General features: G+C 38.5%; 6 protein-coding genes and 4 long non-coding RNA genes across 33 annotated transcripts; 2 read left to right on the top strand and 8 right to left on the bottom strand.

The window, feature by feature from the left end:
• Nucleotides 1-292: 292 nt before the first annotated feature.
• Nucleotides 293-18,562, bottom strand: LOC136007338 (uncharacterized). Its single transcript, XR_010609634.1, has 3 exons — nt 18,478-18,562; nt 11,748-11,804; nt 293-1,651 (listed from the first exon to the last, which is right to left on the bottom strand). It is a non-coding gene; the product is annotated as an uncharacterized LOC136007338 (long non-coding RNA).
• Nucleotides 18,563-85,813: 67,251 nt separating this feature from the next.
• On the bottom strand, nt 85,814-101,166 carry LOC136007337 (uncharacterized). The gene is made up of 3 exons (XR_010609633.1): nt 101,036-101,166; nt 87,411-87,470; nt 85,814-85,983 (listed from the first exon to the last, which is right to left on the bottom strand). It is a non-coding gene; the product is annotated as an uncharacterized LOC136007337 (long non-coding RNA).
• Nucleotides 101,167-165,394: 64,228 nt separating this feature from the next.
• Nucleotides 165,395-175,411, bottom strand: LOC136007336 (uncharacterized). Its single transcript, XR_010609632.1, has 4 exons — nt 175,300-175,411; nt 168,651-171,004; nt 167,524-167,565; nt 165,395-165,873 (listed from the first exon to the last, which is right to left on the bottom strand). It is a non-coding gene; the product is annotated as an uncharacterized LOC136007336 (long non-coding RNA).
• Nucleotides 175,412-188,513: 13,102 nt separating this feature from the next.
• RAPGEF2 (Rap guanine nucleotide exchange factor 2) lies at nt 188,514-381,596 on the bottom strand. Of its 13 annotated transcripts, none has more exons than XM_065693517.1 (29): nt 381,125-381,592; nt 321,076-321,146; nt 317,500-317,556; nt 301,747-301,830; nt 281,263-281,338; nt 278,467-278,634; nt 235,791-235,922; nt 227,339-227,516; nt 226,131-226,267; nt 225,451-225,609; nt 224,251-224,403; nt 223,729-223,893; nt 220,903-221,010; nt 220,601-220,804; nt 220,398-220,506; nt 218,032-218,278; nt 214,603-214,760; nt 209,878-210,118; nt 209,243-209,626; nt 207,429-207,640; nt 207,219-207,342; nt 206,571-206,594; nt 205,294-205,517; nt 204,296-204,481; nt 202,429-202,581; nt 196,815-197,040; nt 194,699-195,192; nt 191,854-192,159; nt 188,514-189,290 (listed from the first exon to the last, which is right to left on the bottom strand). In XM_065693517.1, exons 1-29 carry the CDS (start codon nt 381,191-381,193, stop codon nt 189,244-189,246), a joined length of 4,896 nt encoding a protein of 1,631 aa, XP_065549589.1. In that variant the 5' UTR covers nt 381,194-381,592; the 3' UTR covers nt 188,514-189,243. The 13 variants fall into 13 exon arrangements, with proteins under 13 accessions (XP_065549589.1, XP_065549573.1, XP_065549565.1 ...); XM_065693501.1 differs by having other exon boundaries at nt 188,514-190,625; nt 194,699-195,258; nt 381,125-381,591; XM_065693493.1 differs by having other exon boundaries at nt 194,699-195,258; nt 381,125-381,591.
• A 6,140-nt stretch (nt 381,597-387,736) lies between these two features.
• LOC136021476 (uncharacterized) lies at nt 387,737-426,126 on the bottom strand. Its single transcript, XR_010615786.1, has 8 exons — nt 426,056-426,126; nt 425,441-425,530; nt 420,379-420,458; nt 420,034-420,186; nt 414,156-414,324; nt 413,950-414,045; nt 413,139-413,215; nt 387,737-387,805 (listed from the first exon to the last, which is right to left on the bottom strand). It is a non-coding gene; the product is annotated as an uncharacterized LOC136021476 (long non-coding RNA).
• An 8,698-nt stretch (nt 426,127-434,824) lies between these two features.
• On the bottom strand, nt 434,825-485,970 carry FNIP2 (folliculin interacting protein 2). Of its 8 annotated transcripts, none has more exons than XM_065693619.1 (18): nt 485,712-485,970; nt 463,958-464,084; nt 460,352-460,486; nt 459,257-459,357; nt 459,103-459,174; nt 458,334-458,434; nt 458,093-458,182; nt 456,862-456,933; nt 456,133-456,262; nt 452,564-452,765; nt 451,896-451,984; nt 450,909-451,055; nt 450,611-450,780; nt 445,956-447,273; nt 445,074-445,230; nt 443,788-443,988; nt 440,045-440,160; nt 434,825-438,636 (listed from the first exon to the last, which is right to left on the bottom strand). In XM_065693619.1, the coding sequence occupies exons 1-18, from the start codon at nt 485,804-485,806 to the stop codon at nt 438,558-438,560; spliced, it is 3,402 nt and encodes a 1,133-aa protein (XP_065549691.1). In that variant the 5' UTR covers nt 485,807-485,970; the 3' UTR covers nt 434,825-438,557. The 8 variants fall into 8 exon arrangements, 7 of the variants coding, with proteins under 7 accessions (XP_065549691.1, XP_065549727.1, XP_065549672.1 ...); XM_065693655.1 differs by lacking the exon at nt 485,712-485,970 and adding an exon at nt 485,202-485,258; XM_065693600.1 differs by lacking the exon at nt 485,712-485,970 and adding an exon at nt 469,126-469,501.
• Nucleotides 485,971-493,053: 7,083 nt separating this feature from the next.
• PPID (peptidylprolyl isomerase D) lies at nt 493,054-507,401 on the top strand. 2 transcript variants are annotated; one of them, XM_065693724.1, is made up of 10 exons: nt 493,054-493,400; nt 495,122-495,262; nt 495,691-495,797; nt 498,539-498,727; nt 499,802-499,924; nt 501,524-501,630; nt 503,998-504,139; nt 506,419-506,505; nt 506,592-506,634; nt 507,167-507,401. In XM_065693724.1, the coding sequence occupies exons 1-10, from the start codon at nt 493,316-493,318 to the stop codon at nt 507,256-507,258; spliced, it is 1,116 nt and encodes a 371-aa protein (XP_065549796.1). In that variant the 5' UTR covers nt 493,054-493,315; the 3' UTR covers nt 507,259-507,401. The 2 variants fall into 2 exon arrangements, with proteins under 2 accessions (XP_065549796.1, XP_065549803.1); XM_065693731.1 differs by having other exon boundaries at nt 493,064-493,400; nt 507,170-507,401.
• ETFDH (electron transfer flavoprotein dehydrogenase) lies at nt 507,390-526,549 on the bottom strand. 3 transcript variants are annotated; one of them, XM_065693691.1, is made up of 13 exons: nt 526,457-526,549; nt 524,702-524,851; nt 523,659-523,888; nt 522,696-522,777; nt 522,315-522,433; nt 521,946-522,023; nt 519,151-519,297; nt 517,184-517,324; nt 515,129-515,272; nt 510,950-511,118; nt 509,253-509,435; nt 508,665-508,886; nt 507,390-508,351 (listed from the first exon to the last, which is right to left on the bottom strand). In XM_065693691.1, exons 1-13 carry the CDS (start codon nt 526,488-526,490, stop codon nt 508,188-508,190), a joined length of 1,863 nt encoding a protein of 620 aa, XP_065549763.1. In that variant the 5' UTR covers nt 526,491-526,549; the 3' UTR covers nt 507,390-508,187. The 3 variants fall into 3 exon arrangements, with proteins under 3 accessions (XP_065549763.1, XP_065549773.1, XP_065549783.1); XM_065693701.1 differs by having other exon boundaries at nt 524,702-524,848; XM_065693711.1 differs by lacking the exon at nt 526,457-526,549 and adding an exon at nt 525,443-526,429.
• A 189-nt stretch (nt 526,550-526,738) lies between these two features.
• Nucleotides 526,739-528,436, top strand: C1H4orf46 (chromosome 1 C4orf46 homolog). The gene is made up of 2 exons (XM_065693745.1): nt 526,739-527,001; nt 527,106-528,436. The coding sequence occupies exons 1-2, from the start codon at nt 526,885-526,887 to the stop codon at nt 527,259-527,261; spliced, it is 273 nt and encodes a 90-aa protein (XP_065549817.1). The 5' UTR covers nt 526,739-526,884; the 3' UTR covers nt 527,262-528,436.
• Nucleotides 528,437-528,607: 171 nt separating this feature from the next.
• On the bottom strand, nt 528,608-576,386 carry RXFP1 (relaxin family peptide receptor 1). 2 transcript variants are annotated; one of them, XM_065693669.1, is made up of 18 exons: nt 575,961-576,386; nt 560,077-560,232; nt 548,007-548,111; nt 547,067-547,172; nt 545,643-545,714; nt 543,984-544,055; nt 542,978-543,049; nt 542,131-542,202; nt 541,411-541,485; nt 541,070-541,141; nt 540,081-540,152; nt 539,271-539,342; nt 537,985-538,056; nt 535,384-535,455; nt 534,919-535,148; nt 533,192-533,602; nt 532,476-532,694; nt 528,608-530,329 (listed from the first exon to the last, which is right to left on the bottom strand). In XM_065693669.1, exons 1-18 carry the CDS (start codon nt 576,007-576,009, stop codon nt 530,037-530,039), a joined length of 2,292 nt encoding a protein of 763 aa, XP_065549741.1. In that variant the 5' UTR covers nt 576,010-576,386; the 3' UTR covers nt 528,608-530,036. The 2 variants fall into 2 exon arrangements, with proteins under 2 accessions (XP_065549741.1, XP_065549751.1); XM_065693679.1 differs by lacking the exon at nt 542,131-542,202.
• Between the last annotated feature and the right edge of the window lie 330 nt (nt 576,387-576,716).

Below are 576,716 nucleotides of genomic sequence, written 5' to 3'. Positions count from 1 at the left end.
GGACAAAAATATTATGGCTCTTAACTCTCCCTACGGCCTCAGTTGGACATCCATCATCATTTTTCTGTGACTCATTTTTTTTGCTTAATAATATTCAAACTCTAGTTACATCTCCTTTCCTATTCTCTACACCACCAGGTCTAATGATTTACACTCTAGATCCACAACAAAATTCTTTTTCATTGCTTAGTATTTTATTCTCTCTTACAAAATAGTAATCTGAAGTAACAAACTACGAAGAGTAGACTGCAATTCACAAAGTTAATGATGATCATTAATTTTGTTGCTCTGCAGTGATGGAAAAAAATAACATAAACATCTCCAAGACGCAAAATGACCAGCAAATAATTAGGTGAAAGTGTTAGACATATTAAAATCTAAAAAAAATTGTACTGGAAGAAAACTTCAGGAGGATAATCTCAGTGAAAAGAAACTTTTTCTCTTTTTTTTTTTTTAAATATTGTATAATCAAATCATAAAACCCGTATGACCATGGTTGCATGCTTTAGATTTTTGGGTTTGCTACCAATTAAACCTGGAAGATACAGTATAGGTAAATTATTTGAGCAGACCAGCCATAGTTGTTGCATAAATGGAAATTATTATTTCGTGCAGCTAAAAAATAATAATGGCTATCCTTACATGAACTAATAATTTTCATATGCACATTTCAGATGAAGGTCACCTTAGTGTTAAGCTCCATGATTTTATGCGCTGTAAAACACTATCTGTAGAATCATTTAATAAATCAGCTGGAATGCTACCTATAAATATGGCTGATAATTCTCAGAAGAGTAAATTAAAAATGTTCTGAAAATAGTGTGATTTATTTTTTCTATCTTCTGACTGAAATTATGGCCCACAAATCATCTGTTACAGAAATCTAAACGAAAGTGTATATTTCTAATAAACGGTCAATTAATGTTCAGCTAGTTAAATTTCATTTTTCAACAATAGATCTTAAAATCAGAATTACCTGACAAATTTGCAGTTTACTGTATTTCTATTTAACGTTTACCTGTTTAAAACTGCTTACTAGAAACAAATTTTGCACATACACATAGCTCTACCACCAAGCAAACCAGTGCAGGCAAGATAACCTTTTAATTCTGGCATTGAAATAGTATAACAGCAGTTGCAACAATTTTTTTTTTTTATTAAAATGGAATTTCAATTTGGTCTCTGAATATTATTCAAAATCTGCTGCAAGTCTTAAATACGATGACTTTTTAGAGGCATTAGAATAAATGACATTTCATAATGACTGATTAAATAATCAATTAAACAATACTTAGTATTATTGCACAGAAAGCTGATAGCTCTCAACATCATTACTATGAAAGGCTTTTGCAACTTCACATTATTTGAGATTGTGGCAGAATTAATGGTAGGTTCAGAGATTCTGTAAGAGGACTATTCTGACACCTTTGAGGTTTGCCCTACCTGACCTTCCAATATAGTTTATGGCTATACAGGATTTCTACTCAGTTTTGAAAGCAACATCTATGTTGTTATGTAAGTCAAGAAATTACATAAAGTTGTACATTAATGTGAGACAACACCCTTTATTGTCCTGTAGTGGCACGGTGCATACTGTTTAATCCCATCTCTCTGAGCAGTATTCCATGGCTTACTCTCATTCCTTTCCTGCCTGAAGAAAAAAAAAAGAAAAGATGATCCTAAATAGTCTCCTAAGAATTACGTCCTCTACACTCAGAAAACAGACTCAGTACTTTCTGCCTACAATAACAACTATAGCTGTCAACATTTTCTTTGATTTTATGGTCAAGATACAAAATAAGAGAATTTTAAGAACCGATCTGGCCTTGAACACCGCCAGGGATGGAGCACTCACAACCTCCCTGGGCAACCCATTCCAGCGCCTCACCACCCTAACAGGAAAGAATTTCCTCCTTATCTCCAATCCAAACTTCCCCTGTTTAAGTTTTAACCCATTACCCCTTGTCCTGTCACTACAATCCCTGACGAAGAGTCCATCCCCAGCATCTGTAGTGTGAGGTGTCCCTGCCCATGGCAGGGGGGTTGGAACTAGATGATCTTGAGGTCCTTTCCAACCCTAACTATTCTATGATTCTATGATCTTAGTTTCACTTCTGAAAATAGAAGTAGATATGAGTATTAAAAACACTGATGTCACTTCTATGATTTACATATATTTGGGTCTATAATCTAACCATAAGAGCAAACAAACATACATGAATGATGTGCTGTCACAATATTATGTGCAACAGCAACAAAAATTAACTTCTCTGAGTTCATTGCTATATAAAAAGATAGTGAACAGGAAAAATGCCATGTCAAGTTTGGAAAAAAGGATTCATCAATAATTTACCAGATACAACAATCTTCTTTTTTTCTGAACTATTAAACTTCTGGAATTCAACCCATACTTAGAAAATAAGCCACCATGCAGATACAATTGAGATGGGTTGTTTCCTTTGCATAAAATGTAGAGAGACTACTTCAAGGTTTGCTATTCTGAAGATATAGAAGAAACCCCACTGAAACAAGAGGCTTCCAAAGGTAACTAACAAATCTATTGTGTCAGAAGCAAAAAAACAAACTCTTGCTTTGTGAGCAAGGGTACAAGGAACTGAGACACCTCATATTTCCCATTATCCTGTTTTCACCCTGCAGAAACTTCTATTGTGTTAGGAGAGCCTGAGACAGCAAAGTAGAAAAATACAGGAAAGGGGCAAGGATAATTTCCCTTTCCTTTTATTTTCTTCCCCTGAAGGAAGCTGGTGGCACAAAGACTGTTCTCATCATCCATTGCAGAAAAATGTTTCAAGAAACATTTTAATGGTTTTGATTCCCTTCAGTTGGAATGTAGGATTAGATACAGCCATTGATCTGAGCAACAAAAGCACATTTTGGTCTCAAGGTAAACTCAATTTAGGTAGAATTTGGGCTCAGTAATTACTTAAGTTGAATCTGCAATGGAAATTCCATCACTGCCTTTCAGTATCTGAAAGAATATGAGTACCAACAGCACAATACAGCCCTCCATCCCAAACAGGTTGTGGCAGGCAGCAAGCATCTCTAACTTCATTTTATGTCATTTTAACAGCATGTTCCAACAAACACAACAAAAGACTATAGCAATTTGTTGTGTGTACAGCTGCAACATTCACCTAGACACCAAAATACCCAGAGATTAACAGGATAGTGAAAATGTGAGGGTTTTGTTGTTTGTTTTCTTTTTTTTCTTTTTAAGCTAAATTTTTAGTTTAGAAAAGAGAAAAATGCTTAAGAGAAAAAGAATAAGCCTAAAATAAGTGCGGGCTAATTTCATTGCTTACTCATCTTGTACACCTGAATGAAAGGAAACTAAATTGTAAATACTTACAAACTATATTATACTTATCAAATACTTATCACACTGTCTATTTAGAAGGGGGGTTTTAAAGGACACAGAGAATCAGTTGCCTTTTTTCTCTAAAGCCTGTTTTCTGTTTTAGGGTGGATTTGGGGGGGGGGGTGTTGTTGGTTTTTCTTTTTTTTTTTGAAGCTACAATTAATTATTATTGAATTGCCTAAGTTTTAGACAAAATCTTTAAAGAGCCATTAAAACTTAAGAATTTGATATAGGTTTTTTTATCATGTTCGTAATAAAATTAGCTTGGTCAAAAAATATTTAAACTGGTTAATGTGAAGATCTGAATCCTTTTTTTTTTTCTTAATGCATGGAAGCAGTTCCTCTAAAGACTATCTCCTAATAGTCTAATTTTATGTTCCCATTAAATTCTCATCTTTGATCCACCTCAAAACATAAGTGTACACCTTTGGACTGTAGAAATGCTGGGGGTTTATCTGATAGGGTTTTGAGTGTGCACAGATGGCTATTGTAGATTACTAAAATGGGACTGTGCAATAACAATGCCAGCTGTGTAACAACCAGTCTATCTCTAAAAGAGATTGCAAATTCAAAGAGGGAATCCTTTCAGAAAAGGGCTGAGAGCTGCTTCAAATGAACTGAGACTCTACATTAGGAACAAACAGAATTCTGGCTTTACACAAAGGACAGAATGTTTCTAGCATATTTGCCATTAAAATTGTGGTTTAGTGAGTTGTTTAGGTAAACAAAAGAGCTGAAACACTGTCTTTTACATTACAGCAATTATGTCATTAACCACTCATTTTTTATTTATTCTAATTTTTCTAATCTGACCATAAAAATATTAATTCCAGAGAGACTAGATCAGTGGAGAGAGTTACTCTTACTCCATAGTGAAACACTGTAGTACTATAACTATATTTACCATATTTATACTTAACGAAATATCTGAATGTAGTGGCTTGACCCTGGATGGATACCAGATGCCCACCAATGGAAATCATTTAATCAGAGTATGTCTCTTGAGACCCAGGCTTCTACAAACTCCTACAGAACATTTTGTCTAAACCATGTACTGCAAATTATCAGCCACAAAATTCAGCATTTTGTGTTTTCCCATAAATGCAAAGACCCTAGTCCAAGAACTATGAAACCTTTATCTATGTAAATCCACTGAGTTTGTACACAAATGCTTTTTTCTGCATAGATGCAGATATTCCTGTAAACATCAATTCAACAAGTGTTTGACAAAACAAAGATTCTTTCTTATTATACAGTAATAATGTACACTACTAGCAGTTAGATGGACCAATATACAAAATTGAACAGTTATGAGGAGTTTATTATATCCAACACCCTGAATAGTTTTCCGCCTAAATTTCTTCATCCGTTTTGCACTAACATGATTTTTTGACTATTTCACGCATAAGTTGATCATTTTAATGCAAGGTACAACTAGTCCAGCTGGTTTTGAATAAGAAAGTAAACTGAGTAGCACTTATTTTCTAAGATACACTTTTTAATAAGTGTTAAAGAACTTATATCTGCAAGGAAAAAATATAATAGATAGAACCATACAGCTACAAAAAATCAGCTTTATCAACAAAACTGGGTTAAGGCCAGTATGATTCTGCCCTTTCAGAATATAAAACTCATAAATATACATATAAAACTAAAGGTGGAAGACACAAACAAGTTAAAAACCTCTTCAACTGATCATACATAAAATATATGGCTCGAGGGTATAGGAAATATTCTTCTGGCTGGCTAAGCACGGGAATTGCTGCGACTACCATCATGTCCTTTTAGTAACAGAAACAGACTAAGATTGTAACCTTACAAAAGTTCCTCCAGCAATGTCTGCTGGACTTCAAGCAGTACCAGAGACTGCTGAAGTATCCTTTACAAGGTGAAGTTACTGTCCTATTAACAATATGTTGTGTTTACCTGATTTATGACCTGGTTTATGCCTGAAATACCACTATCAGGGCATAACAACATAGGCATTTGTAAAGATATAATATTTTAATACTAGTCTTTCCAAAAGCTTATGTACTATCTCAGTGAAGGAGATCATTATTTAGTGCTTCTATTGGGGTACGCCAAAGCTTCTGAGCTGAGCTTTTTTTTTTTTTTTGGTCAGAATTAATAGCTCTTTTATAGACAATTGTATCATAAATTGTTTTAACTATTCTGTCGGTCTTTTTCTTTGTTAAGAATTATTATTGTGCCTCTGCCTTAGGAGCTTTACTTGCTAATTCTCCAGTTTTCTTACATCAGTTTAAGGGCTCCACTTCCTGGAAGGCTCCTAAGATTTTATGTGGTAACATTTTTCATGCTCTAACCTTCATCTGTGAGGTGGCCTCTTAGTTTGAGTAGGACTGTTTAACTTGGGCATTAACATGACACACACTGAAGACCACTTAAAGAAAATCTAGTACACTGAGTAATTTCCTTCTAATCACACCACAGAGGGAGTTATCAGAGCTAAAATTATGAATAATTTTTTTGAAGTTACATTAGATTCATATCAGTAGAGGTTTTTTTCTTTTCATCCAGGTCCAAAACAGTGTTGGTCATTGAGGTCCCAATGACAGGTCCAAACACAGGGAGAAGCAAGGTGAGAGACAGCATTTCAGATGACACACAGAATTATGACTGAATTTTCCTAACAGCAAGAGTAGCCTCTGGCCACCTCTAAATTCATGACATCAGTGAAGGTTCTCAAAATCATAGCAAGATAAGATCAGACTCCTCATGTATTTGGGACTAATTACCATCATAGTATAAAAAGATATACTCTGTAGCAGATAGATCGAAAAGGTCAGGGCTAAACTATTGATTTTTTGGGCTGTCCATAGCTTTAGCTTTTTACTGTATTTTTTTTTTCTTTTCAACAGAAGTTCATTACAACTTTGCTTATCTGCTCTTAACATTCACAATGCTAACATTCTTGCTACAAGAAAAAAGAAACAATCTAGAAAATATGCACATCAGATATTGAGTTTTTACAGTTACAGGTGCAATGGAAATAATAAAATGGAATGTATTTATTAATAAGTTGGTTTGGGGAAGGAATTTGTCTATTTGATTGTTGAGCTTTTTTCCTCCCAGAACATGCATTTACTAGCCTGTTTATGTTTGGTTAGCCCACCTTGCAGAGCTGTTTTCTTGCATCTAGCATATGACATTTAATGGTTTGGCAGAGAATAATATTTTTAGTATATTTCGAACTGTGTAAATATCCACCACCTCTAACTAGGATTTCTGAGTGACATTGGCTATCTCCTGCAGTTTCATGTGTCTATATACGCACACATTTATATATACGTATTTTAAATATGGTATAAAATTCACTTATCTTTTATTCACTAAAGCCAATTAAAGGCTCTAAGGTTAGAACCAGACTCCTTCATTGTGCATAATAATTTAGAGGGAGATGCCTCTGACAGTTTTTAACCTTTTTTTAAATGCACATCTCAAATTCAGTGAGAAAAACAAAAACAAAACAAACCAACAACAAACAAGCCCAAAATAACAAAACCTTCTGGTTTGATATTTTCATTCTTATTATAAAGCATATGATGTAAAGAAGAATGTGTGGTCAGACACAGAGACTACTTGTAACAATCCAAGTAAAGAGGCATTTTTTTACAGCTTTCTCAACAATATTCTGCTACAAAGTAATAGGTACCATGTTCATTTATACATAGTCAAAAATATTGGTCTCATCTCCCTGTTGAATTCCTAATGACACTTTATTTTGTTGTGGTTACTTTAATTGTTTTGTACTGGTTTATATTCAGGCTTTTAAAAGATTATAAATGTGACCAATATTTTATGTATCAAGGTTTAGAATTCACCTTTAATACTCTCAGCCAAGCATAATGCAGATCCAAAACACCATCAGGAGGAAAAAAAAGAAATGGGTTCCAGGAAAAGAGCCAAAAACTATTTTTCTCACATATATGTTTTTCTTGGTCCTGTAAACATTTTCTGAGCTGGAAAAGACTGCAACATATTTTAATGAATTTAGGGCTCTGTCAACCCTCTCGAAGTGCTGTTATTCCCAGTTTTGCAAAATGACTGTAAAAGCTCTCAAAAATAGCACTAACAGCAGTGAAAAAAAAATCTTCCAATTGTTTTCTTATTCTGTTATCCAAGGTAACGAATTTGCAGAACAACATTAATTGGAAAGAAAGAATATATGCCATTGTCTGTGACAAGTTTGGCAATGTCTGGATTCAACTAGGCAATACTAAAAGCAGTGACCCTGCAATAAAGACCAGCTATCTTGCAATAAAGACCAGCTATGTTACTGTCTTTTGAACTAAAACTTGCTTCAGCTGAACCAATAGTTTTGTCATGACTTCCATTTCTAGCAATAACAAGCAAGGCTAAATCATAAATGGAATGCTTCAGTGATATTTTTGCATGTATCTCATTATCCACAGTGGGACTAAGTAGCATAATAGATTATTATTGCGCAAAGGAGTAAAACCAGAAATGTTCACCCTTACAGAGACATTTCTTTTTTCAACTGCCTTGGACAACAGGTAACTGACTACAAAGGCAAGTGGTGAAGCAAATTATCTTCTAGCTTTTACTGTATACATCTGTGCTAACACTTCTGCCAGTGCAGCATTAGTATTCATGGCCTGTCATCTGATCTTGTACTGGGTGGACCAGGAAGGGAGAAGGCATCTATTTGCAGCACAGCTGACAAGTGAGGCTGGGATGGATCCTGCAAGAATATTTTTCAAAATTATACCCTAAAGAGGCATATATACCTCTGTTTTTCCCCTTGCACCTTGGCTTTTCTCTACCCTTTCCTCCTTCGCAGTGTTTTAGTACAGAGTGATCTTGTACCCTCACGGTAATAATGCTATGTTTTCCCGAGGTCTAGCAGTTTGTGGAAAAGCAAGTCATTCAGCCCAGGAATAATGAAGGGAATGAGCAGGATTACAGCACTGCACGGTGTCCTACAGAGACTCCAGGGATGCCTTGTTTAGCAGCTTGCACCAGCAGCAGCACAGTATTAAGTTCAGATTAATCTGTCTTGCCTCTCAGCAAGAAAAATTAGCCAGGACAGAATATCATGCTGTCACAAATGCAATGCTTTAAGCTAAACTAGCAGCAGCACTGCTCAGGACATTGTACTCTGCCTATCTAGAAAGTACAAGCAATCTCCTTCATCAGTACTATCATCTGCAATTGTGCCACCTCCAGTACTAATGGCAGGGCATTGCATGTGAGAATCCATGCCCTTCTTTCTCTTCAGCCACGTCTCCCACCAACAGCACCTGTGCAGATTGTGATGGTCTGTTTGGCTTCTCAGAAAGCCCTTTTCTCATGCTACTTTAATTTGCTGCATCATAGAAACCGTGTCTACCTGACATAAGAAAAAGGGAAACCAGTATCCATGCAGTTCATATATTTAAGGACTTTTTATGTATGGCTAGCATGTTTTTAGAAATAGCTCATAAACATTCAGTAGATTTTCATTTTAACTAGTAGGTATTTCTTTTTACAAATCAATTACAAACTTTTGCCCACAGTTTGGGAAAGAATCACATAGTCTTTTCACAGTGTGATGCATATCCTCAGTTGGCACATCTTCTATAAATGTTGGCAAGGCAAAGCTAGAGCCATTGCTTTCATCTTACAATACCTGAATAAAAATTTACTTTCAAATACTACCTATACCTTTCTTGATACTTTTATTGTGAAAGACAGAATAGAATAATCAAGGACATTATTTCCTAGTAAACATTCCTTATGTGTCAGTCTCCTTCTCCCCCGAAGCTCTGACAGCTCACTAAAATGAACACTTTTGGTAGGTACAGTAGTAGACCAGGTAACAAAATTTTCAGTTTAATATACAGTTTTACGGTATATTAACAGTAAAAACTTTAGAAGAAGCTCCTAATTTTGCACCTTTGGTTTAATGGCAGATTGCTTTTTCCCATGAGATTCCTTAGCCTGTTAAGGAAGCAGAATTATATGTCCTACTCATTTTAGGGTTTGGCTTCTCTTAGGCAATGTGAGAAGGTGCAGATGGTTTATATTTTGGCCACCTTTTCTGTATGATAGCTGTTACTATAAATGATAATAGTCTCATACCGTTATCCTTACCACCACAGAGCTGTAAAAGTCAATTAGAAAGGTCTGGTTACATAAATTATGTTCTCAGTTTCCATCCCTACAGAACTCAACTGGTCAGAGAGGATGGCAGGCAGAATGAATCTTTTTTTCCTGGCAAACACAATGCCCCTACTAAATATACAGCCTGTGCTTACTAGATAGGAAATTTAGATGTCAGTAAGACCACACTGCGAACTGAAAGCCAGAAGAGAACAATCATTTGCCTGTTTGAATCACTCAGAATTCATGCTGGACAAGTGGAGTCAGACATTCAGCTTTTAAGACTTTCAGATTTACAAAATCATATTTTTCTGGTTTATGATGGCTATAAATGTAAATTATCACCTGTAGAGAGAATACAATCAGAAAACTGAAGAGATTTGCAAGAAGGAGTTCAAAGCAAAATTTCCTTTCCCACTCAGCACTCCACAACAAACAACACTCAGGTTGTAGCTGACATAGAAGCACAGAAGATTTTTTTAAGAAGGTTGTAATACTATTGATTTACTGTGTTTTAAAACTAACAGTCCCACGAGCATACAGATAGTCTTGAATATATTTTTAAAAGCAAAAATAATGAAACTGTAAAGGTACAAGTTTTATATTTAATAATAAATATTAGAAAAAATATAACTTTCAAATTGTAGTTAAATGAAATATTTATAGCTAGTAGACCCAGTAACAAAATTTTCAGTTTAATATACAGTTTTACTATAGCAAGTACACAAATCCATATAGCAATGAAACCTAAATCTATGCCCTTATAAGCATCTATATGACAAGAGTTCAGTAAGAGTCCAGGCACAGAAAAGTTGCAAATATTTTTTCTACCAGTAGTACTTTATTTTAGAATATCAGCTGCTAAACATTTATTTCAGAGTTGAGTCAAATCACATGAAAAACTTATGCTATACATCAAAGTTTCTGGCCAAGTTCTTAGGTTTTCCATTTTCTAAGGTTATAAATAACTGCAAATGTAATAACTTCTACCATCTTCCTTGATTTACTTCCTTTCTCCAGTAGGGACTGCCAGTTGTCGGACACTAGTTCTAGCCATTAGGTGACAAAAAAAAAAACATATGGTAGATTTATCTCTTCCATTCTTTCTCCCATATTATACTTTTTCCACAAAATGCAACTTTTAGCTAATGACATTTTCTTCATTGTAATGAAAGTGGCAGGTCTAGTTGTTACCTCTGGTGTCTGAGAGGTATCATATGGCCTTAAAGAGTTTGTGTGAAAATAGGACCTAGGTCAAAACATTGCTTGCAACTATATCACTGTAGTAGTCTCCCCAGATCTTCTGAGGTGAAATAAAGAAAAATCCTGGTCCCTGTTTTTGCACATCTTCTATGATACTGGCCTCAAATCAGTCACCTAAAATTTCTCATTTGTCTTAAGACAACTAATTTATGGTAAATTTACAACACACACCTCCAGAAAACAGCGACATCACAGATTTTACTCTATTTGATTCAGTGCAGCTCTGCAAGATAAACACTGTATCTCTTTTTTTTTTTTAGTTCAGGTCTACTTCCACTGCACATCATATTTGAGTCAACACTAGCCAAAGAAGAAATATGACGCATAACCAGTATAAAAGGAGAAAGATGCTCTTACTCGCCTTGCTACAGGAAAGATCTTGAATTAATATGCTAATGCTTTTTATTTCAGTAAAAGAACTTGAATTTAGACATAGTAATTTCTCCTGAATAAACTAGTAAAAAACTTACACCCAAAATGTTTCTCTGGCAAAACATGCTTTCAGGGATGTGATTCTGAGACAGTCTAAAAAGTCCTAGACTCTTCTAATCAATGTAACCAGCGGCAGAACTATATCCCTGTATATAACCTTGGAAGTGCACTTTTACGAAGTTGTGTCTTAGATGAGCAAAGATCTAGAACATAATTAATTGAGAGTTAATCTTAAAAAGTATCTGTATTCTTGTAGCACTTTAGGAAACACTTGTTAGGATTTAATCTTGCCTTTGCATCTCAAGTTTACTATATCTCAGAGTAAGCAAAGGCAGTATTATTTCCCAAAAGGAAAAAGATTCCTAAACTGCAAACAACCACAGGACTTCATTCTGTTTAATTCTATAAGCAGTCACTCAAGGTGAAATAAATTAAAAAAAAAATCCTCATGTTTCAACACCTCACAAAAGAACAAGGAATTATCTCAAAGATGATCAAAAGTATCCTAACAAGGACAAAAAATTCTTAATGCAATTCTGTAAGTCCTCACCTTCCATTCTTGAGTAACATATTGATTTTCCTTTCAATGCTTTCCATTTTCTAGGCACTGCAACAGAAAGTAAGAGAAATTTACACATTGGCAGGATGAATATTCATATATCTTAATTTCAGGAGTCTGTCTGAGGCTGGTTAACATATTAGTCTCCTTAGACCTAGATTGCAGTCACTGAAGGAAGGAAGGCTGTTGCTCTGTGCAATTCAAAGAAACAAAATTAATATACTATCCTGAATATCTGGAGCATTGATGAGCAAGTCTCAGTGGTGCAGCAGGTTTAGGGAAATCAGCCTAATTTAGACAACCACATTGATGATGCGAACATATTCCCATTATTTTCTCTTACTCACAGCATTTTGCATAAGCAAATGCTTTTGTCAACGTATCTGTGACCTCAAAGACCACTTTGAGAGACGCTGCTACTGGCCACCGTCATTCAAAAATGTGGCACAACAGTACTTATGAGTATGCGGAATTTTCTTGATTACAGTATCTTTTCCTATTGCAAAATTAAAAGGAAGCAATAGTAAAATGTTCTGTGGAAAATTCTCTGCTTAGACTAATCTCTCTAACTGCATCATTTCAAATCCAGGCAAGAACAGCCAGCAGCTCAGATTCAGGTATGTGCACTTAAGCAGTTGGCTGATTCTAGTATACTTCAGGTAAGAAGAGTTACTCTCTTCGGACCAATGGATAGCTAATTACTTATAGGAAAAACAAAAACAAAAATGAACAGACTGAAAGCAACCCATTGAAGTACAGTTAATTGCATGGTAGGAAGGATATTAATGTAAAATGTGGACTAATTATGCAAATCAAATCTTAACTCTGAGCATCCAGTTTTCTAGGTACACCTGAAGGTATAACTCATGCATATAGTAAATATGACAGATGGCCTACATTGCTCAAACATCTATGAAAGTATTATACAGGAAATGAGGCATCACCTGATAATGCCTTGTTAAAGGCAGAAAAGTATTCCAAAATATGGTAACTCTTAAGATTCCTTGCAATAGCCAAAAGAAAATCAGATTACTTGCTTTTAATACAATCTAGTTAACTTTCAAGAGCTGTGGCACAGAGAAAAATATTTCACCTCTTCCAACATTTCTGGCTGTCTGTACAAAAAAGCTATGAAACTCGTACAGATGGTATAGTTCCACCTCACACTTGAAGGGAGTACAAGATCAAGGGGAAAGATTTTATCTATAGAGATTTCTGTATGCTCTCACATGCTCGTGTTGTTTCTCACAAACAGATGATTGCATAATGATCAGTGATGACATTTTTTCTGTACTTTTCTATCAGTCACTTTAAATAGGAGAACCTGATGGGATCTTTTCCCTAATTGCAGCAACATTTGAGCCACCATTTCCTTACTGTATTTCACCTGCAATTATAAGTTACCCCTACCTTAATTTCCCCCATCATGTCAGGAGTTTGGACAACATTGTGACTTAGACTTGTTTACTGACCATATTCCAGCTCAGACTGCAAATCACCACTCAAAACGCAAAGTCCTTGTCTCCCCAGTGCATATACCAGAGCACAAATCACTTACAGATTCACCGTGCTGATACATAAAAAGTCTTCGATGTTTTTCAAAAAATCAATTACACGAGCACTGATTGTTCTTTGACCTGCAGAACTGTAAATTAAAAATAACTCAATTGTAGTCAACTATACTACACAGCTATAAAACTGGCCTAAGAAAACATACAGTTAAAAACACCACGTCCTCTCCCACATGTGTGTGCGTTTATGTATGTGTGTAATAAATAACCTGTAAATATCATGCTTTACATAGGTTTTAAGGTGAAAGACTTTCATAGTAAATGACACTAAAGTGTTATCAAGGTACTGCTGGCATGTTTAACCCAACAGAAAGAATTATCTGCTGTTTATGGCTTTACTATAACAAGGAAAACAGTTAAAATTATTACCTGTCTATACATTAGACTTCTCCAGGGTGCATTATTACTGGGGTAAAAACCATATATAAGCTTCTTGAGAAGTTCCTGATATTAAAAATCCTGCTTGAACAATCAGACAGGCAGAATGGGAGGCAATATGCTCTTCACAATGTTACACAACCAGCTTTTCTAGTTGTGTCCACACATTTTCAGATACAAATAAGTGTGAATCTAACTCCAGTCATTGGCATAAGTCAGTTCAGAAAGTATCTGGCGTTTATGCAGAGAGGGCTTTTTTATGCTGATTTCTTATTTACGTTTATAAAATGGTGCTATAGCAACTGAAGATGTGGTAACTTCCAAAGAAATGATGAAGCAGAATATTCACATTTAAAAAACATTAGCAAGCAAACAAAAGTCCTAATTAGACTAATTTCTAAGAACTGATTACATAATTATGCACCTTTTGTTCATCATATTAGCCACTGAAACTGGAGTTAAATCTATATGTCAGCTCATTTTCACCTGTATTTGCAGAGTAATTAGTGAATTGTGGTGATCTGACGGGGCTTGCTCAAAAACTGCACGTTATCATGCAGCTTCATTTGAAAAAATTTTATGATCTTCCAAGGCTGACAAGCAAAACTGAGGATCTCAGACTTGCGGCCATTTCTGAGGGAAGACTAAAGGAGCAAATTTGATTTTCTTTCAGAAAAAAAGAAAAAAAAAAACTTTGTTAGGGAGTAGATAGAATTATTTACCTTGTTAACTTTCTAGAAGACTACTAAGAAAAACAAGAAAAACATCTTTGTAAAACTTGCAAATATGAAAGGGAAATGTAAAGTGCTCCTACAGAGGAGCTGAACAGCCATGCAGAAGTAGTGTATTACTAATCTCTAGGAGGGCTTTGATATTGAAGCAGTCATCTCTTCAAACACAGCTATGACGGAGGGGAGAAAAATCTTAAATTTCTAAATGAGAAGTCATAGAATAAGCATAAAGAATCACAGCATGCTTACAATTTGCAACTCCAAATCTTTTCACACCTCCTAAAAGCAGAACACTGCAGCATCCAGACTGAAAGTGGAAGCAAAGCAAACATAAAATGCAAAGAGGTTGATAGGATAATTACTTCATTTGAACTGTTTGGTGAACAGATCAGCAAGTCAGTGAATCAATGACTTTTTTTTTTAATTATAAATTAAGTCAAAGCTGACTAACAAAATGAAAGTGATGTGAGACTGAAGAACTATGTCAGAGCTGACATTTTCAGGAAGGCAAAAAGAATGACCAAAACAGGCTGAACTTTAAAAAAAACAAAATATGACAAGTTGTATTTTATTAAGAGCATTAATGATCCATTTTTCATTCTATCACCAACTCAGCAGGGTCTGTGAATCTTTATTTGTCATACTGAAACAGTGACTACTAAAGACGTTCACAGCTTTTACTGTGTTTTTTTCTAGCATTGAATGTGAACAAGTATAAACTTTGCAAGTGAAAAGAAGGACAATAGATTAGGATATTTATTGAATTGACTTGGATTTTATGCAACTGGAGGCAAGGTCAGTGTTTCCTTTTGCCTGACTGTTAAAGAAACATATATACTGAATTACTGATACTGTACATGATGGTGTTTCTGCTAGAGTCATGTATCTAAAGTATGCAGAGGCTGTGAGTACTGAGCACCATAAAAACAGGTATCTGGTTCAACCTCTAGTTTAACATTTCTTAGTATCATTACTAAAAAAGATGCAAACTGAAGTCAAAGTTGTGTCAAATAAACATGAAGAAAATGGATATAAACTGTTGTTTTAAGACTATATAACTATTAGAATAACAACCAGTTTATTTTTAAGTAAAAAAAAAAAATGAAAGACCTAGTTTGACAGTTCACAATACTCTCTTATCCTAAAAGAAATAGATTAGTTTTCACTTTACTCTTAGAAGGCTTGCTATAATTATTCAGAGGCACTGAGTAATTATAGCTGGGGGGGTTGAGCTTATACATATGGAGAAATTAAAATTCCCATAAAATTGGGGGAAAAAATTGTAGCTGATGTTTCTGTAGTGTTAAATACCTCTGAAAGCACGACGAAGAAGAAGGGTTTTTTTGCCTGGTCAGCAGAATCACAAAAAATTGTTAACCCAACCAAATCAAACTCCAGTGCAATCATGAAAGTTTGCCTATGGAAAGATAACTTCTGGGGTTCAAGCCATGACATTTCTGTGTCTTTTTGAAAAAAAACCAAAAACCAACCTTTAAAGAAAATTAGTTTAAAGTTGAAGTCCTTCTCAAGAAAGGAATTTAGTGTACGCCTGACAAGTTGGACTGCTCTACTTATAATTCTGTTTTCATTCCTTATGTTTTCCAGCTGACTGCACAAAGATAAAAATTAGGATCAATAAAACCTACAATAAAGAGTTCAAAAAGAAGCACTCTGTTATCAAGAAGCATGAAGGACGAAGAAATGCATGACAACATTCCCCACCCTTGCTGGACAGGGAGACCACATCAGCCTATGTCAGCATGTAAAAGTAAAATCTGACCAATGACAAAGGATAGCAGTAAGGCCTGCTCACACAATACATGATATATGTGGAAACAATACTGGCCTGATGAAGTAGAAGAGAAAATTCTGCCAGCAGCCTCTACTTACAAGATAGCACAAGCAGTGTTAACAAACATTCTACCTGCAGCTCCAGAAGCTTTTCAGGTGACTGGGTGAAAATAGAAAGTCAAACAAGTGTTTAATTAAGGTGGCACATTTAAATTAATTAGTCTCGCTCCTCGGTATTTCTGAATTACAGTACAGTAAATTACATAATTACGTACATTTTACTCATTCAATAAATAGCAAGTCTCTACTTTGAAGAGAATGATCTTGATTTCATTTCCTTCAGGAGCTGGAAGGATTATGGAAAATCAAAAGAGATACTGCAGGGGAAGAAAAAATAATCATATGATTTAAGAAATTTTACTCCCCTACACTCTCCTGGAATATTAGATTTTTTTCCTGTCTCAGACAAAAAGTTCTTGAAGGAATCAGGACAAAATGCTTCAACTGAATCTTTTAGAAATCCTAACTAATCAGTCCCCATTATTTGGGTATAGAAATTGGAGACCTGAGGATATAAACAGCAAAACCACCAAGCACTCGATCGTGAAGACTTTGTCAGTAGGATCTGATTTTATAAAATTGAAAACCAGTGCTTTGATTTCAAACAATATTCTGTCCAAATATGTACCGGGCAAGATTCTGACCTTTTCTGAACTACAAATATCATGCCATTCACCCTGGGCTAGCAGGCAAAATAACTGATGCTTTGTGTGCTTTAAATACTGTTGAATCAATGAGAAATCCTATCTTCAGAGCAGAGTTTAAATATCATTCAGTACTTTAGACTGGGCTTGCATATTGAGAAAAAAAGACGAAATAAAATATTGAAGGTGGGTGTTTGCTGCTTATCCTTGAGGGGCAGAAAGCCAACATGTTATCATGCTCAGGCCTTCTGTTTCAACAGGTTTTGTAAGTAGAAAGTGGCTGATAGACTTAAAGTATTAATAGCAATTCCATTCGGTATATCTCCTGATACACTCAGGATGAGTTAGCAATCCCTTCTTAGCTTCAAGGATTCCAAATTGCTTTTTACCCACTCTACTATCTCTAATTTTGCTTCCAGCCAGTCTTACCATAATATAAATTTATTCTTGTGAACTCAAACCACATAGCCTAAGACATTTGCTGCCTCTTCAATTTTAATTTTTTTCATTTCTTCTTGATCTTTTTTCTTAATATAGTTCACAGTTATGCTTGGAGGTCAAGTATAAGGATCAATAAAACATGTAACAAAACAAGCCATAAAGCAGCAATCTGTTTATTTGACCAAGCTTACAGTAATTCAGAATATGTTAAAATTCAGAATGCTAAAAATGTTAAATTGTCTGTGACAGAACAATTCAAATACTGACAGTCTCATTTATCCCACATAAAAACCTGAAAACTATGTATATGTGTGTATGAATTCATATGTTTTCTACTTCAGAGGAAGTTTCCAGAGTTGTTTACCTCAGGCGTAAAATTGCCATTCCAGAATATTTTAAGTAATTGTGGGGAAGCTAATAGAGCCCAAGGTTTGTGAGCTTCACAACCATGCATAAACACACACAAATCAAATAGTGAAACATATATCAACTATAAGCTAAAATTGTTCTCATACTCCTGAAAAGTTTATGTAATGCATGATATCACCATCTTTACTATCTAAACAAAAATCTGGATTATTACAAATGGTTGAAATAAGATAGCATGGATCTGGCATATTTTTAATCAGAAATCTTAGTGAGTTTTGACAAGAATCTTGATACACATAATTTCATTTTAATCAAAATCTTTTACTGGCTAATACAGGAATTGTGGTTCAAATTTAAATGTCTTCAAAATAAGGCAGTTACTAGAAACTGCACAGAATATTAACATATTGCACATTGCTCCTGATATGACAAATTTGCTCATGTTTGCTACCAGCAGAGAATCTAACCAAAATATACTGACAAATTTACTGAATTCGCCCTGGAAGCCATCCACAGACACTCATGTCTTATGCTGTTGATACATATATGCTGTGTTTTTTACAGGAAAAATACAGAGAGAAAAAAAAAATCAAATACACGAAAATTTTTTCTTAAGGCTGCTTTTTTTTTTTTTTTAAACAACCACAAAAACCCCTACTGCATCTTAGGTTAGATTCTTCTCTCATTTCATTCTCTCCTTTTTTATTCAAGGTCAGGTGTCAAGGAATAAACATACCTGATTACATTCAAGTAGAACGTCAAAGCATAAAAAACCACCCATCATTCCTGAGCAGTAACACACAGGAAGCACTCCCTGAGCATTTCCATAAAGGTCCCTGTAGAGCAATCTGTACTCTGAATCTCCTATTAATCTACTTTGACCTGAGAGCTAACGCACTTGGCTCACCTGTGAGTTAACGCACTTGGCTCACCTGTGAGTTACCTCTTTTTCACTCACAAATGTCAGTGATGCCAATTTACTGGAGAATTAAGTCTCCACCTTGCCTGAAACAAATCTAAACCTAGCCTGGAAAAAGCATTACTGCCAAGGGAACCTGTACATGGGCAATAAAGGCATGGTTTACTGCAGTCTAGGATTCAAACACTTCGGTGTTGAACTCCTCTCCTTACCAGTAAACAAACCTGAAAGCAGGGATTCCTTGAATTAAATCAGGGAGAGTCTCTTACAGGAAATAACTAATTGCTACACCAGGGGTTTATTTTAGGCAATAGGTAATAGGCTACTCCAGGTCCAGATGGATGTGTTCAGGATAATGCCATCAAGGCAGTGTCCCTTAGGAGGTACTGATACCTCCTGGGGGAAAAGGAAGGAAATATTAAACTAGGAACTATGTAAAGCAAAGGGAAAAGGACAAATTCAATTAACCCCTGCCAGAGAAGGTGTCTTTTCCCTGTTGCTTCATTATCAGTTACACCATTTTCAATATATATTGGCAGGACTTCCTCATAGGAGATTTTGGAAAGCGGTGGCCAGCTCTCACATCTCATTACCTTCTCATCCACAAATCAGAAAACCAACAGAGGAGTTTATAAAGATGGGAAAATTAAAAGCAGGCAAGATGATGCAAAGTCATCTACTGTAATCCTGACTTGTAAAGCAGTTAAATGCTTTTCTTCACTTGATGTTTGTTGCGTGGCATACATTTCATATTGCAGCATAAAAGCATAAACAGATTTCACTGCATCCGGGGTATGGTCAAAAGAAAGCAAAATGAAAACTGTAGATGTGGAAATGAAAATCACCTGCTGAAATAAAGCAACAGACTATTACACAAAAATTATCAGTTGGAGGTATAGTGGTTGTTATGGGATAATCACAAAGTCTTACACAGCAACAGGCACCCTCACTCTCTGAGTCTGTGTCAATACAGTAAAATATAAATGTGCTCAGAAACATTTTCTAAGCAGATCAAATTCTTTAGTCAGTGTACCAACCTATGAGTCATGGCCCAAAGATTAAATTCTTCTTGCATTTGTTCAAGTTTTAGCATTGTGTTTCCTACAATGCAGTAACAGGAATAGTAGGAAATATTAAGGTCCAGAAAATATGCTTATTCAGAGAATCAACTGGCAGGCTTGGATGGTCTCTTATACAGTTCACTGTCATTTTGATTGTATGTAGTGTTACAGGATGTGGCTATAATATTTAAAGAAAAAAAAATAAAAACCACAATAAAATTCAGTTACCCATGTTGGCACTGACTGCACAAGTCAATCAGAAACAGTAATCTAATACAGTTGCAGAACTGTGACTGAGGGGGAATGCTCCTGCTCTGGAATTACAGCATTATTTCAGTGCATGACACTGGCAGCAGATCAGGCACCCCTCCACAGAGCGTTTTATTGGTTTAGCTGTCTTGAAGCAGAAATCCCAGCTAGCTTTGAGGATCTCTGTACTATGTTACTAGGATGCCCATGGTTTCCTTAGGATCTGCTGCTGTGCCTATACTTGTTGCTCTCATAGTTTCTCAAGAGCTTCAGGAAGGTTCGACATTTTCAAAGTTTCTTGGAGGCAGAGAATTTCTCCATGTATACTTAAACAGATATCTAAATGTAAGTCAATTTTCTCAAAATCAGGAAGTGGGATTATTAGGCACTACTCTATTTCAACTTCATCTAGCCTGGATGAAGACAACATTATCACACAGTGAACTGTAGGTCATGGCAGTAGGTTATATCACTTCTGTATATTCTATGCTAGTGATGTGAATACTATCAGAGAGCTACATACAGGTATGACCACATTTCAGGGAGAATATCAATAAATTTGAGAAAAAAAAAAAAAAACCCAACAAGAAACCCAGAAAAAGCCTCAAGAAGAACAATAAAATTCATAAACCCTGAGTTATAGAGAGCTAAGAAGTTCATTCAATTTAGTTCATTCAAGAGAAGCATACGACCCGGACATAAAAGACAAAGAAACCTCTTCTATTTCTCAAATTAAGATATAAGGGGATCTGTACAAGTTCTGGATTGAATTTTAATGTAAATTGTTTTGCTTATTTTTTTAAAAGACAGTGCAATTAACTATTGAGATAGATTACCAAGCATCGTTCATCAATGAAAATAAGAAACTCACGACTTGAGGATAGTTTTCTAGAAGAAGCAACTACTCACCACTGTTGATCTTCAGTCACAGAAGTTCTATAGCTTCTACTGCAACGGAACTCAGAGCAAGATGAACATAGTGATTCTAATATCTTACCTCAAAATTTATTAACCTAAATAGTAGTAAATAAATATTTGAAATTTTGCTAAGGCCCCGAGAATGATACATAAATATAACCAACAGTACAAAACAACCCCACAATTTTCTGTTACTTTTCCAAAATGTCAACTGTATGTACACAAGGTAGCAGAGGTTCACTATCAGAGTACTAGATTTTTGTGTAAAACAGAGATAATAAAGCTTTGAAGCAACTTAAAACATTTCACAATTTCCACCAGCATATTAGAAATTTCAGTAAAGAAAACCAAGCAAATATAGCAGCAACTTTGCATCCTCTTTTTCTAAAATAAACCAAACTAAGTCCAATTAATCTTTCTCATGAAGTAACCCGTAAATTTCTCTCTGTGAGAAATGGTCAAATGTGTTTACTTGTGGGGTCACTCTGGATTTGAGCACTTGTCTAATACGTTTTTTCATATGCGTAGAAGAAAACCTGTATAAAAGTGATTCCATTGTGGCTAGACAGATACATTTTTATTATCATTATTATTTTTTCAAGAGTTGACATCTCAAAAAAGCTCATTTTGGAGCCTTCTCAAAGTATTTCACAAGTAATGACATTTAAATGGCCTCTGACATTTTTGAAGATAGCTTTTTTTGTGAAAAGTGGCAAAACTCCTCCTTTTGGTATGCAGCTGCAATCAAGGATTTTTACTCACCATAAAATATGTCAAAATAATGGATGGCATTCCCAGTAAAGAAAATGAATTTAAACAAGTCAAGTAGAAACACATACCTTTCTGCAGAGAAAAGATTCGTTGTAGAGATTCAGCTTATTTATTGCCCTTGTGGAAAATAATTCTACACAATTTTTTGAGAATGGTTTATTTTTCCAGCATATGCTTTTGAAATAAAACAAAATTCCAATACTTCAACTGGTAACATTGCTTCTCTCAACCTGTGTGCAAAAAAAACCCAAATAAAGCACTTCATTTTGACTTCCAGCTGGCCTATTAGTTAGTTAATTAGTGAAGCTTATTACAAAATCAATAACAACATGCCATTGCTGTTACATTTCCCATTTACGAATGTGAATATACAGGCCTTCCAACTACTTCATTATTGAATTTATCTGTTGGAAAGATTCTTCAGTAAGTAATGCATTAGGTTGGCATGAAGTCTCTCAGTTCTGCATGCGCAGAACACAGATAAAAGAGGGAATGAGGAAAGACTGCTTACTACCTTTATAATTCTATAAAATCTGTTTATCAGACTACGGTATGAAACATCAGTAAAATGCGGTGTTAAAAACCCACACACGTTTCTATATTCTTTAATGCTTCTCCCTCTAACAACAGAAATAAAAGGAGCAACAAAATTCACTCACCCCAACTCAAGTAACCCCTGGCAGTATCAGTTTTGTGTGTTACTGAGCTCAATAACATCAGATACACAACTACCCCAGGTATTGTAAAACACAGAGAGGGACATCTTTGGCTAGATAAAGACGTTAACACTCAACAGCAACAGATGAATTCTAGCCAAACTGATGTTCCCCAAGCCATTGCAAAAACCTTTTTCAAAAAAATATCTAATGCCACTACATCAACAAAAGCAACTTTGACTCTTGGATTAGACGTGCTTTGAAAAGATAGTAAGGCAGGATTTTGCCTTTGTTTGTTTTAGGGTCTCACAAATAATTCAAGGTTCCAGACAGAACTGTGATGGTTACTCAAAATATTTTAAGCGTTATGCTATTAGGAAGCAGTTTGGAAGATCTTCAAATTGTTTAGGTTGGAATGAATGTCTGGAGGTCAAGCGGAAAGCAGCACCCAAAGCAGAACTGATAGGATGAGATTGCTTATGGCCATGTCCAGTCAAGTCTTGAATGACTCAAGGATGGAAGTCCCAGAACCTTCCTAGGCCCTTGTGCCCATGTTGACCATTCTTGTAATAAGAAAAGCTTTTCTCTAGATAACATTTCCAGCAGTTAATTTACATTGGCAGCAAGAAGCCACCAGAAGAGGTTCCTAGAAAATGCAGCTCCCAGGAGATGCTTCCTGAGGGAGGAACTTTCAAACTGTTTTGACAGCTGCTTCCTCTACGTTTGCTGACTCTGCTGTCATCCTATGTTTTATGAGAAAAAAAAGTAATTAGCAAGGGGCACAGTGAGGTTTTCAAATGCAGGATGCTATTGACTAAACTTTCCCCTAATGCAGTTGACTGAAGTTTTTTGTTATTATGCTTAACTGAAGAGCATATTGTCTCAAAAGCAGGTCTCTGGCCCTGTTATTGTTATAGCTACTTTTGTTTCTAGGCTCAACTTTTTCATTGTTTCTGATACATTTGTGACAATTCACTACTTCTTGCTGATTACATCTTCTGATTTTTAATGGCTTATATATCTTCAACAGTTAAGTTCATATATTGTGATTTATGACCAATACAGTTATCTACCAAGTGACTTATGGTTGCTTTCCTTGATAGCTTGAAGTCTGTGTGAGTGGTTATATGCTTGAATCTCTTCATAAGGGATTGTAGTGATAAAACAAGGGGTAACAGGTTCAAACTGAAACAGGGAAAGTTCAGGTTAGCCGTAAGGAAGAAGTTCTTTACTGTGAGGGTGGTGAAGCACTGGTGAATGCTCCATCTCTGACAGTGTTCAAGGCTGGGCTGGATGGAGTCTTGGGTGAAATGGTCTAGTGCGAGCCCATGGCAGAGGGGTTGGAACAAGATGATCTGAAGGTCCTTTCCAAACCTAACTATTCTATAATTCTATGATCTGTTCAGGTATTGTAGCTGAGTGGGCTACACACATTCATGCTGTACCTGATTCTTTCATACCCTGTTAACAGCTCACAGCTGACAGTTAAAATGTGGAAGCACAAATTTCTTCTTTCAGCATCAAGAAATATGCCTCTGGCATCTTTCTTTTGCATTTGTCAGTCACAAAGATGTACACCACACAGATTTTGAGAGCAGCAGAGCAGCAGTGATACCATAAGTTTTACAAAAATGCTGGTATTCAGGGATTTGAAGTAGAGGCTTGGTTTCACGGAAAATAACTGAGAAAATGCTTTGAAAATACTTCACTAGACCACTAGTACTTTGACTGTTACAGCCCAATATCTTACTTGGGTAGTCTGCTTGTTGCTTTTAGGGCAAAATCCAATTTGTTACAATTTGATTTACCCTCTCATCACAGAACTGACAATGCATATAGTATTTCTTTGATAAAACTCTCTAGACATTTTCATCATCTTACCACAATAATTTTAAAAGAATAGTCATAATAAACAAAATTTTTGAAGTAGTGGCTTCATTACCAGGTGGTCCATGGGAGCAGGCTGACATCTCACAAGCTGTTCCTCACGGATTTCAGTGCAACTCATACTCCTCAAAGCTTTGATACACAGAAGCTAAGTGGCTGAAGAGATAAGGCTGTTCCAAGATCACACTTTATGCTGTATTTTCTCTACTTTCCAACACATCTTTATCTGGAAACCAAACAATCCTATGGTCCCTAGAGGCAGTCTGTCTAAGGTTCCAGGGGGATCAATGGAGTAGGAATGACTTACTAGGTGCTGCTATAAACTTTTTCTTCTGAAACAAAGAAAGCTTCAGTTTAAAGCTGCTATCTGTACATGGGTCTTGGGAAGTAATCTGGTCTATAGAACTGATTTTGTCACTGTACTGCTTTACAAGAATTGAAGCTAAAAGGATCTGACCATCTTCAAGAAACTCATTTCTCCCTTGATACTGCACAATATTTCCCCAGTGTTTGCAGAATATACTGTGATGAGAAAATGTTATGCTAGACAGGAGACAGAATAAAGTTTTTGAGGAAGGAGATATATAGAGACAGCTATACATATAGATATAGTGTGTGTGTATATATATATATATATATATAAATAAAAATCAGAATACCTCAGAAGAAATTCCTGACTCATCCTCTGGGTACTCAAGGTACTTTATGCAAATAAACCACTCCAGTATCTGCTTGCTTCACATTCCTGGGAATGTGAACTATGTTTTAAAAAGCAGTTTTGTCTGAACCTTATGTGATATAAGGTGAAGTGTTTCCCTCAAATATACCATGGAGCTCTGCTCTCTGCACTCCGGAACAGGTCTGCTGTCTTCATGTATCACTGTGGATGCAGATACAAGTTAGCAGATGCGCAGAAAGGAGTGCTTCATCGAGAAACAGCATAAATTTTTAGTTCTTGTGAAAGCCAGGTTAGTAGAGACAAATGCAAGCAACAAAGCAAATAAAATTTAACTCTTTCAGGTAACAATACACAGGAGGAAACTATGGGCAAAAGTGTATCATCAAAATATGAAGCACAACTATTTAAGCAGAATACCAAAATGATTCTGAAAATCATTTAATTGTGCAGTACTACATGCAGTGTCACAATATGCTTTATTAATTTCTCCAGAAACATTCTTTTCTGTGACATATCACAGATCAAAGACTTGGATATTGTTCCCATTTAAAATGACAACTGTGATAATTATTTTTATTAATATTACAGTAAGCCAACTACATTATTTTTTGTTGGGACCAAACACATAATGTTATTGAACCTTCCTTGCATTTTCCTTGTTGCTAAAAGGTAAATGGGATTATAATTTTCTTTCTGTGACAGGATAGATGAATTTAATAATCTATTTATACTGTAACAGTACTGAAGCAGTAGTGCAATACTGTGCAGTCCATGAAACATCTGAAGAGTATTTTTCAGTCATTTCCATGAAATCAGTCCCTAAGGACCCGGGTTTTTTCATAAGTTTTGCAGTGTCACTGCTGCTCTACTGCATCATCTGCTCTTAGAAATGAATGAAGAAACAAAGTGAATTTTTGAGGCATCCAATAAAAGGTTCTCCATACCAAGAGCAGGCAAGGACAATCTTTAATTGTTTCTGTGTTTCTTTAGAATCTCCCTAATGCTTAGATAGTTCTACATGATGAGTCATGCTGGGATGTAGGTGATGTCTTTAACATGCAGCAAAACAATTTACACAGAGTAACTTGCTACTTATAAAAACAGTATACTGTCAGACGGATTCTAATTCTTAGGGGAGTAATGCACAGGGTAACCAGACATCCCCACATTGTTCATCCTTTGCAGATTTTTCTCCTTCTTGGATCTTGTTCCAGAGCTGCAAGATATTAAGGTAAGGGAACCTCTCTCTTCTAAGCAGCTTTCTCCACGTGCTCCTTTCCAAAGTGTGCTCCTTTTAGTTCCCCTATGCTCTGTATCAGTATACGGGACCACACAGCTTACAATTAACACCTGAGAATCCCTTACATAAATTTTTTCAAGTATACAACTAAAAATAAAAAGTTTAAACTAAGGTATGAGAAAACGGGTGCTCGGAAATCTTACCAGCTCTGAAGTCGGCCGACATCACCCTGCTGATTGACTGACCTTAGGCGGTCAAATGACAATGTCGCAATCAGGTGTGAAAATCTTTTTATATGGAGGAGGCACATTACAGTTCTGAAATACAGAGCAGCAAGCTATGAATTTCAAAGCGGTATCCTGACGACTTTCGCTCACAGGGGAATAAATGATCAAACATGTATCAATAGCTTTGATCTGTGTAGTACAGGTGAAATGACACATTTTAGCAGTATACTTTAAACAGGCATCTAAATGTAGATTTAATTAATTTAATTCTTCCTATTTTGTGTTTCCAGTTGGCACAAACTTGTGGACACAATGGTCTGTTACAAGTAATCACTGGCTCATCTAAATCAACATCTTTGAAAAACTCTTCTGCATATGCCTGATTTTGATTGCTCTTCCTATACATAAATGTCTATGCCTGCAGATTTTATATTTACAGATTGCATATGTGTTTCTCGTGTGGGCTCTTAAGGACAGGCAATCAGAAAGTGACAATGGTAGGATCTGAACACAGATCTTAATATCTTTTCAATATTCCTCAGGCTACCAGATTATACCAAATAGTATATAATGACTGCTGCTCAGTCTGTCTCTCAGTATTGACCAGAAAGACTTGATTACAACTGACTGAATATCAAGGACTTTCTTTTGCACTACATCATGGTTCCTTTCACTATGGTCTAACTTAAAAGAAATTCTTTAAGCAGAGGGAAAAAAAGAAAAAATCTGTAAAAGCTTACCAGAGATCATGCAGGCTGGAAGACTGCACCACAGTCTCAGAAGATCTCTATATAGAAAAAGAAAATTTCTTTTTAGTAAGTTCAATTTTTATGCAATATATCAAGTACTTACACCAGTCACTGTACAAAAAGCTCAGTAGGAACTTAAGAGCTGTAACAAAGAAAAACTCAGTCACTACAAAGAGTGTCTTATAGTTGAATGTTCATGCTTAAATTGTATGCACAAAGTATTTTGCTCTTAACTCGGACTTGCCACAGATTGTCATGGGAACTGAGGTCAGGAACTGGGAATGTTTTTAGTGACAGATCATAGATAAAACCAACTTTAAACTTGCATGACAAAGAGTTTCCTTCAGTTTGGTTACTGGCTCTATACTCTGTCTAGAAATCTGCAAAATTTCTCAGCACAGAAACTATTCTCTTTACAGCTGAAACCTTTAATGCTTTACACTCTACTTTTAATTTTATCATCTCTTTTGGAACATTGTTGAAAGTTGAAGTACAATTTAAGCAGAATATAATCTGGACCATAAAAACTTTCCAACAATTTTCTTCTTGTATAAATCAACATGTTTATGAAGACCTAATTTCATATCATAAAAGAATTTAGTCTCTGTGCTCAGTCACTCTTCAAAAACTGAAGTGAGAAATTTATGCAATTGAACTCAGGAAAAAAGAACAGCCCTAAGGAATGAATGTTTTTACCCAAAACAAGAAAGAGATCTACTTCTTAGGTCACTTTCTGTCGCTTTCTAAGGTAGAGACCAACTTCAGCTGTTGGCAATGCAATCACACACGTATGCGTAGGGTGAGTAGTTTCTCAAAATTAGCATGATTGGTCAAGAAACAGAAGGCATTATGAGCTTTAACCAAAGCTAGTGTTTCCCCAAAGACTTACTGAAATGGTGGGGAAGCAGATATTTTTTGCATTTTCTACTTCTTGTGCTGACCCTAATAGAACTAAATTCTTGGAAACTTCCTCTCCTTGGAGACATTACACTGTCCTTGGCTTTTATATTCAAAGATTAGGAATCCAAATACAGAATTATATTGTCAAATTCACTCTTTCTTCTCAAGAAATTCTCAACAACAGCTCATTTCAATGAAACATGCACCACAACAAACCTCTTTAAAATAAATATTATATTGGATTTTCCTTATCAATTGAGTTGATAAAACCCAAATTTCACTTCTTAAGATGTGCATATGGTTGCTAAAACTCAACATAAGAAAACAGCTCTTAATTCTGAACAATCTGTGAAACTGCAATTTTATCTTGTATAGAGAATAACTTTATTAAGCACTAGCTGCTGCTGGGGATATCTTCAATTGCAAGTTGAACGAATTCCTAGTAAAAATAATTTTATGTGAATATGCAGAAAAATGGGAATTATTAAGTGAAAAGTAATGATCACCTATCCACCAGAAGATGGATGATAAGCAACAGTAGTCAATACCCCATTAGCAAGTCCATTATAACCTTGGAATAGAAATACACTTTATTTTAGAAAGCTAAAACAATTGTAAGTGAATTTTAAAAGCTGAATAAATGTACATGCTAATCTATGGTACAAAAGTTAAAAAAATAGTCATGTCATGACTTCTATTGCAGAAAAAAAAGTTAGTAACTTATTATCAGACCCATTAGCAAACTCCTCATCCTAACTATGCTAACTTTTATGGTTAATGTTGTGTCAGCATTTCCATTACAAACACTTCGTTTCAGAAGCTTATGATTCAACCATTACTGAAATTTCGATCCTTCATTCTAAAAAAACATTTTTATAGATGTTTTACCACCATTCTAAAAAGCTTATAGAAGTGGAAAAATTAGTATTATTTCACATAACTACTTCAGGTTCAAAAATTTCTCTGCAGTTACGGACATTCAGGTCTCTAACCAGCTTAGATCAAAACTGACAAGAGCCCAGCCAAACATTTTTTAACACTGAAATATTGAAAACATGAGCTGTATGTGAACTCCCTCCTTTTTTCTCTAAATCAATTTCCTAGGAATATGTTCCTTTGTGCAATATTCTGGTACTTGTATAGCATTTAGATTTCAATGAATACAATAAGAAAACCAGATTTCATTTTTGCTGATCCAACAGACTTACATGATCTGACTCCCATTTCACATACGTTGTCTGCCAATGGAGGTACAACACTGAACTACCTACTGACATGATTTAAAATAGTTGAAGTCAGGAATGCCAGGTTCACAGATTCAGATGGGTTGTTGGTGCTTTTTTCCACACCAAAAATGCATCTTCAGTGCTCATGTGGGCCTTATGAGTTCAGGGGACTTCCACTGTTTGAGACAAAAGGATACAGGTAGATATCAGGAAAGCATATTGCATGTGTCCTTCAAGCAGTGTTTCCATTTAACTTCCTCTAGGGTGCTCAGTCATGGAAGTATGGTATTGTTCATTGATTAATGAGTCAGAGTTAAAATCAAATTCTGCACTTTTTTATATGTCTAGGAAATAAATGTTTTATGCAGGATGACTCCATTAAAAGAGTCTTTCTAAAACAAAGTAAACAATTCTTTTGATCTAGCTCAGTTGCCAAAAACGTAACACTACTGGACATGAATTTCAAAAAAATCAGAAAATCCAAATGCGCTACAGCTATTGTTAAACCAACTTTGATTTTGAGAAGGGGTAAATTTTCTAAACCCTTTACAAAAATTTACATACCTCTTCTTATCACATCAAAATTTTCCACATTGCAAGATGATGAATGATAGTAGCTTAATCCTGGTCTATTTGAAGGGGAAGCTTTCAGTTGAAGAGCACAACATGAAAGGCTCCTTCCCCACTAATCCATAATATCAGTTGTGTGACAGTTACATATTTTAGTACGTGAGTGCCTTCCCTTAAGCAGGAAATCTGAAAATATTTCAATGGAGGGGACAAGTTAACAGTGTAAGTTAAATAATTCCTTGATAGAAAGATTAGAACACATACGTAAAGACAACCTAGACAGATGAATTTCTAGCAGCTCACAGTCACATATCTTAAGGGGATATATTCTGATTACTACACCTTAGGTACATCTACTAAATCTAATTTTGAACTTCATTCTTGGCTGATAACCAGATACAGTATGCAGTATATGGCTCATATCCACTTACATTCAGATTTTGTGTTGGATATAGTCACAGATGCAGGTGTATCCTCCTGAGAAATGTTTTACCGAAAGCAATTCCAGTACTGAAAGATGGCCTACGAGATAGCTGGAGAGGGACTACTTACAAGGGCATGTAGAGATAGGACAAGTGGGGATGGCTTTAAGCTGAATGAGGGTAGATTTAGATTAGATGTAAGGAAGAAATTATTCACTCTGAGGGTGCTGAGACACTTGCACAGGTTGCCCAGAGAAGCTGCAGATGACCCATTCCTGGAAGTGTTCAAGACCGTGTTGGATGGGGCTTTGAGCAGCCTGGTCTAGTGGAAGCTGTGGAGTGTGTCTCTGTCCATGGCAGGAGCAAGCCATTCTATGGTTTTATGAATTGAAGTGTACGTGCTCTAAAAAGTTAAGTGATACTATCTGCTAGATATGTTGCTCCCCTTCTACCAATTAAAGGTTACATCACTGAAGATGAAAGGCATTCAAGAGATAATGCAGGGCGGGAGGAGGGGAGGAAGTTTTTGACAAATGGAACTTAGCATGTTTGAAAGATCAGGGGGTCCTAAAACAAAACCCTGGGAATGCAGACCTTGCCTTTGAGAGATACAAAAAATTCAAAGGCAAGCTACTGTGACACATATAAAAGGACTAGAAAGAAACAAAGCTACTTGGTGCTCAGTCCAAGACTCCTTACACAAATCTAAAGGTAAAATAAGTGGAGTACAAGCTTTTAACAACTTTTTGGTTCTTCTGAATTGAAAGTAAATGTAACATTTTTTTTTATTATTTTTTTTTTTCCCAGAAAGGATTCCAGGGAGGATATAGGAAAATACAATGCAGTAAATCTGACAGCCATGCTGGACAAATTGGTAGACTTCATTAAAACACAGAAAAATGGGAGATAAGGTACTTAAGTCAGCTTGCCTTATTTGTGTTCACCTCTGCATCTTCCCAAATCAAACTGAAAATCATTGCAAATTTCTTCCTCAGGCTTCCTCTCTAAGTCCAAAGCCTGTTGTGCTCTCTTTAATTCCTGGATACAGAGTGCAAACCTCTACAGACCCATATTTTCACAAGCATCCTGCATATCTTGAGCAACTGCTTCCGCACCTTACAAGACTCTGAATCCCACTGGCCATATCAGGAAGCTCCTCTGACAGCAATAACTGTACTTCACATCCCTGCAGCTCCACTCTCTCTGGTTTTGGGATCTCTTAAGCCAGAGTCCACTGCTTGGTCAAGACTGCCCACAGCTTCACCTAGTAGTCAAAACCTTGGAAGAGCTAAAAATGGGAGAGTGAGATAAATACATTTCTGTATGGTCCAGAATAACACTCTCCACAAAGGCTTTACCAAAAATATTATGATTTCAATCTTGCTGGCAAAAGTAGAACAGGCTTTGCAAGTGGAACCAAAAACTAAGTATTTGCTCAGTTAAAATTACAATTATCTAATCAAAGTACAACAGCTATTGCTAATTCAGCTCCAATAAGATCAATAGTCTATTAATAATAATTTTAAAAGTACATAAAACTGCCATGAAAGAAAACTGAATAATATTTATTCCTTTTTCTCTCATGTTATGATCACCTTTCCAATGTCCTCCTAAGTCAGAAGGTCAGTGACTCCTGCTCTTCCCCAGGTAGCAGTGTCCTGTGAGGTGTCACTGTGAGTTGCCAACATTCAGAATTATCCACCAGGAGCAGCACAATGCTGGTCATGGGGCTCTTTTCCTCCTCACTCTTGGATCCACTTCCATCTATTTTTAAATGTTTTCTCATCACAGTCTACTTTTTTCCACTGGTTTTCAGCTGTCTCAGCTGGCATAAAGGGCTGTTCTTTGCCTAGTTAGGTGGTATGTTAAACCTGATAATCTGCTCCCCAGCTATGTCAGACTTATATGATATATACAAAGCTTGAGTTAAAACAGATAAGCAAGAGTTAACTGCTGGAAAATTGTTAAAAGAAGCTGAAATTAGCACAGGCCCAAGTCCTGTCAGGTCAATACAAAGCCTGTCTACTTAAACCTGCCATGGCAAAATTTCTATTTATTGAGTTGTGAAAGATAATTGTTTGTTGCCTGAATTTCAGTTACCACCCTCCCTTCAGATGTTCCATTGGCCAGAAGACAAGAAAAGGTGGTTAGAGAGAGCAGTGGGCATCAACTCTTGCTTTGAAACACTTCCAATACAGAAGGTGTACATTACTATCATAATTCTTTTTACTAGAACTATGTAGTGATTTCTAAAAGAACAAATGAAGAATCTTTCAGAATTTGTTCTTACAATATTTCAGACAATCCTATTTATTTTGCCTTCTTTCCTCTTAGAATTTAATGATGAAAAGGCTCTAGGCCTAGTTTTAGTCTGGTGTTTCAATGTTATCTGCTGCTAAGAACTGTTTTTCTAATTGTGTCACTTGAATTATGTATAATCACAATGACTGTTTAGATATCCATTGTTGTAGAAGCTACAAAGTAAATGAAGTAGAAATCAGAAAATTAAGGAACAAGATAATTACTGTATTCCACAGACTCAAAACAAACTTCCATATTTGAATTTAGTTGTGTCTGAATAAAGCATTACACTGAATAATTGGATATCTCAAGGAACTTTGGGAAGAGTTCTGAGGCATTAAAGACTTCTGCTTGTTAGAAAATAATAATTCCAAAATATAGTGATGGATGAGTAGTTCTAAAGCTTATTATTTATTTCATGATTTGTAATATTTTTTTCCAGCTCACTAGCTAGAAAAACTCCCATGCAGAAGAGTAACTCATAACTGCAAGAATTGTTGTCATCCTTTAACTTACAGTCAGTGCGGCTCTAAAACTGTTTATGCCTTGGTTATACTAAAGCATTTAACAACACACAGATTAGCAAAGTGAAAGCACACTATAATACAGATTCATGATAGTAGCATATTACCATTTATGTTTTAAAACATTTTTTGTAGACTACAGGAAAAAGCTATTGAACACTGTCACTGAAAAGTTATTATTTTGCACACAACAAAACAAAACAATACAAATACTTTTTGAGTGTGTCGGGGGTGAGTTTTTGGAGAGAAGAATTTATTGCAAATCTTGCAACATATGCAAGGTCTTTTGAAAGTGATTGCAGAATAGTATTTCTAAGACATCTCAGAAAACTAACATGACGCAGGTCAGATAGTTTGTGTTTCTTTCTGTCTCTTAATATTCTTGCTTCTGTTACCAAGCAGAAACCAGAAATTGATTTCATCAACTCTGAGTCTGTAAAGGATGACCTCTAGACACTAGGTAATGATAGTAACATCAATACTCATTCTAGAAAAGCAAGTGCAATAATAGGAGTGGTACCAGGTCTCAAGGAAGGAAATAAAATGTCAACACTGAAATCCATTAGTAAACTAGAAAGTGCATTTAAAATACAAACTAATGTGCCCAACACCAATGAGAACATCTGATGAACTAATTTCATCTTGCAAGTCTGGGCAGGCTTCGTTACCTCTGAGGTCCAAGGCAGATCTTTTATTGTGGATTTTCCATTGCTCTACTTCATCTTGTTTCCCGTGGAAAGTGATTCAGCAACTTTCTCTGTACCATTTTCAGTGTTTGAATATGTCTTCAATCACTTCCATATGAACTGAATGATTTCAGAAGAATTTGACAGATGTGAAAGTCTTGAAAATAATTGCATTTAGACAATCTTCATGAAAATAAGCAGCCAGATAGAGAGAAAGATACTCTAAATAACGCTTCCTTAGGGGAAGGCTGCAGAATGACCTTAAATATTCCTAGACCCCAAAGTTAAACTGTCTTGAAACAAATCTATAAGAAAACAGGCTGCCTTGTTTTCTACAGTGTAGGGAAATATTATAGAAAGGAACCATAAAATAATTTTTAATTTCTGCCGTTATTCCCCTTCCCATGTTATTTCCAGAATAAAAAAAAAAAAAAATAAAATAACATATGAATATATATTCTACAACTTTTACTTTAAATCCCAGCACATAAGTCACAGAAAACATTCTTTGTACTAGGGAACTGGATTTAGAATAGGATGGAGGATCAAAAATTATCTAATCTCTTTCCCAGCATGAGTGAAACAACTTTTTTGGTTTCTTGTTCACCTCAATCAGCTTAAAAGAAAACAAAAGATACTACAGTGAACTAGGAAAAAATGTTACTACACATATTTCTGATTTCATAAGTTCTATTAGCATCCAATGTACAGATAAGCCTTACCCTGCTCAGCTAGTTTCATGAGACACTGCTTTACTGTTTTGCCTTTCACCCTGAAATATAACACATTTAGCAACAGTTGTTTAGCTGTACTTAATTAAAAGTGGCATGAATCAGAACTGCAGTTTGAAAGCAAAAAACATCAGTGTTGTAGAAGGTAAGGCCTGTGAGATATCCCTCTGAGTTTTCTCTTTGGGAAAAAATATATTTTGTCAACAGCTATGTCCAAGAGAAAATCACCATTTTTTGCACACACCTATTGCAGACCCAAGAAAATGAACAAGTCGATAAAAACTTGCACACAGCACAACTGTTTAGTACAACTTGGAAGTTACATCTTTCTGTATTATTTAGGTGCCTTCTGCATTCCACAGAGAAATCACATAAGTGACAGACAAAAGGAGGAGTTATGCAATAAGAACAAGCTGTAAATCAGAAGTGTCTTCCACAAAAGGCTAAAGATTTATGTGGGTTTGGGTTCAGATTCAGAGATTTTACTGGGAGAAAAGAAGGCAGATGTTTATGCACACGCACAGAGAAGTGATTTATGTTTGTCTTACCACAGCTTACTATATTAGAACTGCTTTTCTTTACAGGTACTGCTTCAAGTGTATCAGCTGAGGTGCATGTTCTATTGGAGAATAAAGCAGAGCGTATGCAGAGAACAGCAGCGTTGACGTTATATACAATTCTGTGCAGGGATATCTGCAAGAGAAGGGTAAGGATCAATTCCATTAAACAAAAGGTATCACTGAAATAGATTTTAACCCCTTGGATGTAATTACTCACCAAGATTGCCATTAGCACCACTCCATCCTTTTGATGCATTGAAAGCCATTAGCTACTTAAGTTTTACTAAGACTGTAAAGTTATCCAGAGCATCCAAGGGTAGGTATGTTGTGTTGGACTCAACTGAGACACCACATTCAGCTAAAACCAGTTTTAAATATTAAGAGAAGCAAGAGTCTGAGAACAGAAACAAAATGTAACCCAAAAGCAATCCTTACATTATCATTATGCTTCATTTTTATTTGCAGATACTGATATGAATTTACATTGGAGACCAAGAAATTTCACTTCTCCTTTTCACTCTTTTCCCAGGACATTCCTGGAGGAAGAAATTAAGAAAATCACTCCCATGTTACAGAGCCACATTATGCCTTTGTTTCCTTACATATGCACCACATACTTTGAAACTATAGGTTTCAGATTCGCTTACTAACAGCTAAACATGCTACTACCAATTCCTCTCCACAAACTGGCTTCTTGAATGGCCTCTGGAAGGCAATATCCTAGAAAATGAAGATATTTAGGAGCAGGACTATAAAAAGACAGGCATATATATCTAGCTCAATATACTGCTTAAGAAATGTACAACGAAAATCACGACCCTCTAATTCACCAATTTCTGCATGAATTGCCTTGTATTTCAGGTCTGTTATTTCCAGAGAAGTGTTTTGTACAGACCTATATTTGATGAAAATCTGACTAAATTTTCACTTAATTCTGCCAAGATCAAGAAATTATGAATTCTGGTGTATACGTTGTTTACAGGGCCTTTTAACCTCTCCTATAGAAGTCATACCATTTCACATGGAATACAAGGTCACTCCCCATATCCATGTATACCCCCTCTTGCATGTAGCATCTTTTTCTCCTTTAGCTGTTGAGCTTTGAGTTAAAAGTGGGATACCATACGTAGGAATCCTAACAATCTTTGCCTTACCTTAACAAACCATTTTTTCCACAGATAAAGAATAAGAAATAGATGGTAGATGCGGGAGTAATTTGTCTCAAGTATAAACAGGAGTCCTTTCATGCTCTATTGCACTGTCTCTCAAATTTTGTATGAGTGCATTAACCACTGAGCTGCTAGGGACAGAGCAGCATTTTTACAATATAATCAGAATTTTGTGCAATAGAAAAAAATCTAGGAATTGGTCTCCAGAAATAAAAAAAAAAATAAATAAATGGATTGTGTAACTAAGTGTGCAAGAGGAGATATTTATAAATCATATAAAAAAAAGAGGCTTTAAATATACATGCTTTATTCAGGCATATGTTAGGGATAGAATATGAACTCCTTACTTATATCCCTTCATTGAACAACTTTACACCAGTCTGAGAATGTAGAATCTATCACAAAGGCAAGACACTGAAAATTAAGTTCTTCAGAACTGACCATTGCTGCAGGCATAGCCCTCAATTCCTCACTTCTTCATGTAATGTGTGGAACACATACAACCTGTCACATTGCAGTACTTGAGAGCACCAATGATGTCAAAAGCTCCAAAACTGTTCAGCCAGGGCTGACACACACCAGCTTCAATAGGAGGTACATGTCAGGGGTATTGATCTAATTGAGCAGCCCAGCTATTGGTATGCAAATCTGCAAAGTTTCATCTTCAGCATTATAGGTTTGGCTCCTGGTAAACAGAGGGGAGGAAGCAGGTGTAACTCTATGCAGAAAAAACTGATTATGCATGTAAATTATGGAGGAGAATATTTGTCAAGCTTCTGGAAAAAGACATTTATTCTCTTTATAACTTTGAAAAAATCAAGAGTTAGGAATTGTGGGTTAAATGCTAGCTTCTATCCTGATGCAAATCCAGACTAGCTATTGTCTTCAACTGGATAACTTTATGTTACTGAGATAAGTATTTTCCTCTAACTTGTTTTTGTCTGTCATCCTTATCCAATCACAAAATCATTTTATAAGCAAGTAAATCAGTGTTTGATTACACAAGAAGTATCTACTAAATCTGTTATATTGTGGAAAATGTTATTGACCATCTGGTTTTAATCACTATAAAAATACCTAAACCAATTTTGGTGGCTCATTAGTAGTAGTTGCTTTGCACAGCTGTATAGAGGCTCCATTAAATATCATGTTCACTCTGTACTATTCTCCACAAAATTATTAAATATTAAGTAAATCTATGCCACTTTTTCCTAGTTTTCCGGATTTCCAACCTTGAAAATTTGAAGGAGCATTGCAATCACTGAAATTAACAGCATTATAGCTATTTCAGTAAGATTAAGCCCATAAAGAAAGACTAAGCCCATAAAGAAATCAACCAGATATTTGACTTTCTCAGTTTAAAGGATGTAAGGAAGCAAAATAAGTCAAATTTGCCACGTAATGTGAGACAATTACATATTTAGTCCTCATTAGCTTACTTTTTGAAGTATGCACATAATATTTCATATAGTGCTGTGAATAAGAGGAAAATTTTATAATGAGAATATTATCTATTTGAAGAAAGATTGTCTCCTTTGAACTGGACAATTGAGGATTCAGTTTGGCATTTCTGAGGAACATCACTAAAATTCCTTAGTGTAGCCTAAGCACTGGATATGTGCTAACCTAACTAGGAAAGAGCCATCTTTTGTTTGTTAGGATAATCTACAATAATTCAATACATTTGAAAACTAATTGAAATGTAGTTACTTTAATGACATAGTGGTGGGAGTAAGTTCTTAATAGGCCAAATTCAGTGTACTGCTCATAGCCCTCTATCTTTACTAAACTTACCAGCAGCAGAGAATAACTTGCATCAAGTTATCTTTTGTACTCTAATACAAGTTTTGCCCACTGTTTCACTGTCATTTGCAGCTTTCTTCCAGTGGTCATAGTTTCTATCCACTTTCATGCGACTGCTCTGAAAGACAGGAGAGTCTTAAGAATGTCAAAGAAATTTCACAGCTGAGTAAAGCTGCAAGGAAATTTATATCTCAACAAGAATAGCTTTGGCTTATATGGAAAAGTTAGCAATACAAAGTTGATGTCAGCCTTTAAAGAAAGGGTGAAATGCCAAATGTTTATAAATTTTTAGTCTCTATGGCAGTTACTGTATTAAGTAGATGAAATCTGAATCCATTCCAGAATTCATTTCTCAGATAGTAAATTAATGAAAATACAATATGTCATTTGGGAGCTTTTTTGTGTTTTGTGGGCTTTGTTGTTGTTGTTGTTGTTTTTTAATAATATTCACATTACAAGTAACAGAACTGTGGGCAGTGACAGTATCTTTTGTTATACCATTAATGACCAATACTTTTTATAAGTTTATAAAAATATGTATTTTTCTTTCCAATCTTAAACAAAGGTATCGACAAACATAATATTCATTCTCTAACACTAGGTGCATGAAGGACAGGAATCCTGGCCTTAATTCAGAATCTTAATTGTACGCATTTCTAAAAAGTTACTCTGGATTATATTCCTGTAAGAGATGAACCCTGCCTAGTGTTTTGTAGAAACACCTTTGATACTGCTTACGCTGTGACATCACAGCAACCGATCCTGATATCATGACCATGTGCTTATCAGGCACAACGCTTTTATAACATACCTTGTATTTGCTTCTCTTTTCCGCCATGGTTGAAAATTCATTCTTACTAACTTCTCCCCCCCTACCCCCATGAAAAAAGACCTTTAGCAAATCTGAAGGAAAACACAGTAAACAACAACAGTTTGAAAGACATCTCTAACAGTATTCAGGTATGGCACAAATATTCAGTAATTAGGATCATTAGTAACAAATGCTTTGTTAGCTGTGTTGACTTTAAAATAACATTGCAAGAAAAGTACTGATAAAAAATTAAAAGAACAGCCTATATATAATGTAAGACTTTTGAGTTCCTCAATTTTAAAGAGTGAATAATGCAGCAAGGTCAAAGATTTGTGTATACCAAAAATAGAATTATATTCTCTAGTAAATTCTTCTTTCTCATTTAATGACTACCAGAACAGTATCCATAGGTCCTCTTTGGTAATTTAAAACTAGGGTTTAGGACTTCACTCTCAGTGCTTTCATGTACTCTGAACTGTAAGTTATCTTATTTCTCCTTTATCATGTTGATCTCAAGCCAGAAGGCTTTTTCTCTGATTAGTAGCCAGTGTAATTTCATAGAATTCAAGTGCTTTTCCTGGAGGCACAAAGGCATAATGAACCACAACTTAGCCCTAGGAATTTTAAGATTAAAAAGTGTGAAGTTGTACCCAAGACAGAGTAGTAGAGTAGCATTTCAGATATTGCCTCTTAGTCTTACTTTTACCAATTTCAAATTATCAGACATCCCAAATTGAAAACTCTTGCACAACAAATGCCATATGACAATCTCCTCCTGACTTCCTAGAGGCTCCCTCTGCCCTTTTTGCACACAAGTCTCTTTGCTTGTTCATTTATTGACGCATGACCTCTTCTTCATGATCTCTTCAACCTTTTCTCACAGAATTCTCCTTCCTATATATTTAGGGGGGTTTGGAGGGGGGATTGAATTGTCAACTTTTAATGTTATATTACCCATATAATTTTATTTTCATTATGTCATCAGTATGACATAATGTAAAAAATTATGCCATGTCATATTCTGCAGTTTTCTTTTTTCTTGAATTTTCTCCTAGTCAGAAATAATTATTCAAACAGTTCTGCCTACCTATATGAGCTCTGTTAGCAAATGATTTATACTAATTAGCGTAGGGTACAAGGGTAAAGAGGAAGTCTTTATATCATGGTATCAACAAAATTAGGGCAGTGTCTTCTAGTCAGTAATTAACAGTGAATGAAGATTTGGACTGAGATGCAGCCAGGAAAGCAAGTGCTCTGCATCTTAACCTATCCTTGGACTGTGTAATCATAATATAAACTCAATTATAATTCTAATATAAACTTAAATATAAATAGCTCAGAAATTATACTTCTTGATCAAGCTTTATACTTCCTTTCCTAGGAACAGGCAAGTCTCTAAGCCATCAAGCTCTTCAGACTGGGCACCCTACGCAACATACCAGGAAAGGAACTGAAGCTGCAGATTGATTACACACTAGAACACGTATCTCAGGAGAGTAATGGGGATGTAGAGAAGCACTGTTTGAACTCGGCTGTTGTAAAAGTGTCTAAAACTGAGATCCATACAAGAAGGTCAAGTTGTCGAAAAGGCGGGTGGGGGGCTGGGGTGGGGTGGAAATCTGACAAAAAGACTGACTGCAACATGAACAATAATCAACCACGAAAAAGTGCAAGTCAAAAAGGTCATTGACCCAAAAGGGCAAAAGCATGTCAAAACAGAGAGGATGTATCAGAGTTCAGGTCTTTTCTAGCTTAAGCTATGAGAAGCTTTTCCTATTCATACTTCACAGAGGGTCCCTCCCTCATGCTCAGATCCCCCATTTTTCAGTATACCATTGCTTTTGTCTCATATATATATATACACACACACACAAAGAGATATCAGTCCTTAGTCCATAGATCAATCCCTATAAAGCTGCTGAATTCATCTTGTCCATGATATCGGGCTCCATCTCTTGTAACAGCCTTTCAGAGCAGGAGAGATGGTGTGCAGTGTTGGATTGTTGCCTGCCAATGACACCGTGGAATTCATCTGGTCACCGCTGAGCTTGTCTGGTTTCATCAAAGTTCATTCTTTCCTGGGAAGATAATCAGAGCGAAGTCAGAGCCAGTCACTGGTGACCTGAAGACATCTAGTCGGTGGGCTATGAAAGTGCTACGTAGCAGGCAATAGCATACAATTGAGTTCATTGGCTGTTTCCGCCTAAAATCAACCCCCCTAAATCACATAACAGTACACAGCACTAACTGCAATTACATGTTGTAAGCTTCTCCAAATATATAACAAGTAATGTGAATATAAAAAAAGGCAGCAGAGCAGAAGCTCTGTCTGGAGAATGGCCTATTGTGCATTGTTTACCTAGTTCTCTGGGTTGATCCTGAGATAGCTCCTTGCTCAATGATACAACACTTAAAGCTATGCTTCTTGCTATGATCACATCTTTCTCTTTCTTCCTCAAATGCTGTTTTATTTTGCAGTAAGAGACAGGGAGGAGGCAAGACTGCTAGTGGAAAAGCAGTATCACGGCAAGTAGACTACCTTCTCTTAAGCTACGTGATTAAAAATCTCCTTGGGAGACTTTTTCTTCTGTTTTTACTTACTTCAGAATCAGTCTCTATTAAATCAGATGATTTGCACAATGTCCCTGCTGAACAGTGCAGTCAGAACCATAAAAGAATCTCATCTTCCTTATTCCACTGTGTTTCCACAGCAATTATAAAAATCCAAAGCCTACTACTGTAGTAGTTAACATTCATACTTCAACATCGCTTAAGCAAAAATGATGAGGTTTGAATATATTAGGGAGAAACCTACTTATGTTAGAATTCTGTCCCAGGAGTCTTGGTAGGTTATAATCAAGCCATAAAAGGAAAACCCTTGAGAAATGAATTAATCTATACTGTACCTAAAAAAAAAAAAAAAAAAAACAACACCACAAAAAAACAACCTGTGAGAATTCAAAAAAGCAGTTTTTATGTGTCATTTTACCTCCATTATTGAGCATGGACTTTAGTATTAGTTTTCTCACCAGATTTAAGATCTGAACTTTGATTAAGAGCACATAAAGATACTGCAAAGAAATAAGATGGCATTTTTTCTCAGTGATAAACTGCTTATTTTAAAACAGTTATTGCAGTTTCACTATTGGATAGAAAATGCATAAGTTTCTGCAAAAAGGAGGAACTTTGTTGATGTAGAGAATTTGTGATTACATTTCTTAAACATCTTAGTCACTATTTTGCTATGTAAGACACTGCAAGAGCAAATATGTGAATGGCAAACCTAGAGAAGATTGCTCTTGAATATAAAAGATAAGCACAATTTTCACTCACTGAAAACCTGCTGGGAGTGGCATCTGTGCTACCACATGAATCCTGAGCTTGTGGTTGTCTTACGGTCTTTTCTCAGTGTTGATTAGCAAAGAAATTACTTTAAGTCAAAGCAGAATAAATATAACTTGTGTTTAGAAAGCAAGATGACCGAAGTATAACAAATAAATAATCGTTTTTCTTTCCATCATCGTTTCTCTTTTCATATATATTCTTGGCGTACATAGTCCATGATAAGAGATTGCCTAAGTCTCCTGTTAGCTCGTAACTGTGTAGGAGCGTTAACACAAAATTTTCACAGATGAGGCAAGTTATTAAACATTTCCAAAGTAAGTTATTAAACATTTCCAAAGTAAAAATATCCTAGTACAAGATTATGATGTGATGTGGCTGGTCATAAGCGGTGTTCCCCAGGGCTCAGTACTGGGGCCAGTTCTGTTTAATATTTTTACCAGTGATCAGGACAAGGGATCGAGTGCACCCCCAGTAAGTTTGCAGGTGACACCAAGCTGGGTATGAGTGTTGATCTGCTGGAGGGAAGGAAGGTTCTCAGAGGGATGTGGACAGGCTGGATTGATGGGCCAGGGCCAGCAATATGAGGTTCAACAAAGCAAAGTGCTGGGTCCTGAACTTGGGCCATAATAATTTGATTCAACACTGCAAGTTTGAGGAAGAGTGGCTGGAAATCTGCCTGGTGGAACAGGACCTGGGAGTGTTGTTCAACAGCAGCTGAACATAAGCTGGCTTGTGCCCAGGCAGCCAAGAAGGCCAATGGCATCCTGGCCTTTATCAGCAACAGTGTGGCCAGTAGGACCAGGGCAGTGATCATACCCCTGTACTCAGCACCAGTGAGGCTGCACTTCAAATACTGGCGTTCAGTTCTGGGCCTCTCACTAGAAGAGAGACATTGAGGTGCTGGAGCGGGTCCAGAAAGGGGTAGGACCAGCTGAAGGACCTGGAGCACAAGTCTGATGGGAAACAGCTGATGCAACTTTGATTGCTACAGCTGTACACACATGCCATCTCTCTCTGCAGCCTCGTGGTTGTTGTTATGTTCCTCATAGCCACATGTCCCTGTACCTGAGACATTATCCTGAAGAATTTGGCCTAGTTGTTCCCCCTGTGCACACTTCACATGCCTAATGCTTCCATAGGGCTGTGTGTATTCCTGGCTGTAAGCAGATGGAAAAACACACGGTAAGGTGATTTGGATTGTCCCAGGACAGTCCATCTGTGTCTTTGGGACGCATAAGGCTGAAGCCTGCAGTCTACACCCATTACATCACTACATATTTGCTATCATCCCCCACCTTCCAGCTTGACTATGCAGGTTGATCAGCCTATTTTTTTGGGAGGTTTGGGCATGCAGTGTAAAATTGTTTATCTGTGAGGGATGCCTTAGAGAGAGGTGTGTGAGCTGCAGGTGTTTTCTGCTCACTCTCCTGGGAAGGTCAGTCCAGCTATCCACTGTCACCAAGATGTGACAGTCATAGGCAGGCTTGCATTGCTTGACAGTACACCATTTTGCAAGGCTCCCTCAGGGACACTCCCCACAGCCTGGCAATACTAAAATAGAGTAACTATTGCCTGCCAGATGTTATCCAGCTCCTCTGCGGAGATATCTGCCAGAGCTCACCTCACAGTTTATCAGACTGAGCCTGACATTTCGGAAAGAGCAGGAAGAAATCCTGAAAATTAACACTGCCAGAGGTAAAAGCATGCAGAGGTTTAGGGGCTGTAATGAAACCACCTTTAGAGGAGGTTTGCTGAGGACGTGCTAGGCACCTTCCTGGTTCTCTGATGATTCACATTCTGGACTTTTTAGGATCCCAGGAGTTAAAATATGAATCTGAGGGAGTGAACAACAGAAAACAGGTCTCCATAAGGGACTCTTACATTTATAAGCGTATGGCTTACTCTGTCTATTTTTGCCCCAAGCATGATCAACTCTTCCCCTCCTTCCTACTCTTATAAAAGGATACCACACTATCATTCAGGATTAGCGATCATAAGGGCCATCCCAAAATTGGCTTCTGGAATACCCAAGACTCGCCATCATGCAGACCCCCATTATTTAAGAAAAAAAAAAAAAAGAAAGCCTGTCTGTACCTGGTTGGTTCGGTTCTTCCAAAGAAGTTCTGTAGGAAAGCAGAGCTCAGTAGTACCTGCATTTCTGGATTGATAAACTCCATAACAATGACAGATTGGTTCAACAGCATTTTCGTGACATGGTGGCACTTTCCATATTGGCATATACAGGCTATTAGAGGCAACAGATCATACAAAGTTATATCTGCTTTATCTGCACTTTCAGCTGCAGACCCCTATGTGTTCTGAGACCAGGGCAGTGTATCTGGGGCAGGTGTTCTACTTTGTAGTTTTAGATTGCTAAAATTGCCAGCAAGTAACAACACACACTCTCTGCTGTTTTAGTATTTGATGGTGCCAAGAAAAAGATCAAATGATGACTTGAACAGTTTTTTAATAGGCTAGATAGTGGTTCATCTCATATCTCCTAAATTGAACTCCATTGTGAACTATTATGTAATATAGTTAATGTCTGATGAAGATGCATTCAATGGACACAGCATAGATTTATCTATAAATACATATTTCCAACAATGAAGAGAGAACAGTTGCCCGGAATGAATGCAAGGTTGAGAGTGATGTGTTTTTCCTAAGTGAAAATACCTCTTAATAGTCTGTTTTACCACCTAGAAGATAGCATGGTGGCGGTATAAGGAATTACCCTTCAGTTTGCCTTTGCAGGGCAGGTCTGTTTGATTACTTTTTATCATCTGCCAGGTATATAACCTAGTTCTGGAGTCCTATTCAGTCACTTTTGTCTGAGAATCCATATCTCCAACCACATATATTTTTTTCCCTCAGATCCTCTCTTTCAGAAAGCATGCATTTGCAGCTGAAAATGATGATTTTACTCAGTACAGGCTGTTTGCCAGGCACCTTTTAGCAATAGCAGTAAGTGGCTTATACTCAGTTTCAGCTAACATTGACCTTCTGTAAATAATGAAATCAAACTATTTTTATTCTCAGAGACTAAGGCCAAAGACTTTTTTCTATTTAATTTTCCTTAGTGCCAGTGATGCACAAGCCACATATCTTGAGGGCTGCCTTTATGAAAACAGGGCCATGCCAATAAGGTCCTTACAGACATCTATAACTACAGAGCTGATGTTATCACTTTAGTATGACCTGCCTTCTCACTTTGCTATAAAAGATTTTCCAGGTATGTTATCTTCATTTCAACTTAGAATGCTTTAATAGGTCTACCTCTTCTGCAGCAGTTCAGAGTCTTTAGTCATGTTTTTTTCTACCATTCTTTCATCATATCCAGATATGCACAATTTAGCTCTTTCTTGGTAAGCTTTAGTATGACCAGTGGCTGCCTGGGGGAACAGCATCTCCTAAAACGCATGCTGAATGATTGCATTCATAGGAGTATTTATCTTCTGAGTTTTCTAAACAAATCTGCTGGAAACCTGAGGACATCTCAGGAATATAAAAAAAGAATTAATAAAGTGCCCAGTATCAGCTTTTTCCTCTTGTTGGTAATAAAGCGACCTCCCTTTATTATATATGTATCTAATCCTTAAGTATATATTAAAAAACGAAATGTTGCATTTTTTCTAGAGCCATAAAGAATGCATCCTACCTGACAGCTCTTCTGCACATTATTACCAGAGACATCCATGTTGGGAGAGGGATGGAAGATTGCTTGTTGGTTAGCTGAGGTTTTTTTGATCTCTGCATAAAGATGAAAAGAACTTTCTTAGGGGCACAAATCACGTCCCAACTTAACATTTTCATATTCTGTTTTATATGCAACTTAGAGCTTCTTTGTCCACTAGGAGATACTCTCAAATGATTCCTCAATTGTTTTGGCTTTCTTCTTCTCCAGTGAGACCACACATTGCTGCATTCTTAAGTGTTTTATATTTTTAGGCCTGATACTATTTTGAAATTAACATGTTATGAAATCTTTCAGGATCTGAGAATCCAAAAGGTGTTGCTGGCTGACACATGCAACCATATGTCTATTTTTTCTTTTACTACAAACTTCCAAACAGGCTCAGGCAGCTAATAGGAAGATGTACACTTTTACCCTTTTGAAGAAACGTGTTAGTGTTTTGGATCTCTGTGAGTAGTCTAATAACCAATGTATAATGATTACACACCCCAGGGAATGCGACACATTGATGCTTGCTTCACTCAGCCTGTAACTCAACCCAGATAAGTATTTCTCTACAAAATCCACACCATTAGATAGAGTTATAGGTTCTGACATGATAAAAATGAAGGAAAGCCACAGTTAATCCACTTACAATACAAGCAAATCTCAAAATACCTCCTTCCTGTCTCCAAGAACAACAACCACATCTCTGGACACTTATTTAACCCCTACAGTCAGGGCAGGTTTGAAAGCTTAAAACACCACCCAAGAGAGCCAACCTCATTAACCCAGTTAATGTCATCTCAACTACTAGTGTATGAAACACTTCTCATCAGCTTGTTCTGGCTAAGATAAAAAGAGCTAGAGACATTTCTTCCTCAAAGGAACTGTGTTACAGCTGTTGAGCCCTCAGACTTTAGTAATGGTATTTGGAGACAGCCCTCATTCACACCCCATGTTCCTGGTGGGCTAAGAAGTCCACTCAGCTCCCTCAGGGAAGTCTGGATGCCATCAGCATATTCATAGAATCATAGAATAGTTAGGGTTGGAAAGGACCTTAACATCATCTAGTTCCAACCCCCCTGCCATGGGCAGGGACATCTCACACTAAACCATACCACCCAGGGCTTTATCCAACCTGGCCTTGAACACTGCCAGGGATGGAGCATTCACAACCTCCCTGGGCAACCGATTCCAGTGCCTCACCACCCTAACAGGAAAGAATTTCCTCCTTATATCATGGAACTGTTGGAACAAGTCCAGAGGAGGGCCACGAGGATGATCAGGGGACTGGAGCACCTCCCGTATGAAGATAGGCTGAGAAAGTTGGGGCTGTTCAGCCTGGAGAAGACAAGGCTGTGTGGAGACCTCATAGCAGCCTTCCAGTATCTGAAGGGGCCTATAGGGATGCTGGAGAGGGACTTGTGACAGGACAAGGGGTAACGGGTTAAAACTTAAATAGGGGAAGTTTAGATTGGATATAAGGAGGAAATTCTTTCCTGTTAGGGTGGTGAGGCGCTGGAATTGGTTGCCCAGGGAAGTTGTGAGTGCTCCATCCCTGGCAGTGTTCAAGGCCAGGTTGGATAAAGCCCTGGGTGATATGGTTTAGTGTGAGGTGTCCCTGCCCATGGCAGGGTGGTTGGAACTAGATGATCTTGAGGTCCTTTCCAACCCTACTTATTCTATGATTCTGTATGTCCCTGGTAGACCTCTTGACACCGCATAAAGCTGTGAGTAGGAGTAACAGCTAACTTCATCATATAAAAGTAACTTCCACACTATCATTTGGGGGTTTTCCTCAAAATACAGCTTTTCTCTTCACATACATAAACTTAACAAGCTTTGCATAAAATCTTGTGTAACTTTAAGATTTTACACACAAATGCAGATAATATTTTAGCTTTACCTGTAAATATTTGTGATTTTTTAAGAAGTAACAATAATGTATTTTGTGAAAATCAGGAATTTTAATGCAAAAGCAGGTCTGCCTAAAGGCAGAATTTTCTCTCTAGCAGGCAGGCTGAATAAAATGTCCAGGCACTTGGGAACATGAAGGATAAGGAATTAAGTGTGTCTCTCTCAGTTTTATATCCTCAGCAGCAGCAGCACTTACACTCTTCTTTAGCTAAACAACAGGACCTGCAGTAATAATCTTTCTCTGCAGAGGAAAGTGTAAAAGCCTAAGCGATTGGAGGAAGAAAAGAACTGTAAAATTCTTGAAAAAAAATGGTATTTTTAGCAGGGAGAAAGCTCAATTATTTTTTTCTACATACGTGCTTTGCAAAGCTCAGGAAAAGAATGAAGAATATCTTCAAGATTGGTCTGGCTTCCTAGATCTTAGGGAATCAGCTCTGATCCAGCCACTGTTTAGACACGAAACAATCTTGACCTACAGTCTTCCCTTTGCAGACACACATATAACCTTCTTCCTCCCCCTGTTAGTGACAAGAAATTGAGAAATAGGTAAGCGCATATTGCAATGCCAAGCATCTCTGCTTGGAAAACTGCAGCTGTTGTATATTCTTTGTCCTTCACGGTGCATACCAATTTGTGGGGCATAGCTGGAAACCAAGCTCTTGAAGACAATTATGAAGCAGGATATGCAGAGTTGAATCAAATTTTCATTTTTAAAGCAAGTTGACAAATAAAGGGTGCTACTGCTGGAACAGTTCTGTCGGTTTTTCAAGGTACCTTTGACACACTGAGAACTTTTTAAATGCAACTGGGAAAGTGTCTGGAGAAGTAGCCTTCAATGTGCACTTATGAAAGCATACACACACACGCACATATATGTATTTGTACACATATGTATATCCATGCTCTCTTTCTATAATATACACAGAACAGCTCATCTTTTTCTTTGTACACAAAGACAATGAGTCTTATGCAATGCTGAGCTAGCTGTATCTGCAGAAGTGCCAAAGGACCCTGCCAGTCAGATTTCCTCACCCACAATGAAATGAGTATAAGCCAAGGTTATGACAGTTTCAAATATATATGAATATATTGTAACCACACTTCATTTGTCATTAAATAAACAGAACGCATATTTCTATCTATCTTGACACCTGTTGCATACAAGCACACGCACAGCAGTAAGAACTAGAAACCATATTGATTATGTTAGTTGAGAACCTTTTTCTGGCAATGGTGAAAGAAAATCTGATCATTCTGTTTCCGCTGTGTTAACTGTAAGGTATTTCTGAGATATCACTACACCCTAGAGGGAAAGGGCATTTGCTTGAACCTGGGAAATCATATCTTTATCTTGCTGAGTGTATCTGAGTAACGAACACTCATCTACCAATACGTCACTTTCATGAGGAGCCACTGTTCTTCAGTGCATGTGCATGTCAGCTGGATGAGCTATGGCACATCATCATGTTAATGGCATTGTCTCTATTCTGTGCTAAAATGAAATAATAGTATCTTGATGCCCTGGTTTGTTATTTTACAGTACAAATTCTCAGTGGGGTACAACAAACAAAAAATTGAAGGGCTTTCAGCGCCTGAGCTTAAGTGGTAAATGCCAGGTTAGATATGCATTGTAAACACATCAGTACATTAGACACTAGTTCCCGCAAAAGGACTGGGCAAAATCACTGTCTCATTAGAGCTGGTCCTAAAAATGTAAGTGTGCTCCAGATGCTCTTATGGAATATTCCATCCAAACAAAAAATCAAATTGTGCTTTGTTTCCTTTCTTTTAGTTTTTTAAAAGAAAGTCACAGAGCTTGAAATTCACGTTACCCCCAGGAAATAAAAATAAATTCAGAAACGACCCCTATCACATGGTCAAGACCTTTCCCACACATTCCAGATTAAAATAGCTTTGGGATTTAAATGTGCTATCCTATGCTGGTCAACATCTTTAGGCAGCAAATGAAAAGAACATAGTGCAATTACAGCTCTAAGATTGAGAACAAGTAAAATCAAAAAAGAAAAAAAAATAAAGGAAAAATGTGCATTAGAAGCAAAATGGCCAACCAAGATCCGTTTTCCAACTGCCAAAGACTGTTTCACAATGAAATAAAACCTGCTGAGCTCATCAAAGTGGTAAGTGCTTTACTGCAACAAACTCCAGATCACTGTGAGTCTAATCATAGGAAACCTAAAGAAGAATGTAATGAATTAGCTGGGAAAGGGATAGCTGGTTTTCATTTATTTTACTTCTTATAGCATCTTCATCTGAATAAAGTATCGCAGAACCTTGGCTGAGCCTAAGATTGGAAAGAAATGTGTATAATGCATAGTTTAGAATGTCAGACTCAGCTGAGTCTGACATCTTATCTGACAGCTAAGATAATTGCATACCAAGGAAAAAGATGATGAAGAAGAAATATGTAGTAGTAGTGCATAGTCAAGCAGCATGATTGCAGTGTTAGTCCCAACAGAGGATGTGCTGATTTATTACAACTTTAAAACTTGTTTATATGCATGCTGGATCTTCTATTAGGATAGAATGTAATGTTTGTTATTTTGTTGTTCTCACTAGCATTACAGAGATCCTTGTTTAGAAGAGGCCCTGTTTTCACCCTTTGCAAACAGTAGGGACAAGCTTTTGTTCAGTAAAGTGTCGAAAAGTATTAATTGCAAGTGAAAGAAATATCGCGGTTAATAGTATTGCACGAAGTTGTACAGTCCCATCTAGTGGTCAAAAATTACTTCAGCGCATTGAAGAATCAAATAAAGCACCTAAGCCAGAGTCCCACCAGATCTGTAAATGTTATTATCTGTTTAAGCATTGTACCAATATTCTCATGCTAGTACCAGTTTCAGGCCCACTATAACTAATTTTGTTATACAATAACCTAAGGGAGAGTCATATACAATGAATGCTCCCTGTCCACAACTAATTCCAGTGAAAAAAGCTACAATTGCATCTTAAAACTAGGCTCATCTAAAGAAAGCGAGCATCATTGATTTTATTCTGTAGCTGACTTTGCTTTCTCAGAATATTTTCTTATAGTAAATGTCACTCATGTTATTCTGCAAAGCAGCAGCTGACGGTAGCATCATAAACAGCACTTTACAGATACTGTAGATTATATTACTATCAACAGAGTCTTAAAACCAAGGAGAATTCCACTTTTTCCTGCAATTGCAGCACCTCTTTCACAGTCTAAAGAACATTATTTCAAAGGAGGCTGAGTCCTGTTGCTAGAAATATGTATGCTTTTATTGCCAGCATGAGCAGTATTAATGGCTATTTAAAAATCTCTGGCATTTGTTGAAAATTGTTTGGGAACTGTTTTAACACAGCTCAAAACCATCCTCCTTAATAAGCTAGGGAGAAAATTAATGCCTAAGAGCATTCACAGTTTACAATGTAACAGGTGCCATTTTGGAAACAAAATTGCTGGTGGTTGTGATACAGCTAGATCTCTGGTAATGGCCTAAATCAAGGGCTAATGCTTCGGGCGAACCACCTGGACAAGGAATGTGACCAGCAACAAAACTCTGAAACAAAACAGTTACTATTAAGCAGTAATTCTGAAACTGAATGTCTTTCCATTCTGTTCCGCTTGTATCTTTCCAATTTAGTGACCATTCAAGGGGACATGAGGTTTTACACCTTTCTTTTTTTAAAAAAAAAAAAAGGATTTCTTACTAGTGAAATAAAAAATGCCCAAAAAATTGCTCCTTTCTGATAGCTTTGAATCTGCAAATACAGTCTGCTCTACCTTTGCCACACTTCCTATAAACACTTCTTTTAAAAAATGGTGTTACTGAAGTAATCTATTAAAAAATATATAAATAAAAATGATGTAGCAGCTGAACTAACTTGTCCTCCTTAGCCAATATTATTGTATCGTTGACATTTGTATTTCCACAGATCCCAGATAAAACCAGTATTTCTACAAGCTTGCGATAGTAGTTTTGCCTACTGGAAATTCTAATCCTCCTCTGTACTAGCATGCAAATAGTTTTAGTAGCACTCCTCACCAACATACACTAATCCCATATGCCAGGACCACTAGCAAATAACATTCAGTAAAATCAGTTTTAAGTTCAGGACTGCACACTTCCTAAATGTAACTGCCTTTCAGACTGCTCCTTCCCCTCTCAACATTATCTGTTTCACCTTCATTTTAGGAGCCTATTATCCATACCACAGTTTACTATATTTTCTTATCTTGAAATAATAATTGTCCTTGAGACACTAAATCAAATTATTTTGCCAAACTCCAGACAGATTAACTCTATTGTATTTTACTTGTCTATAAAATCAATTGTGCTACCAAAGAAAGAGACCACATCATTGTGTGGATATTATAAATCCATATTGTTTTTTCCCATTTTCCATTTGACTCTGCATTTTTAGTTAATCCATCTTCGAAATATGTCTCAAAGTCTTCTCTAAGAGGTTGAATTGTTGTGGTCTATAGCTGTCCATGTCACTTTTCTCCTTCAACAACACCTCAACACCTTCATATCCCATATAACTCTCTCTTTTATTGCAATTCCCAGCTTGGTATTTAGATATCTGCTGGACTGTGTCCAACACCCATAAAACTATAAAACATACCAGGTTCTTTATCCATGGAAAGAGTGCAGAGATCTTAGGGAGAAATGGCTGGAATAAAAGAGGAAAGAACACCTTCTTTTACCACAATACCAACAATGTGCATGATGTTATACAAATTCCAGATGAAATTACCTCTTGAAATAGAAAAGGTTTTTTGAGCTTTTATGGAATTTAAAATAAATCATATTCTTAAAAAGTCATGGTAATTGCTCAATAGACCTGAACAGCTCCTTCCTGGCTGCTATGCTATCTGTGCAGAAAATCTGTCCTTGGTAGTTTTAACTATGGATTTTGGACCTAAGCAACAATGTGTAGATGTTAAGCAAAGTAAATCACACTACAAGAACATTGTTTTGGACAATGAACAATACTCCCTTCTGAAATAGTTGGAGTCTAGGATGCTTTAGCTCATTAGGTTTAAAATAAGCATTCAATACAAAACCAGTTGCTATGCATACCCTGTTTTCAGGAAAGTGCCTCTGCTCAAAAGCAGCACATAGGTTTAAGCAGGAGGATCTTAAAGGTATAATTAGATACAAGAGCCAAAGAGCTCTTCTGATTAGAAATAGACCTGCTTAAATGCATGTTGCAGCTAATAAGCAATAGCTCATCATTGTACACATATCAGACTTAGGATATCAGGATATAGTCTGTCTTGTTCAGTTTCTCTGTTTACATAGCTAAACCTTTTCTAACAACTCTGCCTCACTGAAATGGAGACTCAATGCTGCATAAAAATTTGAGAAAAAACAATAAATCTACTCTTTTGCAAGGCTTTGAAAATTTTATTTAACTCAATTATATAATTGAAACTGCTAACATAATTAGAGTAAAATGAATGCTATGATTAAATGAATAAACAAATACCTGCTTATTAAAGTTCTTTGAAATTTTATGCATACACACAAAATGGCAAGTTCCCCTAGCCTGACCATAAATTTGGCAGTCATGTAATGAGCAGAAAATGTCTGCACAAGTCATTAGAGAGAAAAAATAGTAAACAGAAAATAAAGGCACAGAAGAATCCGTATTATGTGCATTTCAGTACTAGTTGTTAGCAGGGTAAATAAAAATGGAATTTGATTCACTTTGCAAATAAAATAAGTCCTTCAGATTTCACAATAGCTTAAACTACAAGTTCTTACCAGCCAGAGCCTAGAGTCCTGATTTTAATATAGGCATAAGAAAAAAGATAGACTTGCAAATACCTCTGGCTCTAAAATATTGCATGAGGGAGGGAAGGTTGAAGAGTTACCTAATATTTTAACTCTTCATTAGCCCTTCTTCCTCTGAGCATCTTCTCTAATAGTTATTATATCTTGAATGGGAATAAGGAAGGACTTCCTCTTTGAGTGGCCATGGAACAGAGAGTGCTGCAGAAAGTGGGCAGAAGGCAAAATAGCAGGTTTTATTTCTTAGGTCACTAATTTGGAGGCCACAAAGGCCATTTGGAAGACTAACATAAGCAGCAGAGCTCTTTGGCATCAGGAACTCAAGAAGGCTATTTTTCTCTAATTGCTCCCTAAGTATCACCAGAGGCAAGATAGCTTTTCATTACCTCCACTGTAGCTCTGCAGAGAAATGCCACAGCTAAGACCTTTGTTTGTCACTGCATTCCCATTTCATCCTCTTTAACATCCCTCCCCTTCAGATCTGTTCTTTCTCTCACTTTGCTTTTTTATAGATGTGAAATATTTGGGCTGGGAGAAATTCCTATTACTGATCATATATTCACCATGTATTGGATGGGCATGCGTCACCACAGAATTACTAGGCCTTACGTTAATTTTTTTCTTCAGAACTCCTCTGAGATTTGATACTTACCTGAAAGTTCCTGTTTTTTTACACACATGCTCTCATCTGATAATCATATTTTTCATTTAAAAAGCAGAAAATATCTACATTTGCTCTCTACTACAAATATATATATATTTGTAGTAGATACTCAGTTGCTGTTTTCTTTGAGAACCAAGAATGTGAGAGGCTTTGTTTAATCTTTACTGCCTTGATAGCACTGCAGTGTCAGCTTTGAATTGTCCTCCATATAAGTTCCTAAAACAAGCAAACAAACAAAAAAGTAAAAATAAAATTCTCCTCATAGCTGCCTTTCTATTATGGTGTTTTCAATGTAGATCCCGCTGCAGTTTACATTTAAATTTAAGATTTGAATGTATGAATATGTGCATAGGAAGTCTTGCCACCCACATTTTCAAGATCAAGCTCTTTAACCTAAAACAACAGCTTGAGAAAACAGATTCCTAAAAACACGAATATATTTTCACTTCAGTTATTTACAATACATACATCGAGCAAGCTTCACAAGTGTATGAAATTTGTCTGTCCAAAGAGTTGCAAGCCTCCCCTCTTTTCTTGTAATTGCTGCAGCTACTTTAATAACTTAAGACTGTAGGGTTTGTGAGTTTTCTTTTCAGTAAATTCATCTTCAATGAACATTAGCAAGTTGGGGTTTATGCAAACTAAAAGAGTTATATTTCCCAGCTGGTTATAGTTAATGTTTGTCACATTCACTGTTTCTATATGGCAGTCAGAAGGACCAGATGAATTACAATTGCTTGGTAAAACAGTGCTGTTATTGTATCTATTCTCTCTTAATTCTACCTTCCTCCTCCCCTTAAATATGGTTTGCCTTTTTAATTATTTTTAACTTTGTGTTTGTTCAGTGATGACCTCAGTACATCTCTTGAAGCAGCCACATATTCCGGTTGCCTTTTAAAGTCATAAAGTCGATTTCTGTCACTTAAATAAATAACTATGTGGTGGAACTTCTTGCTGCAGACAACCTTGGCTTTCAGAGGGTCAGCAGGATTAAAAATAATAATAACAAAAAATGAACACTTTTATAAAAAAAAACTGTAAAGCTTTATAAAAGCATTTAGAGGGAATATTAATCCTCATACCTCAGGGCATAAACAAACCTCTAACTGATGAGTTGCAGGAAGAAACTTTTTCCTCAGGGCAGATTTTATAATTGCTTATCACATGTCTTCTTCCAGCTTTCTTTAAAACGTGTTATAGCATTGAGAGTCACTGCTAAAAACAGAATAGTAAAGTAGATGGAAGACAGGATTGGTTTTTCATGGCATTTCCTATATTTCTCCCACATTACTTCAATGCAGTTTTCACTTAGAGTTACTACGTTCCAGATTTTACTAAACAGATTCTAAGATGACCCTTTTCTCAACTTTTTTCCCAGTTTATGTTTTGCGGTATAGTTTATGTAGAGTAAGTTAACTTTAGCTGACTTATTTGCAGCACTTAGAGCCTCAGCTATGACTTTCCCCTTATAGCTGCATTCACACATTCTGTTTTCTAGCTACAGAGTTCTGCTTTGTTTTGTCTGACAGTTTTCTGTCCTTTCTAGTTTGATTTCTACGTTACTTGCGGCTTTTCAAGTCTTACTGCAAGCTTTCCTTCTCACAGAACAGGAACAGTTGGCATACTACCACTGCTTCATGTGAAAAAAAAAATAAAAAAAAAAAATCCAGCAATAAGAATCCAATGGAGCACTCTGGTTTTCTTTCTAGGAGCTATATTTGTATTAGACTGTTATTTTTACAGTAACAAACTGGTTTAATCCATATAAAACTGATAACAAATTAATTTTAGCTAATATAGATGAAGTCTATTAACTCTCCAATCCCCAGTTCAACATGTGAGCCAGTTCAACAAAAACCTCTAAGGAAACAACTCCTTAAGAGCTCTGTGCCAAGAGATGTGTGAGCTGAAGGCGAAAAAAATAGGACAGCATCGCCAAAAGGAATCATATGTCCTTACACACTGAATTAGACGGTATAGATCTGACAGCCAAAAAGCCTTTTATTCTTATGAATTTATATTGTGGTATACAAAATTGAATTAGTCTGTAGAAAATAAAGCAGTGATCAATGTAAATTAACCACCTAAAATAACTTTTTTTTTGTTTAGTGATATTAATTTTGCATGCATATTTTTCATCCAGCTGCGAATGAGCTATTTACTTTGTGTCATAAAGTATGCAGTTTAAATGAGTAGAAGGTATTTCAGAACATGTGCAGACATGTTTTCTTATTCATTATACAAAAAGGTAAATGACATCTAGATGAAGGGCATGATGCAGTAAGAGAAAACTGAGAGTCTAAACCTTATACAAATTCTACAAGTATGATGTACTTGTGATTTACAAAGTATGTACTTTTTAACCAGTTACAGCTTTTAGCTTTCATAAGTAACAATTTGTTCCAGCATTTTCTTTAAGGTACCATTTCAGGTAATAATTTTCTGTATTTGTGTGGTAAGTATAGCCCAGTCAGGAGATGGCAAAACATAAAGCGTTATGGTAAACATAGCTTTTCCTTTCCACTGCTGTTTAGTCTGACAGTGATTCCTGTATATCAGCCATATCTTTATTGGGCTTCTTAGTGTTTTGTATGATGTTCAAGTCTGGACACTGTTCTGCAGGTTTGTTTGCCTTGGTTATGAAGTTTCCTTTAAATATTATATATACAGAGTTTATTACAGAAGCGTCCTCCCATACTTTATCTTGTCTAGGATTTAATGCAACTAAATGTTCACAGAACTGAGCAAAAGTGATGACCTTGACTGCCATTCTGTGATTATATCCAGTTTGGTAGGTGCTGTGAATAGTAAACCCCCATAAGTAAAAGAACAGGAAATGTGAAAGAGCCGGCTGAGGATACGACTAATAAAGTAGTTTAAAGACAAATTGAGTGAGAATGTCAGATTTGCATTTTGAAAATGAATCCTCTATCTACCTCTAGCATTCACATTTCTGTTCCTTTTACTCGAAGTAATAGGTAATAATGATTAAAGTTTAAACCACTCAGATCAGAGATTGGGGAAGGATAAGTATTTCTCTAGCTCAGGCAGATATTTGCACTTAGCTAGAATATGGCTTTATTAAAATTTGCTTTTTTGGTGCAGTAGTTAAAAAAAAACTACTTCAGATCATATCAGGATTATTATTTTATCAATTTTTCCCTGAAGTTTTTCTTTAGTTTCTAACTCATTTGTAGGCAAAGCAAAAGAAGGCTTTTCTTGTTGTGCAAAGAAGGCTTTTTCTAATGTTGTTAAAGTAATTCATAACATTACTGGAAGGAGAACAGCTGTCGCAGGAGCTCAAGTGTTAGACCACTCATGCAGAGGGAAAGTATCTGAGCTCATGCTTCCTCACATACAGGGCACCCAGAAGATGATGCCCTCAGTCTCTTCTTTTGACATTATAAGAATAATTATAATGTCCCTAGAACACTCATGTCTTAATGAATATCCTGATCATGTAAGCAGACAGCCTCAGTCACACTTGTGTACTGTGAACAGCATAGGGCAGCCTCAGTGCATTGTATTCTTTCACCTTCACAAGCCCACTGAGTCCCAGACAGAAACTCTAATGAATATTGTTAGTGCAGAGCTGGGACCCACCTACCCAGCAGTGCTGAGCTTGTGCCACTCAGCAGCAATTACGCTGCAAGCTCAGCTCAGCACTGAGCTTGTTCATGGGCTTCTCAGCTCAGAGCAGAAATAGAGAGGAAGACTGTAGAAATAACCTATCTATCTCCCTCCTTTTCTCAATGCAAATCTTGACAGAAAATGGAACAGATTTTCTCTCAAAATCTGTTCAAAATCATTTTGTTTTTTCTCCACACAACCCCTCAGTGAGTTGAGATCTTCTTCAACACATGTGCAAATGGCAATTATATGAAACTTTTCTCCTGTGTGAATAATGGTGCTCGTCCCAGTCCTCTCGGATTCATTCCACTTACACTTTTCCAGCTGCTTACTTCCTGAGCATGCTTATCTTTGTGAGCTGTTCTGTCAAACTGTGATTCAGCTTAGTCTCACCCAGGTGAACCACACCGTGAAAGCTGAGGAGAAATTTCATGGGTTTAGAATTGAACCCCAAAAGGCAGAAGGAAATAAACCCTCCCTAGTATTTTTTTAATTAATTTAATTAAACTGTTATATATAATTCTATAATCAAAAATTAATTGTTCTTCAAGTTAAATGTAATTCTTCTAATAGCCCCTTTTACTGAATATATCAACATTTCTGCTGCAACTCTGCCTTTTGAGTCAACAGTCTGAATGCTTGAGCAATTTATTGTATGTTTCTTTCCTATAGTTCACAGCTAGGGAAATTAGTTTAATTTTGTCCAGACTCAAAGCAAATGTTTGACTAAATGCAATTAGTTTACTGATACATGAACAGACCTAGGACAGGATTTAATTACAGGATTTAATTCATCAAGTTGAATTTTTTCCCTAGTATTTAATGGACCTTGCCAGGTTCAGTATAAGTAAATCACCCAAAATACTAAAGCAAATTCTTCTGCACTCCTCTTCAAAGAAACAGCCTGTATAGCTTATTAATAGCTATATACTGTTTACACAATCATATGAAAGAAACCTTTCTGTTTTTTTCCTATTTTCTGGAATACCATCAAGACTGGCTGCTGTGTATCAACAGTAATGTGTTTGTGGAATGTGTCTAATGGGCATATTAAGGCAGGATTTGCCACACTGGCTTTCTAATTCAGAGTTCTGTCTCTAGTGTAGGAAAAGAAGACACAAGAATTATTATAGCAGATAAACGTGGTGACTCATCCAGAAAATATTTCTTTGAAAATATTTGACTTACTGTCTTGAATCACAAGAAATTATTTCCAGTCTATCTACAACTGTGCTTAACTTTACCACACAAACATATGTATTCAATCTCTTCTCCCAGATTAAGATTGCAGTTTTACTAATATCACATGGCAATGAATTAATAATTCTAAAATTTTATTGATAAAACACAACCGTTTCCAGAACTACATGTAAAGGGAGGGGTTTTTTTGTTCCTATGCTATTGACTAAATATGTTGCCAAATTTCTATTGTCTGGAGCATCCACCAGAAAAAAAACATGGCCATCCTATGCTCTTTTACTGGTCCCACATTGCTGCCTTTTTTTGAGCCCTTTTGATGTTTCTAGTAATTTTAATTCTGCTTTAGAGGAGTGCCTCTTTATATTAGTTTCTCAGGCTATAAAGTATATTGTTTTGGCTCAAGCCAATTTTGAACTCCACCATGAAGTAGTTTTTCAATATTAGAATTTCTTTTTATCTGTGTGCTCTGATTTCGTGACCTCATTTAAGTAGGAAAAGAGCCTCAGTCTTGCACTAATCCCTCATCAGATTTTTTTTAGGCTTAGAGACAACATTTTCATAATAATTTTTCATTATTATGATAAATTATGATAAATGAAATCTCAAGACTATGATCTTGAGTCTCAGATTTATTTTTACTCTCTATAATGGACTGCTCTAACAATAAGAAGCAGGAACTTTATATTTTGCAGATTTAGTAAAATATATATTTTTTTAATGCAAATGCAGTTTAAAGCTAATTTTAACAGACTTTCAGAAATTTATTATTTTTTAAATCAGCTTTTCAACTATTGCCTAGAAGGCCTTCTATTATTTCAATCAGGATACATCACAAATCTTTCATTTTCGTAATATTAATTGCAAAATCATACATCATAAAAGCAAATAACTGTAGTCTAGACTTGAATCTTATTTACGCAATGTTAATGGAAAAATTAGCAAGGCCATGTAACACTGTTAGCAACTCTTCACTTGCAGGAGAAAGTTGAATGTCAGGTTCCCAGTACTCAGCAATTTCAGAGACACACTGCCTATGTTGTCACATGAATCACTTAATCATAGAATCACAGAATCATAGAATCATTAGGGTTGGAAAGGAATTTTAAGATCATCTAGTTGCAACCCACCTGCTATGGGCAGGGATGCCTCACCCTAGACCATGTTGCCCAAGGCTCTGTCCAACCTGGCCTTGGACACTGCCAGGGATGGAGCATTTATCACTTCTTGGGGCAACCCATTCCAGTGCTTCACCACCCTCACAGTGAAGAACTTCTTACTTATATCCAACCTAAACTTCCCCTGTTTAAGTTTGAACCCGTTACCCCTTGTCCTATCACTACAGTCCCTGACGAAGAGTCCCTCCCCAGCATCCCTATAGGCCCCCTTCAGTGTTGGAAGGCTGCTATGAGGTCTCCACACAGCCTTCTCGTCTCCAGGCTAAACAGCCCCAACTTTCTCAGCCTGACTTCATAATCACTCAACTTACCAAACTTTTACTTGATCTTGCTAGCAGAGTGTTGTATTTTAGCAGCAAAATAAATTCAGATTCCATTTCTGTCTCTTAATATAGTTCAACTAGAAAAAAAAAAAAAACAAACAAAAATTAGATTACAAGAGAACTTATTCACAGTGTGGTGAATTACAGCAAATCATTTATGATCTAAGAACTGCTTAGAAGATATATTCATTTTGCAGTTTTTTTTCCCCCCCCTGGATTTTTGTCTGTATTAGGTGCCATTTGTTCTCTCTCACAGAATCACAGAATTCCAAGGGTTGGAAGGGACCTAAAAAGATCATCTAGTCCAACCCCCCTGCAAGAGCAGGGTAACCTACAGTACATCACACAGGAACTTGTCCAGGCGGGCCTTGAATATCTCCAGTGTAGGAGACTCCACAACCCCCCTGGGCAACCTGTTCCAGTGCTCTGTCACTCTTACAGTAAAGAAGTTCTTCCTGATGTTAACGTGGAACTTCCTATGTTCCAGTTTACACCCATTGCCCCTTGTCCTATCACTGGATATCACTGAAAAAAGCCTAGCTCCATCATCCTGACACCTACCCTTTACATATTTGTAAACATTGATGAGGTCACCCCTCAGTCTCCTCTTTTGCAAGCTAAAGAGACCCAGCTCCCTCAGCCTCTCTCTCAGGAAACTTAAACACAGCAAAAAAAACCCTTCTGAGTTCTGGCTAAATTGACCAATATGTGAATGTGGTTTTAGTTGGTGTAGATCAAATTTGTGTACATAGACCATCCAGAATTGTTAAGAGTAGCAGAACTATTGCTTACTTCAGAAACATAATAAAAATAAAAATTAATAATGAGGAGCTTGAGATCTAAGATATTTGATACACATGCACACACATACAAACAGACATACAATTATCTATGTATGCACCACCCATATACACATAAGAAACACAGGCACAAACATACGTAGACGTTGACAGAGATTAACAGAAAAAATTACACAGTCTGATGGGTTTTCCATCTTTGCCACTTTCAAATGTCTTTATCACTGCCTCAGTTGCAATGATACCATTATATTTTGGTTTATATGACATGCTTTTAACAGAATTCTCAAAGGTTTAGAAAAAGGGTTCATACACAGTTGCATTTTATTTACACAGGAAAAAAAATGGAGATGAGGTGTTACAGATCCTTTAACTTCAGTGCTATTTCCTGTGGAAAAAGAATCTCAGTTCAAAGCTGTGATCAGTTTCATTTATAGGAAAAATCACAGAGGTGCCACTATAATATCACACTCTTTACTGGTTGTTTTGGAGTACAAAGATCCAAGGAATGTTGGCACAACAGTAGCTAAAACTAACTGTGGAACTGAGAATCCTCAAAAGACTACAAGAAAAGAAAAATAAAAAGCTCTCTGTAATAAATGCCCTAAGATGTGATAACTGTAAATTATGCAAATTCTGATAGCTGTATGGATACAAGCTATCATGTAACACTGAGCCTACAGCAGCCATATACAATACACTGAGGGCACATGCTAATTGATTAAAAATATCCTTAATCTGAATTATTCATCAGTCATGGCTAACTTTGTACTTCTAGGCTAGCTACCACACTAGACAACTGAATTAATACCAATCCCAAAACTATAGGAAATTATTATTCATTAACTAGAATTAAATATGAAAAACAGTGCTGATGAAATGGGTGACATGAAAGTTTGCAGAGAGGTAAAGGTAGTTGCCAAGGAAGCCACACTGGAATACTGTGGAATAACATGGCATACTGCATTCAGTTTGGGTCCCTGCTATACATAAAAAAGACATGGACAGGCTGGAGAGGGTCTAGAGAGGAGGGCTACAAAGATGATCCAATCCTGCTGTATGAGGAAAGGCTGAGAACTGGAGTTGTTCAGCCTTGAGAAAAGAAGGCTCAAGGAAGACCTTATCACTATGTTCCAGTATTTAAAGAGCGGCTACAAAGAAGATGGAGACTCTCTTTTTACTGGGAGTCATATGGAAAAAAAGAGGGGTAATGGACACAAGTCACTCCTGGGGAGATTCCAACTGGACACAAGAGGAAAATTTTTCACAGTGAGAACAATCAGCCATTGGAATAGTCTCCCCAACAGTGGACACTTGAATTTATCTGGACAGGGTGCTGGGACATCCAATCTAGGTCATGCTTTCCCTAGAAAGGTTGGACCACATGACCACTTCCAACCTGGTATTCTATGGTTCTGCCAAACCATCATGATCCATCTTACTGACAAGTACATGTGGAAGAAGCAGAACACTCTTGAAAACATGAGAAAGTTATAGAAACTGATCTTATATGCGAGCACAAAGAATGACATATGGGTAATCACATTCTCTTACTTTGGAAACAGAGAGGAAAATGTAATTTTTAGTTGAAAAATGCAATTTTTCAATGGCAGACTACTTGTGTTCATAGGAAGCTCAATTAGAAGCTCCTACAATTAGCTTCAGTCTATACACTACACAGACAGAAATTCTTTAACATAATTTAATTTACAAGAACTAAAATCACGACTAGGACCTCCGCCCTTTCACCTGCTCAATGCAAGACATCATCCTGACTTCTCTTGCATCATAGTATTTGAAAAACTTGTACAGAAGAGTGATTAACTTTAGTGAAATTACTTTGCATTAACCCCTTTTGACATTAGAAAATAGAACACTTTAATGAATTAATACTGAAACTAAAGCTAATTGATACCTAGAAGACATTATAGCTCCTTGAAAAACATTTTATATTTTATTCCAACAGATACCTTTTATTCAGATCTTTCTTCAGAGTGCTTTTTCTCTGTGTGAATAAGAAAGCAGCTTTTAGAAGGAGTTGCTAAACAATTTCTTTGTGACCATAGCAACATCCCATGATAAAAGTACATTTCCCTGGAAAATAGACTTAAATTGATTCATGTTACTGATGCTAAATAGCTGTTGTTCAAATAAATAGTCTTATTCAAGTCAAAGAGATTACTTTTGTGAGAACCTAATTTTGGTAAATATATACTTTTATATTTTATATGCTTTATACCAGAAACATCATCTAAAATTCAGACCCTCTAAAAATGAAACAGGATTTTATGGTCAGGAAATAGAAAAAATAGCAACATGAAATGTAAAAAAAATACAAAGAACTAATGCAGTGAATCTTAGCCCTTTCATGCCAATTAGCCAAAATAATTTCAGAGGAAAACTCATTCTTCTGCTGGAATAGAACAAATTCATGAATGGACTTCTTAGTTTACAGGAAAAGCAATAAGATCGGTGTGATTGTATGTTATTTAATTGTGCCAATTAATAGGCAATATGATCAATGCACAGAAATAGAAGTGAAATACAGAACTAAGATTGGAAAGCCAGTTTTCAAAATCCCAAATTGCAATGCTTAATCATAAATCTATTTGCAGCTAAGGAGTGCAGACTTCAAACCAATATATCTAACTACCGATGTTTATTTATGTGCAACATCAATGTGATGATATTTATTTATGTGTGACATCAATGTGATTTAGACACTTAAATCCAACAACCACTCTGAACATATCAGCCTGAATTACAAGCTTTTGGAGCACGACAAACCCTGAAGTAATGTAATGCAGCTGCACTGACAACATCTAGAATTTCACTGTATATAAGGCATGCCATACATCTGAGCTGAAAGAGAATCAGAGCAGCCACCTGTAAATAATAGTATCCAGATGTGGAATAAGGTGCTTAAGACACTCTTTTAGGAATAAAACACTGAAAACAGCTTCCAATCTCATCATATTTAACTCCCTGTTACCTGAGACAATCTGTGTTATACAGCCTAGTCTTTTTCATAAGCGTTCTCTCATCAAATTGGTTAGATGGCATAGGCTTAGCAGACCTGAAGAAAGGCTACTTTGAACACTCATTCTTATGGCTTACCAGCTCCCAGCTAATCTAATGTTTGTTGTATACGTATTCATCATCTTGGATCCTTTGTCTTGCATGCAATTGCTCTTTGACCAGCCCAGTTTCTACATGGTATTTAACCAGCATTGTTTCGCCTTTTAATAAATTTCTGGCAAGTAACTATACAATCTAAGACCTAGATAAAGACAGACTCTTTCAGCACTCTGGTACAAAGAGCTCCTTACTTTTCTTCTTACTCCAGCAGCTATTCTCTAAGCTTCCCCTAGATGACTAGAATTGAACAAAGTATTCAGGTCAAGGGCAAAACAGCAACTTCTGGTTCTGTAATGGCTTCATTATTTCAGTAATTGTCTCTATTACCAGAAATTCTTAGAAGTTATCACATTAAAAAAAACAAAGCTAAGTTTCCATCACTCCATCATTTCCATCATTTCACCATTCCACCATTTCCATCATTTCCACTTCGCAAAATACCATCATTTATGGTAGAAACATGGCAGTAAGCAGAACAAAAAACACAAGATATGAGATTGGAAATACACCTTTGTCAATATGGTTTTCTCTACATTTCATTGAAGTTTCATAGAGGGAAGGAAAGAGTTAACATAACTCATACATCACTGTAGTACCACCAGTGTCCTGCAAGCCAGCCCCAAAGAGTACCCAGTTCCTCACCACCTTGTCTGTGAAGTTCTCCTGCTCATACAAGTTGTTTGATGTTAACAGCTCCAGAGCTGCTTTGGTTGCTCATGCTTCCATCAAAACAAACAAACAAGCATGAATCTCATCAGTGCTAAAGACTGCCATTCCAGAGTGGATCTATTTTATGTTCAGATACTGTAACACTTTCAAATTATGGAATACTGTCCAATTAAAAACAATTATGGTAAAATAGTCTCATTTAATACTTTAGGGAAATCTCAGAAAAGTTTGGTGTATAAAATATTAACAAATGCTTTATTTTTATTTCTACTGTTCACTTATTCATGACCTTTTTTTTAAATATGATCTTTCTTTCGTCAAACAGGATTCTCCATATATTCAGATATGTGAAAAGGAATTCACCTACTCTGAACAAAAAGTTTTCTCACATTCATCTGGCAGAAATACACATAACATTGTATCTGAGAAAAAGTACAAAGTATCATACAACAGTTACCACTGTTTAATGCTAAGAAAGAATAACATCTTCCATCCAGTTAGTGAGCCTATGTGAGAAAAAGATCTATGTTACATCATAATATGCTATCAGATAAGAAATTCCAATGCAAAATGCAATTTTAATTGTAACTATCAGCAGATGAAGCTACAGAAATAACACCAAATGACTATCATACTTCCTGGAGGCATTGAAAACAGCGATAATTTTATTGCAAGTCTTTTCCAAAGATGAGCTAATTCAGTCTGTAAGAAATATTGCTACCTTGCAGTATCTATAACATTCAATAAATATCTAGTACAATCGACTATCAGTTTCTTAAAATTAGTCTGTAACAACACTGTATCGCCTAGTAAAATTAACACATCTGATATGACCAGCAATATTACTACTTCCAAATTTACAACAGAGAATCCTGAGATAGCTAGTTGAACAATTTTATGCCTGTAGTGTTGGTAAATTAGCATAGAAATAGTACCAGTGTAATTAGTTTGTTTAAGGTCTTAAAAAAGTAATAGCTTTAACACTACCCTCTCCAGTGTTGCTACAGGAAGAGAGCATTTTGTTATTAATTACTCCTGTAAACAAATAAGGAAGAAATACACTCATACAGAAGATGTAGGTTTTTACAGTTTTTAATCACAGCAGATTTAACTAGTAGAATAAAAATCAACCAGATAAAAAATTATTTTTAGATCTCTTTATTTTAATTGAATACTTTCCTTCCAAAACATTCATTGGAGGAAAATCTCATGGTGAGTGAGGGGCAGAGAGATCCAAACCAAAACATACACAAACCAACACACAAGGGTGAAAGAGAGCTGTTCTAGTTAACTTTTTAACTATATATATATAGTATGTGTGTGGCTAAATAAGAACATCTGAAACTGATATTTATGCTGTTATTTGCACAATTCTGCATTCTAGCTTTACATTAACACATTCAAATATCTTTACATAAGGTATAGAACTTCAGAGGAAAATTCTACAGCAGCAAGGAAACACAGGTTAATAGAAAAGAATAAGTTGATTATAGGTTGCAGAAACATTCTGACTGCAAAATAGATATTAGCATTAAGAGTAATAGCCAATAGATCAGCTGTGTTTATTTCCAAAGTGTAATTTCTCTTGTTTTACCATTCTGCACAACAATCAACTATCTCTTTCATTACCATTACCAGCTGCGACTTTCCCTCCCCATTTGTTGGTTGTTTTTTTTTTTTTTTTTGTTGCAATTTTTCTGTAGTATGTAATTCTGACAGCATTTTTTGCAAAGACTTTAAGGGCATAATTTAAGCTTAAATTTAACTTAATTAACATTTAAACATTCACATTTAAACATTAAGTTAATTAACATTTAATGATCCTATAGAGCTGGTTTAATTCAACGTACAGGTATTGATATGATACTTTAAGTAACAAAAATGTTAACATTTGTAAACTTCTCAGAAGAAGCATAAGATAATAAGTGTAAAGACTGGGGAATTGTTCTCATCAAACACCATATTGAAAACTGCTGTTCACATATTCTGAGTAAAAGATTGAATTGCATGGAGGTGACTAACTTAGATTATACTAGTTCTTTTTTGTGTAAGCAAAAGCATTTCAGCTATTTAGTCAACAACTTGATGTGCAAGACTGCCACTACTCAGAAACGATGTCAGCAGCTGAGATTGTTAAAGTTGCCTTTTCCCAACGAGCTGGGATGCCAATGACAATCAGGGAACACAGGCCTTTCAGTGTCACAAATCCTGACTGGCATGTAAGAGGGCCACCTGTTTCTGCAGTCAGCTCACCACCATTTTCTGGGGACAATATTTACCTCTGCTGTAGGGATATTAAAGCTCAAGCAGAATTTCACCTGGGGAACACCAGGGCCCAAGCAGCAGACTGCAGATTCAATCGCTACAAAACACATACTTGGCAGCCACTGCTTTAACCAGAAGAATCAATTGGGTCCATTGAGATCATCAGGTCATATTCTAATGAAAAATTTTTGTTTGTCTAATAAAAGTACTGGAATGAGTACATGAAAAAATGAAATAAAGTTCCATCAATCCTCACATCAATCTGAATTTAAAGTCAGATCCTAGGTATGATGTTGGTGGTACAACTGTGCCAGACTCTCATTTGCCAAACCAGGAAAAAATGTGAATATGAATGGTTAAGCCAACATTGCACAGTCAGGGGACAAAAAGGTACAGAAATGGCGCCCCAGATATGATGAGAGATTGCAGACAGATTCCTTTTCCCAGCAGTCAGGCTCACCTATACATGTTACTATTTATTATCCCATACGGAAATGCTGAAGAGGAAATCACAGATTCATGAATAGTTAGGGTTGGAAAGGACCTTAAGATCACTGACTTCCAACCTCCCTGACATGGGCAGAGACACCTCACACTAGACCATGTCACCAAAGACTCTGTCCAACCTGGCCTTGAACACTATTTCTCAGAGAGAGATTAGTTTAAGAAAACCAGCTTTTTGCTGGTGTTCTGAACACTGAAATTCAGTCCATTCTTTCAATGGAGCACTTTTCTGAAGACCAATTCAAGAACTCTTCAGTACCTGACTTGCTGTTCTTGCTCACTGGATGTAACACTGCCGTATGCAGAGAGCTCGAAAACAGCAGCATCAACATGCACTCACATTAATGAGGTACAAGGACACTCCTGTTAGGGAAACAACTGGATTTTACAGCATTACCTACTTTATTCTTCAATGTTATTAAGGTGTGCTGTCACTTACAGATTTTGAAGTAAATAAGAACATTGCTTGAGTTTTGAAGGTACCAATCATGAAAAATAATTTTGATTAGGAAGTATTTTTTTTTCTTGAACTTTAATATGGAGAGTTTTAAAGCATCTAGCTAGAAAAACCTCCCAGTGAGCTAGGAAAAACATCTAGCCTTAGTGACAGTGCAAAAATATGGAGAGTGCTAGGTAAAACAAAAAACAAAACAAACAAACAAACAAAAAAAACTAACCAAACAAAAAAAAAAAAACCAAAAAAACAAAACCCTTTTGGTAATCTTTGTTCTCCTACTTTCCAGGAATTTGTATTAAAAAAAAAAAAAAAAAGAACCACCACCAAAAAAAACCACACACACAAAAAAGCAAATTCAGTGTGAGAACAAGTCATTAGTTTTTGCCCATCCTAGAACATGGGACTAATAGGAGAAGGAAAACACACATAGAGAAAAATAATCTGTGAAGTTCTGGACTTTAGAAAGAAGTTCTGCAACTTCCAAATAATTCAAGAGTTGCCCCAGGGAAGATGCAGCTAATGAAAAGGTGATTGTTTACTATAAAACCTGGAAGAAGACAGTAGCAAGCTCCCAGCCATCCACAGGCTGAACAGAAAGCTGACTGTGTACCAGTTATTGTTGTGAAATTAGCTCCCAAAACTAAAAAAAAAATAATAATATTGACTTTTAGCCAGAAAGAATTTGTTCCTCCAGTCTTTTATTTAAAACATTTCATTTATTTTCTTTTTACTTATTCTTTTCAGCCCTCAGGTTACAAACTGAAAGAACATAATTTGTATCCATCCCTCATCAGCTTTTACCAACAAATAGCATCATTTCAATTTCACTGGAACCTTTCCCACAAGCTTTCATGTACGCTTCATTGTCTTCTTCTGTCTGATCTAGTATCTCAGCAGAAGGCAGAGGTAAAAACCTTTGTGTCATCATTGAACCAAGAATGCTAAAGCCAATATGTCATCGCATAAATATTAGTGTAACAACAATAATACATATGATTTTTCAAAGGAATCTATGTGGCCATTTCCATCATCTCCTACTTTATTTAGGCAAACAAAAAACATGTTTGTCCTTTGAAGAGTATACACACATCTCTCTAATGGTTTTATTACATGCTCTTCATAAAGCTATATTTGAATTAACAGGTTTTTGGGTTTATATTGAAACCAATATTTATTAAAATATGTATTTATAAATATATCTATCAGATATACTTAGAAAAAAATTAGGAAATGTTCAGTATTACTTTCTGCTAGGATGCTCAATCAGAAGAGATCTTTACCAAAGAATCGAAATGCCAAATCTCACACAAGCAAGTGGTAGGAAAATACAGGTATTCCTATTTCAACTGACCTTTAGATCAATGAACTAATTCTTTTGCCCTAAGCATCTGTTGAACAGACACGGTCACAAAACACCACTGCTGACCTTCAGCCTTCAATTCTTATCACATACTATGCACTACAGTTCAGGTTACACTTAACATCTCTCGAGCCATTAAAAAACACCCCAATTTTGCCTACAGGAAGCTTACTGTAGTTCCTACTTTTTTTTCTCTTCAGTATTTAAAAAGCCAGATGGCAAGGCTAGCACTCACTTTCTCTGATGTACTTTTCTTGGATAAGAATAATTAGCAGTCTACCTGGTTTTTAATAGTAAATAATGAATTTATTCAGTGCTACACACAAACCAGACTGAGTTTTAGACAGAATCAACAATTCAAAACCTACTCACTTTTAAAACACTTGCAATTCCTCTCATCATCAATGAACTACAGATTGCCAATATGTCATTTCAAACGAAAGGCACCTTTGATGTTCCTGAAGAGTGTTGATGGAAGCTTTTTTTATTTTTTCTTCTTCTCTTCTGTTGTTCTTGCTCTCTTATCTTGCGGCTACTACTACATTAGAATCTGACTTCAAAGTTCATCCTGGTATTCATTAAGAATAAAGAGATAAATGCAATGGCAACCTCCAATACACTGACATGAGTAACACTGATGGGACTTTTGCCTAACAATGTAATCTCATCTCAACAAGTCACCAGACAGCTACATATAATAAGCTACATATAATAAAATAGTATGGTTTAGATCAGTTTTGCATCAAATTGCTTTACAAGCAAGGGCACAATTTCCTGAGGAGTCAGCTTTGAGCTCTGCTCACATAAGAACATCAAAACACAAATTATGAAATAAAGATGTAGACTCAAAGACTCATAAAGAAGACACAAAATTTTTCTGCTTTGTGGAGTGGGACTTCAAACAGATAAGATACAGGATTACTTATGACAAAATTGAAGTAGCTTGAACCTGAAGAGGGCAAGGGATGTTATGCCAGCCATGAGCTACATAAGCAGAGCAGTATTCTAAGTATTATTCAGGACAGTAATTAGGCTGAAAAACTGAATACCTTCCCTTTGTTGCATAGCTTTTATCCAGGGACATATGTTTTCCTTATCACTCAGCACTTTTGTGTCAAATCAACTTACCTGCTATATAAATTAATTGCTATGCCATTCTGGGGAATATTTGTCTGAATTAAGAAAACTTTTTAATTTATTGGATGTCTGAAAGCACAGATACACAAAGTGAAATAGATGTGCAACTGTGGAACAAAAGAAAATCATACATAAATTAAGTGTATAAATTTCTCATGCAACTGCCTGCACAATAGCCCTATATATCTCCCTAACATTACTCAAATAAAACAAGCCATATAAAGATAGATACCTAGGAAATTATTTTTCCTTGCTTTGCTCTAATTTCAACAAATTGCACAGCTGGCATGAAGAGAAATGAGAAAACAAAACAAAAGAAAAGAAAACTGTGAGGTTGTATACGCTGTGGTAAAATATGCAGGCTGGCTGACCAGTTATCCATTACCCTTTGTCTGGCAGAAGGACTCTGCAATCTACATTTCATACTAAGAAGAACAAGCAGGCATGCTTTGTGGTGGTGTTATGGCCCATGTGTGACAAGTTATTTTATATCTGTTAGTGTATGAGGGTGTGTTGTCACATATGAAATCAAAGTGCTTTGCTTAGAAAAGGCAATTTTAAGCTGTGACTGGGTACCAGCAACCTAAATGGGAACCTGCTAGGTTTCCACCTGAGCTGTTGTATCTGTTTGGAGCCCTGGGCATGCATCTTTGCATTACTGTGGCTCATTACAGATGCTTTTTTCTGGACATCTCTGGCTGCTGAAGGGCAAGGAGGTGGTTAACACGCAGACTGTGAGACCAAAATTTAATCACAGTAGTTCCTGTGGGCTCCAAGTTCAGTTATGTTAGATAAAGGCTGTAGGGAAATCACTGAAGAACTGGGCAACAATGACTAAGCTTGCCCTTTTATGCTTTGATTACTCCTTGATATCTGCTTGGAGCCCATAGGTGGATTTTTAGCAGACCTGTTTCTCCCTGTACTTTTGATTAAGGGAAGTACTCTGAACATTGTCCCTGGAATAGTTCACTGATAAGACTAATACAGGCATGGGACTTTTATGGTCTAGCCCACAGGAGTGTGAAAGCGTGGCTTCAATACAGGGAACACAATATCACATAGGGAGATATTTTTTCAGTCAGTGTGTGAAGGCTGTTACTTTCTTTCCCACTAAAGTTCACTTGAATTTAAAATAAGGCAATATGCAACAATTATTACAAATGCTCCCCAAACAGATGTTTAAGATAAGCAAGAAGTGGAGATGGGAGGAGTTCTCCCTCTTTCAGAGAAATACAAATAGAGCTAAACTGCAGAGCATCTAAGACTTCATTTGGTGTTCTTTTATTTTCTGGTTTTGGTTGGTTTGGTTTTGGTTTTAATGTGAAAAAGATCTCAGGAAATATGGCCCTGTGTGAACCTACAAGGTATACAAAGAATAGTACTAGGGAGTTTTGTAAGCATAGCTCATCCCACTGGTACCTTTTGCTCTAAACTCTGTGATGTAGTTTGCTCTGCATGTCTCACTTTCCAGCTCAGAGAGGCTGTAATAATTCTCTAATTATCTGAAAGGAAGATGAGAATTCTTGTAACTGTCCAGGCATACAATTTCATGCCCTAAAATGTCATTTATCAATTAAAAAGAAAATCAATAAATCTAGATTTAATTTTTAAGAAACTTAAGAATACATTTGTAACTGCTCATCTTCTATAATGTAATGTGAATATGGTTTTGTAAGCATTGCTATACATTAAAAAAAAGCTATAAAAATGTTTAGAAAAATCATTATTTGCTTTTCCTTTAGATACACATTAGAACCACAATCCCAGCTATTTGAGAATGGAAGCTTTAAAAGAGCCATTGTTGTATGCAAATCAGGGCAAATTATTTCCTGTTTGGCTTATATTTTTAATTATTATAAACAGTCTTAGTTACAACGCTTTGATTACTTCTAGAAATCTTACACAATCTCAATTTCCTATGTTATGAACCTTTATTTTTAGATGGAATTTTCCCTTTCATATGACCTATCTAGAAAAGTAAATGCTTCACTGGAGCATCCCTGTACTTTGCCATATGACAATGAAAGTGATTACTTTGGTCTTTCATCACTCTCTAAAAAAAAGGACAAAGATCAACGATTACAGTCAAATAAGCAGATTGATATCTTTTTAAGCAAGTCAACATAATTCTTAAGTTTATGTCATAACACCATGACAACATCTTCATAAATGCCTGCACAGAAAAATAATAATTTTTCACACAGCAGTATGCACTATAGGTTTAGTGTGTAATTTATAGGATTGAAAAATGCAACTAAGCTTCACAGACAAAACACATTTTAAAAGAAAATTACTTGGAAAAGCCCTCTAAACGTCATATACAAAAACAATCCAAGATAGAATTTAAGTGTTACTAGTGCCAAAATGTTAGCTTTGTGAAAATGGGTATACGCGCTAAAGTTGGCCACATCTATTTTACTTCCTTTTTTTTTTTTGGGGGGGGGGGGGGGGGTGGAAATACTTTTAACCTGCAGAGCCCTCATCTTCCTTTCTTCCTCATAGTCAAAAGAGAGAGCAGTCATGAGCTATTTAAAAGCCCAGTCAGACTCTGCCCCCTATAACTGGTGCAAAATAGAGAGTACCTTGACTGATTATCTTTCTTCAGTTGAAGTAGCCTTTGTTTTCAGATAGCCTCATGTTTCCAGAGGCCAATTTCCTCTGGAACATCAATTTCCTGTGAGCAGGAATGAAACATGTTGAAGGAAATAAGAGATGAAGCTTTTAGATTAAATCATCCACTACATACTGATGTCAAGTTTAAATCTTTATGTTCAGATATAATCATCTAGCCGCCTTTGTTGCACAGTTACCGTATGCAATGAACCTCGTCCCCCACCCTCACCTGCCAAAGAATTTTTAAGAAATTCTAAATGATTTGAGATTAGACCTGTTCAGGAAATTTTGAAAGCAAAGTGGCAACTCTTGAAAACAGAAACACTTCATAAGAAAAGATTACGAAATCTTGTGCCAGAGAAAATGATTCTTGACTCACAAATATTTTTGTCCAAACCAGGATGAGAAAGAGGAGCACAAACTCTAATGTAATGCACAGGTTACTTTCAGTTCATGAGACTAGAACTGTTGGTCCAAGTGAAAGACGACGCTACAGACTACTATGAAGCACACCTGGATCAATAGCTCCTGTAAAATGGTTTCATTTAGCATAGAAGAATGGCAGTTTAATTCAGCCAGGCAGGGAAATTACACTAGTTCTCTGCTTAATACATGCAGACTGTGAGAAATTGGGCTCCTCCGAGAACTTTTTCTACAGGATACATTAGAAAAAATTGACAAAATTACATAAACCTTCTTCTGATCAAGAGCAAACCACAGAAAATTAGCAACAGGTTCCCTCCCTGTTATTGGAGAGATCACTTTTAAACACACTGTGAACAGCTGGTCAGATTGCTTGGATTAAACAACCTAGTAATCCGGGCATATATATCACAGTATTTTAAAGAGTACTTAAAAATACAGTTAACATAAAATCTCCAACGTAAAACAGGCTGTAAAATGCTCACAACTAAAAAGAAAAAGGACATGCACAAAAATATAGTCTAGGAAAAGCATATCACAAAATTAAAATATGATGAAAATGAAAGTATGCTCATTTACATTATATATGGTTATATATATGTGAATTGATTAAAAAGTTTAAATATACTACAGAAAAGACTATGTTCTTTATTAAAAGTTTTTGAGATTTTTACTGAAATATTAAATATTTTCACAGTTCCAGATATGTAACATAAAAAAGGAGAAAGTGTCAGCAGAGAATTATGTGGCAATCGCAATAATGGAACTAATATTCAAAACAATTCAATGGGATCATTCCCATCTTCTCATGCTCTGTTTTCTTCAGCAACAGAAAAGTTCAGGATTTCTGTTTCTCTACTCATTTTGTATCGAACGTAATACAACTCACATGATTGTTTTCTAACTTTAGTAGATTATATTTCAGACAAGGCTTATGCTGCAGGTCAACAAGGAAAGTGAGCAACAGAAAGAAAAATGAAAAAAAAAAAAAAACCACTGACCTGCAAGGTACTGTCTAAATTAGTTATATAGTTGAAATTTACAGAGATAAACCTCACTGGAATGATAATCCTGAAGATGGATAGAAGAAAGATTTTAAGAGGCAAGGTTCAAACGTATAAGCTAAACTGAGAATCAGAAAGCTTTTACTGAAATCTATGGCTAGAAAACATTTTCTTATGTAACTGTGACACTTCATATAAAATCCACCAAATGGACATGAATTATTCTTATGCAGCATGTAAAGATTAGGAGCAACACTCAAGAGGTGCTACATTATTCAATGCCCCTAGAAAGACAAAAACTTTGCAGGACAATAAGAATATAAATGCAAAAGTATCCAAAGAGAGAGATGAAAGACTCAGATGACTAATCTGGATAACTTCCAAAAATGCCTTAGACAATAGTACCTACCACAAACATATAGATAAGCAGCTTCAGTTGTACTGATATGCAAAATGCTCTTGCATAGCTCAGCTATCAATACCAATGTGCTTTCTCCCAAGATGCCAGCTATGGCACTTGATTTCTGGAAGAGACAACTACTGTATTAATCCAGACCTGATTTTTTTTTTAATAAATGTGAATTGCACAACTCACGTGCCTGCCCAGAGCTCAGTGAAAGGCCCAAACACAACCCAGCAGAGGGAGCAGCTTGCAAAAATGGCCCTTCTCTTACACGTCATTCTTCTCTTATTGGGGGAGGGTGGAAGACAAAGTAATACATAAATAAAGCCCAAATCCTACCACTAATTAGCAGAAATATTAAACAAAAAATTGCTAGATGTGCGTTTCTAAATTCAATGAAGGCTGAGAAAAATCATTACTTCAAGAAGCAGACTTTAAGTACATTTATGCATGCACTGTTGCTTTTGGGAAAGGTCAATTAAATGTCAAAAGTGTAACTAAAAATGAGAAATTATTTAACATTCAGCAGATACAGTTTGCCTGTTGGTATACATTGCATCTAATTATGTACTTCACAATCATTTCAGAAAAGAAATTCATAAAACATTTACAAAATATGTTCAGCACATTAGCCACAACCTGATTTTAAAAAATACTTTCAGAAATACAATGAATTGGAAATTGACTCTACTTATTGGAAGTGTTTTGATTTAAAGGAATAAAGTGTCAGCAGACAAAATATCTGCAAAAACCTGGACTATACATTGTACCTTTCAGTCTATTACCTTGAATTAATAAAAGAGGCCACTACATATTTAAAAGATTTTTTCATCCTTGAGTAGCTATAGCTGCTATGAGAGGATTTTAAAACAGTCAACACATTGCCATGAAATCTGCTTTTTATAAAGAAAAAAGCGTATTTTCAAAATTGTAATGCAGCTTCTGGCAAGCTGGCAGTAAATGCCACAGAGGAAATCACAGACAACCGGATGTTTGCTGTGCAGCAGTCAATAGTACTGTCAGTATTCAAAAAATGTGTCTCCTGTGTTTTCTTACTTGGAAATATCCCACAGATCATAGACGAAAAAGATAATCTTACATTTTATAAATTGCTCTTTTCAAAGTTATACTGTTTACAAAGCCTGTTACTAAGGCCCAGGTTCTCATATACTTGTTCTCGCCAGATATCTTCTTTTTGGTCAGTCATGCAGCAAGGTGACATTAATACAAGAGAGAGGATATTGAAACCTTGCCACAAAGGAATTAAATCAGTGCAGCAGGAAGACAGCCCTCAAGACAGCTATCAGGAAGCCAACAAGAAAGTAGATATTTATCAGTCAGCAAGGTAAGTCACACCAGCATTCATTTTATTAATTTAATGTAGTATTCCTGGATTTTTCAGAAGATTGATGTTTCCTTTCTAGCCTTTGTGAAAAGAATTTGTTCATCTTTTTGATTTTTGTTCTGCAAGTAATCTAGCCTTACCCTAGAGAAAAATCTCTATAATTTTATAAAAATCTACAGGCAACAAAATGCCTTTAAGTTGTCAACAGGTGCACTTTTGTACCTCCAAATCAATGTCAGCGCCTGCAAAATAACTAAGAGTACAGTAGTCCCCTCACAGTCTCTGAATTCCCCAGGACTGTGACCAGCAACTGTGAGCTCATCTCACTATTGCAGAATGGTCACCCACAGGCCTCCTGGACTTACTGGAGCAATTCTTCCATACCTACACTCATGAGCATCAGTAGTGAAGTGAACCATTTTGTTAGCCTGCACACCAATTAGATCCATGTGCATAAATCATGCGTACATATTTGGTTGTACTGGGAGCCTGTAGCTTTGAGTTCCCAAAATATCACTGCCATTTTTATCTGTTACTGATCATAGTTGCAAAGGAAGCTTCTTAGGGTATAGTATCAGTGAAGCCTTTCATTTTTTTTTTTTGTTTGTTTGCATAAAGGACGGCTTGTTATGAAACTTCAGTCTGAATTTTAAAGGCTTAAACTTGAGAAATCATAAACATAATTCTTCTAGTAGAGCACAGCGGTGAATAGGTATGCACACAACTGGCTGATAATTTGCATACCAGCTAGTGAAATTGAGACTATATTGACTGCATTTTAATTGAGGCAAAATAGAAGGCCTTTGAAGAATGCAGAGTCTAGTATCTTTATATTGATGGATTTACTGGGACACCTAAACATAAGAGCAATTAACTGTTAAGCTAAACTTATTGAGTTTGAATCTATTTGGCAGGCAAAAAGTTCTGCATTCATTTAATAAAGCAGAAGTAAACTTCCCAGGTACCCAAGAGCTTCTCACACCATCGAGCAGACAAGAGGGACACAGAAGTCATCCACCACCTTTTTTTCCACCTGCACTTCTCAGTGACCACCTATGTTAGCTTGACAGCAACTTTGCCACATTCTGACCTTCAGCATGGTATCACATATACCAAAATCAGATTAACTGACTTTTGCCATAAAATAAAAACCCAGCTGAAGAATAAGCTAAGCAAGAGTCTCTGTAAAGACTTTCTATTCCTAAGCAACTTAGAAGTGACTCTTGGTCATTTTCCTTCATAGCATGACTCGGGTTCTACTCTGATCAGCAGTCATAGTATCTGACTATGGTCAGGGCTTAAAGCAACTTACTTCAGGTACTATGTGTAATGAAGATGGAATTTATAGATGGGGTATTTCATGTCAAAACATCATCAACAAGATACCATTGGCACAATTTGCAAGCTGCAAGTATGAATTGGCTTTGCCAAAGCCTTCAGATTTTTAGCCTTTTGAGTTGCACAGCATCAGTACAGTGTTACATGAAGCAGTCATATTCTGTTCTCCGAAGCACCACATACACAGGATTCTACGCACATCTGTTAGCTATACAGGCACAGAAGTTATTGTAACTTCAAAAGTCAATTAAAGCTTCTATAAAGCCTCTCAAACATTAAGCAAAGCTTTCAGACACACTGCAACATCAGGCTTCTCAGATATAAAGGCCAACTTTCTATATGTTCTATATTTTTGCATACAGTAAACAGAGTTTGAAACTCAGAAAACAAGTGTTTTCTTGTATCTCTCCTTACACAGCTGTAAGAGAAGATATAATTACTTGAATGCAAAGTGGACTTTTACCATGGAAATGTGAAAGGAGTAAAAGTGAGACAAAGACAACACATGACTGGGTGCCTTTGTGCAGAAAAAATCCCCCCAAAATGAATGAGGAAAACAGCTTTCAAAGGTGGGCACAAACTGAAAGCATTTGTCCAAATTTCTTGAAGAAAATGACCCGCTGCTGGAGTATTTTATCTGTATAAATAAGAAACTCTACATACCAAGATCATGGTATTATCAAAGTACATAATTAATATAACTTTAAGTGAGAAGAGATACTAACAAACAAAAAAATAAAGCAAAGCACTGAAGACTCTGCCATTTACACAATGTACAAAAACATTCATGTACTTCAAGAGAAAAATGTCTTTTCAAAAGTCTTTTCAAAAAATGAGTAGTGCCAGTTATTGCCTACTTCAGGTTTCATTATTTGTATTAATACTGATTATTCCTAAGGACAGTAAATCCCAAAATAAAAGTTATTTGTATGCCCCTAATCAAGACTTCTCAGTGCAAAAACAACATTTGATGACTCTTAGAAAGCAGAAAGTCTCAACAAACAGACAGCAATCAAGAATACTGATGAAGGGAGGAAACATTAGCAGAAATTGCACATCCCTCATCAAGGAGTTTCTTCAGAATTACTCAGCAGAAAAATAAATATAAAAAATCTCAGGTGTAAATAAAGCTCTACAGCTAGATAAAGAACACTCATTTGACAGTTCACTCACATCGGTGATTCCATGAAATTTACTGAGATATTGGTTCTTATTTTAGTGTGAGATATAATCTTAAAAAAAAACCTACCTGCAATAAAATGTACTTTTTAAGTGCACTCGATGTTGTACAGTTTTCCTCAGTATATCAACATACATCCATCGATTGGCAAGTGCACACTCTGGATCGTCAGTATGGCTTTTAACTTTCTTCTTACATAAACCCAACTTTTTATCTGTTTTGAAACATCTGCACCAAGTCCATGTTTTCCTTCTTCCTAAGGCAATCTCAAGATCCAGTGAGCCTGAGGTTCTTTCTGTTCCTTAGACTGATAAAACAGAGTTTCTACGCATGAATACAGAGCATTTTTTGCCTTTAAGAAATAAAATTCTATTTTTAAAGATGGAAACAGTCATAAGAAGACATACCTTATTAAGGAATTGCAATGAATTTCAGGTGCAGGCAATAGGTTTACTGCTTCATTTCTTCAGCTGTTGAGTCCAAATTGCTCTGTGCTAGAAACAGCTGGGAGCTGTTTCTTCTGAGCTCTGAAAATAGTGCAAGATTGCAACAATTATTGTTATATTAGTTTGGCATCTACAGTTAGTCCTCATGATCAGAGATAATCTTATCTAGTCACTAGTTGTGGAAAATATTATCTCAACTGAAAACACTATATGCAGAAGTTCACTTTTGCACGTTTTGGGTACACAATGCTCTTTAGCTAAGAAACTTCATAGTTAGGTGCCTATAGTGGCCAGATTATAATATTGTCCAACCACTTTGCAACAATATCACATGCTTAGCTAAAGAACAGGATGTAACACATGTTCAGATAGTGCATGACATGACAAATTTGTCTCTTGTATTTTCAAAATATTGATTTAAAAAAAAGAAAACTTACACCTTCATATATATATATTTAATTCATGAATACATAAATTTTTATATATTTTTTTTCAGTATGGCTTGGGCTTAAGCAGTTCATCATACTAAGCATTCACCTTCCCTTATTTCAGGCTCCCACCTACATTAGCAGTTACACTGGTTTATCTGTGTTCCTTGGCTGACTGGATATCATCATATTCGTAAGGAGGACAGCTTAAGGCAACATCTGGCTAGTGTGCCTATGTTATTTACAGACTTCTGTTAAAAATCTAAATTTCTCTAAGCAAGCCTAAGCTGACATGAAATTTTAGTTGTTTTCCAGCCAAAGAATTCAGAATAAGAATGTCCAATTTTTGTGAGTTTTTGTCATTTACTGCCATTATATCTATTTTCCTATTGTCACCATTCTCTGGTATTACCATTATTACCCCTTTTACACATTTGCCACTTTTTTGTATGTAGTACTCCAATATATCAATGCCACAGGCACTAGATAGTTAATATGCTGGAAATGCAAGAGATGATTACCAGCCATGTAAGCTCCTAAGCCATAGGAAAAAGAGTAAGCCATTTACAAGAGGCTAAGAGCTAGACAGAATATTATACTTCACAAATTAAGCAGACAATTTTTGTTCTAGTCTTGATTCTGTTACGTGAGCCTGGGCAATCACAGCTTCTATGTATACTGTTTTTTTTGTGGTGGTGTGCTTTCTCGCTGTAGAAAACAGACAGCAATTCTTAATGATTTGCTGGATAAGCAACAAAATTCACTCAAGATGCAACTGCAGTGCCAAGCAAGGAATTCATCTGAGGTGTTTACTGTGCTGATCTGTGTCTCCAAATGAACCACACATGTCCCCAGCCCCTAGTATCAACCATGGCGCAGGACAATTCTGTGCTATAATAATCAGTGATACAGCTACCTGCCAACACCATCAACTCCCAGGGGCATCAGAAATTTGAATTCCAGAACTGAATCCCATATTCATTAAACGAGACTCTGTTGTGGGTGATATTCTAGCCCCATGATATATTAAAGCAGCACAGACAATTTCAGGGTGGTAAGAGGGGAGGAAGGAAAAGCTGTTCTTTTTGCTACTGTTTGTTAGAATGTCTGCTATTTGCCTAACTTTTACTTCATTGTTTACATTTTACTATATTGTTTACAATTTTCAGTTGTTTATTAAATATATATATATAAATTTCAACCTGTGGATTGCTTAGAAATGGCTGACTGTAGCATTTTTGGTTTAAATAGGTTTTATTCTCATGAATATTCAATCATTTGGGATTTTTGCATCATGCTGTTTTCCTTCCCTGTCTGAGTGACATAGTCATTTGAAATGGTTCTGCTTTCTTTCACATCCAATACTATTTTACTCATAAAACTTGGATATGTGCCCAAAAATGCATTTTCTTTAATAAATGTTCCTGTGTAAATATGTGCATGTGTGTGTGGGGAAACTAATTAAAAATCCCATATGCAGTCAAGCCTGGATTGTATTGGGAAGGCAATGTAATTGCTCACTTGCTGCACACTGTGATCTAAAAATGGAAACTGCTATGCTACTCAGTTAATGGAACAGGTTACAGTACAATTCAAGACCTTCCTCTCTCATTTAGGAATGACTGTGGACTGACTTTGAGAAATGCATATATAGAAAGTGATTTACTTTCCATTCCTCACTACAAACATGCTTGGATCCCACTTAAATCTGCCAAAACTGGAGACAATCACAATTCAAAACACTGGGACATAGCTGGTTCATAGCCTATCATATTAATTCAAACCTCAGACTGTTTTTCCTGATGGGTCACTTTACATATATCTCTATGAAATTTTGCCTACCATTTCACTGTTACCTGGGTCTTGTAAAGTCCTTCTACAAGTCTACGCTGCCTGCCACTGCACCCCTCACTAGCTTGAATAACATGGTATCATCTGCACACTTTCTTGCTTTTTTTTTCCTCTAACCAAGACATTCTTCTATGTCTCATTCAGTCAGATACTAACCGATGCTACATTTCCTCTTGACCACTAATAACCTAAAAGCCCTTAGAGAAGGTTTGCCTTTGGAAACTTCAGTACATCGCTTTAGCAGACTTGATTCACCCCACTGATATGCTTGCTGCTGCTGCCTTGAAAAGACCCCAAGAAGCCTTACAAGGGCATGACCTATGCTAGCAAAGCTGTGCTGAACTCTGCCTACCCTGAGTCTATCAAAGTCTGTCCTTGCCCAGAGCTTCTGCTCATCTGGCCAGTACAGGAGTCAGAACGGCAGCTTGCACTTTGTGTGGACTAGCATCAATAAGTCACCTACTTCACATTTAATCTACCTTTGAACTTGCATTTGAATATTACCCAATCCTGATGATTATGTGGGGATTTCTTCCATCGAGTTGTACCACAGCTGCTTCTGCGGTCAGTGTGGTTTTGAACAGATCCTATGGTGAGCCCTCTCCTCCTCTGAGCCTTACAGGGTGTGAACCTCTTAATTTTATCCATTTGTGTTTACTGTGGAAGAAATTAACTTAGCTTATTTATTTTATTCCTGTTTATCCTATTTCATGGTTGTCAGGCACAACCATTTACAAAGTCCTTGCCAGAAGGCATAATGATAATGAATGTAAAGGTCTGTGATAAACCATTCAATCATCATCCTGACCAGTCCTATAGAATAAGAATTTCATTCTCTTTGTAGTTATTGACATTATCTCAGATAATCACCATAAAGGAGCATCCTTAAGCTATCTTTTTCTTTCTGCATACAGAAATATTTTCATACCGATGTCTAGTATTTTCTCCAGTCACAGGATGCTACAGTAGAATCAATAAAGAAGTAAAAAAACAATAAGGAAAGACATCATCACAGGTGAATACTTGCATGTACCAACTTTCAATAGAAGTCATCAGATTTGGCAAGAAGGACAAAGAAGAATATCGAAATGTGGTATATTCTACTAGGCTTTATTCAATAATATCACCTCTTGTTAATTTAGTATTTTCATTGAACTGGCCCAAAATGCTTTAGATATCACCTGCGCATTTACAAAAAGCTGACATGCACATCCTGGATCCCCACATTACAAATAAAGCTGTGACGCATACTCAGGTTGGAAATTTGTGACTGGCAGTTCATGCGTGCTTGGCACACACTAAAAGTGCTTCAAATATCTTATAAATGCAATTCATGCTTTGACAGTTAAGGACCTTTGTGCAATTTATTATTTTTTTTTAGTACTATGTGGAAAATGTTTATTACCTTATTTTCATAGAAAATAAATATTTTTAAGTATAAACATAAACACACTATAAAGAAACATCCATGGAATATAAAGTCTTGAGTGAGTCTTGACAACAATCCTCTGGTTTTGCTAGGTTTATTTTTTTCTACTATAAATGAGATCATATCTAATAGCATAATTGTATGTCACTAATATCCTAGCCACCTTGTTAAATAATAAAACAGCTTCAATAATATTTCTATAGGAACTAACACCAACTGCTGCTGACTTTTTGAGAGTTCATGTTTTCAAGATTTGATTTGGATTTGAGCTGAGCATTATTTTGAAATGGTTTATAGATTTTTAAGAATGCAATCTATTCACGCATTTTCATCCATCTTACAAGCTTTTAATAAGTACATAGCTTATTCACTGATTGTTGGACTTGTCTTTAGTGATTCCAGATGAAATAAGTACCCACTTTCATTAATTAGATTTAGATTTAATTAGAGTTTTCAAGGCAACCAATTGCTGTTCTGGATGTTACTTTGACCCAAAAGGGTACACTTATATACTCTGCGTTTTCTTGATATACTAATACACTTCAGTATTTCTTTTCTAACTTAGACTCTTAACCTATGTTTTATAATGATTTTATAATGATGATCTCAAAAAGATACTGACCTTTGACAACTTTATCAAGTATATAACTAAATTCTAAAGCAAAGACTAAATTCTAGAAAAAGAGTCATTTCAAAGCATGAAAAATCACTGATCAGTTCTGTAATTACCTTAAATAAATACATAAAGGTGAACTTGGTCTTGCCATTTCCTAACTGAGGGGAGCTCTCTGGAATGCAGAGGTGAGTTCCAGGAAAGGAAGAAGTTAAGCAATATTAAGTTGTGCTTAGTTAGCCTGACCTTTCTTAAAGTTAGTTGTACATTTGGACAGACTTTGGCAGTATAATTGCTCTTCTCTGTAGTCTATAAAATTTCCTGTATTCCTAAACGACTGAACAGCTTTGTCAAAACCTTCCATTTCCTTCAGTGAACACCCTAGTCTTGAAAACATTGCATTAAACTCTCCAATGAGATCTTACCCACCCAAATCCAGGTCACTTATGGTCTGTGGCAAGAAGCCATCCTGGCATAGATGGCCATATATAGGTATCTGATTCCTACCAACACAAACTAGCAGAAGCATTCCAATTGCTTTAACTACATTGCCAAAGTTTTGGCGCATTCAGGATTCACTGGTTTCAGCAGCAGTGCAACTCTCAGACAACTGAAACCATTAATGCAGAGTACCAAGTGAGGTTAAAAAAAATGTATATACCAATATTTTTAAATACTTTCTTTTGCATGCTTTAAAAATAAGTGAACCAGATATACTTTCCCCATGGATACAAAACATTTTCTTGTATAAAACAGTAAAGGCACCAGCTTCTTTCCATGTAACTGTTTCTAGAGAAATTCCAGGGATACATTTGAGGCATACTTGGAAATGCACTAGCTGTATGTTTGTGTAGTCACTCCCTAAAGAGTTCAATATTCTGTTGGATTTCGCATTCCACATAATAGCAACTGGCATGATGTCACCACTCCACTGGTTAAAACATTACCAAAATAAAGGGCTGTTCTTATTCATTGGCAAATGTGTCTTTTAATTATAATGCTTTTTATTTCCCAGTTTTGTATAGTATCTTGTGGGGTCTTGGTAACTATGGCAACTGTTCATTTTTGTTCAGAATAAATGTGTTGTAAATCCATGCTACTTGCTGGCATATAAATTAAGGCTGCTTGCTGGAACTAGTATGCCAGAGTTCAGTTTTCCCACTTTGTTTTAAATTGACAAGCTCACTGTTGATAGAGAAAGTGCCTGTCTCCACTGAGGAAAAAAAAACATCTGTCCAGAATAGGTAGAAAAGGTCATTCAGTTCAGTGCACAAAACACAGGTGCTGATGACTACCGACCGAGGATTGAGTCAGTCACACTGAGCAAAGAAAATATTGGAATTACCTTTTAAAAAGCAGTGGCATCCATACCAGCTAAAAGCAAAGAAGGAGGGAAAAAAAAAAAAAAAAAAAAAAAAAGAGAGGTGAAACTACAGATGAAATTTATCTGCATCCTAGAGAGATCTCTCCTAGGCAGAACACATTTCAGCAGCGCTGGTGTAGGCTGTGGTGTGCAGACTGACAGACACAAGATCCAGGAGCTCTTCACTGCTGACTTCCCTGCTGCCATTCTCCAGGCTAGTGTAACCTTGGTCCTTAGAAAACACCTAATTCCTTCTAAAATAAAGTCCCCAAACTTTTATTACTACATTTTCAGGACCACATAATTCAATGGATTAAAGCATCTCACTAACATATATTTCCCTTCCTAACTCACTCTCTTCTATTTCTCCTCTTTTGCTTTCTTAGAAAAGCAGGTGATTTTAATTCACGCCAGTTACTGCTAAAACATACAATTATACTCTGTCCGTATTGTGGCAGCTGCCTGCCGCAGTACAGGCAGAGTATAATTGTACTTGAAATTCCAAGTGTACTTGAAATTTCAAATAAACCTCCTGGTACTTGTGCCCTGTTCTCGTCTCTCAACAGTATAACACAGAATCATAGACTAATTCAGGTTGGAAGGGATTTCATATCCTCTAGTGGCAACCTGCCATTCAGAGTGCAGAGTCAAAATTGATTTCAGACCAGGTTGCTCAATCCAATTTCACAGAGTTCTTCCTGAGATGTCTGGGAATAGATGAAAGAAAAAACAGCTTACAACAAAAGTAATAATTTTATAATGTGATGAAGGGCATTACAAAGAAAGGTTAACATAATACACATATTTCTTTTTAATCCAAAGAGTAGTTTATCTTGAAATATTACCTCCAAAATTACCTTCAGAATTCCCTATCCAACCTCAGTACCAAGTTCCATGGCATTACTTCTGCAGTTAAAGTTCAGTGCATGTGTAAATTTTATGTGAATTGAAACCTGGAAGATTTATTCCCTTTGATCTTTGCAACCCATTATTACACCATTATCTTCCCAAGCATTAATTAATAATAAATGCTTCATTTACCAGGAAGCTAAGCTAAGCATATATTTTTATCCTCCCAGCTCTAGGATCCCAATTCTATTTAAAAAGCTTACCACTAGCACATCTTCATTTCCAGATGCTTAAGTCTTTTAACTACAGAATTGATGCAGCAGCATGTTTTAGTATTATTACTTTTCAGATTAAGCTAAAATAAGTATCTCTGGTTTCCTTGTCCTATCTATGATACTAATTTACATTAGCTCTTTATTTTGGAAAAAAAAAAAAAAAAAAAAGAAAAAAAAAAGAAGAAAACAAGCATTGATGTTTTAAGTAAATTATTTCAACACAGCAAGACAAAGAAGGAGATCTCACAAAAACTAGCAGCAGTTTCAACTCTGCTGTATTACCATGATGTTAAGTTGAGGCTGCAGAAGACTAAAATCTTTATTTTCTGCATTTTAGATTCTGGCATAACTGTTTAGGTGCACTTATAGGCCAATAAAAGATAAGTAACTTGAGTGAATTTTAGGAAGACCAATGATGAAACAAAGCCAGTTTCAACAGGTCTGCCAGTCTATGCATCATGATCTCAGGAAGAGTTCTCATTTGAACAGGTCTTCTTCAGAGATCACTGCTCCAGTGATTCTGCCTTAAATCTCACTAAGCTTAATGGAACTAATAGCAAATCAAAAGTAGCATCTCTTGCTCCAATTCACAGGAAAATGCCAAAGCAAGGAGCTAAAAACTATCCCCCACTTCCCTTCTGTGGGTTACTGCAACTGATAAAATGTAGTTTCTGATACAGGAATTCATCACAAGAGGAAAAGTAAAGGCAGGAGAGAAAGCCTAGAGAAATTCTGGAAAAGCACAGAGATCCTATGCACAGGAGGGATTCTTGCTTCCTGTTCCCTAAAGCTGAAATTCCTGATCTTGACACCACTCCCAAAAAAAAAAAAAAATGGTCTTACTACGGGAAAAGCTTCCCCATGCAGTCTGTGTGTGGACGTCTACAGATTTAACCTCAACTCATAACTGTTTCTGAAAAAGTGGCTAACCAGAGAACAGCCACAGCTGAAGACCGGGATTCCTCTATTTCTGTCTTTAGCAGCAGACTGAAAGGAGTGCTCCAACCTACCAGATTCCTCCATGGAGTAAAAGAAGCAGTGTTTCATATCAGAAGTATCAGCATCCCCTCCTGGAAATGACAAAAGTCATAGAATCATAAAATTTTATTTTTTTTTTACCACTAGAATTTATGCTGATGCATAATTTATACACAGTAAGCATATGGTTATTTTAGGTGTTTGTCTTAGAACTCTGAATACTTTTCCTACCACCTCAACATACCCAACAAGCTATCCTAAATCATAGTATCAGTTGTTTCCTTAGTCCAACAAAGTGAAGAAACAGGAGCCAAATGTGACAGAATTATCTGTACTATTAAGATACAGCAACATAGGCTTTCAGATCTGGAGAAGTATAATCTAGAAGAAGTCTTCTTTGTTGTAGTAGAGGAAAGCACGAGTCAAACCTCAGAAACAGTACAGAGAGACAAGATGAATAAGGAAAAGTCTGGTTAATAGTTGATGCCAGGAGTCACCCCTAGAAGACTGGATTAAAAAGGCTTTCAAAATCTTTCTAGAATTCAAAGCTGAAAACTACAAGCACATACTGAGTCAATTAGACACATCATTAACTTAGTTTTCTAATTTTATCCACTTAAGACACTGGATTTACATGCTTAACACATTTCCTTTTGACTCTCAATTTCTTCACTGAACATGACAGCAGGACAAGAAACAAACCAAGCATCCTCGGACCTTCAGTACTGCAATCTCAATTTACACTAAGATTCCTGTTAATGTAAGAAAAGATAAGATGAAATACAGCCTTCTTCACATTCTAACAGCTGCCAGTAGGGCTTAAAATTCAGGGAGGAGAGGAACTGAAGTTAAAACATGATTTAACCAGAAAAGAAAAGCCCAAACCACAAAATCTATTATTGACTCATGTCTCAGTAAAAATGCCCCAAAATCTTCTGCATCAATATGTGATTGGATCAGTCACTTTATTATTCTGAACACAGTAAGGATCTATAGGTCAGGAATAAGAATGTTTGTTTTATATTTTCTTGAGAGGTGAAACTTCTTAACTAAATCTTACACTTAATCATTTCCAAATCCCTGGCTATATCTGCTGATCCCTGTTTCGATTTAAAATAAAATTCATTTTCTGGTTTGCTGCATGACTTTTATTTCAGATTTGACTCAGAGATTTATGAACAGAATATAGCTTTTCTTGCTGAACACTTGAACAACCTTGGTCCCTGTGGTGATTTCCACATTGCTGCAAGTGGAAGAAACACTCACTACTGTAAAATGATATGACATCCTTACTTCAGAAGCCAAAACAAATTTTTGAAGGCTGAATTGCTCAGTTGCAGGAAGGATGGAAACCCAAGGGGATCGAGGCCTTGCAGCATTCTGAAAAGTCAATGCCAGTTTTCGACTCATTGCTTCATAATTGAGAAACAGAGAGAATCTGGGTACACAATGAATCGTGGTTGGTATGGAAATGGGGGAGTAGGGAGGTTATTGATTGAACTCAGTTTCCCCTGTAGCCACTAACACTGAAATTTGACTCAGAGTAAAATGATTTCTCCTGAAGATAACTGCTCCACACAGCTCTGCACAGTTTACCACAAAGGGCACTACTTAAAGCAAATGGACTAGCATTCCGAAGACAAGAGCTGAACACAGCACAGCACACCAGCATGACCTCTTGCAAGCATGGCATCTCTACTACCACACTTCCTGGGGTAATGCCTTAAGCAGTGCTGATACTTGCACACCCAAACTGTTTAGTAGCTCAATCTTCAATATCCTTCCCAGTGCAAGTTACAAATACAGCAGAGCCAACCTTTACTACATGCCCTAGTACCCAGGTACACACTGAGGGCTGAGGTACAAAATACTCTGGAGGAAAGGCAAAATTCAGAGTGTTCAAATTCAAAACTGCAGTGCTGAGAACCCCCTCTTTGGTTGCATGCTTAACCCTGGGGGTTTTGCTTAATGCTTAGAAACACTGTTTTTTACAGAGCCAAGCTCACAGTGACTGTGAGTTCCAATAGTGTCAGTTAAATGCAAAACCAGTGTACCCCACAGGCCTGTTTTCTTTAATGACCATAGCACGATTCCTATGAGAGCACACCAGAGCTCCATCCCTGCTAGCATACTTGAGTTTTCTTCCTGAGGAAAGCCTCCACAAAAAATTTATGTACTATATATAACTTGTATCTATTTAATACACATTGAAATAGAAGTTACTTAGGTGTTTGCAGTATCACCAATGCCCATGATTTTGAGGCCAAATCACTTTTTAAAATGGGATTTGGTGCCTGTATCATGAGAACAATGGGGTAACAGGTAGGTTTTTTGTTTGGTTTTGTGTTTTGATATTATTAAGTGCCTGAAATCGCAAAGGGACTCAAGGACTCAGTTCTCTTTAAAACAACACACTAGGAACTTATTCAAACATTCAGCTACTTCAGTGCTATTAGAAGTCTTAACCCTGTGCATTTGTAGTTTCAGCCTTGGACTCAATCATCTAGAAAAGTGACAGAACACAAAAATTAACTGAGAACTGAAAATTAGCCTATACAAATGCACTTGAGGAGGAATCAACAAATACAGAAGACAAATCCATGGGATTCAGATCTAAGTTCAGCTGGAAAACATTCTACTTTCAGAAAACCAACCAGCTCAAAAGAATAAAATCAATGTTCAAAGTGAAAAAACCCAAGCAGATGAAATTCATAATAAATGAGTAACCAAACTACACTTTCACAGATTAAGCATTTGAAGGCTATGTGTCTTGAAGATATACGTGCATTAGTTTTCAGATATTGTACTTTACGTGATAATAAAATGGGATGTTAATCACCAATTCACTGATGAATATAACATGCTCACATTTTAATGAGCCAGCTGAAAATTTTACCTCCTTTACAGTTCTGTTTTGCAAAGCACTTCCCTAGTAATTAATTTCAAGCAACTTACTTTATTCTACTAGTATCTTCCTGACTATCTAGCATTGCTCATATATTCAATTTCCAGAGCATTTCACTTCAAAATGAGATGAACAGAAGTGTGACTTGTAGACCTAGGAGCACTGAACCATTTGGCACTTCCTTCATCACAAAGAACTATCACTGTACTGGAGAACTCTCTTGTATTATTTCACCTGGTTCACAGTATAGTAAATTCTTTTATTTTTTTCCCAGAACAAAAGTAACAGAAATAACATAATAGAAAACATCATTTATTTGGTAGTTTACATCTTCAAATATTCTACAAGCATTTATCTCCACAAAATCCTTTACAGTTAGAAAGTACATACTTCCAGCACATGATTTAAAATTGAAGAAAATAGCTTTATCAATCTTAGATACATGTTTTTCCCCACAAATGTAAAGTATTTGCTCCACTTTGCATGTGAGGAAGGAACACTGTAGTAGCCTCTTTTTACTGCAAAGCACTGAGACATGAGGTCTGGAATTCAACACTTTTCAGATTAGGAATCAAGTCAGTCTGGGCTCCCTGATTAAAATGGAGACAAAATGACCAGACCAGAAGACAGTTCACATCTTCATTTAACTGAGTTGCATTCTGGAAGATTTATGACCCTCTGCTGATCTTAGCAGTAACTTAAGGTAATCAGGGTACTCAGGTTAAGAGTTTAAGATCATAGTGGATCAATCAAAGCCTTTGGTGGCATACCAGAACATGTTCGGCAGAAGAACCAGAAGATGGTTCAGCATCTTTCAAAACCTAGCATAGCCCACCCCACCTCCAAAGATGGATTTTACAAAAGCATCATGGAAAGTGGTCATTTATACCTCTTTTGAAAACCCCTCCCAGGACGGCTGAATTATTCACTAACATGCACAGAGCAAAAGACTGTTGCAGCCGCAATTGGACTGCTGCAGCCGCAATTGGACTGCTGAGCAGCCTTGGCCTCACAGCTTGCTTATCCCTCAGATACCAAGCAAATGTTAATTCAGGGCACTCAAATTTAAGGAATTCCTTTCACATATCACCCTACTTTGCAAAGCTTCTGACTTCTCTTCAGTATATTTTTGACCATGGAAATGTCAACAACAATAAATATTCAACCCATCCAGAAGAAATCACCATGTGATGATTATAGGTGCTCAGATGAAAATATCCTGTTTCTCTCACTTGCTATGACTGCCACCCATTCTAAATGTTTTAAGAAAGTTACAATAATGAACAGGGCCAATCCTGTACTGCATGCACAGTACAGAGAAAAGTAAAGAAAATCATAAGCGACAGACCAGCCAGAGAGGATCAGATACTGGATATAAATCTGAGATAATGTCACTTCCATCAGTGTCAAACATACACGTTTTAATTGACATCAAAATCTGGCTAGTGTCTCAACTTTCAGTAGATCTGATATTCTGTCTCCACTACATTCCCAGGCAATTTGAATGAACAGCTGCCTCAGGCAGGCATTCATCTCAATCTCACCATTTGTGAAAAGTCTTAACAAGCACAAGTATGTGTCACATGCAAGCCATATTAAGTCCTATTAAGCTAAAATTTAAAGGAAAGGAAAAACCATAAAATTATACCAGGAAAAACAAAAAGAGGAAAAGTGCTGTAGTAATGATAATAAGAAAATATACCAATCCCAAGACTTTTCATTGCTGTATGAACAAGCTCTCTCACTTGAAGGAGCTGATCAGGAGAGAAATGTAGGATAGCTGTAGTTATCCCAACCCTTAGTTTGCGGCCCCTAGCAACATATGGCTGAAGAAAACAGAACCAAAGATGAATTTTTAAAGATTACCACCCAAAGGCACCTCATAAAATACAAAGGAAGTGTAAACTCTATAGAAATTGTAGTTCTGCTCTGATGCTGTGGTTCCTGAGGTGGCCTCATTATTTTTCTCTTATTCAGTATAGAAACACTAAGCATCATTATCAAAAATATTTGCACCAAAGTTGTTTGGATTTTTTAAAAACTAAGAGGACCAGGGTCACACAAAATATTTCCCAAGGACAGGATAGAGATGTATAGTCCTTTTTACAGTCATACATTAAATGGCTTATGTTATATAAGGTTCAGCGTGTCTGTTAAGAAAAATATCTTGAGACACACAAAACCAAACCAGGATCCAAGATCCATATAGCATCTGCCCTTAGGAACTTTAATGTGGCAGTCAGATTGCAAGTAGTGTTCCCAGGTGCTATTTGCATGTCAGTGGTATTGCAGGTGCTACCACTATGATAATGCACAAGTTTGTCTGAAAGATTATGCACAGCTCATTCAATGACTCTTCCGCATATTATTAGATAACAGAGGTAAATTAACATAAATCTTAATAGATTTTGGATCCCAGTAGCATAAATACAAAACCCAGCACACTCAAACACTTCACCTGGGGACTGTCCCTTTTCTACAAGGTTTGTACTCTGCCTGGCACAAAGAGGACCCATGGTTCCCATGTGCTCTTGGATCACAAAACAACTCTTCAGTAAAAACAAGAGCCATTACAACACACCCCCACCACACCGAAAGCATGCATCTTGTTTAACAGAAGGATTTTGTGTTCTATGGAGCTTTGTTTCTGGCTCCACTGTAAAGGGCAAGATGAGCTTTGTGCTTAAAACAGCAATTCCAGATCTCTGCAATGCATCAAAGCATTCTTTTATATAGTTTTAAAGCATTTACACTGAGTATCTCTGAATATAAAATGGATATTCTCAGAACAATGTAACTGTTACTTAGAAATAAAATTAGTTTGGAAATAGTTCCTTTAAGACCTTAACAAATCTTCTACATAATTTGTATTTATCGTAAATGATCCAAATGCAAGGATTTCAGTTCTCCCTGGCATACATCAAAACCAGCTCCAGTGGAGTAGATTGGCATTTAAATAGGCAGGCTTCTGACAACCTAAGAAAAGAAAATTGGTTTTGAAATCACTGAGATATTTAACTCATATGATCACCTCAACAATCATAATGGTTACAAGCTACTTGTACTTTACTTTTCAGAGCACAAAAAGTAAACCTCAGCTAAAATTAGACAAAATGCAAGTTCTCAGAAGTCAGATTTTGGGCAGCTCTCCAGTAAAAATACACAGGTACAACTGTTATAACTGGAAAATACTGAATATTTGTTTCTAATACTAATTAATATGCTTTCAATACAAGACAATTTACTTCAAAGTTAAGATATTTTTAGATAAGAGTCACCAAAATAATTTTAAACACATTTTTAGTTCATTATGATTTTGTCCAAATGCTTTCTTTTCTTGCATCGGTCTTCAGGAATATTTACCAAAGATATTTTACTATCTCTATTTCCTGCTCCTCATTATCTTGGGGTAGGACAGTGTCCTGGGTTCAGCAGTAGCAGTCATTTTTCTCCTTCTCAGTAGCTAGTGCAGTGCTGTGTTTTCATTTTTTGGCCTGGGAAGAGAGCTGATAACGGCGATGTTTTTAGTTGCTGCTCAAATGTTCGGTCTGGCCAAGGACTTTCTGAGCCTCATGCTCTGCCAGGGAGGAGGGGAGGCTGGGAGGAAGCAGAGACAGGGCGCCTGACCCAAATTGACCAAAGAGGTATTCCATACCACAGCACGTCATGCCCAGGATGTAACGGGGAGTTACCAGGAAGGGCTGCAGGGTTGGATGAGGTATTGGTCGGTACTTGGCTGGGGGGAGTGGGGCGAGTTATCTGTTGGCTGGTGCTGAGGTGTTGGATTCTCTTCACTTGTTATTTCCTTTAGCATTATTATTATTGGTGGCAGCAGTAGTGATTTGTGTTATACCTTAGTTACTAAACTGTTCTTATCTCAACCCATGGGAGTTGCATTCTTTTCAATTCTCCTCTCCGTCCCTCCAGGAGCAGGGGGAGGGCAAGGGCAGGGGGGAGTGAGTGAATGAGGTTTGTGGTTGGGTTTAAACCACAACAGACAGCTACTGTCTTGTTTCTTCCCCCTGAGACTAACACAAAGTAACATCCATGATGAAAAAGGGCCAACACTTTGCAAGTTTCTTCTAAGGAGATAATTGTATTCCTCCTTCTGTCTACTGAGACCAAGGCTTTCAGTTTTGAAGAAAGACAGCAAAAGGAATTGACTATCATAAATATTTCTTTGCGTAAACGCTTCTTTTTATGAGATCTAGTCTCCAGAGATGGTAGGAAGCAAAGGGCAACCGAGAATGTGCAAGTGTGCTGGGAAATGTACAAGAAAGGTGCTGAAGCAAAGGAAACCCTTTATACATTCCCACATCCTCACCTTTCTCTGATGAGATAAAAAAAACACAGCTTAACTGCAGGGTTATTATGTTTGTTTTGTACAGCTCTTGAACTGCAGAAAACAGAGTAAATTTCAGCCAAAACTGTTCCACCTGCAGATTATTGGATATATCACGTTAGCATTTTCCTTATCTTGCATTGATTAGTCTAATATCTTACACTTAAAATCTAGTGAAAACAAGGTGACTCCCAACAGGAGAATTTTTTTTATATATTTTAATTGAACCTGCCTGTAAGAGGCCCACAGGAGAGACACCTCATTCACGAAGTACAGGACAAGAGATACAGCAGTTATAAAAGCCAAAAAAACAAAAAGATATATTCACTATAACCATGGAGAAGAGATTAGAACAGTCCCTATGGCCTCCTTCCCTACTTTCTTTCCACCAAAAGAACCCACCCCACTTTTATTTCTGCAACAATCTCTCACTACTTAGTGATTCAGAGTTAAAAAACACACAATTTCAATCAAGATACCTGTCTGAGATTTATGAGCGCTGGAACAGCAGAGTTTGCACACATTTCTGCATCTCTGAAGTACTGATTCTCATACTGATTAATCCATAAAGTCTGCATTAATCAACATTTCTCCAGCTGTACATTGGCACCAGCTAACACTGAAAAAGCCACACTAGAATTCAGGAAATCTCTAATAAGCAACAGTTCACGTGGAATTCACATGTGAGTTCTTTACCCCAGCCAGCCATCTGATTTCAAATTCTGTTTGCAGATATGTAAAGCAAATTCTGTATCATGAGTGCTGGGTAATTTCTTTTAATGAGAGTTAGAACAAAATCTCTAAAAGAGGAGGGAATATTTCCTTTTCAAACATTTTTGTTGCAGTCTGTTTCTAATTAGAATGCATGCTTTGCTATGAAATTCACTAAAATAATAAGTCATGATCAGAAATAACCATTAGTTTAGGGAGACTTATCAACTCTTCCTTAAATATTTAGTCTTCCCCTCTCTGCTCATTGTAGGAAGGACAGGGACACTGTTAGGAGTGAGCTTATCTATTACCATATCATAAAATATGAACATCTTGCACTGAACCAGCTACTGTTTGAATTTCCCCTAGTGACTCTCCCCCTTGTTAAGTCTAACTTCTGCTTCTGATCAGTGCTTTCACCTTGTGCTTCTGAGCAGTTGATCGTAACTACATCGAACAGCTGTATCACAGAGGTTACCTATTTAACTTACTATGCTCAAAACACACAATGCAAAGCACTGACCCCAGTTACAATCATGGACAGGATTCATGTTTAATGAATAGACAAACAAAACTATCTTACGGAAGTTTGGGAAGTTTTACAAATATGAAAAATAGGAAAATAAATGTTTTAGGCCAAGCAAAAATGCAAAATCAGAAAAAAAAAGAAAAAACAACCCCAAACCTAACCAAAACAAAACAAATCGGGTCAATAATGATTAGAAAGTTTCAAATAGGAAGAGTAGGGGGGGAAGTAGAATAAAATTTTCATAACATCCGAACTATCCACTCAGGATTTCAATAAGAACAAAGAGGTGTTCATCCTCCAGCTCTTTGTCTAGTGTGGTTGATACACTTGCCCATACATAGGCATCTAGTGCCCTTTCAATTGCTTTAGGGCTTTTAGCTTGGCCTTCATCTGGCATGACAAAAGAACATGGGTCTCCCTTTGGTCTTGTATCATATCTGCCAGTTCTGCCCAGATGTCTTGGACACCCTGAGGGCATGTCATATAACCCCAGACACTTACACATAGGCAATGAATTGCAGCCAGCATGTCAGATTTTGCTTGCTATGAGGCAGTCTATGTGCCAAGGTGTCCAAAATGAATGTAAATAATCTGCCTTTGGGAGCCAAGAAATGTGAGCTGCTCAAACAGTTAATTGTTCTCTCAGTGACTGGAATGAATGAAATATTCTTACTCCTCATGCTGAATTCTTAGCCTGAAAATCATAAAAACTATTACAAGTTGCCTTAGGCAAAACTCAGCATGTTTAAGTCTTCACTGGAGTTTTCGAATTCCCAAAATACAGCAATAAGATTCGAGTACTTTCTTGCTCAATTTAAATATAAAGATTTTTTCCTCAATCAGAATGTTTATTTTAACAAGTCTCGTGAGAAGCAGGTTCAGAAAACCAATATTGATCCATGCTACAGAAGTTTACAATGGTCATAAATTAACAGTTTTACTAGGAAAATAGAGTTGGATTTTAAAGCATAAGGGTGCTGAGGAGGTTGTTAAATGGAAATGATAAAACTTTAATATCTCACTGGTGGAAACACATAGCGCACTGTCAACTTACTAAAAAAATAAGTTGTCTCTCTCAGTTACTTAATATTTATAGTATGAAACCTTTTTTCCTAAAACTATTAAAAAAAAAAAAAAAAGAATAGAACAGTAACCCAGCCTCCTGCTGCATTTTTCTGTTGACATTAACCCAGGTATCTCAAAGATAGCAGAAGAAAATACATCACTTCGTTCTTCTGGACAATGATCCTCCTCAGCACAGATTCTGGGTTTCTCTTTAAGTCAATGACCTTTCCCATGGGCTTCAGCAAAATGGTCATTTACAAAGCAGGGAACTTGCCTGGTTATGAGTTACCTTGCTGTAGATTGGGAATAAGTTCACTTTTCCCTTTTGCAAAGTGTTTCAAAATCTATCAGTCATAAGATAAGGTTTTTGAAGAGTTTTCTCCTTTCAGGAATGTTGAAGGTGGTCAGCCCCAGCACAAACAGTGCACCAGGTTGAACACACTCAGCCTCACGCATCTCTCTTTAATTTCCGAATTTTTTCGTTAACAGAAAATTCCCAAGTAGCTGTCAGCAGACCATATATATTGTCTATACTGGGTACTTTAAAAAGACTAGCTTGATTTTGATCAACCTCTCATCTCTAGCTGAATATTGACTTTGTTCAGATTTTAAAAATAATGAGCACAGAAGAACACAGCCATCACTGAGGTACAGATTCTATTCATTTTATTTTCAGTATGCTTATTACTAATGAAGGATGCTGGAAGAGTCTCTAAAAGTGCAGAAATCTTACCCTGTTAAAAACTGTGCATTAGAAAAAGAAAACCATTTTAATTTTAGAGGTCAGTTTGACATACTGGATGAAGTTATAATGGCTCTACTATCTCAACTCTTTCCTCCTATGCATTTTGGCACAAGTAAATAAAAGACAAAATCAGTTACAAGAATTGAATAAAACTATGTACTTAGCAGGTGCATAATAAATTCTCAAATAAGAATAAAACTTTTTAAAAAGTTAGGGCCCCTGTGTTGCTGTAATTGCTACTTTTCCATATAGAAAATAAGAAAATTGGATGATGAAAATAATTGCATAAATTTTGTTCTTTAAAAGCAACACTAAAAAGCACACACTACTTGAGTCTTCCCTATGCTAACTGAAAATAATGGGTAGAAAAATCATATGTATTCTAATTAGAAAGTAACAACAGCTTCACACAAGATATTAGAAAGAAAAGTAGAAAGCCTATGAAAGCTTCTGAGGAGGCAGAAAAATACTGCATGATTAATAGTATCAAAAAATTCCAACTAACAAAACAAGTGACAGTTGTTCACTACTAAAGAGGTATTTAGGGTTAAATCACATGAAATAGAGAGAAGGCATTGCAAATGCAGAGCTAAACTTGACTGGCCATAGCTGTCAGTTACGAGACTGCAGAGAAATGTAGAATTGTCTGTCAGAGACTGCAGAGAATTGTTTATTTTGCTCAATAAACCATTTTATATGCATGGTATCACATACTACAGAGCATGCATTCATCAGCCAGAACACTCTTCGCTCTCACAAAGCAATTTAAGAGGATGCTGCCAACTTGAAATATTAAGAAACTGAAGTCCTGCCTCCACCCCTACCCCCACAATTAAAAAACCCAAACCACCACTTCGTTCTAGAATATACTTTTAGGTGTAACACTTGATTATGCAATTTTTTTTCTGACTTTGTAATCATATTTTCCAAGCAATTAAATTTTTTTCACTTTCCTGTTGCTGTGTAGAAAATCCACCCATTGAAAAACTGGCTGCAGTAGCAAAAGGCAAACTAGAAAGAATTAGCTTCTTTTATTTTATATGTGTTACTTGTAATAAAAAGCTTACTATCTGTAGAAAATACAGCTAAATATTTAGAAAGAAGTGTGGCTTTTTCCTATCTGCAACTGTTATTTAAACAACTTAGTCTGTAGGCTCAACTGGCAGACATATGCATGGGCTTGCCAAGCTCTAAAACACAGCAGTGTCAGTAATGCTATCAATTCAGGTGCCATTTCTTCTGCTAACAAAATTATTCTAAAAGCATACCTTTTTTTTTCTTTTTTTTTTTTTTTTTATAATAGGGCTTGCTAATCAAATTATGTTCACAACTTCAGAAATTCAAGCGCTGGCTGACAGAAATAGCTGCCTGGACATTTAGCCTGAGCGAAAGAGAAAACATATCAACTCCATGAAATGTAAACATCCTGTAGGAGCTAAAGGCAGATAAGCTCAGACATTCCAGGTAATTGCACTTGGTATGTAAGGGACTTTTAAAATTTACCAGCCAAATGTCCATGAGCAGGATCTATAGGATTTTACAAGTATTTCTTTCCTATCTATATTCCCTACAAGATCTGCTCTGCTAGAAAAGATGGAAAGAAGAATCTTGACGTACCATTTCCTCACCATACAACAAAGTATGTAATTATAAATAAAATTAAATGCACCAAGTACTTCACATGAAAATTAACAGAATTGAAAACATACATGCCTAGTTCAATGCACAGATACATCCATCTTTTGATTTCAGTTGGGCTCCTTTTAGTAATGGTTGGCAATAAAATTAAAACAATGTGCAGCATACCATGAAATCTCTATTTTTATTCCACTGGTCTAATAACAGCGATGGAATTGAAAAAAAAAAAAATCAAGGTTACAATGAAATAATTAATTCCTTTCAGTATATTAAAATATTCAGAGTTAGTTATTCTGAGATATTACAGTTGAAAACCATGTAAAAGACAATTATGGTTTTGTAAGAATTACTTTTTGGGTTGAGTTACGCTTTTAACAACCATTTTGTAACTTTCTTTCTTACTATTATTACTGTTTTATTGGCCATTTTTTGCTGCGGTCCACAAAATTCAGATCACCTCACAATCATATTTCACAGTCAGCTAATTTGGAATATCTCCTAAAAATTTCACAGATGTGAGCAGCACTCAGGAACAGACATTTTTATAGGTGTTCTCAAGCTTTTCACCAGCCAGCTATCAGGTCAGCCACTCCATCACCACCCACCCTTCAACTTTTCCTTTCTCAAAAGAGCCAGTGACATCTACGAAAGCGTGGCAGTTGTGAACTTGGACAACTTACCATTATAAACTTTTTCTTTTTTTGTCTATTCATGCCATCTACAGCTAGAAGTACTGTGCCGAGTCAGCAGGGCAGGGGAGAGGCTGCAGCCCCCAGCACTACTATCAGGACCCTGCTGTCTAACTGCCAAAACCAGGGACATGAACAATGCTGACTGCACACATGATGCTGACTCCTGCCCCTGGCTCCTCTCTTCCCTGTAGGACAACTCTCTCCTGTCGCTCCAAAGATTAAATCAGCTGCAGAAAATACCACCATGACGTACAAAGAACACAAACACTACAACTTTTGCTAATGGTTTTGACCACAAACCTAAGAGAGTGTATTCTGTAAATACAAAATGACCAGCATTTAGCTTTCACAACCTCAAAAGCAGCTATCCTGCACAAAGCCAAATCTCCTTGTCTTAATTTACTATTACATACAGCAGTTGGTATCACCATGTGATCTTCCCTAAAAACACAAATCAGATTGCTGAGATGTCAGAATATATATTTCAGAGACATCTTTAAGACACCTGAAAATTAAATTATTGATCTATTAATCTTAGTTTACAGTAATTTAATTTTTTCTTTGCTTAATACAGTAACTGTTGCCAGAACGTGTATTTGCTTAAGTCTAGCTAAGCGTTCATTCAAAAAGAAAACAAGTACCTTCAGTTCATGAGATAATGAGCAGTAATATAATACTTTTCTGTTTACCAGACTATTTTCCAAACTGTCTTCTGTACACTCACTATCACCATTCAATCAGAAAATCATAGTGTATCAGTCTCTCACATTTAATGGTTCAATGAGTTCTTCATGGTTTTATACATCATAGTTGTCTCAAAAATATCACCACACTGAAACGCTGAAGATGAAGGAATGAGAAAGATAATTAACATGTAAGAGACTTCTCTGGCTTCTACCAAGTAACTGCAACCACTAACGTCTTTGTGTATCTTAATAGGAATTAAAAAAATTAAACCTTTACTTGAACAGAGTACTTAATTCAGCTTCTGAATCTGGTAGTCAGGTTAATCATAGGTCCTGTGATTTACCTCGTGTGCCATCTGTTTTTTCTTTCACCCTGATTTTCTTCACTTAGTTTTCCCCACGCTCTTCAGAAACTTCCCAGATGTAGCCTTTCTCCACTTCCCAGTCCTCTGCCTCCAGGGGGACCAAAGATGTTCATCATTACAATCAATCTCATCTGCAACAAGCTGGGAGGGGTGAGAGGCAGGGGGGGAAAGATTACTCAAGAGAGATCTGTGCTGGATGTTACATGATTTCCTATCACCTGCTTTCTGATAAACTTCTTGTTTGCCAGTCCTTTGTCAGATATTCTGTATTTATAGTCACAAGTGACATCCATCCTAACTCATTTCTTGAGGCAAATTTAGAAGAAAACTCATTCCTGACATTTATTTATACATAATGCTAACATTTATGCCCTATCATTACTGTATTCTTTTTGGACTGCTTCCTATTAAATCAACATTACAAAACGCAGAGTTAGTTCTCTTAACCTAATTTACTTTATACGTTTTTCCTCTAAATTGAATATATGTGACTGCAGACAATTTTCAGAATGGAAGTAAGGATTATACAATATAATTCATACTGCAATAGCAAGTGCTAAAACCTGAAGATAAGCTATCCCTTCATCTTATGATTTGTGAAAACACTACATCATTTCAGACATATATTATGTCATCACCACAATGTTTCTTACATAGAGTCTGTGTTATCATCATTCTAACCAGGTCTAGCAAACAGAAAAATCTTTAGGTAATCTGATTTTATTCCCCAACACCAGAAATACATTAACAAAAACACCTGCCAGGCCAGGATGCTTTGGCATCATTCAAATAAAAAGTCCTAAAATTTCTCCTGAAATAACATATTACCTTTACATATTGAGGTAGAGAGAGAATTTAACTCATTCCCAGAACTTTTCTAAGCAGCAGTCACAGGCAGTCTTTTTATGTTCACAAACATCTTAGGATATTGTCCTACATAGCAATTTTTCCAGCACCAAAGCAATTTTAGGAAATCACCTGCTCTCTCCAGGCCCGAGTCATGCACCTGCCATTATACAGTAAGACAACTTAATGGTGTGGGTTGTTTGCTGTTTTTTTAAATCAGATTGCTCTGGAGTGTGACTCCACACAGAATCACAGCAGCACCATTAACAGACTCCAGAACTGAGGCAGGCAGGAAGGTATGTGAATGGGAACACCTTTTCCAGTGGAGAAGTCTGATTACGGGCTGCACCCTTGTCAGCAAGAAACAGTCCTGCAGGGATTTGTTGACTACAGCATACTAGGTGAGCATATAAATTTCTGGTGGTGTTTTCAGAAGAGGCTTTATGTATGGGAGTGGGGGTACAAAAAGCAGTGAAAGCTGGATATGCAACACTTTGAGCAGCTCTGGAAAACCCAGCACTAGTGAGAAATATCTGCCCTATGCTTATACAGGTAACTTGAGATTGCAGGCAGAGGGGAGACAGGAGGGGAACTGCGTGGTCATAAGACTGTCAGAGCTACTGAAGCAGCTGTTACCAATGAAAAGGAGAAGGAAAGGGGAAAGAGAGACTTTAACTCCTTCTCAGTAAGCTTTGGCAATTTCCCTGCAATATAGAAATGCCTAAACTAATTTTTAAATGATCAGTCTAGCTTGCCAGCACTATGCTTAGTAAGGGCTAATTTATTCTTCCTCTCAGACTCTATGACAGTAGACATACCTGAAAGGCATGAACACACACACAATTTTAAATATATTTCAATTAAATGTGAGATATGGCACAGCTTAAATAAAGCTTGACAAAATTATCAACAGCACCTACACATCCAGTTATCACAGATCAACTAGTAACAACAAAAAAATCACTGGCATAAACCATAGATTTTTTAATCTTAGTTTACAATGGATGGTTCCCAGAGCTTTCTCTGTGTTTTTTGCACGTCCACATCGTCAGCCAGATTCTTTGTAACTGTGGAAGGAAAGTACTGCTAATTAACCTGACTGGATCCAGACTTTTACCTAGTCTCTCATCCTGAATTTGGAATTGCAGTTTCAAGACTCAGAGCAGAATATAAATGTTGAAAGAGAATGTAAGGGTTGTATTTTCCTTTCCATAATAGTAACGTTTCTAGTAATTTATTCATTGGAGAATTTCCTTACAAATAACTGGCTGTAGCATAGCCAGATGTTCAGGGAAGTAAATAAGAAGTTAATGTGCACAGATACTTTTGAAGGAACACTACTGAGCAATTCAAATAGCAAAATCAGAACACAACATTCATAGAATCATAGAATCATAGAATAGTTAGGGTTGGAAGGGACCTCAGGATCATCTAGTTGCAACCACCCTGCCATGGGCAGGGACACCTCACACTAAACCATCCCACACAAGGCTTCGTCCAACCTGGCCTTGAACACTACCAGGGATGGAGCACTCACAGCCTCTCTGGGCAACCCATTCCAGTGCCTCACCACCCTAACAGGAAAGAATTTCCTCCTTATATCCAATCTAAACCTCCCCTGTTGAAGTTTTAACCCATTGCCCCTTGTCCTGTCACTACAGTCCCTGATGAAGAGTCCCTCCCCAGCATCCCCATAGGCCCCCTTCAGATACTGGAAGGCTGCTATGAGGTCTCCACGCAGCCTTCTCTTCTCAGGCCGAACAGCCCCAACTTCCTCAGCCTGTCTTCATACGGGAGGTGCTCCAGTCCCCTGATCATCCTCGTGGCCCTCCTCTGGACTTGTTCCAACAGTTCCACGTCCTTTTCATGTTGAGGACACCAGAACTGCACACAATACTCCAGGTGAGGTCTCACAAGAGCAGAGTAGAGGGGCAGGATCACCTCCTTTGACCTGCTGGCCACACTCCTGTTGATGAAGCCCAGGATACGGTTGGCTTTCTGGGCTGCAAGCACACACTGCCAGCTCATGTTCATTTTCTCATCGACCAGCACCCCCAAGTCCTTCTCTGCAGGGCCGCTCTGAATCTCTTCTTTGCCCAGTCTGTAGCTGTGCCTGGGATTGCTTCAACCCAGGTGTAGGACCGTGCACTTGTCATGGTTGAACTTCATAAGGTTGGCATCAGCCCACCTCACAAGCGAGTTGAGGTCCCTCTGGATGGCATCCCTTCCCTCCAGCTTATCAACCGAACCACACAGCTTGATGTCATCAGCAAACCTGCTGAGGGCGCACTCAATCCCACTGTCCATGTCAGCGACAAAGATGTTAAACAAGACCGGTCCCAACACCGATCCCTGAGGGACACCCCTCGTTACTGGTCTCCAGCTGGACATTGAGCCATTGACCACAACTCTTTCTGTGTGGCCATCCAGCCAGTTCTTTATCACTTATCTTATTCACTTGAGACAATCTTTGCAGAGGTGCTTCTTTGGTAGCTAACTATAGTAGAAAGATAGATATGATTTATGTGGTAAATCTGATCTCTTTCACAAATCCAGAAGGGATTCATTTGTATCTCTGCTGTAACCCAAAGTGTGATATAGACAGCAAGGCAACAACCAGATGAGAATCTGTTGGTTGTCTTGGTGTGCTGTAGTGACAGGCCACCCATAAACTCACATAACACGGACACAATACAGGTGAATGAACTTGGGGATGCTACCATTATTTGTTTATCACATATTATGAAATATCTTTTTTTCTCCTCATATCAAGGTTATGAAGTATAAAGTGAAGGATTGCATATAGAATTATGTAAGCAATGTATTCAGTATATACTAAAAGTAAAAAAAATATAAATACTTCTTACATCAGCACTGATTTTAGACATGTTAAAATCTTGAGGCCATACCTGAGATCTTGATTTAGATTAAAGAGGAGTCAAAATTTTACAACTTCATCTGATCTTGTAAAATCTGATTTACTTGGATTAATTTGGAGAATGAACATTCCTGCAAGGAAAGCTGAATGCAGGCTCTTTCTAGCTAGAAAGAAACTAAGAAATCGTTTTGTCTGGAAAAATACAAAGCTAATGCCACATTGCTCATCAGGAAAACCCAAAAAGATTTTCAATGTATCTAATTCAGAACTATTACCTTTATTTTATTAAAAAAAAAATACATTTGGCAGTCTAAGAAGTACCAAAGACAAGTAACACAAAGCAGCTGATTTTGCTCATGCACCTAGCCTATCACAGGAAGTAAGGAGCAACAAGAAATGAAGGAATGAAGGATCAGAACAAAGACTTCCAGTGGAACCCTTTGAATATTTCATCATTGAATGTTTATCAAGGCAAGAAACTACTGACCATAAGTCATCAGTTTTGCTGAATTCTCAGAGAAAAAAGAGGTAACTCTAGATTCAAGCATTAAGCACCCAGTTACTGACATTGAAGGAAATAACATCAAAATGCCGACTCAAGTTTAAGTAAATAATTCTAAGGCTAGTTTTAAGTAGACAATTGCAATTCATGTCAGTTTAAGTTTTGAAATATATTCCTTTCATTTATTAGGACAAAAATAAAGCCTTTCAGATATTGCAGTATGTTCTTGGGTCCATAATCCAAATAGAATTAATTCATATTTGAGGGCTGTTTTGGTTTTATTAATATTTCTTTTCCTTCTGTTCTCTTTGTCTGGTCAAAACTAACAAAAGAACTTTGAAATTTCAGAAATATTCAAATGTCATGAGAATTAACCCATATCCTTGAAGCAGTGTATTTTGAAGACAATACACGCAATTAAAAACTTCCTAACCAGCACTCCAATATCTTAATTTTTCACTATTGTCTACCTGCTGATGTGGATATAAGTGCATACAAGGGAAGATCAGCATAACTAAGCAGATCAGTACATACTTAAATTAAAGCAGCATTGACAAGCCTTTCATCAACTTTGGGTTGACAATCCCCATCAAGTAAAAAAGGGATTTTGTAGAGGGTTCTTATTTAAATCCTTCTCACAAGACTCAGCTTAAATGTACAGGGGACGTTTTTCTTCTTTTAAATCAGTTCACTTATCCTGAAAGGGGCATATAATAATTCAGTATCAATTGCTACAGAAAGTTTTACTATTTATTAAGTTAAGAGACAATGTTAAGAAGGTCAAAACACATGCATTATCAAATAGGTTGGGCATATAGCAGTCAGCTCTAAGTCACACTGAGAAAACACCCATGAGTGTGAGCTAATGAACAGGTTTAGATGTATTTCCGTAAGGAAACTTTGGCTTCACCCTGATACTGAGCTCCATGTAGGATGACTTGGAGGACTTCATCTCTCAGACGATCAGCTGACAGTGTGCACAGAGCTTCCCTGTGAGATTCACACAGCCACTGCCATACCCCACTGAAAATCTCCCATACAGCAAAACAGCATTATACTTCATGCTTCAAGACAGAAATGTAACCTATTCAGAATGGTGTCAAATGATCTAAAACTAACCAAAACAAGCAGGTTTTACAGAAATTTCCTGAAGAATCCAGGAATCTGATTACAGAATCATACCTATTTCAGTGTGATGTCCTTCATAGCAAAATGTGGAACATCTTTAAATCATAGTAGGTTTATAAGGGAACACAGTTTATGATATAAGCTTTTCTGAAACTACTGTCTTTGTACATGTATTAAAAGTGATGGTCTATCGTATCTGCATATTTTCTCATTCTTCTGCATAAGTATGTGAGATAAGGGTAGAGGAGACAGCTATCCTCATTTCTGTTGGTAATTTCAGAGGACTTAGTTTATAAATTTTACATTTAGGTAATGCCACATTTGGGATACATCTTTAGTAGTGATTGCTCAGTCTCAGGAAAATTCTAGCCAGAGACAACCTTATGAAATCAGAGCATGAATATGAAATTAGAGAATGTTCTAAAAATGGTAATTACCTTAAAGATGGATAAAATTCCTTTCAAAGTGAAGTTTCAATGCCACACTGGCTTCAATGAAAAAAAATATAATTTTGTGGATCATCTTTGGTAACAAAATTCTGTGCCAGCTCCTATTTTTTTCCATTACTATCAGGAGCAAGAATCATGGTCCATTAAAGGTAATAGCAACTATGTAATCATTTATTAAACCTGCCTCCAAAAACTGCTTCTTGCCCAAGACTGTCAGAATCTACCAACGCTCGTATTTGTGACGTACTGTGATAGTGCTGGGCTGAGAACAGAAGACAAAGACATATTATATAATATGCATTTATTCTCAGTATGTACTTTTAAATGTATAGCTGTATGATTTAACACTATGATAATCTCATTCCTATTAATGCAGCAATCCCAGTTGCAGTATCTCAATTTATGAGACTTACTCATTCACATCCATCAAGCTGCTAAGTCTGATCACCGCAGTGTTTTCTAAAAGAGATGTATTCAGAGTCATCTTAAATTTTAATGTCAAAATATATTGTATTGGAAATCTCTACCAAATATATCATCTGCTTCTCAGTCATTTTAAAATTGTTTACTCGTTTCACATTTTACTTGGTTTGGCATAATTCACAAAACATTTCTACCGACACATTCAATTCTCAGGCTATTGAGACCCACCGTGATTCTAACACTAGCCTTTTAATGATGACCTACTACCAGTATTTGTTAGTCTTGGGCATGCAGAACTAGAGTTAAGAAGTGATGCATATTTAAAATAAACAAAAAAATAAAACTCATTTGCATTATTATCCAGAATAGAAATGTGATGATATTTAGAAGTACAGAAGGATACATGCTTTGTTCATGATAAGAATATGTTTTAAAACATTTTTCTAGTGGGCATTGTGCAACCCATACAGCTCAAAATTGTGCTTCCTGCTCATAACCCACAGTATCAGAGCTGGTAATATATATTGCAATTGGTAAAGCATTTAAGGACATACTTCCCTTTGTGTATGCACAAAAAGCACCTTCCTAGATTGGAATTAAGTACGTTCATAAAAGTGAAAACATTCCCCAGATGAGATGTAAGAAAGTTAGTGACTAAGCTAAATGCAGTCAACACAAGCACATGCTAAAAGTAACGTATTTAAACACATTGTTAAATCAGAGCCTGAATTGCAATTGCAGAGCCAATTTCCATCTCTTCCACATTACAATTAATACTGTCAGCCAGCAAGGACTTACTAGAAGGCCTGTAATCTCTTTATTAGCAGCATTTAGCGTGGTCCATTGCTCATGCTCAAGTGATAGAAACTGTCATTGGGCTGAACAAAATATCACACACACCATCATTGCACTGAGCCCAAACAGCTGTATAAACACCTTGAAGGCAACTTGTGCTAGTGTGCAGCCATATCAGCATGCAAAAGATGCAGAAATATAGAGAACACACAGTTTGAAGCTGTTGGTTTCTGGGAAAAGGAAGATCTACTGTGGACCCACCAATGTTACTAGTTATCACAGTTCACACAAACATGCAGGGTGTTTAAATATACCAGTGTATGCTACACAGCCTTTTAGGTCTCTGTGTGTGTGTGCGTGTGTGTGTGTGTGTGTGTGCATGCACACAACAGTCACTGGGCACCAGGTGGACTGCCTGTGCATCCTCTGGTCACATGAGACCATGGACAACAGACATGCTGATTCACAGCACACGTCAAAGTACTACATTTGTCCATATTTCTAAGACAGCTCATTTGAAACCACTTATTATAATACGGCGTTTAGGATTTCAAGAGCTATCAAAAATTGTTTGAAAACTGAACAAAGCTCAGACTATGTAACTAAGGAAGCTTCCTCTTGCAGACACTGAAACAGCCAGTTCAGTGGATGCCAAGAAATAATGACTCACTGCCACCTAGAGGCAATTCAGATATTGCTGTTCTTGCGTAAAACCTTTCTTCCTTCACCTGCTTTAAATGCAGATATCCTGTATCAAGATTTTTGGAAAGTAGATTAATTCAAGTTTGTTAAGCAAACAACGAAATAAACCAAAACCTTATGGAAAATGGATTTGAGTTAATAGTCAGTTAAATATGCAGGTCCTTGTACTGCTGAGAACATCATAACTAAGGCCAAAGGCTGTAGCTTCCAGCAATACAGGGATCTTTTTCAAAGGCAACAAAAATCTAGGGCAAATATAAGTACATGTATTTTAGTACATAAGGGTAAACATTTGATAAAAAAGCATCAACAATAAAACAGCATCTGTGATGTACAGTTGAATAGTACAAAACTAGCGTAAACATAGCTGTCATCTTTGGTTTTAGTCATTAAAAAAGGTGGATTTGGCAGCCCTGGGGTAACAGTTGGACTTGATCTTAAAGGCCTTTTCCAACCTAGTTGATTCCATGATTCTATGTTTAATATTTATTGTTGTCATTACCATTCAGTCTTCATATATTTCTCATCTTTGCCTATGAAATTTTACACAGGCTGAGTTAAATTTGTTTTACATCAGTGTAAAATAATATCCATTGACAGTTTTATTTTATGATACAGATTCCCAAACTGCTTTGTGGCTGCAGTGCCTAATGTCCCTATGAGGTGATTCCATATGAGGAAACCCCATCTGTGAGTGAAGTTTATGCCATAATCAAGCCAAACTGAATACATAGAAGGGTTGAAGGGATGGCTGTAGGGATGACAGGTTTTGTGGCAGAAAGGACACATCTTTGGCCATGTGACAGGTTTTCAGTTCGGGGATAGTGTGGTAATCACGGAGAGGAAAGGTTTGGAAACCTGCTTTTAGACCAAAGGAAGGAAGAAAGGGAGTAGACTATGGTAGTCTCATACTCTTGGCCTAATAAAGATCTGCTAATTCTGTCAAAACCCCACAGCTCTTTTCTGACACTTATCGTGGTGCTTGAGAAAACAGTCAGAGCCTGGGATCTCCTGGGTTGGAGAGCTGGATCTTATCAAGCATATTTAATGACAGCCAAAAGTCAGGGAGGGAAAACTGAATTGCTTCAACAAGAAGGAATATCTGGATTGAAATCTTCCCTCAGTCCTCTACCATCTGTTGTAAGAAGTCCCTGTAATAAATGCTGTAGTCAACTATCTGAAAGTTGTACACATTTGGAAAGAACAATATTCAGTCTCTAGAGCACTTGGGGTTTAGCCCTTGAATTTTTTGGGCATAGCAAAAGAAATTATTTAGCAGTTTAGGGATAACAAAGCTTGCTAAGAGTTCTGACAGAAGAAGAGACCAGACTGAAGGAAGATCCTTCTGTCATGTATGCATCAGTTCCAATTTGTTCTGGTTCCTGTAACATTAAGCTCTTCACAGGTGGCACTGGAGGCATTAGGCCCATAGACTTCCCTGTCTTCATTTCTTTTTATAACTTTATTGGCATTAAAGTTTTGGCTGAAATTTTTCATGCTGGGTGTCAGCACAGACTGGTGGATTTGGGGAAGTTTTGGTTTTGATATTCAGCAATCTCATTTAGATGTAGCTAAACAAACAACTTTGTAATTGAGAGAGCCTGGGGGATGAGGAAGGAGGTCCACCTAAAAAAAGATTAGTTTGGCTGTAGCACTAATAAATTCAAGTGCTTCTTAAACTTAAAGGTGGGACTTCAACTGTGTTAGGAAGTCAACATTCAGAGATTTTTTGAGAAGTTTAGTAGTTCAATTCTCTAAAGAGTCTGTCTAGAACTAGAGTGATCCTCAAAGTTCCTACAAATCAAAAAGATAAAGGACTGCATTGATACACCATTCACGTTAGGCATGCTCTAATCAGTTTCTGGAGAATTTCCCCTAAAACTGTCACAGAGGTTACTCAGAGGATACTGGAAGCCAATCAAGAGCTTTAGGAAGGGCATTCTGAAATGTCTCAGCAACTCCATTCACACCCAACCTCATTTCCCTGATATAAAGTCCCAAATCAATCAACAAAGTTCTGTTCAACATTTTCATCCCACCCACAGGATGCTGGGAACAGGCAGGAATTTTACTTACAGCAGTTTTCAGAGACCAACTTCGTCTTTCCAGGACACAATCATCATAATGGGACAAGTACAAGAGAGCTCATTGCTGTTATTACACAGGAGCTGCATCCATTATGCATGTGACATTAAGCTCATTTATTAGTCACACAGTTTTTCCCTTTTTAGAGCCCATGAAAATGGAAAACATGGACATAACTCAGCTCAAACTCTGTCCTAGAGAAAAGAAGAAATAAAAAACAGACTGAAAAGGGAGGAAAAGAGCCTCTATGAGAAGGCGGCTTAGCGCAAGGCAGGAACGATGGCTGCAGCTGAACTGCAGCCACCTTATGACAGTACTCTTGAATACTATCCAACTTTAATGCTGGCTAGGAATACCTAATCTGCATGATACTCTGATAAGTATATATATGAAATCTGTGTTTTACACAGCATTAAAAATACCTGAGAAATAGTCATATTTCCACTGGGAACCCAAAATAATAAAGACACCTCACTGCTTTTAGGAGAGCTGTATTCACATTTACTTAGTGTGTTCAGGCAGGCTGCTGAGGACTTTTTTACATCTCTGGTTTCCTTACCAGATACTTCCAACTCGTATGTGCCTAAGCTACCAGCAAGACTGAGACCAAGGCTTTGCTCATCTCCTTACCCTTCCCAAAAGTGAACTGTGACTGCATTTACTACCTGTTTTTTCAGCTACTAAAAAAACTTGCCAGTTCCACTTTCTGTCTGCAAGAACAATTCAGCTGACCATAACTTTCTGGATGAGCACTTCAGAAAACAAAGGAGTGCTCTCTGGGATGTCTTAAAACATGAGACACACAAGACAGACCAGACAGCTACAAAGCAAAAAAAGCAGCAAGAAAGCCATAACATTCAAACACCAAACAGCTAGGAAAAAATCTGGATAAAGTACCAGCTGGAAAGATGCTCTAAACTGTGAAAAAGGAAATTGTTTTTCTCTGTTTGGTTCACACTGTGTTTGGAGAAACAGAGTTTCCTTTCTTTGAAATGATCAGGATAATGTGAAAGAAATATGATTCCATTATCAGTTTATTCCCCTCTTGGGAAGAATTCATAAGCCTCCCTAAAACTGACTGTTTGGATCAAAGTATTAGGTCATTATATTCTCTGACATACACAATATTGGTATCATGAAGAGGAATTCCTGTTGCAGATTATGTGTTTACAAGTGTATCTTAACACTAGGCATTATCAGCAACTTTTCCTCCTGGAGCTTACCTGCTACATCAAAGCTAACAGACATAGTTGCACACCACCATATTATACATTATTTTAAGGACTGAACTCAACTGAAGCTGCCTCAGCTGTAGCATCAAATACTTAGACAGTCACTGGAAAATTTATTCTAAATTCATTTCTCAAATTCTCTGAGTGGCACCCTGAGTTGGCAACAGTTCAGTGCCTCTACAGCTGAGGAGTGCAAACTAGCCAAAATCCTCTTTTAAAGTATTTATACTCACTCTCTGACTTTGGAGGAATGGAGCTGCTGCCAGCCATTAGATGTGTTTAGCTGCTCTTGGACTACAGGAAGTGCTTCAGGAGACTGTTTCTCACTCTTGAGTGTTAAAAAAACCTCAAAGAACTGGATGATACTAATATCTGGCTGCTCACTAGCTCCAGTTGGCACTGATCCCACTGCTTCCTCCCTCTGCACTACTCCAACTGCTATGCACTTATATCAGCATTGAACCAGCCCTGGCATTTGTTTGGCCTTCCATATAAGAGAATTTGAAGCATTTAGCAGAACACTAGCTAAAAAAAAAAAAAAAAAAAAAAAAAGGAGGGGCAAGAGGTGTTTTCTGCTGCCTTATGGAACCCAGTTGGCTCCCATAAGTCTCTGACAGGCACCAAGGCTGGCATGAGAGAAGGGCAGAACTGCAGAGCCAAGAATAAGTGAAAAGAAAAGAAGGTAGGAGCAAAGAAGTAGAATGGGAAATTATCTTTCAAATAAGAAAAAGGTTGAGCTTTGCTAGATCTAGACCCTAAATCTAAGGGCCCACATGACCCTTTTGCAACAAGTTTTTCCTAATTCAGCAGGAATGGCAGTTCCGTCCAGTTACCTCATCTTTGCATATCTGGCAACCAAATACAGCTACTTGGCATGAAAGTTTTTGCTCATATTTCTGGCATTCATTCCAAAAACATGCTGATATTTCACAGTAACACTTCCTGTGTGACTCAGTGCACTTCAGAGAAGCAGAAAGATTACATGAATTCAGTTTGTTATCAATATGGATCATGAAACCAGTTCGATTGCCACAGCTGCAGAAAAATCAGTCAGGCTAACCTATATGCCATGAAACTACAATGTCGAAGGAAAAATCTCCAATAAACTTCTATGGAAAAGAACAGTATTTAGTAATGATAGCTCTAAATGTTAATGAAATTATTTGTTCTCGAACACTATATGAATGTGTGAAAGCCAGCAATGACATTGAAATGCAACTGCTACTCATTGCAAGGTCTTTTTCATCATAGTCAATCAGTAATTTGCTATCAACCATTTCCCTAGTTATTTCAAGTCCAACATTATTTTCAAATTGATCCTCATACTGTTTATCTTATTCAAACAAATTGCCCTTAGATTCCTATGACATTCAGTGGTAATTTTGGACTACAAGTACGAGACACGAACCTTCAAGACTGATTTGCAAAGAGAAATGAAATGCTGGTGGTTGCTCAGGGAAACTACAACAGCAATATCTAGGTGGTAAAAACTGACATATAAAATATAACTAGCTATTAGACAGTAATGTCCTATCAAGATTAATGGTCATTTGTTTTTTTCTTCAGAGTATTTCTCCACAGCAAGGTACAGCTGTCAGAGCTTCAACAGATCTTGATGATTTTTTTTGGCAGAAGCATAACAACAATCTGTAGTTCACTGAATATTTTCCAAGCTTAGTTCCCAGTTACCGTAGAGGTAATAGACATTGTGGAGAAGCTCCAGCTGAACCACAAACCAAGCAGCTTTCAGCACTGCAAAAGTTATTTTGAGGCTGTCACACACTCCAGAAGGATCCAACAGTGAATCACAAAAATACTACTTCACAAAGGTTTCACAAATCTTTCTTTCGAGTTGGTCTGAAGCCTCCAAAATACCTAAGTGTTGCAGTATGGGCATAAATAACTTCAAAGCTATGTGTGTCTGATGTCTGCCATCATCTGCATCACACTAACTGTGGAGCACTATCATATGAAGCCAGAGAGTGGGGCTGTCTTGTAGCAGTCAAGAGCAGGAAAGCTTTGAATGTTCTTGCACTTTGCAAAGAGCTTACTGAATAATTCTCACAGAACAGTTTGTTCAGTGATACTGATACAAATGGGTGCTCAGGACAAACTGCCAGCAGGCTATCATTTTTTCTGAATTTAATACTCAGTTTGCTGTTCAACTGAAAGAGCCAAAATCCAACCTATGTTTAAGGACCCAATTGGTCAGCTATGTTGCAGGATCTTTGCATATTCTCTGGAATGGATGAGTTTACAAACATATCAAATGACTGTTGTGCAACTGAAAGTAAAATGCGGCTCTCTCCCACAGCACACGTAACCCTGGAGTTTGCATTCTATTCTGTTCAACTTGAACAATATTTTCAATATTGCACTTCTGAAAATTTCATCCAGGTATTCTAAATATTGTTTTGAAGTCAGATATTCACTTCAATTTTTAAAGAATGTTTGTAAAAATGATACTTTTTCCATATATTCACACTCCAATGTCTTCCTTGTGTAGACAACGTACACTTTTTACAGCTCTTACAAGAGATTTTATAAAAATGGTACAGTAACTTGCTAGTCAGGACGAATGGGAAATTTGTCTCTTGTTCATAAAAGCAGGATATGAGTTATATTTTTAAGCAGGTCTCAAATGTATCATTTGGCAGTTTATAAATTTTTGCACATAATTTTCGCTCCTGTAAATGAGGAATATTATTTTCAGTTTTACAAAAGACTACATGCAGATACCTCCTTCAAGCTTTAGCTAGAAAGAAGTCATAAAGCCAAATTATTAGCACTGTGCATTAGTATTTCTGCTGATCAGGCACCTATGACTACCATTCCAGTTTTACATTATAGCAAGATTAAAATCTGTAAGGAAAAAAAGATGGAATAACTCACTTGGGCTCATGGCCACTAATCTTTCATTTCTTGAGCAAATCTTTTGCAAAATACACTTAAGTATGGTTCCAGACAGAATAAGAACAAATATAGAAAGCTGGCATCAGTCAAGAAGATCTGAAACACCTGGATCTTACAATAGAAAACAAGCACTAGATCATAAGTATTTAATCTGTGGTTGTAAAACAGTAGTGTATTTAACATTAACTTTAAAATGAGTGAATTCAGTTGCTCAATAGGAGTATTTGTAAATACTGTCATAATAATATACTACAATGAACACTGACTTTTAAATATCTTCTATTTCCTGAGAATCCTATTGATTTTTTTATGTCTAAGGAACCTACTTGTAGATAGCATCAAACAGCAGATAGCTCTTTTCCACCCAGTTCCATCTATTGGTTTATTTAGGGGTGAAATTATATGTTTCTCCTTGGGGAGAACTGTAAGATGCCTTTGAAACACCATGAGAAATTCAGGTAACAACGTGCATTACAGAACGTAGGGTAGCAAATCATATGGAAAGAAAATATCCAGTGAAACAAGCAGTTCTCTCTACTCAGCTTTTTATACTTAGATGCTGGCAGTAATTGCTGACTAGAGTACTGAGAGTTACTGCAGCCTGATGCCTCAGCAGCAATATACTTCTGATAATCCTAACAAAGTACGACAGGTGAAATTTTCTCCCTTCTTGTAGGGAAAAATAAGTGATATTTATTCTAAATCAGCCTCTTCAATAACAGGACCTTAAAATGTCTTCTTTAATTAGATCTGGCTGCTTGAAGGATCGTTGCTTCATCTGGGTTTTGGGAGAGGGGGGGATTCTGCTAATTATTGTAATGTTCTAACATCATCCAGCTCTGCTATTGTTTCCCAAACTTTGAAAGCACCATCACAGAGAAAACTTTGATGCATTGCAGCCTTTTGCATTTTTGTTTAGTTTCTTCTCCTCAAAAAAGGACTTACTTACATTAATATCAGCAGCATTTAATGTCAGTTTACTAGTTATTGTTCAGGTAATAAAGCAACATACAAGTTCCAAAGGAAAGTTTAGTCGGAGGCAACTTTAGAAATGTACTGCCCAACTCAAAAATATTTACATCCAAATGTCTTTTATTTTAAATTTAATATTTTATCATTCTGAGGGAAAAAAATAACACAAAAAAAAAAAAAAGAAAAAACAAAAACACCCCACACTTAAGGTTTGATATCGCATTATTATGTTAGTTCCAACCTGTATTTTGGAGGATTGGACAAAATGCTGAAAGCTTACACCACCACCCCACACCCCCTACAAAAAAAAAAAAAAAAAAAAAAGAATTCTAATTTAAAAAACAACTGTCCATTCTCCACTGAAGTACTTTTTGAGTAAAACACATTCAACCAGTTCTAGCAAGCCAAATATCAAGCATAAAATGTAACTGGATATTGCAGGAATGGAAACAGGAAGAAAAATTATTTGAGATTTAAGTAAAAAAGCTAAATCTTTCAGTTATTCAAGTAGGACAGAAATAAGACTGGAGGCAACTGGGCAGCTCTGTATGTTACAGAAATGTATGACAATTAGTAGGCAGGCATGAAGCTGTCTAGAGAGAACACAGGTATTTAGGCCTATTGACACTAAGCCTGCCTTTCTTAATTACCTTCTACTCACTCTAAAAACACAGTAGATACTGGAATTCCCTGGGCCTATGGACCATAGGTTGAAAACTAATCCAGTACTGAAAAAATACTATCTCTGTAGGTTAGGAGCTGAAAAGCCCAAGAAGAGAACACTTTGAGTACTGTTTCAGAATCACTAAGCTTGGGATAGAGTATGAAATCTCTATAAGATTATGAGAAATAAAGAGTGGCGATTGAGTGAACATGGGAGAGTAATCTCCCAAACCCAGATACAATATAAATGCCATCACTAAGAGCTGAAGGCTTAGGTGGTCTTGAACTTGCTATAATACAGATTTCTTTAACAAATACACAGTGAGCCAATGAAAATTGATGCTGCTTTGGACACTGGTTTAGCAAGAAACAAGGTCTTACAGAACAGCTTTTCATAGAATAGAATCTTGGACTGATGATCCTAAACTGAATCAGTCTTTATCAAGTTGCAAGACAGACAACAGATCTGCCTACGACTAACGTTTGGGATTTTGGAAAGGAACTAAAGAAACCATACAGAGTGAATTCAGGAATGCAGGGCTTTTAAAACATAAAAAGTAAGAGATTACTTTAAATCAAAGTGCAGACAGTATTTAGAGTTCACATTGCAAACAAGAAAAAAAAAAAAAAGGCTAATAGAAAAAGCTTATAGGCTTCTTTCAGTGAATCAGCTGCTTTTGTATACATGCAAATCTACCGAGAACAAAGAGAGAGCACTGTTCCTCAGAAGTTAGAGGACTTAAAAAGAAGGAAAATGGCTGATATTTCTTGAGCTACATTTACCACTGAAACAATGAGCAAAAATTCTTTACAAACAATAAAAATAAAGCAGCATGAGGAAAAATAAGTTATAGTGCTGCAAATACAGAATTTATTATTTAATAGAGATTTGATTTAATAGAGATCAACATTAATCTAGTTCTAATCCACATATTAAATGCATATTTTGCCTTTATTTTCTATAAAGTTAACGATAAGGACATCAGTGTAGTAAGGAGTGAAAATGAAGGTAGAGCATCAGAAATTATGACCCCTGAGAGAGAAATAAATATTAATATACTTAATACTTCATAAAGCAAAAATAAGATAGGTTGCATAATCTCCATGCTGGAATACAGAAAGACGAAACTGTCAAGTGAAATTGCAAGTCCAGCTGCTAAGGTTTTTGGAGGCAGTATCTTATGACTGGAGAACAATAAATGCAGAAACTATATTCAAAAGAATGGGAAAAAAAATCAAATTCTGGAATCACTAGACTTATTAAACTGGCTTAATGGGAAGGAGGGGGGGGAAGACCTAGAATAGTGTTGGAAGGAAGAATTAAGGGCAGAGAGATAAATTGAAAGCAGTATAAAATTTTAATGTGGCTTTATCAGTGGTACATCATCTCAAACCAATCTAAATTTTTTTCTCAAATATCTGCTTTATTAGAAGAATAAGATGGAAGAATGTTATTTATCAGAGATTTAATTGCAGCATGCGATGCAATATGCCTGCAGAAAAGGTTTGCTAAAGGTAGAGAAGATAAGCGTTAATACGAGATTTCTAAAGCAGCTAAGGCTAGAAGGATCAACAACAGCTTATGCTGACTAGGTAGCCATGGAAAAAGGAGAGTTTAATGGTGTCTTATCAGACCTGTTTAATAAGTTATTTAAAGATCTTAAGGAAAAATACATATTAAATTAGCAGACAATATTGTGCAATATTGTCATTATTACAAAGATCAGCTCATCTTATGAAAGCATTAAATTACTATATTGATTTGACTGATAGAATGAGATACAATTTACTAGTAGACAGAGCAGAATCATACACCTGGGAACATCTGCTAAGAACTCCTGGCTCATTAATTACAGGTGATAATACAGGTTGAAAAGTGAATAAAAAAGTAGATATATTGGAAGATGAAGTCTACTGGAAGTAGTCTACTGGAAGATGATTACGAACAGCGATTGCTGAAACTATGAAAGGGTTAACGGATTCCCAAATGTATGAGGAAAGACATTTGTTGTGAAAGGAAATTAAGGCCCAATTAGGAATATTGTGTACAACTCTGATCAACAAGTTTTAGTGAATAGTAACTTTAATTGGAATAACTGCTAAGATGATTAGAATGATTAGAACTAGATGGAATGATATTATCAACAGAAAATCAAGTGGAAATAAATCAGCTATTAATACATCTTTACCACAAGTTTAGAAGAAGGCATCCAGCTAATGAAATCGGCAAGAAAAATCAATTACTTCAAGCTGAAGACTAGTAAGTTTATATACAAATATGTGAAATTAGGTAAAAGATTTTCTTATGATAAGGATTTTTATTCCTCTTACAAGCTTTCCTAGATGGCTAAATGTGTCTAGGAAGCTATATACACATGTGAGATTTATCCAAACCACGTATCCAAGAGGACTGATAATCTTCACTAAAGTCAGAAAGGAAATATTTCCTTATGGTGGGTCTGCAGCACTGAGGTTTTGGGTTGTTTTTTTCTCATTCACCATCACAGCATGCAGAATACACTAAACTCAGAAGTTTCATTTAACTAATATGTTAGTGCAGTAAATGGGACACTGGTGAGCATTTGAATTGTCTTTATGAGACATTACATTTGCGCCTTTGCCCTGATACTACAAACGTAACGTTATACTGCAATGGGAAACATTTCATTGCAAATAGTATACAACGTCCTGTTAAAAGGTATTTTCAAATCTCACTGAACTAGCTGTCTGCATGGTTGCATGCAACTGTTTAAGACTGAACTTTACACTAAATGTTGCCTTCCCATGTAATGGTAGAATGTGAGACAGACCAACATCCAAATCACCAACATCAGACAGATGCTCAAAAACAATTATCCAGAGCACATCTGATTTCAGATCTTGATATAAGCTGAAGCAATTCATATACACCTGTGTATGTATTCCACATCAAATTAACATAAAAAAAAGGGGGAAGTGGCAGTAGAATTGCATGGCTCTAAGACTAATTTTGCCCATAGCCTTCTGATGTTTCAAGAGTCTTCACTTGGCATGAAGTTCAACCATGACAAGTGCAAGGTCCTACACCTGGGTCAGAGCAATCCTAGGCACAGCTACAGATTGGGCAAAGAAGAGATTCAGAGCGGCCCTGCAGAGAAGGACTTGGGGGTGCTGGTCGATGAGAAAATGAACATGAGCCGGCAGTGTGCGCTCGCAGCCCAGAAAGCCAACCGTATCCTGGGCTGCATCAACAGGAGCATGACCAGCAGGTCGAAGGTGATCCTGCCCCTCTACTCTGCTCTTGTGAGACCTCTCCTGGAGTATTGTGTACAGTTCTGGTGTCCTCAACATGAAAAGGACATGGAACTGTTGGAACAAGTCCAGAGGAGGGCCACGAGGATGATCAGGGGACTGGAGCACCTCCCGTATGAAGATAGGCTGAGAAAGTTGGGGCTGTTCGGCCTGAGAAGAGAAGGCTGCGTGGAGACCTCATAGCAGCCTTCCAGTACCTGAAGGGGGCCTATAGGGATGCTGGGGAGGAACTCTTCATCAGGGATTGTAGTGACAGGACAACAGGTAACGGGTTAAAACTTAAACAGGGGAAGTTTAGATTGGGTATAAGGAGGAAATTCTTTCCTGTTAGGGTGGTGAGGCACTGGAATTGGTTGCCCAGGGAGTTTGTGAGTGCTCCATCCCTGGCGGTGTTCAAGGCCAGGTTGGACGAAGCCTTGGGTGGGATGGTTTAGTGTGAGGTGTCCCTGCCCATGGCGGGGGGGTTAGAACTAGATGATCTTGAGGTCCTTTCTAACCCTAACTATTCTACGATTCTATGATTCTTCCTTTTCTGAGGATACTCCTGCCAAAGCCTGCATCCTGCAGGCAGTGTGACTTTACCTTAGCTTCATGTTGCTCCAAATGCCATCTGGCCTCGTGACACCACCATCTTACTGGCTTAGTTTGATAACTTTTGCTTCTATTTCTGCATTTAGGCAAGCAAAAATGCAAACCTAACTAGAGAAGAATACACAGAAATGTTTGTGAAACCCAACAAAGATAATGTCCCAGTTGTTCACAACTTGAATTATATCAGTACTCACCAAATGTTGCTCTTCATGTAGCAGATGTAGTCATTCAAATAGTTCTGCTATTCCTCTCACATTAGAAATGCTTGTGAGTGTGACAGTACCCCTGATCCACAACATGGTTGTCAAATTGGTCTTAAGTCAAGGGCTCATGACAGAAGGGAACCTGTGCTCACCTTAACACTTTGAAATTCCTGCATACAGGAATTAGGAATTAGCCTAGACAACTTTGAAGTGACCATCTTTGAAAAATCTGCTTTCTGATTTTCCTTTTTCAAGTTCTAAGCACTGAACACCCTTATACTTTGCTGTTAGACTCGTCTTCAGAGTTGAGTGATTATTGAAATGTATTTGTTTATTATTATTCGTGTGAAAGCACCCTGAAACAAACAATTTGAGCATTTCAGCAAATTCGTAACTGTGGCAGTGTGATCCCTCCCTTCCCCCTACTTAAGCCATAAACACCAGTGGGGGTCGTGTGATGGCTGCATCCAGCTTACTCTGGACTTCAGAGGATGGATGACAAGATGGTAGCCAAGGGCTGTCTGGAAGCGTGACCCACATGTCTTGCTGGTATGCAAATATGACTTTATAAGCAGCAGACAGCTGATGGCCAGTTGAGCTCTCCTGCATGGCAGCTGGCAGCACACCATGATCCTCCCTTGAGCAGGTAACTCCTGCAGGTTGAGAGGTTCCTGGCCACAACAGATTCTTGGTAAGTGATTAATCACATGCTAAACTTTGAAATCTCATCTAAGAGACATAAAGGATTCATTGTGTACATATTGATTGTGCACCACTGACCAAAACTGGGACTAAGTCTGGATCCAGCTGTACCTAAACTTCCCTCTGAGGAGTTTAGAAAGGAAAGGCATCCTTCCTGAACCTCATGACTCAACGGGTGGGTCTCCCTGCAGTTTTGTCTGACCCTGTTCTCTATGCAATAAATAACCAAGCATACCTTGCCATCAAATGTTCAACCACGGTCACATTTACCATTGAACTTTGTTAACTTATTGGTTTAAATCAATAAAGTATATTGTCGCTTCTTTCTTACAAGTGAAGTGCATGACTCCCATCTGCAACAGTAACACATTATTTCTGAAAAGTTCTGTATGTCACCATCAGCTTCTCAGCTCCCTCTTCAGCACTATCAGTGTATGTCACATGTTAGACTACTCACACCATGAGATGATGATCTATGAAATATGACATTGATGTTACATAAACTTTTCCTTATTCTATACAAAGTTCATTGCCTGTTACCCACTACAATAAAAAATGAAGCAAAGTAAAAACAACACAAAGGATGGTGACAAAGTTATTAAAAGGATTTAAGAAATGTTTTCCATAGGTATCAAAACTAAAGTTCACTGTTCCTGTAACAGAACAAAAAATGTTCATTCTTGTAAACAAAACACGCAGCAGACTCGTTACATTTTTAGAAGATAATATTCTGGAGTTTCTCTAGCCTAAAAATTGGGGAAACTTGAACCTGTGTTACAGTCATCTAGGTGAACAGTGACAAACAAAAAGCTTCCTACAATGACTTCCTCTTTCCCTTACACCTTTAATTTAGTTATGGGAAGCAGCTCTGGAAATGTTCTTTATACTACAGTCTGTTTACACACTAGCTCAGTGTGCAGAGAAATCAAATAAAGGCCATCACGTCAAAAGTGATATTGCCCTCTTTAATGCAGATTTCATAATCAACATTCTTCATGCTCTCCTGCCATTTCGCAAACCTCTTTAACCCCTTTCCTGTTCAATTCGTCAGACCAACATTTGTGTATGTCCTCTATATCCTGCTTCCCAGATTATCAGTGTTGCCACACCGCACAGTGAAGCCAAGAGATATCAGCACAGGGCATGATCCATTTGGTAGTGTTACCTTCCTTCCCTGCAGAGTAAAGTGCAGAGTCCCACTGTGCTGCTACTGCCTCTGTGTGTAGGTAATGCCACAGTCCCTTTGTAATGACAAAGCTGGAGAGAAGCTGTGCCATTTTAGCCTTCAGACCAGAGGCTAGACTGCAGTGAATGTTCCCCCAGACCCAAAGCACTGCTTCTCAATAAAAAGGTGAGGTAATGTGCCTGTGAGGAAGTGCTGCTTCCCTCCCAGCCTCCTTCACATCCCATGCTTCACCACTTTTAGAACACCCTATTAAAGCAGAACTCCTTGCACAACACATCATTTTGTTTAATTTCAGCTTAGTCAAGAGTATTCCTTTAAACTCAATAAAATATATGTAACAACCCACTGGAAATTTCTTCAACACATCATTTGACCTCCAGACTTTTCTAAAGGCTCTGTCTGACACTTGTTCTTCTATCACTCTAGGAATACTTCTTCTTCCTTCTCCTATTTTACCACCCCTCTGGCTCACACAGACAACTGCAGTGAAAAAAAAATCAGTTCAAATATTTGAAGGACTAAACTGCCTTGTGCAGACTAGTGCTAAGATTCAAAGACTACATCTTCAAAAAAGCCCTTTTATTCTATTTTTCAAAATAAAGAACTGTTGTTACATCCATCAGTTACTGGCGTAACTGCATCTATGGCACATACTTAGAAGTATTCCATCATACTTTACTTACGTTTCTCTTCAAAAAAAGCAAAATAAGTCAGTTCATTCCACATAAAAGACAACAGTGACTGTTTTCAGGTGATCACCTATCATTTTGCTTTAACTCATTGGAGTCCTTTAACTTGACACTCTACATGGAGAAAATTTGAGGGCAGAAAGAATTCATGAGTGTCTTCCATTTCTGCCAGAAAAGTCTTCCTTCTTTTGCTTTCCATGGTCATTCTCCTAGCCACCGAGATAATAATTTAGACTTTCTGATGGAGTTCCAAATCATCAGAGAGGATGCTTTGCTACAAAGGACCACTAACATTATGTCTATGCATTTTCATAGTCTAAAATTGTTTCATTTTGTTATGTAGTTCCTGCATTGATGTAAATTTTATACACAGGTATGCAGGGTACAGTCCAATCTAAACTCAGAGGTTAAAGTCTAATATGCTGAAGAAAGTACATGTCAAAAGTTTTAAGCACTTCTGAACTGAATGTTGAATTGCTCATTTACTGAGTAAAGAGTTTCAACTAGTACTATCTACATTTGCCAGATGTTTAATTAAACATTATTGTGACTTTTGTCAGAATGCAGCTCAGTAGTCAATAATAATCACTACAAGAAAACAAGATAACTTGTGATGGGTGTAACAAAGAAACACAAAGCATTTTTTTTCTTAGAGGAACTGAATAGGTAATTCTTTTGTTGAAAGCGATGCATGCCTTCCTGCTTATGTCTGATTAAAAAACAGTCCAGATCTCCACCTACATGCTAGAGAACAGAGCCACGGAAGATGGCAAGTCACAAGACCTTTAGAATCTATCAGTTACAAATTCAAACTGTCTCCTTACAATAAAAAGACTTATTTCAGTAAAAGCCTAGCAAGCATGTTTATACTGTGTTGGATGCAATTTATTTAGCCCTGTTTCAAGTTAGATGAAAGAGAAAGGAACTTGGTAGATGTCAAGCCTTGCAGCAAAAAGAGCACAACTCAAAGTCCCCTCCATAAAGTAAGTAAAAAAATGTTAGTAATTCAGCAAGAAAAATCCTACAAATACCGAAGCTTTTTTAATTCATTCTTAAGAGTTGGTTACAAAAAAAAAAAAAAGGTCACTTTTAGCAGACGGTTTAATATGGTAAGGATTTAACACACCATTGAGAAAAGGAGCACACTTTTTTCAAAGACCTTTGAGAATATCATCAGTGATCTTAGTATTCCATACAAATCAATTCTGGATAAAAGAAAACAAAACATGACAAAATTGCCCTAACATTTTTCTGTGGAAAGCATGAAAATCCCTAAACAATTCCTTAGTGGGGGGATTTTTCTTTTACAGGTAAGAATGTGATACCTGGTGAGTAGGACATCTAAGTGCTAGAAATTACATAGCAATTTATTTGCTGAGAGATCATTATATTGGATGTTCTATAAATAAATCACAGTGAAGTGGGAAAAAACATCCTAGAGTACATGAACTTCCCTTACAGTAGACTCCTAAGTGTATTATCTAATACACTCTTACATATTATTCCAGCTCAGGTGTTATTTCCACCAACTACTCATTCTTGTCAAATAGATTCAGACATTTTTGAAGTGCAGCAGACCACTTTCTATTTTTGCTTCAGGGATCTTCTAGGCATCTGGTTTCTCCTAGATTTGCAAGCAACAAATATATTCATAAACTGCAGTATTGTTCTTCAATAATTAACCATAACAGCAGCTTTTCAACTATGCTAGAAAGCTGAAATACTGTATTGGGTAATCTCATCTTCAAAATCTCTCTGCCTTTCTTTCCCAGGTGCTCTTTGCAGACACTTAAATCTGTTCTTTTCTCTCTCTCCCTCCCTCAGCATCTCATCAAGGTCCCTGTTATTTTTCCACACCTCACACAGATCAGATCCCAGCTTTGTCCCTTTGGTTCCTCCAGCATGTTCACACTTTGTCTTGTAATAGTTTATATGATCTTGAAAGATTTCCAGTTGTAAGCATAAGCGGGAGTAGTAGAGCTCCTTTTAAAATTATGTGACAGTGAGTTACTTGTTAATCACATACCAGCCATGTGTCTTCCAAAGCTCTAGTCAGAAAGGGATGCATGAAAGGCCAGAATTTGATGGGGGGGTTTACTGACCTGATCAAACATTTAAGAAAATGGTGTACTCCTGAACTCAGGACATCAACTCAAGTCAACCATGTGCTTAAGTGTCATGGTTTAAACCAAGCCACATAGCTCGTCCACTCACTCCCCCCACCTTTTTCTCCCTCTTTCTTTCCTTCCCCTCCCCCACCCCCTGCTCCCAGAGCGATGGGGAGGAGAATCGAGAAAATGTAACTCCCACGGGCTGAGATAAGAACAGCCCAGGAACTAAGGTACAACACAAATCACTACTGCTACCACCAATTATAAGAGAAAATAACAAGGGAAGAGAATACAATACCACTGCCGAACGAGTTCGACACCCCCACCACCACCCCCACCCCCCCCCCCCCGAAGAGAGCCCATGTCCTTCCAGGTAACTCCCAGTTACTTCCCTGGCCATGACGTGCTGTGGTATGGAATACCTCTTTGGCTAGCTTGGGTCAGGTGTCCTGTCTCTGCTTCCCCCCAGTCTCCCCTCGTCCCTGGCAGAGCATGAGACTCACAAAGTCCTTGGCCAGAATAAAGATTACTTAGCAACAATTAAAAACAACCGGTGTTATCAGCTCTATTCCCAGGCTGGAAGTCAAAACACAGTGTTGCACCAGCTACGAAGAAGGAGAAAAAAATTACTGCTACTGCTGAACCCAGGACATTAAGGATTCTGATTTATCCAAGTTTCCAGTACTTCATTTGTAAGCTAAATTGCAGAGTGTACCTTTGCTTTGATGTCAGTTTACTAGCATTAGAAAAATCAGGTTGTAAATCTTGAAATGATTAAATGTCAGTGTAATGAACTTCATATACCGAAATGCAAAAATGCCAAGGAGTCTAAGTTTTAATAAGTGTTCCATAACAGGAGTGAAGAAGGCTGATGATAAAATTTATGCTGCGGCCAATTAATTAAAATATGTGATACTGATGTGAAAAAGAAAACTCTACCAGAACAGCCTGGGTAGGCAAACACTTCTGATTATACGATCCATACAAGTACAAAGCACAAGGAAACCAGGACTGATGTATTTCTTGTGGTAACAGGCACTTGAACCCTGTGGGCAGCTGAAAGGTCAAAGCATACAAAGTCTTTGCATGTGTCTTGCTCATGTATTTTCTCTACCTAAAGTACAAATTGTTTCATCTGGAACTTTGACTTGACCTACTGTTCCATAGGAATGAACAGTGATGTGCAGGTGCATATTGAATGCTTAGGAGAAATCATACAAATTTTTCTGCTGCTAGCTCACTCCTTTAGGAGGCAGGCTAACTGTCAGTGATTGGAAAAACATAAGTCACTAATGTGCCATTACACAAATATAGTTACTATCTCAGTAGTTTTGCTACTCCAGGTTTTATCAGAACTGACAGAAATCTCACAACAAAAGAACAAAAGTGTCTTAATAGAAGCTTTTTTTTTTTCTTTGCAGTTTCATTGTCCTTAATTCACTGACCCATTCATGCAGTCTGAGTAGTGTGGTCAATTTTATATACACAGGCATGCCATGATCAGAAAAATTACAGAATTTTTCTATTATCGTGTACTTTCTCAAAGATAAAAGTATATATATTTGTGTGTATGTATACATATGAGAATGTCACAGCTCATGCAAATTCAGGGATAAATTTTACCACTGATTTTCTCATTGTGAGATCTCCCCAACCACAAGGCCAATGTTCTTTCCATAGCAGTTTTATATCAATATAATTTACCTGAGTACATACTGCAGTTACTCCTCTTTACATTCTGATTAATAATGAAAGAATGAATCATCCTCTGCTCAGCCCAAATATGAATAAATCCAAACTAGAAAAAAAGCAGCACTTCAATAAATTAAAAAAAAATAAAATAACAATGGCCCATGACCACTTCACTGCTCAAATATAAGTGAAAATGTTCTAAAATTATTTGTATCTTTCTGTCCTATGCTTCTCTTTAGTCTCTGTTCTATTTCTTTTACAAAGTCACTAGAAGGGCAGGTCTTTACAAGGATTCTGCACCATTTTTACTGACAAAGATGCGGAGACAATATATTAGGATAGATGGAGTGGAATAAAAGTCCCAAGTTCTTAAGTGTTTATATTCTATGTGACTGATTCTGCTCAATATTTCATGAAAATGAAAAAGGGAATGACTAATAACGCTATCGAATGTTCACAGTGTATTAAGTATATACCTCAGTAACTGCTTCTTTAACTGTTCTGTTTCCGCCTCCTTTATTCAACTATGACTATGTGACGGTGCATATCTTCCACAAACTAGACTCAATGCAGGCAAAGGAGCAAGATACCAAACATGCAGAAATCTTAGAATGAAAACTCTCCACTCCTACTTATCTGCTTGTGTGCTCTAGAAATAGTTTCCCAACATTACAAGAATAATTGATGCTGTTATACTGCAAATTATTACTGATATTACTACCTTTTTTATCATTATAATTCTCTGTTAACCTCTACATATTTGCTATAGGGATTTTTTTATACATATATACATATATATACATATATATGGTTTGTTTTTTCAGAAAATCCATCCGGTAAATACCCTGTGACCTATTTGAGATTTCCAACTGTTCTAAGTCTTTTGCTGTAGTTACATGTGTCGCAATTCATTAGAACCATACCATTAGTTACAGCATTTAAGGTTAGAGAACATTTTTTCATTTTACAAGCCATATAACACTCAAACTAAGAATACCTAAAGTATGCCTGTCACACCCAAAATAAGCAAACTGAAATCAAAGTTCCTATCAGCTGCTTTATGGCTTTGGAATTTCTATATTTCACCTGTAAGTATAAAGCCATGAGCTACCTCATCTTTTAAAGATCTTATATTAAGAAAACACCTCAATAACTGAGACTGCAAACACCTTCCCTTATAATTCCTTCCCTATTTTTTAATCAAACCAAAAAAGGAGGCAGCAAAAGACCCACTACAATTTACTTGGTTGACATAATCTATGTTGAAAAACTAGGAAGCACAAGAGTAAAGAAACCCCAACAATCAAAGTGCATCTTTTTTACTTCAAAGATTTTTGTACTTGGGTCAAACAAGGTATCTTCCTCAGGCCTTCTGGAAAAGATTTTAAAAGAGAAAAATTATCCCTGAATTTCAGGTAGTGAGCTAAAATCACACAGTGTATGGGTACAATGATTAGTCTAAAAGTACACAGCAGGTTAGTGAAGTCACTTTGTTAAAGGGTAGGTATTTCAGACAACAGGTGTGTACAGAGTTACGTTTGCAGTTCCATCTTCATTTCAATTTCATTCCTTGCAATTTCATCTTCCTTCCTTTGCAGGCCCTCTTCCTTCACAGAATTAAGAACTAAGCAGCAAAACCATGGTAGTTACAGCTAATAATTTTTTAAAAATTTAATAAATACAGTCCACAACTGGTAATGAGTTGTTGAAGCAGAAAAATAGCGTTTCCCAGCTCTGCCTCCTTACTTTTTTGCTATGTGCTGTGTTAGAGGAGTCCTGAGTACAAAAGGTTGATAATTCTGTAGTCAGCAATGACTGAGGTGAGAAGCTAGACTGAAGAAGGGAAATTTATTTAGGCATTCTTTGTTAACTATCATAAAGTGTTAGTCTTGCTCCCTTTTTCATAGTCAGGCTGACATGTTTGCAAGAAAGAGGACAACTTTCATGCACACAGTAGTTAGACAAGGGATTATTAAGGATTTTTAATGTCTGAGTATCAATACTTTGCCATGTGGGAAACTGTAAAATGGCAGAGATCTGGTTCAGAAATGGACATTTTGCAAGGGTAAAGCCCTGCAGCAAGGAAATAAAATTCACAGGAAGAAACGACCTGATGTCACTGAGGAGCACATAGGGAACAAGTTTAAACAAGCTGACGATTTAACCACATTAATAAAAACTTGCTTTAATATTGTTGTGCCCTTGGCCTGGAGTATTAGCATGTTCAAACTACAGGCAGTCAGCATGACTCCAGGTTTGAGACATTAAATTTTTTAAATAAAATTTGGGTAAGAATGTAATCTGCTGTAGATACAATGTGTGATATGAATGCAATGCCAAAATTCGTCTTTCCAGCTTTGGCTTCTTAACATATCACCCTCCATTCAATTCCAAAGGAGCAGCGATAAGTCAGATGATCACTATTAACAAAGTAGCATGTTCTGTGTAGGTTTCTTGAATTAAAAGGGAAAAGAATGCTGCACCATCAATGTGCACTGGCACCCCTGCCTGCCTTCTGGCCCAAGTTATCAAGCATTTCTTCTCCTCCATTGTGCTTAGGAGAGTTGTTTTTTTCCCATATTATGGTGTCTGTCTTTGTTTTAAGTTCACTCACTACCTGTTTTACTATGTGCTGATCTCCCTCTTGCATACCAATGTTAAAATATATGTCCTGCAGCTGTAGTTTTTCTGCGTCTGCAATCAGATGATACTAACAGCACCCAGCATTTTGAACCTAATTTGTCCGTTACCATCACCACATCTAAGGCCACAGTCACAACCAAGTTACCAAAGATCTACTATTCTAAAAGTGTACACAAACTCAGCTAATTTCAGTTGAAAGAGGTACAAGAGTACTCATACTAACTGTTCAACCAGCAGCACAGTCTAATCTCTGACCAACAGGCACATTCAAAGTAATTCCTTCTCCTGCTGACGTGTTTACTCATTTGTCCCTGACCAGTCACATTGCAAAGTCAGTAATTCAGCACTTCTAGATCAGCCCTGAGAAAGAAATCCCGCTATTTAGCCTCCATTGCCATTCTGACCAGCTGCCAGCATTTTTTCATTTTTGTGAGGGTCTGTTTACAGAGAGGGAAGCTATAAATGCTCACAGAGAGGCAGAAACCAGCCTTCAGCTAGTTTTACAGAATACTGTATTCAGTGTCAGATCATCTGGAAAATGTTGAGCAACGTGTTTAAATGCTACCCAGACAGACTCAATTGTCTGCATACGGAAATAGAGGAGGGAGAAGAGCAGATGAACTAAGAGATGGATTTGAGATAGACACACATTAAACCTGTTCCTTGTGAGTCTGTCTATACTGAAAAAGCCACCTGGAATTTCAGCAGAAGAACAAAAGTAGGTCTTCTGTTTGCAGCTACTACATATCAGCAATGATTGGTTTCAGATTAAACCTCCAATAAAATCTCCAATTCCTAAAGGTGCCTTGAGATGCCAGTCAGTGTTTCAGCATTTCCTGTGCAGAAGGGGAGGAGGAGATGTGTCATAATTTTACCTCATGGCTGAGGTAAAGCTTTTCAACTGGCTGAGTTGGGACTGCACAAAGGACAGGACCATGCAGCAACCAAGCCCAGGGCAGCTCCCTTATGCAACTGTAATGATGTCAGTTGTTATGTGAAACCACAACCACAGACTGACACAATCGAGCCTCCTAGAAGCCTTGGCATAGGTTGAGACCAACTGTATGGATATCTGTGTTAAGAGTTGTGAAGTGATGTTTACTGCTGCCATGGATTCATGCAAATGAATATGGTGCTTCCATGTATAGTTGCCCTGATCAAAGAGTTTAAACATTCATATGCTGAGCTTAACTGTTAATCAGTCCTCCTTAGTTTTCATGAACCAAGCATTCCGTGCTGGTTCAGCAGGAGTCTCCAGTTCTCTGATCACTGGTTGCTCCATAAAAATTTTAATATACAAAATTTTGCACAAGATCCATTCAAAATCCTAAACACTGATAAAACTCCCTCTTCCTTACCCATCTAAGGCACTTAGAAGGTGTTATCACCAGTACAATTTCTGTGTAGCAGTTTCATGGGTAGCTCAGTGATATTTGTGTATTTGTTGAAATAGTTCTCCATCCTGCATGGTTCTTGCAGACTGTGTTCTTTAAGATGTTAACGTTAGCAAAAGACATTTTATGTCAAAGCCTCATTTCCCTCAGAACAAGTTATAGATTGTTAACTCCTCTAACTTGTTTTTCACTATACTGATGCTGAAAAGACCCTGTCAGATTATTTTTTTTATTTTTTATTGTTTTTTTGGGGGAGGGTAGGAATGTCTTTTATAAGTACAGTAAAATAATTTGCAGGGCTGAATCAGTGCCTAAACTAGATGCATTTTGCTATTTATACTTCAGTTCTCTTATGGGCTGTTTCAAAGAATGACTATTTATTTTAGTGTTGAGCTAAAGAGGAGACTAAGACAGTATGGTTTATACAGCATTTTTTTCAAAGCAAACTAGCATCACTATTTTCTTCTGGAATTGAAAAAATCAACATGCCATGCAGAACTCAGCTGGGTATCAGTTATTTCAATTCAGTTTCATTAAGCAAAAATTAAGTGTCAATTTATTCTCTGATTGAATTTCATATCCATCTTAAGGAAGCAAATGAACATGAATTAACATTTTTTATTTTTTAAAACACAGTCTGCTAGCTTACCTCTTTCTAACAGCACATTCACCCACATCAATAACAAACTCACTCACATGTTTAGAATGTTTTTTCTTTCATGCTTTTCCCAGAACATCTTTGTAGAAAACAAGCTATGTAAAATTCAGGCCCACAGATCATCCCAGAGGTCCATGGGACTTTTGCCATTAATACTTAATCTGATCCTTTAATTTAGTGCTTATGTGTAGCAAATATATAAAAGCTACAGCTAAGAACAACTCCAAGACATTGGTATTGTCTGAAAATTTAGGTTTCTTCATAGATTCCCGAATATAGCTCTTGGAGGACTAATTCTCTTGTTATCTTCTACTTCGGCTAACCTGAACACTAGAATCATTCTTACTCTAAAATTGCTTTTTAAGCCATTCCCTCTGCTTTCACCATCAGGCTGCAAATAAGCAGTGAGAAGTGAAAGGATCTGGCCTTTGCTTAGCTTTACTATTTCCATCACCCTGATGAACATACATGTATACAAACTTTCTCTGCCTTCTTGATAATTATATATGCAATGAGATACTATGTTTGAAAAGCTAATTTAGGATAACACTTGAATTTCCTTAGGTGTTAAGCTTGTTTATCCCATGAAAAAGAATGTAAAATTCTCAATTATTTCTACAACATTAAATGTGGCAATAACTTTTGCAAAATACTTGACAGAAACTTGCTGAACACCCAAATAAAAGCTTGCTAAAATGTTTTGACTACATAAAGCTCTGTCAGAGAGCCATAACACTGAGTGAGATGTAAAGGTACACCAAAAGGAACATTTATTTACTTGTATACCTCATAAATGTGTATTGGCTTGAAAATGCTCATTCAGGTTACACAGAAATGAAGCTTTATACTAGTCTTCCAATTTCTGGAATCAGATTTTACTTTTTTTTGCTCACACTGGAAAGATTCCAAAGTAAATATCCATTCTTTCTGCAATGCTTATTCGAAAAGTGATGACTGTTACTTTGCAAACTATCCCACTGGAACCCTGTAGGACATCTGGCATTCAGGTGACTCTGTATGGATACTCATTATTGCAATCTAAATTTAAAATCATCTGACATTACCACTTTGCTACAAATTTCCCACTTCAGCTGTATCATATAATTATAGAATAATTTAAGAACTTTGGAGGTCATATAATACAACCTACAAACACACACCATCAATGTAGGGCCAACTCCAAAGTCAAATTAGGTCACTCAGGATCCTGTCCAGGTGAATTCAGAATATCTCCAAGGGCAGAGATTCCACCACCTCTCAGGGCAACCTGCTTCATATATTTATTTCAGTCCTGATTCAACCACTTTCTCAGGAAAAATCTGACTTTCTGAAGAAAATATAAGCTTTACAAGTGTTCAACTTCATAAAAAGCTGGGTAGAGGGTGTTGCAAAAAGCAGTATTATGTATTATGAGATAGCTAACATATGCTTGAGAAGTCTTGTAATAAGCCCTTCTTATCTTAGTTTGAGTTTTTTTAATTACCTTTTAATTTTTTTTTTAGGTCGGACCCTACCTGTAATTCAACAGTAAAGAAAAAAAAACCTATATAAATAGTGTTGGTAAATATTGATAGCCCTAAAACAGAATACAGGGAAACTTCACTCATACACATAAATAGCTTGAATTAACCTTTTTAAAAGAGCTACTAAAAAGTAAATTGGAGCTTAGGATAAATGGAATTAAATGTACAAGGGATGAAGAAACATACACTTGGGGAAAAAGAAAATACAATATCCAATAATAAAAGGCATTTTGCTTGTGTCCCTTTAAACAAGTGCTGTGCCTTAGTTTTCTTGTGGTTGTCACTTCTCTCTATGCAAGAAATGCAAGCATAGTGAAATACTCTGTTACTTGGGTACGAAAAATGTTTCTCTTTAATACATCACAGAAAAAGCTACTGCGGGAGAACAAAAACTGTTTGAAAGAAGGAAGAAAAGATAGCAGTTTCCTTACACGCTTTTCATCTGCGAGTAGTGTTTTCAGTAAAGTCACTTTGGATTTAATTAAAGTTAATTTGGTTCTTTTTATCAGCCTGAGTGGAAGTGCTTAATAATGATGTTTTGATATACTGTACTATAGAAAAGGTGTTTTATCATTCCCAGAGAAACATGATAATGACCCAGGCTGTGGACATGAACATCTAATTCTGGCACTGTATGCATCTTGCAAGCTTGTTTGCAAGACACTGTAGGATCCCAAATGCTACATAAATAAGATTCTCCCTCCCAGCAACTTTTTCACCATAGAGGACAAGCATTACCATCCAGGTTAGAGCCTTTCGAAAACATGATTTAAGAAACACTATTTTACTGCTTTTAATAGCTAAGTGATGAAAAATGTCAATATGTATTTAGCGCACCTTTGGCTAAGGGCTTCATACAAGTTTCTCCTGACCCTGGGGTCTATCTACAATACATCTTTCTGCCCTCAACATAAGACAGTGTTCTTGTTGGTTACACCAAGTGTTGGATGAAGTATTAGAGCTCTATGTTCTAAAATAAATTTAATTAGGGACTCTGAGTTCTCTACTATTTCCATAACTGGGCTTGAAATACAAATTCAGAAGCACTTGTATCAGCATAAGAGAAAATGCAGCGTGAGAGCGGAATAACGGCAAGTGAGGTGCACATACTGTCTTTTCTGCCAGGCTACGCAATTCAGTTACATTTTAGGTGTATATAAACCTTTGATCAGAAGGCTCATCCCATCAAAGGACAAAGGGATTTCTCCTGGGAATCGCTATTTTCTAAACTACATAGGCACTACATAGTTCTGTTGCCAACCATGCTCAAACCGAGCATAGTTACATGTTACTAGAATCCTTCAGGCTACAATTCTTCCACAGTTTTGACATTTAGCTTGACAGAAACTTAAAAAGAAAATAATAATTATAAATTAATAAAAGCTAACTTGCAAGCCCCAGAAACATGAAACGTATTGACTTTTAAGACTATAGTTTCAGTTAGGCACAATATAATGGATCCATATGTGAAAATAAACAGAAGCTAAGTTAATAAATGACAAAGCTTGAAATTAAATGCTCTAGTTTAATTCCATAATTCAATAACCAACTCTTTCATTAGGAAAATGAAACTCTTGCATACAGAAAGGAAACAATCCACCTTCAATAGTAAAGACTTTTCTCGGCAACACAAGTTTGTGCTACAGCATATAACTACTATTAGATGAAATGGAAAAAGGAATAGAGAAATCTAGAAAGAGAATATAAGTGTAGTTTGAAAGACTGAAAATGAAATCTCTTTGTGCATTGGCCAGTGAAACTGCTCAATTTTTTATGGTTTTCACCAAATAACAAAGAAAACTAGAAAATAAACTTTTTTACTTTAATTTGGGGGGCAATTAAATAAGGGAAACATAACTTGTGTGACTGCAGGCTGCTCATTAACATCTGGCATGTGGAAGACAGCATATTTTAATATTTATATCAGATTACTTATAAGTTTAATTTTGGCTTTCAGTGTCACAGTGGGAAATGCAAGTCAATTAATGGAAGAAACACCTTCTGTATCCAGTCAGTTTCCATTTTTTAATATGCAAATAACAGCATTTTTTGGCTTTCATTGAGAAATAAAATTATTTAGCCATTAGAACCTAGACTATATTCCAAAACTTCTGATCAAAGATATACATAAATTCATATCCCATGCCCTCAAATGTCACTAATGGTAGAGGCTTTGAGTAAAAGTTCTTGTAGGTTTCACTGGAAGCCCCATCACTCAGTCTTTTACAGACCAGCCTGAACAAAGCTCCAGAGAGCACAACAAAAGAGGAAATGGAGTTCCATTCAAAAAGGAATAGACAAGATGATTAGCGAAAAATGAGAATCTCCTTCTGTCTGGTCCTGATCCAATAAAACAACTCAACCTGAACTTATCAAGACCTTTAAGTAGATGTCAGAATTAAATTATGTTCATCAGGTTCACATGAAAGGTATATAAGTACTGCAAATCAACATCACTATGCATAGGTTCCAAAGACTTTGTAGAACTGCGGTACGATTTTCCTCTGAAAATTACCCATATAAAATACAGGCTACTCTGAGAAACCTTGAATGTTGCAGGGTTTTTTATACCCCTAGGCAGATATTATATCATTTTAGATATTACTAGGTGAGTTTGGGATGGGTTGCATGGGGAAGCTGGGAGAAGGCAGATGAAAAAGAGTGACAGAATAATAAAAGTATTTTTAAACTTCAGTGAAAATAAAATTTACATTAAAGTTACAGCAATATTTTCTCCAGCTTATCTGGTTACCGGAGCCTTCTAATGATTTTGTACCAAACGAAAAGATCTTTGCAATCATTCAACCTAACACAGGAACGGAACTGTTAAAATCTTCTGAGAAATGTCTTAGTTCTCAGGGTAATTTTAAAGAGTTCACAAGTTACTGTGTACTTCATTCATTGTGACTCGGCAGAAATGAACATCGCCATTAGACCTGTTTCCTGAGTAGATGAATGCACAAATACTGCTGGTAGGATTACTTTATTCATATAAATTTAAAATCCATTTTCCTTTCATCATCATGCACATGACTGTGAAACTCACTTTTTGCAAACTGCCACACCAATGAAACTCAATCACATAAATGTACATGGAAAGTGAACAAAAAGGGAACATGCACAAAAAATATGTAATTAAAAAATATGAATGGTCATCCACCTCTGCAGCTTACCAAAAAAAAAAAAAAAAAGTGATCCATGTTCTCTCCAAAATTATCCCCTTGCAGGAAAAACTGAGAAATTTTCAGTGGACTATTTACTGTTCCTAAAAATGGTGCTGTATTATATATATTGTAAAATGTGTACATTAATGCAGCTTGTTTAAACCTCCATCAGGTTTAATACTCTCAAGACTACTCTTCTAATGAATACAGACACAGTTCACTTTTTCTTGCTTTGAGTTTTCATTGGTAGTTTATCTTCGTCAAGTACCTTTTAAACTTGCTATCACAACACTCCTCAAAAATCTGTAACATCCTTTAGCATGTCATTGAAATTGATTTCCACACATACCATATGTAGCCAGCAGTAAATCTTTGCATTTAAGGATTTTCTCAGGGAATCTGTATATTTGTCAACAAACACATTTAGGATCCAATTTTTTCATATCCAAGGCTATAAGAACCAGAGCACAGTATATGCAATTTTATACCTATTTTTTATACAGAAGCATGAAATGCAGATTTAAGGATGTAGGCAGACTGTTTCACTGTAGCTGTTCATGAATATAATGCACACACATCCAGAAATCAATATCAAAATTCTGTCTCCCTTGATGCTGATGGAAGAATTCATATCAACTCCCACAAGGCCTAGTCTACTGTTCAGTACTCATAGGTGAAAACCATGTTTCTCTTAATTCAAATTATGAAAACACCGAGAAGACACCTAATTCTAAAAGAACTTACTATTTTTGAGAAGCCCGTGCCTTCTTTCTGACTGCGAATTTGAAAAGCTCTCTTTTTATAGCCCTGTTAAAAGTCTCTGAAGACTAAGGGTATTTGCAGCTCAGCATTCTTTTCGCTCCCAGTAAATACCCATTTAGCTGCTCACCAATGCTCAGGAAAACTTGGAAAGATAGCTAACTTCTACAATGTCCCAAAGAACAAGTAGTTACTTGGACTGTCTTTTCTGAGTCCTAATGTTACATGCGTGTTATTCCACTGGTAGCAGAGTAACTAATGATCAATGCATACATAAACCACACTAGATTTGCACCAAATTCTTCCTGTAGAGATGTACTAGACTTCTTTGATCACCAAGTAAGCAGCCACACCCATACAACAAATTCTGATAACATTCACAGAAACATTTGAAGCCAGACTCAAATATGAGTTGTAGTTCTCACTTTTTGTTCATTCATTTCTATATGGCAATTAGTGACACTGAGCTTAAGCCACTAATTTCAGCTCTATATTACATCCTTTCTACATTTTGGGGACATTCAAGAGGTATAGATGTCTTTCTAATACCAAATAACATTGTCTTTGGGGCAATATATGTTTTCTTGTATTTGGTATATTAGTTCTTGTGTAGCCCCTTAGATGTAATACCTCTGGTTTTGTACTCTTTATAGTCCCAGACCTTACTCCAAAGCGACAGTCAACTGAAGTCAAGTTTAAATGGTAACATACCTCATTCACAAAGTTTTTTTAGTGGATGTTCCCTTTGTGTTACACTATTTCTTCAGTTCTTCAAATTCAATTTCTCTAGCTCTTCACTGGTGCTTGATCCACAGTACTCTTACACAGACAAGTATCTGCTTCTACTTCAGCAAATATTCCTGAAAGAGGGCAAACATTTGAAGAGCATTACTGAACAATCACCTAATCTAATTGCTTTACCAGACCTGTGGGCATCAATCTGACTCAATGCTATATAGGGTTGGGGAGGGTGGGGAGTGGTTTGGTTTGGTTTGATCTGGGGGGCTGGAAGGGCATTTTGTGGTTTTTTTGTTGTTGTTAAGAATGTGAAATTCATTCCAGCACAAATGCTGTACTACAAATATAAGCTAGATACAAGCTTGCGTCAGAGAGAGTTATGTCATTTCTCAGTATCATTTACACCTGCAAATAATGTCCTGGATTTTAAAAACATCCAGGTAAATTTTATGCCTCCCTTTATGTCTCTCTAATATTAGAGTTAACACCAAACCAAATGATGACATTATGTATATTCAGTCATGATTTTATGGGATGAGAAGTTGCTGCTTTGAAAAACATGAATGCAGAAAGAAAGAAAACAGAAAAGAAACATAAAGCTGAAATATGGGTAAAGAAAATAAAAGATAATGCAAACTATCTCAACAGTCTATTTTTCATTTTCATGTCACTGAATATGTCAATCAAATAACAACACTGTTCAGTTATCATGTAAAATTCACCTTCCTTACCTTCATAACCTCCATCTCCACACATCCCACTGGCATTAATGCAAAAACCAATGTCAAATCAAACTAAGCTCTTACTCTAATGGCTTACCAATCTTAAAAATATTAGTTGCTTTTTTCATAGATGAAGAGATTACTTTAGCTTCAGCTAATTTAGCTTTAGCTAAAGCACCATTCCACATAATTTGTCAATATATTTCCTCCTTTGCTGTCCTAGATCTCCTTCCTTCTTCACCACCAGCTTTCATCAAGAGGTCAGCCTCTTCCTCAACACCCCTTTGGAATTCTGCAGATTCTCTTCCCCTATGTTAGCAAATCCAACAGATTCCCAAAGCCCCAGGATCCTCTGTTCTTCTCTATTCTAGTACATATCCAGTCATTCTTTCTTTATTTTCTTAGTCCCCCCGTATCAAGAGCCTGCAACTTTTGCATAACATTTCTTCAAAAGGCAATGTTTTTCAGTATTGTTCATTATATTGAATCATTAAAAAAAAAAAAAACACTTTTTTAATCTTCATGCAGTTACTGTAAATATTCAGAAAATCCTCTTCTAGACATGCATCAGGAAAAGACACCACTACTCCATCTTACCTTCACCTCCATCTACTTCTGCTAAATAAATTTTCAAACACGCTTTGAAATATTTTCATTTTTCTTGCATCATTAAAAAGCAATTGCTCATATGATGACAGGCACAATTGCTTTAGTTTAGACAGGAATGAGCTTTTATCAGAATTCCAAATTTGTCTATTGGTTGGATGCATACAAGTCCAAATTTTATTCAGCTAGGCAGTATAGGACACTCATCTCGCAAATGTAAGAGCGATCTGTCTTTGAAATCTGCTCTTCTTGAACCTACAGTAGTAGCATTTCATGTCATTACAGCTAACAACTGGAACAGAGCCTTTTCTGCTATTTCCCTTGTGCATTTAATATTAGCATTAAGAAACTGCAAAGGAGACAGGTGCATTTGAGGTAAAGACAGTAGTCAAATTTTTTCTTTTTTCTTTTTTTTTTTTCTTTATTTTACCTCTGTAATATATTTTTACCAAGCAATCATAAAAGATGACTTAACCAGGAAAATAACGTAGGTGACAAAACTGATTTTCAGCATGTCCAAATTTAAGAAACTTCAAAGAGAAGATTAGAATTCACATACCTAAAATGATAGTGGCCATTTTCAAATGTTCAGTTCATTTCCCTGGGGGGTAAATGTCCGGTCCCATATGCACTCAGGAAAGCTTTCCAAGTTCTGAGAGGTCTGGCCTCATCCACTTCAGTGAAGATGTACTGTCCCAAAAGGACATAGAGAATTTAATTACATTTTCAAATTCAGAGCTCAATCTAGTTATGAAACAAATCAAAAGTTTGAGAGTCTTGAACTAAAAATTTTATTACTGATCTGTGTTTAGCTCCTGTTATGATTTTTCATCCTGTGAAGTTAACATTTATTAATAACCAAATAGCAAATGTTCATTTCAGCAGAACTTAGAATGTTTTAATGGTGAGCACATAAGATTTTCACTTCACAACTGCTTGGGGACTTTTTTTTATTTTGGTGAATAACTCTAAAATCTGATGCCTGAATTAAATACTCTGATGTTACCTCTGAACTCTAGTTTTTGCCATACAGACTACTGCAGGCTCCAGGGAAGTTTTATTTTCTTTGCTTGGGGTGGATTGTTTGCACTTTTTTCCTTTTGAACAGCAACTTATTCTTCTTAGATGTGACATGACCTGCAGAGGTCAACTGTTTTTTTCTTTTTCTCCGTTTTCCCCTTCTTCTTCAGACTATTCCCTATGGTCTAAACACTTTCCCTCCCAGCTATACTCTCTGTTATTGCTCTACTACTTCTGATAAATTGTAAACTGCAAGAATCAATGTATTTTTAACTCAGCCTTCCACTCTCTGGATCCCGCATATCTGGATAGATAAGAAACAAACAAAGTAAAAGCATGCTAAAGTGAAAAGCAAATTTAAAATGTTTTAAGACTGCTAACATAAATGTAATTTCAGTAAATATCAATACCATGCTCGACACAGTCAGTACAAACATGGCAGATTCACAGTGCTGCTTACTTCAGACACTGCTTGATACATCTCCTGAGAAGAGACACAAGTAAATTCAATTATTTTGAAGTATCGATTGACTTAGTTTGAAAATCATCACATGCAGCTACTAAGGATTTGATATTTACCTATATGAGACTTTAGGGTGAGTCTTTTATTGAGACTTCACGGAAATCAGTTCTCCACTAATTTAGCTATTTTGGAACAAACAAACAAAACAAAACAAAACAAAAACACAACACACACAAAAAAAACTGTATAAACACAGGATTATTTTAAGCTCCTTCATTCATAAGGTTAAAATAAATACAGACTAAAAGCTATTAGATCAATTTAGCAACGTATTTATTCATCATTCTTCTGTCAATATCAGTTGATCATTTAATCAGGTGGCATTTATTGCTGCATCCAATATTTTCATAAACTTATTTCACTTCCTGAATGAGCAGTTTCTGCTAGCAATAACAAAAAATTTATATAATTCAGAATACTGACGGCTGTTAACAAGTTTTGGTCGCAGTAAGGGGTTCTGGTCATATTCTGATGGGAATAGCAACTACTAAACAAACACATTTGATTTATGATTTTATTTAGACCTTGACAGTGGATGATTCACTTAGGAATATACCTATTGTTTTGTAAATCTGACTGAACACACTATATTTATCAGTAAAATTTTTGGTCAGAAAGCCAGTTAAATTATCTTATTTCCTTCACCTTTCATTCTGACTTTTGGGGGATCTTCACAAAAGACAGTTATTAGAGAGATATTCAGGAGGAGGTAAAAATCAGAGTACACAAATAAACCTGTGTAACATACTCCACAGGGTTACAGTCTAAGTATTTCCCTAGTGATCTGAATTTTTCAAGCACATTGTTTTGTATTTTAAACACATTCCCACTTCTCCAGTAAGTAATATTATCACTAGCAGCAAGGAAAGAACTGTGTTCCAACAAAGAAGAAATAGAAGACAGAGCATGCTCTGAGACATCCATTAATCACCCCAAGTTTTACTCTTTCTTACCACAAAATGTTACCACCTAACTAATGTGATGACTGAAACTGGTCATGAGAGTGAGAATGTACAATGAATATTAACACAGAATTTTTTAAGCAGAGTATGAAATAACAGCGATTGCGTTAGAACCAGATGGCCAAAGGATTTAGAGTATTTATTTTTTTCTTAGCTGTATGAATTGAATAACAAACACTTTTTTATTTTGTTCACCTTCAGAAGATTGCTGCATTCCAATTATTTATTAAAAGGGGGAGGAATGGGAGAAAAGAGCATTTTTTTCCACAACTCTGTATTATAATTTTCCACGTTTTTCTGAATAGCTGCCTCTTAATGAAAAAGGAAGAGCCCTTACTATGAAAAATGTCAATAATTCAGATTTCTCCAAATCTGTTTCTTTTTATTCCTTTAAAAGAATTACTGGCCAAATGCCCTCTAAATTTGCAACTGCCATTTTCAGTAATTAAGAAGTGCCTGCAGGCAATTAGATTTGAGGTATATGCCATCTCCACAACTGTTGAAGAGCACTTACTGAGACTCCAGCTACTAACTTCAGGACAAATAATGTCTTCAGTTCTTTTTGTCAATTAGTCCAGAACCTGCAGTTGTGTGAAATCCACAGAACACTCACTTCACTACTGGCCTTCACCTGCACGAAAGCAAAATCTTTTTCTAAAAATGGAGAATTCAGAGATTACTTATGAACTCCTATTGAATAGCTGAGGTGAGCAGCTCGAGAGAGGACGCCTTCAACACCGGAGCAAGGGGGAGATCAGCGTCCAGGAGCATCACTCAGAGCGGCCAGAGCCACCGAGGGAGCCTCAAGCCCTCGACAGGACCTGCCCAGGAGCCGGCAGCTCCGCGGACGAGCAGGGACTCGCAGGGGGCGGAGCCAGGAGCAGCGGCACCAGCCCTGAGGGGGTAAAAACCTGCCCCAGGGAGCGCGAGCGGCCAGGAGCGCGGCGAACAGGGTGTGTTGGGGCAGTTCGCGCGGGCAGGCGAGCGGGATGGTGAGCACCCGTCGTATGGGCAGGGCCCGCGCTGGGAGCTCTGCTCTGGGTGCCCCGGCGGTGGCAGCGCAGGCACCCGGACAGAGCCGAGGAGAGGGGAGGCTGCAGCGCAGAGCTCGGGGTGTAGAGGGTGCCTGCACTGGGCTTGTGAGGGAAAGGAGCACGATGGGCAGGGCTGCGCTCGGGGCTCCGTGGTGGAGGTCCTCCTGCAGCAGGGGCTGAGCTGCGGGACGCTGTCAATAGGCTGCAAGACGTCAGGGAAGCTGAGAGGAAGCAGGGCTGCTTGCTCCAGGCCCAAACTGTGCAGGGGCCCCAAGCGTCCCCTGTAGCTCATGGAGGAAAGAAAGAGACTGCTAGCCCAGGAAGCTGGGAAATAGTAACAAAACAAAAAATCCACATCAAAAAAAGGAGGAAAAGGGAAATGAAAGGGGCAAGGAGCTTCCTCCTAAATCTGATGTCCCCACCCAGAACCACTTTGCAGCTGTGCAGGGGCTAAGGAGAAAACACCCTAGCACCATGAACAAATGCACGGCTAAAGAAGATCTCTACTGGTGCTGCAAGGAAAAAGCGGTGGGTTGTAGTAGTAGAGGACTCCACTTTGAAAGGCACAGAGGCACCCATCTGTCGGCCTGACCCAGTCTCAAGGGAGGTGTCTTGCCTAGCAGAGGCTCAGATCAGGGATGTTGCAGAGAGGCTGCCTGCTCTACTAAGTCCCACTGACCATTACCCACTTCTAGTGATCCATGTAGGGGCTAGTGATATAGATAGCAGCAGCCCGGAGAACATAAAGAAGGACTACAGAGCCCTGGGAGAGGTGGTTAGGGGCTCTGGAGCTCAGATAGTCTTTTCGTCAATTCTCCAGGATACAGGGGAAGACCTTAAAAAAGCTAGGAGGATTGGCCAGGTTAATTAATGGTTAGAAGGGTGGTGTCATAGTTAGGGGTCTGGGTATCTAGAACATAGGAATCAATTTAGGAGGCCAAGTCTACTGGGGACTGGTGGAGCTGGTCTAAGGGGAAGAGAGGTTTTGGTAGGAGGCTTGCCAGACTTGTCAAAGATGCTTTAAACTAGATATGTTGGGGGAGGGGGGCATCATTCCATCCCAACACACCCAGTCAGTTGCCAGCACCTATAATAAATGCTCGGAGCAATGTAGAGATATTCCAGCCACTCCAGCCAATGAGCCGGCTTCATCTGGAGCTTGGCTCAGATGCTTCTATACAAACGCCCGTAGCATCGGGAGCAAACAAGAGGAATTAGAGATGTGTGCACATCTACGGGGGTATGATATAATAGGCATCACAGAAACATGGTGGGATGGCTCCTATGACTGGAGTGTTGGAATGGAAGGTTACAGGCTCTTTAGAAAAGACAGGCCCTGCAGGCAGGGAGGGGGAGTTCCTGTTTATGTTAGGGATAGGCTGGAGAATATGGAACTCTGTCTGGGGACAGGTGATCGGTTAACAGAATCTGTGGGTCAGGGTTAAAGGGAAAACAGCTGTGGGAGACATTACTGTGGGGATCTGTTACAGACAGCCTGATGAAGAGGAATCTGTGGATGAAGCACTCTATAGACAAATAGGTACAGCCTCAGGCTCACAGGCCCTTGTCCTCATGGGGGAATTCAACCACCCTGATATTACAAGGTGCTTGGTGACAGCCAGCATGGCTTCACTAAGGGGAAATCCTGCCTGACCAATTTGGTGGCCTTCTATGATGGGGCTACAGAACTGATGGACAAGGGGGGAGCAGTTGATGTCATTTACCTGGACTTGTGCAAAGCGTTCGACACTGTCCCACATGACATCCTTGTCTCTAAATTGGAGAGACATCAATTTGATAGGTGGACCACTCAGTGGATAAAGAACTCGCTGAATGGCCAGTCACAAAGAGTTGTAGTCAATGGCTCAATGTCCATCTGGAGACCAGTAACAAGTGGTGTCCCTCAGGGACTGGTGTTTGGACCAGTCTTGTTCAACATCTTTGTTTGGTGGTATAGGCAGTGGGATGAATGCGCCCTCAGTAAGTTTGCTGCTGACACCAAGCTGTGTGGTTCAGTTGATGTGCTGGAGGGAAGGAATGCCATCCAGAGGGACCTTGACTCACTTGTGAAGTAGGCTGATGCCAGCCTTAATGAAGTTTAACAATACTAAGTGCAAGGTCCTACACCTGGGTTGAAGCAATCCCAGGCACAGCTGCAGGCTGGGGAGAGAAGAGATTCAGAGCAGCCCTGCAGAGAAGGACTTGAGGATGCTGGTCAATGAGAAAATGAACATGAGCTGGCAGCGTGCACTCGCAGCCCAGAAAGCCAACTGTATCCTGGGCTACATCAAAAGAAGCGTGACCAGGAGGTCAAAGGAAGTGATCTTGTCCCTCTACTCTGCTCTCATGAGACCTCACTTGATGTATTGTGTACAGTTCTGGTGTCCTCAACATAAAAAGGACATGGAACTGTTGGAACCAGTCCAGAAGAGGGCCACAAAGATGATCAGGGGACTGGAGCACCTCCCATATGGCTGAGAGAATTGGGGCTGTTCAGCCTGGAGAAGAAAAGGCTGCGTGGAGACCTCATAGCAGCCTTCCAGAGAGGGACTCTTCATCAGGGACTGTAGTGACAGGACAAGGGGTAATGGGTTAAAACTTAAACGGGAAGTTTAGATTGGATATATGGAAGAAAATCTTTACTGTAAGGGTGGTGAGGCACTGGAATGGATTGCCCAGGGAAGCTGTGAATGCTCCATCCCTGGCAGTGTTCAAGGCCAGGCTGGAGAGAGCCTTGGGTGACATGGTTTAGTGTGCGATGTCCCTGCCCGTGGCATGGGGGTTAGAACTAGATGATCGTAAGGTCCTTTCCAACCCTAGCTATTCTATGATTCTATGATTCTAACTACAAATTACAGTATATAAAAATCCAGGAAATTCTTTTTTATAGGAATTAAATTTAAGTATTCTATATCTCAAAAATAATTTTAATTCAATACTTGTGCTGCAGCTGTTCTCAGAACACAGTCTAAGATAAGTAATATCAGAAATACAGCCAAAGCCTTGTTATACATAAATGGACAATAATATTATGATATTATCAGTTTCTCATATCTGTATTAACTGCCTACATACTTTCATAGTGGAAATTCTGGTTTATTACTTCTCATCTACTTCAATAATAAGCTTATTTAAATGCATATTTATCTCTCAAATAATTTTGCTGCAGTAGGCATCCACCCAGCTCAAAATATATACACACAAACCACCACAGCTTTTACGTAAATGTCTCCAATAACCATTGGAGGTGGGGAGGGAAAGATTTGGCTGAGTCCAAAGATCAGTTTTTATATTGCTATGTGTATTGCAATAACACCCTTTAAATGAGCCTAACGTAAGGCACAATATTGTTAAATAGAATAATTTAAAGTCTCTGAGAAAAAGGACATTAAAGTGCAACTGAAACAGCTTTTAAATATGTTTTGATTTTTTCTTAAATTTCTGACTACCAAGTAATATTAGACCTGTGATAGGCTTTTATAAAGAATTTTAAAAGCAAATTAACCTAAAAATCTAGCAAGAAGTAAACATTTCTGAACAACTAGATCACATTTCTTTAAGACTATAATCAAGCTCAGCTTTTTTCTGTATAATCAAGCTATTAGCGGGTGTTAGATGCCTCAGGGAACACTACCTGTTTCCTAGTTACTTCCTCCTTACCCTTACTATCTGTAGAGAAACATGTTTGCTTACAGAGTAACAGAATTTGTACCTAGGGCAACAGAATCTGTAGAGAAAATACTGACATCACCTTTGACTACAGAAAAAAAGGACAATCTGCAACTTTTAACATCACTTATGTTCGCAAACCCCAGGAAGGACATAAATTTGAAGACACATAGCAAAATATAATGGAATAATTCCTCAGTTCAGATTTGTGTTCATTTCATAAATACAGCCATAGTCAAAACCTTGATTGATTTTATTTTAATGCTAAGTTTAAATAGTTTAAATCAAAACTACCTCAAGCAGTTGAGTCAAATCATGGCTGCAGTGCAACAAGTTCAGGAAAGGTCCATGTAAATGTGACATTTCATATCTTTAAGTTCTCATTGCAGTGGTGACCATATCTGATTTGTTACAAAATTCTTATTGTTCTTCTCTCAGGCCCAGAGTAAAACACAAGTAAGCAAACTAACCTCCTTGATTGACTCAATTTTTTCAGCATGAAATACACAATATGAATGCCTACTTACTGAGGATGCATGCATGCTGGCATACATTCTCTTCTTCATCCACATGAACCACAGTGCACAGGAAACACCATTTCTTCAAATGACAGCTCTGCAAACATTTTCATTTCCTGTTTCTGCTGGCAATAAAACAGCTTTAAAAAGCCACTGTTAGGGATGGACCAAATGGCTGCATAGCACCATCTGCACACTACAAAAGATAAAAATGTACTGGTGAGTTTTCCCAAATGCCAAAAAGCATACTGTCAACAGCTTTGGATTCCTTTTCGGGTTTGCCCAGAGTACTTCTAATTCAGAAATTTAAGGCCAGATATTATTTGCTGTAACTATGTCCCCAGTCTAGCAATATAAAAATCCCATTAGTAGAATACAGAGCAATCTGAACAGGCAACTTTTCTATGCTGCAAGATTGCATAATTCTTGACCAAGTAGAAGAGGACATAAGGCAGCTGCCAGCCAAGCTAGGCCAATATCTCACAGTGCATCAACCTCTGCATAACTGCAGCTATCACAGGAATTAACCAGGTCAATCTCAATAGAAGGAACAGTTACTGTTTACCTTTCAGAACAGTTTACACATTACAATGTGCCGTATCCCTAACATTTCTCACGGAGCACAAAACTACCCACAAATGCGTAATAAGCTCTCTATTCCTCTAGTCCCTATACAAAAATCAAACAGACTTCAAATACAGCATATGACAATATTTTAGCCCACTTAAGAATTATGTAGAGAACTCCATGCAGTGTAATTCAAAACTACTACCACCAAGCCTCATCCCCAAAATTCCTTAGCTTGTAGAATATTCTATGATGCGTTGTTTGGCATACTGCACAGGAAGAAGCATATGCATGAAGGAAAAATGTAGTAGCATATTGTATCATCAAAAGCAGAGCATAATAAACTTTGTCAGCAGCACTCATAGATGATCTTAGCAGCTACACAGTTTTATGGCTCCATTTAGTTAAAATTATAACAGCTGAAGTTTTCTCAGTATTTGGAATCCACAAGAATCCATGTTATTTCTGCTATTTTCTTATTGTAAGTAGTTACAATAAGCAACAGTAGTAATACAACAACAACATGGGCTTTGACAAATCATCAGTTTTCCTAGACAAAAACTTACAAAGATACACAAAATGGCAAATTAGCAAAATTTGGATTAAAAGAATTGTACATGACACACTTGCTCAAACCCTTCAATGACGGCACCTGGTGACATGAATCTGATTTTGCTAAAACAAAAGTTCCACTCATAGATGAAGCCAGCATGTAGCCTTACGGGGGCCTTTATAGAGGAAGGCTTGGGACCAAGTCATCTGCCAGTATGACCACTCCGTGCTCAGTCTCCCCTCACCTATCCTTCATACTCTACCTACACCACCACATAACCTGTGTAACAGGCTGTTCAACCAGCAGCAGAACTGAAGATACCCAGTTCTGCATTGATCTCCATGTCTCCATGTGAGCCACCCTCTAACTGCTTCTCCACCACATCCCCTTCACTCCCTCAGGCTCCTGCCTCTCTCACAGGCACCGGGTGACAGGGCCAGCTTGGAGTGAGGCCTGCCCTGACTGCCCAGCACCACGCCAATTTGGATCTCCCTTTTCTATCCAGCCAACAATTTACACAAGCTTGTAGAGACATGTCTCAAACGTATGAAAGGTCTCTGTCAGTGACCCTCTGTCAATATGGCTGAAGCCAGGCAATGAGTTCAAAAACTGTTAGTGATAAACTCGACAGCTGCACAGCACAAGCCTCATTTCTTAAGAAAAAAGGCTGACACCTATGCATTCAGTTTTTCATCTGTGAAACTGTAGGGAACAATACAAAACTCTGAAGTGTAATACAACAAAGAAAACAGGACGAGTTGCAGAGGTTCCTGAATTTCTGAAGTTTAAGTAAAGCTAAGCATTGATCTTAAATTATCAGAAACACTGAATCTATATACAAGAAGTGCTGTGAAACTGGGCAAGATATGCTGTTTTAGCTCCACAAAACTAATAGAATTAAAGTGAAAAATGGAGCTTAATGTTAACTAGTGGAGTAGCAACAGTAACTCCATAATAAAATGAAAAGTACATAGAATGAAGGTATTACCTCCTGTGTAATTGTGTCTGCGCTGTATGATCATGGATCCTAACAAATGTGATTATCAGCCCCCTGAATGATAGGCATTTTGTCAATTCTGCACCAGTCCAGTAAGCACAAGTGCTAGGAACAGCAAAATTAGGAAAGTGCAATAAAGTGAAATGGACTTAACAGAATAAATGGTTACCAGAATTACTGAACCCATTATTCAACATACAAATTACTACCACAGAGTACTCTGCATTGCGTTATCTTTCTGTAGCTACAATTCTCTCTCCGTATTGAAAGATATTCTGAACTAGGGACATAATATCTGACTTCAGGTTAGAAATTCTTTCTCTAACCACTGTGACTTCCTGTAATTAAGACTGCAAAATGCAAATATTTATTGGACAAAACAAAATGTAATCTTTCTACCTTGAAATGAGTAGCATGATGTGCAAAATAGAAAACAAACAAACAAACCAGAAATTTGAATGCCCTCAGAATTATTAAGAAAGCTGAGTATTGTTACACTGGTTTAGTCAGGATGATAATTTCAGTAAGGATGCCTCTGCCAGTATTTCAGAATGGAAATGGGTCAGGCAGTAACAGCTCATTATTTAAGTCTCCCTTTTGTGTCTCTACACCAATGGTTTAGAGACTAAGAGCTTCATGAAGGCAGAAGATAATGTCCATATCACTGTGGTTTCAAACGTCAATTTTTTTTTCATTTTAACTCAAGGAAATAAACAAGGAAACATATTCGTCAGTATCACCATCAAAACTCAAGACTTCCAGAAGCAGCATTCTAGTCCAGGCCCACCATCTTCTCATCAGATGTCTCAATTTTAAATATATTTCAGATAAAGCTTTTGAGAATAACACAGCTTCCTTACTCTTGACACAATTATTGTTCAGAATTGTCACTAATAAATTCACAGAGAGGAACCATGTTAAGTTTGAAACAACCCCTCATTTGCAGGTCTGCATTAAGCTTTAAATTATTATTACAGCCCTGTGAAATCCCCTCTGTGCTAAAAAAAAAGAAGCAGTCCTGTAGTTAAACTCTTTTTCTTTTTTCAGGTGTTCCACCTGCAAGCATGATTTGTTTTATTTATAAGTCTCTGTATTCCCCACTGTTTAACAAGTACCCATACCTGAATAGCACTCTCACCTTCTTTATTCCTGCTGTGCAAACTAAGCAAAATACTGCTGATTATTTTATCTAAAGTATGACCTGGATTTGTTAACTCAGGTAGAACAAGAATCAGCTGATCCTAAGCCTATACTAAGATTTTTGTTTGTTTCTCCCCCCACCCCCCCACCCCCCCCCCCAAATAGAGAAACTAGTAGTGGGATCTGTGAGAAAAATGACCAAGAGCCAAGAAAGGTATTTGCTGCACTATATTAATGCTACTGTGACTAGGAATTTAAAACCCACTCTAACACCCAAAAGTCAGGAAATGTAAGGTCATGGTTCCTACAGGCATCATAACTCATGCTCTTGCACACATGCATTATTTTGTATTACACCCTGTTTAATTTATAGGAACCATGTGGATATGTTACAGTTGTTTCTTAAAATATTAATTTGAAATTCTTGACTAGAGAACAAGAGGTCATGCAAAAAAAAACATACATCAGTGGGTTACATGGCCACTTGAGTCTGTCTGGTCTCAAACAAACTAGTTATATATAAAACAAACAAACTAGTTTATATATAGTTATATATAAAACAAACAAACTAGTTATATATAAAACCTGGTGGTGTTTCTAGAGCTTGAGTATGCTATCAGACTTAAATAGCATAATGTTTAGCAAGGATCATCACTCCACACAGACAAAAAAATACCCCTGTGGTCTGAAGTACATAAGCTGGACAGGAGTTACTCAGGAATCAAGACAGGGAAAGACAAATTCTTAAACTTCTACATGAAACCTAAAGAATTGCACATCTCCACTGCAGGGAAAGGGAGTAGTGAAAAGCTATTCAACCTTCTTTGACACTAAGGACTGAAGAAGATACAGAAGGAAATAATCTGAAAAACTATAGCCATCATTACATTCATTCTTCCACATAGCTACAACTTGCCTCGAAAGAGAGCAACTTTCAAGCCTACTAAGCTTATGAAGTTTCATGACACTTCTTATGCAGAAAATGGTTTACTCAGTTTTACAATATTCAGTAAACGTTCACTTACTTGAAAATTAAAGGTGACTCTTCAGTAACCTCAGGATACATCTTAGACTTCTAGTCATGGACAAATAGCATCTAATAAAGTTAAGTTTCACCAATTTTTATTTTCTCCATCTTCATCTACTTGTTGGTTTACAGATGTCATTAACTTATGTTAACATCCTTCAAACACCATTGACTTGAGTAGTTTCTTTATAAATGTATTTGTTACCTCTCAAATGCCAGAACTTTCTATGCTTAAAAGTAATTCACATGAAATATAAATATTTACATGAATGTCTTATATTGGTTTTAACATGTTTTTTAAGCACATCTTGATATAACTAGAATAAGTAACTAGAGATAACACTAATCTCATGTTAAAGCACAAACAGTCACAAGCATTTAAAATTACTGTTGTCACACTATTCTCACAAAAAGAGGTATTGCAAATTACAGGACTTTTTCCTAGATGGAATACATTTCTGAAATTGTTCCTCTTAGCTCTGCTATCACTTCAAGGAATGTCTTAAGAGACAGGAGGCATTTTTTCCTATCAATTGTTCTGCAACAGCATTAAGAAATGCCCAATGTTTAAGCTGTGTGGCACAAACTGTCCATTTTACACAGCTTGGCAGGAGAGGACTTTTTAACATGAGAAGAGTGTCTTCAGACTTCAAGATACTGGCACAGTAATAAAAAAAATATTTCCTTCAAACAGCTCTCTCCTGCAGCAAGATAAGGTATCTTCAGAGTAGCCAGGACATACTATATTTGGCATTTTTAATTACTCTGACTCCAGCTGAAGGGGATCAGCTACTGAAGAACCTCTGATTTTCCTTTGGGATTTTCAGCAGTGGGTTTCTAGCCCTTCTTGTCAAAACACAAAGAGGACTGAGAACTCTCCTTTATGGGGCTTTGATCAAAGGATTTGTTCAAAATACCAGTAAGCTCCAAAAAGAGACAAGCCGGCATTCAAAACCAGGACAGAGAATCTGAAAAGCCTCTAACAGACTATACAGATGTCATCTGCTATCAGCAAGCAGCTTACTCTAGCTCGCCCCTGAGAAATAACTTTAGTACCAGAACAGCCTTCCTCTTCCAGATCACAAACAACCTCTAGAATCAAAAGCAGGTGTTTGTCCTCAGAGGTGCTCATTTGCAATGACTGGAATACTTTGAGCAACTTTGGCTTTAGCGCTGTGGTTTCTAGCTTCCATTACCAGACTGGTATATGAAGCACCTAGGCCCTGGGCTTTAATGACCTTCGGATGACTTGACCTACCCCCAAACTGTTGAATTTGCCCTGGCAGCAAAGAGTACTTTCCCCTGATAATCACAGGAGGAGAAGAGGAGTACTTCAGCCTAACTCATCTAAAATGTCTTTTTTTCCCTCTCCTTATTAATATAGGATGCACCATCAATAATATCCTGAGCAGCCTGGGGCAAAATTATGAGCTCTGGGAAAAAAGAAATGCAGGCAGAAAATGAAGCAGAGTGAGACAGTTTAAATAACTGTGGTGGATGACCTAGGAAGTCAAATATATGCACAACATGAGGAGTCTATATCCATAGTTTGCCATAAGAGGAAACAACCTGATTTTCTAGAGGTGGTGGGTGCCTGCAATTATTTAAACTTTGAGGAAACTGTACATTCAGCAACTCTGAGCACATCAGCACTGTTATCCATATGTTAGTAAAGAGAGTAATTTTTAGAGCCCAGGCTGGAAACCTTCAGTGAAGTATAACAGTGTAACAGAGAGGTCTCAGAAAAAGCAAGCAACAGAGCTGGAACACTTTTAATGGCGTTGGCATTCTATAAGCCTCCCTTTGAGCACTAGCTGTCATTTCTTCTTTTGCAATACCATAGGAGAACAATACAATTTAAACTGTAAGACAAATGAGAAACTCTAGGGTAATAGATGTCTTTTACAATTTATACCCATGCATGTAATGTAATCTAACTGGGTTTAAAAAAAAAAAAAAAAAAAAAAAAAAACACAAACAACCAAAACAAAACAAACAAAAAAAACAAAAAAAAAAAAAAAAACAAAAAAAAAAACCCCACAAAACAGTAAAATATATTTTCCAGGCTAAGAACTAGCAAATAAAGGGAGAGAAAAAAAAAGATAGCCACTGCTAAATACATTTCTATTCAATGTGGAAAACTCACACAGTAATATACTGGTTATAAAATGAGCAAAGAACACTAGGAATGATGCAAAAAAATGGTTTCCAAGCAAAACTAAAAGGAAAAAGGGGAAAGAGGGGGAGCACAGCGCTCCCTACCAAATCATTACTTTGAAAGATTCAACTCAAACCTTGAATGCACAAGAGCTAGCTTGAATTTACAAAAAAAAAAAAAAAAAAAAGGAAAAAAGGTTTTGATTACAGAGGGATAATGCTTTGAAAATTCAGAAAAAGTATAAAACTGGTAAAGTGGTAAAGAACTGTGCTGAAGATTTTCTAGTTTCATAGGAGACACTACACTTGGATCTATAACAACACAGAATGCAAGGAAAGATGATTCTTTTGATGTAAAGTGTGATGCAGGAGATGAGAACTGATTTTGCAAATCAGGCATCCATTTTCTGCCACTCCTTACCTTGAGCACAAGCCTTTAGCCAGTCATTCCCATTCACTTTTACGAGAGGAAATTTCACCTATCATTAGTCTCTCTCCATAAAGTTAGAATAATACTGGTTTGACTGGGCCAGTCACAGAGCAAAGTACCCCACCATTGTTAAAACGGGTGTGACATTCTTTTGGACCACATTTTCACTGAATCACAGATTTCCCTTTGCCTCCATTATTAAACCATGTGCTTAATAACTTACCCATTTCCATAGCCACCTTAGCAAAATAGGAGGGACCCTTATGAATGGTCTTCACACACTGTTTAAATTTTAAGTCAGTCATCTCAATTACCATTCTTTTGTCAGCCTTGTCTATGAACTTACATGAATTCTCCATTTCTCTGTCCTCATAATGGTGCATGCCCTGCATTACAGTACTGCAGCTCCCTTGAGAGCAAAGCCTCTAAGCTTTGCTACAATGCATTCAGCAACAAACCCAGCAGGATATTAATAGGCTGTCTTCATTAACCTTTGCTGATTGAACTGCGCTCTATATATGCACTCTGCACATTTGTGATGTCTCATAAAGATTCATAAGGGGGATTTTCATGGCAAAAGAGCCTATATACTAAAGTGCCCATCCACCAAAAACGAGAAGTGTTTGTGGATAACAGTAGGCTTTTTTACTTTTCCTTCATCAAAGCTGTGGCAGCACTTGGAAGGGCAAACAGAACACAAGAATGGATCAATAGAAGAAGTGCACAGATGATAATTAATGTAGGAAAATGGCTATTTAAGCACAGCAACAGAAGCTGCATTCGCTAGGAAACCAAAATAAAAGAAGACAGGTTCTGAGAGAAAGACCCATCAGATGTCATTGGTGCTAGCTGGTGAGGCACAGGAAGCAATGTGACATATGCCTTTTTGCCTTTTCCAAAACACTGCTGTCATCCTTCACAAAGCACCATGAAAACCAGTTAGAAAGTTGAGTTGTTGAACGTCTCCAGCAGAGTTAACTTTTGAGAGTAAATACCTTGCCTTTAAATTACCTGTGTAATTTAAACTCCATAACAGGTTTTTCAGCTTACTGCATTCATGAGGATTAAACAGCTGAAACTCGGAGTAATTTTTAAGCCATGCAGAAGGATGATAAGGGCAACTTATATATTATATATATAAAACCATTAAAATCTCCTGACTTTCTTAAGCAAATATCCTATACATGCTAATCTCTTTCTCAGTGTGATAATGAAAAGTCTGCAGGTTACAATGTAAATCAATCACTTGTATTTGATTGGTTTGATCCAAAGGAAAAAAAAAAAAAACCAACAAAAACAATACTTATGAAACTGACAGTTCAAAGGCATGAAAAACTAAGTAGAGAGTTCCAGCTGAATGAACATAAAGGCAAATTTAAGATAGCCATGTGAATAAAACCAAAGAAGATATTTTCAGAGCCACCAAAGATATGTTCTGTAGGTCTCACAGCATGACTTATTATTCTTGGGTCATATTAAAGAAAGGAGGACAACAGAACAAATCTTCATGTTGCTGCTTTATATTAGGCAATGGGTAGCTTTCTAGCTGCCATTTCGAGGAAATGCAATAGCTACTCTTAGCTGGAAGAAGCGCTGTTGCCTCAGACCATGAGGAAAATTAAACTATAATTCTTTGTCTTTCAGTTTAATAAAAACTCGCAGAAGCTGTATTGTAGAAGTAAGGAAGAAAAGGTGAAACCACATGAAGTCTGCAAAGTCTAGGAATGGAGACAGTATTCAAGCTTAAGTATTTCCTATTTATACTTTGTTGAAGCAAAGCAATTCAAAACATTAGCCATTCATGTCATGTTCCTGCAGTGACTGCCACACCTTGTGAAATTGTGACATATCTTCCTAAGTACTCTTCAAAGCAAGAGGAAAAGCTTCATAGCTCATCAATAAACATGAGAGTGGTCTTACAGAAATTTAGACATGACATGTTCAATTATTTCAGTGGAATCAAGCAAGTTTTCACATTACCCTTTAAGAACAAACTGAAATGAGAGAAAAACCTCTGTGAAGGGTCAAATGTTCTAAAAGCTTTGCTCTACACCATGGTATGGAATACAAAATGATTCAAAAAAGGTACAGTCTTTGGGTGGCTCCCTCTATAATTTTTCTACATTATGTAAATAGTAAAAATTATTTTCATTAAAACTGTACTGGTGAGGAAGAAGGACCATACTTTCCATTAATTACAGTTCTTCATAGGTGAAAGATTACAATCATTTGTAACCAGTCACCTGGAATGTTGTTTCTCTTTCTTTTCAAAACTCATACAGGAATATTTAAGATCTGAATTACCACTTGGATGATACTTTGTGCTTATTACTCCCTTCCCTCCTCCTCCCCCAAATGCTGTTAAAATTGATTCATTAATTTTTAATCTAAAAACAATTAATGTAAGATGTGAAAGGTTAGGTTTGAAATAAGGTGTGATACAAAGGGGATGGCAGGCACGCTGGCGAGCAGCAGATTGGCTCTGATCTTTTGAAAGCCAAGTGAGATGTTGTTGTTCTGCTATGGATGAAGGGGCTCATTATCCCTACGATAATTGCCCAGATGCCACACCAGTGAGGTCACTCGAAACATGGCTGTGGTTGCTGAACCAGTATTGGAGCTAATTAACAGCTAAGGCTGCAAGCAGCCATTTTATACAGACCTCTACATAGACGCATAGCTTTCCCATCCCATTAACTTTAACCATTTGTTCAACCTCTTTTTGCTGCTGAATAAAAACATCATCTCACTTGTCAGAAGAGCAAACACTTTGATGTGATTTTTATAGCATTAAAATTCATCCCTTCAATCATCCTACTCATATAATTAATCATTGTCATCCCAATATCGACTAAAGAATTGGCATCTTGTTTAATGCAGAAAGAGGCTGCATCAGAAATTAAGAGTAAACCTGAAGTTCTAAACAGAGCTAACTCATACTAATAGGAAGCATGACACAACATTTCAGCTTTCCATCATCACTTTACTTTTTTCTGTTCACTCTCATTCTGGATTACATTCCTTAGTAAGGTGAAAGCACAAATTGAGACCTTTTGCATTTGCTGCTCTCAAGGCCCGATCTATTTCTTAGCCATACCTGCCTTAGAGGGGTGGTTTAGTCAATAATACAGCAGTAAATTCCACACTCCTGAGCCTCTGCAGATTCCCTCTTGATTTTAATGGGTATTTCACCATGAGTGCACACAGCCATCCAAGTGGAGCTCACTGAAGCAACAGAGGATTTGCCATGACAGCAGTAGGTAGGGCAAACAGGTACGTTTTTAAATAGTCTTTTTCAGATGCTGCAATTTCTTCCAGCTTCTCTAACACGGTGTGTTAATATTGCCTTGAAAAGCAGCAACTGAAATTTGGTGATTCTGCATTTCTACAACAAAATTGAAAGGAGTCTCAAATGTTTGCACTTGTGAATTCCAGTGAAGTTTAGTATATCTTTATAGCCAAGAAATATTTAATGTAATTTAAAAAATCTGTCTTAATTGCAAAGAAAAAAAAAAAGTCAGTTTCCCTTTTCAAAGTTGGTTACATTTAATCAAAACAGTCAGAATAATTTTCTATGCCAAACTGAATCATTCTGGGGTTTGTGACTTTTTTCACCAAGGGGAAAAATATTTGTCTTTAAGCTGTTGTGAAACAGTACCTGCTCTACTCTTTTTTGGTCAAGTTAATCACTGAACTAAAAAAAATCAGCTGTCTCAATCCCAAGCTGCTAGCTTTATTCTCTGGATCATTTAACTATTACAAGGGCTGTTTCCCAAGACTTACATAGAAAGTGACAACATTCCTACACAAGAAACATGCAAAAGCCTGAATGATGTCCAGTGTTGAGAGTTCTGCTTTCACCAAACATCTAGCTGTGCTCTGCTTTACTCTCACCCACCACTTGGAACGTTTTGCCATCACCTACAGCATCTCAAACCCCTGCATGTTTTCAGAGGAGTGATGCTCCACACAAGCTCATGCAATACTTCTTTTCTCAGCCAACAATGTTAAATAAGGTCAGATTTTGTTGTGGAGACTTTTTTTCTGTTTGTTTCTGTTGTTTTCCTGTGGTTTTCCCCAGTACCTTCTTTCCAGAATTTTTGTCAGGTTTGATTATCAAAAATATTTATCACTGGGGCTAGAACTGCCTAGCTTTAAAATTTGGACATGTACTTAAATATGTACCCAATACAGACATGCACACACACATACACACACACACACATATTTGAGGGAGTGTCATTTTGGATGCTCTTCACAAAGATCTGCCAGGTTCTTCTGACTGTATGAAGATATCAACACTTTTCACTGCTTGGAAAAAAAGTCAAAGGCAGGCAGTATAAATGGTTAGTGATACCAAAGCAAAAATGAAAAGAAATTTGAGAATGAATCCCTGGAAACCTATAACAGCTGTCACAGAATGGCTGCAAATAGGTAAAAACCTACACTGGAAAGAAGATAGACTGAACATTTTTTTTTTCAGGGTGTGCAAGAAGACTCCGTACAATGTAAATTTTAAAATGCAAGATTCATTCAGACTCTGTTTTAGTCCCAGTCTTGAGATCCCTATCTCTCTAAAATTATTCTACATGCCTGAGCTTTAGTGGTTCTGGAGATAGTAACCTGGAATTGAGAAAAGACAGAAGAAGAAAGCAAACCCAAGGTCTGACACAGGAAACTCTATACTGACATTTAAGACTTCTGAAATTCTGTCTGATCAGAGCTTGCTGGTACAATTTATCAAATCACTTCTAGCATGAGCCTAATCTCTTCATGTACTGCTCCAGAACACACGATGTCTGATTCATAAGAGTCTTTTGAAAAGTCTGCTTTTAAAACAGTTATTTGAATTTTCCTATGGAAGGATTCAAAATGTTTTAATCACTGAAGAGGCCTTCTGAAGAGAAATCAAGGTTGGGTGTAAAGATATCAAGCTAAATTGAGCTAAATCAAACTCAGGTTTTGCATGTTTTCATGTGACATTATGCCACTATAAGCTAGTATTCTGTTACGGTATCACAACAGCAAAAAAATCAGAGCAACCTGATTACAAATTAGCAGGAACACAGGAACTGAAAAAGGCTTAAAAGCATGTATATATAATTAATGTATGTTGGAAACTAAAAAATGTTGGGCACCCTGAACTTGCTTGAAAATGGGACAAGACATTACATAGATGTTTCAGTCCAATAGACAAATAAAAGAACTTTCCGAGCAGGCAAGCATACCAATAGGAAGGAAAATGAGAGGTTTTCAGTTTTAATGTTAATGCATTTTTAGTAGCAGCTAGTTAAACCAGACTTGCAGAGCCACAAGATGGAACTAAAGATAAAAATTTTTGCAGGAAATCTGGAGAAATTAATTCTTTTAGCAATAACAAAAATGAAAGTCACTGTGCTTTGATGCTTGAAAACTAAACACTGGTATCCAACTTGATCAAGTATGTGCATAATTTGGTAGAACCACTGAAGAACAACTAAGACCTGGAACAAAAAAGCTATTTAAAGAAAGAAGACAGCAAAGCCCTGGAGGAACCAAGCAGGGGCTCAATATTCTCTGCTTCTAGTCACAGTTTTGCCTGCAGTGCAGATAGATACTTAAGTTCTCAACAAATTGCCTTTTAGCACGGTGATGACAAAGTCTGGTACATCTGCAGATGGTGAGATTGGCACTACCTGTGAAATAACCTACAGTAACTAGGTTTCATATACCAAGCCCATCAGTATAAGCATCTGAAAGTGAATGAGGCTATATAAACTAGAAAGACACCTTTCACCTTCTTTACACTACATTGAGATGCCTGTTTTGAAGACATTAAGTTGTCTTAGCATTAAGTGAATAAAGAGGTGTTCTGTTCCTTCCCAACAGTATGGATATTAATGTGGTATTTCTGTCCACCATGTCAATTACATTTATTCTCTGGTGGCAAAATTTGATCCAATATGTGGTAGCCCACCTGAAGTACCTTAATGATACCCCAAGGAAATACTGAACACAGTACTGAAATGCAGTTTTGTATGTCTGGGGTGTAAGAGTCTGTCCTGATGCAATGTTTGGATTACAGTTTTAGATTGGCATGGGTAAAGGTAGTACTACAGAGCAGGACATCTTTTGCACAAAAAGAGTACTTAGAATATGCAGGAAATTATAGTGACTTATAGACTGGAAACGAATTCTAAGGGACTATCAGTATAGCACAGCCATGGGACTGAAAGTCAGTTTATATTCCTGCTTGGCTAGTTTTGAAAGACTTGAACAACTGTATGTCTCTATTTATAGGTAAAACATTGTGCCGTTTGACATCGGTGCTTCATGGTAACACATAGAATTTAGAAATATGGATGTACATTACTGCATTCATTTTACCATTTTATTGTGTTCTTCTTTCAATATTGTTTCTGTTTAGTAGAGATACACAAAACCACAAGATTTTATGAAACTATTTTGAACTTAGTAGAACAGGCTGTTCGGCTGATAAAGAAAAGCACAGAGGAAAGGTAGCAGCTAAATAAGAAAAAAAAAAAAGTAAAAAATTTAAATTGAATTTCAATGACAGTGTAATAGTGAGTATAATAGTAAGCCATCCGAGCACTCTGGGTCCAAGTCCTAACGAAGTAATCGATGACTACCACAAGCTCTCACTAAATTGCAGAATGAGGTCATGTGGATGCTCTGATGGAAAGTGTGCATATCCGGAATATGACCTAGATCCTTTTTGTCATTTGGTTGTTTTGGGGGGTTTATTTTCTGGGCTGAGAATACCAAATATTCTCTCAGAAATTCACTGACCTTCTGTCTTCTCCAGTTCATGGAGCCAGCAACCATCTACCACCCTTCTCCCCCACCTCTGTCAAATCTGTTGTGACCAGGCTTTCCCACCCTGCTCACAGAGCCAGCAAGATCTGCTGAGTGCTTTACCTGACAGTTAGACTCAATTTACACTATTTATTCTTTTAAAATGTTTACTATCATCTTTGGCTTAAGACAGCAGTGTCTCTGAACATAACCTCGCAGCACTGCAGGGTTCTGAAATAGTACAGAGAAGCAATAAAACAGACTGAGCAATTTTCTAGGTTTCCTTTACACTGTTAATGTCGGGGAAGGACGAGGCATGCGGGGGAATCAGAAATTGCACCTCTGATTCAAAAGTCATTCCATGGCACCCTGAAACCACTGTGACTATCTGGCACCAGGATACCTGCTTCCCAGTCAGAAATTGATATATTTCCATCTTAACCTGTTTGGCAGATATGCGCACATGAATAGGGTAGAGGTACAGGAGCAATGGAAACACAGAGGAATGGGAAACAGCAAGACGTACTAAGGAAATCAAACATAATTCCATCCTGTGTGTAACTGGATCCCTATCACTTAAAAGAAAACAAACAAACAAACAAAACAAAACAAAATAAACCCCCCAAAAAAAAACAAAACAAAAACCAACCACATGTAAGCCAAAACCAAGCCCTCCCAATTTTCCTAAACAGAGAAAATATCAATGAGGTCATCTTTCCCAATATCAACAACACTGGAGTTTCTGAAAAGCAACCTGGCAAGTAATCCCTCCCTTCATCCTCACAGGGTATTATTCTTCCTTGAAACAGCAGAAGATAGCAGAGTGCACCTTTTTCAGGTTGGGAAACTTCATGGTCTTTACAAAACCCTTGCTTCTTTCATTTGTATGAAAAAATCATTGTGGTAATTGAAGCCAAACTGGTTTCTTTTACAATGGCTCAGGGAAGGGAAAAAGAACACAGCACCAATCACTGCATTATCATTGGTACAACTCCAGTCAAGTTCCCTTCACTGGTGTTTAGTTCTCCTACCACTCGTAACTTTCATTTATAATCTTTGAACCACACTGTGCAAATCCAGGCTCCATGTTTAGGTCACGAGTGGTAATGCAATCTGGTCAAAAGCTGGAGTCTCATGATGGTGTTGCCTGCCTCAGACTGCCCTCCTTTGCACTTCTATGAACTCTTTCCTCTTTCCCTCTTGCTCAGTTCAGAACAAAGCAGCTCACTGCCAATCTCACTAACCAGCAGAGCGGGAGGTTTTGGAAGGCTGTGCGTGGCACTGTGCAAACACTGACTGGTATATCCGCTGCCTGCCTGGAAAGAGAAAGAAAGCATTGCTGAAGGAAATTAACTCACAGTCTGCCCAGCTGCCTAAGTGCCTGCTGCCCAGGGTATGCTCCTCTGTATGAATCGTATTCTGTCCTTTCTTTTTTTCTACTAACACAGATTAAAATTCCTTTCCAACTCTTCTTCACCCTTCCTCCAAATCAAAGTCATCTCATAATAACCTCAGCAAATGATACCACCACAGTGCAGCTATTTTTTCTTCAGACAAAGCTATTTGCCCATTTCATTCCAAGTACTTTCACAGTAATGGAAACGCCATTCAGAGATGAATAACTTAATCCTTTCTCTTAACAGCCTTCCCTATCTCTTTCATTTGATTTGCTGTCTTTGCTGGCTCAGTATCTGTTTAACTGATAGTTCTTGGAGCAAAGACCTTATTTTCTAAAGTATCTCTACAGTGGTTAGGCAAACTTATGAGTACACTTTTATAACTCCTTTCATGTCAAGGTGAGTGCTGTGGACAAGATACTAATTTAAGTCATTACAGCTTGCCAACAAAGATCAGTTAATTTTGACTTTACAGGTAATTACCGCATTTTAATATATATAATGTAAAATATATAGAGAAATAAGTGGAATTAACAGCACAGGGCAACTAATGCTTTTCCTAAGCTCTATAGCAATGATTATAGAGAACAAGGATGAGATTAGTTTATTTGAAGAAAGACTGTCCAATTTCATTGTTTAAAATATAATCAGTATATTGCAAATTATTGTACAGCCTCATCTTAACCACATTAAGCTTTTGTAAAGAGACATTACTATGTTGACAGTTAGTTTCCCTGAAAGAGGACTGACTGGTGTGATCCATTTACCAGTTGCATGTGTGTCTGTCTTGTGCACACTGTAGAATTTAGAAATCCAAGGCAAGGAGAGATCAGCTTCACTTGGTATTAGACTTCTAATATAACAGTTAATGTAAGTAGTCACATAACAATCAACAGCTTGTTCCAGGAACTCCAAAGGGAACAGTTCATTTTGTCTTACCTTCCCATGCAAACAGAACAACAATTAACCACCAGCCTATATGTAATTTGGAATGTCAGAAATATACATATGTAATCTTGGAAACAACTTGCCAAACTTTAAAAGCTTCCTTATTGTCATTCTTTAGCTGAAGAAAGCATGATCCTTCTCTCATTTTTTCTGTCTTAAGGGTCCTTGCATTCTTTTTCACCTATTATTCTAATCCCTCCTCAACGTTACCAGATTTAGCAGTCATGAATACATTCTCACATCAACACTTTTTTTCTTTGCCTTTTTCCTCACTTCTTTTAAACATTTCTGTCATGTGTTGTTTTTTTTTTTATTATTACAGAGAAGCAGATTCCACTAACACATTTGTACAGCTATTACTGCCAGAGCACATTAAGTGCTCCAAAACCAGTCACATATAAGACTAATGCCAGACAATCTTATCTTTTTATTGGAGTATAATGCTTGCAGATATGACAGAAAACAAAACACTACTTAAACTCTGGCCTGATAATTTTCCAGAAAGCTTCAACTCTGAAAGGGGTTTTTCTTGCTCTCATTCTGCTTCTTAGACGATTTTCTTAGTTTGTTTTATCCCTTTACTGACTATGGGCCAATAACATTCAGCCAGAGACTGGCAGAGAGGGTCTATTTCATTCAGTGTCTGTGTTTTAACCTCTCAGCTTTTCACCACCAGGGCCTCTGCTTCAAAAGTCTATCCAGCTGGCTTATGGCAGGATGTCTATAGTACAGCTCTCAGTTGCCTCAACCTGATACACGAGCACCTGTCCCCAGCTATTGCAGGTCTTTATGTGCTGCTGTACCCAGTAGAAATACAGGATTAGCACTACTTCTAGTGACTTTTGGATCAGTTTAATCAGGCTAACCATCTGGGTCATTTCAGCTCTCTTTCCAAACCTGTAATAATTACCACTTTTGAATCAGTCATTGCCAGCCAGCTATACTAAACTAGAGTTCTATGACTGGCTCATAATTAATTCTCTTTAAAATAATTGTCATTTCTGAGTAAATAACAACCAGGATCAGATGGATGAAAATAATTTTCCCTTCCACCCCCAATTACCCGTGTAAAAAAATACTGGATGTATCCTTGGCACATCTTGCTCAGAACAAATAAAGCTGGAACACTTTATACCATCTATACCAAAGAGCATTTGTTTATACAGAGCAAAGCTTTCTGAACTGTCTTTCTCTTGAGATAAAGCTACTTGCAGCACATCAATTAGCACAGGGTAGTTTAATTTATGTTCAGCCAAGTTAACATACGGTCTTCTTACAAAAAGGAAGAGAGCCAGAAGAAAAGGCAGTCTCAAGGTGATGCAGTCTTGATCATGCAAAGGTTGCAGGCAGATATTGAGACATCTTCGGTTCACATCTTCCAGCATGTTCCTGTTTCAAAGGAGAAAGAAATAAACCAAGAATACTCATCAGTCTCTAAAGCAGCAGCTCATCCCTGACAACAGCCACTTTAAGTCACATAAACTTTTATATTGAAGTTTGGCAGCAAGCACTTTCCCATTAGCTCCTAACGACGCCAATGTGCAGCACCTCTCGCAGGGATTGCTGGGGCTGGGGTAGCAGGAGGGTGGCTCTGCAGCACCCTGGCTGCAGGGCCACCTGCTGCTGCCGGGCTCCCGACACCTGTATTATTCCCCTGGTGTTGAATTGACTTAGAGCAGGGATTTGGGTCCCCATTCTCCTCCCCAGATCAAACAATCGTATAATAAAAAAGCTTTTGATCAGTTAAAGAACTACATAGCTCTATGTGGTTTGATGCAGACCCTCCCCTATTCACCCCGTCACGGGGAAGCAGTTACCTCCTACACCTCGGGGGGCTGCCGGGCGGGAGCCGCTGGTGAGGCGCCAGCACAGGCTCCATCCCTGCAGCGCCTCTGCCCGCTTTTCCTGAAGACACACTGCCACCTAGTAGCGGCACAGCGTAATCTGCAGCACGACAGCAGAGCCTCCAAAAGGTATCTGGCGTTCTTTTAAACTCATCCAAACGCGAGCACCCTGCCCCTCAGGGGTCAGGCCCAGGGCGGGCAGAGAAGGGCGGAAGGCGAGGATGACATGGGGCTGGCGGCTGCCGGCTCCGCGCTTTTCGGTCCGAGCACTGCCTCTCACCCGCCGGCAAACCGGCCGGGGCGGAAGCGCCGCTGCCAGTCAGGAGGTCGGTACTAGCCCTGTTTCCCTTCGGCGTTCGCCCCGCACGGCGCGGCTGCCCGCTCATCTCTGCCAGTGAATCCGCCTCAGGATGCATGTTTCCCTGGGTGAATTTGTTCTTTCACCTCAGTGCCTGAGGCTGGCAGCCAGGGAAGGAAAATAATGGATGAAAAAAAAGAAAGGTGAACAATTTTAATTCTTTTTCCACAAGTATAAATGGTGGTGTCAGACTTTTTTCATCACAACCCAGTTAGCATGCCCCACTGTAACAGAAAATGTGTAGACGAGGCTCTTAGTGACAAGGTTTAGTAATGGTCTTGGCAGTCCTGGGGTAATGGTTGGACTTTATCTTAAAGGTCTTTTCCAACCTAACTGATTCTACTATTCTGTAATTTGGTGGCAAGTCCTCTCCTGGACAAATCACACTAATCCAAAATTCCTCTGATTCCTTTCTTGGTGTCCTTGTACAGCTCACAGTGTAACACCGTTTGCATCAATATGCTTTTCACCACCTCTCCTATACACCAGACAGCCACTTGCAGCGAGACAGTGTCCGGGATTCACATTGGAGCAACACCCTTCTGCAGCGAGGGAACGGGGTGTTTACATCCTGTCTGTTTGCAGTAGGTACAGCTGGGATGGTGCAAAGCCATAAACCTGTTGGGAAAGGGGAATGAAGGAAAAAGCAGGAGCTCAGCAGGTAGAGAGGAGACATGGTTTAAATGGTATGTCAAGATGAAATTATTATTGAACACCTTTAACCATTCTTTGTGGTCATCTTTGTGTATGAGCACACAGGCAAAAGAGACAGATTCACAAGCATATTTTTTTTAAATGTCTTTGAGGTATGATTAGGAATAGTGTATTCATGCAATTCCAAGGCAAAAAGTTTATGAACCTTTGCTATCCAAATTGCTCATCTCTATCTTAGAATCATAAAATCATAGAATAGTTAGGGTTGGAAAGGACCTTAAGATCATCTAGTTCCAACCCGCCTGCCATGGGCAGGGACACCTCACACTAAACCATCCCACCCAAGGCTTCACCCAACCTGGCCTTGAACACTGCCAGGGATGGAGCACTCACAACCTCCCTGGGCAACCAATTCCAGTGCCTCACCACCCTAACAGGAAAGAATTTCCTCCTTATATCCAATCTAAACTTCCCCTGTTTAAGTTTTAACCCGTTACCTGTTGTCCTGTCACTACAATCCCTGATGAAGAGTCCCTCCCCAGCATCCCTATAGGCCCCCTTCAGATACTGGAAGGCTGCTATGAGGTCTCCATGCAACCTTCTCTTCTCCAGGCTGAACAGCCCCAACTTTCTCAGCCTATCTTCATACAGGAGGTGCTCCAGTCCCCTGATCATCCTCATGGCCCTCCTCTGGACTTGTTCCAGCAGTTCCATGTCCTTTTTATGTTGAGGACACCAGAACTGTACACAATACTCCAGGTGAGGTCTCACGAGAGCAGAGTAGAGGGGCAGGATCACCTCCTTTGACCTGCTGGTCACGCTCCTTTTGATGCAGCCCCGGATACCTCACAAGCGAGTTGAGGTCCCTCTGGATGGCATCCCTTCCCTCCAGCGTATCAACCAAACCACACTGCTTGGTGTCATTGGCAAACTTGCTGAGGGCGCACTCAATCCCACTGTCCATGTCACTGACAAAGATATTAAACAAGACTGGTCCCAACACTGATCCCTGAGGGACACCACTCGTTACTGGTCTCCCGCCAGACATTGAGCCATTGATCACAACTCTTTGTGTGCGGCCATCCAGCCAGTTCTTTATCCACTGCGTGGTCCATCCATCAAATTGATGTCTCTCCAATTTAGAGACAAGGATGTCTTGTGGGACAGTGTCGAACGCTTTGCACAAGTCCAGCTACATGACATCAACTGCTCTACCCTTGTCCATCAGTTCTGTAGCCCCATCATAGAATCTTATATCCTGCAAGGGTTTTCCCCCACATTTTGCACTATTAGTTTTTAATAGGAAGTGGGGACGTCTGGGGAGATCAGTACCAAATTTACTATTGTCAAGGCAACTTGAGTATATAAGTTTATCCTGCTAAAAGTGCTATGAGTCTTTTGTACCAAAGAGTGATTTTCATAAGTAATAGTGCCCTGTCTCATTATAACAAAATTATTAGCTAACTGAAAAGGGCGTAATATGCTGCATCAACCGTATTTCCTCATGATGCATGCTGGAATTATTTGAAGGTTTTCAGTGGGAACACCATTGCAGTAATTTACCTCTACAGCACTTGAAAAGTAGCAAAGAATAAAGAAAAAACATGTAGTTACTTTAATCAATAGCATCCTCAGTCAGCAAGGCACCTACAGGTCCTAAAACAAAGAAATGAGAATGAATTCACCAGGAGGCTAACACATCTCGCAGCCATCTGCTGAGAATGAAGTGAACAAATTCTTCTTTGAACATGTGCAAACCTGAAGTCAAAAGCCCCTCTCACTGATTTAGTGTGCAGCACTGTACATTGACATTAGCTATTGCTTGCTCTATAAACTCCCTTGCAATAACATGTTTTTACAGAGGCCTTGCATAAGTGAACATTTTGATGAGTGATACAGTGGTGCTTACAGTGGTGCAATCCAAGATGGATTGCAAATATTTATTTCAGTGTCTCCCAAGAAATGCATTGGAAAAAGAACCTCTCTTCGGAATTGCATAGTGGCTTCATTGACCTTTCTCTAATACATTTCTAGAAAGTATGGCACTCAGCTAAAAATAAAATACCTTCAGATTACAGATTACAGCTGTGGTTTTTGTCCCAGAACTGTAGGTGCAGTGAAGTCATCTCTTCCAACTGATGAGAAGGTTATTTCATATCACACACCTATTGCAGGTAATACTTTGGGGTTATCTCCTTATGATGCTATTTCACATTTCAATACCACTTCAGAGTTCTTTAAATATACGGCCCAGAAAACCAGAGTAAAATATGTTAATAAGGTTGAGACAATTGCATGCCCATATGCAAATGAAAACACAAATGGATGGATATATGCAGCTATTCCAAAGATGGTGTTAGAAGAAAGATAACTGTGAGGCTAAACACATCTACAAATCTGAAAGGTAGCAGGGCTGATAAACAAACCTCACTGGTCCAAAACTACATCAACAGCTATAGCATTGCTTGAGGTTAAATTAATGCTTGCTGGATGTAACCATTCTGCAGCTCTTACACAGGACTTTTTTTAATTATCTGTGAGAGATGAGTGTGTTTTACATATCACCTTGAAACACAAACTTACAGAAGACTTGGCTGTCACAGCAAGGATGGCTTCCCCCATACCTTGGCTGCAGCACTTGCTGGTTCAGTAACTGAACCAGCTGTAATCTTTTTCTGTCAATACTGCCTAGACAAAGGTGATGCCCTTTCAGGCAAAATGCCGAAGTCTGATCCACTTACCTCACTCCCGTCTCAAGTTCAATAAGCATTGCCTGCTTCTCCAAAGTATGTAGCTATTTGGGATGCCAAAGTCATATGATTTTGAAGGTTATTTCTTGTGACAGCCCTGGCCTTTCTTCTCCAGCTGTAATACACAAGGCACATCTACACAATACAAAACTGCGAAGCGTGCATCTCTGAACCAGCCCCAGCTTCAGAAGCAATGCAGTAATGACCTCACAGCATGCTCCCAGACTAACTAGCTTTGTCATGATGGCTAAACAGTACAGAAACAGCCACCATAATGTGGGTACAGCACTTCCAGAAATCAGGCAGGCACCTTTGCATAGACAGGCAGACACCAGTTTACTCAGAAGCTAGTTTTAAGTCTTTCCAGATCCAGTCTGGCTGCAAAGAGGAGTCATGCAGAAAGGAGACATGCATCTGTCATAAATGCTTCTCAGGTAAATAGAAGACTCATAACTTCCTATTCTTACCTCTTTTTGGAAGGGTTAGTAAAAGCACTGAATATTTTTAATCTTGGTATGCAAACCTTAATAATTACAGGAGGTTATCTCTCTACAACCAACTTGGCAATTACACAGTTTTTTTACAGTGTGGATTCATTCACATTGTTATTTTCACAAAATAGGGAGAATTCCCTTCATGTTAAATCATAACAAGCTTTGTTAGGGAGTTTGGGGGATTTTTTCCTTATCTGGGTCTTCATATACCTGAAAATCCCAACAGATATCCTTCTAAGCAGCATCCAAATTATTAGCATGTAACAACTTATGCCTCATAAACATTACTTTTCAATTTAACAATGTTAAATGTGAATCAGAGTGATTTTCTTGTCTTTTCTAGCATTACCTGAATTATTGTGATACCAGTTCCCAGTACCCTGTTATACTGGAAATAATTTGCTCTAGCAACTTCATGACTAAACCTCTCTTCTTCCACCAATTTACTATATTCAGTCTCAGCAAACTCTCTCCTGTTGTTAGAGATCACTGCATCTGAAGAATAGGTAACATATGGCAAGGAAAAACACACCCAAACAATTACTAAGCATTATCACTTATTTAGTTGCAACATTCTCTGGTGAGTTTATCTCAAGGAAATAAACGCTATATAGAAATCATAGAAATCATTGAATAGTTTGGGGTGGAACAGCCTTTCAAAGGTCATTGAGTCCAAGTCCCCTGCAATGAGCAGGGACAAATCTTCAACTCTCAGGTTGCTCAGAAGCTCATCCAGGCTGGCCTTCACAGCAAGTATGTCACTTGTGGTCTTTTTCCCCTTCTCTGCAAAGGAAAAAAAAAAACATATATATATATGTATGTGTGTGTGTGTGTGTGTCTCTGTGTGTGTATCTGCCTACAGTATTGCTGGCAACATTTTTTCACTGTAGCACCAAACATGAGGTATATTTGATTTCATCCGTATTTTTGGCTTGTGTGAAAGTCTAAAGAATCTTTTCAACTCCATAATTAGCCTTAACCTGATATAATTCTGGCCTTTTGATAAAATTTTCCAATCCCCAAATAACCTTTCTATACCATTCACCATGCTGTCTTTGGCAGGGGGCAGGCAATCTGTACAGACACATGGCTGCCACCTGCTGAACATGCAAGGAGTGACACATCCAGCATTGTTCATAGTAAAAAACTAAGTTCTTTACTCATACTTTTAAATACTCACCTTAACTTATGTTTCCCTAATAATTTCATGTAGTTCCTCAGCTATCACCTTACCAATCACAGGACACCTTTTGTGTCAGAAGTTTTTGGGGTGGGGTTTGGTTTTTTTTTTGTCAGATAGATACCTAGCTTTGAAACTTGTTCCACTAGCCTTTTGTTAACTCCTTGCAACCACTTTTTTTTTTTTTTCTAAGGCTCATGTTCCCCTTACAAATCATGTCTGCAACTGGAAAAAATAATTTCTCTACCTTGGGGGAGGCAAAGGTCACTCACTCTTCAAAACATTTCTTATTTCTTTCTTTTTACATAACAAACAGGACTTTGGAGCCTTTGTAATTCACTGCTGCTAAATTCACTGCTGGTAAATTCACTGCTAAATTTGAGTGTTTGAGTTGGGAAAACTAAATGGCTTAAAGCCAGCTGTTGTTAAAATAAAGCTATCCAACAATCTTCTTATTTTGTAGCTGTAAGTACTTGCAACTCTTCCTCCTGTTGTCCCCCACCAGATTCTAGTGAATCTCAACACAGCAGACATTTTAGCTGTGCCATTTTCACATCCTTGGACTTTCCTTGTTCTCTTCATGTTCCAGTATCACTTAGTGCTCAGCCAGTGGAGATCAGCTTCTCTGGTGATATCAGAAAAACAATCTTTCCATGTAGGGGAGGGGGCTACTGGACATAATGAGAAAAAAAAAGTGTATGATTATATGAAAATATTAATTAGTAGGTATCTGAAATAATTAACTTGAAGGCAGCATTATCAGCACAGAAAGTAATTCATATTACCTAAAATTAGATCAGCTAAACTAAATGCTTATGTCTTTCTGTAGTCAGAAAATCTAAAAGAAAGAAAGTCCTTCCTTGTGCAATTCAGAGCATTTAAGTGTGACACACTATAAATCACCCACCAAGTTAGCCTTTTTCTGCACAATGAAGGCAGAGAGAACAGTGTTAATTTAACTGTCAGCAGCTGGTAGCAGTGAGACATCCTTTGCTTTCACTGCAAGGATACTGAAGAGGAGGTGGATTATGGAACTTTATGGTGGAACAGGATTCATAGATTAAAGATGCTTGAGGTGATACTACTGGTTGCTTAAAAAAATTGTTCGTGGATATGTCCGTTAAAGTATAGACCGCTTTACACCACCAGTGGCAATGTGCCATTATTGGCATGTATAGGGAACAGTCCCTACTACGACTGTATTTTCATATTATGCGAGAGAACCCAAATGCATTTGGCTGGTCTCTACTGATTTTGCAGGCATTGAAAGGTTGAGTATGACTCTAGGTGTATTCCAGGTATGTCCAGGGACCACAGAGTAGCAGCAGCATTTAGGTATACTGAATAACTGTTGACTTGTATAGCTACACACCAACAGATTACTGCTGCTCCCTGTCATCTCTGTAAGGTCCGAGAGACGGATTTCACAACAAATGCAGATATCTAATATTTTATCTCATCGTCTGTGTTACTGCAGAATTTGTCAGCAGCCACTGTTCTAAGCTTTTGTTCTTATTTTTCTAGACTTGCTGCATGTTGGTCCTTTATTTAGCTATCTGTGGAAATAAGTATTATACTCTATACTGAAACATTGCAGGAATCAGTACACAGAATGATAAAATCAAAGAAGTGTAACATCTCTCAGATACTCATTTTTAATATGATAACTAAACTTACAGTAAATGTATGCCTTCAGTCACAGCTACAATTTCCTATTATGCTATAATGACATTCTTGCTAGTAACACAGAAGATACTATTAATATATTGTAATTGTGTCACAGAATATCATTCATGCGCAAATCAGTTTGCTTGAATCCAGTAAAAAAGAAACAAAACAAACGCTAGGATTTGCTAATTGAACATTGAATGCATACATAAAACCTTTCCAAAAATAATTAAAAAAAATAATAATAATAAAAAAAAAAGTCTAACTTACTTGTAGAAACGGCAGGGACTACTGATTAACTACAGACAGTAGTTTATGTTACCATATACACTACTTTAAACACTTTCATTTGAGTGCTTTCATTTGAGATGAGGAGTCACTGCTGAATTCAAAGAGAGTGTTTGACAAGGATCCTGTTTGCCACTCACTGTACCTCCCCTGCCTTCCACTCCAACTTCAAGCTTCACACTAGTTACCTATACCGGTTTCAGGTGAGCTCACATTTTACCAAGCACTGCTGTAGTTGTCTATCGTCTTATGACAACACTTTGTGGAGTCACAGCCTACCAATGGCACATGACAGCATGTGGCAGCATGATGTTAGAGACTACCAGGAAGCACTGTAGGCAAATAGGATATATTTGTAATGAAAAATACTTGATCCTGAGGACCTGACATCCACATCATAGTTAGGGTTTGTCTGTTTATTCAAGTTGGACTAGCTTGTCTTCTTCCCTATTAACAAAGCACCCATCTGTGGCTGATGAGCATTAGGCAACTCTGGAGCATTTCTGCTAGTGTTTCACCCCAGAAGAATCCAGTTCACTAACTGATACTGCTCCGGGATGCAAACCAAAGAATAGTGGATGGGGACAGTTAGCAGGTGGACTTAAAAAGCACACCCTGATATGCACTAACACACTAACATCAGCTTGGCACTTGAGTGCTGAACTTCCTCTTACTCAGATGCATTTATTCTTCTGCCAACTAACTTTTGTTTAAGTCCAGAACTTAATATTAAATTCCCTTTCAGACAGGCATTGTCTTTTTATGCATATATTTTTATAACAATACAAGCTACAAAGAAGTCCTTTTTGAATTGGGTCTTTGGAATGCTGGCATGCGATAAATACTAGATAATACGCATTTCGCAGTTTCACTCTAGAGATCCTTTTTCAAAAGGGAAATCTAAGTTAAATCACTGCCAGTCGATGATTCATGACAGCATAAGGATACTTATGCCATTTTTCTGTGGGATGTTATGCTTGCATAACTCAGGAAAATGTATCTCTGTATTAATAGCCTGCATGCACAGTCAACTCAGTCTCTGTCTACAGAAACACTATTTCCCTGCAGTCAATCATTCTTTCCAATGCAGCACACCTGGGCTGTTCAGATCAGTTATTTAGCTCAGTTATCAAAGGTTTCTAGGTCACCTTGGACACATCATGCAGTAAAGCCCGTGGAAACAATGGAACTTGTAGCATTGTGATATCGTAGCAACAGAGCTCAGCCAGTGTAGTATTTGGTATATCGGTATTCTAAAATCAAAACTTGATTTAGAATATCAGAACAGACATAACAAAAAAATCAGTCAGGAAAGGTATCTTGGCTGGAAGGAATAATTTCAGAAAAGACCAGGAAAAGAAAGAAAGAGGTTAACGTCACAGAACAGCTGGTATTTGAGGCAGCTATTTTGGATGGAAAAATTTTTAGAACTCAGTCTAGTTGCCCCTACCTTGTGTCCAGAGATAGCCTACACATACTAATCGCAGTGCCAGACACCTGTCTTAGATCCATGCCATTTTGGAGGCCAGATAGAATATCCTATGGCACATCCAATAAATACTGATGCATGCACAACTGAACTGAGAACCTGCCTTGCGAACAGAGGTCCTGAACATAGGTTAGTTGTCTAAGCTTACATCCTAGTTCTAAGCTTACATAGTTCTCTAAAAGTTAGCTGTCTAGGCTTACATTATTGAAAACAGGGGTTTGAATCAACTGTCTGAATGAAGAGCAGACACAGGCAATTAATTAGGAATAGTGAATAACCTAATCTCCATGGTTAACTATTTGGAGTTTAGATATATCATTATTTGGAGTATAGATATATCATTAATATATCAATATTTAGATATTATCATTATTATTTAGATATATCATTATTATTATTATAGTAAAACTCAAATAATGCATTGACACCATCTCTGTGAGGAATGTGAGCCTGTGATCTTGTAATATTATTGCCCCATTAGATAATATAGAGCAAAAATATCCCAAAACTAGATGAGATTTATTTTAAACTCAGCTCAAAAAGAGCTAGAGGTGGTATACTAGGCACTCCACCGTATGCTCCATGTTAAGTGAAGGTAAAGTTTAGACTGCATAAGTAGTAATCTATAGAACAGCACACTCCTTGAATACGCATCCTTAAATTATATTTGGATTGCAGCTGTTTCTGCACCTAAATTTCTGTCAGCAGTTGATCTGCAGTTCCTGCAAGTTACCACTCTGGGGAGACTGTTAGCCACCAGCACGCTCACAATAAAGCGGCTGCTAACAGAGCAGCTGGAGAAGGAGAATTACTAAAGCCTTAGAGAAACTGAAACAAAAATAAACCAGCTTTCTCAATCATCATCACATTCCTGTAACATGTCATTATGCTTCAAATTCTGAAACCAAAAAGCTGCCCTCCTCCTCTTGGGATAGTCAAAACCAATAGAAAACAATGGGCCAGAACTGCTTCCAAATACAATTATCTTCAGACTTGAATTCTGGCTCTGTTTATACTACAAACATTACTAAGTTTCATATGCCAAGAAGAACTGTTAACACTATATTAGCTGGTCTTAAAAGTGAGTTTGTGTGTTGTGGTTCATTTGTGTTGCAGTAAAAAAATTCCCCATTCTGCCTGAAAGTATTTATGTTTATATAAAGATAACAAACCCAAGCATTTTAGGGCTGAATTACTTGCAACATTAGAGGAGACATGTTAGTTAAGCTCAGACTTGGAACTCTGTCGTGGTTCAAACCCAACCACAAACCTCGTTCACTCACTCCCCCCACTTCTTGCCCTCCCTCTGCTTCTGGAGGGACGGAGAGGAGAATCAAAAAGAATGCAACTCCCACGGGTTGAGATAAGAACAGTTTAGTAACTAAGGTATAACACAAATCACTGCTGCTACCACCAATAATAATAATGATAAAGGAAACAACAAGGGAAGAGAATACAACACCTCAGCACCAGGCAACAGGTAACTCTCCCCACTCCCCCCAGCCGAGCACCGACTGATACCTCGTCCAACCCTGCAGTCCTCAGCCCTTCCGGGGTAACTCCGTTACATCCTGGGCATGACGTGCTGTGGTATGGAATACCTCTTTGGTCAGTTTGCTTCCTCCCGGCCTCCCCTCCTCCCTGGCAGAGCATGAGGCTCAGAAAGTCGTTGGCCAGACCAAACATTCGAGCAGCAACTAAAAACATCCACGTTATCAGCCCTGTTCCCAGGCCAAAAGATCAAAACACAGCACTGTACTAGCTCCTAAGAAAGAGAAAAAAATAACTGCTACTGCTGAACCCAGAACAAACTCATACAGGCATTTGTACATACATACATGGGTACACACACAGATAGAAGAAAAAACATTGTAACTTCACCTTTTGAAAACTCAAAGACTCTACTGAAGGATAATAAATTTCAACAGTACACATATCCAGCTCAGAAGCATTAAATTCTTCATCCTTCCTAGTTCAGGCAACCACAATGTCAAGTGTTAGAAAAGTAGCCTATTCCTGCCATAGCACTTCTGTAAAATACTAAATCTAATTATCACCTACCTCACTCTAGCATAACTGCAACAGTCCTTCAGCTGAATCTCCTTACGTCCAGCAAAAGAAAACACAGATCCTTCACCTTGGACTTGGAGGCCTGGGCCTGGGAACAGGGCAGAAAACTGCAGAAGGTGGCAGGACCAGTGAAGTGCTGCACATTTCCATACATATGGAATCAGCCAACACCTTACAAAGGTAACAGAAGCTGGGATGATAAGGAATTACAGAATGAGTAAATGCTGCAGCTGCCAAAATGGGATCATTCTGTTCTGCACAGCTCCCCTTCCTTGGCCACATGTTGCTTTTTCTTCTTGTGTGTCACTACTCGCTCTGGGAAACTGATCCAACTACACTTTTTTCCCCTGAACTTGTTTCCAGCCATATCAGTTTCTGTATCTGGCATATCAAGCTCTGTGCGAACACAGAGTGGGAACAGCTTGGCAGAGGGGGCTGCCCATTTCAAAGGCAGCTGATGCTTGAATCGGCTTCAGTAACACTGTGAAGCTGCCCATTGGGGGTCGGAAGGGGAATGCAGACAGAAGGAAGCAGAGAAAGATAATTTTGCTAGTGAAAAAGAAACTCACATGTTTTCTATTTAAAATGTCTACAACTGTAGAAAGAGTGTACTGCTTTAAGCCCTATTTTGGATGTGTGAAACTTGTCATCTGAGAAGTCCTTTCTTAAAATAGACCAATTTCTCTTCAATTATTTAATACCCTCATATTTAAGGGTTGAAGATGTATTATTACACTATCCAAGATTAAGATGATGACTATAGGAAGGGTATTGTTTGAAGACAGAAGCTTTCTCAGGCTTGTGAATGAATCCACTAATACACGTTACTTTGAAACAACTACAGCCCTTTCTTTTAAACCTAGATGTGGCAGTTTCACAGCTGCACACATTCTCAGTTTCCATGTATACATCGCAAGCTGTGCACATGATGGGACGTACAATGTGTGCTGAAGACACTTGAAATTCGGCTGACGTTATTCCCCAAATCTATTCCTTGGATATATGCCCAAACAATTATCAGTTCACAATTCAAAGAAAATGCATGATAATAAAATTCCTGAATAAATGGTAGGAATACAGATGAGGAGAAAAACCCAGACTTAGAGAGAGAGCAAGAAAAACATCTCGTCTTCTCAGAACATTTTTTATGGATAGCTATCTCACTAAGATAACCTATATTTTTCTATTCTTAAAGTAGGTTATAGTCAACTGATACAAGTACATGAAGTTTCCTATTATACAATGAATCTGTTGAGATAATAAGTACCAGCTGGATTTATCCCCAACAGCAATAACATGTAGAGCATGATTATAATGTAACAGATTGTGAAACAGAAGAGATGATTTCACTTGTAATAAGGCCCTTATGTTAATACAGTGACAGAAGAGAGTTTTGCTTGTACACAATGCTCATAGCAAGGCCCTTATGTTAATAAATTATTTCAAAGGTAAATTCTCTGAAAATATTGCCTATGAACATTTTTAGGAGCTTGATTACCCAGGCAAATGTGAGTAATGTGGGCCCAATGATGAATGAAGCGGAGGACCTGGTGACACAGGACAGGCTGAGGTACCAAATGTCTTCTTCACCTCAGCATTTTCTCATAAGTCCATCCTCCAAGAACTATCAGGTCCAAGAAACCAAGAGGGGAAATCTGGAGTAAGGAAGATGTACCTTTAGTAGAAGAGAATCAGATCAGAGAATACTTAGGTCAACTACAACTTAAGTCCATGGGCCCTGACGGGATGCACCCACAAGTGCTGAGGGAGCAGGCACATGTCATCATGAGGCCACTATGGACAATCTCTGATTGATCATGGCAACTGGGAGAAATGCCGGAAGACTGAAGGAAAGCAAATACCCCTCCTGTCTTCAAGAAGGAGGACCCAGAGAACTGTAGGCCAGCCAGCCTTACCTCAGTCCCTGGGAAAGCAATAGAGCAGCTAATCCTGGAAAGTGAACAGGAGCACACCCTCAGAAAGTTTGCTCATGTCACAGAACTGTGCGGAGTGGGTGATACGTCAGTGGGTAATGCTGCCATTCAGAAGGACCTTGACAGGCTAGAGAAATGAGGTGACAGGAACCTCATCAAGTTCAGCAAAAGTGTGAAGTCCTGCACTTGGGCACGAACAACCACATGCACCAATACATGCTAAGGGCTATCCAGCTGGGAAGCAGCTTTGCAGAAAAGAGCCTGGAGGACACCAAGTAGTCCATGAGCAAGCAGTGTGTACTTGCAGCAGAAAAAGATAACAGATTCCTGGGATGCATTAAAAGTGTTGCCATTTTGCCTTCTGCTCAGCACTGGTGAGGCCACACGTGGAGCATTTTGTCCGGTTCTGGGCTTCCCAGCACAAGAGAGGCATGGACATACTGGAGAAAGTCCAGTGAAGGGTCACTAAGATGATTGAGGGAATGGAGCACCTTTCCAGTGAGGAAAGGATGAGAGAGCTTGGCTAGGTTTTCATGATTCTGTGATTCAACCTGGAGAAGAGAAGGCTCAGGGTGGATCTTTTTCATGTGTACATGCCTGGAGGGAGGGTTTAAAGATGAGAGAGCCAGGCTCTTTCCGGTGGTGCCCAGTCACAGGAGCAGAGGCAATGGGCACACGTAGAAACACAGGAGGCTAAATCTGAGCACAGAGAAATTCTTTTCTATTGTGAGCATGACTGAGCATTGGCAGAGGTTGCCCTCCTTGTAGGTATTCAAAAGCTGGCTGGACACAGCCCTGGGCAACTGGCTGTAGGTGGCCCCTCTTGAGCCGGCGGGAGGGTGGTGGGGGGGTAGCAGATGACCTCCAGAGGTCCCTTCCAACCTCAGCCATTCTGTGATTCGTGAAAACTTAGACAAGCTATGCCTTGAAAATGCTACATACTTTTAGCAGGCAAGAACATGCACACAGACATCATGCACAAGGAGCTGGCGAGCAGAGCTGCAGAAAGCCATTCCAAATGTCAAGCAGCTTAGAGGCAGATCTGTGTTCAGCAACGAGCATAAATGCAAACAGTTTAAATTATTTGTCAAGGAAAGTTTTTGTTTAAATCCCTGAGCTGAATTTATTTCATCTCTAAGCTTCCAAAAGCCATTCTGCTGAGCAGCATTTACACTTGATTTTGAGATCTTCAGAGCTATTTTAGTTTTTTGACAGATTTGAAATTGCTTGTTTAGCCATAGCTGTTGGTCCCTTCCAGACCAAAGCGGGTTTTGTCTTGCTATTGGCAATACTGAACAGGTCACTGTTCCTATGTGTCACCTATTACTGAAAAGTATTTGCAAAGCGAATTTTTATTTCTAAAGGCAATGTCCAAGTAGTCAAGTGGAACGCCAGCTTGGGAGCAAAACTAGTGGGAACACTGGCCTGTTTGCCAAATGTCTTCGTACCAGCTTTCAACCAAGATAGCCTGCTGACCACCAAGAAACTGCCAAGAATTCAGTGACACACTTGTTGCTGATAGATTGAGTTGAAAACAGTCACCTGCTGTCAGCTTGCATGATTTGTTTTCCTAAGCAAGGCTCACAGCATTTGGTGCGTGTTTTTTCCAAAAAGCTTCAGTACCCAGATTTTGCTTCCCAGTTCTGATACTATAATAAAGCAGCTTGAGACAGGCTTCTTAACAACATGTTTTGCAGAAGGCAGCTGCTCCCCCGAGCATTTAGTTAGTACTGAAGAAAATCCATACATTTTGATAATCCTAAGAATGTGTTTAAGACACTACAGTGCTCAATAACCAGAATTTTCTATGCTCCACTGTACTCACATACAGCTTCTGTCTCTTTGAAATGTGACAGCATCCCTCAAACATGTAATTAGTGTTCTTCTGAACTGTCCCGTATTTAGGTTGCCTTTTGATACTAGTGCAGTAACAGCGCTTGACATACTTCCCTGCCATGACCAAAAAAGGTCAAACTGCATATGGCTCGCAGTGGCACACTAATGAATCCATAATGGAAAGTCAATGTAACTGGTGTATGTTTAGAGAGACAAGTACTTTGTTCTAGAAAAAAGACCTCAATCCTAGAGATTACTTACAAGCTAGTGGCTATGTTTTCCTGTGATAGGAGTGCATTGTTGATGCAATAAGGTTTGGACACACAGACACATGTTCCTTTAAACCCTTATAAAGAGCAATTTCACTAACTCATCTCAGGTCATCGGCTCTATCTTCAGAGTAACAATCTCCAAATGTAAACAGGATACATTTGCTTCCAAAACCTGGGCTTGAAGGCAAACTACTCCAAATAGAATAATAAAGATGCTAACATTGGATTCATTATTTATAACAGCTTAAGTAGGAATACACAGTTTAGAGCATCGCATTCCCAACTCTTCCAATCTCCTTGGACATGCAAACCACTGCCAAGAACTCAGGGCTAGCTCATGGTCACCACTTTAAGGAAAAAACAACCCAACAGGAAGAAAGAAAAAAGATACCAAAAAATCCACTGCAATTCTAGCATCTCTGAGATTTACACTACAATAAATGGTACCTCTTTAACACACAAGTGCTCACCATGTGTGGATAACATGCCATTTTCAAAAATCCAGATGTATCCTAGCCTTTTTCCTACCTTAGGAGAAGATTCAATTTTCTTTAAGAAAATATTAATTTAAAATCGTAGGATTTTGCAGCAGCACCTTTAGGGAAAGAAAAAAAAATGAAAAAAAAAAAAAGCTAAGAAGTCGTCTCAGGATTCTTAGGCAGACGTATGAAACACTTGCAAAAGTAAAGAAACTAAAATAAAGCTTTTCAGTTATCCCCAGAAGTGCAGTACCGCACAGTCAGCACAGGAGGTCTCTAGCACACCCAGAAACTAATCTCTCATCCTTGCCTTGTACATCGTTCACTAAAAATAGCATTTCTCAGGTTAGCTTTGAAGTCTCGGACCTCTCCCCAGGACATCTAGTCCCACATAAGCAAGATGCCTCGACCTGCTGGCCACGCTTCTTTTGATGCGGTCCAGGATGTGGTTGGCCTTCTTGGCTGTGAGCACGCATTGCTAGTTCATGTCCAGCTTTTCATCCACCAGTACCCCCAAGGCTTTCTGTGCAGGGCAGCTCTCAATACTGTAATACCCTTGCCTTTATTGATACCAGGCATAGCCCCAACCCAGGTGTAGGACCTTGTACTGGGCCTCGTTGAACCTCTAGAGGTTCACATGGGCTCACTTCTCACCTCATGCAGGTCCTTCTGTATGGCACCCCTTCCCTCAGGCATGTCAGCCGCACTGTTCAGTTCTGTGTCTGCAAACTTACTGAGTGTGCACTCAATCCCAGTCTTGCTCATCAGGGGGGATACACTTTCTTTGACCTTCCTTTTCCAGCTGACATACCTAATAGAAGCCCTTGTTATTATTCTTTGCATCCTTTGCAAAGTTCAGCTCCATCCACACCTTTGCTTTTCAGACCCTATTCCTACCTCACTGGGCAGCTTCCCTGTAGTATTCCCAAGATACCCGTTCCTGCTTCCAATGTCCGTGTATCTCCTTCTTGCCCTTTAGTTGGACCAGCATGTCTCTACTCAGCCATGATGATGTCTTGCCTTCCTTTCTTGATTTTTTTACCTGTAGGGATTGAGAGCTCTTGTGCTCTGCAGAAAGCATCCTTACAGATCTGCCAGCTCTGTTCTGCTTCCTTGACCCTGAGGGCAATTTCCCAGGGTCCTATTGACTAATTTCTTGAACAGCTGGAAGTTTGCTTTCCTAAAATTCAGGGTCCTGACTTTACTCTTTGCCTAACCCATATTCCTCAGGACCACAAACTCCATCAGTGCATGATCACTGCAGACCAGGCAGCCTCCAATTTTGACATCCCCAGTTAGCTTATTTGCATTGGTGACCATCAGGTCCAATGTTTTGTCCCTTCCAGTAGGGCTGTCTATTGCCTGGCTTAAGAATTTATCCTTGGTGCACTCTACAAGACTCCTAGATAGCCTACGGCTTGCTATGGTACTTTTCCAGCAGATGTTAAGGTGTTGAAGTCTCCCCACAGAACAAAAACCTGTGAGCGTGATGCCAGGACTAAGGCAGCTTTGTCAATAGGCTCTCCTTGATCAAGCAGCCTTTAGTAGACACCAACCACAAGGTTCCCTTTTGTTGCCTAAGTCTCTACTTCTTATCCATAAACATTCAATCTACTCATGGCTGTTCTTCAGAGATGGTTCTTAACATTCTGTCTATTTCTTGCTGTAGAGGGCAGCCCCTCCACCTCTCCTTCCTCACCTGCCCCTTCTGAACAGCTTGCAGTCACTGATAGCCTCACTCCAGTCATGGAATTTGTCCTACCAAGTTTCAATAATGGCCCTTCTGAGCCTGGCAACAGCTCTGGTGTAGATTACAGAGGAGGCAACAAAAGTGTCAAACATACTGAGCTTGTCTTGAGTCTTGTTTGCCCTGCACTCTAGTCACCTGTAAACATGTCATACACATAGATGGATTATTACTTACTGCATTTTAGATGAAAGGGAGACCCAGAAAGAGCTCAAAGCAATGATTAGCAGGCAGAATTACTCTATCAAACTATACACATAAGTCAGCTTTATGGATGCAGGTAATTTGATTTTAAAGCACAATTTTTCACAACAGTTTTCTTCAGGTATTAATTCCCATGGCACATTTTGAAGCAGTATTTTTCTCACAGTATTTTTTTACACCCTGTTCTCTGAATTGTACTTTGTTCATTGCTTGGATTACTTTTATCACTGATTCATGACAAGAAATGAGATCTGTAAACTAAAGAGAACTAATCTTATCTGATGGATGTTTCTAATACTAATGGCCAGCGAAAGAACTGCTGCCTCCCCGTCTTGCAAACCTAAGTGCATTCAAGATTTTTTTGCATGCATTACCCATGCTCTGCATGCTTGTGGCTTGGCCAGAATGTGAGTGTACCTAGAAACATTCCTGAGAGAAGGTCAGATCAGTGTGATGTCCATTCTGTGGTCTGGACTAATTACCTTCCTTGTACACTTTTCTCTTTGGAATGAAACACGCTATTTTGCAATGAAAGGTGGAAGCCCTAAGGTCACTGTTGGTGACAGGTAAAGATTGAAGTAAGTATTACATTTGTTCGTATTCTCCAGACCATTATAACAATACCAGTCCTAGTCATTCCATCACTTTTTCTTCCTGGATGAAGAGGTCAATAAATTTAACTGAACTCTCATCTTTGAAGAGCACAGTTCATAGCAGCACAAATAAATGCTATGTCATCAACATACAGCATTCTTTAAGTACATCTTCTTAGCAGATTTATGAAAGGTATTGATTTGGTGCATCTGGCCAATTCCATGTTTCTAAAATCCCAGCACATTTCATTTATAAAATAATATTATAGGTGAAAGAAGGTGACCTTCACTGAACAAACAGTGGTTTTAAAACTATTTAAGTGTGCATGCATAATTTAAGAAATCTGCAGAGAAACGAGCTCTCTTTTTCTTTTTAACCTTGGCAATGCAGAGTAAGCTTTGACAAAGAAAAAAAAAAGTCATTAGGAAACAAGAGTTACCCACTGATATTATTTTATAAATGCATGCTGGCTTTCTCAAAGGGTCTCCAGTCTAAATTAAGCATCCAAATTTGATGTAGTAAGCAAAGGTAAAAGCAAAGAGGGACTGGAATCAAAGGCAGATTCTGCTGTTACAAAACAGTGAAAGCTCAAATGTGAAACAAATATTGCTATAGGCTAAATTTACACAGATTGCAAAATACACAGCTGAAGGGAGGAGGAAAGCAGTAAAATAATGTATAAACCATTAACCTACAAACCCCAAACTCCCAAACAGCAGCAACAGCAATTTATTTGACAATCGTAGGTGAATAATCAAAAGGACACCACTGATGGCTCAGCTGAGTCAGCTTTATGCCCTTGTCTCCACAAGGACACAAGGCAGGGAGGGATTCAACAAGGCTCTGAAAGTGGGCCAGCCCACAGGAGAGCCTTCAGCCCATCATGCCACAGGAGCTTGAACTGCCGCTCATTTGGATGAAAGGGGGACATGACTGCTTTCAGCAATTTGCATTCTTCCCCTTATATTTACATGTGCCTTTCATTTATGCACACTTTTAGAGCATCAGAAATCTGCAGAAGCTCATGCTTCAACCACAATGCTGTTTTGTAGTGGCCCATGCCAGCAGGAAACCTTCATAAATGCTTATAGGAACTGAAGGCAGGGCCTTCTCAGCTACAGAGTGCAGGTTGCTCTGGAGTGAACTAAACTGGGACTTTCTGCTGTGGAAAAAATATGTAGCAAATCATGTAGCCATTGGGATAGCTCGGTAGAACAAAATATGATACAGGTCTACACCTTAATAAAACAGTGTTAGAACTGAAGCACTGCAGTGCTTCAGTTCTGAAGATACTGCTTATATAGCTGCAATTTCAGGGAGCAGAAGGGGAGAATCAAGGGAAGATTAACTAATAGAAAAGAGTAATACTTCTGTTTATAGGGATCTTGTTAAAAACAGCATTATTGGTTTTCCACTGATTAGAAATAAGTATTTTTCTTCAGGGTTTGAAGTGTTGACAATGCAAACTACATACTAGATAGTTATGCACTTCTCCATTTGGCAAAGACTGGAAGTCAGGACTGAGCATGCCCTGGTAGCAGAAACAGCTGTAAATCTGCTACTCAGTTTCCAAACCACAAAAATGATTCATTTAGGAGCATCTTGTCAGGACACCCAGTATCATTAGACAGTAAGGAAGATTGTTTTAATAATCAGCAATTAAGACATTACAGTACAAGCTACTGTGACAAATCATAAGTTCTTCAGGCACCTGTGAATTGGTTGAAGAATTAAGAGTTCTGACAGTACAAGCTAGGATTTCTCAGGATACAGAAAAATCAACATTTTCATTCATAGCCATCTGTCTGCATGCTGAGATGCATCCTCAAGACAAAATGTCCTGCTTGTTGGCCAAAGACACTAACTTCTGCAAATGAAAGTCTGCCCAAGAAAAGCTTAAGTGTCAAGTGTGTCTTGTGCATATAGAATTAATGTGCTTCAAAACAAGAGAAAGAGACAGTGGTACTTAAACTAGCACCGGATGCAAAGAGGGACTTAATATCAGCCCATTAGCAGGCAGCAAATGCATTCAGCTGCAATGATTGCTTTAGCAATATGCAGAGGAAGAAAGTGAAATTTCAGCCAAAGCTATTAAAATTATGAGGCCACAATCATCAGGACAACACCACAACTAAGGACAAGTTTACAACTTAGGAAGGAAGAAAGGCTAACACTGCAGGTAGTATAAAACCACCTTATACTCCTGATTTCAGTTCAAGCATACAAATTTCAGAAACCACAATGACCCTGAATCTGAAACAAAAAATTCAGAGCAGTAGTTAGGCAAGAAAAAAAACCCCAACTTGTGTCATGCCAATTCCCATGAAAAGCATGGGAAAGATCAAACACAAAACTACACCAAAAAAAGAGTGCTTATGCTCACCACTCTGAAAAGCTACCTGCTTGAAGAACAAGTGCCAGAATGGAGATGTCCCAACCAACCAAATGTTGTAATACAGAAAGCAGACGTAGTTCAGTCCTGTACAGGTCATTAATGACATTATTTTGGAAAGAAACATGTTTTCATAGAGAATTGGTCAGATGTGATTAAAAGCAACAGAAATGTGGTTTTAAAAGGTCAGAAAAACTAGACCCTTTTAATTACACACCAGATGCCACTACCTTGTAAGACTGTTTGGATTTGAGAAGACATGCCAGAACCACCATCCGTGGCAAGTCCCTTGTTTCCTGTCGTCCCCCCCGCCAACTCCCTGTGCTGGTCTTAAGCCACACTGTGTCTAACAAAAGATTTCAGCAAATTAAAAAAGCATTCTGTATTCGTCGGATCACAACTATTGCAAGTACACCAAAGTAAGCGGTATGCTACAGATACACAGAGGGTACCACATAGAAACCTGAACAAGCCAGCTTTCAGTAAACAGTTGAGAAAAGGGGTATGTATATGCAGACAAAGAACTTAAGTCTGAATTTGCCCTGCCTGGGTACACTCCTTTTCAAGATTTTGAGCACTGAAGTGCTGCCTCCTTCCATTGTTTCTGAAGACTGCATACAAAACACACTTCGGGAGGAAGGAAATGGGTGGTACTGTGTTCTACAAAGGAGCAAAGAGAAGCTGTGTGAGAAACCAGCTAATATAAGCAACAGGAAGAGGTTAACAGGAAGGGAGAATTGTGCATCTAAAGAATAACAACCGAGGCATGAGAAGGAGGAAAAGCACATATGTGCTGGGAAACGAAGCAGCTAAGTACACCCTTTCTTAGTTAATAAAGCACTTAAAACATGAATTATTTCTTGAATCATGTTCAAGAGTAATAAATACATAAGCCTTATTAACGTGAACTTGCTATGAGTTTTTCACCAATGACTGACTTGCTAAATGAACTTCCCATGGACTGAGGCACAGAGCATGCAAAATTTCAGTTTTGTGATTTTGCCAAAATTATCATTTGAACATAAAAAATATTTCAAAATTCTTTAGAAAATTTTTATGTTCAGCCTTAATCACAGAGGAGCCTCCATCAGTTTTCAGGTCTGTGTTTTTAGGTTTAAACAGAGCTCAGGAATAATCCATCTGTAGCTACCTAACAAAGTTAAATGTTCTTCTTTAATATGGAAAATGTCATTAAATACAGAGACTAACAAAAATGGTCAGAGTATCCTGCCCAGAAGTTTTGAAAGAATAAGGATTGGCTATCGCAGATTGAATAATAAGATTTGGTGAACCTATCATGTGACGGGCTACAGCAAGTGACTGAAGAGTAACAAACATGAGAGAAGTGGGGTGAACAACCAACCTGCCAGCCTGACCTCATAAAACCTTGAGAACAAGTCTCAGAACAGAAAATTCTTTATAGATCCTGGACTAAACACACAAAGGAATAAAATGAAGGTAGAGATGGTATCAAGTAAAAGAAACTACATACCTGCATGGGAGGTGGGAAAAACCTGTGCTCAAACTGTGCTGTAAGAAGAGGAAGTAGCAGTTTGGAAAGGGACTGCTGCTGGAGTTCTTGATGATCAAATTGGGACTAAATTTACTAATTAATAATGATCATCAGAGCACACAGAATCTTGAAGCAAAAAGGCGGCTTTCAGGGTTTTTTGTTTTGTTTTGAAATAGCAACAAAGTCCCCCACTTTAGGTGCACCAAATATTTTAATCTTACATATACAGATGTAAAACACACATGCTTCTCCAGAAGACCACAGTTAAACCATTAAAGCAGTACCTTCGGTACCTCAGCTTTTCTTTTATGTTGACTCCAGTGTGTAATATACTTCATAAAGAAGCAGCTTTTGCCTCAACAAGTTTTATTCAAAAAATACTTCATAAAAGAGTACAGATAGTTGAATTATGTTTCTTCAGACAAAAAAAAGAAACTTCCTTAGATTTCAGTGTTCCATGGGATTTTGTCAAATGCAACACTAAATCCCAGCAACTGGTAGTTTACTTGTCTGCATCTTGCTGCAGACACACAGTAAGTACAAAATTCATATTACTTATGCTAGAACAACTATCAAATCTATTTCACAAGAAGACATACCTTAGCAAGGTCTTTATTTCAACTGAATCGGTTGCTGCGTGAAGTGTTCTTTACCTCCCAATCCGCAATGAGCTACGTGTATTGGATCACGAGTGTTGTAGATGTCTGTCCATAATGTGTTCAGAAGGGAGGCATGAACAGGAGGATAGGGAATTTAATACTGTATCAAGTATATTGAAAAAAATTTACAAATTTGCAAACAGTTCATATACCTCACAAGTTGCTAACAGGAATTACCTTTAGTATTACCAAAGGACAAATCTGCAGGTAAGACATGTAAAAATGTACTTTCATTCTACTAATGTCAGCCACTAGTAACAGTGGTACTCTAGCCTGTTGAAACATACTCAACAAGTACAACTACAGATTCACAGAAAGTAGCTCCACTCACATGCACACCATGAAAACCTGCATCTCCATAACTTACTTCCTTACCCTCCTAGAGATTCCAGTGACAGAGAATCTTGACAAGTCCTGTATTTTCAATGCTTTTTAACATTCTTCTGATTGTATTCAGTGTGGAATGTTTCCAGGGCTATGTTAGGAAGAATTAAATCTAGACAGAGCATTTTGTTGCTTCTCTTTGCAATGAACCAATTTTGGATTTGGAAACAACACCTGTCAAGCACTTTAAAGCTAAATGGGATACAGCTGATAATAGTTTTAGCAGTGACATTTTAACCCAGTCTTCTGCATTCTACTGAAAATAATGACTTTAACCCCTGGGAAAAAAAAGTCTACAGATTTGACATTGAATTATTGTCAGCTTTTATTACTAGGGATGGTATTGGGTGATCTTCATTGCTTGAAATACCTTCTTTGGTAAAAAAATCAAATGGATCGTTTCAAAAATGTTAAAACACGTATTCCTTACTTTCACACCATTCAGAACAAAATCACCACAATCATTCCTTTCATATTGTTTACATTCAATATATACCTAAGACCATAACTATAGTCCTCTCTTGGCACCTCAAATGTTCCTGCAGGGGACACATAACACGTCAGTCATTCTCATTCAGCAGTACACACACCAGACTTTCCAGGAGTTATCAGCAGCACAAGTATATATCAAGAAAAACTCCACACCAATGGTTTGCCCACATCACTTGGCAATTTCCCTTTAATATTAATACACAGAGAAGTAAAATTTTTTCATAAATTTGTTCAAGTATGTGGAACATGTAAAATGCATAAGAATCAATATGGACTTCATTAATGTTATATTTATTTATTTTCCAGCTTCATACAAACTGGATGTAGAAGCATAAACATAGTACATTTCTACCATTTTCAACAAAAATATAACCAATATGTACAATTATTGTATTAAAAATACAAAAGGGATACAGACTCCACCAATGTCTTTCTAAAAGACATACAGGTACAAGTAGTATCAAAAGTATGAGGAAATCACCAGTTAATTGTACATTCTGCACTTGACATCACAGAGCGAACTGAGATTAGCAGTCCTATGGTCTACAATTACTTAATGCTTATATAACATTTGTGCAACTTGTGATAGAGCTAGGATTTTGTATTTCTATATGCACATGAGGTCCATAGCCTTGAGAATAAAACTGGCAAATAATGCATATTACATGTAAAATTACAAATGCATAATTGACAATGGGATATATAAGCAAATATACAAAAGCTATGATTACAGGAGAGAGAATTAAATAAAGCACTGACATTTGTTTGATACAGTGAAAAAACACTGCAATTTGATCTTTAAAAGTTGAAGCTATTTACGTTTATCTACTGATCAATATGATCAGCTGAGTTCAATGGAAAAAAAAAAATATCCAAGACCAGCAGTTCCTCACATTTGAGTACTACTCGGATTGGCAGCCTTCACTTCTCCGGAGTCTGTGCAAAAACAACACAAAAATAGAGGGGAGGGTCATTTCAGTCATTATAGGGTTAATAGCAGCTGTGAGCAGGTGGTTGCTACACATTGGCCTTCTCTACACATGCAGTGTTCCATGAAGCCATTAACAGTTGTGACTATTTCTGCATTGCAAAGGCTGGCAAATCTAACCGTGTTAGTTTTCATTACTTAAAGGCTCGTTTATCCCCTAATGCCAAAGTCAATAGATGGAGGTTATTAGATCAGTGTCAACAGCTGACATGAGCTGTGACATCCCAACTTCCTTCACTGCAATGTTATCCAGTTAATTTTTCTTTCAATATTACTACTATATCGTAAAAATAAAAATAATATGTAACTTAAAGGTGGGGTTGCCATCTGTCTCATTAGAATGGGACACTTCCTTTTCTAGTCTGCCATCCTGTATTCCACAAGGCACAGGTATGAGACACACAGTGTCCTCTTTCCATCACCAGCCAGTTGCAAGAACCTGTTTCTACATTTAGACCTAGCTGAGGATGCCATTCCCGCTAGCATGTCCAAACTGCTGAAGATTCCAGGGTGGGGCACATTAAGAGTGAAGTGAGACGGTCAAGGAACGGCTGCATCCTATAACCTTTGCCTTCCCTTCTGCCCTGCTCAGCCATGTGACAGCAACATTTTTTCCAGGAGCTCAGGCTGGCAACCCTACTTACAGGTATGAAATAATACTGTAATCACTATGCAGATGCGGTAGCTGATCTCCAAAACGCAAACATACAAAACCGTAACAAAGGCATTGTAAACAAGCAAATAAGCACTGCTCCTTGAAGGATTTCAATGCATCTCTCTCTTTGTAGGTTAAAGGCCAATTGTAATTTGACAACTAGCTTATCTCATTATCCCAATGAGACTAAGTGCTAGGATTGTAATTAAAATCTAAATGGAAGATTTTAAAAAGAAACCCTTCCAGGCATTGGGAAGTGCAGCCAGAGTTAATCATCCTGATGTGATGATCTTGGAATTTGGAATGATACTGTGTGATGTGGCAGACAGCGACAGTGGTAGCTTGGAGATTGCTGCACTGTGCATTTCAAGCAACACAGTTTGAAAAGTGCCAGGGCGATTTCTTCACAGTATTTCACATGCAAGGGGAGAGGGGACAGAAGGGGGAGGGGCAGAGGAAGAAGCCCCATGCTGCTTTAAGGCAGGGAAGGAGGCAAATAGGTCCACCATCCTTTAACTATAGTTCCAAGGCTCCTATTCTAGGGACGTCTTCTTGTGCTCTCCTTTAAGGTGGCTCACTCTGGATCCAGAAAAGCCCAAGTCTTAGACAGCAGAAACTTGTTCATCTTCTGCAAACACAATAGGATAGGGGAAAATAAAATTTAGTTCATACAGAACAAGACTGCTACTGAATGAAAAAACCCTGTATGGTGCTCATGTTTCTTTCCATTTCATTGTATTAGGTATATAATTTAAACCAGTCTAAATATCTGTACATTTCAGGTCTCATGAGAAGTATTTCTTCATAATTTTGTTCTCAAAGGAAATAAGAGAATTGTTATAACTGAGCTAGGTGCAGCTCCCCAGCCTGAGGAACATAAGAGCTATGCCTGGATATCCAATAGCTTCATAAAGCCATCTTACATTTTTCCTGAATACATATCTGTGATTTCTTTAAATTAAGATTGCATCAAACCTGAGAACAGCTTTAGTCAGTACTTGTAGGAACAATTAAATGTCTCTGACATGGTAATTTTCAAAGTTTGTGGCAATTCGATTGGCACTTTTTCATCAGGTTCAACTGCAGAGTTCATCCTACATATAAAGCCTTACTAACTAAGCATTAGGGAGGGAAGGGGAATGTTAGCCTGTTTTTCATTAGCAAAACAAAGCATTAAAATGTGTAATTTGCGCACTGGCTGCCTAAATTTTGAGCACTTAGCCCTAAAGATGTATTCTACCTATGCTTGCACTCTGTAGAAAAACAGAAAGACTATGTCTGTATAGTCTTTCTATCATTATAGCTGAGCTAAAGCATAAAGAAGCAGACAAACTTGGGCAAGCGAGGTAGCAAAAGAGTAGTGGGCTCATTATATGAAGCAGTTGGTATAGAAGAGCCAGTGTCCACAGCATAAGAGTTTGAGATAGAATGTGGGTGATTATCCAAATAAGCCTGACCAGCAATGCTCTATGGGATGGGCAGATATTCTACAGACCAGGATAATTTTTGACCATTAAATGTATGGTTAGTGTCAAACACTAGGTATGCTGGAAGCTTGAAGGGCAGGCAGGCCTGTACCTGGTGAACATAGGCACTGCCAGAGAAGTTGCCTAAGCCAACAGCTTGGTTGACCAAAATTCAGGTGGACCTACATTCCAAATATGAAATTGTATTAAGAATTAACTGAATTCCTCCCCTTCCAATAAGTTAATAGTAAGTTTTGAAAGATGAAAGAGAGCCACATTATGGCAAGAATTTCAATGTCTGAACGCTTTTGTATAATTTGCTTTGTGTTTGTGAACGCATTGACTGATTTTGCATGCAGGTCACTCAAAATCTAACAAATAGAAATTTACCATCTTCCTCTGCGGAAAACCCTTGAGATGGATAGTGAGCAAGACGTGGATCTGACTCATTTGGTTTATGCCACTGAGGTTTGTTCACAGGCCTGCTAGTTGAATGGCCATGTGACTGCTGCTGCGGAGTTGATGTCCCATGAGTCTCACATGTCCGTGCCACCATTCTAGACCTCTGAAGTGCTATGTTGTAATCTGGAGGCTTTCTGGTTGGATGGGAACCACCTTCTGCGAACTCAGCAATAGGTATTCCAACATATCCAGGAGGAGTTGGAGGTGGTTCCCGATATCGACCCTCTTTTCGTGCTGCAGGAAAAACAACAGATTATTATGAGAGATAGTAAGAGGAAAACTGCTCAAAGGAAAACAAACAGTGAAAGTTAAATAAACATCAATGAACTCAACACCCCAGGAGGTGAAAATCTGAAGGACAAAAGTTAACTAAGACACAGTAGACAATAAGGTCGTGAAAAATAAACCATGCAAGAAAGTATCGAATAAACAACATAGACAGGATTTAGCTATTCTTCCAGTAGTGAAGCACTAGTCTAATAAAATTCACCAAATTACACAGGGAATTTGCTCAAACTTAGCAACTGAAGCTGTTCTATGAACCATACAGAGTAAAACATACAGTGATCTAAGCAATGTGCAAGACTCAGGAGTCCACGTAAGTGGCAAACATCAGGAATACTGACATGTCTCCAAATACATGACTATCTTAATCCTGAAGCTGGGCTTTGTACCTAACATCTCTTTGGTTTTAGCATCTTGCAGGGGGAGGGAAGGCACCTGGTAAATTATTTTTTTTTTACAAATCTCACTACTTAATGAGACAAAAGCTACAGTTCCAAAATATAAGGAAGTGCATACTTTCTGCATGCACTACTGCCTACTGCTCTTATGGTAGTATTATCTCCAAAATTAAAACTTTAAAGTATGCCTTTAAGAACAATGATTAAATACATAAGCGATGGAAAGATCACCACCTAGTCTGTGGATCTCATAGAAGCATAACTGTTTACCTGAACAAGGCTTAACTCTGGGCATACTTAGAAGTTCTACCTTGCAGAGAACTTCCAGGGAGGAAACAGTGATTAAGAAAGTTAAGCATCTGCAAGGACGAACAGCAAATAAGTGTGACTATTTTGGAGATATGTTTGGTTAAAGAAGTCAGCTGGGACTTTGATACTGAACACTTTGTGTGGGTCTGGCCCTTCAGTACATGACCACTTAATTCAAAGTGCAAAGGCAAACACAACATGAAAAAACACTGACATAGACAATTTACTCTCCACAGCTTGTCATACACTGTATATTCTTGCACAAGTGGTGATGACAACATCACCCTGCATTAGGCAGCGTGGAACTGACTGAAAGTACAAGCTTAAAATGGACCAGTGCTACTTGGATGCAAGTTTTAATAGACTAAAAATAAAGCCTTGGTATTGTAACAAAGCCAAGTAATTTCAAATCGAATATAAATATTTTTCCTGGACAACCTGTTTTAATGGAGCAAAGCAGCATGAAGACGTTTCTGAGAAATTGTATTCAAATATTTCTGAAATGTAACTGATGCAGAAGAAATTCTGTAGAAAAATGTTACTGAAATACTCAAGAGATAAATGTCTATTCAATGCAAAAGAACCATGTGAAAATGGTGGCTTATGTTGGACAGTGATGAGCAGTTATATTTGCAGGATAATTAATTAATAGAACTGAAATGCATGGAATGGGTGGCTTAAATTTTCAGATCTTCCATTCTTTCAAGTCTCTAAAAATGTGGCAAGCACTGCCTTGAGAGGCAAATTTGGAAGCATGCTTGTTCCACATTCTGGTGGGAACCAGGGGTATCAAAGAGTAAAATCAGTGAGTGGTGTGAATCTGAACCTAAAGTCTTGAACTGAACAGCTTCCTTCTCTTCACAGTTCAAGGATTCAGATCTGTACCCAAGCTCTGAGGCAATGGGCCTTTGCTAAGCCAATATACTGGGACAGAAAATGGAAAAGCAGTTTATCACAGTGGTCTCAGCATGACCTCAATCTGGCAGACTTTTTCAGGTGTGTCAGTGCAAAATGGATTTAAATAGTTCTTCATATTAACCTGAAGAAAGGCAAACTGAAGGGGAAGGAAAGGAAGGAAAGAGACCAGAACGTAGAGGGCTTGCAAGGCCTAAGGACTGGGATGCGCAGAAGGAACAGTATGAGACAAGTGTTAACCACTGCCAAAAACACCTTCATATATTAATTTATATATTATTTGATCTTTCTTTTGTTAAATGATTATAAATCATTCAACAGCTCTAACTTCTTAGGAACCTCTTCAGATTCAGCAGTCCAAAGAAACACTTCTGTTGGTATTTAAACACAAAGTGATCCCATTTTCAGAAGTAAGGATATTCACAATTACCAGGCAAGTCATACAGATATATAAAGTAAAACACTTCAAAAAAAAAAAAAAAAAAAAAAGGCCACATTTATTAAGGTTTCTAAATATGGAATGTGGAGCCTTACTGTGAAGAAAAATTCACATTTCAGAACAGGCATTTAAATACATCAGCCATCAGCCTCTCAATACACTGTCCAGCAGCTGAGCTAGTTTTCTGATGTATGGCAGGCTCTCTAGAAACACAAAGGTGCTGAGACTTAACAGTAAGTGATATTTTCCCTAGCAATAAATGCACACTTAGAGGGGAAAATCTGAGGGAGACTGAAAAATGTTCAGTTTTGCTTTGAAAATTAAATAAAATACATAAATCCAGACACAACAAATGCAGTTTTAGAACAATACGAAGAACCATAAGCAAATTAATTAAAATACTTCACGATAAATAAACTTAACTTACCAATAAGCCCCTTTGTACTACTTGATGATACTGCTATATGAGTGGGCATGGGAGCTGGCTTTGACTCCTCTGCTGGTACAGATGTTATGCTACTGGTTTCAGCTTCACTTGAAACATCCTTCCCACCCCTCCGCTTTATGGTACCTGTATCACCTTCCGAGTCCTCTCCCCAGTATCCTGTTGAGGATGCCCAGCTTGCTCTGGACTGTGCTTGATCAAGGCCCTCCCTGCCTTGGCTTTGCCTGCCATATTTTGTGGCGTGATCAGGGAACATCAGCTGGTCCATATGACTGCCCGAGGCCCACAGTCCTGCCCCATCGCCTGAACTATCGAAATGAGCATGTCCAAAAGGCAGAGTCTCCCAGCTTCTCTGGTGCTGTATTGTTTGTATGTTGTCATGAGAACCACTCGAACAAGAAGTCCAACTACCACGGCCACTGTCAGCTGCATCAAGTGAAGCTCTGTCCCCCTGATCCTGTGACAGCTCTTCTGTACTAGGAGAAGAAAGCACAGTTGCTCCAGCATACAGGCCTCTAGTCTCTGACAGTGGTGCATATGAGCTAGATGCACATTGACAAGGGGGAAAAATAATAAAAATAAATAAATCCAGCATTGGAATTGGAGATAATTTACAACACATGAAGAAATCAACAACCAAGAGAAAAGCAAACATACTCAGGGGAAAGTGAGGGTTGGACTAGATGACCTTTAAAAGGTCCCTTCAACCCAAACTGTTCTACGATTCTATGATTGAAGGTTATGGTGCAATTCATAGTATTATTTGCATTAATGACTAATTCCATTTTGAGAACAGAACACTTCCCTTTCAAGTTTGTCCTCAACAAAACAATTACTGGACAGATAACCTGACTTCAGTGGAGTAATTTCAAAAGGTAAAAACCCAACTTCGCAGCAGCCCTTTGACATATATAAAGGGGGACAGACTGATAGGTTCCTTCTGCTTTCCCAGCCATGCGAAGCAAAGGATCATAAGTTAAAGAGTTTTAGCAGGAGGCAGCTGATATTCAGGTTTAAGTTTCAGCTTTTCAGAATTTGTTTTGTGCTTAGGAAACTCTGAAAACCAACTTTTCAACAGTGCTTGCAAATGGAAACTTATTTTAACCTCATTTGGAAACCCATGCTACTTCATGGAGCAAGTATGTTCTCTATAGCCTTTCAGGAAGTAAAAAAGCCTGACACTATCACTTTACATAGTACTAGAGAAAACCAATAGTGTCACTTTTGTTCAACAGCTATCCAGGCTCCTGGGATTTGTCCTTCCAGGGCAGCTTGCTATGCAGACTGGAAGCCTGCTCTTCCACATATTTAAGACAGCCAATTAAAGAGTTTGCATAGCCTGGTATTCCCAAAACTGAACTATACCAGTCTTAGAACAGGTTTACCATGCGCAAGACCCCACAGGGTTAAAAACTCTGAAATCATTTAGAGGACTGAAGCATCCAAATAACAGGTCAGAAAAGTAAATGGAGACTAAATAGGATCCAGACCTCCAGTTATTTTCAGACCAAGGCTCACCACTAGAGCGATTCAGAGAACTCCTCACAGCACTAGCCTCCCCACCATTACATAAGCTAATTACCTAGAAAATTACCTAGAAATCCAGCAGCCTAATGTAAATTTTAGTTTCTGATTATTGTTGTCTAGAAGAGATATATGGGGTAAAACATTTTTGAGTTAGATAAATACATATTTTTGTATGAAATTAACTGCAAAATTACTAGCTTGATCACTGAATAACTGTATGAATAATTTCTCTAATTTTTCAGTTGATTCCCCATCTAGAAAAAAGGCTATGATACTAGTCTGCCATAAAGAGGATAATCTACAGCACTATTAAATACTCAGATGATAAGGTCTACTGAGATAAACTCTTACTTCTATAGACCTCATCACATACTCAACGGTGCAAAACCTTTTCTTGTCAGAAAAAGGAACATTATCACAAAACATGGCATTGAAATAATAATTTTTAAAAGCAGTGGAAAAAAAAATAGTATTTGAGAGAGATACAGGGAAAGGTACATGAAAAAATATAGACATACATGCCACATAAGTATGAAAGTATAAAGTAAGTAAGCACAAATAAAATTCCTACCCTAAGCTGTATTGATCTGGTTCAATCATGATTCTTCTATCAATCCTTCCCACACCAAGATTTGTCTCCACAATGCTGACAGAATGCCTCTGTCTCCTCTCATCATGCAGAGAGACTGGCATAGAGTCAAAAGAGGAATTGCTGACAATACTAGATCTGGAAGAAATTTCGCTGTGACCAGAATCTGAGAAGTTATCCACCGTGCTGCTAGGAGCCAAAGTATAGCCTGCAAAGGGAACGTCACGTTAGTCAGACTTTCCGAGAAGACTACTCAGTCCTTGCCAGGCAGCCGGCAATACTGCTATCATAGTAAATCAAAATTACATTTACGCAGAAGCAGAAGATATAGACAGATAGCAGAACTATGTAACACTATGTATTCTGTCTCTTATGAAGAGATTTAAGACTGTGGGAACAAGCACTACTTACTGAGAAACCAATGGCTCACCGTCCTCTTTCTCTGCCCTTCTCTCCCAAATAATTTTCAAATGCATCATTATACTGTATGCCCACATTATGAGATCTCACTTCTCAAATAACTGCCTGTATGTAAACATTGCCACCAAGACTGGAATGAAAGAGGTACCCTGGACAATATTACTGCTTGAAGTACTCCAAGGGACCTTCTTACACAGTTTTTCTGTTCTGCAAAGCTACACTTCAGAGATGAACAGCAGGTACAACATAAACCCCAGATGTCAGGGCTGATTGCTTATTATGTATCTTGGCTAAGATGGGCCAGATTTTCAAGCTTGCTTTGTGGTTCTTTGCTAACTAATTGCATTCCAAATAGCATATATTACCAGAATTATACTGTAATTTGGAGGTATCACTGACACTGCCAGACTGAGATAAAATCTGCAAACCATGTCAGAGACAAATTCAGCAAATTCAGCTTTAGTTTTAGCATTAAACAAAGTTGTGCTGAATGCTTTTGCCAGTTAAGTTAAAGATCATTAAACAATGTACTTCCAACAAGTAACTGCAGTTTTCATTTTCCGCTTTCAGTCTATAAGCATCAAGATGACTTCAACTGAGCCATCCCAATTCATTTGCTAAGAACATGGAATTAATACTGTCATTTTTGTCTGAAAGAACATATGATTAGCTTCACATCACCACCAAACCAAGCTTGTTGTTTGTTTTTTTTTTCCATAATCTTATTTGATTTGCTTATTGCAAAAAAGAACCCCTATTTTTCTCACTATGAGCCAAGTACAGATCCCAATTCCTTTTTCAAGGAATGCACAGGCATAACCATATTTATAGCGATTCACTATTTGTTCATGTAGTATTTGAGAGAAATCATGATGCCAGCTTACAAGGACTGAAGGTGGTAATCTATGTTTTCTCTACATAACATCCACCTCCATTTGATCTTACTAAAAATCACTTGAATAGAGATTTTGGATAGGTATTCATACTTTCTTGCAATATTCATCTCTCCTAATCCAATTGGACATTTTTCCCCCTCCTTTTCTTTCTATAAGCCCCACCTATCCCAGAGGCCATTGATGAATTGTTATTCTTGCTACTGTTCTCACTTCCAAGAAATGAGAGGAACAGGTTAGATCCATCAGTCTAGAGCCATAAGGCCTCAACTGATTGGAACTGCCATCTACCATCTTAAGAAAAGGGCTTAGCTATCCATTTGATATGAAAGTAGGAAAAGCAGTATATATGAGTTCCAAATCCTTATGATCCCTGTGCAGTTTAGGGACAGCTATTGCTACGCCAAAATATCCAACACACTCATCTCTAGCATTCTGAACTTCTCTTATGAGAACTCACCCTCCATATATGTCTTTTACCATAACATTATATCATGCAACTATTAAACTGAACTTTTAGTGTATTCTTAAAAGATAAGTATGTGCAATACAACTAGGTTATCATACTTTCAAGGGGACTTGTTTAAACTACAGGAAAATATCTCTGTTCTCTGTTTTGTGTATTCATAACCAGAACATGTACAATGAAAACACAGGCTTAAAAAACAACAAAAAAACCCCATTTTTAAGTCCTAAATTCAATTAAAAAAATTAACTGATGAAGTCACTAAAAAAAATTCCATCAAAAAAGCTCCAATGTGTAATAATGTTCCTCAAATACCCAAATTTAGACCATGGGACTCTATTTTAGAACACACAACTTGATCTGGGAGGCCACGTCTACTGGAGGCTGGTGGAGCTGGTCTAACAAAGGGGAAGGGCAGTTTTGGTAGGAGGCTTGCCAGACTGGTCAAGAAAGCTTTAAACTAGATGTGCTGGGGAGGCAGGCATCATTCCATCCCAACACACCCAGTCAGTTGCCAGCACCTATAATAAATGCTCGGAGCAATGTAGACGTATTCCAGCCGCTCCAGCCAATGAGCTGGCTTTATTTGGAGCTTGGCTCAGATGCCTCTATACAAACGCCCATAGCATGGGAAACAAACAAGAGGAATTAAGAGATGTGTGCACATCTACGGGGGTATGATATAATAGGCATCACAGAAACATGGTGGGATGGCTCCTATGACTGGAGTGTTGGAATGGAAGGTTACAGGCTCTTTAGAAAGGACAGGCCCGGCAGGCAGGGAGAGGGAGTTCCTGTTTATGTTAGGGATAGGCTGGAGAGTATGGAACTCTGTCTGGGGACAGGTGATCGGTTAACAGAATCTGTGGGTCAGGGTTAAAGGGAAAACAGCTGTGGGAGACATTACTGTGGAGATCTGTTACAGACCACCTAATCAAGGAGAACCTGTGGATGAAGCACTCTATAGACAGATAGGTACAGCCTCGGGCTTGCAGGCCCTTGTCCTCATGGGGACTTCAACCACCCTGATATCTGTTGGAGCAATGGTACAGCCCAGCACGAGCAATCCAGGAGGTTCCTCGATTGTGTGGAAGACAGCTTCCTTCTGCAAGTAATAGAGGAGCCGACAAGGAGAGGTGCCATGCTTGACCTTGTGCTCACCAACAGGGAAGGGCTTGTTGAGAATGTGGTACTCCAGGGCAGCCTTGGATGTAGTGATCACGAGATGGTCGAATTTGAGATCCCCAGGAGAATGAGAAGAGCGTGTAGCAAGCTCACTGCCCTGGACTTCAAAAGAGCAGACTTTGGCCTCTTCAAGAACCTGCTTAGTGAGGTTCCATGGGATATAGCTCTAGAGGGCAGGGGGGCCCAAGACTGTTGGTTGATATTCAAGGATCACCTGCTACAAGCTCAGGACTGCTGCATCCCAACTAGAAGGAAGTGCAGCAGGAGGGCCAGGAGACCTTCTTGGATGGATAAGGAGCTGCTGAGAAAAATTTGAGGGAAAAAAGAGGCTTATAAAAGCTGGAAGCAAGAAAAGGTGGCCCGGGAAGAATACAGGGATGTTGTCCGGGAAGCTAGGAAGCAGGTTAGGAAAGTTAAGGCCCAGTTAGAATTAAACTTGGCTACGGGTGTGAAAGGTAACAGGAAGGGATCCTATAGGTATATTGCAAATAAGACAGATTAGGGCAACGTGGGCCCCCTCTGGAAGCTATCAGGAGAACTGGCTACACAGGATTTGGAGAAGGCTGAAGTTCTGAATGACTTCTTTGCCTCAGTCTTCACTGGCAAATGCTCCGAACACACCACCCATGTCTTGGAAGGCAGACGCAGACTCTGTGAGAATAAAGACCTTAGGCCCACTGTAGGAGAGGATCTGGTTCAAGACCATCTTAAGAACCTGAACGTGCACAAGTCCATGGGACCTGATGGAATCCATCCGCGGGTCCTGAAGGAGCTGGCGAATGAAGTTCCTAAGCCACTGGCCATCATATTTGAAAAATCATGGCAGTCAGGTGAAGTTCCCAACGACTGGAAAAAGGGAAATATAACCCCCATTTTCAAGAAGGGGAAAATGGAAGACCCAGGGAATTACAGACCAATCAGTCTCACCTCTGTGCCTGGCAAAATCGTGGAGCAGATTTTCCTGGAAGGCATGCTAAGGCACATGAAAAACAACAAGGTGCTTGGTGACAGCCAGCATGGCTTCACTAAGAGGAAATCCTGCCTGACCAATTTGGTGGCCTTCTATGATGGGGCTATGGAACTCATGGACAAGGGTAAGGCAGTTGATGTCATCTACCTGGACTTGCGCAAAGCGTTTGACACTGTCCCACAAGACATCCTTGTCTCTAAATTGGAGAGACATCAATTTGATAGGTGGACCACTTGGTGGATAAAGAACTGTCTGGATGGCCACACACAAAGAGTTGTGGTCAACGGCTCAATGTCCAGCTGGAGACCAGTAACAAGTGGTGTGCCTCAGGGACTGGTGTTTGAACCGGTCTTGTTCAACATCTTTGTCGCTGACACGGACAGTGGGATTGAGTGTGCCCTCAGCAAGCTTGCTGATGACATCAAGCTGTGTGGTTCGGTTGATGCGCTGGAGGGAAGGGATGCCATCCAGAGGGACCTCAACTCGCTTGTAAGGTGGGCTTATGCTAACCTTATGAAGTTCAACCTTGCCAAGTGCAAGGTCCTACACCTGGGTCGGAGCAATCCCAGGCACAGCTACAGGTTGGGCAACGAAGAGATTCAGAGCGGCCCTGCGGAGAAGGACTTGGGGGTGCTGGTCAATGAGAAAATGAACATGAGCCAGCTTCAGTGTGCGCTTGTAGCCCAGAAAGCCAACCGTATCCTGGGCTGCATCAAAAGGAGCGTGACCAGCAGGTCGAAGGAGGTGATCCTGCCCCTCTACTCTGCTCTTGTGAGACCTCACCTGGAGTATTGTGTGCAGTTCTGGTGTCCTCAACATAAAAAGGACATGGAACTGCTGGAACAAGTCCAGAGGAGGGCCACGAGGATGATCAGGGGACTGGAGCACCTCCCGTATGAAGACAGGCTGAGCAAGTTGGGGCTGTTCAGCCTGGAGAAGAGAAGGCTGCGTGGAGACCTCATAGCAGCCTTCCAGTATCTGAAGTGGGCCTATAAGGATGCTGGGGAGGGACGCTTCATTAGGGACTGTAGTGATAGGACAGAGCCATGGGTGAGATGATTTAGTGTGAGGTGTCCCTGCCCATGGCAGGGGGGTTGGAACTAGATGATCTTAAGGTCCTTTCCAACCCTAACTATTCTATGATTCTAAATATCCAGTGTTTGAATAATGAGGCTGCTAGTACAATGTTGTGTATTAGTTATTTGAATCCTGAATATCTGAAACCTGCCTATCATATACAGGTCACATCCCATCGAGATGCATGACACAGCAAATAATTCCTCTAATAGGCTAGTACGTTGTACAAAGATTTTTCAGTCCCCCCATCCTTCCACTGGTAGGAAATACTGATCATGGTGATATTTTTGTCAGAAGCAGCTGCAGTGGGAGTGAACTTCTGCATCAAATCCTGTATCACATCAGGCTATCTTAAATGGCTTTTATTAACCAGAGGGCTTTCAGGTATCCCTGAAATCAGGTTTCCAGGTATCCTTTCACATATCCCACTCTGCACTAAACTTCCTGCACTGTAGCTGACCATATGTGACAAAACTAGGAGCTGCAGCAATAATTTATCCTGAGCGTCCAAATGCTTTCTCAGAAGTTTCCAAAGTCTATGAGTTTCAACAGGAAACAGAATGAGAAATATTGAATGTCTAATACCTTTCCTTGGAGAGCTCTGTGGTGAAGTGGGAGGTGAAGACAGCTGTGAAGATGCACTTGAGACTGTGTCTTCAGATTGTTTCTTGTGACGTTCCAAGCTTCCTTCTTCAGATAATGAAAGAATTTTCTTTAAAGCTTGTGGGGAGTTAATGCCTTTAAATAGAATTAATGTAGGTAGATATGAAGTCCAGTAGAAATACATCTGTTTCACAATGCATTTATACAGCACACAGGGAAAAAAAAACTATTTTTTTTTTCTGGATATTTGTGAGTTTCTGACACCAGATTAAATGAAGCAAGATGTTTAAGCCTATTCCTGGTTTAATATAGTAATCTACAGTGCTGCATATTAGTGCAGCTGGTCTTTCATTCTGGCCACTTGAAAGAAATACTTTGTCAGAGAAAACACAATGCAGATTTGGTGTTTCAGGATGCTGCCTATATAATTATACAAAACAAGGACATGCATAGTAATGGTTACTGAGAAACTTGAACTATATTATGCTGAATACAGACACACAAATCTCACTGTTTAGTGAAGGCTTATATAAGTAAGAATTGAAACTGTTCTCATTTCTTTTCTATTCAAAGTAGCCTACAAGGTCAAATAAAGATGGAAAGAAGATTAATAAGACCACGTTTACAAAACAAGGCCATCCTGCAGCTGCCCTTCTGCTTTTCATTTTTGAGAACTATCTCTGCACCAGCTTATTTTGGGAAACTATAGAGTAAAAACATCCTAAAGATGACGTATGATGTAGAGATCTAGGGCATCAAGAATTGTTTTTCCTCAGGCAACATTTATCCGTTTTTCTCTTTCCTTCCCCTCAAAAATTCACCCTGGGACAGTCTTTAGAGTGAAGATGGAGCTTTCCTGACAGTTTTTGCAGTAGAGGTTATTTTCAGGAATTCTACAGAATTTATCTTTGGTCTGCTGGATCAGAATCCTGTTAGCAATAATTTACAGCTGCTTCATCAACATAACCTAGCAGTTTTCCAAAACATTCCCACCATGAATAATAAGAAAGTCTATGGAGGTTCAAAGTCCTTTTAAGATTAAAGTTTAATGTTAAAATCAACAAGAGCTAGATGAATATTGAATTGTTTCTTACTAATTTTGCTGCTTCTAATGTTTCACTAGCAGCCTAAGCTGAGCACAAGTAAAACTAATAAAAAGGGAAATCAGAATTAAGCTTTTCTGAAATCACCACCATTCTGACATTACCTTGCCAATAGGAAGGGCCACTTATGCTACATACATTTATTAGGAATATTACCATACTGCAAGTGATATGTAAGAAGTTCTTTAATAATGCATGTATGTCATGTACACATGCCGGGACAGATTTGGAAATCAGATTAGAAAAAAATCCTATAGTCCAGTACCTATGATTGACATATAGGTAGCAATGACTGAATAAAACAATAAAAAAAAACCCACTAGAGAACAGAAGCCAAAGGGATAATTCTCAACGAGAATCTTCAGGCCGACCAGTTTCAGCAAGCCTGAATTTCACATTAAATGTTCAGGTTCTGAAAGAAACACCAAAACTTATGATGCACCTCACTAATCCCTTTGGAAAAGTTAAGAAAAATCCCAGGGTGGGCAGTCAGAAACATTCATTCTTTCCAGCTGCTAGTAATGGGTAAATACTTACACTGATTAAACTGACAGGGTGCTTTCCTCAATTTCTTTCTTTCCATTTTTAGAGAAAAGAATTAAGCATACACACTGCGTGAAGTGGCATAACCTGCTTATAAAACTACCAGAAATAAATGCCTGAATCTTATTTGATTCAAAAGGCCTCCCTGACATAAACAAACAAACTTCAGAGTATTAAACCGAATGCTTCATTGTTCCACTTACCGAATGGTGGGAGGTCTTTGACTGGCACTTTCTTGCGGGAAGGATAGAGAGATACAGCAGGGACCTGCAATGCTTGGTTTACTTTATGTTGCTGCTGTTGCTGCACTTTCTGCTGGATGCCTGCCCGGGGAGCCACTGGTGATGTTTCAGATTTTCCAGATCGCTTGTCTCCTGTATTCTTCGGCACTTGGCAAGAAATGGGAGAAAGCGCAGAATGAATAGCAGTTAAAATATTGTGGGAGTTTCAATCTGAGCAGTGTAAATCACTCAACTAATAATTAAAAGGTGCTTAAATTGTACAATTAATGCATTAGGACAGCTTTACAGAGAAAAGATGAAGAGTGAAAAGAGGGGGAGATTTAAATCCTTTTCCTCTTAATGTTCATATTTTAAATATGTACATTATCAAATGTATTTAACTCTCTTTCTCAGAATAAAACTCTCATAAATGACTATTGTTATAGTTAACAAAAGCATGACTGGAAGTTATACTGGGCTATCATAAGGACGACAATTACTATTTTTTGCTACCCTGAAGGAAGAGAAGGGCATAAGGTACAGCATTCCCTCAGTCAAAATGAAACCAATATCCAGTATAAGGTCCCTCTCTGCTGCAGCCAGGTGCAGCCCTTCAAGTGTTTCTGAAACACCTGGACATAAAGAAATCCCCTGTTGCCTCCCAAGGCCAAGATATCCTGGATGACCAACTCTATTCACACCAATAGCCTGGGTACATCAGGACTGTGTGGGTCCTCCATACCCTCTGTATGGAAAAATCTAAAGAACCCTTTTGCACTTCATCGTGACATCATCTGAAAGCCTTATCTCCTATATAAATGCTACACCTCTGTATTATTGATCTGCAAGATGATTTCCTTAAGATTCAGAGACGTTTAGTACTTCAAAATAGCCAGACACATCATTTCCCAGCTCATTGTCTAGTTACTGTTCCCAATTACTTCCTTAGAGAAGAATATGTAACAAATGACAATGCTCACATGTGTTGGTGGCTGGCTCACACTGCAGAGACAGCGTCTGGAGGCTCTCTTCATCCATTTCCAGATCCAAGTTCGAGAGATACTGCTTTACTTTCCGGGCCATCTGAGCATCCTCATACAGTTTTTTAGCATTAAGGAAGGAGCTGCGACGGACCCGCTTTTTATGTCCCCCTGTTTGTGCAACATCCAGCACAGCTGCATTCGTACTGCCCTGGCTGAGAGATCTGGAGTGAAGGGGTGCAGGAGGGAAGAGAAAAGAGGGGAAAAGTATGACTTAGTCCAACACAGTATCACTTAGTAAGCATGAAACGTGCAAAAGATTGCATGAATGTCAGTCTATGGTCAAAGCTTACATGCCTCATTCCAGTAAGTCAAACAGCTATAACAGACAGAAAGATGAGGGTCAGGAAATTGTTTTACTTGGTTACAGGCACTATTTTATTTACACAAATATTTTAACCTATTCTGCTCCAACTAGGCAATATCACTTCACACATCTAGAAAAGCATTCAAGCTAGCTCTCTCACGTAAGCCAACTACTAAGAAGATTGGAGCATTAGAAAAAGCTCATGCAGAGAGGCAATGCTGACAGAAGACTATAGCTGAGGTTTGAATTTCAATACATATACAGAAGGCATTTTGAAAACTCCCTAAATACTTTTAAAATCAGATCGTATACAAAATATGCAGCCCAGTTTTACAGAACAGAACAGAACTTCCTTGTGACTTGCTAGACTGAAGACAGCTTTTTGTTAAATAAAATGATCAGCTAGCTTATGAGGAAACAAATGTCATGCACACTTCAATGTATGTATGCCTATATGAAAGCTATGCATTGTTCCTGAATTGTTAAGAGTAAAAGTGATGGCTGAATTGTAACATGAAAATAAGTTAATTTAGCAGATACTGTAAGTTTTAACTTTTGTATTTGTGACAGTTGCTTATTGGGGTAAGAAAGTTTTAAAGCAATTTTCAGCTGTTGCAACCTTGCCATTTTACAATTTCTTTTTTTACCAAAAGTCACTTCCTTTGGGCATTTAAGCTGGATGTGTGGAAGGAGAGCACCCCGCTCCTACCTACAATCACTTATAATTTACAATGTTTGTTTTTAAACATCAAAAGCAAAAGCACTCCTGGATGAAAATGTATTGTCAGTAAAAAAAGGGTTAACAAAAGAAAAAAATATCAAAGCACCAGAAAATTAGGTAGCAAGTAGGAAACAATGCAAATGGTAAGGGAAGAATGAATGTCTGTGCACGTTGTCTCCAACCACTTACCCCAAACTCCTCCATTTCTTCTTCCTGCAAGTGAGAGCCAGGAAGAGTAAAGCATGGGTTTAAGAAGAGACAGAGAAAGATCACAAGCTCAGAAAGAAAAAGACCAGACCTCAGGACAAGCAGTTCTGGAAGCCCACAAACGTTAAAAAGAGCCTTGATTTGGCCATTCAGTCAGATATTACAAACTCTTCCAGCTCAAATTAAGAAAAAGAGTATGCAATAAGCTGGTCTAACATGAAGCCAAAGAGCATTCACTCCCACGTTTTCTAACACTGCTAGATGACACTGTTTCAGATACATCCCCACTTCTACTAAAGCCTTACGGGTGGCACACATCAATGTTAACATTTCAAACAGATTAGTATGTAGCATTCAAGACAGTATCTCCCCCTCCTTGCCATTAACAGAATCTCATTTTTATGAAGTAACTGGCAGCTAAGGAATAATATAAAACTTCTTAGCATACGTTGATAAACACAAAACGTAATTATTTCTCCAGTTTCAGAGCACCACATAATTTCAGTAAATTGTTTACAAGAAGCAAAACAACTCATACTGCTCCAGTACAACAAGGGACACTTCAAAAGCACCTCTTGTTGATACCTAGCCCTCTCTCAGTTGGGAAAAGCTCTAATGAATCCCGCTTACCTCGTTCTAAACATTAAAGCAGGATCCATGTTCACAGACGCCATACGACCGACATGGCGTATCTCCTTCGCAATCATTCTCAGCTTCTCAAAATTGACCAAGCCCTCCACTTTTGAATCATTTCCTACAATCAGCAATTAACAACATCAGTTATCAGGTTGTAAAGCTAGTTAGTCAGCTGGTAAAAGATGACATACTTTATGCATTTACCTTCATGAAGGAATGTAAGGTCTTTTTTGATAACGGGAAACAGGGGGATAATGGGGGGCTGTAGATTTTGGCTGTTAAGGACATTACGATATTTTGCCATATTCCTAGATGGATCAAACAAGTCCTGTAGATCTTGAAACAGTTTTTCATACTTGCTTGGAAGCTTTTCCCAAGTAGTTCGGAGCCTCGCAACTGGTGCCAAATTCAAGCCACTTGAAAAAAACAAACAATGCAAAAAAGTTCAACAATTGAAAGAAACAACAAGAAAAAATACATAGAAAATAACATGTTAAATTTTGTATGGGATAAATACCATATAGCCAGAATAGCATAGCACAGCAATGTCAGTAAAGGAACAGAAAGTGAAAACTTCCCTTTTGCCAGCATGCGTTATGGAACAGTGAAGATTATTTTTATAAAAGCTAGCAATACTGGAGATATCTGCATGGATGAGTATAGAGGGCATGTATTTACTCTTAGTACTTTGGAACAGTGTTTTAAATTGATAATGATATCATAATCTAGGAGCACCTCAGGATCACCACTTATTTCCAAATTACCAGACTGGAAGAAAAAATATCTTCCACCTACATGATATTTAGGTGGTGACAGCTCAGTGATCCACCTTCTTGCTTCAATAATCCACCTGACTTTGTTGTGTCTAGATCGAATTGTTATAACAGATTCTATATATTTGAGGTTATTTTGAAGCTGTAGCTGGTACAAATTTCCCCATCACCACCTTTCATGGCATTGCCTTCATTGCTATGCGTTTCTACCTATGGGAAAGTTTGGTTTTTAGAATCTTTCCCTTACATTTTCCTAGCAGGCAGGCTGCTTTTATTTATGAAATAACAGAGCTAAATCTTGAGATTTTCATGTCTCAGAGAGATTGACTTGTTATCAGCATAGTTCCTTGACTTTGGAACCTGCCACATTTGATTGAATGGGTCAAAATTAGAGGTCTTCAGAAAAAAAAAAAATCACATTCAATCTGCTGACTAAATTTGACACAGGCTTGTACCAGAGACAGTGATACAATTGTCATTTTAATGCAACTTACTCAAGCTTTTTCATAAGAGACAATATTTAGTGGTGTGTTTTGGGGTGATGTTTGGTTGGTTTTGGTTTGTTTTGTTTTGGGTTTTTTTGTTAGGTTCTTTCTGCTTAATTTAGAAGGCTCTTAAAGGAAATGCGAATGTTTTAAAAAATGTGCATAAACACACATTATCCTCCTTTTCGTTCCAAAACTAAGAAAAATTTTCTGCCTGAAATTGGCAGTGCTTTTTTTATTCTTATTAAAAGAGCTTTATTTACAGCTTATTATATGGCATCATAGTCTGCTACTATCAGAGTTCCATCCAAGAAACTATTGATACGAGGAAAACCAAAGCCAACATATCATGGCTCAATGAATTCAAGATATTGGGAACTATGCATAAAATGATGAGCACTCTTTAGGAAATTAACCCACTCATTTATGACAATGTTAGAATTTTTCTTCATATAACTGCTGTTTCTTTGGATCTTTATCTTTAAATAAGTGCAGTAGTTTCTCTAATTCCATGTTCACCAATGACTCTTGCTTCAACACCTTCAGTGATAAGTACATAATAGTAGCATTCCAAATAATATTTCAGCAAGCATTTTGATGTCATGTTCAGATTACTGGTAAATGCCATCTTTATTGGATTGCCAAGTGTTGATGTTAGCAGTATTAATTGGTTTACTCTGTTAAATGGACTTTTTGGTTTAGACTAACATAAGTAAGACTTTGCTTTTCACTCAGAAGTAAAGTTATTAAGGGGCAATACCTAATGATGGCAAACATTGAGTTGAAGTTCTTGCATTCTCTGCAGTGTAGTGCTATCTTAATGAAATGCTTTATGATCTTCATCCTTTTCAGCTGGTTAGTTTCTCTTAGAATCTCAGAAGCTACCCAGAATGTTTCTTGATTTATCACCTCTTCAAACTTTTTTAGATTAGTGCAACCTGTTTTTGATTTCAGTTTAAACAAGTCATCTATGTATTCTGTGGGTTCAATATTACGGAATAGCTCAAAGTTTCTCATGGACAGTTGGGTAGCCACTTCAACAGTACTGAGCTGTAGTAGGGAAATTTGACTTTCCCTTAGTAACTCTTGAGCATCTTCATCTGAACAAAGAGTTTCTGTTTCCATGTTGTTCTTCAGGTAATACCTGTAAAAACAAAAATTCAAAAAGATGCTAGATATGATATACTCAAACACTAGTGAAAGTCACAGTAATGATCAAGTCGGAATCATAGAATAAATGGAATTTCACCATGCCTAGATATTAATAAGAAGTTGCATAAAGAGCAATTTCTTTTAAAGTAACAGAATGTTAATAATTAAATAACACTTCTATTAACAAACTTTTAACTCAATAAACTGGCATCATCATCTTGAGCTCACAGTCTCTAGTCTCACCTGCCACTCAGTTGTATCCTGTCAGCAAGCTTGGATAACTGATCCGGAAGCCTCCTTTGCTTGATTACACCCTCAGGTGTGACAGAAACTTCGCATAGTGAATATGCATCAGGGGTTGCAGTGAGAGCAAATTCCCTGATAGCCTGGATGACCACTTCTTTTGCTGTTGTGTCTTTACTGATCATGATGTAGCGGCTTTGTTGATCTGCCTTGAAAACCCTCAGAACTTGATCTGGCAAGTCTGGAAAAAAATTACATTCAAGGTATGCAATTCAGTAAAGCACAAAGGAAAAAAAGGTTGTAAAACAAGAAGGAGCAACAGTATCAGTTACATTGAGTCTAGTTAAGTCTAATTACTAGTGCTATCAGTTTTTATCACAGTATCATTGTTTCACATTGTTTCAAATCTGTCCTTATAAAACACCTTTTTCGATTAATTGGGATTTTTTTAATTAAAGTCTAGTTCTTTTAACAAACAGGGAAAGAAATCAGGCTATTGATGGGGCAAAACAAAAATATGTTAATGTTTACAAAGTATGGCCAGAAAACCTTAAAAGTACTCTGATTTTCACACATATTGAGTCCTGGTAAATTCCATTTAAGTCTGAGGGAAATCAAGGACTCTACCCTATAGACTGACATGTAAGAACCTTAAGCAAATTAGGTGATAGGAGTGTCAATCTTCCTAAGGGTGTTCTTAAAGACAACAGACTAATTTGCCCAAATCTGATACTCAACCATTGTGGCACATACCTTAAAGGGAAGGCGTGCACATGTAAATAGCTAGAAAGGTGCATGTATAATGGCCAGCATGCATGTATACACAGATAAACTGCAACAGTATTACTGCATGCAAGTATTTAATCATCAAAAGAATTCTATCCTTGATACACCTTTATTATTATGATTTCAATGTAAATAACAAACTTAAAACTTGCTTTTTATTTCTCCAAGTGTCTGATGACAAGAAACTTTCAGTGAATACCTACAGGGCAGCTGCTTTTAGGAATCTGGGAAATTAACAGCCTAAGCTTTAAGGAAATACCAAATCCACATATATTTTGATATTTCCATTAGTGTATGGAAATCAAGACCCATTAACCAACTGAAGTTGATTGTTATAATTGTATTATTTAATGCGTAAATACAGCTAAAACTGTACAGATACTCATCACTGGATTTTTTACTATAAGGTATTTTTAACTGACAAATACTTTCAATTAATTCAATTTCTTCCCTCTGTTACAAATAACCTTTTCTAGTTTTGTGTGGCATGACATCTAGTCATTATTCTTTCTTTAATAAATATATTTTGAAAAAATATTTCCTTGTTTTAGATCATAAAGGTCATACAAACAAGAAAATAGAGAAGCAAGTCTTCTGAGTCTACAGCCAATGAATTATCATTATGAAAAAAACACTGAAAAGACAACTGCCAGATGAAAACATGCTCTCTGATACAACCACAGTCTTCTCTTACAAGACCTGACTGTGCATAACATGTATTCAAGTTACTACAGAAAATCTATTCAGAAACAGAAATCTTGTGACAAAAGAACAAAAAATAGCATCTTCCTACTGCTGTTGCATGTCTCCAAAATAATCATTTGGAAAGCATTAAAAAAGATCTCTAAGATAGGAATTGATTTACATGCCACAATCGCTGCTTAAGTTTAAATATATCAGTTTACACAGTTCACACAACTAAGCCTGTAACATTTAAGCTTACAGTAGTATTTTTGCAGCTTGAGAAGCACTAATACTAAAACACATTAGAATGACATTGATGATTACATCATCAGCTACAGATAAGAGGTATCAATACAGGCCAGTTTTTAGTCTTTTTGTAAGTTTTTGAGTCAAATGCACAAATAGCTTCTAACCAGCAAGCTAATTTTGCCTTTTATCACCAACTCTACATTGACAGATCTTCCTTCAGTAACTGGTTGAAGAGGGATACAAAGCAGCACCTGAAAATATTTCTACATTCTTTGACATCTTGAAGAAGGCAGAATCCAAAGACACAGCCTTTCAGAGATGTTAATAAAAACCACAGAAACCACTCTCCAGTGGTCTCTTATTGCCTCTTGCCATTACCAAAATGCACTCAAAGAAATGCTATGAAGGTTGGAAGCTACTGTAAACAATACCAAGGTGAGAACTTCCTTAACGCTCCCAAGAAACAAGCGCTTTGTATAAGGAGAAAATAACCTGCTCTGCTGGATCACTGAAGTCAGCATGAAGAAATGCAGAGAACAGCAAATAGAAAAGTATTATCTTTGCACTGTATTTTACCATCCAATTTCTCAGGCTGCATACCTATCAGAGCTGGTAGCAAAAGCATTACAGAGAACACAGAGAAGTCTGGTAGCAATTGAAATGATTATAGCTATAGCAATGGTAGCAAGAAATTCAGCACAATAATTCTAAAATAAAACAGCACTTTAGAATTGTAATCACCTCCCTTCACTGCTTTTCAAAGAAGGAAACTGGAGTGGCAGGCTGAATAATGCAATGCTGTATCAGAAGCATCTAGTCCCTCAGAAAGCTTGTGTGGGGAAAAAAACCTCAAAAAAGTAACAGTGACAGGCTGCTCATCATTACTCTATTATTTTGACTTCCAATCAAACAGCAAAGACAGCACAAGAGAAATCAAAGTGCTATTGACTTTTTGAGCATTTAAAAATAAACCTTAAAAAGTATATTTGAAAAAGTCTGAGCAAATCAGAAGAGAAACTAAAATGACTTTTTGCATATTTCAAGCTGTTTTTATTTTCTCCTCATAAAATATCCTTCCAAAACACCAAGTTGTATTTTCTGTCCTGAGGGATATTCCCCAAAGCCTCAAAGGACAGCTGTTATACCACTTCTCCCTTTCTTCTCCAGTGCATTCAATTTCTTACAAGCTGCCTCCATCTTTAATTTAGCCCAAAGTAATAAAAGAAATTAAAATTGAAGGCTTTAATTTTTTTCCATGTCGTAAAGTATACAAAGTTGAATATAGAATTCAACTCTTCTATCTACAATGCAACCATCCCTAAGGCGCATTAAGGTATATGTCTTTTATTTTAGTCCCCTTTCCCCTCCTTAAGGAAAAATTATACTTGTGAATTGCTTTAGAAATATTCAGTGTGTGGAAATTTGCCAGATTTTAAGCAAAATTAAAAAAAAAAAAAAAACACCAAACTTTTTTTTATAAATTATAAAGCTCAAATTACTTAATACGTTTCTATGAAGACAATGTGAAAGCAGCTATTAACACTGAAGCAACAGCATTACACCATCATTTACCTCCTTTCCTCAAAGCAAACAGCAGAACATCATTCATTTATTAAATTTATCCAAACTCCATCTGTGACTGAAGGACCTTCAGACCCGTAATGGCTTTCCTTCTCAATTAATGGAGTTTGTTCAAGCTGTGGGAGACAGTGATGCCCACAGCTCTGGAAATTAGCTGTAGTGTTGTACTCAGCATTAGGCGTACATTAATTACCTAGAACTGTCTGGTCTAGGTAAATGGCAAGCTGGAGAAAAGAATCTTCACTCATTAATAGCTAAAGTGACGATGATAAGTTAGACTTATTGATAAAGAATACGGATGCAAGGTTAGATAAAATAGAAAAAAAAAATAAAAATTTTTCCACTCTCTCAGGATCAATCTTAGGCAGTAGTACAAAAATCATACACAACCCTCTTGTAGTGTTCTCTAGCCCTAAAATACTGGAGGTGATACTCAGTGTCACAGTTTTGAGAATGATGATTGCACCAACTTGGCAAGTATGTAGGCTGATGTTTAAGCACTGTCACTTAAGGTAAGGTTTGAAATCCCTCAGGCTCAGGAGGGCACTAAATTTTCAGCTCTACTTTTGAGAAATACTTTAAAGATTAGACTAAAATAACCAAGTATCTGTACAGCTACCATCACCATATCCTCCTCCAGCAGCTACATTTTAACAGCAAAGATTTGGATACTTAAAGGTTTCTCACTAAGAGCCCTCCTGCAGTCAGATAAGAGCCCAAATCCTAACCCCACCAGGATCTCCAGCTAAATCCTTCTCACAAGATAAGGCTCTCAAGTTTCTTGAATTCTCCCCCCTTTTTCTCCATCACTCTCCCCCATGCTTTGTTCCTGTCTGCTAAATGTGTTCATTTTTAATCCATTTCTGAATGGGATTTTAAATTACTTTATATACAAGAAAAACAGCATAAAAATGTAGAGCAGGGTGACTAACAGGTAACTTTGAAACTCTGCCCCTTACAGATGTGGTACAAGATCATGTAAGTCTGTTCAGAAAAAGACTGAAATGCAGGTCCTATGTCCCAGTCCAGTGCCCTCTTGCTTTACTGTAAGCTAATGATCTACTGCGCTATTTGAAAATACTGCAGTCTTGCAAAGACTGATCTACCAGGGAAATTATAAAATACCAAGGAAAGTAAGTTTTATGGCCAAGAGTATTCAATCCAGAAGAGGCACTCTGTATACAACATACTTAAATGATAGACATCTAATATATTTGGGTAAAGTATATTGGAGCAAATGCAATAAACCCTAATACATTACTATCTATCTGGCTAATCGGGGGGGTACAGCATACAGTTAATACAAACTCACATGCATCTTCAGACTCTGGAAGTCCATAAAAAAAAAAAAAGACAAAAAAGACAAAAAACAACTAGATCAATGAAATTATAAGGTGAAGGGCAACAACAGAAACAGATCTTTACCTGGAGTAGTATTGAAGTCTAAGATGCGATGATGAGACTGCAGTAGATCAGGATTACTGGATGACAGGGTTCCACTGACAGGTAAAGCAGGAGGAATATGCTTTGTTTGCCTCAGTCCCACAATGCTGTCATCTTGAGACTGGCCAATTCCAATGTCACTGTGTCCAGAAAGAAATACAGTCAGGATTTACAGACATCCAGAACTTGGGCTATACTAGAGATGTAGGGACATCCATATCACTACATTTTCACACTTCCAATTATTAGTACAGTAATCACTATTTAGAAGTTAAAATTCTCCAGACAACAGTGCTTGCTGTCTCGCTTTGCCAGTAGCACCTGAATGTCCAAAGTGATGAGATCTGCCTGCTCACACTGCCAGAAGATCCTCATGTTCACCACTAAGCTCTGAGGAGGAGCTGCTAGGCTCATTATTTTTTGACAATTACAAAGCGTACACTCCAAGCCATGTGAGTGATAAACACTCAAGTCCACTGAAAAAAGGTTCTTGGATTCATTCTCAATCAGCAGTTAAGTTGAATCTGAATATCTGTATTTTTGTACTTTCACATAAAGCACAAAATACTGTGACAAGCAGTGATGATCAACTTGGCACACAGCACTTTTATTTTAAGCCACAAGCAAATAAGTCTTTACTACAACTATAAGCATTCCCAGGAACTGACATCTTTCAAGTAGGAACCACTCCACATGCGAAACAAAAACCCAAGTAAACAAAACCTCCCAAGGCCCCTGAACCTCAAAGTGCTTTCTGGTGGCTCTAAACAACTTCATTGCATATTTCATAAATGTGCCAACACCAGAATTTTCTCTAAATTGAAATTAAATTAAGACAATGTGACCTTCCCCCTTATATTAATAGTTTCATTTGCATTATGTATTCCTCTCACTGTTTGTCAATTTTATATGATCTTATCTCTGCCCTGTGCATCATTACCAAGGCAGCTTCAGTAAAGTGGATCAACTGACAAATGCTAGTTTAAAAAAAAAAAAAAAAACAATGTTTCTAAAGTTCTTCTTGATTCTAAGCATTCTTATACTAAATTGTAAAGTATTTACCTTACTTTACACTGTTTTAAAAACTTAGAATCTGAGCAAGTTCTAACTTATGCAAACAAGAAATGAACCCCAAAAATTTCAGACAAAAATAGCAACACTAGAAAACCTCAAGTCCCATAATGATCAACTGCCCCTGCTGTTAGGTAAAATATTTTATTATGCTGGTGACAGGAGATTGTGGTTTAAAAGGAAAGGCATTTCTATTCCTTCCTGCATGCATTTCCCATGCAGGGAGATAGCATTAACTAAGAACTATCCTGCAAAAGGACAGAAGAGACAACAGAGAGGCAGAGGTCACTGAATGCTTATTCCTTCAAAATGCAGTATACCGTGCATCCCACTGCAGTGCTGCAAATAGAGAGGAGAGAGGGGGGCTGCTTCTTTGTCTGGGTTGCAGCACTATAGACCAGGAACTCTGCTAGAGATGGAGGTGAGGGTTGTGTTTAATCCTTATTTGGAGCAACTGAGCCTATGGCCCACAAAACCACTCTGGATTAGAAGAGTAAAGAATGAAGAGAGCTCAAGTGGAGTCTGTAACCAGAAGAACACTTCAAGAGCTGCCTCATAGCTGGTGAAGAGATTTCCCAGTAGATGCAGAGTAAATGGTGCTCTTTGCTCAGGTCAGGAAGCTACTTGACATTATTTGACTAAAAAACAAGACTGAAGGAAGGCATTATGTCCTGCTCAAACTGATTCACCCGATACTGATTTAGTGTCTCACAAAAAGAGAAGCTCCATCTAAGAGTGACCTAATTCCAGTTTAAAGATTGGTCTTATCTGGATACATTCTGAAGGCACCGGAGACCCACAGTATTCACATTCAAGAAAAGGTTTCATGAGTCAGCTAGCTTATGAGATGAAGTCTTTAAATTCCTACTTTAATTGATGAGTAAATCAGAATTTTTATCCCTCTTGATTTTTGGTATTTAAATACACGTGAGAATAGGTGATACCCCTTAATATATGCAATACCATTAATTATTACGGAAAGGGAGATAGAATTTTCTACATAATAGGGAAAAAGATAGCATAAACACGACAGTCCACATACAGCTACACATCTCTATGCAGAAACCACAGACACAAACAACTGAATGTCAACAGGCTTTGCAGACAAATCACTATATGCAATGCATGAAGTAAAGCTAGCAAAAGGAGAAGAAAATAGGTCAAGTGTACTGTTTTTCTAAGCCTTACCCAAAGAGGTCCCTGCACAGAAAAAGTGCAAAAATGAAGGGAATCAAATAAAAAAAAAAAAAAAAAGAAAAAACCAACGAGAGAATTTTATGCCAAAGCTGTGCACAATGGTGAACAAAGCAAAAAAAATCACACCTAACAGTATGCATGGCTCATCAGAGGAACAAACATATAGGACCAGTGAAATAAAACATTCTAAAGACAAACAATACGAAGAGAAGATTTACATATTCTCCTCTACTGAAAGGTATCTCTTGTCAATTTAAGAAATACCCATTACTTGGATATAATAATTCATATTCAATTTAACCTTTTTATTACTAGTATTCTATTTATAATGTTTCAGAACAGTATTAATTTAGTTGAGAATACCTAACATTACCTAACATTAGTTAAGCAAACTCTTTTTTTAAAGTAATACCAGGAAAAAGTCCAAGATTCTCAGCACAAGTGTCTTTCAGTGAATTTACATAGAATAGATTTCTTCCTCAATGGGACATGAAAAAGAAAACATAGATTTACACATCAACTGCCCTCTACAATTAACTTTTCCGATCGATGCCATCTGCCTTGGCTAAGAATCAGATTCCCATAAAATCATAAAAAACTCTTTCTTCTATTATTTTCAACAATCCTTATCAGAATACAATTTCTAAAATGTGTTCATAGAATAAAAGATATCAGATACCATATTTAGCTTTCATTTAAAAAATACTCAAATCTATCAACGAATCCAAGTTGAACTTCAGTCTCCCTTATGGCAGTAACAAATTCTAACAAATCACTGGAATGTGGATCAATTGAAACAAGTTCTCCTATCAACCATTTGCAAGTAAACCTGCTTGCAGAGTTACTTTGAAATTAATAGCAAGGGATGCTTCCAGTCCCCTTAAAAGAAAATAGTAAATTACATTAAAAAGTATTTGTGTTATCACTTTATAAGAAGTAAAATATGTCCATCCTGATGTCAGGAGCTGCATTATCAGTTGTCTATGATCATTTAAATATTCAGACTAATATTTTCTAGTGTATTTTTTTAGGTGTAAGGAAGGTCTGCATTAATAAATTAAAAAGCATCATGACGAATTACAAGTATCGTGAAATTATTAAAATTTAGCACAAAGCACATTTAAGAGCAAACAGAAAACTCACTTATATGGTTTCTGAGGCAGAATACTGATTCGAGTCTTGTCAAGTATCTTCTTTAATTTATTTCTTCCTCCAACAGTGTTGGCTTTACTCTTCTTATTTACTTTTTCTAATCCTATGACCTGCTCCACATCAACAGCAAGGTCTGGGATGGAATAACGACTTGCTTTTTTAATATCACCAATTTTAGGCAAGTGGGGAGCTCCATTTCTTTTTTCCTCTGACAACCGTGTTAAGAGTTCTTTAAAAACTACACAATACAGAAAAAGAGCAGAAAGAAAAAGAACAAAAATGTAAAAGAAAGCTCTGCACAACAGTTCAATATTAAACATTACAAAAAAAAAAAAAATCAATCAGGATATTCTGTCAATTCAAGTATTAAATTCATTTAGATGCAAGACTTTAAAAAAAAATTAAATTTTTAAAAGGACATTCATTTTCTGTAGTATGAATCAGTATATCAATAAATCAGCCCAGCCCAGAATAGAAATACACTAGATGACCACATGGTTGCATGGATGGTGCCAACAGAAGGACTGACTTTTCAAGCTAAGGACATTGGTTTCTGCAGAATAGTAGCACATGTAAAAAGAGCACACTAGATCAAAATGAGATAGGAAATTATCTGTTTAAGGAGGCCTTAAACAACTAACTAGCAACAAAATAAGTTATTAAGGACCAAAAGAAAAAAAATCAGAAATCAGAGGGGAAACTGCAATAGTCATAAGGAAAATATAAGAAAGGATGAGACTACTGAGACACCCTGCACGTTTGACAGGGCTGTTGTGTCCGTTTGCTAGATATACAAAAAGCCCTCTCAGACTCCCCTCAGCTTCCTAGCAAAAAGGCATCTCTGAAGCAGAATACCTGAGGAATTTGTGAAGTATTTTTTCTACTGAAACTTTTAGCTTCAAAGAAGTGTTGATATATTTAAATAAATCACACAACACTCAGCTGGAGATCAAGTCTCCATATATAAATGGAAAAATCAACTGATGATTTGTAATAATAAATGAAAACTTATAATTAAACCCAAGGAACTGCAGAAGTGGGGAACAAGTGCAATCAGCTAAGGATGAGTATTATGGGCTAGGTTTTACTATGATGTGTTTATTAATTTTGTTCTTAATATTCACTTATCTCTAAAGGTTCACAATAAATAACCAAGAGAATTCAAAAGCTTCAAATATGACACACAAATAAAAGTGGAGAAGAGTAATCTGAGCCAATAACTACTGTCAAATAGGCTGGAGAGACAAATTAGACACAGATTCCTGTTAAAAGAAAATGAAACTCTCTATTTAGGATTAAGGAATACCTGAAACACTGACAGTTATCTGTTTTAAGATTCTACTGTATTGTGATTTCTGTATTTGCAGTAGAGCAACAAGGTTAAAAACTCAGAAAAAAACCAACTTCTGAAGAAATTGTCATTTATCTTAATATCTTAAATATACTAAAGCAACAAAAAGCAGGATAAGATTCAAAAATCTAGTGTTTGAAGGATGCTAACATAAGCACAGAGAAACAACATAGCTAAACAAGTGTATACGATATATTAAGATATGCCTTAATCATTACAGACAATTGAAATATTAGAATCTTTAATGCAAAGAAAAAAAAATCTCCAGGAAAAAGCTTTGACAAATGACTTTCAGAAATAGCCTAAGCATATTTAATCATCAGTTAGTGACGTGACATCCTGTGGTAATGTTCTGCCCTACTTACTTGCAATGAAGAACCTGATCCTGAAAAAGATATTTGGGGAACAAATCACTAAATTATATAAATAAACCCAAGTATTCTGTGGTAGAAAGCAAAGAAAATCCACAAACTATTACTTATTTATGATGATGAGATCCTGACCTCCTTAAGGGCTCCTTCATGACTGCTTTAGTACTTGTTAGAGGGAGAAGTGAAGCGAATAGAGTCAGAGGATAGCAAGATTGTTTTCATCTAGCTAACAAGAAAGTTTTTATTAATCTTGTGGCATAGACTGAAAACCTATGAGCAAATTCAGCAGACTGAGATCACTGATAAGCTGAAATTCCAAGAGGCTTCTTTCTTGGGAAAAGACTGTTCAATCTATAAGCATGTTTTATAAATTTGAGCTAAATGGTCACAGTAGTTCCTCTTAATCCAGAAACATGCACTTGTGAGAGTTAGGTCACTTCATTTCAGACCCTATTTCTAATTTTTTCTCTCTTCAATTATGAACTAAGGTATTTTAGGACCTGCGAGCTACTTTTTTTCTATTCTCCTCAGTACAAAAGTGTCTCAAATAAAACTATTTTAAACTATTAAAAATAATAATTTGATTCCATCTAAATTAGAACAGAAATTAGAATAAAAAGCTCACACAAACTTACCAAATAAATTGGTTTTCACAGTGATAGACAGATGAGTGTTATTTCTAAGGATTTCCATGGCTTTCGACAGCTGAATGTTTTCAAAGTTTTGACCATTCACTTCCAGTATCTAAAAATACAAAGAGGTAATGTTACTTTTATTTAATGAAGAGAAAGGGGGGGGGGGGGGGGGGGGAGGGAAGACATTTTAAAATAATACATACCTGGTCTCCACGTTTCAAGCCTGCTTCTGTAGCTTTGCTACCAAAATCTACGCTGTCAACAAAGATTCCAAATCCCTTTTCCGACCCTCCCAGCAAGATAAAAGGCAAAGGGGCTTCTCGAGATGGCTTTGTTAAGGTTATCAATCTTCTCTTAGCTTTAGCAGCACAAGCAATATTTAACAGCCTCAAATGTCCACCCATTTTCTACAAGAGAAAAGCAAATTGAGTTATATATAACAACGGCCTGTCTACTCCCTGCCATTCCACATTGTCAGAAAAAAAAAAAGAACACCCTCACTTACCTCCCTCTCCAAATTGTTCTCAAATTCTTCCAGAAATCGAGTCATAGCAGGATCTCCTTCAAAATCATTGAAGTGATTGTTCACCCACAACAGTACTACCCGTGTAACCTGGAAATTAATCAAGAATATAAATATTTTCTAGGAATAACCAGAACAGCACTAGTGCCAAGGTTTGGATTTCTTAATACTGCTCCTTAAAGTCCCTGTAAATTTCTATTGGAATCCTAAATACTTTTTACGTATACACACACCATCCTCCCGCCCCAACTTAACTTTACTAATACGCAATTGAGGACAGAATGAATTAAGTATTAAAGTTGCTTTCACTTTTATAAGCAACTGTATATTGTACTTCATAAAGAATACTGTGAGTTAGAAAATTAACACTAGCTGTATCAAATCCGATTACGGAACAGAACACACAGGTACAAGGCCACAAGTTTGATCAATTTCTGACTTATTACAACAATTTCCTGTTCATGTAAATTTCAAAATCTGCTTAATTCTTCAGGCACATGATCATAAAGCTTCTGATACTGCTTTATATTGGTTTCTGAATCTCACAAATCTTTAGATAAGCCACTGTTAACTTTATTAAGCAGTTACCTTTGTAAAAGAGCTATTATATGTTTAGAAACAGGAAAAAGAAGCTACTGTGGGAAGCAGAAAAGTAGTTTTAACAATGAATAAATGCAATTATTTTCCTTACAGTCAATCTTTCAGTTTACTACTCTTCCCTTCTCTCCACCTCTACTACCTCCCAAGCAACTATGATTACCAAGTTCAGAAGGATCTTAGCTGGTATTTTACAGTTCGTTAGGAAAACACCCTAAAAGAATACTATCAATTGAAGGTACAAAATGGGAGCTGTATTTTTAAAAACTACAAGCTTGCACCATTAAATTTTAGCTTCGTATGCGATTTGACCTGGAACATCAGCAGCACTTGTCCTGGCAAAATATGAATTTTTATATCTTGAATTAATACTGATCCACGCTATTTTTAAAATGAATCCAAAGCAGTTGTGCCACTCAAAGTTATCTCTAAAAATACAGCTGCATTTCTTCTGTTATGCTGGGAAAGCAAATTAGCAGGGGAAAACCTCTAAACATTTATAAAATGAGCTTAAGAACAAGATCTCATGCAAATTTTAACCAGCTAAAGCTAACCCCTGTCTGTTCTTTGCATCTGCACAAAATCTAAACCTCTGCAGCCTCTTATGCTAAAGGTCTGACACCAGGCATCCAAAACCAAACCCTGCCACCCTTATATACACCCACATATACCGTTTCCAAGTAGTTTGCCTTTTACTGCAGAAAAGCATGTGAATTCAGATGAAATACCAAATTTATTGGCCAAACTAATCAAGCACTCCGAGAGTTCAGATTTCTACCAGGAGGCAACTGCACAACACTACACACTGCAGTTGCCAGCCACAAGGGTGTAGGCTAAGTGTAGCGTTTCTGACATATTTGAGATTTTTCCACCTCTGAAACTGAAGATGAACTTCCTTCCTGTTAAACATCTGTAGCATTTTTCATTAATGCGGATGACCCTGGAAAATCCAGGCACTGACTGGTTAAATTTAGGCTCATTTCTAAAATTGGCTGGGAAGTTACAAGCTGTACTACATAATATACTTTTAATCACTACAGTGATAGCTTCAGTATCAATGCTGCTTTCAAAGTTGGAATTCACTAACAGACACACAAACGGCAATGCCCTGGAAAGGCTTGAATGGTGACTTACAGAGGAATGCTACTATGCCACAACCCAGAACAGCATTAGAAGAGGATTAAAGCTGTAAAATACCCTGCTGCTGGGCAAAATAATCAGTAAGGGTGGGTCTCAAAGGTCCCAGTCTGATTACTGATCATTCTCAGGTAGTTTTACCCTTTCCCTCTCCTCACTGCCTATCAGCCCCTAACACAAAGGAGCAAAACTCTTCCACATTCCTTGCTCCCCACTCGCTTATCTGCACTTGTTCCAAGCTGTTCTCTAACTCTTGCCTTTCTGTCAGTGCTAGTGGATGACAGAAAGGGTTGGTTATTGAGATGGCAGAACAAAGAGTCGCTCTTTGTTTGTTGCAGGTTTTCAGACCTGATGCCAGCAACTGTGCTGGCTCATGGTTTTACAGAGGCTGAGGGGATTATCCACTGGAGGGCAAGAAAAATAAGTTAAAGATGAACTACAATATTACAGCTGTGCATCTGTAACAAGTCCATGCTAAACAATATTAGCTGCAAAGCCCATCCTCTGCCAAATGTAAAAGCCTTCCTCCGAGGCGCAGATATACCAGCATTTCTAGAATAAATACTCAGATTTAAATAAAAGTTGATTTTTTTTAAACATTGATATATTTCCATTTGTTTCAAATTTTAAAAAAGTATCTGGAAATTGAAATTTTTACTTTTTTTTTTTTTTTTTTACATGTGAGAAAGTTGTATATGAGTGAAAATAAAGTATTTACAGTGCAAAACTGAAGCCCAGTACAGCCTCAACAGTGTGCCAAAACTGGATATACAAGGCCTTATTCTTCCATCATGGCAGTTCTGTTTAGGGAAGATTACTTTGTTGTATCTGGGTTGTGTTTGGGGTTTTTTAATGCTCTGTTAAGCTCAATACATTCTTAACAATATATTAACTATATTTTTTTGTCTCTTTTTATAAAAGTCGTAAAGTATTTGCCAAATTGTGTCAAGTGGTATTATATACGGAAAACACTGAACTTAGTTAGATGCTCAAACTTGAGGACACAAAAAGGGATACAAATAGCCTACATTTCAATGCAAATGGTAACAAGTATGTAATTTGGGGGATTTCAACCTTATCCCTGAGGCTGGGGTCATTGAACCACTCCAACAACTTTTTGCCCACTTCCATTGGGCTGGAAAGAAAGGTCCGATATGTCAACAGGAAGTCTTCTATAAATGTTGGGTCTACCACAGAGTGCTCTTCCACCAAATGCATTGTTAACCTTTCAGCTGTTCCCTATTAAAGAAAAAAAAAGTCTTCGTTATTAAAGCAGATTTTCAACAAATGCAAATTTGGTTTCTTATACTGAAGAGGTATTACACTAGAAAGAATACTAGCATACGCTGACCTATGAGATAAGCAAATGTAACAGCCTAACCATTGTGATAAGAAATGTAAAAAAATTATGTAATTAATTTCTATAGAAATCATTTAGTTACCAATGTGCATAATTCTAAAGAGAAAATTAGAAATATTAACTATTTCCAAATATATATTTTTACAATATACATATATATGACCAAATCCTGAACCCAACTTGCCAAGTTAAGCTTCTAGAACACAGACTTTTGCAAGACACTCTCTTGCTGTTACCTTGATGACAATGTGACCTTTTCTTGTTCCAGTGCGATCAAGCTCCCTGTGCTCCTTCACCATCACAATCTCCCCTTCCTCTTCTACCTTCTGCATATTCTTCTCCACTTGATTGAGGATGCGACAATAATCTTGCTGGGCTATACAAACAAACTGGAAAGAATCATTGCGCACCAGTATTAAAATGTAAAATCTTCCAAAAAGCATTTAGATTTAAGATGCAAGTACTCTATTAATAGATGAGATAAAGTAGTTTCAGTGAGCCAAATTTGTTGTTACAGCAGTTCAGCTGTAGTAAGCAGATAAATACACAATCACAGTACTTCCATTACAATCTTCCACTTAGAAGAGACCAAGATTCATCAGAGCAGAATTATTTAGCATTATCAGCCATTTTTGTTTAGCGGCTTTGACCTCCCCTCTGCTGGAGATGAAGCTCAGTATCCTAGCTGGTATTTTTTTTCCTCCATGCAAGCTTTTGTGTGGTATTTAGAAGGGTTAAAGAGATTGAAGGGAAAAAACCTAGATTTTATTTATTGCATTTATTGCTATTGTAAATAATTTCCATTTTTCATGTAAAGTCAGTCATTAAGAAAGCTAACACTTATTTAATTACATAAGTGCAGGCACACAGAAACAAATTATTTCTGGATTAAAGCATATAGCAGGAAAAAATATTTTCTATGATCATCTGTTCAGCCAAGAAAAAGTGCAAAAACAAATGAATATTCCTAGCACCTGCAGTGTGCAGATATAATTAAAAGCACCCACTACAATTTAGAAAAAGAAAATTCTGTACAAACTATGAATTGAATTAGATAACTTATTAAAATTTTAAACCTTTGTCTCCTTTTTTGGGCAAGAGCAAACTGTCTTTTTATATGAACTTAGCTATTTAACTGAAAGGAAATAACAATGTTTCTGCTGACTGAATATGTACGTATGCACCAAGGCTTCCTGGCCTCAAGTTCTGGAGAAAGCATGTCCACAAACCTCTTCATCCAAAATGATCCTTATCCAGATGAAGAGAATTCAATTTCCCAGACTGGGTATTCAGGTGCCATACTTCCAGCTACTGTTCAGGGTTACACACCGGAGATTTTACATATATGCATTTTAAAATTAAACTGCATCTGGATATCAAGTTGCATTATGCCTGTATGTTTGTGATTTTGCACATATTACAGCACGACACTCTACCTGGCAGTCATCCACTTTGGTTCTCATCACTCCTTTCATATATTCCTTTTCCATGGTAGGGGAAACACCAAAACTGTTCCCCATGCAGAGTATTTCTGTTCTTCCATCAGGGTACGTCACCTCCACAGAGCCATTCAAAATGACTGACCAGGAATCCAGCTACAAATTAAATGTGACAGGATATGTGAAGCCTGAACCACTTAACTTTGTAGTATCATAGTATATAGATACTACCCTCACCATTTTTCCAAAGGAAAAGTTATTTTTTAGTACCTATTAAAAAAATGTATAAGCTAGTTTGCCTTAAATGTGCAGCTATGCCCAGTTTACGAAAATTGGGATCTTAAGTTTACTTTTAAGAGTTTATGTAAGACTGTAAAAAAATAAAAGTTTTAAATCACCACTTGAATAACAAAATAATAAACTCCCCAAATCAGCTCCATTAGGCAGGAAGCATTTTTTACATTATAAGGAATATTTTCTTATGCTTTTATTGCATAAGAATGTTGTGTGAGCGATTAAACAAAAGCTTTCAAACTAATCCAGAACAAAACCAGATTTAATTTACCTGCTCAATGTTACTTTTTTTTTTTTTTTTTTAGGCAACAAAAGGGGACCTTAACCTTGTGGAATCCGGGATGTTTGGTATAATGGGAGAGTAAAAAGCCTCTTCTACTGACCTCTTCCCCATCGTTTAGTACAATAGTTCCTGCTCTCTCCACGACTGCAAACACCATTACAGCACAGAGCTCTCTCCTCACTGACATTGTCATGTTGGCAAAAGCAGGCAATTGATGCATGAATTCCAGTAGTTGTTCTGAAGGAGAAAAAGCCCACTGAGTCATGCATGTCAAAACAACAAAGAGCAGTAAAGACAGTTCTTCAGCAAGATGCCTGAGGCTACTTAAGCTAAAATGCTGCACAATCGTTTCTGTATACTAATAAATCATATACAGTGGCCTGTTGTAATTGCTGGGTATTCTGTAGACACAGACTGGCTGGTCATATCATCAATAGAAGCTCTGCAAAGTAGAAGTCAGCATAATGGAAGAACTGTAATGTAACTGAGAGCTCTGAATACAACCAATATTTGTAATACTCCAGCCACAGCAATAACTCCCTTAAGACTATGACAGGCCTAAATAAAACACAGAAAGACATTAAGAAGGAAAATTTCACAAAATAGCAAGTTCCTTGGTAAAGCCATCCCTTCCTAGGCTCAACTTCACAGTAAATTGCACTTGACCATCATCCAGCAGATTCACTAAATTCCCTTTGCATGAACCAGACAGGATTACTGTCTTAAAGGTGACTGCTGCTGCCCTGTCTTCTGTGTGCAGTGGAGTTGCACTTATACTCAACAGTGAACTTCCCCTGTATTTTCATTTTTTTATGTGGTCCAAAACTACAGGACTCAATTTTTCTTAGTAGTCCTGTTGATAATTTATATGCCCTAAATGGTAGGGATTTTTGCATTCAGTTTGACCTGAAAGTATTTTTTTTCTAAGTCTTTGTTTATGCAAAATCATGGAATGGTTGAGGTTGGAAGAAACCTCTGGAGGTCATCTGGTCAAACCCACCTGCTCAGGCAGGGCCACCTACAGCCAATTGTATGCCCAGGACTGTGTCCAGACAGCTTTTGAATATCTCGAAGAAAGAAGACCTTTCTACCGCCCATATTCCATGTGCTTTCCTCCTCTTTGGCTGTACTCAGTTCACTGGCTGAATTTATGGCATTCATGAATCACCTTACAGAATAAATGCTAAACTTACTGACTACAAAAGCCAGTGATTAAAATAAAACCTCGAGCTCAAAAATTTTTCAGGTTTTGAATTTTTTTTGGTGGAGAACAAGTTTGACAGTATTTTAGTACATTGCAATACTTACCAATGTCATCATCTGTCCTGTCTATTGGGTCTTTCTCCAAGCAGTCTCTAACAATATCCCTACTCATCAAAGGATCCGATGCCCTTTCAATGTCTTCTTCATCATCATCATCCTCAGAATCCACTGCTGTCTCTGGCAACCCACTAAGATCCATATCACCAGCCTCACTTTCTGTAGCCTAAATTAATGTATAAACAATAAAAAAAATAATGAAAACATTCAAATATGTTCTTCACTGCTACAGTTTTCTAGTTAAGTTTATAAAAATGAATTCTATCACCTAACACATCGCTCAAGTTCATGCTTTTTTATATTGCTTTCTTTTTTGCATACATTTTAAAAATACCTAACAATCAACTCAAACCCATTGTTTAAACAGGACTTCTAACACTTGCTTCAATCAATCAGCCACACATAAACAGGATTCAACCGGCATTATTTAATCAGTAGGTCTTGGGAGAACTGAAGGCAGTTACGTTTCAAGGAACAATTTCTTGGAATATTAGCTAAATGCAATTTTTTTTTTAAATCAACAGTTCATTTAAAACAGTTTCTGTTCCTGCCCCAACTTTTTATTTTCAGACACTTAGGAACACAATGTAGTTTTAAGCAAAGAGTTTTGGGAAACAAGTACAGTATCAAAACACTACAGGAATTTTCTAATCTCCCAGTAACCTACAACTGTATTTTTCTTTTGCTATTCCTGTTGTATGTATGTTAAATATGGCTTTCATTTGCTGATAAACAGTATAAAAAACTACAGATGCAGAAAAAATATGAAGTAACTGCTTAAGCACCACAAATGGACTACAGAGAATATCTGCCAAACTTAACCTCCTTTAAACTGTATTAAAAGAAAGGAAAACCTGGTCCATATATAGCCTGAGATCATTAATACAGCACCTACAGGTAAATACATTTTAGCAATTCAGTTTTACTTAATAAATCCCACAAACATTTGTCTGTCACAGCTGATAAAGATCATTTTTCTTGGAACCTGATTTAATAACACAGCAGCTGCCAAGACACAGCTACAACCATTTTTAAGGAAATGTAGGTTTCTAATAAGCAAGATTTAAGCCATGGCTTGAGAAATCAAGTTTCATGTGCCTTATAGGGACGGTTTGTTTCTGAGACTCTGGAAACACACAATATATTCTACTTTTAAAATGCTACATGGGGCAAACACAGCTACTAAAGCCTGTTTTATTGATTTGTCTCTCACACCAGAGAAAAAAAACAATCACGCAAAACTAAGTCAACCTCCAAACACAGAGAAGATAAGACAAATTACTTTGGTATTTTCATAGAATCATCTGCCCTATGCCTGCCTCACTAGATGCGGCTAACATCTGTTACTTTAATGCCATCATATACAGCCACCTTATGAATAGTACCATATGGCTGGAGATGGATCAGGGCATCTAGTGTCATCCTTAGATGCTTCTGTCCTACAGCACAACACAAGCTTTGTAACAGAGTCTTGTCAATATAGAAAGCACCTTCACAGTATTTAAATCATTCTCACTTTGTGTTGCTTGCTCTTTAATTGGTGGTGTTTGGCATTTTTTGTTTCGTCTTTTTAAGAAAAAAATGCTGGGTGCTTCTTAAGCAGGGTAAAGAAAGATGTTACTGACATACAAACAAATCACAGAAGTGATAGCACTGACAGCAGTATTTTCATTAGCAGCCTTATTGTGTTTAACATGCATGTTCCCCATGATGTATTTGAAAGAGCTGCTGTAACTACGATTTCAAAATAGCCTTCATCAAAAGTGACTGGTGGAAAAATTGGTGACGATGAGACAGTAGACACACAGCTTATGACACCAATCTGTCAGAATCAGAGGTCTCCAACAGCGACAATTCCAATGAAGTAGGACTGACTAATTCACAGTCAATTTTGCGAACCTTCCCAGATTAAGCTCTCTCAAAAGCACATTAGTAAAATGAATGCAAAACTAAATTTAGTCATAAAATGCTATCATGCATAAGAAAATTCCACATACTGCACAAAATCTGCTTATTAAAAGTTATTTGGCTTTCTTTAAATGATAAAATGGGACAGAAGTTGAAGTTCTATTATCCAGAAAAGTTGATGCTATTTTAAAAACAATTCTTAAACTTGAATTAAATTCAACTTTGCATTCAGAAAATACTTTAAAAATACTACTAAAGGCTACAATCATTTCCTGAAGATGATCACTTTTTATAGAGCTAATTAAATCTTTTCAACATCTGAAGTTATTTGTAGAAACCTGAATGATAAGGCAACTATTTCTAACTTACATATCAAAAAATACAAACCACTGCAACAAACGAACTCAAACTTTTATGCAACAATCCACAGAGTGATAAGAAAAGTTATATTGTAGGACACCTTTAAAAATACACCTTATCTTTTGGGGGGGAAAAAGTAAATTCAACCAGCTTTCTCAAAATATTATGATTATGCAAAAGTTAGCAAAGGAACACAAATGTAGCTTTTCCACTTGGACAGTATGCGTTCATAGAAAATAATCAAACAGTTCATCCCACAAGGACTCCTTTTGATAACACATGCAAAAGGTTTTGCATCAGCTTTGTTACATTATTAAGAATAGTTGGATCTGTCTTTATGGTAAAAGCACACACCAATTTATCTACATAACCATTGCAAAAAGCTTCTTTAGGATTAGTAGCATCAAGTATGACAGTAAGTATTCAAGGTCATCTTGCTGACATGTTAAACTTCATAACCCACCCAGTACTTTTGTACTTCATGTTGGAAAAATCAAGCATGTCCACAAAGGAACCCTTTAGTTACGAAGCAATAGCCATGCATTTGTGTAACACTAAAAGGAAAACCTCAATTAGCTCCTTTGAGCATAGGGGATTCCTTCTAAACCTCAGAGTGGAAAATCCAGAACACAAGATGAATACCCAACAGAATTTGTACGACAATCAATCACGAGGCTCAGCGCTTCTCAGGGCATGTAATTAAGGATTAAATAAACCTCAGAAATCAGTGCTTTCATAGGTGCATGTTGTCTTTGTTTCTTGAGTAATAAGAGGAATTAGCTTCACTTAAATAAACCTAAAGAGACTGCATGTAAGAAAAACGCTGGATGCAGCTTGAAGTAAAAAACAGTGTCTCTCCAGAGTCTGAATACCAGCTGTGATAAAAATTTTCTTCACAGTTGGAGAGATGGCAAGAGAAATTTGCTGAAGCTTCAAAGGAACCACATAATAGTGACAGCTTAATTTTTTATTTGTCACATCACTAACAAGAAAGTCAGGAGACTAAGACATTTTCAAGCCTAAGGTGAAGAGCTATTTCACATTTCGGTACCTAAGGCGAACCTGCCCAATCTGAAGCAGTATCTATAAAGGCTAATATTGTACTAACAAAAAAATGGATGCTTCAACTGCTAAGGAACTCTTAAGTCCAAAATAATTTCTAGATTTGAGTGAAAACAGCTAATCAAGCAAATACAGTGAAATAACTAGGAAAGGATGTAAAGGAGCCATCTGTAAGTTCTCAGTTAGCCTTTGGCTCCATGACTGATTTATTAGCTTGAAATATTTCCTCCCATCATACAGAAACATTAGATCCAGCGTCTCCACAGTCTGAAATAATGTCTGGGGGTTTGTTTTATATTAGCTTTCAACTCACCCGATAAAATTTACAATATCAGTAAATTACTATGAAACTCAAACCACGTAATTATAATATGTATTTATCAAATACTTATTTATACTACAATCCATTATAGTTATTATATACACAAATCATAAATCTAAGGTAGCAAAGTAATTTTTTCATACTCTGCTGATATGAGGGCAAATGGCCATGAAATACCTTAAAACTCCTTCAGTCTAAGATCTTTACTGCACTCTCTCCTCATATCTGCTCTTTCCTAACCTACAACAAAATTTACAACACGGTAGCCCACATCTCTCACAGGAGTCAGTCTGAGCAGTTTTCCTCCCTAGAGATGGAAAGATGTAACAAATCCAGACAATGCACACTACGAACAGCATCCTCCCCTATCAACAACTAACTGCTGCTTTCACTAAGCAGAGTGATGCTTGCTGAGACCACAGACATACAGAGCAAGGACTCTGGAAGTTAATCCTAGACTACAAACTACAGAACAGATTAGAGGACCTGAACTCACCAGCAGTATTAAGGTACGGCACAGGACTTGGCCAAAACTGTGGAAGGAGTTCAGTAGGACACAGTTTACCTGAGCCATTTCAGATGGCCTTATGTTACCCAGAGCCCTGCACTGCAGAAGCTGATACATTCAAAAAAGAATGACTTAATCCTAAAGTAATAAAAAATAATCTCTTTATTTTGCATACAATGACTTAGGGGCCGGCTGCACAGACACTCTGGCTTGAGAGATAAAAGTCTGGGCTCCCTCAGGAAGGCTTTCTGGATGGTGGACTGACCTTCTAAGAGTTACTGCATGAGACCCGTGAGAAAACAAAGTTGACATATTGAAAATCTCCAAGCAATACACACATCCTGGGAGGGTCTCAGAAAGGATGTTCCCGGTTTCCTGCACCGCCAGGAGTATCTGGGCAGACACCAGAGGGCAAGTAGGGCTGGCAGGAAGCCATCAGGCTGAGGACAGGATAAAGCAAAGAAAGGCTGGCAAAGGAAAGAGCTGACCCAACACAATACCACCTTCCCAAAACAAGGAGAGGGAATAGCACACATTCACAGGCTTAAATCTCCTTGCTCTCAAACTGGGATCATCATCTGGTAATATATGGGACAGGTATAGGAAGCATTTAGGAGTATATAGGAACAGGTATATGCTTCCATATAGGAAGCATTAATTAAGCGTGAGAAGCAAGAGCGAGCAGTCCTACACGAGTGAATGATTTGCTTTGCCAAGTCAACGCAAGACAAAAGCAAATTGTTGATCTTGGCAAAACAAGCCAGCACACAATCGATTAACATTCAGCATCCCCTTCCTCTACAGTTACATCACAGAGTTAGTCACTTTACCAACTTATTTCCTAAAACAAAAGTAACAACACTTAAGGACCTTACTAATTGGCACCTGAAATATTTTTGAAACTTGGGTGGGGTAAACATCAAGGCTTATTTTATTTTGCTAAGCTGTTCCTATCCTAAAAGGAGTTCTTTCATGTGCAACATTTGATAAACAAATATAGTTACAGCATTAATATTTAAAAGGAAATATTCTCAGCTCAATGCTGAAAGCATCTGAAGATTCAGCTTCATGATTTATTCAAAAAAAATCTTAAAAGGCCATGAACACAGTTTCACTGCAAACAGCTGTTTTTAATGCTACAGAACTAAAACTTACTAGGCTGCAAAACATGACATATCATCACCTCAGATTTCACCAGTAAAGATCTAATTAATAGTATAACAAAAAAAATATTTTGTTTATCAACTGCAAGGTAAGACGGCAATCTTTCTAAATCCTTGTTGCCTACTTAGCCATAATGAACAGAAGTCCACCCTACTGGACAGAAAAATACTATTATATACAGATGATAAGAATTAGAGGAAAAACGACAACGAGCTTTGCCTAAGTTTTACTAAATTTGAAGTAAAAAGATGACATGTAGATGACTGGGTTATGGCTTACTGTTTCTCAACGAACATGTGCGAGAGAATTAAAAGACAAACAATTGAGAGAGAATGACTGAATCAACCTCTTGGGTTCAAAAAGTATTTCTGTTTATTTAATCCTTGACTTGAATTCAAACTGCAGCCATTTTATTTTGTTGCTGGCTTTTTTGTCAGTACTTTAACCTAACTTAATGCTGTTACATTACATTTCTCAATGACTGAAACTGAAGTCAGAAATCAATGATTTACCTCAATAACAGAAATCATTAAGTCAAACAACACTTGGTACCCTTTGGTTAAATTCAATAATTTAAGAACCTTATCACTTTCCACACCTACACTTGTCAATTTTCTTTAAATATGTGTACTAACACAAAAATTGTTACATTCCACAATACATTCTCATATTTCTTGATGTTGATATGGGCATTGGTTATTTAACAATTATTTTGACATTGTACAATTACACAGTTGTCAATACATCTTCAAGACATCTTTAAATGAGGTATTAATTGTAGACAAATTGCAGAAACTAGATAATACTTGACAGGAATGGAATATTTTTAAATTAAATTTAAAAGGATACTTTAGAAGTAAATGATTCCATGTAAATACTTCAGAAAACCATTAACTCTCTCCAAACACCAACTATTCTGTTGATTCCATCATTGCAAACAAAATTTATCATAGGAATCATACACCACGTTGAACGTATTTCTCTGAAGTTTCTGTTCAAATGTAAAGAACTGTACAACTGTTTGGTTTTAATTTCCCAGAAATTTGGTGATCTTTTTCTACAGTTATGAAAGTTTTGCTGAAAATCTTTGCAAAAAAAAACCTATTTTCAACTTATCCAGTGAGTAGCTGTACCACTATAACTACATGCCACCTACAACTGTGTCTCTAGAGATACTTGTTATTTTTATGTTAAGGTCTTTGGGATGAAAGATATGAAAATCTGTAACACTTGAATAACAAAGCTGATTTTACATCTTCTTCACCCTCACAGTATAAACCTGACTCCTGCTTCAAAGTAATCGTCCTCTCTTTAGAACGAATTCTGACAAACATACTTGACTGGCATAGACTATGTCTAAAGTATTCAATTACTTTGACATTTTTCACAAAAATAAACCTTTGCATTCTGCAATTACTGTCTAAATTGAACTGGGACCTTTTTATAGCCTCTCTTCTTCCACAGAAAAGCCTACAAGCTTATTCCCTGAAGCAAGCTGCATGCTACAAATATGCTTGCAACTGAACTTGTATGTATTCATATAAATGATGCTTTCCCCATTGTTAAAATAGCTATTTGCCATTAAATTTGCATTTTTTTAAGTACCCCAAACAAACATTACTCCTCTTTTAATAAACAGTACTTCATGTAGAAGTGGTCTTGTTAATTTTTTATTAGCATTCTGATAGAACAACATTTTAATTAGATTTGATTCCTTCTTTTTTTTTTCAGAATAACAGATTGCTGTATTTCCTATCAGGGTAAATCCCCCTTGGACATTGCAAAAACTGTATACATTAAGTGAAGGATGGAGACTTCCACATTTTATTTCATTTTGGGTTTTTTTCCAATTTATATGTAGAGGCAGCACACACACCTCCAAGTGCTCTAGGGACACCCTCTGGATCAGTTTCATGGTAACCCTCCAAACTCAAGCTGCTCCAAATGAAGAGCACAGAACTTTACAAGAAGAAGCCCCCTCAGAATAACCATTTAAAGTAAGTGTCACCAGTTCAATGTCCCCATCTTTCCCATAACAGCCAGGGGAGAAATCACTACTGAGGGGCTGGCACCAGATCTCTGCATGGTGGGGAAACTGGAATATGCCCCTCAAGTCAGACCAGCACAAGCTGCTCACTGTGTATTGCTTTCTCCTTGACACTGAAGAGGTTCTCTATTTTGAAGCCAACACATCTAAGAAATGTAAAATGCAGCATCAAGAAGAAAAGCCCCTGACATGACAAGGTCCCAAACCCATAGTTTTGAAATTCTGACCTGTAAACACCACAGCTGCTGTTATACGTATGGCAAATCAGACAAAGACAAATTGAAGTGCTAGAGTCAGGAACTGAACCACTTCACCTCCTAGGTCCCGCCACAGGCATCTGCTGGAGAGGCCACGCTGGCTGTCTATGCTAACATTAAGGAAGATTTCCTCATCCAAATATCACAAATCACAAAAAATAAATAAATAAATAAATAAATAAAAACATCAAGCACAATCCTGATACGTTGCAAAATACTATCTCTCTACATTGCCAACTCATATCCTGACAAACTAAGGCAACACAAGCCATGTCACTGTGCTACAGATTACTTGTCAAGTTTTCAAACATAGAATCATAGAGTGGTTAGGGTTGAAAAGGACCTTAAAGGTTAAAAGTTCCAACCCCCCTGCCATGGTCAGGGACACCTTCCACTAGACCAGGTTGCTCAAAACCCCATCCAACCTGGCCTTGAACACTGCTAGAGATGGGGCAGACACAACTTCTCTGGGCAACCTGTTCTACTGTCTCACCACCCTCATAATAAAGAATTTCTTCCTAATATCTAATCTAAATCTTCCCTCTTTCAGTTTAAAGCCAGGACCTGACCAGACTGCCAAGACTTCTCAAATATGATGGATAGTGACTTAGCAACTTTATCCACCAGTTCCCTCAGGACCCATGGATAATGAAATCCTGAAATTATTATGATTCAGATAAAAATTAGATCTTTTTAAGTCTATTGAAGGTTCTTCAGACAAAAACTGAGAATAGACAATAGCACAGGGTTTAGCTATAAACGTCAAAATTGCTGGCATTTGCACTTCACATCAGTATCCATTCCAGTCTTACCTGGTAGATATCAGAAAGGCTGCTGCTTCCTGAATCACTAGTGATGCTACATCCTGAGTGACTAGATGAAACGTGGGTCACCTGTGGGTGGAGACTGTCAGTAAGGTGCAGCTTTGTGAAATCTGCAGGAAGCTATAGGTGGAGCAGAAAAAGCATCATTACAATTTGAGGTAAATAACACAGCAAAAGGAATTAACATAAATTTATGTCACACTTTATTCTGTGCCAATACCAAATAAATTAAGAAAACTAATGGGGCTTGAGAATGCTGCAGAAAATTTTGAGTTTTGCAGGTTTTTTAATTCATGCAGAGGTCAGCAAAATACCACCAAATTGCTGCAAATACAAGATTTTTAAAAAACATGTCTCTGAGGACAAACAACAATGAAGCAATCACCCTTATATCAGAACTCTTCAGTATCTTGCTATGGGGTTTGACAGAATTCAATCACAGATGAATATTGTACTAGTTTCAATATCAATGGCTTCCTGTAAGGGGGTTAACAGCAAGTAAACAAGCACTGTTCTGGGCTTGCCTAGCTCCTTTGTGTCTGAAGTTAGAGTCAAGTAAAATCCAAGCCACTGACCTATCTGTTATACTTTAGGTGAAATAATAGGATGCCAAATAAGAAATGTGGGAAGACTGACACAATTGCAAAGACCTACAATCCTGAAATGCATTTGCTTACACACAGTGCTGAAGGATAAATCGAGACAATCTATTTGATGCACCAAGATTTGTGATGTATATTTTTACTACTGCTTTATGCACACAGCTGCCAGGAAAGTGTTTTAAGTAAACACTGTCGGACTGCAAAGTGAATTTGGATAAAGTAAGGTATTTTCTGTCTGAAAAAATGTTTAAATGCTATTTAAGGGGCAAATTGCTCCTCTTCGTAAGAGCTTCCCTATGAAGCTTGCATCTCACCACTAGTTAACAACAGTATATTAATGTATCAAGTTTGGTATGCAATAAAGGCTTTGACAATTCAAAAAAACCTTTCCTCATTAATTTCTTTTTTATTTGTTTCAGCTCAGGCAAGGTAGATACTCTCTACAGAGTGTGTTTGTACCAGGAATGTCACACAAAGTGTATTCACCCATGTCAGTTACGAATGCTACCTTAGCACTATTACCTTTCTCCCTGGATGGAAATGAAAATAAGACCTCATTCAGCATTAAGATGTAAGTCGTCAATCGGTATAAAAAGTTATGAGAAAAGAAATCTGCAAGTCACAAGACAGTGTGCTTGAGGAAATTATTAGCTCTATACAAATAAAGATACTGAATGATTTTACTGCTGTTTGCCTGGTTTACGTTTGCTTGTTTATGGAACATGCCCTAAAAGAACCTTGGCTTTAGGATTTGTGGTGAAAGCAGACAATTTGAAACCTTAGTCTTATTTAAACTGCCTGGCATTTCCTACATTCTAACACACCTGGAAATTATTCCTTCCTTATTACACTGCACCAGTGTAGTAATGACTGCAACAGTGACAGCAAAAATGGCTACATTTTAAACAATTCTTTCTTAATATTTCACAAAAGAGGAGCTAAAACCAGGAACCAGACATTAATAACCCTAAAAAGCTTCACTAAGCAAAGAGCTAGAGTTGACCTTCATATACTCATCAACAAAGGGTAGGCAATTAACAAAAGCAATAGTCTAACACATGCAGCCATGGATGCTGCCTCCAGAAAAATCTGGTTATGCTCACCGCTGATGATGATATACCAAAAGGAGAAAATACAGCATTAAGGAGTGCGTTAGTCACTGTTTAGAATAGTATCTGCGTTAGGATAGCAGCAGACTACTAATGCTACCTCCCTTTCCAACCCGTAAATTTTAATTATCACAAAAATGAAAAGTATATACTGATATCCAAGCCACTACATCAATTTTTTATCATTATTTGAGCCATTCTACAAATAAGTGTATATTTTGTAGGCAGAATGCATAGTAAGTGAACCACCACAGCTTTTGCAGTGTGTCAATGACTAATCCCAGAAGTACAATCTCTTCAAGCACTCCAGGCTAATTTCCAAGTCGAAATCCTACATATTATTTTAAGGTACATGTACAAATCATTTAAGATTCACACATTTAATGGTAGCTTGCAGAGGTACAGTATTTCATGGGGTTTACATTTTATAAAGTAATTACTTTAAAATCACAAATAAATATTAACTCCATAGGGAGGTGCATGTCAAGACAGTCTTGCACCAAGCCAATTTTTTATAGTGCCCTGCAAATATCTCCATATCATTAACAATTACATTTATTTTTTGTCAATGCAATAACAATTCTTAAGAACCTCACATCAAAGCAAATCCAAAAAAATGAAGTCAAACTATGTTTAACGTAATCACTGCAACTAGTGTTTTAAAGGAACAGCAAAGATTTAGGTTTTGTTATTACACAGACAATAGGAAGAGGCAGGGGATTCCACAATAACTGATTCAACATATTGCTAATAAAAGCAAGACTTCTCTTTTTCTTTTTTGGCTGTAATCAGCTGAATGTTTGGTTATTGTTGGTTTTAGAATAACTCCTCAAGTCAAAGACATGCTGCATGAGCTGGACTTGCCAGGTGGTGACAGCACTATGTCAGAAGCAGGCATTTTACTTAAGGCAACTCAACTAGCCACTTTGATCCTAATCAAATAGGACAATTTACAAGCAGAAAGCACATGCTCACATCTTTGCAGAATACTATGTCTCTGTGCTACATGCCCGAAAGCAGCATCCACTTCGACCGCCCCACCCCCAGGAAGATTAGGTGAGAAGTTGTGTGAGGAAAAGAAAAATTACAAAAATTAAGTAAGCTGAAACATTTAAATGATGAGCTTAATGAAAAGTGTGTGTGAGAAATACACACATTTCTATCTTAGTCACAAACTGCTATTTAAAACATTTCACATACAGAGTTGTACACAACAGGGAAAAAACGTAAAGCATCGATGACATGAAAAACCACATGTGCTTAAGTCTTCTGCGTAAGTGTGGTGGGTTGACCCTGGCTGGATGCTGCATGCCCACTAAAGCTGCACTCTCTCTCCCCTACACAGCTGGACAGGGGAGAGAATACATAACGAAGGGCTCATTGGTCAAGATAAGGACAGGGAAAGATCACTCACCAATTACTCTCATAGGCAAAAAGGGCTTGGGAAATAAGTTTAATTTATTACTAATCAAATCAGAGTAAGATAATGAGAAATAAAACCAAACCTTATGAAAACCCTTTCATCAACCCTTCCCTTCTTCTTGGGCTTCTCTTCCCTCCCAATTTTTTCTACCTCCTTTCCCTGAGCAGTGCAGTTGAACAGGGAATGGCGGTTTGGTCAGTTCATTACATGTTGCCTATGCTGCCCCTTCCTCCTAAGGGGGAGGACTCCTCCCACTCTCCCCTTTTCTAACGTGGGGTCCCTCCCACAAGCAACAGTTCTTCATGAACTTCTCCAGTGTGGATCCTTCCCACAGGATGCAGTTCTTCATGAGCTGCTCCAGCATTCCAACAAACCGTGTCTGTCTTGGAGCAAGCTGGCATTGGCTCTATCGGACACAAGGGAAACTTCTGGCAGCTTCTCACGGAAGCTACCCCTTGTATCCCCTGCTATCGAAACCTTGCCAGGCAAACCCAATACAGGCTACACTTGTCACTCAAGGAGCACAATGTTTGGTAAATGGTTTTAGGTATGCAGAGCAAGAATAAAATGCAGCATTCAACAACCTCAGTAGTGCCACCAACCACCACAAAGGTGTCTACCTCAATCCATGATATTTACATCCTATTTCTTACTTGCAGTGGAACGTGATTAAAAAAAATACCATAATGAAATCACATGACTGTACCCACTGAAAAAATGGCTAGGAACAATAACCTCTACTTTCAAGAAACATATGACAGATAATTTCACCACAACAGGTATATCTGCCTTGGTACTGAATTTCACTTTGTTACAAAATTTTCTGTGCCTGTATTCAGCTATCATTCCATTTAACAGTTCAGCACTAACTTTAGTACTTAGTATAAAAATAAAAACAAGGGTTTTCTTGCACTGTTTTAAAGTGCATATAGGCTAAATCTTGCACATCCTTTATCCTCCAGACCATGCAGCAATATGAGAAAGTCTAAGGACATACCCTTTGCCTCAGTAACATCACTTATCACAGACTGAAGACAACACAAATGGCATCAGAACTGAAGAGCCATGTTAAACTCATTTACCATTTTCATTAAATGATGACTGGTTTTAAGGAGTCATTCAAAGTACTAGGGATCAAAAACAACTTGCACTTTTTACATAACAAGCGTTTAGTTTTCTGCAACAAGAAACTACAGCTTTGCTGAAGCCAGAATCAACTACAGTATTTAACTTTATAACTGAACACTTGGGAGTCACAGCATCAGAAAGGACTAGGAGACACAGTAGAAACATAGAAGGGTAATTCAGACAAACTAATGCATGATTTGTTCTGAAGAAAATACGGTTTCAAAATACATTATATGTACATTGTATTAAATGATTAGTAGTCATTATAAAGGTCAGACAGCTGTCCTGATAACCTGTTTTTAGGATAACCTTCATAAGTGAGAAACATTACGGCTGCATACGCATAGATCTAATGAAGTATAACACAGGAACAGAAGTTTTTAATACAAAACACAAGCTGATAAAATAGATAACACCAAAGCCCTAACTTTAATTTGACAGAGGTCAAAACAGCATTTTATAAAAATACATGTAGCTCTCATTAAGTAAGCAGCACGTGTGTATACACACATTTAAACAGTTTACACACATGGATAGAAACAAGAGGAAAAACACTACATCTCAGAACTCCAAGTTTTTACTTCTTGAAAACCCTGAAACAAATGAAAACTTAAACAATTATGTGAAACTAAAGGACAAAGACTTATCTCCATTTTGAACTGTACAATACCTTAAGTCTTATCACATCTTCCTATCTTAAAAGCAGCATTACTTCCACCCTCAAAGTGAGTCACCACTTTATGCATGCAAAGTTAACAATTACTTTGCTCTGAATATGTTCCTCCTATTTTAAGAACATCATGATTTTCTCCAGCCCTACAGTGTGTCTTTCTGTACAACAGACAGTCTCTACTGCAACTCAAGATACCCTTTGGCTTCTCCTCCTCTAACGGCATTTTAAAAACAGAATATATTTTCAGCATATTTACTGGACAAGAAATTAAATATAAAAAAGGCATAAAAAGGTACAAAAATAGCAAAAAAAAAAAAAAATCAGCGAAATTATGCCAAAACTTTTCTTCATTTAAATATTATTTCTCCATAGTTAGGCTTTATTTTTGTTGTTCTTGTGAAGGGCTTTGTTTGGTTTGTTTTTTAAATGCAGTTAATATGTGAAAAAAAGTATAAAAGCAACGATGGGAAAGATGGACACAATAACTGAATTCTAAAATACAAGAGGGATTCTGGTTGGAGAGCTCCAATATACCACTAATTTTAGAGCAAACAATAAGCATTTTACAAACAATGTTTTCTACCGAAGGCCAGTCAGCACTTTATGAAATATTTATCAAGCCTGCAAAGTGACTGAATTATATCTGCAGAAAGATGTAATTAAAGAGAGCAAAGGTGTAACATTGCTATGCATTTCCCAACAAATGATCATGTAAGTAACTAAGTGCCACTGAAACAGGCCAAGCAAGCACAGTAGACGTAAGACAACACAAAATATCACCTTTATAGCCTCTATTTCCACTTTCTGAAATTAAAGAAATGCAAGCAAACACTGATTCTTCAGCCTCTAGCCACATGCATCCAAGTGCATATTCTATAGTGTCTCTCCACTAATAATATGATAAAAGCCACCATAATTAAAACCAAAAGTTGTTTATTTCTTTTATAGATGACAGTCCAAAAAATCTAAATAAATTAGAACAAAGTTATTTTGATATTCTGTATATTTTCGTAGGAAGAGCAACAGCAGCCAAATAAAATAAATACTATGCCTTAGTCTTTCCCACTTCTTTCCTCACCAAGACAGTAATTGCATTTTTTTATTTGCACTATAAGAGGGTTGAGCGCCAACCTAGTATTCTTCAGTATCCTATACATTCAGTAACATTTTATTTCACTATTTTATATAAATGTTCATTTTTATATTAAATGTTTGCAAGTCTGTTGTACATGCTTTAAGAATACACCCAGATTTATGTTATTTAATGACTGAAGGAAGAAATACTTCTAATAATGGTGGGTACTTATCAACATGTTATTTCAACATAATTCTTTTGCTAACCAAGAGAGACATCAAGAAGAACATTTTCATGGTTCACTGATTTAAAACACAACAGTCAATGTAACTAATTACAGAATAATAAAGTAATTTCTATCGATTCTGTCTACAGACATGATGCAGCCTGACATGTTCAGTGCAGAGTTAAATTTTAAATAAAAGTTTAAACTATATACAGTTCAACTTAGAATGCAATTCCCATGGAAGCAGGATTTCCTTGTACGTAGGGGTGGGATGGAAAACATCAGGAGTATCTATGTATTTTCTCTGAAAGCTCAAGCAACAGTGAAATAAAAACCTTCCAACTTGAATTATGTCTTCTCTCTATATCACTCACTTTATACAATAGTATCTTATTTTGAATCTCCAAATTTTCCTCAAATAGACATGCTTATGAGAAACCATGGCTCAAATTTCATGACGACCTACTCTTAAAAACATTCTTCATCTTGAGTACAACACAAAGCACAACCCATGTTCTGAAAACAGTGCATTTGGGTACTATTGCTGTTACAACAGTTTATATACAAAGCCCACAGCAGAATACCTTCAACAAAAATACACATGATAAGGATCTTTTCTGGCAAGCTCTTCATATTTTCCTCTGCCTATACTTTGCTATAGGTAGACCCCCAAAAAAACTATTTAGAGGTTTAAGCTAATACAACATGAGCTGCTGGTCTCAGGGAAAGACTGAGACAGAGCGAGCACACAGTTAACTTCATTTTGTTTCCCAAAACACACAACAGCCACTTACTGTACATCTCGTAGCTCTCAGCAGCTAATCCTATGAGCATTTCATGCATCGAATGCAATTATCTTTTGCTTGAAGGATTATTGACTTCTGCAGAGGGACAGAGGTGGGGAAATTTAAATGGGTGTCTGGGGAATTAACAAAAGCTCTCAGGGGCAACCCTTTTCAATGGAAAAGTACGAAATGCACCCCTGACACACACCCATCGTTATTTAACTTCTCTGTTGTAGGACCAGATCTATCAGCTACTCTGACAATGTTTGTGTCACAGGTTCAATGCAGCATTTTATATTCAAAAGTGTCTTCTTCAGGAAATCTGGCATAAACATTATTCCTTGAGCAAATACAGACGCCAATGTATTGGCAACAACTCAAATTATGTATAAAAATTAAAAAAGGGAGTTGGGAATTGCATCATACAGGTATTTACAGTGCCTATGAACCAAGAATAGAAATGAAAAAGAATGCAGAATGGATTTGAACTGAATCACACTAAACTGAACTAAATCCTTCTAAACAATTTTCCAAAGCTCTTCCAAGTTGTTTGAAATTCTGAACTCAAACCATTATAACATACTTACAATGAAAGGAACAAACCTGCAAGATCGCAATATTTTTATTTAGACCTTTACTCAGAAATCTGCCTCAGTCAGAAAACACCTGCTGAAAGCGTAACTTCTTTACTGGGCAACAAAGGATAACTTAGTACTTTTAAAACATGGGATCTGTGATGGCTTTAAAGTTAGAGCAGTTCTGCTCCAGGGATCAAACTAAAGAGACTGTTCTACAACTGTTTTGACTGTAGGTAAGCATCTAAGTACTGACAAATCTCTGATGACATTAACCACATGGAGAACCATAGGCTGCTAAAAATTTTCCCAAATAGTGCAGCAGAAGTGAAACCTTGCAGAAGGGAGCATGCAGGATTTTCAGGTCTTTCTCCTCTTTACATTAATCAGTTTGGTTTGTTTCATAAAGTGATTAGATATAGATCAGACCCCATTCTTCATCACTTTCAATTACTATGAAAAGCAGGATCTCTATTCCAGTGTATTATGTCTGCACATTTACAAGAACCTAACCTATCACTCTTGGTAGCGTGCTGCTGTCCCACCAAGCACTTGCATTTAGAGCTTTAACAGAGCCTGCACAGCCTACACCAGCATACATATTAACAACTTCCCAAAGACACTGAATAAAATTGGGAAGGGAATTAGTACTGTGGAAATATACATGATGAAAACTGACAACTAGGGACAGGCACACAACGACCATTGCCATTCAGGCTGAAGGAAAGACCATTCTGAGGCATTTCAATTGACTTCTGGAATATCTCTAGGGTAGAAGTGCAGAAAATTGAGCTCAACCACTGAACTTCAGTAAAAGCTCCCCTTATTTAATACCAATAGACTTGGAGGACAAAAAACCCCACAACATAATAAAGCCTGGTTTCTTAGGAATAACTGATTTTCATATTAACATAATGCATGTTCTAGTTGATGTTTTTCCCACAGTTAGATATTTATAAATACTTCCTCTTGTGGTTATTCGGGTGTTTAGTATGCTGAGAACTACTGCTGGGCTGGAAACTGAATGTTCTAATTTCAGGACTTCTGGAGGTTTATAAAGGTTAAATTTTGAACTCTTTGGCCTGTTACAAGAAACTGTGAGAGAGGAAGGAACAGAGAACCTGGTCAGAAACTTTGCTTCCACAGGAAGCCAGACAAAAGATTTATGCTTAAGGATGTAAAAGCAAAAAAAAAGTTCAAGAACACTTTATGCGGCCACGTATGTTTACAGGAAATGTGAATTGAGGCATTTTAAGTGAGATGTTTTAAATCCCGCAGAACATTTTAACCAATAAGGGGATGCTCACGTATACCTCAAGTACAGACTCATTTTTGGTTTGCACAAATCTACCAGGTGGACATAGGAGATGCTGAAGAGCAATTGCACCAGCAGGGATAAAACTGGTAGCACCTGCATCCACATTTTATTTTCAGCTTTAAAGCACCACTCAAGATTGAAAACCACTACAGACAAGTAAAGAGTCTAGCCCAAACATGAAAACATCTATCCTGGGCACATTTTAAATGGTAACACCAAGGACCTATGATATGTATACAATTCAAAGTGTTGAAGCCTTCAACAGTAGGGTGCTTTTACACCATGTGTTGCCTTTTTGTTTTATACCCAATCATGGAATATTTCATTTCATGGGTACAGCACTCTAGCCAATCTAACTGAGCTTACTTAAGTTTTTCAGACACTCATGAGGAGATGGATATTCTCAGTTTTGAACTGGAGCTGTTTAAACTGAATTACTGCAGTGTACTACTAAACTAGAGCACTGAATTTTACTTCACCGAACTAACTTCTAATAGTAAAAGGAATTTAAAAAAAAATTAAGTGCTACCAAGGATGTTTATTTTTTAAAGATGGGATCTGAAAAATGATAGCTATAGGAAAGATCTTAAAATTCCCATCTTGCAAAGTGAAAGGGAAAAAAACCCCAAAAGAAAATGGCAACACACTGGTAAATCCTGCTCGTATCACTGTTAGTACAAGGGATGAGCAGGACACTCTTCTGTGAGCATACATTCACTGCTACTTGCAGTTAAAGAAATACAATGCAGTATGCAAAGATGTGAGATCATGCATTTTGAAACAAAAACCAAGAACCTGGGAACTTATCTGTCAGAAATCACTGCCATAAGACTTTCAGCATATCAGCTTATCAGAAAGTGACTGAACTGTTCAGGTGATGCAGCAGAAGGAGAACCCAATGAGATCACAGCACTCATACAGAAATACAGAAATTCTGGGCTCTTCTCCATGGCCCCAGAAGAGACCTTATTTGGAAATGTTAAACACATTTCCAGCTTCATGTTTTCAATAAAGATGGACTTAAAGCCATGCGGATAGAGTCAGAAAACTATCAGGATTAACAGAAGAGAAACTAGTATTTGATAAAGTGCAAGAGAAGCATGGCTTATTTAGCCTGAGCTGAGAGAGGGTATGATCAGTATCAAGAAATAGGAAGGAGTAAAAAAGTATTTCTAATAAAAGGCAATGAATGTCAAGTCAGTGTCAAGCTGAAAGAACACACTGCCACCTAATAAACCACAGAGTCTCAAAAGCAGACTCCACAATAGCTGTGTTAGAGAAGGCTTTCAAGCCAAAGCTAAATGAAGCTATGAATGTGCTGTACAACAGTGTTTAATGGCACTGACCCAGAAAATCACTTCCAGATCCATGTCATTCCTTCAAACAGATAAATCTGGTATAATTCAGAAGCAGACTAACCAAAGGAGGAAAGAAAAAGACAAAAATCAACATGATTAACATAGCGACATTTTAGAGTTTCTTATTGGTAGCTTTTTAGTAAAGACCTAAGTATTCTGTATACTTCCAAGGAAAATGCTTTTAAAATACATAAATATGCAGGGAGTTGCCATGGACAGATGCAAAACCTAGCGATTTCCTTTTTTATACTGTGTCTTACCTCTACAAAATACTGGGTTAATTGAAAGAAATGTGATGAAAATTTAAAAAGACACGACTATTCAGAAGCAATTGATCGAAAATTTTGTTTGAAGTCTGATGGCTGCAGCCATGTCAATGCCACCCCTTGGAGCTTTAACTAAAGGATTATCTTTGCGTTATAGTATCAAGGAATAGTTAATGAGAAAAGTGGGTGGTTCTTTCCCAATACGACAACTTTGGTTTTCAGTAACTTAAGCAGTAGGAGAGAAATGCATAATTCTCAGCTAATAACTGGCTCCAAATATGAAATCGTGTACTTGCTCTATGTGCTTGCTCTACAATGGAAGTTTCCTCCTTTTTCCCTGTCTGACAATGAAAGATGCACACTCTGCTTCATCCCAAACAAAAAAAAATAAATAAATTGAAGAACTACAATATTACAAGATGTGTATCTCAACACACAAGTAGACACCAGGGCACTCGCTAAACCATGTTTTAAAGAATGCTCTGATTGTAGCATTCTTTAATGTAAGTCCAAAATGTGTATTACCATAATCATTGGTTTCAGATTGCTAATTGCATAATAGTGAGCATTTAAAAACAATGAAAATTTTAAAATGCTGGTCCAAAGAAGAGGCAAATAATTTTCCTTAGACATTGGAATGTTATTTTCGAAATAAGGCAAACTTTAAAAGAAGTGTTACTTAAGAACATCTTAAAGCTTATAAATAATACTTCTGAGACAAATGCTAAAAGGTTTTGTATTTGCATTATAGAGTAATGAAGGTAGCATCTCACTGTTTTTCTGGATAATGTAAAAATAGCACAGCAACAAGGCAACTCAAAATATTTTAAAATGACAGGTATTTCCCTTTATAAGTGACCAATGTTGCAAAATCTTAAAATAGTATGATTTTACCTTATCTATTTTTAATGTTTTACTAACATGCTACCAGCCAAACAGCTCTATTACTTATTTTATGAGTTTTGAAAGTGCAACTGTACTCATGCCATGGCAATATAACAGCAGTGGATGTTGCTGTAAAACTCCCCAGCTTTGCTTGCTCAGTGTTTCACATTTTTTGCCTCATATGGTAGCCAAAGAAAATTAATGAAGATTTTTCACACTGACACAAGGTTTTAAAACTCTGTGTGGTATCATGCATTCCTAATACCTCCAGAGTTTCTATTCTGTCACACAGAAAGAGATTCCAACTTCTTTGAACTACTAGATATTTACTAGTTTAGGCAAATGACCTACTTGTGAGTGCTCACCGTGATCATAGGAAGGGAAAATGTAAATGACCACTTTTTGCCATTTCATGAGTCTTTAGGAAGCACAAAGATGTCCCCTAAATTCTGGAGCATGGTGCAGCAACACCTGTGCAAAGCCACTTAAAATTACTGACACTGATCAACACAGAACCATCTTTTATATTAATAAAATTTCCATTTAATTCTGAAACAGCCTGCGGAGCTTTTCTCTGTAGTCTATGTGGCAGTTATTCAAAACTGTAATATCAGATGCTAAGCTCAATGAGCCCTCCCTTCCCCACCCCCCTTTTCTAAATCACCTAATTGCTACAAATGTCCATAACAATATATTGAAAAGATAAGTAAAACAAGACCTGATATGGAGCCTGCTAAAACCAAGGCTGCTTTAGAGCAAGGAGACATCATCAACTGAACCACGTTATTCTGCTTAAAATGCTGACATTCAGATGTGATTTCCTGCAACGTATCTGTGTCTTTGCAGGTGTGCACATAAGAGTTTAAATCATCCCTCATTTTCCTGCCTTTGGTCAACAGCATAATAAAAACACAATCCATGTAGCAACTTCTAAATTCTACTAACACCATGTAATATATTTAGGAAGAGATTTTACATCACAGATTGCAAAACTGCAGAAAAACAAACAGCATAGAAATCAGCTGGAAATACTAGGACCAATACTGGAAGCCTGTTCTACAGATACAATTAATGAACTCATCTTTGTTTCTCCCACCTACCAGAATATAAGCTATAGAGACCCAGGATGTGTGCACAGCCATCGCCTACTGCACAAGGTCACCTTGCAATAACCAGAAAATTTGAGAGTCAAAACTTCACTGCTGATTTATGACAGCGCTAGAACAGTCTTTGCTATAACACTGCATGGTGCCAGAGATTAAGAAGGTTAATTTGTTTCATTTAAGGGGTAGATGGTTTAGTTATTTACTGCATTAAGCATGCTTTCTCTGTGTGCTTAATGAATAAAACCCTGGCTGGAACACTGAACCTCCACTTAAAAACAACAACAACAAAAAAATCATATTACTCTAACTCAGGAATTCCTAAATTTAGTTTTCCCTGGGTACCATCATTGGAGAAAGAACAGGAATGTACAACACTAGTGGAAGTGGCAGGTGTAGGCGTGACATTTAGCTGTCTAAACAACCTCTTCCTTCAACAGGAAAGAGGCAGATAACTAGATTTTCTGTATACTAGTGCTGACATGCATGCCACTGTTTGTGAAAGTGTGCTTTAGTATCCATTTATTTAGGAATAGCAGCTGTAGTTGGGGACCTTGGACCTCTGCTGAACAGAAATATCTGAAATCCTTTTCATTGAATTGTAAGAAATCACTCGTGTTCCCATGAAGCTGAAAAAAACCCATTATCAACTAAAAGAACTGACTGTTTTGAGAACAAGAAAGACTGAACAGGACAGAAACTGGAGTCAGACCACAGAAGTCACACACCAACAGGTAAGGAGGGGAACACATAGCATACTGACTTCTACAGTTATTAACAGAAAGTAACAATGCTTTAATTTTGGTTTGCTTTTCATTCTGCTCCTACAGCTGTGAACAGCTTCACTTCTAAAAGAATCAGTACGAGTCTTCCCTGTTGCCTTAAAAAAAAAATAATCCAGTGGACCACCATCTCCAGATGCAAAGTTAATTATTTAAGTAGGTCACTTTACAAAGGCTCTGAAATCCATAAATTCATGTATTTCCTTTTCCTCATGGCTCCTTAAAAGAAAGGACAATGGAAAAACAAGATCTTCTATATTATTTATGGATCTTTCAAACAAAATCCCTCTACAGTCAGCTGCTAATTCAAAGGCCAAAAAACCTAACTAAAAAATCCACTGGTGATGTGGGTCAAAACTGAAAAGGCAAGCACACCAGGGAGATACATCCAAGTCTGACATCTGGCTCTTTCCTGAGCAATCTAGAAGAGTCAAGAGCTATTGCCTGCCAAGCATTTGGAATATTTTATTTTCCTAGCTTGTTATCATGAATACATTAAGATTTAGAGGTCAAGCTGTACCTTGAATGGGGAAGCAGCAGAGGCAGACAATGTACAATGCAGGCTTTGAAGAACTTTTAACTACTTAGGTACAAGAAAGAAGTAAGTCAAGAGCACAGAAAATGCAGTTGGGTTAAAATGAGAACAGCGATGATGGCTCAGCAAAGCTCAAATACAGCTGACTAAGAAATAATTTGCACAATTCAGTTTAAATTTCCCCAAAATCGGGAATGGATTCTCCCTCCGCCTCCCTCCCCCCCCCCCCCCAAGGTACAATGTTCTTCATCACCCCATTTTCGAGCCATCAATCCCACTACCAATATTAAATTTACAGTCTAATTCTGCAGCCACATTCTCTCTCTCAGGCATTACCATGCCCTTTCAAATCATCCCACATTAGATGATCTGACCCACCTTCCTGACACTAATGTAACTCCACAGTATTCTTTAGGTTGGCAGGCATGCAACAGCAGATAGGCATTTAAGAAACAATGCTGTGGATGGAGTCCTAAGAGCACAACCCAGCTCCCATTCTCCTGGCTCTGCAGGGGTAACAGCAGCACAGAACAGTAAAAGCCTATTTTTAACTATAAAGCAAGCCAACATGACTAAATACACAAAGGGAGCAGACCTACAAAATAGCACGACGTCATTTTTATTAAATCATTCTTCAGATGAGAAAGAAGAAGCAGCTTTAATCCATTTTTCTGACTTGCGAAGTCACAGTTTGGAGTCAAGCTATAAACTAATAAATCCTACCCAGCTGGTGTGTCCAAATGACCCAGCACACAGTGCCTGGGCTTGTCAGCAAGCAAGCTGACAGGCTACACTCAGATAAAATGAGGCAATATTTATAGACTGAGTGAAAGAAATCACAGGTTGAGGAATTTGACCACTGGGCTATTGTGTGGGTTTACAATGTGGCTCCTGGTTGTCCATACAGCTCCGAAGATCAGGCAACTGTAGTTACTGTGAGATGCATTACGGCTACCAAACATCAGCATTTTGGTCTCCAGCCAACTCTGGTTCAGTTGAAACAAGTTATCTGCAGGTAGAAAGTTACAAGTGCTACATGGAGCTCCATTTTATGATTGCTGTAGCACTTGTTAGCTTATTAACAGATATTAAATGCAGCTCTAACATAATACTTAGCATTTCTTTGCATCCTAACTCACATGCTTTTCTCCTATTTTTTAAATGCAATTGACTCTTGATTTAAGCTAAAAAGCTGGGACTGAAAGAGAAGGCTGGCGTTAAACCAGTTTTCATATTCCTGGTCCAAAGAAGAACTGTCATCTCCCTTACAAGCTGCAAATGCCATGGAGGTATGCATATATTTGACTGTAGAGAGTCACAACCATCTTCATATTCAAGGCAAAAAACTTCACTCTATGTCAAATGGTTCAGAGATATCTACTGTTTACAGTTGTCACTAAACTGGAACTTGGGCAACATGTAAGGAAAAATCAGAAAGCCCTTCTGATTTGAAGGAGGGGCACAGGGACCACAAAGCACGGGAACTACAGAATTTGCAGCAGGTCAAACTACTGTATGCCTCTTTAAGGCACTCCACACAGGCTTTTGTAGAAATGGCATATTATACAAGACATCAATCTGCCTGCCGAAACACAGGACTCAGGAAAGGCCAGAAAACTAGCCAGTCCAAGCTGTATGATCAGACTACTCCCCCAGTAAGGAAAATCTTCTTTCACTTTTCATGGAAAGGAAACTATAAACATGATTGGATTTTGTGCTCCAACATTTGCAATGGAGACCAGGAATCACAAGAAGACTGCTGCCCTTTTTTAGCATTTTGACCAGCTTAAGGTTAGGCTAAGTACAGAATGCCAGGTTAGCTAAATACTTCACATCTGCAACGATACCAACCCAAAAAGACAGGTAAGGGCATTCAGCCAAAGGCTGTACCCACATTCTTGCACACTTCCATACTGCACCAGCCTAAGAAGCAAGTCCAGCATCACAAGTGTAAATTACAAGCAACACTAACACAAAATTTCATCCTATCTTACAGTTATATTTTCACCGAATGCAATTGACTGTAATCCTTCTTCATCTTTTCCAAGAAAAAAAGAAAAAAGTCAATAGCTCATCTCCACCACTGTATCTCAGCTGTATTAGGGACTAATTAGCAGCACTATATGGGTCAGGTGCTACGTTAACATAAGGCTATTTACCTTCAGCATCACCCACAGAAAAGCACTGCAATCTGTTGTCCTTTATCTGCCCTTCTAGCACCACCATACAAATACAGGTTTGGGAAGGAATGACAAACACTCATAAATTCCAGCTCCTGGGCATATTATCAACTTTCCCAAGCAACCCACTGAGCAGGGACCCCTTCAGTAGAGTTTATTTTCCCTGTGGTTCTCAGCTGAATCATCACCATCTCAAAACGAACAGCAAAAAAGACTACTGGCAAGCCGACAAAATTGGAAGAACCACCAACCAGCCAGCACTGGGATACCATACAAGTGCAGTTACATTTCAGTAGCAGATTGACAGATTAAGCATGCAGAGGTTAGAATCCTAACACTCCTGCAGACATGCAAGGACATCCCACCCTTCTCTACCACCACAGCTACCAAGCTCTCTTAATTACAATATGAAAATAAAGTGTGGCAGGTGCACGGTTCTTTCACCAAGGGTAAATCTTGAGAAATTAATATGTAATTTTTCTCAAATCCTTAGCATTAACTATACTTATCATGTAAGGTCTTCACAGTCAGTAGTACTTTTCATCATCCACTGGCAATAAGAATACTGGAAACACTGCTTCAGTATTAACCTCAGATGCATGAATTCCTGAAATACCCTACAATCAAGGGGTTTTTTTCTTTCTACTAGTATTACTTCTATTAAATTTTAAATGCATAGAATGCTAACAAGAATGCATTCGTAATAGTAAGTGAAAAGAATTAATCGTCTGGTTATGCATCTGCTGTTGCACTAAGGTATCAAAAATCTAAATCGGACTTTAATAAAATAATCCTGAGATCCTGAAAAGTATGTATTTATTTCATTCAGATGAAAATCACACCACTGCGTATTCATGAAAGGGTTAGTAAAATTAGTTCAGCTTTTCAAACATCAAGGATGCTGTTAAGAACCAATTTGTAGCAATTTAAAGGCTAGAATACACTAAGGAATAAAAAAATACCTAAGATAGCTGATGAAAAACAAACTTTAAATAAGCTTAAATAAATTATACTTAAGTTTCCAGTGCCAACATCATTCATTACCCCAGAGAGCTGATGGTCCAAACATAGTTTGTTTATCAAGTTCTAGTTCAGAAATTAAAAATCAGGGTTCCTAATGCTCATACTGTTAAATCATGTGCAGTTATCTTTTGATATTTCACCTATTTTACAGACAACCTGTAAACCTATCAAGTATAGAAGTATTTTACAGATGAGCTTCAGGTCATTTAAGCAGCAGATAGAGAACATGAGACACTCCCCATTGCTTTTGCATACTGGAGTAGTACCAGCAGCAACAACCACAACTGCAAAACCAAGCAAGACTACTGACAGTGGTTTCTATTTCACTGATAAGCCACAAATATTTCTTTATATATCACTATCTGATATTTCCTGCCTTAAATAACTAAAAATGATGTTTCAAAAAATGTAATTTAGTTCATCTTACTGGGATATTTTTGAGGTCCATTTGCTAAACTGTCAGGTTTATGACACTTGGAAATTGTTTAAAGCTCAAGCATATGTGCCACTGTCAAAATTCCTGAGCCAGTATTCTATAAGGGAGTGCAAATACTTTGCAGGTGAAAGAATCAACTTTAGATACTGAGGCACAGGATCTCCTTACATGACTGTGCTTGCTTCCAGTTACAATGGACTTCATGTTACTCTACGTACACATTGCTAATTCCCTGATTTTTTTAACCTGTGATACTTAGCACAACACAATCCATTATCTTCTGCTTTTTTACAGCTTCTATTATTCCTGTGTCTTTCTTAACTTGTACGATCAAGAGCAAACCAACAGTACCTTAAAGCACTTACGATTTTTTTCATTTCTTTTGATGTTTGGCTTTTAGATTGCACGGGGTTTTGGTGGGGTTGGGGTTTTTTTTGGTGGGGTTTTTTTTTTTCCTCAGTTGTTTTTTTACTTGTTGGGTATCAGCAGCTCTCAATTTCAGATGGATTTTCAGCTGAAGATCAGGAAGGAGTGCCAAGAACTCAGTAATGATAAACAGCATTTGTCTGCTGGTCTCAAAATAGCACTTTGGAAAAAGCTGACTCTCCTTTTCAGGTTCACACCTGTACTGTGACTACAAATGACACGTTTCCAGGTGCTCCATCGTAAATACCACTCCAATACCACCACTAGATTTGGGCACTTTGCTATGTAAACTAGAACCAACAATACTGATTATGCTAGTCGCAATTCTCATTATGGGGCCCGAATTTTTCCTACTTCATAAACTTGCTGAACAAATGCCCTCCTGTGAGATCATCTACGCCACATACCTATGTTGACCTGAAAAAAATTAAGGTACTTCTTAGGAAGGTAGAGGAAGCACTTTTGTGCACATGCACACACACACAATATACACAGAGGTGGTAGCTTTTTTTCGTACGGTTTCTTTTTCTTTTTTCATTCTTTTCCTCCTTTCTCTTAAATATGTTGTGCAATCCCCAGACCTTGAAACAGTAACAGAAAGATGGCAGGACATGTCCTGCGAGCCAAGGATGCTTTCGTTGCCATCTCTGCAGGCAACTAATGCTTTCACTGTCATTCCCATGAAATGACCCAAATTTTGCCATTTATAAGCTTTTGAGAAAAATCTGCAGTTAAATGTTGTCTTGGAGAACAGGAATTTAGCCAGGCTCCACCACAGATGCCAGGCAAGTCACTTAAAATCAACCTTTCAAATAATCATTAGGCCATGGCTGCCTGAACTGGGCCAATACACAGAAATTAAACTAATAAAATCCATACTTTTTAACACTTAGGCCTAGCTATGCTGAGGAATAAGCATCTTAAGTTCTCAAAATTCTGTTCTTATTTTTTGCCAAATATTTGCTTCAGCAGAGCTATCTGAAAAATTAAGACAGTGCCACCCCTGCACTACTTTAATGAATCACATTAACACTGTGGTGACAAATACCTTAAAAAGCCACAAAAGAGAAAAGAAAAGATAATACTTTCGTCTTCCAAGCAGAACTTGACTAGTATGCCAAAAACACAAACCGGCCTGTTGAGCAATGAAGCTAGCCCAAAGTATCAAACAGCTGCTCATTAAACCAGAGCTATCCATCTTGAGAAGAATCTTGCGGACGATACATGGTTATGTAATTAAAGACTGTATCATAATGCACCTATGAAGAGGTGAAACACTATTCCTAACCATATGAAAAATCCACAACTCCTTTATTGGCCTTCATAGAGGATACTTCTTTCAAAATATATAAATTAAAAGGAAAGGAATAATCAGTAGGGGTCAAACCAGAAAACTGGTTTCAATAAATGGTAAAAATAAAGGTGCCTAACAAAATCAGAAAAAACCCTGTATCAAGTCCCAGTGCAATGTAATTCATTAAAATGAACAAAATCACCATCATCAGCAGCTGCAATAGCTAACAGGTTACTACCTAGCTGGAATTCTTTTTTTTACGTCTATTTTTTTCCAGATATACATATAAACACATAAAAGCCCACCAAGTGTAGCCACCTGATCACAAAATCACACCTCTTTCCCATGGGTTATTCATGCTGTGCAAAACTCATTCAAAGGACAAATAACTATCCCAGGCTACACTTATTGTCTGAGCTATAAAATAACACTGATGATCTCTTCCAGTAACAGATAATTATGCTTATTCTGTGTAGTCCTAGATTTCTTAGGAAAGCAAGCTAGCCAGTACCTTACTACACATCAAACTAGAACAAGTTCATTTGAACAATTCCCACTCAAGACTGTTCCTCAAAATACCACTCACTTCCTTCTCATTCCTGGGAGTGAGAGAGCACCTAGCACTGTGCCACAAATATTCGTGAACTAAAACAGAGTAACAACAAGCCAAGGATTTGACTTGATGCTTTTAATATTTTTCAGTAATTCAAGACAGGTCAAGTACACCAAAAGACTGTGGTACCTACATGATCACTAAAGGTCAGTCACTGGGCTGGCAGTGAAAAATATCCCTTATTAGCAAGCTTTATTTCAACAACATTCAGAGTAAAAATGTAACTTAAACTTTCTTAAAGGTTGTGTGTAAGTCACTCCAAAGTACTCTGCAATTCATGAGCTGTTAATCATTACACAGTCATGAAAGAACTACACATCTCAAGTCACATTTTTAAAAACCATTATACCTGTCAATTTTATTTTTTTAATGACCTTGACTATAGTTCCTACGAACACCACATGCAAAGGCACAGCAGAAATGAGATAGAAAGATAACATTTTAGAAGGCCCAAACCTACCGTGGGAACCTTCTTGCGCTAGACTTTCATGTGATTTCTTTTTCACATAATAAAGCAGGTATAGGATGAAATGTGTGAAGCTTTTCAAGGGATAGTTGTTTCAACATCTACAAAGCAACATTTTTTTTTTTGAAACATCACTCAGCCTCCTAACATCTAAGATAAAGAAAATTATAATGAAAGCACTACAAAGCTTGTTGAGAAAACTCTAAAAACAAGCAAGGACACAGGCAAACAGAACAAACCTAGTGAAATACACAAAATCTAGTTAAGTACACTCAATACAAGAACTAAGCAGAACAACTTTTGCAACAATCCAGCTTACAGTTCTTTGCTATCTTTCACCCAAAGCATACTCCCTGTCCAGCAGATGCCAACAGTTGTGTATGAAGGAACATCACCAATAGATCAACATGACCTTCAAATAGGTGTCTGTAGCACTGCTTCAGACTCTTCCCATTTATAAAACATGAGGCATGTAGGACCAGCACACTTGACTGATGATGCTGATTCCATTTCTTATATTAAATAATGTAGGAAACAACACAATTTCTTACTTTGCCTCTCTTCATTTTCACCACGATGAACATAATGACCAGTTTGCATACCATTTTCAACAGAACAGTAGATTTTAAGCCACATCCCTCATTCCCTAACTAAACTAATGTGAAACTAAGATTTAACAGCATTAACTCAAATTAATTCACAGAATTTCGTGAAGCCTTGCGCAAGAGATTTTTGTATCCAATTCCAGATTGTCCCAGCAAATCAAGCTGCGAGACTCTAGGTAGGGATGTCACAGAAGTAATTAAGGCTTTCTCCTTGAAATAAGTCAGATACCAAGAAAAGATTTAGGATTCTGGGAACATACTAAAATGAAAATAACACACCACCAAAAAGTACTAATTCAGTAAGTTTACCTTTTAGACAAAGCTAGACAAAGTCTGTATACATTAAAACTCCAAGCTTGCCTTTCTTCTCTATCAAAAAAATTCACATCTTTTGGTCCCATTTTCCAAGCAAAATAACTTCTACCTGGAGAACAAGCATGGAAAGTTTCATTGCCAAAATGACGTTTTTCACTGGGCTATGTTGTATTGTAACAGTTTCATCTTAAACTTCTATATAAACTCTAAACTCTGCCTTTTGCTCATGCAAATTCTGCAATTGCGTGCCAGCCCTGTGTCAAACATTTCATTCTGTTATATATATGTGGATATTTCTAAGGTAAACTAATTTCTTGTAAAGCAATACTTTGATCTTTTCCCTTTTATTAATCCTACATCTCTACAATTTAATTAACTCAAAGTAATACAACTGAAATATGACAGAGCATGTAACATAGTGTCTCTAAAATGCCAGGTTAATATTTTTCCTTTATCTATAAGCAATTATTTTACATCAGTTAGACTTGCTGGCTTATCAGAATCAATCTAGAACTTTTCATCAACATTCTTTGGAGAGTACAAAGAGAAGGAAAAACCAACAATTATGCATCTTTCTCATTTTATTCCTGTTTGCCAATTCAAGGTATCCTATTCTATTTCAGGTTCTTCAATACTTGAGTTCAGGAGGAAATTAATTTTATTTATTTTTTAGATTCAGTTCTAAATATTTCATGAGCAGCAAATGATTTGGTAACATGAACTCCTTTTACACTCAGAATGTAATTAAGAAAGGGGAGGAAGGAACAGTCTACAAGAAAATGTGATATGTCTGTTGCATGCATAAGAAAAATCCACTAGACACATTCTGAAATGTTTCTAGGTTAGTTTCCATATTTCTACACAATCTAACTGAATTCTTGAAGAAAATGCTCCTCCTTTAAAAAGTTCCTGCTATCACATCTTCCCCATATTTACAATTCTCAGCTGTATACGCTGAACATACCATACACACTCCCATGCACATTCTAAACACACGCAGTATGTACATAACATATATAAAAATATCTTTCCAAGAAACAAACTGTAAGATTGAAAATTATATTGAACCATGTAAAATCTGGCGTGAAGATTTAAGCGTGTTAACTGAGCAGTAAAAATCTACACTGCTACAATCTTTTTATCGTGTAAAACCTAAATATCAAATTCCTGACACCTGAGGCCTTTTCAAATAATGTTTGCTCTTCTGCTTATGAATGCATTTTTCCCAAACAATAAACACAAGCAGCCTATGGGATTAAAGCATGACAAAGGTGAAGCTGACTCATGGGATCAATTAGAAAGCAGCAGTACTTACGCCTTTTGTTCATTCCATGTTTTACTAACAGTTTCTGCATTTTCAGCATAAGTGTATCACAGATGTTAAACGCCATGCTACAAGGCAACAGCACACAAGTACCATACACTAGGCAGGATAAATCTATTCTTATCACCACCTACAATTATATCACTTGTTATACAGCTTGCATATTTCTTTAAAGTTTTAACAAATGCATACTGATTTTAACAGAATGCTCATTGCTTCTTGCCCAATTAAGGTATGCCAGCATTTCTTCAATCAATTTTTAACATTCAGAATGAACCTACAGACTTGCCTTTTCTAAGCTAAAAACAATCTTAAATACAGCCACGGACTCTAATGCCACAGCAGGTACAGCTTTCCCTCAAAACCCACTGTTAAACTCACAAGCAGGAAAGCCCACAAGCAGGACGACAAGCAGTTTCAACCTCCATGCAGTTTGCCCATGACAGGTTATTGATAGAACAAGCAGAATTTGCAATACTTACTGAGTGTTTCTCCTGCTGGCCCATAACTCCATGGTTAGCTGGGATTGCAAGTGGTTTCATAATGAAGAAACATAAACTGAACTGAATTTACACATCATGTACCAATTTCTTATGGATGGCAAGTCACCCTCTACAGCATTAAATTAAAACGAGGAGGAGGGGGTGAAACCAAGCTGGAGCTAAAAGTGTCACTACTGGTAAGCTCAAAACCCCCCTCACACTTGTAGTGCAGAGCAGCAATCCAAACGACAGCGTTAGTCTCCATTTTTGTAACACAAAGTCTAAGCGTGTCAGGACATACAGAGCCTGATGAAACCCTACATTATCCAGCATTCATCCAGGGGAACAAAACCATTCCCTAAGCCTGAGGAATGGAAAGAAAAGAAAAAGGAGGAAAAAAGCTAAAATGGCTGACTGCACAGAGACTCCCTCAAAAAGGCTTAATACAGTATTATATCAGTCAGGGTGCAGGAACCAGCCTCCAGCATTCAGCCAAGCATTGTTAATACTCCTGTTTCATTTGCAATCACACACACTCACACACGCAGCCTCCCCCCGCTCCACCACTACCCTCCACTCCCCCAAAATCTGGGCAGAGCACGCAAATAGGGACCTCCTCCCCTGGCTGCTAATGATGCTGACAGAGTAGTGACCAGTGATCTCTGTTCCACTCAGCTAACCAAGTTTGCACAATTAATCTCAGCAGCATGACACTGATGGACATTTAATTTTATGATGCCTGTTCCCCGCAACCAAGACAAGCATGTCTACTGCCCAAAGAGTCAGCAACAAAAATACAACACAGTTACACACACACAAAAACCCAGAGAATCATGACTCTGAATGCAATACGCCAATATAATTACGTTATTGTGCTTACTTTGGAAGACCATGGCTGCAGGCAGTTGGCATAGCAACGCACAAGGAAAGCCATTTCCTGGGTAGAAAGAATGCTTCCTTTTCTAAATAAAAAATTCCTCTTAGGATACAAACGGCATTGCTGCTTCCTGCAGAAAGCAAAGACACTGTAGTCTGTCTCTTAACCTGCACACAGGCACACACTCAACGCAGTTGGAGTGATGTAAGTGGATTTCTCTCTCTCTCTCTCTCCTCTCCCTCCCTCACCCTTTATCCACAGAAATATTCAAGTCAAATGGAAGACACATTCCTTGAGGCTCACCCACTCGGATACTTAACCATTTCACTCATTAAGGTAGAGATGGACAATGCAGATAAAACAGCAAGCTCTTGCCTGTATCTGGTATCAGCCTCTGAAGATCAAGGCAGCCCCAGAGGGGAGGGATCCGTTCGCTGCTGGCTCCTAAGAATATCACTGAAGTCAGGGTGGGAATAAAGACCCACGTTTACCTCGCCAAATCCTGAGCTGAACACGACTTTTCATGAAGATGAGGATAAAGCAGAGGGTTTGACATCACCTCCTTTTTCCTCCCACCCTAAAGAGTGCTGCTGCAGAGCTGTAAACATTGTTATCAAGTATTTATAAATAGTGCACTTGAGCTCTCAGATTTTCAGCAGCTTTGCCACTATGCAGGCCACAGATACCCATGGGCTGTGGGAGGTAAAAGTCCAAAACCCTTTAACACATCGTTTCAAGCCTGTCTGAATACAGCTCCTGCTCCTCCTTGCACACTAAATACACACATTCCACTAAAAACAAATGGGGAAGCAAGAGCTGGAAGAGATAGACATACATATGGCTTTTATAATTTCCTTCACTGACTGTAATTATATCTTGAACCCAGAAATTACCCCAGTCAATCCCATTTACACTATACCACTTCTCATGTTATACCAGCAACCTCATACTGCAGAGGAGCTGAAACATGCTCAAGCAATAAATTGCCAGCCCTATACAATGTACATCTTAAATGCCATGATTTCATGTCACTTGACACAGGGGAAACCACACCAGGGTATAGAGGGATATGCCAATCTTCCATTAGGCTTCCACTTCAGGACAGTTGTTTATAACACATTCTTTAAAATCAGAGATCATCTGTGCTTTAAGTAACTTCAAAGTTGGGTTTTGTTTGTTTGTTTTTTCTTTTAAGAACACAAAGAAAAAAGAAGACTTAACAGTTGTTACACAGGCATAAACATGCAGGAAAAAAAATGAATACTACAGAATACTATGTCATACAATCTGCAGCTGCCTTCCACCAAAATAGCCTGTCCACTGATAATGAGTTTAGTTTGTTGCACAGTGATTTCTTTCGGTACTAGCAATGACTGCTAGTAAATGAGGCTATAAAAATTAATGGAAATGATCTAGTAAGGCAAGAAAAGATCATGAAATATCTGGTCTATTTTTTGCACAGCTATTCTAAGGACAGCGTTTCGTACACACCACATTTGAAATGTAATATATTTAAACTCATGAGAGTTTAATGACACTTGTGCCCTTGGTCTTCTAGTATATGCTAAATAAGTTACTCTTCAAACAATTGAATTACAAAAATTAGTTTAGAATTGCTGCAATTGTATTGTGCCAAGGCAACCAATAGCTGATTTAAAAATGTTAAATTATGCTTAAGCCTTGTAAAACAGCCTAATGCTGAGCACAATCAATTTTCTGATGAAGTGCTGACCAGAAGCAGCAGAAGTTCCTCATTCTAGGAAGCTCAGACAAACCCTCTCCAGTACAAAATTTAAAAATACCACTTGTTGACAAAGCAATTAAAACCCTATTGAGTCTGATCTGGTGGCCTTGCGGTTAACACCATGAGCAGAGTTTAAGTGTGATGTTTTACACTCATGTCAGGAAAAATTAAGTTCTGCCAAGACAGAAACTCCCCAGCATAGGAAGGGAGCACACCACTTTCTGAACTTCATTACAGACATAACTATCAACATGCGTCTTACTCTGCATCAGCTTGTGTTGGTCTGCATCATTTAACCAAAACCTAGCCTAGGTTTCTGTGGCATGTGTCTTGAAGAGTAACACAAAACCACAAATAAAACCACTAAAACAGTAGTTAAAAGTCAGAACTTCCAAATGACAATGCCATGAAACACTTCCTTACTATTTATGCTGGTCACTACTATACACACCTATTTGCTGTCAGGAAATTAAGACAGAATCTCATACATTAATACAAAATTTAAATTAACCTCAAAGCCTAATTGAGGTTCATATACATCAGACCAACAAAAACTTGGTGGCTTCCAAAATAGAAAAAGGCCTCTTTATGTCAAAAATGTAAAAAATGCTATTTATGTAATTAGGTGAAGAAAACACAACCAACAGGCAATTCGTGAATCAAAATAATTGCAAGAAATAACGGTTGATTCCATTTCCCTATTCCTTCCTCCCCAAATGCCACCACTTTCCAGGTTCAGTGGCGCATTGTAATACTACATACTGTCCGTTCTCAGTACAGAAAATAATTCCGTATAAATTATATTTCATAGATAATTAAAACACAAGTTCAGTGAACTGTTAGATGTTTCAGTGAAGAATGAATGGAATTTAAATCAGTGTAAGATTAACGTATCCTGGTAAGTTTCCGTCATAAACAAGTATGAATAGCTCATACAAAACCTAACTGCAAGTTTGTGTTTATGTGTATTTCAAAACCTATGTAAGGACTCCGTGCTTAGACTTAAATTTTGGAAAAAAGCAAGAAATTTTTGGAAATGTTTTTAGGCCATTAATGCGAAATGTTAATAAACCTGATGTGCAACGATTGGACATGATGGACTATACCCAGCTGCTTTCAAAATAATGTACTTAGAAGAAAGCTGGCAGCTCTTTGCAAGTCACAGTTAAGAATGTTAAAAAATCCCTTTCAAAAGTAACTACAAATGTTAGGACATCCTTGGACTACCCAGAGGATTCAGGATTCATAAACTGTAACTCTGAATTCCAGGTAAGAATTGCAGAGATCTCAGCACCATGTATCATCTGACTGCAATGCCTCTCAACTATTTCATGTGCTAGAACATAATCTCCCCCGATACTATTTTCCTAAATAGCGTCAACACTGACTGGAGCATTAAACCTTTTTAGGTCAATGACAAATACTGCAACAACAGATTACCTCAAATCTTCAACTTTAAGCAATCACCTTAACTCATAACTATTTACAGGAGTACTTTAAATTTTATACAGATTACATACGCAAAAACCCGTTCTTTTCCAGAAGTACCTCAAAACCAGAAATTATCAGCACATTTTCCCCTTCCCTTTAAGCATGTTCTAAACTATCATTTCCTTCATGTTCAAAAACTTAGACAAAAGGCAACAGAACACTGTGAGGGCACCAAATTTACTGACACTTTGTGACTGCAGTAGCTAGAAAACCGGGGGGTGGCAGGAAGTCAAAGAAATAAAGATGAAAGAATAAGGCAAAAATCCCACAACCACTACATGTCCCAAAACCATTCACAGCAAAGGGACTATTACACGAATATTACACAGTTGTGCAGGTGGAATATAGACAGTTAAATTGAAAAGTGCAGGAATGGAGTATGTAATTTTATGGAAAGTAAAGCGAAGTATCTTTGCTTCCTCCCATCCTCCTCACTTGGAAAGAAATGGAGGTTTCAGACTTAATTTTCAGTTCAGGGCTATAGACATAAAACTTAAGCTCCCAGGAGTATGCTTCTAAATTTTATCATTTTATCTTTCTCCCACTGGCCTTGTGAGAGATATTGCTAAATAGGATCTGATGCTCACATCAGCTTTAAAAACACCAACTGAAACCACTAAAAATCTGGAACAATAACTCACTCCAAATGCTAACACATTTAAACGTCCCATGAAATCCAAAAGTTTTATTCTCATCTATTTAGGCAAATTTACTGCCAGTAATTAAAATCTCTGGCCATATGACCCAGTCACATGCAAGCAATTTCCTATCTATCAGGGTAACACAGAAAGGGGATGGTCAGTGCACACCTGTCATATTTTCATTTTCTCAAGAACTTTGAGAACTTTAAATAAAACTATGTGGAATAAAGGGAAATTACCATATCTGCTCTCCAAGGTGTTTTTCAATGACTAAAATAACACTTTGGCCAAAATGCATGGATAAAGCAATACTATTTGCCAATTTAATTTTTTTCATAAATCTGTGGCATTATCATTATAGTGATGTTCACTGCACCATGAACAACACCAAAGCAACAGTTACAATGGAGCGGTGTGCGCCGTTTTGATAACACATTTACTAATGTTACAGACCATTTGAACAAATGCCCTTCTGTTGAGCTGATGATGCAAATGAATCTATAATCCAGATCTTTAAAATAATGACAAGCCCAGAGCAGTCATGCTGTTGCCTCAGCTGGGTGGATGTGCCATAGGCTGCCAATCTTTCCTTTGATGGCAGACTCATTTGTCACCTTCTGTGCACAGCTCTGTTTTCAGTACAGCTAACTTTCTGTTTGCCTGCCATCCAACTTAAAATAGGAGCAAGTTATAGTATTCATTTAAAATACTTGCCATTGAATTATCTTGAAATTATGTTAGAATAGACATGAAGAAAACCTGTAACTGATGGATACTCATCCCGAATGTGACAAGATGTCCCATTCCTAGTGGATCTAACTTAGCTTGAGCAACTTCAGCAAAGGCTCACTATGGTAGCAGAGCACACAAACTTCTCTCTGGACAATGTATTTATGCTTTAAACATAACATTGCCTTTACTATAAACAAACTATTAAAGATCAACACAACTTTTCTGTTCCTGCAACACTTATATGGTGTTACTTATTAAATTTTACTTGCAAGATCAAAATCATGTTTAATGTGTATGGTTGTGAAGTCATTTCATGGGATGTTTAGCTGATTTACCTGAGATTTTAGATAAAGCAAAGGGTTATTACTTACATAAGCCTAAACCTTAACACATATAATGTGGCTTTAAAAATCTGTCTTTTCATTATTAAATATTAAAAATTAGACATTAAAATTTGAGATCTTAATGACTTCAATTGGCAGAACAGTCACAGATTAGTTTAATTTCTTTAACTGTTTCAGTACCGCAGGAGTAGAAAAAATGCAGACTGTCAAGATAGATGAAGTTTTCCCCAATCTTAACATTTTCTCATTTTGGTGTAAGGACAAGAGATAATGTCCTAATTAATTAGAGAACATGAGAATGTGCTTTCTGCTTTTAAAAAGTGAAAGGAAGCCTGAAAGCAGAAAAGCAAACACTCTTTCAAGGTCAAGAACGAGGATATTGGGCATAAAGGACAAGCAAGGCTGCTTCACCAGATGTAAATGATACCTTGACATCCATACCTGCTGGGACGAGGTTCACTACTGAGATACAAATCACCTCACTATCTTGGAGGAAAAACAAAACAAAAAAATACTCACAAAATACCCCACTTATCATTGTGTCCGTAACAATTTCACAGCAGGAATCCAGAGACACAAGTTCTTCACTCATGCGAGGCACCCCAAAATAATGTATAATAATGCAGGAAAATTTCATGGAAGCTGGATAAATGCATACCTCTTTCATGTGCATTCTACTGCTGCACTGTTAAAGGCAAGAATTTACCTAGAAAACTCCCTGACTTTTACCACCTGCCCACATTCCAGACTGTTATATTCTTTACCAGCCCCATGGAATCCTGTTACCTGAAATGCTCTAACATGTTTGAATTGCAAGGATGATTGCTCTGGTACAGAACTGAATGAATCTGAGACCACCCAAAGCAGGGGAACAACTATTTAATGTTTCATTTTTAAATATCAATGGATTAAAACCAAGCAAAAACCAGATTTTCCCAAACTTCTCTAAATGCTAGCTGGATTTCTGTTGCTTTGTATTGCTTATTTGTTCTTTGGGAGATTTTGGCAGCAGTGGTGGGGGAGTATTTATTTGAAGAGAATACAATATACTTTCGAACAGTTTTTCTTGAACTTATTTAGAAACTTCAAGGAGTATCTGAAACTCATCACTATGTTCAAGGTGCAGACTTAGGACTGACAGGAACCCTCCAGTCTGCCAGTTAGGCTTCCAGATTCCCCAGACAATGGTGGAAACTGTATGTCATTTTTACTACCATATTTGATGTTGAGACCTTTCTGCCCATCTTTTTGAATGTTTATTTGGACATGTCCTGGGGTAATTAACTATTTATCTCTGGTATTTTGGGGAAGTTTAACTTAGAAAGGGCCGGTTGCTGTTACAGAGGATTTTCATTCAATTCAATTATATGTTGTAAGGAAGTAACTTTTGTTTTTGTCTCCAGCCACAGTCTTATCCAAGGAGACTCTCCAAAGGGCGTACTCTAGGGGCTGTCAATTAAACTCAACACTAAAACAGTTTACCAGTATACGATCATTTTCTTTTTGGAGAACTCTTACCTCATGCCCTGCATATCCTCCCTTGTATAATGCAATATTCACTAATACACCTTGAGAGCTTTGTGCTCTGGCTCTAGCAACTGTATAGAAATCATTTATCCAGACTTTTTGCTTTTATCAGTAACAAACCCCATGCAACTTCACTTGTCTTTTGCTTCGAGAAATAATTAAGAAGCAAAATGAGCCAATTTTTTTTTTTAGATAGGAAAAAATGTCAGAACACAACATTACATCATTCGAGTAGAGAGACCTCAATACAAAATTTTAAGAAATGCCTTTTCCCTCTCCTCTTCCCCAGTCAAATAAATCAGGGAGCCAAGTACCATCAATAAATGGATGTCCCATTCTGTAAATTTAACACTACATTTTTCCCTTGCATTTACAAGATCAGTTACCTAGATATAGAAGTGCTAAAAAAATTAGGTGGAAGCGAACCTCCTAGACTGAGTCTCCCTAATACTTTGATTTTACACTGTTTTGTATTCCAAGCTTACTACTAAAAAAGCTGTCAGTGTGCTTACTTTGAAGATTATCTTTAGTGCATCATGGATCATTTGCAGGCTTTAAAACCAGTTAGCTATGGGCCTTTATACTCTCCAAATTGCAACATTCAAGAGTGATACAGAGAATGTAATTTAGTGATATGAAAAGGAAAAATATTTTACATTTTAGCACTGTGTGCATAAACACACAGAGGCAGATACAAACAATGCAAAACAGAGCAAGAGCACAATCTGTGTCGTTTTTATGCCAGCCACATCAACAACATCCATAACATCTGTCGGCTTTTCCAGGTGCCTCTAGACACTTTTCCGTCTGAAAAATCAAAGATAATTACGGCTAATAGTTCAAAACTGAAGACCAGTTCTCCATACCCATTACTCATACAACAGAATGCTAACACTTTGACTACACCTTACATAAAACAACAAAAGCCTTTTTCATGAAAAAAGAAAAAAAGAAAATCTTTCCATCAGAGATGTGCAAATACCATGAACTTTAAAAGTGCTCAAGAATTCTCAGTCTCACATCCAAGAACAACTTTCTTTCACAGCAACCTGAGTGTGGCTAAATAAGTGTCTAAACAGGGCAGTGAAAGAGAGAGAAAGTATTTACATACAAACCTTGTGGTAAATCCAAGGTAACTACCTTGGTTTACTTGGGACTTGATAGTTCCCCCGAACCTGTCACCTACTGGAAGACACAAGCATACACAATGGCACTCAACAGGACTAGCCAGGGCACTGTAATATACACATCTACCCAATAAAGTAAAAAGGGTTTACACATTCGAAGGTTTTATCTCAGGTTACTTAGTGTTTACATAAAGCAAATAATTTCACCCTTTTTTCCTAACCAGCACCTTTAAATTTTAAGACTAAAACTACCTGAAAAGTATGATGGACATTGCTGCATCTTCACTGACAGCTGTGACAGCACATGGAGAGAAGCCTGGTATATGCAACTTGGGCTACCCAGTCTCAACTAAAAGCTTAAAAGCAGAACCTTGTTGAATGTGCAATCATCGTTTTAACAAATGTATTTCCTTCACTTTAAACAAACACAGCTATGAAAGAAACCAAAGTACCTCTCTAACCCCAAGAAACTCATCACCACTAAATTAGCATGCCAGACACAACCCCAGAGATCTACCCCTGAGACCTTGGTCAACTCCCTTACTCCTTAAGCATGTTTTCAATATCTGAAATGTTTAGTTTTAAGGAATTGAGGCACCTTTTAAAAAAATTATAAAAAATAATTCACAAATATGAATTATGCCATTATTTCCACATAGAAAAATTTGCAAGTAGGACAAAACTTTTAACACATGAAAATACAAGCTACGTTAAACTAAATTTATACAATTTACTTTCAATTTGCTATCACCGTTCTAATTACTTCCACAATTTACTGTTTAAGATCATGACATCAGACTAGAACCCGGGAGTTGCAGGTTACAATTCTTGTGTTATTACTAAACACTTGCATTGCCTCTAATCATCTACTTCCTTAAATCAAACTTTTTTGATACTCATGTATTAAAACTCATCATGGAAGGGTCATGTTTAAATGTGTTGGAACAGGTTCCATTTTTACTAGAACCATTATGCATTACTATAACATCAACATATCAAAATACATAGGAAACAGTCTTGTCTTTCTCCCTTCTGCTTCACCCCTTCATAATTGATAACTACAACAGTAAGAAGCAAACATATGCCAGTTGTCCAAGTGAAAAAAAAAAAAAGTATTTGCAAATACAAAATCAAAAATGTAAGAATAGCCTTCTGGACCTAGAATCAAAGAATCACTGAGGTTGGAAAAGACCTTTAATATCATGAAGTCCAACTATTAACCTAGCACAGACAAGTCCACCAAGAAACTATGTCCTAAGCACTACATATACAACACATCCTTTAAATACCTCCGGGGATGGTAACTCCATCTCTTCCCTGGGCAGCCCATTCCAATGTTTGACAACCCTTTATGTGAAGATATGTTTCCTAATATGCAGTCTCAGCCTCCCCTGGCACAACTCGAAGGCATTTCCTCTTGTCCTATGCTTGTTACTCGGGAGAAGAGACAAACACCCACCTCACCACAACTTCCTTTCAGGTAGTTGTTGAGTGGTAAGGTCCCCTCTGAGCCTTCTCTTCTCCAGGCTAAATGACCCCAGGTCCCTCAGTTGTTCCTCATCAGACTTGTGCTCTAGACCCTTCATCAGCTTCTTTGCTCTTCTTTGGACATACCCCAGAATCTCAGCATCTTTCTTGTGGTGAGGGGCCCAAAACTGAGCACAGTATTCCAAGGTGTGGCCTCACCAGTGTCCCTTCCAGTACAGGGGGGGGGGAAATCACCTCCCTAGTCCTGCTGGTCATATTATTTTTGATGCAAGCCAGGATGCCATTTGCCTCCTTCAGACATTCCATCTTTCCACATTGTAATTCTATACATACTTCCCTCGTTGCTCAGGGTATTTAAAGTACTACTTAATTAATTTTTTATAGCTTTGCAATTCACTCAGCAAAATAATCATTTAAATGGTTCAAATGAAATACAAAAGCACTATTAAAATTAACGAAAACCTTTTGTGGAAAGATTGACACCTAATGCTAATCATTTTATCTTTAAGTCAGTACCTCAAGCACAGCTTACAGAAGAGTGGCTCAGATGCTTGGGAAAAACGAACTGACAGCTTCTTTATATGCTCTAGCGGGCAAATGTCTACATTAGGACTATCTCTCATGATGCTTATCTGTATAGAAATGCCAGTGTTGAAAGGATCTTTACTGGTATTTCACAAACACAATTCATAGGCAGATCCCTTTTCTCGTATACACTTTATAGGCAAACGTTGTTTCTAAATGAACAACCTTACACTAATGAGCATAGCCTATTTAAAAAAAAAATTAAGAACACGAGTATGTGACTTTTAATCTTCCTCAAGAAGTTCAAGTGGTAGAAATCCAATATTTGTATCTAGTTACATTATGCAACAATCAGTTTAGAAAAGAGTTATGAAAAATTCATTTTTCTTCTGCATGAATAACTCTGCTTTGATGGCAAGCCTCACATTTAGTTTTATGCCCTACATCTCTGAAAAGCAATCTTTTATATAATATAAAAAAGTATATCACAAGTCAGTAACAGCAAAAAACCACACGTTACTCTGGAAAATCTATGCTACCATTAACCAAAGTTTCACATGTGTGGTCATAAAGTACTAGCAACCCTACAAGCTGTAAACAGGACCCAGTGCTAGTAATATATGTAAAATCAAGAAACTCGGTAGTATTATTGACACTTCAGTTGCAGAAAATACTGCATAGATTCAACGTTTCTCTTTGAATTTCCAAATCTAATCACAGTTACAAATACAGTTATGACATCAATGTGAGCCCTTCCAAAGGGAATGGAAGAACACAAAATCCCAATGGATATATGAGTTCTGCAGCAGGGATGATGTAATATATAAAAATAGACATCCTCTGACAGAAGCTGCAAGTTGAGTACAAAAACACACTACATGTCATTAATTTTGCATTAGTTTGCCAGAAGACATTACTGAAAGGATTATAAGCTAACAATTTTGTTTTGCTTCGGCTGCTACACAAAATAAAATGATAGCATTGCTCATATATTAACTATAATACATAACATAATACATAACTTTAAACAGTACAACACAGATGAAAGAAGAAAGGCTGAAAGGTTGTTTTTTGCCACAAAACACAGAACACAGGGGTGGGAATTACGTATTGACATTATTACATTACCACTGGATGTTCCCACACAGAAACACCCAACTTCTATGCAAAATGGTTAATGGGAACCATCCAATTCATCTCAGGAATTTCATATTTCAGACAAAATTACCTCAGAATTCTTGCACTGTCTCACTTCAAAATACACCTGTTTTATGTAATATAATATAGTTACACACTTCAGGAATTAGCATTACTGCGTCTGTTCAAATATTATACACACAGCCTATGCATATTTAGTATTTTGTACTACTTCCTAGTATGATGTATGCACCAATCTCATTCCACATCATGAATATATTATCACCATCATGCAATAATAAAAACAGTCGCTTTTGAAACTGCAGACTGAATTTTGTAAATTAACAAAAGCTACTAAACAAATATTCCTGGTAAAAGGACACTCACATTTGACATTAAGAACTAGTCCCTTTTTTTATTAATGGAATAATCAGTACAGTATATTTTATTTCAGATATAAGCACTAGAAATAAATAATAGATAAATTATTTTATACTGAATTTGTTATCACTAAAGAAATCTGTTTGAGCAAAGAGACATACATTATTTGTGTAAAAGTGTTATTAAAACACCCTGGCATACCATGCTACTTCCCATACAATGCAATGTAAATTTAGGTGTGTGTACAATTATGTTTTGAATTACCATTTCTTCTGTTTACATTAATTTGTTTCAGAAACAAGAACAGAATGCAAACGAGATGACCTTTTTGCTTTCATTCTGCATATGACACTTAACAGATCCTTCTTGGCTTCCTTTCTTTTTGCTTTTCATATTTTCCCCTCTCCTGAGGGGGACTAAAGGGACTATCTGAGGGAACACTAAATTAGCATCGAGTTCAAAAATTAGATATATTTGAATAGGTTCAGCTGCTACAACTCATGCAAGCCTCTAAAGCAAAACCCCTTAAACATCCTGCTCCCCCAAACATTTTTGATGACCAAGTGTGCCTGACTAGGGTACCCAGTAGTTTTTCTGTTCGTAGTTTTCCTTTGTAAGTAAGAATTGCTTAATTCTTCCAAGATCAAGGATGTTTAAAAAAATTGGTCTTTTTCCCCATGATCTCTCCATATTCTTTATATCCTTGTATAAAGTCAAGCTTTCAGTGTGTCCACACTTCCTTTTTCATTGCCCTATTGAATAATTTTCCTAGAGTTGGCAAATTAACTCAGATTTGATTCTTTCTTCCCAAAAGAAAGCTGCCTTTTTTTTTTTTTTATGTGAATATTCACAATGCATTCTGTAGGTTGCTTTTTGTTTTATTAAGTGAAGTTATATTGGAACGAAAGTTCTAGATAATCCTAACAATCATCAGGAACATTAAAAGCTGCAGCTATTTACGGGTTTGAAAGACTGACAGCATTCTTTTAAACTGATTTCTTGCAGATTATCTGACAACTGTTCCTACTGATCCAAACTAAAATAACTGATATTCTATATGCAATAAAGATGACTAAGTACACTACTCTCTTGGCATCAGTTTACTGTGTAGAATACAATGCACCAACAAGAACACATTTTATCATAGAATTATAGAATGGTTAGGGTTGAAAAGGACCTTAAGACCATCTAGTTCCAACCACCCTGCCATGGGCAGGGACGCCTCACCCTAGACCATGCCGCGCAAGGCTCTGTCCAACCTGGCCTTGAACACTGCCAGGGATGGAGCATTCATCACTTCTTTGGGCAGCCTGTTCAAGTGCCTCACCACCCTTACAGTGAAGAACTTCTTCCTTATATCAAACCTGAACTTCCCCTGTTTAAGTTTTACCCATCACCCCTTTTCCTGTCGCTACAGCCCCCGACGAAGAATCCCTCTTCAGCATTCCTGTAGGCCCACCTCAGATATTAGAAGGCCGCTATCAAGATACATCACAAAACTGGAAAGTCTACATGGTTGAGAAGCAAGCACGTATAAGGTATTTCATGATCATTTGTAGTGGTCCATGGGAATACATCCAGCAATACATATTTTACAACAAACATAAATATACATGCAGAGAAGCAATTGTATTAAGCTTAATTTTTTCAACATTAAGTGTCATCTGAAATTATACTGGACATATATAAAAGTCTAAAACAGAATCAGCTTTTCTGAATTCTCATCAACTATATTAGCCACAAGAAACCACTTCTTTTCATCTTGTAAACTTCCGCATTGTTTCAGTAACCACACACACTGAATAAAGGAAAACAACTAAGTTTTGGCATGAAATTCAGGCAGAAAAAAATTAAAATTCAGATTTTTTTAAATCCTTCCTAAATGTAGAAATATAACATATGACAGCTTTGTTGATTGTTAAAATGTAATTTTGCAGACAAAGGAAAAGGCAAATGTGTTTCATAAAACAGAACATTCTGAACACAAATTTTTGATCCTGGAATTTTAGACTCGCAGCAGACAATGTGAATGCAAATGTTACTAGGAAAAAAAAGGATACTTTGCCAATGCTTTGCTCTAACTATTAGCTATAAGAGAAGATCGAGGCAGCAAGCAAGGTTTCTACAGTTTGGTACTACATGAGCAGGTTCAAATACTTTTTTAAACATAATATAAAAAAGCTAGGAAAAAAACCCACTTTTTTTTTTTTTTGGGAAGTCGTGGCTGCAGATGAGACTTGACTCAGCAACATTAGACATGGCTTCATTGCCATCACTCTTCTCATGCAAATTTTCAGTCACCCCCTTCAAATAAAGTCCAGGACAATACTTGTCTGCCCTTAACACATCAGTGTGATGACTGGCTCTATAGCACAGTGTGTGAGGATAAAATAGTTACATGCTTGTAACTTGGGGAAGAAGCTGGAGTTATTGACGGCTGCATACCCACTGCTCTCTTCCTTCCAACACCAGATAAACGGATTGTCACTTCATGTGAATCTCAAGCTAAATAGGATAAAAAAAAGGCTACTAAAAGGCCGAAAGACCTTCTGCAGGGATTTCAGCAGTTGGCTTTAAAAAGACCGGCTGAGGATGCACTGGCAGCAATTTTCATAAGCCTGTTAACTAATTCAAATCTGGAAGGATTGTCACTAATTCAGATCTGGATAGAGTAAAGCATCACACACTATACTTTTTGTTCAGGGCTATCCACCAGTGCTTCAGTGCTTTATTTACAGGCCTACCTGCATCTCTATAAATATTCTCCAGTCAGCTTTGATATTTTGCCTTTAGCAAAGAAAAGGCTATGGTACGGACTAATAAAAGTTCACATCTCAGTTTACATACCAAGTCTAAGGCACAGGAGAGACAGACTATAACAAAACAGGGAGTTACAAATTACTACCCACAACCTCTATGCCACTAAAGAACAGCATCTTATTTTAGACAAACTTATTTTTCCTTTATGAACTTCTGCAATTTACACTAAATATGTCATGCATTATATACATAATAACCAGCTCACCAACACTCAAGACTGGGTATGACCATTCCTCACAGAAGCACTGAAACAGCCACAAAGTTTATTAGCACAAAGATACTACAAGGAAGTCTATCCTTATCTAAATTCACTCCATTGATGAATATTCTACTTTATGGTTTAAAAAACAAAACAAAACAAAAAAAGCACAAGCAGCCTCAAGTAGAAGAAAAGCCACGTAGGTACTCAGAAAAAAGTGCAGACCCAGAAAAATGGGCCCACACTCTTTCAGTCAAGTCACTCAAAACAAGGGCTTTTCCTTGAAAACATTAAGTAGCCTCAAGTATAGATACACACTGAAAGAAAATCCACATTCAGAAGTTAAATCCAATTTCTATTATTAAATAAGAAGGTGTTAACATTAATCTTGTTAAAGGCAGTTTCTGACACAGCAGAAGCAGAGGTAAAAATCTGCTATCAAAAAACACCTAAGCAAGGTTTTCCAGAATCAAGTAAGAACAGCTCAACCTAAGCTTATCAGGATTTTTTTTTTCTTCCCTGAAAAATAACAAATCCATTTTACCAAAATACGAATGGTGGCAAAAAGGATGCAATTTTATCAGCCTGATAAAGCACACTGATTTTATTCCCATACATTACATTTCTATTTTCCTAACCCTAGAAATCAGCAACATTTGTTCCAAAAGGAACATGCCTAAGTACAATACATATCAAAATGCTACAAAGTATTTCAAATTCCTACCAGAATTTGAGAAGCACATTATTACTCTTAGACATAATGTTTTAGTAACCATAGGTTACTTGGAATCATTCCATTGAAAAAGTGGTGAGCACTGATCTGAAGATAAGGAACTGTATTCCTAGGACAACTGTACCATACATACTGAAGAAAGGGGGAACTTCAGCACAGAAGTCACTTGCCTGGGATACTGGAACCATACGGAAATTTCAGCTCTCTTAAGTCTTTTAGATAAAGAAGTGAACAGCGCTATGTGATACAGAAGGAACTTTTAAAATAAACACATTTCCTGATAAAATACCAGAATTGACCAAAATAATGTTTGAGAAAAAGAAGAATTTTGCAGCTTAACAATAGTTTTGTTTTCAGTTCTATCACAAGAGATTTCTCAGACATAAGAGTGTGGACATTTAACAGTTTGACAAGACACATTCTTATCAAACGCTGTATTTGGTGGATGCTCAGTAGTGGCATTGACAAATGCAACTACAAAAACAAGTTAACTTTAAAAGATGCCACTCAGATCTTCAGATTACTTTGCATTTGAGATCAGATGTCAGGGAAAACTTTTGTATTTTGTTTGGTTTGATACCATTCAAAAGACATTTTGGCTTGACACCATTCAAAAGACACCCAGGCACACTTTTCTCCCTAGCTTGACAAGCGTGTTTCAAATAATGGTCAATTACACACACTTTGTTAGGGTCTACAAATCCAGGTTCATTATGCACATAATCATAATGGAAGACAAACAAGAAGCACTCTTGCAAGTTTTCAGCTAACAGAATCTTTCTGTTGCTCCTTTGGTGCTCATCTTGTCACTCTATAATTCGCCTGTTCTACTGACATAAAGGTAACTAAACAGCAACAGGGGGACTAGTTTTAAAATCAGAAATTAAGTCCTTTGTGTCATGGAAGAGATGCTTGAGTAAAGTGTCTGACAAACAGTAAGTATTTTAAATATACCCTTTGCTTATTGTTCTCCATTTTCTCTAAATCACAGACATCAAAGCAAGGATCAATCAAGCTGGGCAAGGGACATTCAGCTGTCACCAAATTCCACATTTACATTAGTATTTTTATATCACAGTGAGATGCTGAAGTATCAAAGCAAAGGCTAGGAGGCAATTTTAGTCATAACATTGCATCAGCATTATGATATCACACCACACACCCACAAGTAAATTGTTAGTGGACCATACACAGTAAGTTACAATACCTGAGGTTTAGTGCATTCCTGTGAGCCAAAATGAAATGAATGCCATATAGGAGGAAAGGAAAAGATGAACATTATCAGACATGCCATAGTACATTCCACCACTATGAAGATAATGTTAAAATTATGTTAATGAAGGTCCATCATCCTCCCTACAAGTTGACTCTGTTGCAGAAAGCCATGCCACAACTGAGAGCACTGCATTTAACTCTTGAAAAGCACAGCCATGCATCTTCATGTAAGTTCTGTTATGCTCTACGTTTTCATAAAGATATAGAAAACTTTCCTCAGAAAAGACTGAACTTTCTGAAGGAAAGCATTCAGAGACCACTGCAAATAAAGTATGAACAATTTATTAAAAAAAAAATTAAATAAAAAAAAAATCATTCTACCCAGTAGCTATGGATTTAGAGAAAACAAAATATAAGAAAATACGTGAAGATTTTGAGGATGCTATCAAAGCAGCTTTATTACTTTGAATCTCAGGTACCTAACACTAAACCAGAACACATCCACAAAGAAGAGCAAACTTGAAAACAAATGCATCATATTAATTCTTTTTCCATTTTACTTTAGCACATTATTCACTGCAATATCTGAAAATCTGCATGTTTTCAGATGCTTCTTTCCTTATCCAAAATTAAGAAGTAGAACCAAAAGTGAGACCTTTACAGATACTGACTAAAGAATGGATGGGCAAAAAGTCCACAAGATCTGTGCTATATGTTTTGAATAGCTATGTGTTTCAAAAAACCCTGCTTTCTTCAAGTGAATTTTTAAGAAAATAAGATTTAAAAAAATGAGGCCAAGGGACATAAAATAGGAAGGGTGAACAGACAATGCAGCCTTTAACAGATATGGTTAAAACAGAAGAAATATTACTATTTGTGTATGAAAGAACAATGTAGACAAGATCACCAAATACTGTAAAAAATAGGAGGGAATTGACCAGAGATTCTTGACTACATTGTAAAACTCATTTGAGCATATTTGACTCAATTTCCTTTGGGAGGGGGGAAATTCAGTCATATGCATTATATTACACTTTTTTCAGCAGCATTTGTCGGTAATTATTGCAAATTTTACAGTTTATTTGGCAATCTCTTCCAACTCAATATGAAATCTTGCTTGCAATGAATTTCCCAACACATACACAAAATCATTATGAACTCGCACAACAGAATGGCACACAATGGACTTTTGCTCTTAGTACCAGTTAAGCTTACAAAAACTCATTAATCATACCTAAAGTGAAATTTATACAACAGGCAAGGACCTACAAATGCAAATGGCACTGTCTGTAATCTAAATATTGGCCTTCTAGAGCTAGATCAAAATCACACTAGAACTGTTTGCTAAGCACAACATACACATATAAATAATATGAATAAAAGTAACTCTTCCTGTAATTCCTACGAAGTAGAGTACTGCATGTTTACTTTTTCAAAAAAACCAGACAAGTGTCTCATCTTCAAAGCAAGTGAACTGGCTCAATCCGTTTTAAATTTAGAGGCAATTAAAACTGCACTGAAAATTAAACTATTAAAATCTGTTGTATAAACAAAAACAAATTGTTGGCATAAAATGTAATTATTCAGCTCATGAGGAAAAGCCTGTATAATTAACAGATGTAATCAAACATCTACACACTTAGAGACACACATTGAATATACAGGGAACTGGCAAACAAGCCAGGGAATATCGATAAAGAAGGAAAAACTGAGAAAACCTACAACTGCATCGGATCAAAGACAGCATTTTAAGAACACTAAAGCTCTAATCCTGCAAATTTACATGCATGTGGCTTATATTGTGCAAAATTTCAGCCCAATAAACTCAATTAGATTAAATATGCACAAAGTTATTTATGCGCATGCCTTTATGGTTCTAGAAGGTTTGCGAACCTAAACAAATAAACGAGAGCCAAAGACAAACAGCCTTTCTAGTCTTTTGCTTACGGTTGAAATCAATACCAACAAACATGTTAACCTAATAGAGCTTGTCTCAATTTAAAAGCTACATAAAATGTTTCATAGAATAAATTTTAATTAGCAATTTATTTTAATCTCAAGAGAAAGCCTGAAAACTTTCAACACTGAAGATTACCCCAAAAAGAAGGTATCAAGTGAAATGACCAAATGGTGTCCCTGATGATGGGCAAACTATGCAGGTCACAGAAACCAAGTGAAAAAGGCTCTTGAGGCAGACACCAGTAAAAGTAATTTGACATTTAAATTCTGAATTCCAGAAAGAAAAGACATATTTAATCCAAGCTTTTGGCCTGCTGCAATGCAGCACAGTCCTTTTCAGGCAACAACTGTTATATGTCAAAGAATGCTTCACTAACTGACATTTCAACACTGCACACTAAACTATTTGTACTGTAACTTAATAGCAAAAGGAAATGAGAACATAGTTTCTTTCACAATTTAAAATAACAACTGGAACATTAAGAAATCATACATGACGTTCACACCATAAGAAACATGCTTTCAACTCTGAACTAAGATTTAAGGTGCACACATGTTCATGTACTGATGAAGTCAAATTTACACCATTTTAAGGGGAAACCTCCCTCCAGAAGCACACTTATTTAAAGATACCAGCAAGTTTAGCCATTCTGCTTGTTTTATTTTCAGTAATTTTCCTGTTTATGTTCTGGGAAACCAGAAATACAGACAGCTTACCGTATGGTAGCCTCTAGGTAGAGGTGGCTTCCCCACGGGATAAGGGTCTACAGTATCGATAATCGTTTGTCGCTCTCCTTTTTGGTTGATTTTCCTAAATCTTCTTCGAGACTGTCTATGAGAAGCTTGACGTTGAAAATACTCCTCATTTTCATCCATGTAATCAACCTACAATAGATGCAAGAGAGTGTCATTTCCCGGAAGAAATGTTTCTTCTTATAAGAAACACAAGAGGAGAGGGACTATACATCAGGGACTGTAAGGGGTAATGTGTTTAAACTTAAATGGGAGATTAAGGCTGGATATAAGGAAGAAGCTCTTTACTGTGAGGGTGGTGAGGCACTGACAGGCTGCCCAAGGAAGCCGCAAGTTCTCCATCCCTGAGAGTGTTCAAGGCCAGGCTGGACAAGGCCTTCAGCAGCCTGATATAGTGGGAGGTGGTCCTGCCCATTGCCTGTGGGTTGGAACTAGTGATCTTAAGGTCCTTTCCAACCCAAACCATTCTGTGATGCTAAATCCTATTTTTCAAAAACACAACAGTTAGCTTTGAATTTCCTGCATTTTTAGCACTAAGAGTGAAGCCACTACTATAAATAAATGAACATTGGTATGAACTGCACCGCTGAATCATTCAATACAACCACTTTTCAAAATTATCCCTTCCTTCCGTTCTTACTCTTTAAAAATACAAACATTTCACCACCCATTGCAAAAAGAAAAGTGGTATGAGAAAGTACTTGGTAGCTTCCATACTAATCTCTATTTGTCACTTGGTATCTTCCCTAACCAACCTATAGAAAAGGCTTCACTCATCAAGAAGTAGCACTGGTATTATTATTCACTTCTAATATTCTGAAGGCATAAAAGAAGGATTTCTAATAATAATAATTTCTAATGGATTTGCCTGAAAACAAATCACTTTAAAGCAACAACAAGAATAATAAAATTGCCTATTAGGCACATCCCAATATAAAATTAGTTTTCTCAGTTTCAGAGTCTTCAAAATACTAGTCCTAAACTACTACACAACAGTACATTGCAATGAAAATATCTGAAGTGCAAATTCTGGTTTTCCTGAAAAAGAATAATCTTTTTTAAGTAATTTGGCTGAAAAGCAACATCTCTTCTGTATTGACACGAGTAATAGAAACCTTACTCCAGACTGAAAGTGGGGAGAAGAAAACAAACAACTTTCAGCATTTGCTCTATATTGGAATTCATTTAACTTCAATTCCACCCCTCCAGGGACAAACAGTATTTCTGAAGACATACAGAAGAGCTTCTAAGGCACCCTGCAAGGTTCCTCCATATTTTTCAACAATGAAAAGAAATATTAGACAAAATACTCCTAAGAGTTTGCAGCATATCTGTGTCAGAAGTGTCACATACTCATCAGCTCATGTCACTAAACACAACTTCCAGTGTACTAATACAAGGGGATGAGCACAGTTCCTGGTTAACCAAGCAATCTGGTAATGCTTACTCCATCACCACTGAGTATCTGTTTCACAGTCACACGCACACCCTACCTCTCCTGCTTCCCCTCCCCACAGAGGGATCCATGCAGCCCAGAGACGTAAAGTTACTGTGCCTGACAAACACCGGACATGGGATTCTTTCTATTCAAGGTACATTTATTCCTTTAAAAGGCTCAACTTTTTCATCTTTCCCAAAACTGCAGAGATAGTTTTTGCAGGTTTTCTTAAGACTGAGGCAGCACTGTGGGTGTACCTGGCCCTGACCCAACATATCCATCAGTCCAGATGTAAACGAAGTAAAGTTACAGAAAGCTTTCATTAATGAGTAAAAAAGGCAACTATCATTTCTCACATATGCCTTCTCTGTCTTCTACTATGTAGTTATTAGCTTTGTAAAATGACTTTTTTACTTAGAATTGGAAGGGGGGAATACATCAAACATCCCACAGAAAAAGCTACCATTACCCAACCATCTTTTTTTGTTTACAGTGAAATCACGAAGAGCTTAAAACCCACAAAACCAAGCCTTCATTTGCATGAAGGTGAGTTAAACAGCTACTTTTTTTTTTTTTTTTACCAATCAACTTTAAACAAGCAATCTATCTCTTCCACAAGCCTAAAACTGTACCACAATTTCCTGTGCTTCTGTAAGTTTTACAGAAACAGTCACTTTTTAGGAAAAAAGTGTTTAGTGTCACAGCCTATATCTGAACTATGACCTATATACAGCTTAGATAATTGTCATGCCTGCATTATGAGCCAATTGCTATCTCAGTGACAGAGGAAAAACCAAACCAAAGTTTTAGGTTTTAATTAGAGATCAAGATCAGAGATGATGCTGCTCTGCCCCTGGCCTACAGCAGATACTGCTAACAAAATAACCTTCACCAGAAAGCAGGTAGAATTTTAAAACGTTCAAAATGCTTCCTAAACCTCAGGAAGCTGAGAATAAATTTAATTCAATCAAACGTTAATTACTTAAGGCAACTTGAGGTTAATACTTTAAAGCAGCTATGTCTACCTTTAATAATAAATCAGCTTTAACAAAAATAAAACAGAAATAAAACCCCACAAACTGTTCTGCTATTCTCCTAGCACAAGAAAGCTTCAGTTTTACAAGAAATATTGTAAACATTACAAGATGCCTTTATCACTCAAATAATGCAAGTATGTGTGCAAAGAATGCAAGAAAGTTACATATGATATCTTAGAGTCATAAAAAGAATGTGCAAAACGGAAGACTCCAAGTTTTATTGGAAGTTGAAATGCTACCAAAGCTGGTCTGTAAAATTTGAAGGCAACCGAATGAAATCCTTACCACAATCATTTCAGATGGCTCCAAAACAATGCATTCACAGCCACGCCTGAAGCTTCCTGCAGAACGCTTGCCAAAGCTGAAGAAGAAAAATACTTGAATCAGAACAAAACCCAGACTATAACACAACCTGTGAGCATATTTACACCTTCTCCTGATACCGTAAAGCATAGAAAAAATGTACATACCTCTGAACAATATAAATTTCATAAGTCCTTCAACAAGTAAATGGCACCCAAGGACACCAAGAGCTAGGTAATTTGTATTTATACATACTTTTCTAAGAATATATGCTAAATAATTCTATTAACACTAAAATAAGTGTCAATCAAGTGCTGTCTGCTGAAGATGCACAGTTGATTCTGAACTACATTACAGTTTGATCAAGTATCTTCTGACATTACAGTATTAAGTTTCCTAAGCTATCTGCATTTCTATAAAGAAAGCTGACTAGCATACCAAGGAAAGAATGAAAAGGCTGATCAACTAGAATTACTTCAGAGATTAATAAAATAAGGATTCTTAACATTAGAGTATTCCCAAATTGAACTGATGAGGACAAAAGTTTGTTCTGCCTTGCATGACACATTCCCACCTCAGTGCTGTAATTAAGCTTGATACTAATTTGCTTCATGTACTATAAAATAGAAGCTATTTTAGTTTCAGTTTCTGAAGTGCTCTGCCTGTATTAAATGAATGTGTCTCCACAACTTGAACTGCAAAGAATCCTCAAAATGCCAGCAGTAAGGGTAGAATGCAGAGAACCAGTACATAATTCAGTGAAATACAAGACCTTATGGTTATTAGATCCTTAACTGTACACTGTCAGAGTGGAAGAAAAGACAACCAGCTGAAGTTTGTTTCTGGTTATGTGTGTCCCCCTCCAGGTAGTTCATATTTAAGCCTGTCTGGTCAATGCCAGACTTTTCCCACTGCAGAGGAAGGCAGGACATATTAAACAGCTGGAACCCCAGGACCCCTCTTGTAGCCTGCATGAAAATTTGCCAAAGGCCAATGTAACTGTCTAGCCTTTCCCTGTCTTAAACCTGGCACTTTGAAACAGGCATGTGAAACCTTCATATCTGAAGGTCACAGGGCAACAGCTATTAAATCAGTTTATGAAGAACAAATCAGACTCCTTAAAATTGTAAAATCTGAATTTTAATGAATCTTGTCATTCACAGTCACAATGACATGTTTAAGCTCCAATGCCTGTGAAACTAACTTTTGTAAGCTTTATTTCATAACAAGCAAACTGAAGAAGTTCATACACCATTTGGAAGTCTATCTAACCAGTTTATTCTCCTGTCCTCTCTGGCTATTAGTAGAAATGAACAATTTAACTTGCTACCCCAAAGGCTAATCTCTTGACAACAGCACGTTTACATCTCAAAAAGGCGGCAATCACATATTGAAAAGAAATGCCAGCTGTGCTTATTCATCAAAATAATAATCGCATTTAATGGTACACGGGAGTTCCACAATAGAAAAAAATCTCCAGAATACTAGGCCTCTTGAAAAGAAACATTCAATAAAGAAGTCTCTTGGCAAAATGCTTATTTTCCTAGAGGCAAACACATGCTTCCTCCTATAGTCCAGCAACAAAACACAGACTGCTTTACTCTACAATGCCGTCTTAAATTTTATACAATTTCAACTACTCTTAAAGATACTAGAAAATGAAACCATTATCTTGATTCCCTAGACTGTTACAAAAGTGACTTTTATTAGCCTGATACATGCACACAGTTTTTCCATAAGAAAAAGGAAAGGTGGGAGAGAAAAGAGAAAGCAAATAAATTCATTGATTGAAAAATAACGTAAAAAATGTTGTTTAGGAAGTCAACTTATTTGATATTCTACTTGAAAACAAACACAGAAATATTCCCTTTCTTCTTGCAGATCCTTATCCCCTCTTTGTAACCATTGGGTTTGGTCTAGAACATACTACTGCTGTATTTTTTTGCCAGCCCATTTTCTAGCCTCACAGCAAGCACTAATTTCAACAGAAATTGCATATACACTTTACACTCCACCATTTTTTTCTTCCTCTATTACTGTCTGCAAGTATCAACTTTGAACTTCTGCCCATTGCTAATTGCTGCTGACATTCAAAAGTTTCAGGTTTAGCAAGCACAGTAAAAACTAAAAACTGTGTTTTGGATGTGCCTTTCTATTCTTGCATAATTTATTTGGATTAAGCACAAGGGAAAAGGTAGTCAACATAATAAGATAAAAGGTGTGTACTAAATTACCATAAAGACAATTCTTTATTTCTGATCCTACAAACACACTGGTTCTCACAGCAAATAACCGTGTCATTGCTGCACTGCTTGGATTCCTATGACAGCACGGAATTTATCAGAGCAGACAGCACATCACACGTATATATTATCTTTGACCAAAGATTGCAAGGCACTTCAGGCTGCAAAGAAACTCTCTTATCTTTCTGAAGCATTGTAGACAAGAAGACAAGTAAATCAAGACAGAAGAAAGTTAAATGACCTTTCAGATGTTGCAGTTCTTTTCTCAAATATGCTACATCAGCTAAACTTCCAAACTTCCAATCTGCTGCTGAAAATTCATCATCAGTAAGGAATTCATGCAACCAGGGAAAATAAGGAAACTCTTGTGACTGTCCACTATGTCTCGACACTTCAGAAGTGTCCAACTCTGACTACGGTACAACAACCACCACAGTACTGCATACTGTCTGTTGCAGAACCACACTTTGATACCTAGACAGTCATATAAACACATGACATGCAACTTTGAGAAACTACAGGGAGTTTAGGGCACTGTCAATCCTATGGTTTCAGTTCAGAAGACTAATATCAAAGTCAGTAAAGCTTTATCAAAATTAATTTGTCAGAGCTTTGCCCAAGAGCAAAAACCATTGAAAAAAAGAAAAATAAGGACTTCAATGACACTCTCGTCTACCCGAAGTCCCTAGCTGCAGTAATCAGACACTGGGTAGAAGAACCCACCAAACACACTTGATTTAAATGAAAGCAAGTTATTTAAAACACTAGTAAGCAGTAAAAAGAAGCGGATACCCAACACATAATACAGTGTATTTACGGAGCTGATCAAAAGCCCAAGCTGTAAAGCCTTTTATAAAATAGCAGGAGAAGAACTACAAGGGACCACAAGCTGGCATGCAAGCTGGCTTGAGGGATGCTAAGTATCACACACAAACAGTAGCAGCAAATAAAGTTTCACTGGAAGGGCTGACATATCTTCATAATACCAGCTCTATTTCAGTAACTTTTGCTAGACACTGTTCTTTCCAAATGTTGATGACAGACTTCCCATAGAAAATTGTTTTGACTACCCAGATTTATCACAAAATACAGTCTATATGAGCACTGGTTAGCTAAAGTAAAATGTATGAGCAGGTTTCAATGTATGAAGGATTTGATAGACTTATTTCCTCCCTTACTACAGTGTGAAGTAAGCCTGTGGGTATATGATCTCAGTATGGAGCTTAAGGTTAAACCACATTTTTTATTTTAAAATGCAATGGAGGATTTTACATAATATACACTTCATGCTTGGTTGTACCATATCATTCCTTAATAATTCCAATTAAAATTATCTTAGTACATTAAGATACAAATCTTCTTTTCCTAGCTAAGCCTTATTAATTTCAACTCCTAAAAATAGCTCATTTGCTCAGCTACACACCTGAGGATCCCAGCTTTGCAACTATTTTCTCTAAAACAATGATGTGCATGAAGAAATTCCACCAAAGGAAACGAAGGTAGTTTAAAGTTATCTTTGCAACGGTGGCTGTCAATATGGGATGTAGAGGTTATAGCAGTAATTTAGATAGCCAGAAAGCTGCCAGGTTAGGATATTGCTGCCTGACCTAAAATCCCCAAAGAACCTTGTTTTGCAGCAGCTTTTCCAACACTTGTTTTTTCTTGCTACCACATAAGCTCTGACTTGAGGTTCCCTGAGTATTAAACTTCACAGATGCTCTCCTCAGCACCTGTCCTAAAGGCATTTCACTTCTGGAGTAATTTTCTATCACAGTAACATTTATTCCCCACAAACTTACTGAACCTATGATGTGCATATAAAACTACTTAAAAAACCCACAACCTTAAAGATACACAAAGCAATTTGATTTGCAGGAATCCACTTTACAGTGGCAATTTTGAAAGCCAACGATAAATATAAATCTACTCTTGGAAGGTTATGTGTTCTCCCCATGCAACTGTTCCATAACTGTATCATTCCCTAAAGTAACTGACAAAAGTCTAATTTCCCACTTCACTATTCAAAAGCATTCTTTCCAAATAAATTCATTAGTAGTAGGAAAACCTTTTGTTCACTATGTGTTTACAAAATAGGTATTTTAACCCATGTAAGTAATTTACAACTTCATTTTCATTCTAATACATTCTAAAATTCAGTTTACATTGACTAGTTAATAGAAGACAAGTTTTAAGTGAAAGCCAAGGGTTTCCATGTTTCCCCAAGTTTACACTTTCAGTTTTCATCAGAAAACCCTTCGCAGTTATAAAACTACAATTGGTTTAAGTATGTCAGTAGCTCACAGACAGCAAAATGAGAATACTTTATGACCCTTCAAATTTAATAGATGTACTAATAAAACAAAACAACAAAGTACCTCAATTAAATGAAACACCTAAAGCTACAAGCAACACATTAATTTTTATGAGCACTTACGCACAGAGACAGCCAAAAACTCTCAGGTATTAAGGGTGACTTGTTCTACCCTTTCTATTATCATCGTGACACTGGAGGACAACTCAGTTTTCTCCAGACGTGACCCATCCATTTCCCCAGGTCCCTAGACATACTCATACATACACACACAGATGCTCTTTCCAAAGCTCTCAGGAAAGGCGGCAGCTACTGAGGAGAGAATATTTCCCTATCAGCATTCAGCCTTGTCCCCTTGCCTTGGGCCTCCACATTCCTGTTTTCACGTCAGCCCAGCTCCCAAATGGAAAGCTCTTTCTCAGCGCTGGAATGTGAATGCATTCATCAAAAGTGATGCAGAATCTGAAGTCAGCTCCACTGACAATGAAAACTGAGAAAAGGTTTCCCAGTAAGAAGCCCTTTCATTCCTTCCTCAAAGATCTCTCACAGAAAGCCCAATTTCACTTGTGACAGCTGTTTTTCAAAAAGGACATACAAAATTTAGGGGTTTCCTCTATAATGTGATTTTAGCCTTTATTTCTTTTGCTATTCACTACCTTGATTAGCTTAAAGTGATAATTAATTCACAGTTGAATTACAAGTCTACATAATAAAGTCTATAACCAAGTCTATAATTAAACTACAAGTCTATAGTAAAACTACATCTAAGTCTCACAAAATCTTCCACAAATTATGGTCATCTATAGGATGCACATTCTTCAGCCCATTTTAAAATGCAAGATACTGTTACAGTTTTATGTATTTTTAAATGCCATATTTGCGACAAAGTTTAGTTTAGAATAAACTCTATTTAATTGGCATTTCCTCTAAGTCAAAAAGCATATTGCATTGTACATGCTCTAACACAAGAAACAATAAAGGCAACACAGTTTCTTGTTTCGCAAGTTCTTAGAGTTTTCTGCGGTACATTTCTACAGGGAAATAAATTCCATGTACATTTTGCTTAAAAAAAAAAAAACTACAATATATTAAAAGTAGAAATATTATGGATGAGTATTGCAATGATTGATGTCAAAACACTAGAATATCAGATACTCAAAAACATTCTTTGTTCTGAAATTTTCAAATGGGACATGCAATGGGCTTAATATCACCACTGGAATATTTGCCAATGAATCATCTAGATGATCTTTTGAGGTCCCTTCCAACCCTTGGGATTCTGTGATTCTGTGTAATGCATAAACCAAATATTCCAAACTCTTCTTGTAAAAGTTACATTGCTTCAGCTGACATCTACATTTAGGAGAATCACAGAAACTACCAAAATGAAATACAGAGGTACTGCATAAAGCATATTTAGAATGTGAAGTTACGTAAGCCAGTGAGTCTTCATTTGCTTTTAGATAGGCCTCACCTTGCAAATACTACCGTCACTACCTATATACAAGTGCTCTCTAATGTGTTTCCCATCTTCTCTCTACCCTCCACTTCCAAATCGTGCTTCCCAAACTCGGAGCACAGCGGAGTCATCACATCTCTGGACAGATTATTTGCTGCGCATGCTGCATGGCACTGCTTCCTCCTTATAGTTCCATGACCTCAGCCATGGCTAGCAGCTGCTCTCCATCACTGCATCAATTATTCTCTGATGACATAGAAACAAATATGAGCAGAATGTCTGATCTCTCACAAACCCCAAAGTCAAGTCTTAATGTAGTATTCAACATTTAACTTGCAACAACGCTAAAACTTGTTAGATTTAGTTCTAAAGCAAGCCAGTCATGCTGAATTCCCAAATGAAATACTATAAAGCAGTAGTTAGTACATGTCTAGATGGACAAAAAATGGGGACTATCTTCTATCTGCCACTTCTGGAGATAGTAAGGGATTCAGTCAAGTTCCTCCTCCTCTATTTTTTGACTAAAACTCACCACATTTCATTTTGGTACCTCCACATTAGAATGAAAAACATCAGTCCCTCTTAATGGCTTATTCTAACCAAGCTAGGTTTAGCAGGGTTTCACAGGAATGGGCTGTGAAAGCCAGACTGTTCCTCCACCCAAGTTGCCCTTGCCAGGTATTTTTAAAAGAAAGTTCCCATTCAGTAGTGTGTATACATGCACAAGCCATCCCTAGGGGGAAGCTTAAGCATTCTGATGAAAACTAAGTTTGGCATGGCCATTTTCTGACCCCTCAATAAAAAACAGACGGAGCCCTTCATGCATGCAGAGCAGCTCTGACGCAAACAGTCCTCCGCTGGGGATGATGAAAGGAGGGTAGGTAGCAGCAGACCTCTCCCCACACTTAGAGCTGCACACTGGAAACTATGAAAGCGAGGATTTGTCAGCTAAAAGACAGAGGATCATTATCAGATAATTTGACCTTCTGCAAAATATAGGCTGGTTTCTTCAACTCTTACTGAATTAGTGCCTGTCTTTTAGGAAAAGTAAGCAAACATTCAAGTGCTTCTGACATGTATTAAATATTACTTTTAATTAAAATTGGAGGCCATCTGCAAATCAAAATAATCAGTAGATTCACTTTTTTTTTCCTTTTAATATATTGAATTTTCACAATGTTATTCTAGATACCACCTTTTTCCCTTCCACCCCCCTCCCCCCCCCACCCCGCTAGAGTAAATAGCTACTATTTTTACTGTTTCTATAAAGAAACACTCCAGCTGAAAGGAAAACTGAAATGCTGGCAACTGTAATCTGAGTTGAAGAGGCGTTTGCAGACCTGTCACTGTTTGCAAATCCTGGAGACATGAGCTCACTACATACCATGGATAAGGATGATTAGACTTATCCAGGGTCATACAATAGCTTAGATGCTTACAGTCTCAGATACAACAGCTCATGTGTCAGGGAACGGACTCACTTGCAACCTCACAGCTAAGTACATGCCACTTCATAACACTTTGGGAGGGATGTTTCTCAAGATTAAAAAAAAAAAAGCCTCAATGGTCACTGCAGCTCCTTGCTGGACTTGGGACCCAACTACCCTCTGCCAGAACAAGGATCACAGTGTCAAGGGCAATAACCCCACTGCTCCAGTAGGAAGAACCCAGCACGCTAAAACAGAACACCTGACAACTAACCGGTCCATGTGAAGGACACAAAATTTACATGATAAGCACATTTATAGCATATTAATGCTTTAAATAATTCCTGCTAAAAATGTGTGAAAGCTAATTTGCACTCCAGCTGAAAGCTTTAGTAAACTTCTTCAGTATTTTGAACACATTTAGTTAGCATCCTTAGAGATGACAGACTGGAGTACTTTATCTACACAATACTTGTAGGGATTTCTTTATTTCTTATGTAAATGCAACCCAGATCAGATGTTGCATTAATCTGATAATCTACAGCTGACTACTGAAAGCACTTCAAAAGAAGTTCCTGAAACCCCCCAGCGAATAATTTGAAATTGGGTAAATTCTGGAGGTTTGCTTCCGGAGAAGGTCCCGCCAGCCAGCCCCTGAAGCATATGCCTTGTGATCGTCATTTTCTCTTAGTAGAAACTACTGCTTTGAAAAGTGTCATTAATTTTAACAACATAGTGAGTTGCAAGACTGAGTACGGCAGAACTTAGGGTCCTTTATGACCCTTTCATGAACAAGAGAAATGCATTTATGAAAATCAAGATCTGTGTTTGTCAACTATACACACATATATAAACAAACAAAGCTGGATGTAGCAGTGGCATTAACAAAATTTAGCTTGTTGCCACAGTTCAACTTTGCAGCCTCCCTAGTACAGAAAGCTAGAAGGCAGGTACCTCATTGGAACAACTGACAGAAAAGATCCTTATTTAAAAAAAAAAAAAAAAAAAACTCCTTATTTTTAAATTTGAAGTTCTCATTTTACCTTGGAAAACATTCAAAGGTGAAAGCTTTTTCCCTAACCTTTCTTTTTTTTAATATTCCTTCCTATTTAAAAAAACGTGTTTTCATAAATGGTTTCAATAAAGACAGCTTTGCTCATGCTTCATCTTAATGATGTCTGTGTTGCCCTAGAGATTACTCTGACATCACAAGATCTACATAATGGTTCCAAAGAACGAGAAGTAGTAGGAAAACATTACTTAAGAGGCAAGACCTTGTCTGAACACAGTGTGGCTTATTAACATTCATGAAATTCATTAAAACAGAGGAGTATTTTTCCAACCTCACATAAAGCCTTTAGATGTTAAATCTTAAATGAAGACTTTTTTTCCCCTCCTGAAAAATATATAGTAAGCTTTTTAAAATCCTCCTATAGATTTTCATAATTAGAAATGGACACTTTTTTTACAAATATTAAAAATTAATGACTTGATGTATCAACCAGGGTTGTAGTAGTAAAATAAGACCATACATATTGACATTTTCCACCCCACTTACACTCCTAACTCATTCAATACAAGCAGTTCATTCATATGGAGGGTTAAACACGCCCTCAATAACTAGTTTCCATAAATCTTATTAGTACATTTATTCAAGATATCTTTGTAATGATTTCCGTATAACTGTAGAGGAGTAAAAACAAAAACAACGAAGCAGTGAAGTAAGTGTTATAATTTTTAGCTATTTAGATTATAATGTTAAAATAAGTTATCCCTCCTTTAACATGTTGTTTTATGTCTAGTGTCCCTGGATTTATCTTTCAGAAACATTTAAAAATTGTAGCGTCACCCAAAAAAAAAACCAAAAAACCTCTCAGACATTTTAGTCTCCTACAGTATGGAAAAACATTTTGTTAAAAACACCATTTGTTGAAGAATTACAGTAGCAGAATCATGCTAACAATCAAAACAATAATTTTGACTTTTGCACATAGTTCATTTTGTTGTTATTTTGGGGTGAACAATGACCAGAATTTCTCAGTTCATTACACTCATAAAACTTGCCCAGAGACCCTGACAGCATGTAAAACAAACACAATCTTTCTTTTGCCCTCAGCAGGAACCTCAGTGTAGTTTTCTAAGGTAACCAAGGAGCTTCTTGATATTTTGCAGATTTGTACAAAAGCGCAAAACCTTCAATACTAATAACCAGAAGGAACCTTAAATCCAGATTGCAGAACAGATTATCTCACCAACTGCAGTATCAACTGTGAAAGAGCAAGCTTTCTTCTGATATTTTTAATTAAACACATAAGTAGTAGTGAATATCCAGGTATAACAGGTCTCACATTTAACTTGGAAACAGCCATGAACTTCATTACAGAAAATTTTTTTTTTGCAGGGACTGAAGACCTTGGGCCCACTGTAGGAGAGGATCTGGTTCGAGACCATCTTAAAAACCTGAATGTGCACAAGTCCATGGGATGATGAAATCCATCCGCGGGTCCTGAAGGAGCTGGCGAATGAAGTTGCTAAGCCACTGGCCATCATATTTGAAAAATCATGGCAGTCAGGTGACGACTGGAAAAAGGGAAATATAGCCCCCATTTTCAAGAAGGGGAAAATGGAAGACCCAGGGATTACAGACCAGTCAGTCTCACCTCTGTGCCTGGCAAAATCTTGGAGCACATTCTCCTGGAAGGCATGCTAAGGCACATGAAAAACAACAAGGTGCTTGGTGACAGCCAGCATGGCTTCACTAAGGGGAAATCCTGCCTGACCTATTTGGTGGCCTTCTATGATGGGGCTATGGAACTCATGGACAAGGGTAAGGCAGTTGATGTCATCTACCTGGACTTGCGCAAAGCGTTTGACACTGTCCCACACAACATCCTTCTCTCTAAATTGGAGAGACATCAATTTGATGGATGGACCACGCGGTGGATAAAAAACTGTCTGGATGGCCAAACACAGAGTTGTGGTCAATGGCTCGATGTCCAGCTGGAAACCAGTAATGAGTGGTGTCCCTCAGGGATCGGTGTTGGGACCGGTCTTGTTTAACACCTTCGTCGCTGACACGGACAGTGGGATTGAGTGTGCCCTCAGCAAGTCTGCCGATGACACCAAGCTGTATGGTTCGGTTGAAGCGCTGGAGGGAAGGGATGCCATCCAGAGGGACCTCAACTTGCTTGTGAGGTGGGCTGATGCCAACCTTATGAAGTTCAACCATGACAAGTGCACGGTCCTACACCTGGGTCGGAGCAATCCCAGGCACAGCTACAGACTGGGCAAAGAAGAGATTCAGAGCGGCCCTGCGGAGAAGGACTTGGGGGTGCTGGTCGATGAGAAAATGAACATGAGCCGGCAGTGTGAGCTCGCAGCCCAGAAAGCCAACCGTATCGTGGGCTGCATTAAAAGGAGCATGACCAGCAGGTCGAAGGAAGTGATCCTGCCCCTCTACTCTGCTCTCGTGAGACCTCACCTGGAGTATTGTGTGCAGTTCTGGTGTCCTCAACATAAAAAGGACAGGGAACTGCTGGAACAAGTGCAGAGGAGGGCCATGAGGATGATCAGGGGACTGGAGCACCTCCTGTATGAAGACAGGCTGAGGAAGTTGGGGCTGTTCAGCCTGGAGAAGAGAAGGCTGCGTGAGACCTCATAGCAGCCTTCCAGTAGCTGAAGGGGGTTTATAAGGATGATGGGGAAGGACTATTCACTAGGTACTGTAGTGATAGGACAAGGGGTAATGGGTTAAAAGTTAAACAGGGGAAGTTTAGATTGGATATAAGGAGGAAATTCTTTCCTGTTAGGGTGGTGAGGCACTGAAATGGGTTGCCCAGGGAGGTTGTGAATGCTCCATCCCTGGCAGTGTTCAAGACCAGGTTGGACAAAGCCTTGGGTGAGACGGTTTAGTGTGAAGTGTCCCTGCCCATGGCAGGGGGATTGGAACTAGATGACCTTGAGGTCCTTTCCAACCCTAACTATTCTATGATTCTATAATTTTCCCCTCAACTTCTCAGAAACAGCTCTCATTTTTTTCCACACCCTCATAGCATTCAAGAACTTTATTATCATTTCAGATAACAGGCTTGCAACACTAAACTCAAGCCTGAAATTTTAGAAGAAAGATACCAGGATAAGTGAGAACTGTTGAAATTAAATAAATATCACAATTATAATGTATGGAGGAACAATAACAGCAAAAAGCAAACATGAACAATGCTTACAAGATTGATTACTTGCTGTTCTCAATTACTTTAAATTGTGACATGTTCCATTTGAAACTCTAATGCTGGGATTAGAAAGGTGTCTCTAACCAATGAAACACAAAATACATTAAGGAGTGGAGTTAGCAATAAAAAACATACGTTTTCAAGGACAGCTTTTGTTTTAGCACATTTTAGAAACATATCATCTAAGCAGCACAAAAATTTTCAGTAAGAATATCTTTAGGAAAAAAACGTTTCAGTGGAATGAATGTGTTTCCCATCCTATCCATCCTAGAGAGCATTCTAAAACATTCCTAGGAAAAAAGAAACCAACAGAACCCACCCCTCCAGAAAAAGACAACCTTCTCCCCCCATCTCAATTTCAGCACCTTTGTCAACACTACTTAGCTATAATTTTAACCCTGGCTTTCTAACATTTAAAAACCTGGGATGCCAGAGTTGGCATCATTCATTGATGTCATAGATTCCTCTATCAGCTACCTTAACGGATTCTCTCCTTTCTCCGGTTTCTTTCTCCTAAAAGATTACCCCCCATGAATCTAGTCTGTTAAACTACTCTACTTAATTTTAATTTTTCCTTAAGGTCTTTTTCAGTTACTCCGAGCTATTAAGATATATTCATGCTTACACATAAAAATTCTACTATCCATGTTTACACAGATTTTGTTTTCCTTTCGCATTGGCTCTATCCCATACTTACATCATACTGAAAAATTTTGAGTATACTTAATCCGTACAGCAAGTGTGAAAAATAAGTTGGTTCACAGGCAAGACTTGTCATAAGAGCAGTGATTTGGATTTATACAGTTACATTGTTTCTATGTTCCGTATCACAAATTCCTAAACATAATTTTGTCATTAAAATACACGCATTTAGCTTTTTAGTATTTTTAGACAACTGCAGTTTCAATGGGGAAGATACTGACTTGAGTAAAACACAATATAAGAACAGCCAATGTATGAAGTTTTTCTGAACATTCTACCAACACACCTGAGCATCAGAAGGTGATCCAGACCATATCAAGTCCATCATCAGGTCTTCCATATGGAAAGAGAAATCTGTAACTCTGGGATATACACCTACAAACTAGCACAATGATTGCATTTCTGAGGGCTTCTAAAGTTGACTTTTCTCCTACCATGAGTATTTCCATCCCTGAAAATCTACCCCACCTTAAGAGGGATCAGAAATATTCAGGCCCACTTAGAAGTTATTCAGGTCATTTGACACTTCCTGCTTTGTTGTTACCCTCTATCTCCCATTACAAACTTGGAAGAAAGCCTGGTAGCACTAGACCCACTACACTAGATTTCCATTTATTTTCAAAAGATGCCAGCGTAATAGATTAATCCCCTTAACATTTTATCAGCTGAATAAGAGCGAAATTCCAGTAGTGTTGAAATAATTGTTTTGACAGGAACAATGCCAGACACAACCCAATCTCATCATTCAGGAACTGTGTCCTCGTCTGTTTCCCAATACCCCAGATACTGTAGGCACATGTGGAAGATGATCAAATTCAAACCCCAATGAACTCTTATATTATTCAGCAGAAGACAAACTGGGTAGGATAAAGCAAAATGTATGTAATACCAAATTCATTTAGCTGTAAAAGTAACTATTCATATTTTAAAAAACCTGTACACCAACTTCTTAACAGTTAAAAAAGTTTCAGATGACATTACTGCTACAAGTAGCATGTGCTCTGCACCATGAACTTTGCTGTAACAGCAGGTGATGTGACAAGACAAGGACCTGTTAATTTATGGCTCAGCTAATTCAGCTACAGCCAGAGCTGTCTGTAGCTGTGTCAAGCCAGACTCAGACATCTCGAAATCCTCCCTGCATGCCCTCCCTGCTAGCCAGCCATCAGGGAGCTGAGGTCAGCGACAGACCCATGGCAGCTCCAGTTCCTCCAGTACCTCGCAAAGAATAAGGCAATGCCGCCTATCAGTGAGCTCTGGGGTTCACTAGTAACACTGGCTATGATACCAACAGGAGATGAACAAGTTCAAAGCAGACAGCAAGATCAGGCACTCCCAATAGAATGGTTAATCTTGTAAACAAGCTTTTATTTTCTCCAGGAGTTTAAGTCTAAAAAAGTAATCACAGTTGCATGCACTGTGATAGTCTAATTTTGTGCTTGCAGGTAAAAGGAAACATTTCTACCCAAGAGGACATACGTAGTCTTTAGGTAGATTCAGATGGTACAAAGCAATTAGTGTTACTTTCTCAATGTCTGTTTAAAATCCATTAGAAGTTCATGGTAGACACTCAGTCATAAATGGACTAACATCTCCACTACTTCTCCCAACTCCCCTCTTCAGTTTATTATCTCAGTCTTTCCCAGATTAGACTGTTACATCACACTCTTTCATGCTTCAGCTTCAACTGACTGACTGAAATGCATTGACTGAGGCATTCAAACCAGACAGAAGATAAGAGGGCACCAGGGGTCAGCCCACAACAATACCATGATGCCACAGCAACAGTGGTGAGCATGGCTTCAGAACCGCACTAGCTGGATACAGAAATAAAAAGCAACATATAAGTCATGGTAAAATCCAGCAGCAGCAGCTAGCAGCATAAATAAATAAATAAAGCTTTATATTAAAGAGCAAGAGTTCTGAAGGCAAAATAAATCCAAAGCATACGGTTTCAAGTAATTTCTTAAATACACTTGAAACCATAGCCTGGGGAGTTATTTTTCTTTACAAAGATCCCATGTATGGTCTTCATGTTTCCATCATGATGACGTTAATCCTTAGCCATAAGCAAAACTCAGAAACAGGGAAAAGTTGAATAAGCTTAGCATAGCTCTCGAACAACTCCCTCTGCAGCTTAAATAACTCAGCTAGCAGCTCCCAAAAATACAATCCTAAGTCTCTTTCAAATTATTGTTCTAAAACTCTCAGTTTCCTGCTTGAGGTGAAAAAACAAAACCCAAAAACTTTCTAGGGGATTTTGCTTTAAATACTTGTATACGTTGGTTACACCAGTTTTGCTCTAAGTTTCATCCAGGAATAGCCATTATTAATAAACACTAACTTGCAAATATATTAGGGTCATACACTGAGAAATGGTTTTTATCATTGTAATTAAAGCTATCAATATAACTTTACTTACTGAAAGATCAACCAAAGACAGTTCTCTATTAAAAATATAAACATATCATTAGTTACATATATGTAAACCACACCAAACAGCATGTCCCAGGCATCAGAAAAAAATAGGATGTCTGTTTCAGGATATAAAACTGTGCAAATGCATGTACATAGCCAAAAGCTCTGCTCCTGCACCATTATACTCACATGCATTACCTGTCAAAACGTGAAACAAAAAAAACTAAAACAACAAAAGCATAAAATCAAACCAAACATCACCACCAAAAAAGAAACATACCCAAGCCAAAATCCTTAAGCTTTCTTCTGAGATAAGTTACTTTAAGTTAATTGGACACACTTGGACAAGGACAAATAATTTCTGCACAAATTGAATTCTGTTATTGCTTTATACTCATTCAAAACAAGTCCATAATTTCTTCAATGGCTCTCCAAGAGAATATGATATTCCATTCCATTTTTCAAGTTGTTTTAGTATAGGAAAGACCAGAGGGCTAAATCATCAATATTTAAAGAGATACATCCCTTTTAATTTTGAAGACAGAAAAAACAGATGCTCTCTTAACTTCAAAACTCAATCTTTTAATTAGAGGAAAAAGCTTAAATAATTGCTCCCATATGTAAAATTTGTGAACCTGCTAAAGGGAGAACAGCTCTCCATCACCACATGAAGTGGTGAGGGGACAACTGGTCGGGTGTGGCAGTAAGGAAGGCAAAGAGCCTAAAGGAAGGAAAAGAGTATAGATAAGTGAGTAGTAAAAGACAACAGCAAAACCAGGTTTGCACATGGCAAGTTGGTACCACAGCATGCCTGAGCAGCACAGTACACACCACCCAGACAGCCTGGGAAGAAATCTATGAGACAAGCAGAAAAGATACAGGCACTTTTCAGAGCCTACCGGTCTGACAAAGACTGCCCAGCAATTCTGTATTATGTTGCTGCTAAGAGTTAGTTACATCCTCCAGTTGTGGAGGCCACAGACAAGCAGAAAGTTTGCTGTGGGAGATCTAGGAGATGTTTTGTAGTGCAGCTCCAAGTCAAATAAGATGAAAGACCATGGTAAAATTTACACTGGAAGCAAAGTCCTAGAACTAAAACCACACGGAAAGTCCGAGCAGCTGAGCAAATGTGATGAGAGCATGAAGCAGACCAAGAGATGCTGGAGGCAATTCCAAAAGATACACAGGAGAGCCAGGACAACCTTCTGGGAGTTGTATTTTTTACTCATTTATTTTCTAGACTTCATAAATAAACCTCATTGTACCATGTGAACTGCTTCAGGGTACAGATACTCAAGGGAAACAGCAGTGGGAGCAAGAGTTAATTTGTGCTAGCTTGGTGGTTGTGGTGGGAGTGGAGAACTAAGGAATGTTTAGTTTCACCATAATATGTGCCTGATACGTTAAAGAAAAGGAATAAGTATGAAAATTGTTAATAGTAAGATATGGGGGTAGAAGAAAATCTTCCTCACATTAAACTGTCAGAATAAATTTCACTGTTGCAATCCACAAAAATTAAATAGGAGAACAAGATTAAGCTTTACTTTATGTCTCAAAAAAAAATGTTAACTTTAATTGCTCAGGTCAAAATTCTTTAAAACTCTGAATTCCAAGTTTTCCAAAAATAGTAAGTTAACTGAATAAAATCAAGCCTTACCTTTGGAACACTATTTGCCAGCTGATGGCTTGGCATTTAAACAAATTCTATCTAGACTAAACTATATTTCAGAAGGGAAATAAAACAACACTGATGCTATTTTCACAAAACAGACATGGTTTAGATGTTAAAGTTTGCAAAGCAAGATACTCAATTTAGGATTTCACTTATTCCAATATTCCATCTTGAAGACTTTTTTTTTTTTTTTAGTTTTGACTTAAAGACTTGTCAAGTAACTAGTTAAAAGCAGTTCTACAAGTCTACAAGATTATGTAACTTTGGCAAAATTGACAGCTATGGCACTCATTTTAAACTATTGCAACTACCAACTATTTGACTCTATATAGTACATTACAAAGCTGCTTAGTTTTTGACAGCTATACTATTATTTATTTCTGTCTGGGTGGGAAGGCAGGGGAGTGGTCATTTCTTATGCTTTCAGACAGCTTGGTTGTTTGGGGTTTCTTTGTTACTTTTAAGACATTTTTCTTCCCCAACTATATATTATCTGTCTGCCAAACCTAGTCATCACTGCCTTTCCCCAAAGAATTTTAAACGGTATCTAACACTTGGAATCAAAGATGTGGAGACAATGGATTTGGGGAAAAAAAAGAAAAGTTTACCTGACATAATACACAACAAAGGAGCATTTACAGTGTTATCCACCAACCAGAGGATGCTGTATCTGAAACTAATGCAACTAGATTAGCCAATAGAGGCTAATACAATACCCAAATACAAGTAATATGTTGAACATTTGCAGTCAAATGCACTAAGGTACTTCTACATTTCAGCTATAAATCTGATAATAGCACTCCATTCTTTTCCTTATAGGCTCACATGCCAATAGCCATGAAGTTCAGAGTAGGACGGAAATCGGCACAGGACTCTGAAAACACCTCCAAGATTGCAGAGATTTATTCACTAAGGCTATCTGAATTGCCCTAAGTAAGTACTACTTTTACCCTGCCTTGTACAGACATAGATTTTAAAAGAGTGAAATCCAACCAAGAACAGCAAAAGCTCTTGAAATTCAGATGGGCAAGGGGGGGGGGGGGGATATATAACATATTTTATTTTAAATTTCACCAGCTACTGCCCAGCCATTATTCAATGAAGCTGAGCTTGACAAAGCCAGAAGGACAGGCAGGGGGAAGCCTGCAGTCTGAGCAGCACCAGCAGCTCCTAAATCCCACTGGGAGGGCTGGATGCAGCTCAGAGATCCCATGGCAAAGGGATTTACTGTGGGTACACAGGGTAGGCTGCCAAAAAAGCAAGAATAATTTTAAGGTACAGAAAAAAAATTAGGAGTTTTGGATGGTAAGATGTTTGGGAATAGGAAGGTTGGATTACTTAAAAGCTCTGGGAAAAGAAAACTGAGGGAAACAAGAATTTTCTGAGTCACTCAGACTTGGAGAAAGCAACATACTTCTTTTGCTTTCTGCTCCTACACAGACTTCGCAGCTCCATCCTGCTCTCTTACTCACAAGCTTTACAAGTGGCAAAATTATTTCCCAGTGGTGCTCTAGATGGGCAAAGACAAAATGGATTAAAGTGGAAAAAACCCAAAACAAACTACCACTAAAATAGTTTAATCATGAATTAAAGTGGAAAAAACCCAAAACAAACTACCACTAAAATAGTTTAAACATGAATTTACAATAAGCTTACTCAAACGACAACGTTTTCGCCAAACAAGATCAAAATTAGATGATCTCTACCTGGCAATGTTTAGGTCTCTTCTAATTACCTGAAGTTAATGATGCATCAGGTTATTGCTCCATTTGCTGAAGCACAATAAATTCATTTTAACAGCAGTAAGACATCAAGACTCCCAAATTATGCAATGCTCAAAAAGGCTCTTAAAATTATTACTCCCTGTAATGTAAATACTCAGTTTAAGCAAACGGTTATCTAGTAACTGCCTTTTGCCTACTTCTGACTCTACTCTCTAGATTTCAAAATATCACTATCAGCTCTTTCCAGACCGCAGCTTTTCACGAGATCTTACTCCCTGTTTAATAGGGCGCTGTAACATTTTACATTAGTGTTGCTGCTGATCAGTCTCAGCAACACAAAAAAAAACCACAGTAAAAAAGGCCACTGAATCATACAATGGTTTGCGTTGGAAGGGACCTTAAATATCATCTAGTTCCAGCCCCCTTGGTTATCATTTATTACCCACCAGTGTTCCAAATCAGAAATTCAACCTGGGTGCCCTTCTCGCTTTTGCCAAGTTTCCTATTTGTAGATGAGCCCAAGGCCCAGATATTGCAGCTTTCTCATTTACAAAGTAAAACTCCTGATTAGCCTTGCCTTAAATTTAAATAAGGTCCTCAACTACCCTTCAGTAACTATAGCTTTTGAGCACAAAGCCTCTCACTAGAATGACTCTGGGTTTCATCTCCAGAAAAACTTTCCTCTTTAAATTAGACTTTCTTAATTTTGCTTTCATGGACTTATGTTATTTTTGTTAATTAACAGATTGTCTCTCTTGCATTTGGCTCCCAAGCTACCAGATTTGACAGCTGTTTGTCTCCATCCGCAACTATGAAACTTTTTCTAATTCCACACTTGCAGTTCACCAAGATCTCAGACACTGTTGCAGATATTATTTCTGAATATCTCCAGGTGAACAGCCCTGAAATGCTCTGCTTAGAGTCACAGGACCTGCAATTTTCTGTTCATTCTTCCAGGAAGACTCTCAAGCTCATCATTTATCTTATTAAATCTCACTTCTCATCAAGTGTCAAAAGATGTCTGAAGCACAACCACTGCTGCAATTCAAAGGAACAGAATATTCCTGCCACAGACTGCATACAATCACCCTACATTAATTCAGATATCATACATCCCCTCCCCTGGCGTTTCAAGATAGAACTTTCTGCCAGCTCTTTTTCCTGACACGTTGCCTGTTCATGGGTGACATACGGGACAATTTTTTTCCATCTGCCAGCAGCAGAGATCCTATAATCTGTTGTTGTTCTACTTTTTACAATAACCAGTTTTGCAGCTTTAGCATATACTGTTTGAGGGTGCATCAAATATACCATTTTATCAGCAGTGCCTGTCCTCTTACAGACACAAGATACTTGCTTACACCAAGAACATGCCACCATCAAACGGAAGTCACAGGACCAGCATTGCCCTCCCACTGAAAGGCATATCTGAACATCTAATTGTTCATATGCCCACCAACACTAGCTCTGAAGTGGTTTCCCACTGCTTAAAACTCTAAGGAAGTTTCTAGTGCTTTCATTCCCATCATACCATACAGAGACAGGTCATTCTTTCATTCCGCCTTTCACAAATTTTATTACATGCCATCTACTTCAAAGGAGCCTTTTATAGCAGTCTGAATGAATATGCATGTAACCAACATTTTAAAGTGATTCTGCTCTCCTTCCACTAAAAGGAGCAAGCTCAGCCACCTTAGTCTGAAATCCTTGCAGTCATTTGTAATTACTCCATAGCTCAAAATAATTAAATTTTTTACTGTAGCAATATGAATTTTGAGCATCTCGCACTCAAACTTATCATGTAAAATATCTTTTTTTGTTGCAAATCCATTCACATGAAGCACAACCTTAAACAGAAGTAGCAAAACTTAAGCATACACTAAAAACCGTATAGAAGACTTCTACGCAGTAAGTAAGGCCTCATGAAAGCATCACAAGCTCTATTACATCCTACGATTCAAAGTCTGATTACTCACACGAACAGATTTCTTAGAACTTCACTCCATTTGTTAGGCATTTGGTGGTTTTATTTTTAAATTGACAGCATCTGCATGACACTTTGGATGTTTGTACACTGTCCACAATGATGCACTTTCAGTTCTAGCTATGGGCATAAAACTATTACCACAACTAGCTAGTAAAGGTAGGCAGAGTGTGTTTATATGTGTACTTCTCTGTTTCATTAAGCACAAGACACTGCCTTTCAATTCTAAAAATTCTCTACATTTCATGATTTATGTTTAAAATACAGAATACAGTACATTCATAACTGACATACCTGCTTCTTGGAAGAAACATAGATTCTTTAATGAAGACTGAACCAGAGAGCAGGATATACCAACAGGTACCAATATCATCAGGGCTGGAATAAAAAAAGAAAAAGAAAAGAGCACACAATTTAAGACACTTGATTTAAGTTACCCACAACACTAGCAAATTTGCTGTATTAGGAACAAAGAAGCAAAAATGCTCAACATTATGGAAGAAAGCCACAGTTCAATCATTTATAAAGCAATTCTGTCAAACTATCCTAATTTCCACCTAAAAATACATACATTATTAGAATGTCTCATTAATTTCCTTCACTTTTGTAAAAGCATATATCTGTCCATTTGGTAACAGCATAAATCTAATTAAATATAATTTAAAGTTATTAAAATTAACTCAAGCTACAGTAAATATACTGTTAGATTATATTCTGTTAAATACATTACTTTCCTCTTGCTGAAGAGACCGCAACATCTTCCCCACTATAATTGAGGCTTCCTTTCCCAATTCTAGCCATCTCATTCACCCTTTCTTGAAGACAGAAACTTGCCTTTCAGCATCAGTTTGCCTTCTCATAACGTAAGACAGCACTGGCTGCATCTGCAGATGGTAAACCTAGACTAAATCTAGACTTGTTAAGTTTATCTTCTGCTGCTATGCACTGCTCCTTTCATGGCTTTTCCTGGCACAAGAATAAATTCCCAATAAAAGAGAGAGTTTCTTTCCCCTCTCTTCATCCTATAGAGGAACTAGACGAGGACTTCATCAACTAGACCCAGTTAAATCCACTGTAGAGTCAGATCTTGCTCCTTGAGTAACACAAAATCATTTCCACAGACTTAGACTGTTCTTGGATAAGTTCAAGCAATGTTTAGACAGGAAAATAAAATGGTTTAAGGTTACTAGAAATACCTGCAATAGAAGTCTTGTGCCATTTCGACAGTCAACACTACGAAATCTGTACTTCAATTTTTACTACTCCTACTTCTTCCAAAGAAACTCACTAATTGGATTCAAGTACGCTGTTATGAACTGCACAAGCATTCTCATCTGAAAACCACATCCCTAGCAACACTAAAAGCTGCAGATTACTTAATTAATCTGTAGCACCTTCATTTTTAAAATTACATGTCTCAAGTCTTTAACAGCAATTAGTTTAACTTCAAGCAAGAACAGCCCACATCTTTTAATGACAATGACAGCATAGTATTAAAAGCCAGTCTTAAATCTAAGTACGCTATGTACATGCTAGCAGCGTGGTTTTCATTTGAAGAACTTCAATTTAAGAAGTACCTACACAGCGGGGTCCTCAAAACAAAGAGTGCCATTTCCTCAGCACTCAGTGTATTAGGCTTTCTAAAAGAAAAGCTGAAGTTAGGAAGAAGGGGAGGGAGCTGGCCTAAAACAGCTGAGAGCAAAGCAGCAAACCAGTCAGTCTAAAAATGTGCTCCATTTCCATTTTACACTATGTAATATAACCATGACAGAAAGGACAAGCATCAGAAACATGAAGAATTAACAGAGGAAACTGAGGACACTACCTATGACCAAGAAGACAAGAACTGATTAAGATGATACACCCCATACTTCTTTTCTACCAGCCTGTGACCTGACCAGCAAAGCCACACTGATCAGCCAGAGCCACCAGTGTAGAATTAATATCTTCAAAAGGAAGTCATCAGGAAATACTTCTTTATACTGATATACACTGTCACAGCTAAAACAACAAACCATTTTGATGTACATACTTGAAGTGCACTAAGCTGCTGTTCCCAAAGTGCACTTCACATGCTTGCTTCTCACATGGACCTATATACCCTTAAATCTGTTAGTCTAGAAAAATCAACACTGTATATTAGTACAGAGGACCCAGTTAAAGCAGATAAACTCAGGAAAACCATCACTTCAAAAGAAAATATCACTTCAAAAGCATAAACATGCACCTAAGTTACACATCTACAATTCTATGATCTATTAAAGCACTCCTCCCCCCAGAATGAGTACTAAGTTGATAGGCATACCACCAGCATTGCTACTGAGCTGAAAGTCTGCTGGATTTTTTACTATTACTGGTTTTTAATAGGTGCCATTCTAAATACAAATAAATACACACTAATTTGCTGAGTTGAAAGGTTTTAAAACAGATGTTTTCACCAATAGCTATAGACTTCATGGTTTCCCACACTGCTGCAAAGCAACTCTATTAGGATGTCAGTTGTATTTTTCCCGTATGGATTACACCATATTGTATCATTACATAAGAAGTTTTGTGGGTGTGGTTTTTTTTGTGGGTTTGGGGTTTTCTGCTGGTTTTTGAGGGGTTTTCAGAAAAAAAAAAAAAACAAACAACAACAACAAAAAAAAAACTGGCTTTTTGATTAAGTATTTAAGTGTAGGTTCACAGAAAAGAACCTCATCTGGGGTCAAAGGCTTTATAACTTTAAAGCAAAAATAATCTAGAAGGTAAGTTTATACTTTTACAAAAAGCCATTTCCATGCATAACTGAATCAAATATAAAAAATTATTTAATCAATAGCAAATATTTTAAAAGCTTGCACATTACTAGATTTGCAAAATTTACTTCCTTTCTTTAAGAGTTGATGAACACTGTCAAATCACCTATTTGTAAAGGGCTTGAGTTTGCTTTTCCCGTTGGAGGTCTTTTATCTCCAAAGAGAAAGGCAGCCACTGGCTTTCACAGGCACCAGTCAATATGCTTAATATTCAAATTCTTAATGCTACTTTTGAATCTACCTTTGAATCATTTACCAAACAACTATAATGATTATATATTTAACTGCAATAGTTTAGGGTTTTTTCTTATTTGATCACACACAGCATGACTTTTCATTCAGTTTAATCTTTTTTTGCCAGTTCACAAGTTTATCCACTTTCTCTGCAAGTTAGCTCTTCAACAGTTGTTCCTGCTCACTTATCTGTCATGAACATCATATTTTACCGACTTTATATATATTCAAGAGGCATCTGTTCATTTCACAGCTGAAAGTGCTGATTAAAATAAATAAATCAGACTTTAAGAATACTTATTTTTCTTATAACAATACAATAATAATAATAAATTATAATATACTTTATTTTCCTTTTGCTTATGTGTACTTTGATAATTATTTTTTACAGTCAGAGAATTTCTAAGGTACTTGCATCAGGCATATCTACTGAATACCGAACTCAACTCCTTAATTATCCAAAAACCCACTTCAATATTGCTGTCACGATAGCATAACGTTACTACAAAATATGTCTGTATTCAAGGTATCTTCCCCAAAACACACTGTGTGTTCTTTTAAGCTTTCATTGGCAACCAAAACATCATATTTCCAAAACAGTTTTCGAGAACAAATAACGTGGATAGATTTTCATTCTCTTTGTTTTTACAACTACTAGTATTTAAATATCGTCTTGAACAAAACATCTGAAAAAAAAAAAACCCACACATATAGCAAACACATTCCTTCCTCAAGAACACACATGCTTCCCTCAAAAAAACCTCACAAATGAAAGACTGATCTATTCCTTTCATATGAAAATATATTTAACTCCTGCACTTCTCAACACTTGCTATGCTTTCAGTTGTTTAGAATTAAGCCTCAACAAAACCATTTGGCAGCCAGCTTTTGCTAGACAGTGCTGTTACAAAAAACACGTGCAATTCTTTCATTTTAAGGATCTTGGCTTTCCACAATCCCATTTAAACATCAGGTGGCTTTCAATCAAATTCCCATGTTTTCTGTACTACGCTTGACATTTGTTCATCAACAATGCATTTGCATTCTTCAGTACTTTTGTGCCTGTAATGAACGACAGAAGGAACTACAGAAGAAGTCTATACTGAAACACAAAGCATTTCTTTGAGCCACATGAGCACTAACTAATGCAAATACTATTTCACCCAATGTAGAATACTCACATTTGAAAGGTTTTCTTTGCATTCCCATTTTACACTTAGTTTTTAAACATCAAAATTGAGTTCTAGAGAATAAATCGAAGCCTAATTATGGAGCTTTCTTTCACTGCTAGAATACTGCCTACCTCTGGCAGCCCACAGACCTATCTAGGAACAATTATTTGTCCTCCTAAAGATATTTCTGCCAAAGAGATAACAGCAAATTGTGCTTAAAAGGGTTCTTTTGTGGACAGGACACAACCCTGACTGGGTATGCAGAAGGATATTAAGTCCATGCAAGCAATTCATCCAGAATTAGCTGAAGTAGGATAGATACTATGACTGTCCCCCAAAGGCATCCTTAGAGGTAGACTGGGGTTTTTTTGGCCTAGCGACAGTTGAAGTGAGGGGCCAGGAGCACTTGTCAGTTAATTTGATGTAGAAAGTAAATAAACTTGGTTTTGGCTTGGCTTATCCATGTTCTGGATATTCATCTGGATAAAACTCAGGACTGTAAAAGTTATATTGCATACCAATTGCAGCACAGCTATCCATTTTCCCAAGTCACAGAAAGCAAGATTTATTATGAAGAAAGTACGATGACACAGGCAATTTATCCTGCAAAGAATCAGAACTAAGTCAACCCAGAAGTCACACATTAACAGGCAGTCAGAAGACCAAAACAAATTAATACATGTAGTCATTCTGTCTTATATATATGAAACCTTGGTGACACAAACTGCCATCCATCCTTTACAGAGCCTACAGGACTATGACCAGATTCAAAACACTGGCTGCACTACAGTGTAACTTGTGTTAGTGCACTTGGACTAGATTAATGCCTGTGTATCTATGTGCACTCAAAACATTTGACTGCAGTGCAACGGAAAGAGCCTAAACCTAAGAAAAGCAAGAGATCATAAGCAGAAGATAGGATTCTTATTCTGTGAAGACAACAACAAAAGGACTCAGGTATCAAGATTTAACATTCTTTTCTTACAGCTACTATGACAGAGCTACGTACTAATAAAGTTTTCAGAATACTCAGGTTCTAGCAGCAGCCTTAATGCGGTGCAAAACTTAAAGCCAATGCCAAAACAGCAACCAATGTACTGACCTTACTCATAATTGCACTGAAATTAGTTGCACAAGATTTTAAGAAAGCTACTATAAATCTTGGCTCTTGTATTATCACACCTCTGAGAGCAGGGGATTTCCTGGGGAATCTATATTTAATTTCCCAGAATGCAAGAGAGCTTGATTTACAGGAATTCAGGAGCTAGAAACGGAAATCCAGAGACTGGATTGCAATGCCTTCCCATCATGCTTCCCTCCCCAGCTTCCTTGACGTAGTCCTTTTACGCAGCTACGACTTGCAGCCAGACAGCACACCTCTCCACTTTGAAAATGACACAAACAGCTGAAGGCAGAACTTGGCAAAGTAACTTCATGTCACTGACTGTTTTGTTTGGAAAATTCAGTTACATAATTATGCAGTAGCCTCTGATGACATCACTAGGCTGTCACTGTTGATAAGGGTAGACAGTACTTCCAGACTTAAGACTTCACATTTTCTAGCATGCTTCTGACTGTTCTTTGATACTTCAGAGGTTTTCAAAGTTCAAACATCAGGAAGCATTTATAAGCCTCCGTACTGCCAAGATCCAGTGAGTTTGCAGGTTTTCTCAGAGTCTTCAGCATTTGTATTAAAATCTTCATGCTATTTATTCCACTAGAAGGGGCAGCTTCCTATTCCCAGATCCCCAAATAACTACACATATACTACATAAAACTGAAGTTTTATTTTCTGAAAATAATTATTTTATTTTGATTTAAAGCAATCTGCAGTCCTTGTACACCATGTTTGTAACTATAAATCTGAATCAATACTAACAGCATATCAAAGAAAATATGCACGAAAAATAACTTGTTTCTATACATGTCTCACACATACTGGTTCTTCACAGCATTTGTCTACAGTAGCCCAGATGTTCCAGTTTTACATTTCAAAATCCTGATCACATAAGACGCTCAAAAACCTTCCGAAATATTCAGCTACAAGGCAGATTTAAGTTCATCTACTAAAAGACCCAATAAATATCAAATACCTACCCATCTCTGGTGTCTTCCTCTGTTCTATTCTGTATCAAAAGGAGCATGACCAGCAGGTCGAAGGAGGTGATCCTGCCCCTCTACTCTGCTCTTGTGAGACCTCACTTGGAGTATTGTGTGCAGTTCTGGTGTCCTCAACATAAAGAGGACAGGGAATTGTTGGAACAACTCCAGAGAAGGGCCACGAGGATGATCAGGGGACTGGAGCACCTCCTGTATGAAGACAGGCTGAGAAAGTTGGGGCTGTTCAGCCTGGAGAAGAGAAGGCTGCGTGGAGAGCTCATAGCAACCTTCCAATATCTGAAGGGGGTTTATAAGGATGCTGGGGAAGGACTATTCGCTGGGACTATAGTGACAGGACAAGGGGTAACAGGTTAAAAGTTAAACAGGGGAAGTTTAGATTGGATATAAGGAGGAAATTCTTTACTGTGAGGGTGGTGAGGCACTGGAATGGGTTGCTCAAGGAAGTTGTGAATGCTCCATCCCTGGCAGTGTTCAAGGCCAGGCTGGACAGAGCCTTGGGGTAGATGGTTTAGTGTGAGGTGTCCCTGCTCATGGCAAGTGGGCTGGAACTAGATGATCTTAAGGTCCTTTCCAACCCCAACTATTCTACAATTCTATTCTAACAAGCCGTAATGTATCATTTTCCTTTAAAACATCTTTAGAAATAGCCTCATTTTAATGAAAGCAATACGTTTAATTCTCATTCTCCATCAAAATGAGATGTAGCACTACTAAAACCTCTGGAATAATGAATCACATTCAGCACATGCTTACTTGTGTGCATTTGGTTCAACTGAGATAACAAACGTAAGCATGCACAGTGGCAAGAATTTGCAGGTCTTTGTGATTACTACTGTCCAACATGTTTTAATTCTGTCAAATAATCAACTCAGTGCAAAATTCAGCACCTGGACTTGAAAGCACATAACTCAACTGAATTCTCTGCTGCCCTGACCACCTTCTGGTCATTGGTTTCTTGGCAGTCTCCTTTAGATAGCACTTGAAATGAAATAATCTATAAAGTACTATGCAAGTCTCAATAGAAACAAACGTGGAAATGGCTTCCATATAATTACAGATTAATAGTTCTTTTAAAGGAAATATTTACCCTAAGACCTAAACAACAGAGGTGGTGTTCTCCCTCCAGCTCTGGACTCAGTAGCCTAGTAACACCAGGTGCTGGAAGGACTCCTAACAAGTCAAACATCAGAGGGCAGAAATACTTTCCAACTCAGAGATATTTTCCAAGTTACTTCATAAAAAGGTCATGAAACTGGCAAGAACAGATTCTTGGTTGTGAAAGAGCTAGTTTGAATTATTCTCTCCATAAGTCATTAAAATTCTGACTACTACAGCATTCGTTCAAGATTTAAACTCGATATAGTACCATTCCTACAAGCTCTAACATTTGTAACAGTTGTGATAAAAAAGCTTATATTACAAACCAAGATGTACCTAGCAAATTACGTTTTCATGAAATCATACTCAATGTTATTGAAAGCTGTAAAAATTTCAGAACGTAAACACAGAGTAATTCAGAACAGAGAGGAACAGAAACAGTGAAAATTTGACGGGTCAGAACTGGGACCTCATTCAGGCACTTAAGCACTACACAAGAAGAAATTGGAAAGAACATTGCTCTGCAAGTTTATGCTCCATAGGATGTTATTTCAGCAGATTAATCTGTCCCCCTTTGCTTGTTTTGGTTATCACCTGTATGCTAAAAGCTATAGGTAGTTTATTCTTTTAATTGAATAAACATTGTCACAATTACACATTAGCCCTGAAGTACCTTGGGATGTCAAGCATGCCTCAGGTAGACATCTCAATGCCTGAAGATCCTGCCCACTAGCACTGTATTGTTGTAACACTTAGAATATTCAGGAACTTGCTTGCTTACATTGTCAGCACTGTCTATAACCCTGCTTAATAATCTAGTTAAGCAGTCACCGGCCATCTGCCAGAGCATTTTATGTGCTCGTAATGAGCTCTAGATGCTCTCGATTAAGAGGCATACCCCAAACACAGAAGTAAAGCAGACTGGGTACTTACTGCACCAGCTACACACAATTTTCAATACTTGAACATTTATTCTTACTCTATTATCTTTTATGAATGGACACTAGATGAAAACTGCTGTCTTATCTTTTAGTACTGAAAGTGGGAAATAAAGAATGAACCACTGGAAACAAATCCTCAGTATTCATGAAAACAATAATCAGAAGTATATTTTTCTTTAGAGTACTTGATTTTTTGAATGTTTCCACTTCTGAAATAAAATCATTAAAATAAAAACAGAAAATTCAGTCAAACCAGATATCAGTAATTACTGCAGTGTTGGTAATGTGTGCCAGTCTAAGAGAGCTGGTTAAAAAAGCAATCAGTAAATGCATCATGCAAATATTCACAGGCAAGCTAATAGACCTAATGTCATTGATGTCTTGGTATTAAACTTGCACAGTGAATTAGCCCTTAATATAAGAAGAGGAGAAATTTGGAACACAAAAAAAATCAGTCTCCTAAATCATCAGGAAAACAAAGTATTAGTAAAATAAAATTATCTCATCTCCAAAACACTGAGTACAATCAAGACAGAAAATTCTGCTATTATATATTATACCTTTCTAATATTTCTCCAACATCAAAGCCTTTATTCTCAAAATTACAACAAAGACATGATAGGTTTTAGTAAAACATTTACAGTAAAAAAGGTGCAAATTAAAATCTCCTCAAGTAAACCTTACTTCAGTCTTCATTCAAAGCCTCAAAACCAGGTCAAAGAACAACGCAGAAATTTAGAATTGGCTACGCAAAGCCAACAGACTATAACATTGATCACTGACATTATTAAGAAGCTCTGATTCAGTGTCTGCTTATATAGAGCTGTCTGCCAAGTCCTTGAATGTATTTGTTTTAATGATACACATTGCTTAAGAAATTCCCCATGGAACATGTATCCACAACACAACATATGAATTCAGATTCCTGACCTACTGCAGCGCAGAACTGGCAGTATCCCAACACTGGACTGGCAACCATCCAACTATCAGAAGGTGGAATACACCTTTAGGAATATTTTAAGACCGAAAAAAAACAAAACAAACAAAAAAAAAAAACAAACAAAAAAAAACCCACATAAACACAAAAAAAAAACCCACAAAAAAAAAAACACACACACACATACACAAAAAAAAAAACAGACAACAAAAAAAAAAAAAAGCCAGCCTTGATGCAGCAGGTCTTTGCATTTTTAAATATACTGCTGCATGACTTCCACAAAAACCTACGGATACACAAGCAGAATGAATATATATTGCTTGAAAAGGTCTACCTGACAATTTGGATACTGACCCAGAGAGAAAATAGAATCATTTAGGTTGGAAGAGACCTTTAAGATTATCAAGTCCAAACAGGTGCCTGTAAGAAAGATGGGGAAAGACTTTTTCACAGGACCTATTGCAACAGAGTAAGGGCTGATGGTTTTAGACTAAAAGAAGGGAGATTCAGGCTGCATGCAAGGAAAAAATTCTTTACAATGAGGGTGGTAAAACACTGGCACAGTTTGCCCAGAGAGGTGATGGATGCGCCATCCCTCCAGACATTCAGGGCCAGGCTGGAAGTTCTGGGCAGCCTTATCTAGATGAAGATGTCCCTGCTCAATGCAGGGGGGTTGGACTAAATGACCTTTGAAGGTACCTTCTGAGACAAGGAGGCACAAAAGCACTATGTAGTCAGTCCTAAGTTTGATGGCTTTGTAATAGAAAATAACTGGGGTGCTTGAAGGTAGTTGACATAGTTTCAGGTCCTTAGGACCTTAGTACAAAAAGCATATGAAAAGCAGAATAGAAAAACAGGACCTGGGGATGGGGAGTATCTGGGACTAGCAGATGTCCAGGATGGGCACAGTTAAACTAACTGATAAGTAGAAGGACAGGATGATTGTTATGTTTGTGGTGTTAATGAACTCATTAAGCTGGTGTAAACATCTACTGGGGAGTATCCGGGGACAAGCAGATGTCCAGGATGGGAGCAGTTAAACTAACTGATAAGTAGAAGCACAGGATGATTGCTATGTCTGTAATGTTAATTAAGCTGGTGCTTCAAAGACTGCCAGAAGTTATGAAGATTGTTAGGAGAAGTAAATGACCCTTAAAGACCACCATCACTTTTTTTGTATGCATGTGGGAAACTTTCTGGAAAATGATGTCATGCATGTGTAGCCTCTTATATAACGATGGCCTGTATAGCAATACCGGGACACATGTTAGGAGGAGCTATCCCCCATGTCTCCCGGCGCCGCAATAAAGAATACCTGCTTGTCAGCTTGAAACTCTGTTGGCGAGTTTGTTCTTGGAGTTTTCTCCGAATCACTTCCAACCCAAACTATTCTATGATTCTAAAATGATGTGCTCCATAATCCTGCCCAGCAGTGAGGTCAGGCTTGCTGATAGTTCTGTTGGGCTCTGGCTCTTCTAATTTTCTCCCTGCATAATCCCATGATATCCTTGTAGTCCTCCTAAGTGGCCTGCCCCTTCTTCCAAAGGTCATAAGGTCTCTTTTCTTTCCTGAGTTCCAGCCAAAGCTCTCTGTTCAGCCAGGCCAGTCACCTCACCACTGGCTCATCTTCTGGCACATGGGGGTGATGGGGTCCCTGTGTCTTTAAGATTCTCTTCTTCGAGAATGTTCAGCCTTCCTGGACTCCTTTGCCCTTCAGGACTGCCTCCCAAGGGACTCTGTCCCTTGGCTCCTAAACAGGCCAAAATCTGCCCTACACAAGTCCAAGGCAGCAGTTCTGTTGGCCTCCCTCCTTACTTTTCTGAGAATCAAAAATTCTACCATTTCATGATCAAAGTGCCCAAGACAAGCTCCACCTATCTGATCACCCACAAGTTCTTCTCTGTTCACAAACAGCAGGCCCAGCGCATGCCTTCCCTAGTCGACTCACTCACCAGCTGTGTTGGGAAGTATCTTACACACACCACAAACCTCCTGGACTACTTCCTCTCTGTTGTATTGTATATCCAGATGCTTCCAGCAGACATATTCAGAATTTACTGTGCATTCAGAGCATTTCCAGTAATTTTCAAAGTGTCTTATATTTCTATAAGACCAAGGAAGCAATCTTTTACAAGGGCTCTCCGAAATCAAGAGCATCCAGTAAACAAGGACAGTAAATACAGAAATGTGACCCAAATCTCCACAAACAGATGTATCCTGTCTAAAACACATAAATTCTGATTGAAAGTATTAAAGTATACAAGAGAATAATTTTACTGATAACTCCGAATATCACTAGTGGAAACATCAGTTTGATCTTCAGACACTTTTCTAGCAATGCCTTTCTGTAGTGTTTTAGGTTTTAAGTTTTACATCTATAAGACACAAACATATATACCTATAGATCGCATATATCTTATCTATATGGAATAACTTGTTTTGATGACACCACTATCATAAAACTTCTTGAGCACACACAGAACATAAAAGCACTTCTTCACAACACAAATGTATGCATCATAAGACAAATTTCAGTGAAGTGGTCTCAGCAGAGCTGAAGAAGAATCTTTTAGCTCATTTTTGCCACATTTCATTGCACAGTTAAACCAGGCTATGCAGAAATGTGCAGCAACTTTGGTATCACTATTTGTTTTGTATGCACTGCTTCTATCTTCCTAAGGGTGTTCAGGGCAATATTCTACTGTGAAAGAACACTGAATTCACTAAATGTCATATTTATTATAGGACTTAAAGTTTGACCCTTAGATAGCCATTCTTAAAGACTACTCATAGATCTATTTCTCACTTGTCCTTGTGCAGAACTAGTGTACATTAATTACATAGACCTGAAGCTCCAGCTTGGTCATAGAGACACACCCAGATGCTTTACAGCTACATCCAAAAAGCCTACTTCACTTTTTGTGTAATGCATGATATCTGGACTGATGAGAGCACATCTCCTTCCTGGAAAGAGCATCCTCCTGAGGAAGCTCTGCAAGTTCCCTGCCAATTGATGTCCCAGGTCCACCTCCCCAGTGCCTTTAGGCAATCCTTTAATGTAACATGTCCCAGAGCTATGCAAAGCTGATGCCCTCCAGCGTTTTCCAGACATTCTGCTCTAGCTCACGAAAGGCACTAGCATTTTCATCTAGGAAAACTGTAAGCATTTGAGTAGCAACCAGAAAGCCATGTTCCCTTATTTCCTTTCCAGATTTCGTTTGTTTCAGGCTTTGTCAGCTGGGACAAGCCAGCTCTGGAGGAGGCCACACGGCTAGCCCAAAACAAATGGGTTTGGGTCTTGTGATTTGCCATGGTGATGTAATTCAGAAACCTTGGCTAAGACTGAATAGTAATATTACAGCTACCAGACATGTGGGAGGCAGAACTTTATATCCTATCAGGCTTTTATTAGAAGGCTCTCTAAAATCTAAAACACACTTTGCTTCACAATAACCTGGGTTGGAGTTTGCTTTGTATTAAAAAAAACAAACCAAAACAAAACAAAAAACACCAGAAAAAGAAAACCATAAAAAAAACCCAAACCAAACCAAAACTACATTATAAACAACAACTAAGTTGGTTCCAGGTCCAGCTGCTCAGAAACTAAAAGGAATGCGGACACAAAAACATGTTGTGCTAATCATGGCATTCAGAAACACAAGAAATTTTATTACCAAATTACTCTGGACAGCAAGTCATCAAAACCTAAAATTTTTACTGCCAAATCCAGTATCTTTAGAGAAGAAAATAAGAGAAGCTTAAGGACATACAAGACTTTCTTACAGAAATAGTAAGAAAGACAAACACCGCTGATGCATAGAGACAGGAATCACATAGAGCCCCTGTATGACAATGTAAGAGAAAAAAAAAAAAAGGCTGCTTCTTTTAAAGGAAGCATATTCATTTGCTTAGATGCAAAATGTTTAGTGCTAAAGACTCCTCTCTGTTCTCACAGCAAACATTCCAATTTTGAAATTTTGATCTGAAAAATTTTGTTCAACTGTTAAGAGGTATATGCACTCTCTACAAATCTTCTAAAACTTTGGTTTCCAAAGAAAATGCTAATTAGAAACTTACTATTGGAAATGTCAACAATGACTATTATGCAGATATAAAAAATAATCTTATTTCCTCTTTGAACCATGGACTATACATATATCTATATGTATGTGTGTGTGTGTGTATATATATATACATATATATATATATCTCAAGTGACTGAACTAAATATTTTTTTAAATGTTATCTTTAAATAGATTTGAATAAAAGACAGCAGGTAAAAAAAAAAAATATCTGGTATGTGTGTCAAGTAAAACTCAATTCAGAAATTTTGCCGGGCAGATTTTAAGCACTTTTATCATTACCTTCACATCAAATTAAAGTAGTAGGATGACTGGCAAATGAAGAATAACTCAAGCTGAACTGCCACTTTCAGTAACCCAGTTTCCATTTAAACAGCAAGATGGCCGTAGGGTTTGAGAATTTGTTACTACCATGTACACCCGCCAATAGTAAAATAAAGGCTGATGAGATGAGCCAGTTTTAAACAACGTGCTCTATTTTATCCCTTAGGTCATTAAAAAAAAAATTTCCATAGAGATATTATGAAAATTAAAAACTTCTTTTAAAAAATAGAAGAGAAAAAAATTCTGTGTTTGTACAGAGCACAGATAATTCTTTTCATCATTGCATACACGCAATAGAAAATCAGCTTTTTATAAGTACAGCTGACAGGGCAGATATGCACAAAATTTTCACAATGAGAAAGTTTTGATCAAATAAACAGAGTATCTATGTTAGTTTTCATGTTAGCACATAGGGATGAAGTTTTACCTTATCCACATTGAGACATTAAGTTGTGCCACAGGGATGTCACACACACAGGTCAATTAACAGCTCCAACAGTTGCAGCTATTTTAATAGATTTTTCTATTGAACACAATATTAGCACCCAATTTCAGATTTCAAGGCAAGTCATACCATTGTTGGGGAAAAAAAAAGAAAAGTTGTAACTTAGAGCCCAAATTTAATGCTTTTTTTAACGCCTTAGCGTCCATGATTAAAATAAGAGATTCAAGTGATAAATGCTGCATGTTCAACAGAAAAAAACTAGGTTGTATGCTATAAGTTTATTTCCTATAGCTCATAACTGAGTGGATTGATTCTAAAGTGGCTATCATATTGCTTATCTCCTGTAGCACTCAAAGAATTTTTCCAATGTGTATACTGTAAAATTGGAATTTTAGTTTTTTTTCAGGGAAATACATCTTCAATACACATGCTGAATTTGTGAGACAAAACAAATGATTCCTCCAAGTTCATTATCCTAAAAAACAGAATAATGAAATTAGGCTGCAGGTTCCACGGGATTTTCTTACCAAGTAGATCTCAAATTGTTCATTAAAATAAAATGTAAAGCTATACCTCAAGAGTAACAGAACATATATTTCTGGCTTCAAAATACTGAAATTTCTTTTTAATTCAATATCAACTTTCAGGTTTAGCCCATTAAACGTTAAATCAGAAATGTGAAATGCTAGAACAAGCACATTCTGCATTAGCATCTATATCCAGAAACTGCCAAACTGCCCATTAAATATACTGAATAAATCATGGGGAAAGAAAATGTCAAGAAGTGAGTAAATAGGAATGGCAGGCAAACAACCGAAGTGAAGATGAAGTCACATGAAAGGAGTGACAAAGGAAATCAGTGCAAAAGAATTGCAAAAAGCACTTCAAGTTAACCCAGATTTCACAATTTTCTGTTAGTGCATTTTATTTCCTGGCAACTTTTGCCTGCCTTGAGTATATGCACAACTAGCAGCCTTGATCCTTTCAGCCTGTAATTTAAATTAAGTCAAGAGTTAAAATAAGCCAAGATATTGGGTTTAAACAAAAATTCTAGTACACATAATGGACACAAACCAACGGCTTAGAAAAGGACAAACCAGCACAATGGTCACTAGCAAATTAGTCTGCAAAATGAGTGAATATTACATTGGTCTAAATGAAGTTATCTATAGATTTTGACCCTGTGAAATTTCCATACATGAATCATTACTGGGTTTCATTAGAAATTAGTTTCACTTTGCTGGATGGTCAGAGTTTAGCATTAAAATTTGTTCAATCACATCTTCCTCCTGATGGTCAGTGTAGGAAAAAATACACATGTATAAAAAAAGGCACACAGGTGCATTCTTTGTACAATTAAATGTTCAAATAATGCCAGATAACACAGACAAATCTGCATGTCTAGGGGCAGTAAGTGAAAGTCTGATTAACCTTTTGTTTCAATAAGTGGCCTTCATAAATGCAGCAATTGCAGTCCTCAGATCTCTACTGTAAATCTGGGCTGACATTAGATCCCATCCCTGCTAATTATAAGCCATGTTAGATATGTCAATCTGGCACCTCTGGCACGAAAAGCTGGTCGCTACTAGTTTGAAAAAATTGAAGTGAGACTAAATGACAACATATTCTAATGAGAAGACATCCCATGTACCATAATTCCATATAGGCTCACTGGTTAAAAAAATTAACACAATACACATCACCAAGCAAGAGCCACTGCTAGCTCCCTCCCTGGCACCAGCAAATTTCTGCACTGTTTGACAATGAAAACAAAGTGGTTCATTTACGTTTACAGACTGAACTGGGTGAGAGAGTTGGCATTAAACACTGCCCTTAGCACAGTTGAAATGAATTAATTCTTTGAACATCGTACAAAAGGAAGCAAAAATACTTACTAGTATAGAACTTCATTTGCTTCATGCCTTTCATATCTAACAGTTTCACACATCAGTCTGAAAGAAAAGGAAATAATTTTTAATTACGATTCCTATCAGTGTCACAAAGACTTCACTTTCTGAAGTTAGTCAGCATTTCCACCATGCCTTCAGCTCTTGCAGAAACTAATCAATTTAAAGCTAAGCTGATTTTTAACTTAAGAGAACAAACTGTTAAATCTAAGCATTTATCAGTTTATCCAAGATCAGATTTGATTTAGGACTCTAGATGTAATTGCTCTCATAAAAAAAAAAAAAGTCTGGAAAATGGGTAAAGTGATACTGGTCTCATTTTATAAAGTGATCAGATAAAATTAAGTTGCTGTATAAGGAAACAATTCAGAATTTTAGAAAATGGATGGAAATCTATGATATGTGACAGTAATCAGATATAATAGGATATAAAAACTGCTCCCTTTTTCAAGTCAGATAGATCTGACTATTTATCAATAGGTGAAACAAGGAATTATGTTGCAAGGTAAACTGATGCTTCTCACTTTGCTAAAATTCAGCAACATAAATTTCCGTGAGATTTTAATGCTGAAATCCCAGAGGGCTCAAAGTGGAGAGAACTTCCTGCAGGAAAATCCTCTGTCTACAGGGGAGGATTAAAGCACTTTCGCATTCATGGTCTGCCTGGCAAATGTGCCATAAGACACAGCAACTACAATAGAACTCACCAACATTAGGAAATACATGTTAAGTTGGCACAAAAAGATTAACATGCCATTTCTGTCTATTAAGGAAATGAAGCCTGTAAATTGCTGGGGAAGAGGGGTGGGAAGGAAACACACATACCCCACACCCCCCCTGCTTCCCTTGGACTTTCTCTGACTCTAAAACAGGCTGCAAACACCAAGGCTATTTGACAGACAGTCAGACAGAGATTTGCCTAAGAGGCTCATGTGAACATTCAAATGAGGAACTGTATTTAAATTTGGGAAAGAAATTCTCATTCCTCACAGGATCAATCATCAGAACCTCAGCGCACCAATGAATGGCTGCCTGCAGTGATATCCTAAGCAGACAAATGTGCTCAAGAATTCCTGCTCAGGCAAAAATCCCAAAAATGTTTATCTGAGGCCTGGAAGAGTTGGTCTGGGTTTGATGTGACTTTTAAAAGGCTCCTTACTGCTATCTCTCATCATTTCCTATATCACGCATTTCAATAGCCAAGAGGCTGCTATAAAATTTACCTTAGCACTCATTTCTTTTAGGACTCTGCTTATTAATTCAGCCCAAGAAATAATGGTTTTTCTGTTCAGAAGTGGCAGGCTTACAGTGGTATCTTGATTAAAACAAAACCTACCATGGTGTTTCCCCTGTCTCTGTATTTTAGATCTACTCTTTAGACCATCTGTGAGATCCTTTCTTATACGCTATGTCTATACTGTATATAGTTATGTATTATGTTTTGTAGATCAATTTCACCTAATGAAACAACATCTTGCATCCTGGCACAGCAAAAAAAACTTTCTGAACCACAGAATCTTTTCTTTTTCAGACACTGGTCCCCACCATAAAATCAGGTCTTGACAAAATTCTTTACAGACACCAAAAGCTACTGCCTACTTCTATCTCCTGGATTCTCATCATCTCTCTCTGTTCCTGCGTTTTGAGAGGGAACGGAGGACGGTCATGAGGTTACTGGTGAGGCAATACCAGAGAAGAAAAGTCACTGCTAGAAGTAAGATTTAAAAACCAAAATGCTGCTGAAGGGCAGTCTGTGCCCTGCCGGTCTGAAACGATACTGGGCAACGGGCCATGTAAGAGTAGGAGTTACAGGAAATAGAGTCACTTTAACAAGCAAGTTTTGTCCCCCTCGAATCCAGAATGAAGGAAGTACATTCTTGATAAAGTCATGCAAGTTGGCCACTGACACTGCCCGAGTTTTTACAGCATTTTGGTCCCGTTATGAGGACAGTAATAGGGGAGAAAATTTCTCTTGCAAAATGTAGCCAAGTGTTTCATTTCTTGTGTTAAAAGTTAGATATAATAGTGACCAAGTAGTACAAACTAGAGTGCTTCCTCAAATACTTGAAAAATTTAATTAGTTCTGGTTAATACTGGGGTCCGATTTTTGCTCAAACATGAACTCTGTCTGCTTCCTAAACAAATGTAATAAATTCAAGATGAGATCATCAGCAAGCTCTAAGTTATTCGCTACTAGAGGTTATATTTAATACATCAGTTTTTAATGCATCTCAGAGGGTTTTGTGGCATCCCACCGCCAAAAGAAATGTTGTATCCTAAAGGGTACTATAAAAGCTGTCTGTTCCACATCTGCTGAGAGCCCAGCCTTTTCCATGTATGGTACTGTAAACAGAAGCTCTCTTCTAGGAATTTCACTGTGCTGCAAGAGCGAGTTCCACACATTCCTCAGCAAGAACCTCATTCTGCACAGGAAGCCAAGAAGTACATACCATGCAACCATATGTGCGCACTTTGATCTTTGTAAACAAGTTAACATCAGTTCAACTCCAGCTACGCAAAACTTGATGTGCTAAAAGACTTGCATAGAATAGCATGGCACAAAATTCTTTAACTGAATGGGATTGTGGCCTCCTTCCAAAGCAAAAGTAACTACAGAAACTCCTTTGAAGTCAACAATTCACATTTCACATTGCAATGTGTCTTGAGCACTTCAGGGAAAAAGAAAACCTCGCCTTTTATTTTCTCCAAATTACAGAATACTGGCTTGGGAATGTGGACTCTGGCAGAATGATGAAGCAAGAGACCAGAAACTGGAACCTAAACCAGCATTAGTCAAGTCCAAGTTGCTCCAGCATCTTCAGATGTGGCAAATGCTGGCAAACTCCAGGATGCAAAATAACAGTAATTCATCCTCTCTCCCTATAGAGCATACAGGAGATGCACTGGCCCTCTCCTCTACCTGCCAGCCTCACACCAATGTCCCAGTACCCTTAGAAACCTCTGCTGTAGATGTCTATGTGACAACAACTGAAACAGCAACTTAAAAATCAAGCAAACACAAGTCTTTACAAAAAAACAGGAAGTTCATCTGGAAGTTCTTACTTCAATTTATTTGCTTCATGAAGCATTTCAATTAAACAAAGTGGTGACATTTATTAGTAATCTTTTACTAAGTATTATTTGCATACATAATTTGTCAAAACATCCACATGAAAGCAAATATAAACTGACACAGAAGCTGAATAACAGACCCTGTTCTTGAAATTATTATGTTATATAAACAATTTGGACTATGTATGGACTTTCATTCAGGACTGGAACTTGTACTCTTTATGTAAAGCATTTACTTCTAGCCCAGAAGTTTGGAAAAAAAACAAACACATACATAATAGAAATCAAAAGAAACAAACAGGCATAGACATATGCACACATACAAGGACAAAGTCTTAGGACAATAAAGAAGGGAAGAATTTGATGCAGTGACAGCCAGCTTTTCAGTTTGAGGTAGGGTACGCAAGAGTAGTATATAGTTAGCAAAGTTCCTTCGCTTTGTGCATTAATACATATATATGGGCGTGTGCGTTCAGTGATAAAGTACCATACCTTAGCTGATGCTCCCTCAGATTAGACAAAGCTTCCATTCCATGTAAATAGGAATATACGATCTCCAAATCCTACAGATATAAAGAAAACATCATTAGGATTCTCAATTTGGTAAAGGCTGTTAAAATAGTTTCTGCAGAGCATTCAGAGCTCTGCTAATAGGGGCAGCAGCAATATTTGAAATAACACATTTACAAGAGATTAAAGACAAGTTGCAGGAGTACCTTTGATTTTACCTTGGAACCTGACATGGAGAAGTATGATGGTATGTCCACATCAGAAAATACAAATACAGAAACATTTCTGCTTTTGCTGTCATTACAACCAGGAAACAAGCCTGTACCAGAATTCCAGTGAGCTACTCTGCAACTACCACTGTCCTGCTTCTCAATGCCAACATACCCGAAAAACCTTATTTTATAAAGCAAACTCATAGAATTTGTCTTTTCATGTTCAGAAGAAAAGAAGTACAAAATAGTCTAACAAAATACCACATTTACATAAACATTTATAAAATTGTATCCTCTTCAAGTAGAAGGTAAACCACAAGCTTTGCCAAGAAAAGTTGGCATGAACAGAAAATTCTTGGCATGAGATAATAAGAAAATCAGAAAGACAATCCTAGTTACATGAAGTGTTACATTCAACCATTGCAAGCCTCCAATATCCGCCTCACAAAACAATATTAATAAAGACATGAAAACAACATCAAAGACTAAAACTTCCTAAGATGCGCCTATGGAAACGCTAATGTCAGTATAGAGGCTTTGCTAGTGTTATACAGCACTTAGGAGAAAACTTCAGTACAGCCCACAACTTCTAGAGTGATTTCACTTTTGCTTATGGATTTCATGCTGTTTCATCATCAATTTTTTAAAACTTGCGAGTCAAGAGACAACGTATTATCCCTAATACACTGAAAATCAGAGTAGTGCCTTGCAACCAGTAGTCGATGCTGACAAAGTTGAGAATAAGCTAACACCACTCTCAGTAACAATACCACTCTCATAACCTACTGTAAGATGATGTTTTCGAGTAATGGAATATATCAAAGCTATAAATTTATAAAAGATTTGGTCACTGGGAAATATTTGTATATATGAAATTGATCATGAAGTACAGAAATACTGTTTTCAGACACAATGAAACAATGCTTAGATGTGGTATTTGGGCAAAAATGTTAGGAGTGGAGTCACACAGAGAACTTGAATGCAAGTAAGAAAAATAAAAATAAAATCTGTTTAAATACTGTGCTTGTTTAAATCATGATTCAAATCAGAAAAGATACCAGGAGTTACACTCAATGATTAAGATTAAATAGGTGTCTTCCATTCAGTATCGAAAAGAACATCTTTCACTCGCACTGAAAAAACACAGATACTCAGTTTGAAAAAGTAGAAGAAAAGCACAAGCCAAAACACTGTGATTTCACTTCTGTTCTGGTCCTTCTGTACCCTTGCTCTCTAGAGGCTTTGGTCCTCCTGTAAAGAGCAGAGGACACATCAAGGATAAAAGTAATTACACATGGTTTGGGATGGAGGGGACTTGCACATAGAAGGCTTTGAGGAGAAAATACAGTAGCTGCTTCTTTCTGCCCATGCACTCTACACACACCTACCTCACCCCCACCCCACCCCACCCCCCCACACACACTCTTTTTTGTTAAATACTAATCAAAGCACACTAAAGGACTCGTGTGCCACAGTCATCGTCTGCCGCAGGCAGTGACCTGCTCACTTGTCACAGAGGCTGGGGGTGAGCAGCAGCTCCCAGGAGCAGCATCAGGGAAGATGCACCCCAACAGACCCCATGCACCGCTGCTGCTCACCAGACGCGCCAGACTATGAGGCACAAGCCATCAGCTGCCATGGGAAGCTGCGCATGGATCACCGAGGATCAGATCCCTATAGCAGTGGATTATGTGGAAAAGAGTCTGGCCACAAAGTACTACTGTAATTCATTCCCAACAAGCAGACAGAAGACCAGGAGAGTAACCTTCTGCCACTAGCTTGCACTGTAGTTTTAGCTGCAGTGAAGGATTCACAGATGAATGAAGAACCACTACGGATGCTGGCTTACAGGGATCTACAGACCTTAAAGTGGAAGTGTGTCGTAAAAGGCACCCATGGACATCTGGTTTCCAAAACCTAGTGACCAACCTTGCAGATATACAAAGCAAACAAGAACACAGGTTATAAGTGTTCCTCCAGAGAAATGCAGCTGAACTGACTCAAAACATGGGGGACGCATGAAATCACTGAAGGGAGCCATTCTGACCAGTTTCACAAGCAGCTGGCAAGGTAACATTAGCAAACACTTCTTACAAAATAATTTTTTATTCAGAATACAATCATACTTGTCAAACACTGGCAAACACAACATTCCATAGGTGCCCACACCAGGAACTGCAGGTAGTGGAGATCCTTGACTAAAAAGAAAAAAAAAAAAAAGAAAAAAAAAAAGAAAAAGGCAAAACCAAAATTATAAAAAAAAAGTCTTTTAAAGAAAGAAATCCAGAGAGATCTAAAAAAAAAAAAAAAAACCAAAAAAAAACAGAAGGTAAGGGAAAAAATAATTTTAAAAACCCAAACCAAAGCACATCTCTGCCTCTGCTTCCATCAGGGCTACTGGCTGCAGCCACACAGGGAAGACAAAAGGCATCTGACCACAGAGAAAATTAAGGTGAGGGCTTTGATGTGCAAAGAAAGCAGCAAGAAAACAAGAGTCCAGACAGTGGGGTCCTACCGAAACAAAATCATTGCAGCTGCGGTGCACTGGCTGTTTCTGAAAAGCGCGGCAGGCCGTTCTTTAAGCTGTATCCTTCGAGAAGGTGTCTAGCAGGGAACAGCTCCCCCTAGCATCAAAAGCATGGCATTGAAATTTAAGTGACAACCAGCATTATTACTTTCGATTAAATTCTCTGTAACACTGCAATGTACAGAAAACTGCAGTAAGAGTCAAAAGACCTGAATATATTTTCACATATTGTCAGTACACGATGCACGCTTTTCGTCAGTCTGTAGCACTGAAGAGCAGGAAAGCAATTTGACAAAAAATAATCATAGTATCAAGTCATCATCATTAGGTCACCTCTGTTTTCCATTTATCTCAGGAAAACCTACGGTTTGCTTACTTAACAAGCACTCGTTATCAAACATAACTAGCTTTTTCAATTTCTTAATTACAAGTGAATTAATGGAATGGGAGAGTCCTTCCAAAATATTTGTGTCAAGTGGTGCAAAATCCTGAAGAGATTCCAAATGCTTGAAATGATGGTTTAATGAAAGCTATTTCACAAAAATAATACACACACATAAAACTAAGGCATGCAAACTATGACGGTTTGTTAATTTTGATTTTCTATACACTTAACAAAAAGCTACATTTTTGAAATTCTCGAGAAAAGAAGTTTGCCTTTTGAGAAGGACATGGCCTGCCTGTGTGATTTATGCCAGCTCGCTGAGCAAATTCAACCGCAGTGTGACTTACACCAACATTTCTGCTAGCTCGCAGTGCTCCTGAAAGCTGCCTCCAAGTAATCCACGGAGTACTTTAAAGCATGCAGGTCACAGCAGCAGTTTGATGGGGTTTTGTACTCAACACATGGACTCAAACTGCCACAAGGTGGCAGACTGAGACATCAGAACTTCAGAGAGGCACTCTTCAGTTTTCCCCTTTATTCTTTAAAATACAACTTTATAACAGTTTATGAATGTCAAGAGGAACACAGCTAAACCTCATGCTACAACTGGTTAAATGTTCTGCTCCAGGAAGGACTATTTATACAAAAGCACAGAGGAACCACCAGCTTCTTGCTTTCCTGTTTCATCCAACCAGCAGAACTTAAAACCCAATAAATTTAGCAAAAGCAATGCAAAGTAGCTGATCTTGCTGCACGAATCAAGTTCTACACATAGGCTGTGGCAACAGATTTAAAAAACATCTCAATGGAAACTCCAGAACCAAAAATTAAATGCAAAGCACAAATTAGTGCAGGTTTCAAAGCATGTTTTCGGTTAAATTAAGGCTAGAAGACTGAAATCTAATCCATGCTTAAATTTGTCCTGCAGCTAGAGTCATATGCTTGGGTTGCTGTGTATGAAGCAGCCTAAAATTTGTTTAATTCACTGTTATTTCTTAATTTCTTTGTTTCTGCGGTGTCAGTTGCCCCAGTTTAAAGTTCTGACCGTACTTTGAAACAAAATGGAGAGACTCAAGTTTTAACACAGCTCAACTTCAATTAGAGTTGTAGAAACACACCGGTCTGCAACCTTACCTCTGCTCTCCAATCTAATAAAAATCTGCGTATGTTTATGCCCAGACATTTCTATCCATTTCATTTGTGCTTCAAACGTATTTGGCAATGCCAGTTGCACAAACCAGACAAACACAATGTTGGCCCCAAATTCATACTAGCTTAATGAAGAATTTTTTACTTTAATAAAGTGATAGAGATGTGAAAATTTACTTCTTTGGACTGAAAAAGTTAAGCCTCTAAAAATCACAGACTTACACTGTTTTCAGTCCTGGTTTGCATTAAGGTGTGAAACGACAGGCCCAATTCAACTATTCATCCTTGCCACAGTTAAAAAGCAAAATGCTGAGCTGAGATATTCATTGCTCTTTTAGAAATTCACTCATTTCTGTGAAGTAGCAAACAAGTGAAGAGAAGCTTTCATCTTATAATAGTTTGGTGTATTATAAATCAAAGGGTAAAAATAAAATACAAGTTAATTCTTTAATTCACTGTCTTGAAGGATTAAAAAAAGGACCTTTTCAAAGCAGCTAATATTCACCTTAGGCTAAAGCAAGTTTTGAAAGGATGATCTTTGGTAACTAACCCATTCTTTAGGTCCCCTGCAGCCAACCACCAGTGGCACACGGCTCAGTGAAGAGGTGGTGCACAGCCGCTCCTCACAATGCCTGGCAGCTCCAGACCCCAGCCCAAGCCCAGGTTTCACTGTTGTGAAAACAAGGGGTCCCACCCTGTCCCTCCCTGGTGCGCCCCTGCCACCTCCCAGGCCCCAGGACAAATACCCGCTCACAGGGACCAAACTTCAAGCCTCTCTGTTGGCAGCACCTGACCCATGAGGTCCAGCATCAGGGTCATGGAGGCAACAGCTCATGCAACGGGGAGAAGGTGGGACCTTAAAGTCCTTGATGGGTTTAAACAGACCGTGAAACCGCTGGCAGGAAGGGAGGCATTTGTCATTTCTATATGGCTGACTAAACAGTTATTTTAGCTCCAAGTGAAACCTCCCTTTTCTCATCAAGTATTTTAATGTTTTTTTGCCCCAAATCATAATATACTAAGAGCAACAATGGCAATTTTTTCTTCCTAGTGAGCAATGAAACCACAATCCAAACCCAGGCTGCTGAAGTCCTGCCTCTCTTTCCTTGTGGCCACAGTATCCTATCTTTTTAAACCCTTTTCTTCTCATATCCAGCAACTGAAATAATTAGACTCTCAGCCACTTAAGAAGCTGTACCAAGCATTTATGTTTTCTTTTTTTACCCTCTAGCACTGACTTAGCACCTGCCTATCTGGCTGCCTGTATAGCTCACTGAGGCCAAAGCAACGCCCGCATCGCCAAAAGAGACAGACTGGACTACAGCAACATCAATCTCATCTGGCTTAAACATAAATTTCTCTGTCTACGGAAGAGCTGTGCCTGCTCCCGAGTAGGTTTGTTCACATCTGACTCACACTGATATGCCAGGCTGTCATCAACAGCAACTCGGGAGACATAGAAGTTACTGCCTTCAGAGACAGCAACCTCCAAAGGAAAGGCAGGGCTGGCAAGGGGGCTGGAAGCTATGTCAGTTACACCAGTCACACCTATTTCCTAGGACAATATCGTACCCTAAGGATGAGCTCTCAACTTGCAAATATTAACCTGCCAAAGGACAGCAGCAAAACCACAAAAACTGACTTAGACGGTGACAAAAAATCCAGTATTGCAGATACCAAAATCCCTGCCACGCACACATGACGTATTCATCTTCACCTCCCGTTTCCCAGCACTGAGAAAACAACAACAAAACACACTCACAGCTGCTGTGCAGGAGCATGTCCAGGTATGTGTGGACTTATCAGTGAGCCATACCAAGACTAATTTGTTGAAGAGATTAAAATGAAGTATTTGTCATGTACTACAAATTTTTTACATTCTTTTTCTCGCATCAGGACCTTCATATTTAGGTGGAGCGTGCTGCCACACAGGAATCCTGCCAGAATCCAACCTATTAACATTCTAATTTAAGATAAATTATTCTTTCTAACTTCACTGTAAGCTACCACAACATTTTCCTGCAAGCCATTCTTAGTAGTTTACATACAGATCTGTGGCTTAACAACACTAAGGCAAAGTATATAGGAAACTATTGTCTCAGTGCTGAACTGGCAGCTACACAGATACAAATGAAATATTTAAGCATGTGAAATTACATGTCAAGTGACCCAAATTGGTACTTCTATGAATGAAATCCCGTGGGCCATATTTTAAGGATGAATACAGATCATGTAATATGCTTTTGTAAATTTACCTGAAACAACTATTTCCTTTAATTCAGCCTATTTTGTAGCATACAAAAAACTATAAGCTATAGAAGACCAGAAGCTCATCCCAGAACACAGAAAAAACTCCCAAGTCTTAATACATTCAGTTTCTAAGCATAGTCTAAGGTGTAAAGCTAGGTCTGTCTGTTTTGCATACTATCAATTGGCATTTCCTTTAGCCAAGCTTGGCATTTTCTAGAGATGACAGAAAACGTGCAGAATCAGCCCTTCTCAATGATCTCACAGAAGGGTTGAAGAAGTTCTTATCCTGTTCATCAACCACACTTAGCAATTTCAGATCCAATTTGCCCTTCTCTACTGCTGTGGGACTCCTGTTTTCCTGCCAAGGGCAAGCCAGACCTATCCAGTCACCACCCATCCCAGCACAGCCTTCCCCTTCCCAAGGAGAAGCACCATCAGCTTCCCAGACAAGCTGCAAGCCTGGAAACTCAAAATTCATGACACAGATTCAAGGGGACTCAGCTCAGCAGAGTTGTTCTGACAGACACCATCTATCACACTATATTGCCATTATCATTGCTTCCTTTTGCCTGGCACAGGAAAAATGTAAGAAGTGAAGGGGTGGGAAGCAATAACAAGTAACTCTGGAGACAGGTGGGGAGCAAAGCCAGATACATGGGTAGGAAGACAACTATTGTAGGAGAGTAGTTTTGCTATCCCCAGTTTGCCATCCACTAGTCTAGTCTACCTTTACATAAACTTCCTGTTCCAGGCTTGGCTTACCTCAAAACCTCAGCTCTCCATGAAAATGATGAGACAATTTGGAACTGAGGAGTTTCTAAAAATAAATACCTTCTTACTCATCCTCCAAACAGATAACTAGGATTTAAAGGCAATTTTTGAACCTAAAGGCCTGTTCAAGCCCTCAAACATCAAACTGGTTACCTGAACTTCAGCCAAATGTATTAGTGGCCACTAAGGTTCTGAAAAAAATTATCATCTTAAACCTGTATGAATTTGTCTTGACTAATATGCATTGTATTTCAGGAAATTCATGACAAAACATTACTCCACAGTAACCAAGCATTTAGTTGCTTGGGAATCAGCCTTAGTCAGAATGGGAATTTACAGGTTACCAAACCAACCCAAGCCTTCCATCCTCTGCTTCAGCTTGTATCGATCTTGTTAAGACTTGCTGACACACAAAAATCATTATTTTTAGCTCCACTGTGGGGAGGATAGGGACTTTTGCACTGGGTTATGGGTGGAATTGTAAAACTTCATTAGAAACAGGAGGAACAAGCAATTTTAGCCTGGAACTGAAGTATCTGCACATGAAGCTAATCAGGATCAATTCCAAAACCTTGTAAAGAAAAAGGAGAAATCCCATTTTCCTGGTTTGTCTCAGTACAGACAAAAATCTGCTTCTCCAAAGACTTCAACTGCATTACTGCCTCAAAGTCAGAGCCTGGAGAAACAACATAGGATCACAGTAAAATAGCTGTAGAGAAGCAAGATGTTTCAATGCAATACTTAAAATCAGCCTTCCTGTCTTTCAAATAGACTTTGTTTTGTGAATTAAAAAAAAAAAAAAAAAGCCTCCCTCAAAAGAAAATTACATTTTACATTCACATTACAAGCTTATTTTTGCATTTTAGATTCTTCTTCTAATTGGAAGAGGGTTTAAAACTTCTACTTCCTTGTAATGCCTCGCAGATTCACCTGTAATAATATAAACAGGCTTCGGTTTTCAATCTTGCCAGGAGAACCTGCTCAAATGTATAAAAATGAGTGGGAACGTTCAATGACCCACTCACACTAACAGACTTTTAACACTGGCTCAAGATTAGTACAGTTGATCCAACATATCCTGCTGGTCATAAAGCTTTTAGCCGAATAAAGTAAAGAAATTAAGACATTCATGATTGTAATCATCCCATAAGACAGGGATAAACGTGGAAACGGTAGATGGGAAATTAAAGCCTGCCATCTTGAAGTCAGTGAACAAACTAATGAGCATAGGAAATTACAGGGTAGTGCCATGCATTTCTTTTCTGCTTTCCAGACTCTCAGAAGTCAGACAATTAAATGCTTAACACAAAAGCCCAAGTTCTGTAGTCAAAAATCCAAAAGATGGTCGCATATCCAAATGCAAACAAAATGGTTTCATACAAAAGATTTCTCCTACTGACTGCAGAGTCCATAATTATGAAAGGCACTTAAGTTACCCACCATTAAAAATATGTAATTGCCTTTTCAATATTTATAGCCAACAGTTGGAAGCTTGTATTAAATCTGTTCTACCCATTTTCACATTCATTTTGCAAACATTCACATCTTTTGTTGCAGAGTTATGCCAGTTCCTACGGCTTTTCCTTTTCTTTTTGGTAATGCTGAAGAGAGTCTCGAATTGTTTTGAGGCAGTGTGTTATTTTTCACACGTTTTCCACTAGCTATATGAAATAAGACTCAATATCCTACTGCATGAAAATCAATCTTGTGCTAACAAATATATCAGTTACTGAATACAGTGGGACTTATTTTTAAACAACTACATGTAGCAGAGATGAGCTTTATGCAAATTTATCCAAACACAAAGGACCATAACGACTGGCAGCTTTTAAATAACAAAGTTTGTTTAAAATAAATAAATAAATTGGAAACAATGAACCAAACAGGGAAAATAAAGTGACACACAAAGCACTTTAAAGCACTTCAGCCTGGAGAACAACATCAGCAAGAGCAACCAGGCTGGCAAGGAAAAGGAGACCACAGTATATCAGGTAGGGCTGCCTACTAAAAATAGGGTTAGCAGTTAGCTAACCTTAGGGGATTCCCCAAGAGCTGTCAGGGCAAGATTAAGATATGACAACTCTCAGATACTTTTGCTGGGGGTGAGGTTTTTAAAGTGCTTAATTAGTCTACATGTTTTAAACCAGCCAGGGTTAATACCCATAATACCTGTTTAAGCACAAGGACTGTAGCCAGACACTCTAGGCATAACTAAGCCAGCCAAATTGCCATGAAGGGAGTACATCACTCCAGACTTGGCCTAAATGAAATCTTCATACAATTTTCCTTATAGTGGGCAAGAGCAATCTATTGCCTGAAAAAAAAACATTCATTTCTGGAAAGCCTAGTCCTGGTACTTCAAAATCATAGCCTAGTAGTAGCCACAGCTTCAAGTATGCCTTCTTCAAATGCATGGTTTGGACTAGACTGGTCAAGGGCTATTGGACTGGAAATGGGCTATTTGGACTACAGGTTTGGATTAGACCTGAGAGGTCCCTTCCAACCCTAACAATTCTGTGATTCTGTGATCATTAAAAAATTCCCAATGATACATGTTTTGCAGTATACTGACTGGTATTCACAGCATACCAGATTTGTTAAATGTGGCAGGTATTCCAAATCACAAGCAAATAAGTCACTGTGAGATTAAAGAGCTGTCTTTTGTCAACTAATCTGCAGTAACTGCTCAAATGAACAATTTAAGTTTCCACTGCAAAGAAACTTTGTGAATTTCACAATGGGCTAAGGCAGCAGTTTTGTTCAGTTGATGAAGGGGTATCCCAGTAAGCCACCGCAGCACAATCACCTGTGTCCATCTGTCTGCACCTGAACTTGTAACAGGCCCCACTGCTCACATTTCATCTGACTTTTCAGACATACTGGCATTGTACCTTGCTGTTAAAACAAGACCTTGGAATAGACCTCCTTGTGCCACTGGGACCAAGTAGCTGAGCAATGAACAGGGGGCTTCAGCACTGTCCCAAGTGCTGAATGTCATCACACTCCACCCTCTGCTCATTGCGTTTTTCCCCTTGTCAAGCAAAAGAAAAGAAAAACAACACAAAACAACAAAAAAAACCCAAACCAACCCAGACGCACAAACCTCACACTCTGTTTGAGAAAAATTAGTTCCCATGCACAATTCAACGCCAACCCAGCCAGCCACATGCTCATTTCCAGAATCAGCCAGAGCATTACAGCTACCTCCCATTTGCAAACTGGAGTCTTCCAGAAGCCCCCAATGCAGGGGAGACCCTGACCACCTGCTCCAGAGGTTACTTGTTGCAAATGACCGCCACTAACCCAGGGCTGAGCCAGTGAGGAGCTCCTGCAGCTCACTGGCTTATTACCATGACAGCTTGTATCCAGAAACAAAAGGAACCAGCACGCGCCTGCCAGGATTTGAAACAGAAATATCTCAGTAGTACTATAATCAACAAAAAATACAGTGAGTTATTTTCTGTGGCTGGCCTACAACCATTTTCTATTGCTGGCTTACAGCCAACCAAAGCAAAAACACAAAACAAAACAAAAATAAGTTTGCCTTTCCAACCACTGAGGCAACAGCGGGTAATTGCTGAAGTAAAACTGCACTCTTTTTGCTTTGGACAGGTTTGGTTTTGATTAAGAAAAACCGTGTTGCTCATTTTATCAATTAAAAAAGCCCCAACCTGATACAATAAAACGGGGGGGGGGGGGGGGGGGAGAAGGAATATTATACTACAACTAATTTCAAAGGTTTATACCCTGAACTATGTCTTTTATATTCATGTGTTTGAATAAAGCATTAAGATTAATTTAGACAGACCCGACTTTCCTAACATTCAAACACACAACTCTTCTTCGTTCAGCTCACACTTTAAACAAAAGCTTTATCATTTGATTTCATGTTTTAAAAGATATTAGCAAAAAAATCACATCCATTTATTTTTTTTTTGGAGCAGCTGAACTTACAGCAGCATATCTCAGAGCATTTCCTGCAACAGACACTAATCTTAATTGAAGTATCAGCAGTAGGTCACATGAAAATTATTCCCAGACTATCAGGCAAATGATCATACTGAAGTATGTATTTGCATGGCAAATCAATCCTCACCCAAAAAATTTATCTCAAAAGCTGCTAGTGGTCACATCCCCAAAGAGCTGGGACGCCTCCTCTGTGCAAAAGAGGTAAACATTAGAAAAAAAGCTAAAGTACTCCAAGCCTGAATTTATTTGTTAGCCTAGGTACTTCCCAAAACAGAGGGTGCATTTAAGTATCTCCAAATGTTCATATTTTGGGTTTGGTTTGATGGGTTTTTCACTCCTCTTCCTATGAGCAGTGTTGTTTTGAGGGGTTTTTTAAACACTTGGTCATGAATCGACTTCCATCTCTCAGATTGGCCTACCAGGGAACCCTGCTCTGATCCAATTTGAGCAAATTTTTTGCACTCTTAAGAACAGAACCACCTAAGAAGTTTTCATATCAAATGGGTAAAACACCCATACATGTCAAGCATCTGTAGTGTTATGGTGATGGTGAAGTACGGCCTCTCTCGGGTGACCCCCTCTGCAACCTAATGCAGCTCTGAGTATCATAAAACAAGACAGAAAAACCAAAGTAACAGCTTTCCATTGCCAAATGGGATGGACCTTCTCTCAGGCCCTGGGATAGCATCTGATGCCTCAGTGAGCCAACCCCACTTGCCAAAGCCATCTTCTCTCTGACTCAGCTAATGCGCTAACCCTTTAATGGTCCAAGTCCAACAAGCAGAGGTCACGCGTGTACCCGCAGCCAGCCCACGTGAGGCTGCCCTGCACAAAGGGCACGTGGGACCACCCTGGCTTGGTGGCAGAGCAGGTGGATGAGCTGGGTTCAGCCCATCTGCTCTTCCTTTAAGATGAAGTGACACAGAGCAGCTTCAGCTGATGTAACGGATCACTGCCCTTACAGGGAAGGACTTGACTCTCTTGATTCAGTCCTTATCCAGCACTGCACCCACAAGGAAAAACTATCAGGCACAGCACAGAAGCTTAAAGTAAGACAGAAGTCACATGGTGAGACTTGACTGGAACACTCTGCCAGCCCCTAAAAAAATCCCTTCTGGAGCAAAGAAGCCATTGAAATTGGGTTGGCTGAACTGTTAAACAGTACTTGAGGCAATCTAGAAACAGCCTTCTCTTTAACATCCCCCACTAGCAGCTCTAGATAGCTCTCTCTCAGCACTTTGAAATCCCTTTCATCTCATCACACCTGCTGTAGGGATCTATTAGACCTAAATCCACTTCCAGGTATCAGACAGCTCAACACAAAGACCTAACACCTATATTGTTTGTCAAAATTCCACCTCAATGTCTTAAGACACTGAATTTGTACCACGGGTTACAGAAGTGGTCATAGGAACATGATTTCCACTCTATCTCAGTTACACAAGACCCTGAAAAGGCTAGAAATTGTGAATTTAAAGCACCTATTGCTTGCTCTGTTCTCTCACTTGGCTGGCTCTGTATTTTTTGTTCAATTATCTTACCAACAACTGTGAAGAGACAGAGATACTGCCAACTATTTCTTTTCAACCAGGGGCTTCATAGTTAAGAATACAAGGCAACGCAAATAGCAGTGACTGCTTACAGATGGACCACAAACTGCCTGCTGAACTAGAGTTTAATTTCCATTAACTGCTAACAAGATATCTGCCACATCACAGCTGATTTTTTATTTATTTATTTCCTTACTGACTTTCGAGAATGTCCCTCCATTTGTCAGACTAGTTTCTCCCCCTCACTGGCCCCAACAAAGACATTTACAAGTTGGTTTGTGGTGCAGCTGCCAAATGACCAACAGCAAGTGTTGTGGTATGGAGAAACCAAACACATGGACACATGAAAAGCCTGTCCCCAGGACAGCAGCAGGCAGTCTCTCAGAATCTTAATCCAACCCATATTAAGGGGAAACAGGTTTTTCAACCTCCATGGGCTTTACAGAGTGGTACCATGTCACATGCTTTGCTCACTGTAACTTAAAAAAAGAGTTGCAGATATAACACTGAATTCCGTGTGCATAATAAAATACATACCTTTGGTTTCCTAACAAGAGTATTTTGGCCCAGATCTTAAGAAACATTATTTACAAACTTTTAAACTCTGTCTTGATATGGAAAAGTTTACAGATTGTTTTGCAAACTAATTTAGACTGAGCATATGAGAGCCACCAATCTACCAAATCTTAACAAGATACTGCTTATCGGCTGATGAGCAATCAACACTTGCTCTTAAACACTGAATGCATAACTTCACAGCAATTTAAAATCATGTGTTTGAACTCTAAACTTGGACATTAAAAGCATGCACATTCCTCGTTAGAGATTACTGCTTATCTCCTGAGTTAGTAATTTACTGCTGAGTCCGGTGATTCACTTTTAACACTAAAAGCAACTCCAAACAGAGCTCAGTAAAAGCACAGCAGTGAAACACCACACCCTTCCCCAAAGCACTCCGATTGACAATAGGTGTGATCTGTCCCATCAGTGTCCCACGAAAGCCCTTGCAAGGCTATTAGAAACCCAACTGTAAACAGGATTGAGCACATCAGTATCTAAGCATGCCTAATATCATACTAAGAAATATGACCAACATTAATTACCTGCTTGCACAGACCCAAAACATCCTAAAACATGGAAAAGGCACAAATACATTTCCACTCCTTTTTCTGAGCCTGGCACAAGAACATGGGAATGACAAACATGATTTCAAACAGCAGCAAACTTTTCCTAAAGATACAATGGCCTTGGATGATGCTGGATGACAAGAAATGAGAGACCTGTGCAGAAGCACAGCAGATGCACTCCTGGAAGGTCTCCAGGAGCCAAGTGGTACCCTGAGGCCTTAATTCCAGAAGCATGTGCATGGACTTGCGGCTGTAGCATGCTTACCATGAGCTCTGGGCACAGAGGAAGATGGATTATTAGTGACAGTGTGACTAAAAGCAGAGGACTCCTACAAAGGCTGGGCATGGTGACTGAGATAAATCAGCTCCCAGGCTGAAAAGGGCTGGGAAGGAAAGGCACAAGGACACCACACCCATGGCACGAGGAACCTAGATCCAGACAACCTTGTTATTAGCTTTGGCTTCCACTGGCCTTCTGCTGGTACCAGTAGAGCTAATTACTGTTTCTGCTCTCCAACCCCGACGGGAAGGGCTCATTCAGTCAGGGAGCTTGACAGTACCCACCACAGTCACAGTACATGCAGGCACTCTCTTCTCTGCTGCCGAAATAAGCAACAGAAACCCTGGCGAGTGAGGTGCAGAAGGTAGATCGACAGACAATCTGCTCAGAAAAAATATGGCTGGATCGAAACCAGCACTGTGGAAGCCCAAGGTGTCCCTGCATCCTGTCCACTGCCCCCAGGTCTAGAAAGATAGTTCAGGAGTTACTCACATGGTTCCTGCATCATGACAAGCTTTCCTCAAAGCACGCCTGCTGCCTCCAGTGTGCGTCTCGACTAAAGCATCTAGTGGGACCTGGCTTCTCTTTGAAAGACCATCACAGCATGTGTAATCCAGATAACATCCACCAGAGAAGCCTGTAAGCACTGAGACTCTCTCCACCAAACAACAGTCCGAGTTACATTTGACACAGATTATGATTATTATTTCTAGTGTCCCACATGTCAAAGGATGGTTTTGACTGTCAGATTTTATCTATTTAATCTGCAGGTGGTTAGTAGTCTTAGGTAAATTGCCCAGTTCAAGAAAAAGTAGTCAGACTGTAAACTCGTCATCCACAATGAGGGATACAACTACAGTGCTTTCAGGTTACAAAGTCATTGCTTCTACATGCAGGACCCATGCATTACATCGAAGGGCTTCCAAAAAAACAAACAAAAAAAGGCTTCTACCTTATCACATTAGCTCCTTCACCTTCCCTCCTTCACCAGCATTTTTAACCAATTTCACCAGTAATACTTTTTCAGAAAGATCTGAGGCTTTTTGCTCCTTTATGAACCTAGCAATTGCTGCGGACTGGCAAATGCATCTACCATTCGGCTTTTTCCTCATGTGTAATTCAAAGAAATTGATTAAATTTCTATTACATTCCCTTCTGTAGTTTCATTAATACTAACATTTAGCCACCATGGGAAGATACATGGTTGATGGCCAGCACAAAAATGAATTAGAGGTATCAAAGCAGCTGCTACAGGGCCAACAGCCCTAAAAAATTACCAGGGGAGGAAAGAACTTGTCACCTCTCTTGGCAGTCTCGGATGCTAGAAAAAGACTGAATAAATGCAGCAGCAGCTCCAAGACCCCACACATTTTATGGCCAGCCAAATCCTGCAAAATCTGGTAAAAGTTCTATGTAGGTTCCAGCTGTACTTTCAACTAAAGCTTTTTGGCAATCATGAATGTGTGGGAAGCAGCCAGAAGCTCTAGAACAAGCACATCAGCTGAATGTATCTATGAAAATCATCAGCAATGCAAGCATTTTCTTCAAAGTTTTGTATATAGTTTATGGCTGTTCTCAAATAGGGGATCCCACAGCCTCCTTCCCTTCTTTGAGTGCAGAACACCAAGACTGCACTGCTTATCCTTGTTATTTATTCTCCCACAACTGAATGGACTAGAATTAAAGCCAGATTTGGCTGTGGATTGCTGTCACAAGCAGCAGATTTCAGCAATCCGCAGTTCGTGTAACACCTTGACTCCACTTTGGCCAAATCCTAATTGCTCACTTCCATTTAGTTCATAATGGCCAAAAACTTGCCTTGAAAAAGCATACCCTTTGGGGGAACCTGCGTTCTAGTGCCCTGCTAAATTGGAATTCTGCCCTGGAGGACTGGGAAGGCCTTTTTGCAACTTCCCAGAGACAGCTTTACAATCACAAGCTATGTACTGACACAGCACATGTACTATGTGCTCCCTCCTGCCAGCTCTGCTCGGGTGGGTACTGTAGAGATGAAAGACCACACTGATAGACAGAGACAGTTGCTCCTCAAATTTCCACAGCAAGTCTTGCCAGAGGAGATTCTCCAACCTTACAGTCATGATTTAGCTGGCTCTGCAGTTGTCTCACCCAGGGGTCAGCTCTGCACTTGCACTCCCTCTTAGTTTGGTGTTGTTTTTTTGTTTTTTGGAACACTTATGAATGAATTTAAAAGTCAATGCTTTAACAGAAAATGCTTTGTTTTGTCGGGGGTTTTCTTGGTGTTTTATTGTTTTGAGTGGATTTTTGTTTGTTTTTCTTTGTTGTTGCTGTTTGGTTTGTTTGTTAAGCATTGAAATAATACATTTTCACTTTACAATATCAAGAAATCATGGATTTCTACCCAAATTACCTGGAATTACAGAGCAGTTTCCTTCCAAAGGATATCTTTATTTTCTTTCCAATGGCACGTGAAAAAAATCTAAGCTCAAGATTGAATGCAAGAACACATACTCTCCGAAATTATTAACTTGCACTGCGAACTTACAGAAGGTACAAGCTAAGTAAGAAGTAAGGGGTTGGCTATTAGAGGTTAGCTATTTACTAGGTTACGGTTACAGTAACACACAGTGCACATATGGGCCGCAGCTGGCCACAAAAGTATATGCAAAGACTATTTGCCCTTCAGTGAACTAGCTGATAACTCCAGGTAGTTTAGGGTCAACAACATATCCTTAACTGTACCATGGGGATGGTAGAGGTGTCAGGCATTTGCAGTAATGGTCACAACAGTGAGGGTGCAAGGAGACAAAACTACAGTAGCTCAGGCTACTGCAAGGAAATCTACAGTTAACTTTGTACTGTGCTATGTAATAGAGCTTTCTGGAATTACTTTAAAACTATTAAGTGCTTTGAAAATTAATTAATGATACCATTTTCATATTTTAAACAGTGGAATAAAGGGTTGTTTTTTTTTCAGCAGAAATGTTGTATAATACATCCTTAAACATTTCTTCTTTTTAGGCTTTGGCTCTAGCTGAGCATCTTGAGGCATCGGTATGGTCTCACTTGGTAACTACTGGACTTTATGAAAGGCCGACCAGTCTTACTTGTGCTGCAAATGAACTAGAATTTCCAAGGGACAGGGGAAGGGGAACTAATACTGTATTCAACACTGATCCAGGGACATACCTGAAGGAGAAAGCTCAAGTTCCAGCAATAAACTAATTGAGTTGAAGTGAGCCTGATTTCACAGACACTTTTCAAAAGTTACTTAATATTTTCTTTTCATTCAATTAAACCCAAGAAGTCTTAAAAAAAAAAAAAAAATCATTTTACAGAAGTAATTTTATTGGAATTATAAACATTTATCAGCAAAGAAAACCTGGTTTTAAGCTTGATTCTATACCGTGGCAGAAAAAATTCAGCAGTATGCTAACAGCTTTACAGGAACTGATTAAACTTGCAAGCCTGATCAAAAAAACGTGAAAGATAATTAAAAGAAAAGAGATAGCAATAGCCAAGTCAGACACAAAGGCCTTGTTTTTCAAAGGTACACATCAAACAAGTGAGTCAAGGGCGCCATCTTTTATTTCAATACATTTATTCTTTTATTTGAAGAAAAAAGGCTTTTGCACACAACCTGTATGTGTGTCAATTTTTGTCACTTTTGAGCCTGCTAGCTAGTTTTAAACATAGTCTATGATATGAAAGATTTGTAACAGGAAGGGAAGAAATCAAGAAACACAAAGAAACTGGAAGCAATGAGCTAAAGTACTTGGAAGCACACAGAAGGCACAACTTGGGAACATCAAACACTTGAAAACACAAATATTTACACACATTCTTATGCTCACAGAATATCTTCTTTTTAAAAATTAAAAAACCTGCCAAGTACTTCATACCAACACAAGTGACCTGAAACAAAAGTTCAGCTTTTCCAGGCTTTCTACATTGAAGTTAATATTTAATACTGAGTTTCCCTTAGTTCTGTTACTAAAAGTGAGTTCTATGTTAGCAACTCAGAGCACTCTACTCACTTTCAAGTTAAAAAATATGCTTTTATAATCAGTTACAAATAAAAGGTGACGCAAAAAAAAAAAAAGCTTTATTAGTTTTTAAGTAAACACAGCTTATCCAGATTTTCAGATCTTGTAAAAAAGCTACGCTTAGATCTCTGATGGGTAACATTTTGCCCATCAAACAAGGAAAGAACTAGCCCAAGTTTTCATTCTTGGATCTCGTGGCGAGAGCTGGCAGAGGGCTCAGGGGGTGAGCTGAAGAAGCTCAAGCATTTGGCAATGGAAGACCAAAAAGTCAATATCTGGCTGTGTGACAAGACAATTTTCTGGCTGTAATCTCATTCTCTTAAGCAAATTAAAACAAAGGAAAAAAAAATGCTCTTATTGCCCTTCTGGCTAAAGGCATTTCATTCACTTGAAGAGCCTGCTGTTTGAGTGCTTAATATGACTATTACCAAGAATAAGTTTTATTTCTGACCTTAAGCCAGCAGAGGAAAGTTTAAGAATGCACTCACAATGCTGAGATGGCTCACATATGTCCAAGTTGACTCCTGGAGTGTGCTTTGTTGGCAAGCTCAGGCTTTGCTGAAAACAACATACACTGCATACAGAAAAAAGGTTATGGGTAGACTGTTTACCCAAAGAATGCAGAAATCCTGACCAAACAGCATGATGTAAAACAAAGGAACCCTGTATTCACTATTCACTTGATACTAAAAAGTAACCTAAAATAGTTGGAAGCAACAGTAAAATGTTGAAAATTAAATAATTGGAAGCAATATACTGAAACAGACTTGCACAAAACATACACAAGATTTCTTCACCAGATATATTCCACTGCCTCTTAGTACCTGGCTCCGATGACAACATTTTTCCCCAGAATGTTCTATCAATAAAAGTCATGAGGAGGCAAATCAAACAAGATCTTTTGATAAGTACAAATTTTTCAGCAACAAGTGACACCATGTGCTTGTTCAAAGACCTATGTGCCATTCAAGAATCACACTACTGTAGAATACGTTTTGCCCTTGATTTAGCCTGGCAGTAGTTCGCAGTTTACAAGCACCCATAGAGAAGAATCAGAAGATGCAATAAAGTACCTGCACTGTTTATAAGTCTGCTTTTTTTCTTTTAGCATCTTCTACATGAACACATTAACACCAAATCCCACAGTTTATATGGCTTTAGAAGGCACTGTTTCAGGACAGTATCTTGCTAAAACTACTTAAATATTTATAAGCTTTTTATGCAACATGAAAAGCAAAAGTAACCAAATAACCACTGTATTAGCAGTAAGAAGTTATCTCCACTGTTTCCTATTTCACCATTCAAAACCTGGGGAAAACAGTAACTGTTTTGAGATTAAGCACAAAGATGTCCTAATTATTAGAAATCCCTCAACAAACCTAAGCACCAGAGCAAGATTAATACAGTCACAAGACCCAGAGATTAGTCTGTTTACCAAAGACCCCATGCAACAAAGCAGTCTAATACTAAAAGACTACTGAAGCTAGATTTTCAACAAGATAAGAAGGGTCAAGAGAGCTAAACAATGCAAAACACCTCCCTAATAATGGCTTATTGTAAAAATAAAAATATGTTCCAGAGGAAAAAGATATTCCCTTGCTCACTTTTAATAATTTAAAAATAATAAAAAAATCTCATTTAAAAAGCCCCCTAACTCTCTCAATGGGCTACATCAAGAGCTAAACTTACTATAAACACATTATAACATAAGCTAAGTAACAAGCCAACCAGAAAAATAAGTTCTTTGTTTTTCATTACCTTTAAAGTTCAAGAATGGATTAAAAAAAATAAAGCCTTACCCAACTTCCCCACCACTCCCATCCCCGCCCCCCCCCCCCCCAAATCCCCTATTTTGGAACAGCATATTGTTTCAAATCAGTAAACTAAAGCAAAATATTAACTGAAATTCAAAAGAAAGAAAGAAAAAAACTCTAATCGTAAAAACATTATCTATTCAGTATATTCTACTATTCAGATATGGAATTCTCTCCAAAAACTATTATAACCGCTTCATAAGGAAAGAAAAACAACCAGTGTTAGAACATAGAATTTTTACTAAGCTCAAGAAAAAAAAGCTGATCAGCTCAAGCTAGCGGAAGAAAAGGCGGCTCTGAGGTACCCTGACTTGATGACCACCTGCAAGTAAACATCACATGTCAGACTTCCAAATCCCAGTTCAACAGAAGGCGGTACAGTGAAATTTAATAACCCAGAACCTGGAACAAGACAATAGAAATTTCAGGGGCTATTGGAGCCTTCTTTCTTTTTCTTGTTGATCAGTAAAAAACAAACATTCAGTCAGCTTACCTATAGGATTCAGGAAACTGGATCACTGACACTAAGACTAGATAGCTTTCAAAAGATGCATTTCACTGTAAGTCACAGTTATGATACAGAAGACACCCAGAGGAGTTCCCGTATTTTGACTGATCTTAACACGCACTTAATTATTTAGTCAAAGGCTTCTACTTGCACAAATTTTAAATGTATGAGGTCATAAGAAAAAGAGTACACATAAAAGTTATCACTTGAGCTTGCACTGAAAAATATTCACTCTTAATACTCTTATAATCTCATAGTTTCCATTTAGCAATTATTATTTCTTTTTTATCTACACAGCATGAACTAGACAGGAAACACCACACAGCTCTTAAGAGCACACACTACACAAGGCACAAGGGGAGCCTACACTGCACTGAGCTGTATTCTGTGCTTCACAGGCTGTGGTTTTCAAACTGACACCACTGAACGCCTGACTGAAACAGGATGGGGAAAGAGATCCTGGATGCTCATCCACAGACTTTCAGGGACCCGTAACAAAGCTCCAGATGCTCTCCTAAGCCTGGGAGAGCACTCCCATGAAGGCAGAAATCCTTCCTTCCTTCTAGGGCATCCAAAAGAGAGGAAAAAAGAGGATGACAACAGAGGGATTAGCAACCTATTACAGCTCCCAAATTCCATGTTCCAGTTTCAGAGGCCAGCCAGCTGGTCACAGATCCCAGAGGAGCATTTCCTAAAGAGAACTGTACCACCAGACAGTGCCGCCCACTCCCTGCTGCGTCCTCAGCAATCCCCTGCCCCAGTGACCCCGTGAAGACAGTGCAAAGTACCTGCTGATAGACCACATTGCACATCAGGGCACCCACAGGCAGATAATGCGCCTGAGGGGAGTGTGCAAGTATAAAGGTTTCAGTGGTGGAAGAGGAGTATAACAGGGCAAGGACATTTCCCTACATCCCGAATTAATGTTAAGCCCTCAGTCATCAGAAATTGGAGGCATGTGGAAATAGATCTTTGTAATGTAGCCAAACACTAAATGCAATACAAGAATCCACAAGTAAACTCAAGGCTCTACTATAGCTGAAATTGTCAGCACTGGTAACGTCTACGTTTACACCACATCTAACACAAATTTAAGAGCAAGTTGTACCAGCCACATACTCCCTTCCTTTTAAAGTTGAATAATTAACTTTAATAATGTTTTTATAGTTGCCCTTTGTTTTCTCACAGTCTCATCAACCTGGTGATTTGAAAACAATAGAACTTCTTGCATGGGAAGACAGAGGATGCAGCTGCTTCCATCTATAAATAAGATGTTGTTGTATCAGATGTGACTGCTATTGTTTCAGCAGTCCATTGGTTACATGAGAAGATTAGAAGTAAGGGTCAAGGTGTAATTCCCCCCCCCCCCCCCCCCCCCCCGAATTGAGAGGACCACTATCTTAAAAAAGTACCAAAAAGGTGAACAGAAAAGAAATACAATAGTGTATGTGAGTCACCTACATGCACTCTAGCTTCTGGACACATGACAAACCCAAACAGTAATGACAGAAACCACTAAACAGTGGAACTGGTTCTGCATTTTAACATTCATTTATCAGATTATGGAGCTGCCATACTCTGCACAACCAACACTACTTTAAAACACCTCTGAGGGGGAAAAAAAAAAAAAAAAGTAAATCTGAGCTTTCATTAAGATTTTTATAGCCAGAAGGTCTATCAGTACATATTTACTTGTGTTTTAATCATACCTCTGATTTTCAAGGAGAACATACAAACAACATAGTACAAAAGCCTGTATTACGTGCCAACAGAAGATAGGAGTACACTTTATTAGGAACACAAGTTTAGGAAGCATTTAACATATATAACACTCCAAAGGAATCTGTAGGCACCCAGAACTTTGAGCTCACCCCTCAGTGACCAAACGAACACAGGAGACTTTAGTAAGAGAAGATAAGGAAATCCAAAGTGCCTTCAGCACAGTTTGTGAACCCGCATTTCAAGAAGACAAAGATGGATCCCAGTGTCATGAGCAGTAGGGCATCCACAAAAACGTAAAGTAAAAGGAGAAAGCCACTACACTAACCTTCGTCAGATACTAAAACTTCACTGATCCATGTCAAACTTTCCTCTCTGATGTACTTTTTCTCCTAATGACACCAATTACATTAAGTTACACCATTTACTAATCCAAATTAGCACAATTATCAGTTAAATTACATTAGAAATACTTAGATACTTCATCAGGACCTTTAGTTCATTAAAGTATAATTTAAGTTTTCCTTGAGAAAGTGTATTAAGACAACACTATTGCAATGGCTACATAGTAAGTCCACTATTGGGACCCAGCTGCTCCGCGTGATACTCAGCAGCTCCTGGTGGCAGAGGACTGTTCTGCTGTGGGAGAAGAGCATGTTTTCCTTCTCCAAAGACTTGCAGACCCTGTGCCAAGGTGTCCTGTAGCTCTCTTTCCCCAGCAGCTCCTATCAGCCATGCTGCTATAGAAGGGGTGCACCCTGAGCCTACGGAGAAACTGCACCCTGCAGAAAAAGCGTTTCCATCTCTCAAGGCTGCACATCTACAACACACGGTCTGCCAGACCGGCAAAAACATTCCAACAGGCTCCAAATTCAGGGATACCCAAGCTGAAAAGAGCTGTGTCCTACACAGCCTAAAATTAAGATATACATTATATGTATTTTTATATATGTATATAAGGAAGATACACACAGAGATACAACTGACAATCTTTGGTGGTTTGTCTGTATTGAGCTTCATACCACTATGACAAAAAAAAAAAGGGGGGGGGAGGTTGGGTTAGGGAGAAGAATTGTCAGAAGCACTTCAAAAGGAAACAAGTTGCAGTCAGAATGTAAACCACTAACATTTCTGACAAAAGCACAGTAAAAGCACAACCCAACAGAAACTAGAATGTGCTTAAAATTTAGTGTTGTTATAAATAAATGAAGAACAGTTAAGTATGCAACTCTGTTTTGCTTTTTAATCTCAGAAGTTTACATGCGGCGTTATGTTGAAGGAAACTTTCATTCTGTGCTCCCTAGCAGGAAACCCCTATTTTTATACTTAGTACTGCCACAAGCTTCCAGCATCAATTAGTGTATCTTTCTTTGTGTCTAGCAGAAGAAAATTACTTCCATCAAGGGTAACAAAGTGAAACTCAGTATTCACCAAGTGCCTCGCACTATTCTTCAGATAACTAACTTGCATGTTTTTATTAAAGAAAACCATTAGAGACCATTTACAGCAACTTGTGCTGCCTCCACGCACATTCGTCCCTCTGACAGATGTTCAAATTAAGAAACAAGCCTAGATTCAAAGTTAAATAAACTCTGCACCAATTCACATGGCCCCAGACTACTGATAATCTAGTTCCCTTTTAGTCACAGCCAGAATCACTTGAAACTCATTTCTGTGTCAAAACATGTAAGTCTACAAACATCAGGAACTATAATAAAAAAAAATCCCATTTGAAAACAGGCTAAGTCACTTACCAGCTTGTAATAGGACATGCTATATACATTTATATGATGCAAGAAGGAATTAAGTTCTCAAACCATGTTACAGAAATAACTTTTTCTCCAATTCTTAAAAAAAAAAAAAATATGCAGCACCAATCAAAGGATTTCAATTACTTGGAATAGCTTCCAGACCTATTAAAAACTCGCATACAGTAGCTATACAAGCTCATTAGAGAGACAACTCTGCAGTCAAACATGTTAATTTTTACAGCAATAAAAATCTTGACATTAGAAAGTTACCTTAATGTGATACTTATCTGCCACTTTTTTTTTTTCCCCTGGAAAATAAATTCTTATTTTTGAAAAAAAAAAAAATCTTGGACAAAAAGTTTCAAAATGGTATTCTTTTAGTCTAATAATGTTGGGTTTTCTCCAACTGCCCTTTGCACACATTTCACCAACTAAAAAAACGCTATGAAGTTTATGAAGCATCATACACCATACAACAACAGAGGGATTTTTCTAGTTTGCGATCAAGTTGACAGAAGTTGTATTAGACCAAAGGAAAAGAAAACCAACATTATTTCTTTAGCATATGCTCAAAGCACAGTAACAGTATACTAGGTCTACTTAAACGGAATACCAGATAAGCCATAGCAGCACACAATTTATTATCTGTATTAGGTACCACATATGACTGAGCTGAATATCTAGATGTCTTTTTGTATGACTTCCCTGCAATGAGGCAATGCACCACATTCTCATTAGAAAGAAATATTATCTGCTGTCCAAAACTAAAGCTGCCAGGTGACTCCTGAAAAGATTTACTGTAGGTATTTCTCATGCCCCAGCACAAAGCAGCTCCTTCTCCAGTTTTGATTTTCTAATCCAACCAATATTTGATTAAAACAGGCAAAACTATATATCATATGCATTGAAGAAGCATTGTTAAGTATGAGGTACTGACAACAGAAAGCATCACCATGTTAGTGAAAAAAAGAGCTACTGAAAATAGGAGAGGAATTTAAGCAAATCAGCTGCAGCACAAACACAAAGACACAGGAGTAAAAGGAAGCACCTTCCTTTCTGCATAAGGAAATATCCCCTTCTTCCCAGCAAAACAAGCTCTCTGGAAGAACACCTATTGCAGTACAACCCGTCTGAGCATTTCCGTCACGGCGAAGACCTGATCAGGAAAGATCATGACCTATACTGTTCTCTCTGCTTTTTATTTCCCAAAGGTATAACGGTACCAGCAAATTATGGGAGCCACAGCTTTCCTTCCTTCTCTCTTCTGCATGGCTCCCAGCCCCCAGGCACTTGCTATCCAAATGTTTATGTGCAATCAGCCTTCTGCATTTATATATTGTTATTGCTTGTACTTTTTTTTTGTTGCTTTTGCTTTGTTTTAAGAAGCCACCACTTCATAGGCTTTCAGATAGCACCAATATTTAAGATGAAGTTTACTTTGTACATGCATCTGAGATTTGGAAACCAAAACAGTGCACAGAACATACAGATGGTTACTAGTCCCACAACCTTTCACTGGATTTGTGGTGAGTAAATAAGCATTTGTAATTTCTATACTTTTTTGTACACTTATCATTTAACAATAGCTGCACACTGAATAGTCACAGCCTCCTCAGATGAAAACCTGTTATTCCAGAATGAGAATAAAACCCACTACTTGCATTCCTTGTCTATAAAAATAACTTATTTTCTTTACTTTTGAGCAGAAGAGACTTTATCTCCTGAGCAGATTTTTGCAGATCTTCAAATTTTGCTCCTTCCATTCATCTTTTGCAACACAGATTTGCAAGTGCAGACTATTAGGATTTAATATTTGCTATTATTTTGCAGGAGCGCACTCTGAGGAAAGGGGGTTGGACGAAGGTGATCGACATGCTCAGTGGTGATCAACTCAATGCTCAAAGGTGTTCAGTATGATCAATACAAAGGAAATCTGCCTGCTCCACTAATCCAAGGTTTTACAATGAGCCTGGATCCCTAAAAATTACAGATGCGTTACATTCACCTTGTTAACTCAAATGTGGTTAATCATAATTTTTCAGCATGAAGGATTTAAATGTTTTTCAGTTTCTTCAAGAATAATCATAATTTTAACAACTCTCATACTGTTGTTTTTACCTACCCAGCCAGAAGCTGGAAAATTAACAGATTAATTAATCAGAAATCATTTTACACTAAACCGAGTATTTGTGTGAACAAGTCTGCACTTTTCTCCTTACCTGGCACCACCAATGCTTAGCCTACAGCATTTGTTATGCGACACTGGCATCACTTTGCCTATATGTTCTAGATGACAATAGTTTGGGGAAAAAGAACCCTGACTTAATCAATGGAGCCTGTTGAAAAATTTGGTCTGCAATCACCCAAGGAGTAAACAGATGCAGACTGATCATTTATTTATCCCTCAGGCAAAAGGAGAGAGTTCGTTGGATACCAAGAATATAATGAGACACCACACTTTTGCTCCCCTCTTTTGGCAGAATTGCTTTACTTTCAGACTGCATGTGTTTATATCCATTTGCAGATGTTTTGCTGCTCAGATGTTACCAATACAGTTTAAGAACTCATTCTGCTATAGCAATGTCTTAAAAACACCAACAACAAACCTTCACAGACATTTTTGAAAACTGTGTATCTTTACTACCCCACCACACTTATCTCCTCTCTCTCTTTAGAATCATATTTATGGCAATGTGAGGCTTAGGTCTTCATTAAGACCTGAAAATAATGCTCTCTAACAGAGTCCTCAGAGGCCGTGACTTGAAAACAAATCAGAAGCGTATCAGCCAGTTTGAAGATTGTTTCTGTTAATGAGACAGAATTCCCTAAATCAAAATTCCTTAATCAAATTGCTAGTGTTTTGCCGTAATCTAAACAGCAGCCTGCATGTATTCTCCATACTGTGTTACTTGCTCTGTAACAGCAGTCTGTTACATGTGCTGTGACAGAAAGTAGAATCATCACCAATCAAACAGAGCTGAAGCTCGCAAGGCAAATTAAGCATCCAAAGCTTCTTCAAGCACCTTAGAAGAGAGAAAACAAAGAAGAAATGGAGCTATTCTGCAATGTGCAATGGGAGATTCTTCAGAATCAACTGCATTTTTACAAATATCTGAGAAAAAAAAAACCCAAAATGCATAGCACAAGGGGCAAAACAAGAATCATTGATCATTGTGGGGAGGGAGGAATATGGAAGTGTAAACTAACATACACAAAATGCAAGGAAAAGGAAAAAAGGTTAACGCGCTAAATCTAAAGGCTGGATCACTTTCAGCCTGCAACACTCAGACATGAGCTCACCCATGCTACACTTCCCTGTGTATCTGCGAGGTGATGGGCACGTACACACAGGGCAACAGAATACACCTAGTAACTTCATTTAAACAGGACATGTAATTCTCTCAACTGTTATTCTCATATCCAAGCATACAGGGATTTTGAAAAAAATAAGATGTCACAGACAGAAAAATATAAGCCATTATAACACACTGGCAACAATATAACCAAAACCATTTTAGTCACTTCTTGGTTACGTTTGGTTATATATATTCTTTTTCTTTTTTTCTTAGACAGGATCCAGAAAGATTAGATAGTTTTAATGAACACCGCACTGAATACAGTGCCATAGAGAAAACTTTTAAAGCTGAAGAACCTGGTATTTATAGAGGAACACAAAGCCAAAGGATTTAGTTAAAAGGGAATATGGCAAAGTAGGGTAGAAAGGTATTACCAGAATACCTTTGTGAGCTGATTTTAAAGCCAATCTTTTAACTATTAAACTTCTTTTCCAAATTTATGCCTATGACAAAAAACATATATAAAGGTACAAAACTGGGAGGATACAGTCAGGGGACAAACAAAGCATACATACACAAACAGATCTTAATCACTTAAAAAAAAATAAAAAAATCAGTCATATATGACGCAAAACCACTTATGAACTAATAGAAAACATTTGCATGCTACTTAATAGCATGATAGTTTTCAGATGCCATAATGTAGCCATAAGAGAGGCAAGTTATATGATAGCAGAACTATTTAAGGCTTTCTGCAAAGTGCTCTCAAGACCCCATGCAGTCATTTCCTTCAAATTCATTCAAAACCAGGAGAGCTGCAGAAAAGAGACTGTTCTACAACACAGTACTCCCAAAAAGCTGGCCATTAAGACACAGAAGAGGTCACATGCAACTGCAGCTCTAGAAATAAAGTTAACTAGAACATACAGAAGACGATTAAAAGACAAACCCAACCTAGTAACATAAGCACCACCACAATGGGAATTTGGGAAGGAATACAAACAGTCTAGGAAATACTCTGATGCATAACAGCCTATAACTGCAAATGAGGGATTCAGTCACCCGGGAGGTTCTTCAGTTTCAGTCCTAAAACAAGGCTGAAGTGTATCACGTTAGAAAAACAAAGCAAGCTCTCTTCTCATTTCATTAATAAGCCGGTTTCATAGTTGAGGCCCACTATGTGATTTCTGATTGCTTAGATTTAGTAATACTTACACTATAAATTATGTATATAAACTATAATTCACACACGCTTACCCACATAAACAATTCCTAAGGACTTGTAACTTACACAGCAAGATCAAAATTCCGTATTAGTCTTAATTTTCCTTTTAATAAAAGCTACATAAACTATTAAAAATTTCTAACAAGGACAGAAACATGGAAAAACCTTTAAAAGAATAAAATTACATACATCCACCCTATTTTCTAGAAGCAGTAAGCAATATCTGCCTTCTCCTGATTTGCTGTCCCTAAGGAGTCAGTAACACATGAGCCATCTGCCCTTTATGAGGAAACACCTGTAGGAGATGGTACAAAGACTCTGCATCACTGAGTTATGGCTCCTTCAACCATTTATTACCTCAATAATTAGGATGCTTAGCTTTTAAGATGATGATTATTCTCACCATGAAATAAAAAGGAAGATAGGGAGCATGTGTTCATTTTACCAAGTCAGAGTAGCAAGCGCAGTGAATTCAACTCCTATGGTTACCAAGAAATGTTATTCAACTCTCTGTAGTACTGAGGAACATTACTTAAAGCTTACAAAACATGTAAAAACCCACAACTGAAATACTAGCAAGGATTTTTTCCTTCAAGTTTAATGTTCCAGCCCACTTTAGAAATGCAATTTATGGAGGAGGTGAGAGGAGGGAAAAAAATCTAGTCAGTTCCTATTAGCAGGCAGACTAGTGCCCTGCTTTACATAAGGCAGTTTAACAGGTAAGGTTTATGGTTGCATACTTTACTGTTTGGAACCGTGATCAGAATTTAACAGATAGGAAGTCTGTATAACTCACCCAGGGTAATACCACCTACCAGTGAGTGATACCACTCACTCTTCACAAGTCCCTGCCCACTGTCTATCCCAAGCTAAGCTATTTGTATCAGCTTAAGAAATAGGACAGGCAGATGAATGAGTGACAGACACTTCGGATTACATTCAAGTGTGTCAGTTTGACACTTATGAAGTCAATATTACTAAGAAGAGTGGTATTCCCAGTTCCTCATTCTTTAGTACCAGCCCAGACACAGTAATTGGTTTCAGGACTCTCAAACCAGTAAATTGAGTTACCTTGAATCTGTCTTTGATATTCATCTCAGCTCTGGCACACATCCTTCCCTATTATCTTTCCCACCTTTTGGCACCTAAATTAGGTGAATGAAGGTGACAAGATTAACCGTAAATCATTGTCTTCCACAAGCTGAATCAGGGAAATTGTAGGTCTTGCATACCTCCGAGTCTTTTTTCAGCCTTCTTTACACCCTGATAGCCACAAATTACAAATAGGTGAATGATCTCTTTTTGCCATTAATTTTAAATAAATTGTGCCTACCCAGTGCTGTCAGCATAAACAGAATTACATAGACTACACTGATTACTGAATTAAAACAGTTGAAAGAAGCAAAAACTTCACTGCATGAAGTAGAGCTGTCAACACTAAAGCTGATAAGTGGGTTGTTTTGTTTTTTTCCACTTTACAATGCCAATTAGAAGATTCTTCTAATGAGTGTAATTTTAAGCTTAAAATGCTGTTCCCCACTCCCTCCCCCAGTACTCAACTGCCAGTGTCAAGATCCCCTCTGTCTGGGTGGCAAGCATACTATTCTCCTTTTCCTACAACTCTGAACTACCACCAATTCTACAAGATATTTAATATAAAAGTTCATTCACATTAGTGAAATAAGAGCATGCTCTTTTGGTTCAAATTGGAATAATGCCGGACAAAAAAACCTGACCAGAATTAAATAAATAAATAAATAGGGGCAAGCACTATTTCTGAGGGTATAATTAAAGCTCCATCTTCTGAAGACCAACACAATTTTGATTTCTCAGAAATCACATGCAGCAATAACTTATTGCTCAATTTGGGTGGTACAAACTATTGTTTCTCCTGGTTTCTCTCCCTCCCACCAGTGCTGGGCTTCTTTAAGGTGACTCAGAAGAGTTTAGAAAAGTGACAGTTGCACACTGAAGACACTCAGCTCCATCAAGAGAAATGAAAATTAGAGGACTGGACCAGGAAAAAACTAAGGATCTGGGCAGGCCTCCAGTCCTGAGAAAAAAAATTAAGCTGCCCCAGTAACAGTTGCCTTTCTCAGACACAGAAGAATAACACTTGGTATCAATTTGTTCATAAACATTACTTAGCAACATTAGTTCAAAACTAAATCAAACCCAACTTATATCCTTAGTTGCATCCTTTTTGATCAGCACCCAAGGTAATGGGGAAGCACAGTTGTCTCACATACAACTACAGCACAGCTTAACATTCAATAAACCACCACAATCAATAACACAGGAAAAGCCTCAATTCTTCTTTTAAAGATGAAAAATTACATCCCCAATTTATCCTTTAATTTTTTTTGCTATTGACTATACTTACTGTAAATTAAGCTTTCAATTTAGTCCTCTCATTCATAAGAGGTGAATGAGAAGGGAAAAACCAATTAAAGTTACGAGAATAGCCACTTTAAGCATTTTCTCAGCTCCTTAGAATCATAGAATAGTCACCAAGGCTCTGTCCAAACCGGCCTTGAACACTGCCAGGGATGGAGCATTCACAACTTCCTTGGGAAACCCATTCCAGTGCCTCACCACCCTCACAGTAAATAACTTCTTCCTTATATCCAATCTAAACTTCCACTATTGAAGTTTGAACCTGTTGCCTCTTGTCCTGTCACTACAGTCCCTAATGAAGAGTCTCTCCCCAGCATCCTCATAGCCCCCCTTCAGATACTAGAAGGCTGCTATGAGGTTTCCACGCAGCCTTCTCTTCTCCAGGCTGAACAGCCCCAACTTTCTCAGCCTCTCTTCACACAGGAGGTGCTCCAGTCCCCTGATTATCTTTGTGGCCCTCTTCTGGACTTGTTCCAGCAGTTCCATGTCCTTTTTATGTTGAGGACACCAGAACTGCACACAATACTCCAGGTGAGGTCTCACGAGAGCAGAACAGAGGGGCACGATCATCTCCTCTTGGTGCAGCCCAGGATACGGTTGGCTTTCTGGGCTGCGAGCACACACTGCCGGCTCATGTTAAGTTCTCATGTTTCACAGCAGCTATACAGTTCAAAAGACATCAACCCAGCAAGCTGTTTGCTTTGTTGAAAGAATGGAGAAGGGGAGATGCTGCTGCAAATTCATAGTTCTGTGCCTAGAAATGAGCTAGGCACACAATGATAAACTTCGAAAAACTAATGTAAAGTTACATTTAAATACTAAGCTGCTAATAAAAGCTCTGATTTGTTATAAGCACTCAGTCTTTTGATCCAAAGTTAATAATTTAGAAGGAATATAATTCACAGTCAGCCACTAAATCCAGATGCCAGCTGATGCAGGCAAGTTTAGAGATCCTATTAGTTTATGAAATTCTTTAAACTAGAGAACATCAAAATAACCTACACCAAGTAAAAATCGCCCATCTTCATTACACATTTTTATGATAAAAAGCTGGACTGCAATTAAATAATGCCAACTACCTCAAAGCATTCCAGAAAAGAATAATATCTGGAATTTGCAGTGTACTTGCCATTTATCAGAACCACCAGTCCAATCTCACATAGGCAGCAGATCACGTACCACCACATGCAGCAGCATACTTACTTCTACACCTACTAATCCAGAAGAGTACTCAACCTATGATTTCAAACCAGAGAATCTACTCAGACCCCAAGAGTCCCTGCCTCGAGCACTCATGACAATTAACATTTTCATGGTTATTCAGATTATGAATTTCTTTCGTTTCACTTGTGTTCTCCTCATACTCGATGCACTAGACCACAGGCTTCTGTTAATCAGGGATCTCACCTGAAAGTAAACATTTAGGGGGAAAAACCAAAATTCAAATCTCTTAACGGAGTTCAAGTCATTCAGGTGGCTCCCTTGAATGCCTTTTGGGTAGTCTTTTTTAGGCCTATATGTTAGGCATGCAGTATACTCCAGCATAATTTCAACAGAACTTCAGCTTCCTCCATATGTTTTCTTCATATGCCCCAATTAATGTACTAAATAATCACTCCCTGGCCCGAGTACAGAAAGGAAAATGCCAGCTCAAAGTTGTCCAATGACATTATTCTAATTTCATAAGAGTCTATGATCTGGAATGTAAAGGGGCAATTCCATAAATGTGCTGTGACGTTCCAATTAAAGATGGTATTCGAAAAGAAGAAAGCCAATACAAGAAAGGTAACAGGAAAACAGCAGCCACAACATTAACAAGGAAAAGGAATAAACCCAGACAGCCAAAGCTATCAATGCCTGCCAACAGAGCTCAAAACCAGCTCTTGGGTCTGACAAATAAGTTTGTTTCTGAAATGCATTCCTTTGTCATCCTCCCAGTGGCGCCCAAACAGGATTTCCTGTATTAAATTAATGTTTTCAGCAGTAGAGAAGTCTGCACAGTGAAACCAGCTTTAAAAATATTGACATAAAGAGCAATAGTGTTTATCCTTTGCATAGCTATTGAGTGGTGAGTATACCACTACCCAGAATTAGTGCTTCTAAGAGAAATGTATTATCCAATTTTTTCCCAAATTTCACTATAATCTGAAAAAATCCCATGTTTTTGTTTGATTCATTTAAAAACAACACCACCTACTACAAGCACAAACTTCACCAGCCTCACTTGCTGGGAGGCTAGTATTCTGTGCTATCGCACTTCCCACCGTCCCAGCTCCAGCTTTAGGTAAGGACAAAACCCATTTAGAGAACTGAATGAGATCATACTTGAACAGATTTATTCAGTGTTAGGATAATTTCTGTGCACTTTTTTTTTCTTTTACATAAAAGTTGTCATTTGCTATAGCAAACAAAAGACTACAATTGCTTAAAAGAAAAGCATAGCTTGAGCTCATTTGAGAGCTGACACCTCTCTCATTACCAAACAATTACCATTTATTATCTCTAACCTGCCTTGCCACAAACAAAGACAAATCCTATTCATTTGCACTTCATAAGTACTGCAACAGTCACATGTAGGAGCTGGTACCACACAGCAGCTGTGCTGCAAAACTGAATCAGAGAAATTAAGAGCCAAAAAGATTACCACCCCATCAACTGGCACATTCTCTGCCAGCACATGGACAGCAGTTTCCTCTATAGCACATCCTTGGCCACTTTGTGCAACCAAGCAGCGCCTGACTCAGTGTGGTTTCTGATGTCCTTCTGCAGGAAACTTTCTCTGTGCAGTATCTCGCTGGAAACATGTTTTCTGAATATTTTGATTCTATTTTGTCTCCCCCCTTTTTTATTACTTCTATAAACACCTTTCTCCCCACCATTGCCCTGTCTAGGACTTTCTGAATTCCAGGCCAAAACACTTGCAAGTCATCACAGCCATCTTTTCTTTCCCTCCCAGCACTAATTTATGCAAATGTAACAGCTTAAGCACCCAGAAGTTATCTACCTCCTTTAATTTCAGACTCAATAGGAGGGGCTTATGGGCGTCTTACATGAACTATCAGCTAGGTTATAGCAAATATTAAGTTATGGAGTCAAAGCAAGCAAGGGATCATGATAAGAAGGTGAGATGCAAAAAAAAAAAAAACTGTTAGAGAAGCTAGGTGAAAAAGAGCTAGACAAACCCCTGAAGGATAACTCCAGGAAGGGTTACACATCAGCAGAACTATCTTTGACAGCAACTTATTCAAGTGAGACAAGAACCAGTGGTCATTTTCAGTTTACTCCATAGAAATTCATTTCTCTCCGCCCATGCTGTTCCCATAGGGTTATCAAACTCACGTACTGCAAGAGATATGGTTTGATATACCAAAATATACTGTTGGAAGTGTTCATTTCACATTCTTTACTACTCTACAACACATACTGATGTTTTTTCTAACACTTGGATATTTCAGTGCAAATCTACCATCTCATCACAACCCTGTTGCCCATCCTGATGCTACAGTCAAGTTTTCCATAAAATTTCAGGCTTACATCTTTTGCCAACACTCATGCCATCCCAGTCTTCCTCAATCATAATGTATATTTGACAGTCAGTACTTGACAGTACCGTTATTTGGATTATTTATTTCTTGGGAAAAATCAATCCACCCTTCTATATTTTCTGTAAGACTCATTGTTATCAAGTAACAAGTTAACCCTTTTTATTCCTAAAAAAGTCGTCATACAAGAAATCAGCCTTTATAAAATGAAGAAAAAACAAAGCAAAACAAACAAAAAAAAAAAAACCCAAGTACCCCTGGTATAATAAACTTGTAGCTTTGGGTTTAGTTTTGGAACAAAAATGATTTCAGCAAAGATGAAGCCCTAAGCATAAGATTGAGCATAAACATACCCTAAAGCAAGTTACACCTTCTTGAATAGCCACATTCCTGTAATGAGCTGCAATTTGTCTAAGCACATTAGATTCCTGGACTGTTGGGTTTCTCCTGAGAAAGGAGAAGTGTGCACCATTTCTGTTTGGTTTCAGATAGAAAGCACCATGAGAAAATGTCTTCCATCATATTATTCTCCATTTGGATTGTGTAGCATCCTGAGGCTCATATAAACTTAAGAACAGAATAAAAGTATGCGCCCTTCTTGAAAGACAGGTCTTTGTTTCCAAAAAACTCGAGTTTCCATTTGCAAACATCTCTCTTCCTGCTCAGTGACCCCACCCTTAGTCTTCAAGAAAAACCACAGCTCTTTTTTTAAAGTAGATATCCACTGGATATTTTTTACATGATCAACAGGATGTATTTTTGTTTGAAACTGCACAAAAATATGGGGATATGGTCACTATTTTTAGACATATCACAGCAACATGGAAATATTTTCATGACAGCAAAAGCCAAGGAGTTAGACATTTGACTAATGACCTTCAATGAACTCTAAGTTCCCTTGGACAGCATGAATTACTTACATATTTTCTTTGGGGTAAAATACCTCACCTTCAGTGCAAATCAAAACTGTGTTTTTATAACATTTGGCATAAAGCAAGGCCATGAAATCAAGCTACAGGCTTTAAGCAACTTGTTATAAACTGTCATGGCCCACAATATCCACAACGGACTACTGAAGCAGAGGGAAAACATACTCCCTAAGAAAAGCTTTTGGGAAAAGAGCAGCTCAGAGGTTAAAGTGATTGATGGTAAATGCCAACCCGTACATATATAACATATACATACAACAAAATATTTCAAGTACTACAGAAATTTCAACTAAGCCTCCTAAAACTATAAAATAAGGAAGTTGCCATAAGAAAGGCTTTTCTCATCAGGTCAGTATCAGCAAGGACAGCGCCAAGTCTTTGAACTTTGCAAGCAAGTAGGACTTTGTCTTCCACTGAGACATGTGTTAACTTGATATTTAATTACAGTATGATATTAAACTTTTGCTAATTTTTCTCCCACAATATCATTACCCTCTAGATTCTTCATGAGTTGATACAATGGAAAAATTGCCAAAAAAATCCATCTCAATGAGATAACTAGGATTGATAACTTTGCTATTACTAGGCAGTACCATAAAGACATCATAGAATGTTAATAAGCCTAGAACACAAGAATATATCTGCATATTTATTTTACAGTGTTTACTTCCCTCCTATTTGTCTCACAAGTGAGCTGGCATTAGTTCTTTCAATTAAATCCCGCATTTTAAATAACGACATAAAATTGCATATATTCCTCCCAACACAAATCAGGCCCCTTTCAAAGCCACAAAGACCTTTTTTTTTCTGTCATTCACTGTCCAAAATGCAAAGCATAGCTGTCAATCAGTTAGCATCCCTGACAGCATAATTGCTGAACAGAACATGAAAAACATGAGGAGAGTCAGGACTAAAGATATACCAGCAACACTGCTCCTTGCTCATCTCAGTACTAATTTAGGATTCTCCTTGATTAAGATTCCCCTCCAGCCACTGTTGCAGCAAAACAAGCAAACTGTAGAATGTTGAGGAGGCCTTGAAAGCCAGTGCTGTCAAATAAGTTAGTTTTGTAACATTCCTACTCCTTTAAAAAACAAGCAGTAGCATCATTCACTAACAGGGTCCTCTCCCTTCAAGAACAGGCTTACCTTTTCCACTAGCTCCAAGACCCATTTTCTAACTTCTTATCTGGTCCACACTCCTCTCCCTCAACCTAAACACATGGGCAGGTTTTCCTCTGTGGATGCCTAACGAAACTACATCTCATTGAAGGAATGGTATCATCTCATTTTACTGCTGCCAAGTCATTTTTCTCTTATGCTGTGAGTTTATGCAGCAGCAGAAATGCTGAGGCTGTGACAACACAGAATAATAATAAAAACTCCATATCTTTGCAAGCATTACTAGTTCCCTTCAAAAACACAAGCTCAAAATTTCGTTTTTGTAGACCACTTTTAAGATACTGTAGTAATAACTGGAAAACTCTGACTTAGAATCACAGAACCATAGAATAGGTTGGAAAGGACCTTAAGACCACCTAGTTCCAACCCCCCCTGCCATAAGCAGGGATGCCTCACACTAGACCATGTTGCCCAAGACTCCTTCCAAATTAGCAGCAGTATGCAATACCTGTCAGATTTATTTGCACACTGAGGGCACATTTTAGAAAAAGTTTAGGTAGAAAACCAGAAGCATCAGTATTGTAGGTACAAAATTTGAGAAATTTTAAGGTGTATGTCTCATGTGAAATAATACCACCCCATGTAGCACTTAAGCAAATATGTAAGCACATGTAAGTGATTCAACAGCTGCACACCACAGCATAATAGGTATTTTTCTGAAGTTGTGATCTGTATCACAGATCCAGAGAATTCTTTAAATCATGATGCAATAGAAGTGACATTTTGACTACTGAATGGCAGCCAGCCATTCCTTACAGCACCCAAGAGTAGCTTTAATCTTCTATCTATGCAGAATGGTTTTATGAGGAAAAAAAAAAAAAAATCAAGTTTTACCAACAAAAATACGACTAAGAAATACTGTGCCTATTAGGCCATTTGCTATGTTTTTTTAATAGCTTTATTCCCTGCTCCAAATCCCCAGTTCAGAATTTTAAAAAAGGAAACCAAAACAGAGACTTGCTATAGCTACATCCATCTCCAATCTCAGCAACTATTTTTGCATTAGGGAACTAGAAAAACATTAGACAGTAAAAAAAGTTATTTTGAAAGCTACACAAATACTATTGACTTGCATTTGATTAATTCTGAACCTTGAAAATACCAGTGATCTAACATCTACTATTTCAATTTTATATTAACTAAAGACTTTTTGGTCTTCTTACAAACAGTTATTTATATTCCACTTCCTGAAATGGAAATTCAAAGTTTCCTGAGAGAAAAAAGTTTGTGACTCACTGTGGGGGTTTTGCCAGATACATCCCTTTAAATCTCAGCAAGTCAGGCGGTATGGGTAGCTTATATAAATCTGAAAGAAAACATTTGCTTCGGGTTCCACCAACGTACCCATTTCTAGAGCTCTACTTTCAATCTAGCACAACTCGTGCTCTGTTAGTGACAACACACAAGTAGAGGATGTTGTCTCAGTAATTTTCCATGTTGCACAATTTAGAAATTAGAAATACTACAGCATTATCTTCTAGATATAAGGAAGAAACTTTTTTATGATGAGGTTGGTGAAACACTGGAACGGGTTGCCTGAAGAAGTTGTTAGATGCCCGAGTTGCCTGAAAGCAGCAGCAGAAGCAGTTTTGGTTCATGTCCTCCCTTCTCTGTTCTGTGCAACACAGAAAGAGACTTTGATAGATGAAATCTTTTCAGCTTTGTTTAAAAGATAATCAATTAATCCTGACTGTGTCAACTGCATTTTCAGAAAAACCTTTTATTAGCACATTTGCAACAAAAGAAATCACAGAAGTGAAACATGGTTTAAAGGCAACTCTGCTAGCTCAGGCAACTTAAGAAGCTGCTGTATGACTAAATAAAGTATAATTCTCTGTTTAGCAGAGTGAAGGAATTTCCCCTCCCAAAGCCCTGAAGGCTTTTGATGCATTTTTTTTCCTGTTCATAGCAGAACTGATTAATAGCTATGGCTTAAATCCAGTGTACAGTTTTGGCAGCTGCTAAAGGACCACTCCATCTACTTGTTGCTCCCTCTTTGCTACCCACAACATGTGCTGTTAAATGTACTCTGTCAAAAGTGCTAAAATGATTCACTTTTGAGTTTGGTAAATCTAGATTATGACTACTTAAAGAAGTTCCTTCTTAACTTCAGACTTGGAAAACAAGCAAACATACAAAGCACACTGTCAATTTTCCTGTCAGATTTGGAGTGCCAGTTTTCAAAGGATATAAAAAGAATCATCAGGGAAAAAAAAGTGATACCTTTTTTCCACTGTTTGCAGAGCAAGTTTTAAACAAACAAATTGCAAACCTTCCTATGAGCAACAATGCAGCTATGAAAAACAAGCAAGTCTCACAACCACTGGAAGTCTATTTTTTACCACTATAGTTTACACAAGCAGCATTGTCTCTAAAATTACTGTTTAGCTATGATGGAAACAGATCTCTTTTCAGATTACCAAAATGCAACCTCTCTCTCCAGTACAGTTTGGAACCAAGAATTAAGAAAACTTTATTTAAGGTATTTATGAACTTCATGCCATGATTTTTATTTTAACCCCTTGTATACAATACAGTCTTTGAGAAAACAAGAGCACCCCAAACACAAATACAGATCCTACTCTTAACATTCCAAGATCACTTAAAGGCAGAGAAATGCTTGGCTGTCATAAATGTATGAATATACTTAATTTCTAATGGTAACAAGAGGTCGAGTCTTTGTCCGGTTTTAGACTATGCTTCTATACAGAAATAACATACTATAAGCTTTACTGTAAAAGAATAAATTGGGCGTTAACAGAGATCTTGAAGTGTCTTCACACTTTCAAGTTTTCTTTCATGTATTAATTTTGGATGTTGCTTCTGTTATGAAGCGGCGCTAGCAGTGTATCCACCAATGCCAGCGTGGATAACTTCCATCCTTTTTCTTTTTCTTTGCCTGTTTTTGAGCAAAGAAAGAACAAACATAGGTCTTCATTTAAGGATGCTGCATCAAAATTTTAAGCTGTTGCTTGTTTTAATTGATATTAGCAGTGTTGCTTTCAATTCCAAATTGTCACAGACAATTTCTTAAGCAACAAAAAAATTCAAGTATCAGACTTGTATTTACAGAGACTGTATCATCAATGAAAAATGACTAAAAGGTTAACTAGTTCCTGATTTTCCCTGTGTAAGCACTGCCTTTTAGCCAAGCATAAAAGTACAGAAAGTTCGCTCATCTCATTAATTTAGTAAAAGTATATCTAGTCTCCCCACAGGAAAATTTTATCTTCCCCCTCAAACCACACAACCACAAACACATGGATTCCTCCCCACCTTTACAATAATAGCGCTTTCTTTTTGAAAGATATGCCAGACTAGTGAAATCAGAAATGCTACAACAGACCCAGCCGTCCCATGCCCCTGCTCATCCTCCTGAAATAGGAAATACAGTCAGTAGTCCAACTTTTAAGTCACTCTGCCCAATGGCTTCATACAGCAGTGTTTATTATCTTAGCATTTTTCTCTCACCATTTTTGCTCTCCAAATAGGGTTAGTAATGAGTTGCACCCTATTTTTTTAACCTATTGGAAAAAGGTCTGTCTCAGTTTCTGTTATGAATAGCAGCACAGTGAAACGACACAAACCTATCTACATCAGACATCCAAAAATTTAGGAACACCTGCAGATCAGTTAGCTCAGCTGTCATTTAATTCATTGGTAAAGTAATTCTTGTACAGGAAGGTATCAGGGAGACTGCAAACACTTCACTAAATTTCATGAAAATGAAAGCTGTTATTATCACTCCTACACTCCCTCTCTCCCCAGACAGGTCTATAAAAAGAACAGCCTGCAAAGGCAGTCAAACGTAGCTGACACGAGCAGAGACAACTGCAAAAGCTGCTTTGCTAGTACAGTTTATGCCACTGCTCAGAACCAAATGAGTATTTGACAGGATCAAAAGCATTTTTGGTGGTGCAAAAACTGATCAGAGCGTAGGTTAGGCTGGTAGCACTGTAAAGGAAAGCATCGCTGACATTTAACTTCCTTCTGAGCATCCCAGTCCAGACATGAGACACTCCCGCACACACAGAACTGTATGGAATTTATGTACGACATTAGAGTCATTAAGTCAGTGGATGAACAGCTTTGCCAAAGCAGTTCATGTAAATCAAGAAGGTGTTAAAATCTGATTCCAGTTAAAGCACATTTTTACCTGAATCTGAATGAAAGCAACAAATAGAGGAGGGGAAGATTAAAAAAACCCGAAAAAGTGGAAGTTAAAAACCTGGTCACACTGAAAAAGCTCTTCATGCTATTTAGCAATAAAAGACAGTCACATACTTGCTTCTGTAAATTAAAATTAATGAGGTTACCTTAAAACTTATCTCAGTTGTACTTAAGCAAAAAAAAACAAAAACAAAAACAAAACAACAATGGTCTGAGTTTCTAGCTCAAGTCCACCAGTTTCTCCTTATATAACCTTCCTCTGAAAGTTACTTTCTCCAGCCACTACGGTAAATGAAACAATATGTTTTCTAAAGAACCACAAATCAAGTGCCAAGTGGCTGGAGGGGACAGTTAACAGTGGGGAAAAAAGTAGCTACCTGGAAACATGCAACACATACTCTGACCTCCTATCCTCTTCTGTTTCATTCCTTTTCCTGTATTACCCATCTGGGGCTTAGCCTTTAAAAAAAACTACCAAGCTCTTAGAAAGACATTATTTTGGTAAAGTGGTTAATGTTCATCTACTACATGTTAAAATGTCACACAAAGTAGTACCTACTCTGTTGGCTGTTAGGCTGCTTCTGGTGAACATCCCTGCACTTCATTATTTAACAGCTTCCTCAGCCTTCAGGAACCGTCTGGACTAGTGGGCTGAAGGTTATTAACATTTCAAAATGCCTGCAGCTAATATTTCCAAGTTCTCCAAGACAGTAATTATTGCCCATATTATTCTTAACTATTAGCACCTGTTCATAAGATATGATCTAAAGTACACTTTCAAGCAGGCCATTACATTTCTTTTGCATACGAACACTTCCTGCCCCCCAGTAAAGCTACATTAAGTTTCTTTTAAGAGAAACAGGACAAAATACTGATACCAAATTGTCCTTCTTGGGTTTTGTCCTGGGTTCAGCAGTAGCAGTCAGTTTTTCTCCTTCCTACTAGCTGGTGCAGTGCTGTATTTTGACTTTTAGCCTGGGAACAGAGCTGATAACACTGATGTTTTTAGGTTATGCCCAGGGAGGTAACTGGGTAGTTACCCAGAAGGGCACAGGCTCTCTTCCGGGGGGGGGGGGGGGGGGGGGGGGGGGCTGTCGAACTCATTCAGCAGTGGTATTGTATTCTCTTCTCTTGTTACTTTCTCTTATCATTATTATCATTGGTGGTAGCAGTAGTGATTTGTGTTATACCTTAGTTACTGGGCTGTTCTTATCTCAACCCGTGGGAGTTACATTCTCTCAATTATCCTCCCCATCCCTCCAGGAGCGGGGATGGGGGGTGGGGGAAGGAAAGAAAGAGGGGGGAAAAAAAGGGGGGAAGTAAGTGGACGAGCTGTGTGGCTTGCTTTGAACCATGACAATTCTTTTTGGCACCCAACGTGGGGCACGAGGGGTTGAGATAACAACAGATCTGACCGGAGCGTGTCTAATCGTATTTGTGATAAGCATTCATTGTTTTAGATTAATAGTCACTCGTCACAATGCTGATTTATTGGCTCTCAAAGTTGTTCCTCTTGATCTCACAGTCTCAGTATATCGTACCTTACTTAGAGCCGGTATTTGCTGTGGTAGTGTTTTTCAAGTGTGGGGCTTGGGCTAAGGTTCTTGTCTCACTGTACTTTATGGTAGAGACTTGTAATACAACAGAATCATTGATCATGAAACTGATCTGGCTTATGTTCCCAGTGTGGTCCCCACCTTTATACTTTGGGAGGTATATAATAAAAGTGCTTAGCAATTACACATCTTTTTTCTCCTTCCCTGGTGCTCAACCTGTGAAGGAGGCATTCTTTTACCCTTCCCCCCACCCCCCTAAAATATATATTTTGAAGGCTATTGAAGGATATTGAAGGATATTCCATTAGAAAGAAAAAGTTATATTAACATGGAAAACCACTAATTGTACACAAAATGTATTCTACAGAGGTTTGGGATGCTCTCTTCATTTTGAAGGAAAATAAAATACAGATGTTTCTTTCAATAAAAGCCTTAGCAGCAGTGTTCACTTGACACAAAGCATCTCATCTGGGCAAGACAAAAAACATCCACTTCTATTAGCAATACCCAAGTCTACACGCACACCTTGACTCAACCAGCCTAACCATGACAAAACTCTCCCCTCCTGTAGTTAGGAGAGTCAAAGTGACTTGAAACTGTAGCAGGTTCCCTAACAAAAGTCTGCTTAAGTCTTCCAGATTGCAAAGATGGCTTCAGTAATAACCATTTTTGCCACTATTCAGTTTGACTGTTGAAAGCTTTTATCGCATCTTTGTAATTTTGAATATTTTCATAAGCCAGTTATGGAGACCTAAGAACCAACATAAGGATGCATTCTAACTGAATTAGCTACTGAAGATTGCATGATGCTTACACATTCATGTACCAAGTCAACTGCAGGGTATCAGAAACAGCTTTTGTCATCCATAAATAACTGGAAGATACACAAAAACCATTCTTTCCTGAGAGATAAAGCTATTGTGGTAAAAATAACTTTTTAATGACCCAGCTAATTTAAATGCCTCTCAGGTCCCTCCAAACAGCAGCCTACCACCAGTCAAATCAACAGAAAAGCCTTAAAATCTGCCGTGTGAAAAAGGCAATGTCTTTCAGCTGTCCACAGGGTAGCAATTACAGAAGTGCAGTACAGTCATAAAACACCACAAAGGTTTTTGCTCTACATTACTATCATTGGAAGTACTGTAACCTCCAGTACTGCTCAAAGAAGCTGGGGACAAAAAAAAACATGCCAGATAGTTTATTTATAAGAAGTTAAATTGGCTGGGAAAAGAGGCACTCAAGTCTTCCGCTTGTTGTCCCAGCTCTAATGACAATAGACAGCAAATAGTCTGGCATTAAAATAGTCACTTACACATGTAAAAATATACCTCTGACTCTTACTCTAAGCTTACATTGACTGTAAAAGTATTTCTTTGTATCCAGACCCACAATTTTTCCTACCACTACTTTGTCAAGTGCTAAACAAGCAGCAGCTAACAGAAAATGCGTGAGAAAGTTTATTTCTCAAAACTATTTAAAAATCCAACCAAACACCTTCAGGGTTCCACTAAAAGTTATTAATAAGTACTTAATTCTGGATGACATCAGTGTTTTTAAAGGTGGCTTAACATTTGAGTAATGTACTTGCCAGCTGATTTTCCAGATTACATCTTAACAGACCAGAGGAAAAACTGACAAATGGCTGCCCACAACCCCAAATATGAAATATACTGATTTGGAAAGTACATCTCCATTTGTACACTCATTTATAGTATTTTGAAGTCCTCCTACACAAAGTTGAGAAGTTTTGTTTCCTTTTTCCTTATGTGTTGAAACTGAGGATAACTATGAAATGTTAATCTAAATTAAATCACTGTAACTCACGTTAACTACAGAATGACATCAAAATGAGAATAAAATAACAAAAAAAACACTCCACAACTGAACATTTGGAGCATATTCCTTTTGTTTCAAACATTTCATGCTACCAATCAATACAATTTCTGTGTAGCTATGCTGGTTTCAGTTGCCATAACTCATTTATCCTTAATGTAAAATTAAACAAAACCAAAGAAACCGCACACACCCCACAGGAGAGCAAGGACATTTTCTTGATTTTTTCCAACTGTAAACAGATGTTCGAATAGAATTTTTTCAACATAAAACCAGTCAGAAACCATTTCTAATGCGTGTCATTTTGGTATCGTGTTGTTGTTAATGGGAACTCGATTTTTTAATAAAAAGCAAATGCAAATCATAGACTATCGATCAAAACAGAAAATTTGTAACTAAAAAGGAAAAAAAATAATCTAGTGCTTTGTGGGTTTTTTTAAATTTCAGCATACTAAGAGATGTCAGGGCAACTGCTGATCAAAATCCTTCGGATTTTGACACTGTTTGGGATTTATAACAGGGCTTTCCTTGAGGTTGCGGAAGGAATCTGTCCATAAACAGCAAGGACACTTCAGTGCTTATGACAAAGTGTATTCCCTTTTACCCTAAAGCATTTTTCTCCTATTATTCGTTACCAAAGTGAATAGTTTTGGAATTTCAGAAAGCTGACTCCTGGCAGCACAAACCAATCAGAAATAAAAGATCCATGCACAGAAAAGCCCTCAATTGCAAAGAGAATGAGAAGAACAGGGAGTATAAACAGTAGAATGAGAACAGTAGCCAAAAGAAGAAAAAACAAAAAAACCCAACCCCCTCCCCCCCCAAAGAGGTGAAAAAAAAAAAAAAAAAAAAAAACCACAAAACACAACAACAACAAAACACAAATAAAAATCACAGTTGACACTAACCAGGATATTCTCCAATAGAGAAAAGGAAAAAGCCTCCTGCTCATCCAGGAAACAGAATTAGATGATGGGAGTATAATATGGAAGTCCAATGTATTTTCTGTATTTGGCTTTTTATCAGGTCATTATTTTGCCCCTACCTAGAAGCATCTCACCCAATCTTCTATATCTATCTGAGATTAAAAGACAATATTGTGGTTAGCAGGTGCTCTCACACTTCACTTATTTACTCACCCCCACCTTCTCCTCCTTTCCCTCCCCTTTATTACAGGAAAAGCCTTTAACAAGTTCTTCACAGATCTCAGGAGATTAACTAAAATGGTGAATTAAATCTCTGGAATAATTTCCTTTAAATATTCTCAAATTGAACAATCATAAGTAAATTAAGTTGGAATGTCTTTGAAAAGCTACTGTATGTGAATATACGTTCCTGAACAGCAGGCTCCTAACTGAAATTTTCTAAATGACTCATGACTGCAGCCTCTGCAAGTTTTACAAGATACTCTGAGCAGGTTATCCTTCCAGAGCAGCTGCAATGCAGGTAGCACAAGGGCCATGCTATCCCTAAAGCCGGAATTGGCTGAAATGCCTCAACATCAAGAAGCAGCTGCTGCATACCATTGCGCTGCCTGCAGAATGGCCTGTCACTGGAAGCAGTCACAGCTCACCTACATGACAACTAGATCTTGCTTTTATAACTTCTTACAGCCACTACTTTGTCATTTTCTCCTGAAGAAAAAAAAAAAAAAAACAAAAATCCAAGACAGAACAAAAAACCAGATCCGTCTTGAAATGTACATGTCCATTGAGACATTTAGAGGGCATTCAGATACTAAACTAAGAAACTGAGTTAGTGGATGCAAAAAGGATCATCTTCTGCACTCAGCACATATCCTCTTGCCTTCCTTTACAGCTACCAATTCCACTCATTCAGCTAAGTACAGAAGTACACGCTTTAACATACAACCCGATTCCAAAGGTTTCAAGGCTAGCTTTCAGCAGACAGCAAAGCACCTGAAAAGATGCTTACCAACCCTCTACATTTTACCACTGGAAGACACAGAAGTCAGTAGATGTTAAGGGCTTTTTCTGTCTTAACTGTAGGTCCCTGTTACTTTACAGGGTAAGCAGTCAGGAAGAAAAGCAAAACATAAAAGAAACCTAATTATTATGGTGACTGTTTGAAAGCAAATGAAAAGTTCTGCAAGCATACAAGCTACTCTCCTTCTGCAGAGTTTATGGAAGATTTCGGCCAAGAAAAAATGAGCAAGGCCTCAACACATCACAAGCCTTCTGAGCACTGGGACTGGTCTCAAAATGACACTTGGGTTTTTATCCCATCTCTTAGTTAAATACAGAATTAAAAGTTGATAGCCAATTATGGGGGGCACCAAGAAGGTTAGAAAGAAGGTGAACATAGAAAAAGACTTTGTTTGTAGTTGCTTCTTAACAAATGCCACACTACTTTTTGGAATAAATTTAAAACAGTCTGGTCAGTACTTTGAATTTCAACAGCTAAGAAAATATCAGACATACAGAGCTGGTTTCATAAGCCTCTTTCAACTGACACTGCACACTGAGGATGAGATCGTTAAACAGTGACAATTAAACTCACAATCTGTTTTCTTGAAACATGTTCAAGACAACAGATTGCAAAGTCTCTCAAACTAAATGTGAAGTACTAAACACAAATCAGACCCATTATAAAAAGTTATACAACAGCCAGATACACGAATCTGAAGTTAAACAAAATGTTCAACTACTGTTGACAGTCCTAATTCTAAATGCAATTTAGTTTACTGCATATAGCTATTCCTCAAAAGTACTTGCTGTAAGTGGCCATAGCACAAGCATTACAAGTTCAGTTGCTCTGCTGCATAAACAATACTGTGAACTTTAATAACTAAACAGGGCTGTTTGTGAGAGATCAGTCCTGAATTTAAAACCTTGCACTGAACCCCAACTACTACAAAACCACTTATTTAGCCAAAAGCACCCATTGCACTCTCACATTTTTGCTGCCCTCAGAATTGCCATGCTTTCTCAGAGGACTGATTTAAGTAATTGCCTTTTGTTTGCAAGCTGGGGAGAACCTCTTCCATACACCAGAACTCTAAAGAACGTGATGTGTTTCATCACCATGTGCGTGTTATTCTTAGCACCTCCAAGGTCTGAGAGACCTCTCACATTTAAGGTCCTCCATGACCTTAAACGGTTGGTGGAAGCACAGGGAATGGATGAGCATCTCCCCAACATGTGTGAGTACTCCTGTCTGAAACAAAGTCACTAAGGTTGTCTAAAAATCCACATGGGAAGTAAGTCCAACCAAATCGGATGCAGCCTACGTTCCTCTGCCTCCACATCCCAACCCACACAGGCTCTATTCAAAGCAGTAATAATTCAAACTAAAGTGATTACTGGCTTTTGCATATTAAACAGTCGTATAACTGATATAAACATCAAGAGATGATTTAAAGGTTCCATTTTGTAGAGGTGAAGCAGCCAGAGTATGAAATCTGCAGAGCTGAGGATCTGTGTTTCATTGTGGAAAAATACTTTCTGTACAGTGCCTTTTGGGAAGGAGAGGGGAGAGAGAACATGCCAGAAAACCACAACAAGTAGCATTTTTGGAGGACAGCACTTCCTGACCTTAGCTTTCAGATAAATCCCAAACTCAAGGCACCTATAAATAGAAGAAACAGGAAAAGAAATCAAGGAAGATATCAGATGTCACTTGTCTAAAACAGAACTTTCCTTCTTCCTTAAAAGAAATCCTGATATTGTTTTCCTAAAGCAACGCAAAGTGTGTAAGTAGCCACGTCTTACCAGCCCAGATGGTGGCCCTGCTATTTCTTTGTTATGTCTTGCTCATTTTACAACTTATTTAGAAATAGTCTTCACTAATATTCATAAATAGCACTCAAACCTTTTGATACATTCAGGCAACTTACCACACAGTCGCAAAAACATTTTAGCACGTTGAGTTTAAAACATTATGCTATGATTGCAACACTTAATAAGAGAGTCTAATTTTTTTCCACCACTTTCCCTATGAGTTTTGCAAATTTGGCAAGTTCTAGATGCATTACTTACTACTGAAACTAAGATTACCCTGGAACAAAGAGGATATGTACTAATCGATTACACATAGTTTATAGGAGTCATCTAGTGAACAGCACTTCATCAGCTAACAGCAGAGGTGACAGGCCAGTTTTTGGCTGACAAATTGTGACAACCACACTCCAAAAATAAACAGCAACATAAGAGGCAGTAAACATCGTGAAGCTATAGCCAAGATGGTGCTTTTTTAATAGAAACCTCACATAATAAACTAAGATGCCTTGTGAAATTACCTACAGCTAACACAAGTAATAATTCACCTAAAAGCTGTTCATGAAGGCTGGAGTAAGCATTAGAGCACCTGCTTCAAACAAGCCTCCTTTGTTCAAAAGAAATGTAAGGTAACTAGTACACTGGAACATGGGCCAATGTCAACAGCAAATCCAACCGGGTTTATGTGGCTGTGCCACTATAAACCACGTTACTTTCGTCATGGCTAAATGTTCGTTAACTATCAAGCCAAAATGGACTGTAAGAAATCACTGTTATTTTCTTTTTACATTTGAATTCGCATAGCATATTCATTCACATAAGAACATTAGACCTTAACCAGCTAATTCATTGACCTAAAAGTTACAAATTTGACATACATCAATTCCAGTGAGGACATACTGAGAGTATTTGTACTTTTTGTTTTGTAAGTGGACAATAACTTGTATAATGTAAACCACACTGCAATTTATAAATTAAGAGTTTACTTCTTTATTTGTATGGAGAAATCGATACGTGTGGATGAAAGTATTAGCCAAGACCACCCTGCTATTTTTTTCCAAGTGCTTTCCTAGGAAGAAAAATACCTGAAGAGGTTACTTTAAGGCACAGAATTCAAAAAGCACTACCAGTGGAGGTTTAGAAAGGAGAAATTACAAGACATCAAATTAGTAAGGCAGAGGGTTAAACAACACCACAAGGCTAGATACAAAAACAAGAAGGGAGGAATGCTAAGAGGATTAATAATTCACCTGGACATTCAGAAAAGTACCATCTTCCCACATGGATCAAAAAGATGTATCTTACCTCAAACCACAGTTTTCTTTACTCCAGGTACTTCGAACTGCTTTACAAAGCTAACAAAGCATTTATACATCACCATGTCACATACACAATCATACTTTCTAGCAATATCCAATAATCTAGAATTTTTCTGACTACTAAAGCAATATTCAGAAAGTCATCTTAAGTAAGAGAGCCTTACAAGCTTCTTAAACAGTATTTAGGAATAGTGGAGACCAGCTATCCATCAATACTCAGTTAATACAATATAATAGCACTAAAAAAGACAGCTACCTGAAATACAGCTGAAACGGATTACACTCCTCTCCTCCACCTTGGCAAATTATCTACAACAACAACAATAACAACTATCATCCTTCCCTTGGTGTTGTTACCTCGGATCATTTTTAATAGCTGAGCTGGAGTTGTGTTGCCATCAGCTGTTCAGTAGTCTACGACCAAGAAGTTGGCATTTTTGAACTAAATCATCATGAATTAAAAAAAGGCATCAGCACCAATTAGCAGCTTTCAACAGTAACAGAGAAGCCAGGACAAAGATGGAAACTCAATTACCCTCATTCCAGCAAGCGCCTGCTCCTGGTCAGCAAGTAGCTGGCAAAGCCACTTGTATTTCCATACCTATGGTGCATGTGAAATATTTCAATCTTCAGATCAGACCACTGTGTGCCATTCACCCAGAGGTCCAATTTTTTGTGCTTTATGCAATCAATACATTGTAGACCCCCAACTAATTTGATGTACTATCAAGAAATGCATAACAAAGATTGACAGAGAACATGAAATGCAACTCAGACTGAGACCCTCATAAGTACCTTTCCATAATTCAGAGTGAAAACTGCCTCACTGTGTTTACCGTCTGCTCACTACTACCTCCTTAGCAGGGAACATATTCAAACTACTTAGCTACTGCACTAATAAAGAAGGGTTTAGAGAGAGTCCACCTGACCAGGACTCATCATCAACCAGTGCAAATCTCATTTCTTGCTTCATACTCAGAGAGTCCTCCATGAACTATACCACTTATTTGTTTTCCTAAGATACATTTACTACTTGTTCCTTTGAGACTACAGCCAAAAAGGAACCTATACAATCAAACTGTATTTCAGCCACAAGCTAAATTAGTATTTTACAAGCAACAGTATTAATGTAATTTAAATTGATGGGCCACTTACTGCCTTCACTAGAGAAGCTTCCAGTCATTAACCATCATCAACAGCAAATCACAGCATGCATCAAGACTGCCTATACCACTTCCGCTTTCAGCATCTTATGACTTTAGCAACTGGGATAAAAAGCCCAAACACACAGAACATCTTTGTCACATGTTCTGCTTCAGCAGCACCTGCACTTTTCTTCTAGTTTTTTAATCTTTTTGGACACTGGTTCCTCCTGAGTCAAGGAACGATTCCACAGGCAGAGCTCTCCATCAGGTCTGTCAGCCCCTTTCCTCTTATTTTTTAATAGCAACAGTTTGTAATCAGCTGTCACAGAATCAAAACACATTTTAACAGTATCATCTCCTCTGCTGTGGGGCCAGCTCGTCCTCGATACAACTTAATACCTTTTAACAACACTCTGATTTTGCAGATGTTAACTTAGAAAGTTCAAAGCTATTTCAACACTATCATACATACCATCCTGCATAACATATTGATGCAGCTATCTGAATAAAAGTGCACTTCTTTTTTATTACTATAGCTATGCCACCTTCAAATACTGAAGGAGCTACAGCACACAAATGGGTAGAAGTGATTAGGTACTGTGTCTGCCTCAGCATCACTGCTCTGTCCACCGCATAGTCGAGGGAGGGCAGTTTAAACACCCACAGTAACACTGACAATAGACACAAAAGAATCTGTAATATTGAACTCTCCCTTCAAAACGTATCTAAATATTTACTACTGCATGTGTTGTGTATTCTGATGTATCTTTCGATAAACAGTGGAAAGCCACACAGCCATTGAAGCGAGTGCTGCCTACTCACACAATTGCAGCATGCTACTGATTTCAGCAAGGTAACGTATTTTGAGCAAATGTTCTGTGCAGGTGAGGTTTCCTGACAGTATTAAGCACTTATCTCAGTCAAAACAAAGCCATTTTAGGTATGTCCCAACAGATTTCAGATACCTCAACAAGATTTGCATACCTCACCAACATGAAGTTTCACTTCCCATCCTTGCTTCCCCCAGCCCCAAGGAAGAGAGCCCACCAGCATCCATTTTTCAGCTACCGTACAACAAAGCAACATATATACAGTCAAGATTTTGTATTGGCAATAGAAAAATACGTCAGGCCTTAGCATCTCTGATCCACCCACTTCAGTGCATGCAAAGGTAGTGTTACTACCCAGGTTTCTTACCATTACTGTATTATAATGGAGAAAAAACACTTAGAGCTAGATACTTATTACAAAGTTTTCCTTTGATGTTAATTCTCAAAACAAACAAAAATGGAAGACTCCTCTCTCAAGAATCCTCATTTTAGGAAATGCATTGAGGAAAAAAAACCTCTCTATGGTTTTTTTTTTTATACTTCAAGATAGCGTCTGAAAATGGAGCACCATATACTCTCTGGGGGAGGTTAAGCTGTTCCAAAGGTTCCTACACACAATCATAAGCATTCTCAATCTTGTAGCACAAGTCTTCACACCTTCAGCTGTACTGACGCTGACATTTGGAGTCATCATCTAAACCAGATTGACTCACTTTGATTTTTAGAAAGAAAGAACCCTCACACACTACCTCTTGAAAATAAGTCACTTTACTTTTGTTCAGCTAACAAGATTGTATCACTTATCCTGTTTACATTGTAGCCTCACAAACAGTTGGATCGGCACAATGAGGCAGCAGAGAACATCAGCATAGGAAACAAAGCTCTTAAACGAGCTTTGCTGCCAGAAAAATACAATGTACCACAAAAGATTCAGCCTTCAGTTTCAGCAGATCAAATCTCAAGAGAAACTATATTGGTGGTACACCAACTATATTGGTGGTACAGCCTTGTTTTCCCATCCCAGCTTACAAATCACATTAGCATAACATCCTATCTCACCCCTCTAAGTTTTGGTTAACAGGACAAGCAGTCTGAATGGCTAACTTCAAATGGAAGACTGCTCCAATATTTTTCCCCGAGTTATAGAAAAAGTAAAATAAAGATGTGGGACGAAAGTGTCCTCCAAAATACAGAACTGCTAATACAAACTAAAAAAAAAAAAAACAAAAAAAAAAACAAAAAAAACCCCACCAAAACAACAAAAAAAAACAAAACTAACGGAACCAAAAATCTTAAAGCACCATCCCACAGGGAACATGATCCATCTTTCCTTTTGGAAACCCTGAGTAACTGAAATAAATGTTTTTATTTATTAAGCCAAGTTTATTTTCACTTTAAGACACACAAAAAGCTAGCAAACAGAAACGAACAGCCTGATAAAGACAGTCAAAACAGGCATGCTTGACCAACCTGTCTTCCATGAAACTTAACACCCTTTCCCAGGCAATTTACACTGATACCAGATACAATTTCATAGTGTGGCTTGTGTTTATCAGAGTACATACAAATAAGAGAAAAATGGAGAAACCTTGCTATCCATAGAAATAGTAATACAAGAAAATTCCTTCAATTTTTATCAGTGCTGAAAAGTAAGCTCGTGCCTCTTTTTTTTTGTTTCCCTAGGAACTTTTACATGTTTTAACATTATCTTATTCCTTCAGTGTTTTGATCAGGTAACAATATATATGCTGCTCACTATTGCTGGACAGAATTCCTTAGAACTGCTCAAAATCAAATATCAATTCACTTTTACTCAGGTCAGACAAGACAGAGGTACACAAAGAAATACATCTACAGATATATGGGCATACCAGATATACGCAGAGAGAACAAATAGCTAATTTTAACTCCAAACCAAAGATGCAAGAAAAGCACTGCAGTAGGGCTCCTCTCTCTCCCTTTTCAAGAAAAGTGGTCAACTTCACCAACTTCAGAAAAAGGGAAGCAGAGCACCACTTCCATTTCCAGAGTTATTCAAATGTACCCCTTCAAGCAAAATATATCCAGCAAATTAAATCTGCAACACTGGCTGCAGCGAACAAGGCGCACAGGCTCAGCTGCCCTTCACAAAGAATCTTTGTAGAGCTATCTTTCTGCCAGCGCTCCTTTTCAATTCCCAAACAATACCTCGCAAAAATTAGATCTCCTACTGTGGGAAAGTTCCCAAAACACAAGCCAAAATATATTTTCTCATGAGGATACAAAAAAACCCTCAATGAGGAAGTCAAAGTTCTTACAATGACTGTTCAGTATACATATGGTTATTCTTGAAACATGCCAACAGATTAAGTAGCACATTCTGATTTAGGGGAAAAAAAAGTTACCAAACTCGGATCAGCAATTCATCAGAGTGAATTAGTAGCTACGACTCAATAAAATGCTTAAGCATGCAGGCTTTTAAGGACTTTAAAGCATACATAAAAAATAATAGAATTCAAGAAACAATAACTTTTCACAAAACCTTTGTTAACCTGTATGGTAACAAGCATGACATATATGAAGCATCTTCAGATATTATATTTAATTTTTTTTTCAGGTACAAAATGTTTTCTATTAATAACCTGAAAATATATGGAACACTGCATCCTCCTACTAAAGAAAAACATGACTTTGGGAAAATGCTTGTGTGTCACTTACATTTGCTGGTCTACACTTTCATACTCGAGACAAGAACAAACTGTCAATCTTTTTCATACCAGAAGTTCAACAGATTATTTTGCTTATTACTGGCATTAGTGTAAGCAAAAGCCTAGCCACTGCAATCAGTTTTGTCTTGCAATAACCCTCTTCTACTTTTGACCCCTCCGCAGCACCACTGGCTACCCCCTGGCTCAGAGGACTGCACGGGGACAGTGGAATGGTAATGTCCCTTCTGCACCACTGAGGGTAACAGGCACACACTCTTACATCAGAACAGCACATTAAGAGGCAAGTAGACAAAAACCAAAAGCTTGGTCTGAGCAGAAGATCCCTGGACTTCAGGCTCAGCATTGCTCCCTTCAGCAACTTTCCTAGGCAAGATTGCCATGCAAAGCAAGGCAGTATCGTTATGCTCCCAGCTTTCAGGTGCAAAAGCATACGTCCACAAGGCTGTCAAAAGCATGCTCACAGCTCACAGGAACTTACCCACCCTGAACCTAGTGCAAACACTTCTGCAGCCACAGCAAAGCAGAAATCAAAAGCAAACTCTACCAAACAGATAATTAATCAAGTAGGAAATTACACAGAGCTTATCAGTGCTAAACCCTCACTTTCCAAGTTACCTAGTTTCAAATTGTCTCAGATACATACAGCTAGCCAAGCTGCAATGTTCTGACATTATGAGAAAGCAGGCAAGTGTTAAAGGCAAGGTTTCAAATCAGCTATTTCTACTCTATAGGTGAAGGCTTTCTGATCACACCAAGGTCTTTGCAAGTGTTGGTGAAACTCATATTACTAACAGTGCAGAAAGTATTAGCTCTATCACAGGGGAGAGCTACTGCAGAAAAAAAATTCAATGTTCTTTCCATTCTCAAAGCTCTTGGCGACAAAGATACGAACAGCTATGGGAAAACGCACCCTCCAACAGAAAGACTGGGAAATAAACATAGTTTCTTTCAAGACAAACAGAATCCTGAGCAGCCCGTTGCAGTACATGCCCTTAGTTTTGGGAAGAACATGAATATTGATGGTGGAAGTTCAGAATCTGACATTCCAGGGCTGTTTCAACAGAGTAAGATTAAAGACATTGCAAGAAAATCTGAGCTACTCAAGGGGTTTTGGTTTTACTTATCAACCACAAAAAGATATGTTCATACAATTAAGTTTGCTGCGCATGGAATTATGCTGCATAGTAATACCAGCTTGAGGAAAAACAATAAGAGAAAAAAAAAAAAGCATACTTACTTCAAAAATACATTCTCCAATATTATTTTTGTTCTAAACAAATAAATTACTTGCTTTGTCAGATAAAGGTCTCACCTTTTCCAAATAGTTACTCTCATTTTTTATGCTCCCAGTTAAGTGCCAAAAAACAAGAAAAATCAACCCCTACAGCCAAACGTTTACATGTATGTGTCTATTAGAACTAGTTCTGTTGCATCTCCTCATTTACAGCTCAAGAGACCTCAAAAGACACAACTTAACAGTTCATCAGACACATTCTGGGGATGTTAACTATTCTGAACAAGTTTCCAAAGCCCCAAAGCATCTGGGTGGCTACTTTTGCTCAGACTGACTATCCTTACAGCTAACTTCATGGCAGCACTTTACTTCAAGCCAACTGCCAAGCAGGAGAAAACTGTCTGAACCAAGAACTTGCAACAGCCTTTCTTCATTAAGCTGTGTTACTAACCATGCTCACAATGCCAACACAAAACCTTTACAGGCTCATGCGCCCACTCAGAATTACTTACAGCAGAAAGCCTGACCACCACCATGGGAAATGCAGCTTGGAATCTCATTTCATTGGCCAAATAGGCTTTCCCCCAACAAACAGAACATCAAACCTCACAAACTAAAGCTACTCCTGAATAACCACATTACAAAGCCCTGAGATGCACGATGGAAAGACCATTATAACCATGTAACACAGCCAAATACCAGGCATCAGCTGTCACAGTCCTTCACTTTTCAGGGCTATGGAGAACCAGCAGGAGAATTTAGCAACAGAAACACTTCTCAGCATTATACTGCTGTTAGAAGCACCATAGCAGGTGTTAACTTCCTCTTTAAATACTAGTATCAAAAAGATGGTAACGTGGTAGCACGCCAACAGTGAGGAAAATCTGAAAGCAAAACCCAAGCTCCAGTATGTATTTGTTTTCTAAATGAAAGAAATCACAAATGAGCTCTTTTGAAAAATAATTGTAGTCTTCTGGTTTATTTGATACAAACACACAATAAGCCTGAATTTAAAGACTAAGTATAAATCTTTACGCACGAAAAATGCTGATTTTCTATGATCCCATGAAAATAGACAGCCTGGTATTCATTTGCTAAGAGATCACTATAGCAAGAAGGAAATGTTAATTTCTGGCTTATCTGAAGACTGAAAACAACCACGCCATCAGTGGTTACAAGTATAAAAATAACACAACTGGGGAACAAGCTGAAAGTTTATTTGGAAAAAGCATAGGTACATCCTATAATTAAACTATTGTTCCTCTCAAGTGCTTGAGAAGGGAATATCTGCTCAACAGCAGCATCCTGTTTAGATGTGTTCTGACATTAAATGACGCATTAGTATCAAACTAAGGGCTACTGTACATTTCTCCCCTTAAGATGTGGTCCGATGCTGTCGCCTCTCTGCTACTCATTACTACCGAACTGAACTGCCTTGACGCACACCACACCAGCAGTTTCCAGAAGAAAACCTTAGGCACATAACACATATAAAGCATACATTAAAAAAATTTCTTCCTGCAGACGTCACTACGTGGCATGAAAACAGTGAGCCAGTATGCGGAGTTTCTGAGGTAACTAGTTATTCACATACCATGCCATGCAAATGAGTTGTTAGGATAAAGAAAGAGATTATGGCTCAGTTTCTCTTGTTTGAAAACAAAAGCAGCCCTACTTTCTTTTTCCTCTCAGATTAAGCTACACCAGTATAAAACTGCTCGCTTTCTAAAATGGCCTATGACACCAATAAGAATTTGTTTTGAAAAGACTTAAAGCTGTAATAGTTCATATAAAATGATGTTTGGAGAAAAAAAAAATACAATGCTATTAGTCACAGCTTAAGGGCATAAAACCATTTGTAATTTATGAACATATAGAAGTTAGATTCCCCAAAGTAGTTAAATTAACTTCCTAGTTCATGTCTTCAAAGAGAAAATGAATAGTTTAATAAAGCAATTAAAGAGCAGAGCTCTCTTACACAACAGGCATGTTAAAGTACAGGCCATATTCTTCTTTATTTTTGAGCTTCTTTAGTCGGTGCAATGTTGAGCTGTAATTCACAGAACTCAGAAAAACTCTGCAAACCAGCACACACCAAAGAGATACGGAGCTGAAGATATTCCAAGGCAACTGCAGAACATGCTGTTTACCTCCCACCCACCCCCCCCCCCAACACATAAAAAGCAGTCCAGCCCAAAATCACTGAGAGGCTCTTGCACTGCCGAAATTGATGCAAAGCTAAGTTTGCTTTCTTTGACAATGAGCATCAGATCTGGCGCTCCTCAAAGCTGTACATACAAATACCGGCTTGCTGTCATACTGTCACTCCTCATCTTGAGCCTGCAGAGAAGTCATTTTGCCAAATTTGCACCATGACAATCCAGGGTGAATAGTAATGTTAAATGCATATTCACCTCCTTGTGATTTGGGAGAAGCTGAGCCACAATGACTCTGTTAACACAAGTAACCAGCAAATACACTACTAACATACTTCTCTTGTTATCTCCTGTACTGACATGAATATGATAAATATATTTTCTCTTTCCAACTTTAAAGTTGACTCTCTCAACTTTAAAGAGATCTCATGACTTCTCAAAAGCCAGAATTAAGACCCATTTTTATGAGATAGCATAGCAAGGAAAGGAAAATACAAGGAAAGAGACAACAAAAAGTTACTTTAAGGGAAGAAGGATAAACAAAGTCTTTGCGTCTTTCTACATAAACATCTTTTTTAATTTTACTTAATGACTGAAAGCAGATATGCACAAGCATATTTCTTTCAAATTCCATCACTGTTGTAAAGTAAAACTGAATTTCCAGAACAGAGAACCAGCATGTCAGAAAACTCCTGAATGCACACAACCCACCACAAGCCATCCACAAAAACGCCAACCAAGTTCTCTGCTGCAAGCTCTGCTCTCCTAGCAGCAACAGGAGGGCACGCCTGACCGCTGGTTTCAAGTATTTCCAGTGCTAACGACACGTTATGTTTCCCACAAATCTGGTCTTATTTGCAAATTATTTTGGCCACTCTCTGCTTCGTGGATTTAAGGGTGGGTTTCTTTTCCTGTGGCGATTGCCACAGCAGGCTTCCAGTCTGCTGATTCGGAAGTTTTACAGCATTAACGCAGCTCCTAGTGTTCCTGATTTAGCTCTCTGCTCCATGCCCTTCACACCGGCTTTATCCCTGCATTCGGGCCAGTTTCTTCACTGCGTCATTTCTTTCTTTCTGCCCCCTTTCTCATTTGGTTATCCCCGCTAAAGAGCAGGGCCGACTGGCAAAGACAGGAGAAACTTTTAGCAGTTCACATGGCACAGACCACGTCACGGGGCAATTATCATCCCCTAAGCCCAGCCTGGTGGCCCCACTACCTGACCAACTGGTTCCTGAGCATCTGCCAGTGTCACTCCTCCCAAACCCCCAGCCATCCTTTGATAACCATCTCCCGAGGCCGGACACTGCTGGCAGGCTCCCCTGGTTGGAATTTACTGCTCTACCAAAGCAAGGCACCTAGCTACAAGTTTGCAGAGACTGTGCTTCCCAGGAGAGAACACTTGGCCTCCTTCAGCTTTCACAACACACAAAAGGGCTGGGTCCAGCACTGAAGGCAAACAGACATTTGGAAAGGGTCAAACAAGGACAGAGAAACAACTTTAGCACCACGAAAACACATTCCAGAAGCAGCTTTTGCCTTTTTTTTTTCTTTTTAATTTAAAAAATAAAAATAGAAAAGAGGCAAGAAATGTAAAAAAGACACACTAAATACAATGCCTACGCAGTCAGTATAGTTTTCCATGGGAGTTTTTATTGTCTCACGCATATTCCATGAGCATGAGGATAAAAATAACATTACCACAATGACGTATCCATAGTAGAAAGAATGACTTATGGGTGCCGACCGAAAGTCAAGGTTTCCTCTTTGCCCCCAATTTAAAAATGCCACCAGCCAATCAGCCGCCTGCCAAAATAATCAGTAATGCCATCTCTTCCCCAAAACCAGAACAGAGCCACTGCTCAGAGGGCAGGCCAAGCCTTTAGAAAATAGGACAGATGGCATTACAACTCCAAGCAAAGTAACTCCTTGTATCATTAGCTATTGAACCGCGGCTTGATGCGGGGATCAGGGTAAAGCTTATTAGTCTTTAGACAGTTGGCAGTAGCAGCCACTGCAGCAACCATCCGGGAGCAGAAGGAACTCATTCAGTTTAGTTGTTTTTCAGGTCATGTTAAGTCAAAACGTTTCTGTACACACTCCAGTCCCCAATTTAACCTTTCTTAGTCCCTCAAAGCGCGATTACACTTACAAACTGCTTCGACTCACGCACTCCTCCGACAAAGGGGGCTCCAGGAGCCCAGCGCAGGTATCTAAAAAATCCCTGCCTGGTGCCATTGTGTAAGGATTTCACCCTACTTTGAAGAGCAAGGACTTGCCAAGAATACCACTGACCTCAGCCCCAACATTATGAAACAGCGCTGCCAGCTCCAGCTAGCTATGTAAAAGTAAGGACTGAATTCAAACCCAGAGCCGCAGCGTTCTGCGAGGTAATAACAAAACAAAACAACAGCAACAAAAAAACACCCCAAAAAACACAGTCTGGGCACGTTTTCCCTTTTACCGGAACAAACCTTAAAAAATCAACTCGGCTGGCGTTTCCCTCTCTCCCTTCCCCCCCCCAGAAAAATTTGGGAGCTGAAGGAAAGTTGTTGGCGTTACTGCCTTCCTCCCCTAAGCGGGAGCTTGCCACCCGGGAATTCAGCGCTGGGGGCTCGGCGGTGAAAGCCGCGACGGGGCCGCTCTGCTCCCCGGGGCCACGGGGCTCCTGGGCTTAAACACACACGCACCCCCCTTGGCGAGAGGGTGCCGCGGGGTCCGGGGGAAGGGTCCGCCTACCTGGGGGCTCCTCTCCGCCGGGTTCTTCATCACCGCCTGGCGGAAGCTGTTATCCACGTAGGACGCCATCGCGCCCCTCCTGCCTCCCGCAGCCTGCCCGGGCTCCGCCGCCGCCGCCGCCGCCCGGGGAGGTGATAGGGGAGGGCCGGCCGCGGCCTGGCGCTGCGGGCTGCGCGGCCGGAGCGCTGGGCGAAGGGGCGGCGCGGAAGCTCCGCGGGCTCAGCAGCGCCGCCGCCTGGACTAAGAGGCGGCGGCCGAGCCCCGCCGGTAGCAGCGGCGGAGGCGACAACAGCTCGGCGCTCCCTCTGTGACCGGCTCTACGCGCCCCGCCGGCCCGCTCCGCCGCATCCCCCCGGGCACCGTCGCTGCCTCTCGCCGCTTCCTCCTTCTCCTTCTCCTCCTCCTCCCATCCGGGCTGATGGGGGGCTCCGCGCCCGCCTCGACAACGGGGAAGTTGCTGGCTCGGGGAGGCGGAGCGGCGACGGGGCGGGGCTGGACGGGGGGGGCGGGTCGCTGGGGGACGCGGCCGGCGGGGGTCCCCCCGCCGGCCGCGTCCCCCAGCGACCCGCCCCCCCCCCCAGACAGCGATGCCTCAGCATCCTCCCCCCGAAAACCGAAGCCATCCCTGTCTTTTTTAAGCCCAAAATAAAGCAGACTGACCTGCTGTCGCCGTCGCCCCGAGGGACGCGCATCAGCACAGCTCCGGCGATGCATCCTGTGGGTATTGGTGAAGACGTGGTAAAAAAACCCCATACAATAAAGACTTGATCGGATGGATCTAGTGCTCTGGGGAGGCCACCTGTTGTCCTCAAAAGTAATCACCACCAGCCGGCTGTCCCCTCCCTCATTGCTATATGGGATGAAAATGAGGAAAGGAAGAGTGTGAAATCCTTAATTCAACGCTTTTCTGGGGAGTGTAGAATGGACTAGAATAGAATAGAATCTAGTAAACTAGGTTGGAAAAGACCTTTAAGATCATCAAATCCAACCATTACTCCAGCACTGCCAAGTCCACCACTAAACCATGTCACTAAGTGCAGCGTCTACACGGTTTGTGGACACTTCCAGGGATGGTGATTCCACTGCTTCCCTGAGCAGCCTGTTCCAATGCCTGATCACCCTTTTGATGAAGAAATGTTTCCTAATATCCAATCTAAACCTCTGCTGGCACAGCTTGAGGCTGTTTCCTCTTGTCCCATCTCTTGTTACCTGGGAGAAGAGACTGACACTCACCTCACTATAACCTCCTTTCAGGTAGTTGTAGGGAGCAAAAAGGTCCCCTCTAAGCATTCTTCTCACGTGAACTGAAGTTTGTAAAGGATAAAGGTCTTGCAACATGGCTGATTTTCTTTGTTTACCACCACACTGAGCGTGTCTCAACAGCAGCTTGACAAATAAGCGTTATGGAAGTATTATTAAATGTGTCATTAACAGCCGTGTAACACTACTAATGTATTTGCTTTTGCAAGCAATGTGTACCCTTTTCTGATACAGATCACACAATGTAAATAATGTCAAATGTAAGAAATCTGTTTGATTTCCGGTCACTAGCAGGGGTTTACACATTTTAATCACAATTAAGGTAGTGTAATTTTTGATTTGTGTATTTCATTTGTGAAAAGTCACGGGGATAACCTTTTTTCCCCCCTCACAAAACGCACACTGCTGGTCTCAGGAGACAAAATCTTATGTTTTTAGAAGCACATGGCTCTCAGGCTGTGCTGTCAGACAGTAATCTACTAAACCTACTGAATTTGTAGATATGGCTCATTAACAAAGACAACTCACTGGGCTAATCCCACTCATATGTGTCAGCAAAATGTTTTTGCAGCTAATACCTATAATTCTGGGCAGACCATGGGAAAAGACTAGGGAGGGCTCCGCATCCTGGCTATATCTTGCTTGTTGGTGCTTAGTAGTAGTCCTTATGAGGGACTTTATTTTTTAACTAACAGATTGAAAATGTACTGTCCTTTGCCCTAAAAAATAACAGTGTTAAATACACCTCGCATTCATCATCCAGAGAGTATAATTTCTTTCAAATTAATCAGGCTTGCAGCTATAGGGAAGTGCCAGCTTTTCTAAAGCTCAGCTTACCAACACAGAGTGCTAAAATTCCCTGATTTTTGTGGGGCATATGTTATAGGGCAGTGCCGCAGGAATGCAAGGAATGCTCTCCTGGGCTCCACTCCTCAATCACTTCAGGGCACCCATTCCCTCCTGCTGCAGACTAGCTTGCCTGACATCTTCATATCTCTACATCAAAACAGAGCTACCCACTCTATTTTAATATGCAATTATCTTTCATTTCAGAGCTATTAGCTATAACAGCATCAAGTGAAGTGTTTCTCTCCAATTAATTTTTTATTGTGCTAGCTGGTAACACAATACCTGCGATTCACAGCGATGGTTCACTTCAGCCAATGGGATTTCGGGGGGCTCCAGTTGTATGCTGAGCAGTGTAACAAATCTTGATGGTTATAGACATGTGTCAAAGGCCTATCGCACGCTATGTTAATTGTTAGAAATGGGAGTGAATGAAAGCTAGAGAACTCTGTACAAATACACTCGGCAATTTCTTAGTAATATTTAAGGATATGCCACATCAAAACCTTTTTAGTATCATAACTGTATAATGTAGATGCTTCTGATTGTTTATATTCTCCATGGCGGATACAAGTCTGTCCTTTATGCTGTTTATTTCTAGCTGAAATTAGAATAGTTCTTACATCTGAACAGAAACACAAAAAAAAAACCCAGCAAATAATCATTGACATACAGAGTAAAGACAATAATTATTACAGAACACATGAAATTAGCTCTGGAAACCTCTATTTTTCATGAAAATAGTAAACAAAATAAAATTTACGGATTTTGCAACTTTCATATTCTCTTAGTCTAGCTGAGCTTCCCATTTCCTAGCTTCAATAGTAAATCAGTATGCTTTAGAATACACACATACACCAGGACCTGCCATTCATTTTACATTTGCTTTTCGGTTATTCCTCAGCCTACATTATCCAGCCTGATTTACAATGCATATTTGGAGGGGGTTATTTGCACTGGTCATCATATTGTTACATTAATGGGTTTCCTACCCCATATTATACTAGGAAACAAAGGGTTAAGCATATACATTACATGCAGTACATAGAATATTGATATTTAGGCAATATGGAAAGGCTGCAACTCAGAATATGACAGCTCAGCATAATACGTTTTCAGATAGCTGTAACTAAACACCATGTTAAAGTATTTTAGAAAAGTATTTTGCCTTAGAAATGCGGTTTCTGGCTTCCTGAATATCTCCACTTCTTTTAAGAGATAAATTGAAGTGGTCAGGTCAAACAGCTGCTAAAATGCCAAGGAAACAAATTCAGCATTTCTGGAAGCTCTTTGTTCAGTCGCTAACCCTCATTTTTAGAAGGATACTCACACTTTGAAAGTCTTGCACTTGACTTAACCACATGGCTTTTAATTCATGACAACAGTTATCAGTCACTCAGAATTAAACACTTGGTTTGCTCAGGAGAAGCCAGTCTGCCCTGGTGGGGAAACAGAACATTGCCTCTTTGGGGAGTTTAGTAAATTAGATAGAGTCAGTATGGATATAAACCCATGGATGTCCTTTTATCCCCTTTCTTTGGATAAATACTTGTTCTTATCTGTCTTCTGGAGACAGCATGGCAGTTGAAGCAGATCGAAGCAGCTGAGCTCCAGCCCTCAAAACTGCCCATCTGCTTCCCAGCTCTCTCCCAGCACCCTCTCAGCAACCAAGTTACTTTCATAACCACTTCTGGTGGTGGACAGTATCTGGCCTGGGAAACCACTCCAGAGCTGACCTTGAGAGCAGTAGCTATTACCACTGGGCTGGGCAGAAGCCAATCTTCATGAATTTTAAGTCAAAGATGAATGATTTCAGGTACAAGTAAGGCCACTAGCAAGGGGTGACTATCTCCTTCGAACAAGCTTAGCCTCTATGCTCTTTATCTTTTGCAATGACAACGTTTCCAGGAATGCTGCCTCTCACCTTCTGGGATTTATACACGGACGGGATTATTACCATTTGTAGCTCCAGCTTTTATCATCTTTTACAACATGATGAAGGGCATGTGGGGTTGTCTGTTTGCTTTGTTAGATTTTTTTTACACAATATCCTCTAGTTATGTGGCAATTTGTCAATTAGCAATCACTAATGTACAGGCACACTATATAACTACCATTGTGTCCCTGAACCAGAGGGTAGGATAGAAAGATGTCAGTGCCTTAACAAAGTCCATGCTAAAATAACCCTTGAATATAGAAACCTTTACTATAGGTTTATGGTCCTTTTGTACTTGTAAGGCAATACAACATTCAGAAGGTTATAAAAGAGAACTTAGCCTGTGCCATAAAGCAAATTTGTGGGGCTTTTTCTCTTTTTTTTTCTTACAGAGAACCAGGAATAATTTGTGACTACTATAATGCATTTCATACATTTGTTCAGAATTTGCCACTATTTGCATAGCCACATTTGGGAATATTTATCATTTAACTCCTGCTGTAGCTGCAAATGTATGCAAACCAGCTTTAGCTAGTTGGTTTAATACTAACAGTGGCAGCTTAGGGACCAGAATAAGCTAACTGTCCAAGTATTCACATGGTCTTTGAAGAGAAAGTCACAGCCCACACAGTATTCCCTTCACCTGCACTGATAAAGGTGCCCAGACAAAAGGAAAGGTGGCCAAAATATGTATTGCTTCAGCAATCATCCACTCCAGATTCTCCTTCTGTGGAAAGAGGCACAAAGATATTGACCAGACTTCTTAGGTATTCTGAGACATAAAAAAGCACTGTAAAGTGCACTTACACATGACACTAACAAACAGCATTTTGAGTTGTTTAAAAAGAAAATTAATCACAGACATAGAAACAGTCAAATAGCATCTTCTGTCATTATCAGGACAGCTCACAGCAATAAGTCAGTGCTTCCATGCTGGTGCACTCTACAGCAGGCTGCCAACAAGGAGAGGTCCCCACTACACAGTGCAAAAGTATTAGACAGACTAAAAACAAGGTCTTTTTTAGATAGACAACACTTTCTGAATGATAAATAGGTTCAAACATGCATGCCACTCCTTTCCGAATAATCATGCATAATCTAATACAGGTAAAATATACATAGGAAAGACTTCAACTGCCCAAAGTATATCATGACACAGTTTTGTGAACTATATATTCACTGTCACATATATTTCTAACATTCTATTTCAGAAAATATCATCCTAAATAAGGAAAAAAAAAAAATCATTCTTATTATCTGCCTTTGAAGTTTTCATTATGGAACAGATTAAAGTCCAAGTTTATATTTTGATGGTTTGCTTTTAAACCAATATATTTCCTAAAAGAAAATGCAAGCTTCTACTAAAATAACTGTAATTGACTTGTTTAAAATAATCTTTTGATTATTTTAATATAAAGTGATTGTGCCGAAGTATGAAAAGGGGCAATTGTCTAAAAGTCAGGCAGACAGAATTATTATTTATTCAAAGCTGACCAAATCTTTAAAAGAATTAAACTCATACGTAGTAATGATAAATAGCCAGATAATTATTAATATCCAGCATTAGTGCTTTTCATAAAACACTAGAAGATGATGAAGTTATCTAATAGATCATGCAGAATGATAAATAAAACATGTAAAGCTCTGCAAGGAAAATAAAACACATAGGATGTAGGAATTTTATTCCAGCACAAAGATATGAAATATTTATAAGAGAAAAGACTGTTGTTAACATTGTTATTAAGACCTTTCATTCCAAATGTGCCAAATTTTCAGTATTAGGATTCTATAGTGTTTGACTAATTTTCACTGCCTACCATCAGAAGATCTTTTTTCTTTTTTTTTATTAAAGTGAGCTTTATTATATAGGATTGAAGTGTTTGGCTTCAGTCTGTCCTAACTGTTTCAAAAAATATGACTATATTTATAACTTTTGGCATTACCGCAGGCCATTATTCTACAAATTAAGTTTACAGCTGGTAGCATTTTTCTGTAATGAATTATTGATTAATTATTCCAGATATTGCCTGTCCTGGCTCAGCCACGAGGCACTGCTTGCTGCACTGCTAAGTCAGCTCGTGCTAGAACTGTTCCTTGGACTGAGTCCCCGAATGCCACATTCCCGTCAGCTTCCACCTCTTTAGTCTTGTCACCATCTTCTGCAGAAACCCTCCATGCTCTTTCCCAGTTGCTTTAACACGCTATATACTGCATCACAGGTATGTTCCAACATGATACTACTGGTGCTTATTAGAAGAGCATTTGCATTTACATTGCTTCCTAACAACCTTTATAAATTATTCCCTTGCTTTGAAATTAATAGTCATTGTGTATAATGTTTATGTAGTTCAGCCTTCTTCATCCTTCAGTCACCGTTTAGATCTGTTCAAAGCATATGGGGATGTGTGGGTGTGAACTGAAGTGAATGTTTCTGTGCTGTGCACACATATCCTGGCAAAGCATATTCACACCTATATCATAATGTGACAACTACTAGGTACCAATTTAAACGGCTAGAATCAACCTTAAGCTCAGAAAATGCTAGAAAAGTTAGTATTTTTATTACTTACAAATCAGTGATACCACACTCCATCAGTTTATGTTCGATTCATTTTCCAAGAAAAAAAAATGACCAGCATCTGGAATAAAACAGCATTAAAATCTGATTTTACCTTATCCCAAGAAAGCATATTCTAGATCAACACTGAAGTAAGCTACCAGTAAGCTTATCATAGAATTAGCCGTGTTAGTTCTGGACAATTTAATGACAATATGCTTAACCTTGTGTGTGCAGAACTGCTCACTGCAACCCTAGCCCAAGAATACTCCTATTAGAAAGATCACAGAAAACATATATATAGTTTGTGTTCAAAACATTGTTATGACCAAGCTTGTTTCACACAGGCTCTACAATCAACAGTAACGTCAGCAGTGAAAATTAAGACTTCTATTCCTTTCTATTTGTAAAGAAAAAACTACAAAGAGATCTCTGTTTCCACTAGGACCTTCAGCTTCTGTACAAATACACAATGATAAATTCAAGCATTAAACTAAGTTGAAGCAAGAAATCCTTGACTAATCCAAAAACAGACGCATGAAGGAACAGACAAAAATAAGCAGTACTGCACAGCTAGGAAGTCACTAACTGTGTGGTAGAAGTTTCGACAATGTATTCCTTGTGTTACCTCTATTTAAGACAGACAGTAACAAATTATCCTTTTCCCTCATTATTTTTGTGTTAATTTTGCTACTCATTTCGTTTATGAAGCAGATACTTACAGTACTTTTTAACAATTCAGCAGCTAGCTGTGATAAACACTATTTCCCTAGCTTGTAACAACTGATTTCTGCTGAGAGCATCCACCACTGCCTTGTTGTACCACTGCTGGAAAAACACAGAAACCTGCTGTCTGGCTGACTTTTCCAGAACAAATTAAGCAAAAAAAAATATTAGAAATGAACTCTCTCATTGTTGCTGTGCTTAGCAGAGCAACTACCACAGGGAAGTTGCCAGTGAAGATCTGTAGCCAACCAAGTGTATTTGCAAATGTGTTTTCTAAGTCAGGAAGAGAAACTGAAAGGTAAGAAGCAATTATACAGATTGTACAGAATTGTACAGAATGAGATTAGTGTTTTGTGGGAAAACAAGTGACTCTTCGGAAAATTTACATTTTTGAAACGCAGGAACTCTACAGCATCTTGTCAGGGGGAAGCTCTTGGTAGAAATTTCCCTTTTTTGTGCTATTAGCAACTTAAAAGACTGCAGCCTTATGCTGGCATCTGACCGGCATGATGAGAGCCCAGTACACTGCCACAATAAGCACACTCCTGTTATCCATATTTAATTTTCATTTCTCTTCTTTCAGCTCAAGCTAGCTGGAATGGAGACAGCTTAGTGTGTTTAGTGCTTGGAATAAGGAAGTCTTGAAATACTTCAGAAGCACCCTCCTGCAAATAAACTGGAGGGTGGGGATTGGCACCCACATATGCTTGTTCATGTGCAAATAGGATCCACGTGAGGAAGCAGATTCTTCAGCAGGAGAAGAGCTAGGGTGGATCATTTCTCCTGCTTCGGTATATCCTCAAGTTATAGCCCAGGTCCTCAGCTGATTAATAATCATGTTTTTCATCGAGATCAACAAAATCCTTCCAGTTTAAAATAGCTAAGAACCTGCTGCTTGTCTCTGATCCCTGTCAGGGTTGCAGGGAGCTCTTGCAGTGCTATGGCAGAAGATGGATATGCACCTTTTGGTCTCTAGCTGAAAACCTGATGCACTGCTCTAAACCCCCAGATAAAGAGACCTCGCTAACATATGCTCAGCCGTGCCTCTGGGAAAGGGGTGCATGACAATTAACAAAATTATCTTGCCCCTGTTTGCCCAATGGCGACATCTGTGTCTTGTTAGGAACACACCAGCTTTTTCCTCTCAGGTGGAAGTGAGCTGTACAACTTCATTCCATTGATGTGAACAGCTAACAATTTTGCCTCGAGCCTTCGCATTACCATTGCGTTCAGGTATGAAGTTAGATTCCTTTTGTGTGGAAGGGAGTAGTTGGAAGTAGAAGAGAAAAATTCATCTTTAATTAATTTGTCTTGTTCCCTTGTGTTCCAAAAATAATGCCAATGCTCCAGAAGTTAAGTTTTTGCATGGACATTTTGATATATTCAGATAGACTTTCTGAAGTTTTATTTGAAGTATCTGTAATTCTTACCCGCACTCATCACTAACACTCTTTCAGTAAGGGTCCCGCTCACCATATATGTAAATCTCTGAGCCAGATAGTGGGTTGATACTCCTGGGCAATGTAAATACAATCGCTTAATACCACGCATCAACACACCTTCAAAGTGCAAAGAGGGGCCTTTCCTGCAAAAAAAAAAAATCACTTTTTTTTTTTTGAAGCCAGCAATACCAGTGCAGATATTCAGTTGATTTGAACTTGGAGACCAACACTGAAGTGAGGGGAAGTATTTTCCTACTGTGGCTAGATCTTAAAAGATCTGTACATGTGGGAGTCAAGTTGTACTTGACAGGAGGTTCAAACCCAACGGTTCCAAGGGTAGTTTTGTGGGAAATAAAAACAGGATTTGTAGGTGGATGGAGATGTGATGGCATTTGGAAAAAACTGGTAAACAGGTGGCATGAACCCATTCTACAGTGCTTGAAAATCTTTGGTTTCTAAATTCTTAAACCAGAAAAGAACTCACATTTCCCTTTTCTCCGGAGTAATTTGTGGTGCCAGATACCTTTTATAGAGCAGGAAAATGTAGCTAAGATGCAAGTAGAATTAATCTGGAAAAAAGAAAGGATCTGATTTTGGGGGTTAAGGAAGCACGACTAGTTTATACCAGTCCACTCCTTCACCCTCTTCTGTGCAGCATGAGCATGCAGTCCTCTCTGCCACACCTGAAAGTTCAGTAACTAATTCTCAACATTTTTCCTGAGAAGCTGCAGAGTCCTTTTTTCACCTGGACATAACTATGTGATTATTTACTCCCTGGAGGAGAAAAAAAAAAAGAGGAAATAGGGAAGATGGAGCAGAACTAAAATAAACACTTGCTTTAGCCTATCTAGCTTTTACCCTCCTTGTGACTTGAGCAAGACAGGCTATTCCCAACCTATTTATGCAGAAAGCATGAAGTAGGTGTAGGTCTATCAAGCAAATACTTGTGCTTATAGTCTCCTTCCAGCCAGGCCCTGCTCGTTTATTCAGGGCAAGCGTCTCACCATCTTGCATCCTTAGTAACTATCACTTATGGGGCTAAGTTGAATATTGTCTTCCAAACCAATTTCCTCCAGCTACCTTCACAGGCCCTGAGGTTCACCAAGGCTACAAAGACCCTTAATGCCGATTATTAGACACCCTTCAAGGACTTGCCAACCTAGTCAAGAAACCACTTCTCACAGAATGATCTTGGCCCTAGCCAGATTATGCATGCTGGTCACCACTTGAAACTTTCATTGGCTTGTCTGTGCAAGGTAAAGCATGCCAGAATAGTCATGCCAGTAAATGCTCAGTGAGAACACACAAAGATGCCTTTCACAGCTACAGCTTGTCTCAGCCCTCCTCACAAAGATGAGATACAATATTACAAGAACTTTCAATAGAAGAGATTTCATACTGGGACTGCTGCTGTTACTGTGGCTGTTTTAATATTAACCGTACAGTTAAGGCAGAGGGTTAAAAATCTTGCACTGTCCTTTCAAATAAGATGGGCATTTTTCATCACTCCTGAAATAATTTCACCCTGTTTTAAGTATGGTTTGAGGCAAGTGCTCCAAAACTTCCATCAAACTTCCGTCTTTTTTGATAATCCCCATAGGCTCCCGTTCCACTGTATTAATTTTAGCTTAGTGCAGGAGGAAGTTTGGCCTCAAATAAATTTTAGAAACGCTGCATATTCATCTAGTAGCACTTTAACCTGAGATGCATTTTAATTTTTGAAGTCACCGATCACTTCTTTTGTATGGAAAAACATGTTGCCATGGTGAAATCTTATGCGGGTTTTTTTTGTTTTTGTAGACAGGAAAACATCACAAAAGAACATTAGGAAAGTGTAAAGATTTCCTTCCTTTATAATGCTTGCTGTGTGACACATCTTTGAACAAGTCACTAACATGTGTCCCTCCTTGATGCAAAGCACATAACAAAGCGCACGCACCTACCTCTCAGGGGCTGGTGCTTTTAAACCCCTTTTGAGGATGAAAAGCATTATATGAGTATTGAGCACTAATCTCGGGCATGTGGACAAGCCGCGCACATTTGAAATAAAAACCTTTCTAATAACATCCATCTGCATCTTGAATACAAGAAAGAAATTGTAAGACAGCCTGTCAATGATCAAGGCTTTTTCATGCAGCTCACCCTACTGTTTGGCAGCTGGCCAGTTCAGAAAGCCTACAGAGGAAAATGGCTCTGAAGGAAAAAAATGTGCATGTTAAGCAGAGGACAGCCTTTGTGAAGGGTGAGAAAAAACAAGAGAAATGCCCTCCACTGCCAAAGTGCTCTCTGGTACATGGAGGAATGAAGTGAGACGAAAGGGAAGGAAGAAACTGCAGTAGCCAGGAGTCTCCTCACTAAAGATAACTCTAGCCTGTATGCACTATAATGCTGAAACAAAACATGTTTCTACTTCAGGACCAGGCCTGCTTTACATTAAGGATGCTCCTCTGTGGAGAGGCTGGGAGGATTTATGTGAAACTGTGGCACCTAAGCCAATCAAGAATGCGTGCCAACCTTCAAAACTGTATTAATGAGACCACAGAGTCCTTCAAAAAAGTTTGTGGGACAATGCAGTACAACCCAAGCATGCTGAGGAGTGGCTCTTCTTCAGATGGAGCTATGCTGACCTTCTTATTCAACGGGACTTATCTTGCTGTCAAAGGCACTTCAACTGATACTGCTGACATGCACATCACTGGCTCCCTGAGTCCTCTCCTACTATTACAAGCCCCTGTGCAGAATCATCAGCAAAGTCTTTCGCCTGATATATATACACATATATATATCTCCAGTGTCAGAACTAGCCCCCTTACTTCCTCTCACCAGTCATCTACAGATTCATTTCAGTCAAGCTGTGCTCCAGCTGTACAGCATTGCAATGCTGCAGCATACTTACAGAGTTTCAGCCAATAGTCCTCCTTCACTTCCTACAGGCTTTCAGTCTCTCTCTCTCTCCCTACAGTGCCTTATGCACTACCTCGGATACAGAAGGTTTAATTACAGTGAAGTATGCAGGAATTGAACCAATAACAAGAAAATCCTCATCTATCATCTTATATTTAGAGAATTTCATCTGGAAAACTTTCCAGTCCTCCATTACGATGTTTACATGCAAGAGACTTCTCCTGTAATAAATCATGATTTACATTTAGACAGTACATTTTATTCTGAGAGCTTGTCTTTACTGAAAAGTTGATTCCAGTCATGACTCATGTGTAGCCTTTCACTCAAATTCCTGCCATATAGAAAGAGCCTGAATTAAATATTTAAGCAGCTTTTAATTCGCGATACCTTACCGCAGATCAATTTAGCACAACTCATCAACTGCTAACACAATCAATAATTAATATGGCTTCAGGTTATCTACTTCAGAGTTCCGTTAGTCCTCTTAACATCTTCCTGCAGTTCATTCCACAAGCCCAAAGGAGAACAGGCCAGCTCTGCCCTGGCTCAGTGGAGGAAAATTCACAAAGGAGCTCAGTCAACTGAAATAATACTAGTACTACTAATGCTAATAATAGAAGTAAAAACAAAACAAAACACAAACAATCTTAAGGACTCAAAACCCCACACCAAAGCAAAAGACTTTGATTATGCTCTCAGGAGTGTTCAGGATCCAATAGACGAGCCCTGGTGAATTTTCCTGCCATGGTGTATCATGTTACTAATCCCAGCGTTTGATTTCCTTACCTCTCCCTCTCCACAGCAGGGATGGCAGAAGAGCATGTGTCTGTGCCTCAGCTGTTCCAGTCCACAGCCTGGCATCCTAAGCCAAAGTCTTTGCAGCTGAAACTGAGATGCCACACTGTGGACTGAAGCAAACACTGTTCACATAAGTGGGGATATATAGCATCCAGTCACTACAGGGATGGCAACCTGCAGCAGAGAGGCTGGCAAATGGAAAGAGTGGTGTTGGAGGTCTGTATAATGCAAAAGAGAACTTAGTACTAATGTTCAAATGGCTGTTATTTTGGATGCATTTTGCAGTGTAGTTGCCCTAATTTGACCTTGAGAGACGTGATTCAAATGTAGACAAAGCTAACATGAAACAATAACTTGGCTGAGATCTCCAGGGCATTTTTTAACCAAATTCAGACCTGCCATAAGTACCAACAAACATATTCTTTCTTGTAGCAAAAAAACCCTAAAGAAACAAAACCAGAGTGACAGACAAAGCACAATTGTTAGACTCAAACCTTGAGAAGCATGAAAATCACGTGCTAAGAGTGAAGTCTATACTACATCTTACACCTTCACACCACCTACAATGCCATTGCTATCAAATAAATAGCATCATTAATACTGCTACCAATAAACCCCAAACAAACCATAAGTTTTTTGGGTTTTTTTTCCTCAGCCTTTCAGCAAAACTTGGCAGTAAGTTCCTGTGTTCTTGTATTCATAGTTTGCTGCACCCAGCTATCAAAGCTGTTCATTTAGAAACCCCATTTTTAAATAAAATAAGCTACCAGGACTAAGCAGGTAGATAAAAAAACAGAACATGTATTGCAGCTGCAGTGTTGCCTCTCATCTTCATCCATCTCAAAAAGAGCATCAACTGGCAAGACAGCTTGTTTGCAAGGCCTGAGGAAGTCCTGATATCAGTCCACCATGTGGCTGCTTCAAAACTGGGTGTGCTTTCGCAAACCTTTTTAACAACACTACTGCTCTTGTTGCTGCTGAAAATGTCAAAACCACACAATTCGATCTGTAACCCAATGACACTCCAGTCATATTTTCCCATCTTTAATCTTTCTGTAACTGATTAGGCATTTTCTGCACAAAATATAACCATGCCAGTTAGAAGGGTGTTTCATAATTAGACAATGTACCACTAATTGTGGAAGAACTTTGTGTAGTGTAAGGATAGCCAAGAAAAAGAAAGGTCATTCCCTTTCCTGTATGAAAACCAATACATAAGCACATCTAACAAGCACCGCCTATGTAATTGTAACACCTTTTCAGTTACACTGGAAATTCCAAACAGCCACACTTTTCCATGAAGGCAATGGCATAAGGATGAAGCCAGTCTCTGAGCCTGCCTGCGTGAGCTGCCTCCCAGTTGCAAGGTAGCATGGCACACCATTGCAGATAACAACAGCAAGAGACTGTACCCAGGCCATGGAGATGCCTGGCAGAGGCTGGGTGTGTTCCCACACTGGCATGACAGAGCACAAAACAATCTGGCTGAAAGGCTGTTGGGAAAGACAAGGGAGGAGGAGTGAGAAATGGGATTCCAGACTGGGAAGGGGAAGAGAGATGGTGACAAGTCACACTGGGAGGAGCAGCTGGCAGGTCAAGAGGAGGAGCCAGGAGCAAAATGTTGTTGAACAAGTAACCCTTGGTGATTCAGAGCCAGTGTCCACCAGCTCAGTTCTTACTCAGAAGATCAGCATGCACCAGCGAGCATGCACAGGCAAGCATCGCCAATCAAACACTCAGATACTGCCTTTTGGGGATGGTTGGGAAAAAGAAAACTATTAAAGTGACAATAGAAAAAGCCTCAGTACACAAATCAGAGCTGCCACATGTGTTTAACCAGAGCGTTAATGAACACTGCGCCACCCTTGATTATTCATTAATTAGAAGTTTCTTTCAGATGTGGTTGGAAATGTACAGAAACCTCTTGCTGAGCATTTTGAATATTGTGTGTATTCCTGAAGCACTGAGGATTTGTATTGCACCATACCGGTCCCCTAGGATTCGCACACGTAGAAACGGCTTGTGCCCTAAGGTGTTTACAAGTGAAAGAAAAAGCAGGAGACAGCAGATGGAACCAGCAGCTGGAGGATCCGCAGAAATCAAGACAGCTCCGACAGGCACGCCAGCCAGACTTTTGTCTGGGGCTCTCTTATTCTGTATCTTTTGCCAGCACCGAAAATACCCACAAAATCTCTACAAAATTACTGGGTGAACCACAGAAAAAGTAACTCTCCAAAAAGACCTGCATATCCTCAGATGACTTCCACGGAGTGAAGGACCCTGAAGACCTACAAGTGTTTCCCAGAAGCCACCTTTTTGGATAAAGACCCCTTGAAGCAGCAAATAGCATCTGAAACCCAGAAAGTGAGGGCATCTACAACTCTAGTTTCCTAAAGACAAATCATCTACTTGTCAATGGGAAGTCTCCAGCAAACTTATTGCACCCACGGAAACAGATGCGGGCCTCACTTGGAGTCAGGTCTCCAGGGACTGCTTCCTAGGACTACCTTCCTGCTGGTGGGGGATGAGGCCAGAGGCGAAGGGACAACAGGTCACAGTTCCCACCTGGGGAGGGGAGAACAACCTGCAGCCACTATGGTGGTGGGCACAGGAGCCCAGGTGCAGCAGGGGCTGGACCCTTCCTCAGGCAAGGAGAGCCCGCACCGTGCCCTCCTCCCACCACAGATGCACTCATGAAGGCAAGAGTAATACTCTTGAGTAGGTGATGGCGCTGGGTTCTCAGGGCCCCTCGCACAGCAAGGATGATGCTTCAGACTGGAGCAGGACTGCAGGTACTAAACGGACAGGGAAAGGGCAGCCACTGCGTATCTGCACTGCTGGTGTCTGTCCAGTGAACCCTTGTTTAACATGACAGATTCGTGACTGGAGTACAAGAAGCTTGGATAAGAAAGATTAAGTAGGGTCAAAAAAGAAAAAAGCATGTCAAATGGTACCACAGTTTTTGTTTTATTGCACAGTTCGATGCCTATGTAGGAAAAAACCCTACTTCCATTGTTTACATGTTTCATACCAAGTATCTAGGTATTTTTCAGCCACAAAGGATTATTTATTGTGTGCTAGGTGCACAATAAATACTCCCAGAGACAGTAATGTGAGCTAGGTACTTTTCAATTTGGAAGCTTTTGTGCCCTGCTCAGCAATTCTCATTCATTCCTTAAGAAGTGTGCGCTACACCTGCATATTGAAGAAAAAACCCTGGCACTGTTCAAGGGGAGAATAAGGTTCTGGTCCAGGGGATGAATGAAAACCTCCTGCTGAGTGACAGCAAGGATTTCTCGGTGTTTCTAGTTAACAGCAGTTACAGAGATGTAATTCTGCTACAGCTCCATTTGAATTTCAAATGCACCAGTATAAAAGGGCAGACTCAAAAATAAAATTGATGAACTAAAATCTATGTACCTGCCTTAAATGAATCTGAATTTGTCTTGAAGCCTGCTTTTAAATTATAGTGATGGTCTGTATATAGATTCACACTAATAATGTTTTTTTTTAATAGTACTGATTTAGAGGCTGATACATTTCAGTGCACTTGTATCTTGCAATAATTAAACAAGATTTGTGAGAAATGCACTTCAATATTCAATTTTTTACTTAAATGCCAAGATACCAGTAACAATATCTGGATGCTGTAAATCATGTTACAGTACAATATATGCACTCCAGTAGCACTGAATATATGAGGATGTGCTCTGCAAGTTACATGCAGCAGTAGTTTCTGCTGTTGGGGTACAAGTCGCAGGAACATAAAAACTGCCTTTTGGGATCAGATTGAGGATTCATGTCTTCTAATATCATTGCCAGAATTGCTCTTAAATCTCATTCACAGTTTTGCCATGCAACTTCTTTGCAGCAAAAAAGTGATTAAATTTAGCTATGAACTGCATGAAAAAGAATTTCCTTTGATGTTTTAAATCTACTTCTAGCAATTTAATTCCAGGTTTTGACTTACGAAGTGTTGCAACTGCTCCTTATTCATCTTCTTCAGAAAAGTAATTGTTTAACAGCTCTCTACTACAGTCTCTTCGGTCATTTCAGAAAGACAGAACACAAAATTTTTTAGACTTCCTGAAAAAAATAAGCCAAATATATTGTCTTTAATTCCAGGTTACTGCTAGCTTTCAGCTGCTAAGATTAACAGAATGGCATGGGTAGATAAGTGCATTCACATGAACGACTTTTGGTATCTTTTCTCATATTAACAGATCATTATATGAAATTGGTAAGAATAACGGAACAGCACACAGTATTCAAGATACAAGTGCAGCCCCAACATATTCAGTGGCATAATATTTGGAGGCCTGTTTAGTTGCGTGTTCTCCACAAGCCAACATGTATCCATCCCCAGGCTTTGTCAGGAGGAGCACACAGTGGTAAAATTACATGGTGTAAGTTGTATAAGTAGCACCCAGAGAGAAAACCAGCCTGTCAGTTTACCTACTCAGCTCCTTTGCAGCACTGTTAATACCATTAAAAAATAGAACAAGTCTCAGAAAAATGTCAAGTTGGATAAACCTGTTTTGATCCAACTACTGTGCTACATGCTATCCTAAGAGGTTTTTCTACCAAAGAGCTTTTCTACCCTGTCTTTTAACTAATATCACAGTAAGATTGCTGTTACTCTCAGTAGACGGTGGATTACATTCTCTTAGGAGCATAGGTTTTCTGGTGAAAGCACTTTTCCTGAGAAACTAATCTTGGAAAGTGCTTTGGATTCTTCCTCCTGACTGTCCTTAATCCAGTAACGTCGCAATGGTATTGTGTGACACAGGCATTGCTTCTGTGAATGATTTCTGCATGGCAATTCTCAGACAAGAGGAATAGCCAAGGTTATTTTTAAAGCACCAGAAGTAACTTAATCGCAGCAACATAATCGCTAATCAGGAATGCACAGCTTGCTATTAGTGACACTGATATCTTGTAAAGGGAAAAGTAAAATTCACCTGATTATTTATAGAGTTCTGTTGCATGTAATGGAGCAAGTGTGTTGTTGCAGATTTACAAGTTAGCAGAATGGTTTACAATTAGCATATTATTCATGTGCATTCCAGGATTCTTAAGATAAAGAGCTCAGCATTTTTGTTTCAATTTCCTAATATCCCAGATAGGCCTACGATTATGCTTCCACTTCCAGTGGTTTAAAGATTAGAAGATTATTCTTCTTTTAAATCTCTTAAGTTCCTTAAAAATAAAATAGGATTTATTTTTTTGTGTAATAGTACCTGTAAGCTTCTTGGTTCCGATTTCAAGAATATATATTACTCTATTTTCATGATCAAATTTTCTTTAAGATAGTGCACTCGCACACCTCCACAGCTGCATCCTAGAATTTCTGCCTATCTCCTGATCCAACTGGCAAAAGGTCAAAAGGGGGGTTGACCTCATATAGACTCAGAAACCACCTTCTCAAGGAAGAAAAGATGATAAACTGAATTATAAACCTGACCTAGAAGGACTTCTTTACTATATCGTTTCAGTCATTCTCACAGAGGATCCTGATTAGCTGCTTGAATGACTGTTAGCAGGTGACAGGAAGGTAGAGCTTGCTTTTATTTCTTCTGCTTTCTTCCAGCCTCAGGCTCTTCACCAAATGTAGGAGAAAAAGCTAAGCAAATAAAAGCAGAGTTAAATACTATTGTGTAGTCGATACATGTTACCTTTTGAAGATACCTAGGGTACTAAAATGAAACTTCTTGTGTCTATGGGCCCTGTTATCTCTGTCTTCATAACATATAGGTAAAGAAGGAAAGTGACAAAGGAGAACCATGACTATACAAGAGTCTGAACTTCCATGACCTACACAAGTTCCCCAACTCATGGACTTTTTATGATTTCAGAGCCTCTAAGAGGCTCTGATTGAAAGACTTATACCATCTTTCTGCACCAGCCTTCATCTGCTGGTTGCTGCACCCCTAGTTTGCATGCAATCCCCTTAGGGACCCAAAAGCATTTACATCGGTACGCGTGCCAGGGTGGAAGCACCACTCCAGGGGTAGTTCTCCTTAGGATGGTGTCAGTTCAGCAGTTCTGACCTTCAGCCACTTGTTCCCATCTAACACTGCTTGTTGTGGCATGACTGCTTCTCGCCAAGCCACCCTTGAGGCCACATAGCAAAGGAGATCAGTGAACTGATCCGGGTCAAAAATAACCAGGGACAAAACTAAAACTTTTTACCATGGGGTTAAGAAGCAGCTGTTTTAGTGCCATGGGCAGCCCTGGGCTGGTGGGCACAGGGGCTGGAGCTCACGGTGCTGAAAAGAAATGGCATGAGGCATCCCATCCAGTGCTGGTGGCTCCTGCTAGATGGTGATTTCAGGGTGGTTCTCAGAAGGTGGATTCCTGCACCAAGCAGATGAAGGTCATGATTGCCATTTGCATGGGTATACACAGGAGGCTGAGATATCCAAGACCTCCTTTTCTCTAAAAATAGGCAGGAAAAAAAAAAAGAGAAAAAAACTAACAGTGAGATGCAGGAACTGCTGACAAGTGGCTCCCTTTGTTTACTGACTGCCATTTGGTGCTTTCCAAGAGCAGGTATAGCTAATGGATGAAAAGTGGAAAGCAGTTCCTGGTGCTGAAACTCTGCCTCCACCTTTTGAAGAAAATAGCAGAAGTAAAATAAGCCAGAGAGACGTACTTGCGTTTGGAGTAATGTTTGAAATCACAGACTGTAACAGAGCTTAAGCCTATCATTATTTCTCCATTTCTCATTCCCAAATTAATATTTAGCGCTCAGTCTGGCTTGATTTATCAGCTATAAAACAGAATGGAAAACCTTCTTGTGGCTGATTTAGAATCATGTGGCCTGCGGCTCTGTTTTCTGAGCAGCTCACTCCTGCAAATCACAAAATACCTCAAGCTCGTGTGGAAATTAATAGGTTCTGTGGTAAATACAAGTCTTGCTCCTGCTTATGCTTTTCATTAAGCCATCATGAAATAGCTATTCCTAGATAATGCCAGCTGTGGCCATTTTATACTGGAAAGCAATTGGGATGTTCCAGTTAAACTGGAACCATGAACTCCAGAAAAGAAGAAAAAAAAAAAAAGAAAAGAAGTCCACACAGGGAATTAATTTGAAAAGAATTAATCTGAGCAACACCAAGCACAACTCACAGCATTTGCTATATGTCTATACAGTTTAGACAGTTTAAGTCAAGTTAAAGATGTTCATCACACAGACAACAAGGCCAATTTTGGTCTTGATTCTCTGAAACCTTACATAAAATATGCTTTACCATACCCACCATGAGTAGTGATCCTAACCAACAGCTTCAGCTGGTCAAATTACTGTCATCTGGAAGTTACTATTTGGCCAGTAGGATGAGCTATTTCTGTTGTTGTTGAGGGAGTGGGAGGACACAGGTTCCCTAAATGGTGCTGTAAATTCAAGCAATGTTTCCGTATTTAGCAGTGATTCTGTGCTTTTAAATATACCTTACTAGCACATGTGCTTTCTGGGGAGTAAGACTGATAGGATTTCTGTAATTATTTATTTACACTAGTATAAATGAAATTTAATGCCCTGGCTTATAATTAATATTTTAGCAGTAACAGTGAAACAAAAGGAAAACCAGTCTCAGTGTTATTTAAATAATTGTCATTCTTACCATAATCTCTTCCCCAATTTATCATTCTGGGAATATACCCACAGCTTTCTCCAAAACCTTGATCAAATAAATATGTCTTTTACTGTGCTAGAGAATCAGTGCATCTGAACCAAACCAGGGAGCATACTGCAGAGATTTCAAGTCTCCACAGAGTGTGCGCTGCCAGCAGCACCTCTCTTTATCTGACCAAGAATAGCCTGCTCAAACGCCTTTGCTAAGCCAAAACTGTTGAGAGGCTGTCCTTTGGGAACCAAGCCAGGGTTTTTCCCAGTGACAGATATATTCCATCTTCATCCGTATTAATGGAACATTTATAATTGATTTTCTTTGTTTACCCTTTCCTTTATTCTTCAAGGAATAAAGAAAGTCTAAACTTTGCTTTCTGTATGACATACATGAAGGCATTCCTTGCAGAATATTAATCACACAGTGGGAAGCACTGAGAGACCGCTTGACTTTCTATTAAATTAGAATTCAATTTTTACTGATTATTCAAATACACTGTTTCTTCTGGAGCCCAGACAGAACAATAATGCGTGTAATTAGCAAAGATTCTTTTCTGGAAAAGGGAATGAACAGCGACATGAAAGTCCATAATACAGAGTTGAAAAATAATAAACCCGATGGAAAAAACAGGACAGAGTTCCAAGCTGTATTTTCTCTGTCAGCAAAGTTGATTTAAGAGGCTTTTTACTTTTTTTGCACCTATGGTGCAGTCCACTGCTTCTGCTGTTGTGCTGATGAGACTTTCTTAAGGCTGTGCAGTAAACTGGATTAGTGAAATAGTCTTAGGAAAATTTCCCCATCACTTGCAATTAACAATCAAAAATGTTATATACTAGTAGGACCCCATCATACAGAGGTCTTTGAAACATACTGTGCAAGAGGTATTAACTCAGAGAAGCAGGCTCAGTTACTACCTGCTCCTCAGAGCTCAGCTGCTGATTACAGGATACTGGAAATATGGATATGATGTTAAAGGAAGCATTGCATGTGCTACCCACACTTAAAATGTAGCCCCATGCTGAATAGGACTGAACCCAGTTTTAAAGGGTTAATGGAATACAGTCAAAACAAAATCACTAGCCTTTAGTGAGAGGCTAACCTCACTTTGAACCGAACTGGAATCATCTTTGTTTTAATTGTATTTTTATATAATGATCTATTTTCAGCTAATATAGATAATGAGAAGACAAATGGATTGGAAATAAAACCCTTGCCTTGAAACAGGAATAGTCAAGTACTATCTGCATTTAAAGTTCAGTTGGATTAACATTTAATCCAAGCGTTTCACAGAGTTCCTTTCTGTTCCTGTTTTGCTTAACTCTTTTTCAAGTGCTGCTGCATGTGAAAACTCACCCTCCTGTTTGGAACTTTAGTTTTTATTTTCTGGTAACTACAATAATTCGAAGGATGATTTATTTTTCTTCCTCCTCAGCTGGGATCAATATAGCTGTACTTGCTAAAGTAATAGTATAAATATCAGTAGACCAGCAAAGAATTGATTTAAATCTGTACCAGCAATGAAGTTGTCTGGCATCATCAGCTGCTGCTCTAGTGGAAGACTTTGTCAGCACACTTCTAATGATTTGTCCTTTTAACTAAAAATATGGCTTGTGGCTTTTCCAGAGGCCTGAATGCACCCTATGCTTTATAATGTTCCTGTATGACAAAGCTCTAGGGCTGAGCCTGATGCAGAAGGAACTCTGGTTGATGCCCAAAGACTCGTCTTCCACTGTAATGATGAAATATTTCTAGAGTTTTACTTTTTTAATTTCCTTCCCACAAATGTGGACCACAGATATTACCTCCTCCGCTGGAAACCTGTGTGGGGCTTGTTGAGCTGAATGACATTCAATGGCTGAACACATACAACTTAACTCCCAGTTACAGGGGTGATGACGGAAACAGTAACAAGACTGTCCCTCTCAGGCAATTGTGACCTTAACAACTTAGTCATACTAAATTTGGGATATCTTTTTTGAAGCTATTATCCAAGTGCCTTGGAATAACCATTAAGGCAAAATCTGACTTCATATGCTGTCAAGCTCTAACAATTCCCAGTTTTGGCAGTAAAAATATCAATATTAATCTCAAGCTGTAAATTGATGCTACAGAGACTTTGGTGATTTATGAGTTCTCATAACACTCTTGCCCTGTCTGCACAGATGAGAGACACAGCTTGCACTTATGAGCCTTCAGGTTAAGGTTCCAGCTGTCTGTGTTGCTAAAGCAGTTTTCTGAAGGCTGGATTTACTTATTTACATATGGTCCATACAGACAGTAGCAGCACAGGGCTCCTTGCAGAGAACACCATTGCCTGTGGTTTATTGACTGTGAAACAGCAGTGTGGAGCCTACTGGTGTACCACAGCATGAGTGAAACTGAGAATTAGCTCTGTACCTTAGCTTCCACCTTCCATCATATTGCACTTCAAACAATGAAAACTCAGGTGCCTAGGCTGGATAGGAGCTGCAAGGCTTTCCAGCCAGATGTCCTACCTGAAGGCTCGGTAGACCATCAATGGGGAGTATGGCTTCGCTTTGCTGTTCTTGTACTGTGCCTTTGGGATGTGAACCTGATCAGCTGGAACAGCATCTTATGCCATAAACCCAGACCCTTGTGCAGTTCTGTACTAAAATTTCTTCTAGACATGTTCAGGTCTGAATGACCTGAAAAGTCTCTCAAAATCACTAGACTGTTATTTCAAGTGACATTGCATTCAGGAATATTTTAACTTGACATTGAAATCAATTAAAATGAATTAGAGACACTTTAATTCTGGATTAGAATACCTATATTGACTTAAATTAATAAATCAAAGCCACTTTAAATTCATGTCTTTGGCTAATATGTATTAATTTCTTGAAAATGTTTATATAAATAAAACTGAAAGCACCATTTTAACAGCTAGGCACCCAGTCAAAAATAAAGAGATTGCTTTTCACCAGAAGAAGGTGGCTAATTTTGATTCGTGTCATGCTGTTTTTTCAATAGCCAGACTTTCAGAGCAGGAAAAAGGAGCGTTTCCATGAAAAACCCCACTCCAGGAGACACACTCTAACAAAAGGTAGAACAAGTACAATGTTCTTGCAAAGTGGAACAGCTATATAAAATTGTTGCATTATAGGTAAGATAAAGGAAATAAAGAGCACTAAAATAGGTCAGTAGCAAAAATAATTTAAATAATGAGTTTCTGTCTTTTCTGTCTATAAGGCCCAGATGCTATACATGGGTATAGAACAAGGAAGCCTGAACGTATTCCCTACATAGGAGCGGCAGCAGTAGAAGCTACCAGCAATGGTAACTACTTGTGGCACCCAGACCCCCGTCCTTCATACATATCACCTTGCAGACCTCAGTTCCCTGGTGAAATAGGGTGGAGCGTGAGAGAGCTCAGCCATTTCACCAGGAAACATCTCCAGAGTGGAGTGCAGATTAAGGTGAGGAAGATTTCATAGATGAAATTACCTGAGTTGCAGAAGGCAGATGACAGTTGTGCTCTGCTTTGCACTTTCATTCTCAGTTATCATTAGGCTCAAGATTAATCATGGACTAAGGAAGGAACAAGAGAATACAGATGTTAAAGACTATGCTAAAAAACATCAGCCCAGGCTTAGAGAAGTTTCAAGAAAAATTTGTGTAGCATTTTGCCAGAAGTCAGGCTCTCTGGTGGATGAAGCTGCCTGAAAAATAATGTGACTAAAGCATCTTACTTAACGTAATACAACAGCTGCCTTTTAAGAACTGACTGGCTGTGGGCTGGATTTTCCCACATGATTAGGAGTAGACAGAGATGCGGGAGGAGCTGTTTGAGCGAGCAAGGTCTAACACGGCATGAGCCATCAAGTGATCAAAGCCTCCTGCCTGATTCCCACATGCTGCAGAAAGACCCAAAGCATCATGTTGGCAGCCTCTGTGTGACCAGAACCCAGCAAGGTTTATGCACTCACACATGCTTTAAGACCCACTGCAGTTCTGCAAACTTGCATGTTTCTTAGTCTCATGCAGTGCATGGGTGCAGAAGTAGGTAACAAGCTTCAGGCACCTGAATTTGCCCCTCTTTCCACTTGCACTAAGGCCTCATTTTGAACCTTTTACTTGCACATCTACTTACTGCTGAATTTGTATTTGCATTACATTATAATAAAAAGTCATAGAGCTTGATTCCTGATACAGTTTATATTTGTATATGTAGATTTGATATACATCACATTTTTCTTACACATACAAATGCAAATTCACATGTGATGATATAGGTATATTTAACATTGCTGTGTTTATTGCATAGTAGTTTAGGAAGCCCCAAATAGATGAGGGCGTTGATTTTTTTAGGGTTCTATGAAAAAATACTACAATCTGTCTTTTTCCTAAAATAAGATTTTTCAATAGTGAAGGTGCTCTTGCAGTGTGCTGCAGTGTGTCTACATTGAACGCTGGATATCTGTCCAAGTACACCCTTCTTAAACCATCAAAAATAGAGAAAGTATGTAAATTACTCCTGGGTTTTGCCTGTTATACACCACATTGAAAATAGACGTAACTCATCAAGTAGACATGCTAAGCGGAAGGGAGATTGGTCCCTCCTGGGAGCAAATGAGCCTGCTTGGCCGGAAGGAAGCTTCCCAAGGACAGAGCAAGACAGCTAGAAAAAACAAGTGGAAATGAGAGCTCTTGGGAACTGGAAAGCTGTGGCATAATTGGGATTAGAAAAATGCTGGGAACAGCAGATGCACAGGCTCCTGAAGGCAAGAAAAATAATTTGAGGGAGCCAAAGGACAGCACGTAACATTTGCTGTAACCTAGGAAGCTGGTGAAAGGTTATTAGAGCAGGAATGAATTTAGAAGAACGGAGCCATGCCTCATGGACTAAGTGAGCAGGGTTAGGTGTGTGCGTGCAGACCTCCCAGTGTCTGGATTCAGGCTGATTTTTCTGCAGTTATAGAATTTGACTTAATATCTGCTCGTGTGAAGCCAGCTTTTCTGAGCTTTTTGTACTTCTTGAGGACCTTTGAAGAAAAATTGTAGGGCTACCTCAAATCTGCAGCTAACTGGGAGTCCCCTCAAGTAGAAAAGACCAGCCCCTGGGTTATCAGCAGTTGCCCCTTTTTTGTCCTGGGGATTTGGTGTTCTCTTCCCAAATACACAATATGCTATTTACCTCTTCCCCAGGGGTGAGAAAAGCAAGACAGAGGGATAAACGTTCCTATTTGATCCTCCCGCCTGGATACAGAGAAGAGGAAGAGAAAGAACTATTTGTTTCCCCCTACTGATCACTATTCACAAGGAAAGGAATATATTCATTTTCACAGTAAGAATGTAGCTGCAGGTGGAAGTGTAATAAGTGGATGGAGCTCCTTGTCTGAGTCAACTAGCCATTGGAAAAGAAGAAGCTTAACTGTATCAGATCTATCTGAAAGGAACTGATATCTGGTACAAAACTTATAAATCTTTAGTTTCTGGCAGCTGATCCTTTGTGACAGTGTGATGCAGGAAGATAAAAGTCAGTAACATTCAGACACTCTGCAAGCCTCATTTGATCCCTGAGGACATGCTTTTTTCTTTCCCAATATACACCACCTTTCTAGGTCGAACTCCGAATCTTCATTGATCATTTTTCTGTAAAATCTGAATAGAATGTGGTCCTGGAAAGAATTGTATTGGCCAACATCTCCTGCCATTACTTAAAAAAAAAACCTCTTCTGCAGAAACAAATCTGGTATAAGTCCAAACTTGTGAAAACACAGATAAGGCTGTGCATATATATTACACATATAGATAACCTCCATGTACAGGAGGTGCGTGTTATACCTATACACTAGATTTGTAATACTGCTTCTTTGAATTTCATGACATGCACCTGAATTCGTTTCCCTCTTAACAAAAAAAGCACCAATGTGCAGTACTAAGGGGAGCCTCGGTACATTTGTGCAAAGCTGTGGTTCACAGGAAGCAGCAGTCATTTGGGGAAGACTTGTCCAATGTGAGCAGATATAAAAATCCCAGGAGCACCGAAATGTGCCAGCGCACACTCCAGACCTAACAAGATGTTAGGTCTCTGTCAATTGCAGAAGCAGCTGCTATGTCAAATGTGCTATCACCACCTGAGACATTCTGCAGCTCCAGCCAGAAAAAGCTGAGCTCTTTGTAGGTGACCAGAGGTTCTCTTGCCTTGCCCCTGGTCCCCTGTGTGGCAAAGGGCAGTTAAATTTAGCATAACACAACAGGTTTCTTTCCATTATGAGCTATCTATTCATAAATGAGCTCTCCAATATAGAATGAACGTTCAGTATTCAATGGGGTTTCTTTTTTATAGTCTACAGATTTTATGGTCTACTTTGCATTTCTAAGTGGGCTATTTCTGGTACTAAAATGGATCTGAACCATTTTCTTCATGTGAAATCAATAGCAGACATGGATTCCAAGTCTCTCTCTTAAACATCTAAGCATCAACAAGTAATTCCACTATTCCCATTTCTGATCTGCAGATATTGCTCTCAACACAGATTAAAATCAAAGCAATTTAAGCTGCTTCATGAATTTAAACTGAATAGCTTTTAGCACAATTTATTAGAAAAATAAAGCTTTTAGTTCATAATTTATCATATGATTTTTAACAAGTTATAGGCTAAATAAAATACAGTGCTTATATTTACTCTCCTTTACACCACACATACACTGTTGAGATATCCTAACCAAGTGTGTTTAAGACATCCAGACTTATTAGAATAATGCTTTCAAACACATTGTACAAAGTGGTGATCCTTAACTCGCAGTGTTTCTGCCAGTGTTAACACCCCCAAATTTCTGAAAGTGAAAGCACATTGCACGCTGAAAAAGGGCTTTAATGCTGTCACCATAGAGATGACACTTTGCAACCCTTATTTATGTCTCCTTGATTGCACCAAAAAAAACGCACTCTCTCTAGAGACAAACGCTTTTGATTTCTTGAGGATGATTTCTCTAGATGAGGTTTTAAATAATGGCTTGGTGGAGACATAAATACCATTTTGTAGCATGATGAATTTTTCATGGTGAAGAATACAGTAACCCTTCAGATAGAAGAAAGACAACAATCAGTTTGAAGATTCCTTAGTTAAAATGACAGACAGAACAGACACTCTTTGTCTCCACAGAAAAGGATGAAAGAATCCGCTATTTGCGTTTGGCCAATGAACTTGAAAACACAGGAAAGAAAAATATTTTGGGTAAACCAAAACAAAAATATTTTTCTAGGACTGGAAAACCAAAACCATTTATTTTTCCTTCAAAACAAATAATAATAATAAAAAAAACAAGCCAAACTGGTTTTATAACATTTTTCTTTTTTTCTCCAAGAGAAAGTTTTGCAAAATTGAGCTCAAATTCATAAATACAGTTAGCTGCTTTCCAGTAAATAAAATAATTACAAAAATAACTACCCAGCCCTATTTTGCAATAGCTAAAGAGTGAAAATCAATGCAGTGTAAAAGGGCTGAAACTCTGAAGCTAGCTGCCTTTCGTGCTATGCAATCTTACCACAAGAAGACCTTGCCCCCACCCCCTGTTGAGCAATCACTGCAGGGAAGTAATTTTCCTGATTGGTGAAGTGCCATGCACATTCATAGGTCTGCATAAGTGCTCACTAAGAGCAAGGAAAATCATATATGACAGCAAAAGCCATACTTTATTTTGGTACAAAATGGGACTTCAACACAAAGTTTGTGTCTCCGGACTGAGCACATTTGAGCCTGACCAGGTTGTTCACAGTGGGACACCCCTGCTGGTCAGCAACATGTGAGTGGAGTTTGGTTTGCTGTGTGTAAGTGCAGTTGGCTTCCCCAGCCTTACTCCTGACAAACCCCACACTAGACCCAAGGAGCAGCATTTCCTAAGTTAGTCATCAACACAGTTTTGCCTCTTTTTTCTGGCTTCCTCTCTAGGTTATTCTTTTTTAATTGCGCTTGTTTCCATGACAGCTAGGGCCATAAAAACAAAACCCCTTAAAATACCAATTTGATTAAGCTATTATCGAATGACAACAATCTGAGTGCTTCTGCAGTGATAAGCCCTCTCCTAACACAGAAACCTTTGCACTGTAACCTGTGGTCCAAATCCAACCCAGAGGAAAATCCACCACCCTGCCACCCCTAATGACCATGCAGCAGGAGAGGGACTGAAGACAGATCATCTGCTCTTCCCAAAGACTGCCTTGTATTTGGAGGAAGTCGCTGCTGGCTCAGCTAATAGAGCCTCAGCATCAACACTGCTACGTGCCAATCACCATGATGTCTGGGCTGCATATGCTTAATAGCCACTGATTTCAGAAACTGATTATCTAATTGCTTGGTCATGTTGGCTTTGACCTCTCGCTTGGCCTAAATCACTCAGTCCTTGATGTTGCTTGTACTTTCTAGAAATAGCCAGGCTGCCTGTCCACACAAGGAAGAGCAAGCACAGAGTAAGTGGTGTCAGGGACTTGTGCTTTTGACCCTGAAGGCAACATGGATTCAACTGATGTGAGTCACTTGAGACTGTAAAATGGAGCCTGAATACACAGAGCTGGTACAGAGGGGGAGTTCTGTTTCTCGAGCTGTACTAGTGACAGTACACTGCAAAAGTGACCCAGGAGCTTAAAACTCTCCAAAGCAGGAACCATCTCCCTTTTGTGCAAATGGAACAGTGGAGTCAAACCCAACTAACGTCTTTAGGAGCAATTTGCTCCTGCTGCTTTTGCTAGAGCTCGCACACTGAATTGCTCACGTCTGCCAGAGAAAACCACAGAAAAACCACAGAACTTCAGTTTATCTCCTCTGACATCTCTGAGAAACAGAGCTGCTATGTGCTCCCTGATCTCTCAACATGCCTTATCAGGATAAAAAACAAACACAAAAACATAACTCCTGGTGACTGCTTCTGTGATGGATGTCCCTGTGTGGGCTGTCCCCAAGGATGTCAGCAGAGACAGCTCAGGAGGCTGCTGTGGGGGAGCCACCTGCAGCCTGCCCCGGCCCAGCCTGCAGTGCCCGGAGCAAGGAGTGTCTGTGTCCCCTTCTGTGCTGTGACAGCCACAAAAGTGCTGGCAAGACCTTCTCCATCTGAGAAAAGAGGGTAAACCCATGTGCCTGAATCCAAGCACCGATACCTACCCAGGGGCCTCCTCATAATGCCTCTGACTAACCAGGCTGTGACACCCACAAGAGAGAAATCCATTTTTCCCTTGGAGCAGTTGTTCCCCAATGCTCAGACTCGCTAATAGTGCAACTGAAGCACAGGTTAGGATGTAAAATGCCCTTTTCAGCCCTTGGCTGGGAATGGGGATGCTTATTTTTTGAAGTTCATGTCTAAAATTCTTCAGCAGTTGAAGGAGGCCACGAGACAGACACAATTGGTTTAGTACAGTCCTAAGGAAGACAAAGAGAATGGGAGAACAGAACAGCGAGGTTGAAGAGAAGGACAGCTGTGAGTGAGGAGGCAAAGCGGAGGACATGGGCCAGTTCAAAGCCTTTGTCCCGCTTTGAACCAGTCCAAGTACAGCTCAAGCAAATCACGAGCTACTGCAGCACTATTTGGATATTCTGTGGGCTAAGGACAAAGACATTGCCTAAGCAACACTCACCGCTTAATCTGTCTGATTTTTTTGCTTTTTGATTGCACAGGACCTGGACAATTGCACCGAGCAAACAGGATGAAGCAGCAAAGAAGTCAGAGAGGCCAATTAAGCTGCCCTATTTTCCTGAGCCTCGGAGGAGCTCTGGTTCAGCTATTTGTATCAATTCTTTTCCCAACATATGGTCCAAGTCTTGCCTGCAGAGCAGCATGACAGGAATTCAACTAAAGACTACTCAGGGTGTAGGTGTTGCTGACAAACATACGCCACGCTGCTGCTTCTCTCCCCAAGACAAATGTAATACACGTGGTTATCTCACTGAGGCAAGTTAAGATTGAAAACCAGCCTACTACTAAAGACTGAATCTTGACTTATTCACAGTGATATTTGCCATGCTGGCTGCATTTGTGTTGCATGATCTCAGAATTGCAGTCTGTCATGGACTTCGGGTTTATCCTTTTTCTCTTTTCCATTTGCGACCTTTAGATGCATTGTAAACAAACCCTTACCTTCCGACAACTCTTCCTCTCCTTGAAGCATCTGCAGGACGGTATTTCTCTAAGTGGCATTTTATTACCTCCTTAGATACTTTTAAAGGAGTAAAAGAGCTGCCAAGCTCACTGTCTCTGCAACCCTTGCACAATGTGGATGCAGAGATTGTTATTGTTATTTTTCACATTGAGTGTCATATCACATTTCACATTCAGTGTCATATCTCCACCTAAATCTTTCAGGTGGAAAGGGACCTACTCTTCCTTACCAGTACTATTTGAGAGTCTCACATATGCCTAAAGGTTAACCTTGTACCACAGCTTGTTTCTGTTTCTCTTTGGCAGAGAGGACCAATTCAATAGGCTGCTTAAGATAAAGCAACACATTGGTACCTAAGTCCATGGTAAACACTTACTAATTTTTCTAATCTGTTTTAATCAGTGCCCTATGAGGCTGTTCTCTGAGGATTCCTGGAATAGGCAAATTATTGGCACAACAGATCTAATGAAAGCCTGTTGAAGATCTAATGAAAGCCTGTTGAAGATCTAATGAATGGCACCCACTGCTGGCACCCACTGCTGCAGAAAACCATTGAGAATAGAATATTTAGCTGTTATTTTGTCATAAATCAGTAGAAGTATTCCAGAGCTAAACTACAATGCTTTTCAAGCAGCTAGAATACTTCTCTAGGGAATATTTAATCCCCTTTGAAGAGAGAGCCCTGTTTCACAGAACCCCATTTAGTTTTCAGTGAGAATTTTCTCCGTTATTTTGATCAATGTATCTTGAAAGAAATTTTTGGTTTATAAAGCAACAATTACCAATAACCATCTTCAGCTAGGCACGTGTTACAGAAGCTGGAGAGTGACAGTAGAAAAAGCCCTTATGAGACTGATAGAGCTCTTCCAGCAAAACCATGTATGTGAAAAGAACCATACCAGCAATATGAGACATGAAGAGGTTCACAACAACCAGGAGCTCTGACTACATAGGCATTCATTATGGAGACACAGGTAAAAGAGAAAGCAGTAGAAATGGTTAAGTGCATTTATGGAGAAAGACCATCCAAGGAGTTTTGTTGTACCTCCTCACTTTCCCCAGGAACAAACACTAGGAAATAAAGTATATTAATGAGCATATATAATGACCTCCCTGTGAAAATGGAAATGCCTAAATTCCCTAGAACTCGCCCGGGAAGCAGCAGGGGATGACTGAAGTGCATTCACAGTCACAGTGGGTCTCCAAACCTGCCCACCTGCTTCCAGGTCTGTGTCCTGCCCCTGCTTAGCAGATGTAACCACGTTCCTGCATTGCCTCAGATGTGCTGCAGGAGGGCAAGACCATGCAGACAAGGACACAGCTCTGCTCAGCTGCTTCCTCCCTCCCTTTTGCTCTCACCCCCATGCGCTGCAAGCGGGAGCTGCTGCTCTTTAGACACCGCTTCCCTGCACAGCACCCCATAGTTCAAGGAGCTCTCACAGCTGATTTAGTAGTTTCTTTCTTTCCCCTTGCCTGTTTGTACAGCCTGGAGCAGCAGAAGTGCTGCCGCAGCTGCCAAGGGCTCAGCTGAGTGCAAAAGACCCATGAAAAGCCTGAGGAGCTCCTCCAGGCTGAACTCCATAGTGCTGGTAGTAGCAACAGTACAGGGAACAGATGGGCCAGCTGGTCTTCAAAAGCTACAGTCGCACTCTAAACTACGGCACGGGTACGCTTCCTAGTGTGCCGGGAGTCGGAAGTCATTATCAACTCAGTGCTTATTTTGGTTATTACAGCCGTGTGTTGTTGAGACTTCTGTAGCCTGGTGACAAGTTACAACATAAAGAATTCCTTTCACAAAACCTGTGATCCCGTGGTGTCCTCAGTCCATCGCTGGAAGGCAGCCAGCACCATCAGGCAGCGCTACAGCTTTGTCATTTCTGTAAAGCACCCATAAAACATGCACCTTATTAAGTGCTTGGAAACTAATCCTAGTTTAAATTTAAATTGATTGTTGAACAAAGAAGCAGCAATTTGCTGTTGGGGACTGTTTTATTTTCTTTTCACTATAGGAAGATGGGGATAGGAAAACAGTCACCCAAGTTGGAACCAAGTAAATGAAATGCATTCAATTAGCTAATGGAGTGTCTCACAAAAGCTTGCACTATTAGAAAATTAAATTAGTTCTTCCTAATATGCTGAGATTCTTTAAGCCATTAACACTTTCTTTTTTTTAGAAACTGAAATATTCAGGGGATTAGTTTTCATTCAAGGCTTTTTGCTTTCTCTACCATACCTTTCAGTCCTGATTCTCTTCAGTCCTATAATCAGTGCTAATTTGTGAAAAGCCTTTGTAAGCTAAATAACTCTGGTGCAGTTCATGAGTACAAAGAACATATTTCAGATTTTTCTAATAGAACACCGTGTTCTCAGAGGTCAGCTTCATGAGCTATTATACGATTTAGTACCACTGGTTACAAAAGGCTAGACTCAAGCATGTTCACTGGTCGCTTCTTAAGACTTTTCACAGCAAAACAACTTAAAATGTAAGTATTTTGAATTTGTGGTTCTGCCCTTGCAATGTTATTCTGGATGAGCCCCATCCAGCTTACATTTGGTTAGTTAACAGCAGTATGGTGTTTGCTGAGGGCAGCTACACAGTGGCCAGACACACCTCCTTGGTGCACTGCCGCAGCGGTGTGCTCTGTGTGATGTGGTGGCAGAGACTTTCCATTCCCTTCATGCCGTCCTGGTTCAGGTGCTGCAGGGTCTGTGGTTAGGAAATGCAGAACAAGATCAGTCACGACTTCATAACCCCACCTAGACCTTGCTGAAGAGACAGGAGGGGCAGGGACAAGGAGTTTTCCTGTGAGTACATACCTATCCGTACACATACTTTCAGAGTGTGGTCCTTCCTCTTTACAAGTGTATCTGATCTCACCAAAATCACGAGGTGGAGGGTTCAAGGTGCCCCCCAGCTGAGCTAGAGATGAGGCTGGAGGAAAGATCAGTGCCCGGTTCTGCCTGTTCTCAGTGGAGAGGAACCAATCTGTCCCATGGAAAAACCCAGAGTATGCATTAAAGATAGCTTAGCAGTAGAAAGCACAAAGATCCTGGGCAGGAGGGTCAGGGTTGAAAGAGAGTCAGCTACAGACAGAAAGGCACTTTTCAACAAAAGTATTTCTTTTCCAGGCAAGCAAAAGAGTCAGGTACATATGGAGATCCATTATATTGACAGTCATGTGCTTAAAACTGAGCGCTTTGCTGGATGAGATCTGACATGCCCTTATGTAAGCAAATTATTTTTATCTGCTTCTAGCCTAATAGAGACTTGAATATTTTGAGAACTCATAGGTCTCATTGCTATGGAAACTAACTCTGTATCTTTAGGTCAGTCTTGTTATCTCTGATTTGCACAGTTCACATCTAACCTTAAAAAAATAAAAATTAAGAAACAAAACAAAGAAAAAGAAAAAAAAGAAAGGAAAGAAAGAAGGAAAGAAAGGTGTATTTGCTCTTTCAGTCCCACTGCCAACTATCCTTTGTCTCACTTCTGTAGCCAAAAGCAGAGTCCAACAGAAGTTGTGATAGCAGCAGTCCAAAGCCAGGTTACTGGTTTCAGTGCCGATGAGAAGTGAGGGGATTTACGCTGATAGTACTGACAATCGACATAGGAACATCAGCAGGCAGGCCGGCCTCATTTGGGGTGTAGACCACCCCACAGGGAAAGCTGGCCTCATACAGCTGTCCTCTCCTTGTTCCTTTCTTGATTGGGTGAGTGAGCCAAAATGGTCACCAGTGCTCTAAATGTGAACAACTCTTTTCTGATCCATGGATTGACAGTGGGAGGATTTACCATTGCATGGACAAGGAGCACTGCTGCCACAGGAGTGGCTGATCTGGTACCATATCAGTAAAACAGACTGGCCCCATCTTATGTCAGGACATCTGCCTCATTGCAGAATTTGGGTTTTTTTCTCTCCCTCCCAACTTTTCTCCTTCTCCACATCTTCAGCTACCATCATCTTGCAGTTTACTCAAAGTTGGATCAATGACATTCCCAGGATGATACGAGAGAGGAAGACATCCCTGTAAGGAAACTGGTTGGCACACCTCGGTTTCTTCATAGCACCGATGGAGCTATGAGGTAACTGCATTTCTTTGGTATGCTTTTTCTCAGTCACTTTGTATATTGCAAGAGAAAACTTTTACTTTTTCAGAGGTGGCTCAAGGACCAATACATGTCTGTAATTCTTGGCCTCCAAAGAGTTTTGTGCATAATTAAAGTCACAGAGACTTCACATCCAGTATTTCTTTAAATTGCTGGAATTTTACTGCTTTAGTAACAGAAGAAGTTTTTCTGTTTTTCTTATCCTAATAAAAAGTTGTCTCTTCACTCATAGAAAGGTTGTTTACCCATCCCAAAAAATGAGTTATTTAAGTTGTGGTATATACCTACACTTTTGCTCAGAAAATGTAGTACTGTACAGAATGTATTGTAAATTCTGCTGCAAAAACAGGTTTTTGGCACAAATGGTAAATCTACCAGGAAGGCAGTGCCTGCCAGTAAAAATGAAACATTTTCCTTCAAAATGCTAACACCTATTTTTTTTTCCTCAGAAAATTAAGCTTGTATTCCTATTAAACTGGTGCAGCTTCTTTTTCTGGATGTTTCCCGCAATGAGTGAAATCACTGTCTCACTGTGCTCCCTCTTTATGCAAGCCAAATGTTAAATATATAAGATCATAGTCAAGCACTGAAACTTTTGGAGATTGAGGATTATGCGATAGTGGGAAACGAGGAGAAGAAAGAATTTTTTAAAGGTGGAAGGGAATTCAACTTCAATCAACAGGGAAAATCCCGCAAGTTTAATTCTTCTGTGTGGCAGTGACACGCTCTGCTCTCTGGGATATTATCCCATACAGGAATGCAACATGAACCGGTAGTTAAACCAGGACAGATGTTGCTGGAAATATTTAAAATATGTTTACTTTATATTATTAGTGATCAAATATGCAATGTTCTTGGATATGTCATCCTCATGACTTCCCACAAGACATAATATTTCCCTTGCTGGAAAAAGCAAATAATTAAGATGTAGTCAGCTTTTAGTAACTGAGATATTTTGGACTGGTGATGTTGGTGCTTAAATATCCACCATCACCACCATCCCACAGACCAACCACTTCTCTGGGCTTGCTCCCCTTATTTCCTCAATACAGCAAAAATGCTTCCCCCATCTCCCAGTCATGCTTTCTCAGCCCAGCACTGGTATTTTTCCCAGTGATTTTCCAATGAAGAACTTCCACATGCAGCTCCTTGGAGCAAGCTGTCCCTTCCTCCTACAGCCACCACTCAGAATAACCTGTTTCTTACTGTCATTTACTGGATGAGTCTCACTGGGCTTAAGAAGTTAAAAGGGACTTTCCTGAGTGGCGTGTGGAACCGACCAACACAGAGTTTTCCTTCACAAAGGTTTCAGCCACTGCAGTAAAACTGCTAGAACCTTCTCTGAGGGCATGCTTGTAGTGATACATATATAAAATAAAACTAAAAATCACTGCGGTTAATATGCTCCTGTGAAGTTAAAGCTGATTTAAGACTTCCTACAGTCAAAGTTGCATTAATATAATGACCTTTAACTAATTAGCTGTGAGCTGTCTGTGGAATGTACCCAGATCCTCTTCAATAGAAGAAGAAATTGTCATCAGCTGCAAAGAAAGGGATATGTGAACTCTGTCTTCTTTTTTTGCTCTCTCAAACCTCCCACCCCTTCAGAACCAAAGCAGACCCTACTGCGCTAAAGCACGGCCAGCATAGAAGAATCCTAGAATACTTTAGGCTGGAAAAGACCCTTAAAATCCTCCAGTCCAACCACTAACCTACCACTGCCAAATCTACCACTAAACCATGTCCCTAAGTGCCACATCTACATGTCTTTTAAATACCTCCAAGGATGGTGACCCAAACACTTCATCGGCCAGCCTGTTCCAGTGCTTTACAACTCTTTACATGAAGAAATTTTCCTAACATCCAAGCTAAACCTCCCCTGGCACAACTTGAGGCCATTTTCTCTTGTCCTATTGCTTGCTGCCTGGGAGAAGAGACTAACCCTCACCCCACTATAACCTCCTTCCAGGTAGCTGCAGAGAGTGATAAGTACTTCCCTCAGCCACTTTTCTCTAGGCTAAACAACCCCAGTTGCCTCAGCCATTCCTCATCAGACTTGTGCTCCAGACCCCTCACCAGCTTCATTGCCCTTTTCTGGACCCACTCCAGCACCTCAAGGTCTCTCTCGTAGTGAGGGGCCCAGAACTGAACAAAGGATTAGAGGTGCAGCCTCACCAGTGCCCAGTGCAGGGGGATGAGCACTGCCCAGGTCCTGCTGGCCACACCATTGCTGATACAGGCCAGGATGCCACCGACCTTCTTGCCTGCCTGGGCACAAGCTGGCTCATGCTCAGCTGCTGTCGAACAACACACACAACTCCTGTTCCCTCAGGCAGATTTCCAGCCACTCTTCCCCCAGCCTGTAGCATTGCATGGGGTTGTTGTGACCCAGGTACAGGACACAGCACTGAGCCTTGCTGAGCCTCCTACAGCTGGCCTTTACCCATTGAACCAGCCTGTCCAGATCCCCCTGTAGAACCTTCCTTCCCTCAAGCAGATCAGCACTCCTGCCCAGCTTGGTGTCATCTGCAGACTTATTGGGGATGCACTCGATCCCCTGGTCCCAGTCACTGATAGAGACATTAAACAGAACTGGCCCCAGTACTGAGCCCTGGGGAACACCACTTGTGACCAGCCACCAGCTGGATTTCACTCCATCCACCATCACTCAGCCAGATTTTTACCCAGTGAACAGTACACCCATCCAAGCCATGAGCAGCCACTTTCTCCAGGAGAATGCTGTGGGAAACGGTGATGAAGGCTTTACTAACGCCTAGGTAGAGAACACCCACAGCCTTTCCCTCACCCATTAAGCAGGTCACCTTGCCAAAGGACATAAGGTTAGTCAAGCAGTTTGTGCCTTTCATAAGCCCATTCTGACTGGCCCTGATCACCTGGCTGTTCTGTACGTGCTGCAAACCTTTCTTCATGGTCTCCTTACTGCTTCCCCCCACTGCCCACCCTGTGCTTCATCACTTGCCTGACACAAGCATTATTCTGGTTGCTCCTAGTGACCTGTGGCTTCTTCGATTCCTCTGAATAACCACAGCCATGTCTCCCCGGGGAAGCTGGATCAAATCCCTTTTCAATTTTGTAAGGAGTAATGACACGCACCACATTCTTGAAGCTAAGAAAGCAACATTGTTATCTTCCCCATTTCACCCTTATCACATAGCCTCAAGTTATTGAGCTGGTTTCTCAGCTTCCATCTGCCCTCATTTTGGTTCCCTACCCATTGCTCAATCACCTCCAGCTGCTGGGGCACCAGAGCTGGTGCTGCAGAGCAGGAGGGTCATGGTGGGAGGTCACCATGTGGGGCTGTGGCTGCAGGGAGGGGAAGTTCATGGGCCACAGCTGGACCTCGTGAGTTTACTGTATGAGGGAATCACCCTCTGCCACAGCAATGGATTTTGTTCCTCAGTTCCTCAACCTTCTTCCTCTTTTTCCTCCCACTTTCGGTCTGCCTTCCCACACTGGCATGAAACTGGAGTAGCCAGAAAGACAACTGCTCCCATTTTCCAACTACCTCTCTTACACGTTTATCTTTTATGGGGATTGAACATTTTTGCCTTATTGTGGAGTTTTTTGGCCAGTGAATGACGGCTGGTGAAGGAGTCTTGCTTCTAGAAGAGCTAAAGCTCTTCTTGCTGAGGTGGGAAGGTAAAATACTGGGGAGAGCTCTGTACACTGGCCAAGCAGCAAACCTTCTTTAGGCTCCTACTTTTTAAATGCTCCTCTGCTAAATAGGTTGCTTTTGTATCATTTATAGAATGTTTCCCTGCCCTGAGGCTGTGGTATGGTCATACATTATTTTTCTCATCAGCCTGAGGGCACAGAAATTGATACAGCTCTTACACCACTGCAATCCCATTGCCTTCAGGGGAATTACTTCCCATTAGAGCAAGTGAAATCAGAATGAATAAGTATGCCATTTCTCTGCTGTTCACTGTTAGTGCTATAAAGCCTGCTGAAGTAGTCAGAGGAAACGGGAGATGGACTCTTGCTTTGCTCTTGTTTGGCAGTGTTCCTGAGGGTATGACAGGATAAACTATTTGTTCAGATACACCTAAAGAGCCAGGTAAGAACTTTTACGTGTATACTACTTTCTGACTCAGATCTCACTGGCACATAAATCAGCACCTGCTTGTCTCTCCATGCAGTAGACCAGCTGTGGCAAACTGGCTGTGGGATGGATAGTGCAAAGGCATCATCTTCCTCATCGAGGATCAGAACTGTTCTGACAGAGGAGAGAGGCCTGCAACAGAATAATTATCTGCTAGTTATTGTTACTATCATTTTGGAAATCCTTTTTTCAATTTTCTCTAGCTTTTTCTGCTGGGAATCAAAGCACTCAAGTCTTTCAGTCACCCACAGAGGGCTTTCATCTTCGTCCTCATCAATGGGAAAACCCTGACACCCAGAAACCTTTAATTATTTGTCTTTTGTTATAGATGTGGTGAAACTAGAAATAGTTCTCAGTTCCACTTGAATGCGTTTAACCACAAGACCATCCTTCTTCCTTACTCCTTTCTCAGTGTTCAATTTAGATGCAGACATAAGAAGGCAACAAAACAAAAGAAAGAAAACCTCAGGCCCAGATCCACCGTGAGTCAGCCACACAAAGCTGCCAAACTATATCCAGCCATCACACGGTTGGCTGCTGTAGGAAATGCTGGCAGTTGCCTTGCTATGCAGAGGTCAGTTATGACTTCATACTCCCTGGATGGGCTGTGAGTTATTCTGGAAGAGAAGGAAGAGAAAGGATCTATCAAAGCCAGGCACATTCTGGAGACACATCCTCATGAGCAGACCCAGGAACCACCAACCCAGGCTATGTCCTAAGTGGATCTCAAGTCATAAACACCTTGGGGAGCCCCTGCTGGGTCCGTCTGGCCTTCAGTTTCCTTCCACATGTACTAAGAGAATGATTACCTCAATTTTTTAATCCAGAAGTTACTGATGACAGTCCTTATCCTCCCAGTGTTTGTTCATGTATTTTTCCAGGTATCTTCCTTTTACAGAAGGAGGAACAACAAGTGTCTCAATTATTAACATCTCACAGTTCTTTGTAATGAAGAGGTCATGTACATTCTCAGCGGCTTCTCCCTCCGTGGATGCAAGCAAGGCTCATGTTAGGGCTATGGTGATACTCTTCTGAGATCTGCCTATGTGTTTAGCTGTATCTATCAAAGTGAGCAGCAGCAAAATAGTTTAAAACACAGACACACTCAGAGATGAAGGCAGCAGTTCCAGCTCGTAGCTGTCATGTCTCACTGTGCTGTTCCCAATGGAGAAGCTAGTTTTCCTACCTTCACACTGTCAGCTGCACACTGATTAAATCTGAAAGGCTTTCTTTATGTACCAGACCTAGAACGTACTATTGTTTTAAGAGATGAACTACAGTTATTTCCTTGTCTGTGCCCCCTGCTGATACCTTCTCAGCGATGAACATATCTGCTATTTCTTTCTAAAATACATAGATTTTCTCTACCCTTCTCACTCCCCTCCTCCAAGTTAGAAATGTCAGGAATTACAATTGCTGACACTGTGCTTACCGCAGGAGTACTGGGAAGTGGGGCTTTGGTGTAAGCAGAAACCTGACCTGCCGTTTGCTCAGCCTGCAGCTGAGGGAAAGAGGATGTTGCCCCTTGCATAAAGGGGCTTCACAAAGAACTCACATAACCTGTTCTCAGCCGCTGCTGATCTGTACTTAGAGTTAAAATCGTAAGCAAATGAGTAAGGATTTGCTTGGCTTGACTAGACATTTCTACTTTAAAGGAAAATAAAATGGAAACACTGCAGCTCGAGTTTCTCTCATTTCTCATGTCACTAACTCATGGCTTCAGGGTACCCCACAGCAAAACTGGAAGTTGCCATCTAATATTTGCAGCAACTGATTTGATCAGGCTACAAAAAAACCCTTTTGCAGATTTGCAGAGGAGAGTAAAGTAAAAACCAGCTCAGCCCCTTTGTTCCCGCTGCTGTTTTCACTGTTGCAAAAGGCAGTTCAATTTCACATAATCACAACAGCAAGCAGCTATAACAAAATACATTAAAACCACATTTGTTCAATAGAAGAATGCCATTTCACAAAAGGTCATGCTTTCAGTTTTGAGGAGACTGCTAGTCACAAGCAAAATGCCAATATATCATATCACAAAGCATTGACTTGTCTGTTCCCCGGCCGCCTTTGCTACAGAAATGAGAAAAATAGTATTTACCTACCTTCTCAGGTGATGAAATATTTGGTCATAAACTAAAAATACATACTACTGAATATTTATAATGAGGCACATGTGAAACAAGACATACAGTTCCATAAAGTGGATAACATATGGCAAATGCACTGTTAAGAGTCTTGCTGTGAAAAACAGTAATCTTGGAAAAAACAGGAACTATGGGGTTTAGCAGTTTACATAATTGTGCACAGTGTTCCGCAGCATTTATTTAGAAGACAGCTACTTGATACTAAACTTTAAACATTTAAAGACAAACTGCCATTTCAGGGAGTTTCTCCTCTCCACCTAAATGACTGCAGTCATAGCAGTCTGATTCCAGCGATGCTGTAAAGGATACTGCCATAGACACACACCACTTCAGCATTATCTCATCCATAGCTCTGAAGTGCTATTTCCTATCATTTTAGTCTGTATCCTGCAAAGTTTCCAACATCTTTGAAAGGTGATTTTTATGCTAGAGGAAAATTCACTTTTAATTCAGGGCTAAATTTATTGCGTTATTTAATCTGCAACCTCCTCTCGAATAGCAAAGCCTTGCTCTTTGTCCATTTGTCTCTTGGACACTTAGTTAATGGAAGAGGAAAATTTTGCTGATTGTATTGGCTAAATTTTTGTCTTTTTAAAATGCTGTGCAAGTAAAAAGATGAATACTCATCAGCCCAGATAGATGGGGAGAAATATAGTACTGCCTATCTTATCCATTCTTTTTTTGTCTGAAGTGATATTTTAAAGTAAGTCAGGTTTCTGTATGTCAAGTGTTACAGGCAGAAGCACCTGTAATTATTACTCCTTTTTAAGGACCTGCTTTTTGGTGGTTTATGTATTTTCCATAGGAACCAATCAATTAAAATGGCTGACAGTGAATGGGCTGTCTCTTTTTTTTTTTTTTTAAAGATTCAGCTATAATGGGAACGAAAAAGTGCATTGCTTTCCTCTTGTTACAAAAATAACAAATAAGAGGAATGGGTTTTGTTAGTTCTTACCTAGTAGCTCCAGAAAAGACACTTGAAATTCCTCAAGTTTGCCAACATGGCGAGTTCTGCAGTTTCCACCTGACCAAGCCTTACAGCTCGGGGCAAGCAGTTCATCACGCTCAGACTCGATCTATAAGAATTTGTCACCTATGTTCAGTGAATACCCCCAGCACTGCGTGTGCTACATGCCCTTTGAACGGGGAAAAGACAGAAAAGATAAGAAGGTATGAAAATAACCTGGAGTGAGAGAAGGTGGCCATGAAGATGGGAAAAGATGAGAGCAGAGGATCCCAAAACCAACAGGAGGAGCAGAGGATGGGGGAGAAGTCAGCAAGCCGCAAGGAGACAAAGGCAGAGATGGGAGCTGAAGAGGTCTTTAGTTACTCCTCTCACACTTTGTTTCAGAATGTGACAATGAACAGATAACTCTTAGGCCTCAACATACCTCTGCTGTCTAGCAAAGAGCTACAAAACCCAATGGAGAAAACCATGCTTGCTCATTCCCCTCACGTCCTACCTTTCAATGTTGCCATCTGCAACACTGAATTTACTTTAACTTCTTTTTTTTTCCAATGTAATAAAAAAATCCTAACAGTAGCAGCATTAAAAGAGAATCAGATTTGACTGTTGGCCAAAGCACAGGAGGAATGCAAATAACCATCAAAAAGTTGACAACCTAGAAATTCTGGTCCCCTTACAGAATAACCGCTGCGTGGATATAAAATCTTCCTCGTATCAGCTACATACAGACTTGTTTGCCTATATAAATCTTAAACACCAATTATCCATGAAACTTAAAACTATCATAATTGGTGCTCTCTTACTCAAGGCAAGTTCTCAGAGAAAATTAGTGCTCAAAATGGCAAAATGTTCCAAATAAAAGCACTGATTATAACTCTGTTATTGAGATGAGCTTTTGGATGGCATATGACACATCCAGATTGGTTCAATAAGAAAACAGGTTCAGGGTTGGATAGTAGCTGAGATTTTTTTGTTGGTTTTATGGCTAAGGATAGCCAGATGGATAAGGATTTTATTATAGGTATTGGCAAGTTAATGCTGCTGAAAGCCTGACACATGACGCGTTGACTCAAAGTTGGAACATCAGATTTTCATCTACATTAAACTCAAGCAATTTTTGTGAGGCTGCAGCCTGGATGCGCCACCGCAGCATATGCATTGCCTATCTCAGAGGAAGAAAACCCACAAACATTGGGGATCTTTCTGTCTGAAGTGATAAAGGTGAATGAGGAGCATCCACCACAGGAGAAGAGTCAGAATCCGTGACAGCTTTAGCGTGCACACGGGTATGCTAAGCTCTGCACTGCATAAGCATGCACTGCTTATGGGCAGGTCACAGAGCACACTGCCCTTTCCACATCATCCAGCCTGCAAAACTGGATTTCACTGTCAGTGCTCTTCTGCCTTCCAGCCCAGCCTGCTGACCAGGGAGAAGAACTCCAGTAATCCTTGAGCCTTGTACTGTCGATGAACCCCAAATACATACGTGATTCATTGAAAATACCTGCATCACATTCATCAGTTAAGTTCCCGATTTCCTAATTCAGGCATGAAAGCAGCGTTGGTTTGGAATGCCTGAACCAAAGCAATCTGGCTGAACTTGAGTAGTGTTCAACAGAGTCAGCCGTGGGTAACATTTATCTTTGTTTTTCATTTGTAGCATAGACAAAGGGAGCCATTTACATTCCTGTGAGATCTTGTCTCAGCAGTTTCCCTTTTGAGACTGTACAGTAAGGGAAAAAGCTAACTAATCTATTTGTGGCCTTCAAATGCTACACCAGAAACTTTATGAGCATGGACAGGTGTCTGCCTGGGAAAGCTGGTCATCTAATTTTAGATAGGCCAAGATGAACAGGAAGAAAAAAATGTTATAGAGAAAGAAGGGTTAGCAAAGAAAGAATTCTGGCCAGCAAGAGAGCTGAGTAACTCAATCAGCGCACATCCAAGCAGCATGACATTTAGATACTAACTCAAAAGATGAAGAACTTTACTACTAATATCACTTGATCTGCAGTGATTCAACATCTCCCTGGGGTTTGTCCTCTTGTCAGAACAGGAATTCTTCCTAAATTTGGCCCCTCTCTCTTAGCCAGCCTCACATTAGACCTTTTCCAACAATACAGATTGCAGTTGCAGCAGTGGACACCGGCTCTGAGTCACCACAGAAAGGTTGCCTGAGCTGAGCCAACTGCAGCAGTCAGCAAGGGACGGGGGTGGGTGTGTGCGTGCTCAGAAAAATGAACAGAAAGCTGCTGCTTTTGAGCTATAGGAGAAAAGGTCAATGTTTTCCTGTCTAATCAGGAATCTGGGTCAGGAGACGCTGGAAATGAGGTAGGTTTTGGATGCTGCTTCCACCCGAAACAGGGATCAGCTTGGCTCGCGGTGCCTCCCAGCACTCAGCAGCCCAGCTGGAAGCCATAAGCAGCTATCAGCCTGGGGCTCATGACATCACTGTGGCACCAAGCACATTTTTCACATACTAAGACAGCATGGATACAGGCTGCTAGCCGAGGGAGCTTATTAAAGAGCCAAACTGCCGGCTGCAGACACTTCATTTCTGCAGGTTAAGCTTCTCGTTTTGTTAGAGGTTCACATTTTTCATCTGCAGGGAGTTTATTAAAAAGGGCCATTGACATTAGCGTCAGTTACACTTGTGTGTCAGAACACCTAAAAAATGATTTTTTAAATGCATACAATGCCTTGCAACTCCTCCTGGGTTTTCTAAAGGGAACAATGTTTCTGATTGTAAATTTTACTCACCAGTAACTCAACTGTCTTGTGAAACGTGCAGGAATCACACAAAGCAGTTCGATAAAGCAGGCATGTCTTGAACTTCAGCAAGCCCAGCCCCTGGGAATAACACAGTTTCTTATTGTGGCACAGGCAGTCTTGTGAAAGAGAAATTAATCCGCCACGTACTCTGCCCTGTAGCCTCACAGAAGCTCTGTTGAACCACAGACCAGCTTTTCACCTTATTATACCTTTGGGAAAGAGGAATTATTATTGTGAGGAATTTTGTCGTGTGCTAAGAGGTTTCACAATCCCAGGGCAGCCGGAGATGGTGAAAGAGCCTGGATCTGTCAAGTTAACGGAGTAAATCACTGCTCTGGTCACGTGCCTCGGGCAGCCACCACCTGCTTGCCTGCAGTTGGGTTGCCTTTTTCTATGCTATGAGAGCAGTGTTGCAAATGAAAGAGAGCAGGATTCATCTAGGGCCTCAGAGAGGGGAAACACACACACTCCCTTACAACAGGCCATGCGCTGGTAGCCACAGTCTGGTTTTAGACCTGAGGGAGAAAGACTCAGCCTAATCCCAGAGCTCTGTTGAAACCCTGCAGACACAAACACAACATACAGGAGAAAACTGTGTCCTACCTGATGTAGAGGCTGCGGTTGGGCATCTGCTCCTCAAAAAGAGCTGACATAGAAGAGTCCTGTCTTTTGATTTCAGAGCCTGTGGGTTCCAGTCTTGCTCATGACATCTAGAATGAGAAATGAATAAGTCTTAAAGTTCTGACAGGTCTTAAAAAGACCTGGTCTTAAAGGTCTACTTAAGTCCACTTTGTATTGACCGGGTAAAAGTCAGCTGCTCAGCAAAACAGGCTTTTGCCAGGTTCTGTGGGCTGTTTCTGAAGACTGCACAGTATCAGAGCCATGGTAACACAATGCTTTTAATTCAAAATTTTAGTGAATCAGAGTTCAGTTTGTCACATTTACAGGTAATTTTAAGTTGAATTTTTACTGCACCAGGCAGCATTGGGTCCCAGCAAGAGTGAAAAACAGAAGGCAACTTTATTTCTGTTGCAAGTTTTAGAGCAAGTTTCCAATAGCTTCCAGTTAGCTTGGGCAAAGGAAGCTAGCTGCAAAGTAAATTACAGAAACTTCAGGTTTGCTACACTTAATGTATAACTGAAATAATGCACTTCAAAATGTGCAGATAGCACTATAGCGGTCACAGGTACTGAGCTGGAGGGACACAAAGTAACTGAGGACAAGCTACACAGAAGTACAAGTTTGAAAAGCCATTTAAAAGTTGATATTGTTGACATGCCAGTGGGACTCCGAACACAGCACAGGTTGTGGCTACTGATACACTGGGGTTCCCTAGTGACGTTTTTTAATAGGATGGCTAGCGTGAAGTCCCAGCCTCAGGTGAGCACAAAGCTTTGAGAGAGGAAAACATTTTCTCATTCTCTGTTGGCAGCATACAGCCATTTTTCCTTGCACAAGATGGGAGTTTAGAAAGAGAGATGAACTCTTGTGTTCTGCCCAGTCACGATTGTTAGGTCTGATTTAAGATGTCTGAACTCCTGACTGTACTCTTAGAGATTAAGGCATGATTTGACCTTGATTTCCGAGCAACCACTGCTCAAAGCCTTTGCATTCTTCTTTGAGTTGTTCCACCTCTTTATGGATTTTTCCAGCTGACCCTTTTGATCCTATCTGGAGAAGCTGAGTGGGGGTGGTTCATTCTGCGCAGCAATATTAGGTTTGAAGAACAACAAGGGTAGCTCCAGCAGAAGCTAGAAAACCTTTTATATGGCATTGTGTTCCTTATAATGCCTTCAAAAATGCCTTCTGAGTGCAAAATATGCTTAGCAGTTCACCATAATTCTCTAATAACTTTGCCTTTCCCCAGCAGGCAGGACAGCGATTTTGCAGCTGCTGCTTCTGCACCTAATTTATCTGCAGCTGCATTTGCTGGTGCTCAGAGCAGTGGCAATCATGGTCATAATTCACACAGAACCAGGACTCCACTCTTGAAGGGAACAGGAACTACACAATGCCCCTCTACAGCTTTCACAGCTATGGGGCATGCTCAGCTGGATTACCCACTGATGCCCACCACCAGTCCCATGTCTGTGTCAATGCCCTGTAATGGTCAGGGGGCAGAGTCACAAACAGGAAACAGACTGAATATATTCCGCACTTCCCCAGGAGTTACTTCTCTTCTTGGAGTGGTATTAAGGTCAGAAATAACATCAGCTACCCTCACATGGGGCTTTAGCAGTGAGGAAGGAAACAATTAGGATATATTTCAATAGGTTACCTTAGTGTCTGATGGAATAGCAATCGGGTCCAATAGGACATAATGTGAAGGGTAATAGGGTCTGCAGAGCTGAGCTATTTGATGTCAATCTAGAGCTAGGCAAGCCATCTGAAACCAGCTTTTACACTAGCTGCAGCTGGGGAAAAGGAGAACTGAACTGGCATGGGTCCCACAGAACACGTGTTTTGGCATTATAGCCAGCTGTAGCTCTGTTAGCTCCACCAGTCCTTCAGGGTGCAGTTTTAATATCACAGCTCAGCTGAAGTAATGGGTAGGCAATGCCGGAAAGAGGAGTTGTGCTTCTTATCCTCCACACCTGGCTATGGATTCTCAAAGTATCAGTAGCAGCTCTCATCTGACCCCTACTGCAAGCAGGTAGGTAAAGGTGGTTTTCCACCAGCAAGCACAAGTGATCAGATTGGCTTAAATAATGTGAAACCCACTGCCCAGAATGCCCGTTTCATCATTGCTTTAAAGCAGACTATCCTGAAAGGGAGAGACCTGTTGTCCTCTCTCTTCACCTGCCACAGCCACCTCCCTTGCACTAGCAGTAGCACCCTCACACTTGGGTGACCCAGCCTTATCTGATAAGCATAAAGATCAAAATAAATGTGCTTATTTGGTTGGACGGGGCTCTGAGCAACCTGATCTAGGTGAAGATGACCCTGCTCACTGCAGGGGGCTGGACTGGTTGACCTTTAAAGGTCACTTCCAACCCTAAATATTTTGTGATTCTATAAACAGTATCCCTTCCCATAGCAGGTGCCCAGCCTTCTCTTTCTCTTGCTGTCAAACCTTGCATTTCTTCCCCTTGGCATGTAGCAAAAACTCAGGCTCCAGCTGGATTTTGCATTTGCCTCTCAATCACTCATTTTTACACTAAGAGCCACTTCTAAATCTCAAGCAGCAGTATCATTTAATATCTTTTGAGACACAGTTTGTACATTTCTCTAATTACCCAAAAGGCACCTTGTCCCAAAGGGGACCCACCATCTCCAGCTACCCAACAGCTGGCCAAAATCAGCCGGCTCCCAACCAACAACGGGCAGGATTACCATAGCAATTTATCCTCTTAGAGAATGACAGTCACATCTTGTCCGGTCATGGTTGATTTTCATCATCTGATTCCCACCACATGGATTAAAATAAGCAGCACCAAGAGCGAATCAGGAACTCGTAACAGGCACTGGTACAGAGTCAAATAGCATTTATCACCCATAATTATAATGTTTTGCTCATTCTTACCTTTCCTCCTGCCCCTGTCCTTTCACATAGATTAAAGCCATTCCACTGGTTACAGATTTTCAGCTTGTACTTCACAGCATTATTTTCTGCAATCAAAATAGGCAGATATAAAGATACTGCATCACCATGGCAGAACATTCATTACAGATACCTGCAGGCCAATGTGCAAAACCTCACGCATAAGCTGTTTCTGTGAAGCAGTAAGTTAACATCTTCTACGCTCCACATGCTTGCCTGTAACACCTTCCCACTGCCTCAAACAAGAAACTCACTGAGACAAGTTTGATCTTTCACTTCTGCCTTCATTTTTCTGAAAACTAGCGCTTCTCTTGATTACTAACTCCTGCTTTTTCTCACTGTGTTGCTTAGCAGCTTGTCATGAGTTACTTTTCCCTACATCATTCATGCATCCCAAGCAAAAAATAAAGATGCATCAGAGCAAAGAAGCAGGTGTTTAGAAAGCCAAAATACATTTCTTTGGCAGCATCTGCACGGCAGATACTTTCAGCTAAACTATAGGCCCAATTGTAATTACACACAACAAAACCCTGGGACAGTATATAAGAACGAGAGAACTCTCTTTTCCTTTTTCTTTCCCAAAACACAGGTCTGGATGCCAGACACTTGTCTCTGACTCTTTAAAGCAATTGCCAGGAAGGGAAAAAGGAGGTGTGTGCACACCTCCACCCCAGCTTGGCCAGTAGGACTGTTCAATGACAAAGGGATTATTTTGGGACTCAGAAGATCAGATAGTAGTCTTTGCCGCAGCCTCCTCACATACCTTTGGCCAACCTCCTCATCCCTCTGTAATGAACAGTGGTAATTACCAGAATGCTGAGAAAACAAACAGAAGCTGATTTTATGCTGAGCCACAGACACAAGGTGAAAATTCCTGACCTGCCACCAGCCAAGCTTAGTCAAGAAGCTTAGTCAAGAATTCCTAACCATTAGGAACGGTTAATCAGTGTGTTTAATTCGCCATGGTGCTGAGATTAAGATGTGTTACAGAGTCACTAGAGACAAGTTTAGTGAATCCAGAGATGATCTCAGTATTGTTGCACAGCGCTGTATGATGCTGACAAGCTGTGCTATTAGGAAGCTCTATGCTATATATCATCTCAGAGCACATAAAAACACATTTAACTTCAGCAAGTCCTCCACACACACGTTTCCATCTCAACTACAACACAACCTGTTCCAGCATCACAGCTCTGACAAAAAAGGTACATTGACAGCCAACCACCATCAAAGTATTAGAAGTGTTACAATGCAAAGGGCAGTCTGATGATGCTAGAATCTGTGCCTCAGACCACTAACAACCTCATCTATGTACAAAATGGTAGTTACATGGTTTTTAGCATAGTCCCTGAAAGAGTGACACTTCGTGATACGTGGCAACCAGCAGCAAGGCAACCTGCAGGTGCAGTTTGCCACTTGGGTTCATCGGGCCAGTGATCTCTACTGTTTTGCCTCCCAGGATAAGGCCACTCAGCTCTTCGCTTTCTGACCAGACCAAGGTTTGAAATCTCCTCAGCACAGATCACAAAGTCCGTACCAGCTTTCTCCAGACTGGCAGGGCAGTTGCTGGCCACAAAAGCAGGCATGCAGAAAAAGCTTCCTGTGTTTAGAAGAAAAGACTATACTAATCTGAAAAGAAGCAAGGGGGTGGGGAAAAAGGCAAGCCAGCTTCCCTGTAAGATTCAGTATGATCCCAGAGATGAGCTAGTTAGATTAGGTCCTTAGCAGCATGTAGTTTAAACATCACTAGGCTTGGGACAGGAAGCCTTCTGAAGGTGAGGACAGTGTCCCTGAATTACCAGCTTCCTTGTCTATCAAGAGCATAGCCACTCACACCTGGGAAGCCACCAGGTATCCTTCACAGCTTATTTAATTCAAACATATAATAATGCACAACCACTCCCTCTAACCAGTGAGTTACCTACAACACTCAGAATTTATTTAGCAACATTACAACTGGGCTTTGCATCTTTTGCTTTTGGTGTTTAATCACTGCTGAGCAACAGGGGGGACTTCTGCATTCCTGTGGGAAGAAAATAGCACATGGAAAACCAGAGGCAGCTGTCTACCTTGGGGTATAGCCATAGTTAGGTCTAACACAAATGCTTTAAATAGCAGAGGCCTGACAAACTCACTTGGAACATTGATGTCTGAGTTATGTCCCCAGCTGTACGGCACTGAAACAGGTCAGACCATGGCCCGCTCTGGCAATGACATCACAAAAGCATGAAAAGGCCCTGCTCAATGAGCCTTTGGATTCAGTAATTCTTTCATGTTAGGAACATAAAACCCTTACAGGAGAATACAGAAGTGCAGTTATGGTAAACAGCAGGGCAAAGGATAAAAGCTCGTTTACCCTCAGCACTACCTCCATTTGTGTTTTACCTCCCTGCTCCCTGTGTTCTTGAACAGCAAGGCCATGATACTAGGGCCAGGCAGGCTTGCGACTGGCAGCTAGGAGGGCTGTCTTCACCCACACTGCAAATGGGCTGCAATGATTCAGGCATCCCAGACACCTCTGCCTCCCAGATCAAAAAGGTACATTCAGGGCCAGGCTGGAGAGAGTCTTGGGTGGCATGGTCTAGTGCGAGGTGTCCCTGCCCATGGCAGGGGGGTTGGAACTAGATGATCTTAAGGTCCTTTCCAACCCTATTCTGTGATCTATGATTTTCCCTATTAGAAATAAACATTAAGAATTAAAGTACTTGTACCACAAGTGTAGTGCCCTTACACAAACCAGTCCCTTCCAGAGGGCAGGAGGTGATGGTCTAGAAATGTGATTTTTAATGATGTGTTTCTAGGTCCAAAAAGTTTCATGTTCTAGGTAATCACAACTAGTTCAACAAAAAATGCTCGGTTCAAAACCCCCGTATTTTCAAAGCTGAAGTGAACAACTTTAGAAGATTTGTTCATCTTAAGGCTAACAGAGCCTGTGCAGACCTTAAAAAGAAAAAAAAAAAGGCATACAATACTGTAGGAAATGAAAAATGAAAACATTTATGTGACAATAGCACACAGAAAAGAGGAAAGAACTCCCCAGGCTCATTTTGCCTTGGGAAAAAGAGACGAAGCAGTAGAATAAAGCTAAAATGGCAGTTTAAATCTCCCCAAGCTAATTTTGCCTAGGGAAAAGAAGAGATGAGGTAGTAAAAGCTAAAATGATAGTTAAGGACCTATTTGGGTTATATACGGGGCTGGAATTCAACTCAGTTGAAGGTAAAACATTTTTTGTGGGCCAAATATCCCAGCCGTTGGTCCCACAGCAATCTTACCAGACAGCACAAGCACGCCCTGGGAAGTTCTCAAGCAGACCTAAGTACCACTTCCTATTTCCACTTCCACCAATATTTCTCTGCCTGTAGGAGTGGGAGCTTTCTTCCTTAGTGGGAAACATTCCTCAGGGCATTTTTCTCTACCTCAAACAGCATTTTGTCCAATCACAGTGGAATCTCTTGTAGCTCCCAAAGGAAGAAATCCAGTTTATGAGATTATATTTATTTTTAAGTGCTTGACTGTCACTCCTAAGCCCTTTGGCCTCGTATTGACCTTTAGGATTTCAAGACAAAATGCTATTCTACTTGTACTGCTTAACCAGTTTTAGCTTTGGGATTGTGCCAGACAGACAACTGACTGCAACTATTATAAGAGTCATTTTCCAGCATGTGGATTACTAGCATGTGGCCACTTAAGCTAATTTTATATGGGATCAGAAGCCTTATAGGTCACAGTCTCATGGTTTGTCACTCAGCTGCATGTCCTTTATGTCCAAAATCCTGCATCCTATGTTCAGTCAGGCTCTCTCCAACTGTATGTGTACAGAAAACCAAAGAATACGGTGCATGGATGATTATCAGAAGGCTTTGATATGAAAAGGAGTGAGGAAGACTAGCAGAATTTTGGCTCAAGACTTAGTTTGTGACATAGTTAATGATTACTTACATCTGCTGTAGCCTCGAACTCCTCATTACATACAGAGTGAATCTCTTCCCTCTATTCTGCGATCCTTGTTGCCATTTATGTAAGAATGAAAATAGTTGAATCAGTTGCTCACCGTTACTATTTGTATTATTTCAAGTCACCATCTTTTGATCAAATCACAAAATTTGACTGCAGAGTTTTGTATTTTCAAACCTAGGTATTATTTTCTTTTTTGCAGCTGTCAGTTCCAAAAACTCCTCGGCAGCCCTCTCAGCCATACCACATCAGGATTTATTAATACAGGTCTCCACTCTTTCCCAGGGCTTGGCCATTTCATACTGGTCAGCCTGTGCATCTGCCTCTTGTTTATCTGCACCGTCCCACTCCTAAGAATTCTGGCAGAGACTGGGCAAGTGTCCTTCAGAAAAAGACTAACCCCGTTGATATGACCAATTGAACTGAACTGCTTCACTACAGTTTCTTAGAAGTAGTGAAGTCAGAGCAGAGGAGCTTCATGGAGTCTTACAAAGCCTGGGTAAAAGCCCAAGTTGTACAAACTGCTGAGACGGCCCAACAGCCTACAAGTATCAAAGACAGCAGGAACTGGAACAATCTCACTCCTTTTCTCTCTTGTTCCTAGCTGCGGGAGCCCTTCTCTTCCCTTGCCCTTACACTAGCAATGACAGGAGCCAAATTAAACTTGTTAACCCAGCAGGCAACTATCAGCAGCTTTTCCCCCCCCGACTTACGCTGCACCGCTCTATGAGGGATTCAATGAGCAACAGAACAAGTCACAGCACAATCTAGCTGCAGATGCAGCTAGCATGACAGAGGCAGGAACGGGACAGGGCAATGGGGTCTTCCCCTTGTTACAGGGATTTGCCATTAAATTGTTTCAAGCCCTCTTATGAAATCACAGAATTAGAAAGGAGGCAGCTACACAATTTTACAAGAGAGCTAGGGTGAGTTTACAACTCACCAGCACCATCATTTGATGAACTTTTCACACTGAAAAACCTCATTCTCATGAATGCCAAACCTGGTTAACCTCTGTGACATGCCACCATTTCTGCAGGAGCAGTAACAGGAGCACCAATTACACAGGAGTCATAGTAGGCAACACAACAGCCATTTCCCTTTATTTCAAGTGTGTGACTGCAAGCATTTAAGCACCTTTGAGCATAAGTTCCCGTTTTGTTTTTTTTCTTTCCAATCTTTGTTTGCCTGACAAACAAGTAAACCTCAGACACTTCACTCGGTAAGTAAGAAGTGCTTACACCCTATAAATAGGGTTATACCTCAGATGCATTCAAAGGTGTTTAGCACCATTACAGTTGACCATCTCTTCTCCATTTCTGTTCCATAAGTAAGGACTTTCCAGCAAGCTGCAGAATACTAAGTATAAGTTGAGGTCATGGACATAAATTGAACACCTCGTTATTTTAAGTTCATTCATGTCAAGCCCATCAACCAATTTATAACCTAGTAGGCATAAAGTGTTACTCATTCCTGTTAGGCTGAGTAATTTTCAAAATGGGATATACACATTTTTCAGAGAGCTCTTTTCATATGCATTTGAGTTAAATGCCAGCCACACAGGTGTGCAGAACCTCTGCAGGACCTATTCCAGCAGTCAGTGTCTTCCCTTTCCATTCTTTTTTGCAGTTAGTTTTCACAAGTTTTCACACTGTAAGAGCTCTTGTTTTCACAGCTAAGTGGGGTAAAACTTCCAAAGATGGTAACAGTGTTCAAGTAGGTTCCAAATTTTGCAAAGACTTCCTGTTAAAGGGATTTCTTGCAACATCTACTTACTCCACTACTGGGTTATCGGATGTCCATGCGCTATTAGATCTCATCTACAATAACTAGAACAGTTACTTGAGAAGCTGCAAAAACGAACATACCAAACACCATTTATGTTCATTTCAGAAAGTTTATTGCACCAAATGCCGCAAAGAAATAGACCAAAATGATAGCGTACATAAACAACTATAAGAAAAAAAATTCATGTAGCTCGACATTGGTATTCAGTCATTCCTAAAAAAGCCTATGCGCTCCAAACATGCAATAACAACACACTTGTTTTTTTCTACTATGGAAAACCTGCTATGTATGTCAAATTAGCCCACTTGACCTGAAAAACAACCCCAGTCTAGAGTATATTCAGCAGTTCAGACTCAGTTTTGATTTAGTGTCTTTGACGGATAAATGATCATTTCATGTAAACTTTATATACAAGAATTTGGTGTGTCTGAAAAGGGTTTTTGACTTTAACAGTAAAAGCAGGGAATGGGGAAGATCATCTATAACTCTGGAGGATGCCATAAAAAATGTGAATTACAGAACCAGTGTCTATATGTTTCTTTTGGGCAGATGAAAGTTGTATGAATTAGTTCTGAGATTACGTAGACAATTAAGATGTTTAGATCTTGGTATCATTTGGGATCAAAAAATTCATTTAGATTAAATACTATGGTTTAGCAGTTATTCCTTGCCTCTGCGTATGAAGGTTTAGTCTTGCCTGGAGAAAAAGCATACATTCTTTAAATTGCACTGTGTAAACTGCACTTACGTGGGATTTCGGAAAGACTGTGCATTCCCACTTAACCAAGAAAGTATGTATTTAAGTTTACAAAAAACTACATAATACTGATAAAACCAACTTTGGAATATTTGAAAATTAAGCTACATTATCAACTTTAAACACATCTGTACATTCATATAATTTTTCATCCTATTAAAATAAAAACAGAAACATGCCCTAAAGATGTCTAACAACACATCTGTAAGTATTTACTGCCCTGTCATGCCACACTAATTTACATAAACAGCAAGATGCTACTAAAAACAAGTTAAAGACTTAAGAGTCAAAAGAAGCCCTAGAAGGTGGAATCCTGTCAACTGAGGTAGTACATTTGGTGGAGGGGAAAATATGCATTTAAATTTCTATAGTCCAGAGCCTTTTAAAGGTAATAAATAGCTTTTTCTTGGATTTTCTTCCTCCCAAACTAAAACTATGAGAAAAAAGATAGTTCATCGTGTAAATTCTGAAGAGCAGCAAAATGTTAGAGAAAGCAGCAAGAACTATAAAGTTTTAGCTTGGGCTGAAGAAAATCCAAGTGCTTCTGACCACCAGCTCACATGCCACCCCCTGGCTAATTTGAAGTCTTGCCCAAAGTCAGATTTAACTTTTTTTTATAGTTGATGCAGTAAAATCAGGTGTTACTGATCATGGCATTAGTCTTGCAATCACTGAATGTTGGCTGACCTTTGACTTCCTTAGCGCACTGTGATAACAAAAGCACATATCCATATTAGCACATATTTCTTTGAACAGAGTCTGTTCAGATAAAAACCCAATACTTAAAAGAACCGGAACTGACTTTTAATGAACTCAGCTACTATTTAAGAGTGTCATGGAATAGAGAAAGTACATGAGGATTTCTATATACATTCAGGGAAGCAGTTTTGTAGCCTTACACATGCGTGCACACACACATTTTCCATCACAGGGGTAGTTTAGGAATATGTGACGTGCTCTATGGTTCTTACTTTGTCTTAACTTTAAGGAATAGAGTGGTATCTGCTGACAGCTATATGCAGAGGTAAGTTTACTTTCCAGCAGATAGGAGTCACAAACAAAAGATAGGAAAAACTCTCTTAACTGTAAGTAGTACAAGAAAATATGAACCATAGAGAGATTTTAGCCTTTTTAGGCAGAATACTAGGGACAAATACGAAAATGTGATAAAAGTAACATCTGGAATGTCAGATCAGAAACCCAGCATACAAGGAACAGCTTTAGAAGCACTGTATCAGAATATTAAGTAATCCTCCACTTGGAAACAACCTCTTTTTCACAGTAGGTCAGTCTACCTATTTCTCTCAAAAAGCAACACAAGGTTAATCAAGACCCCTATCACATTTAAACAGCTCACAATATGCACATTTCATTATTTCAAATCACTGAAAGTTTACTGTAGAAAAGTCCAAACATCAAGGTAAATAAAAACACTTTTAATAAAAGTGTGTCCCTTCAGTGTTAAAAATCTGTTATCACCAACGAGGAGAACTCACAAAGAGCGACCAGGAGTTTCTTATTAGAATTCACTAATCCCAAGCAATTGTGTTGCCAGCAATTTGATTGCAAGCTCACCATTTCAGACACCTCATTCATGCAGGCTCACAACAGAACAGTCCAACATTGAGTTTTCCATTTCTTCAAGAATGTGTGTTCCGATCCTTTGTTCTCTCTCCTCAGTCTGGTCCATAGTTTCATATCCAGCTTAACAGTACTTTACGCAAAAAAAGGTCATTTTTTTTACATTCATGTTATCAACCAGATGAAAACAGTGAAATACAAAAGTTTATTTTGCTTTCTAGAAACATAGAAGGCCAGTATCAACTAGTGGAGAAGTAGTTTCTGGTCTCAGAGTAGTTAACCTATTAAGGAAAGGCACCCAGATGATAGTTCAACATTTCTGCAGAATCAAAGAGGGTAATTGCAAACATTCATAGTAATATCAAATACTGGGGTTTGCCCCCTACATTTCATTTTACTTCAAACAATGCTCCTTTTATTCCTACTTAGAGACAACTAGTAGCTGGAAAAAAAGCTATACTTGTGACTAAAGGTTTGGTGAGGGGTTGATTGTTGTCTTCTTTTTCCCCAGTAAGATTGTCTTCGGTTTGTGCCCATTGCTTGGTGTAGTGCATGTGCACAGATGTACACTAATAGCACTGGCATTTGACAAACATGTTTGTTAAATTCATACTTCTTGGAAATAGTAATACTCAATGATACTAAGACACAGGTTTAGTTCCCAGGACTACAGTCATACAGAAACTCAGAGAGTTATTGAAGTTGCATCAGCAACAAATGTAAACTTGTAGCAGAAATTCCATAAGGCTTTCCCACAAAATCCCTATCTCAGAAGTCCATTCCATTCCACTTTTAGCCATGGGCTCATCTGAATGTCTCCTCATTAAAACAGAAGCAGCCACAGCTTTCTTAAGCTCTTCTCCTTCAAGGGAAAAGTCACATGATCTCATGAACACCTCCATTCCCACACTGCATTTGGCTGCTGAATCCAGGTTCCTTGTTCTGAGCCCATTATGTCTACTATACAAAACCATGTGTATGCTCTGCTAGAAAAACAAAAGTCCCATCTAATACACTTGAGTATAGGAATGCTATATACATATTTTACAGCTCATCCTCCTCCCCAGCAAAGAGACATACACCACACCACATTCACAAGCGTAGTATTACAATATCCATTCTAACCCACTTGTTCTTTTAACTGTTACTTCATGGTTTTGAGCAGCGTTTTGGACGGCAGCTCCTGGTCTGCCACATAGTGTTAACTTTTGTCTTTTGAATAAAAATAAAATGCAAGGATGCAGTCACTTTCTTGCTTTAAGTCATAAGTGAGATTGTAAGAAAAACCTGAATGCCTTTTACGTCATGTAAACTGAAGTCCTCCGATAAAACATCTGGCTGAAATCAGAATCAGAAGGTGTAGAAGGTACAGGCATCACCTGCTTTCCTCAGTGTTTCCCTTCACCAGTGTTTGGCACCTCTGTTCTTCATTCAACATTCCCATTTTATTTGTTTCACTTTAAGGGAATGACTATCCTGAGATTTTATAAGAGTATTTGGGCAACATACGGGGAATGAGTACTTGCTATAGCAGCCAACAAAGGCAAGTCATTGGATTCAATCCTAGAAATTAAAAAGAGAGACAGACTTTAAAATATACAATCACCTTCACAAGAGAAACATAAGAAGATACTTTTTATCCACTTTAAAGAAACTGGAAGTGTCTTGCTATACTGAGTTAACTATTATATTATTATTTATTCCCACTACTCAGGTAGGTAATAATGTTTAAAACCAAGAAGTACACTGCCCTTTAAGTCAAAAGATAGCAGTATTGCATTTAGTAGTATATAATCTTTTGGGATTTAAATATTTTTATTTATTTGCCAAACCATAAGCCTCAGCTTTAGTCTTACCGGTCAGTAGGCATCAGTAAGCCCAGTTTAAGAAAGTACTAAACATTAGCTTATGAAAGATTCTGCATTTCATGTTTTGAGTATAACTCAGTTCACCATACAGTAGCACTCTTATCGAAAGACGACCAAAAGCTGGAATGAATTCATTATTATGCAGTAACAATACCAGGAATGTCTCTCAAACACAATGTTCAGCTTCCAACCATTTCCAAAAGTAAAGCTGCTCAAGGGCCAGGGCATATCTGTATTTTTATATATATTTGTACACACACTGAAAAAAGTGCTTGTTTCTGGGTTTCACTATTTACAACTACATTTCCCAGTATGAAATCTTGAATAGTCTGGATAAATTAAGTTTATATATATATATTATAAATTATTATAATAGATATTATATTATATAATAATATATAACTATTATATTTATTATATAATATATTAAATAATATATATAATTATTATTATAAATTATATATATAATTTATATATATTTATACACACACTGAAAAAAGTGCTTGTTTCTGGGTTTCACTATTTACAACTACATTTCCCAGTATGAAATCTTGAATAGTCTGGATAAATTAAGTTTCACCTACAGTGCTAAAACCCATCTTCTTGGGAATGTGTATTCACTTCTTCCCCTTCCCCCTCTTCTGCTGTCAGCAGATGCATCCCTAAAGATTTTATGCCAATCAAGTACTATTGTTAGAAGACAGCTGCCAAGAAGGACATCTGTTTTTCTTACACTTGCTTTTTGAGAAGCCTTCTTTGCTCAAGATACGACTGCACCACCTAAACAAAAATTTTCAAGTATTTGTTGGGATGAAGCTTTTACTAAGAAGACTGAGACAGAAAGAGTAAGTATGAATGCATGGATAACATCCTAATATCCAAAATCCAAACTTTCTTCATTCTGAAGATTTAAGAATGACAAGTAACTGGTTCTTGCTGTAGAACTATTTCCTACTGATTTCCAGATGGTTTTATTGGATACACAATAAAGTGCTAGATATCAAGAAGCAAGTCCTGACGGGAACAAGATAACAACATTCAGAAACTGGAAAAGAAAATAACAACCCCAAGTTTTGCCATTAATCAATATCTATAATACTCACCCCAATACCATTCCTAGTTCTTTTACATGCACTCTTGTATGTCCTCGCAGATATTCTGAAAGCATTTTGCTTTTAAGGTACATCTCTTGTAGTCTATCCTCAAGATGCATTATGCACTGTAAACACAGACCAAAAACTTCAGAATGGCTTTAACAACTACATGCAAACTTTACAGGAATGTAAGCATATAATTTCATCTTTTATCTTAGCTATAACATCTTTCAAACTAAATCTCCACTTAAAAATCTGAAGAGGCAATTGATTTTGTTACAGGTGTGCTGGCACTATTAAAAAGTTATCACTACCCCTCAAAGGGGAACCCCCTCATAAAACTGGGGCATTCCAGCTCTCTCGGGCACCATAAACAGCACATCCATTTTTCGCTCAAGTCAGCCACAGTGTTTCTGCTGACTTAAATAGTTTTAACCAGGTTCAAAGACACTCAAGACATCTTATTAAGAATCAAAACAGAATACTTGGATCAATACTTGATGTTTGTTGTCAGTATAATATTTTGTGAAAGACTCAGCTTAGACAACAGTTCCTAAAATTGGCACTCTACGTCTAGGGATCTGCATTCAAGAAATTAAGACTCAAGAACTAGAAAACACTATTATCTGTCATAATTTCATAGCTCTTTTGCACACTACTTTACAATAGAAGCGAGGTTACGAATCCTCTTTAGCCTTTTGTTTTAATTAGTTCTAGGTACTTCTAGTTTAAAATTGCTTAAGCATTTGATGCTGCTTGCCAAAAGGTAATAGTTCAAACTGAAAAAACAGTTTAATCACTCCCCTTTTCTTTCAGCAGTAGCATGCTAGAAACATGTATTATCTTTAAATAGTCATGTGATGCATGGTAATTTCTCATACACCAACCGCAGGAGAGGAGATGAACCTTAGCTTCAAAGAGAGAGGTTTATTTTCATAAGACAAGGACAGTAGGGATGATGTCTTCACAAGATGAGCAGTAGGATGCCTTATCAGGTATTTTGTTCTAGGACAAAGGTATATTCAAATTGATATATTCCTTATTTCCACCATGATGACCACTTCAAAAAAGTTAAATTAGTTCAGCTCTCCAAACTCCAGGAGATGAAAGCAGAAAGTGCATGCAGAACCTTGTATTATCAAATATATAATCATCTGGCAGGCATAGACAGCAATTAGAAACAGTAGCAGCAAATAGCTTCAGGCCATCGTCCAATGTACTTTTCAAGTTGAATGAAAGCCGTAAGTATAAGAAATGAGATCCTGTGAAACCAGTTTTGGTAATTAAAAAAATAATAAGCAAAGAAAAGACTCATACTTGTAGGTAGTCTACCATGTATTTTCTGGTCTGGAGTAAGATGAAGATTTTTAATGATTCTCTGAGTTTATATTAGGTCTTAACCATGGAAGATAAAGAGGCATTTTTAAAACATGCTACGTAGTAGTAGAACAAGATAATTGACACCAGTGGAGGAAAGCTTTTTGAGAGTAGTTTATCTGTTTGCTTCAAGTGAGTTTTCAATCAAGTCAGTATACTTGTAACACTTCTGATTCTAGCTGAAAGGGAAATATTCTTTTCCATTACAGGCAACCTTAATGCAAAAAGCCCACAAGCACTTCCTCAGTGGTTGAGGAGAGCATGCAGCTGATTCACAAAGCGGCAGTTCAACATATTTCAATTTCAGTACTCATGCCAAAGGATTATGGATTTTTATATTTTTTTAAGGTATGAGGGAGTAAATAAGGAAGATTCCCACATTATTCTAAGAGAGATTCTTTATATCCAAGATTATCTGCTCCTCCTGATGCAAAGAATCAAAAGACATTCCCCCCCATAAGTTTGGTACATGAATCCATTTTGTTCAAAATGTCCAAAAGTTTTGGGTTTGGGTTTTTTTTCTGTACTGTTAGCTTCCGCAGCTTTCCTCATTGACTACATGGAAAAAACAAAACAAAATGTCAAGTAACTTTTAGGAAAGTAGCTAAAATGAGTTTAAAGGTGCAAGTAAAACTTGACATATTGCTGACATGCAGCAGCTATGATCATTACTTCCCTTGCTGGCATGATGCAAAGCTCTACAGTATGGTTACCAGTCTGACATGCCACAACAAAAGGTATCACCACTTGCCTTTCATCCAGTTTCAAAAGTTGGGCTTTGTTTTTTGTTATACCACAAAACTCAAAAACTTACTCATCTGAGCAGAAACTGCATGTAAAAAAAGTACACTCCTAAAAGAAACTTCAAACATACTGCATTATGTTCATCTCTGATCAATATGCTTTTGTCAAAACTTAAATCAATAGAATCACTACAAAAGAGTCACACTTCTCCCCCTAGAGTTTAGTGGAGCACAGCTTCCATGCACTTGATGGTTTTGTTCTAGTAAAGAGCTGCAAAATCCACTAACAGAAGGATCAAAGTGTCTCTAATGTGGATTATAGCAAATTTCCAAACTTCTAGCACTGTCACTTCACTGTGCCTTTTTCCAAGAAAAATGGAAGTAAAAAATCCCTGAAAAATATTCTACCTCCAAACCCCTCTCAGATCATACAATGCATACACAAACAAGAGGGCAACGTAGGAAAGAACAATTCAGTTGCATAATCAACTATTCAGATTAAAAATGCCAGAATTTAAGGTGTTACTGTGCAAGTGTTAAGATATAATTTTAACCAAAGTTGCATATTTTTCAATGCCCAGAAGAATCCAGAGACAACGACAACATACCCACATATTTTGCCTAGCATTTGACTTCAAGAACTTCACGTAATCAACACCACTAATTTTATTCAAAACAGTGCGACTAATACTATTTACAGCTGTTAGTATTTAGCTCTATCTTCCTCTTCCATCTGCTAGCGCAGCCATTACACAGGCTCCTACAAAGTTTCTCAAGACTATCTGCTGAAGGACAAACCAGTTAATTGAAAAAGGGGTGACTACTGAAAAATCCACCCTATCTCCCCTCACCTACAATTGTGCGATAAAACCGCATTGTAATTACCACTGTGAGACTTGTGGGTAATTTTGTTGTAATCAGCAAAGCCAGCATTACTGATTTTGCTATGATGAACTCCACTACTAATAAGGACAGGAAAGGATGCTGTGGGACAGGGATAATGCAAGAGGACAATCCCCTGCTGCAACCCATCCGCCTCCAGGTGTTTTCGGGTTTCAGTCTCCTCCCAGCAATTCTATGGAGACATTGGCAAGGTTATCTGAGACAGCACTTACTGACAGAGTTGGCAAAAACATGCATAAAACAGAAGGAACAAGTAAACATAAGAGGCACAATTATTTGGGAAGGAGAGATAAGAGGCATCCCCTGCATTGGGGTTGGATCAAAAGCCCTAGAACAGAAAGTTGTATGCTAGAAACAGGCTTGGGTAGATAGAAGCTTCAACAACATAAATAGAAGTGTGGAAATAATACAAACAAACAAAAAAAAAGCCAAATTTAAGAGCCCTAATCATAAACACATGAGAACCATGCTAAAACTGCCTGAACAACTTTAGTTTTATCATATGCATTTGAGTAGTTAACTTTAATCTGACCTATTACATGTAAATTACAGATAAAACAGCATCTGTTACTGCACTGTACCATTCATTCTCTCAAATATACTGTGTCAACTCTGTATCACTTCAGTCACCAGTTCATTGGTACAGCAACACAGTTTACAAAACTCTGGTCTTCCTCCTTAAGCTAAGCAATTTGCATTACCTATAGTGTCCAGTAAAGAAATACTTACAAAGTCAGCTGGGACGTTGAGTTTGTAAAGCTGTAAAATAGACTGCAGTAAACTGGATACTTGACTTGAAACCAAAACATCCTTGCCTAACTTCATATTGTCCATCATCTTTCTCTGGCTTGTAGCTACTTGTACGTTCCATTTATCTGTGTCTGCAATAATGCAGACAGCTTCTGCTATGGGCTCATCTAGCACTGGATGCTGCAACAGATAAAGAATACAAACATTATGTGACACTTTCACATACATTTTCGCAACTCAGTTTGAGGTTCCACTTTTAGTCACGCTGAGGTAGGGAATAAGAAAGTGAACCAACAGGAAACCAAAGGCATCTCAAAAATGACAAGGAATACCAACTTCAGTGACAGAGTTTACATCTCTCAACATTGGGTCAGTTAAGTCTTAACTGACAATTTGATCAAGGCATTTAAGTAGTGCTTCAAAATTACTACTCCAATACTTTTTTGCAAATATTCCACCCTTCCTGAGAAGACAAGTTTCTTCCAAAATAGAGAGAATAATAATTTTACTGATCCAGTGATGGTGAAAGCATATTTAATGTTTCAGAGCTATATGAAGGATTTTGCTCTGCACAATCAACCAGAGCAATCTGGTATTGTTTAAAGTTACATACACGTGCATCACTGTTCCAGGTAGTACGTGAACTCATTCCAGCAGGATGATTAATTGCTGCAGAGCAGCTGTTGACAATGACTAGATAAACATTCAAAATTGCACATGAAGGTCACACAGTTACTTTAGTGAAAGGTTAGTTACATAATTTAGGAGTACCTGAAGCAGAGTAAGAACAAGGCAAAGTTCCTACCTATAGACAATTACTTTTATGTAGTCAAGCCATTTCTGCTACGGTTTAGTCTACTATAGGCCTCCACAAGACTTCATCTGCCTTGCAATACATGCTGCTAATGGCAAAAAAAGATGCTTCAACTTGCACATAATTTTTATGATATATAGATAATTGTCAGCTATTGTGACTGAGAAGCAGTTTGAGGTTTTTTCCTTGTTTGTAACTTGAAGTTGCAAACAATTTTCCTTGTGCTTATCTCTAAAGAGAAACCTTAAGACAGTATAAAGGAAAGCACACGTGATTCTTGTGTGAACAGGTTTTGCACACAATGCATTAAGGGCTTACATCTTCCAAGAAGGAAGACAGTTGTGGCTGTTACAAACAGTAAGTAGAAAGAAGCCTATTCAAAGGACCTGCTTCTGTAGATCTTGGTAATATCACAACTACTGCTATAACTCAGAACAGTACACTAACTCACATGCATTGCATGAAGTAGGTCTGCCAATAGACACTGCTTGAGTTTTTCATCATTGTTTATTCCATGCAGCACTAGATCAGGTATATACGTATGACAGTAACCACCTAGAAGTGATCTTCCAAAATTTTTCACACACTGACTGCTGATTGTATTTGACCTGAAATACAGAAAAAAAAAGCACATAAGATTCTTGCTTGACAAACTGATTCAGATTTTAAATGAATGAGAAGTTTGGTTTATCACCCCTGCTTCTATTTTATCAATCAACATTGTACTCAAAATACACAAAACCAATTACTGGTGCTCTTTGAAAGAAAGATTTTAAAAGCTGAACTTGAACAAAGTATCAATTCCTTTGAACTTATAAAAAGGCAAATCTAAATGTATTAGAGCTTGTGATGTATATGTTCTGCAGCTAACAGATAGCTAAATTTGAGTTTTCTCCAACTCAGCCCAAGCAGCAAACTTTTTACCTACCTTAAGTATCAGCAAGCTCCATTTGCACCTGCAAAGCTCAAAAGTTTTCAAACAAGATGACCTTATTTATTTCAAATCCGTCTTTGATTTGTCAAATTTGCTTGTCCTCAGATGTTCTGTCTATATTAAATGTTTCAGACAGCTTTCATAAAAAAGTAATCAACCTTTTTTATTAGACATATGAAGGGCATCTTTGTCACAAATTTCACTACCTAACCCTGCTCCGCCTTAGTTTTCTTTTTGCCAAGTCTAGTTACAGGAATCCTAACCACATCAGTGTCTGTTATGGATTTGTTTGCAAGGAACTTACTCAAGATCCCAGAGGATTTCAGACTTTAAATCCTGAACACCTCTGAAGTAGCAACAGCTCTTGACTCCATTTAGTTCTAAATTAAACTACTTTACCTTGGTAAAGGAAGTTCCACTTCTGCAAACTCTTCAAGTCTTTTGCTGACATTATGACGATTTACTTCATCAGGGATACAACAATCACCTTCTTCATCACTGGCTCCAAGAGCACTGTCTGAACTCTCATTCCTTGGAATGTCCCCTTCAGCTCTGAAGGAGCTTTTCCTTCCAGCATCCCCATAGGGGACATCTTTAGCACCTACTTTAGGAGAATCCTGTTTGACAGCAGAACCTACTTCTACACAGCTAGGGGAACAGTTCTCCAGATTGCCAGAGCATAAAGTTCTAGTTTCTTTCAGGCTTGGCAATTTTACAGTTTCTAAATTATCCGTGGGCAAAAGAGGTTCACTAGATATTGTGTTCACTAAATTCATTTCAGCTTCTTTACTTTCTATATGTTGGTGAACTATATTCTTCTTCCCCACACAAGGTGAGATTTGTGCATAACAAACATCACTTTTACTGAAGGGTTTAAAGGCAGCTTCACGACTTTCTTTTTGATTCTGGGAAGCATTCACAGGCAGATTTGTGGAATTTGAGGCACAATGTATCACCTCTGGATTTTTTCTCAATGCTCTCAGATTTTCTTCCATTTCTCTTCTATGAGTTTCTAAGTCTGACTCTGGTGATGCTGAACTTCCAATCTGAAAAGTGACCTTTTCCAAGTGTGAACTCCTGTGGCCAGACCTTTCAGGACAAGGTAAGGCAGATGACCTACTAGATAACTGGTTTTCCGCTTTTCTCTCATTCTGATTCTTGTTCTTCTTTATCTCTGTTAAATCCTCCAATTTAGGTGGCTCTTCGAAGTGGTAGGATACAACTCCTGTATCGGTGACAATTCTTTTCCTACCATCAGCTGTTCCCTTAAGAAAACTGCTAGTTAGACAGTCAACAGATGCTTCGGAGTTCTGACTGGCCTTTCCTATTGCTTCTTTCTTTTCTTTTGAAGAGGCTGGGACAGCATAAGTGCTTTCTGGGTCATGTGCCCACTCTACCATACTATTGTTCTTACTTCCATCATTCTTTGGAGGTAGGATTGGAGGCACAAGAGCAGGTTCATTTTTAACAGTGACAACAACATAATCGGACTCCTCTACCTCTCCCCTTTCTAGGGCAGTTGTGATCTTGCTTCCATTTAGCACTTGCTCTTCTACCCCAGCCTTCTCACTCCATGTCAGCTGATTTTCCTGCAGCTCAGAGCACCGAATGAAGTAAGTTAGAACATAAAGTAAGCGCTGCACCAACTCCTTGCGTTTTCCAACAATAACAGTTCGAGTCAATCTCACTGGAGAGCCTATGGCACCGTAGAGATCACCTGTACAGGAAAACAATCACATGTTTATGTTTGGTTGTGATATAAGCCTAAATTCAACATATTTTGAAACAGCATTTACTATGGACACAAATCAGACAGTTCGTTTCTTTCACAGCAAGTTCATAAAAGCTTAAAACAAAGACTAACAAAAGCACTTAGCTTTTTGCCCAGAAGCGTTTTGGTGGTTTTGTGAGTAGCTGCTATTACTCAGTTTCTTTCTGTTCAAAGCCACTAACTATTTTATTTACATGATGCTTACAAGATATAATCACTTGGAAATTGACACAACAGGGGGTGAAAAGGAATATAGATCCAGCTATACTGTTTTCTATTTTATTACATATTTTCTTTCACATTAAAGTTGTTTTATTTCAGTAACTTTGTCTGTTAAACACAGGAATTTTCATACAGATAAAATCTGATTTTTTTTTTTTCAGGACCAATATAAGAAAAGCAATAAAGGATTCAATATTAGCTTAATAAGCAGGGTTCTGAAAAAAGAGGCATGTAACTACCCTACTGGGCTAGGCACATGCACTTCTACGTACTCTGAGTCAACCTCACCAACATGAACATTTATCTTTGGCACGGGATGGCAGAGAACTAGAAAATGTATTCACTAAAAATAGAACTGTAAAATGAGAGGTAGAAACTACAACAGAAGTGTGTTCCCCCTCTCAGTTCTCCCCAGGAGCTGCCTATTTGCTAGTTCATTTATCCTGGAGAACTGTTGGGGTTTTGTTTTTTTAAACAGAACTAAGGTCATATATATCCTGCTTTCAACATATTTGTTTGGGAGAGTTGGTAACTGTCTTTAGCTGCCTGTAATCCTCTATCAGTTGAAGGGTTTCTGCCCTGAAGTTCTGGGAGAGGTAAGCATAGATAGTAAATAAGGTAAGATCTCTTATCAGACAAAGATTGGTTAACTCAAGAAATGTCTATTACCAGGTTCAGTTAATCCAGTTGTCTTCATCTGACAATTATTAGTGAACACTCACCAAATTGTCTTTGCCTAACCAAACTATGGCTGATATCACCAGCAGAGAGGAGACAACTGCCAGCTCAATTTCCTTTATCCATTGTAAGTGTTCACCTTGAAATCTGGCTTCTCTGAAGCATGGCTTTATCAGCTACCTGCTAATCTAATTGATTTGTTTAGGTGGCAAGTCCTTGCTCAGGGCTGCTCAAATGTTTTGGACCAAGTTTGCCAACAGGATTTTGTGCTAGACCTCAAGAAGCTACGCTAAATGAAAGTTAAAATCAGAGCTTCAGGAAGGTTTCTGCCAACAGCAAGAAGACCTCTAGTTTCAACATGAGGAGACTAAAACAGAAAAAACCCACACACAATAAAAAAATACAAACACATTTCTACTCATACCCCTCTTCACCATACGTAACATAAAAGGAACAAGGCTCCTGACTCCATTCCTATAGAACAAGGATCAATGAGACAGTAATTCCACTTCTTTCAGTTACCGTCACCCCTGCCAAGATCTGCCATTTCCCATAATGCTAGCAATGCACTGGAGAAGCTGCTGTGTGGTGGCTTCAGTGTCTTCCCCTCATTAAGAACACCTCTGCAACTAGCCCCATAGCCTAACACACGAGCAAATTCACTCCTCACTAATGGAAAGTGGGCTTCAGACTACTCTGCTGGAATTTGCCTCAGTGCCAGGTGGGTTACAAGGACTAGCACTAGGAAAGGAAATGGGAAGATCTATTTTTACTTTTAAGTTGAGCACAGTTGCTATGGAAATCAGATTCAGGCTTTATGTTCATTTGCACAACTGACTTTTACATAAGACCATTACCAATAAGTCAGTACAAAAATTCAAAATTGTGGTCTTCAAAACATACTAACGCCAACTGTTAAAACCATTAAAGCTGACATTTAAGACAGCATTATGTCTTCCTGACAGTGGTACTTACTGTTTTACATAACTGTAATTGATATGTAATATACAACAAAAACATGGATCTGAAGGTGGAAATATACAGGTACGGAAAAATCTTTTCCTTAATAAAAAGTAATTTCCGTTTTAAAGCACTAAGCTCAATGATTTTTTTTATTTCCCCTCCACCTTTTTCTAAAGACCAGCAGAGGGCAACATCTTACTTTCATTACCAATTACTGCAACTGCCAGATAATGGCTTTCGGACTTCACAAGAACAAAAGAAAACTAAAAATCACTGAGTTCAGGCATTGAGAAATTGGCTAGGCCAATGCTGGTAGCAACATACAAGCCGGGGAGGACAGAACAGAAACAGATTCTTGATTAGTCACCAGTGGTAGCTTCTGGGAACAATCACAAGAACTACTATGTCCAGTTCAGCTGGGTTTTTTTTAACCCCAGGCCTGGCTCTGTCCTCGTAAACCTGAAAAAGCTGCTATTTTACCCTCCAAGTCTAATCCATTAGTCCTCTGCATAACACTTTAAAGATATCCTAAACCAGGAAACACATCTGCCAAGGTAGCAATTCTTACTTTCATAAAGTTAGCTGAGAAAAACAAATGTATCTGAGACAATGAGAAAGAAACAATCAGCAGCACAGTGTAAATGTCACATTACTGTTTTACTGTGCATGTGTGTTACTTTACACTCATATATATCAGTTAATCTACATATAAATATCAGTTAAAGTTAAGACCATTCTGACGTCAGACTTGCAGCTGGTTCCAAGAAGAGGAATTTCCAGGGATTTACCACTGGCAGCATTATTCTCTCGGCTCTTACCTACTCATTTGACAGCAGTTATTTAATCCCCTGTATCAAGATAACTTAAAAGCTATAAAATACTTTTCCAAGAACAGCCTGAGGACCTTGGCACAGAAAGAATATCTTGGCCCAAGCCCACTCACGTAACTGTGAATGAATGGAGGTAGTGCCAGTTGCCAGACTTCTACCCTTATCTTGGTGTCCATCCTAGCTCTGTGAGAAAGAGATGAAATGAGGTAGCCAGGGCAGTTTCAACTACAAATGGCCCCCAGGACCCAGAAAACTCCCCTCAATCCAGTCTTGTTCTTCCCAAACTGCTCAGACTACTCACAGTAATTGCAGCATCTTAATACTTCTATACTAAGTTACTTAGCCAGGCAGGTTAACGGAGGATGACAATGAGGGACCAGGGAAAAAAGCAGAGCACTCAGGCTATTTAAGCTGGCCTCCAAATTCTCTGTTTAACCATGTGCAAGACATCAGCTGGTAGCTCTGCCCAAGCTTACAGCCAGGTACATCTGTAAGTGTGATCTGGATCACAAGGAGCTCTTAGATAAGAGAAATGAACATAGGAATGTGCTAGTTATAGAGAAGCCTGAAGCCTTCCATTTCCTACTGACCAAGCTGTGCCCAGAGAGGGTTATATGGATGGGATTTTGCCAGCATGTTCACAGACTGCGATGTGCGCTTCTCGGAGAAGGCCTTTATGGGAGGATGGTCAACTGGCATTACTGTTGGGACCCAAGCCAGATGGTACGTCAGCACAGCAGTTAACAAAGCAGCAAAGAACCTAGAAAAAAGAATACGACCAATGTAACACCATCAAAAGAATGTCCCATTAAGTGCTTTAACACATGCATTGGGATGCACAAAAGTTTGGGGTTTTTTTTTTAGAAAAAGAGGGTGGAGGAAGCTTACTGATTTTTGTTGATCTGTTCTATCAGAAACGTAAATTCTTTAAGAAAACGCTGGCATAGATGACTCTTTTCCAGGGTGCTGGACATCATATTGAGCCACACAGGCTCTGCAATCCTTGGAACAGAATATAGGTTCCAGATGGTAACTCTGCTCAAAGAAAAATCCACAAAAGTAAGTGTTAACATGCACATTTCAGTCTTGCAAACAAAAGTAGCCCCTTTCCTCTTCTATTGTCCACTGATTTTTATTTTTATTTTTTGTAAGATCTAGGAGACTGAACAAACTGGAAGAGTTTTATTCTTTGGATAATTACTAGTAATTACTTGTGCCCCAGAACACAAGTCTAATTTGGTATACCAGAAACTTAGTGTCTACATGTGAATCACACGTCTTCCCTTTCTTGTATTTCCTCATGTATTTGCATTCAGAAAAATGATTCAGAAATCATTTTGAGGGGGAACAGAACCTATTCTATTCATTGCAATGATTCATTTCCACATTCCAGACATTACAGAAACTCCATCCCACCAAAGCCTTGTCTCTCTCTCCTAGCCTGCCTTTCTTGGCCTCTAGCCATACTTCCTCTCTTAGGTACCAAAACCTTTGTGCCTTTGACAGCAACTGTCTTGTCAGCAACTTCAGTTACTGTTCAGCATCTATGGCTGGGAGTAGGCAACTCATCTGCATAAATGTAACAATCAATCTGCACAGGCATCAGCAGAAGCCAGCTCCTGATGAGATCTTAAAGACTGACAATCAAAGCTATAGGTGAGCATGACAGAACTATTTTTGCTCTTGTTCTGAAAATGGCTGAACTGTTTTTTTAAACACATTTACCCAACACAGAAAATTCATTCATTCACTCTAACATCAAGACTGGCTAAATGACAAGATCCTGCATTCAGTTGCTTATAACTGGAAGTGACAAATATCTTAAGAGGGGCATGAGAAGAGCTCTCCTTGTAATTCAGAATTCTGTTAACTCACCTGAATTCTCCCAGGGCATCCATGACACGGCTGATATAAACCTGCACCCTTTGGCTGGATTCTGCTATTTTTCTACATGAGATCATGGCCTTGATTAAGAGTTAAAGACACAAAACAGCTTCTTAAGGGATTCGCATTCTTCATCTTTTTAAGCTTCATTAACATGTCAAAATAATTAAGGTCTAGCCCCAGTGCTATACAGCCACTCAGGACACCAATAGCTGCCAACCTCCCTCTACCTCATGAGAGGCTAATCCCTGAGACTGGGCATGGGGAGAGAAGAAAATATTTTGGGGAGTATGGAGAAGACAGCAACAAACATTTTGTGTCTCTTTTTAAGTGACTGCATGAAAGAATAGAATACCATCATTTCCACAGTCTCTGCCAAGTCAAGAAACCCTCACAGTGAAATATGGTAAGAAGCGAAGAAAAAAAAATAAACCACCCATAGCATAAAACTCTCAATTCTTATTCTGACTAGAAGAGAAATTGCACCTCTTTTAGCAAATTCTGAATTCCTACACTGGGCTCAGGCTCAAGACTACATGTGTAAGGAGGGAGGGAAGCTCAAAACCACGCACCTTCTCCCACTCTTAATCTATCAGATTCTAGAACACTTCATGCTGTTTGACACTTTTCCACATTAAGACAAAACTAGTATTTTGTACCTTTTCTATTGCATATTTCAGCTTGTTCATGTGAGATTCAAAAAGAGGGAAGTGAGAGAAAAAGAAATCCTGGAAGTTTCTCTGTGCTTCTTCTTTTTCAGGCAGAGAAAAGATTATACTGATGGCAATTTTTTTCCTCCGAACTATTGCAGGATTGGAGCTGCAGCTTTCATCAGCCATACTAAACATTTCTTCAGTGGACCTGTAAGACAGATTTGTTCAGACAGTTACCTATGTACTGAGAGGTAATTTGTCTTCTATCCCTATTTCTCTGTGCAGTAGAATGTAATTCATTCTTGGGTCTCCTTCGACTCACTACAGAAGACTTTGCTATCACCTGTCTCTGAACAGAGGATACCCAACATTTTGATGGATACGACCAATGCTTGCTCAGACAGGAGGAAGGCAACCCCCAAGGAGGCCAGCTCCTAAAGTAGTGTGAACAGCTTCCTCTTAAACACAGCTTCTACAAAATCCCTCTTTCTGGATTTAACTTTAAAGGGGATTAAGAGAATGGAGACACAATGCACAAAATCATTAGCAACAAAAGTTAAAGGTAATTTCAGAGCTCTGAACTGCACCCAGCACTCAAGCTCCTGCATATGATGCTTTTCAATCTATACTGCTCTCCATTAGCAAAGTTGGGAAACATGCTACCTATGCTGCTCCAGCATCTTAAAATGGATGTTTTAACACGCTTAACCATGCAAAATAAAACTTTCTATTTTAACAGAAGACTAAATGTCACCACTTAGTAATTACTGTGAAAACACAAACTTAACGCCTACAAATACATGTGTGACTAGCTGAAAGTTACATATACTTCAGTTTAAAATGAAGTGTTTTCAGCTAAAAAAACACCCCAAACCCACCCAAAAAAACCAAACAGTGGCTATTTTACAACATTATTTCCCTGGGTTCTGTTTATCCACTTGATGGTTCTGCCACATCTCTTTCTACAGTTATGCCACTTTTCAATATCACACATGGGTTCATACAGGGATCAATACTGTTCAACTTCTTGGTTATCGGCCTGGCATGTGGATCAAAACAGACCTTCAGTGAGTTTGCAGATGATGTCAAAGGGTAAAAAAAATGGTTAATGGACCAAGGAGGCTGTGTAATTCCTACCCTTTTAGATTTTCAAGACTCAATTAGATAAGTGCCGCAGCAACCTGATCAAAATTCTAAACTAGTCCTGTACACAGGCAACTGATTTGAATTATATCCACAAGTCTTAGCCCAGCATAAGTTCTTCTGCTATTACACAAAAAGGTGGCAATCCCCTCATCCTGCTCCTCCATAAATACTTTCACTGCAGTGCTCAGTATTGATGTTGCTGGATTTACAGAGCTATTACTTTCTCTTGCTTAAAGTTCCTTGATCAATTTCACTGAAAAAAAAAAGGTCTCTAAAAAAGTATATACTTCAATAAGTAACACAGTATGATCAAAATGTCTTTTGGAAGGAACCTGAATAGAATAATGGCTTTTAATCCACTGGAAATTATAGGGGAAGAAGGGTAAGAACAGACAAGGAAACCATTAGAACATAAATGGAGACATTCAGAGCAGCAGCTTATACGGAAATAGCTTGGGTTTGGAGTTTCTTTGTAAGTTAAGACTGCAGTATCAGTGAGTGGTAATTAAAAGCTTGAAGGCTTTTCATATTAGAATTATCTTGAAATGGAGCCTGTGGCATTTATAGACCACTACGAAGCAATTAACAAGAGGAAAGCCAGAATGCTAAGCATTCATTTTAAGTTCATTCTAAAAATAAGTGGTTTACAGCATAATTGGTTTGACAAAGTTAAACATTCAAAAGTTTCTCATCATAGAGGTATGAGTTCAGGAATACAGGAAAACACACACACACAATAAAACCCAGTAAAAAAAAGTTTGTGGGAAACCAGAGTTCAAGACAAAAACATAACCTCATTTGAACTTCAGGAACTTGCATGCAGAGACACAAATTCCCAAGGAAGTTGGGAAAGGATGGTCAGTCAGCATCTAAGAAACATCACAAGCTTTTGTACTGCTTCCCAGGAACAGAAATTGAAGAATTTAGGTCTGTGAGAGAAGCCTTTTCAACGAAGCTGCTAATCTATCTTGCCTGCCAATTGACTACATGGAGTTCCAGCTAGACAGCTCATTTTCTTTGAGCTATTGGCCTAAAATATAAGTCACAGAGACTGTAGAATCTTGGCTGTACAAACTGAAGTACAAACTCTGCTGTCACTGAAGTATTCAACCAAAAGCCTATTGTTTTTTTAGCAAGTAATCAGAAAACAAGTATCTACTTTGACTTAGAAAGAATTACAATTCAAGAGTAGTTCTAAATAGTGGAAATAATAATGCCCCATTTCCAAAATCTTTCCCCAGCATACATTCTCCAATGTGGAAGAAAAACAACCTACTCCATACAGTGAAGCAGCAGCCCAAAAAGGCTACTTTCCTCTAAAGTATTTGTTACTTCAGTAGCACTCTGAGGAAGTTTCTGTTTGTGAAACTTTGGCTACTTCTTGAACTGGGCTGAAATGATCTTATTTGCCCTAAAAGTTTTAACTTTTGCACTGCTCTTAGCCTTATTTCTTTAGGAAACTAGATTAAAAATTATTTCAACTGAAAGCAAAATGCTTACTAGCTTATTCTCAACTGCAAACATGATTTAGGAAGCATGACTGCTACATTGGCATCACTGCATTATTCTTCATGTTGAAAATGATTTTGTAAGAATATACAGGAAAAAGGTTTGAGTATAGACACTAGGGAAAGAAGTATTTTTAGAAAGGTTTTGGTTTTCTTTTTACTGACCACATATTTTAACTGGCAGCTTTTAAGCTTCACTTAACTGAAAACAGTGATGAGGGAAAGAGGCCAAACAGCAGGAATTTCTTGTAGCTCTGCATTAATTCCATGCTGTCTTTGTGTGCAGGTGGATGAGTACATATGAGCAGATAATCAAGAACCATTTGTATTTCGGAACTGTCAAGGGAAGAATTTGCTTATTAGCTATGAAAGATCTGCTACATTCCATGCTTTGTTATGCCACTGAGGTACAAAAGCTAATAAAATTCCAAAACAGTAGCCAAGCTTTTTGATCACTGCTTGTTTTTTCCCTTCCTGTTTTGGCAGAAGTCACATGAGGAACATCCTGTACCAGCCAAGAGAGTTGTCACGGCCTATTACTCCAAAATTTCAGTAACCACTCACTGGTCAGACTTCATCACAGTATAATGTAATTACTGCAGCAGTACTGTTACAGTACCTTTCATTTCAGCAGGATGCTCTGCTTCTTCAGAAATTATTTACTCCTATTTTACTTTGAAAAATGTGGCTTCAGACACAGCCTATATGCTCAATAAAAATAAGTACATTTCAAATCAGGCCTTGTAGTTCTTATGCAGCCAGAACTTGATCTGTCTTTATATTGGCAATCTTATGTAACGCACATGGAACTGAGAGCATTTAATAACAGGATTTGTACTTCTAAAGAAAAAGAAGCTTAAGCTCTATTTAGCTTAAAATACTACCAAACAGCTGGTATAAGAAGAAAGGTGCTGCACTCACCACCTTGGTATAATTCCATTCTCTAAACTGGTTGTCTGACTGCGGAGCCAGCGACGTTGGTAGCTGCTAGAAGATGATGATGAAGAGCTTGGAGATGGAAAAGGAGTGACCAGAAGACTGCTCAGAGATGCTATCAAGAAAGCAAGAAACCCCACACATACTGAATTACAAAGAGTGTTAAATATTTTTCTTCATACTCTAACTGGGAAAAATTTCCCCAAAATAATGCTCTTGCTTGCTGATCTTCCTCACATAACTGATTTGCAACAGGAAAGAAAATATTTTAAGTAAATCTTGCTGCCTGAAGATATTCTTTTCTAAGTCAGATATTCCCTACTAGCATATATTAAAAGTTTTTTTATTCTCATTAAAAGCATTCTGTCATAAGATGTGTTGACGTCCAATGACAGCAGACAGATCTCCTGGCCTCCTTTTCCTATTCAGTGCAAAAAAAATCATCTCTTTCCCTGCTTTAGTAAAGGCTTGAGTCAGTTCTTTCTCCATAATATAAATCAGTTGAAAACCAAGAAAATATTTGCTGTAAACAAAGAACTTCACTACCAATATTCTCACATCAAGGCTTGGGGAAAAGCAGAAGGAAAGCCACTTAGCATATCCAAAATATTTTGGATTTGTGGGTCATAAGGTGCCTACATTTCAAGTGAATCACTACACCAATGAATTTTAACATAATTGCAAAAGCAGGCAAACAAGTCAGACAGCAGATACCTGACCGAGCAATGCCACTGTCTCTGTCCTCATTTTGTCCTCTGCTAGGCATATCAACAGGCGTGCTGTGTGCTAAAACAAACAGATCAGATCAATAGAAAATATTACAAAACTCATCATACTATTTGTCAGCATTTTAAAATAATGCTTACGTTTAAAGGTCATAAAGCAGCAAAGTTACATCCTGTACTGTCACCCTAAATAAGCAATATGGTGTGAGCAGAGATGGCAGCAAACAGTATTCCCATACTGAGTACTATGTTACTGGAGGAAGCTGGCTATCTGCCCCAGTCTGTAAAACATCTCTAAGCTTAAGAATGTGAACACAGTCTACATTAGGAGAAGTCAAAGGCTTCTGCTTTCAAAGGCTTTGAAAATGAGGGCTGGTGGTACCTCCCCCCCACCAACTCTGTCACTGCTGTCATTCTTTTGCGTGCTCAAGACTAATTTTATACAGGTTAACATCATAATGAAATAGTCAAATATGAGGTCCATTAAGCTTCTGATTCACTCCACAAGCAGAGATTTATTATTCAAAGCCTAACAGAAACATTTAGCCTGTGCTGTATTACATTGAAGTGTTAGTAGTGCAGAGCCACTCAAATTAAGGAGCATGCAAGATTCACAAAGAAACTGCATTGGTATTCCAGTTCACAGTTTTGCAATTACCATAACTAATTAGGCCTAAGATCTGCATGGGTCATCAGTATGCCTGTAAAAGAAGACTTTAAACTACATCAAAGTTTTGATAATTAGAGAAATAGATATTATTAAAAGGAAAAAAAACCACAACCCAAATCTTAAAGCCTCCCAAGAACTCAAGAATTAATTCTGAATGTCTGCCATCAAATTAAAAAATAGCAGCAAGGGGTAAGAGAAGAAAAAGCTGTACACCACCAAGACACCTGCACACTAGCAAGAAACCAGCTATAAGCCAGGAAACATAAGCTCTCTAACAAACATAAGGGCTCACTTATTATTAAAAGTATGGGACTATAATACCTTTAAAATGAAACACATGAATAGGAAAATAAATACAAACAAAAAGTAATTAATTTAGCTTTTTTGGGCAAGAAGGATTTTTAGGTATAAGCCAGATACATCTGTTGTCAGTATTTTAGCCCCTTCTGTTTCTATAGAGTGGTTATGTATGTCCTGCAAAGATTCAAAAGGAGCTGGATTTCTGTGTGCATATGGATGGGTCACACTGTGGCTGGCATTCCACACAAACCTGCAAAGAAAGAAGCACTGCGGATGAGCCGGAGGGGACCTCCTTCAGACACACCCTGCAGCAGTTTGCTGCTACACAGCTGTAACACACCTAGGAAACAAAAGCAACGTAGAGAAAACGCAATGCAAAAAAGGTTAAAATAAAGACACACAGACAAGAAGGTGATGCACAGGAGAAAACCAAACTGAATGAACAGATGACCTCATGTTGTCAGAAAGACACAGAACCTGGAAATATTTACCTAAGTTACTTCCACTGCGACAGGTTCCCAAACCATTCTGATTCGAGCTCAGCTTTCCCAGGCCAGGATCTTGGTTGATGTATTCAAAGCTATCTTGTAAGCTAAACAGCGTGAATAAAGTCAGTATTCTTTAAGAATGTAGTCAATAGGCATTACTATTAGCTTGACAATTAGGCTCATTTTATGGAAAAAAAAAAAGAGGCCTGAAGATTACAATCAAATTCAAGTAAGTTTTTCTGAAACTGTAAGGAAACATTTATTTTCTACATAGGCTCCCCTTTGATTTACTGGAAGTTTCTCTACCTCACACCTTGGGATTCAGTTTATTCACATTTGCCCAGTTTTGGGACAAGGAAAAACAGAACAGATAAGAAACAGTGTATCTTCACTGCTGAAGGAAACAGAAGTGGGGTACAGGGACATAAAGGTTTCTTGGCATATACCCCTTTTTCACCCTTGGGGCAGCAGGAAGAGATAAGAGGCTTTGACTGTCCATAGCACCTAACCTCTGAAGTTTGTTGCATGTCCTGGGCAAATAAAGAAGCAGAAACTCAGAGATTTTATGTTTTTAAACTTGGGTGGCCTGGCTGGGATCTACCAAGAGAATCTTTTTCCACAACCTCCATGTCATATTTTTTACTAGATTTTCCACTTCGTTTAAGTCATCTTTAGAAGCAGTGACAGAAGGGCTACAAAAGGATAAAAAATAAAAGCCAATTGCATTGGATAGGGAATTAAAAAAAAAAGGAGATATAAATAAAGTTCTTACTTATTGTTGCTTCCACTGAAGCTTCCTACCCTGGCTGAGAAGACTTTACTTATCATCAGCTGTGGGGGAGAGCTGAAAGGATAAACAGTCATTTCAGTGAGTCATCAATTCCAAGTGCCTGACAAGAGAGTGCATCACAGAAAAGGACACTCACCGTATGTAGTGAATTTTCAAGGTGGAGCCTTTGTAACTCATTGCCACTGAGCCAAACATCATTTCTCCGAGCATGTTGACATCAGAGGCTGGTCTGGTGTACTACACAGACAAGAAGATGGTAAGAGCAAAGTCAATAATAAGTCGGCATACTATTTAATATAGTGCCTTGGTGTTACATTTTGAATAAAGAATACAAACAAGTTCTGCTTCTCCATGCCGACTAAGGTCCCACATGGTTTTAACACAGCGCAAGTACAAGCAAGTACAGCTGGAAGACGTACTCTGTTCTGCTCACTAGATGGGCATTGTTACTCTTGTCTGCAGGGGGACTTCCAAAGGCAAAAAAAAAAAAAAAAAGGAATAAAGATCTATTGCATTTCCAGAGAAATAGCAATGTTCCCACATACAGTGCTCGATGAAACCTGGAGGTGTCCATAGGACTTACATCCTGTAATCTGGATGCCCAAGCATTAAACTGACCTTATTCAAGCGAGTAAGCTCTCCTACCCTGCCCTTGCAGAAAGCTTCTTGGAAACATTTTTTATTAGAAATTAGTGAGGACTGTGTTTCCAAGAATAATCAGACTTTTTTTTTTTATTTTGTTTCAAAGACTGATCAGCAAAAGCAAATATTTCTCTAGATGAAATGTTTATGCTCTTACTGAGAAACACCCAGAGTACCTGGAATACAGTTCTCTTGATTTCATGTTCTAGGAGGACAATCTAAGGGTCTCTTAATATACCATATTCAACACGTTCTTTAGAACTGACCTGAAGCATAGATAGAAATCCTTCAAACCAAGAACAAAGAACAGTATAGTGCTTGTTATGACCTTCACAAATAATAATGCTATTAAATATCTTTTGTAACTCTTTCAAAGATAAGACCAAGATAGACCAAAAGGTTAAGATATACCCAACATGTTCTTGGCCTACAACAACTTAAAGACAGGGCAGATATCACAAGGTTCAGATTAAATTGTAATGCACCAGACATAAAACTAGTCACCCAATGCATGTAAGCTAAGGCTTTTAAACACAACCTTCTTCAGTAAAAATGGATAAACACAAGCAAGAGAAGTAATGAACATTACCTGATACTTCGGTATCTGTTCTTTGATACTGTGCATACAGTTTATAGAGGTACTATGGGAAGAAATATTATTGTTCCCATTGCTTGCTTGGCAGTTCTTGGCAGAAGTCTTTACAGAAGCATCCTCTACCATTTTCTGTGTCAAAACAGAGCAATATGGTGAAGACAAAGCAAACATGAGAACTCCCACCTCTAAACATAGCAAGATTTTTCAACTACAGGTAAGCAACAGAAATAAGAGATAGTTTTACTGGGTTCAAAAAATAGGTATCAGATTTAAAAGATGTTTTTTAAAAGGCCAGCATCAGAGAAAGTGTGGAACTACTTTCATATTTGCGCTGTCAGACAAATTTTCATAGTGTCACACACAGAGTTATCAGTCAAAGTTCCACTGGAAGACCATTCCCAATCATTATGAATCCCTCTGTGTTAATATTTGCTAAAGTTTATGTGAAAAAAATCTGAGCTTGTGCATTGCTTACAAACTGATTTCTGTAATCATTTGCACAATTAATCACTGAAATTGCATATAACTTTTGCTGCTCAAGTGATTAGCAAATTTCTTAAACAGAAGAACAACAAGCACAAACAAGGGGTGAGTAAAGCACCATTTGGTACAAGTTCCTGGTTATAAAGTCTACTTGTTAAACCTTTGTTTAAAGAAGAAAATATGCAAGCAAATGCTTAAATCCAGCTCTTTAACTCAAGCTTACCCCCAAGTCAGTCTTAAGATGTTGCTTTAACAACAGAAAGGTGTAAAGGAAGTCTCAGAAATTATATTAATGCTATTTGTACATGTTTCATAAGGCACTGGAGTTTTCTTAACAGTTCTGTTGAACAAAACCCAATGAGAGTTTGTTTCCTTTGACAGCTGTTTTTTTTCTTTTCAATCTGAATGTCCATTAGATGTCTCTTAAAAGCACCACAATATTTGAACACACTTCTCACAAGCACTTGAAATGATTTATATGAAGGGAGCAAACTATGACCTTGCAGCAATGAAAATTGCTTAGAAAGTCTTAGAAAGCTTCCCTCTCACACTTAAGAAATTCAAAATCCCTGAGTTAATATATATTTCAGAGAATCATAGAATCATAGAATGGTTAGGGTTGGAAAGGACCTCAAGATCATCTAGTTCCAACCCCCCTGCCATGGACAGGGACACCTCTCACTAAACCATCCCACACAAGGCTTCATCCAACCTGGCCTTGAACATTCATTCACTCGCTGCACATCAAAATGAAATGTATTTTTCTAAGTCTCGTTTTGTACCAGCATAGCTTTAATTCAACAGGAACATGCATCAGCATGGATCTATAACATTTTTTTCAAATGTTAGCAAGGTACATGTAGACAGCTTACAGAAAAGCAAGCAAGCAAGTAAAAGAAATAGTAATAAACTAGCTGCTAGTAAAAAGCTCAATAGCTAAATTTACATCATGTATTTTGGCTCAGCAAGGTAAGAAAGGAACGATAACAGGAAATTAAATGGAAATAAAAGTAAAATCCGATATTCCACAAGACTGATTTTTAAGATGAACACTACAGCACAATAAACGTAGTTTTAGAATACTAAGTCATGATGACAAGATGCTGACATGAGCAAAAAAAAAAAGATGCAGAAGAGGAAAAGCAAGCCAAGAAAAGCAGAATAGATGATCAGTCATTTTAAAAATTGACATATAAATAAGTCAAGCTCCTTTACCCATTTAAAAATAAGCCTACTAGCATGTTAAAAAAGTAAAATCCTGATGTCTACATTTTATCTTATATTTGCACTCCTTTTGTGCATTTTTTTCCAGGAATAGTATTCATGTGCTATTGCTTATCTAATCCCAATGTGACTGTCATTAGGGGTTTAGAAATGCACCAGTGTCAGTAGTCACATGTTTAATGAGCTATTGAAAAAAAATGCCTAAAAAAAGTGGTCTGACATACACCATCTACAGAAAGAACTGGAAATTAGATCAAAAACACTGAAAAGAAATTCAGTATATTAAACAAACATATGGTTAAATGGAATACAGACCTGTTAGCTCCTCAAGGTAAGTTTACTGTATACTTTAAAGCCAAACAATCTATTTAAATACTTAATGTGAATAAGTTTTACTGTATTCCAGGAAAATCATAGAATCAACTAGGTTGATTCTAGGTTCAGCGAGACCTCCAAGATCATAAAATCCAACCACTACCCCAGGGCTGCCAAGTCCACCACTAAAATGGATAAATGCACAATATATACGTACATACACACATTCTTTTAACAGGACTGAGCTTGTGACCAATCTTGACTTCTTAAATTTAAATGAATCTAGTCTTAGGCTTGCTGTTTGATAACATACCAGACAAATAGCCAACATTCAAGATCACTTGTAACATCTGTGTGTTTGCATGCTTTTCAAAGTGCTTTGGCTGTTTTAAATGAGCACCTAGATTACTGTCTGGCTAGAAAAGATATTGTAGCCCTTATCACGTGTTATGAGGAAGGTTCTATGTTAGTGTTGCATACAGTTTCTGATAGAACATTTTGTCATTAACTTGTAAGGTATTCAAGCAAGAGAAATAATTTGAATATTTAAATGAAGCCAGAAATATATTTCTTCCTCACATGTCACGTTTTAAACCAACTTTAAGGTACAAAACACCCCTGATTTGGGGTGGAGGGGGAGGAGAGTGGGAGCAAGATTAACAGACCACTCTGACCCATTTACCCTCTTAAGCAGATGATCAGTCATCAGCTGATGATGCTCAATCTTACGGATTTAGCACAATGGCATATTTGCACTGTGACTGAAATAGAGATTGCTGGGTTTTAAGCACCTTCATAAAGAATTTCTACAAGTCACAGTTATTTGTTATGTAGATAGTGATTCTACAATAAACCATGCTAGTCTAACAGGCTGAAGTTGCTGCTTGTACAAAGGTTTCAAAACAACCAAATCAAAATAATTCAAGGTAAAAGATAAAGAGCTAGTAGAAAACAAAAACCAACAAACAACCACAAAACAGAAAATACCAATGTTTTACTTGTCTTAAAATCAAATAAGTACAGCACAAAGAATCTGCATCTTGACACTCTTGCTTCTACATGTGTCAGCAAAACTCACATGGCCATATATTGCCATGCATCAGTCTTACACATTACAGCATGGTTAGCCAAAGTGAAACTATCTGAATTCACAAAAAGCTAACAAATTTAATAATCAGAACACCAGGGGAAGACAAGCACACTTAGAGACATGATGAACATCACTTGAACAATGGGACTGCACAACCAGGGCTAGCAACAAAAATAGCAATCCTAGTTGACATTAAAAAGGCTAAGGAAATACTCAGTTTAGAGGGGCATAGACTGATTTGGTTGAAAGCAAATCAGATCTAAGTCTTAACACGATATCACAAGGTTCAGATTTGTATTATAAATACCAAGTATGTGTTCAAAGGCTTTTTGGAATCTAACACACTATGGTTGCAGCTGTCGCAGAATTGACATCAAGTGAAAGATCACAAGTAAGATTAAGAAGTTCACATTGTCATATTAAAATTCCTGCTTCTGTGAAGGGAAAGAAAAGAGCAGTAGGACAAATGAAAAATTAGCATTTCATACCTGAACAACAGCCTCATCAATTTTGCGGACTGCTTTGGAATCAAATAAAACCTGTCTGCCTCTCCTCTCACAGTCTTGGTAAACTATCAGGCGGATTTCATTCAAGTCAAACTCTGAAGTGGACCAGCTGCAGGTTATAAACACAAGATATTAAATAAGCCTGCAAAGTAAGCACACAATTTTAAGTGAACAAACAGGTATTCAACAAATACATCTTTTACTCAGCCTTTGCAAGAATCGGACTGTAATCACAGAACTCCAACCAAAACGGAACTCAAAGGAGCATCTCAGCCCAGTGTCACTGATATATAGACAGGCACAGCCAGACCAGTTTTTATTCAACCTTTCTTCAAAATCTGGAGCATCCTCATTGCAAGGCAGGTGTACTATTTTGTGCAATTTGCTCAGTGGCAATGAAGAACAACGGATTACCGTCCTCTCTACTATAGCCTTTCACAAGCTCAAGGCTTACACCCTCCCTCATCCTTCTGTCATCTAAAAAACATAAGACAAATTCCTTTTGATCTATTCCTGTCAGTTTAAGTTACGATCTTCCGAAGTTTAATTCTTGTAACCGAAAGACAAGGTTTCTGTTGTTCCATTATTTTTCCTTTCTTAGGTTTCTTTTAGGGATGTTTTAGGGTTCACAGAGCAATCATGGATTACCAAGGCTTGATCTGTAATTATGACTAAACTCATTAATAAGTGAAGCCAAGATAACCACTGAGATTCAACCTGAAGCAAGCCAACTCTCTCAAGCCAGAACCTTCTCCATCCTCAGATATACACCATGGCACAAAACTTGCTTCCGTGCATTACTGCAGGAGGCTGAGAGGCAGACCTGATCACTGCTGTAATGGCAAGAGACTTTATTTCCTAATTCCACAGGGAGTCAGACTGCACATTAGAGCACGGAAGCCTGCCTGGCCCTCAGGTTCAGCTATAGAATCTGCTTTTCATGGTATGTAGCTGAAAAGTTGGAATGAATGGAAGAAACCTACTACTGCACAAAGCAGTGCCACACAGCACTCGTATTGCCTCATCCCTGACCTGAATGCGCCACATCTAGGGGGTAAGAGTACAACTGTTATTAATAGTTGTTGGCTGAACAAATTGCCTAAAAGACTTCAGTCAAGGTCACACTGATGTCCCAACCAAAAGGATGTTTCATTTTGGAATTTTCCCAAACTATGCCCTACAAAGAAGCCAGGTAGAGAACTGAGGGAAGAGCATAAAAACTCTATACAGCTGAAAGACAAGAATTTCTGAAGCTATTTCTCTTATTCCATGCTCTGTTAATAGCCATAAATCAATAGGAAAGTAAACACCATAAACTCCTGCTAAAGTCAGTAAGGTAACCATGGGCAACTGCTTTAGGAGCACACTTAGAGACTTGCAAATTTAAAATAATTATAAGTAAAGCCAGCTTTCTTTCTTCTTTGTGCTTCATCATGCATTTCAGACATCAACTCTCCCTTCTACATAGCCATAAAGAAAAATAAGCCTAAATTTTTCAAATTTTTCAAAGCTGTAAGACCTCATCAAGCCAGAAGGTTCTATTCTATTTTTAAATACCTTGGGACAGAATAAGCTAGATAACAATCTCTACTGTAAGGTACTCTGATACAAGTATACTCTATGTGCATAATATACAAGGGTTCAGTACACATCAAAGCCATAACATAGAATGATGCTAAAGGCTGTTTTGTCATCAACAGTGAGGAAACTTGTTGATGTGTAGCACATTAACTCCAAAATTCTAGGAGTGCCAGGCAGATTTCTTTTCAAGTCTTCCCTTTCAAAGGGAGTCACAGTCTTAAGTTAACCTGCATGAGATCAGACCTGATACCATTGTTGATAGTTGCCCAACAAAGATCCTACACACCTCACATATACAGAGAGCTGCAACTACACCATCTGTTTTAAAGAGTCTGTTACTAGCTTCTCAGCCCACTGCCTGTGCAAAGCTCTTACAAAATCCAGTTATACAGAATGCAAGAGAAGTCAGAGCCATCAATAGATTTTGTTCTAGTCTGCCACATGAACCTGATGCTCTTCAGCACCAGATACTGATCCCTCTTCAGTTATACAGCTATCTATTTAATTACACACTTTCTATAATAGACAATACCTGAAGTACCCATGCTGCTTTCTTAAAAAGGTCACAGGTCTTCACTCCTTTCAACAACAAAGAAAAGTCTCTATGGCCTCAAATAGCATGCAAGAACTAAGCCCTATTTATCTCCAGGACTAGCACAGCAAGATCTATAGTTCAAAATGCAGGACTGCAAACCTTAACTGAGAAAGATTCATTTTAGGCACATATTGAGACAATTCAGCCCTGCATCAGCCCACAATGCTAAAAGTATGCTCGGTACTTCTGTTGCATAAATTTAGGTTTTGTTATGAACAGGTGAACTGCCACATTCTGTACTAACGCAAATTTCATGTTGCTTGTGTGGTGCCAATCTCTGTATAAAATCCAGTTCCCCTGTTATAACAAACACTGAAGTAGAATTCAATGTAACCTGCTGAGATGCCTTTCCCACACAGCATGTTGGAATTAAAGACTGCGGTAATCTTTCAGAACTTCAAACAGATTCTAGTACCAGACAGCAACAAGCTAGAGAAGTTACATAAATCTATCATAAAAAGCTTTGTGTGACTAATAGACCAAATCTAGGGAAGTAACTTCAGATAATGCTTCTTACAGTGCTAACAAAATATCAAACATGCTTTAATTAAGCCTTTCCTTTCAGGCTTTGAATTATCCAGAACACATATGCAGCTCTTGCAGCAGTCCTTACAGAAGAGACCCATCCTACTAAAACCGCATTTGATAAGATCAGGTATACCTATAGGCAATTCATATTGCCATATAAGCCTAGTCCCATTACTTCCACATGGAGTCTAGCACAAGGCCCAAGACTAGTCAGATGACTGGGATGTTTTTCCCTGCCACAAAAGTCAATGAGCACTACTCACAGTACTATGCCCTTTAATGTTTAAGCCAGCTTACGTAACATACAGCCCCAAAATACAGACAGTGGGATCGTCTCCTAGAAGCAGTGTTGGAGAATACAGTCAGGACACTGACTTCATTGGTCAGCTCTACTTTCACAAAAAACAAAACCCTAAACCATTACTTATCTCCATATCAGCTTCTTGCTTATTTAGTAATGCCAAGTCCTTCATATTCTTAAAAAAATAGCTCAAATTAATATGAGCTGGTGCAGATGTTCGTATTTCAGATTAAATGTGGCTATTTTGACCAAACATAATGTTTTCTTATTTGACCACAAAAACATACGCTTTCCCTCCTTCTTGTAACTATGTGACCCTTCCTGTTACACATCTGCTCTGGCAAGAGTCCAGCAGGACTCTTCTGTGAACTAACCAAACTCTCTGCTGCAGCAGAAGTCTGTCCCAGCACAATTAGATCAGAAATGTAGCTGAACAAAGGAAGGAAGTAGAAGGCAATGGAACCTCCACCTCTTGGTGGCAGCATGAGTTACACTAACTCACTTCATCCGTGGAGCTATATACATTTAGAAAAGGCCACAAAGAAAATATTCCCTATGCATTTCAAATAAGTATTGAGGCTAGTTAGAATGTTAATTGAGTTTTCTTGCCCCCAAGTCAATTTTCTGCCTGCTCAGTACGTTGAACTGACTCCCTAACGGAAGCCAGTTCAAGAAGGATTGGAAAGGCCAAGGCAACAGAAGGGGAAAAAGGACAACGGCATGATGCCAGAAAGAAAAGAAAGAGGTGGCAATGCAATTACTCCCTTCTGCATCAGCAGTCTGTTTGCCCAGCTCAGCTTATCTAACCTCACCTTCAGAGTGGATCTTTCCTGCACATGGAAGATGCTAGAACTGAACAAACATCAAATCAAAAAAGTACGTAAAATCAAGCTGTTTGCGTTCATACAACAGGAAAACCAGGTCTAAGGATACTAAAACAGGACAGATAATTTTTTTATTATTACATATTTATTTAAAGAAAGCCACAAGTCCAGAACAGCTTACAGATACCCCAAGTTTTCTCCCTGAATTTCATATTAAGCTTAGGCATGCTTTATTTTCTCTTAAATGGCACATAAGCTACTTTCCTTTGGCTTGTCCAGCATTTTTTCCATTACAGTTACAAGACAGAGGCAAGGAGATTTCTCTTACTTAGGGGGAAGCAGAGTCATTTATTTGTGGTAAAAAGTCACAAAATATTTGCCCTATTCTGCCCTGAATTAGTATTTTCAGTTAATATAGATCTCCAAATCCTGATCTCTACAAAAGAAGCTTCTGGTTCACCTTTATAGCAATCAGCAGGCATGCAATAACTGAAGGGTGACCTATTAATTTATATTCAAAACCTACTTCAGCTGACCTTAAAACATGTTTGAAAATTACTAACCACTCACAACCTCAGTGCAACATCTATAGGCTAGAGAAATAAATAAAGAAAAAATTTAAACATATCTATATCCTTAGTTATCTGTCTATATTCTTCTGCTTCTTACATGGGGAATCCTGAATGTAGAATATTAATTCTAACACCCCTGGGTGTTTGAATTTGGAAAAAACTCCCCTGAACCATATTTTCAACACAGTTATGTAGCAGAAGACACTTGGACATTGGAGATATGCTGCTACACATATGAAAAAGATGTCACAGAAGTCAAAGAATCACTACTCATACTCCAGATTAATGTAATGTTTGATCTAGAGGTCATTTACAAGTAAAGCAGAGGGTTCCCCTCTATATTTTGCCCCCACTTCACAGCATTCTCTCCTGTCTGCTCTGTGCACTGTTATTACTTGACCCACTAACACAGGAGGTGGCAAAAAAATAAGAAAAACCAATTAGAAAGCTAGAAAGAGAAGGCAAGATTATTTAGCCTTAACTGAAAAGAAAGGCAATTATCCTTCAAGCCTCAGTTTGCATATACATAAATCTTATATATCAGAGTCAGGAACACAGACTGAGTTTCAAATAACAGTGGAATCTTTCTGGAGTTTCAGTCACCGTCACAATCAAGAATGAGCTTCTAACAGAACTTTACCAATTATTTACAAAAGAGTCTTTCAGGCACATGATCATAAATCTAACATCAACTAAAAACATCCATTCTCTGTCAAAAATTATATATATTGAAAAAGTCACATCCATACCTGTCTTGCAGCAATCTAGTCACTTTGCTCACACAGCTGACACTTCGGTCTCTCAAAGATTTTCTAATCCTTTCATCCAAATTGGTACAAGAGAAATAATTTCCAAGTTGTACATCGCTGTTGTTTCTTGCTTTTTCTATCTGTCCCTCTGTGCCATTTGTAGCTTTTGGTGTACCCCCACACATTTTCTTTTGCTACAAATCTTCTTGTAAAGGTCCCTCAAAGAAACTAAATACCCACTGAAGAGACACAGTCTCAAGCAGATTTCTTTACTATAGATCAACCATTAACAATGGTAATTTATCATCGGCTTTCTTCCCTATACAAAAGCACAGTCTGCTGCAATTCCTGTTACGAGAAAAAAATGCAAAGAGATCTTCAGATATTCTATAAGCCATTAATGCGGAAGACAGCTGTAGCTAACGTACTGCTGTGATTATTCCAGACAGAGGAGTAGACATGACTTTCAAGTTTCAAAAGCCACCGTAGACTTGCTCTTGCTGCTGTTAGGGTTTTTCCTACCAAGCCTGGCTCAAAGCTGTAGCAGATACAACAGCTAATATTGACTTTAACTATGTTTGTTTCCTGGTATGTGATTTAGGTAGCTGGCAATTATGTAGTCACAAGACTGAACCATATGGCCTCCTAAAAAAAAAAAAAAAAAGGCATAGTTGCTTTTGCAGTGACTCGCCCTTAGTTGCAAGGTTGTTCTAACACCAGCTACAACACCCTGTTAATGGCCCTCATGTGAGCAAGTGTCATCTGACAACCCCTAGCAACCTCATATAGCTTAGGAGTAAATAAGCATCTGCCATCATCGCCATATGGTTATCAGTTTAAAGAAATGACGAACACCAAGAAGCACACTAGGTACCCTGTGCTGTAATGCTTTTACTTTTAAGGGCAAACAGTATTTACACTTGGCCAAGAACCTGAAGCTACTATTTGGAAAAGTATTTTTTTTTTTTAAAGTAGAAGGTAAAAAAGCAACCAAAAGAAGTCTGTCACAGACATCAAGCTGGTTGATGAGAATTTATAGTCATGTCCTTATTAAAACAATTTAATGGCAGTAACTATGACAAAAACATCTAATAAAATATTCCTGACCAAGAAAATACAAGTTTTTAAATAGAACGAAGTAAGCTGACATTTTGTTCAGGCTTGGGTAATTCCACTGCAGAACAAAGCCTTCTTCCCATCCCCGCTTTAAAAAAAAAAAAGTTATGCATACATGTCTGCTCATAATTCATGTTTTACACAGCTTCCCCCTTACCAGTAAAATTCTAGACATTTTAATATGACAGCCGTAGCGTTACTTCCCTTCCAGATTAAAAAGGGAAAATAACTTCGCTAATGGTCACCCAGGAATAGAGCAGTAGAGTTAGAAAACACAGATTTCAAAACCCAGTGCTACGTGCTACCTGCTAAATGGCACAGCACCCTTCTTAAAAGGATTTTGTAATCTCAGTAAACCTCAACCTCTAAACACTGGACAAAAGTCAAGCAGAAAACTAGAGCAAGGTTAGGTTGAACAACTTGTTCAGCTGCAAAGGGAAGCCCACAGGAATATAACAATAAAAAAAGCTCAGTTTCAATTCCGAGAGTAATGACAAGTACTAGATCACAATCACTCCTCCCCACAAGCAAGGGAAACAAGTGAAAAGCTCTGGCCTGTTCTCAAGTTATCCAAACGATCTAGGAGAGGGTGACTCCTACCCTTCACCTCACTGAGGAGAACTACTTTAAACATCAGTGTTCCCAGTCACCTTTGAAGTGCAAATGAAACACATCGCTAATAGCCAGGTTCCTAGACTTAGGACTAAGATCAGCAACTGAAAGCCTTTACTTAGTCCTGTCTTTCCCCCAAACAGAAAAAAACCCAACCCAGAAACCACCAAAACAAAATCCTGAAACATTCAGTTAAATGACCACAGTATCGGATTCACATTATACACTAGGACTGGGAACTCCTGTAAACTCACTAAATAGACGTGTTTCACAACACTGCCTCATCTGTAGATGAAGTCATCTGCGGAATACTGTAAATCCCAAAATACCTGGGGAATTACCACTGAAAACCCACAAAACAGATTCTGGAAAACAAACAAACAAGAAAACAACAATAAAAAGCAAGTGTGCACCCACACATAGAAAACACCCCAAACACCCTGAGTCCAAGAAGTAGGTAATAGAGAAAATGGAAGAAAGTGTCCTGCTCTCCAGATACAATCCTCTGGGAAGCAGAGTTCAATCACTTTTTCTAGGCTATGTGACAGCATGTCACCTGCTCTTGTTTGTAGGTCATTTCCTGCCCTTCATCTCCACTGCAAGACAATTGCTGAAATTATTTCAACTTAAGGTAATACTTCAGGAAGAAAATGTGGGGTGGGGGAAGAGGAAATATATATTATGGACTTTGCTAATTAAGACTAATTTTCTATATAAGTTACAGCTGTCCAATAAAGCACTGTTTTCACATCTAACAGAACACTTGCAGAGCCCCCCTGTATGGTTTTATTTTCCAAACAGCTTTTAGAAGCAGGCTACAGAAGCATAGGAAGACAAAGTTTGAATCATACCTGCTGTTTCAATGAGCATTTGTTTTTGCAAAACACACTTAGCAAAACTGATACACAAAAAATGCCTTCAACCCAGACATTCAGAATGAGTGCCAAAACACATGTTTAAAGGTGAAGTGGAATCTATTTTGGATAGCTTAATGACAAATTTCCCTCTTTAGTCTGTTGAATAGCTTATGTAGAAGATGTGGGTTCCATTCCTTCGTCCCAGTTTGAAGCGTTTAACCGGCATTGCTCCTCCTAAGACCTTGGATATGGAAGAGTTGTGCTAATGCCACACCACATTCTTTTTCCACAATTGTTTAAAGTAGTCCTAATATGGTAAAGAACTATTAACCTCAGATGAACCACCTTGTTCAAGCATGATACATAGTTACTAGTTTCACACAAGTTAGGCGGGATACATTGCAGATTAGTCATGCAACAAGTGAAGGAACATGTTATTTGCAGCACTTCTCTCAATCCAGTTTTTCTGAAAGAGTTCTGGCAAAGTAAAATAAAGTTATTTATTTCAGATCACAGAAAAAAGTCTTATTTATTTTTTTTAAGATAATTCTGTATGTTACTGTATGACAAGCAAAACAATGTTGGATACTTCTGTTCACTGAAAAGTTAGAATTCCACAAACCCCCTGTTTAGGGAAGGAAAATATACCGGATTTTTGCAAGGTTGGAAGCGTTTTTTCATCCTCTTTGTTGCTAGAAAGCAATACCACCACACACATGCACAAAAAAAAAAAAAAAAAAGACCACAAAAACCACATGCACCTGAGAGAGGCAAACAAACAGATCTATACAAGTTAAAGTCACCTTAAACCGCACACATCAGCTTTCCTCAAACATCAAGAGCAACCTATTAAACTAGTGTTTCACAACTCAGTCAACTGTTGTAAGGTTGGATTCATTGTTCATTGGCTTATCTACAAGTCAGAAGTTTGGGAGCTGGTTTCATACAGTGTCTCAGCGATAATGTAAAACAGTGTTTAATAAAAAAGTGTTTGAAGTAGCACCATAAACAGCACAAAGACAGTGCTCTCAGTTGCTAGCCCCAGAAACTGAATTCCTCATTAGCACTGAGAACAGCTCAAGAGTAGTAACTGCACAAAAATTTGCATATATTTGTGTTTTACCATTAAGAAAAGTGTGTTTATTTTTGTTAAATTAGGACTTTGAAAAAAGAAAGGTGAAGTGTGCAATTATGTTAGTACCCTAGATCCACCACCTCATCCTTTCCTCAGTACAGAAAGCCTTGTTTAGTCTCAATGAACTTTTCCCCTTCCATCCCACTTTCCCCCTGAACCCCCAACAGCTCCTAACAGCTAGGAGAGCTCAATTCATCTAAATTAAGTCAAACATGTTGCAGAAATTTTCTCATAGCACTCATCTTTGTAATTTTAAAGAACTGAAGGTTTACTTATTAATTTAGCTCTCCTCAGGCTTTGGTGTTTGCAGTTGTTTTTTTCCCTGTTTATCTTTTTAAAGGCATCTCCTGTAACCAACTTCCAGCTTCCACTGGAGCCAAACAGGCTGAGCCAAACGGCAGCAGCCGCGGCGCTTGGTCCAGCATCTCTGCAAAGCGCCGGGGTGCAGGCCGCCTGGCCAGCAGGGCCACCCCACCTCCTTTGGCAGCAATGCCGGGCCTCAGCTTGAATGCATCATTCCCATGTCACTTGTTCCAGCAGCACCATGTGACTGGGCCAGCATCCAGGAGCACAGCTACTAAATACAGACACTGCCAAGGCACGTCTGAGAACTGCCTCGGCCAGAAAGTGAGATGAATAGAAATCTTTTATCCTACCAGCTTTACTGCCTCTGCATTTCCCCACCTTCCCTTGAACAGAAGGAAGAACCACATGTTGCACATCTGAAGAATTTTGACCAATAACACAAGCAAAATGTAGTATCTGTAATACTACTGCATTTCAAAGCTGTATGAAAGTACTGATGGATCTCGGTTCCTGCGTAAATGAGCAGGCCAGCACAGACATCACCACCACACCTTAGGGGCGGTATCCTAAGGCATGGGTTTGGTTACCTGCTCTTTCCTGTTCCTTCTCCATCTTCTCTAAAGCCCTATTTTTTTTTATTATTATTTAATAAGAAAAAGTCCATATGCAGCTGACAAGCTTCTTTTCAAAGGAGCAGTTTCAAACATGAAAATTAAAAATTACAAACTCCAATATTATTGATTAGATATTATGTCAGTTGGCATTTACATATATTTACAGACATAAGAACAACATTTGGTGTTCAACATCTCCCCCATTTTTTTTTTTATAGTTAACTGGAAAATAAGCTTTTGCTGAAAGACACACAAATATCTTCTCTCAAAGTAACTAAAACCACCCATACATTAACACAAACAATTTCTTGACATATTTCCTCCACTCCTGCTATGAAAAGGCTACGTTCACAGGAGAGCTTTGTAAACTTCAGAGGATATGGCATTCTCTCTCAACCTCTACAGTCAAGTAAGTTTAGGGTACTCCCTCCAGGGATGTAGAGGGCATTGCAAATCCCCTCCTCACCCTTGTTCTGAACACGCACTCCCACAGCACAGGAGAATGCTCTCAAGCAGGGCTAGAGGCAAACGCTACCCAGGGACCCCATGCCTGTCTTTTATGAGAAAGTGCTTCAGAGAGGGCCAGTTGTAACTAACTCTGAAGTGCGTATTCAGCAGCATGACTTCAGTAAAACAGACTGAAAATTATCTGGTTCTATGTGCATCCTTCCATATTCATAATATGTGAAATCAAACACATCAGATGTGGCTCTCTAGCAGTGCTCAGAGCTGAAGTGGCCCAGGATTTTTTGACCACCTAACATAACCAGTTACGAAGGACTTACCAATGTTATGTTAAGCTGCTGTAAAAACAAGACATTTTCTGATTCGCTCAAAATAGTGACTGTTATTGAAAAGGCAGTCTGCAATATTCAGGAAGGGAATGAAGGAAAGCTACGTACATTGAATATTTGTGAAAATTTACTGATTTATCCAACTGGCAAGGATATGGTAAAGAACACATACACAAGAAGCCATGCTTGATCACCCAAATGCTGCTATAGCATTAACAGCAAAGTCCATTGCCTCTGTCTAGATGAATGCCAGGAAATCCTGACTTAGATTGAATGAAGAGATAACAAACGGACATAACATCAGCTCCGGCATTTTTCACCAGTTATAGCCAAAAATATGTTTTGTTCCTCTTGCTGTTATGATAATTTGTCTATTCCATTCAAAACGCTTTCCTTAACCCTCTCTGATATATAGCATGGAAGGTAGCTTTCCAGTAACTTGCACCGAACCTTGAAGGCTTACATACATTATTTTCAAGTATCATTGGAAGGAGAAAGAAGAGCCATGTCTCAGGACCCCATACGGAAGATCAGCATAATTAGATCACTCATACCATAATAACTTCTCAGTGAGAAAGACTACATACAAAACCAACCAACCAAACCACAGTCCTGCAGCTGACTGGCATGGGCAAACCTAATCTTGCTGCAAGACACTAAGCAAGAGAGTTATGCTCTGTTTACCAGCAATTACATAGGACTTTGAATGCCTAAATAGTCATTAAGTTACGAAATAGCCTCCTCCCTAAAGCAGGCCAACCGCTCTAACTGCTCGCATAAGATCCTAAACATTTTCTAACAAATACTGGTATTTTATTAGACCTAAAAGTTTACACAGCCAGGTTTATACATAATTACAGTTGACCACACCCAGTAACATGCCAAGATTTGGCTGCCAAGCAGCAGTCCAGCAATCATGAAATACCTGGACAATAAAAGTCACAGAAAAAGAGCCAGTTGCAACCTTGTCATGCAATAGGAAAAATGCTTCACACACTGAAGATTCAGTGATAGAAACAAACTAAAATGTCAGTCAGCAAGTTTATGTAGCAATTATCTGTTTAGACAAATTAGGAACCGTCTTCCTCATGAGAAGGTAAGAATTGGTGAAGAAGTTCTTTCCATGTTCCCCAGTAAAACACTGCATAAGAATTTATAATAGACCCGACTCTCTTCCGCAATGAAATCTACCAGAGCAGACTCACTGGAAGTCTTCTTAATTACAGATTCAGGTCAACTTCATTAAAAAACAAACAAAACTCTCACTTTCCTTTCTAGTCAAAACAGGCCCCAAGGATACAACTCAAATGAAGTCTATACTCTATCCAACTTTTAATGCTTCCATAATGCAAACGTAAAGCCATTGCTTCAATTAGATTTCTAGTTCACATTCCAACATCAGATTTCAATACAAATATGCAATTATTTAAGCGCTAAACAAAGTTTAATTCAGAGATTAAAGTTATATTTGACATTCCACCCAGGCTGATTTTGCTTAAAAACAAAGAAATCAGGCAGATGTCATATCAATTTGTACAGAGGTTCAATGAGTTAACTGATTATTCCGAAAAAAAACATGTCTGCTACAAAAAACAATGTTTTGTTCTCATTTTCCTCCCCATTGCATACCTACTCCTGGACCCATTATCCAGTTCAGCTATACATAGGCATTTTATAGCAACCATGTGTCACCAAGTCACAAAAAAAAGCTAGTTTTTAAATACACATTATTTTCCTAGTTCCATTCAAAAGCACACCCTAACATTCCTGTCTGTAAGCCTGAACACAGGAACTTCTGAACACAAGAAGTTTAGTACCCAAACGAAGCTGTAGTCTGATCTAATCCACAGTGGATGGCCAACATATCAGGTGTTATTTATCCACTCTAGAACTTGGAAGCATATGGGAGAACATCTAGCGCTCAGCAAGCATGCTTTATATCTATAGCCAGATGTAAAATATTTTTCTAATCAGAGATGGTTAATTTATCCAATTCTAACTTGAAGTGATTTAGAAACTCTTCTAACAGTTGGTAAGGCAGAGGTTGGCACTCCTGAAGCTGCTTCAACCAGCTATCATGTGAGAGCAACCTTCCTCCAGGCTAAAAGCCAAGATTAAGTAAGAACTCAGATGCATGTCACTACAGTTGTCTGCCAAGTGAACTGGTTATCAATTCACAGCTCTTTATTCCAACTGCCTCAACACAGCTGAGGACAAGAACACATGAGCCCTCTGTAACCATTTCAGCATGCAACCTGACAGCTTCACACAAACTACTGCAAGAGCTGGTTCTGTACCTTTACAAACACATGAACAAGAAAGGCTCAAACACTCTGCTCTATCAGCACTATCATGGAAGTGACAAACGTCCAGCCAATAACCAATTTCAGCAAAGCATAGGAGAATGCAATAGCATTTTGCACCATTGCTGCCATCTGCCAAGACAAGAGCCTTAACACACACAAACCCCACTGCTGTACAGTTGAGGAAACTGGTTTCTACACTTAATATGCTCCTTCCTTGTTGCCTGCAGTAGAAGTTACCAATCTTCCTTTCCAGCAGGTTAACAGGTCTCTGCTCAGCTTGTTTAACTCAGTCATGTTAAGCAAGCCAGGATTTCAGAAGCAGAAGACCCATGACCTTTCTTGTAGTAGGATTTGTCACAAGAATCACAACACATTTTAGACTGCAAGTTAGGGAACTGAGGGTTCAATATGAAGATTTTAGGTCATTTTGTGGGAACATGAAAGGAAAGGCAAGAAGAGATGACAGATACGAGCACTCAACTGATTAGCAATAGCCGAACGAGCTCTTGCGTCCACACAGAACAGAAGACACAAAAATTTGTCTGAACATAAACTAATTCCTTTGAGCTGCATATTTTTAAAAACTTCAGTAACAGTCTTTCTCAGATCACAAAGGGCTTTAACATTACAACATTATACTAAGATCTGTAAGGTGATCCACATTAGGAGAAAGAATATCAATTTAAGAATAACCTGCTTATAACTATGTATTTACCAGTTTGCAGATCATGCTCTCTGTGGTTTCCTTCAAAACCGTCTTCTAATGGACTCTGCTCAGATTTTCTGTGCATTCAGAGACCCAGCCCCAAAAGCTGAGCAATTTCAGGTGTTGGATAATATCCAGACTCAGAATTCAGCGCAAAGACTCAGAATTCAGCGCAAAGACTCAGAATTCAGCGCAAAGACTCAGAATTCAGCGCAAAGACTCAGAATCTAGAGTACTGAGTTCATTCAAGCCAGTTTTCTTTCATAGAAGTCAGTAAATTTACTAACAATAAAATCTAAGAGTTACTGTCAGAATCTTCCCGACTTAATTATAAAATACTAGAGTGTTCAAATTAGAAATCTGAAAGCCTTAATACCAAATTCAGCCTGTTAGCACCTCTGTTAGAAAAGTAAATATTCTCAAATTGTTTACTTTAAACAGCTGATTTCATGAGCACGTGTGAAACTCCAGTGAGCACCTTGAAGGAGAAAAGTTGAAGTGCATTGCAGGGCCCTGAGAGCAAGCTGCAGAGAAAGCTCCACACTGATTCAGCAATTACATCACACATGGCTCAAGTTTCACTTCAGCACAGTCTACGGAAGGAAAATCATGAGTCAGTTTTAGCAGCAGCAAGTGTGATGTAAAGCCCTCATGCTCATTTATCTGTGCAATTCAAAGAATCTCACCAATATCCAGGAAGCGTGCTGACTGATAACACAAATTTGGGTAAGGAGAAAAAAAAATAAAAATAAAGGAACAAAACCACCCATATTTGCCCTAATTGTAGTGGGGAAGGCACAGGCACCATTAATGAAACTTCTAAGCTAGTCCTCTCGGTGCCTCAGAAGAATGCTTTGTCTTGCAGCCTGCACAGGAGATTGTCTTGTGACCTCAATCTTGAATACAGGAAAATGACACTACTACAGTATTTGAGCAACAAATGCATACAAATAGGGCAAACGGAGTGAGGCAAGAAAGGCAGCAAGCACAGTTAAGGCAAGGAGAAAGTAGGACGGAGAACCACCTGAGCCAGCCTGCAGATTAACAAGTAGAGGCAGAGCACACAGAGGAGCTGATTCATGACAGGCAAAGGTGAACAGCCACGTCCATGCCTGTTAGTCAGATCGGTAATAATCTGACACTGCGCAAAGTGCATGCAAAGGTGCAGACATCTGCTGTCCTCATACAAGAGGTACCCAATTCAAAGTCCTCCTTTTCGCACTTACTCTCTCTAGCAAGCCTGTTAACCACCATCCTACAGAACTTCATTCCTCATCTTCTGCCTAACAATTGTACCCATGGAAACCTTCACATAGCAAATACTGATAATTAGAGTAGCATAAGAACATTCTTCTTGCAACACTGTCTAGCAGCATGCAAGACAACAGCGTGCTCTTACATCAAGAGTGTACTTGGTAGAAACAACTGTTGACAAATATAAAACACATGGCTCTAAAATTGACTCTTCAGAAACCATGCCTGAACATCACTAAGATGCAAAGTAGATTACAGATGAAAGCACACAATTGTCAGTGTCAGCAGGAATACCTAAAGGAAAGGGTATGTCACCAAGCTTTGCAGCATATGTAGTCAGTATTAATCCAAAGAATTGTGTTCACAAAAGTCCTCACAGCAGCTTCAATATTACTGAAATGCCAGAACCAGTAATAAACTGCCTTTATGAAAACAATTACTGCATTTTCTAGCCCCTTTGACCCCAGCTATGTTGTCACATCTACGCTCTCTGGGCTTTTAGCTTGTTGTTACTCACTGTTCAGACCAAAGCTACAGATAAAGGCCACTACCATGTACTAAAACACCTACATCCCACAACAGTCATCATGTCATCCTATTTTGACAATGATTACAGCTTTTTTGTCAAACCTCTTCCACCCTTCTTTCTTCTCAAGTTCTAATAAAGCTATTCTGCTACTTCAAATAAGCCCACCTAAGTTACAAAGTTTACATAAGTTTGTATGAAGCCAACCTCTACTGACTACAGCTCTGCATCAGCTTTTAAAAAGTCTGTCTATGAATTACGCTTTTATGAATGAATGTCCATACTTTTCAGCCCCAAGCAGCTCTATTTTCTCACATCAATCCATTTATGTCAACAGACAAGTATTTTCCTATAGCATTAGCATCACTGCTTTAGAGTGTATTCTGCTTCAAGATGTGCTTCTGACAAGGGAAGGCAGCTCCAAGACTTTCTGTCACTACTATTCCCAAATCACTTTCTACTGAGCGTAGTACACTGTAGAGTACTCACCCAGCTCTGGACATGTAAATGGCAAAACTACCCCAAGTATAAGGAAACAAGCACCTGCTATCCAACTGCGCAACAATTTAAATGTTAGATGTGTGGGGAAATAACACTTCTAGCTGGTTATGCCACATGGAGAAGTTACTTGTAAAACAGAAATAAGATACCCCCCTGGCAAAACCAATTTGATCAAACAAGAAGGTATCTTTTAATGGAATTAATAACCAAAGTACGTCCATCCTTCTCAGCACACATCAATAGCTTATGCATTTCCACACAGTTTTTTTTAAGCCATATGGGAAGGCAAATGGGTGTCTCTTGCAATTTTAAGAGAGAATGAGTTAGTCCCAAAGCAAAGCTAGAGGAAACCAACAGGTTGTTCAGTGACAGAAGTGCAGAAATGTGTAGGGGAGGGAAAATCCAAACAACTTAAACAGAAGAATGGCACTGGTTCCTGTAAAGCTCAAAAGCTGTAGGTCTTGGAATTTGCTTGTTTTCCTTAAAAACAGCTAAAGGCTGGAAATGTGGTTTCTACCATACTTTCAATCACTTCCTCTCTAAGCTGTTTTCTTGACACTGCAATAAATCTCTGCAGAACTTACTCCTTACTGACTGAAGAAAGGCTAATGTGAGAGCAGATGTATTACACTGCAGCTTAAGGCTCACCTTCAGCTGTCAGTGAAGAGACATGCGGCTTAGACTTGCTGTTTCAACTTCCCTGTCCCCATGCTCAGATCTGGCCCTGGGCTACATTGCCCTTTGTACAGCATATAAAGTAATGCTTTTTCTTCCAAATACTTTTTGAAGGGTTTACAGCCAGATGTTTAATGATATTTCCATGTATGAAAATGCACGAGTGCTCAGTAGTGTTACTGCTGTGTGGATGCCTACAAAGCCGCAAGAAGCTCAAGAGAAGCCCTATTAGGCTACAAGAATTTGCTGAGGAGTGTTTCATTCTAACAAAGATATAACTGACAAGCAAGCAGACTCAAAGCTCACTACCGCTTTCTTTCCTTTTTCAGAAGGTGGAACATTGCCAGGCTGGTAATAAATGCTGTGAAATAATGCTTAGCAAATAGGATCTCACCAAGCATTTCAGTGCTATGACCAAAGGAATTACTAGTATCAGCTGCCAAACAAATGATCTCATATACCAAAGCTAACAAACTGTTACCAGATAGATATCCTGCATTTACAACATGACATCCGCTCCATTATAGACACCAGAAGGAGCAGCTGATACTCAAAGCTGAAGAAACAGCCCATTTGCAAGTTTCAAACACAGCTGAAATAACACAACCTTTTTTTTTTTTTATAGAATCCATATAAAATGAAGTTATTCCCTGTTTTACAACACTCCTTCACTAAACATACCAATACCAAAGAAATTTCATCGGAGGTTGCAAAGCAGAAATTACACATTCAGCAGTAAAAACACTGCCTTCCAGAAACCAAGGTATTTCTTTCCACTCTTACATCCCTGGATAAAGGCATGTCATTAAAAAAAAAGTAAAAATCAAAGACCAAAATTAGTGTGAAGCCTGAGCCCTCAGTTTAAGGGTAATGTCAATCTTTCATGTTGAAAGGCTCAGAAATACACTGACATGAAGTCTCATTCTATAGTCAGGTAAACACAATTACAGTGTCATGGTTTAAACCCAGCCACTAAGTACCAGGCAGCCACTCACTCACTCCCCTCCTTTCCATGCTGGGGGATGGGGAAAAGAATCAGAACAATATAAAAATCCACGGATTTGGATAAGAACAGCTTAATAATTGAAATTAAGTAAAAACACAATAATAGAAATAATACCAACAATAAACAATACAGATAATAATAATAGGAAGAAAAAAAAGTGTAAAAATGAAAATGTAGAAAACACAAATGATGCACAGTGCAAGTGCTCACCACCTGCTGACCGATAGCCAGCCCGACCCAAGCAGCGATCTGGGCCTTCCAGGTAACTTCCACCAGTTTATATACAGGGCATGATGTGCTGTGGTATGGAATATCTCTTTGGCTAGTTTGGGTCTGGTGTCCTGTCTCTGCTCCTTCCGCGCTTCTTGTGCCCCTCCTCACTGGCAGAGCATGGACTGAAAAGTCCTTGATCCAGGTAAGCATTACTTACCAACAACTAAAACATCTGTGCGTTATCAGCACTGTTCTCAAACTAAAGCAGAAACATAGCACTGCACCAGCTGCTAGGAATGAAAAATAACTGTTACAGCTGAAACCAGGACACAGAAGAACTGCTATAAATTTAAGTACAATCAAACTACCTGCAACCTATATCCATTTCCTTAAAGCTACCACCCAGCACCTTAGTAAAATACATGCTTAGCACTTGAGACACTCTAGTCTTGAGATACTGCATGCTTATAAAATATTTTAATTAATCCCTAAAATTAAACATTCGTGGGGAGTAGGATGCTTTATTTTTGCATTAATAGATACCATTCTGCTGAGCACATAATCCTGATAGCATCCCCAAAACCTGTAGAAACTACTCTATATCAATCTTGTAGGGCAAGTAACATTTGATAAGGAAATAAGAAATATTAGGGGAATTTAGCCACATAAATACACATTTCTGACCAAGTATTTTAGATTTTCTCAGTGTTAGAGGCTACAAAGAAATACATTGAACTACAGTCACCCACACGCCTCTGTTGAAAGGTGTGTGTGTATACATATGTATTTGTATGTGTGCATTATACACTTACATACACAAACACACATATAGGTATTTTCAGTTAAAGGAAGCAAAAAAGCAGTAGTAATTTAAATCAGAAACTGAAGATCTGTGTATAAAACTGCTTAGAACAAATACAATATCATGTCACTAATACCCATCTGTTCTCCAGCTGGTTTAAAATTTCTCTTAAAAAAAAAAAAAATTAAGATATTCTACAAGCCTAACTACAACCACTTCATATTTTCATTATTTTGAAGGAGGTGCAGGCCAGTAAAAAGTCCTAGTATCTAAATAGCCCTATATTAACATCTACACCTCATATTTACTTTCTCCTCACCCAGCACATAAGGCTTGTGTTTATATGAACACAGCCCAACAAGACAAGAACCACAGTGCTAAGGACCTATTAACTGGTTCTAAGGACCTGACACCCACACTGTGGGTTTTACCTTGGTGCTAAGGACCCGACCCACCACACTGGAGTATTACTTCTGACCAGCCGTAGTCTGGTCCCAGGAACTGAATGCCCATTAGTAGCTGGAGCACACCTTCTAATTATTTCATTCATTTCATTTCAACAGGAATCAAGTTTACATACTGAAGCCACTTGGCTACATAGGCCAAAGTATAGTAAGCAGAGACAATTGAGAGGTTTTCTTTAAAAGAGCACTCCTAATCCAAATTAAGATGTTAATGCTCATGTACAATTTCCTGTGGCTTCACATTCAGCTATAGGCACCATGTCTCTCTTTGAGGCTGTGCCAGCTAATCCCAATAAACAACATGAACCTCAGAGCTTGCTGTTTTCTTCAGAACCAAAGAGAGGAAGCAGCACCAACATTTGGTCAAGATGTCAAAGCAGAGAAGGCAACGAAACAACTGCCTGCAGAACTTGTTACAGGCAAACCTCAAGCCTGGTTGATGGCCCTTTGTAACAGAATTTCTCCTGGTGTTCCTGGGAAGACTGGAAAATTTAAAGCTTCCTACCAGCATACTCAAGAAAAGCTGTCAAATTTATTTATTTGAGTTGTTATTATCTACTAAAAAGACTGTTGGCAATTTTGCTATTGTAAGGATGGTGCTTGAATACACTTAACCTTTCAAGAGTTCCATAACAATTCAAAGTCCAAGGATACAGACTGCTACTGGTCTTACAGGGCCACTCAAGAGAGCTATATACAGGAAGACATACTGAATGTAGAGGAGGACCTCACTAACCCAAAGAGAGGAAATAAAACTGACTAAAATCCCTAAAAAAATAAGCTTGCCATTAGATCAGAAAATGATCCTGCCACTTAGCCTCTAAAAGTGACCAGCAGCATATGCTTTAAACAGAAGCTACCAAGTCTTTGATTTTACTTAAATCCAATCACATCTCTCCATTCAGAGATTACTGTTCAACAGAAAGTCTATTACAAACACTACAGAACAGCTTCCAAGACCCAGTAAATATGCTCCTGCAGGTTATCAACATAACAAGAAAGAAAAAGAATTGCAACATATTCAGAGGTCATAAGGAAGAAGTTTAACACAGTATTAACAGGTGTTAAAAACCCCAGCATATGCAAAATGCTTCAAATAACTATAATAAATTTGCAAAAAACCCCAAAAAACAAACCAACAAACAAACCAGAGAGCAAGGGAATAGGGGGGAAATAGTGGGATAAAAATAGTGATCAGTTCCTACAATAGTATTTTAATTATAACACAGTTTTTTGAAGTATCACATCATTAGATGTTATTCAAACTAAAAACCAAGTGTTGAATATCTTACCTAAGGAATGGGAAGAAGAAAATTTATACAATCACAAAATACTCCAGATGGAGCAATCCTACTGATTTTAATGGGGGGACACGACACACTGTACAAGGAATCTGCCTTCATGGAGATCCTTGACAAATCTGAAAATCCTAAAACTAGAACTTGCAGCATTGCTCTCTGATATAGAGTACTCGGTAAGATTTGAAGTATAAGGCAAAATGTTAGTTAGTCAGGAATTGTTACTCAGTTTAAATGTGGAAAATATGTTTTCTCTCAGTTAAAGAGACTATTTAAGTCACAAAGAAAGTGCTACAGAAAGTAGCAAGCACAGCACACAGACTATAGCCTCCTGAAATTCACCAGCCCTGTTCTCTGATACGAATGCAGCACTAGCACTGTGACTACCACTATGAGGAATTGCCTCATAACCCAAATATCTTAATGCCATTTTGCTGTCACTCCATTTTTCACCAAGATCTTCCAGCTTTGGCCAAGCATATGGCCATGGCCCACACAGACCATCTTCGAAATAATAAAGGGCTCCATGATTGTCATCTTTTGTACTTGGCACTATGTGGATCAACATAATTTCCACTCTTCTCCCTCTCTTACCATTCTTACAGTTTCAGTTTAGAAAGCCCACATTCCAATTCAACCCCATATACTATCTGATCACAAGATCCGTCAACTCATGCCAAACAGAAAAACAGACACAGAGGTTACTGGACACGCATGCGATGGTCACTGTGCTCACCAGAGCCAGTTTGGTCTTGTGAGCAGAACAGATGCTAAAAGTAACAAAGCCCCAAACCAAAATGCTGCTCTCGTGGGCTGAGAAAACAGTAATAATTCAGTATTATGTAAAGACTGCATATTCAAGCCCTGAAGTGGCAAGTGGCTAGATCTCACCTTTAAGTATTTGCCCTATCGCGAGCAGGCAGAGCAGTGGAAGGTGCCCGGTGCTCAGCGGGTCATCAGACTAGGCACGTGTATCTAGGTCACAACAATTAAGCCATTTTTGTTTTTTCCATGTCGCTGATGAGCGAGACCTGAGCACGAGTTACCACAGCAATCCCGTACAAACGCCAGGTAAGAGAAGGCCTGGCGCCTCCGCCCGGTGTCCCCCACTGAGCGACCCCGACCGCGAGCGTGACTTCCAGCTCAGACATAAAATGGCTGAGAGATGCACAGAGGGGAAAGGCAGAAGGAGCCGCCCCACCACCACCCGGGGTGCTCCCTCCTCGCGGGTCGCTCCCCCAGCCCCTGCGGAAACTTCGCGGCGGGAGTCCCGGAGGGCAGCGGCCCCCCAGCCTGGCGGCAGGGGACAGCAATACCCTCAGCCGCGCTCTCGCGGCGGCCCCCGAGGCCCGTGTGCAGGCGCTCCGGCGAGCCTGGACCCGCCCTGCCCCCGCCGCTCACCTGAAGGCGGGCCCCTCCCCCGGAGCGCGGCCATGGGGGGCCGCCGCTCCACCGCCCCTTTTGTTGAACAGCTTCTGGAGCAGGGTAGGGGCCATGCTGCTGCCGCCGTCCTGCCCGGCGGGGGCCCCACCGCGCGTCTCGCAGCGGTTCAGCGGGCGGCGAGCGGCGGCGGCCGCATCCCCGCCGCCGCGGAGCCGCCCAGCATTGCGCGGAGGCGAGGCGAGGGGAAGCGAGGTGAGGCGACCGGAGCGCCGCGCCGCTCAGCTGCGCCGCTCCCGGCGGCCGCCCGTCAGCTGACCGAGGGCCCGGGCCCGCCCCCCGCGGCCGCCCGGCGGCGCTGCCCGCTGCCCGCCCGCTGCCCGCCCGCCGGACGGGGCACGACACCACTCAGCACAGCCGCGACGGCAGCGGGGACAGAGTGCGCGAACGCGCCGCGCCCCTCGAGCGTCCCCCATTGGCTGCGCGGCGCTCCCTGCCCCGCCCCCAGCACGTGGTAAGGCGCAGGAGGCCCGCTTAAAGGGACAGCGCCCGCCTCGCTCTGCGGTGTGGAGGTTGGAGGCGTTGGCGGGGGCGGTGCTGGGGGGGGCCCGTGCAGTGCCCATGCGAGTACAGCGGGCGCTGATTCGTGTATCCGCAGTAGTAAGCAGCCGAGTACACACACGTAACGAGTGTGACCAGCAGGTCGAAGGGGGTGACTGTACCGCTCTGCTCTTGTGAGACCCCACCTGAAGCACTGTGTGCAGTGCTGGTGTCCTCGACCATAAAAAGGACATGGAACTGTTGGAACAAGTCCAGAGGAGGGCCACGAGGATGATCAGGGGACTGGAGCACCTCCCGTATGAAGACAGGCTGGGGAAGTTGGGGCTGTTCAGCCTGGAGAAGGCTGCATGGAGACCTCATAGCAGCCTTCCAGTATCTGAAGGGGGCCTATAGGGATGCTGGGGAGGGACTCTTCATCAGGGACTGTAGTGACAGGACAAGGGGTAACGGGTTAAAACTTAAACAGGGAAAATTCAGGAAGAAGTTCTTTACTGTGAGGGTTGTGAGGCACTGGAGCAGGTTGCCCAAAAAAGTGTTGAATGCTCCACCCCTGTCAGTGTTCAAGGCCAGGTTGGATGGGGCAACCTGGTCTAGTGGAAGATGTCCCTGCCCATGGCAAAGGGGTTGGAACTAGATGAGCTTTAAGGTCCTTTTCGATCCAAACCATTATGATTCTTTTATTAAGGTAGCACTGCTTGGAAGGTGCCTATTTTTACTGATTTCTCTATAATGATCTATTTCATTCACAAAATAATTAAATAATGCTAAAGTACTAGGGGATGTGTGTGTCATTTGGAGCTTTGTTTAATTTGGGGGGAAGGTTTGTGTGCTTTTTCCCAGCAGCAGGACAACACCACCATGCAACCACCAAGAGAATCCGACTCTAAATGCTCTGTTTTAACCAGGTAGGTAGCAGAATTATGACAGCTTCCTGTTCTTTCAGAAAACTTGGAGACATGACATGGAGAATGGCGATCATGGCAATAGTTGTAACAGACTATTACAATAGCTGACTGCAGACTCAACATCCAGTAGCCGCAGAAGAGGTGGAGAACATGCTGGTGCTTTGGAACAAGCCTTTCCATGGTTGGAAAAGCTGATTTCTCTCTAAAATAAAAATCAAAAGATGACTTTCTGCTGGCCTGATAATCTGATCAGCTGCTCCCTCTGTGACTCCAGCTTGAATCCTGTAGTGCTCAGCTGACCCTGTCTCGAGGTCTATTCTCAGAAGGCATTGCCATTTTGAAGAGTCTCAGCCACTTCATCTGTGAGATGGAATACCCAGTGTAAACCTTTCAGCTTGGGTATTCTTGCAGCTTTTGATTCTTTACTTCCGCCATCATCACCAAATGCTCCCAGTCATTAAGATCAACCCATGCAAGCAAAGCTGAAGGACCACAGAGTGAGGGCATGGAGATGACAGTACAGCGAATGGGAAGTGAATAGCAGGGTGTGGCTGAACAAGATGAAAGACATCCTGGTTGACATAGTAATCAATGCAAATGAGAATCTAGGCATTCAGCTCCAGAAATAAGCACTGGAATTTATTTCTTAAAGAACAGCAAAAGTGTTGTGCAAAGTTTGAGCAGATGTAAAATAAAAAGCCATACTATCTGTCAAGAAAAGACCATTTGCAGCAAGATGGTGTGTTTACAGCCCTAGCACTTCTAGGAAATACAGGAATAAAAATGTGGCACATAAAAATCATGGGATCATTTACGTTGGAAGAGACTTTTAAGATCATCAAGGCCACCTGTTAACCTAGCACTGCCAAGTCCACCACTAAACCATAAGAAGTTCATTCAAAACCTGGAATAGCTGAATGCTCAGGTAAGTATTCCTGTGTTTCATAGTGTGTAAATTTCTCAGAAGACTCTCTCCTGAGAAAGCAGGGATTAGGTTTTATAGCCAGGATAGGCTGGGTTAAAAGCCAAGTCTTCCAAGTTACACTTTGCCTCCCCATCACTAGGACCTGGATGAAATCTGAATTCTGTTACAGCTGCTTCCCTTCCCCCCTGCTTGGACCTAAATGCACAAGTCCAAAATATTCCAAAAGCTTTGTTGTCAGAACTAGGCTTTAGAGGAACCACAGAAAGAAGCCAGAGGCCAGAACAGGTAAGTAAGCTTTGAAGATTTAACAGAAAGTTTGTTAATCCATGGCGCTCCCTAATGACTTACTGCTTAGCGTGGTGATGCATGCTAAGTTACATGAACAGAGGTTAAGTCTTGCTACACTTTGCAATGCTTCAGCAACATTTTGGATTCTGTAAAATAAACAAAATCAAATTTTTATTGCCACTTCAAACATGCCAAGTACAAAGTGATACAAAGTATATCTAGAATTATTCTCTCTCCATATTGCCATTATTACTAGTTAGCAGAGCAAGTCTAAATTACTCCTAACAGAGAATTATAAAACCTATTATAAAATGCATTCCACTTTGCAAGCAGGGGCAGAAACTGACAGGAGTGGAGAGCTTGGGATTGCAGCCCCCTGCAAACTGGCTTACTCATCCATCGTGGAACTGAGTATTACATAACTTGAGCTGTTGCTGCAGCAACTTTTCCCAGCCCCGGAACAGTGCCACAGAGGTGCTGCCTTAATATAGATAAGCAGCTTCACTGTCTTTTTACACAGCACATACAGTTAGCTGAAAATGAAAGACAGTTTAAAGAGAAATATTCAAGATAATTGTTTCAAAATTACTGGGAAATACTGATGTATGTAATGAAACATTAATTTTCAGCAGTCTCTGGTGTTAGAAAGGCCAGATAAGAGATGACTCCTTTTAATCATCACAATATAAATATCGAGTAATACAGTGATAAATGGATTGTGTGGAGGCAATTGGTATTTACAGTCCTCTGAAATCACTACTGTACTTACATACATAAGATGTTCATACCTTACATACTTACATGTGCACACACCTATGAATGTTCACATGCTTGTTTAAAACCTGGTTTTGTTCCTCTCTGCAACAGAGTTGTTGACATTGTTAAATTGAATGTCTAAGCCTCCTGGCCCAGGACTCCATCCAAAGCCTCGCTGGAAAGCCTCATGTCCCAGATTTTCAGTGGCAAATTCTGTTGTGAGACTTCCTATTTCTGGTTGCACTCTGGTCTTTAAATCCATGCTGATGTAGTTCACCTTGAACTCCATTCTACATTAGATGAATCCAAAAAGGCTTTCTACATAAAAAAAAAAAAACCAAACCAAAAGTCATCATAATTGATATTTTCACAGAATCATAAAATGGTTTGGATTACAGGGGAACACAAAGATCCTCTAATTCTAACACCCCCCCCCCCCCCCCCGCTACAGGCAGGGACACCTTCCACTAGACCAGGTTGCTCCAAGCCCTGTCCAATCTGGCCTTGAACACTGAAAGGGGTGGGACATCTCCAGCTTCTCTGGGTAACCTGTGCCAGTGTCTCACCACTCTCAAGGTGAAGATTGTTTTCCCTAATGTCTAATTTAAGTCTCCTCTCTTTCAGTTTAAAGCCATTTCCCCTTGTCCTGTCACTACACACCCTTGTAAAAAGTCCCTCTCCAGCTTTTGGTAGGTTCCCTTTAGGTACTGGAAAGCTGGTTTAAGATCTCCTTGGAGACTTCTCTTCTCCAGGTTGAACAAGCCCTTTAATACCTTTCGGTGGTAACTACGATAAACAGTAGTATGCATTGACATGAAAGTGCAGTAATATACAGGACATACATTTGTATCAGAAGTGAGGGCAGGAATTCAGCAACAAAACTGTCATCCCACATCATCACTGTGGCAACTGTGGCCAGCAGCTCGCTAATGCTTTGGGCCTCTCCTTGCAAGCCATGGCTGTACTGTTAGTAGAAGTCATAGGCACCTTCTACCATATCTTCTCAGGTCCTAAATGTTACTCTTTGTTATTTGCCTCTGAAACATGTTCTAAGCAGAGCTACAATATACAGCTAAAAAGTCTGCTTATTTTTGCTTGGTTTTTAGCTAAACTATTTCTTTAGAATCAGTGTATCTGAAAGTGATGAGTAAATGCATGACTTCTTTCAATTTCTGTCATATTATGTCAGCTCTGTGTAGACACTTTTCTTTTTAAAACATCCCAAGATAAGTACATACAGTTCTTTCATTGTTTAACATTGCATTTTAATTCAGCTTAGAGGAATAATTTTAGAGTCAGTAACTGCTCATTATGGGTTTCATCTAGGACCTCTTTATTCAGCTTTATGGAGAAAGAGACTTGGTTCAGCCGGAAAACAATAAGCCTAATGATGAGAAAACAGATCTATTTTTTTCTCTCCTGTCTCATGTCTCTCTCATGAAGATGACATGCTTGATGTGCCAGGTCACATGGGAACAGCACATGATGCACCCTGTGTGTCACACGGCAACTGGCTGAGTGGCTGCTCTATTTCACAGAAGGCAGTGAAAGTGTCCGTACCAAGCCTGTTACCAAGAATCTGCTTATTGACAGTTTCTTTAATACCTGTTCTGAAAGCCAGTGAGGTGAGTGCTTCAGTCACTCCTCAGGTGGATCCCATCAGACTCTACTGGACCATATTCTGAAGCTACAGTTCCGTCTAGTGAAAACCCCACAGACAACTACTCTTATACAGACCAAAATGGCTTTTAATATCCCTAGACAAGGCAGTTCTACAGCGAGCCAAAGCACTCACCTTCTGGTGGAATGAACATGTTTAAGCTTCTACTTTCTTTACAGTGTCAAATACAGATTTAGAAGTGAGAAAGAGCAAGAAAATGAAACAAAAAGGCAAAAAATCCTAATCTGAATGTTTAAATACTTTCCTAGCTTACACAACCAGCAACAATTTTCCTAGCTTACACAATCAACAATTATCTTTATTTTACAATTTATTCTTTCAAGGATGCTGTTTGACAGGCTAGAATGACTATGAAATAAATTTGCTTATTGTGTCTTCAACAGAATGCAAGTTTTAGAATATATATGCATTTCTAAGCATTTATCAATGATAGCTTCTTTAGTCAGGAAGAGAGGAAGTGAAAAAAAAGATTTTTACAACGGGCTGATCCCCTTCTCTGATCTTTGCATTCAATCGGGCTGCAGCATTAGGCTAGCAATTTTGTGTATAACTTAATGTAATAATTTGAACATAAAATCACTCAGTAAATTCTTGACAGAGGTGACACTATACTTGTTTTTACAATCTGTCAATGACTATAAATTAATATGTAATTATGCTACGGCTGTGCTTTGGAGGTACTCATTCAGTTCACATATTTTCCAGAATCTCCTACTAACACTGAGAAAGTTGCTTGATTTCTGTCATTTAGCTCACATCTCCAAATTACCACAGGGACTGCCTCTTTCTTTGTACCTGTAAAGTACCTTGCACATAGGGACTCCCGAGCAGCTACTGCAATATGAATTACTAATCTAGAATCTAGACTATTCCAACTTGGCCGGAAAAAAACCTGCAGGGACTGCGTAAGCCTGCTCCTGGAAGCATGAATCACTGCTTCTTCCTGAGAGGAAGCTGCCAACAGCTCTTGCGGGGGACACACTCAACAAAACACAATTTACTCTGATGTCTGCTAAAGAAATCTCTTCTAGACCGTACTCACTTGGCTAGCAACTGCCTTGCTGAGATCACTTCTCCCACACCACTGCACCTCACCTAGGCTGAGCGTAATGATAAAAATATCTCAGCCAGTGACCACAGCCAGATGTCTGGTGACTTACAGGTGACTCAGAGCTCTGGTGCCTTTGACATTGTGGAACCTCCAGCACAGCTGCATGACCTGGCTCAGAGAGAGAAATGCCTTAGCATGGTTCCACTGATTCCTCACTAAGCATTCCCAGATGGTAGCAGACGGCTTTTCCTTCTGTTAAGGGCTCCCAGATGCAATACGCAACAGTACTTGGTGGCAATCACCTCTTCTATCCAACATCTGCACAGAGGCTGTAGGAATGATCGTGATGAAGTATATGGACTACAGTGTTAGTAATATCAATGCTACTTTTCTTTCAGTCTGGGAATTACAACTGCCCTCTGACACGTCTAATATTAAGAACACAGTGAAAGAGAGATGAAAAACAGCTTGGTGAAACTCAAGTCTAAACATACAAAGATGACATGAATTAAAGGAGAAAGCCTTTGGATGATACAATGAATCAAAAGATGAATATAGAATTTTCTGGGATGGATTAGAGAAGTCCAAGGAATAGAGAGGCTTCTTTAACTCAGCTGCATTCCCCAAAAGGCTGTAAGTTTGCAGGAGTCCAAGCCCAGCACCCTTCTGCTTTTCCCTCAACACATACCTTGCCTTCCTGATGCCAGTGAGCGCAGGATGTGGCCATGTTGACCATTCATCCACTTGGGAATTCTGCACCTTGAGGAGCCCCAACAAAGTCCTCTGATGGTATTCACATCCCTTGGTCAATGCAAGTGGCTGAAAGAGACTGCCTTGTAGTAGTTATTGTGATACTCACACTTTGGGAAGAAACACATTTTGTTTTCAGACCTTAAGAAGACAGGAGTTATTCGGGGTTTCTGACAGTCACTTGTGACAACGTGCCCATTTTTTCCATGGGTTGCAGCTTTTCACGAAGTCTGCATTTCTCTCCCGAAACATGATCCCCGGCACAATTAGAAATCCTTATCCTCACCCGCCTCTCCAGGCCTCCTCTGTGTGTGTAAAAACTCAAGGAAGAAGCGGGCATTCTTTCCTTTGCACACTACCCCCACGCATTTCAGGCTGCTCAGAGGCAGGCCGCAGGGGCAGGCCTTTCCTGCGGCCATCCGCGGGGCCCTGGCTCCGCGGTGCGGCACCCCGCCCGCAGCCAGACCACCAGCGGCTTGGGACGGCGGGGCGGGGCCGCGCCGGGGCACCGCGGGACAGCGCCAGAGCCCCGGCTCTCCCGTCCTCGCCTGACAGCAGCGGCCCCTGCCACCGTTAGCCCGGGGCCAGCCTCCCCCCCGCGGTCCCTGCTCCACCGCCACCCGCCCCGCCGGTGGGAGGAGCGGCGAGAGGCCCCGACCCCGCGGCGGCCGGGCAGGCGGAGCCAGCGCGCCGGCGGGCAGCTGCGGTATGTCGCACCCGTCGCCTGTGGCCCGGCCCAGCCAGCCCTCCAACCCCCGCACCTTCTTCGATGTGGACATCGGGGGCGAGCGAGGTGGGGAGGGGGCGGGAGCGGCGGGGCCCGGACCGGGTCGGGGGGGGCTGGGGACACCCCTGCGCTGAAGGCTCGGGGGCCGGGCCGGGCGGTGGGGAGCGGGCGGGAGCTGCGTGGCTCACGCCCGGGCCAGGCCGCGGAGCGGAACCTTCTCGACGAGGAGGAACAACCAGGGTTGGGCCCCGCACCGCGCCGGCTGGCGTCCCCCGGGCTGCGGGTACAGACAGCGGCCTCAGGGGAGGAGGAGAAGCACGGCCCGCCGTGAACGGCAGTCCCTGGGGCCGGGAGGGGCTTCCCCGGGGGCGCTGCGCGCTCCCTCCGAGGTTTCCCCAGCAGGACCGGCAGGCCCGAGGGAAACGGGGCACATGGCTGCACGGGTACCCCGCCGCGGGGCTGCCCACCTGAAGCAGTGTCCGTGCGGGATGCGCGGGAGCGGGCACCTCTGGTGCAGCCGCTGACGCCCTGCCACAGGCTCCCCTCAGAGACGCGCACCAGCCGCGGCCATGTGGGTGCAGGCCGCGGCGCGCTCCCCTGCTCCTGCTCACCCCCCGGCAGGGCTCGGCCTTGGTCAGGAAGGGTTCTGCCTCCCGGCGGTGACCACCCAGCCACTGTGGGCCCGCTGAGCCGGGCAGCTGCGGTGTAAGGAGGTGAAAGCTCAGGCGGGCCTGGTTGTGCCCTCGGCGCCCATTGCCAGGGTTGGAGGAGGTCACTGGAAAATCTCCGTGAACGGTCAAAATGGAAACCCGAAAACAACAACGTGGGAGCTGGGATGGTGCTTGAAAGTGCAGGTTCCCAGCGTTCGCATGGGTGAACATAGATGCTGCCTTTGTCAAGGCAGCACCTCTCATGTATTTGTTCTGCTGCTCAAAAGAATAAAAGAAGCAAGTCTGCAAGAGGATTTGTGGTTATTGACTTCCAGTTCTCTAATTTGTTTTCATTCCTGTATTAATTAGAATTAATATATTTACATTTAGCTTCCGGTAAAGTGAAGTTACGTTAACTAATTGTGAGGCTGATGAGAAAACAGGATCATCAACTGATGGCAGCTGCTAGGAGTGAGAAACAGCTCCCTGAGAACCCACTTTGTGAAAAGATGAGACTGACACAGAATCCATTTATCAACTATTACAGGATCTGTTAGCTACACAGGTTTCACTTCCTTCAGTTAAAACACGTACATTTTTTGATTTAACAATTGCTTGCAGCATCCGTAACTGTAAATAGCTATTATTCATCCTCAGGTATTACTGCACCTTAGTAAAATTGGGGTTTAAGAGGAGTAAGGTTAGTATACCTGTTCGGCATAAGCTTTTTGATCAAATAAAAGGCAAACCAGTCTTTTTAAATTTTGTCTATTTTTGATTGAATAAACTACATATATATGTTAAAATAGACATAAGTATACATGTTAAAGTACATAATTTGGCTTTAATACATGTGTGTGTAATTTCCTACATACATTTCCCTGGCAAAAGATGCATTTGACATTTTTGGCAGAATCTGGCTTTATTCCCCTTAAAGTGTTCTTGATAGTGGAATTCATTCTTGCTGATAATCTTGCTAAAAATCTGCTGTATCTGTGCCAGCAGTTGCCATTGAACAACCCCAAAATGCAAACTGAATAACAGTCAAGTCTGAAACATTGATTTCATTTGCCCAGTAACACATCATCATGCCAAGGATGGGACTTAAAAATATGCTTCATTCATCTCTCATTTCAGTTGGACGCATTGTCTTTGAATTATTTGCTGATGTTGTACCTAAAACTGCTGAAAATTTCCGTGCGTTATGTACGGGAGAGAAAGGAACGGGGCCTACCACTGGAAAACCTCTCCATTACAAAGGATGTCCTTTCCACAGAAGTAAGTTCTATGAAATCCTCTTTTCCTGTTGGTAACAGAAGTCCTACATTATCAGTATTTGAAATAAATAATATTTTGGAGCACTTGTTTAAGAAGTAGCTTGACTGAAAGTAAAGTTTTTGACTTTCTGATCCTCCTAATGATGAGATGTTCTTACCATGCATTGACAATAGTAAAATATAAACGCACTAGTAAGTTAGTAAAACTAGTCTAATGTGCACTGTGAGTAGGTTGAAATGAATTTCAGGTAAAGGATTAAATGTCAACTGAAAAGGAGTACTTAGGGGACACTTAATAAATAAAGGGTGGGTTTTGGTTTTATTTAAGTGTGGGTGCTGCTGACAGGGATTGCTCATCATCTCCAAATTATTTTTATTTCGTGCCTTTCCTGCTTTGCTGCTATATTTTATAATAATTTTCTTTTACAGTTATAAAGCAGTTCATGGTCCAGGGTGGAGATTTCTCAAACCAAAATGGCACAGGTGGAGAAAGTATCTATGGTGAAAAATTTGAAGATGAAAACTTTCATTATAAGGTACTCCATTGAAAATACTGGTTGTGTTCAGTTTTTGAAGTTTCACTGATTTTTGTTTTTCTTGATGTTCAGAATTAGCACTGTTTAGTCCAAGGTTCACGTATTTTTAAGCACTCAAACGAATGCAGCAAAAAAGCCACAACTGGTTTGTCCTTAAAGTCTTTGTTGAGTACAGAAGAAATACATGTATGAATACACAAAATGAGGTCAACTTCACTGAACAAAGTCAACCATAGCTCAATTTTTCTTTTTAATTGCACCATCAGAAATTCATTTGAAACAGTATTTTAGTTCTCATCAAATTAAGGGTATTATTATAAGAGAGTGGCAAATTTTGTTACTCAGACATATACAGTATGTTAGCATTTAATGGATTTTTTAACCATTTTTTTTTCATATACTAGTAACATGCAGGAGATCAGATGTGAGAAATACCTGTCTTAAGAAGTAGGGAATCCATGGTAGATCACAGAATTAATCCAAAAGATGAAAGAAAGCATTTTCCCCACTACATTTATTTTCAATGGTAAGAGAAGTAAATGGTTGTTCACAAGTGGCTTTTTTCACCCAAAATGTTGGAAAAACGTGATGTGAACAAAGCAAGTTTTTTAATATGCAAAGGCCTCAATTTGAGGATGTAATTTTAAAAGATGCTCTCTTTGATGGCAGAAATTCCTACTCTTTGCATTACTTATTCCCACTCTTGTATCAGAGCTCACTGTTCCATTACTAGCAACCATTAGCAGTTTTGTCAGCCCAGCAGTGTGAAGAGAGGCAGGAGCTGCGCTGCAAGAGTAGGAAATTATGGAACAATCTTTGTCCTCAAAATCAGGATCAAGTGACACCAGCGAGACTGCAAGTGCATGTGCTTTAGACCACAAGTACAATTTTAGATCAGCAGTTTTCTCAGGGTGTATCCTTTATCTTTTCTTGTTTCTTTTGCAAAGGCATAGCTTTCAAAACGTCCATTACCATTGTTCAGGCTTCTCGTCGTTATCAAAATCAAATGCAGTTGATGCCTCCAGAGTCTGTCTTTTGACATAAATTGACTTCTGAAAAAAATCTTTGTAAGCATTTTAGCATTTTAAGCATTTTACCTGGCTTTAAAAATGGCTATTCCAGGAAGGGAAGAAGACTGCTTTTTACCATGCGGTGCAGTAGGTATGCACACTTTAAGCCTACAATTTAAACAGTATTTGAAGATCTTCAAATCTAAGTACTACCTGTACACTGTGACTTAGATGTTTTGGATAGCAGACTTAGCTGTTCTGGAGAAAAACTGCAATCATAATAATTGTTTCTGAGTGCTCGTCTGTGTTCTCAGCTGTACAGAAAGGGCCGTGTGGCAGGAAAAAACCCCTTGTGAGTAATCACATCTTGAACCTGGATAGGAGTACCACTTGGAAACAACAAAAATAACACGTTTTTCAAGTACCCCTTACAGCAGCCAAGACACCCGGAGCTGTAGGTGTAACAGTCTCAGCACTGGAATTAACTGTGTTCATATGTCTAATTATGTGATAGCATATGAATGACTCCTCAATAATACTGACTAAAAAAATTACAGGCATTGTTGACCCATGTCTAAAACAAAGCCCTGACTGCAATTGTGTTTGCCTCTGAACAATATTGTAGGAAAACAAAATATAGTAATACTCTACTAGTCAGGTGTCAAAGTCCATTACCGGGTTTGGAGCAATAGCTGGAAATGTAGCCCATTCATCATAGACGTAATTACAGTTGGGAGAGATGTTCTCTGAAGTCTGACAGTTGCTATGGTGGTCTCCCTCCCCTTCTCCCCAGAATATCAAGTTTCTTAGGAATACCACAGTTTGCATGCTTCAGTATATATGCGTGGTATAACATGCTGATTTAAGTTAAACAGGGTTCCTTACACTTAATAACAGATCAGCCTGGGGAGAATAACATCTTACTGGCTGTGTCATGCCAGTTTAACAAGAGAATTGCAAGACATATGAAAAGTACATTTTTGCAGTACAAGTGAAAATGAAGTAATTTATGTGGTGGTGCAAGATAATTCTTATTTCAAAGAAGGAAAAAGTACTTGCAGCAAACAAGATAAACAATATTTTCTCATGTTGGGCTGTTTAATAAATTTTTGTTAGTTTGTGGCCCGGTAACATAAGCCAAAATAATTAGATGGTTAAAAATCGCAACAGAATAAAAACTGGCTCTCTGTGAAAGTGAAGGAGTTAACCTTCTCCCCTTCCTCCCCCAACCTTTAAATAATAAAGACCACAGACCCATAAACTCCACAGTTCTACAACATACTTTGGGTGAGCAGCCTTTATAAAATTAACAATACATACCCATCCTGAGAGTGTAACTTTGAAGTTGGTTTAAGTGGTGTTTATCTTTGTTTCTCAAGGCCAGTGGTCTTGAGTAATCCAGGGAGGAATTTCACGTGTCTCTCAGGCGATCTGTCCAAACTTGGCAGCACTGCAGGGATTGAGTGTACCAGAAGCAGACAGATGTTACAGCATCAAGTCACACAGGCGGCTCTGCTTGCTGGACTGCTATGTGGCGAGTAAAGGTGCAGAGCTGGGTATTTGCCCTCTTCAGTCCTGATGGGTAAAATTAATTGCTAACTATATGTAACTCGTTTACCAAGTTGCCATTACGGCTGTCCTTGCTGTATATATTAACTGCCTTACAGGATCTTCTGTATGGTTTTATAATAGATCTTTTATAGGTTGTGAATTTTCTTTTCCCCAACACAGCATGATAAACCAGGGCTGCTGAGCATGGCAAATGCAGGACCTGGTACTAATGGCTCTCAATTCTTCATTACAACGGTGCCTACTTCTCACCTGGATAAGAAACATGTGGTGTTTGGCCAAGTGATCAAAGGAATGGGAGTAGTTAAAATACTGGAAAATGTTGAAGTGAAAGGAGAAACTCCTGCTAAGGTAAGCAAAATCCAGAGCACCTACAGATGATGTTTATTCTTCCATTATATGATGTATATTCACTTATTATAAATGCTTGGTGTAATGTATACAACTGTTAAATGTTAGGCAGTTATTTTTATGAACAGTGTTAATTTCCATTTTGCTGTCCTTGTCAAGAGGCTTTTGTTGTTTTGCTGTAAATTTCCCCTGCACAAAAGAAATATTTATTGTTCAACACAGCTGTGAGGGTGGAAGCCTCTACCAGGGTGAAGGTGGAAATGCACAGCTAGAAGTGTAGGATGGGTGGTGGAATTAAAAGGTGGAATTCACAATCCTACCTAAGGGATATGTAATTCTTGTATTTCTGTAAAAGCAGTTGGTGTGTAGGTCAACTCAAGTCTGTGGTTTGAAAAATCAGTACCTCTGTAACTTTAAAAGACTTAGTATGTTAAGAAAGAACTGTCTTCTCTAATGCAGTAGAACTTCCATGTCTTGTGTTTTGCTGCAGCTCAGCCTGCTGCCAGTTCCTCTTCCAGCCTCTCCATGGAGCGTGGGTATGGTGTTCATGGAATGCTGCTCCTCTGAACTTAATGCTTTCTGCGACAAAAGCCTTTTGAAATCTGAAGAGGGACTTCTACCAGGGCATACAGGGATAGAACAAGGAGGAATGGCTTTAAACTGAAAGAGGGGAAGATTCAGATTAGATATTGTGTATTAGATAAGTTCTTCCCTGTGAGGGTAGTGAGGCACTGGCACAGGTTGCCCAGAGAAGCTGTGGCTGCCCCATCTCTGGCAGTTTTCAAGGCCAGGTTGGACAGGTTTTGAGCAACCTGGTTTAGTGGAATGTGTCTCTTTCTGTGGCAGGGGGTTGGAACTTGATAATCTTTAAGGTCACTTCCAGCCCAAACTATTCTGTGATTCTGTGATGAGGGTAGGCTAATGAAGTGGTGGGTTTCTGAAATCATTGTACCCAAACAACTGATGAAAAAGCATTTTTACTGAATTTGAAAGAGCACTCATCAGTTGTAGCTTTGTTTTGGGGGGAAGCTGTCTTAATAACTAACACTGCTATTTATACTTTATTTTTTTCAGTTGTGCGTCATTGCAGAATGTGGAGAACTAAAGGAAGGAGATGACTGGGGAATTGTGCCCCAGGATGGATCTGGAGATGCTCATCCAGATTTTCCTGAAGATTCAGATATGGACTTGAAAGATGTAAGTATTTTTCTTTCAAGGTATTTTACAGAATGTAAACCTGGTAGGTAATCTGTGATGATGTTCTCCTAACCCTTCTGTTCTTAGGAATCAGTCAAGGTCCTGATTAAATGGTGACAGTCAGTTTTAGGAAAGAGAGTGCTGTGGGAGTGGATTGCTCTCTCTTTTTTCCAGTACTAATTGCAGCTGATTTTTCCCCCATTAACTTAAACAACAGTTATTTAACAGTTACTGCACTTGTTTTTCTGTCCTTCATTTCTTTCTAATCTTGTTTGTGCTGTAGTGACAAATTGCAATTACTGGATCTCCATCCTGCAGATGACTAAATGTTGGACTTACACACTTTTTCTGTGCAACTTTTAAAATATCCATCCTTAAAAATATTTTGCTTCACGTACTAGAAATAATAAAAGATCAACCTTTAAAAAAGATTTTCACTACATCAGAGCTAGTTGTGTTCAATTCCCAGTAGTTGTTTGCTGCTTAGGTTGTTCAAACTGAAGGGAGACCTGACGGTGAGAGCTAGGGAGCAGACTGGTAAAAGCAGCTCTTCTGCAGGTTTTTACTTCTTCATGAAGTGAAATAGACAAACTGTAAATCAGTGAATTTACAGAGGGGCAGAAAAAGGAGGCTGCACGTGTAGGTTCCAAATAGAGTATTGGAAATAGAACAGTAAAGAAACATTACAGCTAGAAACCAAGACACTCCTTGTATAAGGCCACTGAGAATGACTTCAGCCTGTGGAATTGTTTTAGGATAGATAGCATTTGCTGTGGTTCAGAACTGAAGTTGGCAGGTGCCTGCCTTTAAACTAGTTCGTATAAACTAATTACAGAAACCATGATGACATTGGTCTCATGCTGTAATCAGTTTGTTTCCAAGGTCACTGATTCTAGTAGAGTAGAAGGGTAAACCGATAGCATTACAAATGGCAATATATACATTCGACGGAGCTTAAGACAGCTGTGCTATAGACAGCAGTAATTATAAACTTTCATTGCCACTGGAAAAGTAACTTAACACTGGAAATGTATGCCATTCTGGAAATAGAAACAATGGATTCAATAAAGACAGGCAGTTGTTCTTTTTCTCCTTCTACAGGTGTTTTAAGTGTTTTGATAGAAGAATTGTGTTGAAAAAACCTCTAGTTTGAGTGTGTGCAGAGTTCAGGGGACTCTTACCATTCTGAGAAGCAGAAGACAGGTTTTTTTTCTGGGGAATAAGTCAGTCTTGGTTGAATACTTTGGTTGTTAACATGTCTTCTTTTACATGAGTAACGGTCAACACCTTTATATATAGCTCTCTGTGGGTAGCAGCATCTAGGGGAAGGAGTTGAACTGCTATGTTGTTTCTGGTATTTTCTCACCCTTTATACTGTAGAAAACCCATTAGGAATTTAATCTTTCAGACTATTGTGTTACATAAAAGTAGAAAATTTTATGGGAGTGGTTTGAAGCTAGTCTTTGCCTACAATTGGAATGTTTTTATTCAGAGATTTTATAATCTTTGAAAGAGGATGGACCTGGGTTAAACATTGAGTTATTCAAGACTTCTTTCATAAGTACATTCATACTTTATATTTTCCATCTATTTTATTAGGTTGACAAGATTGTGGCCATAGCAGAAGACATAAAGAATATAGGAAATACTTTCTTCAAATCGCAAAATTGGGCACTGGCAGCTAAAAAGTATAGTAAAAGTTTACGGTAAGGCTATCATCATTCAATCAGGTAGTTCTTGTAACCCAAATTAATACTGATATCAAGCAGTGATACGTGCATTTAAAAAGTGCCTGTTGCTGTGCTTTCTTCTTTTTTAAACAAAGAGCCTTCTAAATCTGGAAAAGATCTGGTTGATTTTTAGCTACTTACTCAAGCAGGTCTTCTCATTGCTATAGGTAAGAGCTATAGGCAGGAAGTATAGTTTAGAACTGACTAAATGCTCTTTTAATACTCTTGGTGTGCTGGTGCATAACTGGGAAGAAAGCACAATAGTAGACAGGGTAGTCAATGGACAGGAAAGGAGGGAGATACTTTTTTCTCAGATTTCTAAAAACCAGTAGGTTTAGCAAACGGGTCAGTTCGAGTACCCCAAATGTGAGCCTTATTAATTTGCCATTATTTTTTCTGAGGCTTCATACCACCATCCTGACTCCACGTATACTGCAGAATCATGCCTTCAAAATCATGGCGGTCTTGCTTCTGTTTCGATACTGCTCCTTTCTTTTTTTTCATGCTTTTTGCTTTATGTATATGAGCTTCTCCTGTATATATTCTTTTTCTCAAGTTATACTGACCTTTATCCCTACCTTCTCAATGATCACTGGTTAACTAGCAGTAACAATGAAAGAAAAAGAATTTGGGCATATTTAATGCTTCAGCTGAGTTTTTAACTGACTGGGATTCAAACAAATGTCTTTCTGAGCCATAAATATCTATGTAATATCTGTTAAATTACAGATACTAACTCAAGATGCAGCGTTTCCCCCAGCCTCAAAAAGCCCCTCATAGACCAACAGAAAACCTTAAGTAAATAGGATTTCTGTGTAAGCCTTTCAGAAATCACCCAGAAAAGAGGATGAAATGGATCTTTAGGGCTTTGTGTGTTGTAGCTGTCCATTTCTTCTCTCCATTTGTAGAGCAGTATCATCCCTTACAACTAGTTGCCTTGCTTACTCTTAAGCCCACCCAGTGAAGGCTCTTCAAATTTGAGCAGATGTTTTCTATTTGGTCCCTATTTGTTTGTCTTTGTGGATTGAAAGGATACTAACTTTTGTGGGGTAAACAAATTCGATCCTTCCAGCTGATCTTTATAGGTCAGACTTTTGTGGACATGCCCTGTTGTTTCGTACTAAAATCAAATGCTTTCTGTATTTTATGTATACACCTTTATGTACAGTGGTGTATGTTAGCTGGCATTGCATCAAACTGAAAAGCATAGAATAGCTCCTGGCGAGGTATCTCCCATGTCTTAACTACAGCTCACCAGCAAACCATCCTGGCAGTGGTGTTTTGTTTTTTTTTTTTTACCAACAGGAACCATTATAACTCTATGTTCTTTTTCCTCTCCTACTGGTGCTTAAACATTTTTATTTATTTATTTTATATGTAAGAATTGACATTTAAAAAAAAAACAACCCACCATATTACTTCTTGTTGTCTTTCATGTTTTGGTGTGATTTATAAATATTAGAGATGTTCATTTCAAACATAACTCTCCTTAGCTTTTTGCCCTTTTCTCTCTCTGCTGGTTCTCATCTTTTTTAAGTATTGCTTATTTCTGTGATCCAAAGTTGCATACATGCCATGCAACAGTCATAGGGCATGCAGAAATAGAACTTACATAGGCACTGATCTGCAAAGAGAGCACTAATCATGGCATGCTCAAAATGTGAATGTATGCAACTTGACATAAAAACTGACAGCATTAGCACACCATAATTCAAGAATGAGTTACAGTTTGCCTACCAGTTTTGCTGTGAAACAGATGTTCTAAATGATGTGGCTTAGTCCTGAACTAGTGTCAGTTTTGAAGTTCAGGAAAAAAGTTGTGAAGACAGTGGAAAGAAGGTGGAGTTATTAATGCTCATAAACCACCCTCCTTTACAAGGTAAAGTTAGCGTCTGATTTTAGCCATAGATTCCTACACCAATTAAAATATTGCTGAGGGACCTGAAGTAGAGATGAAACTTCCCATGAACATGGAAGGTGCAGTGGTAGCGCTTTTGGCCACTAATGAGAACATGTTTTGGGGAATAAACAATCACTGAGAGAAATCCTAATGGTTTCATGCCATCTAAATAGTGCATATGTCTAAGAAAAAGAATGCTACTAGTACAGTGGAGGACTAGGAGTTACAGGAAAACGTTCACCACCAGGGAGTTAATCTTTCTTGTCAGGATAGGTCTTGTATATTTAGTTAATAGATACTTGTAATAGTGGAATTGAAGCTGCTTTAAAAATACCACTTCGGATAGGCCAGTTTGCAAATACTTGTAGAAAGATAGCTAAAGGCAGAACAAAATGGGAGTTGCAAAATTAATACATGTGCTTTGTAAATCTGTTTTTCTGCAGGTATGTAGAAGCTTCTGAAGCACTGGCAGAGGAGGTAGACAAACCAAAGCTAAAAACTGTTGCTCTGACCTGCATTCTAAACATTGGTGCTTGTAAACTAAAACTGTCGGATTGGCAGGCAGCCATTGAAAGTTGTTCAGAGGTAAAGTTAATGTCTAGTATTTTGATTAACAGTTGTCCTAGATAGAAAATGGAGACTGAAACTGCGAAGCTTTTTTACAGTCTTCTCACAAGCTTTATGATTTGAAAGTAAACAAAGTGGAAGGCTGATTGTGAAGTTATCACTAACTTTTCCAGTACATGGCTTTTAAAAAAGATTTTGAAATGGAAAATGACTCATTAGAATCAAACAAAAGAGGGGTGTTGCTTACTGCCAGATAAAATGCACACTGTCGCTGTCAGTTTGGTTTGCAGAGCTGATTTTTGTATTACAACGTTAAAACTGTCTTCAGTGAAAGAGGAATACTTTTCTCTGGAATACTGGCACGAGCAAAACATTCTACTTGTTTTTAGACTGATGGTCTTGTACTTTATTCTAACTAAAGCCCTTTTCAGATAGGCTTAGTAGTGAGATGAAATCAGTGAATAGGAGGAAAGAAGGAAATAATAAATATGGAAACATTGAAAAATAATAGAATGAAAGGGTGGAGAGGAAGGAATGGTGACATAGACATACTGTCAGAATTTAGTACATTTGAGGAAACTTTAAATAGTTCAGTAAAACTCTGAAATTTTGAAGGAAGTGATTGAAGAATGTTCTTACCTGTTAGTAGAGGATCCTGAGCAGAACCTCCCAGGGCTTCATGCTGAAAGCAGGAGTCTCGGCCCATCTGTGTGTGAGGGTCTTCAGAAAGCTGGCTTGCTTTCTAGCCTGCTGATGGTGTTAGCACATGGAAAACTTTCATAAACCTATATTTAGAATGGACAAATGGGGAATGAGGAAAATAAGAAACCAGCAACGGTGTAATGTGATATCTTTCATCTAGAGAATGGTAAAAATTGAAACAGCATTGAAGCGTTACAGATGGAAATTATTAACCACAATATGTGCCACTGTGGAAAAAAATCCCCACACTTTAAGATTACAGAATTGTTAGATAAAGGCAGCTCCATAGCTGCAACAGATTTCTGTAAGGTACTTAGCTTACATCTCATAACAAGTGTTAAACAGCATATCAGAATTTTAATAAGAACAGCAGTTTCCTAAGGTTAACTAGGAGAGTTCAAAGCAATTGTTAATGAGAAACCATACACTTTTCACTTCTGTGATTTCCTAAGGCCCACAGCGATTTAAATTAACAACCTGTAATACATGCGTTATTTGGTGTAAATAAGGAATTGCAAATGGCTGAACATAGTCAAACCAACCTAACTCTAAAATAGCTGTAAGCACAGTTGTTGAGCTAAAACCAAGGAATGCTACCTATATGTACACAATACAGACACCTCATTTCCTAATTTTGACACAGAAGAAGATGCAGGCTTTATAGCAGAGAGGTCAGGACAGGTGCCCAGAGCAATACTGCCTTTTTATTAACAGCCAGTACTGAAGTGATGTAAAAAAATCTGGATGCATTTTCCAGTGTCTATAATTCTTAATTACTGATTTAAAGTTAGTAAGTAGAACCAATGAAGCCATACATTAAAGTTTTCCAATATATTCTTTAAAATAATAAAAAGACACACTGTAGAGCTATCTGCAGTAAGAAAAAAAAATGCGATCTTCACAGGCAAGAAAAGGAAACAGCTAGCTAGTCAAATTCACTAAGGTACTTAAAAAAAATAAGTAAATAGTGGAACAACTTCTTTGCCCAGCCACCATTTCCTATTTTGATGTGCCATACTGGCATATATACACATTAGTGAAACTGTTCAGCTCAAAAGACATAATGATTGGAACTTGGCAAGGTTTCTGAAGCATGAGATGGATTGCTTGGATGCATCTTTCTAGCCTACAGTGAAAAAAGCTTTACAGGAAATCTGTGTGTTTTATTTATGACACCATTTGAGGGGGTTTTTTGGTGTGAAGGAAGGAGCTGCAATACAGACTTATACTGTGAGACTCAAGGTTAGGATAATTTGAACTGCAGTAACAACTTTGCCTTAACAGATACATACATACATATATATATATACACATACATTTATATGTGCACATATATACACAGATGTTCCATTTTATCCTCAATGTATGCTTGCCCTTCACAAAAGGCCACTCCTGGTGCAACGGTATTAAAACTGATTAGCTTGGCTATTCAATGTGCTACATTAGAGCATTCCTTTTTACACAGTTAATGTTTTGACAGCTTACCCTCAAACCAACTGGAGGTACTGTCTGCTGGTGTGAACTGTGCCATTTGTGGAGATGGGAGGCTGTGAAGTATATGAAATGTTAACGTGACAATTTTATTAAATTTACAGGCTCTTAAAATAGATCCAGCAAATACTAAAGCTCTCTACAGACGGGCTCAAGGATGGCAGGGAGTAAAAGATCTCGATCAGGCATTGGTAATGATCACAATATTTAACAGAATTTTTATCTTAGCTAAACACTTCATCAGAACATTAACTTATGTTTCTCTTTTATTTTTAAGGCTGATCTTAAAAAGGCTCATGAAATTGCCCCTGAAGACAAAGGTAAAATAAAGCTGTTTCTTTACAAATTCTTTACTTTTAAGAATGTAACAAATTAACCAGGGTAGTATTTTGTAGGAACTCATACCAGTGCCATGCCCAAAATGCTGGCCTCTAACAACTTCAGCACTGACAGCGCCCTCTGAAGTGTTCTCACCTGGTTTTATACAGCAGTGATGTTTCTGTTGCTCTGGGTAACTTGGTGACGTAGGTCAACAACATGCCTCTTGAACATGCCTCCTTGTGTCACACAGGTCTTACTAACTTAATTTCCTGGTCTAATTGGACAAGATTTTTGGCATATGAATTCTGTGCTGGCACTAGTACTGTGCTTGCCACAACCTCCTCTACCTGACTACTTTACTGTAGGGATTAGGTTTTTTGCTGCTAGTGTATCTGACCTAATTGAAGATTAATGCAGTTCTATAAAATGAAATAACATGGGTAAGGTGCAGCAGTATGAGCTGGTCTTGACATATTAAGAGACATAATGGAAAGAGATTACCATAACCCTATCGTGGATTTTCTTTCTAAGCAGCTATCCAAACGGAAACACTCAAAATCAAGCAGAAGATAAAAGCCCAGAAGGAGAAAGAGAAGGCAGCTTACGCTAAAATGTTTGCTTGATTTTTTTTCCTAAACTTCTAAATCTATGCACTAACTCATGCAAAAGGATAAATGGAGCCGCTTTGTTCATTTGCCCTGTGCTGCAGTTTTCAGTGTTTACAACTCAGAAGTCTAATAATAAAGACAAACTGTTCAAAGGTGAAGTGGTTTTATTTTTAAGCTGTAATAACTTGTGTTTTGCCACTCAGGTGTGTTTTTGCAGCTTAACAGTGCTTTCTAAGAAGCATAGTTTCACACCAAGACAATTTAGCCGATTTCTGTTAGAATTTTTATTAGAGGAGGCCTGATGTCTTTTAAGGAATAAAAATGCTACATACAACAAAGGTGCAAGTATTACACTTGTTTTTTTTAAAGCACTTTACAGGTTGTATTGCAGATGGGCTCCATATTACCATCAGGAGAAAACAAAATCTCAACTGTAAATTTGATGTAAAATGTGTAACACTTCACATCAGTGTAGAAAGTTGTCACTATTTTTTTCCTCCTCCCCCCCCCCCCCCCCCCCCCGCCCCGTACTGCAAGGTCGGATTACATATAGTAAATCACTTCAGATAGAGAATACTCTTTTCAATGGTAGGTACTAAATTCTTCCACCATACCCATAGTTCTGGATATAGCTCCTGTTAATCACTGAACTTCAGCAATAAATCCAAGATCCAAAGTTCCTGCATCAGTCCTGAGAAGAACTTTCTTCTGCCTGCCACACAACTCCTGTAAAGAAGTCCTATTTAAATAAGGCTAAGGGTTTGACCAGAAGGCACCAACTTTGCATTTAATACAGCGGTCATATCTAGAATTCAAAACAGCACATTAGCCTCAAACTCTTATACATTCAAGTCAGTGCTGTACTTTTAATTACACTGCAGCATAAAATACTCCCAAACTTATTTGTTGGTGATCAGAAGTCACTGAATAGACTTCCTGTCAGTTTACATTCCATTATAAGCTGGTCCTCCTCCACCTTCAGGCACTACCCAGTTAATGTTCTGACTTGGGTCCTTAATATCACAGGTTTTGCAGTGGACACAGTTCTGAGCATTTATCTGCAGTCTTGATCCTTCTCCTGTTTCCAGGGGAACATATTCATAAACTCCTGTGAAGAGCAAGAGAGAGCTGTCACTTCACTGAACAGTTTTCCCCCTGCACGTATGCTCTACTAACCAGCAAGTGCAAAGAGGGAACTGTATTACTAGTGTGATTCAACTGCCTTCTTCCATCTTTGCTAATTATTTCATCATGAAAGTACTGTTCACGTAACATATTAAGACCTGCACTTGAACCCTTTTCTAGGAGGACTGGGATAGAATGCATGAACTAAGTAGTAGGCCAGGTGCACTCAGGTGCACAATGAAGCGCTCAAGTCTTTCACCTTCCAAAACCAGCTCAGACACATTTCTGTTACCCACCTGCTGGACAAAATCTTTGTTCCGGTCCATCAAATACAGCCAGATTCCTGCTCACAGGGATGCTGTCATCTTTGAGGGTTAAATGAGCAGGCTGGTCATGTTCATGGTTTGTACCACTTAAAGCCACAGACGACAGGAGATCAAAACTGATTTTTCCATCAGGCTTTGGATATTCAATAGGCGTGCACTCTTTGGCCGGCTTGAGCTGAGCAAAATCTGGTCCTAAATATGTTTTAAATAAATAAGTTTCCATATAGAATAACTGTAACTTGCAGTTACTCAAGAACATTTAATTAATTCAATTAAACTATTTTAACTAAACTAAGAATGTCATTAAGCTATTTTAACTTCCCTTGTCATCACAATGAAGTATTTCATACAAGGTAACCTTTTCTCTGAGACAAAAACCTGCTAAGTAGAACAGTGTTCTGGTATCTTCATTTACATCATGACAAAGTCTGCTTCAACAACTTACGTCCATTTCTTTTCTACATTCGCCACTTGACCAGATGTGCTCCAGCTTCAACTGAGACCAGAAAAGACTGACACAAAAATTTAGTACCTTCTTTCAGGAGAGAATAAAATTACCTGGATGTTTTAATGTCCATGGTTCCATTCCTCGCAGCAGCCAATAAAATATACCGGTGTAGATCATTCCTCCATACACACCAAGTACGCTATGGCAGGATGGTCGGATGTTTCTAACCGCATACAGTTCTTTCCAGACCCAGGACTTTTTCAGGTTCTCTTCATATTCTTGCACATGAAGTCCTAAGGCAGTACATTACTGGTTAGGTACCTACAGCACATAAAGACTATCCTTGAAGTAAAAAAAAATGGCTGTATAAAAACAACTGTTAGCAACGAAGGCAGCAAAATGAGAATTTCAGAATAGGAAGCTAAGTATATACTAGACAACGTATTTCAGCCTCTTGTAGAGATCTGTTTTGCTGGCAATTAGCAGCAGGTATATACTGCTCCTTTGTGGCCTCTATGAAATGACCCATGAGCAGCATGAAATTGTCTCAGACCTCAGTAAAATATAACTGGCCAGGTGGCTACATTGGCACCTTTACGGGAGAACAGCTGTTCTCTCATAGAATCCAAGAATTGACCAGAACTGACCAGGAGAATTTACCTGGGATGAGCCAGGTTGGTAGTTTGAAATTGTCAAGTTAAAAAGCTTTTTCTTTACAACTTACGCAACCACAAACATTCTGATTTCGGTAACTATGACTACAGCCCAATGGATGATGCCAGTGCTAGAGAACATTTTTTTCTCCCTTTGTAACCAGCAAGTTAATGAGATGTATTTGACCAGAAGCTTGATTTAAACTCTTTGACTGTATTCTTTACACATACTAGACACTGCACGTGACACATGACACATCTATGGCAGTGTAGTTAAAGCCAAGTAATTATCTTAGAAAAAAACCCTCTTTTTTTCAAGTGAAAATATTCTGAGAGCTTCCCCTTCACCATTCTTCATTACCATTATTCTAAGTACTACATTTAAAGCCTTGCCTGTACATGAAAACATGCTTCAGTCCACATTTTTTGTTGCATGTAAGGCTCTGAAGAAAGCTCATTATCTGTGCACAGAGAAGGTGGACTCTTATATTCTACTGCATGACCAGACTGGAGACAGCATATAAAACCTGTCCATAACCAAACACGAGCGGCACACTACCCAGTAAGAGCATTTATCACTTCAGAGGAGTTCTAAGCACTTTAACCTGTTAATACTGTATTGCACATTCTAGATGAACAACAGCTGACTAGGACTAAGTCCACCACTACAAGTAATAATCATGAGGCACCAGGCTACAGCATCCATGTCCAGAATGACTGAAATTCTAACTGGGTTCTCTTGCTGTACAGCCTTTGTTAGCAGATTTAAGGGAACAACCAAGGCTTAAATAAATGGCTACAATGTGGTCAGGATCAGGTCATTACATCAATGTGCCTGTATTACACATAAAAACAAATACACATAAGTCTCAACACTTGGAATACTATAAAGACAGAAAAAGAGGATTGAAGGAAAAAAGTATCCTTGCAATTAAGAGTGAAGAACAAACTTGATCAATACTTAAAAATAAGAGGACTTTATTTCTTAAATCATTCAACAGTATATATAGTAAATAAACAATAGATACCTTTTCAAACCAGCACACTCATTTTATGATTTATTTGCATTATTCAGACAGGTTTAGTTACCGCTAAGTTGTTGGTGACTGTAATTGAACACAGGGTAATTGCAAATCAAGGTACAACAATCTTACCTTTTGTCTTTGACTGGAGATTTTCATTGATTAATTGGCTAAAGATGGCTTCAGAAGCCAACATGCCGCTCTTCATTGCGGTATGTGTCCCTTTGATCTTAGGAACATTCATGAGTCCAGGACTGCAACCAATTAATACTCCACCTGGGAAGGTGAGTTTGGGTATTGACTGAAGAGGAAGCAGAAAAAAAAGTGTTTTCTTTGTTTGTTCTTGGTTTTTACAGTGAAAATAACCTTCTGGAAATGAAACTGGCATGAAGCTTGAGTGTCCTTCACATTTTTAAAGTTGCATGTGCGCTTTCTAAAAATACATCAGAGTTACTTCACTTACCAAGAAATTTTGGCATAGTAAGCAAATAAGAACACAGACAGTGCACTGGGGCTGAGTATAAAAAAATGACAAGACAACATTTCCTTCGTATCTTCTCTCTAGTTGCTTTATCTGCAACAAGACCGTGGTAATGTCACCCACCGATACCATTTTCCTCCTTCAAGTTTAAATAAGTTCTTTTTAAAGAGATAATTGTGTTCCCATTTCCAACAGAGTAAGTTGCATGCCTCTCCTCTCACAGCTTACCACCCAGTGCTTTTTACCACACATCTTTCCTATGTAACTGCAGAGTGCCCTCCTTGTTGTTCCCCTCCTCCCCGCTTATTTTAGAAGTTGCTCAGCAGCCAACAAATAGGTATTTAGTCCAAATAATAAAGTATCCCTTGGAATTCAAGATAATCTGAAACAAACATTTTGTTTCTTCTGCTTGTTCAATTGTCATCTGTTTACTATTCATCCATGGCCGGTTACTTCTGAATATTCATATAGTAGTCACTAAATAAAGTTGTAATACACAGCATTTCCTATGCATTTTGGGCAATTTGTTTTATCAGAGACTTAGTGGTTTGGTTTGTAGCAAAGGTAATTTAGGCTGAAAATACAACTTAATCCTTTCAACCATGAGAAGTCACCACCCTCTTGGCAGCAAAGAGATAAAACAATGCTGGTTTGGAGGACAGAGGAAGGGAAGATGCCTGCTCCGTGCAGCATCCTCACTGCCAGTGGACCAGGAACCCCCTATTTTGCTCCCCTCAGCTCAGCTCAGGGTTGAAAATCTTTTAAGTGAGTCTAATGTTTGACACTTGCATAGGTCACCAATATGAAGGTTTTTTTCCTCTGATACTTCTAGTACACATTGCTCAACAAGAGCAACACTTTATCGTTTACTACAAAACTCTGAAATATTTGCAGTTTTTTGATACAATGAAGACAAATCAGCTAACTATCCAAGAGCTTGCACTCTCTCTCTCTCCCACCAACATAGCTTCACTGTATGTTAAAGACTGAACGTAGTCATAAGGTTACCTGTAGCAGACAAAACCAGTTGAGATTGATGGTAATTTTATACACCTATATACACCTATACTCCTGTTCAACATCTTTGTCAGTGACATGGACAGTGGGACTAAGTGCGCCCTCAGCAACTTTGCTGATGACACCAAGCTGTGTGGTTCAGTTGATAAGCTGGAGGGAAGGGATGCCATCCAGAGGGACCTTTACACGCTTGTAAGGTGGGCTGATGCCAACCTTATGAAGTTTAACCATGCCAAGTGCAAGGTCCTACACCTGGGTCGGAGCAATCCCAGGCACAGCTACAGGCTGGGCAGAGAAGAGATTCAGAGCAGCCCTGCAGAGAAGGACTTGGGGGTGTTGGTTGATGAGAAAATGAACATGAGCTGGCTTCAGTGTGCACTCACAGCCCAGAAACCAACTGTATCCTGGGCTACATCAAAAGGAGCATGACCAGCAGGTCAAAGGAGGTGATCCTGCCCCTCTACTCTGCTCTTGTGAGACCTCACTTGGAGTATTGTGTGCAGTTCTGGTGTCCTCAACATAAAAAGGACAGGGAACTGTTGGAACAAGTCCAGAGGAGGGCCACGAGGATGATCAGGGGACTGGAGCACCTCCCGTATGAAGACAGGCTGAGGAGGTTGGGGCTGTTCAGCTTGGAGAAGAGAAGGCTGCGTGGAGAACTCATAGCAGCCTTCCAGTATCTGAAGGGGGCCTACAAGGATGCTGGGGAGGGACTCTTCATCAAGGACTGTAGCAATAGGACAAGGGGTAAGTGACTTAAACAGGGGAAGTTCAGGTTAGATATAAAGAAGTCCTTTACTGTGAGGGTGGTGAGGCACCGGAACAGGTTGCCCAAAGAAGTCGTAAATGCTCCATCCCTGGCAGTGTTCAAGGCCAGGTTGGACAGAGTTTTGAACAACCTGGTCTATTGGAAGGTGTTCCTGCCCATGGCAGGGGGTTGGAATAAGATGTTCTTAAGGTCCTTTCCAACCCAAACCATTCTGCGATTCTATTTGATGCAACATTGCCACCAAAATGAAAACTGGAGATACTCAACAACTTACATAAGAAAATATTCCTGGACTCTAGTGATGCAAATGAGTCAGACTGCTACAATCAAAGCAACACATGCAAAAGAAGAGCTAATTTAAAATCTTCTTAAGTGATTCACCAATAAAGCTTTTTTTATTCTTTACTGAAAGCTTGTATTTAAAAAAGGCCATTTAAAGTATGACTTCATCATTAACTAGATGATTTTATCTACAGGAAATAAGTAAAACTAAAAACAAAAGCTGAACAACCCCCTCATGCGTTTATAGTAGAACAGTTAAAGTAAGGTACGTGCTATTTTAAGTCCAGCAAATAAGTCCAAAGATTAGGCAGAGGTGCACAAGAGCTGTCATCCTAATGTGTGTAATTTATCACAATGTCTGTGACTTAAAAACTACCACGCTCTTTCAGCTTTATGTTTTGAGTAGTATAGGAAGTATGCAACTAAAGACACAGTCTGGCTACTACTTCATGAAAGGAGGAAATTCAATAATGATTATCTGTGATACAGGAATCAGTGCACAGGGTAGAAGGAGAAGATATTTTACATGTAACTGTAGATTAAAACACCTTTGTATTTTTTTTCTTATCTGTGTTAATAATGGTCAGACAGTGGTCTATGAAATTAGTAACACACCCGTGTTACAGCGTAATGACATATTTCCACTTCATAACGGACCAAGTAACCAACCTGCAGATTGATTAAATAATTACATTTAATCAGGAAGTTGCTTCACAAACCCACATGACTCAGTCCCAGGCATGCACAGTAGTAACAAAGCTTAACCCCAAAAGACTGAGACAAGTGTTACACTGCTGCTGAAATTCCACTTGTATTACTAGAACTGCATGAAGTCACATTTATACTAAAGAAGACATTCAAAAAGGAAGAATGATGTAATCAGAGAGTAGAGTGGAATGGCCCCAGACACAGGCTGCAAATCACAAATACTCAGGCTAGTTTCAAACTCTAAACCAAAAGGCACATCTACAAATAGATCTAGGAGTTCAGGACATGCAGCCATGTCCTGTGTTCCATGATTCCCACATAATAAGAAGGTTGGAAGGACTGTAGCTATTAAATATAAAAGCAAAACTATTTCTTCTGCAAATTGTTCCAGCCCTTTCAACTGAACTTGAGGCTTGGTGAACACACAGAACTGGGTTAGTTTAGTCTGGAGAAAAGGAGGCTCAGGAGGGAACATTATTGCTCTCTTCACCCACCTGAAAGGAGGATGGAGAGAGGAGGTGGGTGGTCTCTTCTCCTAAGTAACAAATAATATGATAAGAGGAAATGGCCTCAAGTTGCACCAGGGGAGGTTTAGACTGGATTTTAGGAAACATCTGCTCACTGCAAGAGCTGTCAAGCATTGGAACAGGCTTCCCAGGGAGTGGAATCACCATCCCTGGAGGCATTTAAGACATGTAGATGTGGCACTTAATGAGATGGTTCACTGGGGGACTTGCCAGTGGTGGGTTAACAGTTGGACTGGATAATTTTAAGGGTCTTTTCCAGCCTAAACAGTTCTATGAATCCATATTTAATTTAGAAACAGAGTGATTATGTCAGGTTTTTTATATGACAGAGCCTAAACCTAGCAAACCCCAGCAGCCAGTATTCAGCAAGATAACAAGGCTTTTCTGTCCGGAAAAACTCTTGGCTTTATTCAACTTTACTATAGCTCAGGTGTTTCCCATACAGCCCAAATTTACTGCACTAAAATCACAGCTATAGGGAACTCAAATTAAAAAAAAAAAAAAAAAAAAAATCATGAAAATGTTACCTGCAAACCACCTTCATTTAATGCTCTGGCACCATAGGCAATCCTTGTTCCACCCTCCAAAGTAGGCTGTACAGTAGGATGGTGCTTCCACCTCTGAAACTCCCTAAATGGATTCAAATAGGGATTTTGATAATCTAAACCAACCTTAAAAAAAGAAAAGTGTGCAACATTAATGAAAACAAAGTACAAAACTTCAACAGAAGTTTGAAAAGAAAACAATTGCATATCACATCAAGTCTTTACTCCTATTTTATACTAAACCAACCTCAAGATCCTTCTGCTTAGAGAAACTACTGCCAAAAATACATTCTGTTAATAGGACAGGAGAAGTGTATCTGAGAATTTGCTGCTACAAGACTGTTCTTTGCCCTACTGAAGCTTGAAGCATGGAAAATATTTAATTGCATTGTAAACATCTTCCATCTGTCATTGAAATAAAACAGTGAAATTATGTTTAAATTTGTCTTTCAAACTTTCTTTGCCCTAGAAAAGCTGGAAGGAGAGGTGAACAATTCTTTCTAGATAGTTATGTCCTTGTGCTCACATATGTAACCAGTTCTTCACATCATTTAGCAGAGTCAATTATCATTTCCAATTAGGTAAACCATTTTAATAAAGCACAGGAGATCAGTGATGGAAGCAGAAAATGAAGGAAAAAGTCTTTTGCCAATTGGCTGGACGCACAGTTTCCTATCTTACGTATGTGAGAATTTGCCCCAAGATATACTCTGCATTTCCGATCTTTAATATACTCTTAAAACTACTCTTATGCTGCCAAGTTTTCTCTTTTGAGCTTTGTGGTTCCTTTAACCTTTATTCGAGGCAAATAACAAAACATATCATGAGTCAGCAAGAAACAGTTGTTTTCTACTTGATTTCTCTGGCAGCTGACTGCTTTTAGAGCACTGCTTGCATTTATTTCCTTGCTAGATAAAAGTTAATGAACAATTTACAAAAATAATTCTGCTAGAAGAATCAGTTCAGACCAACATAGGTGTAAAATTCAAAGATAAAAAGTGCTTGTATGTTCACACAAAAGCCGATTTTCTCCTATGTGAACTGGAGATAATATGAACATTAATGATTACCATTCTCTATCCTTCTAAAAGCAAACAGAATTTAAATGGCTATTGTCTCTACCTAATAATTCCAAGACTAGAAATCTGAACAGAACAAGTATGTATGTCTGAGAAAAGCTAACAAGTGTGTTTCAATATTTCTTACAAAACCATTAGACAAAAATACAGTTTTCACACACATTCTGGGACCTTTTTGAAATCTAGAAGGCCAAAATATGACCTAAATCCTACGCTGGTAAAAGCCCAGATCGTGTGCCTGACTAACGTAACATCTGCGTGTGAAGCACACACACATAATAATAACTGCATGCTTCATTTAGGACTGTAGGTGCTAGAAAAACATTTCCTACTATTGCTCTTTGCATCACTGGCTGGCAGGATGACACAAGACTGTCTACAGTGATCTCAATTCTTCTGATAAAGAGGCAGTAAGAAAGAAGCAGCTGCCTGTTCAACTCAGAGACAACTGCTAAACGGGGAGGCAAACAGGGGTGATATGAAGGGCAAGAACATACTGAAGAACTTGGGAATAGAAGGAATGCTGCTTGTGGAACTGCAGAATAGTTTCACTTTACGTGCTTCCCTCAAAGCTCAGCTACACCCAAGACTGACACATGACAAAATGGAAATGTATGAAGTGTGCATGATTTAGACATTTCCTAACTTGCAAAAAACTCTTGTGAGCACAATTCTGGTTGATGATTTGGGTTTGGGTTTACCAAAACTTTGTTTGCAAAAAAATTTATTTCTAAGTTTTCCACTTTGTTCTTAATGAAAGACTTTTGATTTAAGATACATTTATATGACAAATTAACCTTCCCTAACATGGACATAAGTGCATGTAAAATTGAGAAAGTACTAAATTTAGTCTGTTGCTATTTGTGTGTTTTCTTCTTCATATTAAAACAGAGAAAAGAAACTGCATAAAAAAGACCAAACAACAAGAAGCAAGCATGCAAAAACCAGCTTCACTTACCACAAATCCAAGAGCAACTAAAGGTTCACTCTCCTTTAAGTGATATAGAAAGGATCCTCCATATGTATGTCTGTCTAAAGGCCAGCCTACAGTATGTTCCACTCTTCCTGGTTTCCATTTCTTTTCATCAATAGTCCATAACTGAAACAAAGATGATAAAAAAATTACTTTACATTGCAAAGTAATGGCCTTTCAATAATATTATATATACATAAAAATATGCAATTACATATAGAAGAAAATTAATTTATTGCTATGACCAATGCATAAATTCATACAGCAAAATACTAGGTAATAAGTACACTTTTTTTTGGATTACCATTGAAGAATTTCCTAATACAATACTTCACTTTCTAGAAATGTTGTGCATCAGAAAATGCTACTGAGGCTCCAGTACTATACCCAAAATTGTCATTTTATGCTTTATATTAGCAACTTCAATAGATACTTCTGCTAAGGAAGGCAATACTTACATTGATTTTTTTTTTTTTAAATACACTATTTTTTCATATGAATCACTGCAATTTCCTCACAAGGTCAAGGCTTAACAATATGCCTGAGTTGACCTAAATATCTGCAGTCAAACAGGTTGTCCTCTCTCTGCTCTCTCCTACACATCTCCAGTGCTGATCTGACCCTTGGTGAACTCACAGAAGCACCTTCATGTTTCCACTAGCGAGTCAATTTTCTGCTCATTTCACAAAACACCTCTTCACCACAGAGCCAGGTGCAGTCTAATGACAGAAGGGCATGGAAGGTACATCTAAATTAATGCTTCAGGTCAGATCAAGGAGTGTATTTTTGAGCAGAACTCCTGATTCTTCCCACTTATTGTGCTTTGGTTCACATCATAAAGCAGCCATTGTACAGGAAGGTATGAACTGGATTCCCTTCACAAGAAACTATATTGTAAGACAGGCCCCAGAAGCCCATCTAAAACGTGCCAGTCACAAAAGGGACTCAGTCCATGGGACTAGATCAGAGCTAATCCTAAGTAAAAATAAACCTGAAATATGCATACCATGGATATCACCTCATCAGCACCAGCTATTTCACTTACAGAACCATTCCTATTGGACTGTACTATTTGCTAAAGCAGTCTCAGCCGGAAGCAAAGGAACTCTACAGCAAACCCCATGCTTTAATGACAACTTAGGTGTTAGAAATAGTAAGACTATGTGTTATTCTCTACAGAAGTGTAAACTAATTATTTAACAAATATTCTGCTACTAGAAGCATATTCTTAGAGTAATAAATATTATAGTCAAACTGACCATATTCTAAATAGAATCATAGAACAGTAGGGGTTGGAAAGGACCTTAAGATCATCTAGTTCCAACCCCCCTGCCATGGGGCGGGAAATAACACGGCTCTTTTTCATGACTGATATTTCCTGAGCATAAAATATTTTCAAAAGGAAACCGGATCCCTATCCCAATTTTGTAAACCCAGTGAAGGGCATTTAGGGGGTAAAAATAAAACAAACAAGCTCATCTAGAAGGTGTTTCAGAGACCATGACTCATCATCTGGAATAGCTCCTCTCACTAATCAAAACACAGAGAAAGGCTTTCCTCCCCTTCTCAGGCACTAAAGCCCCCCAGAATTGGGCAGCATGAATCCCTCTCCCATTTAGTACTGAAAACAGACTTCACAAATTAACATAATCTGAAATCAAATTAGCTTTTGATCAATTTAGCATCAAATCCACATTAGCAGAGTGGATTCACAGGTACCTTTAGTTATAACACAGATATAAGAGAAAAAGCAACTGAAACAAAAGAGTCACAATCTTCAGGGATTATCTTCTCTGATGACCTTCAGAATAGCAAAGATTCTGAAGCCTGAAAGCATAACTCAAAATCTATCGTTCTCATTTCTTACACAGATTAACTTGAAAGCAAACAGAAACTACCTTATAGTTTCATAGTATTTTACATAATTGTTACAATTATGCAGGCAATACTACCTCTTTCAGTCCAATGCCATAGCTCTGGGGTTGACAATTCTCCCTTAGATTGTACTTTTTGTACATCTGTTTGGCTAGATGTCCGTGACAACCTTCAGCAAAGACTGTGACTTTACCATGGAGTTCCAAGCCTCTTTCAAAGGTAGCCTGCAAAAGGAGAGTGTTTCATCAGCAGTTAGATCTCTGCCACACCAAAATCACAGCAAGAAACTAGAAGGCACTACTTTGTCACCTGCATATGTGAGCACTGGATGAGAATATTACTAGATTATATTTGCAATGTAAAAAGACAAGACTCTAAATACAGACAAGCTTGCAGGGGGGAAAAAACATTTTTTTTTTTTTTTAAAGCTTGATTTCTGTCAGAAAGTTTAATGTTGAAAAAGATAATGAAAACTGGTTTGGATTAAGATATCCAGCAGCGTCTAATAAAACCATCTCAATGTAAGCAATTGGTCCAGGAGAAACTTACTGCTGTGATTTTGTATTGTTTCTCAGGTGCAATCTGCTTGTGACTTATTGGCTGGAAACCTCTGAAAAAGGCTAGCAAATGAAAAATGAAAATGCTCCCTCTATGCAGGAATTACCTTTAAACAGGAGTTACAACATTTTGCCGAGTTTTTTGGTATATTCTTTGAATTTCTTATTGTCAACTTTTACATGAATTATCTTACAAAATATTAAGAGGACTACAGGGACTTACTACTTGATCTAAATATTAAAAACATAATGTCCAATCTGAAGTAAATCTATATAAATGAATTAACTACAATTCCACACTGTAAATATCAGAAATTCATTAATTTGAAACGTTGCAGCAATGCGACTAAGTTGTATTTCAGTTAACATCCTTCTCCAGCATCTAGACAAGAATCACTGTGCAACTTTTTACTACACAGTCTTACCACTGGCATTTTTGTTTGATTGGTGCCGACTGCATGGTGAAATTCTATTCATTAACCCTAGCCTATCTGATTAGTCACTGCACAAACACACTGAAGATATTCTTGCCTTGAAGGTTATACAAACTCTGTCTATTTACCTGAACCTTTATACACTGGAGTTAGTACCAGCTGACCTAACTGACAGCTGAAATACTTGAATACTCAAAAAATTGCAGCAGTGGCACATTAATTATGTACGTTAAAGAAGTTTAGAGACACATTGTCCCAGTTTCAGCTGTAACAGCCATTTTTAAATCCTTCCTAGTAGCTGGTGCAGTGCTGTGTTTTGGCTTTAGTCTGGGAACAATGCTGATAACACACAGATATTTTAGTTGCTGCCAAGTAATGCTTACTCTGATCAAGGACTTTTCAGTCTCTCATGCTCTGCCAGTGAGGAGGGACACAAGAGGCAGAAAGGAAGCACAAACAGGACACCTGACCCAAACTAGCCAAAGGGGTATTCCATACCACAGCACATCATGCCCAGTATATAAACTGAGGGGAGTTACATGGAAGGCCCAGATTGCTGCTTGGGTCAGGACAGGTATCAGTCAGTGGGTGGGGAGCAATTGTGTTGTGCATCACTGCTGTTTATTGGGTTTTTTCCTTTCCCTTTTTAGTTTTATATTCTCTCCCCTTGTTATTTCCCTCACCATTATTATTAGTAGTAGTTCTGTATTATACTTAAGTTATTGCACTGTTCTTATCTCAACCTGTGGGGTTTACATTATTTCAATTCTCCTCCCCATCCCTGGTGAGCAAGTGGATGTGTGGTTCTGAGTTACAAGCTGGGCTTAAACCCCAAACATGCATTCTTCCAGAATAAACGGAAAAAATTCTAGGTTTTGAGGATGCTTTAAAATAAATACTAAAATAATAATTCCTTCCTATTTTAAAACCAAATTCCCAATAAATCCATATCACAGCAGCAAGCTAAACACATTACCCGCGCCTCCTACTGGAGAAAATGTACACCTGAAAGTAAGAGCACGTCTGTCCTCTACAGGAGACAGCCAATACCACACTGGAAAAAGGTATTTTCCCCCGCCACTACTTCCTCCTCCACTGTCTATATTCTCTCAAAACAAGTCTTTTATTCTCATTTCCTGCCTTAAATAGGGAAAATAGCCCATGCTTTCATATGAAAGTAAATACCTCTCTGAAACTACATAACTAATAAGAAAGCTCATAAAGTAATTCTTCAGAAAAAGCTTGTACCCATAATTTCTATGGCCAAATAATTCTGTGAGAAAGCTGTTATGGGTAGCTGTGGTGCCAAATTCTCCCTATGCATTGCATAAGGAAGAGACACACTGCAGGTTTTAGATTCCACTAAAAATCAAAGTCTGTCACTTAGGGCAGGGAGTCACCTTCTAGACACAGAAATGGGAACGACCAGCAAAAAGGTGTAAAGACTCAGTGTGTACTTTGCCCCAGTGAGGCAGACAGCCTGTCAACAAATGGGACTGCAGTTGTGAATATTAAAGATAATCAGCCAGAAGTACACTCTCTTACACGTTGCTAGTTACCAGCTGGACCACAGCTTTCTATTTCATCTTCATGCCTTTCTTCTACAAGTCCCTGGAATTGTTTCCTGATTTAACATATGCCAACACACCTTCAAGTCACTCCCAAACAAACCTCCTTTCTGCGAAGGCTTTTTCTGCTAATCTCAGAAGTTTACAAGGTTCTGAGGCCACAACTTGCTCAATTTTATCTACAGAGAGGGAAGACAGGTACTGAATTTTACACTTTTCCTTAGCCAGCAGCAAGACGACTGATGGCAGTAGAAGCAGATACATCACAATTTCTATAATCAGACCCCTAGTTATGGAGAAGATAGCTACTTACTTTAGGTGCTCCATCCTTTTGAATGCCTACGTCATTAGTTGCTATCCCTTTCACGCTACCATCTTCATGAAAAAGAACCTTCGGAAATATTTAAGCAAACAAACAAAAAACTTAATGATCTGTCATTTTAATCAACTCATAAAAAGCTATAATGCAGAACTTCTAAGCTCTATGTCTTTAATGGTCAAACTTGAAGACTATGTAACATATGATCCACTTGCACTTTGCTGGAGCTGGGCCAGAATTTAGACACCGAAACACAACTTTCACAATATACGTCTTTTAAAGGAATGCTGTGATTGTACAAATAATTGGGAGTGAAGAGGGTTGCAAAACCACTTTTCATATATGCAGTGATGTCATTATTACCTCAGCTGCTGCATAGCCTGGATATATCTCAACACCCAATGCTTCTGCTTGTTCACCTAGCCAGCTCACAAAATGGCCCAGGCGTACTATGTAATTTCCATGATTAACCATTGGAAGTCCTAAGCAGAAAGACATACATACATAAACCACAGAACAATAAGCAAAATGACACAAGTTGTATACATCAGATGTCATATCTTCTACAACTACTATCTTCACAGTAATCTTATGCATTATCATAATCATCATCTACATAGACCCTATCACTAAGTTATTACTTCTTCATACACTTGCTGTACTACACTGAATCAAAATTGAGTAATGAAAGAGCTGAAAAAGACACAGAGAAAGATGACTCTCTATCACCTCACTAAACTTTACCTGGAATAATTGGCACTGGAATTCTAGATTTCTCTGTTAAAATTCCAAATTTGTCTTCAGTTACGGGAGTTTTAAGTGGAGCCTACATTAAGAAAGAAAAAAGAAACAGTATGTTTCTAAAAAACAGAAAAGTTATGTTTTTCTATCCAATCCAACAATTACAAAGAAAACAATCCAACTGGCAGCCTAATAAAGGTTTAATAAAGCAGTTCTGTAGGAAGGTATCACAAGAAAGAAGTACTTTATCAGGCAGTCATCACACAAGAATCAACACAACCATTGACACACAAAAAAAAAATTGACCAGGGCCCTGCAAATAACTTCTACAGTTTGTACACAGGCTTGTACTTCATCAATATTCTAGACCTTTCTGAAGAAAGCAGTTCAACTTGTGTAATTATTCCAGTAAGACAAAACAACCAGCTGACACCTGGTCTTGCAGCTCCCAGGTGACAGCAGGCAGCTGGCTGCAAGTCAGATGGCTGTTCTGTCAGAAATGGTAGCTCATTTCTTGCTATCCGCCCTCCTAAAAGCGCCTTAGGTCTCTGTTACACCACTAACTCCGTACAAAAGTAAGTGTACTATGTGCCATTTCCTAAGACTATGAAGAACTATTTCACAGAAAGAAGTCTGACATTGCTAAGAATTGCACATCTTGCTGCTTGTGCACAGGAGCTGGATTCTGCACAAATGCAGTGTAGTGCATCCCAGGATGCACCAGACATACTGCCTATATGCAGTAAAACTACTGCATGAAAGAGCAAAGGCCACAGCCTATCTGTGCAGACGTAAAACTTTAGCATTGCCAAACTAGAGGTAACAGACTAAAAAAGAAGACAGGGCTTTTTTTGTTTTGCTACATCAGTGTTTTTTTAAATGGTAAGAAGTACCAATGATACCAAAGTACCAATGCAGTTCAACAGAAGATAGCAATTAATTTAAGGTTGATACGCTCATACATACCCCCCGCTTCTTCCAGTCTGGAAAGAGCTCTTCTAAGGCCCGTGGCTCAACACAGGCACCAGACAGCGTATGCGCACCAATTTGAGAAGCTTTTTCCACCAGGCAAACACGTATTTCTTTGTTATGCTCAGCAGCTAACTGTTTGAGTCGAATAGCTGCAGAGAGACCCGCAGGGCCTCCTCCAACAATGACAACATCAGCTTCCTCTGCAAATCTTTCCATGTTTACCCCTATAATAGAAAAAAAGAAAAGATAATAACGTAAACCAATACCCAATTTCCCACAGTCTCTCTCACTCTCTGCTCTGTTACACTGGCTGCTGGGTATCCCAGAAGTATTACTTTGCATAAAAGGAAGCTAAATATTGAACAGAATCCCCACTTCAGTACTTGGAAGAGGCATAGAAGGACATCAGCACCCTAATGTAAAATTAGCTCCTTTTTTTAATATACCATAAAAACATGCATTCAACCTCTATCCACCACAAGTGTCATTTTAGTATGTTTAAATTCAGATTCCAGTTGGGCAGCTGTATCAAAGATGCTCCCTGAAACTCTCGGTAAGGGAGAAAGAAAAGAAAAAATACCTTTTGCCAGAACACGCAACTGAATTTTACTCTAATTAATCATTCTTTTCTGGAATTGAAGCCATTAAAATTGCTGAATGTAGAGACCGGAATGCCCAGAGATATGTATTAATCTTATTTTCTCACAAACGCTCACTGTAAGAACAACTGAGAAAATCCAGCAGGCACATACCTGATAGAATTAAATCTTGAAATAAGTCACTAAAGCAAAAGCTGCTTACGTATTTTACTTGTGTAACCAGGAGAAAGTTTATTCTGATGCCATATTTATATATTCTGATGCCAAGTTTATTCTGATGCACTAAAGACACACACCTTAAAATTCAATTTGGAATATTAGTACTATATTTAAGAGTACAGAATTTCTGTAAGAAGATAAAGACAGCAACATATTTCAGTGTCTTTAAAACAGCAGTAACAGAGGAGCTTTCAAAGAATGCAATTTTTTTTTGCTCACCTTCCCATCGTTTGTCTTTGTCCCGAGGATGAATTGTATAATGTGTAGTTATGCGAGGCACAGAGGCAGTAGATGCACATCTTGAGATATGCAGTGACGGAAGGCAATCTCTGTTTATCAACTTGAGTGCACGAAAGCACTGATATGCTGCTAAAATAAGAAACAAATTTGTAAAATCAGCAATTTTCCACATTTCCTGAGTTTTCAGACACAACAAATATGACAGCATCCCCCCCCCTCCCCCCCAAGTTCATCTCTTCTGACATCTCAACACATGTTGAGACACAGAGTTTGGGCTACTGACGCTAGGGAGTTCACCTAAAATGAACATGGTCTATGAGTGTCATGGTCTACAAGAAACTCTCAGGCTGACGCCCAAGTATACTTTAGCTAAAGCCAGAACAATGGATATAGTTAACCTTGATATTAGCTGCAGAGATGGTAATTGCTGTAAGAACAAGTCAGAACTTCTTTTCAAGCAAATGGACCAAATTAAAGTTTAAAATTATCAAAATAAGGCTCTGTTCACAGGGCTATTACATGTTACATTCTTGTCTCATTTTCTTTTTTCACAAAAACTAGTATGGTCAGCACAAAAAGTGTTATAGCCAGTTAAAAGGTCTGTGAACTAATGCACCCTGACAGGTATTTTTCCTTCCTTTAAGGATTCCTTTCCTCTAGTTTCACAGGTGAAGGAGGATACAGAGTATTTCTGCAAAGCCACAAAGTAAAATCACCTACTGAAAGGTCTTGTTGAGAATGGCATCTGGCAAGGTGAGCACAAACATCTTCCACTATAACTCTGCACAGCGACAGTAAGGATGCTAGTCTCTATATGCAAATGCAGTATTATCTATGCTGGTTTTATAACAGCAATTTTGTACTTAACCAGCAATAACATAAAAATTGTTATCATACTACCTCATGACTCTGAATTATTCTTTACTTGCAATCAGGATCTGAGAACAAGCAATGGATTTAGTAAGCACGATAAACAACTGCACCTATACAGATATAATAGGACACATTAATTTTGGAGGTATCTGAACAGAACTGACAGTACTAAGAATTTCATGGCATAGTTTAAAAATGTCAGTTGTTTCACACACATGTAAAAGAAGTGAAATTCGACCCCGAATGCAGCTGATAATTACAAAGGCAGGTCTAAAAAGTGAACGGCCAGCTCTCTCCAGTGAATGAACTCAGCTGTTGCTACCAGAGGGCTTAAGGACTCAGTAAACGCGACGTGAAACCTTTGGGTGAGGCAAACAGTCTCTAAGAAGGCACTTTACGCTCCCGCAGCTCTTACTAACTGCTGTCAGGACGCTATTTAGTCAGCAAGACTGCCTTTAATTGCTTTATTTTCTCGCTTAAAAAGGGCAACCTATAGTATGGCTCCAAAGATAATTCCACCGTCATTCGCCCGCCGCAGAGGCGCAGCAGCCCCCTGCCTGGCCCCCTCGGAGCTCCCGTAAGCGCTGCCTTCGGGCTCAGTGGTACCTTCAACCGGTCAGAGACGGCCGGGGCAGAGGGAACACGGCCGTGCCTCCGCTAACACCGCTGCCGCCCGCCAGCCCCGCCGCTCCCGGCCCGCGGCCCCCGCCGTCCGGACACCCGGGCGCGCCCCAGCCACGACCTTTGCTCTCATTCCCCGCCGCGCCATTCGCCAGGCCCGCTCTTCCCCGCCGGACGGCGGCAGGCCTATCCCTGTCCCCTGGGGACAGTGAGCCGCCCCGGGGCGAGCCGGCGTGTTACCTCGGCTGGAGGACGGGCAGCAGAACAGCAGCATGGCGCCAACACCCACTCCCCTCAGCACCCTCACAACCCCGCGACCGCCCTCGGCCACGCTGCGCCTGCGCACTGGGCGACCAGCAAGGAGGCCCCCGTCCCGTCCCGCCCCGCTCACTGCCAGGACTACAGCTCCCACAGTGCCCGGCGCAAGACCCACCTCAGCTCCCTCACCGGGCAACGGCCCTACGATCCGATTCTCGTCTGATGCGTGAACGGGGGGCGCTCGGAGGAAGGGGGTGGTGGGCTCAGCTGCTGCTGGGGGCGCTCCGCAGGAAAGACTGCCGCTCCCGGCGGCTCCGCAGCGCTCCTCCCCGGCGCACGCCAAGGAGTCGGCGCTGGAGCTCGGGCGGGATGGGCTGAGCGGTGGGCGGTGCCCAGGAGCAGAGCGGGACATGGCCGAGGCGGGGCCTGGGGAGATGTGTGGCGGGAGTGAGGAGCTGCGGCCGCCGGAGCGGCTGGCGGGGGACGCCCGGGAGCTGCTGGAGGAGGTGGAGATGCAGATCAGCGACGTGAGTGCCGGAGCGGCGAGAGGGAGGGAGCGAGCGGCGGGGTCCCTTCATGTAGGGCGCGGGACGGGTGTGGGCGCGCGCCAACCTCTGTGCCGTTCCTCCAGGCCGCCTTCTCGCTGGCGAAAGCCCTGGAGGCGACGTCGGCCGTGTCGGCCCAGGTGGAGGAGCTCGCCACCAAGTGCTCGGAGAACGCCCGGTTCCTCAGAACATGGAGGGACCTGCTGAGGGAGGGGTACGAGTCCCTGAAGCCCAGCGGCTGACCCTGCCCCGCTGAGGCTCCCCGGGCTGCGACGCGCCCTCTCTTGAACGGCGCCTTTAAGGGAGTTCTCGTGGGTTTCCGCTTTCCCTCAGCGCTCCGTGAGCCCGGAGGTCTCAGAAATACTTGATGGCCCGTATGGGTACTGTGTGTAAGTCACCGAGTAGAATAATTTTGTTTAGGGAATCACTTTTGACTTCTGGACTCTTCCGTTGCCGTTCAAGCAATCTCACACATGAAATGCTTTAACCTCCCTTTTTTAATTCCTCTTGTTTATGTACTGGGTAAGAAGTTAACCTCGTTGCTGGTGGGGAAGTGGTGTCCTGCGAGGAGCTGTTGTCAGCCCTCCTTTTTAAGAGTTGTCACCAGCATAAACCCTGCCAACCCCAGAGAAACTCGCTGAAGTAACTTCACCCCCTGAAGAGAAAAAGCACACTTTTTGTTCGTGTTGAGGATGGGATAATGTGGCAAGCTGTGTCTCATTTACAAGCTTTAGATAAGCCCTATATCCCGAACCTTACTATTTTTAACAGTATTGCAGTATGTTTCTATAAAGCTACCGCTATTTTGCAAGATGTTTCATCGCTGTAAGCAATTTTACAATATCTTTTGTTGTAATAAAGTGCCTTATGGTGGACCGTGTATCTCTGCCTGACAGAAGTTTAACAGCATTGTTTGCTGATAGGATGGCTTATTTTGAACTGCAAGTAAAAGCTTCCATCAGTTGGAAAAGACCTGTAAAATGTATTGCCTGGGAAACATGTTAAAGCTTTTTCAGTATTTGGTCCTATTTTTTTTTATCTTTGCCTTAAGCAGTTACTAGTTAGTCTAGAGGTTACTGTTAACAGAACTTTCTGGTCTGCAAGATTGCTAATCTGTAATAAATACCTGTACTGAAACTCCTGTGCCTTTGCCAGAGCACTGTGAAAAGAGTAATGCTGAAATGCAATGGCAGGCTGCAGGAGAACATGGCTCTACCATGACTTACTAGTCAGCCTTATTTTTACTGGTAGAATGACTTTTTAAAAGACAAACTGTAGTTTTCTTAGCAAAGCAATAAAGATGTTCCTAAAAATCCAAAATGAATATTCTTATGTTACTTATACAAACAAATATGACATTGAATATATCCATAATCAAGTTGAGTGAAAAACAGAGGCAATGGTGGGGACAAATAATCCTTCCAGATCTCACCAGAAGCAGTTACAGGCATTGATAAGGCTTCATCCCTCAGAGTGTGCAAGTTTTGTTAAGCTGAGTTCTGATTGCCCCAGTGAAAGGCAATCCATGTGGCAGGATTTCACTTAGCTGTTTTTAACCCCACAACCCAAAATGTTGGAAAATAGATCATTTTGTTCAGCAGATAATCTTTTATTTCGATAAAACATACAGTAGTGGAAACAAGATGACTAACAATCTTCAAGTTCAAGATAATCCAAAGTTCTGTAAACAGTTAAAGTGTGAAGTGTCACACTTCTTTAAATTCTACTTCTTACACTGTTAAGAAGTCAAGTGCAAACACTGGAAGTATCTTTTAACTTAATTTTAAAACACTTCTAATAATCGATGCAAAAACACAGCATTCTTTTTATCTTTGTGGGCCTCTAGGCCATCGGACTGTTAGTATGGTACTGAAAATAGATGGGAAGTTGTAGCAATTCAGAATGGAAAGATTCTCTTCAGGAAGTATATGCAAAGGAACTGCCGCTAGAGGATTTTTTCAGATGGGATAACTTTTTTTTCACCCTTGTAACACTGGGAAGTAGAATAATGCTCCAAAATATGCTGAATAGCTCTGGTCCTTGAATCATTTTAACCGTAACGCATCATGTCAGATGCACAAGGTGACTGAAATGAGACTGAAATTAAGACTGATGGTCTTCTAAATGGCCATCTCCCATTATTCCATGCATTGAGATAGACATCTTAAGGCTGAAATTTGTTGAAGTCTGCAAGCTGTGGGAGGCTACTTACAGTAGCCCATGAAGAATCAGTGAGGAAGCATTGAGATGTTGGGATACGCAAGTCCAGTCTTTCAGGGAAGGATCCTCTCCTGAAGGGGGAAACCCAGCAGCTGCTGCTGGGGGACACTCAGTTGAGGAAATCCCTTTTATTTTTCCTTCCCACAGTTCTGGTTCTGCCTGAATTATAATGATCATTGCAATTTCAGGGATGTTTTTACATGAGTGAAATGGTTGATTAAATTGTTAAAAGTTTGTAAAATTTTAAAAGTATTAAAATTTTCACTTTATTTTCTTTGACAAAGAAACTGATGTAGTTATTAAATGTACATGTTTTTCATAGGGCTATTGCTCCCTAATCACTTGAATAGACCTAGTCAGAAACTTTGTGGAGAGAAAAAATTCTTAATGAGGAAATCAAATAACTTAAAAAGTTTAATGAAAATAATATTCCCCTCTCCAATTAGATAATTTTGAAACATTCTGCTTTCAGGGTAAGATGTTTTAAATGACAGTTCAGGGTTTGGTTTTTTTTTTTTTTCATGCTCCTGGCTTCTGAGATGAAAAAATCCCAATGTAACTTCTCCTTGTGGTCTAAGATGAGTTGTCAAAGTATCAGGTACCATTGTGAGATGGTGAAATTATTGTTGTATTAGTTCTACCTGCAGATACATTGCTCCTTCTCCCTGCGTTAGTTCACATGGGCCCAGGTGCCATACCTCCCTCTTTTTAACTCTTTGCTGTAAAGCCGTAAGCCCACAGATGTGAAGCTAACAGTGCAGATGTCACTGTAAAAATTCAAAATGTATTTACTTGTATTAATTAATTCTTGTTGACTGCGAGGTCACCGAAGCATCAGATGAGTCTGTACAAAGCATGGGTTTCATTACCTTTGGAGTCATTTCATGCATTGGCCACATTTCTACCCAAATGAATGATGGACCATATGTTTTCTGACCGGTTTTACCTTTTTTAGATCTTCGTTGTCTGTAATTATACCAAACCTGATGAATCATTTCTTTGAAAGGTCGTGTAGTCAAAGTGTAGAGAAGAGGATTCAGAGCACTATTTATTGGCAGTATAAAAATTACCACCCAAGAAGTTATGGTACCTGAGGGAGGGAAAAAGAAAGGAAGCTGTAATATGCATTCCAGTGTTTCTACTGTTAATTCATGCAAGCACTTAATGCTTATGTACACGGCTGCCTGGTGAGAGGGATGGCTTTGCGCTTCTAGGCTGGGTTCATGTCACAACAGGTTCTCTTCTCACTGTTACGCTTGCACTGCCCTCTTACCTCCGTGTTTCCAGGACTCTCTGCAAAACCTGACATTATTTACTCCCCCAGTGGCTCCATTTATCCTCACTTTTCTGTACCATAGCTTCCTATTTGCCCTGGCACACTTTTTGCTCTTGCCAAACCCATTTCTTGCCCTAAAACTTTTTGTCTCTTCTTTGTTCCCTGTCTCTTCCTGTGATCTCTGTTCCCCATCCTCTTCCCATGTCTAGTGATGTGAAGTCCTAATGATGTCCCTCATGTCCCGTCCTGCAAAGCAGTATCCTCCAGTCGCTGTATCCCCTCAGAGGCTAATTTTCTCCTCTGCAGCAGGGCTTCTCCTGTCTTCCGCCCACAAAGGGCACTGTACACATCCTCCTTATTTCCTTCTTGCCCTTTCAGTAAGAATTTCTGTGTTGCCACCATCTTCCTTTCTGAAGGTTTCCTGTTCTCCTGCCTATATCAGAGTCTGCGTGCGTTTCTACAGCATCCTTTTCTCATCCTTACTGTTTGAGAGCTACGTTACCTGAGGGGCAGGCAGAGAAGGGACAGGATTAAAGTGCTGAAAGATGTTAGTGGGTGCCCTCTATTGAATTGTTTGGTTTATGAAACAATTCTAGAACTCCGCAAGCTTAATTAACTCCCTCCCTGCCTCCCAACTTTACAACTTTGTTGCAATATCAATACATTTCCATTGATGCCTATCACATTGGATACAGTTTTGAAAACAAGAAGATGCTTAATTCAAAAGCTGTCACAGTGTATCCACAAAGAAAAAGAATGCTATCAAATGGGCTTTAAAACTTCTGTTAACTTAAGCAACTATCTGTGATGTCTTTAATTTTATGAAACGAGTAATTACTGTCTAATCTGGTTTATCTAACACAGGACATTAACTTGTTAAACCCAAGATCACCCTTTGCTGAACCTTGAAGGTTTCTTCAAGGTTTCTTGACTCAGAATACATCTGCTTCTACTTTTCACAATATTTTCTTTAAAATTTCATAGGTGGTTTGATGACTTCATGAAGATTTGAAATAATAGAAAATATTTGACATAATCAATATAACTTTCAGACATTCGAAATGTCAGTCAAAACTTTGAAAAGGTGACCGACTCCCAACACTCTTGGTCAGCACAGAAGACAAAATCATAGAATGGTAGAATTGTTAGGGTGAGCAAGGACCTTAAGATCACCTAGTTCCAACCCCCCTGCATGGGCAGGGATATCACACACTAAACCATCCTCTGAGACAAAATGCTTTCTCACCAATGTAGTATTGTGACACATATCTGTACACTGAATCTGGATCTGCTCTTGCTGCTGGTAATGTTCATGTTAACATATTCTAACAGGTTTTACAAGTCCTACGAAATGGGGCTGTTTTTTTTCTGGCATGTACTAGTATTGTGAAGAGAATAAAACAAATAAGGTGCAATTTTTAATCTTTTAGGTTATGTTATTTTTACATGGGAATATATTCATAGCATGAAGAAGCTAAGAGAGATTTATGCAACAGTGTTGAGCTATAAGTACCAAATTGTAGAAGAAAGTTATTTCAGGATAACAATTCTATTGTTAATTCTAGATAGGAAACACTGCATTGTCCTGAGCCTTATTTAGGCAACAGAACAGGCAAAAGCCATAAAAGGAGGAAAGCCAATGTAATTCAGCCTTAGCTTTCAAATATATTTTATAGATATTCTATGGAGGCAAACACGAATGATTTGAATTTTGGGGGAGGCAGGTTTCTGACTCAAAGGTGACATACATATATAATATATATCAATATATATTATATAGATATAAATATAGCAATATAATTCAGTAGTAAAACTATATAGTTCATTATATTCTGTGTACAGGTATATAGATATATAATATAGTTCATTATAGTAATATAGTTCAATATACTATATTCTTCTGAATTAAAAACAACACTCTTCATACAGTTAAAACAGCCTCACAAAAGAGAGGACTTACCTGGTATTTCTACCCGAAGTAAAGAAAGGAGTTTCAAAACAAAAATGGGTATCCAACATAGTGCATCAGTAAATACAATGAAGAAAAAGCGTTTAGCAAGGATCATCTCTTTTTTAACATGATTCTTAATTTCAGTAGCTGTAATAGCTGTTTGGTGAACACTGTAGAACATAGTCCCGTAGGAAAACACAATGATGATGAAAGCTGCCAAGTTTACACCTGTTTAAGAAGTTAAAATTGATTATAATTTAACAGCATAATGGCAATTCCACATCACCTATTTACAGGGTGAGTAGTAAAGAAGAATGTTTCATATGAACTGCTAGCCCCATCAAATAAGTGGACAGAGTCTGTTTTCACCAGAGCGTGGGATTTTTGCCTTTATTCAGGCATTGATATCACTCATTGACACCTGACAAATAGCTGCCATCTGATCCAAACTACACAGTTCTCCTCTGGTCTCTGCTTTCCTGACAAAGTCTATTCATTCAGGAACTTAATAGTCATTAATTTCTTTCTACATTTTCAATCCTTCATGACTTTTAAGATAAATAAGTATCTAAATATAGTAAAATATTCAGACTGGAAAAAGTATTTAAGTGCTTAGTGGAACATCTAAATACCAGATGTGAACATCACAGCAGAGCCAGCTTATTTGTCTTAAAATTAAGTTGAATTACAGTTCAAATCATATATAAAGAAAGAATGCAACTTACCTAAGAAAATGACAACAGAATAAATCTGACTTCCTGCACTTTCTGCTTGTTCTGAGTGAAGAGGAAAACAGACACCATTGGTGCCATAGTAGTTCCTGAAAAATTCCTTATTGCTTAGTGGGATAAAAGCAACAGCAAACCCAATTATCCAGATAAGAATCAAAATGGAAATTGTCCTGCATTTTCTGGGCTTCAGACACCTAAAGGGATAAACTATGCAGATGCATTTTTCCAAAGTCAGGTAAGTCAACAGTAAGACTGACACCTCTGTAGACAGAATAGCCAGCGATCCAAGCAATTGGCAATGAATACTGTCCATCCACAACTGAGCATGCTTGTTGTATTCTCCACGATATTTAAGATCAAAAGCTCCAATCACAAATAAATATATTCCCATCAGACAGTCAGCACCTGTGGGCACAGTGCTTAACATCATTATTTACACATCTGAATTTCCCATTCTCTGTGTATATGTATATTGGAAAACAGACATAAACACATATATGTGAGTACATATTTATAAGTAAGTAAGTCAGCTACTATATAGAGATTAAATAAATCACTGTTATACCTGGAATGCTATTGTGAAGTACAATTAAAGCAATATAATTCAGCTCTATCTCCCCACCCTTTTTTTTTTTTTTTAATTTTCATTTGGACTGACAGTCTATGTTTCATACTTGTTTCCAACCTTATTTTTTGAAGTTCAGATAAAATTGGTTTTCAAGCAGAAAAAGGTATGGCTTCATTTATAGAAATATTATTGCAACTTTTTTTAGTTAGGTCTTATTCCTTTTGATACTGACATTTGGCTTTAGGTAATTTGCTTTGAGTAGGGCAGCTCTGCTGGATTCAAAGTTTAGTTTTGGTTTGTCCACCTTATGCTAGTTCAAAATTGATGCACGTAGTTTTCTAAGTCTAGTAAGGGAAGAGGAGCTGCCAACACAGAGCTGAAGGCTTCTCATGTTTTGGCTAGTTTTGCCTACTATTCAGATTGTTCCCATAGAAACAACAAAGTTTCAAAATCACTGACACTGACATGCTGTATTTAAAAACTTTGCAATCTTTTTATACACTGTTGACAATTACCTTTCAAAATGCAATTAAGCGTATTTGTAAAATGGAATCATAGAATCAATTAGGTTGGAAAAGACCTTTAAGATCATCAAGTCCAAGTGTTTGTTAATACTTACAGACTCTCCTGTATTGAGACAGGGTTTTCAAGATTGTAGTGACTATGCTGCCAAAGTTAATCCATAAGCTTGCCTTGCTTTTCGGACTAAAATACTCCTGCCCCATTCTTAATACTGGGGATTGATTTTCTATATTTGCATAAATAACCTTCTACCATGCAAAAAATAGTGTATCTGGAGCACAAGATTTCATGTGCGAATTGCTATTTATTAAAAAAAGCATAGTAAAATTTTGGCTTATAGGCCTTAGGAAAATTTGCAATTCTATTTCTTCTTGCTGAAGAAAGTGGGAGTTTGACGCAATACCCACAACATTAAAAATCAAACATGAAACCTTTGGAATTTATCAGCTGCCAAATGCAGCGTTTAACTAGACCTCCTGGTGCATAAGGTACAGCATTTTGTATTGTAATTCGCACAGTATGAAAGTCCAGTTAATCCAGTGCCGGAGGTATGTCACTATATTACAGTAACAAGTGTCATACATGCTATGAGTGGACTAAAGCAATATTCTTTTATGCATGGAGTACTCACAGCAGAGAGACATTATTGAGATGGCATGGAGTTTATTCTCTGATCTGATATAAGGCCTCATGCAGATAACAAAAATATTTCCAAAGCAGGTGATAGCAGACACAACCCAGACGAACACTCTCTGTATGATGCTGGCTAAAAGATTTTCAAGGGATGAAATCCCATCAGTATTGGGCTTACAGCTGCGCACATGAGGTGCATATCCACAGTACTGGAATTTCTTAAAATATCTGGTTGTGAGAAAGAAAAACAGACAAGAAATGGTTCTAGTTTGGTTACCAGAATATAAAAACTCTAGTAACTACTCAGAAAACATATTCTGAAAGAATAAAAATTTATTTAAAACTTTTCAAATTTGACAACTGCTCATGAGCTGCTTTTCAGACACTTTTGTTTTCAGTTGTCCAGTATCCTGTAAACTGTAAAATTCAGACCAAAGAAAGCAAACTGGAATGATCTACTCACATGTGGGAAAGGTTTCTCAGGGGTCTGAACATTCTTCTCTGGATGTTTGCAATTTCAATGCCTTCCAAGCCGCTGTAAGCAATAGATTCTCGGTAAAAGGCCATAGAAACTCAGTAGTAAAAGAACAAACTGTATGAACATTTAATTGTGCTTCTGTAGTTACAGGAAACTGGAGAGGAACTTGAATTGCCTCTAATCTGTCATCCCTTTGAAACTCAAAGAGGAGGTCTGCATAAAAGCTCAAATGGAATAAAATAAATTGCAGTTAATTCTAATAAACTTGCTGTTCTTCCTAAAGTCATTAAGAAAGCTGCTCTCAGCAGTGCAATCTCCAGTTATTATGTTGCCCTTCCGAAGTATTGTTCTTCTGATGTTCTTTCATCATCTCTGGGAAGCTAACAACATCTTCCAATAGTAATATTTTGCATGCCTCTTCTGTCTTTTGTCCCAGGGGGTGCTCTACTAGACAAACAAACCACTGCAGGGTTCAGCCTTCATTGTGTCAAGAGCAGCAGGAAGCTGGGACATGGAACAGTGAATGCAAGGAAAAATGCTGGCTTTCTTGTGATGCATAAATGTGATTTCTTATTTTATTATTATTATTTTTTAATATATTGAAAATAGCACCATTATTTCCCCTGCAGTGCTAGACCAGTAACTGTGCAAATTCTTCTTTTAGAACTTCAGTTTCTGTATTCTTCCAGTCATAGAATCATATGATAGTTAGGTTTGTAAAGGACCTTAAGATCATCCAATTCCAACCCCCCCGGCCATGGGCAGGGATGCCTCACTCTAGACCATGTTGCTCAAGTCTCTGTCCAACCTGGCCTTGTCCAACCAGTCCATCCCATCCATTGGCTGAATCTGCAACTGGTCAGAGGTCTTTGGTTCTCCTTGTGGGAAGGAGCCTTATTTGAATTCACTGTTCAATGCTTTGAATGCAATATTCATGTGAGTTCTGAGCACATTTAGGCAAAAGTGGAGAAAAGTACCAGTCTTACTGGTTAGTTGCTGTGGGCTGGTAGGCAGTTTCGTTAGGAGATAAGAAAAAATCCCCAATATGAGAGTGTGTTGGTTTTATTTAAACACTACAACGAATCTTAAGGTGTGCTTTCTCCAGATATTCTTACTATTTCAAACTAGCAAAGAGGCAACTGGTGTTCTACAAACTGCTGAAATATATAATTTCCTATAGATCTATCTCAAAATTTAAATACTTTCTTAAAAATACGAAAAGTTGAGGTCATTGTGTTGTACAAGTTCTTTGGTGTTAAATAATGGATAAAGTAAATGCTGTAGCCTGGCTGTCAGGAAGGTAATTAATTATTCTTTTTCTTCTTTTTCTGTGCTCAGCTGCTTATTCTTGTGAAACTTGTACAGATTCAGTATTTTCAGGTCATTAGCTATTTACCAAATTTAGCTGAATTTGGCCACTGGATTCAAAATCACTATGAAGAAGCTTGACTGATCTACAAAGGCATGCTCACTGCTGGCTACAGCTTAGGGGTCAGATCATAATCTCCTATTAAGCTTGCATCCAAGGAAAACATCTCTTTTTGGACCTCCACAAGCATTTCTAGTAGGGCCTGTTGGGATAGGACACTGGGTAATGGTTTTAAACTAAAAGAGGGGAGATACAGGCTGGATATAAGGATTTATTTATTTTTGCTTTAATGAGGGTGGTGAAACACAGGCAGAGATTGCTCAGAAAGGTGGTAGAGGCCCCATCCCTGGAAACATTCAAGGTCAGGATCCAAAGGGCAATGAGCAAACTCATCTAATTGAAGATATCCCTGCTCACTTCAGGGGCTTTGGACTAGATGACTTTTAAGTGTCCCTTTGAACCCAAACTATTCCATGATTCTATGATCTGCAAGAACCAATGCTTTGGTCTACCAAGCTGGTTTTTGCAGACGTGCAGTGGCCTGTGAAGATGTACTTAAATCTACCACAGGCTAATTTCAGATTTGCAAGATTGTCACTGCACTATCACACAGTTTTAAGAAGAGCCCTGCTGGCAGAATTCCAGTTAGAGCTGCCGTGTTAGTGTACCCACAAAAACTTCCCCTAAACTCTTTTAAAAGATTTGTTAAAGTTTCCCTCTGACAGGGCAGCTGAATCATACTTGGTTTATATTGTTCTTTTCATGGTGTTAGCAGTAGAGTCTGTAAGAATGGAAGTGTGTCCTCAAACTCGTACTTCTACTGAATTTCTTTATAATTCCCGTCAATCCTAATGTTACCTGCCATGGTGTTTATAGCCCCAATATGACCCTTAAGCCCTGTCAACAAATCATGCAAGGTCAAAAAATGATTGCATTACTCTTGTTCTGTAATAGCAGAAAAGATAATGTCCCTCTCTAATGTATTATCTCTTTTTGTTGGAGAAATTTCAATTATGAAACTGGTATTTTCAGGAAGGAGAATTTGAGTATTGCCAGTAATTATTTCTTTAGGCTCAAATTGCTAGGTATCATCAACATAACTATAAACTATTTCAAGGGCAATACCTTCTAAAACTTATACTGGATCATATCCTTCTGAAGGAAATGTGCATAACCACAAAGAAAATACAGCCAAAATATAAAAACTTGATACTTACAGGGATTTGAGTTTAATTAGAAAATCAAACTGGTCTATTTGTATTTTCTTGATGGGGTTGTAAGAAAGGTTCCTGTAAACACAACATAGACATAAGTAACTTTGTATGTCTTCCTTACAGCTTGTTCTAAAAATAAAGTCAACTACGTAACCCACTTGATTTTCCAGTCCTGAAGGAAGGACTTGTACAATTGGCAGTTACAGCTGCAAATGTTAGCATTCATTTAGTGCTATTGAGCATGCTGAGCCAGTGGAAAGACTAGTCAGATGCTTCACAAACATGCTATTGCCACATGTACACACACACATGCAAAACCGCCTCCCCCAACCTGATGCTTAAAGTTTTTGACTATAGCAATATGTAGTTATTAAACTTCCTGGCCTTGTCTTTCAAGTAAAGGAACCTAGCTGAACTGCATGTAGTTAGAAATAAATTACAATTGATTCTGCTAGTTGCTAAAATCTGGGTCTTTTTTCATAATCATTCATGGGAGTTCAAGAGACAGAGGCAGTGGGACGTAAAAAATAGACATTAACATTAGATGCTGTCACTCTGTGCAAGAGTTTCTAGGTACATCCCCTTTTTCTTCTCCCTGTAACTGTTCTTTATATTTTCATTTTGATATTGTAACTAAAATGAGTAAACTCAGTAAATGCAGCTTTACACACGATTGCTGTAGCGTATTGTGATAGGTCCCAACAACGCTGACAAAGCACAAAAAGAAGTTATTCCACACACTACCTCCTCTCTTCTGGACAATTTTGTGACTAGTGCGTCTTTCAGATTATGTGAGAAAGACTGGGACTTTCCAGCAGTATTTGCCTGTATATTGGAAAAACAGAGGCTGACTTTCCCATTTTATAAAAACCTTATGCTTTTTGGAACTCTTTCACAGGAAGAAAACAGTTGCAAACTAGACACCTGTATGATGCTCTTACACGTTTATAATCTATTTTTAGAGCTAAATCCTGATATCACATTAAACATTCCCATAAAATTACTAATTTCTCATGACTACCATGGCCGACTTTATAAATACTAAAAAGATCTAGGAAAAGGTACAATTTGAACTTATCGTCTGGGACATGAAAATACACATCCTTTACAAAACTATTCAGGGAAAAATGTTACATAGGATTACTTTTGGGATTAGTATTTTTAAGGCAAGGCTTAAATGAGGCATACAAACAAAGCGCTCTTCTCTTTCCCAAAATTCATGACTGAAAGTATCATATCAAATGAGTAATATGCAGTTCAATGTAATAAAAATAATCAAGAAACCTTACAGTTGTGAAAGCTCCTTTAGATCCTTAAATATATATGGAGGAAGTGTTTCAATCTTGTTGCTAGCCAAATCTCTGCAGAAACAGCCACAGTTAGGATACAGTAAGTTCTTATCAGGCTCAGTAATTTTACTCAACAGTTTTGCAATTTGAAGACACAAGTTTTATTCTATTTGCCAAATAGGATATTATTTATAGGTTATCACAAACTTGAATTATAAATGAATGCTGTTATAACAAGGTGGGAAACTACATCCACCAGATCTCTTTTTATCTGGTTCAGATATGCCATTATATCCATAATTTATTAGTATTTCATTTACATCAAAAAGAAAGAAAATACCCTTGACTTGGATTGTAGGAACTTCGAAATAAATTAAACATACTTTTTCATGATGCGAATTCTTTTACATGGGCTAACCAGCACATCTTTCTTTTAGTTCTCTACTTTGTTCCCTATTTTCACCAAACATACATCCAAATAACTGTGGACAGAGGAGAAAAGGCCTCAGTTTGCCTGAAACTGGCAAACTGGTCTAAAATAAGGAAAGCACACACATCCCGCTAGATTGTGGTAATATAAAATTATTCTGTTCAGAGAAAATAACAATCATGTGAGCAAAACTCCTGATGCTATTGATAGGGAGTATGCATTTTATTAACTATTTCTTCCTGTTAAATATATAGAAAGAAAACCTGAGGATGGGTGCTATTTCCAGGGCATGGTATATGAGACAGAATTTATGGTAAGTGATATTTGCAACATAAATTACAAAACTTTGTGACTTGGACAAGTGAAAGAAGTCTACTCACAATTCATCCAACATCTGGAGAAAAGAAAAGCTGTTTTCACTTAAAGAACTGATTTTATTTTCTCTCAACACCCTGAAATAATAAAACAAACTTATGTTGCTACTTCTGTACATCAGTTTGGTTTTGGAGAAAACTTTTTATAGACTTGAAAAATTCCCTCTTCTCTGCATCTTCAAAAATTTGCCCAATTCGGTTAACAAGCTAATCAGATCTAGAAGCCTACCATCTTACCATTTGGTAAATAACATTTGGTGCTTATATACACAGGTGTTTGTGCAGATATATGCGCGCACACACACATATACCCATATGAAGCTGGTATAAATTGACTGACAGCAGGAGGAACATTAAGAGGGACGGAAGGTTAAGTAACCTAACCACATCACAGACAGAAGCCAATGGCTGTGCAACTTTTCCTTCACCCTTATTTCATCTGCCACTGAGCTTGCTTCTTAAATGAACAGCATGTATTGTAAAAGCAAAGGGAAAGCCAAGACTATGGGCACTGCATGAGTTAAAAATTGAAAGTGACAGCTACTGTGGAGCCTACTGATTTCTCAAAAATTGGAAGGGGTTTTCAGAACAAGCTTTGGGGAGTATTCTGAAAGCGATGAGCTAGCCAACACACCAGCCAAACTTTTAAAAATGAAGAAACAAACTATGCATTTTGTATGCTTCCTGCTTTTTATTATGAGATTTTTGCCTCCTTTTCCAAACAAAAAGTTTGAATGAAAATTTCTAAATCTTAATATCAGTCAAAATTCCTTCAGTGTACTTTAGTTGCATATAGCAGTGCTGACCTTTGCTATAAATGCAAAGAGTGGTTGTTCTATATGGCACTAATTTAAAACCAAGCATTTTCATTTAATGTCCTTGAGGCCTAAATAGCCATGATACTCAGGAAACTTTTATAGTAGCTGTAATGAATCACTTGACTGTTCAGCACAAGCATATCTCACTCCGGCTAGCTAACATATCCTATTACTTACAGTACAGTTAGAGTGTTGCAGGAGATGAAAGTGACATTTCTTACATGATGGATGTGGTTGCCTTCAAGGTCTCTGGGATATAAAAACAAAACATCAGTCACTGAAAAAAAGATCATGCAGTTATTCTAAGGTAATTGAAGAAAAACACTACCAGAACTTCATGACTGCACAGAAGAGGGTGGGAATATTTCTGCACACTTAATTGATGACTTCAGGTCATCAACCCTGCGGTGACCCAGCACGCATGCTGTAAGATCGAGTGCCCCATTAGAAAATGTGGCATGGAAGTGCCATACAAAGACAAGAAAGTAATATTTTGCTAGTGAATAGGGTAGACTTACAGCCAGTTTAGTCTCGGCATATATCGGCACAGAGGTTTATCAGGCAAATGAGCAACAGAATTATTCATCATCTCTCTGAAAAAAAAATAAAATAAATAGTATAGCTGGCTATATTTGCCAAAAATTACATTATAGAAAATATTCAGGTCTCTTATGTATGTACTTTTGCATTCTGCGGAGTAGTATTTTATCCTTGACTTATTAATTGCCAGGTAAAGATCTTCACTTCAGAGCCATTTAAATAAAACATGGCAAGTCAATACAAATCTTTTGACTACTCAGTCAGCAACTCCTGTGGGTGACAGAGGAAGGGGAATATGGAAGGAGGTTTCCTTCTTGGGCACAGGGGAAGATGGTCTCTTGTCTTTGGGCCTGGACCAGGCAGCAGTGGGTTGTGGACAGGGCTGTGGGACCCCTGCCTTCTGCACTGGAAGACAACCAACACCCATGGCTGCAGCTGCCACCTCCTTGCCCTCTCAGTGATATTATCTTTTTACCATCTTTCCCACCCTTCTCCCTATACTTTTCCAGACACTGCATGTCCACTGCTGCCAACATCCTACTCCAGCACATTTTGTCTTGTGGCAAGAAGAAGCTGCATGTGTACTGGCAGCACTCCGAGGTGAGCAAGCAGAGTCATTATAAAAAGGTTTGATATATAACTGTCCATTCTGTTCTGTTCTTTTAAAATCAAACTTTTGGGTCTTATTCCATACTTACAGGAGAATAAGTGATTTGAGTCCATAAAATGTTAATGGAGAGATCCGATTTATCCTATTATTTTCAATTATCCTATAAATTACAGCAAAGCATGTATCAGATTGATAACTGACTGCAGTCTTAAACTGAACAGATGATAAAAACGAACATACTTTGAAGTGGATTTCTTAAAACATCCATTCAAAGTACTTAAAAAATTAATACATTACCCTTTAGCAGGTCAGGTTATTCATCAAATTAATTTATTTTCAAAATAATTTCATAATAATAAAAATTGAAATAATTGCTTTCAATTTTGAAAAAAACTTTTTCTGTGAGTTTTTTAAATTCTTAGATCAAGATATTTTGAATGGATTATATGTGAAAACAAAGCAGCACCACATAACGGTGTTCTATGGCAATGCATCAGTTCCAAAAGCATCTTATTATTTGCTTATTTTGAATAACTTTACTGAATTGAACTAGTGTTTAATTTTCATCTGTCTGAAAAACAGTAATAAAGCATATTTCAAGCTGTATTTACAGGGAAAAAACTGTCCCTCAAAATATCTCTTTTTACTGTTTTGCAGTAGTGGAGTTATGTATTGATTCGTAACAAGCAATTACTAATAAACATTATTTAGTATTTTAAAAGTAATTGGTCATCGGAGCCATTAATGCCCAAGAAATGGTTCCTGTTCTCACCAGCCAACTGAATTTTTACCCTGTACAATGTAATAGGAGTTCCTTAGTTGTTATCTGGTATAAAATATTGCTATGCACATCAATGAAAGCAATCCAAATATTTCTTTGTCTTGCCTCAGTTATTCCTTGGGAAAATAAACATAAAAATAAGAAAACAACATACAGCCATTCAAGTCTGTGGAGATCTGCAAAGACACCAGGCTTCAAAACAGTTATTTTGTTGTTACTCAGGTATCTAAAACAAGACCAAACAAAGATAGATGGAGAGATTAATTAGTATCAGATGCATGAGAACTGGTTTTAAGATTTTTTCCCATTGATAATTTATGAGAATATAATTAAAATGATTTATTGTTTTGGTTAGAATAATTCTCATGCCCTTCTTTGAGAGCAAGGTGAAACTCTCTCTGGTGAGGACTTTCTGAGCAATTATGTAGAATGTTTTGTTTTATCTATAGGAAAACACAGCAAGCTAAACATTTTCACTATGTCATATTTTTGGCTCTTCCCAGTTCTCTCCTGCAGAGTGATTCTGTCATGGTTTAAACCTGGACAGATTCGTACCATGAATGTTCCCAGGATCACGTTCAGACTTTGCCAAGGGCGTTAATCATAAATGCAGATACCAGAATCATGGAAAAAGAAAGGCTGAGAAAAATACGGGGAGGGATGGTATAAATAGTCTGGGTAGGTAATAATAGCAGCTGAAATAACATAATAAACTACACTTGTGTGACGGAAATATAAGAGGTGAACATATTAAATTTTCCCTTTTAAAAACATTGCAGGAGCAAAAACCTGGACCAAACAATGCAATTTATTTGTTGTCTCTTTCACTAAGCATTTTCCTTAAAAGCTGGAAACACTTTTCAAGAAGCCACTGCAAAATTAAAAGCATTCTTTTGGTTACTGATACTGGTTACTTTGGTTTACTTCTGTAAACCAAAATGTAATGTTAAGGAGTTTTCAACCATCACATGCTCTCTTTTTTGTTTTAGTCTATGTTTAGTCCTAATCTATCTCTGCTTTCTCAATCCAATCATTGAGTTACAGATTTGGACCAATTTGCAACTTCCTAACATTGTCTCGAATAAGAGAGAGACCTCCACAACAACTCTTGGAGCTCTTCCTGCTGCTTTTTATTTCAGTATTCAAAAAGCAATACTTACAATTTTGTCAAGTTGAATAAACCTTTAAAAGCATGCTCAGATACAGCTCTGATTTTATTATTTTGAAGATACCTAAGAAGATACAAAACCATCAACAGTCAATTCTACAAGCACGCAGTAAGAGCAAGCATAAATAGCCAATAGAAATCTATCAATTAAACTCAATGTACATTATACTTGAAAAGAAGTTGTCAAAGTTGTTATACCTTAAATCTGATAACAAACAATTTACAGCTACAGCTGCAAAGAGTGCAAAGATGTTTTAAAAGGAATACCCCCCTCCCCCCAGCAGAATTACAAATCTCATTCAAAGGAACACTTGGTTTGCCTCAGATGATCAATAAGGTGGTTGCTTGTGACCTCCTGCTTTAGGCCCTAACCTTGAAGTTCTCACCTGTGTCTCCTGATCTTTATGCTTAGTCAGAACACTACTACAAGCAAAGTTTTTCATGGCGAATGCCAAATGATAATGTATTTTGAATTTTTTATTTATACGATAAGAGAATTTTCAAAATGCTGCATTTTTATGATAATATAATAAAAATGTAAAACAAATCTCACTAATCTGTAAACTAAAGAATACCAAGTTTTCCCTTCTGACTCCTTTGATGAGATAATGGGTAAAAAAAAATTATCAACTGCAAACATTAAATCCTTTTCAAATAACGTTTAAATATTATAGATAGTCTCTGGTTAATGTTTGAATATAAATTGTTTTAGTTGAGTTACAGTTAATAGAGCATCCAGAAGCATTCCTGTTCAAAAGCAGTAAGAAATCTGACACTGGCTTTTACAAAATGGGTTTGTGTCAAACATGGCTCAAAACCTTTCTTAAAATTTACAGCTATCGATCAGAAATGTGTGAAATCAGTGTTAGAAGCAAATGTTTTGTACAGATAGATATGGATGTATTTCTTTTAATGAAAACGGACCTTTCAAGACTGTAAGGTCGTAAGAGCACTTAACTTTGTGAACACGAGATGGTGCTGCAGTACAGCACACTGTCCGTAACAGCTACACTCCACTAAATTTCCAAGGACTATATTGAATGGTGATGCAGGAGCCCTACTCCTACTAAATTTTGCATTTAATTCTGATTTTCAGTTGAAGAAAACTTGTTAAAGGCTATGATTTTTGAACAGCATATATGTTAGACATCATAAAACATAGCACAGTATTGTGTTGCCATAACAATTTGGCTAGCTGGGTTGTTATCAAATTGTTACCAGACATAATTAGGAGTAAAACAAAGTGCCATGTGATTGCGCATCCCATGACAATGGGAAGTTAAAGTTTCCAGATTTTTGTTCTGCAGAATATATGGATTAAGTTACTTTAATTACTTTTGACGTATTACTGTTTATTATAAAAGTAACTTCCTTCAGACATGATGAAAGTTTAGTATTTTTCTGTTACAAAGCAGAATATGCAGAAATTATGTATTTGCAAATGAGAGATGTCAAATTAAACTATTTTAGCCAAATAGCCAAATTAGTATATAGCCAAACGTGTTACCCAATTAGATGAGGGGTAAGACAAAACAGAATTTGAAGTGGAAACTGACGGTTGTCACTTAGATGTTAAGCTCTGGGTATGTGTATGGGAAAGGATGAATATTTAAGACACTAAATAGATGTATTAAATTGAAGCATTCCTCACAGATATTTAAGGTCTTGGTATTTCTTGAAAGTGTCAGCAGAAAGTTTCCTTAGCAGATTCCTCTGAAGAGACCTGTGGGAATGAATGCACAGAGTGAAACTGCTCTCTCAGCTTCCTACAGTGCTGCCACTTCTATTACTCAGTAAGAGCAGCTTTTATACTGCTAACTAGTAAAAGCATCTGAATATGCTACCTCTGTCTGAATATTTGTATCTATTTAAGCAGTAAGCCAAATGCTGTATCATAAAAAGAAGTCTTCCATATCCCCAGAGCAACTGACAAAATTATAATTAAATCTAAGAGTTAAAAAGATTTGAGTACATATTAAACCACAGATTTATTTCAAATCTCAAATACATAGATAGCTTATTTCCCAGTGCATGTGCCCCTATGCCCCCATCTCCACTTGGCACCAACTCAAGTGTCCTGTTGAGATCATTCAGGGCATGTTTTGATTAGAAGAGAGTCTAGCCTGAATTCAGCTGAACCAATTTACTGATTTTTCTATATCTAGAATTTAGCCATTATTTTTGATGTCTTTGTTGATGCTGAACCAACAGCCAGTTTAAATATATATTTGACATTCCACATCAGCCTTCATTATGAAGTACTGTGGTATTTGAACATGGACACAACAAGGAGAACGTCAGCCACAAATGAATACAAACTGGTACCAAACAGAAAGATTCATACCCCTACTGTACAGAGAAGATCCTCGGGTAAGGATATATGATGATGCCTTTTACTCGTCACACAGAAAACAGCTTCTCAAACAGTAATGTGCAAATTAAGAGCAATGTCAACCATTCCCTGATCTCTTCAAAAGTTTAACTTACATATACAGGTCTGTATGATTACCCAACCCAGATTAAATCCTTTTAAATAATGGCGTATTCAGAAATTTGAAATGAGAACTAAAAAGATTTGCTCAAGTAGGTAGTTCCACTGAATTCAAGGATATTGATTATTGGCAGCAGTATAGATTAGGAATATTGCCAAGATCATAGAAAAAGCTATTAAGCATTGTGTCTTAAAAGGAAACATTTCTTTTGAAGATTTCTTTAGATTTCTTGAAACTGTTGCTGGTTCAAGTAACTTTTACAAACATGAAACGATCAATTCACACAGCATTTTTTAGTTCCTTTTCTTTTGTGCAGGGAGAATCTATACTTAAAATATTAAAGGATTTATCAACAGACATCCTTGTGTGGGATGGTTTAGTGTGAGGTGTCCCTGTCCATGGCAGGGGGGTTGGAACTAGATGATCTTGAGGTCCTTTCCAACACTAACTATTCTATGATTCTGCTTTCACAAGCACCAGCTGAGCCAACCTGTCATAATTACAAGGCTGTAGTTGTGAAAATGTTGTACCATTGGTAGTCAATCCGGAGCAGAGCAAGAGGCTACTTTTCTGTTCTACTTACATTATGGTTATGTTTGAAGAGACTGACGGGACAGCACGCAACTTGGCAGCATCACAGAAGATCTCCAGCCTTTGGCAGGTACACTCTGCTGGCACAGCACCAGCCACTGTGTGAGAACAAGAACATGGTCATGGCAAAAGGTGGGATGAGTGGTGTGATGGGATGTGGGGAAGAGAAATAAGGTGTAATAGAACAAAAGACAGACAAACAAGGCTGTGTTGAACAGATATTAAGGCACCTGTTTTTACATAATTGATTTAGACCTAGGAAACCTTAATGATAAATATAAAGGGATACAAAAAAATAATGTTACATCCTGAGTTCTGTGAAAAAGCTTGTTAAATGTGCTTGAGTTTTAGGCTTGATACACAGGACTCTGGCATGGATTTTTTTTGTGTCTCTTTTTTAGGTTATACAGTCCTCATATTTACTAGAATTAGCACAGCTCTGTCCAAGTGAAAACGGGATGAAAATGTCTCAGGAAATCTTTGCTCCCTTTCACCCTATTTCTACACTTTAAGTTAGTGCTCACGGTAGACAGCAGAATCAGAAAATCCGTCCAAAAGTCATGAATGCCCACAGAAGTGAAGAGGATTTGCAAGAGTCATTTGATGTATGAAGAAGTGAATTTGGAGGAATGTTGCCTTCATTTCACTCTGAAAGATGGGTGTTTCATAGACTTTCCAGCAGCACTGATGTATTCAGATAACATTTATATTGCCCTCCTAGCTCACATATATTTGACACTTCTCCTACAGAAAATGAATCACTAAATAGAACTGAAATTAGCTTTGATACATTTGGTCATCTGAGGTAAATTCTGGTTTACTATAAGTGAAACTGAACCGTATATTTCTCTTTCTGATAAGCGTATTTGCAGCTCATTTCTTTCTAGGAATCATCAGTAATAATCACACAAGTAATATCTGTAATTACTTACAGCACTCGGGTGTCTTTGTCTGAGTTGCATACAGAGATTTCATTTTATTGTATTTGTCCTTTGTATAATGTTTATCAAATTGCAGAGACCATCCATTGTAGTCCTCTAATAAAAAAATAAGCAAACCACAAATAGAAGTCACATTAGAATAGAAATAGAAGGTAGAATTGCCTTCACTAAATTTAGGTGCATCAAGGTTTATCTAAATAAAATATGTTTTTTTTCCAGAACATTTCATAGACCATTAAATTACTTTATTTTTATACCTCTGCCTAATCACATGCATGTATAGAGATTATGAACTGCATAGTCTTAGCAGCTTGCTATACCTTTAGCATTTTCTGTGACAGTTGTACCAAAATAATATAATCTTTCATTTCAGAACTTTTTGTTTATGTAGGAGTTTAAAAACGAGACGCAACCGTATTTTCCTACCTCCTTAAACACGTGGGTTTCTCACAGTCTGGGGAAGCTCAAACGATTGCAACGACTCTGACTACATCTTTCAGAGGGCTGTCTCACACTATCACAGCCTATAATTTCTTCCTGAAAATCTAGATGCAGGCCAAGTGATCACTGGTTTTCAGGAGAATGGGTGATGTGGTGTAACATATTCAAGTCAGTATGTTCAAGTTAAGCTTAATATTCATCTTCTTAAACAAAGTATTCCATATTACCAGTCTGGTCACTATGTATAGATATACTGGCACATAAAGACAAAAAGTGAAGAGTAGATCTTTCAGTTTCTTTCCACAAATAGGGATTTCCAGATACAGGGGTGCTGGAAATAACTAGGGATCTGTTACTTGGAAGTCTGTCATATACTGTCATATATCAGTAAATCTACTGATCAGGTAGCCACTTCCAAAACAGGGAAGAAATAAACATGAGAAAGAAAAGAAGATACTGAGAGATTACCCCCAAACTTTCCTTCAGAAGCTGTGATCCAATTTTAGCTTTATTAATTTGAATCTGAACTCTCTTCAGCTTTGCCAATACCATTTTAGTTTAAAGCGTCTCATTTAATGAATATGCGCCAGTAGCAGAAATGCTCCTGTGGATGGCACCCATTAGCTGTGAGTCAAAGCACCAGTGATAATTGGAATCATTACTTTATAAAGATACCTACTGTCAAATAACATTTATATGGGAACTCTGAGGATGGCTCTGCTTTGCTGTTTATTACAGTTTGCTTCGCTTTTATTATATTCTAGTAACACTCTTCCCCCTTTACCAATTTCACGTGGTAATTGTTTAAACTTAAATACAATTCCTCATCGATATTTCTCTATAAATCTTTATATTCAAATAAACATTACTAATATATATGTTGACTTCAAAATAGCCAGAGGGAAATCAAATACATTTACTTCTTTGCAACTTTTCCCACTCTGAAATGACATTTCATTTTCTGTCTCATTACAGTTTTCTCAGCTAGGTAGGAAAATTACCTTGAAAGCATCCCCTGAAGCCTGCCTACAGAGTGTCAGCAGATGGGGCTGTTATGAGAGATGCCTGCCTCTTCGCTGCCTAAGCTGAAAAGCTGATTAATAGATACTATGAAAGATTAAGTAACTTCAGCCAAACTGTCTTTTATCTAGTTATTAGGTTTTTTTATGCATAAATTTAAAAGATAAAGGATTCAAAGGAAACAAAAATCTGTCTTCAGGAATTGCTTCACTAAGGGGAAAGACAGACATGAAAAGTGCCTTTTTCACTCGGAAATTAATGTGAATTAATTTATGTCTTGCAAGAATGAGAGTTTCCCACATAGAGAAGGCATTTAAGTGCATTTTACTAAATTCCTCAAGAGCACCTGGTATACTCTGATCCAGTAACAGTTTTGCCAGTTCAGATCATTACACTGATATTCAGAAGCAGCCTAATGCATTTTGGACAAAACGAAAGGTGTTGGCAAAGCTGCAGCAATATTGCTCCTGCCTATTCTGAGTGCTTGGAAGTCCATTTTTAAGACTACCTGCAAAATGGAATCTGTAATTGATGAAATGATGGAAATAGATCCTTTGCCAAGCGTATCTGCCCTGTAGTTAGTGCTGTAACAAGGTTTCCTCAGTCACTGTTTCTGAATATTTAACTAGAGCACATCCATAGACTTCATTTGCAAGACTGGACCCACCAACTGAAGCATGAAGAAACCAGTGCGGAATACAATGGATGCAGAGGAGGTAAGATGGAAGAAAGGAATCTTTTATTGAGAATTTTTTAACAGAAATATGTAAAGATGTATTGAAAATGAGATTATTCTTGGAGTATAATCCTACCAAATAAGTATTTTGCAGTCAGGAATAGAATCTCAAAATATTTTTAACTTTCATAATTACATTCATAGAGTTTTGGACAACTAGCCACTTATCTGAAGATTCTGAATATATAGTTAAAAGCTACAAATTCTAATCCTCCTGTACAATGAACATAAAAAGTAAAATTTTTCTGCATTTCCCTGCTTCTGACACTAAAGAATGGATAGATGAGATTTTATTCCACCTTTTAGTATTTTTAAAATGCTTTGCCATGTGACAAAGCATGTACAAGAGGTGACCATCACTGCAGTACGCGTCTGCAGAGAAAAAGGATGAGCAGTGCCTTCTACATTAATGAGAATGAGGGAGCAGTTCATTATGAAGGGGAAATTCACCAGCATTTCCAAGGAAATCAAGAGGCAGCTGTGTACTTCTGGGTGGCCATAAAAGAGAAAGGGAAAAAAAGCACAGAGAAGAGAAAAGATGGATTATTTTGTACTGGAAGCATTCCAGTTGTCTTGAGTTTCTGGTCAGTTCGTTTTGAAGAATGTTTTTTTCTCATTGCATTGATTTTCCCACTTTCTATTAGAAATTCAAAGGCATATTTGAACACAATAAAACAAGTTATTGGAAGTTTTCTGACCCTCAAAAATGTTTGCTTTGGGCCAAGGTTTGTGCTCAAGCCTGGGACAGTCTTTATTTTATGCAAACTCTTTTGTCGAATCCCAGAAGAACGTATCGTGCAAATAACTATATTTAGCACGACCATTTGGTGAAGCACTAATGCCAGAACTGTAAATCACATTGTGATCGTTTAGAATTTATATGATAGGTTTGTGACCTGTTTAGCTCTGTCGAGACGAGGTTCTCCAAACACTTTAAGGAATGACTGGTAATGGTACTGGTCTTGAAATCCCAAATCTATCATTTGGGGGAGTACAGCTCAGATGAGAAATAACTTTTTCCCAAGCCGGTTCTAAAATAGATTGTTGGCTGCACTTCTGTAAAAAATGAGATCTGAGAAAAGAAGGCATCAGGAAATCTTCCCCCACACAGGATAAGTGAAATAAGTAATTGTAAACTGCACTTATCTGACTACAGATTAATACACTGTTCCTGGCTAAAAGTTGTCAATTACTATTTCTGATGGGAAAGAAATGAGAAAGAGTATGTTAATCCTCACAGACTACAGATTTGAATAATCTTTTCAGCGACAGATTCAAGGAAATATCAGCTTTGCTAAATTAAAGATGCATCTCCTATTTAGTAAACTTATGAACAGGACGTCATCTATATGACTTTCGCCTTCTCTTGGCCATGTCTTCATGGATTATTATGCAGAGAAATGAATAAATCCATAAAAATTTGAATTGCTTGAAAGTCCCTTCATCAGGGACAGAAGAGACATAAGTCAAGTGAAATGTAAAAGTTACTCTTAGTTATTAATAATATTCAAAGATCTCAGTAATTAAATTAACCCCCACCCCCTGAACCTCAGCAAAGCAATTCCGTTTGCTGCTATTTGCACAACAGTGTAAACCTGATTATCACAGTGCCCACATACTGTGGATGAATGGCAATGACAGACAATAAAATTTGACCATATATGAAAGATTTCCCCATGAAGCTTGAAAATCTGATCTTTTGCCAGGTATTTACTACAATTTGAGCATGCTGCAGACTTCCAAGCATTTTCTTTTTGCTTCATAAACAGAATTTACTATGTAGGGCTCAAAACTGAATGGCGTCTCATACATTTAAATATCACATTCTAAGTATGATGGGAAAAAAAGTCATGTCAGGAAAAGTTGAGACTAACTATAGAGTTATTCATTATTTGCATTAATTTGAAATAAAAAGCCACCAAGCCCTTCTGCAATGTGCTGAGGCAAAAATGGGAAACTCACCCTCTGAAAAGTCTCACCCTTTAAGAGCGATCTTGTAATACTAAAACATATAACTTTTGTATAAGTGTTTTGAAACATCCCATAGGAATGCAGATTTCTGCTATGGGAATCTAGAATATGATTTGATGAACCTACAGAATTGCAATCTCTGTAAGCTTATAGACCTTCAACGAAACACATAAGAAAACAGCATGACATCTATATAGATTGTTATTACTTTCATCCTGCTGAATTTTGTTATAGGCCCTTTTAAAAAAAGAAGTGGTGTGTTATAACTTATTTAATGAGGCAAGCCAATCACCCAATGACTGTGTGGTGCACAGTAACAGATGAGGCCTGTGCTTTTAAAGGTAAATAGGTGCAAGACTTCAAACAGCCGCTCCCTGCCCCAGTTCTTTCAGAAACCTCTGTGATTTCCAGCCTATGAGCTAGACAGAGCTTAACAAACATCTATAACTGAGCTTAACCACTGGGGAGCTGAACGCTGCCTTTTGTTTGGAGATCTTTTAGGCCTGGGCGCAACACAATGGTAAATACATTTAGGCAGTGGAGAACTCCTCTGGAGAGTCAGAAACATCTTAAATTAAATCTGCATGCTTGTTCTCGCTTCACTGGACTGGAAAAATGTGGCTATGACACTGTGATTAAAAAACAAATGCAGACACACTACAACCATTGCCTAACTGCCAAAAAATCAGCTTTGCGAAACTATCAGCAAAATTGTCCAGAAGCCAAATTTCTAAACACTAAGGAAACTTACGCTCTCAAAATAGGTCATGCTACTTTGTTTCATTACTCTACATAATTAAAGACCCTGCTTGTGAAAAAAGATGAAATGAACACCCTAGCATGGTGTTCCTTCCACTGCCCGTTTATTATTGCTAGTAAGTAGAGTGGTAGTCAAATATGTAACAGTAGTCACTGGCTTTTTAATGCCCCATTCATGGTGAAAGAATCTCGTCTACAGAAGTGCAAGGGATTAGACTCAATGCACCTGACTTTGGTTTTGAAATAAATAAGAATTCTGGTGTTTGCATTTTTAACAATTCTTATGTTAAAATACTTCCAATTCTAAATATGAACTTTTACCTGTGTTACTTGCACATAACCATTTCCTCTAGAGATTTACTAGTAACAAATGAAGACTATTTCAAGGATCAGTTCTGAGATGGAGCATCAGAGCTGTTCAGGAGTGTGAAATGACAGTAACCATAATTTTAAACAAAGAACCATATCTACTCAATTCCCAATTCAGTTTAAAAAAAGAAGAATTAGGATATTTATTTTTGAGATTTAGGTATCACAGACTGCATGGGAAGATACTGTATTTTGTATCTCCTGTTTCTGTGACAAGTTGCAGGAGATCACAACCTAGATTTTTTCAGCTTATCTAGAGAAAGAAAGAAAATCACTGCTAGAGCAGTGCTTCCAAACAGTCATATCCAGTACTATTTTGGAAGGCTAACACATGAGTAAAAAACATTGTGGTTTGGGGGATTTTTTTTTTTTTTTTTTTAAACATATGAGCTTTTCATTAGCTTCTTAATTTAGGTAAGTTATGATTTTTGATCACTATAGACAGCGGGAGCCTTTCCATTGGTTTTAGTGAAGTCAGTCCAGGTCAACTCTCATCAGCCTCAGCCTTGCTTCACAAGACATGTTGTGGTCAAAAGCCTGGGTGGTGTGACTGAAGACTTTACGTTGGTCTTATTGTTTGCATTTTAAATTAGAACAGAACATCATAAATCAATCAACCACATAGATTTTTGACTGCATGTTTGGGTACTATAAAACACTAATGGAAGTTAGAAAAAAACTTTTAAATCTGAAAGCAGGCATATTTATAAAGAAATGAGTGCACCCGTACTTTACAGCCGAGGGATTTTCAGATCCTGTAACTACAGGATGCTGATGCATAGTGCTAAATATATTAAAGACAAAGCAGTAGGGCTTAATCTTCGACTTCAAGACATATAATAAAATATGCTTTCAAAGTGTCCAAGTAGGATGTAAAGTCCAGACTTCCCTTTGAAAGGAGAAAAGCTGAGTGGCTTTTGAGATCTGATTGTTTCTATATTTCTCCACTTACAACTTTGTACCAAACTAAATTCGAGAGCTGATGGGTGGCTTTGGAACATAAAACTTGAGGTAAGCTACACTGCAATTTACTGGAAGGCTTCTCCCAAAGATCTGTCATCATATTAACATCACAGCTTATTTACAGTTATGAGGAACAAATCACGTTGATTATCAAACAGAATGGCTGGAATATTAGGGACAGTTCAACAAAGATCTTGGAATATCATAGAATCATAGACTAGTTAGGGTTGGAAAGGACCTCAAGATCATCTAGTTCCAACCCCCCTGCCATGGACAGGGACACCTCACACTAAACCATCCCACACAAGGCTTCATCCAACCTGGCCTTGAACACCGCCAGGGATGGAGCACTCACAACCTCCCTGGGCAACCCATTCCAGTGCCTCACCACCTTAACAGGAAAGAATTTCCTCCTTATATCCAATCTAAACTTCCCCTGTTTAAGTTTTAACCTGTTACCCCTTGTCCTGTCACTACAGTCCCTGATGAAGAGTCCTTCCCCAGCATCCCTATAGGCCCCCTTCAGCTACTGGAAGGCGCTATGAGGTCTCCACGCAGCCTTCTCTTCTCCAGGCTGAACAGCTCCAACTTTCTCAGCCTGTCTCCATACGGGAGGTGCTCCAGCCCCCTGATCATCCTCGTGGCCCTCCTCTGGACTTGTTCCAGCAGTTCCATGTCCTTTTTATGTTGAAGACACCAGAACTGCACACAATACTCCAGGTGAGGTCTCACAAGAGCAGAGTAGAGGGGCAGGATCACCTCTTACGACCTGCTGGTCACACAAGAAAAACAAATATTTAATTAATCTCTCAGAGATTTAAAATTTAAATGCATTTGAATTTTTACAGAACTTTGTAATTAGAATAATAGGACTACAAAATAACTGACTCAGGGGTGTATCTAGAAGAGGTAATTACACAAATGTTGTTAGGCTGCTAACATTACACTTTTATCATTGTATGTAATACTAGGAAAATAATATTCAGAGAAAGTTGACCCTTATCTAGGATAAAAGTTCAGCCCTGAGTTCTGTTGGCATATTAGAGAATTAAAAATAAATAAAAATAAAGTGCTTCTGTGTAAGATTTAAAATTTAAATAATTAGGCAGCGGATTAAGTAATGTTTTTGTCTAAGGCTACTCAGAGTTGGTATTTTGAAAAACAGATGATTACTGGCAATGTTGCTTGTCTTTTGTCCAAATTTGTGGAGTACATTTTGTTATGATTTAACTTTTCGTATGTTTTTGCAATTTTTCATGTGTCAGAATTTGCTCATCTAAACAAGCACACAGTTTAAGATAACAAACGACATGTGGACTCCATGCAAAGCTACATCATAAATGCTACTGTTTTGTTGTTTTTGTTTTGCATTAATCAAATGATATTTTTATTTACTCTTAGTTTTAGCTTTGCCTATCATTAAGGATCATTGTCAAAGCAGAGATTCCAAAATGCTTCTTTCCATGAATATGTACTTGGAAATACATACTTGGCACTTTTACTATGCCACTGGCCATCAAAAGGCTTTGCCTAGAGGGTTGTTAGAATACATTAACATTGTAGCAGCAATGTCTTCCATGTAAGAAATACTCATTTTAGGAACTATTCCCAAGTCAACACTGCCATAACATTAGGTGAGCAGAATTCATGATTATGACTGGTATTTATCCTTCTTGCTCATGTTTAAAAATCAATGAAGTAAACAGATGTTCTAACCTCCTCTCCATAAACAGCAAGTAGCTATAGAATCAAGTGTTACAGCTGTATAGAAAAAGGAAAAGCTCTTCCTTTGAAAATTAGCCTTAAACCATTATGTTTGAAATCAGTCTTCAGTAGGACTGAGTTTGACTACAGAAGGATGCTGGAATTTTTATATATATATAAAATATATATTAATATTATATCTATATGTATATATATCGGGCTTTCCCCACACACATTTTGAGTTTGGTAACAGATTAAAAAAAACTCTTCAAGTGAAATACGTGATATAGGCTGAACTATACAACAATGCACTCAGTGTTTTTGAGAAGTTGGTGCTTCAGAAAGGGTGAGTGTGGGGTAGAACAGCAGGGAAAAATTTACTGCCACACTCAAGCCTAAAACAGGAAAATCCTCAAACCGATAAGCCTTCATTACAAAGTATGGGACTTTAAATAAATAACTTTTATTTAAAAACATCACATTCATGACAAATTTGCAGAGACAGCCACTACTCTTGATGGACTATGTTTTCAAGTTCAAAAAATAAGATAGCATTTTCCATGCATTGTTAAGGTTATCTAGTGATAGCTCAAAAAGCTTCCCATCACTTTGGGCATGAAAAATTGCTAGACTTCTCCTCTTACTGCAGTTTACTACATTGCCTCAAGCTCTTCCTCATCAGGATATCACACACAGTATTTTGCTAGTTTTGGAAACCCCGCATGGTGGAAGTGAAAGAGGAATCAGATTTGAAGAACACACCATGAAGCCAATCTTTACGTGCCTAGGTTGGATATGAACAGTGACTACAGCACATCTGAAAACACATCTCTCAGTGAGGTTTTAGTTTAGTTTGAAATACTTCTAATCATGTTTTGCTGTTACCGGGCATGCAGTGCATTAAACAGGACTAATACTGCAAATCCTCTCAAAGATTACCACAATAAATATCTCTATGGGAATGAAACAGTGAACAAGAGAACTTTACTCATTAAAAAAGGAAAGCGACAGAATTGCTACAGGGTGGAGTGACTGGCTACAAGTACATTCAGAGTCTCCTATCATGTTGGTCTCTTTTGTACCGATGCCATTCACTTTGTGTTTCAAGGGCATTTAAAAACTTCTATAAAGTAACTCTCTTAGAAGAGCTACATGTGCTTTTTACAGTGATTGCTTCTCTGCTTGTTTCATTCACTGGTGTTTCTTGAAAGAGTTGTTTCAGTAATTGTAGTTGCTGTTAATGTTCAGCATGCTTAAGGGCTTGTATTGAGCAGCTGGACTTTGGATTTTCTTATGTTTAGAGTAGCTGGTGTTTTTTCTGTTGCTATTGTTGTTTCCCCCCTACCCACAACCGCAGCATTATGTTTTTCAAAAGAAGTGGGTTTTTTTTTTTCCTTCTGTTTTTCATCAGCATAGTCCTTTCCATCACCGAAAGAACTACTGTCCATGGCAGATTTTTGCTTTGTTTCCTTATGTTATGCTATCAGTTTGTACATAAGGTATGTGCAAGTCTTCACTATAGCATTTTTCTGTAGGCTTAAGGTAGTGCTTCATCATGACTGAAGAAATCACTAGTAGAGCAGTTGGTAAAGCTGTGTTTGAGATACATGCATTAAAAAAAATTAAAAATTTCCCAATTCCTTTCAGGGTCTGTGATGATTTTTCCCTCCCCCCACTTGTTGGGTTGAATGTTTTGGACTGGCAACCTTCGAGCTCTTACTCAAATTATGCAAGGTGAAAGTGTGCAAGAATTTAACGGTTGGGCTACTTAATTGAGTACCTTGTGGATAAGATTAAAATTTCCAATGGTACCACATGCAACAATTACTACAGCAGAATATTTTTATTTTTAATTGCTTTTCCGTAACCAGGAGCAATGATTTACACGGAAAACTAATTGTAAATTTAAAAAGAAATAAAGAGTGGAAGGAACCGGATGTAAGTGTTGCAAATAAGGCAGGGGTACTAACATGGTCCTGAGAAACTGCAGCAAACAAAAATAGCCAGATAGCTTCTTTGTCTTGGGAGTTAGACATATCCCACAGCGATCCCCACACTTTCTACAAGTTCAGGGGCATTGGAATAAATCTCTTCAGGACATTCCATATTCTCAGACAAGGAAGCAACTCTTCCTTTATTCAAACTGCAACACGAGCTTCTGAGAAACCATTACTGCTGAAAATGACCTTAATATGTTATACATGGCATGCATTTCTAAATGAGAACATGGGGTCAAGACAGGAGAAAAACACTGATGGCATGGTATTCCCAGTAAGTTAATACAATGACTCTTCATCTTGTGTAATTCAGGCTTTCAGAAATTGAGGCCAATTCATTCTTGGATTGCTATACCCAGAAGAGGATTCAGTATCGCAGATGAATTGTCTTGCAGGCTATACTGTCTCGTACATCCCATTACAAAACTGTGTATATCCTAATTGCCATCTGATCAAGCTGTACACTTTCAGCAAGTCCTTGTACAACAGACTTTCTGGTACTCTACAGAAATGAAATATGAATTAAGAAAAGCATTTACAGTGGTTGGACTTTTAAACAGAAGAGGGCACCACTGTTAGCAGTTTCTGCCACGGTAGGACAAGATAATTACAGGAGAAGAATACAAGAACCAGTTTGGTTCAGAATTTTGATTACTGGCAATGGAAAGTATGTTTGTGGCATCAGCAAAGACATAAAACTAGAAAAAGCTGCAGGTCCATATGATGTGATTAGAATTAAAAGCGGCTTTCATATTGAGTAAGATGCTGAAATTTGATAGATGTAAGAATAAGATACTACACAGGTACAAAATGAACTTCACAGACATACAAGGAGAACAACCATTTTCAAAACTTCATTGACTTTGCAGAGAATGCTTGTGAAAAAATGCTTTTATGATATTTTGTTTGAAACTTCTTTCAGAAAATTCTTTTTGTTATACATAGCATACTTGGAAGTTTCACTTAATAGCTGAATTCTGCCCTCCTGACCCCCAGCTCTGATGGCAGTGTGCCTAGCTGGGACAGGAAAACAGTTCACCTGCTTGGCTCCAGGGAGCTGGAAGCAGTGTGTGAGGAAGGGCACCATGAATCTGGCTGCCCTCCATGTCTGCAGGAGAGCTACCAAGGAATAGGAAGTCTAGTTTCCCCATCTGCCATGGATCAGTAGCTCTGGAGAGTATCTTTGAAACTAACCAGGCTGATAGTAAGCTGACAATACCACTAAATAAAATGTGCTAGGACCAATTTTCTCTCCCTGCGTTCAAAGCTCACAACCAAATGGCTGTCTTCTCACAAAATATAGGGAGGTCTTTCACAGACTATCCCAGGTCTATGCCACCCCCTGAGCTGTGCTCAGGCACTGCGTGAGACATACTGTTCAGCACAGAGGACAGCTGTGCTGGGGCCATTCTCACAAATCAGCAGGGAGGAAAGGCAAGTGCCAGTGCAAAGGCCGTGCTCTGGCGCTTCTCAGTAGCAGGGATAGAGGTTACAAACAAAGTTAATTTCATGGCTACCACCTAGCAGGGTCAGTGGTGACAAGGATCGAAAGAGAAGGGAGCAGTGACCTGTCTATGTGTATTCCCTGAGATTCTGACGCTTCCCAACCCCAAAGCCTGGTAGCAGCACAGCTTGCACAGCACACTCACACAGTCGCTGTTTTCTCCCAAATTAGGACATGAACGTTTTCTGAAAAACCTTGAAAATTCTTCTAAGTTATGCTTCCCACATGAAGTTCGTTAAGCTTCATACAAACTCTGTCAGCACATATATCTACAGCTCCTCAGCAGAGATATTTGCTAGATTACATACATCCGTTTGTACTCATCAAAATGACACGTGCAAACAAGTTCAAGGCAGGGATGCAACTGGATAAACTGATACCATACACAAACAAAAATGTGGTTCATCCTTCTTTCCTAGCAAATAGCTTGTTGTGTGGCTTTATTAGCTATGCCAAAGCCCTGTGGTATACTCTGCAAAACATTTAACTTCCTATTCCTAACACCTCAACAGCACCTCAACTCTATTTTAGTGTAAGCACTACATGGGTTTCAGTGACTGCAGGTGTTAGACACAAAGAAAAGTCTTAACCACATACCACAGTTTTCTTCGTCGGCCCGATTCCCGCAGTCATCCTCACCATTACAGTGAAGTTGTTGGGGCAAGCACTTTGTGATATTGCCACATGGAAAGTAGCCCAGGGGGCACATGATCCCAGCTCCAGAAACATGATCTTCCAAAGAGTCGCAGATAACTAAACAGAAGCAGAAAGAGCAAGCTTACTTTCAGATGCGCTCTTAATGTTGAAAGATCTTTGAGATTATGCTTTTATAAATACTCATTTGCATTCGAATGCAAATATCAAGTGATAAATACATATTAGCTCATTGGGCATGCAATTACAATAATATATTAAGTACTTGTTAACTTCTTGGCAAAAACCATATCAACAACTGATTAAAATTTGCTTTGATATAAAGTAACCAGGTAATGCCTCCCCATGTGTCCTAGCAATAGGATGGATATGCTAATGATACGAGACAACTGACCTAAGGCCACTATTTAAAAGGATAAATTTCACTTTGCACTAGAAATTAATTTATTGTAGCAACATACCAGATAAACTGTGCAGATATGGATTATATTAATTTGTGCTGCAATTTTACCCAGATGGATAAGCCCTTTTATCCAAAGTCAAAATTCTATGTTTTTAAATGTATTCCAATTTTAAAGCAATTACTAGATGTAAACTGATCAAGGATGAAAGAACAAGAAATGTAATATCAAATCCATGACACAGTTTTGCTGAAATAAGACGACATGAAGTTGCCATTATGAATCCTTTCGGAAGAGTTGTCAGCTTGGTCCAAAAAATTTGGAGATATTGTTCAGACTCTATGAGTCTAAAGTTTATGTACATCGATGCTGTTCTGTTAAACCATGCTTTATAGGAAGTAATTCCACAGGATACAGGGACTTCATTCAAGCTGTGCTGAGTGGAAAGGTATAGGAATGCTGATGAGCGACAGCCAGGGTAGCAGGAAGACTCAATTCTCTGTACTACAGCAGATCCCAGGTTGCAGACACATGGTGCCTTACCATCCCTCCAGTGCACCTGAGGGACAAATTCTGCCACCACCAATTTTTCCAGGGTAAGTGCAACTGATCTACTGCTTTGACTGCAGGGTGCCAACTCTGATTTCTTGTCGTACAAGATCAGCTTCTTCCCAGGAGCATACTACTGAAAGGGTTTTAAATTACTCTACAATGAATTTGTTCAGTCTCCAGTATATTGGAAATGGAGAAAAGCATCATCAGCACAGAATGTTGCCTAGTGTTCTTCATGTTCCCAAAGCTTCAGTAAGACTACCTAGTGAAGTATCATTCTGCAAGGGCCTGCTAATTCAGATTTTGAAGTACTTCCAAAAAGGAATATCACTTCCTCATTTTTATAGCTATCATTTGACTTAATGGATGCTGTCACAAAAGAAAAAGATAAAAATTGCAATACGTATTATATTTTAAGTTTCATTGCTGTCTTAGAGCTTGTGAAATACTCTACAAACTTCATAACCAGATGATTTTGAAAAGTTGATATGCTTTTATTCGCAACCGTATAACTTATGCAATTGCTCAGAGACTTCTTCCTTAGTTCCTTACCCCTCTTATGTGTGTAACCAAAATAAAGGCTACATTCTAATCCCAGGGTGAATTCACACTTGTATATCACACATAAACATCTCTACTGCTCTGTTCTTGTATTCAGAACATTATGCTTAACCTGTTCCACTCAAAAACAAGTAGCAAAATCATCTTATGTAGACTTAGTGTTAAGCAAACAGAGTATGTGCAGTACTTGGTGTCGAGCAAACAGAATATGTGCAGTACTTAGTGTCTAAAGTCTCTTGCTGCAGAAAGACAGATGTCACAGACCACTGGGGCTCCCTTCAGTGCAGTTATCTGTCATGACCTGAGTAACTACTGAAACACTTGGTAAAAGACAACAATCTGGAAAAACTAAACATAAATGGAAAAAACCCAACCACCAAACAATCCCTTACATTTTGTCAAGCTTTTTACCCTAAACATTAGAGATGTATTCAGACTGAGCTGAACTTTGGGCTTACAGGGGCTGATCTTTTACAGCTTAAATTTAAAATGATGGCCTTTCTCTTCTCACAGCACCATTCAATGCATTTCCATAGCATTTTCCAGAAATCATTATTATTTAGTCAAATAATATTAATCCCTGAGCTAATTAACTGATTTAATGTCACAGTTTAGAAATTCTTTGTAAAAGAGTACATAATCCTTTACTGTGTTTAATGTTTTGAATTCTCAATAAATTTATAGCCTTGATGATATCTATTCTGAATCCGCATTACTCAGTTTGTGCAATGTTGGATTACCCTGGCATGTAAATATCTGCCTGGGAAAGAGGATAACAAGGCATCAACACTTTACAGCTTCACCCTAGTTGAAAGCACTGGTCTTTGTCCATTGACTTGTTAACATCACTTTGTTTATGCAGTAAAAGACAGAAATTTGGACCCTACAGATTACAGGAGATTTATGAATGGAAAACCCCCAACCCTCTGAGGAAATATTTGGCAAAGCTGACAAAGGTAGAAGGAGATAAAACAATAAAATCCATTGTAAAATGTTAGATAATATTCAAGCAATTCTTTTTTGGATTAAGGAAATTAAAACTGTGTATTTTATATGAGGAAAATGAATAAAGATAACACTGCAACAAGAGCAGCAAATAACTATGCTTTATGTTTTGCAAATACAAACTTTATTGACACTGAAGTCTACCATGCCAAGATAATGATCTACCACACTATATTTGTGGTGCAGTACTAAAGGTGTCAACTCTTCTACCTGATATTGATTTTGCAGTATGAAAAATTGAACTGGTCTTCCAGTATCTTGTTCCATTGTCCATTATATTTTAGCAGCTAAATGTCCTGATAGAATAGCTTAAAAAAATATTGATGAATGATTATTTCATCATGTAATGTCACTGGATGTTCCACATCAGTGTTAAATCAAGAAGACTGAAGACTTTTTTAGTCCATAGGTTTTGTCGTTGTTCCATACACATATCAAGATGCAAATGCACCTTCATCCCTCAGTTCTCAAAAAGAAAACAAGAATTCACGTCATACACCTTTTAAGATTGTCCAGACCTGCTGCTTCAAGGCATTTATTGCTAAGTCAGGCATCTGTGATCTTTACTCTAACTTGAAGAAAATAGATAAATTCTTTCCTGTTAGTCTTTAAAATACAAGATTAATTTACCACTCCTTTCATTTTTTAAAGCAGCAAGAGCTGGGTTGTCATCTAGTATGAGATGGGAAGGCTTTTTCCTCTTGCATGAATGCAGAATCACTGGGGAAAGAACATGACAGCCCCTTTGTAAGCTCTCACAAAATGAAATCAAAAGAGAGAACACATTTGGGAAAGCCAAGAACAAGATATTCCCAGGAGAACATGGTTTTCTTTCCAACTAAATTGACTCATCAAGCTCAGTGTTTTTGTGCATTCTTTGAAAAATGGCACAAAGTTTTGGAAGCAGAGATGGGTCACAAATGCTGTTTGAGAAACCAAATAAGGGACATGGGCACTAGAAGAACACAAATTTAACTATTACTTGTAGCTTCCATAAAACAAGTGAATATGACTCTGTAATGGGAACAATACTGGGCTGATTAGACCAAGTCATAAGCAATTAAACTAATCAAAGCACCATTATTTATTGTTTGGTACTTGCTAGTCACAACAGCCTCGGCTGTATTGCACATAGGTTCAAATAAGGGTATATCATAAAACCAGGAAAATATTTGTATATTTTCAAAAATTTAGATCTCGTGAAGACCCATTGTCATGAGTCCAAAATGACTCTCAAATTCCATCAGCCAAATAAGCTAACATGTTTTTCTTTACTTTGGGAAAGTTCTCAGCTTAAAAGTACTGAGGCTGAGGAAAGCCAGCTGCTTTTAGAAAGAGTCCTTAGATGACAAGGACCAAGAATTGACCATGACACTGAATAATCCACCCTGTAAGTACCATGATGGAAAACTGTTTTACCTACAAAAGCCCTAGTTTTTCAGAGATACCAATGCAAATGCATGAAGTGGTGGGAGTTTTCCAGCCCTCTCATAACTTGTTTTAATTTGCCATACTTCTAGACACAGTAGGAAATGGGCTAGAGGAAGAGAAGAATGAAAATATTCATTTGAAATGCTTATTTTGAAACAGAATGTTTTCTTCAAATAAAACAAAATGAGTCAAAGGAAACACAAAAGTTAAAATCGATTTTGCCCATCACTTTTGTGCTAGCCTGAACACTTTAAGATGACAGTTGATTAAAACAGAATTCTCTTCTGTTGAAAGGTGTTTGGAGGGCACGTGAACTGGATTTGAAAAACTTTTGCCATAATGTAGAGGAGGAGATCTCGCAGGCCTGTAACCTTTATTTTCAAGTATAAATCATCAGAACAAGGCTAAAAAACAAGTTTATAATTATGAATTCCTTTAACTTAAAACATAGATACTTGATGATTTACAAAGAATAATAGTGACAAATGGTTGACTAACTGGGATCAGAAGCATTTTAATCAACACATAAAGAAAAAAAACCCCAAAAAGATATAACATCTTGAAAAGATCTTGTTGTTTTGGAAATAATTTGTTGGCTGAATTTGTCCAATAATATTTAGAAATGAATAATATTTAGTTCAATCTTATGTTAATTTTTCTGGGGTTTTTTTTCCTGAATTATTCAGCTTCTCCTCACTAAACAAGGGAACTTTGGAGCAATTTATGACAAAACTTGTAGCCCAAAATAGACCTTGCTTTAGTGATGAGAGATAACATTAATCCTTGAGGCAAAGCATCAGTGGCTTAAAAGATTCAAGCATTTGTACAAGATCCCCATGGGAGTACAATTATACTGTTATCACTACATTGCCTTTACAGCAGTTTGATCCTTTCCTCCTTTGCTAATTGTTCAGCCCTGATGTCTGTAGCATTTTCTAAATATCTGTGTAGCACATGCATTTTTATATTACTCTATATTTTATTGGGTGAAAATGGCAGTGTCATTTATTCAGAATTCCAAAGGGTTACGACAGCTTCATTTCTAAAATGTTAGCAATTTAAAAAATTTTGGATGTTGCTTTTGAAACCAGAATTATATTTTCAGTTTTGTTTGCATTACATTTCTCTTTAGTAGACCATATTTTATGTTTTAAGAATATGTAGTAAACACATAAGTTTATGAGTGACTATATAAAATGTTTGCTTTCATTAAACACAATATACTACAAAATATTTTAGCACAAAAGGTGTATATGACTTGCTAATCTTGTCATTATCCTGGATCTTAATCTCACCTTGTACTTTTATGTCTGGCTGTGGATTTCACAGTGCTTCCATTTCAGAAGTGTTTTCTAAAGCAGAAAATTTGTACTATCTTTTTGAAAATATAGATGCCAATCTTATAACAACACTACTGAAGTTAGTTATCAGTTATGCTACAGATAATTTAGTCTAATTAATCCAGCTACAGTGCTAGAAGATCTTCTTTGTATAACTGCCAGATAAATCTACTTCAGGGCCAGAAACTACCAGTAGAGCAATTCAGACTGGTCATGTGGCACCTTGCCAAAGGATTTGGCTCTTATACCTTTTACTAATTTGTCTTTTTGTTCTGCTTACACAGAACTTAGAATAAAGAGATTCTGATGAACAGAAAGAGCTGAAAGAGATAATATTATTTGGAAAAGCCCCTATACGTACTATAATGAATTTTGTCTGGAAACTCAATTTTTATAGCGCATTCCCAGAGGATCCGCTACAAAATAGTTCAGCAAAATGTCTAAGACACAAATTAATGAGCAGGGACAAGCCTTTTTGGCATCCCTCTTCCCCTTTTCTTCCTCTCCCCACATACACAGAATGTAAATAATATCTGAGTATTATAAGTTCTATCTCTATATTCTGACATGATTTCCAATAGAAAATAAAATCACCTAGGCTTTCCTTTGCCCTAGTGTTGTTTTGCATTGGTGTAATTCCTTTGATTTCATTAATTTCTTTTTCAAAGCAATGCAATATCAAGTCTAAAGCTGGACACATGAAAAGCTAGAGTTTTGTTTTGGTGGCGTTAGATATAGAACAAAAAATGAAGGCACCAAGGTAAAGGTGTTAAATACACAGTACTAGGCAGTACCATCCCACCTGAAAGGCCCAGAAAGGCAGTGATTAGCCATTAAAATCAAGGAAATCCCCTCTCACAGGAGCTGATTCTTCTTCACTGAGGCCTCCACTTGGGATGGTTCTTTGAGCCTCAAAGATAAAAGAACTCTGTTTAAAATAATAATTTAATTTCCTTCTTTGAAACAGCACATTTGTAAGTTAATGATTTGAAGACATGAATAAAAAAAAATAAAATAAAGAAATCTCAAACTTCCCACCAGGAGTGGCATTTTTTCATGTTTCATAATCCTAGAGGAAAAAAGTTTCATATATAGTAGTACTTGCCATGTATCTTATATTGATTTTTCTGTCTCATAACACACTTAGTAGTAACCCAATGAAGTTGCTTGGTTTTCTTTAATTCTGAGCAATCAAATAATTTAAAATGCACTTTAGCCAAGAGGATCAAGGACAACTGGTTATCAATAAATTAGTGCCCCTCGAGCAACAATCATTCATCGCATCTGAGTTTCAAAGCAATATGACAATAGAGTTTACAGTAAAGTTCACTTCAGACTTGATGCTTTGCACAATGTAACCCAGTCAGCCATATGTAAAGTAAGCAAAAGTGAAACACTTATGAGTGAGAACTAAATTATATACATTGACAAACAACAGACATTTGTAATATGTGTCTTAAGTTTCCATGGAGAAAAGGCAGATTTAAGTCACTTTCATGACACAATACCATATAGAGAAGAGGAGTTTGTGTTTGTGCATGGAAGTAAAAAGAAATCCAGGAGCTAAGACAGACTATAGTTGTAGCAAAGCACTAAGAAAAAGCTGCAGTGAAAAAGAGAGTGAAATTAGACAGGCAGCAACAGCGAAATTAGTTGCTGATATTCTACTTGTATGATGTTCTGAGAATGCATTATTTGTAAATGAGCAGAACAGCAAAGAATTACTTGACTATCATTGACTTCTCGTAACAGAAAAACTATAAGATTAAGCAAAGTAACACTTTGCCTAGCTTTTCTTAGATCAAAAAGGGCAAAACTCTCTTCCTGTCTCCCCCCAAGTTTCATGACTTAGCTGTAACTTCTGTCACACTGACTTCAGAATGCTCTTGTGACAGGGGAAAAAAAGACAACAAAACACTGATGACTGATAGGAAAACAGATTTGAGAACAGGCAGCCCAACCCAGGGCTGAGGAAAAGAACCTGAAGGGGGGCAGTGGGAGATTTTATTTTCTCTTTCTCCATCTTCTTTTATTCTTTAGTCTCTTATTTTGCTACTGAATTGCTTGAACTAAGCAAGCTGCAATATTTGTCCTCTTTACCCAAGTAACAGAATCTTAAATAAATCTTTGTAAAACACTCTCAGGTGATCTTTTCCTATGCAACACTTCAGGGAGAGAAGTGGAATAAACTGTTTTGTGAGCCCTAATATTTGAAATATGACACAATCTATTTTTTTCATACACTGCGCCTTTAATAAAGGCTGAAAGGATTTTAATGATCATTCTTACAATGTAACTAAGCCAGCATAATACAAAATGAAGCTTGAAGCATACTAAAGATCAGTTTTGTAACAATATAGTATTTCTTGATGAGCCCAAGATAGGATTACTTGATACATTTTATTTATGCACTTTTGTTGCCAAGAACCATTTATAACTATCAAGGATTTAAATTTTGCATAGAACTACAAGTTCAAATCTGGGAGGTTGCTTTGCCCTACAAATCTGTGAGATTCCACCATCCTCAAGTGTTATAAAAATAGAACCCACTGTTGTTCTGTTTTGAAGTAATATAATTTGAAAGTATTTTAGAGGTCTTTTTTTTTTTCCCCTGAGAGCTTATGGGACTATTGTGTGAAAAATCAGTTTGAAGGCACTGTGCTTAAATAAATACATCTGAATATTTGGTTCAATTTAAAAACCACAAGTTTTCCAATACCTACTGTATTATACTATGAGTAAACATAACTCACAGCTATAAATTGTGACACGCCAGTTAAAGTGCCATAAAACAGAAATTATCTCAAGCTAATAGGATTTTTGACTTTCCTAGTGTGAATAATGTTTGCTGCTTGAACCACGATTGGAGACATCTGGCTTATTGCTTCTTTTGCAGGTTATATAAATGTGTGCATGCAGATTGAGAGTTATAGATTTTAAGATGATAACTTCCACATTTTATACAATTATTAGTGTATATAAAGAAATGTTGCACAGCAGAACATAGGTTTAAATTACCTGGGTATTAATTTTCCCAACTAAGTTAGAAAAGATAGAAACTATATTCAGAAGTTTTTCTCTGCATTTAGATGCAGCTAAACAGTACATTTGCATGGATTACTGATGGATTTTGCCTCCACATGGTCTATAGCTCCTCCCTTTCTTCCTTTTGACCCCACTCCAGCTAAATCAACCCATGATGATGCACGTGCCTGCCATTGAGTGTGTTCTCATTGTTAACAGGTGAAACCATGCTCTGTATAAGCAAATACCTATAACCTAACCAGTGAAGACGCATTAAATATTCTTAGCTCCTAATGCTTCTAATGCTGCCTTACGTAAAATGTACAAGATGTTGCTGGACATGTCCACAGAGCAAATCTTAGAATTTCACATCTAACTACGCATTTTGTTGTGATACCTTATTTCAATAAAAGGGTAATTCCTAAAAACGCAATTATACCAAAATAACATTTTTTGTAACTTACAAGATCATATCCCAGCACTTAAAACTGGTAATTTAAAATATTGGTAATATTCTCCAAAGCCGCACATCCATAAACACAAGAACTATTTCTGTGGGCAAGAAACCAATCTGGTTAAAAAATGATGTGAAAGCAGCGAATATGTAAATGATTTAAAAAAAGAAAAAATACAAATAAAATCAAATAATGATGAAAACTAAAAATGTGTAGGTGAGCAGGCTAGAGAAATAATCAGCACTTATTAGAAAAAATAGTTATTTTAAAAAACATATTAAGAAAAAGAAGACCCTCATGTGACATACAACTGTTAGGAGTGTAAAAAAGCCCAACTATTTAATACCCATTTCTGATATGTATTTGAAAAGGAGAGGTTTTATCCTTTCTGCATGATGCTGAAAAATCTCTTCCGAAGATTTAGCAGCATTTCTAAATTAAAATATTTTCAAACCAGCCACAGGAGGGATTTGCATGGAATGAGCCGAGAAGCACTTTGAAACTAATGTTATGATACAACAGGTTTTGAAATATGAAAAAAATACCAAAAGAACTAGAAGCTTGCAGTGTTATTTCAATACCAGAACAGAATGAAAGTGCCTGAAAACCAGTGTCTGTAGTTCCTAGGTGAGACAGTTAATTCACATGTTTTAACATGGAATTGAAGACCAGAAAATGACGTCTGGAAGTGTCTTTTCATCTTTGTCAACTGTATTACTATTAACTTCTCTAGACTAATCAAGGCATTTCACCTACAATAACATGGTTTTAAAATTCATTTCTCCCATACAGTGCAAACTTTGGTTTTAACTAAGTTGTGGCCAGAACTTGATGTTTGATTAAAGGATGGTGTTCTTAGTAGCTAATTCCAAAGAAGGTGTGGTCTGTTGCTATCTCACCTATTTTTGAATTTCATATATATATATATATACATATATATATATATATATATATCTATCTATCTCAGTTTTTTAATAGCAACTGAAAATCAAACAGAAAAAAAAAATGAAATTCTAATTAAAAGAACACCACCAGAAGCTTTCCAAGCACTGTGCCTTTCCCTCCCAGGTTCAGCACAACACTGACACTCAGCTCTATGATGGGAAAAAGACTTATTTCCCAGATCAATTCGGTGCTTTTATTTTCTTTGCAGAACAGAGGAGAAAGATGCAATGTTCACCTGCTTTGACAAACCTACTCATATCTTAGAGTTTCAGTCACTGCGCAGCCTCTGCCATTTGCAGTGCTGCAGTGGCCCTTGCTCTGCTCTGGAAGATATAATTACTTGACTGAGAGTGAACATTTTGACCAAATTTGACCAAATAAAGCCTCAGGAGTAGAGAGTGCCCTAGTGGAACACAATGACCTGTGGTATAAAGGGATGAGTGATTTAACGTCCTCTCTGGATAAACTCTGCTAAGTCATCTCACATTCGTAAGTCCTTCAGGATCAGCTGCCGGTGGGCTCTTCCTCTCCAGAGCCTGCCCACCTTCTTCCCCTACCATTATGTATACAGGGACAAATTGCCCTCCCAGGGCCAAAGCTGGTGGCTCCAGAGACTCATTCAAACCCATGTTTTCCCCTCAGTCATTCTTCCTGGTATCTGTATGTCTCCCTGCCCCACAAGTCAACTGCATGCTGGATCCCCCATGAGCACCAAGGGCACCACAGCAGGTAGTGAGCATAATATTCTGCATTGCCTCCTTGCATATACAAAGTCACTTTACGTGTGACACCAGTTGTTAGCATCATACATTCAAATTCTGTCACAGATCTTTAAATTGCATACATTTCTGTAATCACTCCCCCATACAATACTACAGGCATTTTACCTACACTTTGACTAGTCTTCTAATGGATTACTGACATCCTGCTGCTTAGTCTATAGTCTAACCACTTAAAAGCTACAGTATTACAGTCCCCATTTGTTCAGCCATAAGCCTACAATAATTAGACTTCCCATTTTTAAATCCTCACAGATTGCTTAGATTACAGTTTAGAATATGGTATTATTGCTCAGATGGGGAGCCGAGACATTAACATATCTATGGTGAGTGTTTCTGGCAATTTTAGGTTTCTACTTTCAGAATCAGCTTCACAGATTAGTTAAAGTACAGCTTTTACAGATTTCAAGTGTCAGCTGTGAAATGAACGCTGCCACGTCAGGATGATCAAGACAAAAAAAATCTAGAAAACCTGCCATATAATTATTATCAATTTACAAAGTATTTAGAGCATCACTGTCTGGGGCAAGAAACAGGAACAGAAATCAGTTTCCCCCCCGGTAGAGTTCAGTTACTTTCATCACACAGCCATCAATTTGAAATTCCCAGCTTCACTCACAATTTATCTTCCACAACAAATGACTAAAGGGTCACGCAGGCAGCATAATTCACTGTTTCTGATTCGTTCTTCAAATGCAGTATACAAAGCACAAGTCTTTGTGGAGCTATATCCTGAAGAAAACATAGTATGTGCACATAGGTCAAATAAAGATTGCATCCTTTATTTCAATTCCTAAGCACTGAGTTTCCAAAATTAATAAAGTTTTTTGATATAAGTAACATCCCAGATTATTAAAGGAGGAAGTCAATTTTCTACTGAAATTTCACACCACCATGTAGCATCATTAGTTCAGGACGTTTAGCTCTTCAGACCTTTAGTGTCTAAGAGGGTAGAGTGGTCCGACAACATTAATTACCATCCATTTGGGAGAAGTGTTAAGGAGAAGGGAGTATTTTGCAAGGACGCAATAAGCAACAGGACAATCTTGAGCTTCCTTCCAGCTTTGTAGCATAGTGCTCACCCACACCAAGCACAGCTCTTTTTCTGGTCAGTCTCATCTTTTCCTTGCCCTGGCTGCTTAACCTCACGTCCATCCTTTCTTGCCTAATCACTAGCTGCTTCCCACCCTCTCATCCCCTTCTGTCCATGTAGGGTCCTAGCTCTGGTTTCATCATCCTCTGACTTTATTCTTTAGACATTCTCCACTCTCAGATCTCCTTGTCCTCCTCTAGTTGCCTGCTGGCTCCCTCTCACACATTCCTTTCCTCAGTCTCTATCCTCCAAGACTAATAGACTTTCTGATCTCCATTGTCCCTCTCAATGCCTTGACTCATTTGCTTCAAAGTCTGATTTGATGGCTTCAGACTATGGGACACACGGCACCACCAGGAAACCTTCACTGGTGACGGTTCCTCTGATGGGATTCCTGCTGGCTTCTAGCATCCAGGAACATCCATTAGAGAAGGTTAATTTTTATGCTACTGCAACTAGGCTTGAACAGACTCATTAGCTCTAGTGGGATGGTCTGTCAGAGGACTTTCTCTCAGACACAGTGATTTCATGGAGGAAAGCACAGAAGTACTTATGCCTTTAAGAAAAGCCATTGCTTAAAACAAGATTCCCAGAATCCTTCAACATCGTCAAAGTACAAATTCCTCAATTTAGGAAAAACTGAAATTATTTAGGTATATTTTGTCTTCTTGCTCCAAATGACTTAAAGTCCATATTGCATATAAAATTTCAGAGCAAATGGTTCAAGTCTGGTAGAGTTGCTATAAACAGTCGAGACAGGTTTGCAAGTTGGACAGCCCCTGGTGTCACCCAATGGAGGGGTGAAATCACCTTTGCCCATGCAGCAATTGCAAGAAACCCAGCCTGAACAGGTGGCAATGATCTACCTTTCAGAGCTTAAGTTTATTTTTGCATTGATTTTTCACTACCTCCTAACTGACATTAAAGGGAATTTTCCTCAGGAAATCTAGTTGAACTTCATCCCTGATTGTCTGCAAAGATTTTTTTTGTTGCTGTATGCATAGATGTACACGACACACATTATTCTTCTAGCCACAGGGAAGCCAGTCAGATGAATGCCCAAATTAAACAGAACAAAAGAAATAACCCCAAATTATTGTTACACGATGGTAATTTAAGCTTGGGCAAAGGCTGACTTAATTTAACTTTCCCATTTGCAAACCTGGAAGGGATCTTAAAATTTGTTACAACTACATAAACAAGAGCAGTTTCCTGCAAAATCATGAACTTACACTTCAAACAATTCAGGAAGGTCTCTTTCCTTTTACCTTTGGCAGAAAGAATTTAGTATAAGATGTCTTGGCCTTGGGAACAGCTGCCACATGCATGCAGCACCACAAGGGCTAGCAAGTTTCTAATGGTTTTAAGACAGTTTTCCTTGGCATTTTGAAGTGAGCTTAAGGGAAGGAAAAAATATATATCTGAGGGGAAGAAAAGAAAGAGGAGGGAAGGGGAACTGTAGGTACAGGCAGAAATAGGACTGGAAAACTTCAGGTAGGGGCACAGAGCATACAGGGTTAAAATAGCAGCCACAATTGTTTTCCACGAGAAGCCTGCCAAATCTCTGTTGGAATTCAGTTTGAATAGTTTTATATACAAATGTTCTGTTTTTCCTAATGATTGATTAATGAATTGTTTGAGAGTCTGGCACTTAGCCAAAGTCCAGAAGGACAAAATCTTTTTTGTCTACAGAGAGCTAATCAAAGCGACTCTAAAGACACAAATATACACTATAGTTGTTGCAGCGATTACAGCTGATTATTTTACTAAGAGAAAAGATGTGGCCGCAGCCAGTGCAATGCCAGCCACATGCTTATGTGTCCTGCTAGCTTCACAAGGGGGTGAGCCACCCAGGCAGATGTTTATCCTGACTACCCATTCAATGCTGCCAGTTAAACAACCAGAGTGTGACATTTACATTTGTCCATGTTACAGTTGATGCTGCTGCACTGGTGAAAACTATGGTACATATGCTGCTTTGTTTCTAAAGAAACCTTCTACCTGGAATAATATAATCCACATGAGAAGCAGTAAAGTAGTTGCTGAGTTGCTGCTGCATAAAAGGCGTGATTATTTGGATTAGCTTGATTATTTGGATTTTGGAAGGAAAGGTTTTCGTATAAAAAGATTTAATCAAGAATTTGAAGGAAGACAGTAAAATGAAAGAGCTACTGGAGTTATATTTGTGCAGCTTTAGTTGTTGAGTGGAAAACCATACAGATGTAGATTGGATGGGTATGGATGGGTGAGGCAAGAGTAGTTTTTTTTACACTAGGTATTTCTCATTTTAATTTTTAAACAATTAGGAGCATCTGAGTGTTGTAGAAATAAAATCCACAGCAAAAACGCCCCACCTCCCCCAACAAAACCCTGCAGCTGAACTTCTAACAGTCTATAAACAACAAACCCAATTTCTAGGTACAGCTATACTTACTCCAGGAGTGTTTGCTTTATTATCAGCTAGTGTAAAAACACCAACAAAGGTTAAATCAATTGTGCAGATGAAATCAGCCAACTTGGAGATGTGGTTATGCTTCAGATTGGTGGCTAAAACTGAAAGGCAGTGATGCTATGCACTGTGCACTGACTGAGGTTAGGAGAAATGGCACTAAACAGGAACTGTTTCTGGGGGAAAACAGTACTAGTAGGCAGCAGAGACTCCAGGCATGCCAGTGCTTTAATCTGCGAGTGCACTGTTCCTCTCTTTAACCAATGTAGATGAGCCATATGGTTTTCTTGTAAATGTTATAACATGCTACATATGTTGAACCAATGAACACCTAAAAAGGCAACGGCCATCATAACTGTAATACTAGAAGGCCTTTAGTCATTCACAGTTCTCATCTGCCATCCTATTTTGCAATATGCTTTAATGTATTTTGATACGTTTCATAAATCCCACAGCTGAGATGAATTTAACCCAGTAGAAATTATACCAACAATGATTTGCACATCTTGTATGAATGTTTCAAGATTTTACTGTTTTGGTTTAAAAACAGTAATAGGAAAGGCTTAATCTGTTGAAATCTTTTAGCTTTTATTATGCGTAACTCGAAGTACTAGCTTTAAATATTGGATTATTGCTCATGGATAACACGGTTGTGTATGAAGGCAGACTTTGCTCACAGGCTTGATAAGATGTCATTATCATAGCCTTCTTAATTCCAGATTAACTAATAGCACTGTTTTTTTTTACACTGGCAGCTCACATATTACATATTCCTCCAAACATCATAGAACTGCTTAGAGTTTTTCCCCAGATTTAACTAAGATTTGAAACTGTAAAAATAACTGTAAGTGGAGCTCTATTTCCCAAACTCCTCAGGAGGGCAATATCCCTTACAAAACTTATGCTAAGCAGCAGAGTAAGCACACATAAACTCAAAAAGGTTTAATTTAAAAGCAGGAGAGAGAACAAGCTGCTGCTCAATACAGAAGGTGGTAGCAGAATTCAACCTTATGCTCCTATTAGTTTAGCAAAACACTTGTTATTGCAAAAGGTGGCTATTTCACTATTGTATTGATGTTGCACAAAAAGAGGCAAATTTTAACATGAAATTACAACTAGAGAAAATTATAGCCATTAGGAAAATCCAACCTACAGATCACTATCAGCAGCTTCATAGCGACAGCTTTACCCAAGTCCAAAGCAGCACTTACAGACAGGGTACTCAAATGAAATGAAGAAAACATTATTAAAGTAAGCAGAAGGTCAGGTGTAGCTACCACCACACTGAAGTGATTTGCACCCGAAAGAAAACTTCAGTCTCCATCTTGCAAGCTGTATTGTCTATCATGCTGAATAAGAGGGTAAAAATTCCTGTTACCTGACCACAATTTACTTTTTGAGAGCTACAGTACCACTACAAACTACTGAGTCTGAAAGGTGGATTTCAGGGCATCTGAAACGAGGCAGTTCTATATGTGCCTTCATTAAATATTTACAGCAAGCATTTATGCAATGTTTAAAATGGTTCTTATTTTTTAATTTCAGCTCATAACTGTTCATAGTAACTCTCAAATCATTAAGTAAAAATAAATCGAATCCCTACACGTAGCTAGTAACCTTGAGAGACTGCATTACAGTCTCGAATCATTACATTGATTCGATCAAAGAATGATTGCCATGAAGAACTGTAAAATAACACTGAGATACCAGTTTTTAAAAGATCCACAACTGAAGTTTATCAGCTATCTGCTTTGCAATGTTCAAAACGAGAAAAAGAGCCAGGTACACTTACCCTTCGTACCAATAAGCAAGAACATATAGAAGAAGCATTCGGATGTCATATCTGTCCTTCAGCAATTCAATGAATGCAGTCAGTGAACGTTGTCCCTTAAATCACACACTAGCCAGTGCGCTGCTCGAACAGTCTGCTTCTGACAGCCTTCAGCAGTGCAAGAAGCAAACTCCCTTCTCTCCCCTGCCTTCCTCCCTTATTCTCCTTTGCACTAGGTCTCCCTCTCTCCCCCTCTCTGGCACACACATACGGAAGTTTCCTGGATCACACTGGCTCCTCAGGCTCTCCCTTACAGAATGGGGTCTACTCTGCGGTAGGCAAAGGCTGGTCTGTGTGTGCGGACACAGATATGCCCCAAGGAAAGCTGCTGCTGCACGAAACACAGCCAGGTCTAGAGAACTGACATCAATGCTCTATTCTGTCCATTCTGCTCCCACTTCCCCCCCTTTCTTTTTCCTTGTCTCAATACTGTAAGAGGCCTGAAAAGTACAGTTTTATTTAGGCAAATGTGTTTGAAAATAAACATCTGCTAGAGTTTAGATAAAAAGGGTGGTTTCTCAAGTAAGGGGGAGTGAAATTTATGAACACAGTCTCTCTGTAGCATTCTGATCACTTACTGAAATACAGAAAAATGCACAATTTAACTTCTTTCCAGTAACAATATATCACTATTTTTACATATTAATCACTCTTCAATATTAATGATAAAGAAATCATTCTGAAAGAGCAAAAGAGGATGTTCCAAAGCATATACAG

The sequence above is a fragment of the Lathamus discolor genome, chromosome 1, assembly GCF_037157495.1.
Source record: "Lathamus discolor isolate bLatDis1 chromosome 1, bLatDis1.hap1, whole genome shotgun sequence".
Classification (NCBI taxonomy): Eukaryota; Metazoa; Chordata; class Aves; order Psittaciformes; family Psittacidae; genus Lathamus; species Lathamus discolor.
The sequence above is the reverse complement of the archived record's forward strand: the minus strand, read 5'-3'. Positions and strand labels throughout refer to the sequence as shown.

Excerpts from the sequence above, each read along its gene's own strand:
- RXFP1 (XM_065693669.1), bottom strand. The coding sequence starts at position 576,009 with ATGACATCCGAATGCTTCTTCTATATGTTCTTGCTTATTGGTACGAAG. Across the intron at positions 548,112-560,076 it reads GGCCGACGAAGAAAACTGTG|AGGACTACAATGGATGGTCT; the intron begins GTATGTGGTTAA and ends TTTTTTTATTAG. Across the intron at positions 539,343-540,080 it reads CTCCAGATGTTGGATGAATT|AGATTTGGCTAGCAACAAGA; the intron begins GTGAGTAGACTT and ends CTGTTTCTGCAG.
- RAPGEF2 (XM_065693493.1), bottom strand. The coding sequence starts at position 381,193 with ATGGCGTCCTACGTGGATAACAGCTTCCGCCAGGCGGTGATGAAGAAC. Across the intron at positions 278,635-281,262 it reads AGCCATCTGAAATGATTGTG|GTTGATTACATGGATGAAAA; the intron begins GTAAGGATTTCA and ends CATCTATTGTAG. Across the intron at positions 220,805-220,902 it reads AGAACAATTTGGAGAGGGAG|AAAATGGGTGGACATTTGAG; the intron begins GTAAGTGAGGGT and ends TTTCTCTTGTAG.
- ETFDH (XM_065693691.1), bottom strand. The coding sequence starts at position 526,490 with ATGCTGCTGTTCTGCTGCCCGTCCTCCAGCCGAG. Across the intron at positions 519,298-521,945 it reads AAAAGGATGGAGCACCTAAA|GCTACCTTTGAAAGAGGCTT; the intron begins GTAAGTAGCTAT and ends CTCCTTTTGCAG. Across the intron at positions 511,119-515,128 it reads TAAATGAAGGTGGTTTGCAG|TCAATACCCAAACTCACCTT; the intron begins GTAACATTTTCA and ends CTTCCTCTTCAG.
- FNIP2 (XM_065693600.1), bottom strand. The coding sequence starts at position 469,310 with ATGTGTGGGGGTACACCAAAAGCTACAAATGGCACAGAGGGACAGATA. Across the intron at positions 458,435-459,102 it reads TTCAGTGGAAGCAACAATAA|CTTACAAGATAGCTTTGAAT; the intron begins GTAAGAACTTTA and ends CACGCTGTTTAG. Across the intron at positions 445,231-445,955 it reads GTGGAACTTCCTTTACCAAG|GTCAAATACAATCAGCAGTC; the intron begins GTAAAGTAGTTT and ends TCTGTATTTCAG.
- C1H4orf46 (XM_065693745.1), top strand. The coding sequence starts at position 526,885 with ATGGCCGAGGCGGGGCCTGGGGAGATGTGTGGCGGGAGTGAGGAGCTG. Across the intron at positions 527,002-527,105 it reads TGGAGATGCAGATCAGCGAC|GCCGCCTTCTCGCTGGCGAA; the intron begins GTGAGTGCCGGA and ends CCGTTCCTCCAG.
- PPID (XM_065693724.1), top strand. The coding sequence starts at position 493,316 with ATGTCGCACCCGTCGCCTGTGGCCCGGCCCAGCCAGCCCTCCAACCCC. Across the intron at positions 493,401-495,121 it reads GGACATCGGGGGCGAGCGAG|TTGGACGCATTGTCTTTGAA; the intron begins GTGGGGAGGGGG and ends CTCTCATTTCAG. Across the intron at positions 495,798-498,538 it reads ATGAAAACTTTCATTATAAG|CATGATAAACCAGGGCTGCT; the intron begins GTACTCCATTGA and ends TCCCCAACACAG.